Below are 576716 nucleotides of genomic sequence, written 5' to 3'. Positions count from 1 at the left end.
CTGCTAAAAATGGGACAGCAGTAGTTTGTTGCTAAAGCAACAAAAAAATTTTTTTGGCAATTTTTTTTAATATTTTATAGCAAATGCCTTATTGTTGTTAAGAAGTTCAAAAATTTTAAATTGATTTTTTCGATAATTTAAAATTTTAAATATCAGCAGACATTGTTTGCCGAGTGTGTAATCCACATGAGGCCACATTTGGATATAGCTGCTATATAGACCCATCGGCCGACTTAGGGTCTCAAGCGCGTAAAAGGCACATGTATTATACCACTTCGCCGAAATTTGGAACAGTGAGTTGGATTAAGCTACTCGATATGCGAACCTTGCATGGTCCACTTCAGACCACATTTAGATATACCTGCCATAAAGTCCGATCTGCCTATTTAGGGTATTAAACATACTAAAAGCGCAGTTTACGCTCGATTTGGCTAAAATTCGGACCAGCGAGTTGCAGTTGGAAATCCAAAATCCGAACGGTGTATGGTCTAAATCGAACCATTTTTGAATAGCCGTCCGACCAATCTACAGACTCAAGGTTTTAAGCCCATAAAAGCTGCATTTATTATCCGACTTCGCTAAAATTTGGAAGAATGAGTTGGATTGAGCCACCCGATATCCGAACCGAGTATGGTTCACATCAGTATACCGATCAGCCGATTTAGGGTCTCAATCTCGTAAAAGGCGAATTTATTATCCCACTTTGCCGAAATTCGGAACATTGAGTTGTATTGGGTTACCCGATTTTCGAACCAAGTATGGTCCACTTCAGACCACATTTAAATATAACTGCTTTATACACCTATCTGATGATTTAGGGTATTACAGGCGCATTTAATAACCGATTTGGCTGAAATCCGGAATAGCAAGTTACAGTAGGACACCCAATATCCGAACTGAGTATGACCCAAATCAGGCCATATTCAGATTAAGCTAACATTTAACTGCTCTGCCGATTTAGGGTCTAAAATACATTTAAAGCGTATTTATTACCCGATTTGGCAGAAATTTGGACCAGCGAGTTTTGGTTGGACACCCGACATCTGAATGGAGTAAGGTCTAAATCGTAAAATATTTGAATATAGCTGCCATATAGGCCGATATGCGGATCCAGCGTCTTAAGACCATAAAAGCCGCATATATTATCCGTATTCGCTAAAATTTGGAACAATGAGTTGCGCAAGGCCAACCACTATCCGAACCGATTATGGTCCACATCAAACCCTATTTTGATATACAAAAAAACCTCCTTTATTAACCGATTTCTCTAAAATTTGAATCTGTTACTTCTATAAGGCTTCTCGGTACCTGAACCTAATATGATCCAGATCGACCCAATATGGATATAATAAAGCTAATAGGCTAATAAATATATTCATGGTAGTGGGTATCCCAATTTCGGCACGGCCAAACTCAATGGGATTTTACATGTTTTTATTTCAATTGTCTATGACAGAACAATTGTTTCACTAGCCGAACAATAGATTTTCGATATTCTGTGTTGCTTCTCCAATTACTGGCACCTATCTTCGAGATATTTTTCACCACTTTTCATCGAAGTTTTTGGCTTTACCTTTTGCTTATTTACACAGTGTATACCTTCAAAGGAATTTTTACTCTCAAACACTGCCTCGGAACCATATAACAACACGCTAGAGGTGGTCTTGTTTCTAAACTGACTGTTTTATCCAAAGTAGCATCTGTTTGTCAATATTATTCCTAGTTTTTTTCCAAAGCTGGTGTCATTCGTTTCGTTCACGGCGGTGCCAAGGTAGATGAAATTGCTTACCATCTCCAAGATAACCATTCCAACTTTCTTATTGTTTGCCCGGGTGTACAGGATACCATCTACTTTGTCTTGCCTTTATCTAACGCCAGAGGAACTTTCAATATATTTATTTCGATCTTTACAAAAACTTTTGGTGTTCGAACCATAACATCGATGCCGCGAGTGGCATGGCATGACACACTCTATTCCCATCTGCATCTCGTATAATCTTTTCCAGCAGGATAATAAAGAGATCTCACAATAAGCTGTCCCCTTGTCTGTTTACCATTGCGTCGGGGGCAAATTATACTTTCATGCTACATAATATATTCGCATCTCGTATCGATCTAACCCGCCTTTATTATCTTGTGGAGGCTAAATTATCCGATCGTCTGACAAAAGATATTCCCTCTTCCTATAGTGGCATTAAAGTCTCCTAAAACGTTTTCATGTGCGTGACAGAGTTCATATTTTCTCATAAAATATATCCTTAGTCTTAGTTCGTCCTTGTCTTCTGATGAGACATGGGCATAGATAAGACTGATATTAAAGAATTGCGGCTAGTCTCTCATTCACTGAAGTAAATCTGGAGACAAGGTGTTTCAGTCTCCTGCTAACCACAAATCCATAGCCAAATTCATGTTTTGTATTACGGCATCGCACTTCCTGTATGGATGTAATGTCTGCCCTTTACATTTGCAATACACCCGACAGTGCGTTTACTGCACCTTCTCTGTCGGAGTTTGTACATTCCAGGTGCAGATCCGATAGATTTTAGTTAGAGAACTTGGATTTGACTTCAACTAGAAGTTTTGGTCTACCAATGCAAACGCAAATTTGCCCATGAACATTCCATTAAGGAACGGGCAAACTTCTCACATATCCATTTTATAGCCGAGTCTGAACGGCGTGCCGCAGTGCGATACCTCATTGTGGAGAAGTTTTTACATCGCTGCCATACCAAATGATACAGTACCTCCCCAACGGGGCAAACTTCTCACATATCAATGAGTACTGTCCGATTCAAGTTTTAAGCTCAATGATAAGGGACCTCCATTTTATAGCCGAGTCTGAACGGCGTGCCGCAGTGCAACACCTCATTGTGGAGAAGTTTTTACATGGCTGCCATACCAAATGATACAGTACCTCCCAAATGTCTTCAGCATTGGTCTACCAATACTGTGGTATTTTGGAGGCCACGGTAGCTCAGAGGTTAGCATGCCCGCCTATGATACTGAACGCCTGGGTTCGAATCCTGACGAGAACATCAGAAAATAATTTTCAGCTGTGGTTATCCCCATCTAATACTGGTGTCATTTGTGAGGTACTATACCATGTTAAAACTTCTTCCCAAAGATGTGTCGCACTGCGATATGCAGTTCAGACTCGGCTTTAAAAAGGAGACCCCTTTTTGTGTCTCTTAAACCAAGACCGATCATATACGGCCTTGGTTTAGGTAGAGGCTTTTAGGAGGTCCCTTATCATTGAGCTTAAAAGCTGAATGCCCCTGTTCCTAAATTATATGGTCATGGGCAAATTTGCAATTTTTTAAATAAAATGATGAACTACAGGTGGGCTGCGCCTGCTTTTCAAGTCGCCCGATTGCTTGTTTATCTTTCTACGTTAACATGTTCTTCTAAATGTGTGTTTGATGAATGCTCGGTGTTAATGGCAAATAAATATGTGTATAATTAGCATTAATTTGCGCCCATTGAAGTAAACCATAATAAAGGCGACGTTCAAAAGCGACTGCAAGTCTTCACAAAATGCAAATCATGAAGAAAAAGCGAATGGTAGACTATGGCTGCAGCTGTGGCAGCGGCAAAAATTTTCCCAAAAGTTCAGTGACTCTTCGATATCACGGCAAGGAAAAGTGTTACTTTCTATGCCAAGCCATTTGTAAGCCGGAGGTTTATGCCATTGGCTGTCTTTCATCTTTTAGCTGAGACTGAAAAGAAAATTCTATGCCATTCCTATCCAAGATCATAAAAAAGGCCAAACATCATAAACATCACCACAGTAGCTTCAGCACCCAAAAGAGAAATCTTTCTCTTATAATTGCTGCTGCAGCGGTATTGTCAGCAGCACTACTTACCATTTGCCTGTGGCTGCATCCAAGATGAAAGGTTCCTTCAAACGTGTTTTGAGTAGCCTTCCCAGACGTACCATGCGACCTACTTCCAACAAAAGTTTTTCACGTTCCACCAAATACTTGCGCAACAATTCGTTCTGCTCGTTTAAAGATTTTTCGGTGAGTGCCACCACACCGCAATCGTTGAGCAGGGCGGTCGCCAGCATCAGCGGCCCTGTTCTTCTGCTGGATGTGCAAGTCTTTCGTGGCATGGAAGCAGAATTGAGATGGCAGGGCGATGATGATGTGGTATTGCGCGTCATGGTAGAGGTTGTGGAGGATGGTTGCGGCGAGGCGGATTCACTGCTGACCCCACTGCTGCTGCTACGCTGTTGGTGGCGCATCTGCAGTCGTTGCTGTTGCAGCATAGAGCGCAGGCTGCGTCGTAGATCCATCAGCTGCTGACAATAGTCTTCGACACTGCGATGAAAGACAGCGGAAACGCGTAGACGTGTCATGTGCTCTTGACTTATGGCCTGCAGACTGTGCCATGTCTTCTCCAATTGCCGATGCATTTGCAGTGTTTGAGTTACCTCCAGCTTGCAGGTGCTGCGCAATGTTTGTGAGGCCTCCAGCAATTGACAGCCGTACTGGAAGATACTCTGCAATGGAAACACAAAGGGAATGGGGAAAAAGAGATTGTCATTTAGTCCAATTGTTTACAACTTTAATGGGTTATTTATTTCCATTTGTTTTTGGCTTTTTTTGGTTTCCAAGAAGAATTTTCTGTTGTAAGCACGTGCTTCAATTTCTTAATTTTGTGAGGTCTCTTTTTTCCTGTTTTAAAGTTGCATTTCGAGTAATTTTCTTGTAATAGTTTCACTCTTTTTAATATCAAATGTGAGCTGCTTGCTTATGGTTTATGAGGAATTCTGGCATTTTATGATGAATTCTGCCTTTCACCAAGACAGGCTTCGGCCTTTTAAGTTTTTCCACACTGTAGAATGAAACTTTTTCATATTAAGGCCTAGGGCAAACAGACAAAAAAAAAGGCATTAAGTTTGGCCGGGCCGAACTTTTGATACACCCCACCTCGGGTATATATGTAAACCCCCCTTTTGTCACAATTTAATAAATGTAAGTCTCTGTTGAATTTTGTGTTTCAAATTTCAGGAAAATCGGATAAAAAAAATAAAGCATTTATGGGCATTAGACCCTTTATCGGCAGATCGGTCTATATAGCAGCTATATCCAAATATGGCCCGATTTGGCCCGTTCAAGAATTCAACCAAATTCAAATTTCAGCTCAATATCTCAATTTATGAGGGCTGTAGAGTGATTACAACAGACGGACGGGCAGACGGACAGACACACGGACATCGTTAGATCGTCTTAGATCCAAAATATATATACTTTGTAGGGTCGGAAATTGATATATTCGATGTGTTGCAAACGAAATGAGTAAAAAAATTAATATACCCTCTATCCTACGGTGGTGGGTATAAACATTTTTTAAAGGGGAAACCTAATACTCCGAAGGAATAATCAAGTGGGTAAAGACATCTCCACCTAGGTGTTAGAAATTGGCGAAGAAGCGCAGAAGATCAAGGCACTTGGAAATCTATTCGTAGTTCGGCTAGTGGGACAAATGTTTTGTTATAGCCAATTAAGAAGAAGAGAATAGGAATACCCATGTTCGAACCCAGCACTCTTGAGCTAGTCCTGGACTAGTGGCCTTAAGGGCATTCCTTATTATTAGAGTTTATTCTGTAAGCATAAATTCATGAAATTTTTTGTCCTGCTTTGCAATAAACATAATTGGAAGTCTTGGCTATTTCATAGTGATTGTAGTATCTTACTGAATGTGTGACAATGCTTGTTTGAGAATTCCTTAATTACCATAAAGAATTTTATGAGATTTTAATTTTGTTTTATCCCAACATGCCTCATCTCCTCTAAAAATAGTTTTTTTTCTGTTCCCTTCAAAAATGAGATTTTGAGTTGCCTTAAGTTGGAACAAAAATAGATCTTTCTTAAATACTGATCTTTTGGTTTCCACTTCGGAGGGGGAATAGCATAAAATTACACCCAAAGAAAATGAGCCGTAAAGGTTGCACTGCATTAATAAAACTTTGCACAATTTCAAAAAAAATTTTGAAATTTAAATAAATAAAATTAATTATTATTAAAGTCAATAATGGATTTCGCTGAGACCATCAGTATAACTGACTTTTCTCTGCGGGTATTATAACTTTGGGCATTTGTGTGCAACGCTCTGAAAGATGAGAACTAGATTTTTAGATTTACGGTAACAGATATAGATATAATATATATCGTTCATTCTAGAAACCTCTCCATATTTGCCTGTGAACATTCCATTTTAGGAACAGGGGCAAACTTCTTACATGTCAATGAGTGTTGACCGAATCAAGTTTTAAGCATAACATAGTCTCCTTCAAGTCCGATAAACTATTTCCAGCGATTCACAACTGTCTCTTTATTACAGTAAAATATCCCAGCAGCGGAAAGAGGTGTGAAGAAGATTTTTCAACATGCCTGCAAAGAATTCAGGAGGCTTTCCAGAGACATACGACTTCGCTTTCAAATTTACACGGCATGTCATTGGCGAACAGGGCATAACCATTCACTTCTAAAATTAGCATTTATATAAGCCCTGTTAAAATAAGACGTTAACAATGCCACAGAGTAGTAAGATCGGCCGGGCCGAATCTTGGGAACCCACCACCATGGATTCTGGTAAAAATTTACACAAAATAAATTTTGTTGAAGGGCATAATTTTATTCTACAAACCAAACTTCTGTCGAACCAGCAATAATTAAACCTTTAGGAACCGAACAAGAATAATCGAGTGACCAATATATTGTATATGCGAGCTATATCAAGTTATAAACTGATTTGGACCGTACTAAGCACAATTGTTAGAAGTCACAACAGAACACTATATGCAAAATTACAGTCAAATCGGACAAAAATTACGGCTTCCAGCGGCTCAAGAAGTCAAATCGGGAGATCGGTTTATATGGAAGCTATATCAGGTTATAGACTGATTTGGACCGTACTTGACACATGTGTTGGAAGTCATAACAAAACACTACATGTAAAAGAATTCCGGCTCGTAAGAGCTCAAGAAGTCAAATCGGAAGATCGGATACATGGGAGGTATATTTAAATCTGAACCGATATGGCCCATTTGCAATCCCCAATGACCTACATCAATAGTAAGTATCTGTGCAAATTTTCAAGCGGCTAGCTTTTGTCGTTCGATCGCTATTGCGATTTTGATAGGCGGACAGACGGACGGGCATGGCTAGATTGAATCAAAACGTGGAGACGATCAAGAATATATATACTTTATGGGGCCTTAGGCGAATATTTCGGGTTGTTACACCACTACTGTGGTACAGGGTATTATAACTTAGTGAATTAGTTTGTAACACCCAAAAGGAAGAGAGATAGACCCATTGATAAGTATACCGATCGAATCAGAATCACTTTCTGATTCGATTTAGTTGTGTCCGTCTGTCTGTCCGTCTATCTGTCCGTCTGTCTGTCCGTCTGCCCATGTTAATTTGTGTACAAACTACAGGTCGCAATTTTCATCCGATCGTCTTCAAATGAGCATGATATGAGCATGTTTTTCGGCCAAGAGACGAATCCTATTGAAATTGGAAAAAATCGGTTTAGATTTGGATATAGCTTCCATATATATGTCGTCCGATTTGTAGTAATAATTCAATAAATTAGTCATTTGTTAATCGATTCTGATTTCCTTTTGACTCCCAATATAACTGGTGAATCTCATAGAAATCGGTTCAGATTTTGATATAGCTCCCATATATATGTTCATCCGATTTGCAGTAATACTGCAATAAAATTGTCATTTGTTACCCGATTTTCTCGAAATTTGGCAGGAAGGATTGTCTTATGTCTCTCGGTATTAAAAGTGAATATTATAGAAATCGGTTCAGATTTGCATACAGCTCCCATATATATGTTCGTCCGATTCGCAGTAATACAGCAATAAAATGGTCATTTGTTGACCGAATTTCTTGAAATTTGGTAGGAAGGATTTTCGTATGACCCTCAATTTTGCTGGTGAATTTTATAGAAATCGGTTCAAATTTGGATATAGCTTCCATATATATGTTCGTCCGATTTGCGGTAATACAGCAATAAAATGGTCATTAGTTAACCGACTCTCTCGAAATTTTGCAGGAAGGAATTTCTTATGACTCTCGATATAACTGGTGAATTTCATAGAAATCTGTTCAGATTTAGGTATAGCTCACATAAATATATATCGCCCGATTTTCACTCCTAGACTCACTGCAAGAGCATTTATTGACCAATCTTCCCAAAATTTTGTACAACGCTTTCCTCGACGAATTCCACAATATCCATAAAGTTTGATCGAAATCGGTTCAGATTTAGAAACAGCTCCCATCTCCTGTCATTTGTCAACCGTAGTTATTACATTTTGAACATATTTGCTTTGCTCGAGATTTGATACAGTAATTTTAATAACCTATCTGAATACATTCGCCGGGGTCCATCAAAATTGGTTCAGAATTAGATATAGTCCTACTTTTGTATTTAAAGGGTAGGTGTAGGGTATTATAAAGTCGGCACCGCCCGACTTTTGCCTTTCCTCATTCAAAAAACTTGACAAATGCGATCCATGGCGGAGGGTATATAAGATTCGGCCCGGCCGAACTTAGCACGCTTTTACTTGTTTTGTTTATTTAACATTTTAATAGTATTGTTTGTTATTAAACTCTTTTACTCCTCTACCTCTTGCCGCCAGTAGTGTTGGTTCTCTCTTTCGCTCTTGCTAGTTAGATGTGCTACCAACTCAGCCAACCACTTGTTTATAATGAGCGCGGCTAATTATAAACAAACAAACAAACGGCATCATCTTTGCTTTCGTGGACACTCATTACTTCTTGCGTAATCTTGGAAAGTAGTTATGCATTTGAGTTTACTCTTACTGTTTGTGTTTGGGTTATACTCACACCCAACATATCGTTCATGTGCCTGAATCACCAAATCAGATCATATTTGGATATAGATGCTATATGGACCGATCTGCCAATTTAGGGCCTTGAGGCTATAAAAGCCGCATTTACAGTCCGATTAAGATGAAATTTGAAACAATGAGTTGTTCTAATACTCCCGACATCGGATCCGAATATGGTCCAGATCAAATCGTAGTAGGTATAGCAGTTATATAGATCGATCTGCTGATTTGAGGTTTAAAGCCCACAAAAGTCGCATTTATTAGCCGACTTTGCTTCTTCAATGTAAGAACCGAGTATTGTCCAGATCGTTCTATATTTGGATATAGCTGCCATATAGACCGATCTTCCGGAATAGCGTCTTAAGCCCAAAAAAGGAGTATTTGTTATCTGATTTCACTCCCCACATCCGACCCGAATATGGTCCTGATCAGATATAACAGTTATATAGACCGATCTGCCGATTTGTGGTTTTAAGCCCACAAAAGTCACATTTATTAGCGGAATTTGAATCTTGGCGTGAATATCAAAAAAAAATGTTTGCGGTGGTTATCCCCTCCTAAAGCTGTCGATTTTTGTGAGGAACTATTCCATTTGAAAAATGATATGGCACCCATGTAAAAACGTCTCCCCAAAGTGTTGTCGCCCTATAAAAAGGTGGTCCCTTATTATTGAGCTTAAAACCTGAATCGAACAGCACCCATTGATATATGAGAAGTTTCCCCCTGTTCCTTAATGGAATGTTCATGGCCAAATTTGCATTTGCAGGAGCTCAAGAATTCAAGTCCGAGGATCGGTTTATAAACACAAGTATTTAGCGTGAAAGGCCAGTACTAAACAGGCAATGTTACCCAATGTTAAAAAATATAAAAATTGAATGCGGCGACCAGGCCTCGCAGATGCAAAAAGAGAATCAGTCCCCAAAGTCGCCACCTTCCCTGCTAGATTTGTGAACTGGTGCCTTTTCTTAATGAAACAACAACAATTTTTTAACAAATGCGGCAACTATCTTTTTTTTTTTTTGATCTCTTAAGTATATAGATAAAGCAATATCCTTACTGACTAATTAACAAAATACAAATAAAAAAATTTACACCGGTATTCACCATCCGCCCTTACCACAATTTTCAAAACCGTCAGTTCTCGGCGATGGGTGAGCCGATTAAAGCGAAACATTGTACCCCATAATGGAAACCCAAGACACGAATCTGGTATACAACTTTTGGGTTGAATATCTTGCAGAAGCGCCCCACCCACAAAACTCAACAAATTGACATGTAACACAATAACAATAAAATACGAAATTGATATTAGAATTTGGCCCAAGTGGCCGGGAGGCCGCCCACCCCCGATTAACCTCAAAATTGCGCACGTACGCCGATAGGGACAATATGGTTATCAAATGAACGGGGTTTAAAAGTGGAGTAGAAATCTGATATAAAAATTTAAACCAAAATATCTGGGGCAGCATCTCCAAAAAAACCCCGAATAGGACAAATTTAACGGTTGAAACAATATGGGTATCAAATGAAAGGAATTTGGAGTACATAGTTGATATAAATATTTGTTTCAAGGTCAAGGTCTGGGAGGGCTCTCCAACCCCTCCAAAACTGAAATGTATGTGTGTCTAACGACACGAAGTTGGTATCAAGCGAGAAGTCTTTGGGAGTAGACTACGCGTATGGTATAAATATTTGAAACAAAATATCAGGGAACGCCTCACCCGCTAGAAACCGCCAATAGAACTTGTAAGCTGATTGGGACAATATGGGACTTTAATGAAAGGTCTTTCCATGTTACCATGGAAACAAGTATCTGGGTCATGACAACAAGGGACTGAAGTAAAAGGTCCTTAACACTAGAATACAAATTATATATTATTATTTAGGTCCCAGTGGGGGAGACATACCCTCTCTACTCCAGGGATGCCAACTAATGCTTTTCGCACTAAGTGGACGCTTTTTGCATTTCTTTTATTGTTTATTACCCTTTTTGAAGGTTTGTATTTTTTCCTTTCGGTTTATGCCACAGATATCTTTATACTAGCATATTTCATTTAATGTAAATTTTTCCACCATCATTCATTCCATTAAGAAATAGGAAATACGTATTTCTTTCATATCAATGAGAGCAGTCCGTTTAAAGTTTTAGCCTAATAATAAGCGACCTCTTTTTGACGCGTCTGAACGAAGCGCAGCTTAACGACACCACTTCGTAGAAAAAACAGGAATAGAGAATACATCACAAATATCGCCAACATTAACGAGCGGGAAATTTCAACTGACATGTTTTCTGAAGGTCAACCCAGTATTTGAACCTTGGCATTCTGATGGGTCAACCAAATAAACAGCTGGACGCTCAAAATATAAACATTAAATGGACACGCCCCATTATTTTGCGCCTATTTTTTGTGTGATTTTCTGGGTTTTTTTCTAGACTTACTCCAAGCTACAATGCAAAAAACTTCCGTTAATAATTTAAATTTAGTTTTCTCAAAAATTTAAGTCAGCAAAAATTTTTCGTTAAAATTATGCACCTGTGCCCAAAAATTTATGTTTGTGCTTTTTTACACAACCTTTTACTCTTTTTTACGCTTTTTGCTATTTTAGTAGCGGATTTTTGATGGTAAATTATTGGCATTACTGTTCTACTCTAATGAGGGTGGAGTTCGAGTCGAATATCCAAATTTAGGGAAAGTGATGGGGGGCCGCCTCAAAAAGAACCAAAGAGAAATTAAAAAAAAACACCAAATGGACATGTAGGCCGTTCGGGACAAAATAGCACTGCAATGAAATGTCCTTGGTTGTAGAGTTAAGTTCTTGTTATAACCTTCACCATAGAATGGAGGTACTAATTTCGTCATTCCGTTTGTAACACATCCAAACATTGACCCGAGACCCAACAAATACATATATTCTTGGTCGTCTTGACATTCCAAGTTAATTTAGCAATGACTGTCGAACACACACTTACTTACCATATCGGTGGATGTTTTCATACAGCTACCATATAAACCGATATTGGATCTTGACTTTAGAGCCTCTAGAGGGCGCAATTCTCATCCAATTTACTGAAAATTCGTTTGAAGTGTTTTGTTGTGACTTCTAACAACTGTGCCAAGTATGGTCCAAATCAATTCCTAACCTGATAAGCTGCCATATAAGCCAATCTCAGATCTTCACTTCTTGAAGGCGCAATTACCAGTGAAGGCGCAATTATTACTCGATTTGGCATGAAGTGTGGTGTTTTTCAACAACTATACCAGGTATGGTCTACTTCCGTTCATAACCTGATGTAGCTCCCATATAAACTGATCTCCCGATTAAACTTCTTGAGCCACTAGAGCAAGCAAATCTTATCCGATTTGGCGACTTCTCCTATGACCTTCAACATACAAGCCAAATATGGTCTGAATCGGTCCATAACGATAACCCAATTTGGGTTCATAATCTGATATAGTTTCAAGAACATAGCATTATTAGACTACTCCATATTTCAGTCTTCTCTGGGTCTCAATGTTAACCCAGGGAAGACTGAAATATGCCTGTTTACGAGGAAGACAAAGTGGGCCAATTTAATGCACGACGTTTCCTCAATAAGACGATTTCGATATCTAACAAGGCCAAATACTTAGGTGTGATCTTGGACGGAAAACTGAATTGGAAGTGTCACATTCAGGAGCGTACTGAGAAGGCTCACTGATGTTGGGCACTATGTAGACGGGCCGTAGGCTAGAAATGGGGCCTAAATCCTAGGATAGTCTAATGGCTCTACAAAACTTACTTACGCCTGAGTAAATTGGTGGATTGCTACGGAAAAAAAGTGCAACATAAGGACCATACAACAGGTTCAGAGAATATGTTGCCTTGGCATAGGCGGAGCGATGAGGACCACGCCTACTAGGGCACTGGAGACTATTCTAATTATCCGACCCATTATTACAAATTAATGAGACTTAAGGCGATGGGAGAATGGATTGAGGATGGGAGCAGCTCATACCATCGCGGAATATTCGAGGCGATAGAGAACGTGGAAAAAAGCGAAGAGGTTTCCGATCGGATACCTGAGATGAACCTTGAAGTCGAGTGCGAGGCACGGCTGCCATCGGCACAGTCTTGGATTGACGGAACCCTAGTATTGCCATCTGGAAGATCATGTTACACCGATGGATCAAAGCTAGAGGACAGAGTGGGCCTGGGGGTTTGCATTGAGAACCCAGGGACTGACCATAATACTGTCCTGCAGGCGAATCTCCGGGCGATCACGGAATGCGTGAAGGTGTGTGGTGCTAACGCGAGGACGTCGCTTGTGAACATCTTTACCGACAGTAAAATTGTCTTAAGAGTAATAACAACCAGGACGTTAAGGTCACAAACAGTCTTGCAGTGTAAGAAGGAGATTAACGCCTTCTCTGAAGATGGAAAATCCGCATCGTTTAGGTGCCGGGCCATAACGGAGAAAGGGCAGACGATTTGGCGGTGAAAGCCAAAGGACTGCCGTCAATAAACTTGGTTAACCCGAAGCCTTTCGGGTTGACGCAGTCCGAGTTAAGGGAGTGGGCGACGAATGTGCATGCAACATTGTGGAACAGCGAAACGGTCGGTAGGACGGCGAAAATCCTATGGGGTGATCCAGATCGTGAGAAGACGAGGCTATTATTGAAAGGAAGCATTGGTATCAAAATGGGACACATAGGACATGTAAAATCTGTGCGGCAAGTGATAGCATGCGTAGGGCATTCGGGGAAATTGATGAGACTTTGGAGCATTTCCTTTGTCATTGCTCGGCTTTTGCGGCAAAAAGACACCGGTACTTAGGTGGAGACACAATACCAGACATGAACCAACTTAGGCGAGTGGTATGGAAACCAATTCAGGATTTTGTAAGCCGCACGGAATTGCTAACTTAGAATTTCTTTTTCGAGGTTACTTTATAGTTTTTAGAGCGCACAACAAGCCGATTACTGGCTTAGGTGTATGTCCATAGTGGCATGGGGCGGATCCATGGTGGAGAGTATATAAGATTCGGCTCCAAACTTAGAACGCTTTGACTTGTTTTTATCTTCTTTATTACCTGATGCTTTCAATCTGGTTGTTAAATTTGCAACGTTGTTTCATTTTAATAACTAACTGCCCTATTTAATTTAGTTGGCTAATCTTTTCATTCCTTTCAACGGAACTGACTGTCTGTGAGAATTCATATGTGCTGTCTACGTCAAATCGCCGTACTAGTTTTCAGCCTCATCAAAATCATATTCAATCAACCACCTTAACAAATTGTTATTTTCTTTTGCCAATCGATTCGGCACTACATCACCGCTTCCTGCATGGAAATTGTCTTTCAGTTAATTTCAGTAATGTTCACATAACGGTTATCAAATTGCTACATTATATGGCAAATATTCACTCCCAATAGAATATTATGTCCATATGGCTATGCAATTACCTTTAAAAGCTTACAAATTATACCGGAAAATCGGTTATCTATTGTAGAACAACAGAAACATAACTAAGAGAGCGCAGCAAATAGTATTGAATGCAGCGAAAAAGAAAAGAAATCTCAATCGTATAAATGGTATAGGTGTAAAGAAGCTAAATCAAGTAAAAGCGTGGTAAGTTCGACCGGGCCGAATCTTATATACACTCCACCATGGATCGCATTTGTCGAGCTCTTTGCCCGGTATCTCTGTTAAGGCAAACAAAGAATAATGGATAAGAATTGCTATGCTATTGGAGCTATGTGAAGTTGTGGTCTGATTCGGACCATAATAGAATTGAAAGTTGGATACCATAGTAGAAGTCAGTGTGAACCAGTCAGGAAAAGCAAAAGTCGGGCGGTACCGACTGTATAATACCCTACACCTACTCTATAAGTACAAAATGGGAGCTATATCTAATTCTGAACTAATTTTGATGGATCTCGGCGGATGTTTTCTGAAGGGTTATTAAACAATCCGTATCAAGTTTCAAGCAAATATGTTCAAATTGTAAAAACTACGGTTGACAAATGACAACATTAGTGCAAATTTCCCAAAAACTGACAAATATATGGGAGCTATTTCTAAATCTCGAACGATTTCGACCAAACTTTTTAGATATTGTGGTAGTCGTCGAGGAAAGCGTTGTGCGACATTTTGGCAAAATGGGTCAATAAATGCGCTTGCAATGGCTCTAGAAGTGAGAGTCGGGCGATATACATATTTGGCAGCTATATCTAAATCTTTACCGATTTCGAGCAAACTGCCTAGATCTTGTAGTAGTCGTCGAGGAAAGCGTTGTACAACATTTTGGGAAGATTGGTCAACAAATGCGCTTTCAGTGGCTCTTGTAGTGAGAATCGGGCGATATATGTATATGAGAGCTATATATAGAACTAAACCGATTTTTATGATCACATTATTGCAAATTTAGTCCAAATCGTATGAACATATATATGGGAGCTATACCCAAATCTGAACTGATTTTTTTCCAATTTCAATAGGCTTTGTCTGTAGACCGAAAAACATGGCTGTACCAAATTTTAAGACGATCGGACGAAAATTGAAACCCGTACTGACAAACAGGCCGACAGGCTGACATAGAGTCTATCGGTATACCTATCAATGGGGCTATCCCTCTTCCTTCTGAGTGTTACAAAAAAATGCACTTAGTTATAATACCCTATACCACAGTGCAGCAAATACAAATTTCGGCCAATTCGGATAAAAAAATGCATCCTTTAGAGGCTCAAGAAGTAAAATCGGGAGATCGGTATATAGGGAGCTATATCAGGTTATAAAAGATTTAGACCATACCTGGCATAGTTTCTGCAAGACAAAACAAAACACTTCACTCAAAATTTCAGCCAAATCGAATAATAATTACGCTCTCTAGAGACTCAAGAAGTCAAGATCCCAGATCGGTTTATATGGCAGCTATACCAGGTTATAAACCTGGAATAAAAATCATAACAAAACACCTCATGCCAAATTTGATAAAAATTGCACCCTCTAGTGGCTCAAGAAGTAAAGTCCCTAGATTGGTTTATATGACAGCTACATCAAAACATGAACCGATATGGCCCATTTACAATCCCAACCGACCTACACTAAAAAAAAGTATTTGTGCAAAAGTTCAAGCATCTAGCTTTACTCCTTTGAAAGTAAGCGTGTCTTCGACAGAGACGGAAAGACGGACGGAGGGACAGACGGACGGAAATGGCTAGATCAACCTAAAATATCACGACAATCAAGTATCTATAGACTTCATGGGGTCTTAGACGCATATTTCGAGGTGTTAAAAACGGAATGACGAAACTAGTATACCCTCATCCCTCATCCTGAGCTCATTACCCACTCCCAAGAAGTCCATCCAATGGAGGACCAATGATTACGTGCCTCCTAGAAGCTTTTCTGCAACCAAGTCGATAGCGGTTATAACGCCGCCAAAATGAAAAAGTTGCACTCAAAAACCCATTTCCAAACTGAAACGTTAGTAGACGACATGGGAGTGAGAGCAGAGACAACGAAGGACATGTTGAGGCCTTTGGCATTTGAGGGGCCATTTTATCGCCACTCGATGTTATAATACTTCTTAGTGGTAAGGATCCGAACAAGCTATGCAGAGGCGCCGAAAAAGTCTTGCATATGGCATATGACTGGGCTAAACCCAGGGGTCTCAATGTTAATCCAGAGAAGACTAAAATATGCCTGTTCGCGAGAAAGACGAAGCCTCGCGAACAAACGCGACATTTTTTGGGCTAATTTAACGCACCACGTTTCTTTAACAAAACGATTTCGATATCTGACATGGTCAAATACTTAGGAGTGATTTGGGATAGAAAACTCAATAGGAAGTGTCACATTCAGGAGCGTACTGAGAGGGCTAACAGATGTAAGGCAATATGTAGACGGCCCGTAGGCTCGAAATGGGACCTAAATCCTGAATCTACTGGCTCTACAGGAGCGTGATTAGATCAATAATTAGTTTGGTTTACTGCTATGGAGAAAAAGTGCATCGTAAGGAGGTTCAGAGAAAATGTTGTCTTGACATAGGCGGAGCGATGAGGACCACGCCCACTAGGGCACTGGAGACTATTCTAGATATTCAACCCATTGACATACAAAGTTGAAAATAATTTTAACTACATAATACCTGGTTGATAAGCCAACACAAAATGTAGCAACTCCTAACTTTTAGGCTTCCCTCGAATTACATTTACACGGCGATGTCCTAGGAAGTAAGCACTTATTCGCATTTTTACTGGTAGCGTATTTGTAAGCTAGGACAAAACATTCAAAGATTTCATTGAACCTATTGATCTATAGAGTTGGATCATTAGAGATGCAACAAAATACCTCCTCCAATTATTCATGTAGACATGAAAAAATGGTTTAAACATAAATCCGTAAAAAACACAAGTTGTTCTTCTAAGGAATAAATACAAGGTACCTACGGTAGCAGCTGTCTCCTCGAAAGGAGATAATGGTTTTACTTGATGAAATCGAAAAATACCTCCATCATAGTTTAAGTGTATTTCGCAGACGGACGGACATATGTAGTTGTATGAACTTAGGATGTCGAGATAATCACAGGACGATGGTAGCATAAGGAGATTAATATACACCTATCCTATAGTCATGGTAGACATGAAGTGTGTGTCTAATATGTTAAATCGAAAGTCGATCCCCGATCAATTATTATATGCCATGTTCTGATGAAACTTATACTTAGTACGGGTTGTCCAATCCCGAAATGTTAAAGGCAACCATTTTATATTTCAGAATTGGTCAAGCCTTGTGTTGTAATTTGCCAACTGACAGCTCTATCGTAAAGCTTGACATTTATGCGTACTCAGAACGTTTTGGCATACGAGCGCTATTTGTATTAATAACAGTAACTTAAAAGATTCATCTTTCCCAAAAAATGGAATTAAATCGTGAAAATTTTCGTGTGATTGTTTTTATCAACCTTCGACGTGGATCAACTCAACAACAGTACATCGATGAACGTAATTCAATTTTTGGCGATGAACCTCCATCAAGCACCAATGTCTATCAATGGTATGGTGAATTAAACGAGGTCATAGTTCACTCCAAGACGAATTTCGTGAAGGTCGTCCAAAATCAGTCGTTGTTCCAAAAACCATTGATGCTGTGCGCCAACTGATACTGCAAGATCGTCACGTGACCTATCGTGAGATTAAAGCAACCTTAGGTATTATTGGGACCAGCATACAATCAATATTGCATGAGCATTTGACCGTCAAAAAATTTTGTTCGCGTTTGATCCCACAAAATTTGTCAATCACTCACAAATACGATCGCGTTGCTTCGAAACACTGTGTGGGTGTTTCAAGATGAGCCAAATCAAACAAAATTTGCTCGCTCACGAAGCACCTCCAAGCAAATGATCGCCCGTTTTCTCGGAAAAACTGGACATGTCGCAATCGTACAAATAGAACAACACAAAAAAGTCCATTATGAGTGGTACACAACCATTTGTTTGCCAGTTGTCTTCAACGATATCAGGGAAACCAACCGCCGAAGACAGATCACTCTTTACCACGACATTGCAAGCTCTTGCACATCGGTACAAACAACTGCATTTTTGAACACTCAAAACATCGATTTGATGAGTCATCCGCCGTATAGTCCTGATTTGGTACCGAATGACTTCTTTTTATACCCCTACCTAAAAAATAAAATGAGAACTCAACGCCTTCCGACACCTAAAGAAGCGGTTGATGCATTCAGAATGCATGTTTTGAAGATACCTCAATCAGAGTGACAATTGCTTCAAACGCATGCAAAGGTGTATGGATCTTAATGGGGGATATTTTGAAAAACAATAAAGCGATGATTAATATTTGTTTTGTGTTCTCTAATCGCGAAATATAAAAGGCAACCCTCGTAACTAAGCTAAACGAAGTTTTTAGTTTTTTTTTTTTTTTTTGTAATAACACAGCTGACCAAACAGCTAAACGAGTCGTTCAGTAACAAAGACTGAAAGCTGGATCAATGAAGTTTTCCCTTTTTCCCCGCAACAAATTGCTGTAAGCAATTGTGTGCAACAACATTTACTCGTCTCTTCGCTTGTTTGTTGTCTGTTGTTAACCGAACGTCCATGGGTAACCAGAATATCTGCATTGTGTTTGCCGTTTGTTGCCCTCTTTGTGTCCTACCCACTGGATTGTTGTTGACAAAACGAATTGTGTACATTCGCACTTACCTTTCCAGTTTCCTGAAATGTTTGCAACTCATCCTTTTGCACCTGTATCTCGTGTATGTTGCAGCCAACATGGGAGTGGCATTTGATCATGACATTGTACAAATCGTCCAGCCATTTGATGGCCATGCGTGCATCCTGCTCGTATGTGTAAATGTGTGTCACCTGTTCCAAGGTGAGCTTTTGCAGTTCAACGCTATCGCTGAAAATTTTCCGTCTCGCCAGTGTTGTGTCTAAAATTTCACGAATATTACAGATGTCATCGCTGTAGTCAATGTGTAGGTCACGGCCAAGTGCATCTTTAACCGGCATTGACAGTATGTCGCTGAGTTTTTCGCCATCCTTTATCAATTCTCGTTCCATGGTAACTGAAGGGGAATAGAAAATAACACAATAAAAGTGGGGGGAAAAAGTAACCGAAATAATGTAGCAAATATTACTGACATGGTGGAGATTTGAGTTTTCAGCCGATATTTCTTAAAACCTATTCAAATTTTGTTGTCTCTAATCCCAAGCAATGCCATATCCATTATTCTGATCAATATAGGGGATCATAGCGGTCTAAAGAATTGGACGATGAAGGGGTGTTTTGCAATAGACTTTACAACAAGGCGAAAGGACGTCAGAGGACTGATTTATCTGCAAGTCTGAATTAAGGGTGCGTTGAAAAAGGCTCATAACAAATCGTTGATGGAATTCTGCAGCTCAGTGAATATAACATCTAAGGCCTCTAGGCTGTTGAAGTTTTTTTGACACCACACCTATTGGGATTTAGCTGGAAAACGAGCAAAAGAAGCAAAACTTTAAGTTAAGACGCTACCTTTAAATTTAATTTCCTTATCGCCAGATCGGTCTATATGGCAGCTATATCTAAATATAGTCCGATCTGAACGATATTTAGGTCGGGCATCAGGAGGCTAAAAATAACTCACTGTTTCAAATCTTATCGAAATCGGTTAAAGAATAAAGCTTTTATGGGCTTCAGACCCTTAATCGGCAGATCGGTCTATATGACAGCTGTGTCTAAATATAGTCCGATCTGTATCATATTTGGGTCGGATGTTAAAACTGCACACTATTCCAAATTTCAGCGAAATCGGATGAAAAGTTAAGTTTTTATGGCCTTCAGACCCTCTATCGGGAGATCGGTCTATGTGGCAGCTGTATCTAAATATGGTCCGATTTGGCCCGTTCAAGAACTTAACCAGCATGCATCTAAAAGGCGTATCTGTGCCAAATTTCAGCTAAATATCTCAATTTTTGAAGGCTGTAGAGTGATTACAACAGACGGACGGGCAGACGGATAGACACACGGACATCGTTAAATTGTCTTAGAATTTTACGACGATCCGTAATATATATACTTTGTAGGGTCGGAAATTGATATTTCGATGTGTTGCAAACGGAATGACTAAGTGAATATACGCCCTATCCTACGGTAGTGGGTATAAAAAATTAAACATTTAAAGACGCCCTGTTTGTAAGGCTATTTTGCATCTTTATTAACGGTTCACTGTTGTCTTGCCTCAAGTCCAATTTCCTAAGATTTTTGTCTTAATAACAAAACGCAAAGTTTAGGATTTATGAACCTACCATTTAAAATAAAAAATTTTTAATATGAAGAAAAATATTTTCACCAAAGGGAATGTTTTGCAAATTTGACCACCTTTAAATTAAGTTTGCTAATCTTTAAAATAAAGACAAACATATTTTCAGTGTAGTGTTATACCCATCATCATTGGATACTGCCCCTATCCAATGTTAGGGCATCGTGAGAGCGTTACAGACCCTTATACCCCATAAAGGATGTATATTCTTGATCGTCGCAATATTCGATTTCGCCCCGTCCGTCTGTCGGCTGGATTCTGTCTTCAAAAGTTGAGATATTAACAGATTCTGTTTTGTCCATAGGCTGGTTAAGCTCTAAGATGGGATATCTCGTACTGTATCTTTTTAACAAGTAGCAGTTGAGTGGAGCGGACGTGTTTTCATTTCGCTTTTCGAAGAAAATATCCCTATCTCGGAATTGGTACCTATTACGAAAAATTTTAAAGCCTATCAGGAGTAGGCTCAAAATGGACTCCAAAGACACAATAGCTGCGGTGGTGGCATAGGACCGTAGCAAGTTGTCCGCACCTTCTATAGGTGAGGGTGCCTTGGCACCTGTAGTCGAGAGTAATGCTTCAAGCGCACAACCAGTCGTCAGACTAATTGATGAGTAAGAGACGGATAAACCAGTTCGTCTCCAGCCTTTTAATAAATGTGTTGTTTCCTATTCAGATTCAGACAACGACAGTGTGCATGAAACAGTCATCGCATTCGAATCGAGAGATAAGGTCATCGGGACGACGGCAGAAGTGAGCGAGGGCTTAGCTAAGCTCACGAGAAGAGCGATAAAGCAATCCGGGGCACGACGAGGGAGACGGAGGAGTATGTTCCGGCAGCGCAATCGGGCGAAAGTGCAGGATGCTGGAGGAAATAGCCCTGGCACTTCTATGGAAGCTCGGTAGAGAATCAGATCTCCCGAAGTTCTTAACACTGCTAAAATGCAGAAAAGAGCTTTCTGGGAAGATCAAGTAAGAACTCCCGCAATGGAGACTCCAGACAGTGTCCTGCGGAGGTAGACAAAGTCGGAACAGGAAGCACGGACGGCCCCTGAGTCTTCATGGAGGTCCTTGACTTCCAAAAGGACGACACAGTCATCATGGAAAGGGAAGAAGGTCGCTGAGAATGATTAGGAGCCGCCCTCTTACGGCTTATCTCTTAACAGAGATGAATTGACTTATGCAGCCATCAATATCGGCAATCTGTCCGGCAGGATTCCACCATATCATTGTTCCCAAATGGAGGATCCGGTTAACGATCGGATATTCGAACGTGTGTGGAACTCTGAAGACGTTCCACCCATACAAATGATCAGCTGCGAGTATAGAGGGGAAATCTTTATGCTGCGCTTTGCGTCAGCAGAATGTATTGATACCGTCAAAAAGCTGGTCGGAAGTATCCACACCCCCTGGGGCTCAAATCTCGACCTCCTGAGAAAGATGGACTTTCCGCAGCTTACAAAGGTGACAGTCTTCATGAAGGATGTGGGCGGCGAAATCGCGACAGAACGCATGATGGAAGTCTTAAACAAGCAAAACCAAGATTTGGTTGTGGATAAATGGGAGGTTTTCCACAGGGAGGCGAAGGAGGAAAGAACTCTCCTGATCTCCGTGACAAGTTTGGCTAAGACTAAAACCATGGCGCACTACGGGTCCAAGGCTGTCGCAAAGATCCTGATATTGAGACATCCGGCCGGGCATTGACGGGAATCGCATTCGCAATCGGAGGCCATTTACTTAAGATTTGGAAGACTAGGATAGGGCAAGATCATTTTGGAACAGCAGGCAGTGCAGGAAGGAGAGACTCAACACAGCCCAACGAAAAGGGACCCAACGATGGAACCACTACCGACTTTCTCAAGATTCTGAAGACTAGGTTTGGCAAAGATCCCAATATTGAAATATCAGGCAGTGCAGTGACAAGAATCTCTATACAGCCTAACGAACAGGGAACCGACGATGAGCCAATTACCCACTCCCAAGGAGGCCATTTACTTAAGATTTGGATGACTATGATAGGAAAAGATCCCAATTTTGGAACAGCAGGCAGTAGAGGGACGAGAGACTCAACACAGCCTAACGAACAGGGACTCAACGATGGAACCACTACTGACTTTCACAAGATTCTGAAGACTAGAATTGGCAAACATCCTAATATTGAAATATCAGGCAGTGCAGTGACAGGAATCTCAACGCAGCCTAACGAATAGGGAGCCGACGATGAGATCATCACCCACTCCCAAGGAGTGCATTTGCTGGAGGACCAATGATTGAGGTCATCCAAATAAACCTCCACCGGAGCGAGACAGGTAAACACGCTCTGATGGAGAAAATCAGTAATGACAATATTCATATTGCCTTAATTCAGGAGCCATACCAAGTTACTGAACTGAACCATATCAGTTAGCAATTATTCTGCGCCAATACTGGTACTCGGCCGAGGCCCTCTGTTATTTGTCATAAAAATTTAAATTATACATTTTTCCCAGAGTTGTCAACGTCGGATGAGACAGGGAGACGGTGGAGCATACCTGACGTCACTTTATCTGCCTATCGACTCTCCGACATGACAAAGAGTAGGACATCCAGCGAACTGCTCAAGTACAAACAGCATGCCTATGTTAAGGGATGTTAGTAGAAACTGCCCTGCACGAGATTGTGCATAAAATAGAAGATTCCTTCAATGCCAAGATGTACACATTGTCGGTATGCAGTGACATCGAGGAAGCTTTTAACAATGTGCAGACCGACACATTGATCCATTCCTTAGACCACTACCGAATGGACCGCACGTAGCTCACGCCATAGGGGGGTCATATTATCGCCACTCCTATAGATGACTACTATAAATGACCTATTACGGATGCTGACTGAGGAGGGATTTGAACCCATCTGCTACACAGAAGATGTTATAATACTTCTAAGGGGTTAGGAGCCGAACGAGCTATGCAGAAGGGCCGAACGCGTCTTGCAGATGGTATACGACTGGGCTGGACCTAGGAGTCTCAATGTTAACCGAGAGAACGATTGCGATATCTGACAAGGTCAAATACTTAGGTCTGATCTTGGACGGGAAACTGAATAAGAAGTGTCACATTCAGGAGCGTACCAAGAAGGCTCACAGGTGTCGGACACTATGAAGACGGGCCGTAGGCTCGAAATGGGGCCTGAATCCGAGGATATTCCACTGCCTCTACAGGAGCGTGATTAGACCAATACTTGCTTACGCCTCAGTAGTTTGGCGGACTGCTATGGAGAAAAAGTGCAACGTAAAGACAAAACAATTGGTTCGGAGAACATGTTGCCTTGGTATAGGCGGAGCGATGAGGACCACGCCCACTAGGGCACTGAAGACTATTCTAGATATCCAACCCATTGACATACACATTAAGTGTGAGGCAGCCACTGCAGCTATGAGACTTAAGGCGATGGGAGAATAGATAGTGGATAGGAGCAGGTTATAACATGGCGGTATAATCGAGGCAACGATAGGAATCCGGAAAGGAATTGAGGAATTTTCGGATCAGATACCTGAAATGACACTTGTGGTTGAGCGCGAGGCACTGCTGCAAACGGCTCAGTCTTGAATTTACGGAACCCTGGTATTGTCATCAGGAAGATCATTTTACACAGATGGATCAAAGCTAGAGGACATAGTGAACCTGGGACTGAGATATGTTTGACTGTCTGACCTCAATACGGTCTTGTAGGCGGAGATCCGGGCGATCACAGAATGCGTGAGGTGGTGTGCTGTTAACTAGAGGACGCCGAGTGTAAATATCTTTGCCGAGTGTAAATATCTTTGCGGACAGTAATTTTGCTCTCAGGGCAATAACAACCATGACAGTAAGGTCACGAACAGTCTTGGAGTGTAAGAAGGAGATTAACACCTTCTCTGAGGATAGCACAATCCGCATCGTTTGGGTGCCGGGCCATAGCGGAGAAAGGGGAACAGAATTCCTGACTTTGATTTCCTTTTTCGAGGTTACGTTTTGGTATTTAGAGCGCACAATAAGCCGCATACTGGCTTAGGTGTATGCCCATAGTGGCATGGGGCGGATTAATATCTGCACACTCTTTTCAACCTAATCTAACCATATCTTGATATAGCCTCCATAAAGACAGATTTAAGGTCTTAGGCCCATAAAAGCAAAACCATAAAATTGAAGGACACAGACTCCGCAACCTGGTTCTGACTAACCCCCCAAAAATATATGCATTTATACCCAATTGTCCATCTCTATTCATATAAAGATCAGAAATGTTCATACTTTGTGAAATCTCTTTCCACATAAATTCTAGCTTTTTTCTCTTTCACTTACCCAAATTTTGTTGAGAACTTTTAAGCTTTTTCAGCGTTGACGTGGCCGCTGTTAAATCCCCAATTTTACCCCCTGTCGTTCCCATGACTAGTGATTCGAACACATCTGTGGTTCTTTCAAAATATTCGGTTACCAGGCGATAAAACCGCAATGAGGTGATCAGAATGTTGCGCCTTCTCTCCAGCCTGGTGGCAAACGAACGACACACAAACTGCATGAATTCCTTTTGTGGCAATAGGTCACGAAATGCCTGCGTATCCTTGCTGCCGGAATATGAATCGATTTTGTACAACAACTCAGCATAGAAGCCATACGTTTCACGACATTCCAATTCCAGCTGGTCATGTGCTGTTCTCAACTGCTCACACGCCTTGACATCACAGCCAATGGTCGTTTGGCGATTCAGCTTTTGCTCCGCCGTGTTTAAAATCCAATTGGTGACAAAGGCCACTCCCTCCTCCAGGGTGGCCACTTCTCTGGCTTCCCTCACCGACTGCAGCAATTCAAGCCAGGCTGTCCGCACATCGGTTTGGCGTTTTTCAATTTCATTTAGACGCATTTCAATGCGGGCTCGTTCACAATTCAAGTCGGGTGGCAATGGCAGTTTAGTCAGCGACCCACTTGTGGTGCTTGTAACAGGTGGCGAGTGCGCAGACGCAGCACTGAGGTAAACTTTGTTTGAATCATGCTGCTGTGGTTGCGTTGATGTTGGCACTGCTGTTGACGTTGAATTCGATTTGGAGTTTGTGGTTAGTGTTGTTGTAGATTTTGCTTTGGTTTTATTTAAAGTTGTGCTTGCACTGGCATGCGGTGCTGCTGTGTTGCTGGACACAGAGGCTGCAAACGGCGGAGTTGGAGCATAGACTTCATTGAAATGCGTTAATATACGATTGCCTACAACAAAAAGAAATGGAGGAATTTATAAAAAAATTAATTTTCATTTTCATAGGAAAATACTATGGAAACCATTATTTTTTTTTTTTTGTTAAAATTTATAGTGCCTACATTTTGTGATTCCGAAATGACCCCCAATAAATAACTTTGATTAACCTTCTGTGGATAAAACTCAAGCATTGAGTGAGAAATCAACTTTCTTTTTCATTGCCCAATTCCGCATCCATACACACACAAACGTTGCAATTGGCTGCATTTCATTTATTTCACTGCGCCTCTCATGGAACCAAAAGAGTAGCTGCGATTTGCAGAGTCATCGGGTCAATTTGTTTTTTGCTTTCGTAAGAAAAAAATAGTAATGAAGCCATTATCATTGTCAAGCCAGTTACGGCAAATGAAAATGATTTCGTTATGGCCATTTTTGGCATGAGACTCTGATCTTTAAAAAGTTCAAAGTTAAACCATAAATCCTCTTCCTTATCGTGCACTTTTGTCATAGTAACGAGGTTAATCATTTGATAATGTTTTTCCTTAAACAGCCTATTTGGAACTACCTGGAGTACTTAAAGTGAATCTTATTTGTACATGAAAAAGTATGAATTCTAGCAAATACTATTTAGACCAATTTTCTGGTTGTATCCTAAATCAGTCTTCTGTTATGCAAACAACAAACTTAAGACACACACTTGGTAAGACTTTCAATCAGGGCAAACTTTAAAAGACTTTGTGCCCTTTAACTACAGACAAAAATGAGATACACACATCATCAATGGATCCAGTTGTTCTGATTCAATTAATGAGGTTTGTTATCACCAGCCTACCGACGGGGACAACAAAATATAAATCTATAACATTTTCACATAACAAAGTTTAATTCTCCCAAGAGAAATATAAAGGGTGATTTTTTAAGAGCTAAACTCATAAAATTAAGAAAAATGCATGAAATATTTATTTGAATCGATAGCACGGTCCATATGTTAACCGTGACTGCGCCTCAAATGGTCCATTCGCTTAGTCTAATTTTGGCATACTCTTTCCACCATTTCGGCCGGTTTCTCACGAATAAATGCTTCAATGTTGTCTTCCAACGCGTCAATTGAAGCTGGCTTGTCTGTATAGACATGAACTTTAACATAGCCCCACAACAAATATTCTAAAGACGTTAAATCGCACGATCTAGGCGATCAATTATCCGGTCTCGAACGTAAAAAAAAATGTTCACCGAAGTCGCCTCTCAATATGTCTATTGTTACGCGTGCTGTGTGGCATGTGTGATATTTAGATATCAAATCACATGTCATGCAAGTCAAGCTCTTGCATTTTGGGCAAAAAAAAAATTGGATATCGTTTCACGGTGGCGCTCACTACTCACAGTTACTTTATGATTCAAATCATCTTTGAAGAAGTACGGTCCAATGATGCCACCAGCCCATAAACCGGACCAAACTGTGACATTTTCTGTATGCATTGGTAGCACTTGCAATGCTTCTGGTTGATCTTCACTCCAAAATCGACAATTCTGCTTATTTACATACCCATTGGGCCAAAAAATGAGCTTCGTCGTAAAATGGAAGAAGCGCGTCGTGACTTTTCTTAACAGATCACTCATTTTGATAATACAATTCATTAACTATAAGCGGTGTTCGTTAACAAGCCGATTCATAGTTTAATTATAGACCAAACGAAGTTGTTTGACAGTGAAACAAAACACGAAACGTGCGTGAACTTTTTACACCAGTGTTTCCAAAAGAAAATAGCTAAAAAATCACCCTTAAGAAACTTAAAGTCTTATTTTGAATTATTTTCTATTTGACTTTTCGTTCATAGGCTATAATTGATGTGTCAGCTTAAAATTATAAATTATAATGTCATCTCAGTATGTGTTTCTGTCAAAGGCATTTTCTTTCAAATGCTTGTGGTTTAATGTGCACGAAGTTGTTGCTGCGAATGAGATGAAATCCCAAACCAGTTTTGGTTCATTTCGAACCTTGATTTGATGTTTGGTATTCAACATTGTGATCTGAGAGAGTTGGTTATGGTGGACAGTCACTTTCAAAACTTCAAATTTTGTTATCTATCAAATGTATCTTTTAATTATTTGTTCAAATTGATTTTAAAGTTAATTGTCTTTCTTATGAAGCTAAAAAAAGACAAGTTCTTTTCCCGGTATCTCTTTATAGGCAACCAAAGGATAATCGATAAGAATTGCTATTCTATGAGAGCTACATCAGGTTACGGAGCGATTCAGACTATACATGGATTGGATGTTGGAGACCATAGTAAAAGTCTTTGTGCGAAATTTCAGCTAATCTGGATAAGAATTGAACCTTTTTAGGGGCTCAAGAAGTAAATTCAGGAAATCGGTTTATATGAGGTTATGGTGAGAATTGCGCCCTCAAGAGGTTGAAGAAGTATAATCGGGAGATCGGTTTCTATTTCAGGTTATGAACAAATTTACACCATACTTGGCATAATTGTTGGATGTCAAAAAAAAAACATCTCATACGGGATTTCAGCCAAATCGGATAATAATTGAGCTCAAGAGACTCAAGAAGTCAAAAGTGGGCATTCAGGAATTGGCGCACTATGGGCGGAAATGGGACCAATCTTCACGAAATTTGGCTCAAACTATTTTCTTAATGGTTAGATTAGGTTTGGTTGAAAAGAGGTTGCAGATATTAATCCACCCCATGCCACTATGGACATACACCTAAGCCAGTAATGGGCTTGTTGTGCGCTCTAAGTACTAAAAAAATTTAACCTCGAAAAAGAGAATCTAAGTTAGGAATTCCGTGCTGCTTACAAAATCCTGAATTGATTTCCATACAACTCGGCTAAGTTGGTCATGTCTGGTATTGTGTTCCCACCTAAGTACCGGTGTTTTTTTTTTGCCGCGAAAGCCGAGCAATTACAAAGGAAATGCTCCAACGTCTCATCATCTTCCCCGCATGCCCTACGCATGCATGCTATCACTTGCCGCACTGATTTTACATAAGTGAGCTCTTAGTCCTCTGTGTCTCGATATGATACCAATAGCTATACTGACCTCCTTTTTACTTCCTTTCAGTAATAGCTTCGTCTTCTCACGATCTTTAACCCCATATATGATTTTCGCCGTCCTACCGACCGTTTCGCTGTTCCACCATGTTGCATGCGCGTTCGTCACCCATGCCCTTAACTTGGACTGATTCGACCCGAAAGGCTTCGGGTTAACCAAGTTTATTGACGGCAGTCCTCTGGCCTTCACAGCCAAATTGTCTGCCCTTTCGTTCTTACTCCGTTATGGCCTGGCACCAAAATAATGCGCCTCCTTCTCTGGGGATGGCAAAATCCGTCGTTTAATTTTATAGAAATCGGTTGATATTAAGATATCACTCCCGTATATATGCATGCCCGATTTTCACATAAAAAACTAATATTCCAGAAATTTGGCAAACACTATGCGTTCTGAATTTGGTAAAAATTTGTACAAATTATAACGGGTGATTTTTTAGCTATTATCTTTTTGGCAACACTGGTTTAAACAGCTCAAGCACGTTTCGTGTTTTGTTTCTCTGTCAAACATCTTCACTTTGGTACATAATTTAACGATGAATTATCTTACAAACGAACAACGCTTGCAAAGTACTGAATTTTATTATTAAAATGCGTGCTCTGTTAAGAAAGTTAATCGCGTTTGGCTCAATGGGTACGTAAATAAGCAGAATTGTCGATTTTGGAGTGAGTGGAGTTCAGCCAGAAACATTGTAAGAGCTACCAATGCATCCAGAAAAAGTCACAGTTTGGTGCAGTTAGTGGGGGTGCTAGTGGCTTCATTGGACCTTACTTCTTCAAAGATGATGCGAGTCGTAACGTAACTGTGAATGTTTAGCACTACCGTAAGATGATATCTTGATTTGCATGACATGTGGTCTCTACAAGACGGTGCCACATGCCACATGGAGGGGCGAGTTCGGTGAACATGTTATTTCAAATTCGAGACCGGTCGATTGGCCGCCTATATCGTGCGATTTAACGCCTTTAGACTATTTTTTGTCGGGCTATGTTGAAGCTCATGCCTTCACAGTCAAGCCCGCTTCAATTGACGCGTTGGAAGACAACGTTGAAGCATTTATTCGTGAGATACCGGCCGAAATGTTGAAAAGAGTATGCCAAAATTAGACTAAGCGAATGGACCATTTGAGGCACAGTCACGGTCAACATTTGCATGAAATAATCTTCGAACATTATATTATAGGGACCGTAATATCGATTCAAATAAAAATTTCAATAATTTTTCCGAATTTTATGTTTTTGGGTTTTTAGAAAAACTTTCCTCTGGCTCTTAAAAATTACCCTTAAGCTCCAGACATAGCACCCACTTATATGTACCTCCAAATTTCACTTATGAATCCATAACACGCGAGGTTATGAATCGATTGCTACATAAAAGTTTTTGCACCTCTAACAACATGTATGAAATTTCGTTGCAATCGGTACATATTTAGGCATCCCTGAGATTGGTTTCTTCCGAGTAAACACCCAATAGATCCCTTATTTGTATATTTATAAATTTTCATGTATTAAAACCATAAAAGATCCATTTATGAACCGATTTCGATGAAAATTGACACAGTGAGTTGTGGTAGACCTTTTCCCATTCCTGTCAGATGTGGTCCAGAGCATTTTCCAACCGATTTTGATGAAATTAGAAACAGCGAGTTTTCCCTCTACACCTTTTTGTTGAATATCGTCTACGTAGGACCATATTTGGACATAGACGCTACTCAACAAAACGGTACAGAGGTCTGTCAAAACTAACTGTTCTGGTAGACCCCTAACCATTCCTGTCAAATGTGGTCCTGATCGGAACATATTTGGATATAGCTGCCATAGGACCGATTTCCCGATATAATGTACTGAGCCTATAAAAGTAGGATTTTTCATTCAATTTTGATGAAATTTAAAACAATGAGTTCTGGCACCACTCTGCACCTTTTTGTTGAATATCGTCCAGATCGGATTATATTTGAATATAGTTGCGATATGGACCGATCTCACGATATACAGTATCGATCCTATAAAAGGAGCATTTTGCACTTGATTTCGATGAAATTTGATACAATGAGCTTTGGTACTCCTCTAAACCTTTTTGTAGACTATCGTCCAGATCGTACCATATTTGGATATAGACCGATCTCACGATATAGAGTATTGAGCCCACAAGAGTATATTGAGCCCGCATTTGTTATTCAATTTTGCTGAAATTTTAAACTGTGGCTGCCACTAGGAGCCTCGACATCCGATCCGAATATGGTGTATATCGGACCAAATTTACCATATAGACCGATATGCCGATTTAGGGTTTTAGGCCTATAACAGGCGCATTTATTACCCGATTTTGCTGAAACTCAGAACAGTGAGTTTTATTAGGACCGTCGTTATCCGAATCCAAAATGGGCCAGATCGTTACATATTTGGAAATATTGGGTTGCCCAAAAAGTAATTTTTTAAAAGAAAGTAAATGCATTTTTAATAAAACTTAGAATGAACTTTAATCAAATATACTTTTTTACACTTTTTTCCTAAAGCAAGCTAAAAGTAATAGCTGATAACTGACAGAAGAAAGAATGCAATTACAGAGTCACAAGCTGTGAAAAAAATTTTCAACTTTTGGGCAACCCAATAGCTGTCATATAGACCGATTTGCAGATTTTGGGTCTTAGGCTTATAACAGGCGCATTTATTACCCGACTGTGGTTATATTTGAAACAGTGAGTTGTATAAAGACTCCCAACATCTGTCCCGAAAATGGTCCAGACCAGGCTATATTAAGATATAGTTGCGATAGAGAGACCAATCAATCTTCAGTTTTAGGGCCTGAAAACCATAAGAGGCGTATTTATTCTCCGATTTTGCTGAAATTTGTAACAGAGAGCTGCTTTAAGACTCCCAACATCCATAATGGTCCAGATCGGACCATATTTAGATATAGCTGTCATAAAGATCAATCATCTGAATTTGGGCTTGTTTACATGAACGGCGCACCAAAGTTTCGAACTGTTACTTGTATAGAGCTTCGCGGCACCTGAACTAAATATGATTAAGATCGGGCTATATTTGATTATTAATATGGATATAGTAGTGTTATAATAAATATAAATTTCGATAATAAACTGTGGATATCGAAAGCTCGGCACAGCCGAACTTAAAGCGTTTTTACTTGTTTTTTTTTATAATGGTTATCTACTTTCAAAATAATATTTCAAAGCTGTCACTATATCACCTTTTCAAAGATCCGCATGTCCTTCCCGTTTTTATTGCAATTTAAGGGCAAAAAGTTAACTCTGCTTCCAAAGACCTTTTATTGCTGTCCTATTCTATCCTTATCGGCCTTCATAAGCCATAGGGTAGGATGGGGGTGGGGAATTGCCCTCTGACACGTCCTTTCATTTGTGTACAATATGTTCTCATTCTCAGTCGTCCTGCATGACAGTTTGGTGTTATTTTTATTGGGAGGTGAGAGTCGGTCCCCTCAACGTTAACACCCAACAAGTAAAAGCGTGCTAAGTTCGGCCGGGCCGAATCTTATATACCCTCCACCATGGATCGCATTTGTCGAGTTCTTTTCCCGGCATCTCTTCTTAGGCAAAAAAGGATATAAGAAAAGAGTTGCTCTGCTATTAAAACGATATCAAGATATGGTTCGGTTCGGACCACAATTAAATTATATGTTGGAGACCTGTGTAAAATTTCAGTCAATTCGTATAAGAATTGCGCTCATTGGGGCTCACAGTATGGGATCTGTATCGGGCTATAGACCGATTCAGACCATAATAAACACGTTTGTTGATGGTCATGAGAGGATCCATCGTACAAAATTTCAGGCATATCGGATAATAATTGCGACCTCTAGGGGTCAAGAAGTCAAGATCCCAGATCTGTTTATATAACAGCTATATCAGGTTATAAACCGTGTTGAAGCAACTTCAACAACATTTTTGCAGTCATTTTTATATAAGTCATAAACATCTTTAGAATAAGGCAAATGAATTATATTGAATTTAACCATTTGAATTTTCTTTAACGTTAATTAATATAAGATTGGCAACGCTTTCATCCTAATATGTATCGCAACGAATTGATTACTAACTAGTACGTACTAAACCCCCTTTTTGTCTCTTTCTAACATTATCTATACGGCTGAAATACTTTACTAAATCAAAAGGGCGTCTTTCGCGCTTGCTTAGCCTCAACTAACTTCACTTGTGCAGCATCATCGTTAGGAGGCGGTAAGCAAAGAAATCGCTAATAAACTGTTCCACATTAGCAAACTGAAACCTTGCCTTTTTTCTTCTTCTTCTGTACTTTCAATGGTAAATTGTTACGGTTCTGGAAGCATCCAATACAGTCCACTCATCACATTTACTACCAGAATTGTACATGGTCCATCGAACCTGGAAAGAACAAGTGAATCTATAAAGCTGGGATCACGTCCACCGCTCTAGTTTAAAAACAAATTATTCTATAACTTCCATAGAAGACAATGGGAAAAAGGTACGTAGGATTTATTAATGTGTGAACGGATAGGGATTTGGCGATTAAATTTGAATGTTACATGACATGAAAGTCCAAAAATAAAAAACTGTCTTTTGTACTGTTGAAACCCAAAAAAGGCGCACATAGTCCACATGAATAATTCTCAATGCTCTTGTCAAAAGAGTTTCTTGATGATACCTTCGGAAACTAATTTTGCTTCACGAGCAAAAAATATATGGAAATCGAATCTTGCTTCACAAGCAGACTATATAAAGATTTAATATTGCTTCACGAGCAAAAATATATGAACGATCGAATCTTGCTTCACGAGCTTAAGATAATCTTCAGAGCATTTAATTTTATGAGACTATAGGAATAAATAGACATAAAGTGTGTATTTGCATTGCTGTTTTCTAACCCAGAACTTAAGAGTACGACTGTTATCTAAGTTGCTGTCATTCCAATCTGTCTTTGCAACAACAAGAAATTGCAGATTAGAGAGTAATACTCTAATAGCACTGGTGTAATTTGCACACTTTTGTTATACATAAGTGTTCGCAAAGAGACACAATTTTGTTTTTTTTTACTTATACTGATATACTCGTAATTCTCGAATATATAAATTTTGTTGCACTTCACGCCCACGCCGCTGCTGGCATACATAATTCTCTACGTACAGAGGAAGAGGTAGAAACGAAATCTCATCACGGACGCTCTTCCCTTTGCCATTGGATTTGTCATTTCACACTGGCTTAACTAACAGGCTCCCAATCCTATGCGACTACGGTTGAGACCTCTAACTTTCCATTACTGACTCTCTTAGATTGAGACTTCTTCCACTCCACTGCAAATACATAAAGCCAAACTCATCTCTTATACGTACAGAGCCGTGCTGATCTGCAGACGAATACATTCAGGCTGCTAGAAGACCAATGAGAGGCGATTCCTCATTTAGTTTTTGAAGCGAGGCTGCATGGATGGTGTATGAATATGAAGAAATAATCTTTAGAAAAGAGAAAAACAAAAACTTTTTCGTAATAGAAATGTGGAAGATTCTAATTAGAAAACTATTGAGGTGAACGGAAATAAAGTTGAAAGTGTATAGAAAGTTTAAAACATAGTTGTGGCAAAATCTAATTAGACAAGTTTGTTCTTACTGAAATTAAAGCGTGTGTAAAAAGCAAGGAAGTTTCCGGTTTAAAGAAAAGAAAAAAGAAAAATTGTGCCTTAACATCGATTAGCATCCATTGAATAATTGAATTCCGTGTGTAAAGAAAAGAAAAAAGAAAAATTGTGCCTTAACATCGATTAGCATCCATTGAATAATTGAATTCCATGTGCTAGAAACGAAAGGGAAAAAGCCCCAAATACATCATAGAATTTGTTGGAAATTGGAGACACATGGAGTATTAGCGGCTAAGTCAGACAAGAAACCGGTATGATTTGCAAAAGGGGGAGAGAAGGTTAGCGGTGAGTGCATTCATGTTACAAAGTATACATACGAGGGCCGTTTGTGAAGTCACTACTGAAATTTCATTCTTCATAGAAAAGCTGTTTTTATGAATGTTGCTACTTTTCCTTGAACCTTACCTTTTATCATGACAATTTTCTATTTTCATTGAAACAATGGTTTCACGTAAGTTTCATTGACAAAATTTTATAAATTCCTATGAGAAAATCAATTTAAATAGTTGTTGGCTTTCAGTCCCTGAAAAACACGCGATATTGCCAAAAAACGCTACATTTTCTAAATAAAAATCTGGATATAACGAAGAATTCACGAAATTATCTGGAAGTCAAAAGGAGATTGTATATTTAAAATTGAAAGTGTCCAACAGGTGTCATGTATGACAAGTGGCCAATCACAGCCGGGAATTGAATTAAAACGAATTTGTCAATAATACACCGGTTGGAAGATGAAACATGTATTGTTATGTGTAGACAGATGGCTACGATGCTCCTACAAATTTCATACATGAGGAGGAAAGAAATTAAACATGAATTAAATTTTAGAGATATATGCACATCAGGTTATGAAGTTATCTTGATGAAGTTTGACATCAATACTTGAATATAATATTTGATGCTTATATTGACTCACCTATACTTTGGGATGAGAATATATGTAGGTCATATATCGAATAATAAAGGACAATCCACGTCAATGCACATACATATATATTATCCCAGGAAACGATTACTCTGTTACCCACTTACCCAATTTCTCGCCATGAAACCATAAAATGGTTATTTTCTAAATAAACAGCTTATTAGAGAGTACCGCAACATTGGAACCCTTATTTGTATTGAACCCATTATGCTACCTTAATTTTTTTCCTATTTACCTCCAGTCGATTATTTTCAATCTAAGCGCATGAATTTATTTACCATATTGCTTACCTGAATGAATTGTATGGGACTGAACCCATCTCTCACCTGTATTTTTACATTACACCTTATATGTCCTGGCTTGGGATATAGGTGACACTTGACATACTATATTTCATATGAATTACCAATTGACACCTTAGGAGCCATAGAACTTTGGTTTATTTATCTATTTCGGAGATAAGAGACTTAGTACGGTGAACCGGAAATATTAGCACTGAACTTTGGGATTAATCGCTCCGCCGCTGAGGAGGAGAGCACGTTGAATCGGGGTAGAAGAAGTCCATAGCACGCACGCGTTACTATTCAGAGTTCCTTTCTGGAAGAAGAGCTCAGGAGGAAGTCCCAAGACGTTTGGTGGAATTTTTTTTCTCAGAATCATTTTATCACGAATGGCTTAGTGACTGGGAGAAAGAGAGTGACCATATTTCGAAGGAGACCAGTATACACAAGTTCCGTGCTGGGGTTTTAATTGGTTCACTGCGTTTTAGGATCATCCGTTAAGACCTGTAACCGGATATACTTGACCAAGTTGAATTTTGTACTATATTCACGTTGGTACGGAATTCCTATGATCGCGATTGGTAATTGATGTTTTGTTATTGGACCTGAGTTGTCTTCGGCGGTTTTCGAAGAGCAATCTGTGTTGAGTTCGAGTAGAGGTCTATATATTACCCTTTTATTTCACTGATAAAGGTACCATTTGAGGTTATTTGAATAGGCCATTATTTGTTATACTCTCAAATTTTGTAGTTTGTTTGGTATTTCGTCGCTTCTCACATTCAGCTGAAGATGAGTTCCCAGAGGTTTATCTTTTTTTCGGACCAAGTGGTCACTTTTTGCGCCAATTTTTCTGGAATTCCCATTGAGGATCATACTGCATCTAGTTTGCAGGTCGAACTAGATGACTTGGAGCGACGTTGGCGTCAACTGACACAGGTTTATGAGACGGAGATGACGTCTGAAAAACCTGAGTACACTCAAGAGGTGCGCAATGCGATTCACTCGAAGTTCTCTGAATCTTGTAGGGCATACAAGGCCTGTAAGGCGGCTATTCTTGATTTAGTTCAAATTGAGAGGCAGAAGCTGGAGAAGTCTAAGGCGAAGGAGGAAACAGAGACTAGGGCTACGGAAGATGGGGGTTTCGTTGTAAAAGTCCCGCCATGCGACACTGAATTTTTTAGTGGTGGCTACGATAAGTGGCCGAGTTTCAGGGACATGTTTACGGCAATTTATGCCAAACACCCCAAATTGTCTCCTGCGCAGAAGCTATTCCACCTTCGGTCAAAGACGCGTGGGGAGGCAAATCAGATCGTGAAACAGTTTGCGCTCACTGATGAAAATTTCAAGTTGGCTTGGGAGGCTCTGCGATCGCGTTATGAAAATAGACGCATTCTGATAAATTACCAACTTAGGAGAATTTTCGAAACTGAACACGTATCCTCAGAGAAAGGGAAGGCTTTGAGGAACTTACAATTCACAGTTAACAACTGTCTGTCTGTTCTAAGGTCCTACGGTTTATCTGTTTTATCATGGGACCCTTTTCTTGTTTTCTGGGTGTCGTCCAGGCTGCCGGACGAAACACTTACTGCTTGGGAGAATTCAATAGATGACCACAAATCAATGCCAAGTTGGAGTCAACTGGATGATTTTATCGCGAAAAGGTTAGACATGTTAGAGTCAATTTCCGATATGAAGAGACCGACGAATTCTTCTCAATCTGCTCACAAATCTCAGAATTTTCACACGAAGTCGGATTCGAATTATCGCCCATGCAAAATTTGTCGACAGAACCATTCTTTGAGGGGCTGTCCACAATTTAAGGCTTGGCCACTGGGTAAGAAGAAAAAGTTTGTTTCTACCAACAAGATTTGTGAGAACTGTCTCTCCTACGGACATCAGGCTCAGAATTGCCAAAGCGAAAAGTTGTGCCAGACTTGTCAGCAATCACATCATACTATGCTACACCCGGATCCCACTGGCCCCGCCGGAAATAGGAATTCAGGTGCAAGACATACAAGTGGAACAACCGGAAACAGCTCACAAAACAACCAACATGAATCATCCTCATTTCACGTCGATGCACAATATAAGGATGAGCCATCTACTTCCTATGCCGCCTATGATGATGTATCGAATGTCCAATCTAATTTTGCAAACTCCGGACAAGAAACGGTTTTACCTACCGCCTTAGTGAACATCGAGCGCTTGGGAACATTGTTTGCCATTCGGGTATTTGTTGATCAAGGCTCTCAGGAGTCCTTTATTTCAAGTCGAATTGTTAGACAACTTTCAATCCCCACTAAAAAGTCGTTAACTCGAATATCTGGGTTAGGAGGAACCGTTCTGGAAAACTCATCTAAACTGTGTGATGTTACTCTGCAGTCCCGAAAGTCTGACTTCAAATTACGCACCTCGGCCATTGTTATTTCCAATCTGAAGCATTTAATGCCAGGTGCTCCCACCCAAATTTCTGATTGGTCGGCGTTAAATCGCCTGGAATTGGCAGATCCAAACTTCTTTAAGCCTGGCCCCATAGATATGTTGCTTGGAAGCGATATTTTACCGTATATCATTAAATCTGGTGTTCAAAAGAATGTTTCTGGAAGTCTTTTGGCACAGGAAACGGAATTTGGGTGGCTGATAAGTGGACCACCAAGACCACGCTCTGTTACAACATTTGCTTCCTGGGTGGTATCCACTGATACTCTAAATGACGACATTCGAAAGTTCTGGGAAATAGAGGAAGTTCCAATTGCAAAACCTCTTTCTGAAAGTGATGCCCGGTGCGAAGAATTTTTCCGAAAGACAACTGATCGTCTGCCTGATGGGAGATACAGGGTCCGCCTGCCATTCCGACAGGATTTACCGCCTGATAGAGTACTCGGATCTTCGCGACGTATTGCTATGGGACAATTCTTTCGTATGGAGAAAACTCTTGGACATTCTCCTGAACTTGCCAAAGAATACAAAAGGGTATTATCTGAATATTTAAAGCTTGATCACATGGAAATCGCGCCATCAATGGAAATATGTGAGAACAATCGCTACTCTTCTTTTTATCTACCGCACCATGCTGTGGTTAGATCTGAAAGCGTCTCCACCAAATTAAGAGTGGTATTTAACGCATCCAAAAAAACTTCTACAGGAGTTTCATTGAACGACATGCTACATACAGGCCCCACTCTTCAAAACGATCTAATGAACGTTATATTGCGCTGGCGATTTTTTAAGTATGTGTTTAATGGCGACATTGAAAAGATGTACCGCCAAATTCTGATTCACGAAGAGGACAGACCCTATCAAAAGATACTGTTTCGTAACTCGACTAGTGAAGGGGTTGATGATTTCTGGTTAAAAACTGTCACATTCGGTGTGAACTGTGCACCATATCTGGCTATACGCACACTGTTGCAATTGAGTGAAGATGGAAAGAATACCCACCCAACGGCTGCATCCATTCTACGAACCCAAATCTATGTGGACGACATTCTTTCGGGTGGACACACAATAACGGAAGCCCGATCACACGTCTTGGAACTTATTGACTTGTTAAATTCTGCGGGTTTCCCTCTAAAAAAAATGACGGCTAATCACTCTAAAATTCTTCAACACTTGCCCCCGGAAGACCTTCTTACAGAAGATTTTTTGAAAATCGAAGAAACAAGCGATACCAAAACATTAGGCATTCGATGGAATGCTATGTCTGATCAATTTTATTACAAAGTCACCAACATTTCCATTCCGTCTACTCCGATTACTAAACGGAAAATATTGTCTATAGTTGCTAAACTATTCGATCCAGCTGGTTGGTTAACCCCGATAATTGTATTGGCCAAAATTCTCATGCAACAGCTTTGGATTGACGGCACGAACTGGAATGAGGAAGTCAAACCACACTCCTTGGAAAAGTGGAATATGTTTCTTTCAAATTTCAATGAAATTGAGAATATTAAAATTCCTCGGTGGATCCATTACGCCCCAGAGGCAAGGATTCAAATTCATGGCTTCTGTGACGCTTCTGAGAAAGCATACTGCGCCTGTTTGTACATTGTATCAACTATTTCGGATAGCGCTACAACATCGTTTCTGTTAGTTTCCAAAAGCAAAGTGGCACCGTTGAAAACTGTCAGTCTTCCCAGGCTGGAATTATGTGGAGCTACACTGCTATCAAAATTGTTGAAATCAGTTCGTCAACATTTAAGCTTCACTGTTTCAGAAATATATCTGTGGTCAGATTCTACCATTACATTATCCTGGCTACAAAAACCTCCATTTTACTGGAAAACCTTTGTTGCCAATAAAGTTTCCGAGATACTAGAAAACGTTGGAAATGTCAACTGGAGATACGTTCCAACCAAGGATAACCCTTCCGACATTGGTACTCGTGGATGTACTGCGTCAGAACTAGACGCAAATCATTTATGGTGGCATGGACCACAGTGGCTCGTCAAACCATCTGAGTTTTGGCCTAAGCAAATGACCTACAAAGAGGCTTTTATCGAGAAAAAGGTTATTACCTGCCAAACACAAGTGATTGACGATATACTGGAACGGTTCTCATCTCTCGATCGGGCTCTACGGGTAATCTGTTTCATGCTGCGATTTGCAAGGAGATGTCAAAAAAGGAACTTCCCGGAAACAGAAAATGTATTCATTTCTCCGCAGGAGATTATTTCTACAAAATTTCGATTAGTAAGACTTGCACAGATTTCATACTTTTCTGCCGAATACCAGGCCCTTGAGTCCCACCAACCTATTAATTGCAAAAGTAGGTTATTGACTTTAAATCCATTTCTCGACGAACATGGTCTGCTGCGAGTAAATGGCCGCTTGGCAAACTCGGACTTAAGCTTTAACGAAAGATTTCCCATCATAGTGCCACAGAATTCCAGGTTTTGCAAGCTGTTTATTGATTATACACATAAGATTCTTTTACATGCGGAGCATCAAACCATGTTGCGTGCTATTCGACAGGAGTTCTACATCATTCGCCTAAAGAGCGCTGTACGTCATTGTGTCAGGAGTTGCAAAATCTGTACCGTTTATAAACATCGAGTGAGAAACCAAATTATGGCTGCATTACCGGCTGAAAGATGCACATTCTCTTTGCCTTTTACGCACACTGGACTTGATTTTGCAGGTCCGTTTGAATTGAAAACTTCCAAATTGCGAAATGCGAAATTGCAAAAGGGATACGCTGCTATATTTGTCTGCCTATCGACCAGGGCTATTCACTTGGAGGCCTGTTCAGACCTTTCCACTGAGGCCTTTCTTTCCACCTTTAATCGTTTCGTAGGACGACGGGGGTTTCCTAAAAAAGTCTTCTCAGACAATGGTACCAATTTCATTGGAGCAAGTAGATCTCTCTTAAGGGAATACAAGGAGTTCCTCAGAAAGGCCGAGAAATCGGTTGCAGAGAAGTACGGAATGTACGGGTTTTCCTGGCATTTCATTCCACCCCATGCTCCACATATGGGTGGCCTGTGGGAGGCAGCTGTAAAGAGCATGAAGGCTCATTTACGGAAAGTTGCCTCCAATCTCAAATTTACTTATGAGGAATTTTCCACACTGTTGGTCAGGATAGAAAGTGTGCTTAATTCCAGACCATTGTCACCAATAAGCGAGGACCCGACTGATCTTATTCCTTTAACCCCTGGCCATTTCATAAGAGGAGCAGCGCTTATGGCGATCCCTGAAGAGTATTCAGACAATCTCTCTTTGATGAATCGCTGGCAAAGACTGAAATCTTTGCAAATAATGTTTTCTAAACGGTGGAAAAACGAATATGTTTGTGAACTACAAAGAAGATATAAATGGAAATCATCTCAACAAAATTTAGAAAAGGATGACTTCGTTGTGGTCAAGGAAGACAATTTACCCCCTACTGAATGGTGCTTAGGTAGAGTTATCAAAGTATTTACTGGGCAAGATTCAAAGGTTCGTGTGGCGGAAATACGCACACAGAGGGGTACAATTGTTCGACCCTTGGTTAAACTGTGTATCCTTCCAAAAGCTTAGTTGTCAAATTTCTCCAAATCCGTTCACACATTAAATATACCAAATCCTACATTTCAGCTCAACATCTAGCACACCAAAGTGTCGTATCTGCGAGGAAAGACATTTCCTAAAACATTGTCCCAAATTTCAACGTATGCCTGTCTCGGAACGACGGAAGGTCATAAGAGAAAAAGGCTTTTGTTTCAATTGCCTATGCACTGCACATACACGAAGCTGGTGCCCATCCAGGCAAAAGTGCATGGTATGCCAACAAAATCACCACACTATGGTTCATACCGACGACAAATCCTCTGGAACCAAACAACAAAATCGGAATGCCCATTTTAAGACGAAAGGAAACGGAAGAAGCCGTCAGAAACACTTAAATGAGCGTTTGAGCCGACGTCCAACAATGCACGTTTTCCTTCCTACTGCTCTTGCTCGGATCGTGACGTCTACTGGTCCAAAAAAAGCGCGATTGCTGCTTAGCTCTGGAGAAGCTCAGACCGTGGTTTTGAAAGAATTGGTCGAACGCCTTAATGTTCGCACTACTAAGCGAGATGGCAAAGAGTATTGCTGCTTAAATCTGGAATCGTATCATGACCCTTTAATAAAAATTCAGATTCATGGTTTAGTAAAATCTCAATTTCACACCGTGCTACCAAAAGCCACTAATGAGCCAAAACTTAAAGCGTTGTATGACCATCTAACCGACCTGGCAGACCCACATTTTTTTCACCCATCGAATATTGAAATCATTGTGGCGAATGATCAACTATCCAAAGTTTTACGAGCTGGCCTAATCCAATCGTCTTCCAATATGCCACTAGTACAGAGTACCATCTTTGGCTGGGTCATCTCAGGTGCTTGTCACTACTGATTTTGCAGTGTTGCAAGGCGGCCGGCATGTTGAAGCAACTTCAACAACATTTTTGCAGTCATTTTTATATAAGTCATAAACATCTTTAGAATAAGGCAAATGAATTATATTGAATTTAACCATTTGAATTTTCTTTAACGTTAATTAATATAAGATTGGCAACGCTTTCATCCTAATATGTATCGCAACGAATTGATTACTAACTAGTACGTACTAAACCCCCTTTTTGTCTCTTTCTAACATTATCTATACGGCTGAAATACTTTACTAAATCAAAAGGGCGTCTTTCGCGCTTGCTTAGCCTCAACTAACTTCACTTGTGCAGCATCATCGTTAGGAGGCGGTAAGCAAAGAAATCGCTAATAAACTGTTCCACATTAGCAAACTGAAACCTTGCCTTTTTTCTTCTTCTTCTGTACTTTCAATGGTAAATTGTTACGGTTCTGGAAGCATCCAATACAGTCCACTCATCACATTTACTACCAGAATTGTACAAACCGATTTGAACCATACTTGGCACAGTTGTTGGATATCATGACGAAATACTGCGTGCAAAATTTCATTTAAATCGGATAAGAATTGCGCACTCTAGAGGCTCAAGAAGTCAAGACCCAAGATCGGTTTATATGGCAGCTATATCAGGTTATGGACCGATTTGAACCATACTTGGCACAGTTATTGGATATAATAACAAAACACGTCGTGCAAAATTTCATTCTGATCGGATAAGAATTGCGCACGCTAGAGGCTCAAGAAGTCAAGACCCAAGATCGGTTTATATGGCAGCTATATCAGGTTATGGACCGATTTAAACTATACTTGGCACAGTTGTTGGATATCATAGCAAAACACGTTGTGCAAAATGTCATCCCAATAGAATAAGAATTGCGCACTCTAGAGGCTCAAGAAGTCAAGACCCAAGATCGGTTTATATGGCAGCTATATCAAAACATGGACCGATATGGCCCATTTACAATACCAACCGACCTACACTAATAAGAAGTATTTGTGCAAAATTTCAAGCGGCTAGCTTTACTCCTTCGGAAGTTAGCGTGCTTTCGACAGACAGACGGACGGACGGACGGACGGACGGACGGACGGACGGATGGACGGAGGACGGACGGACGGACGGACGGACGGACGGACGGAGGACGGACGGACGGACGGACGGACAGACAGACGGACGGACATGGCTAGATCGACATAAAATGTCACGACGATCAAGAATATATATACTTTATGGGGTCTCAGACGAATATTTCGAGTAGTTACAAACAGAATGACGAAATTAGTATACCCCCCATCTTATGGTGGAGGGTATAAAAACCATTTATATGAGTCCTTTATAGTCGCGATCTACATGTCCTGCTTAACGGCAGGACGTGAACCAGATTATTGGATCCTTATATCAACATTAAATTCGAACTCTACTGTCATAGACTTTTCTTTTAATTCACATATTATTTAGTGGGTGGGCCGGTCCAAGACTCTGTCCCAAATGTGTATACCAGATTCGTAGTCAACTCCCAAAGACTTTTCATTTGATATCCATTTTGTGACGTTGGACATTCATGCCCGTTTTGGGGGTTTTTAAAGTTGGAGAAGCCCCGCAGACACCTTGGGCTAAATTTAGCATATTCCATTATGTACCTCAGACACTAAGGTATACATTTTTATATCAGATTCTTACTCTACTTCTAAATACCTTCCATAGGCTTAAATGGAGCTATACTTAAAAATAAATGGATATAGTTCATATACAATTTCCAAGGAATTGCTCTCACAAAAAGGATCTGTGCAAAATTTCAGATAGAGAATGAAAGAAAGTGCAGTGGATAATCCGTGGTTCCGCTAGTATCTCATAAATAAAATAATGTCACATAACCAATACCAAGAAAACAATCGAAAACTTTCAAAAAGGTATAGAGGTACCTTTAGTTCTTTGGTCATAACTTTGAAGGTTGCAAAAAGTTGCAGCTGTTATTTTACATGTAGCATCTTAAGACCTCCATTGAGATTGATATAACATATCAACGGGAAGTTCTAGGGGGAACAAAACTTAAACCTAACTTGAAGCTCAATTAAACTGGCGAGATAACATTTCATGCAAAGAAAACACCAATTTTAAATAACCTACGCAACAACACAACGTACACAAAATTGCATAAAACTTAAGTTAATATCCTTCTTTTCAATATTCATTATAGATATTTTATTAATATGTTGTTTCCACTTCACTTTTGCACTTGACTCACGTCTGGAACGTCTCTTTTGGTGTTATTCTTCACGAGGGCGATCTGAATGAATTAATCACATATAGACTTTTGAGATGCTTAACCTCTTAGGAGCTAATGTATACATATTTGGTACCAAACATTAGACTTTTATTTTTTGAATTTTGGCCAATGGCAGCAAACACTGTGCGAGGGTGTCAGGTTTGTTTGTTTGTTATAATAAGCATAATTTATAAATCTTCTGGCCCCATTCCGAGCTTTGGCAGTATTAAGGCATGAAATTAATTCATTTACCCACATGATATTAGTTTCACCTTTTTTCGTTTTTATATTATAAATTTCAGCGCTACCGTGTCGAAGAGCACCACTCACATTGGCCTAAGGTAGTGTGAAAATCAAAGTCAAACGCAATGTTAAAACCAAGCCATTATGCTGGGCAGTGACAAAAGACTCACAACACACGGTAACATAAAACCATTATTATCGCTATTATTTTCATTATTTCAGGTTTAACAATTATCTACAACACGCACGCACGCATGCGCGCAAATTGTGGAACGTACGCACATGCATAGATAACCCACATAGCAGGCATTGTTCTCAAAAGTCGACATTTTGTTTTGTGTGGTAAGCTTACAGCGCCACCAAGGTGTGGGGCCACAAATAACGAGTTGTAAATAGTCACTCTTTCAACGAAAAGACATAAAGGCACGGGCGGGCAACCCTAGTCCAAGGGTATTGATTGCGTAGAAAATAAAACTTTTCAAAAAAAAATCGACAACATGTTTGTTTTCATAGCAAAATCACAGAACCACTGCTCTCTAATGACATGATCACTAAAGGCGAATGATAGTATAACGGCAAAGCGTGGCAGAATGGGTATGTACCAACAGTGACGGTTGTAACGCCACACGACCTGTTTTTATACCCTGCACCACCACTGTGGTACAGGGTATTATAGATTTGTGCATTTGTTTGCAACGCTAAGAAGGAGAAGAACTAGACCCATTAATAAGTACCGATCGACTCGGATTCACTTTCTGATTTGATTTAGACATGTCCGTCTGTGAGTCCATGTATTCTTGTAATCAAAGTGCAGGTCGTATTTGTTCTCCGAAACTTTGCTCATGCCACTTTTTTGGCCCAAGGACAAACGCTATTGATTTTTGAAAAAATCGGTTCAGATTTAGATATAGCTCCCATATATATCTTTCATCCGATATGGCTTTCATATCATATGTGTGCAAAATTTCATAAAAATAGGTTCAGATTTAGATATAGCTCCCATATATATATTTCATCCGATTTGGCTTTTTAAGGATTTAGAAGCCACAATTTTGGTACGATCTTTACAAAATTTTGCATGAGGTGCTTTATTTGATCTCTTCATATGTGTGCAAAATTTCATAAAAATCGGTTTAGATTTTTTATATAGCTACCATATATATCATTCATCCGATATGGCCTTTAAAGGCTGTTGAATCCACAATTTTCGCCCGATTTTACATGAGACGTTTAAATTGAAGTTCCAATACGTGCGCAACATTTCATTAAAATCAGTCCTAATTTAGTTATAGTTCCAGTGTGTTTATTTCATCCTATATGGACTTTAATGGCAGTAAAAACCACAATTTTGGTCACATCTTGATGACACAGGTTTCGATATAACTCCCATATAATCTTTTATCCGATATGGCCTTTTATAGATGTGGAAATCCAAATCTTTTGTCCTGTGGTAGGAAAATCTTACAAGGTTCTGAATTGCTATTTCAATTGGTTTCCAAATTAAAGTCTGACTAGATTTCGAGACAAGTTATACATATAAAAAGTACTACATTCACTAGGTAGTGTAGGGTATTATATAGTCGGCACCGCCCGACTTTTGCCTTTCCTTACTGGTTTTCTTCTCTCTATGTCTTCAGTTTTATTTGTTATAGGAAAAGAACGACAACCTGCAATTCCATCGCACCAAACCATGGAAAAAAGTCATTGGCAAATGGTGAATGCCGCAAGGTAAATCAAAAGGCTGAACACACACTCAAAACCAATCAAGGTAACAGAGTTGTTTGAAGTTTTTATGTTCATATTGCAAATTCTTGGCAAAATAGCAGTTAAGCAGACAAACATTCAATTTATGACATAAAAGCAGAAACTAAAATCAATATTCCACTCTGTGTGGCATGTTTGAAAGGCATAAAAACTGTTGACAATGATTAGGCCGATGTTGTGTTAAACAAACGAAAATTTAGCCCTCTACGCAAATAAGGCTCAATGAATTCACCAAGGAGCCTTACAACCACAGTTTCCTACGTTTAGCTATTCATAGCATCCAACAAATAAATGCCTTTCATAGTGCAGAGTGCCCTAGTACTAACAGGTAAAAGCGTACTAAGATCGGCCGGGGCGAATCTTGGAAACCCACCGTCAAAATAAATTTAGTTGTAGGGCATATTTTTGCTCTACATACTAAACTTCTGTCAAACCAGCAAAAATTAAAGCTTCTAGGAACCGAACAGGGATGATCAAGATACCGGTTTATATTGGAGCTATATCAGGTTAAAGACTGACTTGGACCTTAATTGCCACATTTGTTAGAAGTCGTTACAGAACACAGCATGCAAAATTTTAGCCAAATCCGACAAATTTGAGCTTGTAACGACTCAAGAAGTCAAATCGACAGATCGGTTTATATGGGAGCTATATCAGGTTATTGGCCGATTTGGACCGTACTTGGCACAGTTGTTGAAAGTCATAACAACACTCTACATGCTCAATTTAAGCCAAATCGGATAAAAATTGCGACTTGAAAAGGCTCAAACAGTCAAATCGGGAGATCAGTTTATATGGGAACTATATCAGGTTATAGGCCGATTAGGGCCGTACTTGACCTAGGTGTCGTGATTTCGACAGACGGACGGACGTGGCTCAGATCGACTCGATCATTTATATGGGTGCCATACTTAAATCTGAACCGATAAATCTAACCGATGGCTAGATCGAATCAGAACGTCGAGACGATCAAGAATATATGTACTTCATGGGTTCTTAGACGAATATTTCGAGTTGTTAAAAACGGAATAACTAGATTAGTATACCCCCATCCTTTGGTGGTGGACATAAAAACGTCCAAGAACCTGTTATAGTATAAAACCTCTCTAAGAACAGGCTATACTTTTTGTACTGTTATTTAGATTTTTGGGGCAGTATAGAAGAGGCCTACACAGAATGAGCGTGTTGAGGAGCGTCGCTTTGAGAAATGCAACTCTGCAAACAAAGTTAAATAATTTTTAATTTTAACGACCAAAAACACTACTTCAAGTATGGCAACACGTCGTGAATGACGCTCGCTTTCGAGCGTCAAAGTTGAAATTTTTATATCCACCACCTTAGGATGAGGGTATACTAATCTAGTAATTCCATTTGTAACACCTCGAAATATTCGTCTAAGACCCCATAAAGTATATATATTTTCTTAATCGTCTCGACGTTCTGATTCGATCTAGCCATGTCCGTCCGTCCGTCTGTCGAAATCACTATAGCGGTTGAACGAAAATGTTGCCCAGATACTTAATATTGATGTAGGTCGTTGGGGTTTACAAATGATCCATATGGGTTCAGATTTAGGTATAGCACCCATATAAACCGATCTCCTGATTTGACTTCTTGAGCCCCTGGAAGCCGCAATTTTTTTCGGATTAGGCGGGAATTTTGCACATGGTGATCTGTTATCACTTTCAACACCTAGGTCAAGTATATCTATCGATCATCTTTGTTCGGTTCCTAGAAGCTTTAATTGTTGCTGGTTGGACAGAAGTTTGGTATGTAGCATAAAATTATGCCCTTCAACTTAATTTATTTTGTATACATTTTTAACAGAGTCCATGGTGGTGGGTTCCCAAGATTCGGCCTGGCCGTACTAAGTACGCTTTTACTTGTTTCAACTTTTCCGCTTTGCTTCTGTGGAATTTGTGTGCACTGTTCAAATTTTGTTTTAATCCTTACAAAAACAAGTATATATATGCTAAATTCGGCCGGGCCGAATATTGGGAACTAACCACCATCGACTCCGTTAAATATTTCTACAAATAAATAAACTAGGTCAAGCGGATCACGAAGGCTCTTAATGACTTGTTCATGTCAGCATATCCTAAAGGCAACTCAAGATACAAACAGCAACAGACATAGTGGACCCCATAACTGGTTGGACTGGTCCAAGGAAGGGTTATAGAAAACTCTCCGACAGAGCAAATGCTCAAAGGGCACCACACGACTGGGACTATATAAGGGTGACCTAAGAAAACACATGAGCGAGCTGAAAAAGGCTCAAAACAAATCCTGGGTGGAATTGTGCAGCTCGTTGGAGGGTTCATCTGAGGTCTCTAGGCTAAGAAGATCCTATTCTCGAAACCTATTACGTTGAGATATATTCAGAAGTCAGAGAATATATGGACAATGTCTAGTGAGGAAAAAATGGAACTGCTCGTTGACACATATGTCCCGAGAAACTCTCCAACGGACAACGTGGCGCCTGATGAGGTTGTAACTGAAATGCATTCGTTGGATATTATTGGGGAAATTGTGTCTGAGTCAAAAATCCATTAGGAGATAAAAAGTTTCAACTTATTAAAGTCGCCATACCCTGATGATAAATCACCGGTTGGATTACAAGTTGCGTCATATCGATTGGCTCTTTCGCTTAGGATGGAGAGACACAAAGGTTGTTTTCATTCCGAAAACCATACCACATGAAGTCGAAAGATTTTCGTCCTATTAGTCTGTCATCCTTTTTGCTGAAAACTTCAGAGAGGTTTACAGAAACATACCTCAGGGAAAAGTTACCTGGAGATCACCTGTCTCGGTAACAGCATGCATATAGTAAGAGCAAGTCACCTGAAACAGCCCTACACGACCTAGTCGTCCACATAGAGGGTTCTCCCGCTGTCAAGGAATAGTAGAATGGTAGCATTTCTTGCAATTGAAGCTGAAGGTGTTTGCTGGAAAGGAAATTTAATCGAACTATATGGAAGGGCAAGAAAAGAAACACTATGCACTAGCAAGAGAGCCTTTGGCAAAACTTGGGGGTTTAAACCGCGTGTCATGATCTGGGTGTATACTGCAATTGTCAGACCTTTAATGTCATATGGTGGTGTAGTCTGGTAGACGGCGCTTCATAAGTCCACATATTGTTCAATACTCAGCCGGATTCAAGGGATGGATTGATAGACCCTCTTCAGAGATCCACACATGTTCGTAATCCGCTTAACCAGATCCTCCACCGATGATTTGGTGGCGCTGCCGATATTGATGATTGCATAAGTCATTTCATCTTTGTTCTGCTTCCTTGCCATCCCGGTGAAGACAGCGGCTTTCTACCTTTTTCACCGACCATCTTCACTTTCCGTAATGGCCTCCATGAAAGCTCAGAAGCCATGCGCGCTTCCTTCGTTCCTGATACGACTTTGTCTCCCTCCGCAGGACACTACCTGGAGTCTTCATTGCGGGAGGGCTTGCTTAGTCTTCCCAGAGTACTTAAGAGCAGCGTTATGCTCATCAGAAGATCCGATTCTCTCCCCAGCGTGCTGGAAGTGCCTGGAATGTCAGTTCTATCCCTTCTAGCATCCTGCACTTTCGCCCGATTGTTCTGCTGGTACATACTCCTATGTCTCCTTCGTCATGCCCCGGATTGCTTTCTAGGTCTTGTTGTGAGCTCCCCTAAGCTCGCTCACTTCTGCCGTCATCCCGCTGTCCTCATCTCTCGAGTCGGCTGCGATGACTGTTTCATTGACACCGTCGCTGTCTTAATCTGAGTCGGAAACACCATCTTCATTTCAAGGCTGGGGACGATCTGTGCTACCCTCTGGTTTACCCGTCTCTTCCTCAATAATTAGTCTAGGATATGAAATTTTCTTCGAGGAGCGAAATGAAAACACGTCGGCTCCTCTCAGCGGTTACTTTGATAATAGGAGGGGATAACCACCGCTGGAAAAATTTATGGATGTCTCGCCAGGATTCGAACCCACGCATTAAGCGTCTTAGGTGGACATGCTTCCCTATGCGCTACTGTGGCCTCCGGGCCATAGAAATAGTCCAGGGAATTGTAGAGTAAACGAGCTTGCGAGATGAGGAACTACCATTACATTCCAGAGGAACTGGAATCTGTGGGCGTGCCTCTACCGACATGTAAGCTAAGTCTTCAGGATCAGGCCCGTAGGGCAAATGATCACAAAGTTTGGGTTGTGAACACTCCAAAATTATGCGGCCCAAAATAGACTTGAAGAGGTCAACCGCTTTGCTGTCAATGGTTAGAACAGACGTCTCAGTCATTGCGTCCGTCATGACAGGACACTTTCTGATCGGAAAACTTGCTGACAGACTGAAGGTTGCATGTAACGACTTCTGCAGAAGCTGTGCGGGCGTCGAGGAAGACGAGTCTATAGAACATCTGTTGTGTGTGTGTCACTTTAGGTTTTCATTTCTTTGAGAACTTGTCTGATTTAGCGGATGTGAACATTTGCAAGTTATTGAGCTTTTTAAAACGATGTGGAACGGTAGGAACTAGAAGGCATTTTCCTTCTGCTGTTCCTGTGATATCACAATGGACGAAAACGTCTAAACAGACTGCCACATAAACCTTAAATAGACTGAAGACATTTTTTTCAAAGATTCGAGCCAAAGATTAGCGAACTAAATTTAAAGATGATGAATTTTCCAGCTCTTTAAGGAAACATTCCCTTTGGTGAAACATATTTTCCTTCATATTAAGGAGATAAGTTGCGGCTTCAGTGGTTCAAGATGTCGAATCGGGAAGTCAAATCATATGGCAGCTACATTAGATCATACACCGATTTGTGCCACTCTTAACACAATCGTTGGAAGAAGAATAGAACACTACGTGCAAAATTCCAGCCCAAGCCGGTAATAATTGCATATTCAAGAGCCTCTAGAAGTCAAATTGAAAACCCACATTATATGGGAGCTATATCCAAATCTAATCCGATATGGCCATTTTGCAATCCCCAACAAACAACATTGACAAAAAGTATCGGTGCAAAATTTCGAGGGGCTCCGATTTCCACAGACGGATATATATACTTTAGGGGCCGCAAATCAACATCTCGAGGCGTTAGAACTAGATTAGTTTTTAAACATATCGATTGAATAACAGTTTAACAATACAAGTGCCTTTATATGAATCCCAAATGATCTTTATTGGTCTACGAATTTAAATTTGGATGTAAGGTGTACTCCATTCTTAAAATACTTTATTTCAGCCCGATATTCTCATGATATCTGATTTAGGGGTGTTTTCGGGGGTGAGGTGGTCCTCCAGACACTTGGTCCTGAAAAAATTTCAGCATCGTGCTCTTCATTTAAATACCATTTATTTAAACCCCATATTGCCATTGGTTTAGGGGAGTTTACGCGATGAGGCGCGATGACCCCAAAATAGGTTATCAAATTCGTTTTCTAATCTCAAATACATTTCATTTGAGACACATATTGGCATGGTTGAAAAATGTTTAACCTTTGGGGGGGGTGTTTTGGGGAAGGGGTGATGCCCTTAATACATGGTCCTACGGTTGGATATCAAATTCGTATTCTACTCCCAAATACCTTTATTTGAGCCCCATATTGCGATGGTCAGTAAAAAATTGTTGTTTGTGGGGTATTTTGGGAAAGGGGTAGACCCCCAGGAAGTGGGTATCACTTCTTGCTCTACCACCCAATACCTTTCATTTAAGTTCCACATTGAAATGGTCGGTAAATATGCCCGATTTAGGGGTGTTTTGGGGATTAGAGTGGTCCCCCAAACACTAAGCCCCGAAAATATATCAGCAACGTGCTCTATTCTCATATAACTATATATCATTTATTTGAACCCCATATTGCCATTGCCCTCACAATTCGATATCAAATTCGTTTTCTAATCTCATTTAAACTCCTTATTGCAAAAGTCAGCAAATATGTCCAGTTCCAAGTATGTTTAGTTCCACTCTCTTTAAAACCCAAATTTTCTTGGTGAGCAAATATGTCCGATTTGGGGGTTGTTATGGTGGTGGCACGTCCCCCAGAGAGTTGGTCCCTAATGTTGATATTAGATACGTGGTCTACTTCCAACTACCATTAATTTGAGCCCCATATTTCTAAAGTCGGCAAACATGGACGGATTGGGGGGTGTTTTGGGGGATGGGCGGCCACTCAGTGAGTTGACCATGAAAATATATATCGGATTCGGTCTCTTATTATATTGCAATTGTCAGCAAATACGTCCTATTTGGGTGGTGTTGTGGGGGTGGAGTGGCCTCATAGACACTTTTCCCGAACATTGATATCAGATTCGTGCTTTACTCCCAAAGACCTTTCATTTGAGCCCCATATTGCTACGGTCGTAAATTTGTCCCCTTTGGGGGAAAGGCGGCCTCCCAAACACTTTGTCCCATATTTGGATATCAGATTCGAATTCTACACACAAATACCTTTTATTTAAGCCCCATATTCCCATGGCCAGTAAATAATTCCAGTTTGGAGGGTGTTAGGGGAAGGGGTGGACCCTCAGAAACGTGGTCCCACATTTGGATATCAGATTCGTATTCTACTCGCAACTACCTTTCATTTGAGTCCCATATTGCCATGGTCGGTAAATATGTCCGATTTAGGGGTGTTTTGGGGGTTGGAGTGGTCCCCCTAACACTTGGTCCGACAATTGGATATCAGATACGTTTTCTTATCCTAAATACCTTTCATTCGAGTCCCATATTGTCGTTATTGGTCTAAATATATGTTTGGTAGGTTTTAGGGTGGGGCGGCCCCCCTAGGTACCCCATCCGAAATTTGGATACAAAATTTTTATTTTTAGGGCACTATATGAGATCACACAAAATTTAATTAAATCGCACCACCCATCTCTGAGATCTGGCGTTTCTGAAAACTAAGGTAAGAGGGAGGTTCCGATCATTATGCACCATCTAGGAAAATTTCAAGAAAATCGGTTCAGCCGTTTCTGAGTCTATAAGGAACGCACCAACATACAAACAAACAAACACAAATTGATTTTTATATGTAAAGAATTCCTTTTAACAAATCAACTAATTATGGCTCAAATATAATCAAATTGTTAATTACCAGGCCGCTTTAAGCGAATTTCTTATTTTTTAATTTTTATCTTTAATTCTTTATCTTTGTTTATTTAATTTTATTATACTACATTTCCACTGCTTTCATTTTCTCCGTCATTTTCCAGTTCTAATTTGGCTTGCATAGAAGCAACACCCACTGGATTCCCAGCTACAACTTCGATGTTTCCAACTGTCTCTGTGCTCATTTTTTTAATTGTCAGCTTGTAATGATTCCCCTTTGATGAGGTTACAAAGTTGTCATCATCTTCCTTAATGATTTGATCGTTGAAACGCCAATACACATAGCAGCTAGGTTTGGCAATAATGATGACTTTAAATGTCACAGTTTCGCCTAGTTTGGCTTTTTGACACTCAAAATATTCCACATAATCCAAATATTCTTCTTCCCCTTCAAGTCTTTTGATGGCCAGTGCTTCCTTTTCCGTTTCCTCGCCATCCGATTCCATTTGTACACTGACGTTACTGGTTTCTTGAAGTTCAGAGGTCATTTTCACGTGATCAAAAAAAGAACCGGAAAATTTTTTTACTTTTTCTTATCTCCTAAGGGACCACAGAACAGAATATTTTTATGGTTACACGTCTAACAGCTTACTAAAATCTCGTAATGAGATGAACCAAAACCATGAGTAATTTCTGGTTTTGTGGTAGTCATATTTTGTTTTTACAATTTTACGTGGGAGCCAATTTAACTCATATCACTGCTATTGACGGCATTGTTGGCATTTTGCGGTAGAATTTTAAGTACAATTCAAAGCTTTTGAAACAATCAGGCAAATATATATAAACAAACCATTATAAAAAAGTCTCAACAGTATCTCAACACACCAAATTTTGCACTTTCTGCTCTTCTCTGTAGAGATCTTTGAGATCAAAGAAAACTGTGTTGGAAAATCGTATGAGCATTGAGTCAAAAGAAAAACTCATTCAAATCATCCACCATTAGGAATAGAGGTGAATTTATCTCAAACAGTCTATCTAATTTATAACGAATATTATATTTGATTTAAGTTATTACCAGCAATTTTTATACCCTCCACCATAGGATGGGGGGTATACTAATTTCGTCATTCAGTTTGTGACACCTCGAAATATGCGTCTAAGATCGCACGAAGTATATTCTTGATCGTCATGACAATTTAAGTCGATCTAGCCATGTCCGTCCGTCTGTCGCTAACTTTCGAAGGAGTAAAGCCAGGCGCTTGAAATTTTGTACAAATACTTCTTATTAGTGTAGGTCGGTTGGGATTGTAAATGGGCCAAATCGATCCATGTTTTGATATAGCTGCCATATAAACCGACCTTGGGTCTTGACTTCTTGAGTTTCTAGAGGGCGCAATTCTTATCCGATTTGGCTGAAATTTTGCACGTGGTGTTTTGGTATTACTTTCAACAACTCTACTACTGTACTACGAACTGTTCTGGTATGACTTTCAACAACTGTGCCAAGTCTATAACGTGATATAGCCGCCATACAGACCGATCTCCCGATTACAATTTTAGAGCCTCTAGAGGGCACAATTCCTATCTGATTTGGCTGAAATTTTGCACGTCGTGTTTCGTTATAGCTTCCAACAATTGTGCTAAATATGGTTCAAATCGGTCCATAACCTGATATAGCTGCCATATAAACCGTATAATCTTGGGTCTTGACTTCTGGAGATCCTAGAGGGCGCAATTCTTATCCGATTTAGCCGAAATTTTGCGTGAAGTGTTTTATTTTCACTTCCAACAACTGTGTCAAGTATGGCCTAATCAGTCATTATCCTGATATAGCCACCATATAAACCGATCTCCCGATAAGACCTCTTGGGCTTCTGGAGGACGCAATTCTTATCCAATGTGGTTGAAATTTTGCATATGTCGTTTTGGTATGACTTCCAACAACTGTTCAAAGTATGGTCTTAATCAGCATATAACCTAATATAGCTGCCATATAAACCGATCTCCCAGTTTGAATTTTTTGAGCCTCTGGAGGGCGCCATTATTATTCGATTTGCCTGTAGTTTTGGAGGTGGTGTTTTTCTATGACTGGTGTTTTTCTATTTGAAAAAGTGGAGGATATAAAACATTCGGCCCTGCCAAACTTAGCACGCTTTCACTTGTTTATCAACATTTCTATTACATAGACACTACTGGAGGCCACTGTGGCCCAGAAGTAACCATGTGCGCCTATAACGCCGAACGCCTCGGTTAAAATCCTGTCGGCGGTAGTTAAAATTTCTTTACCAAGAGGAACCGCCAATTAACACGCCGCATCGGATTGCCCCGGTGGACAAACATCCAAACATCCAAAAATCCAAAAGGAAAATTGTTATGAAATGTGATTTAATCTTTTAAAAAACCCTTCATATAAGTAGATTATATTTGAGGTCCTCCTTCATTTAATCGCTGCTTTCGTACAAAGATGTTTTTCTAAATAAATGCTACATATTTACATAACTAAAAGCTCATTTTACATAACTAAAAGCTCATTTGTCAACGACAGACATAGGTTTAAATAAGAGTCAAAAATAAAGCATTAACTGTCAAAATTGAAAATTTCAGCAAAGTGGATCTAAAAAGAGCCGACTTGGGCCGCCCTAATTCTTCTTCAGTGTTCTTCAGTGACGCCTTTTTGGAAACAGGGTTAAAAACTCCTTTAGATTGGAACTCTAGCATATCAAAATATTCTGCAAAAATATTTGTCCCCTGGATACACCAAAATCAGAAACTTAACATAAATGCCGAAAATCACTAAAACGAAAAACACAATTCAGGGATAAAGTGGTAAGTGAAAGCGACCACCTTCAATAGGCTTAGGAACTCAAATCAAGAGATTGGTTTATACGGTAGCAATATCAGGTTATATACCGATTTGGACCATAATTTTGAAAGTTATAGCAGAAGTCATTGTGTAAAATTTTAGCCAAATCGGATAATAATTGCATCCTTTGGAGGCTCAAGATGTTAAATCGGGAGATCGGTCTATATGGAAGCTGTATAAGCATACGAACCGATTTGGACCATACTTGTGGTAATTGTTGAGATTCTTAACAGATGTCATCATGCAAAATTTCAGACTAATCGGGTAATAATAGCGACCTCTGGAGGCTCAAGAAGTTAAATCGGGTGATGGGTTTATATGGGAGCTATATCAGATTATAGACCGATTTGGATCATACTCCAGTTTTTCTTTCTATATTGAACTCAATCATACCTCTGTGTTCAATATTTTTGAGTTCTATGTTAACTCTTACTTTTTTTGTCCAACGAATACACTAAGAGGCAACACTGTGCGCCGCTCCGACTCACCATATAAAAGGAGAACTCTTATCATTAAACTAAAAATTTTATCGGCATGCACTCATTAATATGAGGGAAAATTATGTTCCTTAATAGAATGGTAATGGCATGTTAACGTTCAAACGACCACATTATTTTTTGTGGAAATATTTTCATATTCAAATGGGAAGAAATTTTAGAAGTAATTTAAATTTCCGAACCCATTCACTTTTGCTCGATATGACCACCTTTTGCTCTGAATTGGTCTAAACCGAGTTGCATGCTCCACGAATGCAATCTGCCGAAATTTTCGTCCATTTCCGTACAATGGCTTACTTCAGCGCATCCATCCATACCGGCATATTTTGCTCTCCTTACCTTGCTCTTTAAAATGGTCCGATTAGAAAAGTCATTAGCCAAAAAAGAACTTTTCGACAGGTAAACTTCTTTTATGAAAAACGTTGAGAATATCAAGAATTTGTGACGAATAAAAAGGATAAATATATAAAAATGAGTAGCAAAAATTCTTATTGCCTGCCGCCTGGCTAGTTTGTAGTATTGTAAATACGAGCATTTTTTACAAACTAAAGTAACGGGAAACGGTGGAGGGAAATGTTGCACAGTTACTATAAAAATAGTACTTCCTCAATAAAACCGAATAATTTGTAGCTAAGATATTCCAAAAGCTTTCTTTTATTTGCGTGTAGCTTCCCAATGGTTTTCCCGATTATAAGTCGACCTTATTTTGTCACAGCTGTCCATAAATTCTCTTTTTTTAAGAGCCATAGGAAAGTTTTTCAAAAAAAAACACATACAACTCAGAAGAATGCATGAATTTTTTTTTTTTTATCCAAAATACGGTCCACATAATTTAATGTTTGAAGATTATTTCATGCAAATATTGACCGTGACTGCGCCTCAAATGGTCCATACCCTTAGTCCAATTTTGGCATACTCTTTACAACACTTCGGCCGGCATACTCTTTTAAACATTTTTCACGAATAAATGCATCAATGTAGTCTTCCAATGCGTCAATTGAAGCGGACTTGTCTGAATAAACATGAGCTTTAACATATCCCCACAACAAATAGTCTAAAGACGTTAAATCGCACTATATATATATATATATATATATATATATATATATATATATATATATATATATATACATATATATATATATATATATATGTATGATACTAGCTGACCCGGGCCCACTCCGCTGCGCTTCTTTCACTTTATATGGAACAAAAGTTTCCTTGGAATATTTATTTTCGACTATTAAAGATCTTTTAGTGAAATATCATGCTAACTTGACTAACAGTTTAACTATATAAGTGCCTTTATCTGAACCTCATATGATCTTTATTGGTCTACGAATTTAAGTTTGGATGTAAGGTGTACTCCTCCTCCGTTTTCTAATCTCAAATACCTTTCATTTGAGCCACATATTGGCATGGTCCAAAAAAAAAGGGGCGATGCCCTAAAAACATAGTCCTACATTTGGATATCAAATTCGTATTCTTCTCCGAAATACCTTTATTTGAGCCCCATATTGCGATGGTCACTAAAAAATTGCTGTTTGTGGGGTATTTTGGGAAAGGGGTAGAACCCAAGAAAATTGGTCCCGAAAATGGGTATCAATTCTCGCTCCATCCCCAAAATACCTTTCATTGAAGCTCCACATCGACATGGTCATTAAATATGCCCGATTTAGGGGTGTTTTGGAGATTAGAGTGGTCCCCCAAACACTAAGCCCGCAAAATATATCAGCAACGTGCTCTATTCTCATATAACTATATATCATTTATTTGAACCCCATATTGCGATTGCCCTTTATTGCCATTTAAACTCCTTATAGCAAAAGTCAGCAAATATGTCCGGTTTGGTGTATTGGCCCTAAAAACTATGAATATTTAGTACCACTCTCTTTAAGACCCAAATGGTATTGGTACGCAAATACGTCCTATTTGGGGGTTGTTATGGTGGTGGGACGTCCACTAGACCACTAGACAGTTGGCCCCTAATGTTGATATCAGATACGTGGTCTACTCCCACATACCTTTAATTTGAGCCCCTTATTTCCATAGTCGGCAAACATGACCGGCTTGGGGGGTGTTTTGGGGGATGGGCGTCCACTCAGTGAGTTGGCCTTGAAAATATATATCGGATTCGTGTTCCACTTTAAAACCCCTCTTATTTGAGCCTCATATTGCAATAGTCGGAAAATACTTACTATTTGGGTGGTGTTGTGGGGATGGGGTGGTCCCATAGACACTTCTCCCTAATATTGATATCAAATTCGTGCTTTACTCCCAAAGACCTTTCATTTGAGCCCCATATTGTTATGGGGCCCCCCAAACACTCGGTCCCATATTTGGATATCAGATTCGAATTCTACACACCTACACTACCTTTTATTTAAGCCCCATATTCCCATGGCCAGTAAATAAATCCTTTTTGGGGTGTGTTTTTGGGGAAGGGGGTGCATCCCCAGAAACGTGGTCCCACATTTGGATATCAGATTCGTATTCTACTCGCAACTACCTTTCATTCGAGTCCCATATTGCCATGGTCGATAAATATGTCCGATTTAGGGGTGTTTTGGGGTTTGGGGTGGTCCCAAAGCCCAAACACTTGGTCCGACAATTGGATATCAGATACGTTTTCTTATTCTAAATACCTTTCATTTGAGTCCCATATTGTCGTTATTGGTCTAAATATATGTTTGGTAGGTTTTAGGGTGGGGCAGCCCTCCTAGGTACCCCATCCGAAATTTTGATAACAAATTTTTATTTTTAGGGTACTATATGAGAGCACACAAAATTTCGCTTAAATCGCACCACCCATCTCCGAGATCTGGCGTTTCTGAAAATAAGGGTAAGGGGGAAGGTCCGCCCCCACTTCAGATATTAAAATATGTAGTACCCTATTTTTTCCACGGGGTCATTATGCACCATCTGTGAAAATTTCAAGAAAATCGGATCAGCCGTTTCTGAGTCTATAAGGAACACACAAACATACAAACAAGCAAACAAACAAACAAACCTACAAACAAACACAAATTAATTTTTATATATAAGATTAAAAGTTCCCAATTATATATAGAAATTAATTATATTTTCATTGCAAGCTCTAAAACGGAATACAGATGTCCACATTTTAATTTTGCATATAATTTTCGGGACCATTAGCTCGATCAACTTCCCTTGGGGATAATAAATGAAAAAAAAAGTTTATTCAAATGACCGACCCTCTGTGACGGCTAAACAAAACACAAAACAGATAATGCAGCTGCCTTCATTTATTTTTGATTGCACTCAACATTTTTTATTTCATGTAGTAAACGTGAATCCTTGGATTGTGTCTTATCCGTCTATTCAGGCCAAGCAGAGATGTGTCATATCCTTTTCACTTTTGTATCTTCAAAGATACAAAAAGAGTTTATAAAGTTGCGGCATCACCACCACTGTCGTCTCCGTCATTCAACAATTCTAGTTTCGATTTGAAAACAGCAACACCTACACGGTTTCTGGCAATGATATCAACGTCTCCAACAGTGTTTGTAGTCATCTCTTTAACAGTCATTTTATAATGATTACCCTTTGATGATATGACAAAATTCCCGCTATCGTCTTTGATATATTCCCCATTGAAACGCCATTGCACTGATAAACTTGGCTTGCCAATAATGATGGCCTTATAGGTTACACTTTCGCCTATTTTGGCCTTTTTGTCCTGTGGCACTTTGACATACTTTAGATATTCCTTTTTTCCTTCCCTCTCCTTAATGGCCTGTTTTTTCTTTTCTGTTTCTTCGCCATCGCTGTCGAACTGCTTTGTTAATTGGTCATTGATTTCATGTACATTTGATGTCATTTTTTTATTTCTATCTGCTAAGCGTTATGGCATAATTACTAGTTGCGCGTTTGTTGATATACTAAAAAGAATTCTCAAGAAACATTAGTAAACACCTATGAATAATTATTGTATTTTGAGTTTGTTTCTCATTGGAGCGTGGGAGAACAAATTTTTCAAATGTATCTCAGTGATGCGAAAAAATATTTGTACTAATGTTGGTACTTTTGATAGTTCAATACTGGGAAAACGTGATAAAATTATAATTTTATAATCCAACCAAGCCTTCAGACCAAATATGGCCTATGAGTTATTGTAACCCAATGACGAAACGCATCCCATAGTGGTTGGTGTGTGTTGCGATCTCTGGCTTTCCTGTTCCATTTGCAAAGAAAATATCCGATCATTGAGCTCGTCTCGAAAGAGAAACAAACAAAAATTGAGACCATTTTCATAAAAAAAAGTAGCATCGTAAAGAGAATTTTTAAATTTAGGCAAGAGTGTGCTATTGTGCACTCTGCGCAAAGATCCAAAAATCACGTTCAAATATTAGAAAATTAACAAGAGTAAAGAAGAACGATGATGCTTGTAACAGCCACATTGAAAATGGGTGAAGTGAAATGGTTTGAAAAGGCTGTAAGACTCCTAACCCATAACAATAAACGAATTGGTTTGAATCTGAATTTGAGAACATGAATTACTTTTTTCCCAATTTTGTTTAACTTACTCGTATTTTTACTTATTTTTTCCTTAAATACAATACCTTACATATTTTTTTAAATAGACTTATCATTAACGAAATCTCGAAATTTTTTACTTAAAACAGTTTTTGTGACATTTTATTTCATCTCCGATCTACCCACTCAACATTTGTTACTATTGAGTGTTAGAAAAATTCTTTTCGGAAAATATGTCAGATCGTTGAGTGAGATGAGTGGTGCTCAACTTAGTAGAAACTCAAACTAGAAAATGGAAGAAACAGTTACTCATTTCAATATGGTGAATTCATTTGATACAGTGGAACATCTTTAAAAGACATATGCGTGCTTTGGGAAATAAAATTTTTATGGGAGTCCATTGGGGTCAGTGATGTTTTATGACAGCAAGGCACGCAGAACGTCTGCAAGCACATCAAATAATTTTTTTTTTAAGTGTTGATTAATTGTTCGCCCCCCTAAGCTGAGTTGGTAAAGAGCTTAGATGCCAGTGTAGCGGTTTCCAAATCGTTGTTATGGTGGTGGGACGTCCGCTAGACAGTTGGCCCCTAATATTGATATCAGATACGTGGTCTACTCCCACATACCTTTAATTTAAGCCCCATATTTCCATAGCCGGCAAACATGACCGGCTTGAGGGGTGTTTTGGGGGATGGGCGGCCACTCAGTAAGTTGGCCTTGAAAATATATATCGGATTTGTATTCCACTTTAAAACCCCTATTATTTGAGCCTCATATTGAAATAGTCAGAAAATACTTCAATGGGTTGTGTGGTGGGGGTGGGGTGGCCCAATAGACACTTTTCCCGAATATTGATACCAAATTCATGCTTTACTCACAAAGACATTTCATTTGAGCACCATATTGCTATGGTCGTAAATTTGTCCCCTTTCGGTTCTGCCGGTTCGGGTAAGAAATACTCCAATATATATATATATATATATATATATATATATATATATATATATATATATATATATATATATATATATATATATATATATACATATATATATATACAACTATATATATATATATATATATATACAACTATATATATATATATATATACCGGCAGAACCGAAAGGGGACAAATTATATATATAACGCTGTGCAGTCGTGGGTTCGATTTTCCCCCGAGGCTTTGGACAATGAATGAAATCGCCTAAGCGAGTCAGCGAAACCTAACCTAACTCTTCTACAATGTTAGCGATACAAACCACTACTTTTTAGCGATTCTTATTTAAATTTAGTATGTTCAATATATTGCAGACCTCACTACCTCTACGTTCCACAAGTTCCGTTCCATGGATTTACCTTTAGACGAAGCGATGAGGACAACGCCCACTGCGGCTATGAGACTTAAAGCGATGGGATAATGAATAGAGGATAGGAGCAGGTTATACCATCGCGGAATTATCGAGGCAACGATCGGAAACCTGGTTGGAATGGGAGAGGTTTCGGATCGGATCGAGTGCAAGGCACTGCCGCCGGCGGTACTCCCTTTGGTTGACCGAACTGTGGCATTTCCGTCTTGAAGTTCATGCTACACAGACGGATCAACTCTAGATGACAGAATAGGTCTGCGGGTCTACACTGAGCACCCAGAGACTGAGATATGTTTCCGGCTGCTTGCCTAAAATACGATCCTGCGAGCGAATATCCAGGTGATCACGGAATGCGTGAGTTCGTATGGTGTTAACGTGAACATCTTTGCGAAAAGTAAACTGGCCATCAGGTCTATAACAACTACGACCGTAAGGACACAACCAGTTTTGAAGTGTAAAAGGAGATTAACGCCTTCTCTGTGAATGACACTATCCGCATCGTTTGTGTGCCGATCCAAGGCGGTGTAGAAGGGAATAAAAGGACAGACGATTTGGCATCGAAGGCCAAAGAATTGCACTCAATAAACTTGATTAATCCAAATCCTGGGTGATTAACGTGCATGAAGCACTGTGGAACAGTGAAACGGTCGGTAGGACAATCCTATGACGTATTCGGGGTCTGGAGAAAACGAAAGACATAAGCCTACGGTGGAAATCGTTTTCTCGACAGGTTGTCACAACTTGCCACCAACTGAGCTGCCGGCTTCTTTATGAATTTCACATAAATGCTGTACCACCTTACGGATTGTATGATAACTGATACAGAACTCAGTCTCTGGGTGCTTAAGAAGTCGCCCAGTCGCTACATCCATGTAGCATGAACTTCCAGATGGCAACACCCGAGTTTCCTCAACCTTAGACTGTGCCGCTGGTTTCGTACAGTAAATTGTACGATGTTAAGGTCTTAAAGAGGTCTGTTAGATTCGTTAACATGTTAACTGAAGTACGGTTGCAAGTAACAATTTCCGCAGAAGTTGTGAGGACTTCCAGGAAGAAGAAACTAAAGAACATATGCTGAAGAAAATAGTAGTTTTCACAACTTGTGGTATCGCAATGGACTTACATTTCTTAACTTTATTGTACAACAGAAAACTGCATGAGACCCAAAATTTGGCACTCAATAGCCAATTTGGCCAAAGACATTGCCTGTTACGCATGTCACCTTAAAACAAAGTAAGCTTGAAACACACGCACATATACAATAGAGTGAGAGATGCACGAACGTTTTTGTAATGTGTGCATAGGGATGTGTTTTACAATTTGGTCATCGGACAGCGTGTGTTGTTTGCAAATGAGCACCACTCAGATGAGTGTCAGCCATATGAAGCCAAATCAAGCAGAGGAATGAGACATCAATTGTTGTTGGGTGACATTGATATACTCTGTTGTAATTTTTGCACTTGGTTTTTTATTTTTGGATGAGAATTGCTTTTATCAGTGACGTACATACTGTCTGTCTCTGTCTGTTCAAAAGTGACAGACTTCCATTTTTTTCTTTACTCAAGCCATTACAAAGCACGCAAATAAATTTCAGCTCTCAAAACTTCGGACGGTAGCTAGGTCTGTGTGTCTTCTATTCAGTTGGGACTTTAAAGGAGTATTTTATGTCTTGGTCGTTGAGAGTCGTAAGCGTCAACAACTATTGCTGGTATAAGGCATAAGCTTTTCATTCGCTGCATATCTACCATGTGCACCTATTTTTAAGGTGGCTTGCTGCGGTTCTCTTTTGTACAATCGCTAATACCCGAAGCAGATGAATATATAATGAAAATATCAGGAAAAAAAACAAAACACATAAAAAGAAAAAAGTTTTGCCATTCTCAAATTCACAAACAGTAATTTTGGGTCTAGCCTGCAAAAAGTTGGAGTGGTCAACAATGAGCTCCTATAGTAAAGATAAGAGTCAACAAAAATCTAAAAGCAAATATTTAGTAGTATTTAGGTCAATGGTTTCAATTTCGCTTTTTGATGCACTGTGCGGAGCATTATTTGCGTCCATCTAGTGTCTATATTCTTTGTTTTTATACCCTCCACCATAAGATGGGGGGTATACTAATATCGTCATTCTGTTTGTAACTACTCGAAATATTCGTTTGAGACCCCATAAAGTATATATATTCTTGATCGTCGCGACATTTTATGTCGATCTAGCCATGTCCATCCGTCTGTCCGTCCGTCTGTCTGTCGAAAGCACGCTAACTTCCGAAGGAGTAAAGCTAGCCACTTGAAATTTTGCACAAATACTTCTTATTAGTGTAGGTCGGTTGGTATTGTAAATGGGCCATATCGGTCCATGTTTTGATATAGCTGCCATATAAACCGATCTTGGGTCTTGACTTCTTGAGCCTCTAAGGTGCGCAATTCTTATCTGATTGATATAGCTGTCATATAAACCGATCTTGGGTCTTGACTTCTTGAGCCTCTAGAGTGCGCAATTCTTATCCGATTGGAATGAAATTTTGCACGACGTGTTTTGTTATGATATCCAACAACTGTGTTAAGTATAGTTCAACCTGATATAGCTGCCATATCAACCGATCTTGGGTCTTGACTTCTTGAGCCTCTAGAGTGCGCAATTCTTATCCGATTGGAATGAAATTTTGCACGACGTGTTTTGTTATGATATCCAACAACCGCGCCAAGTATGGTTCAAATCGGTTCATAACCTGATATAGCTGTCATATAAACCGATCTGGGATCTTGACTTCTTGAGCCTCTAGAGTGCGCAATTCTTATCCGATTGGAATGAAATTTTGCACGACGTGTTTTGTTATGATATCCAACAACTGTGTTAAGTATAGTTCAACCTGATATAGCTGCCATATCAACCGATCTTGGGTCTTGACTTCTTGAGCCTCTAGAGTGCGCAATTCTTATCCGATTGGAATGAAATTTTGCACGACGTGTTTTGTTATGATATCCAACAACCGCGCCAAGTATGGTTCAAATCGGTTCATAACCTGATATAGCTGTCATATAAACCGATCTGGGATCTTGACTTCTTGAGCCTCTAGAGGTCGCAATTATTATCCGATTTGCTGAAATTATGTACTACGGATCCTCTCATGACCATCAACATACGTGTTTATTATGATCTGATTCGGTCTATAGCCCGATACAGCTCCCATATAAATCGATCTCTCTATTTTACTTCTTGAGCCCCCAAGGAGCGCAACTCTTATTCGAATTGGCTGACATTTTACACAGGTCTCCAACATGTAATAATATAATAATAGCAGAGCAAATCTTTTCTTATATCCTTTTTTGCCTAAGAAGAGATGCCGGGAGAAGAACTCGGCAAATGCGATCCATGGTGGAGGGTATGTAAGATTCGGCCCGGCCGAACTTAGCACGCTTTTACTTGTTTAGCTTATTAGACTTTATTGGTTATGTTTAGAAGCGAAGAAAATTTATGAGGGCGACACAAAGGAAATTATTTCATAGACGTGGCAAATAATATACGCAAATTATGGGCTACGTCACGATTCTCATTTATGTTTATCGGCATGATTGTTTGCAATTCTTGAAATATGCACTGCGTTTTATTTGGCAAGCTTACAAAATACCATTCAACCGTCAATAATGGTATTTGCACTGCACAAGAATAATACTTTTATTAAATTTCTCAATATAGAAATCTGAATCAATTTTTAAATGATATTTCGCTTGCTCCAGGCGCGCAGCCAGGATTTCACTGTGGCTACAAATCTAAAAAACAAAACTATTGAAATTTAGCCTTAGGAAAACTCATTTCGGGGGAAGTAAAATTTATTAGAAGGCACGTAGACTTCTCTATACGGTTTCTTCCAGGCTGAAGAATCATATGGGCTTTGGGGTGTACTCTAAGCTACTCTCGGACTGGACATATCGAGAAGGTTGCCCGACCATTAGCGGAGATCCTTTCTGTTAAAGACGTGGTGGAATGGCTAAGTTATAATGTCATAACGACAATTGACATCAATATCTTCTCTGACATCCAGGCAGCCATTAAATCTCTGGAGAACGTTTTTTTTTAGACCCGCAAAACTCGCTCTCGACTGTCGTGGATCTCTTAATGAGATAGCGGAACAGTTCAAACTTCACATATTCTCGGCGCCGGGTCCCTGTGACCCTGTGAGGGAGAACATAAGTCTCACTCAAAATGTCTGTCATGACAACATCTTTCTACTCCTGTTCTGTCTTCCTTCTGCTTTCCAAACAAGGAAAAATCAAACAATAATGAGATTCGACACCAATTTAAGGGCTGCGATTTTGACAAGAAAAAAGTTTCCTGATAAGTAGATCAAAGTCCCAAATTCAAGGCAAGAATTGCAGAGAAACACATCGCACAGTGGTCCAAACGTCAAAAATATTTGGAAATAATTCCATAATTGTTATCTGTTGATTTGTTTGTGGACTACGTGGATTTCTCCAACTTTCTAGAGGCTATACATTTTGATGTACTACACCGATTTACATGATTCGGACTCTGGAAAAAGAGCTAAGCGAGATCTAAATTGTGTGAAATTTTTAGTATGTAGCTTGAAAATTTACCGGAAACTACAAAAAATTAAAAGTTTTGATATTTTCAAACTATTCATACCTCGTTAGGGATTGATTACTTTACTTTAATTGGCTATGACAGAATATTTCTTCCACTAGCCGAACGTAGAATAGCGTTCCAAGCGCCTCGATCTTCTGCGCTCATTCTAAAATCTCTGACACCAAGTTTCGAGGTGTCTCCCACAACTTGATCTTTCCAACGGGCTTTTGGTCTTCCCGGTTTGCGTGTACCACCGTGTTTGCCTTCAAAAGACTTCTTTGCTGGAGCTTCTTCATCCATTCTGACAACATGACCTAGCCAACGCAGCCTTTGTATTTTGATGCGTGTAACTATGCTATCGTCGTCATACAGCTCATACAGCTCGTGGTTCATACGTCGCCTATATTCTCCGTTAACGCAAACTGGTCCATATATTTTACGAAGAATCTTTCTCTCAAATACTCCAAGCACTGCCTCATCCGCTTTCACAAGTACCCATGCTTCAGAACCATATAACAGCACGGGTAGTATCAGTGTCTTGTAAAGTGTAGTCTTCGTCTGTCGAGAGGTGGCCTTGTTTCTAAACTGCTTACTTAGTCCAAAGTAGCATCTGTTTGCCAGTATTATTCTTCGCTGGTGTTTAATCTCAAAACTGGTGTCATTCGTTTCGGTTACGGCGGTGCCGAGGTAGATAAAGTTAATGACTATCTCAAAGTTGTGGTTCCCAACTTTCTCCATGTTCTTTATCTGCTCGGTTGTACAAGGCTTTTTGGGAGTGGAGACCATCCATTTCGTCTTATCTCCATTTACTGCCAGACCCATTTTCACTGACGACCTTTCGATTCTTTCAAAGGCTGCAGTTACTACTTCCGGTGACCGACCTATGATGTCGATGTTGACGGCATAGGCAAGTAGCATGTGCTCTCTTGTGATTAGTGTGCCATATCTATTCACTTCTGCATCTCGTATAATCTTCTCCAGCAGGATATTAAAGAGATCACACGAGAGGCTGTCTCCTTGTCTGAAACCTCGTTTGGTATTAAATGGTTCGGAGAGATTCTTTCCTATTCTTTCTGAGGAACGCGTATCAGCAAATGTCATCCTGCAGAGTCTTATTAATTTGGCAGGGATACCAAACTCAGACATGGCTTGAAATACCTTTGAACGTAAAGGAGTATCGAAGGCGGCTTTGTAGTCAACAAAGAGGTGGTAGGTGTTGATTTGTCCTTCTCGGGTCTTTTCCAGGATTGGCGCAATGTGAATATCTGGTCTAGGGTGGATTTACCTGGTCTAAAGCCGCATTGATAGGGCCCAATTATCTCATTGACTTTAGGTTTTAATCTTTCACACAGTACGCTCGAGAGTATCTTGTATGCGATGGGGAGGAGACTTTTTCCTCTGTAGTTGGCACATTCCGTCTTGTCTCCTTTCTTGTGTACGGGACATAGTATGCTGAGGTTCCAATCATCGGGTATGCGTTCTTCTAGCCAGATTGCGCAGATAAGCTGATGCATACGCCTTATCAGCGTGTCGCCTCCGGTCTTAAATAGTTCAGCGGGTAACGCGTCGGCTCCTGCTGCCTTGTTGTTCTTTAGTCGGGTTACTGCTACTTGGACCTCATTCTGACTAGGAGGTAAACATTCTATACCATCATCAGGAATTGGTTCTGCTGTATCCTCTTCGCCGCCAACATCGGACACTATCAGTTGGGTAAAATGTTCTTTCCATATCCTCAGCATGTTGTCTGTGTCAGTTACCAGATTTCCTTCTTTGTCTCTGCCGGAGGATGTGCCTGCACCAAAGCCATCGGTTTGGTGTTTAATTCTTTGGTAGAATTTCCGGACTTCATTCTGAATCCTGTACATCTCAATTCGCTCGCACTCACGTCTTTCCATTTCCTTTTTCTTTCTGCGGAATAGACGTTTCTCCTCTCTCCTTTTCTCCCGATACCTCTTCTTCATCTGGCGCGTTGCTACTGATTGCAGGGTTGCTCAATATGCCTCATTCTTGGCTTCAGTAGCATCTCGACACTCGTGGTCGTACCATGGGTTTTTTGGAGGAGGCTTTCGGTACCCAAGTACGGATTTCGCGGCATTTTCAATGGAGTGGGCAAAAGTTTGCCACTGCGCCATTATATCATCGGAACAAGGAGTGCTTTCATCAAGCAGTTGGGTCAGTCGAGTGGAGTATGCCGCTGCCAATTGTTGTGTCTGCAGCTTTTCAATGTCCAGCTTCCGTGCAGTGTCAGATCGTACTTTCCTCACCATGTTCAAACGGGTGCGAACCTTTGCTGCAACAAGGCAATGATCCGAATCTATATTCGCTCCACGGATCGATCGTACAACTAACACGCTGGATGAATGCCTTCCATCTATCACAACGTGATCAATTTGGTTTCTCGTGTTTTGATCGGGTGACAGCCATGTGGCTTTGTGGATATTTTTATGTTGAAATCTGGTGCTACTAACTACCATGTTTTTTGCCGCGGCGAAATCTATCAGCCTCAACCCATTACTGGACGTTATCTCGTGGAGGCTAAACTTTCCGACTGTTGGACCAAAAATTTTTTCCTTCCCTATTTTCGCATTAAAATCTCCCAGAACGATTTTAATATCATGGGCGGGGCAGCGGTCATATTCTCTCTCTAGGCGCTCGTAGAAAATATACTTGGTCTGCTCGTCTTTGTCTTCCGTCGGGGCATGGGCACAAATAAGACTGATGTTGAAGAATTTGGCTTTTATGCGGATTGTGGCTAGCCTCTCATCCACCGGAGTAAAGCTGGAGACTAGGTGTTTCAGTCTTCGACTAACCACAAATCCGCAGCCAAATTCATGCCTCGTGTTATGGCAGCTATAGTATAGTTCGTCACCGTTTGGTGTTGTAGTGACGCCATTCCCAGTCCATCGCACTTCCTGTAAGGCGGTTATGTCTGCCTTGTATTTCTCTAATACATCCGCCTGCGCGTATACTGCACCTTCTCTATAAAGAGTGCCGACATTCCAGGTGCAGATCCGCAAATCATGGTCCTTTTTTCGTTTGCGTGGGTCGTCAACGTTGGGGGGGGGTTCTGGCCCAGCGCCCCAACCGCATGGGTTTGTGGGATTGCATGTATCCCTCGTTGTGGCGACCCGCTTGCTCCAAGATCCGACGCTCGCCGCCAGCCGCCCCTAACCTGGGAACAGACGCTGATGTTGGCCATTGGTTATTTGAAGGCGCCAATAACTCGCCTTGTCATCTCGAGTATCATTGGCACTCAGTATTTTGTTAAGAGCCAGTGCCACCTGACTCCTCACTGAGACTCTCCTCTCGAAAATCGCTGACTGCCCGCGGCCGCATTTGCAGCTACTCCGCATAAAAACGGAGCTTTCCACCATCCGCAACCTGTGGACGCGCCCGGTAGCTTTCAGCTAAGCTTCCCGTGACAACGATGGGCACCACACAAGTCGGAGCTTAAAGTTCCAGCCTGTGTGGTGCTCATAGTCATCCCGTATCGGCCGGGAATTGATGAGGGATTGATTACCCCATGACATAGTCTTATGTATGTGAAGTTTTCAATTTATGACTCTTTCTTTAGAGTACTAAATCATGCAAATCATTTCAGACGATCAAAAGTTATAGGCTATAGAAAGTTGGAGAAATGGAAGGTAGTCAACTTTGACACCCTGTATTAAATATATATAGACTAACAATGCAATTTTCCTGAAAGCCTATGACCTCCTCTACAATTGTCTAGAACATTTAGGCTTGGGGAATATGCCGCTTGTGACAGGTAAGCAAAGTCTTCAGGATCAGGCCTGAAGGGCAACGAACAACAGATGGTCACAAAGTGCAGATTGTGAGCACTCCTAAATTATGTGGCCCAATCTAGAATTGAAGAGGTCTACCGCTCAAAAACAGCAAAAATGTTAAAACAAAACAAACAAAATGGTAAAACAGCAGTTTTTGTCTGCTGAAAATGGGAAAGCAGACATTACTGCTGTATTAGCACACATCTCTACTAACAAAATCTGCTGTTTGGTAAAAAAATTGTATGCCACTCTTCACGGTTGTCTGTTACATTTTTTAAATTTTTTTAGAAATTTTGTTGGAAGAGATGATTTAAGTTTGTGGAATATTACTGTAAAGAAGCTTCCTGATCCATCCATTGATATACATTTCGAAATGTGGCTGAGCTACCTCGCACTTTTTGTTATTGCACATGACTGGCATGGCATATTGTATCTAAATTAAAAGAAAACAGGTTATAGAAAGTATACGTTCAGTGTTGATTATAAGCATCCACTGAGACACACATTTACATATGTGTTCTATTTTTTTTTTCTTCTAACATCTCCTTCGTAATTAAGCAGCAGTTATTTTCAGCAAACAACAGACTTTTCAGCAGTAAGCCTGCTACTCTGAAATTGCAGTGCTACTGCTGTAATAGCAGAACTGCTGCTACAATAACAATAAAATTAACTACTAATATTCAGTAGGTAATGTTTGCTATTTTCAGCAAACTTTTTTCTATGAGTGTAGCACAGACGTCTCAGTGTCCGTCATGATAGGTCACTGTTTGTTCGAAAAACATGCTGGCAGAACCTGTTAGAACGCCGAGGAAGAAGAGAATAAAACACATCTGCGGTGTATGTAGCAGACAAAAGGAGTTCAATTTTTTTTGAGAACTGATTTAGAGGATGTGAACATTTACAAGTTATTGGACTTTTTAAAGCAACCTGGATGGTTCCACGGTAGGAACTAGCAGGCGTCTTCCTTCTCCTGTTCTTGTGATATCACAATGGACGAAAACGTCTAAGTGAGTCCTAAACATAACCTAACATTATCTAAAAAAACGTAACACCACGTCGGCTTGAGACTTAAACAAGTTAAAGCGTGCTAAGTTCGACCGGCACGAATCTTCTTTTCTCGGTATCTCTTTTTAGACAAACAAAGGATACAAGAAAATAATTGCTATGCTATTGTAACTTTATCAAGTTAAGGTCCGATTCGAACCATAATTGAATTGAATGTTGGACCATAGTAGAAATCATTGTGTAAAATTGCAGCCCAATCGAATAAGAATTGCGCCCTTTAGGGGCTCAAGAAGTAAAATAGGGAGATCGGTTTATAAGGGAGGTGTATCAGGCTGTAGACCGATTCAGACCATATTTGGCACGTATATTGAAGGTCATAGGAGAAGCCGTTGTACAAAATTTCAGCCAAATCGGATAATAATTGCGCCCTCGATAGGTTCAAGAAGTCAAGATCCCAGATCGGTTTATATGGCAGCTATATAAGGTTATACACCGATTTGAACCATATTTGTCACAGTTGTTGGAAGGAATAACAAAACACTTCTTGCCAAATATCAGCCAAATCGAGTAATAATTGCGCCCTATAGAGGCTCAAGAAGTCAAGATCCCAGATCGGTTCATATGACCATAACCATACTTAGCACAGTTGTTGAAAGTAATGACAAAACACCTCATGCAAAATTTCATCGGATAAGAATTTCTAGTGGCTCAAGAAGGCAAGATCCTACATCGGTTTTTATGGCAGCTATATCAAAACATCAACCTATATGCCCCATTTACAATGCCCACCGACCTACACTAATAAAAAGTATTCGTGCAAAATTTCAAGCGGCTGCCTTTACTCCTTCGAAAGTTTGCGTGCTTTCAACAGGTGGACAGAAGGACGGACATGCCTAAGTCGACTTAGAATGTCAAGACGATCAAGAATTTATAAATTTTTTAAGGTCTCAGTTGAATATTTCGATGTGTTACAAACTGAATGATGAAAATAGTATAGTATCGTTTGGAGGAGGGTATAAAAAAACCAAATACCTATGTTAAAATCAGTACAAAAATGTGATGTAATTAATGGGAAAAATCAATTATCCGTAATGTTTCCTGTCTTGACCATCCCGGACAGTCGATGCCACACTGTATATGTAAATCTAGACCGATTTTGATAAAATTGTGCACACATGTTGCGACGTCAAATAAAACGCCTCATGCAAAATTTTGAAAAGGTCGGACCAAATTGTGGATAGCACAGTCTTTAAAGCCCATATCGCTCGCAAGATATATATATAAACGATATACGAGTATCTACATCTGACCTCGGGTCTAAATTTTACCCATTTTTATTGACATTTCGCACACGTCAAATAGAACATCTCATCAAAAATTGTGTAGAAATCGAACCAAAATTATTGGCACAATCATGCCAATTAAGCACAATTACACAGCTCTAGGAATATATTAAGACTACCGGAGTCTCAAAACGTGCCTCCTGGAAGTTTTTCTGCGAACAGGTCGATAGCGTTAATGCCGCAGCCAAGATGAAAAAGTTTCTCTCAAAAACCCATGTCCAAACTAAAACGTTTGTAGACGACATGGGAGTGAGAGCAGAGACAACGGAGGGCATTTTCGGCTTTTGATGGAAATCCATTTTCCACAGAATACGACGGGACTCACGGAGACACCGGAATCTTGGAATAATGATGTTGATCGATGGTTTATAATTACGGAATTTATGGTCTAGAAATCCTTAAGGAACTTCAAACCATTTAAGTCACCTGGACCTGATGGAATATTTCCGGTATTACTACAGAAGGAGGCAATGTATCTGGCGCCCCACTTGGCCAATATTTTCACCGAGTGCCTGGGACTTGCATATACTCCGAAAGCCTGGCAGGAGGCAAGGGTGATATTTATACCCTATCCCAGCAAGGCAAGTTATGCGACATCAAAGGCCTTCAGACCCATAAGCCCTACGTCCTTTCTACTCAAAACCATGGAACATATTGGGGATAAAGAGCAGGAATCCAGCGAACCGCTCAATTACAAACAGCATGTCTATGTCAAGGGAAAGTAGGTGGAGACTTCCCTGCACGAGGGTGTGCATAAAATAGAACAATCCTTCTATGCCAAATCGTACACACTAGCGGTATGCATTGATATCGAGGGGGCTTTTTACAATGTGCGGACCGACACACTGAGAGACTGGATAAACCATATACTGCAACAGGTGGATACATTGTGTGTCCCATGGCATAAATATATGTAAGAAAGTGGGACAAGGCACGCCACGGGGGGACATTTATTCGCCACTCCTATGGCGAATAAATGCCATATTACGGATGCTGACTAAGGAGGGATTTGAAACCGTCTGCTACACAGACGATGTTATAATACTTCTAAGGGATAAGGATCCGAACGAGCTATGCAGAAGGGCCGATAGGGTCTTGGTCATATGGCATATGACTGGGCTAGAATCAGAGGACTCAATATTAACACAGGGAAGACTGAAATATGCCTGTTTACGAGGAAGACGAAGGTGGGCCAATTTAATGCACCACGTTTCCTCATTAAGACGATTTCGATCTGACAAGGTCAAATACTTAGCTGTGATCTTGGACAGGAAACAGAATTGGAAGTGTCACATTCAGGAGCGTACTGAGAAGCCTCACAGATGTAAAGCAATATGGAAACGGGCCGTAGGCCCCAAATGGGGCCTGAATTCGAGGATAGTCCACTGGCTCTACAGGAGCGTGATTAGACCAATACTTACCTACGCCTCAGTAGTTTGGTGAACTGTTATGGAGAAAATGTACAACATAAGGACCATACAGGTTCAGAGAACATGTTGTTTTGGCATAGGCGGAGCGATGAGGACCACGCCCACTAGGGCACTGGAGACAACTCTAGATATCCGACCTATACAGATTAAGTGTGAGGCAGCCACTGTGGCTATGAGACTTAAGGCGATGATAGAATGGATTGAGGATGGGAGCAGCTTATACCATCGCGGTATAGTCGAGGGGAAGGAGGGGAAGAGTTTTTTTTATCGGATACCTGAAATGAACCTTGAGATCGAGTGCGAGACACTACTGCCAGCACCACAGCCTTGAATTGACGGATCCCTAGTGTTGCCATTTGGAAGATCATGTTACACGGTTTGATCAAAGCTAGAGGACAGAGCGGGCCTGGGGGTCCACATTGAGAACCCGGAGACTGAGATCTGTTTTAGAGTCATGTAGGCGAAGATCCGGGCGATCACGGAATGCGTGAAGTGGTGTGGTGCTTTCGCGAGGACATCGAGTGTGAACATCTTTACCGACAGTAAAATTGGCATAAGGGCAATAACATCCAGGACGGTAATTTCACGAACAGTCTTGCTGTGTTAGAAGGAAATTAACGCCTTCTTTGAAGATGACACAATCCGCATCGTTTGAGTGTCGGGCTATAATGGAGCAAGGGGGAATGAAAGGGCAGACGATTTGACGGTGAAAGACGCAGTTCGAGTTAAGGACGGGGGCGACGAATGTGCTTGCAACATTGTGGAACAGCGAAACGGTCGATAGGACGGCGAAAATCCTATTACGGGTCCGGATTGTGAGAAGACGAAGACGAAGAAAAAAGGAAGTAAGAAGGAGGTCAGTATAGCTATTGGTATCATAACGGGACTACGAGCTCACTTATGTTAAATCGATGCGGCAAGTGATAGCATTTGTAGAGCAGCGGGGAAGATGATGAGACGTGGAGCATTTCATTTATCATTGCCCGGCTTTCGCGTCTAACAGATACCGGCACTTAGGTGGGGTCACGATACCAGACATGAACCAACTTAGGGGCGTGGCATGGAAAACAATTAAGGATTTTGTAAGAAGCACGGAAGAAACGGAGATTACTTTATAGTATTTAGAGCGTACAACAAGCTGATTACTGGCTTAGGTGTATGTCCATAGTGGCATGGGGTGGATTAACATTCGCACCCTTTTCTCTACATATCCTAACCTAAGCATTTGTTGCATTCCATAAATTATTCTAAGATTTTATTTACTTTGATATGGTTGCGATCTCCGGAGAACTATCCTACGCTGACGATATCGCTCAGCTATATACCAACAGATTTGCTACGACACATGGATATATATTCTCAACCAACTTTGCCAAGGAATCAACATGAAGATGTTACTATATTTGTCAACGTCCCAAGATCCACAAACATTCAAAATTAATGATTAATTAGTAGCAGTGAGTCAAATCAATCAAATAAGCATAGCAACTTTTACGAATAAATTGTGGACGACTTTCTCTCTGATTGCGGATTTTTAGTGTCTCAAAGCGGTTGACTCCTTTCTGCCTCTCTGCCTTGAATTGATATGTACGCAAAAAAAAATATTTTGTCAAGTATTTTGTTCAAACTGTACACTTGCAATTTTCAATTTAACTTTGAGTCAACACAAATGGCGTCGAGAACAAATCTGGCATACAATTTATGACACACTTGCTTTGCAAAGCATCAACGGATCGTTGACAATGATCCAGCCACTCAAAACCCTGTACCCATTCTATGTATATGCCCACTGCCCACAAAGTTTTTCGCTAAATTCTGTATGAATCGTGCCAGTTCACAATGCTGCGAATATGGACCCTGCAACTGTCCTTCAGAAGAGGAATTCTTTTGCATTCTTGAGTGGAATTTTACTTCACTGCCTTAGGAAGTAGTGTTTTGATGTGATTTATTATCAAACGCCGACATCATTCCATCCTATGCCATCCATCCATCCATCCACCCACCAACAGTACTGAAAAGAGAGAACTACGCATATACCAGCGCCGTATCTACTTATTATATGTCCCAATTATACGTACATATAGTAATAGTACCACTATACCATGGATTCTATTTTTAGGATCATTTTATTTCCTTCATTATTTTGCCCAATCTCAAGAAGAAACCATATGACGTCTTCCGGGGCAATCTGGGTGTCTTTTGGCGAAATAAATGCCAAAAACTTTTCATTTGATCAATAAAAATACGTCGAAGTTTATTTGTATTTCTATGTCATAGAAGAAATTTTTATTAGTGGATGGCGAAGGCCATATGCAATACTTGTCAAATGTGAATTATAGATGTAGAACGTGTAGTGCGTTGTGTTTCAAAGACGATTGCAGAAGGTCCACCGAAGACTATGAAAGTTTAGAAGACAAAGGATTAATAATAAATACAAGAGTGCTTACGAGCGTATGTGTAAAATGGTGATTATTCTTAACTAAAACTACTGAGGAGAGTTTGCAGTGCGGACTCTACTTTTTAGCTGCTTGCTTGGCAGCTTTTGGGGCTTCTTTCGCTGACTTAGCGGGTTCTTTGGCCTTAGCAGCTGCTGGTTTTGCCGCACTTTCTGCCTTAGCTTCTTCCTTTTTCTCTGGTTCTGCAGGCTTTGCTTCCTTTATGTCCTTTTTATCCTCAGCTTCTGGGGTTTTGGGGGCTGCTGCTGCTGCCGCTGGAGTTGCAGCGGCAGCTTGTGCAGCTTCTGTGGGATTGTCTTCCTTCTTTTCAACTGGAGCTGGAGCAGCAGCTGGAGCGGGTTTAGTTTCAGTCGATGGTGCTTCTTCTTTCTTTTGTTCAGTTTCTGGTGTTTTTGGTTTTTCTTCCGCTGGGGCTGCAGCTGGCTCTGCTGTTTTTGGTTGTTCGATAGATTGGGCAGCTGGGGCAGCATCGGCTGCTGGTGCAGAGTCAGTAACAGTCTTAGTTTCAGCAGCGGTCTCTTTAGGGGCTTCTGCAGCTGGTGCAGCAGCAGCTTCTTTTGGAGCTTCAGCGGGAGTTGTGGGTGCAGCTTCTGCAACTGGGGCGGCAGCAGCTTCCTTTGGAGCTTCTGCAGGTGTGGCAGGTGCAGCTTCTGCAGCTGGGACGGCAGCAGCTTCTTTTGGAGCTTCTGCGGGAGTTTCAGGTGCAGCTGTTGCGTCAGCAGCTTCTTTTGGAGCTTCTGCAGGAGTAGCGGGTGCAGCTTCAGCAGCTGGGGCGGCAGCAGCTTCCTTTGGAGCTTCTGCGAGAGTAGCGGGTGCAGCTTCAGCAGCAGGAGCGGCAGCAGCTTCTTTTGGAGCCTCAGTAGGAGTTGCCGGTGCAGCTTCAGTAGGTGTGGCGGGTGCAGCTTCCGCAGCTGGAGCGGTAACAGCTTCTTTTGGACCGTCAACAGTAGTTGTGGGTGCAGCTTCAGGAACTGGAGCGGGAGCAGCTTCTTTAGGAGCTTCAGCAGTAGTTTCTTGTGTAGCTTCTGCTGCTGGTGCGGGAACAGCTTCCTTTGGAGCTTCAGCAGGAGTTGCAGGAGCAGCTTCAACAGGTGGTGTGGCCGCAGCTTCCTTTGATTCTTCAGCAAGAGTTGCAGGTGCAGCTTCAGCAGCAGGTGCGGCAGCAGCTTCTTTAGGAGCTTCAGCAGGAGTTGCAGGAGCAGCTTCCTTGGGAGCTTCAACGGGAGTTGCAGCAGCTGGTGTGGGAGCAGCTTCAGCAGGAGTTGCGGGTGCAGCTTCGGCAGGAGTTGCGGGTGCAGCTTCGGCAGGAGTTGCGGGTGCAGCTTCGGCAGGAGTTGCGGGTGCAGCTTCGGCAGGAGTTGCGGGTGCAGCTTCGGCAGGAGTTGCGGGTGCAGCTTCGGCAGGAGTTGCGGGTGCAGCTTCAGCCGTTGGTGCAGGAGCAGCTTCTTTAGGAGCGTCAACAGTTGTTGTGGGTGCAGCTTCTGCAGCTGGTGCGGTAGCAGCCTCCTTTGGAGTTTCAACGGGAGTTGCAGGTGCAGGAGCATCAGCAGGAGTAGCTGGTGCAGCAGCGGCTTCTTTTGGTGCTTCAGCAGGAGTTACTGGTGCAGCTTCTTTTGGAGCTTCAGCAGCTGCGGCGGGAACAGCTTCTTTTGGAGATTCAGCAGCTGGGGCGGGATCAGCTTCTTTTGGAGCTTCAGCAGGCTTAGCATCTGCAGATGGGGCAGGAGCAGCTGCTTCTTTTGGAGCTTCAACGGGTTGGGCTTCAGCTGCAGGTGCAGCTTTTTCTTCAGCTTTAGGAGGAGCGGAAGTATCTGTTTTGGTTTCTGCTGCTGGAGGAGTAGCTGGGGTAGCTTCTGCTTTCGTTTCGGTTTTAGCTTCCATATTTAATTATTTTTATTTTTGTAAATTTTTATAAATAACAACACCAAATTTTTTTTCTTCGTGTCAATGTCCCTTTTCAAAAATTTCAAAATTCTTAAATATTTTTTTTGTCACACTTCCTAATATCCTTTCTTCAATTCGCACTTTCGAAATGATCAGTTTCTTGATCAGTTTTAAACGGAACGCGGTCGTTCTTCTACTGAAATCTTTTGGCAAAATCGTTTTTAGAAAAACTAATTGGTTGGTGGTGAAAATGCGACGAATTTGGTTCTTGTCGATGCTGGTGTTGGTGTTGGTGTTCACTATCTTTTATTGTTTCAGTTGATTGTTGTTAAATCAACATTTTCCTCTCACATATACCCATGTGTGGGTGTTTCTTTCATTTGCATACGAACACTTGAATACCACTAGTGCAGCTGCCTTCATTGTGATGGTGTTTGGTAGTGTGGTGGGATTTTACCCATCTTAATAACAGCGCCAGTGTGGTGAGACAAAAGGTGAATAACTTGTGGGGCCTGCCATGAAATCTACTTTTATATATCGATGAATGAATGAATGCGTAGTGGTGGTACAAGCGAAGAAGATTTTGTTTATTTATGTGTTGAATAATGAAATGGATTTGCAAAACTTGCAAATAATAAAAGGTTGTGCCGATCACAATACAAAATATCAAGGATGCCAAAAAAATCAAAGAGCTTTCTTAAACTAAATCAAGCAAAGACAGTTAAAGCAGCAAAATACAGATCCTATTTTTGTTCAGACTGTCTTGAATTTGGTAAATATGACTATGTGCATGCCAGTGCGAGGTTCGTAGGTTCGATTCCCACGAGAGGCATGGTCTTTCGCTACTGTGGTATCACAATGAACTAAAATAATCGTAGTCTGTTTAGAACATAGACTGCCACTCTAACCTAATCTGTATGCAGCTCCCATTACGTCCACTTCAAAAGATTTCATGCCAATCCTTGCAATCAATGGCGCTTACAAAGTCAATTTTGACAATCGTCTTACTGCTGTTAAACGTTTCGGCACACTCTGACATGCTTTCACTTAACTAATGGTAAAATGAATGTCATGAAAGACCCTGAAAAATGTAAACACATAAATTCTGGACTGTTTGTGGTACTATGACGTTTTGGGCATGTCCGCATAGACAAAAAGCCACATGACAGAAAGCAGGCAGCTGTGGACATTATGTGCATAGTTCACGGTACAGTGGGAAATGTGCAAAATATATTTGAAATTCACATTTCAAGCTATATGCCTCTCGGCAGAAATTAATTTAAATTTTGTTAATGTTCGAAAAGGGAACAAAAAACTTATCTCAATACATATAGTTCTGTTGTTACCAAAAAGATATATCGCAAAATATTAAGAATTGAAGCGTTTGGGATATTAGACAAACAATGATTTAAGAAACACTACATAAAAAACATTTTTAATGGACTCTTTTGGGGACTAGATTTATTTAATCCCATTCTTAAGTTGCTAGTTGATTTACTTCACCTTTCATGGGATAGACTGAGAACAGACATCTTTTGATGTGACACGTGAAGAATACTGGCAAGGTTGTTTTATAATATTGAGCTATATTAGTTTTTGACTAATGTCATTGTATACATTTTAATTAAAAATAATAATAAACAAAAAAATTCGCTTAAAAAGAAAAATCTTAAAAATTAAAACAGGACTAATTTTAAGAATTACATATATTTTATGTTTGTATTCGAGTTTTTGAATTCAGGGTTCACACAATTATTTGCTTAAATCGGTTTATTCATCGCCAAGAGGTCTCTTGTCTTCAGATATCGAAAAGTATACGTTATTTGTCGGAGGCCACGGTAGCGCAGAGGTTAGCATGTCCGCCTATGTCGCTGAAGGCCAATTTTTGAATCCTGGCGAGACCATCAGATGAAAAATTTTAGGCGGGCCCTTATCAGGAGGCCCCTTATCATTGAGCTTAAACTTGAATCGGACTGCACTTATTGATATGTGATAAATACGCCCCTGTTCCTTAGTGGAATGATCATAGACAAAATTTGCATTTTAGCAGCTATATCTAAGTATATTTCCTTCTCCACCATATTCAGTAAGGCTATGTAAGAATCTAACACAACCTATTGTACCGAATTCATAGGTTAAAATATGCCCCTTTTATAGGCTTAAGAACTTAAATCGGGAGATTGGTGTATGTATGTGACAGCTATACGCAAAAAGACCGATCTGAACTATATTAAACACGAATGTCGAAGAGCCTAACACAGCCCACCGTGACAAATTTCAGCGAAATCGAGTTATAAACGTGATTTCATTGTCCCATGAAATGAAATCGGTAGATCGGTATATATGACAGCTATATCCAAATATAGCCCGATCTTGACCGGACTCGGTACAAATGTCGAAGAGTAACAGAACTCTTTGGCTAAATTTCAGCGAAATCGGTTAATAAATTCACCTTTCATGGTCCTTTAAATCGGGAGATCGGTATATATTGCTGCTACATCCAAGTGTAAACCGATCTCGGCCGTATTGAACAAGGCTGTTGAGGAGCCTACAACAACTCGCTATACCAAATTTCAGCGAAATCAGACATTAAATACGCCTGTTATGGGACCAAGACCTTAAGTTGAGAGATCGGTCTATATTGCAGTTATATCGATATATATCTTAACCATGCTCGGTACGAATGTCGACTCACTGTACCTAATTTCAGTGAAATCGGTTAATAAATTCACTTTTCATGAGTCAAAACTTTAAATCGGGAGATCGGTATATATGGCAGCTATGTCCAAATCTGGACCGCATTGAACAGGAATGGCGAGGAGCCTAACACAACCCGCTATACAATTTTTTTGTGAAATAGCAGCGCCTTTAATGAGCCCAAGACTATAAATCGAGAGAAAGGTCTATATACCAGCTATATATAAATATCGACCGATCTGGGCCGTTTCGACCAATGATCTCAAGAGGCCTTAGACAACACACTATTCCAAATTTCAGCATAATCGGAAGATCGGTCTATATGGGGGCTGTATCAAGATATAGTCCGATATAAGTCATATTTGAACTTAACCTGTCTATGAACAAAAAAAAAAATAATCTGTGCAAAGTTTCAGCTCAATATCCCGATTTTAAAAACCCGCAGCGTGATTTCAACAGACAGGCAGACATGTTAGATCGTCTCAGATTTTTACGATGATCAGAAAAATATATGTACTTTATAGGGTCTGAAATGGATATTCCAATGTGTTGCAAACGGAGTGACAAAATGGATATACCCCCATCCTTCGGTCGTGGCTAAAAAAAGTTAAAAAAAGCTCAAAAATATTATATTATAAAAATTTTTATATCCCATTATACTGTCCAATTTTACAAGCATAAAATGTTTTCCAATTTTCTACAATTGGCTGATTTTTTAACGATTAAAGAGCGATTTTTTAAGAACTATAGAAAAGTTTTTCGAAAAAAAAAACACATAAAATTCATAAAAATGCATGAAATCCTTATTTGAATCGATAGTTCGGTTCATATGACTTAATGTTTGAAGATTATTTCATGCACATTTTTACCGTGACTGCGCCTCAAGTGATCCATTCGCCGAGTCCGATTCCGGCATACTGTTTCAAAATTGCGGCCGGTATCCCACAAATAAATGTTTCAATGTTTTTTTCCGATGCGTCAATTGAAGCGGGCTTGCAAACATGAGCTTTAATATAGCCCCATAAAAAATTGTATGAAGGCGTTAAATCGCACCATCTAGACGGCCAATTGACCGGTCCCGAACATGAAATGAAATGTTCACCGAACTCGCCGTTCAAAAAGTCCATTGTTACGCGTGCTATGTGGCACCGTCTTGTTCAAACCATATGTCATGCAAGTCAAGCTCTTGCATTTTGGACAAAAAAAGTTGGAAATCATCTCACGATAGCGCTCACCAGGCATAGTTACTTTACAATTCGCATCATTTTTGAAGAAGTATGGCACCAAACTGTGACCTTTTCTGGATACATTGGTAGCTCCAACACTGAATGTATCCTCTAAGATACATTCCGACTTGGCTAAAATGTTGTACAATGATTTCTCTCATGACTGACTTATAAAATTTGGTTTTATTTGGTCTGTGCATTGATATTGCTTCTGTATAAATCGATGTCCTCATCTTCACCTGATCTCATTTTCGTTTGAAAAATAAGTGATGAGAAATTAGCCATAGTATCGATATTTGCCATTAGAAATATGGAATGTTGTGGATATCGATAGTTTACCAGCTCTACCGTGAGTAGTGAGTGTCTCGTGAGTCGAAAGTATCTCGTGAGTCGAAAGTATCTCGTGAGCCGTGATTATATCGTAAGTGTTTCATAAGTCATCAATGTCTCGTGAGTCGCGATTTTCTCTTGTCTGTTTCGTGAGTCGTGCGTGAGTGTGCGTGAACATAAGTCGACATAAAAAGTCGTGCGTAAGTAATTTTTTTCTCATGAGCGTGTGTGAGCTTGAGTGAAGTATCACTCACGTGCACATCTCCAGTATGTACAGCAGCAACACCCAACCTAAAATCAGTCTGAAAATACCGAGAAAGAGCCATACGATGAGTATATACCACATCTGTCGCCCTCTGTTCCACCATAATAGCTTGTCACTAGGAGATCTTAACTCGCATCACAAGTTAAGACATTTTCTCAGGGTAACGACAAGAGAGACATGACTTAGACAAAGAAGATAGATAGCTTTACGTTTTGCAAGGTGAAATAAGATGCCCCCATCAGAATTATGGGTGACTGCGGCAGTTTGCCTGACATCTCCATTGTAACACCCGGTCTGCTAAATGACGAATCCAATGCCATAATTCTCTCCTATAGCCAATTCTACTGACACTATATTCGGAGAACGGAATCTGAACATCAAGATGTCGGTAAAGGAAGATAAGCTGAATTTACGCCTAGAACACCGATAGCAGTTAGACGCTGCTATTGTAAAACTGTGGTCACTCTCAAATGCCGGTCTAAGTGATGATAGGACCTCAGTCACATTTCGCAACGTAATAGTGACTGAACATTCCAAAAGAAATGGGATGAGAAAGAGAGCTATTCGACACACATATGGTCTTCGAGCCTATGAGGTTACCAATATCATCTACAGCGCTTAGTCGTCTAAGACTCAGAGCCGCGACGAGTTTTTATGCTGATGCTGAAGAACCTGGATAAACCTGGGGTCAAGCACATGCCCATGATTTTCAATCTACCTCTGTACACCAATAAAGTACGCAATGTCTAAAAAAGTGGTAGAAGGGAAGTTAGAATAGTGCAGAACGATTTCACTTCTCTCGTCTCATATCTAAGATGCTTGAGGCACTACTCTTTCCGAGGCTTGCTGAAGAATTTTCTTGTGTTGCGCATCAACATAGATTTATTAAATTGTAGTAGTAGGAGTAGATTACGAATATGACATTCAAATTTGTGTTCAAGTCTAGGTGACGCATTTTCTCCTAATAATACGTAGAATAGGTTAATTGAGAGTAGAAAACGACATTGATATCCAAATTTGGAGCCCAATATTTGGGGATATGCCCTCCAAACGGTTCATATATACCGACCACGGCAATATGGCGCTCAAAATAAAGGGGTTTAGGAGTTGAGCACGAATTTGATATCCATATTTGAGTCGAAATATCTCCCCTAAAGAGCACATCTCATTACCCTAATTTTCAAAAATACCAGATCTCGGAGATTGGTAATGTAATTCGTTTAAAATTCTTTTGCACTCTTACAGTCACCAAAAACAAAACATGGTTTTTATTGCGCCGGGTGCCGCGGAGACCGCCCAAAACCCGCCAAATAAATATATATACGCCAATCACGACAATATGGAGCCATGGAAGCCATGGAAGCCATGGGAGCCGCCCCACCCGAAAGTAGATCCCTAGTATATAGAAGCTATTTGGTGTGGAAGATTATTGATATTCGGGACAAAGACTCTGGGGTCCATCCCACCCCCAAACACAAGTTATTTACTGCTCATGCCATTATGGGGCTCATATGAAATATTTTTGCAAGTAGAGCACTAATCTTATATTTACTTTAATGGCCAAGTAACCACACTCGACCGGAAATATTTCCCAATACCGTAATATAGGACTCAAAAGAAAGGCATTTGGGAGTAGAGTAAAAATTTGCCCAAGATCCGAGCAGGGGCAAATTTCTCACAAATCAATGAGTGCTTTCCGATTCAAGATGAGTTTATCAATGATAAGGGACGGTTTTTTATAGCCGAGTCAGAACGGCGTGCCGCAGTGCGACACCTCTTTGGGGAGAATTTTTTACATGACCATGCTGGCGTGGTACCTGGCAAATGTCGCCTGCACTAAGAGGGGATAACCACCGCTTTAAATTTTGTCCGAAGTTCTCGGCAGGATTCGAACGCAGACGCTCAGCATCATAGGTGGACATAGGTTACAGTGGCACGTATTTGATATCCACATTCATGGTGAAGTGTTCCCACCCTAAAAAGATATTAGATAGTTAAAGAAGGTGCAGCGGAGCGGGCCCGGTTCGGCTAGTATATGGATATTTAACACAGCCTTATAACAATTTTGACACTCATAATTTCTTCGGAAGATAATGTGTTCACGACACATTATATTATAGCCAATTTTTTATATCCACCATCATAGGATGGGGGGTAGACAGATCTAGTCATTAAGTTTTGTAACACCTAAAAATATTGATCTGCGACCACATAAAGTATATATTTACCCAACCGTCTTGCCATTCTAGCCATGTCCATCCCACCGTCTGTCAAAATCACTATGGCGGTCTAACGAAAAAGCTAGCTGCTTGAAATTTTGCACACATGCTTTTTATTTATGTTGGTCGTATGGGATTGCAAATGGGCCGTATCGATTCAGATTTGGATATAGATCCCACATAAAATGGTCCTATGATTGGACTGTTTTAGCCCCTAAAATCCGCACAACAACTCTGCCAAGTACGATTCAAATCGTTGTATGGCTTGATGCAGCTCCCATATTAATCAATCTCCTGATTTCACTTCTTGAACCCCTAGAAGCAGCAATTGTTATCCGATTTGTTTGACAATTTTCATTGAGTGTTCCGTTATCTCTTCTAACCATCGGTATAAAACCTGATATAACTCCCATATAAACCGTTCATCCAATTTTACTTTTTGAGCCCCTGTAAGTCGCAACTTTTATCCAAATGGACGGAAATTTTGCACTAAGTTTTCTGTTATAACTGAATCTGTTATGACTTCTGACATCCGTGGAAAGTATTCGCCAAATCGGTCTTAACCTGATATAGCTCCCGTGTAAACCGATCGCCCGATTAGTCCTCCACGTTCCTAGAAGTTTAAATAAGATATTTGGTACGTAAATTAGACATACATATGTCTTTCAACTGAGTTAATTTCTGGAATTCATGGTGGTGGGTTCCCAACATTGGGTCCGGCTGAACTTGGCACAAGCCTAGCGTCCATACAAACCAGTTTTCTGCTTTCATACTTTCGCAGGATGTACTCGAAATGAAATTTAAATAAGGTTTCATCCAATAGTGGCGATCTGGGTCTTATTCTGCATAAGAGTAAAGCGGTTTACTACAACTTATTATTCCGAATTTCTGCAATATTGAATATATGTATATGTATGCCAAATTCGGTATTGAATAAGCTGATATCACGATTTGACTTCTTGATCACGTCGAGGAAGCATATCCAACACTATGGAGACGTTTTTTTTATACCCTCCACCATAGGATGGGGGTATACTAATTTCGTCATTCTGTTCGTAACTCCTCGAAATATTCCTCTGAGACCCAATAAAGTATATATATTCTTGATCGTCATGTCATTTTAAGTCGATCTAGCCCTGACGTTTTTCAAGAGAAGTTTTGTTATGACTTTCAACAACTGTGCCACGTATGGTTTTAATTGGTCCATAACTTAATTTAGCTGTCACATAAACCGATCTGCGATCTTCACGTCTTGAACATCTTAAGGTCGCAATTATTATCCGATTAGGCTGAAATTTTGTACAATGACTTCTATCATGAACTTCCACATACGTGTCAATTATGGTCTGAATCGGTCTATAGCCTGATACAGCTCCCCTATTAACCGATCTCCCTATTTTACTTCTTGAGTGCCTTAAGGGCGCAATTTTTATTCGAATTGGCTGAAATTTTACACAACGACTTCTACTATGGTCTCCAACATACAGTTCAATTATGGTCCGAATCGGACGATAACTTGATATTATAGCTCCAATGTCATAGCAATTCTTCCCTTTTATCATATGTTTGCCTAAAAAGAGATACCGAGAAAAAAACGTCGAGAAATACAATCCATATTGGAAGGTATATAAGATTCGGCCCGGCCGAACTTAGCACACTTTTACTTGTTTCACCTAAAGTTTTTTTATAGAGTACCCGTCCGTCCTGCTGCTGATTTCATAAAGGAAACACGGCAGATTTTGAAGAATTGGGGAACGAATCGTTTAACAAATAGTAAGTGGATTTGCCAGTTATTATAGACATCGTATCTATCCAATTCTTAAGCATTCAGCCTACATGCATACTCATAGATTATGATTCAAATAATCCCGACTGAACTCCTTTAACATAGCGCATACTTTTCTACTATCCTATAGAATCGTTTAGATTTCCTTTAATTTCTTAGATATAACGTTCTTGCCTCCGATGACCAATGTATGTCAAACAATCCATTTAAACCAAAATAGAAAACTATATTTTGTATAATACATATGTTGATCATATCATCGCATGTCTGGATCTTCAATTTAATGACGCAGTGGGCACAAGTTAATTTCTTTACAGTTTGTTTTGCTTCCCGCATAGCTCAATTGTTGAAGGATTTTCTATTTAGATTCGCAAATAATCATCTTATCTATAATAGAGAAATATTGTTGGAGATTCTTTAAATATCGTTTTGGCGCATCATATTGATATTCTTCACATACACAATTGAAATAATATTTTGTAAAACATACTTAAAATTCCGGATGTCAATTGCAAATTTCGCATTCGATTAAGGCCACTTTTATGTGTTTCAAATGTCTAGTTAATGAATTTGCTGTTGGCCACCCATATGCGAGGAAACAATATTTTCACAATATGTTTGCATTTTATTGTGCTGTGTGTGGGATTAAATGGGACGGATGGTCGTACGTTCGAACATAATTATATGTATGTATGTATGGACGAAGGACTGACCATATATATTAGATTTAGAAACTATTTGCTTTATATATATATACAATATAGCACATACATATGTCGGCAGACGATTTTCAAATTTCGCAACAACAAGAAAAATTAAATTAATTTTGCGCTTTGTTTAGAAATGATTCATTAAAACTTAATGAGAAATTCGCGGTTTCCTCCAAAATCGCAAAACATATGCACATAAATTAGAACAGATCGCTAGCTTTACTTCAAGAATGCTGCATCACAGGGGCGTTAATTCGGTAATTTTACAGATGAGTGGCTACAAAAGTCGAGGAAATAAAATCACAGTTTTCTATAAACCTTAAATGGCAAAAAAAAAAAAAAAAACTTCTTGCTACTTTTCTCTAAAGATTTTTATGAAATTTATGGCTTATCTATCAACTGTTGAAGATTTATTAAATATACATTTGTCTTAGCGCAGCAAAAGTATCACATATTATGAGTTGTGACGCTCTTGATGGCACAATTATTGTCAATATATTCTTAAATTGCGCATCAAAAAATGTCAAAGTGTGGAAAATGCTTAGCCAAATTTTTAAAATATATTCCCATTAGGTGGACTTCCTCAATAGTTGCACAGTGGTACAGAATACAATTTTGGTACAAAACTAATAATGCAAAGTTGTTGTATGAATATGCAAATATATAAAAGGTGATTTTTAAGAGCTATAGGAAAGTTTTTCAAAAAAAAAAACACATAAAATTCAGAAAAATACATGAAATCTTTATTTGAATCGATAGTACGGTTCATATAATTTAATGACCGTGACTGCACCTCAAATGGTCCAATTTTAGCATACTCTTTCCAATATTTTGCCAGGTTTCTCACTAATAAATGCTTCAATGTTGTCTTCCAATGCGTCAATTGAAGCGGGATTGTGTGTATAGACATGAGCTTTAACATAGCCCCACAAAAAATTATCTAAAGACGTTAAATCGCTCGATCTAGTTGGCCAATTGACCGGTCCCGAACAAGAAATTGAATGTTCTTCACCGAACTCGCCTCTCTATAAGTCCGTTGTTACGCGTGAATTGTGGCATGTGGCACCGTCTCGTTGAAACCACATGCAAGTCAAGCTCTCGCATTTTGGGCAAACAAAAAATTGGATATCATCTCAATTGGATAGCGCCCACCATTCACCGTTACGTTACGAGTCGCATCATCTTTGAAGAAGTACGGTCCAATGATGCCACTAGCCCATAATCCGCACCAAACTGTGTTTTTTTCTGGATGCATTAGTAGCTCTTGCAATGCTTTTGGCTGATCTTCACTCCAAAAATCGGCCATTCTGCTTATTTACGTAGCCATTGAGCCAAAAATGAGCTTCATGGACGGACGATGGAAGAAGCGCGCGATGAACTTTCTTATCAGAGCATGCATTTTGATAATGATATTCAATAATTTGCAAGCGTTGTTCGTTTGTAAAACAATTCATAATTAATTATAGACCAAACTGAAGATGTTTGACAGTGAAACAAAACACGAAATGTGTGTGTGTACTAAGTAACGATGTCACCAGGTGTAGCTACTTTCAACATTTGGTAGAGATAGTGGGCTAACGTGTGCCGTGAGATCCACACATCTTTATAGTTGTTGAACTATTTAAGAAGTAGAGAAATTACACCCATAATGATGAAAACCCCAACAAATATTTCGAGGAGCATAATTTGCGAATCTGCTATAGTAATGTCCAAACTCTATATGGACAAGGAGCAGTATACGCACTGGTCGATATACTAGACCGACATTAATGCCTTTCAAGAAGTGTGATGAACTGGGTGAGGCGTCACATTAGCACCAAAAGGTGATGGATTGTATTATAGCGGCCATGATATGGATTTAAGGTTAGTAGCAGGCTAAAACACCTTTTTGAAATATTTAATGCGGTTAATGAGAGGCTAGCCACAATTCGTATAAAAGCCAAATTGTTGCTTAATGAGTTGGTAACGAGCTCGGACGACCAGCTGAGTGCAGTTCCCACCAGAGGTTTTTGTCTGTCGTTTAAATCTGACAAACCATCGATAGTAGCAACATTCGATATTTTTAGAATAAATATCGATCGTTACTTTCCTATCACCTATATTTTTTTTTTTTTATTTATTATATATTTTTTTATTATATATTTGGTTCGGAATGCCTTCCCATAGCTGCTTAAGAAACAAAATCGATTCAGACTATACTTGGCATTCATGTTGGAGGTTATAGAAGAAGTCATTGTGCACAATTTCAACCAAATCGGGTAATATATGTGCCCTCTAGAGGCTTAAGAAGTAAAATCGGGAAATCGATTTATAGGGAGCTATGTCAGGAGAAAATCCGTTTTGAACCATACTTAGCATTGATATTGGAGGTCATAGCTAAAGTCATTGCGCGAAATTTCAGCCAAATCGAATAAGAATTGTGGCCTCTAGGATATCAAGAAGTATAATCCGGATGTCGCTCTATATTGGAGCTTTATCTTATTATGAACCGATTCGAACCAAATTTGGTACATATGTTAGTATTCATAGTTATCGTATTAAATTTCTGCCAAATCGGATGAGAATTGCGATCTCTAAAGACTCAAGGATTATAATCGGGAGATCGGGTAGATTGCCCCATTTACAAGCCCCAATGGCATCGATAAAAAGTACCTGTGCAAAATTTTAAGCGTATTGCTCTATTCGTTTAGACTACTTTATCTGTCGTTTATTTCCGCAAACTGGCATGGCCAGATCCAATTAAAATGTCATGACGATCAAGAATATTCTATAAACTTATAGGTTTGCAGTGCGACTTAAAACTTGAATCGAACTGCACTCATTGATATTTGAGAAGTTTGCCCCTTCCTTAACGGCATTTTTGTGGGCAAATTTGCACAGGATTACAGATCAATATTTTACAACAACATGTTACAAGAGATCCTATATCGCTTTGTGGTCAATCATTTGCTTAAGTAATGTATTCACTACATGCACCAGTTACACCTCACCGACACCGACCAAATCTGACAAACCAAACAGAACCAGGCTCCGGGTTTCTTTTCAATCCCGGCACGGACCAGATTCGTGCGGAGAAGGCACGCCGGGTTGTGCCTCACCCATGACGAAAAAAGGACGAACACGTACACTGAGGCCCTTGCTGATGAGGATTCCATCGGGTCAATCCGGAACGCAAAACCGGCTGCCATGGGATTGCAGCAGTGTGTTGCGTGCGTGTATGTAGTGAACAATTTGATTGAAGATTTGATATTAAATATCTCGCAGCGAAATAAGTCCGTTGAGGAAGACATTTAACCTACCGCAGGTGTCAACATTGGCCCAACAATGAGTGTAGGCCAACATCGTACGATCGTTCGCATATGTTACGATCTCTATGCCGTCTGGAAGGGGTAGCATTGAGGATAGGTAGAGGCTCAAGAGTGCCGGAGATATCACCCAGCCTTGGAGAACTCCCTGATTCACTCTATGGTGTTCCGACTTTTATTCCTAAATTCTGCAAACAAGGGATAAGAAGTCATATTGTTTAAGTGATATTTGTATGTAAGCCTTTTGAGAAGCAGTATTTAACTTTCAAGTGTCTTCATTTGAATTATATAATGATTATGATGGCTTAAAAACTCTCCCTAAGGGTTTTTGGGTTAGTTGCGGCCCTTTATTATACCCACCACCGAAGGATGGGGGTATATTCATTTTGTCATTCCGTTTGCAACACATCGAAATATCCATTTCCGACCCTATAAAGTATATACATTCTTGATCAGCGTAAAAATCTAAGACGATCTAGAAAACTGGTAGAGATTGAAAAAAATCTTAGAAAACAAACGAATAAAGATATCTCAGCAATTCTTATTGAATTTTTTTGATAAAATTATCCTCAAAAAAGTAAAAATAAATTCTGCCCGAATTGTTTTACCAAAATCCCCAATATACATCTTTCAGGAAAGATGCTGTGGAAGCTACAAAAAATAGGTGCAAAAAATTTATTGCATGGATTTAGCGGACATATGCAGGAAAAAAACATAAATTCAAATGGGTGATCTAGACTTTGAAATTTGAGGACCCGAGGGGGTTTTCCAGTTTTTCCAGAATTGCGACCTCTGGGGGCCTAAATGGTCAAGATTCCAGATCGGTCTATATGGCAGCTATATGAGGTTATATACCGATTTAAACCATACTTAGCAAAGTTGTTGGAAGTTATAACAAAACACCTCATGCAAAATTCCAGCCAAATCGGATAAGAATTGCGCCCCCTAGTGGCTCAAGAAGTAAAGATCGGTTTATATGTGCAGCAGTATCAGGCTATTGACCGATTTAAACCATTTTTGGCTCAGCTGTTGGAAGTCGAAACAAAACACTTCAGACAAATCGGACGAGAATTGCGCCCGCTAGCGGCTCAAGACGTCAAGATCCGAAATCGGTTTATATGGCAGCTATATCAGGTTTTGGAACGATTTGAACCATACTTAGCATATTTGTTGGAAGTCATAATAAAAAACATTGTGCCATATTTCAGTCAAATTGGATAGCAATTGCGCCCTCTAGAGGATCAAGAAATCAAGGTTCAATATCGGTTTATATAGCAGCTAGATCAAAACATGCTCCGATATGGCCCATTTAGAATCCCAACTGACCTATGCCGATAAGAAGTATTTGTGTATTTCATGCGCCTATCTTTACTTCTTCGAAAGTTAGCGTGCTTTCGACAGACGGACGGACATGGCAAGATCGACTTAAAATGTCATGGCTTATATACTTTATGGGGTCTTAGACGCATATTTCGAGGTGGTAAACGCGGTATGGCGTAATAAGTATACCCCCATCCTATGGTGGAGGGTATAGTTAATTGTTAAGCTTTTAACTGAATAATCAGTTGTGAACACTTTGCGACAAAGTCGTTGTATATTTTGTCACAAATCCAAATCGTGCATAAAAATGATAATCGAACCACAAAAACACGAAACAGGTCTAAGCCAAAATTCCAAAAAAAAGTCGACTACCGCCGAAATCAGTGAAGGTCTTATAGATCTCAAGCTGACCTTTTTTGTAGGGATTTTTGGGCACTGTCCAGCAAAACAAATTTTTGAAATCCGACCACAAACTAAGATTTGGCAGCCACAACAAATTTTCGAAATACCAAGGTGACCACTTTTAGGGGCCTGCCAAATTTGCCACTCGATCTCGCTTACACCTCAACTCTAACCATTCCAAATTTCAAAGAGATATCTCTACCCGTTTTTTTCCCGATTTTCTCTGACGCACAGTTTCGCGGTTTGAGTTTTTCCATTGCAAAAATCATATCTTTTTAACCGAGTACTATAATTGAATGATTGAAACGTCATATGTAAGTGTTTAACCTTTAAAATTAATGTTTGTAAAGGCTCTTACGCCTTTTAGGTGCTTAGTTATGGCTTTTCAAAGTCAAAATTTGTGCAGAAATGGCAAATAAGTGGAACAAATTTTTTTTTTCAATTCTAGATTTTTTTCTCCATTTAATATTTGAAAAGTATCAACTAAAATCTAAAGACGAAAATTTTTTTCATATATCATATTTTTCATATTTCTGCAATTTTTTTCATGTTAATTCGTAATTTAGTTCTTTCGGAAATTTTAAGTTGTACAGCTTAATGGGAAAGGACAATCTTAACCTATTTTTTATTATTATTAGAAGAATTTTGTAACCTTTTCAGTGGTATAATCAGATTTGCAATCAGTAAAGAAATAATGGCATAATACACAAAAATGCCGACGATACCTTGACGAAAATCTTTACAAAAATTGCTGTAATTCCAATATCTAATAAACCATTATAGATATTCCAGACATGTAGTCATTTTTTGTAGAATTTTAGAGCTCTATCATTTGCAAAAATAATCATGACGATCGGCCTAAAAATGTCTATTTGGCCGTACTTCAAAATTTGAAATGCTCAAGGTGACCAACATAAAGGCCCCATGTCAGCCCCTTGACCTACCAGGGTTTTCAAATTTTGCATACGTATTATAAACTTTCTCCACATTCTCTATGTCAAGCTTCGTGTAGATATATTTATGTGTTTTAATGTTATAGAGTTGTTCAATAGATTTTCGACTGTGGGACATGTCCTCCAAACACTATTTGAACCAAGTCTTTTTAACATTTTTTGCCTCTAAAAAAATTGGAGCAACTACGGGCAGCAAAACTCTTTTGAATTGTGTTAAGGGACAATCAAAGAGCGTATTTTGAAAATATAGTGAGGTAGTGAGGGTATAAGAAGGTTTATTTTTATTATTTCCATCAAAGTTGAGAAATAATGAAAAATCGGTACTTTTTATACCTACAGTTTATAACCACCGAAGGATGGAGCTATTGTATATTCATTTTGTCATTCCGTTTGCAACACATCGAAATAATCATTTCCGACCCTATAAAGTATATATATTCTTGATCGTCGTAAACATTTATGACGATTTAGCCATGTCCGTCCGTCTGTCAGTCCATCTGTCCGTCTGTAGAAATCACGCTACAGTCTTATAAAAATAGAGAGATTGAGCTGAAACTTTGCACAGATTCTTTTTTTATCCATAGGCAAGTTCGAAGATGGGCTATATCGGACTATATCTTGAAATAGCCCCCATATAGACCGATCTGCCGATTTAAAGCCTTAGGCCCATAAAAGCTACATTTATTATCCGATTTTGCAGAAATTTGGGCCCTTCGACATCCTTCTACAATTTGGGACAGTGAGTTGTGTTAGGCCCCTCGACATCATTTTGCAATTTGGCCTAGATCGGTCCAGATTTGGATATATTGGTTTGCCCAAAAAGTAATTGCGGATTTTTCATGTAGTCGGCGTTGACAAATTTCTTCACAACTTGTGACTCTGTAATTGCATTCTTTCTTCTGTCAGTTATCAGCTGTTACTTTTAGCTTGCTTTAGAAAAAAAGTGTAAAAAAAGTATATTTGATTAAAGTTCACTCTAAGTTTTATTAAAAATGCATTTACTTTCTTTTAAAAAATCCGCAATTACTTTTTGGGCAACCAATAACTGCCATATAGAGCGATTTATCGATTTAAGGTCTTGGGCCCATAAAAGGCGCATTTGTTATCCGATTTCGTCGAAATTTGGGACAGTGAGTTGTGTTAAGCCCTCCGAGATCTTTTTTTAATTTGGCCCAGATCGGTTCAGATTCGGATATAGCTGCCTTTATGGCCGATCTCTCGATATACAGTACACTTATGTTGGGCTTTTCGACATCCGCGTCGTTTATGGTTCAGATCGTTCTATATTGGAATAAAGCTACCAAAAAGACCAATATATTGTTCTACAAAATTGAACAATGGCTTGTACTTATTAGACCACTCAATATCCGTGCCGAATTTGGTCCAAATCGGACCGCATTTCGACATAGCTGCTATGGGGGCATAAATTTATGCATTTTTTACCAGATTATGACGAAAGGTGGTTTACATACATACCCAAGGTGGTCGGTATCCAAAGTTCGGCCCGACCAAACTAAACACGCCTTTTTACTTGTTGTATAGTGAATTTCCTAGAAAAGCTCACTGAAATTGTTATTATTTCATTGATAATTCTACACTTATTCAGCATATCCACTTAACATATGACCAAATTACCTAAAATTTTTTTTTTTTTTTTTTGAAAATCGAAAATTGTTCATCTTTTAGCGGTCATATCTTCTTATCTAAAAATCTGCCATTTTTGTGGGTAGCAATTTTTGAAATCGTTGGATTGTTTTACATAAGGTAGGTTCTTTTAAAATTTCGTAGGCGCATGGGAAAATGTTGATTTTTGCCAACTTTTTCCTCTGGACGCGCCATTGTGCGACGGTCGGACTATCAGTACAGAAAGAACACGCGGATTGGCAGACATGGCTATACCAAATTGAGAAGAAGTCCGGAGTCAAACAGTAAATTTTATCACAACCACAAACGTGGCATGTGGTACAATTGATGTTTCAGCCATAAATTTTATATAAAAATTTACTTTTTTTACTTATTTCAAGGTAGGACTTAAAATCCTCAGCAGATTTCCTTAGAAAGTACTACACAAAACTTTGGAGATTGTGACGGCACAGGTTATCGTTATTCGATCGCTGTAATATTTCGTATTTTGCTTATTGGTATCGAAAGAAAAAAAATGGGAAAATGCGTTCTCCTATTACCAAAAAAAAAAATCAGCTTTACAACGTGAGACGGTCTAATCATTAATTTTTACCCTAACACCTGCTTATCCAAAATCAAAAGACTTAAGACACAAACTTTATGGCTTAATCGTGTCAATTGGTTGGCAACTTGTGATGTATATGTTTGTTGTTCTTGTTTCGTAGAGGAAATGAATAGACACCAAACACACATTTATTTGGCAGTACTAAGTCACTAAACCAAAAAGAAAAAAAACACTGTTAACTTAATTTAAGCTAATCGTAAATTTCAATAGTAACGGACAATAAGCTTAAACCGATCCCCAAACAGTAGCTTTAAGGTTTTCTAATTTAATTATATACGATAAAACAAACAAAAAAATAATAAAAAAAAAATTGAGAAAAGCGCAGGAAAGTACAAATATCTCACAACTCACCCATGGCAATGACCGTATCAATGCTGCACTGCACTGCGTTATGTTGTTGGGCACTCTTCTTAAGCTGCACATCCGCTTCCGTTGGTCGTATTGATTTATTGCCCTGCAGTCGTTGGTGTAAACTTTCCATGGATTTTAAACAATCGTCATAATATTTAATGAACTCTTCCACAGACTGTCAAAGGTAATAAAAGATAACAACAAGAATAATATGTCACTTGGTTTCATTACACCTTTAAAATTGTTTTTTTTTTTTCTTGTTGGGACATAATGGATAATTAATCACAACTATGAATATTTTTCACTTACCTTGCGTTGTTGTAGCCACAAATCATGATTGTATTGTAGGCTGCCCCCCAATTGTTCGGGCAGTGAAGACAAATCGAAAAATTTTGTTAAGCGGGCCTTAGACAAGACAATGGGCTGAAAGAGACGATGAACAGAACCAGCTTAAAATATTGAAAATATTAAAAGAAATAATAATGATAATATAATGTCAGCAGATAGCGTTTGCTGGTAACATCAAACTTTTATCTCTAGGTGAAAAACATTTCAAATAAATTCATTTAATTGTCATTATTATAAACGAAACCTGCTAAAACTAATGGAAAAGTACAAAGTAGTTACCTCCGCTTTGCTTTGACCTTTTGCACATGTCTCCACATGTTTCTCCCAGAATCCTTCCGATTTGACTAGATACAGACTGACTTTTAGGCCCTCGAACAAATTGTAAATGTAGCGAGCATGTTGCCTTGTTATGCGAGCCGTTGACTTCTGGGCATCGACAATTACCGCTATGCCCCTTTGCAAAATGATGTCACTGAAAAATGAAAAAAAATATCAAAAGAAATAAATCATCAATCACAGCGAATTATTAGTAATTTATTTAGATTAGGTTTTACGAGTTTCGTGTTGTTCTTTGTTTTATTTTTCTTAAAATGAATGAATCCATAATTAACTTGTATTTGATTAATATCTGTCTAACAGAGGCAACATAGAGGGCAAGTTCTTTGAAAAGCCCAACGGCCTTTTTCGTTAATGTTTCAACATATATCCCCAACCTAAATCAAACAGCCGTTGCCTATTTAATTTTCGTTGTCTTCTTTGAATTTATTTGCTTGGCGTAACCAGAGAGCATTAAAAATATTTTATGTTAATTTAGTCAATTTACAGCATTTCTATATTTTTATTAGTACAACGTGGAGTGTGAAGTTCTTTGAATTTGGTTTAAAGGCATATCCAATTCTTAAAATACATATATAAATTCATATACATATAAAAAATTCAAGTTTGTTAAGAGTTTAGGGAAACAATATCTCGTTTTATTGGCATTTTTGAAATTGTTTGTTTTCACTCTCATTTTTTATTGTTTAACTTGAATGGGAGGTATGAGGAAATCGAATCAGGCAGAAAATGAAATATTAGGAAAAACTCCACCCACAGTGGGATTTGACTAAAAATAGTAAAATTATTTAAAAAAAAAACTTTTGAAAAGGAAAAGAAACGTTAACTGTTTAATGACTAATATGAAAGTAAGAAAAAGACGAAAAATGTGTTAAGATGAATAAAAATAGAAGTAAAAGCGTATAAAGTTCAGCAGTGTCGAACTTTAGATAACCAGTACCATGGATATGTCCTATTTTGTTATGCAAATGCAAATTTTACCCATGAACATTCCACTAAGGAACAGGGGCAAACTTCTCACATATCAATGAATGTTGTCCAATTCAAATTTAAGCTCAATGATAAAGGGCCTCCTTTTTACAGCCGAACGTGCGAACGGTGTGCCGCAGTGCGACACCTCTTTAGAGAGAAGTTTTACATGGCATAGTACGTCACAAATGTTGCCAGCATTAGGAGGGAAAACCAACGCTGAAATTTTTTTCAGATGGTTTCGCCAGGATTTGAACGCAGGCGGACATGCTAACCTCTGCGCTACGGTGGCCTCCTTGTTTTTGACCTAACTTATTGGGCTGCCCAAAAAGTAATTGCGGATCTTTCATATAGTCGGCGTTGACAAATTTTTTCACAGCTTGTGACTCTGTAATTGCATTCTTTCTTCTGTCAGTTATCAGCTGTTACTTTTAGCTTGCTTTAGAAAAAAGTGTAAAAAAAGTATATTTGATTAAAGTTCATTCTAAGCTTTATTAAAATGCATTTACTTTCTTTTAAAAAATCCGCAATTACTTTTTGGGCAACCCAATATTTTGATATAGGATAGGTTAGATGGTGCAGATATTAGTACACCCCATATTACTATTACAATTACTCTGAGTAAAAAAAAGGAAAAACGGACCCCTAACGATGTCGCCCCAACCAAATTCAAAACGGACCATGATTTGCGGGTCTGCACCTGAAATGTCTGCACTCTTTATAGAGAAAGTGCAGTATACGCACTGGCGGATGTCTTGGAGAAGTACAAGACAGATATTACCGCCGTACACGAAGTGCGATGGATCGGGAATGGCGTCACAACACCACCACCAAACGGTGACGAACTATACTACCATAACACTAGGAAAGCATTTTGCTGTGGATTTAGGCGGAGACCGAAACATCTTGTCTCCAACTTTACTCCGGTGGATGAGAGGCTAGCCACAATCCGCATAAAAGTCAAATTCTTCAACATCAGTCTTATTTATGCCCGTACCCCGACGGAAGACAAGGACAAGCAGACCAAGGATATTTTCTACGAGCGTTTAGAGAGAGAATACGACTGCTGCGCCTCCCATGGCATTAAAAGATAGGGAAGAAGGCATGAATTCGGCTGTGGATTTGTGGTTAGTCGAAGACTGAAACATTTTGTCTCCAGCCACAATCCACATAAAAGCCAAATTTTTCAACATCAGCCTTATTTGTGCCCATGCCCCGACGGAAGACAAGAACGAGCAGACCAAGGACATTTTCTACGAGAGCCTAGAGAGAGAATATGACCGCTGCCCCGCCCATGATGATATTAAAATCCCTCTGGTAGATTTTAATGCGATGATAGGGAAGGAAGACATCTTTAGCCTCCACTAGATACCGTCCGACAATGGGTTAAGGCTGATCGACTTCCACATAAAATTATTCACAAAACCACATGGCTGTCACCCGATCAAAACACGAGAAACCAAATTGCTCACATTGTGGTAGATGGAAGGCATTCATCCAGCGTGTTAGATATACGATCGACCCATGGATCGAATATAGATTCGGATCATTACCTTGTTGCAGCAAAGGTTCGCACCCGTTTGAACATGGCGAGGAAGGTACGATCTGACACTGCACGGAAGTTGGACATTGAAAAGGTACAAACACAACAGATGGCAACAGCATATTCCACTCGACTGACCCAACTGTTTGACGAAAGCACTCCTTGTCCCGATGATATAACGGCGCAGTGGCATTCCACTGTCTACTCCATGGAAAATGCCGCGAAATACGTAATTGGGTACCGGAAGCCTCCTCCAAGAAATCCATGGTACGACCAAGTGTCGAGATGCTACTGAAGCCAACAATGCGGCATACAAAGCAATCCTGCAATCAGTAGCAAAGCGCAAGATGAAGGAGAGGTATCGGGAGAAAAGCAGAGGAGAGAAACGTCTATTCCTTAGAAAGAAGGAGGAAATGAAAAGATGTGAGTGTGCGCGAATTGAGATGTACAGGTGTCAGAATGAAGTCCGGAAATTCCACCAAAGAATCAAACATCAAACCGATATCTTTGGTACAGGTACATCCTCCTTAAGTGGCAAAGAAGGAAATCTGGTAACTGATGCAGGTAGGGTGCTAAGGATATGGAAATAACATTTTACCCAGCTGCTAGTGTCCGACGATGGCGTCGAAGAGGATACCGCAGAGACAAGACGGAATGTGCCAACTACAGAGAAATAAGTCTCCTCCACATCGCATACATGATACTCTCGAGCGAACCCCGTGAAAGATTAAAATTGTGTACACATGTTGGAACATTAAATAGAACGTATTGTGCAAAATTTTGTAAAGATCGGACCAAAATTATGGCCACTAGAACCTAAAAATATCATACCGGATGAAAGCTATATATGAGAGCTATATCTAAATCTGAACCAATTTTGATAAAATAATGCGCACATGTTGGAACATTAAATAAAACGTACTATGCAAAATTTTGTAATGATTGGACCAAAATTATGGCTACTACAGCTTAAAAGTTTCATATCGGATGAAAGATATATGTGGGAGCTATATCTATATCTGAACCGAATCAATAGCACTCGTCGTTGAACCGAAAGCGTGACTTGTGCAAAATTTTACGTTAATCGGACAACGAATGGGACCTGTACCTGGATTACAAAAATACCGAAAGAACAGGAAAACATTTTTGAAATCGAGAGGCGCGGATTAGAATTTGTTAGATACATGGTTTCTTCGTAGTAGCTTCTTAGAATTGTATGAAGTTTACGTTTTGGCTATACGATTTTTCATTTTCATACCCAGCACCGAAGGATGGGGGTATATACATTTTGTCATACCGTTTATAACACATCGAAATATCCATTTCCGCTCCTTTAAAGTTATTATATTCTTGATCAGCGTAAAAATCTAAGACGATCTAGACATGTCCGTCCGTCTGTCTGTTGAAATCTCGCTACAGTCTTTACAAATAGAGATATTGAGCTGAAACTTTTTTTGTCCACAAGCAGGTTAAGCTCGAAGATGGGCTATATCGGACTATATCTTGATATAGCCCCCATATACACCGATCGGCCGATTTAGGGTCTTAGGCCCATAAAAGGCGCATTTATTGTCCGATGTCGCCGAAATTTGGGACAGTGAGTTAAGTTAAACCCCTTGATATACTTCTGCAATAAGGCACAGATCGGTAAAAATTTGGATATAGCTGTCATATAGACCGATCTCTCGGTTTTAGGTTTTGGGGACATAAAAGGCGCATTTATTGTCCGATGTTGCTAAAATTTGAGACAGTGAGTTGTGATAGGCTTTTCGATGTCCTTCTTCAATTTGACCGAGATCGGTCCAAATTTGAATATAGCTGCCATATAGACCGATCTCTCTATTTTAAGGTTTTGGGCCCATAAAAGGCTCATTTATTGTCCGATTTCGCTCAAATTTGGGACAGTAAGTTGTGTTAGGCTCTTCGACATTTTTCTGAACTTGGCTCAAATCGGTCCAGATGTAGACCGATATCTCGATTTAAAGTCTTGGCCCCATAAAAGTCGCATTTATAATCCGACTAGCTGACCCGGGCCCGCTCCGCTGCGCCTTCTTTTACTTTATGTGGAACAAAAGTTTCCTTGGAATATTTATTTTCGACAATTAAAGATATTTTAGTGAAATACCATGCTAACTTGACTAACAGTGTAACATAATAAGTGCCTTTATCTGAATCCCATATGATCTTTATTGGTCTACGAATTTGAGTTTGGACGTAAGGTGTACTCCATTCTCAAAATACTTTATTTCTGCCCGATATTCTCATGTTTTCTCTGATTTAGGGGTGTTTTCGGGGGTGAGGTGGATCCCCAGACAATTGGGCCTGAAAAAATATCATCATCGTGCTCTTTTTCCAAATACCATTTATTTAAACCAAATATTGCCATTGGTTCAGGGGAGTTTACACGATGAGGCGTCCCCCATATGGCCCAAAATAGGTTATCAAATTAATCTCAAATATCTTTCATTTGGGCCACATATTGGCATGGTCGAAAAATTTTTAACCTTTGGTGGGTGTTTTGAGAAAGGGGTGATGCCCTAAATACATGGTCCTTAATTTGGATATCAAATTCGTATTCTACTCCCAAATACCTTTATTTGAGCCCCATATTGCGATGGTCACAAAAAAATTACTGGTTCATTTATTTGAACCCCATATTGCCATTGGCCTCAAAATTGGATATCAAATTCGTTTTTTAATCTCAGTTGAACTCCTAATTACAAAAGTCAGCAAATATGTCCGGTTTGGGATATTGGCCCTAAAAACTATAAATATTCAGTAAATAAGTCCTGTTTGGGGGGTGTTTTGGGAAAGGGTCCCCCAGAAACGTGGTCCCACATTTGGATATCAGATTCGTATTCTACTCGCAAATACCTTTCATTTGAGTCCCATATTGCTATGGTCGTAAATATGTCAGATTTAGGAGTGTTTTGGGGGTTGGGTGGTGTTGTGGGGGAGGAGTGGCCCCATAGACACTTTTCCCGAATATTGATATCAGATTCATCCTTTACTTCCAAAGACCTTTCATTGGAGCCCCATATGGCTATGGTCGTAAATTTGTCCCCTTTGGGGAATTTTTTTTTGGGGGCCCCCCAAATACTTGGTCCCATATTTGGATATCAGATTCTAATTCGACACTAAAATACCTTTCATTTAAGCCCCATATTCCCATGGTCAGTAAATAAGTCCTGGGGGGTGTTTTGGGAAAGGGTCCCCCAGAAACGTGGTCCCACATTTGGATATCAGATTCGTATTCTACTCGCAAATACCTTTCATTTGAGTTCCATATTGCCATGGTCGGTAAATATGTCCGATTTAGGGGCGTTTTGGGGGTTGGTGGTCCCCTAGCACTTGGTCCGACAATTGGATATCAGATACGTTTTCTTCTCGTAAATACCTTTTATTTGAGTCCCATATTGTCGTGATTGGTCTAAATATATGTTTGGTAGGTTTTAGGGTGGGGCGGCCCTTTTAGGTACCCCATCCGAATATACCATCCGGATACCAAATTTTTATTTTTAGGGTTTTAGGGTACACACAAAATTTCGCTTAAATCGCAGCACCCATCTCCGAGATCTGGCGTTTCTGAAAATTAGGGTAAGGGGGATGATCCGCCTCCTTCAGATATCAAAAAATTGAGTCCCCTTTTTTCACCACGGGATCATTATGCACCATCTGTGAAAATTTCAAGAAATTCGTTTCAGCCGTTTCTGGGTCTATAAGGAACACACAAACATACAAACAAACAAACACAAATTGATTTTTATATATAAGATTTCACTGAAATTTGACACAGTAACTTATGTCAGGCTTCTCGACATCCGTGGCGTATATGGTTCATATGGGTTTATTTTTAGATATAGCTACCAAAAAGGCCAATATTTTGTTATACACAAGTGAACAATGACTTGTCCTTAAAAGTATTTGGCCCAAATCGGAACATATTTCGATATAACTGCTAATGTCTCATAGCAGATATGCAATTTTCACCGGATTTTGATGAAAGGTGGTTTACATATATACCGCAGGTGGTGGGTATCCAAAGTTCGGCCCGGCCTTTTTACATGTTTATTTTCTTCCATACAAATCAACCCAGCCTAATGGACCTATGCCTCACCTATGCCAGTAATTGGCTTGTTGTGCGCTCTATGCTGTAAAATGTAACCTCATCTTCTCGCGATCCGATTCTCTCTATTGGATTTTCTCCCTATAGTTCTAACGATCGTTTCGATGTTCCATAGTGTTAAATACGCGTTCGTCGCCCTCGCCCTTAACTCGAACTCGGTCTCTCCCGAAAGGCTTTAGATTAACCAAGCTAATTGACGGCACACAATATATGGTCGGTATTTCTAAAACTGTGAGGCTATTTGGAAACCGATTGCAAAATTTTTTGACATCGACAGGCAACAAAATTCTACGAGTACTAAAAGTATTGTGCAATTGTCCCTTCTTACCAAAACTTATTAGCTTCAGAATCCAAAATTTCCGAAAAAAATCTAAATTTTGCATTTTTTTACAAGAAAAAGTAACATCAGTAACCTTTATAACTTTTTTTTCTTCTTCTATTAGGTGGTATTTTTTTGTATGTTTTAACGAGGACTAAATGTAGATGCAAATAATGCTGCGATTTGACCAACTAATATATATATTAACGCTGTCCCAAAATTGGAAATTTTTAGATAAAAATTTTTTTCCCCTCAAATTTCTCAAATAGCACATTCAGGAGCGTACCGAGAAGTCTCACAGCTGTTGAGCACTATGTAGACGGGCCGTAGGCTCGAAATGGGGCCTGAATCTGAGGATAGTCCACTGGCTCTACAGGAGCGTGATTAGACCAATACTTATTTACGCCTCAGTAGTTTGGTGGACTGCTATGGAGAAAAAGTGTAATGTTAGTACCATACAACAAGTTCAGAGAACATGTTGTCTTGGCAAAGGCGAAGCTATGAGGACCACGCCCACTAGGGCACTGGAGACTATTCTAGATATGGGACCCATTGACATACAGATTAAGTGTGAGGCAGCCACTGCGGCTATGAGACTTAAGCCGATGGGAAAATGGATTGAGGATGTGAGCAGCTCATACCATCGCGGTATAATCGAGGCGACGATAGGAAACCTGGAAGGAATAGAATAGGTTTCCCATCGGATACCTGAGACGACACTTGAGGTCAAGTGCGCGACCAGCGGCACAGTTTTGGATTGACGGAACCCTAGTATTGCCATCTGGAAGATCACGTTACATGGATAGATCAAAGCTAGAGGACAGAGTAGGCCAGAGGTCTACATTGAGAACCCAGGGACTGAAATCCGTTGTAGACTGTCTGACCATAATAGGGCCATGCAGGCGGAGATCCGGGCGATCACAGAATGAGTGAGGTGGCGTGGTGTTTACGCGAGTACCTCGAGTATGGACATCTTTACGGACAGTAAACAAGCCATAAGGGCAACAACAACCAGGACGGTAAAGTCACGAACGGTCTTGCAATGTAAGAAGGAGATTAACGCCTTCTCTGAGGATGGCACAATCTGCATCGTTTGGGTGCCGGGTCATAGCGGAGTAACTGGGAATGAGAAAGCAGACGAATTGGCAGGGAAGGCCAGAGAACTGCCGTCAACAAACTTAGTTAACCAGAAGCCCTTCGGGTCGACGCAGTCCAAGTTAAGGGCGTGGGCAACGAATGCGCATGCAACTCTGTGGAACAGCGAAACGGTCGTTAGGACGGCGAACATCCTATAGGGAGATCCGGATCGTGAGAAGACGAGGCTATCACTGAAAGGATGTAAGAAGGAAGTCAGTATAGCTTTTGGTATCATAACGGGACACATAGGACTACGAGCTCACTTATGGAAAATCTGTGCGGCAAGTGATAGCATGTGTAGAGCATGGGGGGAAGATGATGAGACGTTGGAGCATTTTCTATGTCATTCTTTCGGGGTTAACAGATACCGACGCTTAAGTGGGGACACAATACCAGACATGAACCAACTTAGGGGAGTGGTATTGAAAACAATTAAGGATTTTTTAAGAAGCACGGAATTCCTCACTTAGATTTTCTTTTTCGAGGTTACTTTTTTTGTATCTAGAGCGCACAACAAGCCGATTACTGGCTGAGGTGTATGTCCCTAGTGGCATGGGTCGGATTAATATCCGTCCCCTCTTTTCAACCTTTCCTAACCTAACCCGGCTGTTGATACCGATCATTAGTTTGGATTATTTTAGGATTTTTTTTTCTGGTTACGATCAGAATAAAATTCGAATCTTATATTTCATTTTATTATATTTTACTCCTCTTCCAATAGCTCCATCATAAATTAAGCGACCGTAATTTTCTGCAAACACCTGATTTTTCAGCAAGCATACCGCTGTTCTGAAATTGCAAACATTAAGCTTTAACAGCAGAACTACTGCTGTAATTAGCAATAAAATTAACTACTAGCACAGCCAGCAAACAGTGTTGGCTACAATCACCATGGGCCTGCAATCCCATGGCAGCTGGTTGTACGTATCGGATTGATCCCATGCAACCATTCAAGGACAAAGGCTGCCGCCTCAGTGTGCAACACATTGCTACAGCAACAACAACATCATCAGAGTCTTTTCTATGAGTGTATATAAAATTCAGGCCGGGCGAACTTAACGCTCTTTTACTTGTTAATCTCTTAACTTTATCACTATCATCTATCTCAAGGTATTTGAACTGATATCTTTGAAGGATTTCAATGTTTGAGTTACTAGCAGTTCCTCGTAGTTCTATTCCGTATGCTCAGACCGGCTTTAGAATCATTTTATCAACTGAAACTTTGCTTTTTAAGCTCAATTGAGACTGTGGTGCAATTGGCGAGTACATCTTCAGTTCTGCACACTTTTCTCAGATTTCACCAACCTCTGTTTTCTGTCCGTAAGAATATCATAAAAAATGGTCAACGGTTATAATCCCTAATGCTGGCTACATCTGTAAGTTATTCAGCTATGCTATACCTCCAGCCCTATAGCAAATTGCTGAAATTTTATTCTTCATCGTATTAGATCTACGTCCTAGTGCCAATACATATGTTGATCTTCTCCTAGATAATGTTTACATCCCATGACCCTTTATATTTCAAATAGTGATAATTGTATTCGTTAAATCAGATGCCCTCCTTTAACATATCAAACTTTCTACAATTAAAAATCACTGTATTTCATACAAATTTCGTTAATATTTTTTCAAATCAATTTCGGCTTTGTGCTCAAATATGCATTAGCAAAATTAATGATCATCCATTTACAAACATAGATGGCCGTTTACGAAACCTTCATAATAAGTGATAAACGCTTTTTTATTATTATAATCATAAATTAATTTTTGGTGGCCTGCTTTAGACTTACCTCAGAGATCGTCGCAAATAGGCGGCTGAAAGCTCCAAACATTTGCGCTGCCAACTTTGAAGATCGTTGATAACATTGACAATGAAAATAATTTTGCCATCACGATCACAGCTGCCCGGCAAATAGGCCGTACGGCTGTGTAAGGCATTCAAAACATCTTCCTCCATCGTTGCACGGACGACATTAACGTATCAAACGCACTCTTGGCCCCAATGCTACGATTATGGCAAACTGAGTGACGGGAGGGGGGTTGATGGTCTAGGCTAATGAAGAAGAGGTGTGCCTTTTAGGTATTTTAAAGCTTTGCCGGTGCCACTGGTTTCACCACATCTTATGCCAATCCAAGTGAGTAAAGAGGCCGTTTTATTTGTTGTGTATATCTTTTTAATATTTCACTCATCTACGACCATGACGATGAATGGTGTTTATCTGTGGTTAAAATGAAGAAAAAACATAAAACCAAACGTTAAGAATTTAATTGTAATAAATCAGGAAGTTTCCCGTTTCAAGGAAAGATTGGTTTACACTCAGACAAATGCTTAGCCTAAATAGAAGCTTCTTTTTTTTGTGGTAGAACTTAGCTCCGATTTTTCTACCCACGACAGAAGGTAACAACCATTTTCGACTCTATAAAGTATATACAGGGTAGCTGACATTAAGTGTTATCAAGTTTTATTGGTATATTGAAATGACAGCTGCATGATATTTGTTTTACTAACAGCTCAATTTACGAGATTGTCTACAAGCCAAAAGCATTTGCTTCTGAGTTTATTTAAAAAGAAAGATATTCGTGATGGAGTGGAAGCGTTGTGATTTGATTGCGTTACATTTTGCTGGACAACTACAACCGACTATTGTTGGCGAACTCAAATACCTTAAAGTGAACAAAATGTCTGTATATTTCACCATAAATCGTTATAATGATACTAGTAGCGTTGCCAAACGCAGTGGTGGTAATAAAAAAAAACTGCAATAGCACCTGAAACCCTCTCGTCGAACCGGAGAAAGCTCGAATTCAATGAAATTCACGACGTAGTGGCAATCAAATGGCTAAAGATATAAAACCATCCCGTGAAAAGATGCAACATATATTGAAAAATCTGCTCAAGTTGAAGCCTTACTAGTTCCAGAGGCACACGATCTTACTCCAAAACACAGCAACGTAAGACTCGAAAAATTAAAATCAAATTATTTTAATTTTACATTTTTCTTTGCAGTGTAGGGAAAACGGGTTTTGCCAATACTCCATATGAGGCAAAGACTTGAATTACTACCCATGTTTTTTTTTTTTTGTAATGGAAAATGTGCTTGTTTTCCCCAACAGTAGGCATTTCTTGGGTGTGATGCTGCATTTTGGAGTTGCATTTGCATGAACCACGTTTGCCTACCATGTCGCCAATATACGCACTTTTGGGCGACAGAAACAATTTCGTTTTATGGGTTTGTGTACAAGTCAGTCAATTTATTCCACAAACCATGTCAATGATTATAAATTTTTTTAATGTAAATTTTTGAGATTTTGTTAGCATATTTCATTTGTATGCCGTTACATTTGACACATATTCAAAAATTGTTGCAATATTTTTTTTTAACAAATGAAGCTTCAAACGTTGGAAAAGTATTGGAATATTATTTGAATTTATATAATAGCTAGTAACTGTATACTAAAACTGCCAATCCCATAGCAGTACGTACCGGATTGACCCGATGAAGTCGTTCATTGGCAAGGGCTGCCGCCTCAGTGTTGAATACACTGCTACAACAACAAAAACTGGCTATACGCAAAAACCCCTAATGAAATAACTCCCAACGAAATAACTTCCAATTTCGGCCGAGCCGAATCTTGGGAACCCACTCTGGGAGCTATATCTAGTTAAAGACCGGGTTGGACCGTACTTGGCGCAGTTGTTGAGAGTCATAACAGAACACTATATGCAAAATTTCAGCCAAATCGAATAAAAATCGCGGCTTGTAAGGGCTCAAGAAGTCAAATCGGGAGATCGGTTCATATGGAAGCTATATCATGTTCTTGACCTATTTGCAGCGTACTCGGAAGTTGTTGGGAGTCATAACAGAACACCATGTACTAAATTTCAGCCAAATCAGATAAAGATTGCGGCTTCCAGGGGCTCAAATCAGGAGATCGGTTTATGTGGGAGCTATATCAGGTTATAGACCGATTTAAACCGTACTTAACTCCGTTGTTGGGAGTCAAAACAAAATACTATGAGCAAAATTGCAGCAAAATCGGATGAAAATTGAGGGTTCCAGGGGCTAAAGAAGTAAAAATGGGTGATCGGTTTATATGGGAGTTACATCAGGTTCTTGACCGATTTCGACCGAACTTGACACAGTTGTTGGAAGAACAGAATACAGAATACTATGTGCAAAATTTCAGCTAAATCGGACAAAAATTGTGGCTTTCGTGGACTTCAGAAGTCAAATCGGGAGATCGGTTTATATGGGAGCTATATCAGGTTCTTGACCGATTTGGCATAGTTGTTATAAGTCATGTGCAAAATTTAAGCCAAATCGGACAAAAATTGTGGCTTCCATGGGCTCAAGAAGTCAAATCGGAAGATCGGTTTATATGGGAGCTATATCATGTTCTTGACCGATTTGAACCGTATTTCGGGAGTTGTTGGGAGTTTAAACAGAACACCATGTACAAAATTTCAGTCAAATCGGACAGGCTTTCAAGAGCTCAGGAAGTCAAATCAGGAGATCGGTTTATATGGGAGCTATATCAGGTTATAAACCGATTAAGACCGTACTTGGCTCCGTTGTTGGGAATCATAACAAAATACTATGTGCAAAATTTCAGCCAAATCGGATGAAAAGTGAGAGTTCCAGGGGCTTCAGAAGTCAAAACGGATGATCGGTTTATATGGGAGCTATATCAGGTTATAGACCGATATGGACCGTACTTGACATAGTTGTTGGAACTCATAAAAGAACACCACATTCAGCCAAATCAGACAACAATTGTGGCTTCCATGGGCTCAAGAAGTCAAATTGGGAGATCGGTTTATATAAGGGCTATATCCAAATCTGAACTAATATGGCCCATTTTCAATCCCCAATGACCCCCATCTATATAAAGTATTTGTGCAAAATTTCAAGCAGCTAGCTCTACGCGTTCGATCGGTATCGTGATTTCGACAGACGGACGGACGGACGGACATGGCTAGTTCGAATCAGAATTTCGAGACGATCAAGAATATATATACTTATGGGGTTCAGGATCAATATTTCGAGGTGTTACAAACGGAATGACTAGATTAGTATGCCCCCATCCTATGGTGGGGGGTATAAAAAGGAGGGTATCTTATAGATCCACCATGGATCGCCTTTGTCAAGTTCTTTACCCGGTATCTCATTTTAGGCAAATAAAGGATAATGGATAAAAATTGTTATGCTAATGGAGCTATATCATATCGATTCGGACCATAATTGAATTGAATTTTGGAGACCATAGTAGAAGTCCTTGTGTACATTTTAAGCCAATTCTAATGAGAATTGCGCTCTTTAGGGGCTCGGAAAATAAAATCGGGAGCTCGGTTTATATGTGAGGAAGCCGTTGTACAAAATGTCAGCCAAATCGTATAATAATTGTGCCCTCAAGATGCTCAAGACGTTAAGATCCCAGATGGATTCATATGACAGCTATATCACGTTATGGGTTTGCGATTTGAAACATATTTAGCACAGTTGTTGGAAGCCATAACTAAACACCTCATGCAAAATTTCTGCCAAATCGGATACGAATTGCGCCCTCTAGTGGCTCAAGAAATCAAAATCATATATCAGTTTATATGGCAGCTATATCAAAACATAGGCCGGTACGGCCCATTTACAATCCCAACCGATCTACACTTATAAGAAGTATTTGTGCAAATTTTCAGTTGCCTTCGAAAGTTGGCGTGCTTTCGACAGACAGACGGACGGGTGGACATGGATGTATAAAGTGTTTTATTATGACTTCTAACAACTTTGCCAAGTACGGTCAAGATCGGTCTAAAACCTGATATAGCTCCAATATAAACCGATTTCCCGATTTGACTTCTTGAACCCTTACAAGACACAATTTTTGTCTTATTTTTTCTATAATTTTGCGTATACACTATACGTGGTTAATACTTGCAATAAATTTGCCAGGTACGGTCCAAATCGGTCTATAACCTGGTATATCTCCCATAGTCCCCGATCTCCCGATTTTACTTTTTTAGCCCTTACAAGCCGCAATTTTTGTCCGATTTGGCTGAAAGTTGGCATACGGTGTCCAATTATGACTTCCAACAACTGTGCCAAATACGGTCCAAATCAGTCTATAACCTGATATAGTTCTCATGTAAACGGGTCTCTCGATCATCCTTGTCCGGTTCCTAGAAGCTTTAATTTTTTAATCTTCGCTGCCACGATTAAAACAATATTCTGTATGATTGTTACGTAATTGCTCTTCCGTATGAATCTCGTTCTGGGTTAAATTGTGCAATCCATTTGCGTGTGCTGAAGTTTTAGAAACTCTTCGCGACGATTTTCTTACAACTCAGTGCGTTTTAATCGTCCGTCTTGGTCACGAAGCACCCTTCTAGGATATCATTGGGCAATTCGTTATGTGTGCAGAAGTTATAATCGTCTGTATGAGTCGTGAAAGACTCTTCTAGTATATCACTGGACAATTCATCAAGTGTGCGGAAATTTTAGCGATTCTTCGTGACGATTGTTACACAACTCATTGCGTTATAATCGTCCAGAAGATTTGTTTATAAATCACCTGAGTGAACTTTTCGCGAATGCTTTTATTTGATGCTTAGTGCGTTTAGGAATAGTATTAGCTTGTGACTCTGTAATTGCATTCTTTCTTCTGTCAGTTATCAGCTGTTACTTTTAGCTTGTTTTAGAAAAAAAGTGTAAAAAAAAGTATATTTGATTAAAGTTCATTCTAAGTTTTATTAAAAATGCATTTACTTTCTTTTAAAAAATCCGCAATTACTTTTTGGGCAACCCAATATATATCACTCGTCGAGGCGAGTAATGCGCAACTCTTCTAGAAAAGTAGAGCACGCTTTTGTTTTGAACCAAGGCTCAATAATTCCTCTAACTCTCCTGAGCGCCGTAAGAGAGAAGAAAGCCTTACTTTCCACTATTCCGATACAAACTAATCATCAATGCTTAGAACAACAAACACATCAACATTGCCAAACACTTTTGGTAGTGCACTTGAACATCATTTAAATGTCATTGCAAGTACTTTTTGTGCTTAGGGCGTTTGATTTGTCTGTTTGCGTTCTTTTGTTACGCCCATCAACATAGAATGGGGGCATACTAACCTAGTCATTCCGTTTGTAACAGCTAGAAATAATGATCTGCGACCCCATAAAGTATATATATTCTGAATCGTATCAACATTCTGATCGAACTAGCCATGTCCGTCCCTCCGTCTGTCGAAATCACAATAGCGGTCGAACGCGTAAAGCTAGCCGCTTAAAATTTTGCACAAATACTAAATATTGATATAGGTCGTTGGGGATTGCAAATCGGTTCAGATTTGGATATAGCTCCCATATAAAGCGAACTCCCGAATTTACTTCTTGAGCTCCTGGAGGCCTCAATTTTTTTCTGATTTGGCTGAAATTTTGTTTGTGGTGTTCCGTTATGACTTCCAACAACTGTGTCTTGTACGGTTCAAATCGGTCTATAACCTGATATAGGTCCCATATAAACCGATCTTCCGATTTGACTTATTGAGCCCCTATAAGCCATAAATTTTGTCCGATTTGGCTGAAATTTAGCATGTTGTGTTCTGTTATTGCCTTTAATAACCGTGATAAGTACGGTTCAAATGGGTCTATAACCTGATATAGCATCCATATAAACCGATCTCCTGATTTGACTTCTTGTGCCCTTACATGCCGCAACTTTGTCCAATTTGGCTGAAATTGTACATGCGGTGTTCTGTGACGACTTCCACCATCTGTGCCAAGTACGGTTCAAATCGGTCTAGAACCCGATATAGCTGCCATTTAAACCGATATCCCGATTTTACTTCTTGAGCCCTTACTAGCCGCAATTTTTGTCCGATTTGGCTGAAATTTAACATGCGGTGTTCTGTTACGACTTCCAACAACTGTGCCAAGTATGATTAAATCAGTTTATAAAAAAAAACACGAAAAATATTTTATATTTCATCTAATCTTTTAATTTTACTAGCATAAAACGTACATTTTGCCGAGTTGTTGTTGAGTGCCTGAGTTGTCTATTCAATAGTTGTGTGATTTCTTGTACCTCCTCCACGAATGTTTTCCAGTTAAGTTGTTTGTTATAGGATGGTCCTACCTGTTGCATAGTACAATACTATCCTAAAACATTGCGTTATTCCATTTCTTACATGGACGGTACATAGTAGCTGTATAGTACCAGTTTTTCCTTTAATATTTTCCAATTACTGTTAGAAAACCGCTTGGAATGGAGCAATCAAGTGTGTGTATGTGTGTGTGTGTGTGTGTGTGTGTATTGTGCTTGTGCCTTATGCGATGATCGTTGGTTTTTATCATCAGGCATAATACGGTCTGTGGGCAAACGGAAGGACAGACGAACGATTGACAGCTTGTTGCATGTTGGTCATAGACCCACTTTAAATGCGTCCATGCCGCTGGGCTGCATTGAAACCACTTCTAAAACTAGTTAATTTTGTTTTTTTTTTTTTGTTTTTTTACTTTGGTTTAGTACGTTCGGTCAACCAACAACTACATATGTACCTCTGGCATGGTTAAGAACTGGAACCACCAACTAAACATGTCTTGCAGTTGCCACATGAAATTCCTGCGGAACTGCCAATGTTTGTTTACTGCCATTAATTAATGCCGGCAATTTGTAGTTGTCATAAAGAACCCAGAAACCTGTTAATGAAAATGCAATTGTGCTTGATTATAAATTTAAAATCAAAGAGATGCAGAGATGCTCATAATTGTATGCATATATGTATTTTTGTTTAAAAACTTAAAACAACGATAGTACAAAGACTTCGCTGTGAATCACGGGTATCAGACCAATGACCGTAACGCACGCTATGAAATACATTGCCCATTTCTTTTAAGTGAATAGTAATTCGAACTAAAATATTCCCTTTCAAACTGAAACTCCGAAAGGGCATTCTTATTTATGCGAAAATAGATACAAGTTTTGCTTTCAAACAAAAAATGGTCTGCTGACAGCCATGTATTTGTTAATATATATAGTCGTTAGTCGTTAATACTTAATGATCTGTCACTCTGTGTTATCAAAAAGCATCGCTATTTTCTAAGAGAGTGTGGTTTCATATGGCCACTGTAACCTTAATTCTATAATTCAATACGTACTATGACTGATTTCATATATATGCAAATCGCCTGAAAATTGGAAAATTGGAGATATATCTAAATCTGAACCGACTTTTATCAAAATTCATAGCGTTTGACTTTGGGCTAAATAAGTGATATGTGGAAAATTGATAACTGAGAAATGTTATGCCTGGATAAGGAATGCGATCAGACGGACATATCTGAACCGAATCAAAAAGAATTTCTTTCCATACATTGCATCACAGCAACGAAATTTCTTATTCAAAATAGCAAAAAAAAGTTTGCTACAGCAGCAGTTTTCAAACATTTCGGTGTGCTATTTAAACTTCGAATGTCTGTTTCAACCAGGGCTGCGGAGTCTAACCCTCGACTCCAACCTTGAAGACGGAGTATCAAGTCGGAGTACGGTTCAGAAACGATGCAAGCATGCTCATCTCCGAACCGTACTCCGACTCCGGCTTGTTACCCCGACCCCGAGTTAGGCTCCAACCTCAAAAAATCCGCCGCCCTGTTTTCAACTGCAACATCTTCATAAATATTGGACACATTACTATGAAACCAGCAAAATATTATTGCTTCGACGGCAAACAATTGTGCATTGAAACTCATATTGTAGAAAATATAAACCATATTATATGGGTTTCCTTTTTATACCCACCACCATAGGACGGGGGTATACTAATCTAGTCATTCCGTTTCTAACACCTTGAAATATTTATCGTGGACCCCATAAAGTATAAAAATTCTTAATCGTCTCGAAATTCTGATTCGAACTCGGTCGAACGCGCAGAGCTAGCCGTTTGAAATTTTGCACAGATACTATACATTGATATAGGTCGATGGGAATTGCAAATGGGCCATATCGGTTCAGATTCGGATATAGCTCCCTTATGAACCAATCTCCCGATTTGACTTCTTGAACCCCTGGAAGCCGCAATTTTCATCCGATTTGGCTGAAATTTTGTACATGGTGTTCTGTTATGACTCCCAACAACTGTGCCATGTACGGTTCAAATCGGTCAAGAACATGATTAACTCCCTTACAAATCATTCTCCCGATTTGCCTTCTTGAGCCCTTTCAAGATGCGATTTTTATCCGGTTTGGCTGAAATTTTTCATATTGTGTTCTGTTATGACTCTCAACAACTGCGCCAAGTACGTTCCAATTCGATCAATAACTAGATATAGCTCCCAGATTTTAGCAGAATCCACGGTGGTGGGTTCCCAAGATTCGGCCCGGCCGAATTTAGCACGCTTTTACTTGTTATTTTAATAACAAGAAACATTGTTATGATAGTTTGCATTAAAATCCGCATATTGTCTTCTACGATTCAAATTATTATACCCACCACCAAGGGTTAGGGGTATATTCATTTAGTCATAACGTTTGCAACACATCGAAATATCTATTTCTGACCCTACAAAGTATAAAGTTCTTGAATGGACCAAATCGGACTATATTTTGATATAGCTGCCATATAGACCGATTTGCCAAATTAGGGTCTTAAGCCCATAACTGCTCTATTTATTATCCGATTTCGCTGTAATTTGAAACAGCGCGTTGCTTTAAGCCTCGCGTCATCCGACCTTAAAATGGTCCAGATCGAACTTTATTTAGATATAGCTGCGGTATAGACCGATCTGCCCATTTAGGGTGTTGTTAACCATTTTCGCTGAAATTGGGAGCAGTGAGTTCCATTAAGCCTCCCGGATTTCGACCTGTATATGGTACAGCTGTCATATAGACCGATCAGCCGATTTAGGGTCTAAAGACCATAAAGCCGCATTTTTAAGTTTGAAACAGTGAGTTGTTGTATGCCTCCCGACATCCGATGCAAATATGGTCTTGATCGTACAATATCGAAATATTGTTAAAGCTGCCATAGAGAACGATTTGCCAATTTAGGGTGTTAAGAGGAGAGTTGCCCTTTATATTTCGGGATTAGAGAAGACAAAAACAAATATTAATCATTGAAAATCGCTTTATTGTTTTTCAAAATATTCCTCCGTTAAGATCTATACACTTTTGCATGCGCTTGAACCAATTGTCGAGGCACTTTTGCTATTCTGATTGAGGTACCTCCAAAACATGCATTCTGAACGCATCAACCCCTTCTTCATGTGTTGAAAAACGTTGACCTCTCATTTTATTTTTTACGTACGGGGAAAAAATAAGTCATTCGCTGCAAAGTCAGGACTATACGGCAGATGACTCATCAAATCGATGTTTTGAGTTCCTAGAAATGCAGTTGTTTCGTATTTTTGGAGCATTTCTTTCGACCTATCGAAACGAGCCTTTTTTTCACCGATGGACAAATTGTGTGGGATCCAACGCGAACAAATTCTTTTGACGCTCAAATGTTCATACAATATTGAATGTATGCGGGCCCCTCTAATGCCTAAGGTTGTCTCAATCTCACGATAGGTCACATGACGATCTTGCAATATCAGTTGGCGCAAAGCATCCACGGTTTTTGGAACAACAACTGATTTTGGACGACCTCGTTGAATTCACCATACCATCGATAAATACTGGTCCTTGATAAGCTTCATCGTCAAAAATTGAATTAAGTTCATCGATGCACTGTTGCTGAATTAATTCACATCGAAAGTTGTTTGAAATAATCGCACGAAAATATCTACGATTGAATTTCATTTTTGGGCGAGATGAATCTTTTAAGTTGCTGTACACAACACAAATAACGCTCGTATGTCAAAACGTTCTGAGTACGTATAACTTCAAAAATGTCAAGTTTTACTATAGGTCTGTCAGTTGGCAGACTGGAACACAAGAGTTGCCCAATCCCGAAATATAAAATGCAACCCTCGTATAACTCCCATATCCGATTATACTTCTTAAGCCTCTACAGGGCGCAATTCTTATCCGATTTAGTTGAAATTTTGTACAACGACTTCCCCTAGGACCTCCAACACATGTGTATGGTTTGAATTTGTCTATAACCTTGTATAGCTGCCATGTTTGAAGGGTATCTCGATTATACTTCTTGAGTCCCTATATGGCGCAATTCTTATCCGATTTGGTTGAAATTTTCCACAATGGCTTCTCATTTGATCTCCAACATCCAAACCAAGTGTGGCTCGAATTGTTCCACAACCTGATATAGCACCAATAGCATAGCAATTATTATCCATTATCCTTTGTTTGTCTAAAAAGAGATACCGTGCAAAGAACTTGACGTAGACGATCTTTGGTGGATGGTACATAGGATTCGGTCAGGCCGAACTAAGTACGCTTTTACTCGTTTTATTTTCTATTATCCATGTTGCTGGATATCAGTTGGTTCACATTAAAAATTCTTTATTTAAATTTTTTGTCAGTCATCATGAAAAGGCGTACGCTTTACCACAAATAGAAATATTTCAGCTAGTTTTTATTACCCAGAATGCGTGTAGTTTACGAGTATGTAGAGCAAATAGCGGGCCATATGGCGCACCCTGCGTCAACAAACATCATCAAACCTCAATAAACAGGTCAACAAATATGCAGATCAACCAGCTAATCCCCTATGGGTAAATATTGCTTGGTTGTGTGTTCATCTTAAAGTTTCAGCTCATAGACATGGTAAATATTATAATTAAACAAAAAAACAGCAAATAAAAATCTAACCTATATCATCAGTAAATGATATTTTGCTCAATCCAACTTTCGAATTAACATTTTGATCACTTCTCTGGCATCCTCGAATGGGAAAAATAGCAACTAACGCAATACCATCATCTACACATGTTGTGGGGAGTCAAGTTTTGTTTTTAAACGGGATTTTTTAAATAAAAAAGAAATTTCCTACCAGTGCTAAGATTATGGGTTTCCAGTTTCGCCACATGTGGAAAACTAATTGTAATCTAATATGGGTGGCACTGACTAAAACTGGATGTTGCATTTCCCCAATATACATATTTAGCATATGAGTGTGTGTTGTACTTGCATAAATGGCTATGTGTTGAAATGGATTTATGTATGGCATTGCTTAGCTATTGCATTGGGTATCATACGCACGCGCAGTGGTTTTTACGTGTGGATGCATGCAACATATACCGCTAAGAAGCTCGTTCCATGTCATAAATTCATACGCTCAGTTGACAAAATCATATGGACAAGGGTTGTACGAGAGTCGGTTCTTAAATTGCATAGGTTTAAGATAACAATTGTCACCTGCAAAACTTGGAGAGCAGCGATATGTTATCATATTTTACACTAGGGCTGAACATTTTGAGTAAGTTAGCAATGGTGACAAACGCCCAAGTTTTGGGTCCTTCACCACAAAGATATGTCGCCTAGCCTATCACTTCATTCAGACTCGGCTTTTAAAAGTAGGTTCCTTATCTTAGAGCTAGATTATAAATCAGACAGCATTCATTGATTTGAAAGAGGGTTACGCGCAACTTGCAATGTTTCTACCTCATCTGCTCCGGTTTTGATTTTGCATAACTATTGATTTTGTTACGATCAGGCGTGTCAGAAATGCTCATATCGGCTATGAGATATGTATGGGAAATGAACCGATTTTGTATTCGTACTGAGACATCAAATAAAACCCTACATGCAAAATTTTATAGAGATCGATCTAAAATTATGGCTGCAACAGAAACAGGCATCTGCACATAACTTCCCATGCCCGAGAGTATGGAAAAACGAACAGAACGACATGCCCAGCAAAGAGTTATATTACCGGGTAAGTCAATGGGTAACCCGAAACAAAATTCTGTAACTACTTACTAGTAGATATATCCGCAATAATACTTTAACATGGGCATGATCAACTAAACTCAAAATATTTTGGGGCTTTAAAAATTGAAAATTTTCTGGGCTAACCCCTTGCGTGAAAAATGGAAGGAAAGTGCTTCAGAGTAAACATACCACCAGATGACAAATAATTAATTTTTCGTACAAATACTGAAGTGCTAAAAATATTAACATAAAAACCTGTCATAGCTTCTATTTAATTATACTTATTGCTTTAAAATAATGGCATACCAAATATGTTATTCCAAATGTACTGAATCACCCAAACAATGACTCCGATTTAGTAATATTTACCTTTAAAAACTAACGAATAATTGACATCATTTTATTTTAGTTTTTTTTTAATAGAGTTAATTTCTGTGGAAATTAAAAATATTTAAATGAGATATAAAGCCGTTTTCTTAACTAACAGAAAGTATTAAAATTTTCTTTGCTTTTAAAAATAAAACTGATTTACGTGTTAAAAAAATTATAAGGTATTCACAGTGGCGTGCAAAAATTAGTTAAAATTTCTTTTAATTATTTCTAAACTTGCTATTAAAAATCCAAATTCAAAAGTGGGTAAACTGGTGGTGGTGGTGGTGGTGGTGGAAGGCGGGAAGATAACAAACTACCCCTATTTCTTGTTCGAAATAAGATTTTCTTCCAGAACCTGAAGTCCGTTTTGGTTGTCATACACTGGTAAAGTTAGGTCGAAAATTGGACGCGCTAAGTGTCAACAAAAAACTTTAATCGGACTGCACTCATTGATAAGAGAGAAGTATCCCTGTTTCTTAATGGAATGATCATGAGAAATTTAGAAGTAGCAGTAGGAGTCCAAAAGGGTTCTGAAAATGTTAGCCCCTTCAATGTAGGCTATATGGTACTAATGAAAAGTATATCAGAATAGGTCACGAATACGGAAAAATCTACCCAGAAAGCAAGCCCTGGAAGGGTCCAGAGGGTCTTGAGAATTTTGAACCCCTTCAATCTACATTTGCTCCATATTGGCCCATCCACTTTGTTTTATCTCCATTCACTTGCACTGACTCTCTTTCGATCCTTTCGAAGACTGTAGGATATTCAATAAATCACACGATAAACTGTCTTCCTATCTGAAACCTCGTTTTGGAATGAACGGTTCGCAGAGGTTATTTCCTTTTTTTTATTACTGAACGTGTATGCCTCATTCTGCATAGACTAATCAATTTTGCAGGCATACTAAACTCAGACGTGGCTTCAAGTGAAGTGAAGCTAAGCGCTTAAAACTTTGCACAAATATTTCCATGTTTTGATATAGCTGCCATATAAACCGATCTTGGATTTTGACAACTTGAGCCACTAGAGGGCATAATTCTTATCCGGTTTGGAATTTTGCACGTGATGTTTTGGTATCACTTCCAACAAATGTGGTAAGTATGGTTCATAACCTGTTACAGCTGCCACATAAACCGATCTCCTCATAAGACTTCTTGAGCTTCTAAGGACTCAATTCTTATCCGATTTGGCTGATATTTTGCACGTATCGTTTGGGTATGACTTCCAATAATTGTGCCATGGTCTAAATCAGTCCAAAAGCCTAATATAGCCACCTCATAATCCGATCTTCCGATAAGACTTCTTGGGCTTCTAGAAGTTGTAATTCTTGTCCAATGTGGTTGTAATTTTACATATGTCGCTTTAGAATGACTTCCAACAACTGTGTCATGCATGATCTAAATCAGTTGATCCTTTAATGTAAATGATGCTAAAAATGCTAAATTTTGACACCCTGTATTGCACCCTGTGCCAATACAGGGTGTCTTTTTATCGAAAAATTGAAATACAATATGCCTTCTGCAATTGATTCAATTTTCATCAAAATCGGAGCATATTTGTGGGTTTTATCGAATTTTGGCCACATTTTCCCATTTCCGCCCATTTTGCGGCCGAACTTAGCACGCTTCACTTGTAATCTTTCACACAGTACACTCGAGAGTAACTTGTATGCGATGTGAAAAATACGTCTTCTTCTGTACTTGACACATACTGTGTTTCCCCCTTTTTGTGTACGGAACATAGTATGTTAAGGTTCCAATCAACGGGAATGCGTTTTTCTAGCCAGCTGGTGCAGAGGAGCATGATGCATACGCCTTATCAGCGTATCGCCTACGGTCTTAAATAATTCAGTTGTCAACCCCTCGGCTCTTGCTGCCTGGTTGTTTTTCAGCCGGTTTACTCTTACATGGGCATCGTTTTGACAAGTTGGTACACATACTATACCATCATCGGGATTGGTTGGATGGTATTCTCATCGCCGCCTTTATCGGAAACCTAAAGCTGGAAAATGTATTATTTCTATATCCTTAGCACACTATTATCTATATCTGTTGTCAGATTCCCTTCTTTGTCTCTGCAGGAGAAAAGTTCTTTGGTAAAATTTCCGGACTTCATTGTGGCTCCTGAACATTTCGATTTAGCCACACTCCCGTCTTTCCATTTCCATATTCCTTCTGCGAAATAGACGTTTCTCCTCTCTCCTTTTCTTACGATGCCTATCCTTCAACTGGCGCGTAGAAGGCAATGCATTAGTTGTTCATATCCCATATACTTCTTATATCGATCCTCGTTGAAGAGAATGACAACGTTTTTCAATGTGGCAACCACATTTGCCATGTAAGTAGAGAAAGAGGACGTCTTATGGACAACTAGTTAAAGTGCCCCATAGATGCTTGACTGACAACTAGAAATTTTTCGCATAAATGAATCTGTAAATTTGTGTAGATGTTGTCTTTGCAACTTCTGCTATGCACATGGAGGCATGTAACATCTGTATTTTATGGTCATTGGCAACTTATTATAGAATTTGTCCAAGAAAGCAAAAAATAATCATGCACTGAAATGTAAAGATAGGTTAAGTAAGAGCAGGCTGTGTATAACAGATCCAGACAATTTTTTTGTTTATATACCGATCTTGGGAGCGGTATGTACATATAATGAAAAAAAAAAAACAGTTCGGCTGGCACGAATCTTATAAACCCTCCACCATGGATCGTATTTGTCAAGCCTTTGCCCGATATCTTTATAGGCAAACAAAGGATAATGGATAAAACTGCTATGCTATTAGGGCCACATCAGATTATAGGCCGACTCGCACAATACATGGTTTGGATGTTGTCTACAATAGCAGAAGTTGTTGTGCAAAATTTCAGCCAAATCGGATATAATTTGCGGCCTATAGAGGCTCAAGAAGTAATATCGTAAGATGGGTTTATATAGGAGCCACATATTAACCGACCATATTTAGCACGTATGTTTGAGTTCATAGAAGAAGTTGTTCTATAAAACATCAAGCATATAATATTTACGCCCTCTAGAGCCTTAAGCAATCAATCAATCCTTGATCGGTTTATATGGGAACTTTACCAAGCTATGAATCGATTTAGACCATACTTGGCATAGTTTTCGGAAGTCAAAACAAAACACTTTGTGTAAAATTTCAGCCAAATCGTATATTAATTGCGCCCTCTATGGGATCAAAACGAATTATCTGGAGATCAGTTTATATGGGCTATGAACCGTTGTAGACCATGCATGGCAAAGTTGTTAAAATTCAAAGCAAAACACGTCATGTTAAATATCGGACAATCGGATAATAATTACGCCCTCCAGGGGCTCAAGAAGAATTATCGGCAGATCGGTTTATATGGGAGCTATATCATGTTATGAACCCATTTCAACCATACATGGTTTAATTATTGGAAGTTATAACAAAACACCTCATACAAAATTTTAGCCAAATCGGATAAGAATTGCGCCATCAAGAAGTCAAGATCCGAGATCGGTTTATATGGCAGTTATTTTAAATTATGAACCGATTTTGACCATACTTAGCACAGTTGTTGGAAGTCATAACAATACAGCTCGTAAGCCAAATCAGATAAGAATTGCGCAGTCAAGAGGCTCCAGAAGTCAAAATTCGGGATCGGTTCATATGGCAGTGTTAAAGTGATATTGTTCTTCAACAACAGAACTTACTCCACATCGCCACCTACAGGTTTAACTTGGAACTGCAACTGAATGGCAGTAGATAACAACGGCAAAGCTGTGCTTAGCAGACATATGATCGATCGATGACATGATGCCGTCCATTAACTTAAAAATAAAAGGTCAAATATAAAATAGAAAAAAACAAGTTCCTTCCTGTGTTCTTTTTTTTTAATTCCCCCCGATGGACCGATATACCCTATTAACAACTCAAATTGACCTACACTTATAGAAAATTTTCGTGTAAATGCTGTATTCCTTCGAAAGTTAGCTTGCTTACAACAGAGGGACGGTCATTGCTAAATCGATTTAGAATGTCAAGTCCATCAAGAATAGCTATACAGTCAGACCTCGTTTATCCGGGAATCGATTATTCGCGAACCTCCATTATCTGGGATAGAAAAGATATTTTTGTATTTCTTCGATTAACTCGATTATCTCTGATTACCTCTATAAGCTGAAACCAACTGCTTTATTATGCGTACAAGTACAAGGCGTTAGTTATTGGAAAAAGAGCTCGGCCAAGAGTTTTAAAGACTGTTCACGAACTTTCAGTTTTTTATAAAGTCAATATAAAAGTTTAGGAACTAAACAAATATCTTACGAATTATTTAACATTAATTTAATTCTCGAAACAAGTAATCATTGGGTAAAAATTGGTCTAAAAGATGAAAGCAAATTCCGTCTGTCAATAGACAACTAACTGGCTCAACCAAACGTAAATGGTTTCAAATCTGAAAATGTTATTGGAAAATTTTTTCCACCGAATTGCACTTCTTTAAATCATCCAATAAACCATGGTGTAATATGGAACTTTAAATTGCATTTCGTTAAAATATTGTGCAAAGACCACTCATGTCACATAAAGAAAACACTTTGGTCGATTGATAATGGCTTGAAATTTGTTAGTTCTGCAGTTTTACAAAATGTCTTGGGTAAATTTCCCTGCCCAGAAAACGAATTTAATCGGAATTAAAACAAGTAACAAGTAAGAGCGTGCTAATTTCGGCCGGGCCGAATCTTTTACATACCCTCCACCATGCCCCCATGCATCGCATTTGTCGATTTCTAAGAACTGTTATGCCATTGGAACTATATCAAGTTATAGTCCGATTTGGACTATAACTATAACTGAATGCTGAACATTCTAGAAGTCATTGGGTAATATTTCAGTTCATTCGGATAAGAATTGCGCCTTGTAGGGGCACATGAAGCAAAATCGGGAGATCGGTTTATTTGGGAGCTGTATCAAGCTATTGATCGATTCAAACTATATTAGACACGTATGTTGAAGGTCATGAGAAAAGCCGTTGTACAAAATTTCTGCCAAATCGGATGAGAATTGCACCCTCTAGAGGCTCAAGAAGTCAAGACCAAGATCGGTTTATATAGCAGCTATACCACGTTATGAGCCGATTTGAACCATACTTAGCACAGTTGTTGGAAGTGATAACAAAGCGCCTTATGCAAAATTTCAGCCAAATCAGACGAGAATTGTGCATTCTAGAGGCTCAAGAAGTCAAGACCAAGATCGGTTTATATGGCAGCTATATCAAAACATGGACCGATTTAAACCATACTTAGCGTAGATATTGGAAGTGATATCAAAACACCACGTGGACCAATTTCGATTTGGCCCACTTACAATTCCAACCGACCTACACTAATTAAAAGTATTTGTGCAAAATTTCAAGCGGCTAGCTTTACTCCTTCGAAAGTTAGCGTGCTTTCGACAGACATCTGTCGGACATGGCTAGATCGACTTAAAATTACATGACGAATATATATATACTTTATGGGGTCTCAGACACACATTTCGAAGTGTTACAAACAGAATGACGAAATTAGTTTACCCCCATCCTATGGTGGAGGGTATAAAAACGTGTTAAGTTTATGCCGTGCTAAACCTTGGATACCCACCACCATGGATAAATTAACCATCCTCTTTTATAACAACTTCACTACCACATCCATAATAATATGCACATGGGAGCTGGTAAGGATCATCATATTTCATTCAGGTCCCGAGAACTCTTATACAAGTCACAGTTTCAGCGAAATCGGGCAACAAATTCGGGCAAAGATTAAAATACTAAATTGGAAGATGGGTCTATATGGCAGCTATATCTAAATATGTATCTGATCTGGACCATATTTGAGTCGGATGTCGGGAGGTTTAAAACAACTCACTGATTCAATTTTTAGCGAAATCGGATAATAATTGCGGCTTTTATAGGCTTAAGACACTCAATCGGCAGATCGGTTTATATGGAAGCTATATCCCAATATATACCACTCTGAACCATATTTGTGTCGGACATCGGAAGGCTTTAATCAACTCACTGTTTAAAGCGAAATCGGATGTTTGGGCTTAAGACCCTAATTCAGCAGATCGGTCTATATGACAGCTATATCTAAATATGGTCCTATCTGAACCATATTTGAATCGGATGTCGGGAGGCTTAAAACAACTCACTGTTTCCAACTCACTGTTTCGAAATCGGATAATAAATACGCCTGATACAGGCTTAAGACCCTAAAATGGCTTTTCGGTTTATATATCATCATATGTAAATATGGTCCGATATGGATCATATTCGGTTTGAATATCGGGCGCACGAAAAATGCGCCTTTTACGAACTTAAGACCCCACGTCACCAGATCGGTCTATATGGCAGATATATCTATATATAGTCCGATTTGCCCCATTCAAGAACTTATCCTGCGTTCAGAAAAAATACGAGTCTGTGCAAAGTTTCAACTCAATGTTCCAATTTTTAAAGGCTTTAGAGTGATTGCAACTGACGGATAGAAGGACAGCCACACGGACATCGTTAAATCGTCCTAGAATTTTAAGACGATCAGAAATATATAGACTTTGTAGGGTCGGAAATGTATATTTCGATGTGTTGCAAACGTAATGACCAAATGAATATACCCCCTATTTATATTCCTATGGCGGTGGGTATAAAAATACGTATACAAGTTTATCTACTTCTGTTTCAGATGTCGATATGACATGCATCCGATAGTAACACAAATAATAATGCAATGAACGATTTTAACACTTAGGAGTGCCAACAATGCTTCCCATTTCGTTGTTTTGTTTCATTATATATTTGCCAAATGTCACAGATAAGATGAATCTTGTGATGATATTTCAGGTGAATCTGATGATGATATTTCAGATGAATCTGATGATGATATTTATGATGAATCTGATGATTATATTTCAGATGAATCTGATGATTATATTTCAGATGAATCTGATGATGATATTTCGCCCAAAAATATGTTTAAAGATGGTATCTATACATGCTTTCTTTAATTTTTTTTAATTATTTTCTATGAAAATTTGAAAAAATATATTTAAAAAAAGATTATAGTTTACTATTTGTTGCAAAAAAAATCTAAACCAACATGTAGGTTTGGATAGGTTACAGTGTAATTTTTAGGCGTAGATTTTAGGTTACGAAAAATGTATGAAACTGCAAAACAAATGTTACTCCATTGTTCGGGAAAATCGATTATACGTAATGCTTCCGGTCTCGAGCATTCCGGATAATCAAGGATCTGGGTGTCAGATCAATATTTCGATGTGTTACAAACGAAATGAAGAAATTATTATACCCCCATCCTTTGGTGGAGGGTATGAATATGAATAAGTAAGAAATAGCTTTTTATATTAATTTTTAGCAGGTAGGTTTTAATTCGCCTACCAGAGAAAATGTCTTGCTACACTAATGATCGCTACCCTGATATTTTTTAAGTGTACCCAAGATATTGCATTTCTCATTAATGTAGTAGTACCTGATAGTCATCGTTACAGGATATGGACATGTAACATTATGGTTACTCAAGTACATCGAGAGCACAAACAACACTTCAAATTCGCATTGCCTGGATTGGTCACCTTTGGTAATGGCAATGAAAAACATATGGAGTTGACTGTGCAGTTTTCTTTTTTTTCTAGTCGAGAGTTTTTAATCATATTATTTACCAGTAAAGGAAGAGATACCAGAAGCAACTGCCATGAAAACGACAACATCATCCGCAACTAAACAGTAGCAAATTTCAATCCCAATGCCGATATGCGATAGGAAAAACGGAACATTAATATGTTACATACTTGATATATTTACATGTGTACATCCTCTGTCATATTGTTATATTCGAAGCCAGATTATTTTGCTGATTTCATCTACCATATGGGCAATTCCATGAAAATGTATCTCCTCAGTCAAAAAATTAAAATGAGAAAATTTTAAATAAATTAACACCTTGTGGTAGCAATAGAAGTGAAAGCATTGATTTCAGAAAAAAAAATTATTGAACTCGTTCTAAACGTCCCAAAAATGTTCGCTTTTTCATGCAAGTAAAACAGGCTGAACATCCACCTTATAATAATAATAATAAAAATAATAGCCATTAACAATATATACAATATTATTGTATCTGGAAGAAAAGATGTAAAAGTGGTCACGTATGCTGATGATGTGGCAATTGTGGTTATGGAAAAGTTTCCCGGTACTCTAAGAGATATACTTCAGAAAGCTCTACGTGCAAAATCCAAGTGGGCTACCAAAAGTGGTCTAGGTATAAATCCGTGCAAGACAGAAGTAGTTCTTTTTAGCAAGAGATACAAGTTGCCTACAGTGGAACCTGTTCCTTGGGTGAAGAGAATGTTCCATTTACATAAAGCGCAAAATACCTGGGTGTTTTGCTGGACAGGAAATTTAATTTAAAATCCAACATTTTGGAAAGGGCAACAAAGGCAACTCTTGTCCTATACACCTGAAAGAGAGACATTGGCAAAAGTTGTGAGTTGTGAGGAAGAAGAGACTATAGAACACCTTCTTTGTGTGTGTCCCGCACTAGCAGTCAGAAGGAGTTCTACTTTAGGATCTCATTTCTTTGAGAACCTGTCTGATTTAGCGGATGTGAACATTCGCAAGATATTGGGCTTTTTAAAGCGATCTGGATGGTTCAACGGTAGGAACTAGAAGGCATCTTCCTTCTTCTGTTCCAGTGGCATCACAATGGACGAAACCGTCTGAGTTAATCTAATGGCAGACTCCCACTTGAACCTAACCTACTTTAGATTAAAAAAAAAATATTGTAATTACGATACCACAAACAGAATTCTGGCAACAAAAAGCCCTAGAAGACAACAAGAGTTTTTATAGCGAAGAAATATCCATCCTTCGTATTTGTCACAAATTCTGACAATTTTATCGTAAACAAAGTCCCAAAATTCAAAACAGAATTTTACTTGTCGAAAAGATCATTTATGGCTAATGAATTATTTTTTTCGTGTGGCTCATTATAGCATTTAAATGGCCAAAATATCTTAACATAAATAAATTTGAGCGAAATAAGGTAAAAAAACTATATTCAATTACTTCAAGAACTTCGATCAAAAGATAGGTCAACATAACTTCTATATCTAAATATCATCACATCTAAACCATATTCGCCAAAGGAGTAAAGTGGTCTTATATATTTTTATTCTACAATTTAAGCGAAATAAGATAAAAATATACCTTTTATGAATTCAAGACCTATACTTGAAAAATCGGACCTTATGGCAGCTTTATCCAAATATGGTCCGATCTAACCTGTATTCTGTCCGCGTACCCAGGGTCTTTTAAAAATCATTGTACCCAATTTCGCCCTAATCGGATGAAAAAAAAGTTTTATAAGCTCTAGATGGTATATATGGAAGTTGGTCTCCGTAGGTCTATATTAAGGTAAAGTTCGATTATATATTTTCAAAAAAAGTATGCTTTATGTCTAATTAAGTCTAATTATCGTACATACTTTAAGTCTAATTATATGCTTTGAGTCTAATTATCGTACATTGCGTTTACGAAAAAATTAAGTTAAATCAAAACAAGTAAAAGCGTGCTAAGTTCGGCTGGGCCGAATCTTATATACCCTCCACCATGGTTCGCATTTGTCGAGTTGTTTTCCCGGTATCTCTTTTTAGGCAAACAAAGGAATGCTATTATTTAAAATTATGGTCCGATTCGGACCTTAATTGATTTGAATGTTGAAAACTTTAGTAGAATTCATTATGTAAAATTTCATCTAATTCCAGTAAGAATTGCGCCCTTTAGGGTCTCAAGAAGTAAAATGGGGAGATCGGTTAATATGAAAGCTCTATAAGGCTATAGACCGATTCAGACCATATTTGACACGTATGTTGAAGGTCATGGGAGAAGCCATTGTACAAAATTTCAGCCGAAGAATAATAGCGCCCTCTAGAGGCTCAAGAACTCAAGATCCCAGATCGGTTTATACGGCAGCTATATCAGGTTATGGGCCGATTTAGGCCATACTTAGCACAGTTGTTGGAAATCAAAATAAAACACTTCATGCAAAATTGCACTTCTATTAATATCAAATACCTATGATAATTTAAATTGATGGTTTGTTAAAGGGGAAAAAATTTCACAAAGTTCACATAAAATGAAGGTCTTAAATGCATTTGTTCAGAAGATATATTCATAGGTTTCAGTAAAAATGTTACATCCGTTACAATGGAATTACCCATATCTAATAAACGACATTGCTGTGCAGTACGTGAGATAATTTAAAATAAGTAAAAAGCCATGAAGTTTGGCCGGGCCGAACTTTGGATACCCATCAGCTTTCGTCACAATCCGGTGAAAATTTGATAACTTATGCATCCAAATTCGACACGGATATTGAGTGGTCTAATAAATATAAGTCACTGTTGAATTTTTATTTAAAATTTCAACAAAATCGGGTAATAAATAAAGCTTTTAGGAGCTTCAGACCCTTAATCGGCATATCGGTCTATATGACAAATTACAAATTTTTGCCCATGAACATTCCACTAAGGAAAACCATATTTGGGACGGATGGCGGGTGGGCTAAAACTACTTCCTTTTTGAAATTTCAGCGAAACTGGATAAAAAAATTAAGTTTTTTTTTCGGTCTGTATGGCAGCTATATCTAAATATAGTCCGATCCGAACCATATTTAGGACGGATGACGGGAGAATCAAGACTACCGACTGTTTTAAATTTCAGCGAAATCGGGTAATAAATAAAGCTTTTATGGGCTATAGACCCTTTATCGGCAGATCGGTCTATATGACAGCTGTTCCTAAATATAGTCCGATCTGAAACATACTTGGTTCCTATGTTAGGAAGCGTTAAACTACTTACTGTTTCAAATTACATCGAAATCAGCTGAAAAATAAAGCTTTTATGGGCTTTAGACCCTTTATCTGGAGATGGGTCTGTATGGCATCTAGACCTAAATATAGTCCGATTTGATCCATATTTAGGTTAAATATCAGAAGGTTTAAGATAACCCTCTGTTTCAAATTGCAGCGAAATCGGATAAAAAATAAGGCTTTTATGGGCAGCTATATATAAATATAGTCCGATATGGACCATATTTAGGTCAGATGTCAGGAAGCCTAAAACTACTCACTGTATCAAATTTCAGCGAAATCGGTTGAAAAATAAAGCATTTATGGGCATTAGACCCTTTATCGAAAAATCGGTCTATATAGCAGCTATATCCAAATATGGTCCGATTTGGCCCGTTCAAGAACTTAACCAGCGTGAATCAAAAAAGTGTATCTGTGCCAAATTTCAACTCAATATCTCATTTTTTTAAGGCTGTAGAGTGATTACAACAGACGGACGGACAGACACACGGACATCGTTAAATCGTCTTAGAGTTTTACAAGGATCCGAAATATATATACTTTGTAAGGTCGGAAATTGATATTTCGATGTGTTGCAAACGGAATGACTAAATGAATATACCCCTATCCTGAGGTGGTGGGTATAACAATTAAAAACGCCGAACTGTGGATATCCACCGCCATTGATATACATTGTACATTTAATACAATATTCATCTACATTTGTGAACGCATGAAGTTTTTCATTATATCCCTAAATATAATTCGAAATAAATCATATATGGTGTGGAAATCCAAATTTAAGCGAAATTGTCTAATAAATAGGCCTTTAATGAGCTCAAGACCCTTAATCGGTTGATCGATTTATATCCACATGTGGGACGATATGAACCATAAAAAGTTTGGATGGCAGAACCAAATTTCAACAAAATCGGATAATAAACGCAACGTTTATGGGTTCATTTCAGTGAAATCCGCACAATTACCACCTGGGTGTACGAATCTGTGAGAAATTTGAGATCATATCTCAATTTAAGAGGATCTAGCTTGATTACGACTGACAGAGGGCCGGAGGCACGGGCATTGTTGGACACATGGATACAATATAAATTGTATGGTCAGAAATGCATGGGGGAAATACTATGTGTTGCAAATGGAATGACAAAATAGGTGTTTTGGTGGTTGGTATAAAAATTCTACGATTCCGACATTTTTATTTTTAAAAAAAAAAATTCATTAAGATGTAAATCATTTTTGCCGCAAAACACCACAGGCTTCTGTTTTCTTAAACTATTGTACATTTTTATATATTTTTATATCCTACACCACTATTGTGGTACAGGGTATTATAACATAGTAAATTAGTTTGTAAAACCCAAAAGGAAGAGAGACAGACCCACTGATAAGTATACCGATCGACTCAGAACCACTTTCTGATTCGGTTTAGCTATGTCCGTCTGTCCATGTTAATTTGTGTACAAAGTACAGGTCGCAATTTTCATCCGATCGTCTTCAAATTTGGTACAGACATGTTTTTCCACCCAGAGACGAAGGCTATTGAAATTGGAAAAAATCGGTTCAGATTTGGATATAGCTCCCATATATATGTTCGTCCGATTTTCAGTAATAATGAAATGAAATGGTAATTTGTTAAGCGATTCTCTCGAAATTTTGCAGGAAGGATTTTTCTATGACTCTCAACATTACTGGTGGAATTTTCGTGGAAATTGTTTCATTTTTAGATGTAGCTCCCATATATATGTTCGTCCGATTTGCAGTAATGTTGCAATAAAATGGTCTTTTGTTAACCGATTCTATCGAAATTCGGCAGCAAGGATTTGCTTATGATTCTCGACATCGCTGGTGAATTTCAAAGAAATCGGTTCAGATTTAGATATAGTTTTCATATATATATATATATATATATATATATATATATATATATATATATATATATATATATATATATATATATATATATATATATATATATATATATATATATATATATATATATATATATATCGCCCGATTTTCGCTCCTAGAGCCATTGCAACCGTATTTATTAACCAATCTTCCCAAAATTTTGTACAACGCTTTCCTTGACGACTTCCACAACATCTATTAAGTTTGGTCAAAATCGGGTCAGATTTAGGTATAGCTTTCATAAAAATGTTTGTCAGATTTTGAGAAATATTGCAATAAAATGGTAATTTGTTAGCCGATTCTCTCGAAATTTGGCAGGAAGGATTTTCTAATGGATCACTAGTGAATTTCATAGAAATCCCAGCCCAGATTTAGATATAGCTTTCATATATGTATATCGCTCGATTTTCTCTTCTAAAGCCACTGCAAGCGCATTTGACCAATCTTGCCCAAATTGTGCACAACGCTTTTCTCGATGACTACCGCAATATCTAAGAAGTTTGGTCAAAATCGATTTATTGTAGATTTAGATGTAACTCTCATTTATATGTTCCTCAGATTTTGGGTAATTTGTTGTCCTCTGCAACCGTAGTTATTACATCTTGTTTTTGTTTACATTATATTTATTATATGAAAATTAAATTGTTGCGCTTTGTTTGTTTATTTGTTTGATAGTTTGTGTTTCTGTTCCGTCTAGACTCAAGAAGGACTAAACCGATTTTCATGAAATTTTCACAGATGGTAAAGTTTGAGCTCCCGGTGAAAAAAGGGTACATTTTTTGACATCCGAAAGGGGGGGGGGGGGGGGGAAAGACCCTCCCCCTTACCACCATTTTCAAAAAAGCCAGACCTCGAAAATTGATGCACCGATAGTTAAGCGAAATTTTGTATGCCACGTTATAGTACCCCAAAAACAAGGTGTCTACGGGGCCTCCACAACCTTAAAAACCCCCAGAACGGGCATGAATGTTCAACGCCACAAGATAGATATCAAACGAAAGTTCTTTAGGAGCTGACCACAAATCTGGTATATTCATTTGGCAGAGTCTGGAACCTGTCCACCCACTATATGTCCTTCAATAGGACGTTTTGTTCGGTCGGAATGATATGGGAATTAAAATAAAGGTCTATGTCAGCAAAGTTCGAATTTTGAAAGTAGATATCCAATACAGAAAAAATTAATTAATGTGGATCTGAACGAAACCCGTAGCCTTTTGATCGCCAGCTTAAAAATGCTTAAGAAAAAATCCAGTTTCAAAAAACCATTTTATGGTGTAGCGAAGCATACCGAGCCAGCTTGGATGTTATAAACATATATATTGCCTTGGTGTTTAATTCACTTTCCCTTCTTACAAGTTACATACAACCACATTCATGCTTTTGAAGATAATAGAGTTACAGCTCAACTCGTTTGAACCTCATTCACACTAGATTAATTATTAAACCTTTAAAGTTTTTAAGAATGCGACTCTTTAAAAAAATAATAAAATTCGTCTACACAATTAGAAAATATTGTTCCATTCGACTAAAAATATTGTTCAAATTCGACTACACAATGAATTAAAAAATATTGTTTTAAATTTTTCTTTTTTTATTGGCTACATTGTTCTATTAACATTGATTGTTCGCACTTTAGGCCTACAACAGATGTATGCCACCAAGCCGTCATTTGTCTCCATGTGTCTTTTGTTCTCATAAACCTTAACACGTTTTTCATGGCCATTATGAAAAATATAAATAGCAGTAGCCATTAACAATGACATCAGTTTAGAGGTGTTTTCAGATGAATAAATATTTTGATTGACTTCTCGCTCTCTGTAGGCAAAGTCGTTATTATTATTGAAAACCCATAAACGAGCGACTGACCGATATAGTGTCCCTAGTAACCTGAATAAAAAATAAAATATAAACAATTCAATACCTTGATATTGCCTCGGCTATTAACTACCACTATGATGACGACGTCGTATGCGAAGGCAACGACCTTCGCCCTTTCCCTCTCAAAGGACCACAGAATGCCATTGATTGCAAGGAGCTAAAATGGAGGGGATAAAACCCCTTCTTGCGGAGTTCTAATTTGCCAAATATGGGGAGACTTTCATGTCCCTGGTGGACATGAAAGTATGTATGTATGGACCCTAACTTTAACACGTTATAAAAAGCCCCTTCTATGTCCAAGAAGGCCACCAAAGTGAAGTCAACTACAACCAAATTCCCCACGATATAACCAACCACATCATGAGGGGCACTTTCAACCGACCGACTCTTAGTGTACGCAGGCTGGAAGCAGCATACCAGTGAAGGGTCTAGATCTAGGTCTCTAATACATATTTCAATAAGTGTCTCCAAAGTCTTTAACATGAAGGATGAGATATTTATTGGCCTATAGTTCCTAGGTAGAGAATGGTTGGGTTCCCCGCTTTTGGGGCAAAAATCAAAACTACTAAAAATCATGTCAAGGAATGGTATGACAATCGGTCCAGCCCTTTGCAGCATAGCAGCCAGCTCGCCATCCGTTCCAGTTGACTTGTAGGGTTCAAACAAATTCACAGCCCAATATAAATTTCTGCCAAATGAGGAAAAAAATTAAGCTTCTTGGGGCCGTTGAAGATTTATTGGAAAATCTGATTATGTGAAAGCTATATCAGGATATAGACCGATTTGGGATTTGGACCATACTTACCATGGAAGCTGAATGTCATAACAGAATACAATGTGCATAATTTCAAGATGTTGAAAAACAAAAAAAGAGCAAAAACAAGTAAAAGCGTGGTAAGTTCGGCCGGGCCTAATCTTATATACCCTCCACCATGGATCGCATCTGTCGAGTTCTTTGCGCAGTATCTCTTTTTAGGCAAAAAAAGAATAATGAATATGGTCGGAGGGGGAGGAGGAGCTATATGAAGTTATAGTCGGATTCGGGGCTCAAGAAGTAAAATCGGGAGATCGGTTTATATGGGAGCTGTGTCAAGCTATAGATCGATTCAGACTATATTGCACACGTATGTTGAAGGCCATGGGAAAAGCCGTTGTACAAAATCTGTGCCTAATTGGATGAGAATTGCCCTCACTAGAGGTTTAAGAACTCAAGATCCCAGAACGGTTTATATGGCAGCTATATCAGAGTATGGACGGATTTTGGACCAAAACACCACGTGCAAAATTACAGCCAAATCGGATAGGAATTGCGCCTTCTAAAAGCTCTAGAAATCAAGACCCAAGTTCGGTTTATATAACAGCTATATCAGGTTATGGACCGATTTAAACCATACTTCGCACAGTTGTTAGAAGTGATATCAAAACACTATGTGCAAAATTTCAGTCAAATAGGATTAGAATTGCGTCCTCTAGAGGCTCAAGAATTCAAGACCCAAGATCGGTTTATATGGCAGCTATATCAGGTTATGAACCGATTTGGACCATACTTCGCACAGTTGTTGGAAGTGATATCAAAACACTATGTGCAAAATTTCAGTCAAATCGGAAAAGAATTCCGCCTTCTAAAAGCTCAAGAAGTCAAGACCCAAGATCGGTTTATATGGCAGCTATACCAGGTTATGGACCGATTTGAACCATACTTAGCACTTTTGTTAGAAGTGACATCAGAATACTATGTGCTAAATTTCAGTCAAATCGGACGAGAATTACGCCTTCTAGAGGCTCAAGAAGTCAAGACCCAAGATCGGTTTATATGGCAGCTATATCAAAACATGGACCGATTTGGCCTATTTACAATCCCAACCTACACCAATAAGAAGTATTTTTGCAAAATTTCAAGCGGGTAGCTCTACTCCTTCGAAAGTTAGCGTGCTTTCGACAGACAGACGGACGGCCGGGCATGGCTAGTTCGATTTAAAATGTCACGACGATCAAGAATATATATACTTTGTGGGGTCTTAGACGCATATTTCGAGGTGTTACAAACAGAATGACGAAATTAGTATACCACCATCCTATGGTGGAGGGTATAATAAACAAATCGGGTGATAATTGCGGTTTATAGCGGCTCACAAGGTCAAGGCGAAGAGCCTTTTTGTATGGTAGCAATATCCAAATCCATAGGCCATAGCGATAATAAGAAGCAACTATGCAAAATTTCAAGTGGATATCTTTATTCCTTCAAGCGCTATCGTCGACCGCATGGCTAAATTGATCTAGAATGTCAAGACGATCAAGAATAAATATATTTTATGAGGTCGCAGATCAATATTGCGAGGTGTTACAAACGGAATGACTAGAGTTATGTATTGTATAAACAAGTAAAAGTGTGCTAAGTTCGGCCGGGCCGAATCATGCATACCCTTCACCATGTTTCAAATTTGTCGAGTTCTTTTCCGGGTATCTCTGTTGTGCTGTTTCAGGCTATAGACCGATACAGACCATATTTGACACGTATGTTGAAGGTAAATCGTTGTACAAAATTTCAGCCAAATCGGATAATAATTGCGCCCTCTAGAGGCTCAAGAAGTCATGATCCAAGATTGGTTTATTTGACAGCTATATCAGGTCATAGATCGATTCGAACTATACTTAGTACACTTGTTGGAAGTCATAACTTAACATGTCATGCCATATTTCAGCCAAATCGAATTGGAATTGCGCCCTCTAGAGGCTGAAGAAGCAATATAAGAAGGTCGGTTTACATGGGAGCTGTATTAGGCTATAGACTGATTCGGACCGCATTTGACACGTACGTTGGAGGTTATGGGGGAAGCCGTTGTTCAAAATTTCAGCAAAAGTTGATTATAATTACGCCTTCTTGAGGCTCAAGAAGTCAAGATCCCAGATCGGTTTATATGACAGCTATATCAGGTTATGAACCGATTTAAATCATACTTTGCACCGTTGTTGGAAGTTATAACAAAACACGCCATGCTAAATTTTAGCCAAATCGGATAGCAATTGCGCCCTCTAGAGGATCAAGAAGTCAAGATCCCAGATCGGTTTTTATGGCAGCTATATCAAAACATGGACCGATATAGCCCATTTACAATCCCAAACGACCTACACTAATAAGAAGTATTTGTGCAAAATTTCAAGCGGCTAGCTTTACTCCTTCGAAAGTTAGCGTGCTTTCGACAGACAGACGGACGGTCTTGGCTAGATCGACATAAAACGTCATGTCGATCAAGAATATATATACTAAATGGGGTCTTCGACGAATATTTCGAGGAGTTACAAACAGAATGACGAAATTAGTATACCCCCATCCTATGGTGGAGGGTATAAAAAATATGGACGTCTACGGGGTAGCTGACATTAAGTGTTACCAATTCAAACGACTAAATTTTTTGTGCGAAAATATTTTTATTGATTCAAATAACAAAAATGTGTGAACTAACCTAAATTTCAGAATCCATTAATTTTTGCTTGACACTTGCTTTGAGTCGTTTCAAAACTGAGTTATAGGCTGCACGTATGCTAAATGTCGGTGGTTTGGTCTATTCCCGTGCAACGTCTTTCTTCAGTGCATCCATACTGGCATATGTTTTTTACTCCTTACCTTGCTCTCTTAAATGACCCAAATAGTAAAATCCATCAAATTGCTATTCGGCGAATTGGATAACCACTGTGTGGACGAAATGAAGTGCGGAACATGATTTTTTAACCATTCTAGCTTTACAAATGCCTTATGTGAAGGTGCCGAGTCTTGTTGGCACATTCATGCCATATGTCCGATATGTTCGCGTTTCCAAACCGCCAAAAATCTTACAAAATGATCCTCCGATAATAAGTCATATTAATATTGATGTCAGGCTTGATGAAATGGGTAGAACAGTGCTCATCAGCAGTCCCAGCTACCCATTACATCACTTAAATGTGATGTAATGTACATCAAATGCTCGCTTAAGTAAACACAATAATTTTGGGAGTTTACGAATTGTTAAATTTTGACATTTTTAGCGTCGGAGAACACCACGTTCATGCAAGCGCAGCAACTCATTTGCTATTTCGAGTCTAACATTCCTGGTGTGAGATCGTGTGCCTTTGGAAGTTGTAAGGAGTTACCTTCATTTTTGTTGACTTTGAGGTGTTTGAAGGAGCTTGAACTCTATCACGAATAACTTTCTTTTTAAATAAACTTAGAAGCAACTGCGCATAAAGGAGCACATGATTAACTATTATATTAATACTTTCCAATTAAGCCCATATTGTCAAGATCGGCCAATATGCCCGCTAGGGAAATTTTCAATCTGGATCGAAGATGTAATATCAGACTCTTTATCTACTTTAAATACTTTCATTTGAGTTGCATATTGTCATAATCGGTTAATATGTTGTTTGAGGAGTTTTTGTGGGTGGGGAGCATTCCGATGTTTGAACCTCATTTTAAACATCTGATTCTTTCTCTACTCCCGAATTCCTTTCATTTAAGTGCCATATCGTCCTGTTCGACATATATATAAGCAGTTTTTAAAAAGTCTGGTAAAGGGGAGCGGACCCTCCCCCTTCAGGCATGAAAACTTTAAATAGCCTATTGCTCCTACCAGACCAACAGTGACACTCACTAAAGTTTAAAGGAAATCGGTTTAGCCATTTTTGAGTCTATGCGGAACAAACAAACATAGAAACTCACAAACATACATGCAAACACAACATTAATTTCTGTATGCTGGATGAACCAACTACAACCAACCGACCTATACTAATAAGAAGTATTCTTGCGAAATCTACTCCCTTAGATGGTAAAAGTGCTTTCGACAGACATGCTGTTTACTTCTTTTTGTTTGTCTTTCAACTTCTTATACATACTTGTTGTCTACGCAATATTTTTTACTAGTCGACATTCAAAAATTTTTAAACATCCCACCAGTAACCATCAGCCACTTGAACCACAAGGGCAACATGTAGACAGCGTTGTAATTTGTTTATGCAAAATAAGCATTTTGCATACTAAATACATATTAAACGATTTGTATATGTATGAACATATTTTTTTTTAGTTGGGCTTCTGAAATTCAATAACTGTTGTCATAAACAACTTTTAATGTGTCGTCAACTAAATATGGGTTAATAATACGATTCAGTTAAATAGCGAACCATAAAACTCCTACACACACTGAGAAAAAAAATGTAATGAAAACAAAATATTTTCTTTCATATATAAAAGACAAAGTGCTGCGATTTATTTGTAGGTTCCATATGGACTCGAAACCGGCCGAACAGGTTTTCCTGAAAGTTTCACACAGTTCGCAACCAAAGGTTCTGCAAGATAGGACGAGTGAAGATGGGGCTATTATGCTTTATTCACCATATTAATTTGCAAATATGCCCATGAACATTCTCTCATATCCGATTAAAGTTTGAGCCCAACGATATAGGGCCTTCCTTTTAATAGCGAGACCGGACAAAACGGTGCCACTTAGTGGACGAGTTTAACATTCTGAGTACCTTACAAATATTGCTACCATTAGTGAGATGACCACGGCTAAAAGTGGTTTTTGGTGATCTACCAAGGACTCGCCACCATTCGCTACGGCGAGAAAATCGAAAAAAAAAATTTTACAGCGGTAGTTATCTCCTCCTAATGTTTGCGACATTTGTGGGGACTAAGCCAAATGCTGAAGACTCTGGCGAGGTTGATAGAAACATATATTTGGGCAAAGATCCTTGAAGATTTTGTAATTAAACCAAGTAACAGCAAGCTAAATTCGGCCGGGCCGATCTTGGGAACCCACCATCAAGGATTTTGCAAAAACGTTATACAAAATATATTTTGTTGAAGGGCATAATTTTATTCTACATACCAAACTTCTGCCAAACCAGCAATAATTTAAGCTTCTAGGAACCGAACAAGGATGATCGAGAGACCGCTTTACATGGGCGCAAGCAAACTTTCAGCCAAATCGGACAAAAATTGGGCTCAAGAAGTCAAATCGGGAGATAGGTTTGTATGGGAGCTATATCAGGTTATAGACCTATTGAGACTGTATTCGGCACAGCTATTGACAGTCATAACAGAACACTATGTGCAAAATTTCAGCCAAATCGGCATCCAGTGTCTCAAGAAGTCAAATCGGGAGATAGGTTTATATGGGAGCTGCATCAAGTTAAAGACCGATTAAGACCGAACTTGCCACAGTTGTTGGACGACATAACAGAACACTATGAGCAAAATTGCAGACAAATCGGATGAAAATTGAGGCTTACAGGGGCTCAATAAATATCTTCTCAGACAGCCATTAAATCCCTGGAGAACGTATTTTTGTACACAAAAACCGCCCTCGACTGTCGCAGATCTCTCAACGAGATGGCTGAATAGTTCAAAATTAGCCTGTTCTGGGTGCGGGAACACAGAAATATCCCAGGCAATTCTAAAGGAGACGAGCTTGCGAGACTAGGAACTACCCTACACATTCCAGGGAAACTGGAATCTAAGAGGGTATGCCTCTAGCGACATGTAAGCTAAGTTTTTTGGACCAGGTCCGAAGGACAACTTATGATAGAGGGGGCTATGAGCATTCCATAACTATGTGGCTTAATCTAGACTTGAAGAGGTCAACCGCTTTACTGTCATTGGCTAGAACAGACGTCTCAGTCATAGTGTCCGTCATGACAGGTCACTGTCTAATCGGAAAACATGATGACAGACTGAAGGTTTCCAGCAACGACTTTTGCAGAAGCTATGAGGACATCGAAAAAGAACATGAGGACATCATGTCTTTAAGAACATGTGAAGATTCGCAAGTTATTGGGCTTTCTAAAGCGATCTGGATGGTTTAACAGAAGAAACTAGAAGGCATCTTCCTTCTTTAATTCCAGTGGTATCACAATGGACGAATACGTCTAGGTGAGTCTGATAGCAGACTGTCATTTAAACCTAACTTAACCTATATCAGGTTCTTGACCGATTTAAACCGTACTTAACACAGTTGTTGGAAGACACAACAGAACACCGCATGCAAAATTTCGAGCTTAAAAATCAATTCGGTAAATCGGTTTATATGGGAGCTATATCCAAATCTGAACCGATATGGCCCATTTGCAATCCCCAATGACCTACGTCAATACCAAGTATCTGTGCGAAATTTTAATAATACAATTTTTTCTAACGACAAAATTTTAATGAATTTTTTTAAAGACAAAATTTTAATAAAAATTTTTAAAGACTGAATTGCAATGAAATTTGTTCTGTACACAAAATTTTAATGAATATATCTTTATGTGTTTAGAAAACTAAACACATAAAGAAATTAAATTTTCTCTAAAAACAAAATTTCAATGAAATTATTTCGACAAAATTTTTATGAAAAATTTTTGAGACAATATTTGGCCTTTTCCGGGCTACCTACCATTATGTATTTAGAGACAAAATATTAATGAAATTTTCTAGAAAGTCAAAATTACAAAGAAATTTTCTCCATCGAAAATATTTGCTCTAAAGACAAAATATCAATGAAATTTTCTCTCAAAGGCTGGTACTATATTCCTTTTTCTATGTTGAAAACCCCTTTTTCGAGTTTCCATTTTTGAAACACTAAAAAAATTTCAATTATAAAATAACAATTTTATTAAAATTTTACCATAAGTATTGGGTTGCCTAAAAAGTAATTGCGGATTTTTTAAAAGAAAGTAAATGCATTTTTAATAAAACTTAGAATGAACTTTAATCAAATATATAATTGCCATTTTGTTCGATAACCTTTTGCCATCTTCCTGGCAAATTTAGTATTCCACGCTCATAGAACTTCTGGCCTTTATCTGCAAAAAACTGAACCAAGTGCGATTTTATAGCCTCATCATTGCCGAAAGTTTTACCATTTAAGGAGTTCTGCAAAGATCGAAATAAATGGTAGCCTGATGGTGCAAGGTCAGGGCTATATGGTGGATGCATCAAAAGTTCCCAGCCAAGCTCACTCAGTTTTTGGCGAGTGACCAAAGATGTGTGCGGTCTAGCGTTGTGTCCTGGTGGAATATGGCACCTTTACGATTGACCAATTCTGGTCGCTTCTCCTTGATGGCTGTATTCAATTTGTCCAATTGTTGACAGTAAACATCCGAAATAATCGTTTGGTTCCTTGGAGGCAGCTCAAAATATACCACACCCTTCCAATCCCACCAAACAGACAGCATAACCTTCTTTTGGTGGATATCAGCCTTTGAAGTGGTTTGAGCTGGTTCAGCATGCTTGGACCATGATCGCTTTCGACTAACGTTTTTGTAAACAATCCATTTTTCATCTCCAGTTATGATTCGTTTTAAAAACGGATCGAATTCATTGCGTTTAAGGTGCATATCACAAGCGTTGATTCGGTTTGTTAAACGAATTTCTTTCAATACATGTGATACCCATATTAAAATTGACGACAAACAAACAAATGTAAACAAAATTTCGCGCACTTTTTTTCTAAAGCAAGCTAAAAGTAACAGCTGATAACTGACAGAAGAAAGAATGCAATTACAGAGTCACAAGTCGTTGAAAAAATTTGTCAACGCCGACTATATTACTACTATATTACCGACAATTACTTTTTGGGCAACCCAATATTATCTTAAAAAATATCGCGAAATCGAGCGTATACCTTCCTTAAGACTAAATTTCAGTGCAAATTTCTCGATAGAAAAAAAATTTCTACAGATAAAATTAAAAAAAAAAAAAAACAAGTAAAAGTTCTTAGGCAAAAAAGGATATAAGAAAAGATTTGCTCTGCTATTAGAACGATATCAAGATATGGTCCGAATCGGACCACAATTAAATTATATATTGGGGACCTGTGTAAAATTGCAGCCAATTCGATCCTTTGGAGGATCAAGAAGTAAAATAGAGAGATCGATTTATATGGGAGCTGTATCGGGCTATAGACCGATTAAGACCATAATAAACACTTACGTTGATGGTCATGAGAGGATCCGTCGTAAAAAATTTCAGGCAAATCGGATAATCATTGATCGTCGCGACATTTTATATCGATCTAGCCATGTCCGTCCGTCCGTCCGTCTGTCTGTCGAAAGCACGCTAACTTCCGAAGGAGTAAAGCTAGCATCTTGAATTTCGCACAAATACTTCTTATTAGTGTAGGTCGGTTGGTATTGTAAATGGGCCATATCGGTCCATGTTTTGATATAGCTGCCATATAAACCGATCTTGGGTCTTGACTTCTTGAGCCTCTAGAGTGCGCAATTCCTATCCGATTAGAATGAAATTTTGCACGATGTGTTTTGTTATGATATCCAATAGCTGTGCCAAGTACGGTTGAAATCGGTCCATGATCGATATAGCTGTCATATAAACCGATCTTGGGTCTTAACTTCTTGATCCTCTAGAGGGCGATATTTTTATCCGATTTAAATGAATTCTTGCACGAAGTATTTTGTTATGATATCCAACAACTGTGCCAAGTATGGTTCAAATCGGTTCATAACCTGATATAGCTGTCATATAAACAGATCTGGGATCTTGACTTCTTGAGCTTCTATAGGGCGCAATTCCTATCCGATTTGGCTGAAATTTTGCATGACATATTTTATTCTTACTTTTAACAACTGTGTTAAATAAGGTTCAAATCGGTCAATAACCTTATATAGTTGTCATATAAACCGATCTGAGGACTTGACTTCTTGAGCTTCTAGAGGGCTCAATTCCTATCCAAATTGGCTGAAATTTTGTACGACGGATCCTCTCATGACCATCAACATACGTGTTTATTATGGTCTGAATCGGTCTATAACCTGATACATCTCCCATATAAATCGATCTCTCTATTTTATTTCTTGAGCCCCCAAATGGCGAAATTCTTATTCGAATTGGCTGCAATTTTACACAGGTCTCCAACATATAATTTAACCATGGTTTATAGACAGCAAAACAAGCAAAAACTAAACTGGTACCAAAAGGATACGACGTCAGGGAGATTAATTAACTTCCACTCGAAACATTCACGACGAATGAAGATTAGTACAGCAACAAATTTTATAGAGTGACACCATTTTTACAACGAGAACGAGAAGAAGATACGACAAATCCTCAGCTTAAATGGTTTTCCAAACAACAATATAAACAGTCTCATCAAACACGTAAAAGAAAAATCTTCTAACACGAAAAATCTTTCTTTTCAATATTGTTAAACTGTTAGTCAAGCGATATACTATTTTTGTAGCATGGTATTTCACTAAAAGCTCTTTAATTGTCGAAAATAAATATTCCTACGAAAATTTTGTTCCATATAAAGTAAAAGAAGGCTCAGCGGAGCGGGCCCGGGTCAGCTAGTGTAGTTTATAAAATACAATGCAATGGAAATGAGAGTAACTCATGTCCCATGGCATATGTAGGCACCACAAGCACAAAGCTAAAAACTCGAATTTCGGGCCACAAATCGGACCAAAAACTGTCTCACAAACCCATAGAACCAAAGACGGCACTTGCCGCTCATTGTAGCTTGACAGGACGCATTCCAAACCTTAAGGTCGAAGAAATTTTGACACAAGAAAACAATTACAAACGTAGATACATGTTAGAAATGTTACATATAATTAACGCTTCTTCTGACAAACGGATAGGCTTTAAGGCGGACACAGACCACTGTGCACAGATTTTTAGGAGTTTGATACATAAGTATAGGCAATAGAGAGAAAGTGCTTTAGTATAAGTTTTACATTGTTAGAAGAAAGTCGTTTGAAATTGTTAAGAATAATGTAATTATTGAAAAAGAAAAATATTTGTCTTTTGTTTTGTATATTAATGTATACAAATTTCAGTGAAATTACCTGAGAAAGAAAACCGGTGTTTTTCGAAATATTGGATTTTTCAATAATAAAACAATTTTCATAACATCAGTTTTTTAACAATTGTTTTCATGACCTCGAGCCGAACAAACCAAGAAAGTGTTAATTAAAAAGGTCCACCATCACAACACGGCAGAAGTTTTGTAACTTGTTAAAATTTTTTCATCCCAAATGATTTAATACCATATTATTTTTTTTTTTTTTTTGTTTTGTTGTCTTAATTTTTATACCCACCACCAAAGGATGGGGGTATATTCATTTTGCCATTCCGTTTGCAACACATTGAAATATCCATTTCCGACCCTATAAAGTATATATATATTCTTGATCAGCGTAAAAATCTAAGACGATCTAGACATGTCAGTCCGTCTGTCTGTTGAAATCACGCTACAGTCTTCAAAAATAGAGATATTGCACTGAAATTTTGCACAAAGTATTTTTTGTCCATAAGCAGGTTAAGTTCGAAGATGAGCTATATCGGACTATATCTTGATATAGCCCCCATATAGACCGATCCGCCGATTTAGGGTCTTTGGCCCATAAAAGCCACATTTATTATACGATTTTGCTGAAATTTGGGACAGTGACTTGTGTTAGACCCTTTGACACCCTTCGTCAATTTGGCCCAGCTCGGTCCAGATTTGGATATAGCTGCCATATAGACCGATCCTCAGATTTAGGATCTTAGGCCCATAAAAGGCAGATTTATTATCCGATTTTGCTGAAATTTGAGACAGTGACTTGTGTTAGGCCCTTCGACATCCTTCGTCAATTTGGCCCAGCTCGGTCCAGATTTGAATATAGCTGCCATATAGACCACCATATATGGGAGGCCACCGTAGCGCAGAGGTTAGCATGTCCGCCTATGACGCTTAACGCCTGGGTTCGAATCCTGACGAGACCATCAGGAAATATTTTCAGCGGTGGTTTTCCCTCCTAATGCTGGCAACATTTGTGAGGTACAATGCCATGTAAAACTTCTCTCCAAAGAGGTGTCGCACTGCGCACGCCGTTCGGACTCGGCTTAAAAAAGGAGGCCCCTTTTTATTGAGCTTAAAACTTGAATCGGACTGCACTCATTGATATGTGAGTGGACTGCACTCCTGTTCCTTAGTGGAATGTTCATGGGCAAAATTTGCATTTGCATTTTGCCATATAGACCGATCCTCCGATTTAGGGTCGCAGGCCCATAAAAACCACATTTATCATCCGATATTGCTGAAATTTGGGACAGTGAGTTATGTTAGGCTCCTCGACATCCTTCGTCAATTTGGCCCAGATCGGTCCAGATTTGGATATAGCTGCCATATAGACCGATATCTCGATTTAAGGGTTTTTGCCCATAAAAGGCACATTTATTATCCGACGTCGCCGAAATTTGGGACAGTGAGTTATATTTGGCCCTTCGACATCCTTCGTCAATTTGGCTCTGATCGGTCCAGATTTGGATATAGCTGTTATATAGACCGATCCTCCGATTGAGGGTCTTAGGCCCATACAAGGCGCATTTATTGTCCGATGTCGCCGAAATTTGAGACATTGAGTTAGGTTAAATCCATTGACATAGTTCTACATTATGACACACATCGGTCAAGATTTGGATATAGCTGCCATATAGACCGATCTCTCGGTTTTAGGTTTTGGGGCAGAAAAAGCGCCTTTATTGTCCGTTGTTGCCGCAATTTGGGACAGTGAGTTGTGTTGGGCAATTCGACATCCTCTTTCAATTTCACTCAGATCGATCAAGATTTGGATATAGCTGCCATATAGACCGATATCTGGATTTAAATCTTGGTCCCAAAACAAGACGCATTTATAATCCGATTTAACTGAAATTTGACACATTGACTTATGTTAGGCTTTTCGACATCCATGTTGTATTGGGTTGCCCAAAAAGTAATTGCGGATTTTTTAAAAGAAAGTAAATGCATATTTAATAAAACTTAGAATGAACTTTAATCAAATATACTTTTTTACACTTTTTTTCTAAAGCAAGCTAAAAGTAACAGCTGATAACTGACAGAAGAAAGAACGCAATTACAGAGTCACAAGCTGTGAAAAAATTTGTCAACGCCGACTATATGAAAAATCCGCAATTACTTTTTGGGCAACCCAATTTATGGTTCAGATCGGTTTATTTTTAGATATAGCTACTAAAAAGACCAATATTTTTTTATATACAATTGAACAATGACTTTTACCTATTAGTATTTGGTCGTAATCGGATAAAATTTCGATATAACTGCTATGGGACAAAAGGTATGTAAATTTCACTGGATTTTGATGAAAGGTGGTTTACATATACACCCGAGGTGGTGGGTATCCAAAGTTTGGCCCGGCCGAACTTAACGCCTCTTTACTTGTTTAAAAAAAATTATTTTAATGTCTTTACCCTAAATGATTTATTACAATATTTAATTTTTTTAGTTTTTCACAATTCTTTTTATTTAATTTACCATGCATCATTATAGGTTATCGTTATATGAGTTAAATCTTCATTTGTATGTTAATCACACTTTTTGCCCCTATATTCAACAGGATAAGTAATTGTATTTATAATCCTGTACTGTCTTTTATAAGAATACTGTCTTCTTTTGCAGGAGATACAAACAAGTAAATAAATATCCCTTTATTTGAATATCCATTCGTTTATAAACAACCCTTAAGAAAAATGAGCGAGCTTCAAAGCAAAGCAACCAAGATCTCACGAATTTCAATCAAATTAAAGGTCATCATTAAAACTTGTTCAAGTTGAATGAGACATATTCACATTTCTTTCAAAAAAAAAAGGTATGTTAACTTCACTTCAAACTCAAGATTTCTATGCATGAGACCACACACACAAGTAGACATTTGAACTTTTTCAAATTCTCAATAACCACTTTAACAAGAAAGACAAATTTTGAAGAGGCCATCAATTCCAAAGGTGACAGCCAGAACTATTGTAATGTGTATTTTTTCTAGATGTTTTTCCAATCAGTATGGTTATGTTAAGAGACATTTTAAACATGCGTACAAATCACGAACAATTTGATATAACATTCAAATAAAATTCATAACATACACGTTTGATTTGATTCTCAAATAATGGCCACATAACATTATTCTTTTTTTTATCAGTGTTGTTTTGCATTTAATATCACGCACTGACAATTTGGCATTGTAAAAGTCATGACTGACTGATAATATGTCATCAAAGAATTGTTTTTGTTGATTTTTTGTCGATTTTTTTTTTTTTTTGTATGAAACTTAATCACTGCATCAATATCAACAATTGTAGCGTTGCTCGGTTGCCATAGATCAGGTTTACAAACTCTCATTGAAACTTTTCTAAAATGAAACCTGTTTGCATTTTTTATTTTTAATTTTTTTGTTTTATGTTTTATATACATTTTTTTGTTTTTTTTTTTTTTTGTACATTCAATTGTTAGTTTTTGTTTTCTCGGCAGTTAAACAAAAAACAATAGTAAAACATTTAGCAACGTCAACCTACTCTGTATGGTTGGTTTCACATTTTTTCCATATTTGGCTGATAATCACCTTTTACTACTATTTCTTTCACTTTTTGGCACAAATTTAATTTTGTTTCCCTAAAAATGAATTTTACGTAGGCTTAAACCTTTTGAGCTTATCTTTCTAAAATTGTTGGTTTTATTTTTGTATGTCTTTTTGTTTAAATATATAATGGCCACATTTCACATGAACAACAACAAGACGACAACCCGCTCCGTATAAATGCCCCGTATTGACGACCTTATGTTCGCGGCTTAAAAGCAAGACTGAAGTTGGGCTTTGTAAAGGCGGTTAAATGGGAAATTCTTTACATTGGCCATTATGTTGTGCTCAAGTTTGAAATTCAACATCCAGCATGTCGTAGTTGCAGAGACGGTTGCATAGGAATGTTGCTGGCTGAGGTTATTGGTTGTTACATGCCTATCAATGTATGCAGCACTATGTAGATATGTTGAGTTGTATTTATAAAATGGTAATAAATATTTATGCCTGAATTATTTATTTCGCGTTCAGAACAAAAATGTGGCGCCCAGCAAATGCATTTGTATTAATTCGAGCTCTTTAAAATTTGAAATTCAACATCCAGCATGTCGTAGTTGCAGAGACGGTTGCATAGGAATGTTGCTGGCTGAGGTTATTGGTTGTTACATGCCTATCAATGTATGCAGCACTATGTAGATATGTTGAGTTGTATTTATAAAATGGTAATAAATATTTATGCCTGAATTATTTATTTCGCGTTCAGAACAAAAATGTGGCGCCCAGCAAATGCATTTGTATTAATTCGAGCTCTTTATAACAGAATGTTTTAAATTTTTTCAAGTATTTTATTCTTGTTTAAGCATTGCCAAGAACTCGTTAAGGTAGAGGATAGCAAGACATCCCTTCTCGCCCGCAGATCTCCAATCCATTCTGGGGAGACTAAAGGACTGTAATACCAAACTTACACACAGACGGAAAAATTGGATCAGATTGATGGGATCTGGAGACATGCAGTATTCGTCCTATAGAAGCGGTTAAGTTGGGGAACAGCTGTTGCTGAAGACTTACCTAAGGAATTATCATCTGCTTTGGCTCCTGGCGAATTGATAGAAACGGAAAATATCCCTACCTCTGTAAAAATAGAAGGAAAAGAAATGAAGGTGTTTATATACATTTCTAACATTTTGAAAAGGAGAAAAATCAACTCTTGCCATATAGACCTATAAGGGGTTTTAAGAAAAACATTGCACAGTGTTCCCAAATCAAAAAATCTTGGAAATAAATCAAGAACATTTGTAAGAATATCTACATGGACCTTAACAAAGTCAATGTTGATTCTTCAGTTAAAAGTTATGAGGGTTAGAAGGTCAATTTTGAAACGGCTTTAACATAAATAATCGATTGAATTGACAATTCAACAGCATTATTCGCATTTAAAGTTGTACTCTATTAAATGTAGAAAAGAAAATTACATCTGCTGGAAGAAAAGAAAGTTATGAAGAAAATAATAATGTTAAATTTTTGGCAAAAACATGCAAAATTTTGAATTTTTCGGAAAGTTTAGATTATGAAGCGAATAACTTTTGATAGGAAATGCCAATCTGCGCCAATTTTCATTTCCATTGAGTACTCGTAGACACGGGATACCTATAAGCACCACACAAGCTGGAACTTTGAGCTCCGACTTGTGTGGTGTCCATTATTATCATGGGAAGTTTAGCTGAAATCTATCCACAGATTGCGGATAGTGGAATGTTTCATTTTAATGCGGAGTGGCTGCAAATGCGGCCGCGGACAGTCAGCGATTTCGAGAAGAGAGTCTCAGTGAGGGGTCATGTGTTAATTAAATACTGAGTGACAATGATACTCGAGATGACAAGGCGCCTTCAAATAACCAATGGCTAACATCAGCATCTGTTCCCAGGTTATGGGCGGCTAGAGGGGAGCGTCGGCTTGCAACATCGAGGGAAACATGTGCGATCCCACAAAACCCATGCGGTTGGGATGCTGAGCCAGTAACCCACCACCAGAAAACTACACTCAACCAAATTTGTTAATCAAACCAGCAAAAATGTTTGCTGAAACAGCAGATTTTGTCTGCTGAAAATGGAAAAGCAGACATTACTGCTGTTTCAGCAAACATAGCGCTGCTGTATTAGCAAACATTTCTTACTGACATTTCAACTAACAAAATCTGCTGTTTTGAGTACACAAGTCTGCTGAAAAACAATGTATTGTACTTTTTATGGTTGCCTGCTACTTGTTTTGATTACTTTAGGCATTTTTTAGTAATTTTGTTGGAAGAGATGATTTTCATTTGTGGAATATTACTGTAAAGAGGCTACCTGATCCATTCATTGGTATACATTTCGAAATGTGGATGAGTTAACTCAAATTTTTGGTTATTGCTCTACTAATGTGCCATGGCTGGCATGGCCTCTTGTTGCTAAATTTAAAGAAAAAAGGTTATGGGAAGTATACATTCAGTCGAGATTATAAACATCCACTGAGACACACATTTACATATGCATTCTATTTTTTCTTCCAACATCCCTCCATAATTTATCAGAAGTAATTTTTAGCAAACAACAGACTTGTCAGCAGTAAACATGCTACTCTGAAATTGCAGTACTACTGCTGCATTAGCGGAACAACTGCTACAATTGCAGCAAAATTAACCATTAATATTCAGCAGATAATGTTTGCCATTTTCAACATACCTTTTTTTATGAGTGAACTATAATCACTCTTAGAAAGAACAAGTAAAAAGGCGTTAAGTTCGGCCGGGCCAAACTTTGGATACCCACCACCTCGGGTATATATGTAAACCACCTTTCATCAAAATTCGGTGAAAATTTCATACCTTATACTCATATACCTCAGATCGATCTGAACTATATACGACACGGATGTCGAAAAGCCGAATATAAGTCGCTGTGTCAAATTTCAGTGAAATCGGATTATAAATGCGCCTTTGTTGGGGCCAAGACTTTAAATCGAGATATCGGTCTACATGGCAGCTATATCCAAATCTGAACCGATTTGGACCAAGTTGCATAAATATGTCGAAAAGCCTAACACAAAGCACTGTCCCAAATTTCGGCGAAATCGGACAATAAATGCCTCTTTTATGGGCCCTGAACCTTAAATCGAGAGATCGGTCTATATGGCAGCTATATGCAAATTTGGACTGATCTGGGCAAAATTTAAGAAGGACGTCGAAGAGCCTAACCATACTCACTGTGTCAAATTTCAGCGACATCGGACAACAAATGCGTCTTTTATGGCCCCAAAACCTAAAACCTAGATATCGGTCTATATGGCAGCTATATCCAAATCTCGACCGATTTGTGCGATATTACGGAAGTATATCAAGGGGCTTAACTTAACTCACTGTTCCAAATTTCGGCGACATCGGACAATAAATGAGCATTTTATGGGCCCAAAACCATAAATCAAGAAATCGGTCTATATGGCAGCTATATCTAAATCTGAACCGATCTGGACCAAATTGAAGAAATATGTCAAAGGGCCTAACACAACTCACTGTCCCAAATTTCAGCAAAATCGGATAATGAATGCGGCTTTTATGGGCCTTAAACCTTAAATCGGAGGATCGATCTATATGGCAGCTATATCCAAATCTGAACCGATCTGGGCCAATTTAACGAAGAAAGTCGAAGGGCCTAAGACAACTCACTGTCAGCCAAATTTCAGCAAAATCGGATAATAAATGTGGCTTTTATGGGCCTTAGACCCTAAATCGGAGGATCGGTCTATATGGCAGCTATATCCAAATCTGGACCGATCGGAGCCAAATTGACGAAGTATGTCGAAGGGCCTAACACAACTCACTGCCCAAAATTTCAACAAAATCGGATAATAAATGTGGCTTTTATGGGCCTAAGACCCTAAATCGGCGGATCGTACTTGGGTACCGAAAATCTCACCCAAGAAACCCATGGTACGACCAAAGGAATCGAGATGCTGCTGATGCCAATAATGCGGCATACTCCAATCAGTAGCAACGCGCCAGGTGGAAAAGGCATATATTCCACAGAAAGAAAAAGGAAATGGAAACACGTGAGTGTGAGCAAATTGAGATGTACAGGAATCAGAATGAAGTCCGGGAATTCTATCAAAGAATTAAACACCAAACCGATGGCTTTGGTGCAAGCACATCCTCCTGCAGAGACAAAAAAGGAAATCTGGTAACTGACACAAATAGCATGCTGAGGATATGGAAAGAACATTTTACCCAGCTGCTAGACTTCAACGGCGAAGAGGATACCCCAGAACCAATCCCTGATGATGGTATAGAATGTTTACCTTCTAGCCAGAATGAGGTCAAAGTAGCAGTGACCCGACTGAAGAACAACAAGGCAGCAGGAGCCGACGGGTTACCCCCTGAACTTTTTAAGACCGGAGGCGACACACTGATAAGGCGTATGCATCAGCTTATCTGCGCAATCTGGCTAGATGAACGCATACCCGATGATGTGAACCTCAGCATACTATGTATGTCCCGTACACAAGAAAGGAGACAAGACTGAATGTGCCAACTACAGAAGAATAAGTCTCCTCCCCATCGCATACAAAATGCTCTCGAGCCAACTGTGTGAAAGATTAAAACCAAAAGTCAATGAGATAATTGGGCGCTATCAACGCGGCTTTAGACCTGGTAAATCTACCATAGACCAGATATTCACACTGCGCCAAATGCTGAAAAGACCCGAAAAGGGCAAATCAACCCTATACGTTCCGCCAAAGGCCAAGTCTGATTCCGCAGGTTGACACTTGCTGATACACGTTCCTCAGTGGAAATAGGAAAGAATCTCTCCGAACCATTCAATACCAAACGAGGTTTCAGACAAGGAGGCAGCATATAATGTGATCTCTTTAATATTCTGCTGGAAAAAATTATGCGAGATGTAGATGTGAGTAGATATGGGACACTACTCACAAGACAACACATACTACTCGCCTTTGTCAACGTCATCGATGCCCTATCATGGGTCGCTCACCGAAAGTAGTAATTGCACCCTTTGAATCCGAAAGGGAATCATTGAAAGTGAGTCTGGCAGTAAATGGAGCTAAAACCTAAATGGATGGTATCAACTCCCAAAACGCCTTTTACAACCGAGCAGATAAAGAAAATGGAGAAATGTGGGAACCACATCTTTGAGATAGTCAGTAACTTTATCTACCTAGGCATGCCGTAAGCGAAACGAATGTCACCCGTTTTGAAATAAAGCGGAGGATAATACTGGCAAACAGACAAACTTTTTCATTCGCCTTACTCCGCTATGGCCGGCATCCAAACGATGCGGATCATGCCATCCTTAGAGAAGGTGTTAATCTCCTTGTTACACTCCAAGACAGTTCGTGACCTTACCGTCCTAGTTGTTGTTGCCCTGATTGCAAATTTACTGTCCGTAAGGATGTTCACACTCGATGCCCTCGGGTTAACACCAAGAAAGACAATAGGTGTCAACAATTAGAGAAGTAGTGAAAAACACAGAGTCGCTTGTAAACCTGTTTTGAGTTATGTTCTAGTGAAACAAACTTTCTGTGAAAGCCATCTATCCATGTAAGACAAACCCGTTGGAAACTTAAAGCCTGTGGCAAACAATCAATCATGTCTAAATTATTTCATAATAAATATTCCAATTATGTTAGAATTTATATGAAAACAACTGCCGAAAATTTCTCATAATTTGTTTTGACTATACCAACCACCTGCTAATCTTATGCAGATATATTTTAATGACAAAATTATAATAAAATGTTAATTAATAGCCTTAATTTAACACATTATTTTGTTTTCTTTTTCTTCCCGAAAAAAACAGAAACTTTTCCCACAACGTTTGTTCTCACTCCACGCCGCAGTACAAGCCTAACCTGACACCTGATGTGCAGCCTAAATTGTGGAGAACACTTGTTGCGACAGCCTTTTTTCTTCTTCTGTTATAGAAAAACTTTCTCAGCCCACTTCCTCCCCTTTCGTCAGCACCTTAATCTCGCCGGTTGTGTATTTAGGCCTTCTTTACAGCTCCCCTGTTTATGGTATCTGGTTGTTGATGGAGTTGACCCAAAATTCAAAGTTGACTATTCCATGCTGTTGTTGTTGTAATTGTCGATTGGGAACACCGCTGCTGTAACGAAGGTTGTCTTACTTGTTTGCGTAGACATTTTACAAGACCTCTCGACTGGATCTTCTTACAACATAGCGCGCACGCACAACTTCCATCGAATCGAACACTGACTGTCTTAGTCTCAGCTTCAAACCTAAAGATTATGCCAAGCAATAAAACCATACACAAACCAATTTCATTCACACTTCAGTCGGTTAGCCTATTTACGAATTTGTGCACAGTGGTTGTAAGAAATTTTGTTTTTAGATATACCAACCACCATGGAAAATCACCGTGGTGAAGAGGTAAGCATCTATGCCGATGACGTCAAGTGACTGGATTCGAATCCTGGCGAGAACATCCAAAAAATATTGAGCGATGATTATGCTAATGCTGACTATATTTGTGAGGTGTTAATCTTGCAAAGCTTACTACCTTCTCTCTCTAGGTGCCGCTCAGTGGCTCACATCTCGTCTCGGATTTGGAAAGCAGTTCTCTTATTATTGTGAGAAAAATTTTTGTAGGAGAGTTTGCTTTGTTTGAGAAAAGTCTCATATGTTCCTTTATGGAATGTAATGTTCCTTAATGGAATGGAATTATGTACGTTGTAGTCCAAAACTCACCTGGATGTATATATAATTTACATAACTACATTATTTGGAGGTAACTGTCATATATATCCCAAAGTTTTATAATTATGTAAAGAAAACTGAAATTTGTCTGTTTATTTTGATCTTCAAAATCGTCTCGTGATTTTTCGAACATTTTCTAGCTCGAGATCATATGCAATGCCTTATATTTAAAGAAAAGCATGCACTCCACCAAACTTGTTATTCAGAGCAGTTTTTGTCTGCTGAAAATGGAAGAGCAGACATTACTTCTGTTCAGCAGTCAGCCTACTGCTCTGAAATTGCAGAAGTACAGCTGTAATAGCAGAACTACTGCTAAATTGCAGCAAAATTAACTGTTAATATTCAGCAGACAGTGTTTGCTATTTACTGCAAACTTTTTTCTATGAGTGTAGCAAAGAACTTATTATTATAGTTCAGCATGTGGGTGCTGTTATTCAAAACATTTTAACTGGGATGGTGGATCGCGATTTCTCATATACCCCAGTATCTTCATCAACACCTTGTCATCTTTTATAAGTTCTTTGCAATGTCATTCCTTGAACAGAAAGCATTGAATATAATCTCGAGCTAGAAATATTCGAAAAATTACGAGAATACTGTAAAGATCAAAATAAAAGAGCGCAAACGGGTAAACCATACGGACCGGCCCGTCGCTGTGCTGTAGGTCAATGCGGCTTTTACGCAAAAAACACTTGCAGTGGCATTCAAAAAATGTTCAAGTGCACTACTTAATGATGTGCTTGTTGTTCTTAGCATTGGTGATTAGTTTGTATAGGCATAGTGGAAAGTAAGGCTTTGTTCTCTCTTACTGCCCTAAGAAAAGTTAGAAGACTTTTTGAGCCCTGTTCAAAACAAAAGCAAAACCTGCTATTACAGCTATATCAGGTTATGGACCGATTCAGGCCATACTTGGAGACCATAGTGGAAGGAATTTCAGCCAAATCGGATAAGAATCTGGTGATCGGTTCATATGGAAGCTATATCAGGTTATAAACCGATTTTAACCATACCTGGCATAGTTGTTGGAAGGCGAGACAAAACACGTCATGCGAAATTGCAGCTAAATCGGATAACAATTGCGCTTCAAGCGCTTAGCTTTGCTCTTTCGAAAGTTAGGATGCTTTCACAGACTGGCGTACGGAGGGACAGACGAACATGGCTAAATCGACTTGGAACGTCAAGACGGTCTAGAATATATATATACTTTGTTAGGTCTCAGAACAATATTTCGATGAGTTACAAATGGAATGACGAATTTAGTATACCCCCATCCTATGGTGGAGGGTATAAAATAAATAATAGCAGGTAAAAAAGCATTGGATACCCACCTCCTCGGGTATATATGTAAACTACCTTTCGTCATAATCCGGTGAAAATGCATAATAGCATCTCTATCGAAATATGGTCCGATTTGGACCAAATTTCATCATTTTCATTCAGTGTTCTAATAAATATGTTAAATTTTTTCAGAATAACAAATTTATCTATTTGGCAGCTATATCTAAATATATACCAATCTGAACCATATAGGACACGGATGTCGAAAAGCCTAAGTCACCGTCTCACATTTCAGCGAATTCGGGTAATAAATGCGTCTTTTATGGGGCCAAGATTTTAAATCGAGAGATCGGTCTATATGACAGCTATATCCAAATCTAGACCGATCTGGCCCATATTAAACAATGATATCGAGGGACCTTACATAACTTACTATCCCAAATTTCAGCGAAATCGGATAATAAATGTGGCTTTAATGGGCCCAAGACCTTAAATCGGCAGATCGGTATATGCCAATTGCAAAATTTTGCCCATGAACATTCCACTAAGGAACAGGGGCAAACTTCTCACATATCAATGAGTGCAGCCCGATCCAAGTTTTAAGCTCAATGATAAAGGGGCCTCCTTTTTAAAGCCGAGTCCGAGCGGCATTCCGCAGTGCGACACCTCTTTGGAATGAAGTTTTTACATGGCAAAATACCTTACAAATGTTGCCAGCATTAGGAGGGGAAAACCACAGCCGAAAATTTTTCTGATGGTCTCGCCAGGATTCGAACCCAGGCGTTCAGCGTTATACCTCTACGCTACGGTGGCCTCCATGACGTTGACGTCCTTATACGTGTACAAAATTTCATAAAAACGGTCCAGATTTAAAAAACAAAGCTTCCATATACATCTTCATCCGATATGACTTTTTAAGGCTGTAGAAACCACAATATTGGACCAATCTTTACAAAATTAGCATGAGGTGTTTTATTAGACATCCTAACATTTGTGCACAACTTCATAAAAATAGGTTCATATTTAGATATAGCTCTCATATATATATATATATATATATTATCCGAAATGACCTTTTAAGCCACAATTTTAGTCCGATCTTCACAAGATAGAGCATGAGACGTTTAATTTGACGTCTTAATACGTATGGAAAATTTCATAAAATTAGATTAAGATATAGCTCCTAGATATATCTTTCATCCAATATAAACTTTAAGCCTGTGGAAGTCACTATTTTTGTCCGAACTTTACTAAATTTTGTATTTGACTTTTTCTTTTTTTTTGACGTCCCAATAAATGCCCAAATTTAGATATAGCTCACATATATGATTAAGGTGTAGCTCCCATATATATTTCATCCGATATGGACTTTTAAGGCACATCTCACATCTCAAGAATATTGGGCGTAGATTTAGATATAATTCCCATATACATCTTTTATCCGATATGGCCTTTTAAGGCTGTAGAAATCCAAAATGTTTGTCCTATCGTAAGAAAATCTTACAAGGTTCCATTTGATACTTCAATAGGTATGTAAAATTAAAGTCTGACTAGATTTGGAGATAAGTTCTGGTGTAGGGTATTATACAGTCGGCTCCGCCTGACTTTTGCCTTTCCTTGCTGGTTTACTATGACTTTGTGTTCAAGTCGCGGTAAAGGTCTTTTTTAAGTTTTCAAATTTCTGTCTCTTGACTTTTCGGCTCTTATATTATATATGTTCTTCTACTGTTGCTCCGCTTTGTTATCCCCTCCACCATAGGACGGGGGTATACTAAATTCGTCATTCTGTTTGTAACACCTCGAAATATGCGTCTGAGACCACATTAAGTATATACATTCTTGATCGTCATGTCATTTTAAGTCGATCTGGCCATGTCCGTCCGTCCGTCTGTCTCATCCCATTTGGAAGAAATTTTGTACAACGGCTTCCTTCAACATACGTGTCTAATATGGTCTGAATCGATCAATAACTTAATACAGCTCCCATATAAACCGATCTCCCGATTTTGCTTCTTGAGCCCCTACAAGGCGCAATTCTTACCCGAATGAACTGAAATATTACACAGTGACTTCTACAATGTTCAGCATTTATGTATGGTCCAAATCGGACTATAACTTGATATAACTCCAATAGCATAACATTTCTTATTCAATATTCTTTGTTAGCCTAAAAAGAGATACCACGCATAGAACTCGACAAATGCGATCCATGGTGGAGGGTATATAAGATTAGGCCTGGCCGAACCTAGCACGCTCTTACTTGTGTATCTGATCTGGTTTAATTTCGTATTTTTTGAATGCAAAACGTCTACCACTATATGCTAAATTAGCTTAACTTACGTTCTTAACCACTGTGAGTTCGTGCACTGTCAAACTTGTTATCAAAATCGTGGCAACCATCCATGTTGCTAGACCAACTGGCCTATGATGCCAACAAAAAATTTCTAAATTTCCTCGAAAAAACCACAAAGATTTGTTTAAAGCATTATTTATATGTAAATTAATTGAAATGTATATTTGATTAAAAATTTCTCCAAAATGCTTGCGTGTGTTGATCGCTTTAGCTTTGCCTATTTTAGACCTCATTTCTAATTGTCTTCTTTAACTTGCTTTTTGGAGTATTTTTAATAAGTGTTTGTATTTGCCGCCTATATCTATATAAAAGCCAAAACCAACATAGGTCAGTCTATATAAATCCGTTTATGATTTCTTTGTGATGACCAAAAATTAAATTTATAGAGGAAATCTTTTATTTATGATGATATTGTGAGGTCACAGTCATCAGCTATGCATCATTCAGCAGCAAAATGAATTCATAACATATGGAAATACTACCTTTCCATACCCAATATCCTCAGTCTTTGGCTGTAATGTTTAACTAACTATGTATAGTGAATAGGGATTGTAAAGAACTGTTGTTGCGTTGGATGACAACTATCCACCACTTCTGGGTGGCATTGACAGAGTGCGGCCCATTTATGCGGGTAACCTGTTTTCATGTGAAAAGTCGTTTTACTTATCCTAGTCTTGAGTGACACTCTAGACTTTATTATGTTCGACGGCCATCAAAAGGTACCTGATTTGTCTAACACATATTTCATAGGCGATCGATTTGGTATCGATGTCTAATAATTTGTTTAAGATTGGGATTTGAAGTTAGTTTAGCCTTCTTTACCATATTCTGCCTTAAGTGCCGCCATTGTTCAAAGTCTCCACATATTTTCTAACTAAAGCTGAACCGGGCCCGCTCCGCTGCGCCTTCTTTTTTTTATATGGAACAAAATTATCCTTTGAATTTATTTTTCGACAATTCAAGAGCTTCAAGTGAATACAATGCGAAACCAGTAAGCAAGGGCAAATGTCGTGCGGTGCCGACTCTAAAATAGCCTACACCTTCCATTTGAATACAAAAGTAGGACTATATCTAATTCTAAACCAATTTTGATGGAGCGGATGTATTCAGATAGCTTAATTAAATTACTGTATCAAATTTCGAGCAAAGCAAATATTTTCAAAATGTAATAACTACGGTTGACAAATGACGGGAGATGGAAGCTATATCTAAATCAGAACCGATTTCGATCAAACTTTATGGATATTGTGGAATTCGTCGAGGAAAGCGTTGTACAAAATTTTTGGAAAGATTGGTCAATAAATGCGCTTGCAGTGGGTCTAGGCGTGAAAATCAGGCGATATATATTTATGTGAGCTATACCTAAATCTGAACAGAGTCATAAGAAAATCCTTCCTACCAAATTTCAAGAGAATCGGTCAACAAATGACCATTTTATTGCTGTATTACTGCAAATCGGACGTATATACATATGGGAGCTGTATCCAAATTTCTGATTTCTATGAAATTCACCAGTTATATTGGGAGTCATAAGAAAATCCTTCTTGCCAAATTTCGACAGAATCGGTTAACAAATGACTATTTTATTGAATTATTACTACAAATCGGACGGACATATATATGGAAGCTATATCCAAATCTGAACCGATTTTTTCCAATTTCAATAGGCTACATCTCTTGGCCGAAAAACATACCCGTACCAAATTTGAAAACTATCGGATGAAAATTGCGACCTGTAGTTTGTACACAAATTAACATGGACAGACAGACGGACGGACAGACAGACAGACATAGCTAAATAAAATTAAAAAGTGATTCTGAGTCGATCGGTATACTTATCAATGGATCTATCTCTCTTCCTTTTGGGTGTTACAAACTAATTCACTAAGTTATAATACCCTGTACCACAGCAATGGTGTAGGGTATAAAAAGTAAATATACATCGCTTGACTAGTAGCAGAACAATATAAATGGCTTTATCTTATCTCCACTCTTAAAAGATTTTATTTGAGCCCGATATTCTCATGATGTCCGATTTGGGGGGTGTTTTCGGGGGTGAGGTAGTCCCACAGTCACTTAGCTCTGAAAACAAATATATAAGCATCGTGCTCTGCTCTGCTTATTTATTTAAACCTCATATTGCCATAGGATTAAGGGGAGTTTATGAATGAGGCGTCTCCAAACACATGACCGAAAAATTGTTTATGAAATTCGTTTTTTAATCTGCAGTACCTTATATTTGAGACACGTATGGAGACAGACATGGTCGGTAAATTTGTACTCTTTTGGGGGTGTTTTGGGGATGGGGCGGTATCCCAAATATATGGTCCCACATTTGGATATCAGACTCGTATTCTACTCCCAAATACCTTTGTTTGAGCCCCATATTGCAATGGTCAGTGAATAATTGCTGTTTGTGGGTGTTTTGGAAAAGGTGTAAACCCCCAGAAAATTGTTCCCGAAAGTGGGTATCTATTTCGTGCTCTACTCCCCAAAACTTTTCATTTGAGCCCCAAATTTCCCTAGTCGGCAAACACGTGGAAGGTGTTTTGGGGGATGGGTCGGCCACTCATTGACTTGGCCTATTTGGATGGTGTTATGGGGGTGGGGTGGCCCTATATACACTCTTCCCGAATATTTATATCAGATTAGTGCTTTACTCCCTAAGATCTTTCATTTGAGACCCATATTGCATTTGTCCTCTTGGGGGGTGTTTTTGGGGAGGGGCGGTCCCACATACACTTGGTCTCACATTTGATATCAGATTCGTATCCTCTCTCAAGTACCTTTTATTCGAGCCCCATATTGCCTTTGATTTGAGTCCCATATGGTCGTGATTGGTCAATATTTATATTTGGTGGGTTTTTGGAGTGGGACGGCCCCCCTATGTACCCCATCCGAAATTTGGACATCAAATTGTTGTTTTTAGGTTACTATAAGAGAGACACCAAATTTTGCTAAAATTGCACCACCCATCTCCGAGGTATGGCATTTCTGAAAATTAGGGTAAGGGGAGGGTACGCACCCCGCCCCACCCCCCCTCCCCCCTTGGATATCAAAAAATGAAGTACCCTATATTCCCCACGGGTCCACAACGCACCATCTGTGAAAATTTCAAGAAAATCGGTTCAGCCGTTTTTGAGTCTATACGGGAGGATAGGTATGAAGTTGTGCTATATCAGATTATTTCAAATTATAAGTCCCATACAGACCGATCTCTCGATTCAAGATCTCGATCTCACAAAAGGCTTATGTTTTATTAATTCCAACTCTTCATTTTGTACAATAGTACTTTAGTAAAAAAGTAAAATTTTGAAAATATTAACAAGTAAAAGCGCGCAGAGTTGGACCGGAGCGAATTTTATATACCCTCCAGCATGGATCGCATGTGACAAGTTCTTTGAGTGACATTTTCAAACATATAGGAGCTATGTTAAGGTATCACACTTGGAACAAAACACCTCATGCGAAATTGCAGCCTTATCGGATAATAAACAAGAATGTAGATCCGAGATCGGTTTATATGGCAGCTTTATCAGGTTATGAACCGATTTGGTTCAAACTTGAAACAGTTTGTTAGAAGTCAAAACAAAATATTTTAAATGGGACAAAACTTGTGTCCTCTAAACAATCCCACCCGACCTACACTAATAGTAAGTTTTTGTGCAAATTTTCTCAGTATTTAAGCAATAGCCGGGGCTATTTCACGGAGACCCTTCACTCGATACCGCTGATTGTCCGCAACTGTGGAAGCGCCCAGTAGTCCTCACCTGAGCTTCTCAATATAACGATGAACATCACACCAACCGGAGCTCAAAGAACAGGTTGGAACCTGTATAGTGCTCATAGTTAGCCCATGTCATTTGCCAGCTTTAGCGGCTATCAGAATCCGGCACAATACAAGACCTGAACCAACAAATTGAGTATTTTATAGCAATCGATTTGCAGTTATAGCATTTGAAGATTTCCCACAGTTTTAAAAAACAAATATTGTTATGCAATTTAAATCTGGCCTTTTTAAAATCTTTAAAATTATAACTAAATCCGATTAGAAAAAATTTTAAATTAGTTGAAAATTTCAAATTTGGATGAATTTTACTTCAATCGTCGGCAACGCTATCAATTTAGGGAAGATTAGTCTAAATGACTCTATTTAACAGTTGATGGTAGCATAGGCCATTTAATATACACAAACTGTATTTATGGAAGCATTTATTTAATGAAAACTGAATCAACTTGCTTCATTGTTTTGCTCTTCTCCCGAATTTGATATAGTTTTGTGTTTGTGTTTGTTTGTGGCAATCTTCCATCAGACTCACTTAGACGTTCTCGTCCATTATGATACCACAGGAACAGAAGAAGAAGGATGCCTTCCAGTTCTTACCGTTGAACCATCCACATCGCTTTAAAAAGCCCAATAACTTGCTAATGTTCACATCCGCTAAATCAGACAGGTTCTCAAAGAAAAGAGAACCTAAAGTGGAACTCCTTCTGACTGCCAGTGCGGAACACACACACAGAAGATGTTCTATAGTCTCTTCTTCTTCAATGTCTTCACAACTTCTGCAAAAGTCGGTTGGCAACCTTCAGTCTATCAGCATGTTTTCCGATTAGACAGTGACCTGAGGAACACAAGGACTGAGACGTCTGTTCTAGTCAATGACTGCAAAGCAGCAGACCTCTTCAAGTCTAGATAAGGCCACACAATTTTGGAATGCTCACAGCCCCTCTTTGTGACGATCTATCATTCGTTGTCGTTCGGGCCTGATCCGGAAAACTTAGCTTAAATGTCGCTAAAGGCATACCCACAGATTCCAATTTTCCTGAAATGTGTAAAGTAGTTCCTAGTCTCGCAAGCTCGTCCTCTATACAATCCCCTGGGATATCTCTGTGGGACGGCACCCAGAAAAGGTGAATTTTGAACTGTGCAGCCATTTCGTTGAGAGATCTGCGACAGGCGACTATTCACAATGCCTAGAGGCATTTGATTTAGCAATAAAATAAGTGCATCAGCTATTGTCGTCCTCAGTGCAGCTGTGGTGCACAAGCAATCCATCCTTTGGATCCGGTTGACTATTGAAAAGTGGGAGGACTGTTGAAGCGCCGTCCACCAGACCACAACATCATTTAGCATTACGCGGGGTCTAAACCTCCAACTTTTGCCAATGGCTCCCTTGCAGGTGTATAAGGCAAGAGTTGCCTTTCTTATTCCCCGACCTCTCCCATATAGCAATTTACACAACGGCAGCATCCCAGCCCAAATATTGCCAGGCCAGTGCCGGGAAGTGTATTGTTCTTGCAGTTAAACTGCAACGGACTTCGTGGCAAGATCAATGAGATTGTGGACTTTATGAGTCGGAAGAGCATATCGGTCGCAGCGATCCAGGAGACAAAGCTGACCAACACCTGCAGCTTGCACAGTTTTCACGGTTACAATGTGCTACGTAAGGATCGTTCAAGGAATGGAGTGGGGGATTGGCCTTCGTAATACACCATTCCGTGCAATATAGACCTATCTCGCCTGCGCATGGCGCTAGTGACCCCTACATGGAATGCATGGGGATAGCAGTCAGGTTTGGTACTGCCGAAATAGAGCTATACAACGAGTACATACCGCCGGTTGGTAGCTGTGTCCCGATTAATGGCCAGGCTTACAACCCCGACATAAGTGGTTTATTATCCAGCCATAATCGTCTGGTTCTAGGGGACTTTAATGCGCATAACACGTCATGGCATTCTCCCCTAGGTAACGACCAGCGTGGCAGAGCAGATTGAAAGCTCCACGTTTTGCACGGTGAATGAGGATGCCCCCACTAGAATTACGAGGAGGTGCAACAGCTCGCCAGACATCTCCATTGCATCCCCTGATCTCCTGAGTGACGTATCCTGGCAAGCCGTCATCTCTTTGGGGTTAGACCACCTCCCCATAATTCTCACCATCGACCGACCACCCGACTTCATAACCTCTGAGCGCCGGACGTTCATCAATCTTAAGAAGCCCGATTGGACTGGCTTCAGATAGTATACCAATCGCCGCTTCAGAGAACTGCCACCCCCCTCTGATGTGCTTCTGGCCGAGAGGAAATTCCGAGACATCATTTACGCAGGGGCCGCTCGCTTTATACCAGCCGGTCGAATACCCCAAGTGCGGCCCAATTTCTCGGCGCAAGCAGTGGTACTCGCAGATGATCGTGAAGGGATTCGTGCTTTGGACCCCGCTAACCCCAGAATCAGCGAGCTGAATCTGGAAATAAACAGGGTAGTCAACGAACATAAGCGGAATTTGTGGCTGGAACACTTGGAGCAATGTAACTTAGGCACCGGTGTAGGCAAACTGTGGTCTACTGTTAAGTCACTCTCGAACCCCGGTAGACGGGATGACAGGACCTCAGTCACTTTTGGCGAAATAACCGTGACTGATCCGAAGAGATGCGCCAGGTTGTTCAACCGTCAATTTATTGTACATCCCGAGAGAGACAGGGCAAGGAGGAGAGCCATTCGCCGTATTCGTGGTCTCCGAGCCGATGAACAGCCATCACAATTTACCGTGGGCGAAGTTACGAATGTCATCCGTGGCGTCAACTCATCTAAGGCGTTGGGCCCCGACGGAATCTCTACATTGATGTTGAAGAATCTGGATTCACCTGCAGTTGAGTACCTTACCACTGTCCTCAAACCTGTCTTTGAACACTCTTATAGTTCCCGATGTCTGGAAAATAGGCGGAGTGATGACGCTATTGAAGCCTTGAAAAGACCCGAGTTTGGGGGAGTCGTACAGACAGATCTCCCTTCTCTCACCAGTGGCAAAGACGCTTGAGGCATTACTCCTCCCGAGCCTTGTAGGAGAATTTCCTTTCGCCGAGCATCAACATGGATTTCGAAGACTGCAAAGCACAACAACAGCTTTGCATGTCATCACAGCATACATTTGCCGTGGCTTCAATCAACCCAGGCCATGTGATAGGACAGTCCTCGTGGCACTGGACCTATCGAAGGCATTCGACACGGTCAGCCATGCCAAATTATTTGAGGACATCGCCAACACGTCCCTCCAGCCAGGCCTGAAACGATGGGCCGCGAATTATCTGTGTGGTCGCCAGTAATTTGTGGAATTTAGGGATGAGAAGTCGAAACACCGTAGAGTGAAACAGGGAGTTCCCCAAGATGGCGTTATATCTCCGGCATAGTGTAACCTCTACCTATCCTCCATTCCACCCCCTCCAGACGGCATAAAGATCGTATCATATGTGGACGATTGTACGATCATGGCATCAGGCCCCCACCCATTGATGACATCTGCGATAGGTTGAACATCTGCCTCAACGAACTTGCCTCATATTTCGCGGCAAGAAGTCTGAAGATATCCGCCCCCAAATCTTCAGCCACATTGTTCACTACAAATACGCGTGAGGTGAATACTGAGCTGATTCTAATGGTCGATGGAGAAATGATTCCGACCATCAAGTGTCCCAGAATACTTGTCGTCACATTTGACAGCTCTTACACATTCTCTCCACATGCCACAGCAATCTGCGATAAAGTCAAAAGTAGAAACAAGGTACTCAAGTCACTTGCTGGCAGCACTTGGGATGCAGACAAAGAAACCTTGTTGACCACGTACAAAGCAATTGGCCGGTCTGTGGTAAATTATGCAGCGCCAGTGTGGTCTCGTCAACTTTGTGACACGCAGTGGAATAATATTCAGATCTGCCAGAATGCCGCCCTCCGAACTGCGACGGGCTGTCTCCTCAGTTCTCATGTGGACCACCTCCATCAGGAGACAAAGATCCTACCAGTGCGAAGACATAACTACAAGCTAAGAAATACCTTTTGGGCTGTTATCGCAGAGACCATCCAAATCATCATCTTGTGTATAGATATCCAACGCCCAGAAGCCTTAAGGTAGATATACATGATCTAGAGCGTGACGTTTAGCGCTACAAGAGAGAACCTCTAGATCAAGCGGCATATCAAGCAGGTCTAAACAACATTCATGCAGACACGGTAGCAGATGCGGTAATTGGCTACAGGGTGAATGTAGCCCTTGAAGAACGACCGCCACCCATTGCACCTGAAGAAATCGACCTCCCCCGGCAAACCAGAGTAGTTCTGGCTCAATTACGTTCCGGCAGATGCAGCCGCCTCAATTCCTACAGAGCTAGGATTGATGCCGACGTGCAAGATGTATGTATGATTGTAACCAAGCACCGCACGATACACGTCACCTGTTTTACTGCCCGGCCAGACCCACTCGACTCAGACCCAGATCTCTGTGGACACACCACATCTTAGTCGCAGAGTTCCTGGGTCTTGACACTCAACAGAATCAAGCAGACAAAAGATAAAACACAATAAACTGCTACAACAACAAAAACAACGGATCTGTGCCAAACTTTAGCTCAATATCTCAATTTTTGAAGGCTGTAGCGTGATTAAAACAGACGTTCAAACTCATAGACATCGTTAAATCATCTTAGAATATTACGACGATCCAGAATATGTATACCTTGAAGGGTCAGAAATGACTCCTTCGATGTGCTCCTCCATTGATGGTGGAAATAAAATGAGTTTGTTACTTGATCCTTTTTAGTTTCTGCCTATAAAAGGAACTTGATAAATGCGATCAATGGTGGATGGTACAATTGGTGCAACGATTAAACGAAAGTTAGCTCTAAAGTTATCTCATGTCAATGAAATAATTTAAATTTTTTTTAATTCGCCAAAATAACCAAATAACCAAAAAAAAAAATGTGTAGTTTAAAGATTTTTATTTTGTCGGAGCGGACACTGGGGCATGGAAAACGCTTCGCTCCCGGCAATAATAGGCCTGCTCCGCTCGACTCCCCTGCGGATCCCTGATTGTCGCTCTGGGTTTTATATGGTGGCGTGTGTGTCCTAAGTAATGTGGAAAGGAACCTGAATTCCAGCTCTTGTTTGAGAACCTAAGCTCTCCCAGTCATCTCGGACCTTTGCTCCAGAAATAAATATATGAGCACCACAAGCTAAGTATTGGACATGGTCCTTCGAAAAACTGTACCATCTCTTGGAAGTTCATAAAAAGAAATAACCCCTGTTAAATAATTTATCGTCCAATCAGTTCTTGGAAGTTCGTAAAAACCCTTGTTTAAATAACTCATCTTACAACCAGTTCTTCAGAGTTTATAAAAAGCCCTTGTTAAATGCCTTATCGTTCAATTAATCGGTCAGATGTGTGAACTAAGTAACACACCTCAAGTCATCAAAAAAACAAGAGCGCGAAGTGAGATTATATTACGAACAACGTCTGAAATCATAAAAATTTACTACCGAAATTCGGAGTCGGTGACCGCTACTTAAAGAGCAAAATCATCTTTAGTGACGAAGCTAAGTTTTTGATAAATGGGTTAGTCAATAAGCAAAATATGCGTTATTGGTCAGTTGAAAATCCACATATTCTTCACGAATCAACACTTCACCAACAAAAAATAACTATTTGGTGCGGTTTGCATGCCGGCGGCGTCATTGATCCGTTCATCTTCGTCGACAATGACAATCGTCAAGTTACCGGGAATGGACAAGGCTACCGCTCCATGCTCACTGATTATTTTTAGCCTAAATTTGAAGATATGGATCTGGAGGACATGTAATTTCAACAGGAAGATGCCACACAGCACACGTTACAATCGATTTATTGAAGAGTAAGTTTGTATGAGCGTGTTATCTCAATAAATGACCCAATCGATTGTCCGTCTCGTTTGTGCCATTTAATTTCTCTAGACTGTTTTCTGAAACCCAATATTTGACTGGGTTTAAGCTTTTTAGCCTATCTCCGCTCACATTCCAGCGAATAACCCATGTTTTCCTTTAGCGCTCTCCAAGCCAGTGCATAATTTGTCATGGATACACATCCATAGAAACCAGAGAAAGGTTCGCTCTTGTCTTTATAAGTATCGGTTCTCTCATTCCCCTCGATATCATTGCGTTGTATCAGTTACCATATATACGCATCAGTAACTACCGACAGCGGCTAAGACTTAAGATCTTACAAAGATTACTGACTGTCACTGCATACATTACCCAGTGTCTTGCCTTTGTTTTGCTTATAAACTGGCCAATAGGTTAAATCTTCAACATTACCTCTAATACGCCAGTCGCAGTGGTGTGGCCTATGACACAAATCTTTAAGCTGCGCTAATTAGCCTGTTCAGATCCTATACAAGTGTGTGTTAAACCTGTCACCGGCCACCAGATGTGTCAACCAGGGCTGCGCAGTCGGGCAATTTTGACTCGACTCAGACTAAGGGAAGATTGCTCGTTCTGACTCCAGAATCGACTCCAAGCACTTAATTTTTTTAAATATTTTTTAAACAAAACTTTTTTTCAAGAAACTGCTTTTTTTCTAAACCAATATGTATTAATAAGAAAAAAACAAGTAAAGCCGTGCCGAATCTTGGGAACCCAACACCATGGATTGTGCTAAAAAATTTTACAAAATAAATTTAGTTGAAGGGCATAATTTTATTCTACATACCAAACTTCTTTCAAACCAGCAAAAATTAAAATCTCTGGGAATCGGACAAGAATGATCAAGAGATCGGTTTATATGGGAGCTATATCCGTTTATAGACTGTTTTGAACCGTACTTGGGAAATGTATTTAAAGTCGTAATACAACATTGTATGCAAAATTTAAGCAAAATTGGACAAAAATTAGGCTTGTAAGGGCTCAAGAAGTCAAATCGGGAGATCGATTTATATGGGAGCTATATCAGGTATTAGACCGATTTGGACTGTACTTGGCACAGTTATTGGAAGTCATAAAAAACACGCCTGGCAAAATTTCAGCCAAATCGGATAAGAATTGCGGCTCAAGAAGTCAAGATTCAAGATCGGTTTATATGGCAGCTACATCATGTTATAAACCGCTTTGAACCATTCTTAGCACAGTTGTTGAAAGGCATAGCAAAACACGTCATGCAATATTTCAGCGAAATCGGATAATAATAGCGCCCTCAAGAGGTTCAAGAAGTCAAGACCCCAGATCGGTTTATATGACAGATATATCAGGTTATGGACCGATTTTAACCATACTTTGCACAATAGTCGGAAGTGCTAAGAATGGTTGAAATCGGGATTGTAAATGCGCCATATCGGTCCATGTTTTGATATAGCTTTCATATAAACCAATCTGATGTCTTGACTTCTTGAGCTTCTAGAGGGCGCAATTATTACACGATTTGGCTGAAATTTTGCATGACGTGTTTTGTTATGACTTCCAACAACTGGTTGGTCTATAACCTGAAATAGCTGCCATATAAACCGATCTGAGGTCTTGACTTCTTGAGCCTCTAGAGACCGCAATTATTATTCGATTTGGCTGAAAATTTGTATAACGGCTTCTTCCATGACCTTGAACATACGTGTCGAATATGGTCTGAATCAGTCTTTAGCCTGATACAGCTCCCATATAAACCGATTTCCCAATTTCACTTTTTAAGTCCCTAAAGGACGCAATTCTTATTCGAATTGGCTGAAATTTTCCACAATGATTTCTGCTATGGTCTTCAACATTCAGTTCGATTATGGTCCGAATCGGTCCATAGCTTGATAAAGCTCCAATAGCATAGTAATTATTTTCTTTTATCCTTTGTTGGCCTAAAAAGAGATACCGGGAAAAGATCTCGACAAATTCGATCCATGGTGGAGTGTATATAAGATTCTGCCCGGCCTAACGCTTTTACACACTTTTACTTGTTGTAGTCTCATTTAAAAAGACCCATGCTAACAAACATCAGCCATTCACCTCCCACCAATGGCTAATTAATTACTTCACGATACATTCACACTGATAGAAATCACCAATACCAGTCAAGCATGCAGGCAAACCATTCATGAATTCATTCAACACCTATCCATAGTATTTCTCATAGTAAAAGTTCTTTTGCTTTTTAGTTTTACAGAAAACAAATCCCGCAAATCTCTTTACATTTTGAGAAAATCTTCAAAACTTAACGAAGAAATTCGCTCTCTTCATTTCGCTTGCGAAAGTACGTATTTTCATTCACAGTTTTCCCATTGCAGAGATTTTCGTTGATCATTTTTCTCCCCCCCCAATCAATGAAAAGCAAATGGCCCTAGGCTAGCAGACGCATACGACCCGATAAACCGACGAGTAGCAGAAAGGCAGGCAAAATTTGAAATAATTTTGAAAAGTGTGTTGCGTTGCTCGGTGTTCGTTGTACGGGATTATTTAACGCTCGCTCTGTGCCACCGCCACCATCACCACCAACGAAAGAAAAGCTAAGCAAAAAATAAAATTATTTAAAAATTCAAATTATAACCAAAAAAAATAATATTTTCAACCACTGAAAATGAGGGGTTACACCTAACAAATGATAAAAAAAAACCCAAATGAAAAGTAAAACGGTTGAATCGCAGCTTAAAAACGCAACGAAACTAAAATACTAAAACGAAAAGTGCATTTTTAGATGAAGAAAAAATTACGTAGTATAGAATTTAAGGTTCATTTTGTTATAAAAAAATTATTTTATATATATCTTTAACATATATTCGAGTGTTTTTTATGGGCAATCAACAAGGAAAATTACAACATCAAACCCAAAGTGGCCGGCCAAAGAAAAATGTCCATTGGAAATCAGCAGGTGAATTAACGTGTGGAACGTGCATCCATTTCTTTTCAGTGACTTGTTTTTTACTGTGAAAATTCCATATTTCATTTTTGTGTAAAACTCAACATTTACTATGGGCGAAAATATTTTTTATATTCAACATAAAAAGCTAAAAATGTTAGTGGGAGCGCCAGAAATGTGGCTATTTTTAGAACCATTTTCACACTCAAGTGGTTGACTTTGCATCTCAACGTTAGCGTTTCAGACGTTCAATGTTTTGTTGCTTTTTTATCATTCCCCATCGCATTGTGTATTCGTTTGTTCGTTTGCTCGCCTATTCGTTCATTCGTCTTGAAAATACAGAACACTAAAAATCCGGAATAAGAATGTTTTTGAGAAAATATGTAACGAAGAGAACGTGAAAAACGCACAAGTAATCGACCATCTTGAATTAGTTGTGGTTTTGCATTATTTGAAAATATTTTCAATTTAACAGATGGGCGAGAGCGTGTCTTGGGCCTACCCTAAACAACGCACCAAATAGAGGAAATGTGAAAACGATAATGACAACAACATAAGGAAATGACCTACAACAAATTCCATTAGAATTGTATATACATTTTCAATAAACAACACAATAAAATGTTTGAAGAAAAGACAAAGTAAAACAGATTCGATATAAATTACTTTGCGAATTCAATATACAATAAGAACCTCTTTTCAAAATACAATAACCTATTGGTCATCTTATAAATATTAGGTTGCCCAAAAAGTAATTGCGGATTTTTCATATAGTCGGCGTTGACAAATTTTTTCGCAGCTTTTGACTCTGTAATTGCATTCTTTCTTCTATCAGTTATCAGCTGTTACTTTTAGCTTGCTTTAGAAAAAAAGTGTAAAAAAATATATTTGATTAAAGTTCATTCTAAGTTTTATTAAAAATGCATTTACTTTCTTTTAAAAAATCCGCAATTACTGTTTGGGCAACCCAATAAATAAGCGAACATATAAAAACAGGCCAGATCCGATAACAACCGCATTCGCAAGAATTATGCGAATTCAACTTTTATTCATGTTCCGGTAATCGAAAATCGCAACAATTTTCCGGTTTCAAATCGGTCAGACTTGCCTGTGCGCATGGAGAATAAATGCTCTGATTTCATTATATATATGAAATAATTTTCAAACTTGTTGTATATAGTGCATTGCTGCATTATTAAATAAGAATTAAATCACATCTTAATAGTCCGTTATTATGCATTTTTATACCCAACACCACTATTGTGGTACAGGGTATTATAACTGTGCATTTGTTTGTAACAACCAGAAGGAAGAGAGATATACCCATTGATAAGTATACCGACCAACTCAGATCGTCTGTCTGTCCGTCCGATCTGAATCCGATCGTCTTCAAATTTGGCGCAGACATGTTTTTCCGCCTAGAGAAGAAGCCTATTGAAATTGGAAAAAATCTGTTCAGATTTGAATATAGCTCCCAAATATATGTTCGTGATGGTGAAATGGTAATTTGTTAACCGATTCTCTCGATATTTAGCAGTAAGGATTTTCTCTTGACTCTCGACTTGTGAATTTCATAGAAATCGGTTTAGATTTAGATATTTGGATATGTCTTGCATACATATATCATATGCATTTACATATATCATGCATACATATATATATGTATAGAGCTACTGCAAGCGCATTTATTGACCAATCTTCCCAATATTTTTTACAACGCTTTCCTCGACGACTTTCACAATATCTATAAAGTTTGGTCGAAATCGGTTCAGATTTTAATATATCTCCCACATGTATGTTCGTCCAATTTTGAGAAATATTGTAACAAAATGCTCATTTGTCAAACTTTGAGCGAAACGGTTAGCTCAAAGTTTAGCAGGAAGGATTTTCTTATGACACTTATACCCAGCAAAAACTTGGTAAGTACATGTCATTACTTTTGGTATGTAAAATAATGAATAACTCATTATCCTTATCAACAGGAATACCATCTGTATTACCGGTAGTACAAATGTCATTACATACAACATTCGATGAAGTTGAAGAATAAACACTTATTTGTAGTAATAAAAAAAAATCATTATTATAACCTTGGTATTGATACAAATGCCATTAAGTAGCTGCGGTCAAAATTATCTCATATCAATGAGTTGATATCACTTACGACCAGTTACGACGTTAAGCTCAGTAATATGGGACCTACATTTTATTGGCGAGTCCGAATGGCTTGCCGCAAAGCGGCGCCACTTAGTAGCACTATTTCCCGTTATTATTATAAAAAAAAATATTTTTAATTTTTTCTACCTCCCCGCAAATCCGTTGAGTGTTTCGCATGCTGTGGGCGTAACTTTAAAGAACTAAAAAACATAAAATTTTGAAAATCATTTGCCTGGTCCAAGATTCGAACTCGCACTAAATCTTCTGATGTACGCTCATCCCATGTATTAGAATATTTGCCTTCTTCAAAGAAACTAAGCATTGAGAACGTGGTGGTGGGGAAAGGCGCGAACATATTTGAGTCTAAGTAGTTATTTTTTTGCAACTTTCAACTAAGATAACATGTCATTATTCGTTGACAACTTGTATGCTTAGGCGTAAGTACTCATTTTTGAACTATTAGTAGGCTTGTGCAAAGGAACTTTCCTCCTAGGACATCGCCATGTAAAAGTAATTAGAAACGATGCCCAAAAATAAGTAGTTATTAGTTTTTGAATGAGCTAACTTACTTTTCTGGTTAATTGGTAATGAGAGTTTTTGCTGGGTAGTATTACTGGTGAATTTCTTAGACATCGGTTCAGATTTACATATAGCTGCCATATACGTATATCGCCCGACTTTCACTTCCAGAGCAACTGCAAGCGCATTTATTGAACAATTTTGCCCAAAATTGTGCACAATGCTTCGCACAATATCTAAGAAGTTTGGTCAAAATCGGCTCAGATTTCGATGTAGCTCCAATCTATATGTTCACCAGATTTTGGCTATTTTGCAATAATGTTGTCAGTTGTCAACCGTAGTACAGTTTGAACATATTTGCTCAAAATTTGATACGGATTGTTTAATAACCCGAGGTCCATCAAAATTGGTTCAGAATTTAATATAGCTCCCACTTTGTACTTGTAGGGTAGGTGTAGAGTATTATACAGTCGGCACCGCCCGACTTTTGCGATTCCTTAGTGGTTTTACATAGAATTTTGATTTATTTAACAGCACTCCAAATTCACCATTGTCACTGATGATGAATTCACTGCAACACACAGAAAAATAAACAGCTGATAACATTTTCCTACAAAATATTGCAAAATACGTCAACAAAATGTAAAAATATAAACGATTATTTGAATGAGAATATATTTTTGCTTTTTTATACCCCATAGGGGCGTATATTCATTTAGTCATTCCTTTTGCCAAACATCGAAATAACCATTTCAAACCCTACGAAGTATATATATTTCGGATCGTTGTTAAATTCTAAGACGATTTAACAATGTCCGTGTGTCTGTCCGTCCGTCTGTTGTAATCACTCTACGGCCTTCAAATATTGAGCTAAAATTTTACACAGATACATCATTTTGCCTGCGTGTAGGTTAAGTTTTTGAACAGACTACATCGAACCATATTCGGATATAGCTGCCACATAGACCGACTCGCCGATTAGGGGTCTGAATCCAATAGAAGCTACATTAATTACCCGATTTCTTTGAAATTTGAAGAGTTGTTTAAAGCCTCCCGCCATCCAACCCAAATATGGTCCAGATTGGACTATGTTTAGATATAGTTGCCATATAGACCGATCTGCAGATTTAGGGTCTGAAGCCCATAAAAGCTTTATTTATTACCCGATTTCGTTTAAATTTGAAACAGTGAGTTGTTTTGAGCCTCCCGACTTTCGTCTCGAATATGGTTCAGATCAGACTATATTTAGATATAGCTGCCACACAGACCGATCTGCCGGTTTTGGGTCTGAAACCCATAAAAGCTGCATTAATTACCTAAGTTTGCTGAAATTTGAAAGAGTTAGATGTTGTAAACCACCCGACATGCGATTCAATCATGGTATGAATTGGACTATATTTAGATATAACCGTCATAAAGATCGATCTGTCGGTTAAGGGACTGAAGCCCATAAAAGGTGCATTTATTATCCGATTTCGCTGGAATTTAAAACAAAGAGTTGTTTTGAGCCTCCCAAATCCGGAAGGCTATATACGCGAAACTGCTCGGATGAAGGAGTACTTGGTACTCACGCTTCATTTGGAGAAATTGACCATGCACTTTTACGGCAAACACCTTGATAGCGTTGAATACCGCGCCGTAGTCCTCAAGAATGAATCCAAAGAGATTAAGTTGACTGCACTCAAGTTAAACGAATGGAAAGCTCAAACAATCGCAAAAGGACGCCATAATGGGTTGGATGAGTTCAACCAGTGGGGATCAATTGTGATGATTGTTGCCAATGCAATAAGTGTGAATACCGGCAGACGTTTAAGTTCAACTGCACCAAATTTTCGAAGACAAAGGTCACCCCATACCCAAGTTCATCAGTTGCCACCACTATGTGCTGGATCGAGTTCTTCGCGTTGTCATCGACGATGATCCACTTTGATCACCAAATATCGAGTAATTCTTTGTGCAGGAATTGATGAGCAATTACTTTCAGAAATGGTAAACCTCAGTTTAAGGAAACAGGCGGCTGGAGAGACGACATGAAGTTTCTCAGCCACCCTACTCATGTCTTCCGTCACTATACTGAGATTCTTATCCGATTTTGCTGAAATCTCGCACAATGACATCTACTATGGTCTGCAACATTTAAGCTAAGTATGGTCCGAATCGGTCCATAGCACCAATAGCATAGCAATTGTTATCCATTATCTTTTGTTTGTGTATGAAAAGATATCGGGGAAAGAACTTGACAAACGATTTGTGGTGGAGGGTATATAAGACCCTCCGAACTTAGCACCCGTTTACTTGTTTTTATACCCTCCACCATAGGATTAGGGATATACTAATTTCGTCATTCCGTTTGGAATACTTCCAAATATGCGTCTAAGACCCCATAAAGTATATATATTCTTGATCGTCATGACATTTTAAGTCAATCTAGCCATGTCTGACCGTCTATTCAAACCACGCTAACTTTCAAAGGAGTAAATCTAGACGCTTGAAACTTTGCACAAATATATCTTATAAGTGTACGTCGGTTGGAATTGTAAATGGGCTAAATCAGTCCATGTTTTGATATAGCTGCCATATTAACCGATCTTGGGTCTTGACTTCTTGACCATCTAGGGGGCACAATTCTTATCCGATTTGGCTGAAATTGGTCCACGTGGTGTTTTAATATCACTTCCAACAACTGTGGTAAGTATGGTTCAAAGCGTCACACAACTTGATACAGCTGCCATATAAACTGATCTTGGATCTTGACTTCTTAAGCCACTAGAGGACGCAATTCTCATCCAATTAATTATGCTTCTTGAGCCCCTACAAGGCGCAATTCTTATCCGAGTGGACTGAAATATTACCCATTGACTTCTACTATGGTCTTCAATATTCAATTTACTTATGGTTCGAATCGGACTATAACTTAATATATCTCCAATTGTATACCAATTCTTATCCATTATTCTTTGTTTGCCTAAAAAGAGATATCACGCAAAGAACTCGACAAATGCGATCCATGGTGGAGGGCAAATAAGATACGACCTGGCCGAACTCAGCACGCTCTTACTTGTATTATTTCTTTTGGCCAGATCGACGGACATCGTTATATCAACTTAGAATGTCATTGCGATTAAGTACACTTCAAAATCATCAAAATAGAACTGGATAGCTGTTTCTCATGTAAACTGCAATCTATGCCTATGGTGTCAAAACAACGCGGAAGTATTTTTTTATATTTTTGTATTATTATGAGCATAGCCACGCGTGTTGTGAGAGAATAAAGTTAAGAGAATGCAGGCAATCTCTTAGAATTACAATTTTTTTCGTCCACGATAAGTATTGCAAAATCAAATCTCTACGCCAGGAGAGCAAACAAATTCGTTAAGTTTGGAAATTTCAAAAAAAAAAACAAAATTCGCTCGTTTTTCTAAATTTTCTTTATGTGCCTAGTTTGTTTGGTTCCTTTTTCAGCTTCTTATATGCTTATTTTGTTTGGATTTTTGTTTTGCTTAACGAATAATTGCATTAGTGATTCCCTTTTGTATAGAGTTCTGTCTGTTGATCTTTCTTTTGGTGAATTTCGTAGAGAAAAACATTATTTAGATTAAAATTACTTTGAGGGGATTTTGTTGATGTGCGAGTTGGCTTATTATGCTGGCTATGGCCCAGAAAGCTTTTTGCCCTCCTGTATTGAGCAAAACCTTATGGGAAAAAATGAGACAATTTTCATGGATGTGTTGTTATGGAAATTATGCAAAAAAATATCTTTCTAGCAGCAGATATAAGCAGTCCAAAGGTCGGTGAAGTTGAAAATTGCTAATAATGCAAGGATTGGGGCCAGCCGCCACCAACTTGGCTATAACTCCAGACAGAAAAAAATAAAAATTGGTTTCAATCGCGAAGTTAATTGATCCAATTGATTTTTTAATTGAAACTGCTTCAATCACGAAAATGATACCAATCACCGTTTTTGAAAAAGTAATTGAGAATTTTTTTAATTAAAAAAAATGCATATCCAATTAAAAAAATTATCGATATTTTCAAACAATTTTTAATTGAACCGATTAAAAAAAAGATTGAAATTTTCAATAAATTTTTTAATTGATCCAATTAAAAAACGATTGAAATTTTTTGTAAATTCCAATTCATTTCTATATAAGGTACACAGATGTTTACCTACTTAAACTTGAACATGAGGTGCGTTTTCTGGGTAAACGTCCCTGGGCAACCGTATGAAAAAAAAACTTCCACGCAGGGGTTCTCCAAAAAAATTCGGGCTTTCGGTAAGATTGCACTATAGATTTGTTATTTTTGTCATAGCAGTGTATTGTGCACTGAAGCGGCAGCCCCTGGCCGATGAAGGACTCCATCGCGACTTTAATGGAATTTACTAAAGCACCATATTTGAAAATTTTTTAGGATTCGATTAAAAAAATGATTGAATCAATTAATTTTTTAATTGAAATTACAAAATTTTCAATCACGACTGTAATTGAGAAAAAAACAAATTCAATTAAAAAGAGAATGAATCAAATATATTTTTAATTGAAATCAATTTTATTTTTAAACTACATTTTTAAGTGAAAATTTCTTGGCGATTTTTTTTCTGTGCAAGGGATACATAAAATCTTATTAAGTAGTGATTATCCCCTGACTAATGCTGAAACCACATTTATAAGGGGTCATTAATTTTGAAGCTTTTAAAAATTTCAACATCACTACCACTACCAAAAAACGGAGAGAGTGGATCGATCTAATTGCTACAGAGGTTAAATCCCTATGGAGCAAAACATTGAACGAACTTCCCGCATATATCTGATCAAGGCATTTGTGCAAAACTAACAAACCTTCTGAAAGACGAAATTGAAAATAATTCAAAATTATAAAGCGGGGTAAGTTCGGCCGGGCCGAATCTTATATACCCTCCACCATGGATCGCATTTGTCAAATTCTTTGCCCGGCAACTCATTATAGGTTAAACAAGTTCTTTGCTCGGTTTCTTTTTATAGACAAACAGAGGATAATGATAAAAATTGCGTCCATGTGGGACCAAGAAGTAAAATCAGAGGATGGGTCTATATGGGAGCTATATCAGGTAATTGGCCGATTCGAACAATTTTGGCACGCATGTTAAAGGTCATAGGAGAAGTTGTTTTACAAAATTTCGGCTAAATCGGATAAAAAATGCCCCCCACAGAGACTCAAGAAGAATATTCCGGAGATAAGTTTATATGGGAGCTATATCAGGTTATGAACCGGTTTGGACCATCCTTAGCACAGTTGTTGGAAGTCTTAACAAAACACTTCATACTAAATTTAACCAAATCTGATAAGAATTGCGCAGTCTGGAGGCTCAAGAAGTCAAGATCCGGTGATCGGTTTATATGACAACTATATCAAAACATGGTTCGATAAGGCCCATTTACAATCCCAACCAACGTACACTAATAGGAAGTATTTGTGCAAAATTTCAATCGTCTAGTTCCACGCCTTCGAAAGTTTACGTGCTTTCCTCAGATAGACAGACGGACGGATACGTCTAGATCGACTTAAAATGTCATAGCGATCAAGAATATATGAACTTTATAGAGTCTTAGACCATTATTTCGATATGTTACAAACATAATGGCGATGTTACAATAGTTCACCCCCATCCTATGGAGGAAGGTATAAAAGAATGCATATGCAATTAATTAATTTTTTAGTTGAAAACTATTTTGTTTTCAACAACATTTTTATTGAAAATTTCCTGGCGATTTTTTATCTGTGCATGAAAACATAAAATCTTATTAAGTAGTAGCTATCCCTGACTAATGCTGTAGCGATGTTGACTTTATATTGTAGAAGTAATGGAATACTGGGTTTTTTAATACAATAGGCAAATACCTTAGCTTTCATTACGTTAATATTGGGATAGCTATAAGATCCTATTTCATTTTTGATTTGGTAGCACGCCACTTAAGTGTGTACCAGCATTTACAATACTCTATGTCTATATCTGTTCAACTTTGTCGATATGATGTGCAAGTTGAACAGTAACACTTCAATTTGAGCAAAGTCCGAAAATTTTTTGTTAATACTCGTATGGAATATTTGCAGTAAAAATATTTCCTTCATTGTTATTGCCTTGCTTATAATTTTTTTTTTCTTTTTTGCAGAACGTCCCTCACCGCCTGGACGTCCACTGTTAATAGCACTCTCTGAACAACAACCGGATGTTGTTAGCCTACGATGGGAACGTCCAAGACTCGATGGAGGTTCTCCCATTACGGGCTATATTGTTGAACATCGTCGCATGGGCTCTCCACATTGGGTGAAGGCTACCCCCATACCTGTAAGCAACTGTGATGTGTCCATTAGTGGCCTAGAACCGGGATGGCGTTATCAGTTCCGTGTATTTGCCGAAAATGTTGTTGGACGATCCGATCCCAGTGAATTGTCCGATGTACTAACCGTAACACTGCAACGCAATGCCATTAGTGTACCACGCTTTATTGACGAACTGCAGGATATGCATGCTGTCGAAGACGAACGTTTGGAGTTTCGGGTGAAATTTCTCGGTCAACCACCGCCCGAAATTAATTGGTTCAAAGATGGCTATGAAATCTTCAGTAGTAGACGAACGAAAATTGTAAACGATACCGATGCCAGTGTCTTGATCATACATCAGGTGGCCTTGACCGATGAGGGTGAAATCAAGTGCACGGCAACCAATCGAGCTGGTCATGTTGTAACAAAGGCGCGACTGTTTGTGCAGGCACCGCCTAAAATACGTTTGCCACGAACCTATGAAGATGGCCTAATTGTGGAGGCAGAAGAGGCTCTACGCCTAAAGGTTGGCATAGCTGGTCAACCCTTACCTCTCATAACCTGGATGCATGAGGGCGAGGCTGTACCCAATGCGGGAAGGTTCGAGATAACCAATTCCGAAAAGAATTCCATGTTGAAGATAGACAACGTACAGCGCGAAGATCGCGGCGAGTACAGCATTAAGGCCTCTAATAAATTGGGTGAAGACATTGCCTCTTTTTTGGTTACAGTCACCGCCCGTCCAAATCCTCCTGGTAAGGTGAGGCTCAATATGTCTTTCGGCAAATCAGCCACACTGTCCTGGACTGCCCCAATCGATGATGGCGGTTGCAAGATTGGCAACTACATTGTCGAATATTTTCGCATTGGCTGGAATGTGTGGCTTAAAGCGGCGACCACACGTTCCCTTAGTACCACATTGAATGATTTGATAGAAGGCTCAGAGTACAAGTTTCGCGTTAAGGCGGAAAATCCCTATGGAGTAAGTGATCCCAGCGAAGAGTCGGATGTTCTATTCATACCAGACCCCAAACGAGGTATTACAAAGCCAAGTTCAGAAGTGAAATTGAATGAGGACCCGAATAAGCCAGTACCCCCCAGGAGAAAGACATTGTCGCCTTCACGACCAACGGCAGATGCTGCCACGGAGACCTTGGGTCGTATCTCACCCAAGGTGGATCGAAAAATTCGGCCCCAAGTATTCGACAGTGAAGATCTACATCGAGAAATGTCCTATGGCACGGCGGTGGGAAAAACTCCTTCACCAATGGCCTCCAATGATGCCATTAGCAATAAGCCCTCCGTTGGGCCCAACAAATTAACCCTGAACATTGAAGCTGCCATAGGAAGGGAAGGCAGATCGCCGCAACGTTCGCCCACGACAGCAAAGAAGCCAGTTTTCTTGCAAAACGTTTTGAAGCCAAAAGAATTACCAATGTCTGCCAATAAGGCACCGTCATCGCCCAAAACCGCGCCTGTGGCTGAAAACTCTACGATTATGGATTTTATGAAGACACGCAATCGTAGTGACAGCCCTGACATTAAGCACGACGAAGATGTGCCTAAACTTAAGAAGACAACCCCCTCCACAACATCGTCAACTTTACAGCGTGGTCCTGCATTAGGAAAATCAGCGATGGAAAAAACTGCACCACCATATACCGGCTTACCGACTTTGGGGGCAGCTGTTCAGAAGGCTCCCGCACTGGCTATTGCCATAGCCACCAGCACTATGAGCAAAGAGAGCGATAGCAAACCGACACCAATGAATGGCATGGCTAAGGGAAGCAATGGCAGAAATACGACAGCCACCACTCCCACCATTGAAATCAGTGCTCCTCCCCGAGTGATTGTCAGCACTGCTGCTCCCACCAATCCTACCACACCAGAAACGGTGACCACCAACACCTCCTTAATGGCATCCAAAAATCCAACTCGCAAACTGTCCCATACCGAAAAGCATGATGACGTGCACACCAGCAATGAATTCATGCTTGTGGTATTCGACAAGAATAGCAAGGTCAAGGACAAAGACAGTAAGTGTCGCCTCCCCTTCCAATCCACGCTTTCACGGGGGTACAGTGAAAGCGTGGATTGGAAGGGGAGGCTTTTAGTCTTTTTTTTAGTCTAGAATTCCTACTAATTCCTTCTAACTTCTCTTTTCAGAGCAAGATTCCTTCGAATTGGATCTAGAGGATGCCATACAACCTCCCCCCATCTCCATATCGGCTCCCGATTTAGCTTTACTGGAATATTCCACCCTGCACACCTTCCCTTTGCGTCGTTCGGTAAGCTCCACGGAATTGCTGTATGAGCGAGCCATGGCTCGTTTCTATGAGGCTGTAGAGCTGGAGGAAGCCGAAAAGGCTCGAAAACTAAAGGTATCGCAAGACAAGTTAGCTGCCCCCACCAATGTTCGCAAACGTTTGGGTTCCATGACCGAAGCCGAGAGACTGTCCTTCGAGAGACGCAGTGAAATGCGAAGACAATCGGCCGACATTACCCAAGATGTCAAGGCCTTGCACAAATGGAACTCCAAAGAGAATGTAGCAGATGTAGCGTTAATGCCCCGCACAACACCACAAATGCTCAACAAACGCCAGGAAAGCCAAGAGAGTGGAGAAGTCAGTGATGACTATCAAGTCGGAAGTGGGCCTATTCGAGAAGATAGCTATGATTTGGGTTCGGATTATACCGAAAGCACGGCCTCTTCCGATGAAGACTCAATCGAGAAATTCAAAATGGAGCTAATGGCCCGCACAAACTCGCCCAGTCCTCGCGAGCTGGAGACATATCATCCACGTGACATGTCTGCGGGAGTTTTCACTCCCTACCGTGCCCCTACCCCCAATGAGGCTGCCTTAGTGTTGACAAGACCTGTGCCTTTGCCTAGTCCCGATTTTGTGCCGAAACCCATTTTGAAAAGACCCTCTTACGAAAATGTCCTACAAGCCGAAACACCAAACAATGAACCACCCTCTCATTCAAAGACGGACAGCAGTTCCATAGATAAGCTCGATATAGCCAAGGGTATCAAATCCTTCTTCAAGAGAGACAAACGTTCGGCCACTGAAAAAAATACCGAGGAGAATGAAATGATTTCCAATCCCCAAGAAAAAACCAATGCCACATTGCTGAAAGCGGAAGCCGAGTCAAAACGCAGGTCCAAGGAAGAAGAAGAGGAGCGCAAACGCAAAGAAGCAGAGCGTATAATGTTGGAGGAGTCGCATGCAGCCGTAGATCATTACAGCGAGTTGGTGCAACAGGTAAGCAAAACTAGGAAGTACCACACACCCATTTACTTGGATCAGGAGGAGTTGAAAAAGATAGCTGAAAAGGCAAAACAGGAAGGAGTTGCGGTGGATGATGACGATGTGGAATATAATTCTCTCTCTGCCAGGCGGTCACAAAGTCCTGAGGGCCTAGTGCCTCCGGTAAGCGATAAGCCCCGGTTATCCATTTCGGAACGAGGTCAAATGGTTCATGTTCGCGAAACTGCCAGTGATATGTCTATGAAACAAGAGCAATATCAAGCCTCAGAATCAGAAACGCCCAGTGAAAAGAATGTTCCTTTGTCATTTGCTGTGCCCAATACCAACAAAACTGAAACGCCACCAGCACCGCCAACACCACCACTCAATTCGCCCACGACACCACCTGTGGACGACTGCGAGACTATTAGCACTGTTATAAGCGAAACTGTAGAGGAACGTCCCGATTCAAGAGGTCGCACACGTCTGGTTAAAGTGAAACGTGTTCTCAGAAAGAGAATTCCCTCGGCAACTCGTTCACGTGATACATCCATCAGCAGGCCACCTTCAAGTATGGGCTCAGCATATGATCCACTATCGTCGCCAGCCCCACCTCGATCTCTATCGATAACAAGAAGATCAGCTACAACAGAGTCAAGATCACCCGGTCCCCTGGGTCGAAGGCCCCTAATCGCCGATAACAAAGCCAAATCTTTGGAAGATCACTCTCACTCCAAGCCACTTCTACTGCCCTCCTCCTCGCAAGAATCAACAAGCGAAGTTGCCGCACCCATCAGTGATGAAGAGGCCCAGGAGAAGGTCCGTTCAGCCATATCATATTCCACCGATATGGTACTCTTCGTAGTGGCCTGTTATCTGTATCTGTTCAAAGACGCCCGACTGGTGTTGCCCATACTGGCACTGATGATTTATCGCCAATTGGGCGAGGCCATCAACCGATGCATACCCAGTTGGTTGAAGCATAAAAAAGAATAACTCCCCCTCGACTAGCGCAAAAAACAAGCGGCGAGAATGCGGATTTTGTAGTTTTAAGCTATTTTATGATGTTTGTATAGAAATGATTCTACTTCCATTGATTTTGATTCGAAACGAAATGAATTGGATTCAGGACTCGTACTTACTTACGCGACACATACATACATACGTCCTTTTTTTCTTGATTCATGTATTCATTAAGTATTTGTTTGTGCATGTATTGTTGAAAAGGGAAAACTTGTCATACTTTTAATTATTATTTATTAATCTGTGCGTATATAAATTTACCTTATCATGGTACATACATACATATTTCTTTTACGATTACCATCATGTTTTGTATACGTAAAAAAATACCCAAAAAATATAATTATTACTATTTTTAAATAAACATTATTTTAGAAGAAAATATTGATATTATTTTACTGTAGCGACCATGGCAATCACACAAAATGTGTAAGAACTAGGCTTGCCTGGTCCTGGTCCAAGCATAAAGTCGACAAAATCTATACTACCAGTTGGGATTAGCCGGGATACTCGAAAAATGCAAGATCCAACTTTTATTTACAAACAAGTAAAAGCGTGCTAAGACAACGATTGCCGAAGCCATCAATACAACTTCCAACAGATGCGCAAAATCATGTGTAGTACGGAAGAAGTGTAATTTGTCACAGAAAGAATGTCTGTCATTACACAAAAATACATGCATTGGGAAAAATACAGCTAATAAGCAGGGTTGTCGAGCTTGGTTAATGTGGTAATTGTATAATAGATGCGTTGTGGTAATTGTATAATAGATGCGGTGAAGGGCATAATTTTATTCTACATACCAAACTTCTGACAAACCAGCAAAAGTTAAAGCTTTTTGGAACCGAACAAGGATGATCGAGACACCGCTTTATATGGGAATTATATCGGATTATAGACTGATTTGGACCGTATTTGGCAAAGTTGTTGGAAGTCGTAACAGAACACGCAAAACTTCAGCCAAATCGGACGACAATTGCGGCTCGTAAGGACTCAAGAAATCAAATCGGGAGATCGGTTTAAATGGGAACTGTATCAGGACATAGACCGATTCGGACCGTACTTGGCACAATTGTTAGAAGTCGTAAGAGTGCAAAATTTCAGCCAACTCGAGCAATAATTGCGGCTTGTAAGGGCTCAAAAAGTCAAATCGTGAGATCGGTTTATATAGGAGCTATGTCTTAATCTGAACCGATATGCCCCATTTGCAATATCCAGCGACCTACACCTGTGCAAAGTTTCAAGTGGCTACCTCTACGCGTTTGACCGCTATCGTGATTTCGACAGTAGGACGGACATGGCTAGATCGACTCAGAGCGTCGAGACGATCAAGAATATGTATACTTTATTGAGTCTTAGATGAATATTTCGAGGTGTTGCAAACGGAATGACTAGATTAGTATACCCCATCCTATGGTGGGGAGTATAAAAACGCAAGTAAAAACGGTTTAATTTTGGCCGAGCCGAATATCGGACACCATTGATTTGTCTAAAAATGTACCATACATTTTTAACTCAGTTTATATTTAATATATTTTAAAGAAATAAAGTAGGATATTTGTTAAGACCACTGGCAGCTCAAAAAGTCATATCGAGGGAGCGGTTTATAAGGTTATAAATGGTATGTTTATTGGAAGGTTTATGTCTACGGTACTTGACATATCAAATTTCAGCCGAAACGGATGAAAATTGGGGCTTCTAGGGGATGAAAAAACCAAATCGGACGATCGGTTGTTAAGAGGGCTATACCATTCTATGGTGAAGGTTGGAGGGTACAAGTGTATTTTATGTAGCAAATTTCAGCCAAATCGGATGAGTATTGATGAATATTGAGACGTCTATGGGCTCAGTCAGTCAAATCAGGCCATAGGTGTGAGCATTGAAAAGCATGCACATATGTTACTTGGCAAATTTCAACCAAATTGGATAAGAATTAAGGCTCCTAAAGACTCATAAAATCCATTCTATGTAGGGGCTATACCCATAACTGAACCCATATGGTGCTTTTGCAATCCCAGCAACGCTCATCAGTAGGAAGTAAGTTTGCAAAATTTCAAGCGAATATCTTCATTTGTATAAACGCTATCATGGATTTGATAGATGGGCGGAGAGGCGTACAGGAAATCGAAAAAATAACATAGCAAAGGCCTGCACAAGACCATTCATTTCTGCTTTCAAAACACATTAACAACCATAAAGTATTTCAAGAACTGAAAAGAAAAGAGAGATTGATTCAGATTTCAGTAAGTGCACGTTGTACAACACATGTATTCGGATAAATTTTGCTTCAGACAAAGTATTTTTCTTGTCGTCTGCGTTCAATTTTTAAAGAAAGATCAGTAAAACAACTGAATACTTTTTGTTTTTTTAATTGCTAATGCTTACCCAAATTTCCGGACGTTTCACGCTGTATGTTCGGCCTATTCGATTCAGAAGCGATTAGAACTTATTTCTGCTATTGGATCTATTTATTTTAACATGGAGCTATTTATCCTACACAAAGTGAAGTCACAAATCAAACGTTCTTGTATTATGATATTCTTAGTTTTTAATCATGTGATTATTGTATGACTGACAAACATCGTGTTTAAAAAACACCTTTATATTTGCATTAAAGCTATGTTTGGTATTACTAGCTGCAATCTTTAACTCGCTGCAATCTTTCCGTCCTCCACAACAACATTCCTACGCACTTCGACTTAGTTCGAAACTCTCTATCTCTTATTGATTACACTCTTATGAGTTGCACCGCCTCCGTGATTCAGAGCAGCCAATTCAACTTTCCCGCACTTAATTCTAAACATGCATTCATGCTTTTGCAATATCGACTGCCTACCAGCAGTAATACTTTTTTCAAATCTTTTCGTGATTACAGCTCTGTCAATATAGAAAGTTTGGTAAACGATATATTGCTTACTGACTTTTCGTTAATTTACTGTACTACTGATACGAACTTACAGCTATCAGTTTTAAATGAAAAACTTTATATTTGGTTTAACAGGCATGTTCCTGAGAAAACGAAAATAATTAGATATGGCAAACCAGAATGGTACAATAATAATGATGTGCGGCTAGCTATCCTTAACAGGGATTTGTCATATCGCGCTTCTATTGAAGAACCCTCTGCAATGACTTGCGGCATAAGAGATACAAGGCTATGGCTCGTAATACTATAAGAAAGGTGCTCGTTTTTTGCTGGTTCCACAGATTCGAGAGAATTGTGGTCTAAAATGCGCTCTACCGGCAGTCTTGATTCAGTTATATGTGATAGCAACTGTGATATAGATCCTAGTTTGTTGAATAATTATTTTACTTCTTCTACTTCTAACTACGTACCTGATTTAACCAAATTCTTACTCTGATAGTCGTAACAACACCCTTAACTTCAGAAATATATATCCGGACGAATTACAATGTGCAATATTAAGAATTAAGTCGAATGCTTTGGGAACCGATGGTATACCTATTCGATTTAATACTATCCTAATAACGAATGTCTTTCCTGTTGCATGGAAACTAGCTTGAGTTACTCCCCTACGGAACAATGATACTACCGGTCAAAGTTGGTCTGATTATCGTCTAATCTCCATTCTTCCAGAATTATCGAAGGGATTTGAAATAATAATAAGTGATCAACTTGTGGATCATCTTAATCGTTTTTCATTGCTTGACCCTTGTCAATCGGGTTTTAGAAAACACCACAGTACCACATCTCTTATGGTCAAACTTACTGATGAGATCAGGCGTGCTGTTGATAAAGGAATCCCTGTATTCTTGCGCACTTAACCTCAACAAAGCTTTCGATTCTGTTGACCATAACATTCTTTTTTTAAAACTCTTTAACAATTTCAATTTGTCGCATACCTCTTGTAGACTTCTTATGTCATTTTTGTCAAATCGCTCGCAGTATGTAGTCTGCCATGATCGTGTTTCTAATGTTAATTCTATTTCTACTGGTGTACCCCAAGGTTCTGTCTTGGGACCTGTTTTGTTTATGCTCTATGTTAATGACGTTCGTTCTTGTGTACAACATGTAGACTTAGTAATATATGCCGATGATCTTCAGTTGCTAAGTACAGCTGACTCCGGTACGTTAGAAAGTTGCATCTCGAACCTTGATGAAGATATTGGGCGAGTTTGTCAATGGGCTCGGTCAAATAACTTAACAATTAACATTGGTAAAAAAAATGCGTAGTATTCAATAGCTCACGTCATCACTACTCTCTTCAAAATATTATTATTCAAAACAATGTTGTCACATCGACTGATACTATGACCTCATTGGGCTTTGTAATTGATTCGGATATTGTATTCTCCTTGCACTTTACACAAGTCTGCTCCAAATTAAACTTTATACTTAAAAAGCTCTACAATTTAAATGTTATTTTACCCACACAAATAAAATATACGCTGGCTCATTCGTTGCTGATGCCTCATATATTGTATGGTGCTGAGGTATATTCCGGATCCAATAGGACTAATCTGCTTAAGCTTCTGAAGTGTTTCCACAGCATACTACGGTTTGTTTACGGTTGCAAAACAATTACTTGGATGTTCTTTTGAGCACTTTCTCAATATTAGATGCCCCTGCTTTTTTTTCAATATCCTTAAGTACCGTGAACCCAGTTACCTTCTTCCTTACTTTCAATTCTTGCATTCGACCCGGAACTCTCAAATTCGTATTGAAAGTTTCAATCATGTTGTATTTGAAAGATCATTTGTAATTCTCTTGTCTAGGCTATGGAATACTCTTCCTTCTAGTCTTAAAAACATCTCAGTATGTCAACAAACTTTTAAGTCTAAGCTAATCCAACATTTCTTATAGGCAGCTCAATTGAATTAATTTTCATCACTGATAATATCTCACATTTGCTGCTTTTTCTTGGTGTTTGAACGGATAATTGTGCGTTAGACTATGTTACTAATTTTTTTTTACCACCACCGAAGGATGGGGGTATATTCATTTTGTCATTCCGTATGCAACACATCGAAATATCCATTTCCGACCCTATAAAGTATATATATTCTTGATCATCGTAAAAATCTAAGACGATCTAGACATGTCCGTCCGTCTGTCTGTTGAAATCACGCTACAGTCTTCAAAAATAGAGATATTGAACTGAAATTTTGCACAAAGTATTTTTTGTCCATAAGCAGGTTAAGTTCGAAGATGAGCTATATCGGACTATATCTTGATATAGCCCCCATATAGACCGATCCGCCGATTTAGGGTCTTTGGCCCATTAAAGCCACATTTCTTATACGATTTTGCTGAAATTTGGGACAGTGACTTGTGTTAGACCCTTCGAAACCCTTCGTTAATTTGGCCCAGATCGGTCCTGATTTGGATATAGCTGCCATATAGACCGATCCTACGATTTAGGGTCGTAGGCCCATAAAAACCACATTTATCATCCGATGTTGCTGAAATTTGGGACAGTGAGTTATGTTAGGCTCCTCGACATCCTTCGTCAATTTGGCCCAGATCGGTCCAGATTTGGATATAGCTGCCATATAGACCGATCTCTCGATTTAAGGGTTTATTGCCCATAAAAGGCGCATTTATTGTCCGATGTAGCCGAAATTTGGGACATTGAGTTAGGTTAAATCCCTTGACATAGTTCTACATTATGGCACAGATCGGTCAAGATTTGGATATAGCTGCCATATAGATCGATCTCTCGGTTTTAGGTTTTGGGGCCAGAAAAAGCGCATTTATTGTCCGATGTCGCCGCAATTTGGGACAGTGAGTTGTGTTGGGACCTTCGACATCCTTTTTCAATTTCACTCAGATCGATCAAGATTTGGATATAGCTGCCATATAGACCGATATCTCGATTTAAAGTCTTGGTCCCAAAAAAGACGCATTTATAATCCGATTTAACTGAAATTTGACACATTGACTTATGTTAGGCTTATCGGCATCAATGTTGTATATGGTTCAGATCGGTTTATTTGTAGATATAGCTACTAAAAAGACCAATATTTTGTTATACATAATTGAACATTGACTTGTACTTATTAGTATTTGGTCCGAACCAGATCATATTTCGATATAACTGCTATGGGACGAAAGGTATGCAAATTTCACTGGATTTTGATGAAAAGTGCTTTACATATATACCCGAGGTGGTGGGTATCCAAAGTTCGGCCCGACCGAACTTTACACCTTTTTACTTGTTTTTAAACAATTTTTTTTTACATTCAATAAATTTGTTAGTCATTTATTTTAGTGATAGTATTATATTAGATTTTAGTATTGATTTTTGTATTGTAAAAACCTGAAAGTGTTCCAATCTATCAATGTAAAGCCCGGGTGGGCGATGTTTGATTAATAAAAATGAATGAATAGATTTAATAATCTCTGTTACAAAATCTGTCAACCTTAGTTTATTTTCAATAACATTTTAAATTGAAACTTGTAATTGAATTAAATTTATTCAATTATACTCAAATTCGAGAAATTCGTAAACTATTTTGAACGAATATTTATTCAAATCGAAGAATAGATGTTTATAGGAAGCGTTAAACTCAACATAACAACATGTTTATATTGGGTAAATAAAATTGTTTGGTATTGGATTATTTAACTTGTTGTGAAGAAACTTGGTTAAGAAAAATGACTTCCCAAGCTCAACTAGGTTTACCTTACTAAAAGTTTGAATTTTTTCCTTGTTTTAACCAAAATTTAACCAAATTAGATTAAAATTTGCGAACTTATTTGAAATAAGTGTTTTACTTTATTTTATCTAATTTTTTTTTTTTGGCAACGCTGGTATAAACAGCTCACGTACGTTTCGTGTTTTGTTTCACTGTCAAATATCTTCAGTTTGGTCTATAATTCTTACTAACGAACAATGCTTGCAAATTATTGAATTTTATTATCAAAATGCGTGCTCTTTTAAGAAATTTCATCGCGCGCTTCTTTCATTTTACAGCGAAGCTAATTTTTGGCTCAATGGGTAAATAAATAAGCAGAATTGTCGATTTTGGAGTGAAGATCCACCAAAAGCATTGCAAGAGCTACCAATGCAATCAGAAATGTCACAGCTTGGTGCGGTTTATGGGCTGGTGGCATCATTGGACCGTACTTCTTCAAAGATGACGCGAATCGTAATATAACTGTGAATGGTGAGCGCTACTGTGAGATAATATCCAACTTTTTTTTGCCCAAAAGCAAGACCTTGACTTGCATGTGCTTTCATGTGCTTTCAACAAGACGGTGCCACATGCCACACAGCACGCGTAACAATGGACTTATTGAGACGCGAGTTCAGTGAACCTTTCATTGTACGTTACGCCTTTAGACTAGTTTTTGTGGGGAAGACAACATTGAAGCATTTATTTGTGAGATACCGGTCGAAATGTTGGAAAGAGCATGCCAAAATTGGATTAAGCGGGTGGACAATTTGAGACGCAGTCGCGATCAACATTTGCTTGAAATAATCTTCAAACATTAAAATATATGGACCGTACTATCGCTTCACATAAAGATTTCATGCATTTTTCTAAATGTTTTATACCCACCACATGAGATGGGGGTATACTTATCTAGTCTCCGTTCGTAACACCTCCAAATATTCGTCTAAGACCTCATAAAATATATATATATTCTTGATAGTCTCGACGTTCTGAGTGGGTCTAGCCATGTCCGTCCGTCTGTCGAAATCACGATAGCGGTCGAACGCATAAAGCTAGCCGCTTGAAATTTTACACAGATACTTCTTATTGGGGATTGCATATGGACCATATCGGTTTAAATTTAGATATAGCTTCCATATAAACCGAACTCCCGATTTGACATCTTTAGCCCCTGAAAGCCGCAATTTGTATCCGATTTGGCCAAAGTTTTACGCAGAGTATTTTGTAATGATTTCCAATAACTGTGTCAAGTATGGTCGAAAACGGTATATAACCTGATATAGCTCCCATATAAACCCAATTCCCGAATCGACTTCTTGAACCCATGCAAGCCGCAATTTTTGTCCGATTTCACTGAAATTTTGCATGTAGTGTTCTGTTAAGACTTCCAACAATTGTGCAAAGTACAGTCCAAATCATATTTAATAACCAGATATAGCTCCCATATAAACCGATCTCCCGATTTGATCTTTAGCCTCTGGAAACCGCAATTTTATCTGATTTGGCTAAAATTTTGCACATATTGTTCTGTTATGACTTCCAACAACTGTGATAAGTACGGTCGAAAGCGGTGTATAACCTGATTTAGCTCCCATATAAACCGATCTCCCGAATCGACTTCTTGAGCCCCTACAAGCCGCAATTTTTGTCCTATTTGGCTGACATTTTGCATGCGGAGTTATGTTATGATTTCCAACAACTATGCCAAGAACGGTCCAGATCAGTCTATAACTTGATATAGCTCCTATATAAACCGTCTCTCCATTATCCTTGTTCGTTTCCTCGAAGCTTTAATTTATGCTGGTTTGCCCTTTAACTAAAGATTCGGCCCGTCAGAACTTAGCACCCTTGTATGTGTTTTTTTTTTTAACTTTCCTATAGCATTTAAAAAATCAGCCTTAAGTTAGTAACTCTCTTTCACAACGAATCTTCCATAGACCTCTTCATTGCATACAAAACCAATCCATGATATTTTTAGTAGCGGTCTGTTGGCCAGATTTCAACTGATTTTATGGTTCGTGTCTCCGCTGCCAACAGTAAAGCAGACCATACTTAGTCCAATAATGGACTATTTGGACAGATACGCATACGGATGGCAAAACTTCGTTTATTAGCAAATCGAATGAGATTTGTGCAAAATTTATGCGATAGCTTTATTTGGCATTTAATGATATAAGAAATTACGTTATGCCTTATTGGGTCTTAGATCAAGATTTCGGGGTGTGGCATAAGGAATGGCAATGTAGGTATATCCCAAATTACGATTTTATCCATTTTAGTTTGATTGCAGTTTACAAAGCTAAAATAGATCACCTTATTCTTAGCCCCTTTCATTCAAACCGACCTGCTGTAAAGTGTGCACGCGAAAGCTAAGATAAACAATTTCAACCGAATCTAATCAGTTAATTTCCTCCCGCTTTGTATATTTTATGACGTAATTTCCAAACAGACCACAAGATACTATCTCGTACACCGTAAAATCATCGAAATATATATAAAAGAAAAACAAAATTTGCAAATTTGGCCAGATAACGGAAATGTACTTGCCTGCGACAAGTGTCTAATTAAACAGTAGCACTATTTCAGATCAACAATCACATGAATCATTTGCTGAGAAGCAATACCTGGCCGACTGATAAACTCTGACCCACAGTCACATTTAGTCTAATTATTATCTTGAAATTTTGGAAAAATAAGATAAGATTTTTCGGAGATTTGTTTTTGGCAATTTCCTTAGGCTCCATATAAATATACCTTGTATGGCAGTAAATCACACTATTCTCCATACGAGAGTAAAACGATTCGAATCATGAAATTGATTGCTATTCTGGGACTTGTTGGCATGTGTGCCATGGGATCTTTGGCCTTGGTGGTACCTCCAACAGCAGTGGAAGCCGGAGCAAAGAATTCGGTTGTTGTCATCCCCACACCACCTCCAGCTCCCACCATGGGCCAGGACTTGGATGAAATAATACGCATGGTGAACTTTATGCAGATACAACAACTTATGCACCGCTATCTACTCAACGATGCCGAATTCCAGTCATTTGTGCGCATTATCAACTCCCAAGATGCCTACCTCACATACATGCGTTTCCGTTCTCAACCCGAAGTTATGGCTTTCATTACCTGGGTAAATGCTCAAATCATGGCTTCAGGCGGTGAATTCCAAATGGAAGAATTCGAGGAGCCATTGTCCATCCGTAACACCTCTCCATTCTGGGCTAATACCGTCTTCGGTTGGCAAGGATTTATCAGCGAATTCATGCTCTACTATCCAGCAAATATGATCAGTGTACATGTCAACATGAAGGTGGCCCAAAACGGTATTTTCACCCAATTCTGGCAACGTTTGAATGCCTTGAGGCCAGTGTATGAACGTGTGATTATGGCCCCTGAAGCTCAACGTGTAGCTGCTGCACTCCAACTCCACGGCATTGATATTGTCCAATTGGATACTTTCATTCGCGATCAGTTTGGTTGGCAAGTACCACCAACTCTTGCACCCGCTGCTCCCACCACCACCGCAGCAGCCCCTGGTGCTCCTGTCGTTCCTGAAAGCTCATCCACCGCTGCAGTCGTTGAACCCTCGGCGGCTGTTCCTGTTGATCCTGTAGCTCCCGTTGATCCAGTGGCTCCCGTTGATCCTGCAGCTCCCGTTGATCCTGTGGCTCCCGTTGATCCTGTAGCTCCTGTTGCATAATATTTTTAGCAATTATTCTAAATTATAATTATGCTTAAATTACAACATTTAGTATATACATGCACATGTACATACACACGTTATTATAAAGAAGATTAAAGCATTGGTTTTTTTTATTTGCAAGGAAATCAAAATTTAATGTGGACACATCATATTGAGCCAAAACAAGTTAAAACGTGCTAAGATCGGCCAGGCCGAATCTTATATACCATTCACCATGGATCGCATTTGTCAAGTTCATATATATTTATGAACAACATCAAGTTATTGACCGATATGTACCGTACTTGTCATGGCTGTATGAAGTCATGGAAAAATACTACTTCCAAAATTTCAGGCAAATCGAGTAAAAATTTCGCCATCCAATGGCTCGGAGTGTCAAATTGGGAGATCGGTTTATACGGCAGCTATATCAGCTTAACAACCGACTATATACCATACTTGGCACAGTTGTTGGATAAGAATTGCGCCCTCTAGAAGCTCAAGAGGTCTAATCGGGAGATCGGTTTATATGGCAGCTATATCAGGTTATGAGCCGATTTTACTTAGCACAGTTGTTGAAAGTGGAACCAAAATACAACGGGCAAAATTTCAGCTTAATCGGATAAGAATTGCGCCCTCAAGAAGATCAAGAAGTCAAGACAGCTATATGCTATGGCAGCTATATCAAAACATGGCCCATTTGCAATCCCAACTTATCTACACTAATAAAAAGTATTTGTGCAAAACTTCAAGCACCTACCTTAACTCTTTCGCAAGTTAGCGTGCTTTCGACAGACGGACGGACGTGGCTAAATCGACTTAAAATGTCATGACGATCAAGAATATATATATTTTAAGGGGTCCTAGACATATATTTCGAGGCGTTGCAAACGGAATGACAAAATTAGTATACCCCCATCCCATGGAGGAGGGTATAAAAATATGCCATGCAAACTGAAAATATATGCCATGAAAAATTAAGGGGTTACCCATCTTGCCGTTACCCAACTTTTCGTGGGCCTCATAACTTAAATGTGAGTTCTCCGGATATAAACATGCGATTTAAAGTGGGAGAAAATCGAAAAACGGGTAGAGATATCTGCTTGAAATTTGAAATAGTTAGAGCCGAGGTGTTAGCGAGATCGTGCAAAATTCCAAGGCCCTAGATTGTAAGGGCGTTTTGGCAGGCTCCTTAAGTTGGTCGCCCCGGTATTTCGAAATTTTGTAAGAGCTGCCAAATCTTCGTTTGTGCTACGATTTCCAAATTCTTTTTTTTTTGCTTTATAGTACTCATTGGACCACAAATAAAGATTTGGCAGCCCGAACAAATTTTTGAAATACCGAAGTGACCTACTTAAGAGGCCTGCCAATAGGCGTCTTAACTATCTAGGGCCTTTAAATTTTGAAATCTCTTCCCGTTTTCACACAATTTTTTTTTGTTCTATCCCACTGTGAATCCTATTACTTAATGGATGTTTTGCCAACGTTTAGGTCAGGTTAGTTTTAAGTGACATTTTGCAATCTTATGCACTTTTGTCCATTGTGATACCACAGGAACACGAGGAGGAAATGCCTTTTGGTTCCTACCGTTGGACCATCCAGATCACTTCAAAAAGACCAACAAGTTCCGAATGTTCACAATCGCTAAATCAGACAAGCTATCAAAGAAATGAGAACCTAAAGTGGAGCTCCTTCTGACCGCCAGTGCGGGACACACACACACAACAAATGTCCAAAGTCTCTTCTTCCTTGACATCCTCATATCTTCTGCAGAAGTCGTTAATTGGAACCTTCAGCCTATCAGCATGTTTTCCGATCAGACATCAAGCTGTCATGGTGGACACACACCACTTAGTAGCACTATAAAGTATTTCCCGTTATTATTATAAAATATGTTTTTAATTTTTTCTACCTCCCCACAAATCCGTTGAGTGATCCGCATGCTATGGGCGTAATTTTAAAGAACTCGGGACGTTTTAGAATATTTGTCTTCTCCAAAGAAACTGAGCATTGAGAACGTGGTGGTGGGGAAAGGCGCGAACATATTTGAGTCTATGTAGTTATTTTTTGCAACTTTCATAACATGTCATTATTCGTTGACAAATTGTATGCTTAGGCGTAAGTACTTATTTTTGAACTATTAGTATGCGTGTGCGAAGGGACTTTCCTCCTACGACATCGCCATATAAAAGTAATTAGAAACGATGCCCAAAAATAAGTAGTTATTAGTTTTTGAATGAGCTAACTTACTTTTCTGGTTAATTGGTAATGAGAGTTTTTGCTGGGTAGTATTACTGGTGAATTTCTTAGACATCGATTCAAATTTACATATAGCTGCCATATACGTATATCGCCCGATTTTCACTTCCAGAGCAACTGCAAGCGCATTTATTGAACAATTTTGTCCAAAATTGTGCACAATGCTTCCCAAAAAATCTAAGAAGTTTGGTCAAAATCGGCTCAGATTTCGATGTAGCTCCAATCTATATGTTCACCAGATTTTGGCTATTTTGCAATAATGTTGTCAGTTGTCAACCGTAGTACAGTTTGAACATATTTGCTCAAAATTTGATACGGATTGTTTAATAACCCGAGGTCCATCAAAATTGGTTCAGAATTTAATATAGCTCCCACTTTGTACTTGTAGGGTAGGTGTAGAGTATTATACAGTCGGCACCGCCCGACTTTTGCGATTCCTTAGTGGTTTTACATAGAATTTTGATTTATTTAACAGCACTCCAAATTCACCATTGTCACTGATGATGAATTCACTGCAACACACAGAAAAATAAACAGCTGATAACATTTTCCTACAAAATATTGCAAAATACGTCAACAAAATGTAAAAATATAAACGATTTTACGAAGTATATATATTTCGTGTCGTTGTTAAATTCTAAGACGATTTAACAATGTCCGTGTGTCTGTCCGTCCGTCTGTTGTCTGCCTTTAAAAGTTGAGCTGAAATTTTACACAGATACATCTTTTTTCCTGCGTGTAGGTTAAGTTTTTGAGCAGGCAACATCGAACCATATTCGGATACAGCTGCCATATAGACCGACCCGCCGATTAGGGGTCTGAATTCGATATAAGCTACATTAATTACCCGATTTCTCTGAAATTTGAAGAGTTGTTTAAAGCCTCCCGACATCCAACCCAAATATGGTCCAGATTGGACTATGTTAAAATATAGCTGCCATATAGACCCATCGGCCGATTTAGGGTCTATAGCCCTTTGCATTTTATCCGATTTCACTGATATTTGAATCAAGGAGGTGTTTTAAGCCTCCCGAAATTCAACCCAAATATGGTTGGTTAACGGTCTGAAGCCCATAAATGCTGCAGTTATTACCTGCTTTCCTTGAAATTTGAAACAGTAAATTGCTTTATATATGGTCCAGATCAGACTATATTTAGATAGATCTTTTATCCGATTTCGATGAAATTTGAATCAGTGTGTTGTTTTAAGCCTCCCGATATCCGATTCAAGTATGGTTCACAACAGACTATATATAGATGTACAATAGATGCCATATAGACCGATCTGCCGGTTGAGGGTCTGAAGCCCATAAAAGGTGCATTTATCAAACGATTTCGCTGAAATTTTAAACAGTGAGTTGTTTTGAGCATCCCTTAATCCGACTCAAATATGGTCCACATCGGACTATATTTAGATATAGCTGCGATATAGACCAATCTGCCGGTTTTGGGTCTGAAACCCATAAAAGCTGCATTAATTACCCGAGTTTGCTGAAATTTAAAAGAATACGTTGTTGTAAACCTCCCGACATGCGATATAATCACGGTATAAATTGGACTATATTTAGATATAACCGCCATTAAGACCGATCTGTCGGTTAAGGGACTGAAGCCCATAAAAGATGCATTTATTATCCGATTTCGCTGGAATTTAAAACAAAGAGTTGTTTTGAGCCTCCCTAATCCAAAAGGCTATATACAAGAAACTGCTCGGATGAAGGAGTACTTGGTACTCACGCTTCATCTGGGGAAATGAACCATGCATTTTCACGGCAAACACCTTAATAGCGTTGAATACCGCGCCGTCGTCCTCAAGAATGAATCCAAAGAGATTAAGTTGACTGCACTCAAGTTAAAAGAATGGAAAGCTCAAACAATCGCAAAAGGACGCCACAATGGGTTGGATGAGTTCAACCAGTGGGGATCAATTGCCAGTGCAATAAGTGTGAATACCGGCAAAAAGACAGACGTTTTAGTTCAACTGCACCAAATGTTCGAAGACAAAGGTCACCCCACATCCAAGTTCATCAGTTGCCACCACTATGTGCTGGATCGAGTTCTTCGCGTTGTCATCGACGATGATCCACTTTGATCACCAAATATCGAGTAATTCTTTGTGCAGGAATTGATGAGCAATTACGATGAATTGAAAGCATCCTTCAGAAATGGTAAACCTCAGTTTAAGGAAACAGGCGGCTGGAGAGACGACATGAAGTTTCTCTGCCACCCTACTCGTGTCTTCCGTCACTATACTGAGATTCTTATCCGATTTTGCTGAAATTTCGCACAATGACATCTACTATGGTCTGCAACATTTAAGCTAAGTATGGTCCGAATCGGTCCATAGCACCAATAGCATAGCAATTGTTATCCATTATCCTTTGTTTGTGTATAAAGAGATATCGGGGAAAGAACTTGACAAACGATTCGTGGTGGAGGGTATATAAGACCCTCCGAACTTAGCACGCGTTTACTTGTTTTTATACCCTCCACCATAGGATTAGGGATATACTAATTTCGTCATTCCGTTTGGAACACCTCCAAATATGCGTCTAAGACCCCATAAAGTATATATATTCTTGATCGTCATGACATTTTAAGTCGATCTAGCCATGTCTGTCCGTCTATTCAAACCACGCTAACTTTCAAAGGAGTAAATCTAGACGCTTGAAATTTTGCACAAATATATCTTATAAGTGTACGTCCGTTGGAATTGTAAATGGGCTAAAGCAGTCCATGTTTTGATATAGCTGCCATATTAACCGACCTTGGGTCTTGACTTCTTGACCATCTAGGGGGCGCAATTCTTATCCGATTTGGCTGAAATTGGTTTTAATATCACTTCCAACAACTGTGGTAAGTATGGTTCAAATCGGCACACAACTTGATATAGCTGCCATATAAGCCGATCTTGGATCTTGATTTCTTAAGCCACTAGAGGGCGCAATTCTCATCCGATTTGGGTGAAACTTTGCATGAAATATTATGAATGCCAATAACTGGGTAAAGTATGGTAATAATCGGTCCATAATCATACCTGCCATATATACCGATCTTGGATCTTGACTTCTTGACCTGATATAGCTGCCATATAAACCGATCTTGGATCTTGTCTTCTTGAGCGACTAGAGAACGCAATTCTAATCCAATTTTGATAAAATTTTGTACAACTGCTTTTCCCATGACCTTCAACACACAAGTCCAAAATGGTCATAATCGGTCTATAGTCTAAACTGTTCAGCCACCACGTTGTGACATCTACAAGGACGTCTTATGAATTCAGTAACACGTTTTCCATCGAGAAGACAATAATGGCAACTGTTCACCCATTATATCTTAGCCTATTTCCCAAACCTTGCATTGCAAGGACCTCTGCTTGATATATACGCACAACAGTGATCGGGTAACCTGTTCGATATACTCACTCCGAGTTCTTCAGTTCACCCCAAACCACACATGGTCCTTCTGTTGGAAAAATTTTATCTACAAGTCTACGTACCTCGTATTATCGGGGACATTGTAGCTCGAATTGTCTCTATCAGGTGTACAGTACTTTTTGTCAAATAACGGCTCCGACAATGTGTTGTCTACGATGTCTGGGATATCGGGCAATGTATCAAGTAAAAGGTGATTTTTTAAGAGCTATACGAAGGTTTTTCAAAAAAAGAAACACATCAAATTCAGAAAAATACATGAAATTTTTTTTGAATCGATAGCACGGTCCATATAATTTGTTTTTTGAAGATTATTTCATGTAAATGTTGACCGTGACTGCGCCTCAAATCGTCCATCCGCTTATTCCAATTATGGAATACTCTTTCCAACATTTTGGCCGGTATCTCACGAATAAATGCTTCAATATTGACTTCTAAAGCGTCAATTGAAGCCGGCTTGTCTGCATAGACATGAGCTTTGACATAGCCCCACAAAAAATAGTCTAAGGGCGTTAAATTGCACGATCTAGGCGGCCAATTGACCGGTCCCGAACTCGCCTCTCAATAAGTCCATTAAATCGCAAGATCTATGCTGCCAATTGACCGGTCCCGAACATGAAATATTATGTTTGCCGAACTCGCGTCTCAATAAGGTCATTGTTAAGCGTGCTGTATGGCATGTATTGTAGAACCGTCCTGTTGAATCTACATGTCATGTAAGTCAAGCTCTTGCATTTTGGTCAAAAAAGTTGGATATCATCCCACGATAGCACTCACTATTCACAATTATGTTACGATTCGCATCATCTTTGAAGAAGTACGGACCAATGATGCCACCAGCCCATAAACCGCACCTAACTGTAACTTTTTCTGGATGCATTGGTAGCTCTTGCAATGCTTCTGGATGATCTTCACTTCAAAATCGACAATTCTGCTCATGTACGTACCCATTGAGCCAAAAAAGAGCTTCGTCGATGGGATAGAAGGAGCTCGCGATGAATTTTATTAACATAGCACGCATTTTGGTAATAAAATTCAATAACTTCCAAGCGGTGTTCGTTTGTAAGACGATTCACGGTTAAATGATGACAGTGGAACCAAACACGAAACGTGCGTGAGCTGTTTAAACCAGTGTTGCCAAAAATATAATAGCCAAATATTCACCCTTTACATTGATTGATTTGGTCCAATAGAACAGCTCTAAGCTGTCAGACACAACATATGTTTTAGCCGGTGCGCACCTTAGAGCTGGCAAAATATCTAGGGCACTATCGTTATTTTATTTTTTGCCTGAATATCGATTGATATTTTTCCTAACGATACTATCGGTAAAGTTAATTTTTTGCAAAATTTAACAAAAATAAGCGATCCGATACCCTATAAGATACATTGTGCCTATAGAGGGCACAATTTTCGTCCGATTGATCTAAAATTTTAAACAAAGATTCTTCTCATAACATCCATCTGACTTTATTAAAATTGGTTATATTCTCGATCTATCGATTTTTATACCCTCTACCATAGGATAGGGGTATACTAATTTCGTCATTTTGTTTGTAACACATCGAAATATGCGTCTAAGACCCCATAAAGTATTTATATTCTTGATGGTCATGACATTTTAAGTCGATCTAGCCATCTACGTCCGTCTGTCTGTCGAAAGCACATTAACTTTCGAAGGAGTAAGGCTAGGCCCTTGAAATATGGCACAAATACTTTTTATTAGTGTAGGTCGGTTGGGGTTGTAAATGGGCCAAATCGGTTCATATTTTGATATAGCCGCCATATAAACCGATCTTGGGTCTTGACTACTTCTTGAGTTTTTATAGGGCGCAATTCTTATCCGAATTGGCTGTGGTGTTTTGGTGTCACTTCCAACCATTGCGCTAAATACGGTTTAAATCGGTTCACAACCTGGTACAGCTGCCATATAAACCGATATTGGATCTTGACTTATTGAGCCCCTATAGGGCGCAATTCTCATCTGATTTGGCTGAAATTTTACACGAGATGTTTTGTTATGACTTCCAACAACTGTGCTTAGTATGGCGCTAATCGGTATTTAACCTGATGTAGCTGCCATATAAACCGATCTGGGATCTTGACTTCTTGAGCCTCTAGAGGGCGCAGTTATTACCCAATTTGGCTGAAATTTTGTACAACTGCTTCTCCCATGACCTTCAACATACATGTGAAATATGGTCTGAATCGATCTATAGCTTGATACAGCTCCCGTATAAACCGATCTTCCGATTTTGCTTTTTGAGCCACAACAAGGTGCAATTCTTATCCGAATGGACTGAAGTATTACACAATGACTTCTATTTACAATGTTCAGCATTCAATTCATTTGTTGCCAGAATCGGACTACAACTTGATGTAGCTCCAATAGCATAACAGTTTTTATTCATTATTCTTTGTTTGCCTAAAAAGAGAAAAGAACTCGACTAATTTTATGTATGGTGGAGGGAATATAAGATTCGGCCGGCTGAACTTAGCACGCTCTTACTTGTTACTTCTCATTTTCGTTTGAAATATAGGTGATGGGAATTAAAGATAGTATCGATACTATCGATATTTATTATTAGAAATATCGAAAATATCGAATGTTGCGATTATCGATAGTTTGCCAACTCTAGCGCACCGATAGTCTTTAAATATGTAATTGTGTCAATTTCGTGAAAAAAATAATTGTGTTATTTATAGATAGTGGTATATATAAACCAAAAACAAGTTAATTTGTGCTAAATTTGGTCGGGCCGAATCTTATATACCCTCCACCATGGATCGCATTTGTCGAGTTCTTTGCGCGGTATCTCTTTTTAGGCAAACAAAAAATAATGAATAAGAACTGTTATGGTATTGGAAGTCAATGAGCATTATTGCCCAAAAAGTAATTGCGGATTTTTCATATAGTCGGCGTTGACAAATTTTTTCACAGCTTGTGACTCTGTAATTGCATTCTTTCTTCTGTCAATTATCAGCTGTTACTTTTAGCTTGCTTTAGAAAAAAAGTGTAAAAAAAGTATATTTGATTAAAGTTCATTCTAAGTTTTATTAAAAATGCATTTACTTTCTTTTAAAAAATCCGCAATTACTTTTTGGGCAACCAATATTTCAGTCCATTCGGATAAGAATTGCGCCTTGTAGGGGCTCAAGAAGCAAAATCGGGAGAACGGTTTATATGGCAGCTATATCAGGTTATGCAGCGATTTGCACCATACTTAGCACAGTTGTTGAAAGTCATAACAAAACACCTCAATCAAAATTTCAGCCAAATTTGATGAGACTTGCACCCTCTAGCGGCTCAGGAAGTTAAGATCAAAAAACGGTTTATATGGCAGCCATACCATGTTATGAACCGATTTGAACCATACACAGCACAGTTGTTGGAAGTGAAAGCAAAACACCTCATGTAAAATTACAGCTAAATCGGATAAAAATTTCGCCCTCTAGTAGCTCAAGAAGTCAAGACCAAGATCGGTTTATATGGCAGCTATATCAAACATGGATCGATTTGGCCCATTTACAATCACAACCGACCTACACAAATAAGAAGTATTTGCGAAAAATTTCAAGCGGCTAGCTTTACTCCTTCGAAGGTTAGCGTGCTTTTGCCAGACAGACGGACGGACGTACACTAGATCGACTAGATCTTAGACGCGTATTTCGAGGTGTTACAAACAGAATGACGAAATAAGTACACACCATCCTATGGTGTACATGCGCGCCAAGTTCAGCCTGGCAGATTCTTGGGAACCCATTACCATAGATTCTACTAAAAATTTATACAAAATAAATTTAGTTGAAGTGCATAATTTTATTCTACTTACTAAACTTCTCTCAAACCAGCAAATATTAAAGCTTCTAGAAATCGAACATCGATAATCGAGAGACTGGTTTATATGGGACCGTTAAAGACCGATACGGACAATAACATTTCGGTTAGCTAAATCAGCAAACAAAATCTGCTGTTCTGAGTAAAAAGTGTGCTGATAAAAAAGGGAAGCTATTTTGTAATGTTTGCTTGTTTTCATTACTTTTTTTAGATTTTTTTTTTAATTTTGTTGGAAGAGATGATTTAAATTTGTAAAATATTACTGTAAATGAGCTAACTGATCCATCGATTGGTATACATCTCGAAATGTGGCTGTGCCCGCTCGCATTTAATTTTGTCATTCCGTTTGCAACACATCGAAATATCCGCCTCCGACCCTATAAAGTATATATATTCTTGATCAGCTTAAAAATCTAAGACGATCCAGCCATATCTGTCCGTCTGTTTGTCTGTTGAAATCACGCTACACACTTTAAAAATAGAGATATTGAGCTAAAACTTTGCACAGATTCTTTTTTTGTCCTTAAGCAAGTTATGTTCGAAGATGGGCTATGTCGGACTATATCTTGATGTAGCCCCCATATAGACCGATACGCCGATTTAGGGTCTTCGGCCCATAAAAGCCACATTTATTATCCTATTTTGCTGAAATTTGGGACCGTAAGTTGTGTAAGGCCCTTCAACAACATACGTTTTGGGCTCATAAAAGGCGCATTTTATGTCCGCTTTCGCCGAAATTCGGTACAGTGAGTTGCGTTATGCTCTTTGACAACTTCCTGCAATTTGGTCCAGATTGATCCAGATTTCGATATAGCTGCCATATTGACCGATCTCTCGATTTAAGGTTTTGGGCCCATAAAATGCCTATTTATTGTCCGATGTCGCCAAAATTTGGAACAGGGAATTTTGTTAGGCCCTTCCATATCCCTCTTCAGATCAGTTCAGATTTGGATATAGCTGCCATATATACCGATCTCTCGATTTAAAGTCTTGACTTATGTTAGGCTTTTCGATATCCGGGTCTTATATGGTTCAGATCGGTCTACATTTGGATATGGCTACCAAAAAGACCAATATTTTGTTCTACAAATTCAACAATGACTTGTACTTATTAGACCTCTCAATATCCGTATCGAATTTGGTCCAAATCGGACCATATTTCGATTCGAAGCTGCTTTGGGGACATAAATTAGGCATTTTTCACCGGATTATGACAAAAAGTGGTTTACATATATACCCGAGGTGGTTGGTATCCAAAGTTCGGCCCGGCCGAACTTAACGCCTTTTTACTTAGCTTATACCGAAAATGCAAACAAAAAAAAAACAAATTATTACTTCCATGGACTGGAGCTTGCGAAATTCGAGGAGATTGTAGCCAGTTTTTTTCATTAAATACTATGTAGACTTGCGATTGTTTTAATTTGTAATTTAATTTGTAATTTATTTATTTACACCCGCACAACAAGAATATAAAATTCTTATAATTAAAGTTCGGGTAATATCTCCAACAATTGTACATAGTAAACACTTAAAACTAAGAATCTATAGCTATACAATACATCACAGATTTTGAATGAATAACTTACGGAAAAACTAACAATTGTGGCTTTGTAGATTTTAATTTAAAAGAAAAAAAAAACAAAAGTGAACTTATCAATTAAAGAGGAATTAGTAGACTTAGTTGATCCGAAAAAAAAAGAAATTAAGGTAAGTATAGAAGAATAAAAATAAATATGTGAATGAGTCTTAACATTCATCAATGTATAAATCTTGTGCGTCCATCTGCAACTTTACGAGATATTGTATTTTTTGGGAACAATGTCGCTGCTAAGACGAAAAGTTTATATAATATGGTGCAAGCCAAATTGAAAGATAGGTTTATGTGAGAGCTTTATCAGATTAAGGGTCATTTGGGGATGTTGGAAACCAAGCAACTGTTCTGATTGCTTTTAACTTGGCAAAATCCAGGCTTCCTTCATCTCAAAAGTGGACAATAGAATCGATGGGTTGATTTTAATGGGCCACATTTTGTTTTAATATGCCCTCCACCATAGGATGGGGGAATACTAATTTCCTCAATCCGTTTGAAATTTAGTGTAGATCGGTTGGGATTGTAAATGGGTCATATCAATTATGATCGTATTCGATTCGGACCATAACTTGATATAGTTCGAATAAAATAGCATATATTTTCCATTATTCTTTGTTTGCCTAGAAAGAGATACCGGGCAAAGAATTTGACAAATGCGATCCATTTTGAAGAGTCCGGCCGAACTTAGCACGCTTTTATTTGTTTTAAATACATTTAAATGAACAGAGGCTATCATTGAGCATGTTTAAAAATACAATTGCAAATTCCGCCCATGATTTTGTCACATATCAATGAGTGCAGTCCGATTCAAGTTTAAGCTCAATGATAAGGGGCCTCCATTTTACAGCCGATCCGAAGGGCATGCCGCAGTGCGACACCTCTTTGGAGGGAAGTTTTATATGGCATAGTACCTCACAAATGTTGCCAGCATTAGAAGGGGAAAACCACCGTTTGCCTTTTGTTTTCTGATGGTCTCGCAAAGATTCGAACCCAGGCGTTCAGCGTCATAGGCGGACATGCCAACCTCTGCGATACGGTGGCCTCCAATTACAAAACATGTAAGTGCATGGCTAGTTGCAATATATGAAAAACCCGCACACAATCTAATACATCAACACGGAACATAATGTATTGTAGTACCATAAAAAGCGGAAAAATATGTAATTGATTTTTTAACGTCTATTTGCAGTACCATAAAAATCCTTGATTACAAAAGAGGAATAGAGGTTTTATGATGCCTTCACCCATTTTGTCAAATGTTCGTTTGACGCCATCGTATAACAGGCAAATAAATTTATTTGGGATTTTTCTTTTCTCAAATATTGTTAAATTGACATTGTTGTCTGCTGCATTGCAGGTATGCCGTGTTGCTGTGATAACAGTCAACGGCAAGGTGGTTGTTTCTGCATTGCAGCATAATGCAAAGGGTTGGCGCGCAGGACTATGTTGGGTTGATGATCGTATGACGTAGCAATCCATTTGTTTTCGATAGATGGCATTCATAGAAAACTAGTAAAAGCGTCCTAAGTTCGGCCGGGCTAAAACTTGGGAACCCACCACCATGGATTCTGCTTTAATACGGAAGCTATATCTAGTTATAGACCGAATTGGACCGTACTTGGCGCAGTTGTTGAGATTCATAACAGAACACTATAAGCTAAATTTCAGCCAAATCGAAAAAAATTGCGGCTTCTAAGGGAAGTCAAATCGGGAGATCGGTTTATATGGGAGCTATATCATATTCTTGGCCGATTTTAAACGTACTATAGTTGTTGGGAGTCATAACAGAACACCATGTACAAAATTCAGCCAAATCGGATGAAAATTGCGGCTTCCGGGGCTCATGAAGTCAAATCGGAAGATCGGTTTATATGGGATCTATATCAGGTTATACACAGATTAAAACCGTGCTTAGCACTGTTGTTGGAAGTAAAAATACAACACTATGTGTAAAGTTTCAGCCAAACCGGACAAAAATTGTGGCTTCCATGGGCTCAAGAAGGCAAATCAGGAGATCGGTTTATATGGGAGCTATAGCCGAATCTGAACCGATATGGTCCATTTGCAATCCCCAACGACCTACATTAATATAAAATATCTGTGCAAAACTTCAAGCGGCTAGCTTTACGCGTTCGACCGCCATCGTGATTTCGACAGACGGACGGATGGACATGGCTGGTTCGAATCAGAATTTCGAGACGATCAAGAATATATATACTGTATGGGATCCTTAATCAATACTGTGAGGTGTTACAAACGGAATGACTAGATTAGTATACCCCCGTTCTATAGTGGTGGGTATAAAAATTTCACATTTGCAGGCCTTCATCAGATATTAGCAAGTATTGCACGAAACTAATCGCATATACGGACGAGGTTGTGGTTCTGAACAGTGTTACCACTCAACAAAATCATTTCCTACCAACATTTAAGAAAAATCCCACCATACCCGACCAAAACCTACCTAATGTTCTACAAGCCAAAAAAGCGGTATGTATTTTTATATCCACCACCAAATATTGCAACACATCGAATTATACATTTTAAACTCTACAAGACATACAGAATTGATCGTCGATCTGGCCAAACCCCTCCATCTGCCTGTTCAAAACACTCTACATCCTATAAAAATAAAATGCATAGTTTAAAAATGTCCTTAATATTGATATAGCATCCATATATACTGACCTCCCGATAAGAATTCTTTAGTTCACAACCACAGTGCCGAGTTTGGATAAAACGATCTCTCAATTTAAGGTATTGAGTCCGTTAATGCGCATTTACTTCACGTTTTCGCCATAGCAGTGAGTTGCATAGTATTCCTCAATATCCGAGTATGGACCTGATCATATTTGTATAGAACGATTTTCCGATTGAAAGCATTGACCGCAAAAGAGTTGCATTTTTTACCCAGAATTTATGTACCAGTTAGAGTCAATATCAAAACTTATGGACTATCTCTCTGAAATTTGAATCAGCGCGACGATTTGTAACAGTATAAGACCCCTCGACGTACATGCTGAGTATAGTTCATGGGAGTATCATCACCCGACGTAACATTATGCACAGATTATGGAAGAAGAGACAACAAGTAAAAAGTGCTAAGTTCGGCCGGGTCGAATATTGGGAACCCATCACCATGAATTTTGCTAAAAATTTCTACCAAATCAGTCGCTGTATCGAAAGTTTACATCGAAAAGTAACCAAACAAGAGGAAGAATATCCCCCTTCTGGACATTCGTCTACATGTTCGGCTTCTTTCATTTCAAGTGTATAGTGTATCCGGCACTATTATTGACAAGACTGTGAGCAATATTCTTGTTGAACATTTTAACCCTCAAGCAACTCACTAAAGCGGTCTTTTAGGTACTTAAAAAAAAGGATTAAAAACTCGTTTAAAATGGATTTGAACCTGATCAAAATATTCCATCCATAGACTACATATTCTACGCATGAATACAAGCTTTAGAATTTCTTAGTCCACGAACCACGCCTTTATTCACACATGGCTCCTGAATAAGAATGTCAAATGCCTGCTGTCATTCGGGGGGCCGAAGCGAAGCCGGACCCTGGCCAGGGTTTAAATTCTTCACCCCGGTTGCGTTAGCTTCATCGTATGTGTACGTGTGGATGTTTCGCTAAGGTTAACTGAGCATGATTATCTTGCGCATATGGGTTGTAGCCATCTAGCGACGGAGTAACTTTTTCGTGAGCCTCCATATATTAGCAAGGTAAACGAAACTGTCAAAGGGGGATTATGTTAAGAATTAAAGAAGACATATTCTCAAAATGTGTTGTTTTGGAGGTAAACAATTTTGGGATTGCTGACAGTTGAGAAGTTTTAGTGCTTTGTCTTTAAATATCCAGTTGCCTAAACTGCTTCCGAGAAATGCCAGCTGGAAAATTTTTGCATTTAATCCTAAATCAAACATAATATTATCGCAGCAAACAAATTTTAAATGATTTTAAAAATATAACCCTTCCCAAGTTTAAGAGATAAGAGAACTTGTGTCAAATGTGACTATTCTAGATCAAGAAGCATTACATGAGTCACAGGACTATTATAATTTATTAGTCTAGTGATGAGCTATGTGACCCATTCACCAACGGTGGCATATTATCTCCTTATCTCACAGTATAAGCATGCAAGATAAGAACTTGCAAATAATTTCACAATTCCTGCGCAGGGCACACTCCATATAAATATAGGCTGAAGACATTTATCTTCACCATTTTCCATTAGAAGATACAACTACTCGAATCATGAAGTTCGCGGTTGTTTTGGGAGTAATCGTCTTTTGTGCGATGAGCTCCTTGGCTGTGGTTCCCGCATCAAATCTGGGAGTACAAAATTCCATCGCTGTGGCATTGCCACCAGCTCCAGCTCCTACCCTGGCCCAAGACTTGAATGAAATAATGCTAATGGTGAATTTCAAGCAAATCGAAAAACTTATGAACCGCTATCTACTCAACGATGCCGAATTCCAGACATTTGTACGCATAATCAACTCCCGGGATGCCTACTTGACCTTCATGCGTTTCCGTACTCAACCTGAAGTAATAGCATTTGTCCCCTGGGTGCAGACACAAATCAGGGCTACAAGGGGAAAATTCAAATGGGCTAAATTCAAAAACGAAATGTCCCTCTTCAATGAGTCACCATTTTGGGCTAATACCGTCTTCGGTTGGCAAGGATTTATCAGCGAATTTATGCTCTACCATCCAACGGATATGATCAGTGCCCATGTCAACATGAAAGTGGCTGAAAATGGTATTTTCGCACAATTCTGGCAACGTTTGACTGCCTTGAAGCCAGTCTACGATCGTGTGGTCGCTTCGCCGGAAGCCCAACGTCTTGCCGCTACTCTTCAACTTAATGGAATAGATGTGAATCAACTGGACACCTTGGTTCGCAACCAATTTGGTTGGCAAGTGCCCCTCGTCAATAGCACTGGGATAGAGGGTGGCGCATTATACTAATCTCCAACTATGTTTAATTTTCAAAAAGATTTCCCCTATTCATACGCAGTTATTGTAATATTTACTAGACATACAATAAATCAAAACCGAAAAGGCGCATAAACCAAAGTGCTGGCATTATTTTATTAACATGTGTAACAACAATTGCCACCACCCCACCTAATCGATTTAACCAAGACCGTTCGGTGTTGCCATATGGCAATGCAAAATTTTTGACGAATTTGTACAGTTTTATAAACTACTAGCTGAACCCGGCCCGCTCCGCTGCGCCTTCTTTTACTTTATATGGAACAAAATTATCCTTTGAATATTATTTTCGGCAATTAAAGAACTTTTAGTGAATTGCCATGCTACGAAAATGGTATATGGCTTGACTAACAGTATAACAATATAACTGCCTTTATCTGATTATCTGAATCCATATGATCTAAATTGCGCTATGAATTCGCTCGAAGGGTTTAGGGCCATTCTTCAAAGACTTTATTTAAGCCCGATATTCTCATGGGGATTTTGGGAATGGGAAGGCACCCAGGGTGGTGGTTGGTGGGTTAAGGGTGTAGTGTGCAACCCAAAAACATGGTCCCGAAAGTGAGTATCAATTTCGTTCTCTACTCCCAAATACCATTCATTTGAGCCCTATATTGCAATGGTCTGTAAATGTATATGTCAGATTTAGGGGTGTTTTGTGGGATGGGGTGGTTCCCCAAACACTTAACCCTGAAAAATATATCAACATCGAGTTCTAATCTCAAATACAATTTATTTAACCTCATATTGCCATTGGTTTAAGGGGAGTTTGTGGGATGAAGCGTCCCGGACACTTAGCCCCAACAATTGGTTATGAAATTAGTTATGCAATCTCAAATACCTTTCATTTAAGCCACTTATTACCATGGTCGGTAAATTTGTACTCTTTGAGGAGGGGGCGGTGCCCCAAATGCATGGTCACACATTTGGATATCAGATTCGTATTCTACTCCCAAATACCTTTATTTGAGCCCCATATGGGAAAGGGGTAGACCTCCAGAAAATTGGTCCCGAAAGTGGGTATAAATTGTGCGCCCTACTCCCCAATACCTGTCATTTGACACCCAGAAGCTCTAAGCGCTAAAAATTATCAGCATCGTGAAATACTCTCAAATATCATTTATTTGAACCCCACATTGCCATTGGTCTAAAAATTGGATATCAAATTCGTTTTCTAATCCCAAATACCTTTCATTTAAGAGGTATGGGCCCTAAAAACTATCAATAGCGAGCACCACTCTCTTTAAGATCCAAATTGTCATGGTGAGAAAATACATCCTATTTGTGGGTCCCGAATGTTGATATCAGATTCATGGTCTACACCCAAATTCCTTTCATTTAAGCCCCATAAAAAACCTCTTATTTGAGCCTCAAATTGCAATGGCCAGCAAATACTTCCTATTATTTGAATGGTGTTATGGGGGTGGGGTGGCCCCATAGACACTTTTCCCGAATATTGATATCAGATTTTTGCTTTACTTCCAAAGACCTTTCAATTGAGCCCCATATTGCCATTATCGTAAATTTGTCCTCTTTGGGGGATGGGTGGCCCCCAAACACTTGTTCCCACATTTGGATATCAGATTCGTATTCTACACTCAAATACCTTTTATTTAAGCCCCAGTAAATAAGTCCTGTTCGGGGGGTGTTTTGGGAATGGTGTGGACGCCCAGAAACGTGGTCCCATATTTGGATATCAGATTCGTATTTTACTCGCAAATACCTTTCATTTGAGTCCCATATTGCCATGGTCGGTAAATATGTCCGGTTTATGGGTGTTTTAGGAGTTGGGGTGGTCCCCCAAACACTTGGTCCGACAATTGGATACCAGATACGTTTTCTAATCTAAATTACCTTAAATTTGAGTCCCATATTGTCGTGGTTTATATATATATGTATGGGGGTAGGTTTTTGGGGGTGGGGCGGCCCTCTAGGTACCCCATCCGGAATTTGGATAGTAATTTTTTGTTTGTATATATATAAGAGAGCACACAAAATTTCGCTTAAATCGCACCACCCATCTCCGAGATCTTGCGTTTCTGAAAATTTGGGTAAGGGGGAGGGTCCTCTCTCCCCCTTAACTTTAGTTCTTGAAATTTATAACAATCCGATTTTGTCTCGTATACAATATTTCTTTTTGTCCACTGTGCTTTAGTTGCCAACCCGAATATTGTACGCATTAAAACATCTTTCGTCAACTTGGACTACTTATTAACACAATCATCTCTTTATCCACTGTGCCTTAGTGCTCCTACGCATTTATGTACATTAGAGTGAAAAACGGGCGACATGGGAGCTTTATCTAAATCGGAACCGATATTCACCAAAATTCATTGCGTTTGTCCCTAGGCAAAAAAAAATGATATGTGCAAAATTTCATGATGATTGGATAACAAATGCGACATGTACCAGAGTTGATCACTACACTATTAACTGCCAAAGTAGTGATTCTAGGCAATGTCGACCCACTTACGGTAGCGTTGATGGCAAGTCGCCCGCATTCTTATGCTCTTTGTTTCAGTCGTTGTTGAGACAGCAACGAATGCGCAAGGGTATAGGCATCATTTTTCTGTTTTTTTTTACAATGATTTTTGATTAAACGCTTGGAAGATATAAAAAAAGTATTTAAAATTCTTATTTTAAGTTTATTTTTGAAAACACTAATGATTCTGTCAAAAATCGAGTTAAAAACAAGTAAAAACGTGCTAAGTTCGGCCGGGCCGAATCTTATATACCCTCCACCATGGATCGCGTTTGTCGAGTTCTTTCCTGGCATCTCTTCTTAGGCAAAAAAGGATATAAGAAAAGAGTTGCTCTGCTATTAAAACGATATCAAGATATGGTCCGGTTCGGACCACAATTAAATTATATGTATGTTGGAGACCTGTGTAAAATTTCAGCCAATTCGTATAAGAATTGCGTCCATTGGGGCTCACGAAGTAAAATAGAGAGAACGATTTATATGGGATCTGTATCGGGCTATAGAACGATTCAGACCATTATAAACACGTTTGTTGATGGTCATGAGAGGATCCGTCGTACAAAATTTCTGGCATATCGGATAATAATTGCGACCTCTAGGGGTCAAGAAGTCAAGATCCCAGATCGGTTTATATGGCAGCTATATCAGGTTATGAACCGATTTTAACCTTATTTGACACAGTTGTTGAAAGTAAAAATAAAATACGTCATGCAAAATTTCAGCCAAATCGGATAGGAATTGCGCCATCTAAAAGCTCAAGAAGTCAAATCCCCAGATCAGTTTATATGACAGCTATATCAGGTTATGGACCGATTTCAACCATACTTGGCACAGTTGTTGGATATTATAACGAAATACTTCGTGCAAAAATTCATTCAAATCGGAAAAGAATTGTGCCCTCTAGAGGCTCAAGAAGTCAAGACCCAAGATCGGTTTATATGGCAGCTATATCAGGTTATGGACCGATTTAAACCATACTTGGCACAGTTGTTGGGTATCATAACAAAACACGTCGTGCGAAATTCCATTCCATTCGGATAAGAATTGGGCCCTCTAGAGGCTCAAGAAGTCAAGACCCAAGATCGGTTTATATGGCAGCTATATCAGGTTATGGGCCGATTTGAACCATACTTGGCACAGTTGTTGGATATCATAACAAAACACGTCGTGCACAATTTCATTCTGATCGGATAAGAATTGTGCACGCTAGAGGCTCAAGAAGTCAAGACCCAAGATCGGTTTATATGGCAGCTATATCAGGTTATGAACCGATTTGAACCATACTTGGCACAGTTGTTGGATATCATAACAAAACACGTCGTGCAAAATTTCATTCCTATCGGATAAGAATTGCGCACTCTAGAGGCTCAAGAAGTCAAGACCCAAGATCGGTTTATATGGCAGCTATATCAGGTTATGGACCGATTTGAACCATACTTGGCACAGTTGTTGGATATAATAACAAAACACGACGTGCAAAATTTCATTCTGATCGGGTAAGAATTGCGCACGCTAGAGGCTCAAGAAGTCAAGACCCAAGATCGGTTTATATGGCAGCTATAACAGGTTATGGACCGATTTGAACTATACTTGGCGCAGTTGTTGGATATCATAACAAAACACGTCGTGCAAAAATTCATTCCAATCGGATAAGAATTGCGCACTGTAGAGGCTCAAGAAGTCAAGACCCAAGATCGGTTTATATGGCAGCTATATCAAAACATGGACCGATATGGCCCATTTACAATACCAACCGACCTACACTAATAAGAAGTATTTGTGCAAAATTTCAAGCGGCTAGCTTTACTCCTTCGGAAGTTAGCGTGCTTTCGACAGACAGACGAACGGACGGACGGACGGACGGACGGACAGACGGACGGACATGGCTAGATCGACATAAAATTTCACGACGATCAAGAATATATATACTTTATGGGGTCTCAGACGAATATTTCGAGTAGTTACAAACAGAATGACGAAATTAGTATACCCCCCATCTTATGGTGGAGGGTATAAAAACACTTTTTGTTTATAATTATATATGTGTCCTTTATTTACAATTGGAGTATATTAAATATATTTAAAACAATACCCACCACCTCGGATATATATACTTACCACCTTTCGTCATAATACGGTGAAAAATGGATTATCTATGAACCCATAGCTGCTATATCTCAACCGTTCTCAGGCTATATAAGCATCTAAAACAACTCATTGTACCAAATTTATCGGTTAAAAATGTAGCTTTTATGGGCTTTAGAACTTAAATCGGGAGATCGGTATATGTATATGACAGCTATATCCAAATATAGACCGATCTGAACTATATTGACACAGCCCACTGTGTCAAATTTCAGCGAAATTCGATTAATAGATGTGATTTTATTGAACCAAGAACTTAAATCGGGAGATCGGTATACATGGGAACTATATTCAAATATAGCCCGATCTTGACCATACTCGAGACGAATGTCAAAGGGCCTAACAGAACTCATTGTGACAAATTTTAGCGAAAGTGGTTAATAAATTCACCTTTTATGAGCCTAAAACCTTAAATCTTGAGATCAGTATTTATGGCGGCTACATCTATCCGGAGGCCACCGTAGTGCAGAAGTTAGCAAGTCCGCCTATGACGCTAAAAGCCTGGGTTCGAATCTTGGCGAGACCATCAAAAAAAATTTCAGCGGTGGTTTTCCCCTCCTAATGCTGGCAACATTTGTGAGGTACTATGCCATGTAAAACTTCTCTTCAAAGAGGTGTTGCACTGCGGCACGCCGTTCGGACTCGGCTATAAAAGGAAGGTCCCTTATCATTGCGCTTAAACTTGAATCGGACTACACTCATTGATATGTGAGAAGATTGCCCCTGTTCCTTAGTGGAATGTTCATGGGCAAAATTTGCATTTGTACGTCCAAATCTGGACCGATCTAGGCCGTATTGAACAGGAATGTCTAGGAGACTTACACAACTCGTCATGCCAAATTTCAGCGAAATCGGGAAATTAATACGCCTGTTATGGGCCCAAGACCTTAAATTGAGAGATAGGTCCATATGGCAGTTATATCGAAATATAGACTGATCTTAACTTTTTTTTTATTTAAGTCTATAGATAATAAATACCCTTACAGACTAATAACAATATATTTACAAATGTATTAACCTAAGAATTTAAAAATAATATAATTTTCCTTTTTTAACTTTCTCGATTCTCAGATAGATCTATTATTATATCTTTCAGTTGATTAAATTAATAACATAGGTGCCGAAAAGAATCATTATTGGCATAGTTGGTTTTATAATAAGAAATTTTCAAAAGATCAAAATATCTGGTACGTCTGATAGGAACGTTTAAGAAAATTCGACTCAAAAGAAAGCAGGAGCATATTTGATCATGAATTAATTTAGTCAAAAACGTAATGTTTAGCATGGTTCTACGACTTTTTAATGTAGGAAGCTTTATAAGATTTAATCGGTACTCATACGAAGGTAATGAGCTTCTGTCCCACCTATTTCGACGGAGACAAAATAGTAGAAATTGTTTTTGAACCGATTCTATCAAATCACAATGAATATTGTAGTACAGATCCCATAGCCCTGAACCGTACCCGAGATTACTTTTAACTAGTGACGTATATAAGTTGTTCGTCACAGAGAAATCATTAAGGTCTTTACTCCAGCGTTTCATGAAACCAAGAGCACTACGTGCTTTGTTTACAACCATTGAGATGTGTTGACGTAAGTTTAATCGTTGATCTAGAAGAAATCCAAGGTCTTTAAAGCTATAGACTACTTGAAGTTGATTGGAACCCAAAAAGTAGCTAGTTTTAAGAGAGGTTATTCTTGAAAATGGTATGTGCTTGCATTTGGAAATATTAAGTTCCATAAAGTTCTGGTTGCACCATTCGTAAAGAGTATCAAGGTCATACTGAAGATAACACTGTTGTTCAGAGTCTCTCGTTGATCTTAAGATCTTTACATCATCTGCATACATTAAAATATTCGAGTGCTTTAAAGAAAAAGGGAGATCGTTTATGAACAAACAAAACAGCACAGGGCCAAGGTGACTACCCTATGGAACACCTGAAGAGACAACAATTGATTTGGAAACTGCAGTACCAAATTTAACTCTTTGAGTACGTCCAGTCAGATATGATCTGATCCACTTTAATAAAGATGGACTGAAAGCAATAAGTTCTATTTTTCTTAACAGAAGGTTGTGGTTGACTTTATCAAATGCTTTACTAAAATCAGTATATAAAGTATCCGTTTGGTAGCGTACCCCAAAGCCATCGTTGACCAAACAAGTAAATTCTAAAATATTTGTTATCGTCCATTTCGATTTCCGGAACCCATGTTGGTAGGGAGACAATATAGAAGATACTTGATGTGAAATAGTGTCAGTCAGAATTTTCTCTAATAGCTTCGGAATAGCATTCAAAATTGAAATGCCCCTGTATTTAGATATCTCATTGCGATTACCGGCTTTAAATAACGGTCTTATATAAGATTGCATCCACAATTCCGGCAAATATCCATGCTTTAATCAACTGTTGAGAGCGCAATGCTTTAAAATGTTCGATAGAATTCCATCTGGACCGGGATTAAAAGTTATCTTCAGTGACCTTAAATTTTCAAGTACTACGTTTTCGCCGATCCCAGACACGTCTATAAAAGCTAAATTGTTGATTGTGTATGGATATGTTCCATATAAATCATAATAATAAAAAAAGTCAGCAAAGATGTCGGCAATGCCTGAATCGTTATCAGCTACTTTAGCTTTATATCTAAGAAAGTTCGGTAAACTATTACAACGGCGCTTTGAATTCACAAATTTGTAGGAGGATTTAGGATTTGATTTCAACTGATTTTTAATTTTATTCAAATAACTACCATACGCCAATTTGTTTTCTTTATTATATTCGCATCTTGTTAAGTTCGGCCGGGCCGAATCTTATATACCCTCCACCATGGATCGCATTTGTCGAGTTCTTTTCCCGGCATCTCTTCTTAGGCAAAAAAAAAGATATAAGAAAAAATTTGCTCTGCTATTAGAGCCATATCAAGATATGGTCCGGTTTGGATCACAATTAAATTATATGTTGGAGACCTGTGTAAAATGTCAGCCAATTCGAATAAGAATTGCACCCTTTGGGGACTCAAGACCATAATAAACAGACCAGAATAATCACGTATGTTGATGGTCATGAGAGAATGCGTCGTACAAAATTTCAAGCAAATCGGATAATAATTGCGACCTCTAGAGGCTCAAGAAGTCAAGATCCCAGATCGGTTTATATGGCAGCTATATCAGGTTATGAACCGATTTGAACCTTATTTGACACAGTTGTTTAAAGTAAGAATAAAATACGTCTTGCAAAATTTCAGCCAAATCGGATAGGAATTGCGCCCACTAGAAGCTCAACTTTGAACCATACCTGGCACAGTTGTTGGATATCATAACAAAACACGTCGTGCAAAATTTCATTCCAATCGGATAAAAATTGCGCACTCTAGAGGCTCAAGAAATCAAGACCCAAGATCGGTTTATATGACAGCTATATCAAAACATGGACCGATTTGGCCCATTTACAACACCAACCGACCTACACTAATAAGAAGTATTTGTGCAAAATTTCAAGCGGCTAACTTTACTCCTTCGGAAGTTTGCGTGCTTTCGACAGACAGAAGGACGGACGGACAGACGGCGGACATGGCTAGATCGACATAAAATATCGCGACGATCAAGAATATATATACTTTATGGGGTCCCAGACGAATATTTCGAGTAGTTATAAACAGAATGACGAAATTAGTATACCCCCCACCCTATGGTGGAGGGTATAATGAATTAATTTGAAAAAGACCAAAATTTAACAATATGCCGATCCATTCATTAGAAATGCCATTTGGTATCACGGGTGTTAACTAATTTAACTCGGACGAATGAATCCAGTTAATTTGAGGAAGATTAAAATCACCAAGGGCAATCAATGTGTCTCTTGGTTGAGACGACTGAAAGGCTGATTGGATTGCAGATACGTGTTTTAAATAAATATCCTCACATAAAGAGGCTGGGACGTAAGAACATGAAATAAATATTGAAACATTTTTCAAAAATATTTTTACAGCTACAAATTCAATATCCAAGGAAGATTCCACTATTATTTCTTCAGAAGGAAATTCAGTGGAGACCGCTATTATCACACCACCGCCAGACTTTTTCATTTTATCGTTCCGATCACGCCTATATATTTGATATTTGGAATGTAATATTTCAGAATCGTATACCTTATTCTGAAGCCAAGTTTCAGTAAAACCGATGATATATTGTAATAATCGAAAATAAAGCTATCTGAGTAAAGAGACGATAGTTTTGTATTTAACCCGCTAACATTTGGATATACTAGAGATATGTGATCAGCAGCAAATCATAAATTCAGTTTTTTGGCATAATTTCAGAGTTAGAATTAGTTGGGAGCTAAACAACATCAGATCGAGGCGTATCCTTAAAGATATATTCTCGGGTAAATGCCTTAGAGGGCCAAAAATCAGGTTTTATAACGACTTCAAAAATGTCTTCTGGAACAATAATTCGGAAAGAAGCTTTGCTACGCCTTTCATGGTACTTAAATTTGTAAACACTCAATTCGACATCAATGTCAATCTTTGATTTTATATAAAACAACATGTCATCAGTGGAAGTTTCAGCAGCGAATTTGGCTGCAAAAATCGCTTTCTTATTCAGGGCAACTTTTAGTGGTTTAGAAGTCGTAGTTGGTAGTTTGGTTGTAGCTTGTGGAGTGTAAAATGTTGTTGTTCCAGACGGTAAGGCAGAGGCACTAGGAGCACGACTAAACGGTTGATGGTTGCTGATCCATTGGAATTTCAATATTAGATTGAACTGCGTTTATATTAGGATTCAATGGTTTTTTTCTTTTACGCATCGAATCGATGGGTGATTGCAGAAAATTCTCCAGACATGATGCATTTCCAAAAACTGTTTTGTATCTTGCAAATTTTTCCATTAATGGGACGAGTTCATTATTAATTGTTTCGAATTCACTGCGAGTATTCTTAAAAAATGCATAAAACTTAACATCGAATACTTTCACTTTGCACAACACCAACGAAGTCCTTTGTATTCTCTTATGTTATCGGCAGTTCTTGCAGAAAGTTCAACGCACTTTGCGTGATAAGTCGTATAACATAACCAGCAAGATACCATAGGTTCTGCAATTTTTTTAATTGGACATTTTGATTTCGCACAGGTCGTGTTGAGATAAATAGTGGACAAATGATCCTATTGGGATACACTTTTTTTCAATAAATGTTAAAAAGTGAAGTATAGTTTTAGGGATATATGGTAAATTTAGTCGCAATTGTTTTGGGTCGCAATAAATGTTTACTGAAAAGCTCTACTCATTAAAATTACAACAAGGAAACTCTCTATTTGTTTGTGAGAGGATTACAGCAGTTTCACTATACACTCTTTTATTGGTGTTATTGTTTTGTTTGTAGTCTTCTTTTTCAACTTTGCAAAAACTTTATATGCACTTTTGTTTTTGATATGTTATGTCTTCTAATGCACTTTTCAATATATTCAACGCAAGAAATGTGTCACCAGATCGATTCAAAATCGTGTTTTTATTTTTATTCGTAGTGATCACAACTGAAACTATGAAAAATTGCGTTTTTAATGCGAGCTTTAAAAGAACACGTCCACTCTCAATGACAGCTTTCACTTAGTATAAGGTTAGGTTTAAGTAGCAGTCTGCCATCAGACTCACATACTAGATGTTTTCGTCCATTGTGATACCACAGGAACAGAAGAAGGAAGATGCCTTCTGGTTCCCAATAACTTGCGAATGTTCACATCCGCAAAATCAGACAAGTTCTCAAAGAAATGAGAAGCTAAATTGAAACTCCTTCTGACTGCTAGTGCGGGACACACACACAGAAGGTGTTCTATAGTCTCTTGTCCTTCGATGTCCTCACAGCTTCTGCAAAATTCGTTGCTGGCGACCTTCAATCTGTCAGCATGTTTTCCGATTAGACATTGATCTGTCATGACGGACACAATGGCTGAGACGTCTGTTCTAGCCAATGACAGCAAGGGTATACTTCGTCAAGCCTAGATTAGGCCACATAGCTTTGGAATGCTCACAGCCCCCCTCTTTGTGATCATCTATCGTTCGTTGTCCTTCGGGCCTGGTCCTGAAAACTCAGTTTACATGTCGTTAGAGGCATACCCACAGATTCCAGTATCCCTGGAATGTGTAGGGTAGATCCTCGTCTCGCAAGCTCGTCCGCCAATCGTCGTAATGACATTATGTCTTAGCCATTCCACCAATTCCTTAATTGCATTGATCTCCGCTACTCGGGTAACCTTTTCGATATGATCAGGTTTAGATCTTTAGAGTACACCCCAAAGCCCACCTGGTCGTCTTAGTCTATGTAACTTCTATTACCAGGGATTTCGAAGTGGTACAGTACTTTTTATCAAAAAGCGGCTCAGGTAGGGTGTAATCCACACTGCCTGGAACATATATTGTTTCAAGGATAACACAGTGTCCGTAGCCGCCACATGACCAGAGACATAAAATGTAACATTAAATTCAGTGCATTAGATGGTGTCGTCCTCACTGCGGCTGTGATGCATATGCCATCGTTTGGATCCGGTTAAATATTGAGCAGGAAGTGGACTTTTGAAGCGCCGTTCACCAGGCCACAGCACCGTATAGCATTATAGGTCTGACAACTGCAGTATATACCCAATGCATGACACGCGGTCTAAACCCCCAACTTTTACCAATGACTCTCTTGCAGGTGTATAGGGCAAGAGTTGCCTTTCTTGCCCTTTCCAAAATGTTGGAATTGAAGTTCAATTTCCTGTCCAGCAAAACACACAGGTATTTTGCGTTTTCTGTAAATGAAACATTCTCTCCACCTAAGGAGACAGGTTCCACTGTAGGCAACTTGTATCTCCTGCTGAAAATAACTACTTCTAACTTGCACGAATTTATACCGTACCATACTCGGTACGAATATCGATGGCCCTAACGCAACTCATGATGCCTAATTTCGGCGAAATCGGTTAATAAATTCACCTTATATGGGCCTTAAATCAGATCGGTATATATGACAGCTATATCAAAATCTGGACCAATATGAGCCATATTAAACAAGGATATCGAAGGATCTTACAGAATTTACTGTCCCTTTTATGGGCCCAGGACCCTATCTCGAGAGATCGGTCTATATGGCAGATATATCTAAACCTAAACCGATCTTAACCGTATTGAACAAAGATGTCGAGATGCCTAACACAACTCACTGTCCCAAATTTCACCGAACACTCTAATGTACATATACACATGTCTTTTGTAATGGTAAAGAACTCTGCCTAAAAGACCGTGCACTGGGATTGAAGTCTGTGCGACCCTCTGATATTAAGTGCCACCATCGTCAAACATAGCATCTTGCGCACAGTGGGGTAGAACCGAAAAAAAAATTGTACAAAATATTTCATGTGAGAACGGATAGAGATATCTATTTAAATCTTAATCAAAATTTAAAGGCCCTAAGTTGTCCGGGCGCCTTTTGCTAGGCCCCTAATGTTGCTCACCTCGGTATTTCGAAAATTTGTTGGGGCTGTTAAATCTTCGTTTGTGGTCCGATTTCTAAAATTGTTTGCTGAATAGTGCTCAAAATACCTTACAAAAAGTCCGCTTGAGGTCTACAATATTTCATCTTGTTTTGGGGATATTCGACTTTTAATTTTTTTGTTGCAAGTTTGACCGAGGCCTGCGTCGTATTTTGCAATTTACGAATGCATTTGTGGTTCGATTTTAATTTTTAGGCGTAATGTGCCACCAATTTCCCGGAAAAAATGTCCACACCTGATTATTCAGTCAAAAGTTATACAGTTTAGAAGTCAAAAAATATTAAAAGAGTTTTTTTTTAATTTTTTGGTCAAAAAAAGTATTTTCAGTGATTCGTCTTTATTGAAAAATTGTTTAAGTACCTTAATTTTTCCTTCTTTTGTGAAGAGGACATATTGTAGATGCGTTTTAAGCGAACATTGAACAGGATATACCAACTTAACGGGTGCTATATGTACTTCAAAATAGAAGATTTTTATATCCTCCACCATAGGATGGGGGTATACTAATTTTATCATTCTGTTTGTTATACCTCGAAATATGTGTTTAAGACCCCATAAAGTATATACATACTTGATCGTCATGATGTTTTAAGTCGATCTAGCCATGTCCGTCCGTTTGTCTGTCGAAAGCAAAGTAACTTTCGAAGCAGTAAAGCTGGGCGCTTTAAATTTTGCACAAATTTAGTTGAGATTGTAAATGGGCCTAATCGATCCACACTTTGATATAACTGCCATAAAAAACGATCTTGGATCTTGACTTCTTGAGCCACTAGAGGGCACAATTTTTATCCAATTTGGCTGAAATTTTGCATGAAGTGTTTTGTATAACTGTGTCAAGTATGGTCTAATTCGGTACAATACCTGATATAGCTCCTATATAAACCGATTTCGGATCTTGAATTCTTGAGCCGCTAGAGGGCGCAATTTTTATCCGATTTGGCTGAAGTTTTTCATCAAGTGTTTTCGTTTTACTTCCAATAACTATGCTAAGTATGGTTCGAATCGGTTTATATCCTTATATAGCTACCTGATATACTTGAAATATCTCTTATATAAACCGATCTGGGATCTTGATTTCTTAAGCCGCTAGAGGGCGCAACTATTACCCGGTTTGGCTGAAAGTTTGCAAGATGTGTTTTTTTAACAGCTAACAGCTGTGCCAAGTATGGTCTTAATCGGCTTATAACCTGATATATTGTAGCTCCCATATAAACCAATCTCCCGATTATTCTTCTTGAGACTATAGAGGGCGCAATTCTTATCCAATTTTGCTCAAATTTTGTACAATGACTTTCACTTTGGTCTCCAACAGCCAAACCAATTATCGCCCCAATCGGTGTATAACTTTGTATAGCTCCAATAGCAGAACAATTCTTATCCATTATCATTTGTTTCCCAATAAAGAGATATCGAGCAAAGAACTTGACAAATGCGATCCATGGTGGAGGGTATATAAGATTCGGCCCGGCCGAACTTAGCACGCTTTTACTCGTTTTTACTCTATATGTCCCCTAGACCCATGCAAAAAATATCTTTGCACTTAATTATAGTTTTAGCTTCCACAGTAAGTCTTATATATAACAAGTAAAAAGACGTTAAGTTCGGCCGGACCGAACTTTGGATACCCACCACCTCGGGTATATATGTAAACCACCTTTCATCAAAATTCGGTGAAAATTTCATACCTTATACTCATATACCTCATACCGATCTGAACTATATACGACACGGATGTCGAAAAGCCGAACATAAGTCGCTGTGTCAAATTTCAGTGACTAATCCGATGTCACTGAAATTTGCGCCTTTTATGGGGCCAAGACTTTAAATCGAGATATCGGTCTACATGACAGCTATATCCAAATTTGAACCGATTTGGGCCAAGTTACATAAACATGTCGAAAAGCCTAACACAAAGCACTGCCCCAAATTTCGGCGAAATCGGACAATAAATGCTTCTTTTATGGGCCCTATACCTTAAATCAAGAGATCGGTCTATATGGCAGCTATATGCAAATCTGGACTGATCTGGGCAAAATTTAAGAAGGACAGCGAAGAGCTTAACCAATCTCACTGTGTCAAATTTCAGCGACATCGGACAATAAATGCGTCTTTTATGGCCCCAAAACCTAAAACTTAGATATCGGTCTATATGGCAGCTATATCTAAATCTGGACCGATCTGTGCGATATTTCAGAAGTATGTCTAGGGGCTTAACTTAACTCACTGTTCCAAATTTCGGCGACATCGCAATAAATGAGCATTTTATGGGCCCAAAATCATAAATCAAGAAATCGGTCTAAATGGCAGCTATATCTAAATCTGAACCGATCTGGACCAAATTGAAGAAATATGTCAAAGGGCCTAACACAACTCACTGTTCCAAATTTCAGCAAAATCGGATAATGAATGTGGCTTTTATGGGCCTTACACCATAAATCGGAGGATCGATCTATATGGCAGCTATATCCAAATCTGGACCGATCTGAGCCAAATTAACGAAGGATGTCGATGGGCCTTACACAATTCACTGTCCCGAATTTCATCAAAATCGGATAATAAATGTGGCTTTTGTGGGCCTAAGACCCCTAACCGGAGGATCGGTCTATATGGCAGCTATATCCAAATCTGAACCGATCTGGGCCAATTTAACGAAGGAAGTCGAAGGGCCTAAGACAACTCACTGTCCCAAATTTCAGCAAAATCGGATAATAAATGTGGCTTTTATGGGCCTTAGAACCTAAATCGGAGGATCGGTCTATATGGCAGCTATATCCAAATCTGGACCGATCTGAGCCAAATTGACGAAGGATGTCGAAGGGCCTAACACAACTCACTGCCCCAAATTTCAACAAAATCGGATAATTAATGTGGCTTTTGTGGGCCTAAGACCCTAAATCGGCGGATCGGTCTATATGGGGGCTATATCAAGATATAGTCCGATATAGCCCATCTTCGAACTTAACCTGCTTATGGACAAAAAAAGAATCTGTGCAAAATTTCAGCTCAATATCTCTTTTTTTAAAGACTGTAGCGTGATTTCAACAGACAGACGGACAGACGGACGGACATGTCTAGATCGTCTTAGATTTTTACGCTGATCAAGAATATATATACTTTATAGGGTCGGAAATGGATATTTCGATGTGTTGCAAACGGAATGACAAAATGAATATACTCCCATCCTTCGGTGGTGGGTATAAAAATCAATTTGTGTTTGTTTGTATGTTTGTGTGTTCCTTATAGACTCAGAAACGGCTGAACCGATTTTCTTGAAATATTCACAGATGGTGCATAATGATCCCGTGGTGAAAATAGGGTACTACGTTTTTTGATATCTGAAGGAGGGGCGGACCCTCCCCTTACCCTTATTTTCAGAAAGGCCAGATCTCGGACCAAGTGCTAGGGGGACCACCCCAACCCCAAAAACACCCATAAAACCGACATATTTACCGACCATGGCAATATGGGACTCAAATGAAAGGTATTTGCGAGTAGAATACGAATCTGATATCCAAATGTGGGACCACGTTTCTGAGGGTCCACCCCTTCCCCAAAACACCCCCCAAACTGGAGTTATTAACTGACCATGGGAATATGGGGCTTAAATAAAAGGTTTTTGAGTGTAGAATTAGAATCTGATATCCAAATATGGGACCAATAGTTTAGGGTGCCGCCCCTCCCCATAAACATCCCCCAAAGGGGACAAATTTACGACCATAGCCATATGGGGCTCAAATGAAAGGTCTTTAGGAGTAAACCACAAATCTGATATCAATATTTGGGAAAAGTGTCTATGGGGCCACCCACCCCCACAACACCACACAAATAGTAAGTATTTGCTGACTTTTGAGGCTCAAATAAGAGGGTTTTAAGAGTGGAAAACGAATCCGATATATATTTTTAGTACCAACTCACTGAGTGGCCGCCCATCCCCAAAAACACACCCAAGCCGGTCATGTTTGCCGACTATGGAAATATGGGGCTTGAATTAAAGGTATTTGCGAGTAGACCACGTATCTAACATCAACATTAGGGACCAAATGTCTAGAGGACGTCCCACCACCATAACAACCCCCAAATAGGACGTATTTGCTCACTAAGACAATTCGGGTCTTAAAGAGAGTGGAACGAAATACTTATAGTTTTTAGGGCCACTACCCCAAACCGGACATATTTGCTGACTTTTGCAATAAGGAGTTTAAATGAGATTTGAAAACGAATTTGATATCCAATTTTGAGGCCAATGGCAATATGGTGTTCAAATTAATGATAATGAGAATAGAGCACGTTGAACGTTGGGGACCATTCCAATCCCTAAAACACCCCTAAATCGGGCATATTTACCGACCATGTCAATGTGGAGTTTAAATGAAAGGTATTGGGGGATAGAGCAAGAATTGATACCCATTTTCGGGACCAATTTTCTGGGGGTCTACCCCTTTTCCAAAATACCCCACAAACAGCAATTTTTTACTGACCATCGCAATATGGAGCTCAAATAAAGTTATTTGGGAGTAGAATACGAATTTGATATCCAAATGTAGGACCATGTATTTAGGGCATCACCTCTTCCCCAAAACACAGCCCAAAGGGTAAAAATTTTTCGACCATGCCATTATGTGGCTCTAATGAAAAGTATTTGAGATTAAAAAAAAGAATTTGATTTTGGGGACATGTGTTTGGGGGACGCCTCATCGTGTAAACTCCCCTAAACCAATGGCAATATGGGGTTTAAATAAATGATATTTGAAAAAAGAGCACGATGCTGATATTTTTGCTGGGCCAAGTGTCTGGGGGACCACCTCACCCCCAAAAAAACACCCCTAAATCAGAATATCGGGCTGAAATAAAGTATTTTAAGAATGGAGTACACCTTACATCCAAACTTAAATTCGTAGACCAATAAAGATGGGATTCAGAAAAAGGCACTTATATTGTTAAACTGTTAGTCAAGCGATATACTATTTTCGTAGCATGGTATTTCACTAAAAGCTTTAATTGTCGAAAATAAATATTCCAAGGAAAATTTTGTTCCATATAAATTAAAAGAAGGCGCAGCGGAGCGGACCCGGTTCAGCTAGTTTGTCATAAAAATTTAAATTATGTATTATCCCCAGAGCTGTCAACGTCGGATGCAACAGTGATAAGACAGGGAGACGTTAGAGCACACCTGGCATCACTTTATCTGCCTTTCGACTCTCCGACACCGCCACTTGCGTCGGAGCTACAACGGCTGGTGAGGAAAGCAAAACGGACAGGAAATAAGGTACTAATAGGGTTCATGCGAACTCTCACCATATTTCGTGTGGTAGTAGCAACATTAAAAAGCGGAGCCAAGCCCTGGCAGAGTTATTAAATACTAACGACCTAATAACACTCTATATTGGTAACACCGCTACCCTTGTTAATAGGACTGGGGAGGAGGTTTTAGGTGTGACAATATGTTCGAAAAATCTAATCGATTAGGTTCAGGATGGTCTGAGAAGGAATGCTCCATGGAGACCCTCATGAAGCATTCCCTTTCAGACCATCGCTACATTTGGTTTAGAATAGCACGGCCAGCGCCGAATCCTATGAGCTTCCGTAACAAGTTGAAAACCAATTGGCCAACATTCGGAAGACTACTCAGAAGAAAACTTGGGCAAGAGAATTTAGATTTAGCATAGAAGACATTGACGACAATGTCAACAGAATTACGACCGCACTAGTGAAGACTTTCGAAGATAGTTGTCCTCTTCGAGAGAAGAAATCAGCCCAAGAAAAGTCCTGGATGATCGGGGAGATTCGCAACATTAGGAAAGAGGTCCGAGGTAGGTAGGACTTTCATAAACTCCGAAAGCCTGGTAGGAAGCAATGGTGGTGTTTATACCCAAGCCCGGCAAGGGAAGTTATGCGACACCAAAGGCCTACAAGTCCTGTAGGCCTTACGTCCTTTCTACTCAAAACCATGGAACGCATTGTAGATACCATGATAAAGAGTAGGACATCCAGTCGGTGGAGACTGCCCTGCACGATACCCTGCACAAATAGAATAACCCTTCGACTCCAAGACGAATGCGCACGTTTCCTCAATTAAACGATTTCGATGTTTGACAAGGAGTGATCTTGGATAGGAAACTTAATTGGAAGTGTCACATTCAGGAGCGTACTGAGAAGGCTCCCAGATGTTGGGCACTATGTAGACGGGGCGTAGGCTCGAAATGGGGCCGGATTCCGAGGATAGTCCACTGACTCTACAGGAACATGTTGTCTTGGCATTGGCGGAGCGATGAGGATAAACGCCCAGTAAGGCATTGGAGACTACTCTAGATATCCGGCCCATTGATATACTGATTAAATGTGAGGCAGCCACAGCGGGTATGAAACTTAAGGCTATGGGAAAATGGATCGAGGATGGGAGCAGTTAATACCATTGCGGATAATCGAGGCGACGATAGGAAACCTGGAAGAAAAGGAAGAAGTATCAGATCGGATACCTGAGACGATACTTGAGGTCGAGAGCGAGGCACTGCTACCAGCGGCACAATATTGGACTGACAGAACCCTAGTATTGCCGTCTGGAAGATCATGTTACACGGATGAATCAAAGCTAGGTGAAAGAGTGGATCTGGGAGTCTACATTGGGAACCCAGGGACTAAGATCTGTTTTAGACTGCCTGACCATAATACCGTCCTGCAAGAAGGGATCCGGGCGATCAGGGTATGCGGGAGGACGTCGAGTGTGAACATCTTTACGGACGGTAAAATGGAAGTAAGAAGGAGGTCAGTATAGCTTTTGGTGTCATTACGGGACATATAGGACTACGAGCTCACTTATGCAAAATCGGAGCGGCGAGTGACAGCATGTGTAGGGCATGTGGGGAAGATGATGAAACGTTGGAGCATTTCCTTTGTCATTGCCCGGCTTTCGCGGCTAACAGACACCGGTACTTAGATGAGGACACGATACCAGACGTGAACCAACATAGGGGAGTGATATGGAAAACCATTAAAAATTTTTTAAGTACCACGGAATTCCTAACTTAAAATTTTCTTTTTCGAGGTTAATTTATAGTTTTTAGAGCGCACAACAAGCAGATTACTGGCTTATGTGTATGGACATATACGGATTAATATCTGGGGCGGATTAATATCTGCACACTCTTTTCAGCCTAACCTAACCTAAATCTGCCATTTTGGAACGGATAGAGGTATCTTCATGAAATGTTTCATGGTTATAGCTGAGGTGTTATCCAGTTTATATGCAAAATGTAAGTCCTATTTACTTTACATTAATTGGCTATGACAGAATATTTGTTCCACTAGCCGAACGTAGAATAGCTTTCCAAGCGCCTCGATCTTCTGCGCTCATTCTAAAATCTCTGATACCAAGTTTCGAGGTGTCTCCCACAACTTGATCTTTTCATCGGGCTTTTGATATTCCCGGATTGCTTGTACCACCGTGTTTGCCTTCAAAAGACTTCTTTGCTGGAGCTTCTTCATCCATTCTGACAATATGACCTAGCCAACGCAGCCGTTGTATTTTGATGCGTGTAACTATGCTATCGTCGTCATACAGCTCATACAGCTCGTGGTTCATACGTCGCCTATATTCTCCGTTAACGCAAACTGGTCCACATATTTTACGAAGAATCTTTCTCGCAAATACTCCAAGCACTGCCTCACCCGCTTTCACAAGTACCCATGCTTCAGAACCATATAACAGCACGGGTAGTATCAGTGTCTTGTATAGTGTAATCTTCGTCTGTCGAGAGGTGGCCTTGTTTCTAAACTGCTTATCGTCCAAAGTAGCATCTGTTTGCCAGTATTATTCTTCGCTGGTGTTTAATCTCAAAACTGGTGTCATTCGTTTCGGTTACGTCGGTGCCGAGGTAGATAAAGTTACTGACTGTCTCAAAGTTGTGGTTCCCAACTTTCTCCATTTTCTTTATCTGCTCGGTTGTGCAAGGCTTTTTGGGAGTTGAAACCATCCATTTCGTCTTATCTCCATTTACTGCCAGACCCATTTTCACTGACTCTCTTTCGATTCTTTCGAAGGCTGCAGTTACTACTTCCGGTGACCGACCTATGATATCGATGTCGTCGGCATAGGCGAGTAGCATGTGTTCTCTTGTGATTAGTGTGCCATATCTATTCACATCTGCAACTCGTATAATCTTCTCCAGCAGGATGTTAGAGAGATCACACGATAGGCTGTCTCCTTGTCTGAAGCCTCGTTTGGTATTAAATGGTTCGGAGAGATTCTTTCCTATTCTTACCGAGGAACGCGTATCAGCAAGCGTCATCCTGCAGAGTCTTATTAATTTTGCAGGGATACCGAACTCAGACATGGCTTGAAATACCTTTGAACGTAAAGGATTATCGAAGGCGGCTTTGTAGTCAGCAAAGAGATGGTAGGTGTTGATTGGGTAAAACCCAAAAAATAAAAAAAAGTCAACACAATTTACCCTTAAAACCCATCTACATTAAGTACAGTAAGCAAAATTGATAGTGCTGGGACAAATTTTCTGTTTAGAGACGAAACAATGAAATTACCTTTTTTTACAAAAAAAATGCCAAAAATTTATTTTTTTCACATTTGTTGATTTGTAACTCGCATAACTTTTGACTGAAGAACAACAAAAAAGTAGCAAATTTTAGTAGCTTTCCAAATCAGTTAAAAAAATTTAAATCGGTTCAGAAATATTTTCACAAGCAACAAAATAAGAGACCAGCCTCTGCGAAAATTTAAAAAAAAAATCTTAGTCAAATTTCTTGGACACTATGAAGCGACATCACTTGATAGAGAAGTTTAAACATGGCTGTATACCTTACAAATGTAGCCAGTCACCATTAGTAAGGGGATAACCACCGCTGAAAATGTTGTTGATGTTTACGCGGGGACAAAATATAAAAAACACATTTTCTAATCAGATTCTTAACATTTAATATTTTATGATAAAACAAACAAACATTACGTTTTTTATACCCACCACCATAGGATGGGGGTATACTAACCTAGTCATTCCGTTTATAACACATCGAGGTATTGATCGGCGGCCCAAAAAAGTGTATACATTTTTGAGCGCCTGAACATTCTGAGATGATCTTGCCCTGTCCGTCCGTCTGTGGAAATCAAGAAAGTAGTCGAACGCCTAATTCTAGTCGCTGGAAATTTCGAATTGCCTGCCAATGGGTCTCATCGGACCCAAGACTTTGATATAGCTGTCATAAAAAGAGACAATTTGACTTTACTTCTTGAGCCCGTAGAAGTTTTTATCCAATTGAGCAGAAAATTTCCACGTAATGCTCTGTTACAACTTCCATCAATCGTGCCAAATATGCTTAAAATCGGTGCATAACCTGATACATCTGCCATATTTACCGATCTTCCGACTTCCAAAGACATTACTATGTACGGTTCAAATCGGTCTATAACCTTATATAGCTCCCATATAAAGCGATCTTCTTCTTCTTAGCCTTCTACTGTCCCTAAAAGTTTGATTTTGGGAAATTTTATATTTTTTTTAGAACTCATATGCCCTTAACTGAGTTCATTTGAGGAAGTTTTTAGCAAAATCCATGGTGATGGGTTGCCCAGATTCGGTCCGGCCGAACTTATCATTTGTTGTTGATGTTGATTTTTTTGCTTTGCTAATAGGTTGAGTCTTTCGTTAAATGATGCTAACGGCCCAATGTCTTCCAGTTTGTTTTCAAACTGTGAAACATGATTTGAGTTAGAAAATTCCTAAGAGTTTAGCAGATAGCAGAACTTGTGTCAAAAGTGACACTATTTCAGATTCGGAATCACATGTGTCCTAGACTATCTTAATTTACTGAACTAGTGATGATCTCTGGCCCAATCAACATAGTTGACATTTTGACTTTTTATTTAAATGTGTTTTTGGAGAATACATAAGATAAGAATGTCCAAATTATTTCACATTTTTGGCGCATTCTCCGTATAAATATTCCTTGTTGGTAGTTATCCATACCATTCACTGTTCGAGGTTTAAACTTTGCGAATCATGAAATTCGCAGTTTTACTGGGAGTGCTCGGCATTTGTGCCATGAGCTCGTTGGCAGCGGCACCTCAGCCAACCAATGCAGAGAAAAATACAATTGCTGTAGTACCGACACCAGCTCCAGCTCCTACCATGGCCCAGGACTTGGATGAGATAGTGCGAATGGTAAATTTCGAGCAAATCAACCAACTCGTGAACCGTTATCTGCTGAACGATGCTGAATTCCAATCATTCGTGCGCATAATCAATTCCCGCGATGCCTATCTCATCTACATGCGTTTCCGTACTCAACCCGAAGTCATAGGGTTTGTTTCCTGGGTTCAGGCCCAAATCAAGTTATCCAAGAAGAAAAAATTCAAAATCGAAATATTCAAAGATGGAATGACAATTGTCAACGTGTCCCCATTCTGGGTCAACACCGTCTTCGGCTGGCAAGGATTCATAAGCGAGTTTACACTGCTTTATCCTGCTGATATGATAAGTGGCCATGTCAACATGAAAGTGGCTGAAAATGGTATTTTCACACAATTTTGGCAACGTTTGAACGCTTTGAAGCCAGTCTATGAACGAGTGATCGGTTCTCTGGAGGCACAACGTGTTACTGCTGCCCTTCAACTCAATGGGATTGATGTAGCCCAGCTGGACACGCTTATTCGCAGTCAATTTGGATGGCAAGTGCCTCCTGCCAACGTCACTGTTGCACCTAGTGCGGCAGCTTGGCCTATGTACTAAACTATAATTTTGCAAAATATAATTTACAATAAGATTTCTTCTATATGTAGTATATAAAAGCACAAGTAATAAAACATAGTATATTTCATAAAGGCGATAAAGGCAAAGATTTTGTTTTATTGATTAGTGAAATATTGGGTCTTTTTCAGGATTTGGTGTAGTGTGTATATCTGATCTGTGGTGAATCTTTTAGATCTGACGAAGAGATGCGCACACTAAGTAAAACCTACACAATAAAAATAAACTCTAAAAACACAAGTAAAAAGACGTTAAGTTCGGCCGGGCCGAACTTTGGATAGCCACCACCACTTTGGGTATATATGTAAACCACCTTTCGTCATAATCCGGTGAAAAACGCACAATAGCAGCTATATCGAAATATGGTCCGATCTGGACCAAATTCTGCACGGACATTGAGTGGTCTAATAAGCACAAGTCATTAATCAATTTTTTAGAACAAAATATTGGTCTTTTTGGTAGCTTTATCCAAATATATTTAGATCGATCTGAGCCGTATAGCCGTATTGAAGGGCCCACGCAACTCACTGTCGCAATTTTCGGAGACATTGGACAACAAATGCACCTTTTATAGGCCCAAAACCTTATATCGAGAGATCGGTCTATATGGCAGCTATATTCAAATCTGGACCGATCTGCTCCAAATTGAAGAACAATGTCGAATGGCCAAACACAACTCACTGTTCTATATTTTGTCTAAATCAGACAATTAATGCGCCCCATATGGGCCCAAGACCTTAAATAGAGAGAGCGATCTATATGGCAGCTATATCCAAATCTGAACCGATCTGGGCCAAATTGAAGAAGGATGTCGAAGGGCCGACGCAACTCTCTGTCGGACAAAAAAATGCACCTTTGATACGCCCAAAACCTTAAATCGCGAGATCGGTCTATATGGCAACTACAATATATCCAAATCTTGACCGATCTGGTCCAAATTGAAGAAGAATGTCGAAAGGCCAAACACAACTCACTGTTCTAAATTTTGTCTAAATCAGACAATTAATGCACCCCTTATGGGCCCAAGACCTTAAATAGAGAGATCGATCTATATGGCAGCTATATCCAAATCTGAACCGATCTGGGCCAAATTGAAGAAGGATGTCGAAGGGCCGACGCAACTCACTGTCCCAAAATTCGGCGACATCGGACAAAAAAATGCACCTTTGATACGCCCAAAGGTGGCCTAACACAACTGACGGTTCAAAATTTCAGCAAAATCGGATAATAAATGTAGCTTTTATTGGCCTTAGATCTTAAATCGATGGATCGGTCTATATGGGGGCTATATCAAGATATAGAATCTGTGCAAAATTTCAGCTCAATATCTCTACTTTTAAAAGACTTCAGCCGGATTTCAACAGACCGACGGACAGACGGACGGACATGGCTAGATTGTCTTAGATTTTTACGACGATCAAAAATATATACGTACTTTATAGGATGGGAAATGGATATTTCGGAATGACAAAATGAATAAACCTCCATCCTTCGGTGGTGGGTATAAAAAGTATAGAAACCACTTAATTTGTTTTTAATACGACATACATATTTTTTAAAGTCGCACTTTCTAAAATAGTTTTAAATAAAACTAGTAAGGAAGGCCAAAAGTAGGGCGGTGCCAACTGTATAATACCCTACACCTACGCTATAAGTACAATGTGGGAGCTATATCCAATTCTAAACCAATTTCGATGGATCTCGGCGGATGTTTTCAGATGGGTTATTAAACAATCCGTATCAAATTTCGAGCAAATACGTTCAAACTGTAACAACTACGGTTGATAAATGACAACATCAATGCAAACTACCCAAAATCTGACGAACATATATATGAGAGCTATATCAAATTCTGAAACAATTTCGAGCAAACTTCTTAGATATTGTGGTAGTCTTCGAGGGAAGCATTGTGCAAAATTTTGGCAAGATTGGTTGATAAATGCGCTTGCTGTAACTCCTGAAGTTAAAATCGGGCTATATATATATATGAGGACTATATCTAAATCTGAACCGCTTTTCATGAAATTCATCAGTAATATTAAGAGTCATAGGAAAATCCTTCCTGCCAAATTTCGAGAGAATCAATTTACAAATGGCCATATTATTGCATTATTACTGCAAATCGGACGAACTTATATATGGGAGCTATATCCAAATCTGAACCGATTTTTTCCAATTTCAAAAGGCTTCGTCTCTAGGTCGAAAAACATGCCTGTACCAAATTTCAAGACGATCGGACTTTGTGCACAAATTAACATGGACAGACAGACAGAGAGACATAGCTTAATCGAATCAGAAAGGGATTCGGATTCGATCAATGGGTCTATCTCTCTTCCTTGTGGGTGTTACAAACAAATGCACTAAGTTATAGTACCCTGTACCACAGTAGTGGTGTAGGGTATAAAAATGACAAACAAGAATGTTTTGACCGGACGGGGGAATCGACCTGGGTTTGCAAATCGCGAATGCCAAGGCAGTCTGGTGTGCAACATGGTGATATGCGTATTTTACAACTATTGCAGCAAAAGAATTTGTTGAAAATCCATAGAATTTCAATTATTTTGTCTGTCAAGTCTCTACAAACCTACTTCAATAATTAATGTCTTCAATTCAATGGCTAAAATTCGTTGATATTTAACTAATCCACATTCAAATTTGGTATGTGTTTTACCCACCACCGAAGGATGGGGGTATATTCATTTTGTCATTCCGTTTGCAACACATCGAAATATCCATTTCCCTATAAAGCATATATATATTGGATCGTCGTAAAACGATCTAACCATGTCCGTCCGTCTGTCCGTCGGTCTGTTGAAATCAGGCTACAGGCATTTATTGTCCGCTATGTCCGCCGAAATTCGGAACAGTGAGTTGTGTTAGGCCCTTTGACATCTTTCTTCAATTTTACCCTGATCGGTGCAAATTTTAATATAGCTGCCATATAGACCGATCTCTCGATTTTAGGTCTTAGGCACATAAAAGGCGCATTTATTGTCCGACGTCGGCGAAATTTGGGACAGTGAGTTGTGTTAGGCCCTTCGACATCTTTCTTCAATTTGGCCCAGATCGGTCCAGATTTGGATATAGCTGCCATATAGACAGATCTCTCGATAAAAGTCTTGGCCCCGTAAAACCCGCATTTTTGATCCGATTTCGCTGCTATCTAACACAGTGGCTTATGTTAGGCTTTTCGACACCCGTGTCTTAGATGGCTCAGATCGGTCAATATTTGGATATAGCTACCAAAAAGACCATTATTTTGTTCTAAAAAATTGAACAATGACTTGTATTTAGAAGCCACACCATGTTGCTTACACTGTACGAGCACAGAAAGAAAAAGTTATCGTTCGATTCGGACCATAATTGAACTGAATGTTGGAGACTATAGTAGAAGTCGTTGTGTAAAATTTCAGCCAAAAAATTGCGCCCTTAGGGGCTCAAGAAGTAAATTTATAAGGGAGCTGTATCAGGCTACAGACCGATTCAGACCAGAATGGACATGTATGTTGAAGGTTATGAGAGAAGTCGTTGCACAAATTCAGCCAAATCGGATATTTATTGCGACCTCTAGAGGGTCAAGAAGTCAAGATCCCAGATCGATTTATATGACAGTTATATCAGGTTATGGACCAATTAAAACCATATTTGACACAGTTGTTGGAAGTCATAACAAATCACTTCTTGCAAAATTTCAGCCAAGTCGAATTAGAATTACGCTCTTCAGTGGCTCAAGAAGTCAAGATGTATCAGGTTATAGACCGATTTAAACCTAACTTAGCGCAGTTGTTGAAGGTCAAAACAAAACACCTCATGCAATTAGCGCAGTTGTTGGAGGTCATAACAAAACACTTCATGCAAAATTTCAGCCAAATCGGATAGGAATTTCGCCCTCTGGAGGCTGAAGAAGTCAAGACCCCAGATCGGTTTATATGACAGCTATCTCAGGTTATGGACAGATGGAACCACACTTAATACAGTTGTTGGAAATCATAATACTTCATGCTTAATTTTAGCCAAATCGGATAAGAATTGCGTCCTCTAGTAACTCAAGAAGTCAAGATCCAAGACCGGTTTATATGGCAGCTATATAAAAAAAAACTATGAATATCGAGCTCCACTGTCTTGAAAACCCAAATTGTCTACGTCCTATTCGGGGGATGTTAAGGCGGTGGGACGTCCCCCTAGACAGTTGGATCGGATGTTCATATCAGATTCATGGTCTACTCCCAAATACCTTTCATTTGAGCTTCATTTTTCCATAGTCGGCAAACATGACCGGTTTGGGGGATGGGGAACCCACTCAATGACTTGGCTTTGAAAATTTGTATCAGATTCGTGTTCTACTCTAAAAAACCTCTTATTTGAGCCTCATATTGCAATGGTCAGCAAATACTTTCTATTTGGTTGGTGTTGTGGGGATGGCGTGGCCCCATAGACACTTTTCCCGAATATTGATCTTGACGTCCAAAGAGCTTTCATTTGAGCCCCATATTGCTATGGTCGTAAATTCGTCCGATTTTGGGAGTTCAGGTGGTCCCCCAAACACTTGGTCCGACAATTGGATATCAGATTCGTTTTTTAATCCTAAATACCTTTCATTTGAGTCCCATTTGTCGTGATTGGTGTATATATATATACTTGGTTGGTGTGGGGTACCTCCCTAAGGTACCCCATACGAAATTTGCAAACAAACTTTTTGTTTGTATGTTACTAGAGAGCACACAAAATTTCGCTTAAATCGCACCACCCATCTCCGAGATCTGGCGTTTCTGAAGATTAGGGTAAAGGGGAGGGTCCGCCCCCCCTTTCAAATAACAAAAACTTTAGTACCCTATTTTCACCACGGGATCATTATGCATCAACTGTGAAAATTTTAAGAAAATCGGTTCAGCCGTTTCTTAGTCTATAAGGAACACACAAACAAAACTACAAACAACCACAAATTGATTTTTTATATAAGACTAGCTGAACCCGACCCGCTTCGCAGCGCTTCCTTTTACACCATATGAATTATAACTTTCTTTTCAATTACTCTTCTTTGCATTCACTAAGTTACGTATATATTTTCCGGCCATGTTTTTATAGAACTTTTGGACTATTGTGGAAGCTTGTCCCAGGGTAGGAGTGTTAAACAAAAAATACCGAAAACAGTCAAAGGTTAGTTCCTTTATTTTATTTATTCCAAGGACAGACAACTTGTCAAAATAGTAGTGAAAAGCATATGGTCAACTTTGAACACACTCTCCTGTAACACCAAAGTATCTTCTTATATACAAAAATCAATTTGTGTTTGTTTGTAGGTTTGTTTGTTTGTTTGTAGGTTTGTGTGCTCCTTATAGATATAAGAATACGAATCTGATATCCAAATATGGGACCAAGTGTTTGGGGGCCGTCTCTCACCAAAAACATCCCCCAACGGGGACAAATTTACGACCATAGCAATATGGGGCTCAAATGAAAGATCTTTAGGAGTAAAGCACGAATTTGATATCAATATTCGGGAAAAGTGTCTGTGGGGCCACGCCACCCTCACAACACCATCCAAATAGTAAGTATTTTCTGACTATTACAATATGAGGCTCAAATAAGAGGGTTTTTAGAGTGGAAAACGAATCCGATATATATTTTCAAGGCCAACTCACTGAGTGGCCGCCCATCCCCAAAAACACCCCCAAGCCGGTCATGTTTGCCAACTATGGAAATATGGGGCTTGAATTAAAGGTATTTGCGAGTAGACCACGTATCTAATATCAACATTAGGGACCAAATGTCTAGGGGACGTCCCACCACCATAACAACCCCCAAATAGGACGTATTTGCTCACCAAGACAATTTGGGTCGTATAGAGAGTGGAACTAAATACTTATAGTTTTTAGGGCCAATACCCCAAACCGGGCATATTTGCTGACTTTTGCAATAAGGAGTTTAAATGAGATTTGAAAACGAACTTGATATCCAATTTTGAGGCCAATGGCAATATGGTGTTCAAATAAATGATATATGAGAATAGAGCACGTTGTACGTTGGGGACCACTCCAATCCCCAAAATACCCCTAAATCGGGCATATTTACCGACCATGTCAATGTGGAGTGGGGGATAGAGCAATAATTGATACCCATTTTCGGGACCAATTTTCTGGGGGTCTACCCCTTTTCCAAAATACCCCACAAACAGCAATTTTTTAGTGACCATCGCAATATGGGGCTCAAATAAAGGTATTTGGGAGAAGAATACGAATTTGATATTCCAATGTAGGACCATGTATTTAGGGCATCAACCCTTTCCCAAAACACCCCCAAAGGGAAAAATTTTTCGACCATGCTTTTATATGGCTCAATTGAGCCATGTGTTTGGGGGACGCCTCATCCTGTAAACTCCTCTTAAGCCAATGGCAATATGGGGTTTAAATAAATGGTATTTGAGAGAAGAGCACGATGCTGATATATTTTCAGGGCCAGGTATCTGGGGGACCACCTCTCCCCCAAAAACAACACTAAATCAGACATCGAGAGAATATCGGGCTGAAATAAAGTATTTCAAGAATGGAGTACACCTGACACCCAAATTAAATTAAATTCGTAGACCAATAAAGATCATATGGGATTCAGATAAAGGCACTTTATTTTGTTAAACTGTTAGTCAAGTTAGCATGGTATTTCACTAAAATATCTTTAATTGTCGAAAATAAATATTACAAGGAAACTTTTGTTCCATATAAAGTAAAAAACGGCGCAGCGGAGCGGGCCCGGGTCAGCTAGTATATGTATATTTTTGATCGTTAAAGGGATAAAGCTATGTGCATTAAAATTTTGCACAAATACTTCCTATAAGTATAGGTTAGTTGGGATTTTAAATGGGTCATATTAGTCTATGTTTTGATATAGCTACCATATAAACCGATTTTGGATCTTGACCTCTTGAGCCCCTAAACGTCGCAATTCTTATCCGTTTTGTATCTAATTTTGTATAAGATATTTTGTTATGACTTCCAATATCTGTTCTAAGTATGCTTCAAACCGGTTTAAAACTTGATGTAGCTCCCACATAAACCGATCTCCTAATATGACTCTCTGAGACTCTAGAGGGCGCTATTCTTATGCGATTTGGCTAAACATTATTTTAACGACTTCTCCTATGACCTTCCACATACGTGCCAAATATGGTCTGAATGGGTCCATCACCTGATATAGCTCCCATATGAACCGATCTCACGATTTTAATTCTTAAGCCACTATAGGGCTCAATTCTGATCCATTTTTTGCTGACATTTTGCGCGATGACATCTACTACCGTCTCCAACAGCCAAACCAAACATGTTCCTGAAATAGCTCCAATAGCTTTGGAATTTATATCCATTATCCTTTGTTTGCCTATAAAGAGATATCTGGCAAAAAATGACAAATGAGATCCATGGTAGAGGGTATGTATAATTTGGCCCGGCCGAACTGTTCCCGCTTTTAATGTTGTCACTCTATTCGTTCGCCAAGTCATTGAAAACAGCTATTTTCGCTTTATAAAATCAGCTGTTTTCAATGACTTGGCGAACGAATCGAGTGCCAAAACAAAAAAAAAATGTGTGCTCATCATCATGCCACTTGGGCTCGACTATAAAAAGGAGGCTTCTTATCTTTCAGCTAAATTTTCAATCAAACCCGCTCCACTGAGCTTTCGCTTTCAAGATGTAGAAAAATGTCACCTCTGCAACGTAACCTACTCTCCAACAGCTCGGATTCTGTGTGCGTTCGTCGAGCCTTCCCCTCTAACAGTTTAACACAAAATTGGATATTCACACTCTACTAAATAAATTTTTATCTATGGCAAAGATAGCCACAGGTATCAGGTAGTTTATACCTCAATTATCTATCTTAGGGTGGGAAATTTGCAAAAAGTAATACAGCAAACAACCGCAACGAAATTCCTAGACTTTATTTTTCTTTATTTTAGGGACCGATAGGTTGCCATAACAAAGATAAATGCTGCATGATCAATTTTTACCACTCTGCCCTCTCTCTGTTTGTGGTGGCGTCTCCATTCAGTTGATCCATTTGCAAACAGAATAGATGGCGCTTATTTAAATGTTAATGCTGCCATCGATAAGGGATAGGTTAAGACTTTAATACCCAAAATGTTAACAAAATAACTTAAAAGTTCTCCGTTCCATGTCGCCCTGGATGCTTGCGCAATCACATATAAACGACTGAGAATTTTACATTTCTCCCATCTGTTAGAGGTTTTTTGAACAAATTTTTTGAAACTATAAATTTTCTTTGTCTATGCTGCTACTCGCTTGGAGCAGCTTAGCGCCTATAAAATTGATCATCATGTGTTAGTTGTCTATAACTGACTATACGGCTACCTGTTGAATAGTCATAATTTAGTCTTTTTTATACCCTTCACCATAGGATGGGGGGTATACTAATTTCGTCATTCTGTTTGTAACTACTCGAAATAATTGTCTGAGACCCCATAAAGTATATATATTCTTGATCGTCGCGACATTTTATGTCGATCTAGTCCCTCTGTCCGTCCGTCCGTCTGGCTGTCGAAAGCACGCTTACTTCCGAAGGAGTAAAGCTAGCCGCTTGAAATTTTGCACAAATACTTCCTATTATCGTAAGTCGGTTGGTGTTTTAAATGGGCCAAATCGGTCCATAACCTGATATAGCTGCCATATGAACCGATCTTGGGTATTGACTTCTTGAGCCTCTATAGTGCGCAATTCTTATCCGATTGCAATGAAATTTTGCACGACGTGTTATGTTATGATATCCAACAACTGTGCCAAGTATGGTTCAAATCGGTTCATTACCTGATATAGCTGTCATATAACCGATCTTGGGTCTTGACTTCTTAAGCCTCTAGAGGGCGCAATTCTTATCCGATTGGAATGCATTTTTGCACGAAGTATTTTGTTATGATATCTAACAACTGTGTCAAATAAGGTTCAACTCTGTCTATAACCTGATATAGCTGCCATATAAACCGATCTTGGGTCTTGAATTCATTCAGCCTCTAGAGGTCGCAATTCCTATCCGATTTGCCTGAAATTTTGCAGACAGATCCTCTCATGACCATCAACATACGTGTTTATTATTGTCAGAATCGGTCTATAGCCCGATACAGCTCCCATATAAATTGATCTCTCTATTTTACTTCTTGAGCCCCCAAAGGGCGCAATTCTTATTCGAATTGGCTGACATTTTACACAGGTCTCCAACATATAATTTAATTGTGGTCCAAACCGGACCATATCTTGATATGGCTCTAATAGCAGAGCAAATCTTTTCTTATATCCTTTTTTGCCTAAGAAGAGATGCCGGGAAAAGAACTCGACAAATGCGATCCATGGTGGAGGGTATATAAGATTCGGCCCGGCCGAACTTAACACGCTTTTACTTGTTAAATAAATCAAATTGCCATATTAAACGATTCTCAGTGGTAGAGAACTAATTTGCCGGTGTTTATATTAGGTGCGGTGGCGACAGTTCTTAGTAATTAAACCATGTAAAACTTTTGAACATGAAATGTTGTTTGGACTTGTCTAGGAACAGAAGGCTCCTTGTCGATGAGCTAAAAATGGCGGCCACCTTGACTTAAGGTACGGTGGCAGTGACCTGTTAGGTCATTGTAATTGATCAAGTGTTTCGAGGTGAGGTGGTCCGCTAGATATATGAGCAGAATAAAAATATCATATTCGCAGCCCACAACCTCATACTTTGAATTTAACCCCATATTGTCATAATTGGTACACACAACCGTTTCGTGGGGGACGCCTCACTCTATCTACCACTTGAGCACAAATTTGAATGACGCACTACACTTAAAAATATCTATCACTTGATCTCCCATTGTTTTAATGGAGAGGTAAAGCACCACCTAGATTCTTGGACACAAAGTTTAATGTCATATATGTAATCTGATACCAAATGCTTATAATTTGAGGCTCATCTAGTTAGGATCGAATTATATTCCCATTTGAGGGTGGGGAGACCCCCAATTTCTTGGACCTCATTTTTTATGTATATTCGCAGTCTAGTCCCGAATTCCTTTCATTTGAGTTCCATATTGATATTTACGTCCAATATGTTTGTTTGGGGGAGTTTTTGGAGTTGGACGACCTCTCGCATACTTCATCCCAATTTTTAATACCATATTCGTATTCTACTCCCCAATACCTTTCATTTGATACCCATATTATTCCTATTGGTGTTTTGGGGGTAACGGGGGAGGGTCCGCCCCCTTCCAAAAAAAACTAAAAAGCCCTTTCCTTCTTCCTGGCTATTTTCGTAATCTACTTCCAAATGCCTTTCATTTGAGTCCCATATTGTCATTATCGTCCATTACACCTATTTTAGGGGGTTTTGGTGTCGGAGCGGCCCATCCAGTTACTTGGATCCAATTTTTAATATAAAATTCGTAGTCTACTCTTGATTTGAATCGTCGTTTCATTTGAATACCATATTGTTCCGATCGGTTCACTTTTATTTTGGGGTCGTACTTTTATATACCCTACACCATAAGATCGCGTTTATCGAGTTCTTTTCGCGGTATCTCTTTTTAGGCAAACAAAGAATAATGAATAAGAACTGTTATGCTATTCGAGCTATGTCAAATTATAGTCCGATTCGGATCATAAATGAATGGAATGCTGAACATTGTAGAAGTCATTGTGTAATATTTCGGTGCATTCATATAAAAATGAGCCATGTAGGGGCTCAAGAAGCAAAATCGGGAGATCGGTTTATATGGGAGCTGTATCAAGCTATAGATCGGTTCAGACCATATTGAACACGCATGGGAGAAGCCATTGTACATTTCTGTCGAAAGAAGTCAATATCCCAGATCGGTTTATATGGCAGCTATATTTGGTTATGTTCCGATTTGCACCATACTTAACACAGTTGTTGGAACTGTGTTAAGTAACAAAACACCTCATGCAAAATTTCAGCCAAATCGGATGAGAACTACGCCATCTCGCGGGTCAAGAACTCAAGATCCAAGATCTGTTTATATGGCAGCTATACCAGGTTATGAACCGATTTGAACTATACTTATCACAGTTGTTGGAAATGACACCAAAACACCACATGCAAAATTACAGCCAAATCGGATAAAAATTGCGATCTCTAACAGCTGAAGAAGCCAAGACCCGAGATCGGTTTATATGGCAGCTATATCAGGTTATGAACCATACTTAGCACAGTTGTTGGAAGTGATACCAAAACATCACGTGCAAAATTTCAGTCAAATCAGACGAGATTTGCGCCCTCTAGAGGCTCAAGAAGTCAAGACCCAAGATCGGTTTATATAGCAGCTATTTTAAACATGGACCGATTTGGCCCATTCGCAATATCTACCGGCCTACACTAATAAAAAGTATTTCTGCAAAATTTCCAGCGGCTAGCTTTACTCCTTCGAAAGTTAGCGTGCTTTCGACAGACAGACGGGCGGACGGACAGACGGACGGGCATGGCTAGATCGACCTAAAATATCATGACGATCAAGAATATGTATACTTTATTAGGGTCTTAGACGCCTATTTCGAGGTGTTACAAACAGAACGACGAAATTAGTATACCCCCATCCTAAGGTGGAGGGTATAATAAGTTTACCATTAATCTAGGTGCTGTGTTGTTGTAGTCAACACTTGCGAGTGGAAAGGAGTTATCGATTCTTGACCAGTTTTTGGAAAGGCTGGATCCTTCCGATACATAAAGCCGACGCTTTCTTGTATTCGTGTTCCACAGTTTAAAAAAAATTGATTCAAGGTTCTCAGTTCGGGATGCACCTAAAAATTTAAAGTTGTAACTATTATAAGATTATGGAATTCTAATGAAATAGAGCGTATCCTCAGGTTTATTTTACGTTGGAAAACACATTTTTTGGCACAAAATACTCTTTATTAACCACAGTACTTAATTTTACACTTTTCACTTTACTGCAAAGTTAAAAACAACCAATAGCTTCAAGATTTTACGTAGAATGGAGGACGCCGAGATCTAACTGTGCATGTTGTCATGTTGTACATTGTTGTAACGTAAACAAGTAAAAGCGTAAAAGCGTGCTAAGTTCGGCCGGGCCCAATCTTGGGAACCCACCAGCATGGAATCTGCTAAAATATGAGAGCTATATCTGGTTATAGACCGGTTTAGACCGTACTTGGCACAGTTGTTGAAAATCACGGCTTTTAAGGGTTCAAGAAGTCAAATCGGGAGATCGGTTTATATGGGATCATGTTCTTAACCGATTTTGACCGAACTTGGCTCAGTTGTTGGACGTCATAACAGAGCATTATGTGCACAATTTCAGGCAAATCGGACAAAAATTGCGGCTTCCAGGGACTCAAGAAGTCAAATTGGGAGATCGGTTTATATGGGAACTATGTCAGGCTATAGACCGATTTGAACCATACTTACAACTGTTGGAACTCCACTTGGAAGTCATAGCAGAACACCATATCCAAAATTTCAGCAAAATCGGACAAAAATCGCGGCTTGTAAGGGCTAAATAATTCAAATGGGGAGATCGGTTTAAATGGGAGCTATGTCAGGCTATAGACCGATTTGAACCATACTTGCCACTGTTGTTGGAACTCATAACAGAACACCACATTTGGAACTATAATATGGAAATATAAACCGATGTCCCGCTTTGTCTTCTTGAGCCCTTACAAGCCGAAATTTTTGTCCGATTTAGCTAAATTTTGCATATGGTTTTCAGTTATGACATCCAACAACCGTCCCAAGTACGGTCCGAATCGGTCAAGAACATGATATAACTGCAATATAAACCGATCTCCCAATTTAACTTCTTGAGCCCTTACAAGCCGCTAAAATTTTGCGTATAGTGTTCTGTTACGATTTCCAACAACTGTGCCAAGTACGGTCCAAATCGGTCAATAACTTGATATAGCTCCCATATAAACCGGTCTCTCAATTATCTTTGACAGAAGTTCGGTATGTTTAGCAGAATCCATAGTGGTGGGTTCCCAAGATTCGGCCCGGCTAAACATAGCGCGCTTTAACTTGTTTTTCATTAAGAATTTTCATAATATTTATGATTTTTTCATTAAAATAATTAAACTTTTCATAATACTTATGAACAAAAAGGTTATGAAACCCGATCATTACATATATGAAGAAAAATTCTCTTTGTGTGTGTTTCGATCATAGCAATTTATGTGCGTTATTGCCCATCCATGGGCGAAACTTAAAATTTTAAAGCCATATTGATAAGCCCCATTTACCTCGTTAAATTAAATGTTTATCACTCACACACAGATAATTTTAGACCCAATAATTACCGCCCGGCTGGAGGGTGGTTGGCTGACATGACTGACCCTATCGAAGGCCTTCTATAGGTCCAGACCCACGAGGACCGCCCTATCACATGACCTGGCCTGATTGAGACCCCGATTAATATATGTAGCGATGCAAAGCAATCGTCGTACAGTGGGATAGAGTCGGAAAAAAACTAGAAAAAATCATCCATTTGAGAGCGGGTAGAGATAACATTTTGAAAGTAGTTTATGGATATAGACGAGGTTCCAAAATTTCGACGCTTCGAAAATTTTTGCGGGCTACCAAATCTTTATTTTTGATCCGATTTCCAATCACCCTTATTGTGGTTGTCGAAAGCGAAATCGAGAGCAGTCGTAGCCGAATTCGCAACAGCAACACCTCAGTGCCAATATTCCTGGGCAGGTGCCGGAAACTCTATCACTCTTGCAATTGAACTGCAACGGTCTCCGAGGCAAGATCGACGAGATGACAGATTTTATGAGTCGGAAAACATATTGGTTGCAGCGATTCAGGAGACAAAGCTGACCAACACCTGCAGCCCGCACAGTTGTCACGGATGCAATGTGCTACATAAAGATCACTTAAGGAGTGGATGTGGGGGATTGGATGTGTGGGATTGGATTGATACACCATTTCGTGCATTATAGACCCACCTCGCCTGCTCCTGGCGCTGGTGATCTCAACATGGAATGTATGAGGATAGCAGTCAAGTCCGATACTGCCGAGATAGAGATATACAACGTGCACATACCGCCGGTTGGTTGTTGTGATTGAATTAATGGCCTACTGTCTGGCCATAATCTCCTGGTCCCAGGAGATTTTAATTCTCCCCTAGGTAATGACCATCTGACCATGTTCTGCACGGTGAATGAGGATGCCCCCACTAAGATAACAAGGAGGTGCAGCAACTCGCCAGACATTTTCATGGCATCCCCGATCTCCTGAGTGACGTATCCTGGCAAGCCGTCGTCAACTCTTTGGGGTCAGACCACCTCCCCATAATTCTCACCACCGACTGACCACCAGACTTCAGAATTTGTGGCTAAAACACTTGAAGCAATGTAACTTAGGTACCGGTTTAGGCAAGCTGTGCTCTTAAGTTACTCTCGAACCCCGGTAGACGGGATGACAGGACCTCAGTCGTTTTTGGGGACGTAACCGTAACTGATCCGAAGAGATGCGCCAGGTAGTTCAACCGCCAATTTATTGTGCATACCGAGAGTGACAAGGCTAGGAGGGGAGCCATTCGTAATATCTGTGGTCTCCGAGCACAGCCATCACAATTTACCGTGGAAGAAGTTGCGAATGTCATCCGTGGCGCCAAGTCGTCCAAGGCGTTGGGCCCTGACGGAGTCTCTACATTGATGCTGAAGAATCTTAACCTACCTGGAGTGGAGTACCTTGAAACTGTCCCGATGTCTGCAAAATGGGCAGAGTGATTCGGTAGCTGAAGACTGGAAAGGATCCGAGTAAGGGGGAATAGTACAGACCGATCTCCCTTCTCTCACCAGTAGCCAAGGCATTTGAGGGGCTACTCCTCCCGAGCCTCTTTGGAGAATTTCCATCCACCGAGCATCAGCATAGATTTCGAATACTGCATAGCACAACTGCTTTGCATGCCATCACCGCACACATTTGTCGTGGCTTCAGTCAGCCTAGGCCATGGGATGGGACGGTCACTGGACATATTGAAGGCATTCGACACGGTCAGCCATGCTAAACTATTTGGAGACATCGCCAATACGTCCCTCCAGCCAGGGCTGAAACACTGGATCGCGAATTATGTGTGGCCAGTTATTTGTGGAACTTAGGGATGAGAAATCGAAACACCGTAAGGTGAAAGAGGGAGTTCCCAAGGCGGGGTGTTATCTTCGGCAATGTTTAACCTCTACCCCCTCCAGACGGCATAGAGATCGCATCATATGCAAACGATTGTACGATCATAGCATCAGGCCACCGCAGTGGAATAATATTCAGATCTGTCAGAGTGCTACTCTTCGAACTGCGACGGTCTGTCTCCTCAGTTCTCAAGAGGACCACCTCCATCAGGAGACAAAGAAGACATAACTACATACTGTCTACGCAAAACCTTCAGGGCTGTTATCGCAGAGACCATCTAAATCATCATTTTGTGGACAGGTATACACCGCCCAGAAGCCTTAAGGCAGATCTACGTGATCTAGAGCGTGAGGTTCAGCGTTACAAGTGAGAACCTTTAGCGGCATATCAAGTGGGTCTTGACAACATTCATGCAGACACGGTAGCAGATGCGGCAAATAGCTACCGGGTAAATGTGGTCCTTGGAGAATGACCGCCTCCCATTGCACCTGAAGAAATTGACCTCCCCCGGTAAACCAGAGTAGTTCTGGCTCAATAACGATCCGGCATATGCAGCTGCCTCAACTCCTACAGAGCAAGGATTGATGCCGACGTGCAAGATGTATGTCCCGATTGTGACCAGGGACCACACGATACACGTCACTTGTTTAACTGCCCAGCCAGACCCACTCGACTCAGACCCAGATCCCTATGGACGCACCGCAGAGTTCCTGGATCTTGACACTCAACAGAATCAAGCATACGAAAGATAGAACACAACTGCTACAACAACAACAACGAAGCACAAAAATTAATGCACGAGTATTCATATGATCGCCACTCATATCAGTGTGATGAGCATAACACCGCATCAACTGTGATAGCAATAGTTACTTATAGCGCATTTTATGAGTATACCGCAAATCAGAAAAAAGCCACCGATTGCAGTTCTCTGACCACATCTGACCAATACCAGCAATCCTGGCACGGGATAGCTTTAAACACCACGCAGGCTGGAACATTGAGATCCTATCTGTGTGGTATTCATTACTATCACGAGAAGCTTAGCTGCGAGCTACCGGGCGTCCTCAGGTTGCGGATAGTAGAATGTTTCATACGGAGTAGCTGCAACAGCTGTCGCTGACAATCAGCAGTATCGAGCGGAGAGTCTAAGTGAGAGGCCGGGCGGCACCGGCTCTTGCGCGAATACTGAGTGCCTATGATGCTCCATATGACAAGGCGAGTTATTGGCGCAATTAAATAACCCTGTTCCCGCCGCGATCGGTCCTTCGGACCGGAACGAATATGCTCACCTACAGGAGCTTGAATAGCATCGAATCAAATTGGGAATTTGTCGAGCAAGAAGCGCAAATTTAGAGCACTTGCAGAAATTTTCTTGTCCGGCATTTAATATATAAGCACAAGATTCTTCAGTAAATGCAAAACATTTAAAAAGTTTGGGAATACATTGAAAATCTTCTCCTTTTGACATTGTGTGCCTTACAATTTTAGGCTCAGTTTGAAAAGAGGTTGCGGATATTAATCCGCCCCTTGCGACTATAGGCATACAACAAATTTTAACAGACTAAAACATATTCTTCTTAACATCTCATTTATGTTGGAGTATGGAAAAATACAATAGTTTTTGTCAGTCCTTAATGGTGGTGGGGTTATATTTCTTTGATATGAAATTTTCATTTCTAATAATAACATCTATTTTCTTCATCTAGGATTATACAATATGTTATACGAACATATTTAATCTCTGTTTTTACTAAAACTAAAAGAAAATACTCAATAAACTACACAAAACAACAAGTAAACATCATTGGAGTTGAGAGGAGTAAAGAACTTGATTGTACCAGAGAAACGAATCGTTGCATTGGTTGCATTCTTGAAGACATCTTAAAATTTCAAACTTCCAAATTTGTCGGAAACATTTTTGGTATTTGCAGCTGCCTTCTTGCCGGCCTTCAAAGGCTTCGATGTGGATGCCTGAGGCTTTTTGATCACCAAGTCCTTGTGAAGTTCACGAAGATTGGCATCCACTTTCTCCTGTTTCTTGGTAACTGCTTCCTTTATCTGCAATGATTTAAAATGGCAAATTTAAATGGTAAAATTCAACAATTTGGTTTCTTTTAACCTTTTTGAGTTTTCCCTGTACTTCTTTGGGTTTTTTCTTTTGTTTAACATCATTCACTTTGAATACGTTCTTGGTTTTCTTTGAAGCCGCTCCGGCCGTGCTGGCTTTCTGTTTTGATCGACGACCCATTCTTAACTAGAATTAAAATAAAAACAATTCATTAGCTAAGACGATTCATTGTGAATCGAGTTTTATTGAAATCTTTCTTAGCATTCTAAAAATGTTATGAGCATTTAATTTTACTTTTGGTGGCATCTGTAATTTCATTCTGTTCCTCCTCATCCGCAATAACTTTGCGCTTTAGGTGATTTTCCACTTTCAAGGGGGCTAGGGTTTGTGTTAGAATTGCCTTCGTTAGATAAAAGGACACTCGGTACATATCCTTGTTGGGGGCAACATTGCGCACAAAATGCACTCCTTCCAGATTGTCCTTTAAAGGCATTTGCAGATTTTCTTCCACCAAATGCAAAACCAACTCCTTGGTATTGGAACCCTTGGCAAAAGAGTAGACATGGACAAGGGGATAATTCAAATTAGTTTTTGAAAAACATAAAATCTCCTCTTTGGATTCTTTTTCGAATAAGCCTCGAAACGCGGACAAAAATTCCACCGCCATGGCTGGCAAATTCATTGTAATGTGTATCTTATAGTTAGACTCCTTTTCACCGCAGTTAAGCCAGCGTCTCAGTAAGTCCTGCTTTAGCTCGGCCAAAATGAATTCTCGACCGTCTTTGTTGTAGGTGTGTGCCATACTATGACATTTATTCCGTTTCATGTTGTGTTGCAGCCATTTAAAACTTTCCGGATTTAAGTCATTGGCCAAAACCCTACATTTCTTTCTGGCAGCTGGCACCGCAAAGGGACCCACCCCAGCAAAAACATCATAAAGTACATCCCCAGGCTTCAGCATTTTCACTATGCGCTCATGTTCAGTAGAAAGACGAGGATTCCAATAAACTTTGGAGAAGTCAAACTCAAAAAAGACTCCATTCTCTTTAGTCTCGACCTGGTATTGAGCTTCTCCGCACAACAAATCGAGTTGGAAATTGCGATAGGTATTATCAATTGTGGCTGCTTTGTTTACAACAGTTTTACAATTAGCCACCTTATCCAGCAACACCTGACCAATAAGATCTTTATACTCCAACAGATGATCCCTCAAATTCAAATGGACAATATGACCAATGCGTGAATAGGACGTCAAGCTTTCTTCGTCTTTGGGCAGCACTGCCTTAAGTATCTCATCAGCCCGCCAATTTTCATAGCAAAGCTTCAACTCGCTAAATGCAAAATTGTCCTTATTTACTTCAAGCTTTTCCAAATCCTCACAAGGCAAATCCTCCCATTGTTTTACGGGCATTGGATGCAAAAGTATTTCCCTACCCTCAACATTATTTTGAGCACTCGGTTTTACAGGCTTTAGCTTTTCCATTTTAAGCAGATATTTCTTCACCACCGGCATAACACGTTGTGCCTTCTCCTCACGCACCCACAAGCGTGGTACTTGTATGGCTTTAGTGAATTTCTCTCTATTCAATTCAATCATTCCCCGTACTTCGCATGGGGGTTTCAACAAATCACATTCCATGTTCTTCCAGTAGTGTCTGTGGCGTATTGATAAATAGTTGCGATACAAAGGATTTGCTGCTATTCTGTAGAAATGTGTTATAGCTACAATCATGAATGTATGTGCCCAGATAATGCCAACATTCAACTTCCAAATTGAAAAGGGGGTCAAATGTACGCTTTAAGATATCTTCAGTTTTCTTAACCGTTAATTGCTTCTGCGAATTTCTCTTCTCATTTCTTTGAAAATTGGAAAAACTTTCATAGATTATTTTCCATTTCCACTTCGTGATCTAATTATTTTAATATTTTTCTGTGGGTTTTTTCTACAAAAATAAAATTACCTCTTTTTTCCCTTCCCGTTCCGTGTTTAAGTTGACAGATGACAGTTGAGCAGTGTTGCAAAGCGTCAAAATGTTTAGTTTCAAAACACCACTACAAGGACATATTAACGCAGGTAGTGTACAGCAAACAGCTTATTTTTCAATTTTTTTCTCGGCAAGTGCTGTGTTAACCAGGATTCACTGAATAAGGTTAAGCCAAGCGATCAGCCGATATACTTTTTTTTTAATATTTGGCAGTACTTGGCATTGAGGATGTCAACTTGTTCTCTTTTTACATTCATTCTTTGTTTACGTTTTCTCCTATATGATGACATTTTCAATCGTCAGATTTGACATCCTTAATGATGTTTATGGGGCCTATCCACTTTGTGTTTTGCATGTGACCTAACCTTCTATTAGTGAATCCTGTGTGTTAACTGTCAAGCAGTTTTAATAACGTCCGTTTGTGTATGTGCATTATAGTTAAGAAGAATAACACACACAAACAACGAACTAGTAGCAAACTCCAAATCAGTGTTGCACTAAATACTGATTTTGACAGATATGTACTAAATTTGTTGTTTGGGCAACTGCTCCGCCCTGTTAAAATTGTCTTGCAGAATTCTCTGCTTAGGGGTTGGTACTCTATTCGGCTTTTCACGTGAACAAGTTCAGTGCTAAGTTCAGTTTTCACAGTGAAACTAAATCAGTAAAAACATTTGCGGTACTAAGCTCTTCACTGAGCGCAAATTCACTAGAAGCGTGGACGAAACTTTTTCAACTTGGGCAAACATGATAACACATGACACAATCCCGTCATCATGTTGCACTACAATGAATTGTTTTTAATTGCTTTTTTAAATAATAAGCCTAAAAATGCATTTAAATTGTTCACACATTTTTCATTTGCAATTTTTTTTTATATGGAGGTTGGTAGTTGTTCACGTGGAAAGTCGAATAGAGTACCAACACTAAAGGCCAAAACAGAATGAGCGTTGTGCTTTGTTTTTGAGTGTCGCGTTGGAAACGCAACTCTGCAAACAAATACCACAAAAGCAACTGTACTGTGTATGAATGCTTTTATTGGGACTTCTTCTTACTTTGTCAAAATACATTAGACATACATATCGAATGGTTAACATCAAGGCGGATTTAGAAAGGTGGTCTCACGCGAATAGCTGCTAACAGCCGGCCAGGTTTGACGGTATTAAGTTGACAGATTTGCTTTGCTCATGTACGCACACGTATTGCTCTGCTCATGTACGCACACGTATACACACACTCACACAAATTTCTTTGTGTGTGTTGGCAAAACGTCGATCAGCTTGATGACAACATGGCGGGCTGCACCATATGATATGTGGTTGTTGTACAAATGAGACCACCTTTAATTGTTTCGCCAAGGGTTAACATATAAAACCTTGGAACTATTTACGTCTTGTTCTAACCTTCTTTGTCACTGAATATAAGCTACTTGCCAAGGCGTATGGATGGCCAAGATGGCCACATCGACGAATTGCTACAACAAAGCTTTTTTTTGGGAACTTGATATGTCAAAATTTCTAAGCGTTAAACATATCAAGTTCTATCATCTAGGTTGATGCCACCAGGCTTGCTCGCGGCTCTTACGGTTGTGTACAGAGTAACTGGTGTGTTAAAAAAAAAAACCACTAATACTACCAAAGCACTTAAAAATAGATAACAAAGCGTACTGTTAACAGCAACATTGTGTACTTAACATATTAAACGTAATTACTTAACATATTAAACGTAATTAAATTTTAACAGGTACATAAGTTTCATTCTTTACAAAGCTAACGAAGTGAATATTACTCTTATATATATATTACATATGTTCATATATACTATACTTTATATACTACATATTTACCGTACTATGTACACATATACTATACTATGTACATATATACTATGCGACATATATTCTATTTCGTGTATAGAATAATTGAGACTCCAATTTTTTGTTGTTTTGTTTTCATTTGTCAGCCTCTGTGTGAACCAGGACAGGCTCTAAGATAGAACTGAGGCATACTGTTGTGGTCTGAGTCGGTGTTAAAAGATTCGCCTGATCGGACCAGCGCTTGTTTTTCTCCAAATTATAGATGTCGCATAATAGAAAGTTTTCATGATCTTTTATACTTTCGATAAATATTTTTAGGTGATGGAATGCATATTTACAAAAAGGATGGATGTTTGCTGCTTCATAAATATGTGCGTTAGAAAATTTCTTGATGGGGTTCTTAAGTGTTTGTTCACGCATTTTCGAAGAACTTTGCGCTCGAAGTCTTCCAGTACATTGGCAACAGTTGGGGAAATGGAGAACCAAATAGGGAATGGGTACATTAAAATGGATCTGACGGTTACTTTTTAAAGCAACAGTTTTGTATTTTGTGGTAAGTATCTGTTGTTAAGAAGATATGCGAATGAGCCAGCTACTTTTTTGCCTTTTGTAGTGTGTGTCTTGCGTGTGTGTTAAATCTGGGCAATTGGTTGAAATTTATCCCCAGATATTTGATGGTGTAGCGTGTCACCCTATGTCTGATTAGAGAAGAGCGACATCTGGGTTTGAACCGTCTGTGTTTTTTTATGGCAGCTGGTGAATGCAACCCTGCGTTACCAGCATATGTTACCTCCACATACAAATGTAACTACTACAATGAAAATCGAGGAAACCATATGTTATTTGTTTTTGCGATTTTGGAAAACAAAATTTTATGATGGTTCCTCGGTGGACATGATGGCTTGGGGGAACCATGATGGACAGTAAAGGGAAGATGACTAGTTCTTTTTGGAGGGAGCCGTGCAAGGAGTAAGAGGTGGTGTACAGAAGAGTGTTGAAAGTGGTGTTTTCAAAAAGAAAGAAAGTCTTTTTGGTTTTGGATTCGGCAGAGAAAAGGAGGCGGAACTGGCTTTTACCCAACAACAAAGAAAAAGACCAAATTCAAAGTTTTAAAGTGATTTATTGAACTTTCAGCACATTTGCTGAAAGAGGAAAAAAATTAACTATAAATTATTGAGAAGTTTTAAAAGCTGTAACAAAATAAATGAAAATAAATACAAATTAAAAACTAAAGAGCTGAAAAAGAAGATTATGAAAAAAAGGTGATTAAAATAAATCGAACTGAAAGTTATTAAAAGCTGAAAAAGAAAATCTATGAAAACTCTGAAAAAAAAAAAGAAATGTTATCAAATTAAATAAAAAGGAACCTGAAAAGGGAAAAGTTTCGAAACAAAGCCAAAGAACCTGAAAAAAAGGAAAATACCAATGTAATAATAAAAGACCTAAAAAGAAAAAAAAAAAAACTAAAAACTAAATCAAAGTCAATAGTTAAAAATCCTAAACTTGAAAATCAAAGACAATAGACACCACTAAAGTTGATCACAAAATAACAAAAAGCCAAACGCGAAAACATAAAGCTACACCTCCACCTCCTCTGTCCATCGTGGGAAGCTCTATATCAAAAGCACTGGTCAGCCGACAGTGCTGCAGGTACCCTTTTCCTCACGAACACTATTGCGGGACGTATACGTGAACTCAGACGGACGGACAGGACCTTGACACACATATTTCCTACGAATAAAAAAGAAGGTTAATTGTTAATAAAGCGGCTAGGCAGGCAAACACCAGACACTTACCTTTCTATTAGTAACACAGCGCTAGAATAAATAGGCGCTGTCCTCAGCTGTTAGGTCGAGCTCAACCTAGGGCCAGGGGGTAAAGATTCTAGACCTTTTGGGCGGAAAGGAGCCCTTACTGCTGTTGGTGTTCGCTTGGCGAACTTAGGCCTTTAAAAAAAATAAACATATAAGACATAAAAAAAAAGCCAAAGCTTTTATTTACGGGAAATACAATACAGCCGGAATACACATACTTACCACAACCAGACGGACGGACAGACAAGAGGAAAGCGTGGGCACTGCTCAGCCGCTCCAGCACTGACTCCAGTTAGGAGAGACGACCCTGAAGGAAGGCCAGACACCATGAGAAGACCCAATACACCTGTGGAGGAAGGAGAATTTTATTACTATTTTTCTCTTTGAAGGAGAGGAGTTTATATAAACGAAGTTTTTTTAATTGCCACTATACAATTCCTTGTTTTGTTTTCTTTGCTTTTTTTTTCGTTTGATTGAACTTTGTCTGGCAATGAATTTTTGATTCGGCTTAATAAATACATACCGTTTATAACGTTTGAAATGAAATTCGCCTTTGCCTAGTTTTCATTTCACAATGGAGGAGTAGTTATCTAAGGTAAGAAGGGGGTAGTGCACCAAGCTGTAAGGGGGGATAAGGGAGACCGATTCTGGGGTATCCAAAACTGTTGGACAACGGATACCATGGTTGGGGTGGGCCGTCCAGGGCACTGTAGGATGTCTCAGTGCCCCCTGAAGAGCGAATCCATAGCGGAAGGTGCGAGTAAGAAGGCGAAAGACATGCCTGCCTTAACATAAGTGGGACCCTGTGTTTTTCATTTACATCCAGAGCTGGTTTGAAATTTGAATTTTTTTTGTCACCTGTCTCTGGACATGGTGTGTTGGCAAGAACCGCGCCCCAGACTGAGCCACAGCCGGAGCTCTAACGCCAACAGCCAGCGCTCGCCAGCACACTATGTCCCCTTTCTCCGCTGAGATAGTTCGGACCCTCCGGGGTCCACGACAAGAATGGCGCCCGCAACATGGGGCCCGAGTTATCGGGTTGACCGCATCATTTTATCGCCACAGCCAGCAACTGATCGGATTTCGGTTACCGGATTGAGTCCCGATCGTAAGTTTTCAAAAGCTTGGATCGCGTGCCAAACTGGTGGTGACTGGAAGCTGGTTAGATGCAGGATGTGGCACGGTGTTTTACTAATCTTTAACTCCCGTAAGTCACGAAGCTTAAGGATTTTGGTATCCGCATTTCGTTTGCGACGGGCCTGAGGAGAGAAGGAGATGCCATTATATACAATAGTTAACTGCAATAGACCAAATTACTTTTGCTTACCTGTCCGTCCGCTTAATACAATCATACCCATGAGCCAAAGCACATGAGACGTTGTTGGGTTTATCTTTATGTGTTCAACAACAGCCGTGTGGTTATGTCCGTAGGTAGCAAACGTAATACCAATATACTACAGCATCTCAGGGTCATACAATACATTACGGCAGAGAAGGCAGTTTCCGGATACGTTTGGAGAAGTCCTATTTGGAAACTTAGAATGCTTCGCTTATCCGCTTGGATTTGCTCTTCTCTCACTTGTTCCCCACCTTATGTTAGGATATATGCACTACCCTTTCTACCTGGTTTGTGAATTTTGGATTTCATACCTGCAAGAAAGAAGAAAAAACGTAGAGTTAATATATTTTGAAGATTTGTTTGGCTGAAGTATTTTGTTCTTCTTATTTTTGAATTTTCAATAGATTAGTAAGGATTATAGGTTATAGTTAGATTTAATGGTTAATACAAGGGCAAATAGTTACTCTAGTGAAGTTTCTGGTCCAACCACATCGGCTATGGCAACGACAACAACAACCACAGTAACTAGCCTGGCGACAGCCATCGTCACCACAACAGCAACCACAGCAATATCTATGGCCACAACAACGGCAACAGTCACACCTATGATGGTCACGTCGGCGGTTTCCAGTCCGGCTTTGTCCGTATCGGACATGTCGGACGTACGTATAACCCCAGACACGCCGGAATTCAGCAGTTTGACAGCTCAGACGGTACAGAGAGAGCGAAGGGAGAACCGGGAGGCGAATAATATACGCCAAGCGCTTTACCAAGCTCCACGAGAAGGAGGTTCCCTAAATGCGGTAATAGATTCGGCGATTGGTGTGGGACAGTTGGAGCTAATCAGGTTGCTCGATGAGAAGTTGAGGCAACTGGTACCCCAGCTTGTGCAACAGAGCTTGAACAACTTAAATATTGCAAAGAACCCAACAGTCCCAGAGACAGCAAACACACAACCAGCTCCACCGCCCACGGCAGGAAGCCAGCTGATGCCGCCATCTGGTCCATATCCGAGAGGCCACGAATACCGAGAGCCAGCAATGAATCAGGACTCAAACTTTTCAGCCGAAGAAGCACCGCAGAGACCACAGAATGGGTTGCCATCCCCTCACCAACCGACGGAACAGTACCACCATCTAGGCAACCAGTACACCAATCTCCCGAACGCTACAAACGCATCAGCACCGCCTTATCAGCCAATGTACCCGCAGGCGAGGCTAACTCCAAATCGCCAGTATATGAGGAAGATAGACGTGGAGAAGTGGCGGGTTAAGTTCGATGGCACATCCAGGTCGATAAGCGCCGAAGACTTCATTTTTCGCTTAGAACAGCTTCGGGAGGATTACCAGTGTGAGTGGGATGAAGTTCTGGTGAAGTTCCCACAGCTCTTAGAGGGACCGGCGGAGGAGTGGTATTGGATGCAGAGAAGATTGGGGTACACGCGCAGCTATCCAGAGTTGAAGCAGGCATTCCTGGCCCAGTTTCGCAAGTTCGAGAGTGACTTCGACATCCAAAGGAAGATGATGGACCGAAGACAAGGGTCACATGAGTCATTCGAGGACTTTTGCAATGCCATGCTGCGCCTTCGGCATCAGCAACGCGAGCCCATGAACGAGCAGATGATGGTTGAGATGATGAAGGGCAATTTAAAACAGGCAATGGCAGCCTTAGTCTTCCCAATAAAGATGTATGGGCTGCAGCACTTCAGGGAAGAGTGCAAGAAAGCCGAGTTATTGCTGGTTAACCAACGGCAGTTCGCTCAAGCACACCGTCAGCAATTTGCTCCTAGGGTAAATGAGCTTGAGTATGAACAAGAAGAGCCGGAACTAGATGTAGAAGCCATCAGTAGACAGTCCAGTTGCGTCTGCTGGAACTGTCGCGAAAAAGGCCATGGTTTTATGGACTGCCCATCTACCACGAGGAAGCTGTTTTGCTATGGCTGCGGAAGGGAGAACGTGGTGAAACCAAAATGTCCGCGATGTCAGGGAAACCGACAAGCGGGCCCGACAGAGGGGGAAACGCGCCCGAAACCAATGCACCCCCAGTAGAGGCCGATCAGGTGGAGCAGGATTCCACTAGAATAACTATTTTAGAGAATAAGGTTAGGTTTAGTAATGAATTAAGGAATGGATTAGAAAATGAATTAAAGAATGAAATAAAATTAAAAAAGATAAGGCCTTGGCACATGCGAATGGAGGAGTATAATCAAGCTAGAGCTAGAATATTTAATGAAGTTAATGAAGTAGATGAATTGAACAAATATAATGGGAAAAATGAATTGTACGATAGAAGTGTATTACATAATGTTTTAGGTATAGGTAAGGTAAGTCCACTGATCTCTACGGAATCGGAACATGCCCTAAACAACCCAAAGAGACACTTACGAATCAAGAGAGCTAGAGAGCGGTATAAGTCGAGAAGGAAACTCAGGCAGGAGATAGCCTCATCTACCTTATATGAGGGAGAAGACACTCGTCTTTTCTTGCGAGTGAAAATTGGAAATGAAGAGGTCGAGGGGTTATTAGACAGTGGCGCAACAGTCACCGTCTTAGGCAGAGGCTGTCTAGAGTTAGTTGAGAGGGCGCAGATACCGATTTTCAAGTTTTCAGCACAAGTCGGCACAGCGGACGAGACACCTCACAGGGTTGTAGGACGTATTCGAGCCCCGGTAAAACTTGGCAAGATAGAAAGTGAGGTAACCTTTTTCTTAGTCCCCACTTTAAGTAAAGCACTATACCTTGGGGTCGATTTCATGAAACGTTATAAATTGCTAGCCAGTGTTGAAAGTTTGTCGTTGGAGGACGAGGCAGAAGATGACCCTATTGACCCATCCCAGCACCGATTGGACAGTGATCAGAAGGGTAGATTAGACGAGGTCATATCTCAATTTCCGTCTTTCGAGATAAGGGGATTGGGCAAGACATCCTTACAGACACACACTATTGACACGGCAGATGCAATACCAGTAAAGCAACGACATTACCCTGTATCCCCAGCAGTGCAAAGCCTAATGTATGCAGAGCTGGATAGGATGCTTGACATGAAGGTCATTGAGCCCAGTGAGAGCCCTTGGAATAACCCAGTGACATTAGTCCGGAAAGGCACAAAAAATAGGTTATGCCTGGATGCTCGAAAGCTCAATGCCCTTACTGTCAAGGATGCTTATCCGCTCCCAAACATTGAGGGCCTTCTTAGCCGGCTAGGGGATACGCATTTCATCTCGAGTGTGGATCTGAAAGATGCTTTCTGGCAGATACCACTAGAGATGAAAAGCAGGGAGAAAACGGCCTTTACTGTACCAGGAAGACCCTTATACCAGTTCACCGTAATGCCCTTTGGGTTGTGCAACGCAGCCCAAAGAATGTGCCGGTTAATGGATAAGGTGATTCCTGCGCATCTCCGTGAAAGAGTGTTTGTTTATTTGGATGACTTGCTCATAGTGGCCCCAGATTTTGAGACACATCTCGACCTTTTGGGACAAGTGGCAAAGGCCTTGAAAGCGGCGGGTCTAAAGATTAATGTGGCAAAGTCAAAGTTTTGTTTTAAAGAGCTACGATACCTCGGGTATATAGTTGGCGAGGGAAAAGTAAAGCCTGATCCTAGCAAAGTTTCTGCGATAGTGGAATACGAATACCCAAAGAATGTCAAACAAGTTAGGCGTTTCACAGGTATGACAGGCTGGTATCGCCGTTTTATTGCCGATTATGCGACCATCGCGGCACCTATTTTTGCGACATTGAAGAAAGGCCGCGGCTTTGAGTTTGGTGAGGAAGCCAAAATTGGGTTCAAACGGCTAAAGGAGGCATTAACCCGTAGTCCAGTCTTAAGACACCCTGATTTCCGGAAACATTTTTACATCCAGTGTGATGCATCCGACGTTGGCATTGGGGGTGTTCTATTTCAAAAAGACGACGAAGGAGGCGAGCATCCCATAGCGTTCATGTCGCAGAAGTTGTCCCCAGCGCAGAAAAATTACTCCGTCACCGAAAGGGAATGCCTAGCCGTGGTGATGGCAATAAAAAAGTTTCGCCCTTATATAGAGTTGATGCCGTTTACGGTCATCACAGATCATTCATCACTCAAGTGGTTGATGGGCAACAAAGAGCTGAGCGGTCGTCTGGCAAGATGGAGTCTTTTACTGCAGGGACACAACTTCGAAATAGAACACCGCCGGGGTAGTCAAAACGTGGTACCAGACGCGCTTTCGCGATATAACCTTGATGAATTGGAATTGCCATCCTTTAGCTTAGTAGACCTCAATGCGGCTGAGTTCAAGGAAGAGGAGTACCTTGAGAAGATCAAAGCCGTGGAGGCTAACCAGAATGATTTGCCAGATTTGAGAGTCATAGATGGCTTTCTGTACAAACGAACGATACCAGTGACTGTCGATCTGCCTTGCGAGGATTCAGTGTGGAAGTTATGGGTACCGGCATCGCTCACCGCGTCTGCCATAGAAAGAGCGCATTGCCCTAGTACAGCGGCTCATGGTGGCTTCCACAAGACGCTTCGTAGATTAAAGGAATATTATTATTGGCCTCATATGAGTGCACAGGTTAGACTTTTCGTCCAGAAGTGCCAAGTTTGTAAAGAAGCTAAGCCGAACAATCAGCCAATGCGTCAGCCGATGGAGTCAATGGTAGAAATCAGTCGTCCTTTTCAAAAGCTATACATAGATTTTTTAGGTCCTTATGTACGCTCTAAGGCAGGAAACTGCTACATTTTTATTGTCTTAGACCACCTGACCAAATATGTGTTATTGAAACCAATGGGAAAGGCAACCGCTCGAAATGTTATTAGATTTCTTGAGCAAGAAGTTTTCCACAAATTTGGTGTGCCCGAAACTATTTTATCCGACAATGGAAAACAATTTACTGGGAAAGATTTCGCGGCGTTTATGGAGGCTTACGGCGTAAGCCATATGAAAACGGGACTCTATTCACCTCAAGCTAACGCATCAGAACGCGTTAATCAATCTATATTGGCGGCGATTCGCTCTTATTTACAGGAGGATCAAAGGGATTGGGACCAAAACTTGTCCGCAATTGAGTGCGCATTACGGTCATCGGTGCACTCTTCAGTAGGCATGACACCTTATTTCGCTCTTTTTGGCACCAATATGATTACTCACGGCAGCGTTTATAGGCTGGCTAGACAATTAGACTCTTTGAAAGACCCAGAGTTTAATGCTTTACCAAAGTCGAACCATTTGGAATTAGTGAGGGAAGAGGTCAGAAAAAGGTTACAGAAGAGTTACCGCGATAGGGCTAGCAAATACAACATTCGTGCCCGAAGAGTCAGGTTTTTCCCAGGTCAAGAGGTCTATCGACGTAACCATCAATTGAGCGATTTCGGAAAGAATATAAACGCGAAGCTCAACAAGAAGTACATTAAGTGTCGGATTGTTAAGGCAGTCGGAAAATGCTTATATGAAATTGAAGACCTAAAAGGGAAATCATTGGGCGTCTACCATGCTAAAGACCTAAAGCAGTAAATATCTTCTAGCTACAAATGTGTCCGAGAAAGCAAATTGCAAATTTTACCCATGGACATTCCACTAAGGAACGGGGGCAGACTTCTCACATATCAGTGAGTGTAGTCCGTTTCAAGTTTAAAACTCGATGATAAGAGGCTTTTTTTTGTATAGTCGAGTCTGAACGGCGTGCCGCAGTGCGACACCCCTTTAAAGAGAAGTTTAACATAGCATAGTACCTTACAAATGTAGGCCGCGGCGCTCCGATAAAAAGTTAATAAAAATTGAAATCAGTGACTTACCGTTTTAGTTATAAGTTGGATTCCATCACATGGGTCCAAGGTCAATAGGTTTAAGCCATTAGTGTAGGAAGCTATAGGATAAACGAAAAATGAATTAGAATTTGAATTATCTTTTAATTTTAGATTTAAGGATACTTAGCTTTAGTTTTGGCAGGCACGCAGTTTCTGGATTAAACCTAGATTTTTTTTTTGTTCGCCTTGGGCGGCAGTTTAGGCGGAACCGTCTATAGATGGTCATTTGAATTGCTTCCATAAAATTCCTTGCAAGTTACATCCCATGGTCAACAGGCGGTGAAGGACGTGTGTGTGGGTACGATGAGTAAATGGACCTAGAGAATTGGAACTTTATACTTACCTTATACTTACCTGAATTATCCGTCGGGGACTGAGAGCGACGAAACTCGTGGTCTTACGCAGTCGCGAGTGCGGGGCCGCCAGGAGTGTTCCAGTAGTGTAATGTGCACAGGGGTTAGAACGAGGTAGTGCCATTTCTCTCTGCCTATCTGGGGTGCCTCGACCGCCGGAGAGCTCGCTGTCAACCTCGCAGTGGGTGACCCGTCTTTCTATCACTATGGCATCTTGGACATGGAGCGCGAGTTGCGGCGGAAGGCGTTTTGGTCCGGACGAGAGATTGTCATCTTTCGATGCCGGCCCCAGGAGATCACTCAACCACGGTAGAGCCTCTTGACGACCTCGGTGTATGTCGGGCCGACCCGTCTTTCTATCGCTATGGCATCTTGGACATGGAGCGAGGGATGCCGTGGTGAGTGCAAGTAGGGGGCTGAGAGGAGTAATAAAGAATACGCCGTGGCGTATTATTTATTTGACACTTACCAGTTCATCTGCCCTGGGCACATTATGTCGCTGGTCCACGTCTGGTATGGTCCGTGCTCTCAAGCTAGGCGGCCGATGTGAGTTTGGTGTCGCTGTGGCACCTGGAAAGAGAACCAAAAGGAGGTTGATTAGTCAAATTGCATTGTTTTTTTTTTTTTTGCTTAAGTTGTTATTATTTTAAGATTTTCTTTTGGTTTGAAATTTTTAATTTTATTCAAAAATTTTTTGTTTTATTTTTGAAATTTTTAATTTTGGGAAATTTTTTTTGCATAGAAATTTTTTTTTTTTTCTTTTAACTTTGGAAATTTCATAATTTGTTTTAGATTTTTTTTTTGTTATTTAAAATTTTTCTAAGTCATTTCACATTGACTTCATTTAAACATTGTAGCGTTGGTTTCGACGATTTCCTTTGGTATATTTATTTTTATTGTTTTTATTTCATGAACTTTTAATTTTCCTTTTTCATTTCTTTTAATTTTTTTTTGGTATTAGCGCAATTTTTTTTTATAAATTTTAGTTTTTCTCTTCAATGTTGAGTCCTTATTTTGATTTGACATTAACTTTCTCACAACACTTTCACTTTGCGTTCATTGAACTTATAAATCATTCACAATATTTCAGTTTTTTCGTTTTCACATTTTCATTTTGGGTTCTTTCGATCTTTTTTTGAACCACAAGGAGAAGAGAGCTTCAACACTTGTTCTGTTTGCATTACATTCGTCACATGACACGCACACATTTTCCGCAATTACCTATGTTAGCTTCTCCTACTTCACTTTTTTGTGCAGAGTAACTTGTATTGGCACTCAGTTTGTTTTTAGCACCCCCCACCTCCATTCATGATTTGAGTGGTTTACACATTATGGTAGGGGTACCGTAAAGTCATACGATATCATACGCATTTAAAATCACAAACACTTGCACATCAAAATGAACCGTTTTTTTTTTTGAAACCACGTTGGTTTGAGTTTTTGGTAGGTTACGGTTTGCAGAACCGCACGTAATTGCACTTTACATGACTATTTAATTTCATTTATTTTTATTTTCTGCCAATTTTCACTTTTTTGTGTCGGAATTTCAGTTTTTCCCACCTTTTTTATTAATTCTTTGACCGGCATTATTTGCTAACCGGTGTCTGTAGTTTCATTCACACACATATAGCACCATGAAACAATTTTAATATTAAGGTTCACTTTTCGTTGGAATTTTTAATTTTCTGCAGGGGCAACACTTAATTTTATGTTAATTTTTTATTATTTGCATTGCAATTTTTTTTTTTTTTTTTTAAGTTTTGTTGGCAAATGGTTTTTACATTAATTATCATTGTAATTTGTCCATTCATTTTTTTTTATACACACACACACACGCACACACACCGAAATAGACCGCAACTTATAGAGATTTTGTTACACGCACTGTAAATTTTAATTACACACAGCACTTTCATTTTTTTTCATTTCCAATAATTTTTTACACTTTACTTACCTTTTATTTAAATATTTTTTTTTTTTTGCGTATTTTATTCCGTCCGTCCGCTTCATAAATATCCAGTTAGTTTAATCAAGGTATATTTAATGAAGGTATAACTGGTTAATCGAGTACCGGGTTGGTACTACTCGACTCAAGGTATACTTATAGGTCAAGGTACATTTATTGGAGAAGAATTACTTTTTCTTAAGGGGGCTACACCCACTGAGATAGGTTTGACTAATGCTACGTTCACACGTTATGTTATTATATACATGACAAAAGGTTGTTTTTCCCTCCCATCCTATGACGGTGACGTCTAAAGGATGATTGGGTTTGTAGCGTGTCACCCTATGTCTGATTAGAGAAGAGCGACATCTGGGTTTGAACCGTCTGTGTTTTTTTATGGCAGCTGGTGAATGCAACCCTGCGTTACCAGCATATGTTACCTCCACATACAAATGTAACTACTACAATGAAAATCGAGGAAACCATATGTTATTTGTTTTTGCGATTTTGGAAAACAAAATTTTATGATGGTTCCTCGGTGGACATGATGGCTTGGGGGAACCATGATGGACAGTAAAGGGAAGATGACTAGTTCTTTTTGGAGGGAGCCGTGCAAGGAGTAAGAGGTGGTGTACAGAAGAGTGTTGAAAGTGGTGTTTTCAAAAAGAAAGAAAGTCTTTTTGGTTTTGGATTCGGCAGAGAAAAGGAGGCGGAACTGGCTTTTACCCAACAACAAAGAAAAAGACCAAATTCAAAGTTTTAAAGTGATTTATTGAACTTTCAGCACATTTGCTGAAAGAGGAAAAAAATTAACTATAAATTATTGAGAAGTTTTAAAAGCTGTAACAAAATAAATGAAAATAAATACAAATTAAAAACTAAAGAGCTGAAAAAGAAGATTATGAAAAAAAGGTGATTAAAATAAATCGAACTGAAAGTTATTAAAAGCTGAAAAAGAAAATCTATGAAAACTCTGAAAAAAAAAAAGAAATGTTATCAAATTAAATAAAAAGGAACCTGAAAAGGGAAAAGTTTCGAAACAAAGCCAAAGAACCTGAAAAAAAGGAAAATACCAATGTAATAATAAAAGACCTAAAAAGAAAAAAAAAAAAACTAAAAACTAAATCAAAGTCAATAGTTAAAAATCCTAAACTTGAAAATCAAAGACAATAGACACCACTAAAGTTGATCACAAAATAACAAAAAGCCAAACGCGAAAACATAAAGCTACACCTCCACCTCCTCTGTCCATCGTGGGAAGCTCTATATCAAAAGCACTGGTCAGCCGACAGTGCTGCAGGTACCCTTTTCCTCACGAACACTATTGCGGGACGTATACGTGAACTCAGACGGACGGACAGGACCTTGACACACATATTTCCTACGAATAAAAAAGAAGGTTAATTGTTAATAAAGCGGCTAGGCAGGCAAACACCAGACACTTACCTTTCTATTAGTAACACAGCGCTAGAATAAATAGGCGCTGTCCTCAGCTGTTAGGTCGAGCTCAACCTAGGGCCAGGGGGTAAAGATTCTAGACCTTTTGGGCGGAAAGGAGCCCTTACTGCTGTTGGTGTTCGCTTGGCGAACTTAGGCCTTTAAAAAAAATAAACATATAAGACATAAAAAAAAAGCCAAAGCTTTTATTTACGGGAAATACAATACAGCCGGAATACACATACTTACCACAACCAGACGGACGGACAGACAAGAGGAAAGCGTGGGCACTGCTCAGCCGCTCCAGCACTGACTCCAGTTAGGAGAGACGACCCTGAAGGAAGGCCAGACACCATGAGAAGACCCAATACACCTGTGGAGGAAGGAGAATTTTATTACTATTTTTCTCTTTGAAGGAGAGGAGTTTATATAAACGAAGTTTTTTTAATTGCCACTATACAATTCCTTGTTTTGTTTTCTTTGCTTTTTTTTTCGTTTGATTGAACTTTGTCTGGCAATGAATTTTTGATTCGGCTTAATAAATACATACCGTTTATAACGTTTGAAATGAAATTCGCCTTTGCCTAGTTTTCATTTCACAATGGAGGAGTAGTTATCTAAGGTAAGAAGGGGGTAGTGCACCAAGCTGTAAGGGGGGATAAGGGAGACCGATTCTGGGGTATCCAAAACTGTTGGACAACGGATACCATGGTTGGGGTGGGCCGTCCAGGGCACTGTAGGATGTCTCAGTGCCCCCTGAAGAGCGAATCCATAGCGGAAGGTGCGAGTAAGAAGGCGAAAGACATGCCTGCCTTAACATAAGTGGGACCCTGTGTTTTTCATTTACATCCAGAGCTGGTTTGAAATTTGAATTTTTTTTGTCACCTGTCTCTGGACATGGTGTGTTGGCAAGAACCGCGCCCCAGACTGAGCCACAGCCGGAGCTCTAACGCCAACAGCCAGCGCTCGCCAGCACACTATGTCCCCTTTCTCCGCTGAGATAGTTCGGACCCTCCGGGGTCCACGACAATGGACGATTGTATAGGGATGTTGATCCCATCAAGAGAAAGCCGCAGGTATTTGCTTTCAGATACTACGCCTCTCGGGCGTAGTAGCATTTCTGAAATAAATCGCTTCTGACTTTGAGGCGTTGATTTTAATGCCCCATTTTTTGTAGAAAGTGTTGATGACTCTGAGATGTGCGCTTGGCGTATTTAATGTCTGAGTAGGAGATGAATGGTGAGAATAGATCATGCAGTCGTCAGCGTAGAGAATAGCCTGGGAATACCCATGAGTGTGCGGAAAGTCATAGAGAAGCAAATTGAATTGAAAATGGTGCTAGCACACTGCCCTGGGGTACACCACTATAAACCACGCCTGATGCTGAGTAGATGTCTTGGATTTGAACTAAAACTGATGGCTTGTAAAAAAACTGTATAAGATTTTAACCAAGTTAGGATCGACTCCAGTTTAGACCATTTTGTACAGTATGCTATTGTGAGATGCAAAGTCGAACGCCTTCTCTATATCAAGGACAATAGCCACTGTTTTCTAAGGAGGTGCAGATTATAATGCGTATTTTTTCGGAGCTTGTAAAAAGAAATGTATCTGGTTTTCTACAGCAGTGAAGTCATCGAAAAATGTATAAATGTGCCTCGGTAATGGAGTAATATAATTTGACACCTTTGTTTCAAAACCATCAACTGGGTTTTGCGGAGTGGACTGTTGAAAAGAAGTCATGTAGAAAGCTTGAAACTGTTCGGCTATGTCACATTTGTTGGATATTATTGTATTATTACTTAAGATATTGCTAACAGAATACGAATTATTTCTTCCAACTATTTTATACACCTTTCTGAAAGCAGTTGGTTGGTTTGATATTTTGAACTTTTTTGTTGAAATCCTAAGCATGTTCTAAATTTACAAGTTCATTAATTATTACTTTAAGGAGTTGTATTTGTTCGGACAGTATTTTGTATTCCGTACTTTGCCTATTACCCTCTCGATAGAAATTTTCATTATTTCTTTTTGTCATTGGTATTTGACGCAAACATTTTTTTTATGTTTTTCTGAAACTGGGAATCCCCCATGCTTCAAAACTATTTTCTGCGAATGTGCTTCATGAATCGATGACAGGGTGTTGTTGAACTCGGAAATGATTTCATCAATTACATTGATTTCAAGATTTCTATCAATTGCCGGCATCAACCTTAAAGGCGCAGATTCCAATTCATCGGGGAAGTTTGTCCAGTTGGTATTCTTGTATGAGGTGTATACTACATTTGGCGCCTTCGTTATTAAATCTGTATGATTCAATTTCAATTCTAGTTTTATTGGGAAGTGATCTGAGAAGGATGGTAAGCTTTCAACAGAATAATTCCTGTTTACTTGGTCTAGGAGGTTCGGACTTATTAGGTAATGGTCCAGAAAGGATGATTCATTTGGGTAAGAGAGAGTAGAGTCGTAAAGTCTTGTGACATCAATGGGATGGTTCAGAAGCCATTGTTTAAGAATTTTTTTCCGTTTGAATTTTCCGATAAATCGCCCCTGGAAGAGTTTTTGGCATTTAAATCCCAGCCAATAATAAAGCCATCAAAAGGACCAATTAAGTCCAAAAGCTTATTTGGATCCGCCTGAAACCTCTGTGTCACTAGCTACACGGAATATATAATGGACCAACTAAGATTTTTTTCCTGGTACCATTAGATACCATATCTAATTGTACAAAAAAGAATTGAGCTTTAAATCGGTTAATACAATTCTATTATAGCTTATATTGTTTTTAGTATAATCGCTACTCCAAGGGATGAACCATCGTAAATAAAGTTGTAATCAGAGAATTTTAAATTCCTGTATCTGCGCAAATGGCATTCTTGGATTAACCCAATATCACTTCACTTCACATTGAATGTTAAACAATTTAAATGTCTATGGATCATTTGACTTAACCTTTTTAAGCCGTCGCAAAAATTCGACTTTTGCTTCAGCCCTAGGCATTTTTTGATATTCCATAAGAAATATATTTATCTCCTCTTCTATTGAGAACTCCTCAGGCTCTAAAAAACATTGGCAAGTTTTAAGAATTGTTCAATTATTGATGACTTATTTTGTTGATGATTCGGATAAAAAAGATTTCACGGGGGTAATTGTAGACATGTTTTGAGCGATGGTGTTTGTTTTGACGACATTATTACAATAATTCTCTCACGATGAGCTGCTATGTACTTTTTGTAATTTGGGCATCCTTTGTAGTTCGCTGAATGACCTGTCTCTTTGCAATTGGTCAGATGGATCGTTCTTCACACGAGGGCATTCCCCAAGACTAAGCTGCCTGTCGCATTTCACGCAATTGTATGCCGAGTTACAATTGCGTGAAATGTGATCCCCTCTTTGGCAATGGTGGCATTGAATTTAGCCTTTTCTTTTTGGTTTTTCCCAAGTAACGATTTGGTAGAGTATACCGTGAATATGAGTAACATCGCCCAATTTCTTTCCAGGAAGTAAAGAAACTAGAAACAGGCAGGTTTCTATATTCTTTTTGATCAATGCGGGAGTTTTAAATTTTGTTACAGTTGCAACGGTGTCTGGGACCAGATTGTCCAGTTCCTCCTTAATTTGTTCGAGCTCGGAATTTAAATGGAGTCCACTTAAGATAACTGTCTCTTGTCTCATTTCTTTTGGGGTGAAGGAATGTGACGGTATATTCTTGGCTCGAAATAAAGCCATCATTGTTGCATGAGTTGAAACATCAGCAAAGAAAAGCTTGCTTTTGTTCTTGCTGATATTTTTTGCCTTAAAAGACGAGTCAGGAATTTTTTAACGCAAGTCATCCACCAGATCTTTAATGTTCACGTTGTACAAAAATATTGGTGGACACCAAGATCTTTTGTTTGGCGCGGAGCTTTTGCCTGAATCTTAAGCACTTGCCGGTTGGTTTGTCCTTACTTGGGGTGTAGGTTTGATTTCTAGGTCACGCAGTTGCAACTACTTCCACGACATCACAATCCATGTCGGGGACGACGCATCCTGGCATTTTAGCTGCAAAAATATGCATTTGGATGCCTGGAGATTCAAATTCATTTTAATATGCAGTGAAAATTGGAGAAAATATTAGCGCAGTTGTAGTGGCGCTCGTAGATGTGTTTTTTTTTGTTTACCAAAATGTGGTTGCATCCCGGTTTAGATTATTTGAGCGCTGTAAGGTTGGCATCGATTTAAGGTCTTAATGGTTGAATTCATGATTGCAACTTCATGCGTTTGGTTAAGAGTGATTTTGTGATAAGCATTTAGTTCAAAAGGGATGTTGTATCTCTTTGAAAAAAAGAAATAAATGAAGGAGACAGTAGATGCAAATGATTCTTTGAGTAGGGTTTTGAGAATTATATGCTATATAGATCTTGTATATAAAAAATTCCGCTAGGTCTGCCGTCATGTTGTACAAACCGAGGTTATATCTACAGTTGGAAGGGCATTTTAGCTGCAAAATGCCCTTCCACCAAGTGTGACAGACTGAGCTGAACAAGTGTGACAGACTGAGCTGAACTTTTAACAAGTTCGCATCAGTCTGTCACACATGGTTCATCCAATTTGCGGTATTTTTTTTTTTTTGTTTTTGTTCGGATTGTGTTCTCTTACGAAATTATTGTTTGGCGTGTGTTTCGCAATTTCATTCCCTAGTGAGTTTACGGTTGTTGGCTATAAAACCACATATATCTAAATGCTTCCTATTCCCAAATCCAGGCATTTTGGTTCAATGTGCACAATTGTTTTCTCGGTGCAACTTTAAGGGAAAAAGGAAAGGCTTTGGATAAAGGATTTCTAAAATCCTCCAACATTACTGATGGTGTCCCTTTATTGCGTGGGTTTACCGGTGTCTGTGTGACTATCCCTTTTGCATTTTGGTTCAATGTGCACAATTGTTTTCTCGGTGCAACTTTAAGGGAAAAAGGAAAGGCTTTGGATAAAGGATTTCTAAAATCCTCCAAAATTACTGATGGTGTCCCTTTATTGCGTGGGTTTACCGGTGTCTGTGTGACTATCCCTTTTGCATGACGACGTGTTGGAATTTTTGGATTTTTCAAGTGATCTCTTTTTCATCTTATTTGTTTAATCTCGTTATTGTGATGGGCTTCCCAACATAGGTAAGATAACCTCGGACTTTTTTTCTACTCTTCCACTAACAGTGTCTTTGTTTTACTGCATAGGTGCGGTTGGAGCCCTTGATTCTCTCTCTCAGAAAGATCACTACTGAATCGCATCTTTGGCTCACTGCACTGCCACCGTTCAGGGGCTCGTGCATATTTCTGTACCCACGCAGAACTAGTCTCTCTTGTGTCGTTGCCGTGTAATATCTCCTCGTACAAGACATGCTGAACACCGCTTGAACGTCGGCGTGTCTGAAATTGTGTTGGTGTGGATCCCGTGAAGAATTCCCAAAAATTATATGAAATAAAATTCAGTTATCTCGTCATCGAACCCCCGAAATTTACCTGAAGTGAACCAAAAGAATACATTTTTTCTTTAGTTCTATTTAATTATTTGGATTAAGAACTTTGGGAGTAGTAAATGTTGAGAACAAAAGGTTTAGATTCGGAAGAGTGATCAAGGCTTGCATTTTGCGACCAGCCCATACAAAATATGGGTTGCCCAAAAAGTAATTGCGGATTTTTCATATAGTCGGCGTTGACAATTTTTTTCACAGCTTGTGACTCTGTAATTGCATTCTTTAGTCTGTCAGTTATCAGCTGTTACTTTTAGCTTGCTTTAGAAAAAAAGTGTAAAAAAGTATATTTGATTAATGTTCATTCTAAGTTTTATTAAAAATGCATTTACTTTCATTTAAAAAATCCGCAATTACTTTTTGGGCAACCCAATAGATTTTTTTAACGTTGGTAACGAGGTGATTTTTTTATATTAATAACCGAAAAAGAAAACCAGAACTACGTAATTAATCCCCAGCTATTGTCTCCTGTTTCATCATCGTCCCAATGGAAGGCCGTTCAACGTTGGATTATGGAAACAGGTAAGTGCAAATTGTTCTTGGATGGTCAAATTTGAATTTGATTTCTCCACATTGACAGTAAATGAGCAAGTGCAAAATCGCATTACTGTGTTATATACTGCAAGACGGTATACTACTGCCGTATTGTCAAATTAGTTGTTGCAATTTTTTTCTTCTCGAAGGAAATCCAATGCAAATTTATTTGGTACTTGAAATAATAGAAAAAGAATCATAACTCGCACTTTTTGGCAAAGTGTTTAAAATACGGGTTTTCCTATCATTCAGCGCTGTTGAATTGCCTCGCTCACTTTTTATGTCGACAAACATTTCAAACCTGTATTGGGAGATGCATGCGCAATTATTTATTGGAGCTTCGGAATATATGAATATATGCAAAACATCAACTCGATCAACTTTGTAACAACAACTTTTCGTTGTACATACCCACTATTTCATTACATGCGCTTCTATTTACCACCCACCGACCGTTGAACTTAACATTTGCTATCACACATTTTATATAATTCTTATGGGCCTTTATATAAAAACAGGGGTTCCCAATCTGTCAGTCCATCTTATATTTTCTTCGCGTTTACAATTTATAATTATACTTATAGTTAGAAGGTCTAGAATATGTTGTCCGCTTTAGTTAAGCTTTTGAGTTTCTGTAATTTTAAGTAATATTTTGCGTAGGGATAGAGTCCGAATTTAGATTGTAAGAAGGAAAATTATTTTAATAAAATGTTTAATTTTGCAATGAATTGCTGAGCTTTTGAACCAATTGTATGATTTTTTCTAGGCAACCGGATGTAATGGCGAGAGAACCAAAGTGGGTTCATCTAAGGATTTAACGAGGTGTACCTGATGAACAGGATGAGCGGGCAGTGTGCAGTACCACCCCAATACACACAATCGTTAGGATAGAACTCGTTTTGAAGCGCTTGTTGTGTCCTATCTTCATCTATCATTTAAATTTGAAGTACGCTCACTATCTACATTTTAAGAGTAACAGCTGTAGGTTGGAAAGTAGCAAGACCCCACCCACTGACGAGCGTTAAGGCTGGTAACCTGCGTACTACCGCTAGCCTTTCTTTCCCAAACCATTTCGAATTTGAATCTGAGGGACTCAGATTTCAGTTTTAGATACAACCAAAAGTTGCATGCAACACAGTAAAAAATAAACGTCGGATTTGTACGACGGTCAGCTTTTTTTCATGCATGCGTGAATTTGTTGTGTAACTCACACAATACAAACCAACCTATTTTAATTTTTTTTTTTGACATGCACGCATAAATGCTGCGCTTGGTATGTAACTCCACCTTTAGTTACAATTAGAAGTTTGGCGAACGCGTTTATTTTACATAATAAAACGACTTGCATGTTTGACATGCACGCATAAATGCTGCGCTTGGTATGTAACTCCACCTTTAGTTACAATTAGAAGTTTGGCGAACGCGTTTATTTTACATAATAAAACGACTTGTTACGCAGCGGCTGTGGTCGCGCTCTTTTTGGTCGTCGTGAAAAGCAAATTTTCCCCAGACGGAAACATGTCAAAACAATTAAAGATGGTCTCATTTGTACAACAACCACAAATCAATCCGCCATCTTGCCGCAAGGAAAGTTGTGTGAATGTGTGTATACTTGTGCGTACATGAGCAGAGAATATGCGAGAAAGAAGATAACAACAAAGAGAATTTAAACAAAAATCTTACATCTTAATGCCGTCAAACCTGGCCGGCTGTTAACAGCTGTTCGTGTGAGACCACTTTTTTAAGTTCGCCTTGAGACGGAAAAACAAGTTATAGCGAAACGAACACTTTTCATCAATATTATCCGCTTATATTTTTATATAAATTTTCACCGCGAAACCCGATTATAGTACCAATCTTAATGGCCTAAAAGGAACACTTAAAAGCAATTAATCCTAGTTTAATATGAATGTAAGTTTGAGTTAGAAGAAAAACAAAACCGAATTATTATATTTAAATAAAAATGTATGAAATTTTGTAAAAGATTTTCGCATTTCCGAAAGCTGAACAGAATACTCTGCTTATGGCATTGCCCTTACTTGGTTCAATTCAGTATTCAATTGGTATATGGCAACCATGGTTGGATTTGTGTATTTGTTTTGGTGGATGGTGAATATGACAGCTGATAGAAAAATCGATTCTTAGCTAAGCAACCAAAATTAGTGTGAAAATTTTAAGAAAACCAGAGAAGACGGAAAAAACTCCTAAAAATGACTAACGACCAACAAAATCAAGAACAGGAGGCAGAAGTGGAAAATGTCAGGGTTGTGGTGCGAGCTCGACCTATGGATAAAAATGAAATATCCGCTGGATCATTGGGAGTCATCAAAGTGGACAAACTCAAGAGAGCCATTACTGTTGTTAAACCCAATGCCACAGCAAATGAGCCACCCAAAAACTACTATTTTGACAATGTTTTTGATGGTGATAGCAGCCAACTGGATTTGTATGTGGATACTGCTCGCCCCATCGTGGAAAAAGTCTTGGAAGGATACAATGGAACTATTCTGGCATATGGACAAACGGGAACGGGCAAAACCTATACAATGTCAGGGAATCCTGAAAGTCCGCAGACAAAGGGAATAATACCAAACGCTTTTGCTCATATCTTTGGTCATATTGCCAAAGCTAAGGAGAATCAAAAATTTCTGGTTAGAGTCAGTTATATGGAGATATACAACGAAGAAGTCCGAGACTTGTTGGGCAAGGATGTCACTAAAAGTTTGGAAGTTAAAGAGAGACCTGATATTGGTGTGTTTGTCAAAGATTTGAGCGGTTATGTTGTTCACAATGCTGACGACCTGGAAAATATTATGAAATTGGGTAATAAAAACCGTGTAGTGGGAGCCACAAAAATGAACCAGGAATCGTCTAGATCTCATGCTATATTCTCTATAACTATTGAACGCAGTGAGTTGGCCGAAGGAGGACAGCAACACGTGCGTATGGGCAAGCTGCAACTAGTCGATTTGGCTGGTTCCGAAAGACAAAGTAAGACTCAAGCCAGTGGCCAGCGTTTAAAGGAGGCCACAAAGATTAACCTCTCACTCTCAGTATTGGGTAATGTCATTAGCGCCTTGGTGGATGGCAAAAGTTCTCACATTCCATACAGAAATTCCAAATTGACTCGTTTGTTGCAAGATTCATTGGGTGGAAACTCCAAGACCGTCATGTGCGCCACTATTTCCCCAGCTGACACCAACTACATGGAGACGATCTCTACATTGCGCTATGCCAGTCGCACCAAAAACATACAGAATCGCATGCACATTAATGAAGAACCCAAGGATGCATTGCTTAGGCACTTCCAGGAGGAAATCGAACGCTTGCGCAAACAGCTGGAAGAGGGCTATGAAGAGGAGCCCCAAGAGGAGGAGGAAGAAGTAGAGGATGAAGATGATGACGAGGAAATCGAAGCCGAAGTCTTGGCCGAAACTCAAAATCAAATGACTGAGAGGGCCTTAGAGAAACAACGCTTAAGAGAGCTCAAGCTGGCCAAGAAAGAAGCTTTGGAAAAGCGCAAAAGGGAACACCAAATGGAAATATCGAAAACCAAAACGGAACAGGAGCAGTTACGTAACAAACTCATGTCATTGGAGGGTAAGATTTTGGTAGGCGGCGAAAATCTCTTAGAAAAGGCGCAAACACAGGAGGAACTATTGGATCAGTCCCTACGCGAGCTAGAAGAAAGAGAGAAAGCCGAACAAGTACTCCGCGAAACGTTGCAACAAAAAGAAACCGAACGCATTGATATCGAGGAACGATATTCCTCACTGCAAGAGGCCAACACCGGTATCACCAAGAAAATCCACCGTGTTATGCAAATGCTTATGGGTGTCAAATCTGAATTGGCCGACCAACAGCAGGAGCATCAACGCGAGAAAGAGGCCATCTATGAGAATATACGCTCGCTTTCCCGCGAATTGGCGCTATGTGAGTTGGTACTCAACTCCTATATACCCAAGGAATATCAGTCGATGATTAACCAATACACCCACTGGAACGAAGACATTGGCGAATGGCAATTGAAGTGCGTTGCCTACACAGGCAATAACATGCGTAAACACATTACCGACTCCAAGGCTTCTAATAAGGATTCCAATGACTTTGTCGATTTGTCGCATGTTTATCTCAGCTACAATTCCGATTCCGTGACTCAACCTGTACGGGTTAAATCCTCAATTGCTTCAGCACGGCCACGCACCTCAGGCGTTCCCAGACCTACGACAGCACGGCGATATTGAGCTGATCTCTACCTTCCCTGCTGTGTGGGATATCGAGAAATGTACGAATCTTCTCAACTAACTACGGAATTTTTTGCTTCTCTCTTCCGTTCGCAGTGCTGGTTTATCTTGGCTTTATTTTTCACCTACTATTGTTTTCACTTGATGGTCTCATCGTCGAGGTCATAAGCACACATGGGCACGCAACATACGAATACTCATACATACGTTTCTAAGTATCATTTAAAGGCATTTCTTAACGAAACACCCTAATTATCCCCCGAACGAAATCAAAAAAACACTCAACTTACAAACTAATTTGTAATGGTCAAACAAGAACACTCTACAGATATGTGGATGGATGGTTGGATTCCAACACCATTTTACCATAAGTGCAATACATACTTACAAATATTATATACATATATCTATACTCTATATAATTATTTATTTAATTTTTGGCATTTACACTTTTAAGCACTATGGACAGATACAACATACTAAAATCCTGCTGCATATTACAATATTTTAACAATGGCGAAGTTAAAGTGAAATTTGATTTATACAAACCTACACCAAAATACTTACAATAAAAAAAAACATTTATAATGATGTAGACAACACAAATGAAGTACATTTTATTTAGCAAATGATTCCATATTTATAGTTGGACTAACTAAAACGGGCCCGCCCCGCTGCGCCTTCTTTTACTCCATATGGAACAAAATTATCCTTTGAATATTTTTTTCGACAATTAAGAGCTTTTAGTGAAATACCATGCAACAAAAATAATATATGTATATCGCAAAAGCATAACAATATAAATGCCTTTATCTGAACCCCATATAATCTTAACTGATCCATGAATTCGCTCGAAGGGTTTAGGGTCATTAACGTTTGGGTGTTAGATATACTCCATCATTAAAAGTCTTTATTTCATCTCGAAATTGTCATGATGTACGATTTAGGGGTGTTTTCGGGGGTAAGGTGGTCCCTTAGACTCTGGGCCCTGAAAAAAAATATCCGCATCGTGCTCTTCTCTCAAATACCATTTATTTAAACCCCATATTGCCATTGGTTTAAGGGGAGTTTATGGCATGAGGCGTCCTCAAACATTTGCCCCAAAATTTTTACTCTTTGAGGGTGTTTTGGGAAAGTGGCGGTGCCCCAAATACATGGTCCCACATTTGGATATCAGATTGGTATTCTTCTCCCAAATACATTTATTTGGGCCCCATATTGCGATGGTCAGTAAATAATTGTTGTTTGTGAGGTGTTTTAGGGAAGGGGAAGACCCCAATACCTTTCATTTGAGCCCCACATTGACGTGGTTGGTAAATATGCCCGATTTAGGGGTGTTTTCGGGAGTGGGTAGTCCCCCAAACACCTAACCCTGAAAATATATCAGCATCGTGCTCTACTCCCAAATATCATAAATTTGAACCCCATAATGCCATTGGCCTCAAAATTAGATATTAAATACGTTTTCTAATCTCAAACACCTATCATTTAAACCCCTTATTGCAATAGTCACCAAATATGTCCGGTTTAGGGTATGGGTCCTAGAAACTATCAATATCGAGATCCACTCCCTTTAAGACCCAAAATTGTCATGGTGAGCAAATACGTCCTATTTGAGCGTTGTTAGGGGGGGTGGGCCGTCCCCTAGGCAGTTGGTTCCGAATTGTTGATATCAGATTCATGGTCTTCTCCCAAATACCTTTCATTAGAGCCCCATATTTCCATAGTCGGCAAACATGACCGGTTTCGGGGGTGTTTTGGGAGATGGGGCGGCCGTTCAATGACTTGGCCCTGAAAATATATATCAGATTTGTGTTCTACTCTAAAATACTTCTTATTACAGCCCCATATTAGAATGGTCAGCAAATACATCCTATATGGGTGGTGTAATGGGGGTGGGGTGGCCCCATACACACTCTTTCCCGAATATTGATATCAGATTCGTGTTTTACTTTCATTTGAGCCCCATATTGCTATTGTAGTAAATTTGTCCTCTTTAGGGGTTGTTTTTAGAAGGGGCGCCCCCACCCGCCCCCCCCCCCCCCCCCCCTACACTTGGTCCCACATTTGGATATCAGATTCGTATTCTACACTTAAATGTCTTTCATTTCAGCCCCATATTGCCATGATCAGTAAATAAATCCTTCTTGGGGGTGTTTTGCGGAAGGGGTGCACCGCCAGAAACTTGGTCCCACATTTGGATACCAAATTCTTATTCTACTTGCAAAAACTTCTCATTTGAGTCCCATATTGCCAAGGTCGGTAAATATGTCCGATTTAGGGGTGGTCCCCCAAACATTTAGTCCAATAATTGGACATCAGATACGTTTTCTACTCTTAAATACCTTTCATTTAAGTCCCATATTGTCATGATTGGTCTGTATATATAAATATTTGGTAGGTCTTGGGGTGGGGCTACCAAATTATTATTTTTAGGTTACTATAAGAGAGCACACAAAATTTCGCTTTAATCGCACTACCCATCACCGAGATCTGAAGTTTCTGAAAATTAGGGTAAGAGAGAAGGTCGATACCGCATATTGTCCGCGACTGCCGTTGTAGCTGCTCCGTGTGGAGCATTCCACTGTCTCAAACGTGTGGATGTGCCCGGTAACTCGCAGCTAATCTTCTCGTGACAGCAATAAACACCACACAGCTTGGACCTCAATGTTCCAGCCTGTGCGGTTCTCACAGCTATCCCGTGCCGGGCTCATGTTCGTATTTCGGTTTTGCTAATAAGTGCATGGAGTTCAAAGGGTAATTCCGCCAGGTGACTTCAAACCAAATATTGTCGTGCCAAGCCGGGGATTGTCGTGCCAAGCCGGGGATTGTCGTGCCAAGCCGGGGAGTAAAGGTCGATGAGATAGAAGACTTTATGGTTGCATCTATCCAAGAAAAAGCTGACCGACATCTACAACTGTACAGCTCAGTTGTACACTGGCGCGGCAGATCTTGCCGACGAAGGCCTCCATCGGGTCAATCCGGTTCGTACAACCTGCTGCCATCGGATTGAGCTATCACGGACTGAATTTTTGATACACGATTCGTATCTCACTTGCGGTTGACGCAAGTGATTCCTAGTTGGAATGTTGGGGATAGAAGTCAAATCGGATAATGCCGATATAAAACTATAAAAGGTGTAACGTTGGAAAGTCACTGTTGTTGTTGCAGCCACATGTCTATTTGTGGAGGTGGCGATGCTCATCCAGCTCCTAAAGGTGAGCAAACTTATTCCGATTCAAAGGACCCATTGCTGCCATCAACATTTTGTGTAGAAAGTAAATGTTATCGTATGGTTTTTTGGTTTGTACGGCTGGTAACAAGATATATGAATTTATAGATATATTGGGTTGCCCAAAAAGTAACTGCGGATTTTTCATATAGTCGGCGTTGACAAATTTTTTCACAGCTTGTGACTCTGTAATTGCATTCTTTCTTCTATCAGTTATCTGCAGTTACTTATATTGGGTTGCCCAAAAAGTAATTGCGGATTTTTTAAAAGAAAGTAAATGCTTTTTAATAAAACTTAGAATGAACTTAATCAAATATACTTTTTTTACACTTTTTTTCTAAAGCAAGATTAAAGTAACAGCTGATAACTGACAGAAGAAAGAATGCAATTACAGATTCACAAGCTGTGAAAAAATTTGTCAACGCCGACTATATGAAAATACGCAATTTTGGGGCAACCCAATAGCTTGCTTTTGAAAAAAGTGTAAAAAAAGTATATTTGATTAAAATTCATTCTAAGTTTTATTAAAAATGCATTTACTTTCTTTTAAAAAAATTAATATATTTGGGCAACCCAATATATTAATTTACAGGTAGTGGCAGTTGCGCGAGAAACAATTGTAATCAGCTGTTTACGGCACACCACCTGGTAATTATGTCATGGCTGATACTATGTTCGTTTTTTACAGGTGATTTTCACGGTTAACATTACAAAAAACTCAATGATAACATAATACTTCTGTGAAAAAGTGTTCATAGGTAGTGAGGAAATGACCCACTGAATGAAATCAGCAAGTCTTATTTGCTTCAAAATCTAATCTAAAAAAAAGTAATAATGAAAAAAATTACTCGGGAAAAATGTACTTTACAGGGCGCACCCCCGAGTTTTTTTTTTAATTTTTTTATCCCACTATTGGGTTGCCCAAAAAGTAATTGCGGATTTTTTAAAAGAAAGTAAATGCATTTTTAATAAAACTTAGAATGAACTTTAATCAAATATACTTTTTTTAACTTTTTTTCTAAAACAAGCTAAAAGTCACAGCTGATAACTGACAGAAGCAAAATACAATTACAGAGTCACAAGCTGTGAAAAAATTTGTCAATGCCGACTATATGAAAAATCCGCAACTACTTTTTGGGCAACCCAATAATTTAGACTCAAGGAACATGAAACTGAAGTCCGTGTCGATCTAAATCAAAATAAGAAGTGAGAATTAAATGAACGGTACTACTCATGACATAATTACCAGGTAGTGTATCCTAAGCAGCTGACAACAATACAATTACAAGTACAATTTTTTCTCGCGAAGTACACTATCTATCAACGAGTTTTGGTTGTGTGTTTGTATTATATTGTGACTCTGTAATTTGATTCTTTCTTCTGTCAGTTATCAGCTGTGACTTTTAGCTCGCGAAGTGCACTATCTGACAAACTAGTTTTGGTTGTGTGTGTATTATAGTTATGAACGATGGCACACACAAACAACGAAAAGGGCGCGAATTAGTAACATACTCAAAATCAGAGTCGCACTAATCACTGATTTTGATATTTTGTTGTTCGGCAACTGCCACTACCAGTAAATAAATATATCTTGGATAGTGCACTCAATACTTTGTTGTTGTCCAACTGCCACTACCTATAAATGAATATATCTTGGTACTACTACACGCACCGTTCATTCAATTAATGTAATAGGTATGTTAATGTTATAATGTACCAAACGTACACTGGTGATCCCCAAAAAAAGCGTTTTTTAATATGGTTTTTTTTTGCAAAATGAAGGAAAATCGCGAGATTTTTTTTAAAATTGTTTCTTTTTTTCTTTAGAGATCTTTAAGAGCTTAATTATTTTTTTTTGCATATCTATCGTAATCTACTCGTTAATATCTTTCATTTGATACCCATTTTGCCTATGTTAACAGCGTTCGAAATTCTCAAGACCCCGCAGGTCCTTCCTGGCTCCAATTTTTAGAGATACTTGTGCATATTCGTAATCTCTGTAATCGTTAATACCTTTCATTTAACACCCATATTGCCTAGGGTGAGCGGGGTTCAAAATTCTCAAGACCCCGCAGCTTCTTCCCGGTTCAATTTTTGGACGTGTTTAATTTGGACATGCATATTCTTAATCTCCATAATCGTTAGTACCTTTCATCTAATACCCATATTGCCTAGGGTTAGCGGTCGGACCACTTTCCGCAAAGTTTTTTTTTTCACGTAACCAACACGCGGGGGATGTCCCCTATATATGCAGTGCATTGCGGCAATTAGGAGAGTTAAGGTTTGGAGGGGGAAAGAGGAAGTAGTGTTTATTGATAGTCTTCTTAAATTTCTGAACGTCAATGTTGGTGGGAAAGAAATTAGCCGGAAGTCGATTCCACATACGAATGGTTCGGGCGCAAAATGAATTTTCTCGGTAATGCATGGTTCGATCGACAGGCCAATCAATTACAAACGGGTGTGAGTTTCTGGCAAGTCTTGTATTCCTATAGAACATCCTAACGTCAGGGATAAGGAGACGAATATCCCTGGGACACACGCCATGAAAACAACGACAGAGCAATATAACGCTACCCACATTTCGACGATATTCAAGAGAAGCAATAGAGTTGAATGCCCTACTGTCCCCAAACAACACCATTTCTCCGTTGCACCCGGTCAAGTAGCTCCAAAGATGATTTTGGAGCCCCTGCCCATATATGGGAGGAAACCGTAGCGCAGAGGTTAGCATGTTCGCCTATGACGCTAAACGCCTGGGTTCGAATCCAGGCGAGACCATCAGAAAAAATATTTTCAGCGATGGTTTTCCTCTCCTAATGCTGGCAACATTTTTGAGGTAAAACTTCTCTCCAAAGAGGTGTCGCACTGCGGCACTCCGTGGACTCGGCTATAAAAAGGAGGCCCCTTATCATTGAGCTTAAACTTGAAGCGGACTACACTCATTGATATGTAAGAAGTTTGCGCCTGTTCCTTAGCGGAATGTTCATGGGCAAACTTTGCAATTTCCCCATATATGAGAGTTATATTCCATATAATGCGCCTCCTGTCTACAATTTCTTGGGGACTGGGCCTATGGTCGAATGAATATGAATGACACAAACTACTGTCATCGGCAAATGAGTAGACTGGATTCCAAGTCTGACCCAATAGATCATCAATGAAAATAAGGACAATAAGGGAAAGGGAAGGAGAAAGGACAGAGCCTTGTGGCACACCTGCGGTCAATGAATACTCATCTGATGAGAACCCATCTACAAGAACTCGTATAGTGCGAACTCTGAGAAAGCTCGATATAAATCGAACGAAGTTATAACCGACTCCAAAGCGACAAGCTTTGATAAAAGTGCACCGTGCCAGAAAAAAACCTATCAAATACTCTCACCAAACAGGTGGATAGAGCGACTCTATCGTTCCGACAAAAATGCCATTAGGTATCCCGTAGAGATATTTCTGCGGAACCCATACTGTCTGTCGCTTAGAAGGTCACTGGACTCGTATCTGTATCTGACAAGATGATGAGCGCAGAGCATATTGTAATTGGCCGGTAATTCGCAGGGTTGTTCGCCCCACCTTTTTTTTGGGGATAGGCTGAACGTTCGCAACCTTCCAACGTGCCGGGAAAACTCCCGCACGGTAAGCAAGGTTGAAAAGGTTGCCTAGTGGACGAGCAAGCGTCAAAGAACACTTACAAAGAACAAGTCTTGATTTACCGTCTAGGCCCGGAGATTTATTAACGTCGTGGGGGTTTTGGCCCCTGGGGGGGTCCGCGGGTTTTCGTCCCAAAAAAGTATTTCAGATTCGTGTTCCTGAGGTCAACCCACGTCTACATACCAAGTTTCAGCGAAATCGGCCCTATAAAGTACATTTTTACCAATTTCGCTAAAAGCGAATATACTACCACCCTTAAGAAAACATTTAGTAAAGTAAAGGACGGTTCGTATAGACTATGATTTGATTTTAGACGCATGAATCATAGTTAAAGCTCGATAACCCCTCCCACTCATCGAAGATCAGTTAGCCCGACTGCAAGATGCCACGGTGTTGAGCACAATTGACCTGAAAAACGTACATATATTTCCATTTGTTACTCACAACGGGCAATACCATTTTTGTAAAGTGCCAACTCACCTGCTGCGTTTCAGAGGTTTACTAACACAATTTTTCCTAACGTCGACGACGTTATTATTCCATCGAAAGACGGACGAAGTCGAGGCCTTGCGAAATTTGAGGGAGGTAGTACTCGTACAAGTTTGCAAGGATTATGGACATGACCTAAACTTCAAGAAAAGCCACTTTTTGTTCAAGTGCGTGTAATTTCTTGGTCACGTAATTGAGAATGAACAGATATTTTCCTTGATTTGCAAGGTTGCCACATTTTAATATTCCCAATTCCGAAAGATGTTAAAGTATTCCAAAGCTTCCTAGGACTCGCTAGTTATTTTAGGAAATTCATTCCAGATTTTTCAATATTTGACGCTTTAAAGAAGATTTTGTCAGAAGGACCCATGACATAACTACCAGGTAGTGTACCGTAAACAGCTGAGTACATTTTTTCTTGCGAAGTGCATTATCTGTTTACGAGTTTTGGTTGTGTGTGTGTATTATAGTTATGAACTATAACACACAGAAACATCAAAAAATGGTGCGGACTAGTAACATACTCAAAATCAGAGTTGCACTAATCACTGATTTTGACAGATAGTGAACACAATATTTTGTTGTTGGGCAACTGCTACTATCTGTAAATCAATATATCTTGGAAAAACCAACAGTCGGTGGAAGGCAAAAAGCGGCCGACTGGTTTCAATCATTCTTATGTGTACACACAAATGGGCGTTTGTGTGTACCCGCTCTCAAATTCATATATTGTATAATGTTGTAATTTCAACCAAAACCCAAGATATATTCATTTACAGGTAGTGGCAGTTGCTCAGCAACAAAATATTGAGAACAATAGCTGTCAAACTCAGTGATTAGTGCAACTTTGATATTAAGTATGCTAGTTCTCGCTATTTTTCGTTGTTTGTGTGTGTAATGAACCATATTACTACAAGTCTGTTCGCGTACTTTTCAATTAAAAATTTGCAGGAGAGTAAGGGCCACTTCACTCTCTTTAAAAATTTGCAAGCAAAAGTACGCGAAAGACTTCCAGTGAAAATTTGCAGAAAACAGCTGATTTTTGTTTTGGTTGGTTATTTATTGGCTTGCTTGGAAAACAATTTGTTTTAAATAAAAAATGCTGGCGATACTTGTGAGATATTTTCCTTAGATAAACTTCAATTGGCCCGAGAGTGAGAAGGCTAGATGGGAAGCCATTTGTATATCCATGATCTCCGTGCTGCTGGACAGCCATCACAAACTACCGTGCAATTCCAAGGGAGCCGGTTCTACGTACCGCATTGGCCCGATGGATTCCTTCAGTATACAACACACTGCTACAAAAACCGTGCATGAAGCTACGAATGTCATCCGTGGCGCCAAGTCGCGCAAGGCGCTGGTTCCAGACAGAATCTCTATGCTGATGCTGGGGAATCTGGATCTGCCTGGAGTCGATTACCTTACAACTGTCTTCAGCCTATTTGAACACTATTATAGTACCCGATGTTTGGAAGATGGGCAGTGTGATCCCGCTACTGAAATCTGAAAAGGACACGAACAAGGGGGAGTCGTACAGACCGATCTCCCATCTCTTAACAGTAACCAAGACGCATGAGGGGCTGCTCCTCCCGCTCCTCTCGTTGGACAATTTCCATTCGCCGAGCATCAGCATGCATTTCGAAGGCTGCATAGGACTACTTTACATGCCATTACCGTATACAAAAGTACACTTGTTGTGCTGACAAAGATACATTGGACTAACCATCTAATGCTTTTGGGTATTGTGGCTAGATAAATTGCTACGACCACTTATGTGAGGCTAAGGGAGCTTTCTATTTGCTTATGTGGCGGCTACGGACACTTTGTTATCATTGAAGATATCTGTATCCGTTCATAATTGGCAGACTAATTTGCACTGTGCGTCACTTGTTAAACTGCCCAGCTATACCCACTCAATCCCATGGCAGCATCTTCCCTCCTTAACAAATTCAAAGGAACGGTGTTGGTTTCATCGTAGCTCTTCGAAGAGGATGATTCCATCAAAACACTTAAGAAACCGATAATTGATAATTGAAGGATACAATGTTTTAATTTTTTAAGATTTTCCAAATAATTCCGCAAATTTTGTACTTACCTTCTAATGTGGAACACCCGACTTGAAATTACAACTTCATTTGTCGACTATTCTGTACCTGAAACCTAGCTGCTGCCATGCCATATTCATATAGTCTTTCTGTTGGCAAAAAAGTCCTTGTAGAAATTTGCAGGTTCTCTATTTTCTAACTGTCAAAATTTGCCCTCTCTCGCGCTCTCTTCTGCTGGCAAATAAAGTACGCGAACGACTTCCAATAAAAATTTTTAAAAATTTTCGAGTTCCCGAACACAGCTTATAACGCACACACACAGCGACAACTCCTTGACAGATAGTGCCCTTCGCAAGAAAAAATTGCACTCAGCTGTTTACGGTACACTACCTGGTAATATGTCATGCCAAAACCCACCCCTTCCAAATTTATAAATAATGAAACACAAAAATATTAAAAAGGAACGAAAGCAGCTTTTATTTGTAATTTGAAGTATATTCATTGGTTAAATAAGTACAACTTTCCAAGAGCCTTTGCCAGCATCTTGCTTCAAAATAATGTTGTAATTGCAAGACCAAATGCAAAACACAAGCTTTCACAACTGTTATTTCTTCGTACAGATTTTTTGCAATAGCTTGCCATGAAAAAAACATTTTTTATTTATTTTAGAAGTATATTTATTTATATTTATATACAAATTCTTTCTTATTATGCATCCACAAATAACAAAAAGTTTTCCATCCTGAGTAACGCTGAATATTCTGTTCAGCTTTTCAAGCGGAATGCTGTCAAACTCCATACAAAAAAAACGTCGGCGAAACGTTGGCTGAAAATAGGCGGAAAAGTAGTACTCTGTTTATAATGGGGAAAATGGCAAAAAAAAAAAACTATTATTGGCAACACTTGAAACTATCGCCGGCATCATTTTTATTATTGGTTTTTGAACACTAATGGTTCGTTATTATACCCTCCACCACAGGATGGAGGTATACTAATTTCGTCATTCTGTTTTTTTTTTTTTTTTTTTTTTTTTTTTTTTGTCCCCATAAAGTATACATATTCTTGATCGTCGAGACATTTTATGTCGATCTAGCCATGTCCGTCTGTCTATCAGTCGAGAGCACGCTAACTTTCGAATGAGTAAAGCCAGCCGCTTGAAATTTTGCACAAATACTTATTAGTGTAAGTCGGTTGTGATTGTAAATTACCCATATCGGTCCATGTTTTGATATAGCTGCCCTATAAACCGATTTTGGGTCTTGACTTCTTGAGCCTCTAGTGGGCGCAAATCTTATCAGATTGGAACGAAATTTTGCATGACGTGTTTTGTTATGATATCCAATAACTGTGCCAAGTATGTTTCAAATCGGTTCATAATCTGATATAGCTGTTATATAAACCAATCTTGGGTCTTGACTTTTTGAGCGTCTAGAGGGCGCAATTCTTATGCGATTTAAATGAACTTTTGCACGACATGTTTCGCTATGACTTTCAACAACTGTGCCAAGTATGGTACAATTCGGTCCATAACCTTATATAGCTGTCATATAAACCGATCTGGGGACTTGATTTCTTGAGCCTCTAGAGTGCGCAATTTTTATCCGATTGGAATGACATTTTGCATGACGTATTTTATTATGATTTTCAACAACTGTGCCAAATAAGGTTCAAATCGGTCCATTACCGGATACAGCTGCCATATAAACCGATCTGTGATCTTGACTTCTTGAGCCTCTAGAGGTCGCAATTATTATCCGACTAACCTGAAATTTTGTAAGACGGATCCTCTCATGACGATCAACATATGTACGTGTTTATTATGAATCGGTCTATAGCCAGATACAGCTCCCATACAAAATCGAACTCTCTATTTTATTTCTTGAGCCTCGAAAGGGCGCAATTCTTATTCGAATTGACTAACAGTTTACACAGGTCTCCAAAATATAATTTAATTGTGGTCCGAACCGGACCATATTTTGATATCGCTCTAATAGCAGATCAAATCTTTTTTTTTATCCTTTTATTGCCTAAGAAGAGACGCCGGGAAAAGAACTCGACAAATACGATTCATGGTGGAGGGTATATAAGATTCGGCTCGGTCAAACTTAGCACGCTTTTACTTATTCCTTGCTTATTTAAGAAAAAAACATAAAATTGCGCTCGCGGAACAATTACAAATTTCAGCGGCTATTAAGCAGAATAGGATACCAACCCTAAGTATATGTGAGCCAGATCACTAACAAACACTTAGTTACAATTAGAAATTTGGCGATTGCGTTTATTTTACGTAAGGAAAGGACTTGTCGCGCAGCGACTGTGATTGTGCTTTTTTTGGACGTCGTGAAATGGTAATTTTCCCTAGATGAAAAAACAAGTCATAGCGAAACTTTTCATAAATATTTCCGCTATTGTTTTTTATGGAGTTTCACCGCGAAACCCGAATATAGTACCAACCTGAATTCGCAAAATATACCAACAGCGACAGCGGTGAATTTGTTGTTATCCTAAATGTATCAAAATTCTATGTAAAACTACATACAAATGGATTATTTAGATTTGATTTAATTCTTTAGATATGAAGCAAGGCAATCATAATTATAAAGAAATCAATGCATTATTATCAAATCGCAGAGTTAAGTCTGTCCAATTTAAAGACAGAAAATGTTTGCGATTTACGATTACCCCAACATAAAATAAAGTTGAATTCGCAAAATTCTTGCCATTGCTGCTACCGGAACAGTCCATAAAATTGAGTTTTATATGGTAAAGCTCATTTGTCTTGCTGCCTGGTAAATAACAAATCCCGGACACAAATTGGCTTCAAACAAATGTCTGGCAACGACATGAATGGTAAATTCTGTGTTGATAAATACAGAACAACAAATGTATGCATTTTTAAAACATTAATGGCACTCATAAAAAATTCAATTAAAACTGAATATATATGAAAATTTTTTTAAAATAAAATATTTTTAAAATAGACCTTTAAATCATCGGAAATTATTGGACGCTGTGAAATTTCAACATATGTATAAATTATTAAAATATTTCTCAACCAACAATAGTATGAGTACCCCTTATAATAAAAACATCTCAACTCATTGGCTGTCCGGCACCATGCTGCTATTGGAGGTTAAATATAGATACACAACACAACGACTGAATGAAAAATTCACCATCTCTATATGTGTTTGGCTTCATTTGCTGGCACAAAGCTGAAAATCAAAATTTACAACACAAGTTGTATGTATGAAAATTATTTGACGCATCATTACACTCGGTTTTGTGTCGTACTTTATGGTATAATTCTCATTGGGTTCGCATTCATAGTGCTTGAAGTATTTGGCTTTGAGCGGAGCAAAGCATACTTACCTGGCGTAGGGGTTACCGTGATCACGAAGGCGGTTCCCCCGGAGTGAGGCTTGGCCATTGCACATTCGGCTGAGTTGACCTCCGCGATTATTCCTAATGCGAATAACTCGTGCGTGTAATTTTTGGTAGCCGGGAATGGCGTACGCGCCGTCCCGACATTTATCTATAAATCTGAGAATTTAATAATAGGGAAAAAGTAAGAAACCATCGCTTTTGTTTTAAGTTGGCGCACTTAGCTCCTTTTGATGTTAGTTCTTTATACTATACACCATCACTGTGGGACAAGGGGTATTATGGATTTTTAGTGCATTAGTTTGCAACGCTAAGAAGGAGAAAAGCCGACCCACTGATAAGTACGATCGACTCAGAATCACTTTCTGATTCGATTTAGCCCAAGTCTGTGAGTCCATGTATTCTTGTTGATGATCAAAGTGCAGGTCTTATTTGTTGCTCGATTGTCACGAAATTTTGCGCATGTTACTTTTTTGTTCCAGGGACAAACGCTATTGATTTTGAAAAAATCGGTTTAGGTTTAGCTCCCATAATATATCTTTCATCCGATATGGCTTTTTAAAGCTGTAGAAGCCCCAATTTTCGTCCGATCTTCACAAAATTTGGCACTGGGTACTTTATTTGACGCCTTCATAAGTGTCCAAAATTTCATAAAAATCGATTTAGATATAGCTACCATATATATCTTTTATCCGATATGGCCTTTTAAGGCTGTAGAATCCACAATTTTCGACCGATTTTATATGAGACGTTTAAAGTGACGTCCCAGTACGAGCGCAAAATTTCATTAAAATCGGTCCTAATTTAGATAAAGCTCCAGTGTGTATATTTCATCCGATATGGACTTTTAAGGCAGTAATCCACAATTTTGGTCACATCACTACAATCTAGGGCGTGAGATGTTCTATTTGACGTCCCACTATGTGTCATTATAATTGGAACAGGTGGAACGATATAACTCCCATATAATCTTTTATCCGATATGGCCTTTTAAAGATGTGGAAATACAAATCTTTTGTCCTATGGTAGGAAAATCTCACAAGGTTCTAAATTGCTATTTTAATTGGTATCTAAATTAAGGTCTGACTAGATTTCCAGATAAGTTCAACATATAAAAAGTACTACATGCACTAGTTTTCATTTGTTTTTGTACCTTTAAAACTGAGTGTTTGGCTGTTTTTGGAATTTCAAATTCGTTGTTTGTACTCGTTTTTTATAAAGTTAAAACAAGCTCGATACTGGAAGAGAACGCAAATCGAAGCGTATCAAAACAATTGATTTCTTGACATAAGGCTGTGTTAAGGAACTCAAAAATTTGCACAAATTTTACTGGAAGTCGTTCGCGTTTTTAATTTGCCAGCAGAAGAGAGCAAATTTTGATAGTTCGAAAAAAGAGACTTGCAAATTTCTACTGGGAATTTTTTGCGAGCAGAAATTTGTAACTTTGAACAGATGTTTCTAAAGATCAGCTGTTTTATGAAAAGGAACTGTTACATGAAAATACAAAAGCTAACACCAAAATGGATCAAAAAGGCAGAGGTTAGTAAAAAATAAAATTATTGTTTGTTGGTAATTATTAAATTTGTTGTTCAGGTACAGAAAACTCGCGAAATGATGTTGCAATTTTACCTCAAGTCGGTTTTTCTACATTAGAAGGCAAGGGCAAAATTTGCGAAATTATTTGAAAAATTAAAACACCGTTCCTTTGAATTTGTTAAAGAGAGTAGATGCTGTCATGGGATTAGAGGTGGGTCTGGCTGGGCAAATAAACATGTGACGCACAGTGGGACTGGAAAAAATTAGTGTATCAATTAAGAACGGATACAGATATCTTCATGGATGACACAGTGTCCGTAGCCGCCACATGACCAATTGGAAAGCTCACATATGACATATCTGTTGATGTGTGAAATGGCAGCTAAGGTGTAATTTATAAAAAACATTTTACTACGTTTGTCAGATCTTTTTTTCCCTGAAGAAAAATAAATATTAAATTTTTTTATAAAAAAATAAGTTTTATGTCCACAACTAAAAAATTGGTGCATTTTAATTTTGTCATTGTAAGAAATAAAGAAAACTACGTGCAAAATTTCAGTTGACTCAAGATTTAAAATCGGAAAATAGTTTTATTCGGTTTATATAGGAGCTATTATATCACGTTAAAACCCGATTTGGAACATATTTGGCACGATTGTTAGAAGTCGTAACAGAACACTACGCGCATTTCAGCCCATTCGGATCAAAAATACAATATCTAGGGGTTCTAAGAAATCCATTGACTTCTAACCACTAATCGTTTTATATGAGAGCTATGTCGAAATTTTAACCAAATGGCCAAAATTTCAAGAAGATAGCTAATTCGTTCGACCACTATCGTGATTTCGGACGGACACGAGTTTTGTGAATAGGGGTTGCAGTTTAAGTATGATGGACTAAAACCTATCAACGGCATTCACAAAATTTAATGTAGCTTTGAAATAGGTTTATTTAACAAATTTCCTATGTAGAACTGCCTATTCTTCATTTAGTTTTGTTAATACGGCCGTATGTCTGTATTCCTTTGCAATTACTCATCTTGGGAGATACGTTTATACAGTAAACACCAGTGTAGGTGAATATGATCTCTATTAAATCCCATCCAATCCAACAATATTCGCCGGCACTAAGCAAGGAAAATTCCTATACTCAAGGAAATAAATGTCGATGTTTTGTTGATGGAATTTCCCCTAGAAAATCCCCAATTTGGTACTTTTTCTCCCATCAAAATCCCGCTCCCAAAGTTCCTCCCCAAGCACAGAAAAACCTCTTTGGGAAATTTCCCCTGAGAGGGGTTTTTGTTGTGTTATGTTTTTGGATTACTATCAATGTAATACAAATTTGCTCATGAACATTCCAATAAGGAGCAGAGACAACTTTTCACATATAAATTAATGTTATCCTAGGTAGATTTAAGAACGTAAAGTTATAAGTCCAACAACAACGATACAACCTTGAGGAAAAAGTGTTGGAAATTCCCGCTTTTCTGTCAAACTTATGTACACGTTAAATTGACATTTTAGTTTAAATTTGCATTGTCACGTGCAGCAGCCAAAAAATTAAGAGATTTGTGATTTCATACGAATAAATTTCAAATTTAAACATTAAACATGTGAAAAAGTAAAGAAAATGTTGATAAAACTTTTAATCTTAAAAAACCATTTGACATAGGAATGTATTTTGATACAACTCTGAAACTGGAAAATGTTATCAGCTGGGCTTATGATGTTACCTTTTTAAATCAACCTAGATGCTATCCGATTCAAGTTTAAATTCAGTGATAAGGGACCTGCTTTTTATAGCCGAGTCCGAACGAGGTGCCGCAGTGCGACAACTCTTGGGGAATGTACAATCAAAAATTCCATCGCTGATGTAATCTCAGATACATCTCAAAAAAATGGGGATTCCTTGCATTCGATACGCGTTATATAAGGGCCAAAAATGTTTGTCCTGAGAACTCTTTTGGAGGTTTCTAATAGTTCACCATTGCTTGCTTCAAAACCCCTAGAATGTGCAATTTGTATCCTATTGGGCTGAAATGTACGTAGTGTACTGTTACGACCTCTAACAATCGTGCCAAGTTCAAGTCGGATTATAATCTGATATAATATCTCCCGATTAGACATCTTAGGCCCTTCTATGACATAATTAAAATTCAGCAATCCCTTGATTGTGGGCAAAAATTAAATTTTATATATAAGAAAACTTATCAGTATATTTTTTTCTTTGGGGGTTTTCTTAGGGGAAAAACATTTTGAGAGGGGATTTTTGGTGCAGATGTATCTTTGGAAGGCGGTTCTTTCTTTCTTACCAGGATCTTTCTATCGTTTATGGCCCCAAAGTTATCCAATACTTCAAGTTGACATATCTCCGATTGCATATGATAAAAAAGAACAAATTAAGTAGTTGCCCCTTTTTCAAAGATTCAAATAAAAAAATTGTATTTTGAAGATATGTTGTTTTGCCAAATGTCCATATGTACATACGAGTACGTATGCGTTCAAGTTTAATTCGAACTACTGCTATGCCAACTGTCTCTTATTCAATAATAAATAAAATAAATCCGTTGAAATTATTCTCTCCTTTTTCTTTTGTTGCAAAGTTTCACTGCTTTCGAATTGGCAAACGAAGAATATTTTTTCAAATGCATGTCCATACTGAAACATAGAATTAAATTAAATTAAAAAAACTCATCCTGGTTCCATCCAGGATCGAACTGGAGACCTTCTGCGTGTAAAGCAGACGTGATAACCGCTACACTATGGAACCACATGGTGAGTCAAAGTCAAATCATATTAATATAATCATCTTACACAAATAAAAATAGTATCTCACCACATTTCATTCACATTGCAAGTATACACACATGACATATGGCACATGAATAGCAACGGAAAAAACAGTATTACCAGACTTTTGCTTTTGCAGGGATAGTTTCAATTTCTACTAAGATGTGGTGGTTTTAATGATGAGGTTTTTATGATTTAATTTATTGGGTTGCCCAAAAAGTAATTGCGGATTTTTTAAAAGAAAGTAAATGCATTTTTAATAAAACTTAGAATGAACTTTAATCAAATATACTTTTTTTTACACTTTTTTTCTAAAGCAAGCTAAAAGTAACAGCTGATAACTGACAGAAGAAAGAATACAATTACAGAGTCACAAGCTGTGAAAAAATTTGTCAACACCGACTATATGAAAAATCCGCAATTACTTTTTGGGCAACCCAATACGATTTAAAGTTTAAATCGTACTACAGAATACCTCGATTTACGTCGTCTCGGTAAACGGGGCACAGTCGGATGCAAAAAAAAAAAAAAATAGTGGAAATAAATCTGTCATATGTGAACGGATAAAGATATTTTCATGAAATTTTGTATGGGTTAAGATGACGTGTTATCTAGATTGTGTACAAAATTTTCCTTCAAAGTTGTTCAACTTGGCCCTAAAAGATTTTGTTTGGGCTGCCGAAAGCACATTTATGATTAAACATTTATTATTTGGAAAGTGTTAGAAAACCCCTAAAAACATGCTTTTGTGTGCGGGACATCTTTTATAGCACGTTTACATTGAAATTTTAAAGATTTAGATTTAACTAAATCCAAAAACAAATCCTGTCCGCTTACACTGCGTTTTTGGGTATTGCAGTAATATACACAAGCGTACATGCGTATACATGAATGTGCATTACACACACGTCCATACATACATACATTTCTTGAAAACAGTTGCATATTTTGGTACTTTTGAGCATGTGTCGAATGACAGCAATCTCCTATGGTAAGATGTAAAAATTACATAGGGGGTAGTTTTTTCAACTGGTGACAAAAAAAAAAAAATAATTTTGCTGTGCCAATCGACCATTTTTTCTAACACGGACAAATTTTGACGTTTGTCACAAATCTAAAGTAAACAAGATGTGCACCCCACATTATAATACAGGAAAAAGCCAGAAAATAATAATTTTTTGCGTAATAAATATTTTCCATTACTGCTAGAAGTTCTATTGCAAATGCGAACTCAAGGCGGATTAAAAAAGAGGTTCTCACGCGAACAGGTGTTAACCGCAGGTTAGATTTGACGTTATTAAGATGTCAGATTTTTGTTTGCACTCTCCTTGATGTTGTCTTTTTTCTTGCATATTCTCTGCTCATGTACGCAAACGTATACACACACGCACACACATTTTTTTGTGTGGCTTTGCACCAAATGATTCGCGGTTGTTGTACAAATGAGGGCACCTTTAAATGTTTTGCAATGATGCGAATATTGCAATATGGATATATGTATTTTAAGCCTTGTGGCTGTTACTATTATCGTTTTTCACCATTGAAAGGCATTTTACCGCGATTGCTTTTCTGAAACATTACAAAAATAACAATGATAACATAACATAATAACAATTTTATTAAAATTTTACAATAACTTTTGAGGGAATGTATTATTGAATGAAACCAGCAAGTTTTTTAGCTTTAAAATCTATTATCAAGAAAAGTTAATCGGCGAAAAATATCGCGAAAAGCGAATATAGTACAAGCCTTTGCTTTGGAAAAAGAGTTAAACACGGCGAGTAAGACAAGTAATGTAATTTTACAGCCATCTGTATTAATTTTTCCCCAATTTAAGGAAGTTTTGTACATGGAACCTTTTTAACGAACCATTTCTTCACAAAAAATGAATGCAAATGCAAATTTGCTTCTATTTTTTCCTATTGTTTACATGCAAATGATGAACAAAACTCATGCCAGGTAAAGATACTATTGACGCCGTTATAGAAGAATCACCAAACGGCGGCGCCATAATTTCAATAAACAATAAACACAAACCTACTTTTGTCCATTATTGTTAAACAACAACCTTTTAGAATCCCGTTGCCAATGAAAATAAACAATGATTTTACTTATTTTATACCAAATAAGTCGTTTAAATTCAGTGACTTTTGCCCACAATGTAGGCGGCTCAGTTATGCCTTTGATAAAAGCTTTTTGATAAAAGTGTTGAACCATCATCCTGTGGTATCACAATGGACGAAAACGTCTAAGTGAGTCTGATGGCAGACTGCCACTTAAACTTAACCTAACCTAACGACCCTTCTGGCTACTATATTTAGACAGGGTACAACGGTAGGAACTAGAAGGCTTGCTTTACTTTGCTTTAATTGGCTATGACAGATCATTTGTTCCACTAGCCAAATGTAGAATAGCGTTCCAAGCGCCTCGATCTTCTGCGCTCATTCTAAAATCTCTGACATCAAGTTTCGAGGTGTCTCCCACCACTTGATCTTTCCATCGGGCTTTCGGCGTGTACCACCGTGTTTGGCTTCAAAAGACTTCTTTGCTGGAGCTTCTTCATCCATGTTGACTACATGACTGTTCTCTTTGCTTATGGCTGACGGCAGTGAATAAACCAAACAAGTTACCAATCAAAAGGCAATAATACAATCCTAGTCGGCACCCAAGACAAATAACAAGACAATTGATTGTTTAAATGATTGATGACAAATGTTTGTGTAATGTTTATTCGCTTATAAAATAAAGGAAAAAAATTATAAAAATTTAACAAGTTATAAAGGTTAACCTTACGTGTTTAGTTAAGTTGTCCAAGCAAAAATGGAAAGAATCAAGGCCTGAAGGGCTTTTATACTATTACAAATGACGCTAAATTTACAAATACATTCTCAATTTTACTGTCTATGATCAGACTGCAATAATAATTAGTGTTCAATGGATGCGGTTCATACCACATCCAACCCCTTTTGCGTTGCCCACGTTAGGGGTGACCATCTTTGCCACCCACTTTAAAAAGACCATCATAGACAATGACCTAGCCAACGCAGCCGTTGTATTTTGATGCGTGTAACTATGCTATCGTCGTCATACAGCTCATACAGCTCGTGGTTCATACGTCGCCTATATTCTCCATTAACGCAAACTGGTCCATATATTTTACGAAGAACCTTTCTCTCAAATACTTCAAGCACTGCCTCATCTGCTTTCACAAGTACCCATGCTTTAGAACCATATAACAGCACGGATAGTATCAGTGTCTTGTATAGTGTAATCTTCGTCTGTCGAGAGGTGGCCTTGTTTCTAAACTGTTTACTTAGTCCAAAGTAGCATCTGTTTGCCAGTATTATTCTTCGCTTTATCTCAAAACTAGCGTCATTCGTTTCGTTTACGGCGATGCCGAGGTAGATAAAGTCACTGACTATCTCAAAGTTGTGGTTCCTAACTTTCTCAATTTTCTTTATCTGCTCGGTTGTACAAGGTGTTTTGGGAGTTGAAACCATCCATTTCGTCTTATCTCCATTTACTGCACGACCCATTTTCACTGACTCTCTTTCGATTCTTTCGAAGGCTGCAGTTACTACTTCCGATGACCGACCTATGATATCGATGTCGTCGGCATAGGCGAGTAGCATGTGTTCTCTTGTGATTAGTGTGCCATATCTATTCACATCTGCAACTCGTATAATCTTCTCCAGCAGGATGTTAAAGAGATAACACGATAGGCTGTCTCCTTGTCTGAAGCCTCGTTTGGTATTGAATGGTTCGGAGAGATTCTTTCCTATTCTTACTGATGAACGCGTGTCAGCAAATGTCATCCTGCAGAGTCTTATTAATTTTGCAGGGATACCAAACTCAGACATGGCTTGAAATACCTTTGAGCGTAGAGGAGTATCGAAAGCGCCTTTTTAGTCAACAAAGAGATGGTAGGTGTTGATTTGTCCTTCTCGGGTCTTTTCCAGGATTTGGCGCAGTGTGAATATCTGGTCCAGGGTAGATTTACCAGGTCTAAAGCCGCGTTGATAGGGTCCAATTATGTCATTGACTTTAGGTTTTAATCTTTCACACAATACGCTCGAGGTAGTAGAGGAGACTTATTCCTCTGTAGTTGGCACATTCCGTCTTGTCTCCTTTCTTGTGTACGGGACATAGTATGCTGAGGTTCCAATCACCGGGTATGCGTTCTTCTAGCCAGATTTCGCAGATAAGCTGATGCATACCCCTTATCAGCGTGTCGCCTCCGGCCTTAAATAGATCAGCGAGTAACCTGTCGGCTCCTGCTGCCTGGACCTCATTCTGACTTGGAGGTAAACATTCTATACAATCATCATTGTTTGGTTTTGCGGCATCCTCTTCGCCGCCAACGTCGGACATTAGCAGTTGGGTAAAATGTTCTTTCCATATTCTGAGCATGTTATTTGTGTTCGTTACCAGATTTCCTTCTTTGTCTCTGGAGGAGGATGTGCCTACACCAAAGCCCTCGATTTGATGTTTAAGTCTTTGGTAAAATTTGCGGACTTCATTCTGACTCCTGACATCTCAATTCGCTCACATTCGCGCCTTTCCATTTTCATTTTCTTTCTACGGAATAGACGTTTCTCATGATACCTCTCCTTCATCTGGCGCGTTCCTACTGATTGCAGGGTTGCTCTATATGTCGCATTCTTGGCTTCAGTAGCATCTCGACACTCTTGGTCGTACCATGGGTTTTTTGGAGGAGGCTTCCGGTACCCAAGTACGGATTTCGCGGCATTTTCCATGGAGTGGGCAATAATTTGCCACTGTGCCATTATATCATCGGAACAAGGAGTGCTTTCATCAAGCAGTTGGGTCAGTCGAGTGGAGTATGCCGCTGCCATGTGTTGTGTTTGCAGCTTTTCTATGTCCAGCTTCCATGCAGTGTCAGACCGTACATTCCTTGCCTTGTTCAAGCGGGTGCGAACCTTTTTTTGCTGCGTCCAAATCTATTAGCCTCAACCCATTACTGGACGTTATCTCGTGGAGGCTAAACTTTCCGACTGTTGGACCAAAAATGTCTTCCTTCCCTATCTTCGCATTAAAATCTCCCAGAACAATTGCAATACCATTGGCGGGGTAACGGTCATATTCTCTCTCTAGGCGCTCGTAGAAAATATACTTGGTCTGCTCGTCCTGGTCTTCCATCGGGGCATGGGCACAAATAAGGCTGATGTTGAAGAATTTGGCTTTTATGCGGATTGTGGCTAACCTCTCATCCACCGGAGTAAAGCTGGAGACAGGTGTTTCAGTCTGTGACTAACCACAAATCCACAACCAAATTCATGCCTCGTGTTATGGCAGCTATAGTATAGTTCGTCACCGTTTGGTGTTGTAGTGACGCCATTCCCAGTCCATCGCACTTCCCGTAAAGCGGTAATATCTGTCTTGTACTTCTCTAATATATCCACCAGCGCGTATACTGCACCTTCTCTATAAAGAGTGCGGACATTCCAGGTGCAGATCCGAAAATCATGGTAGTTTTTTCGTTTGCGTGGGTCGTCATCGGTGGGAGGTCCGTTTTTTACTATTCCTTTGTTTCTCATTGTGGTTCTCATAAAAGGCATATTTCTTATTTTGCTACTGTGGTGTCACAATGGACGAAAACGTCTAAGTGAGTCTGATGACAGATTGCCGCTTAAACCTTACCTAGCCTAACCTACCTATTTATTGGTTTTGGTTCTATGATAATCTCGAATTGAAGATTGGGTTTTAATTATGTGTACATTTTGAGCTCATTTTGTATTTTAACGTACCAGATTGGGTATTCTCGAAACATCGATGTGGCCAGCAAGAGGTATATAACGCAGTGGCGTAACGCAACACGTATTGAAAACAGCAGTCAGCAAGTTGTTAAGCAAATAAGTGGATAAATAAATCATTGTGAAGTAAAGTAATTGTAAACGAAACTGTGTTTTAATTGGAAGCCAGACGTCTACAGTAAAAACGTAACAATATTCATGAATATATAGCCAAAAAGGACAGAGGATTGCAATCAACGAACTTGATTGTGAATCCCTTTAACGTGACTTATACGCATGAAGCACTGTGGCGCAGTGAAAAGTATCGGAAAGATGAAGAAAATCCTATAGCGACAGGTTATCCCATTCAGGCAACATGACAAAATGAGATAAATCGCTTATACGAATATGTCTCAAAGGCCCATGGAAAATGAAGAAAAAGCAGCTGCAGAAGAGGCATCAACATTTTCAGGCCATTTAATACGTTGATGCAATCCGAAACCCACATAAGAGTATCCCTCCATTGATCTATCGTTCCCTATCCAGAAGGAGAAGCACAAGCTGCAGATTTAAAATCATCATAAAATTTAGATTTGTATCATCATTTTTATTCGCTCATAGATTACAATTCACACTACTGCAGAATAGGTGCTGCAAGTGACAGCGTAAGTGGTCACCGACGGTTTTCGTATTTCTTACAAAAAAAAAATATTAATGAATATATATTTTACCGTAAAGACAGGACTGTCATCAACGACCTTGTGTGATCCTTTAACGTGACTCATACAATTGTAGCACTTTGGCGCCGTGAAAAGTATCGGAACGACGAGGAAAATCCTATAGACATCGGTTATCCCTACAAAACGTTACAACACAAAGGATGGTAAGAATTGATGGATAAAGTTTTCAGGACAACTATGGGCAAGTAGGACTAGGGAATCACTTATTCATTCTTTTACTATGAAACAACAATGTAAAAAAAATGTACCTTCGGTTACCCCCATGGCGAAACAATTAAAGGTGGTCTCATTTGTTCAACAACCACAAATCATATGGTGCAATTCGCCATTTTATCATCAATCTGATCGACGGTTCGCCAACACACACAAAGAAATTTGTATACGTGTGTCCATACATGTGCGTACATGAGCAGAGAATATGAGAGAAAGAAGATTACAATAAAGAGAATGCAAACAAAAATCTGACATCTAAATGCCGTCAAAAATGGCCAGGGTTTAACAGCTGCTCGCGTGAGAACACCTTTACTTACCCCGAAAACTCTTCCACAATTTCTGATTTGTCGGCTCCAAATCTGACACCATTCCCAATACAGGGTAACCAGCACTAGATTATTGGTGTAAAATTGCAAACAAAGTCCTCGAGCCATTACCACCTGATCATACTTTGCGGGCTTTTTAACCACGTCTCCAACAGGATCATGTTCAAAAGTTTCCATTTCCATTTCATCGTCGATTATTATGTATGAATAGATATTTTCATTTCTCCATATTGGAACCGAATCTGATATTGATGTACGATGCGCCTAAACTAACATTAAATGAAAAGGTCTTAAGGCCTGGTTACGCTCTCGTAAATGTAGAACAAATGTATCGTAAATGTAAAGAGGCAATTATGGTTATTACAAAATGTACCATTGGACATTTCGAACAAAAAAAATTTTTTAACAAAAAAATACTTGAAGATGAGAGAGGGTTTGACGTCGAAGAACTGCAGGGATAACTTAAGGGCAGGTCGTAGAAGACGGCCCTCCACGCAGTGATGCGAGAAGTTGAGACGTCTCTCCAACTGAAGGAGTACGCGATGGCGGCCTTTTCTAATATTGAGAGGGCATTTAACAAAGAGGAGATGGGTCGACAGTCAACGCGCTGAGCCGCACGGGGAGACCGAAAACATCCAGGTTTCCCTTCTGGACACTATGGATGCGGTAGGCAGACTGAGGAGGGTTTCAGGAGACAGGGACTGGTTTGGGACTATACTACGACACACATAACATTTCAGGGAGAGCTATGTGCCCTAACGTTAGACGCAAACGAATTATGTCATGGTCAGACTGGTCACCTTTTCATTGTGGGCTACCTGTTCAATAATAATAAATAACAATAAATTGTAATAAATTCCACATAGAACGAGAATACGAGTATAGCAGTTTTCTGAACATACATTTTTGGTTTTGAAATTTCTTCAAACTTCAAACTTGTAGCCACATTTGTATGTGGAGGTAGCGATTCTCGTCAAGCTCGTCCCAGTCATCGATCGCCGCGGGAAGGTTATGGCCATTAGTTATTAAAGGACGCCAATAGATCGCCTTGTTACATCGAGTATCCCAGGTACTCAGTATTTCAGCAAAAGCCGCCCTGCCTCTCATGGAGACTCACCCTTCGATACCACTGATTGCCCGCGACTGCAATTGCAGCTACTCCATATACAAAGCCTTTCAATAATCGCAACCTGTGGCCTTGTCCGGTAGCTCTCAGCTGAGCTTCTCGTAATGACGATGAATACCAAACAAATTGGAGCTCAGAGATTCAACTCATGTGGTGATTATAATCACCGCGTGCCGGGCCGAAATCAGTATGTTTATATGGCGGCCCTCAAGACCGTGGGCTCTAGTACAGTGAGGTCGAAGTGCGTGGAGGAGTGTGAGGAATCCCTGAATAGACTTTAGTTTCACGACATAGTGCTAGCATGGATTAGCGGAAACGACAGCTCCGTATTGGCGCTACCCCCACTTTTTTCACAACAGGTCAGACTCAAGATATATTCATTTACAGGTAGTGGCAGTTGGCCAACAACAAAATATTGAGTGCACTATCTGCCAAAATCAGTGATTAGTGCAACTCTTCAAAACTCGTTGACAGATAGTGCACTTCGCGAGAAAAAAATTGTACTCAGCTGCTTACGATGCACTACCTGGTAATTATGTCATGGTTAGACTGGCCACCTTTTCATTGTGGGCTACCCATTCAATAATAATAAATAACAATAAATTGTAATAAATTCCACATAGAACTAGAATACGAGTATAGCAGTTTTCTAAACATACATTTTTCAAACTTCAAACTTTATCACCTGACACGAAAACGGAACGTAACATTTTCTTTCTACTGAATTCTACTTTCCGTTAACGGTCGACAGACGTTCGGTAATCGTTTGCATGCGTTTTTATAAAGCAAAACAAAACAACAACAAAAAACAGCTGACACGTTTTCCTGCATTTACGGTATGTTTACGTGAGCATAACCAGGCCTTTACACCTAATATAACTTTTGACTGGAGAATAGGACCTTAGCATATATTGCGACAAAAAAAATAGCTAATTTCATTAGTTATAAAATTGGAAGTCAGTTGAAAAATGTCTTCACAAACAACAAAATAAGGGACTAGCCTCTGCGAAAATTTAAAACAAAAATGTTGCTCAGTCGAATTTCTTAGACTCCCTAAAATATAATTCGCACACAAAAGCACATAAGATTTCACTTTCCAGCAAATATAAAATATTGAAAATCGGACCATAAATGCGATTTTTGAACCCCGAACAACATTTTGTGGCCGAACTGATAAACATTACCTGACCAGGGCCATCAGGCCTTCTAGGGTCTTCAAATTGCACATAATCTGGTTAACACCTTGCCTATGACCATATAAAATTTCGTTTCTTTATCCGTTCACAAATGGCAGACCTATTCCACTAATTTTTTTCTATGCCACTGTGCGACTCCAAAGTTGGATGCAGTACTAAAGGGTGATTTTTTTGAGGTTAGGATTTTCATGCATTAGTATTTGACAGATCACGTGGGATTTCAGACATGGTGTCAAAGAGAAAGATGCTCAGTATGCTTTGACATTTCATCATGAATAGACTTACTAACGAGCAACGCTTGCAAATCATTGAATTTTATTACCAAAATCAGTGTTCGGTTCGAAATGTGTTCAAATTTTGACAAATTTTGTTCAGCGATGAGGCTCATTTCTGGTTGAATGGCTACGTAAATAAGCAAAATTGCCGCATTTGGAGTGAAGAGCAGCCAGAAGCCGTTCAAGAACTGCCCATGCATCCCGAAAAATGCACTGTTTGGTGTGGTTTGTACACTGGTGGAATCATTGGACCGTATTTTTTCAAAGATGCTGTTGGACGCAACGTTACGGTGAATGAACACATTTCGAACCGAACACTGATTTTGGTAATAAAATTCAATGATTTGCAAGCGTTGCTCGTTAGTAAGTCTATTCATGATGAAATGTCAAAGCATACTGAGCATTTTTCTCTTTGACACCATGTCTGAAATCCCACGTGATCTGTCAAATACTAATGCATGAAAATCCTAACCTCAAAAAAATCACCCTTTATTTGAGGTAGCCACGTATTTTGGGTAAAATTCAGGCATTATTTATTTTTTGTTTTTTAATGACTTTTATTTGCATAACACAGAAAAAAAATTAAGATGTCCCTATTCGTTTTTATATCCTCCGCCATAGGATGGGGTATACTAATTTCGTCATTCCGTTTGTTATTAACGCAAATATGCGTCTAAAGCTCTATAAAGTATATATATTCTTGATCGGCATGACATTTTAAGTCGATCTACCAGGTTCGTCCGTCTGTCGAAAGCACGCTAATTTTCGAAGGAGTAAAGCTAGGCGCTTGAAATTTTGCACAAAATACTTCTTATTAGTGTAGGTCGGTTGGGATTGTAAATGGGCCATGTCGGTCCATGTCTAGATATAGCTGCCATATAAACCGGTCTTGGGTCTTGACTTCTTGAGCTTCTATAGAGCGCAATTCTTGTCCGAATTGGCCGAAATTTTGCATGAAGTCTTTTATTTTGACTTCCAACAACTGTGTCAAGTATGGTCTTAAGGCCTGAAATTTTGCAGGTGGTGCTTTTCTATGACTCCTAACAGATGACCGGGGAGATTCGCTATATTGGGAAAGAGATCCGCAGACTTTTTAACAGAGCACGTCGTAAAAAAGCGGAAGTTTATTAGGATGTGTATTACACACGGCTCAAGGAATACTATTGTATTACCCAAGGGGCAAAACGTGCCTCCTGAAAGCTTTTCTGCGAACAGATCGATAGCGTTAATGACGCCGCCAAGATAAAAAAGTTTCTTTCAAAAACCCATTTCCAAACCGAAACTTTAGTAGACGACATGGGAATGAGAGCAGAGACAACGGAGGACATGTTGAGGCTTTTGATGAAAACCCATTTTCCACACGATACGACGGGACTCACGGAGACACCGGAATCTTGGAATAATGACGTTGATCAAAGGTTTATAATTACGGAATTTATGGTGAAGGAATCCTTGAGGAGATTCAAACCATTTAAGTCATCTGGACCTAATGGAATATTTCCGGCGTTACTACAGAAAGAGGTAGACTATCTGGCGCCTCGTCTGGCCAAAATTTTCACAGCGTGCCTAGGACTTGCATATACTCCTAAAGCCTGGCAGGATGCAAGGGTCTTGTTTATACCCAAGCCCGGCAAAGTAGGTTATGCGACATCAAAGGCCTACAGACCCATAAGCCCTATGTCCTTTCTAATCAAATCCATAGAACGTATTGTGGACACCATGAAAAAGAGTAGGACATCCAGCGAACTGCTCAAATACAAACAGCATGCCTATGTCAAGGAAAGGTCGGTGGAGACTGCCCTGCACGAGGTTGTGCATAAAATAGAAGAATCCTTCGATGCCAAAACGTACACACTGACGGTATGCATTGACATCGAGAGGGCTTTTGAAATTGTGCGGACCGACAGACTGATCCAATCCTTAGATCAGTACCGGATGGACCCGGTCCGTAGAGACAGGATAAACCATATGCTAAGGAACAGGTGGATAAATTGTGTGTCCCATGGCACAAATATAAGGGAGAAAGTGGTACAGGGCACGCCACAGGGGGGCATTTTATTGCCACTCCTATGGGTGATCACCATAAATGACCTATTACGGATGCTGACTGAGGAGGGATTTGAACCCGTCTGCTACACAGAAGATGTTATAATACTTCTGAGAGGTAAGGATCCAACGAGCAATGCAGAAGGGCCGAAAGGGTCTTGAATATGGCATATGACTGGGCTAGACCCAGAGGTCTCAATGTTAACCCAGAGAAGACTGAAATATGCCTGTTCACGAGGAAGACGAAGGTGAGCCAATTTAAGGGTTAAGAAAATGACTTGCAGCACAGCGACTGTGGTTGTGCTCTCAATAGGCGTCCCGAAATGTAAATTTTCTCTAGATGAAAAAAACAAGTTATGACAAAACGAACACATTTCGGCAAATTTTTCCATTTATTTTTTTTTATATAGAGTTTCAACGCGAAAACCGAATATAGTACCTGTCTGGAAGCGGAAAATATTGATGAAAAGTGTTCGTTTTTCCATCTAGGGGAAATTTACATTTCACGACGATCAAAAAGAGCACAATCACAGTTGCTGTGCAACAAGTCGTTTTCTCACATAAAATAAACGCCATCGCCAAACATGTACTTACTCGGGATGGAAAACAATTTAGTATTTGTGGTTGCATGAATAAGAAATAATTTGTGCATAAATATAAAGAAATATGTTTCTAAAATAAAAAATAAAAATGATGGCAAAGGCTTTTGGAAAGTTGTGCTTATTTAATTAAACCAATTACAAGTAAAAAGGCATTAAGTTCTTTGGATACCCACCACCTCGGGTATATATGTAAACCCCATTTCGTCACAATCCGGTGAAAATTAAATAACTTAAGCACCCAAATTCGGCACGGACATTGAGTGGTCTAATATATATGTTACTATTCCATTTTGTAGAACAAAATATTGGTCCTTTTGGCAAATATAACCAATTATGTACCGATCTGAACCATATTAAGATCGGATATCGTGAGGCTCAGAAAAACCCACCATATCAAATTTCAGCAAAATCGGGTAATATATAAAAGCTTTTATTGGCTTCAGACCCCTTATCGGCAGATCGGATTTGGGTCGGATGTTGGGAGGCTTAAAAATGCGCACTATTCTAAATTTCAGCGAAATCGGACTTAAAATAAAGCTTTTATGGGCTTCAGTCCTCTTATCGGCAGATCGGTCTATATGGCAGCTATATCTAATTATAGTTTGATCTGAACCATGTTCACGTCAGATGTCGGGAAGCTTAAAATAACCCACTGTTTTAAATTTCAGCGAAATCGGGTAATAAATAAAGCTTTTATTGGCTTCAAACCCTTTATCGAGAGATCGGTCTATATGGCAGCTATATACAAATATGGACTGTCTAATCCATATTTAGGTCAGATGTCGGGAGGCTTACAATAACCCACTGCCCAAGCGAAATCGGGTAAAAAATAAAGCATTTATGGTCTTCAGACCCTTTATCGGGAGATCGGTCTATATGGTAGCTATATCTAAATATAGTCCGATCTGAACCATATTTGGGTCAGTTGTCGGAAAGCCTTAAACTACTCACCGTTTAAAATTTCAGCAAAATCGTATGAAAAATAAAATTGTTATGGGCATTAGACCCTTTATCGGAAAATCGGTCTATATTGCAGCTATATCCAAATATGGTCCGATTTGGCCCGTTCAAGAACTTAACCAGCATGCATCAAAAAGACGTATCTGTGCCAAATTTCAGCTCAATATCTCAATTTTTTAAGGCTCTGAGTGATTACAACCGACGAACGGACAGACACACGGACATCGTTTAATCGTCTTAGAATTTCACGACGATATCCGTAATATACATACTTTGCAGGGTCGAAAATTGATATTTCGATGTGTTGCAAACGGAATGACAAAATAAATATACCCCCTATCCTACGGCGGTGGGTATAAAAATAGTACATAATCTCTTTATATTACAAATAAAGCTGTTTTCGTTTCTTTTTAAATAGTTTTGTGTTTCATTAGCTGTGTTGGGGAACTCAAAAATTTTTGCAATTTGCACACATTTTTACTGGAAGTCGTTCGCGTACTGTATTTGCCAGCAGAAGAGGGCTCGAGAGAGAGCAAATTTTGACAGCTAGAAAATAGAGAACCTGCAAATTTCTACTGGTACTTTTTTGTCAGCAGAAATTTGCAATTTTGAACAGATGTTTTGGAAAGGTCAGCTGTTTTATGAAAAGCAGCCGTTACATGAAAATACAAAAGCTAACGGCAAAATGGATCAAAAAAGCAGATGTAAGTAAAATTTATATAAATATTGTTTATTGGTAATTATTAAATTTGTTTCATTTTTATTCACTTTTGATGACGATTCATGGTCGCAGCTGGTTTGTGTTCAGGTACAGAAAACTCGACAAATGAAGTTGTAATTTTACCCCAAGTGGGTTGTTGTCCATTAGAAGGTAAGTGCAAAATTTGCGCAATTATTTGGAAAAATCTTGAAAAATTAAAAGATTGTATTCTAACTCTAAAGCTAACTCTGTATTTGGATTTTTAAAAAGAAATTCAAAAAACTTTTCAAATGCTAAAACTATTACGGTGTTATTCGAATCGTTAGTAAGATCTCATCTTGAATATGTTAGCATTATTTGGAGCCCATATTATGATGTCTCAATAAACCGCATAGAAAAGATTCAAAAGAGATTTACTAGATTTGCATTGCGAAATAACTTTTCTTTTGATAACATGCCAGTTTACGAAAGTCGTTGCGATATGCTTGGTATTAAGACTCTTAAAAGCAGAAGTAAACTTCAAAGTATTCTTTTCATAAAAGATATATTGGATTCGAATATAGATTCTCCCGATTTGTTAAATTTGCTCCCATTCCTTGTGCCACCGCGTCAATTAAGAGACCATCATTTGTTTGCATTACCATATCATAGAACAAACTATGGAACGAATGAACCACTAACCCGATGTTTACGCTTGTTTAACAATGTTGCAAATTCAGTAGATATAAATCTTGGCAAACAAAAATTTAAAAAAATTGTTCTTCAAATTATAGATAACGTTTAAAATTGCCTACTTTATGTACGTATGTAAGTTAATTGTATGTAGTCTGTAGGAGTTTACTCTGTAGATGAAATAGATAAATAAATAAATTCTTTTAGAGACCAAGAAAAGAGCAATTACCGGTTTCTTAAGTGTTTTGATGGAACCATCCTCATTAGTTCAAATTAGTCTGCCAATTGTGAACGGATACAGATATCTTCAATGATAACAAAGCGTCCGTAGCCGCCACATGAGCAAAAGCTCCCTTAGTCTCACATCAGTGGTTGTAGCAATTTATCTAGCCACAATATCCAAAATAAATAGATGGTTAATCCAATATATCAAATGGAAATTGTCCAACGGGAGGAGCGGGATTAGTAGTCCCTCATGCGTCTTGGCTACTGTTGAGAGAAGGGAGATCGGTCTGTACGACTCCTCCTTGGTCGTGTCCTTTTCAGGTTTCAGTATTGGGATCAGACTGCCCATCTTCCAATCATCGGTTACCATAATAGTGTTCAGATAGACTGAGGACAGTTGTAAGGTAATCGACTCCAGGCAGATCCAGATTCTTCAGCATCAGTGTAGAGATTCTGTCTGAAACCAGTGCTTTCATGCACGGTTTTAGTTGTTTTTGTAGCAGTGTGTTGTATACTGAAAGAATTCATCGGGCCAATGAAAGACTCCATCGGGCCAGTGAAAGACATCATCGGGCCAATGTGGTACGTACAATCGGCTGCCATGGGATTGCACGGTATTTTTGTGATGGCTGTCCAGCGGCACGGATATACAAATGGCTCCCCTTCTAACCTTTTCACTCTCGGTTCAATAAAATGACGTTCATCTAAGGAAAATACCTCACAAATATTGTCATCATTTTTTATTTGAAAAAAAATTTAATTTATTTATTTTATTTATTTCATAACATAAGTTAAAAAACTACTCAATTAAAAATAAAAAACTCAAAAACTTAGAAAATGGAAAAAAATTTTAACCTATTTAACACTTTCTGAATCTAGATAAAACTAAATAACAAATTACTAAAAATTATAAGCAGCAACTGATTAAAAAAAATCCTACTCAAAAAAGATCAACGTAATAAATTAAAAAAATGATTAAAGAATAAATAAAAAAGTAATACTTAAACCAAAATATACAAAAAAAAAATCACAATAATCCTTTTGGCTTTGAAAACAAATTATCAAGAATTATAAATAAAAGAGCTTGAAAAAAAATAATTAAAAAAGATCACTTAACAAAAAAAAAAGAATTAAACAAAATGGAAAAAAATAAGTAATACTAAAATCAAAAAATAAATAAATTACCAATAATACGCACGATAAAAACATTCCGTTAAAGTTGTTGACAATTTGACACAAAAATTAAAAGCGCTGAAAGTGTAGACGAAGAAGATTTGATAAAGATCTTGTTGACAAACTGAAATTCTTTAAATCCGTAGGCAAGGAGTTGTACAAACGTGCAACCCTTACAAAAAAAGTACTACTCAAAAAGTTATCTACCCTCGGAAGAACCAACTGATTAGTTCTGGTAGAATGACAAAAATTAAATTCATTAACAAGAAAAATTGGAGACCGACATTTCAATAACTTAAAAAGAAACAAAAGCAAACGATAATTAACATACGACGGGAAATCACAACCGAGAAAACGACACACATAGGGAGTTATATGAACACGACGACCTACACCGTAAACAAAACGAATCATATTGTTAAAAGCGACCTGAATACGATGCATGCTCCCTTGCGACGCACTGGAGTACACCTCCAGACAATATAAAATGGCCGGCAAAACTAATGCATGCGCCAAACGCTCCCTCACAAAGAGCGGTAAATATAAACTCGTGGTATACAGGCTTCTTAAAGAAAAGTTAACCTTAGACACCACGGAACTAACGTGCCGATCAAACCGAAGCCTGTCATCCAGCTGAACACCAAGACAATCAATGCTTTGCACAAATTCAATATCTACATTATTATATCTAACACTAACATGATTGTGACAGCCCGAAGATAAAAAAGGGCTTTAGTTTTAGAAGCGTTAACACTGAACCTATTCTGCGCCATCCACTCACGTAACGACTCCATCGCAAAATTAATTTTCGTCTGAAAAACATTCAAAAATCGGTTATCACCCTTAAAAAGCAATTGGATGTCATCAGCATATGCAAATGGAGTGCACCAACAATCCAGACGAGAAAAAACATCATTGACAAATAACACAAAAAGAAGTGGACCTAATTTTGAACCCTGAGGAACACCGCTTCTTACAGAAAGAACACTACTACATTTACCATCAACACAAACAAACTGGCTCCTACCTGTAAGATACGAGCATAACAATGTACATGCACTGGTCGAAAACTTATAAACGGACTTTAATTTACTAAGAAGAAGGCCATAATCCACTCTGTCAAATGCCTTTTCCAAATCTAAAGACAATAGCACGCAAAATCGTGATCCACCCATGTTTGACCGGATAGAATCTGTCAAACCCAATAACAATGAGGCTGTACTTCTACCTCGCCTAAATCCACACTGGGCATCACAAATAAAACGATTACTTTCCAAATAGCCAGACATTTGACATTTAATAACATGCTCGACAATCTTAGAACAAATAGGTAAAATAGAAATCGGACGGAACTCCTTCAGAGCGTGACAAGACTGTTTTTTCCCAACGGGCACTATTTTGGCTAATTTCCAATCGGACGGAAAAGAAGAAGTTAACAAAATAGAATTTACAAGATGTAACAGATGACAAGACACAAGAGGATAGACCTTCTTAAGAAATTTTAATGAGAAACCATCTACACCTGCTGCATTGGACTTAATGGCAGAAAAAGCCTTATCCAACTCCCACAACTCCACCCGTTGGAAAGCAAAACCACTATAGTCATACTCTCCGAGAGAACTACTTTGGGAGTCCAATTGGTTTTTATTAAAGGTCGTATTCAAATCCTCCACATTCAAATCACAATCATACGACTTGCAACTGCCAAGTCCATTGGATTTGAACAACGACCATAACTGCTTTGTGCTTTTATTGCCCTCAAACTGCAGTACATTCGCTTCCCTTCTAACCTTTCTTATAACAGATTTGGCTTTATTCCTGGCTCTACAACAAATTCGCCACTTAACATTGGATCTATTCTCCAAGAAAGATTTAAAAGCCAAATCTCGAAGCGATAGATGATATGAAATGAGGGGATTGCTAAACCAATCCTCACTCCTAGCCCTTATCACCCTTTTTTTATAGGAAACGCATTATGCATAGACCCAAGACAGCTACTAAAACTACTACATTGAAAATCAACGTCACTAGTGGAATACAAAGCGGAAAAATCAGTAGACGAAACAATTTCCTGCAAATCATCACAACTCAAAGCATTATAATCGACATATTCAAAGAACTGCAAAACATTAAGGACTGAAACGTTAAGGGACACGAAAATAAACGCATGATCCGATATACTGGGACAAACAACCTGGTTAGAAACACAGGCACAACTACGATCACTTACAAGAACAAAGTCGAGTAAAGAAGTAGAATTGAGTAGGTATAGAGTTGTGGACAATTGAAACATTAAGCCGCCTACAACTTTCGCGCACACTATAAGAAGACGACAGATCAAAAAGATTATTATTGAAATCTCCCAAAATTATGACGTCCGAGTATCTCACCAAAACAACAGCAACTTCACTTTCAAATGCCCGAAAATTACCCCGCGGAAGATATACAACACCAACAAGAACATTTCTAGAACCAAGTAAAAGTTCTACAAACAAACATTCAACAATCCCATATTGACTACCACTATAAACAACTTTGTACTTAATAGACTTAGAGACAAACAAAGCAACACCCCCACCTCTCACACATGGACGATCATTTCTGCAACAAGAATATCCCTAAATTTCAAATCGACTCGACGGTATACTTGGTTTTAGCCAAGTTTCGGAAACACCTACTACACTTAACAAACTGTCAACAACAACATTTCTTATTTCGTTAATTTTAGATGACCTCTCAGAGAGGTTAAAACTGCGGCAATTAAAATGCCCTACACTTAAATTATCACTATAAGCACACAATGAGGAGCGAAAAAACGAATTATCGCACGTAATATTACCTAAGTTGCAAGTATTCATAACTAATGACGCTATAAGGGCTCAATGAAAAATTAATTGCTAATACAAAAAAAAAAAATACAAAATAATAAAAATAAAAGGCTAGTACGCACGGGATCCATTGGTAACGGTGGTAGCCACATTTCCATTAACGTTGCTTGACTCAGCACTTCCAAATAATTGATCACATTCAGTCGCACTCACTGTTTTAACGTCACCATTCAGAAACGTAAGGCACACCTTGGGAATATCTCCATTTATTAAGACGTATCTCAATATTCGCTTTTGTGACCGCAGCTTACGGCATTTAAAAACAAGGTTAGAGGCAGGTGCGGTAAGAGGATCATTTAAATACACACGGGAATCAACCTCGCCACCAATTACATCGTTTAGTCTGATCGAGTTAAGCCTAGAATAGTTCGCCATAATCAAATCCCTGGTATGAACGGAATTGAACTTGACCAGCATCATCCTACCACCGGAAATATAACAGCAATGATTAATATCACTGGGGGCAATCTGCACTCCGCACAAGCGGGCAATCTGTATCACTGGCTCACGCAGATTTGTAATTGATCTCGGCATGCCACTTATAAGAATATCCGCGCGATTGAGACGTCTTTGCTGAACCAAATTAAACTGCTCCAATTGCCGTATCCTCTCACACAGCCTAGCATCAACATTGGCAATATTTTGCTGACAAACAAGAACATCCGATTTGACTTTCTGAATTGAAGCAATAAACTCACTTCGAAAGGAAGCAACAACACCATCCACCATTGTTTGAAAATCCTGCAAACATTTCCGCATCTGCTCATAAAATTTTTGTTTCATGGACTCAACAAAGTCATCAAAAAGCCCACGAATACAACTAAGACGATCATCTGCTGCTTGCTCAGATGGGTCAACACGTATACTCTGCAAACCAGTAAGGAGACCAAGCGTACCACTCTGAGAATGCACGGCGTCAACAGAATTAGATTGACTGCTATTGAATGATGTTGTCCCCAAAACGCTGGAATTACCGACACCACTGGAACGCGCATCACCGGCACTATCTTTAGCAAATTGACTGCTATTGGGTAATGCACCCCTCAAAACGGTGGAGTTAGCAACACAACTGGAACGCACAGAATTGTCTTTATCACCAATGCACTTCTTACAGGTGAACTGCAACGACTTGTTTGTTTTTATTTCATTACTAGAAATATTGACGCACTTAGTGTGGAAATAATTGGGGCAGCCAATACTGTAAACACCACGAGTGATGATTTTACCACAAACAGGACACTTCCAGCTTTTAGGAATAGCATGTTTAACAGGTGCAGGAACCATGATTCAAAGGCGAACTATGGCAAAACAAATCAAATGAAATGCCGGGAAAACTAGGCAACACACAGCAACAACAACAAGAGCGCAGAGCGACGGGAACAAAAAACCACGAAATAAATGTGGTATACAAGTACGAGATGCAATTAGCTTATTAGGCAGATGACAGCAGCGCAAAAAATTCGTAGATCGGACTACGATACACTACTTTATTTTAATATTTAATTAATTTTTCACGGAGCTCAATAAAAACACTTAGCTTCTCATGATTATCGATTATTGTTTTCCAAGCGAGCAAATAAAAAACCAACCAAAACAAAAATCAACGGTTTCTTTGCAAATTTAAACTGGAAGTCGTTCGCATACTTTTGGTAGCAAATTTTTTTAAGAGAGTAAATTGGCTCTTACTTTTCTGCAAACTTTTACTTGAAAAGTACGCGAACATACCTATTATTTATTAATTTCAAAAGGGGTGGGTTTTGGTTGAAATTACAATACATAATTGAATTCGGGATTGTCTAGATAGTCTAAAGGAGTTAAATCGCACGATCTAGGCGGCCAATTGACCGGTCCCGAACATGAAATAAAATGTTTACCAAACTCGCCTCTCTATAAGTCCATTGTTACCCGTGCTGTGTGGCATGTGGCACCGTCTTGTTGAAACAACATGTCATGCAAGTCAAGCTCTTGTATTTTGGATAAAAACAAAAGTTGGATATCATCTCCCGGCTCACCATTCACGTTACGATTGGCATCATCTTTGAAGAAGTACGGTCCAATTATGCTACCAGCCCATAAACCTCACCAAACTGTGACTTTTCTGGATGCATTGGTAGCTCTAACAAAACTTCTGATTGATCTTCACTCCAAAATCGACAATTCTGCTTATTTACGTACCCATTGAGCCAAAAAGTAGCTTCATCGCTGAATGGAAGGAGCGTGCGATTAACTATCTTAACAGAGTACGCATTTTGATAATAAAATTCAATAATTTGCAAGCGTTGTTTAGTAAGACGATTCCTAGTAAAATTATAGACCGAACTGAAGCAGTTTGACAGTGTTGCCAAACAAGTAATAGTTAAAAAATCCCCCTTTATTTCGCTATTTTGGAAAAATTGCAAAAATAGTTTACAAATTTCTATTTTGATGTAAAAGCAAAAATTAACTTGTTTATAAATATTTGAATTTCAAGAAATTGTATTTTTTTATGAAATCATGATACGAAAATGGTATGTGTATATAACTTGACTAACAGTATAACAATATAAATACCTTTATTTTGCATCCCATATGATCTTTATTGGTCTATGAATTTGCTTGGAGGGTAAGCGGTCATCTAAGCTTGGAAGTCAGATCTACACCACTCTTTAAAAAAAAAAAACTTTATTTAAGCCCGATACTCTCATGGGGATTTTGGGAGAGGGAAGGCCCCCGAGATGGCGGTTTGTGGAATAGGAGGTGGTATTGTTCCTCAGGATCTTGGATTATTTGGAAGAGCAAATGCGGCCACAATGAAATCACCGCCGTGCTAGTAAAGGCATGAGAAGCTCATTTTACATACTTACAACATACCATACGCAACTACAAAATTAACACTTTTTTTAATTTTACTATCTTCTATGCATTGTAGTGTTTCGCTATTTTGGAAAAATTTAATATATATTTTAAAAACTTCTATTTTGATGTTAAAAGCAAAAATTAACTTGTTCAAAAATATTTAAATTTTAAGTATTTGTATTTTTTTATATAAAATATAAGAAAAGTTAAAAGTGTCACGTACCCCCATAGGAGGTCGCTCCACCTTTTCTCTGGAGTGGCAATTGATGCTGGCGGGCGCTGGCTGCTGGCGGTTGAGCTCCGGCTGTGGCTCAGTGGATGGGGCGCGGTTCTTTGCCAACACCTATTGCCAAAAAGGAGGGACAAAAAAAACTAAAATCAACCAGCTTGTGGATGGACAAATACAGCGGGTACGTAAACACTTGAAATTAAACACACAGGAAAATGTGTTTATCGGTTCGCTGGCATGCCGGTCTTCCATGGCATGCCTCGGCCTAACTCTCCCCGTGGCCCACTAAATCGGAGTACCCCAAAAGCTTACTCACCTGTTCATTACACCATTCCTTCCCCTTTCTTTAGTCTCCTATCCCTTCATGGGAAAGAAAAAAAACCAAAAATATTTCATTCTAACATTCGTACAAAATTCGGCATTGCTTTATTTGGAGGTCACAACCTCCCTGATACTCTCAATTTTGACATTTATAACTAAACTTGTAATGACCAAAGAAAAGGTAGTTAAGAAATTAAAATGCAAGTTATCAAAACTAACAAATTCTTCGTAAAACATTTACTTTAAGCAAAAACAGAATTTTGGATCAAAATTAGCAAAATTATTTTTCAAGCAAAATTTAAGGCTTCCTGGTTCTAATGGCAACTGTTCCGGATTAATGCCAATGGAGTCCCCGGTTATTGTGATCCTGGTGGCAGCCTTTGCGGCCAATAGGGTCCCTTTTAGGTTCTCGTTTGTCCGTCCGTCCGTCTAGTCTTTGGTAAGTATTGTCGTGTTTAAGTGTATATGTCGCCATCAGTTCTTGTCTAAAAAAGTTTTTTTCCTTTATAATTTTCTAGGGGTTTTCTGTTGTGCTACTTTCTCAGCACCGTAAGGTCAACATTGGCTGATGGGCAAGGAAATATCCTCTACTATCCACTACCTAACCTAACTATGAGCTCATGCTTAGGTTACTCTATAGAACCCAACCAAAGGGTAAGTAACAAAAAAAGCTCGATGTTGTCCCTACCTAATTTCCTTTTTTTTCTCTTTTTTTTATAGAAAAAACTTTTTTAACAAAATAAATCCGTCGAGAGTCAACCGTCTGTATGCCTGTCTGTTTATAGTCGGAGAAACTTTTTGGACTACCTTATGGACACTGGGGTATGCGACAGCGTCTAGGTCCCTCGGTGGAGTAGCGACAGGGGTTGTGGGTATGCCAATTGCAGCAGCTGAAGTCTTTTTATGTGTGGCAGTGGAGGTGGAGGAGTCTTGGCTTTAGCTTTTATTTTTTTAGACTTAAGTTTTTAGCTTTAAACTTTACATTATATGATTTGATTTTTTTTCTATTTCTTTTCAGTGTTTTCTTCTTTTTTTTAAATAAATGTTTCTTTTTCTTTTAGGTTTTTACAACTTTACTTTCTTTAAGCTTTTCGATTTCTTTTATTCTTTTATTTTTCAAGTTCTTTTAAATCAGTGTAAAATTTTCATAAATATATATATATATATATATATATATATATATATATATATATATACACATATATATTGTTTTTAGAATTTTGCCTTATATTTAGAACTTTTTCTATAGCTTTGAGATGTTCACCAAAACTTTACATTTGTTTTAAATTATTTCTTTAGTTTTCACCACTTTGTTTATTTTGTGACACCGCTCAATAAACACATTTAAATTTTTCTTTTGTTAATTCACTTGCGTTTCATTTTTTTTATATTTACTGATGGCTCCACCTCCGTTTGCTGCCAAGATCCAATCGAAAAAGAACTTGTCATCCTCCACATACTGACTATCATGGTTCCCCCAAGCCATCATGTCCACCGAGGAACCATCATGAAATTTGCTTTTCCAAAATAGCAAAAACAAAAAACATATGTTCCTTTGAAGTGTCGTTGTAGTGGTATGTGGAGGTAACATATGGTGGTAGCGCAAGTTTGTATTCCCTAGTTGCCATAAAAAACGTGACTGTTCCAAACCAGATGTCGCTCTACTCCAATCAGACATAGGGTGACACGCTACAAAAGTGAAAAAAATTGGACAATGCCAACAACACGCGGTGTTCCCAAGTGGTCCCCCATCTAAGTACTAACCGCGCCCGACGCTGCTTAATTTCGGTGATCGGACGAGAACCGATGTACTCAGCGTGGTATGGTCGTTGGCAAAGACATTTGGTCTATTTGAGTACATACAGCGGTCAAAAAAAGTATTCATCATTAGCAAAATTGATAATAAATTCACTTATTTTGGGTAATTGAAGAAAATTTAAAGTAAACAAATAATGCAGTTTTATGCAATAGTTTATTTTTCGTAATATGTTTTAAAATAAATTCAAAAAATAAATTTAATTAGCGCAAAAAATGCAATTTTATATAATAACACCAAAAACAGAACAAAAAAAGTATTCATCATTGATGTGCTATCATCAAAGTCAAATTCAAATATTATTTGGGAATCCCCCTTTTCTGTTTTATTTAGTAAAGGAGGCTTTGCCCTTGACAGCAAATATTTAATTTCATTGAAAATATAGTTTTTGTCAAAATGGGTCGTAAGCAAAACGAGGTTTCTGATGAGGTAAAAGTTTTGATAATAAAACACCACAGGAATGGTTTAACTCAAAAAACTATCAGTGAAATATTAAATAGACCACGATCTACTATACAATCCATCATCAGAAAGTGGACAGAAACGAAAACTGTTGACAATAAACCAAGATCTGGTCGACCAAAAGCACTTTCAGTTGGAGATGTGCGTTGGCTAGTGCGGCAAGTTCAGAAAACTCCGAAGACAAATGCGACCATTCTTCGTAAAAACACTATGGAATATTTAGGGAAGGAAGTTACTACACAAACAATTCGAAATACACTCAAAAGGCATAGTTACAGAGGAAGAACTGCACGTAAGAAGCCCTTTATAAATAAAATAAACCGAGTGAAAAGGCTAAACTTCGCAAAAATGTATGTAAAACAGCCCGAATCATTTTGGAAAACAGTCATTTTTGCAGACGAGAGCAAGTTTAATCTTTTTGGGTGCGATGGAAAGGTCATAGTGTACAGAAAACCAAATACAGAGCTTGAAGAACGAAACACAGTTGCTACTGTAAAACATGGTGGAGGTGGTTTAATGGTTTGGGGGTGTATGGCGGCTTCAGGAGCGGGAAATCTTGAAATTATTAATGGAGTAATGGATCATAAGTATTACATTGACATTTTAAAGAGGAATTTAAAAGATAGTGCTGTAAAACTTGGGCTTGGTAATAACTTTCAATATTATCAAGATAATGACCCCAAACATTCTGCTTTAAATACCAAGATGTGGATGCTGTATAACTGCCCCAAAGTCATTAAAACTCCTCCTCAAAGTCCCGACTTGAACCCAATTGAACATCTTTGGGAACATCTCGAACGCAAATTGAGAACGCGCAATTTTTCGAGCAAGAGTCAAATGCAACAGGTGATAATGGAGGAATGGACTAATATAGACCAAAATATAACCGCTAAATTAGTCCAATCGATGTCAAACCGTTTAAAAGAAGTTATAAGACGCGGTGGTCGAATAAAAAAGTATTAATTTTTTTAAATTATGTTATTTATTTTTTTGTTTTTTTGCAATGATGAATACTTTTTTTGTTTAATTTTTTGTGTTCAGCTGTAAAATGGCCCTTTTTGTTCCAATAAATACTATTTTTTTCTTTAAAAACAATGAAATTGTGTACATATATATCACACAAGCACTACTGCATCATTAGTTTAATATGTTTTTATTCCAATTGTCTTTTGTAGACTTATTAAAAAAAAAGCATTGAATGATGAATACTTTTTTGACCGCTGTACTTACAACATACCATACGCAACTACAAAATTAACACTTTAATTTTACTATCTTCTATGCATTGTAGCGTTTCGCTATTTTGGAAAAATTTAATATATATTTTAAAATTTTCTATTTTGATGTTAAAAGCAAAAATTAACTTTTTCAAAAATATTTCAATTTTAAAAAATTGTATTTTTTTATATAAAATATAAGAAAAGTTAAATAGATCTCAAAAAAAAGTGAAAAAATTGGACAATGCCAACAACACGCGGTGTTCCCAAGCGGTCCTCCATCTAAGTACTAACCGCGCCCGACGCTGCTTAATTTCGGTGATCGGACGAGAACCGATGTACTCAGCGTGGTATGGTCGTTGGCAACGACAACATAATATATATTTTAAAATTTTCTATTTTGATGTTAAAAGCAAAAATTAACTTGTTCAAAAATATTTCAATTTTAAAAAATTGTATTTTTTTATATAAAATATAAGAAAAGTTAAATAGATCTCAAAAAAAAAGTGAAAAAATTGGGCAATGCCAACAACACGCGGTGTTCCCAAGCGGTCCCCCATCTAAGTACTAACCGCGCCCGACGCTGCTTAATTTCGGTGATCGGACGAGAACCGATGTACTCAGCGTGGTATGGTCGTTGGCAAAGACATTTGGTCTATTTGAGTAGATATTCAATAATTGTGAACAATTATTTGGAAGAGCAAATGCGGCCCCAATGAAATGACCGCCGTGCTAGTAAAGGCATGAGAAGCTCATTTTACATACTTACAACATACCATACGCAACTACAAAATTAACACTTTATTTAATTTTACTATCTTCTATGCATTGTAGAGTTTCGCTATTTTGGAAAAATTTAATATATATTTTAAAATTTTCTATTTTGATGTTAAAAGCAAAAATTAACTTGTTCAAAAATATTTCAATTTTAAAAAATTGTATTTTTTTATATAAAATATAAGAAAAGTTAAATAGATCTCAAAAAAAAAAGTGAAAAAATTGGACAATGCCAACAACACGCGGTGTTCCCAAGCGGTCCCCCATCTAAGTACTAACCGCGCCCGACGCTGCTTAATTTCGGTGATCGGACGAGAACCGATGTACTCAGCGTGGTATGGTCGTTGGCAAAGACATTTGGTCTATTTGAGTAGATATTCAATAATTGTGAACAATTATTTGGAAGAGCAAATGCGGCCCCAATGAAATGACCGCCGTGCTAGTAAAGGCATGAGAAGCTCATTTTACATACTTACAACATACCATACGCAACTACAAAATTAACACTTTATTTAATTTTACTATCTTCTATGCATTGTAGCGTTTCGCTATTTTGGAAAAATTTAATATATATTTTAAAATTTTCTATTTTGATGTTAAAAGCAAAAATTAACTTGTTCAAAAATATTTCAATTTTAAAAAATTGTATTTTTTTATATAAAATATAAGAAAAGTTAAATAGATCTCAAAAAAAAAAAGTGAAAAAATTGGACAATGCCAACAACACGCGGTGTTCCCAAGCGGTCCCCCATCTAAGTACTAACCGCGCCCGACGCTGCTTAATTTCGGTGATCGGACGAGAACCGATGTACTCAGCGTGGTATGGTCGTTGGCAAAGACATTTGGTCTATTTGAGTAGATATTCAATAATTGTGAACAATTATTTGGAAGAGCAAATGCGGCCCCAATGAAATGACCGCCGTGCTAGTAAAGGCATGAGAAGCTCATTTTACATACTTACAACATACCATACGCAACTACAAAATTAACACTTTATTTAATTTTACTATCTTCTATGCATTGTAGCGTTTCGCTATTTTGGAAAATTTAATATATATTTTAAAATTTTCTATTTTGATGTTAAAAGCAAAAATTAACTTGTTCAAAAATATTTCAATTTTAAAAAATTGTATTTTTTTATATAAAATATAAGAAAAGTTAAATAGATCTCAAAAAAAAAGTGAAAAAATTGGACAATGCCAACAACACGCGGTGTTCCCAAGCGGTCCCCCATCTAAGTACTAACCGCGCCCGACGCTGCTTAATTTCGGTGATCGGACGAGAACCGATGTACTCAGCGTGGTATGGTCGTTGGCAAAGACATTTGGTCTATTTGAGTACATATTCAATAATTGTGAACAATTATTTGGAAGAGCAAATGCGGCCACAATGAAATGACCGCCGTGCTAGTAAAGGCATGAGAAGCTCATTTTACATACTTACAACATACCATACGCAACTACAAAATTAACACTTTATTTAATTTTACTATCTTCTATGCATTGTAGCGTTTCACTATTTTGGAAAAATTTAATATATATTTTAAAATTTTCTATTTTGATGTTAAAAGCAAAAATTAACTTGTTCAAAAATATTTCAATTTTAAAAAATTGTATTTTTTTATATAAAATATAAGAAAAGTTAAATAGATCTCAAAAAAAAAGTGAAAAAATTGGACAATGCCAACAACACGCGGTGTTCCCAAGCGGTCCTCCATCTAAGTACTAACCGCGCCCGACGCTGCTTAATTTCGGTGATCGGACGAGAACCGATGTACTCAGCGTGGTATGGTCGTTGGCAAAGACATTTGGTCTATTTGAGTAGATATTCAATAATTGTGAACAATTATTTGGAAGAGCAAATGCGGCCCCAATGAAATGACCGCCGTGCTAGTAAAGGCATGAGAAGCTCATTTTACATACTTACAACATACCATACGCAACTACAAAATTAACACTTTATTTAATTTTACTATCTTCTATGCATTGTAGCGTTTCGCTATTTTGGAAAAATTTAATATATATTTTAAAATTTTCTATTTTGATGTTAAAAGCAAAAATTAACTTGTTCAAAAATATTTCAATTTTAAAAAATTGTATTTTTTTATATAAAATATAAGAAAAGTTAACAAGATCTCAAAAAAAAAAGTGAAAAAATTGGACAATGCCAACAACACGCGGTGTTCCCAAGCGGTCCACCATCTAAGTACTAACCGCGCCCGACGCTGCTTAATTTCGGTGATCGGACGAGAACCGATGTACTCAGCGTGGTATGGTCGTTGGCAAAAACATTTGGTCTATTTGAGTAGATATTCAATAATTGTGAACAATTATTTGGAAGAGCAAATGCGGCCCCAATGAAATGACCGCCGTGCTCTTAAAGGCATGAGAAGCTCATTTTACATACTTACAACATACCATACGCAACTACAAAATTAACACTTTATTTAATTTTACTATCTTCTATGCATTGTAGCGTTTCGCTATTTTGGAAAATTTAATATATATTTTAAAATTTTCTATTTTGATGTTAAAAGCAAAAATTAACTTGTTCAAAAATATTTCAATTTTAAAAAATTGTATTTTTTTATATAAAATATAAGAAAAGTTAAATAGATCTAAAAAAAAAAGTGAAAAAATTGGACAATGCCAACAACACGCGGTGTTCCCAAGCGGTCCCCCATCTAAGTACTAACCGCGCCCGACGCTGCTTTATTTCGGTGATCGGACGAGAACCGATGTACTCAGCGTGGTATGGTCGTTGGCAAAGACATTTGGTCTATTTGAGTAGATATTCAATAATTGTGAACAATTATTTGGAAGAGCAAATGCGGCCCTAATGAAATGACCGCCGTGCTAGTAAAGGCATGAGAAGCTCATTTTACATACTTACAACATACCATACGCAACTACAAAATTAACACTTTATTTAATTTTACTATCTTCTATGCATTGTAGCGTTTCGCTATTTTGGAAAAATTTAATATATATTTTAAAATTTTCTATTTTGATGTTAAAAGCAAAAATTAAATTGTTCAAAAATATTTCAATTTTAAAAAATTGTATTTTTTTATATAAAATATAAGAAAAGTTAAATAGATCTAAAAAAAAAAGTGAAAAAATTGGACAATGCCAACAACACGCGGTGTTCCCAAGCGGTCCCCCATCTAAGTACTAACCGCGCCCGACGCTGCTTAATTTCAGTGATCGGACGAGAACCGATGTACTCAGCGTGGTATGGTCGTTGGCAAAGACATTTGGTCTATTTGAGTAGATATTCAATAATTGTGAACAATTATTTGGAAGAGCAAATGCGGCCCCAATGAAATGACCGCCGTGCTAGTAAAGGCATGAGAAGCTCATTTTACATACTTACAACATACCATACGCAACTACAAAATTAACACTTTATTTAATTTTACTATCTTCTATTCATTGTAGCGTTTCGCTATTTTGGAAAAATTTAATATATATTTTAAAATTTTCTATTTTGATGTTAAAAGCAAAAATTAACTTGTTCAAAAATATTTCAATTTTAAAAAATTGTATTTTTTTATATAAAATATAAGAAAAGTTAAATAGATCTCAAAAAAAAAAGTGAAAAAATTGGACAATGCCAACAACACGCGGTGTTCCCAAGCGGTCCTCCATCTAAGTACTAACCGCGCCCGACGCTGCTTAATTTCGGTGATCGGACGAGAACCGATGTACTCAGCGTGGTATGGTCGTTGGCAAAGACATTTGGTCTATTTGAGTAGATATTCAATAATTGTGAACAATTATTTGGAAGAGCAAATGCGGCCACAACGAAATGACCGCCGTGCTAGTAAAGGCATGAGAAGCTCATTTTACATACTTACAACATACCATACGCAACTACAAAATTAACACTTTATTTAATTTTACTATCTTCTATGCATTGTAGCGTTTCGCTATTTTGGAAAAATTTAATATATATTTTAAAATTTTCTATTTTGATGTTAAAAGCAAAAATTAACTTGTTCAAAAATATTTCAATTTTAAAAAATTGTATTTTTTATATAAAATATAAGAAAAGTTAAATAGATCTCAAAAAAAAAGTGAAAAAATTGGACAATGCCAACAACACGCGGTGTTCCCAAGCGGTCCCCCATCTAAGTACTAACCGCGCCCGACGCTGCTTAATTTCGGTGATCGGACGAGAACCGATGTACTCAGCGTGGTATGGTCGTTGGCAAAGACATTTGGTCTATTTGAGTAGATATTCAATAATTGTGAACAATTATTTGGAAGAGCAAATGCGGCCACAACGAAATGACCGCCGTGCTAGTAAAGGCATGAGAAGCTCATTTTACATACTTACAACATACCATACGCAACTACAAAATTAACACTTTATTTAATTTTACTATCTTCTATGCATTGTAGCGTTTCGCTATTTTGGAAAAATTTAATATATATTTTAAAATTTTCTATTTTGATGTTAAAAGCAAAAATTAACTTGTTCAAAAATATTTCAATTTTAAAAAATTGTATTTTTTATATAAAATATAAGAAAAGTTAAATAGATCTCAAAAAAAAAGTGAAAAAATTGGACAATGCCAACAACACGCGGTGTTCCCAAGCGGTCCCCCATCTAAGTACTAACCGCGCCCGACGCTGCTTTATTTCGGTGATCGGACGAGAACCGATGTACTCAGCGTGGTATGGTCGTTGGCAAAGACATTTGGTCTATTTGAGTACATATTCAATAATTGTGAACAATTATTTGGAAGAGCAAATGCGGCCACAATGAAATGACCGCCGTGCTAGTAAAGGCATGAGAAGCTCATTTTACATACTTACAACATACCATACGCAACTACAAAATTAACACTTTATTTAATTTTACTATCTTCTATGCATTGTAGCGTTTCACTATTTTGGAAAAATTTAATATATATTTTAAAATTTTCTATTTTGATGTTAAAAGCAAAAATTAACTTGTTCAAAAATATTTTAATTTTAAAAAATTGTATTTTTTTATATAAAATATAAGAAAAGTTAAATAGATCTCAAAAAAAAGTGAAAAAATTGGACAATGCCAACAACACGCGGTGTTCCCAAGCGGTCCCCCATCTAAGTACTAACCGCGCCCGACGCTGCTTAATTTCGGTGATCGGACGAGAACCGATGTACTCAGCGTGGTATGGTCGTTGGCAAAGACATTTGGTCTATTTGAGTACATATTCAATAATTGTGAACAATTATTTGGAAGAGCAAATGCGGCCCCAATGAAATGACCGCCGTGCTAGTAAAGGCATGAGAAGCTCATTTTATATACTTACAACATACCATACGCAACTACAAAATTAACACTTTATTTAATTTGACTATCTTCTATGCATTGTAGCGTTTCGCTATTTTGGAAAAATTTAATATATATTTTAAAATTTTCTATTTTGATGTTAAAAGCAAAAATTAACTTGTTCAAAAATATTTCAATTTTAAAAAATTGTATTTTTTTATATAAAATATAAGAAAAGTTAAATAGATCTCAAAAAAAAAGTGAAAAAATTGGACAATGCCAACAACACGCGGTGTTCCCAAGCGGTCCCCCATCTAAGTACTAACCGCGCCCGACGCTGCTTAATTTCGGTGATCGGACGAGAACCGATGTACTCAGCGTGGTATGGTCGTTGGCAAAGACATTTGGTCTATTTGAGTAGATATTCAATAATTGTGAACAATTATTTGGAAGAGCAAATGCGGCCACAACGAAATGACCGCCGTGCTAGTAAAGGCATGAGAAGCTCATTTTACATACTTACAACATACCATACGCAACTACAAAATTAACACTTTATTTAATTTTACTATCTTCTATGCATTGTAGCGTTTCGCTATTTTGGAAAAAATTTAATATATATTTTAAAATTTTCTATTTTGATGTTAAAAGCAAAAATTAACTTGTTCAAAAATATTTCAATTTTAAAAAATTGTATTTTTTATATAAAATATAAGAAAAGTTAAATAGATCTCAAAAAAAAAGTGAAAAAATTGGACAATGCCAACAACACGCGGTGTTCCCAAGCGGTCCCCCATCTAAGTACTAACCGCGCCCGACGCTGCTTTATTTCGGTGATCGGACGAGAACCGATGTACTCAGCGTGGTATGGTCGTTGGCAAAGACATTTGGTCTATTTGAGTAGATATTCAATAATTGTGAACAATTATTTGGAAGAGCAAATGCGGCCACAATGAAATGACCGCCGTGCTAGTAAAGGCATGAGAAGCTCATTTTACATACTTACAACATACCATACGCAACTACAAAATTAACACTTTATTTAATTTGACTATCTTCTATGCATTGTAGCGTTTCGCTATTTTGGAAAAATTTAATATATATTTTAAAATTTTCTATTTTGATGTTAAAAGCAAAAATTAACTTGTTCAAAAATATTTCAATTTTAAAAAATTGTATTTTTTTATATAAAATATAAGAAAAGTTAAATAGATCTCAAAAAAAAAAGTGAAAAAATTGGACAATGCCAACAACACGCGGTGTTCCCAAGCGGTCCCCCATCTAAGTACTAACCGCGCCCGACGCTGCTTAATTTCGGTGATCGGACGAGAACCGATGTACTCAGCGTGGTATGGTCGTTGGCAAAGACATTTGGTCTATTTGAGTAGATATTCAATAATTGTGAACAATTATTTGGAAGAGCAAATGCGGCCACAACGAAATGACCGCCGTGCTAGTAAAGGCATGAGAAGCTCATTTTACATACTTACAAAATACCATACGCAACTACAAAATTAACACTTTATTTAATTTGACTATCTTCTATGCATTGTAGCGTTTCGCTATTTTGGAAAAATTTAATATATATTTTAAAATTTTCTATTTTGATGTTAAAAGCAAAAATTAACTTGTTCAAAAATATTTCAATTTTAAAAAATTGTATTTTTTTATATAAAATATAAGAAAAGTTAAATAGATCTCAAAAAAAAAGTGAAAAAATTGGACAATGCCAACAACACGCGGTGTTCCCAAGCGGTCCCCCATCTAAGTACTAACCACGCCCGACGCTGCTTAATTTCGGTGATCGGACGAGAACCGATGTACTCAGCGTGGTATGGTCGTTGGCAAAGACATTTGGTCTATTTGAGTAGATATTCAATAATTGTGAACAATTATTTGGAAGAGCAAATGCGGCCACAACGAAATGACCGCCGTGCTAGTAAAGGCATGAGAAGCTCATTTTACATACTTACAACATACCATACGCAACTACAAAATTAACACTTTATTTAATTTTACTATCTTCTATGCATTGTAGCGTTTCGCTATTTTGGAAAAATTTAATATATATTTTAAAATTTTCTATTTTGATGTTAAAAGCAAAAATTAACTTGTTCAAAAATATTTCAATTTTAAAAAATTGTATTTTTTTATATAAAATATAAGAAAAGTTAAATAGATCTAAAAAAAAAAGTGAAAAAATTGGACAATGCCAACAACACGCGGTGTTCCCAAGCGGTCCTCCATCTAAGTACTAACCGCGCCCGACGCTGCTTAATTTCGGTGATCGGACGAGAACCGATGTACTCAGCGTGGTATGGTCGTTGGCAAAGACATTTGGTCTATTTGAGTACATATTCAATAATTGTGAACAATTATTTGGAAGAGCAAATGCGGCCACAACGAAATGACCGCCGTGCTAGTAAAGGCATGAGAAGCTCATTTTACATACTTACAACATACCATACGCAACTACAAAATTAACACTTTATTTAATTTTACTATCTTCTATGCATTGTAGCGTTTCGCTATTTTGGAAAAATTTAATATATATTTTAAAATTTTCTATTTTGATGTTAAAAGCAAAAATTAACTTGTTCAAAAATATTTCAATTTTAAAAAATTGTATTTTTTTCCCAAGCGGTCCCCCATCTAAGTACTAACCGCGCCCGACGCTGCTTAATTTCGGTGATCGGACGAGAACCGATGTACTCAGCGTGGTATGGTCGTTGGCAAAGACATTTGGTCTATTTGAGTACATATTCAATAATTGTGAACAATTATTTGGAAGAGCAAATGCGGCCCCAATGAAATGACCGCCGTGCTAGTAAAGGCATGAGAAGCTCATTTTACATACTTACAACATACCATACGCAACTACAAAATTAACACTTTATTTAATTTTACTATCTTCTATGCATTGTAGCGTTTCGCTATTTTGGAAAAATTTAATATATATTTTAAAATTTTCTATTTTGATGTTAAAAGCAAAAATTAACTTGTTCAAAAATATTTCAATTTTAAAAAATTGTATTTTTTTATATAAAATATAAGAAAAGTTAACAAGATCTCAAAAAAAAAAGTGAAAAAATTGGACAATGCCAACAACACGCGGTGTTCCCAAGCGGTCCACCATCTAAGTACTAACCGCGCCCGACGCTGCTTAATTTCGGTGATCGGACGAGAACCGATGTACTCAGCGTGGTATGGTCGTTGGCAAAAACATTTGGTCTATTTGAGTAGATATTCAATAATTGTGAACAATTATTTGGAAGAGCAAATGCGGCCCCAATGAAATGACCGCCGTGCTAGTAAAGGCATGAGAAGCTCATTTTACATACTTACAACATACCATACGCAACTACAAAATTAACACTTTATTTAATTTTACTATCTTCTATGCATTGTAGCGTTTCGCTATTTTGGAAAAATTTAATATATATTTTAAAATTTTCTATTTTGATGTTAAAAGCAAAAATTAACTTGTTCAAAAATATTTCAATTTTAAAAAATTGTATTTTTTTATATAAAATATAAGAAAAGTTAAATAGATCTCAAAAAAAAAGTGAAAAAATTGGACAATGCCAACAACACGCGGTGTTCCCAAGCGGTCCCCCATCTAAGTACTAACCGCGCCCGACGCTGCTTAATTTCGGTGATCGGACGAGAACCGATGTACTCAGCGTGGTATGGTCGTTGGCAAAGACATTTGGTCTATTTGAGTAGATATTCAATAATTGTGAACAATTATTTGGAAGAGCAAATGCGGCCACAATGAAATGACCGCCGTGCTAGTAAAGGCATGAGAAGCTCATTTTACATACTTACAACATACCATACGCAACTACAAAATTAACACTTTATTTAATTTGACTATCTTCTATGCATTGTAGCGTTTCGCTATTTTGGAAAAATTTAATATATATTTTAAAATTTTCTATTTTGATGTTAAAAGCAAAAATTAACTTGTTCAAAAATATTTCAATTTTAAAAAATTGTATTTTTTTATATCAAATATAAGAAAAGTTAAATAGATCTCAAAAAAAAAAGTGAAAAAATTGGACAATGCCAACAACACGCGGTGTTCCCAAGCGGTCCCCCATCTAAGTACTAACCGCGCCCGACGCTGCTTAATTTCGGTGATCGGACGAGAACCGATGTACTCAGCGTGGTATGGTCGTTGGCAAAGACATTTGGTCTATTTGAGTACATATTCAATAATTGTGAACAATTATTTGGAAGAGCAAATGCGGCCACAATGAAATGACCGCCGTGCTAGTAAAGGCATGAGAAGCTCATTTTACATACTTACAACATACCATACGCAACTACAAAATTAACACTTTATTTAATTTTACTATCTTCTATGCATTGTAGCGTTTCGCTATTTTGGAAAAATTTAATATATATTTTAAAATTTTCTATTTTGATGTTAAAAGCAAAAATTAACTTGTTCAAAAATATTTCAATTTTAAAAAATTGTATTTTTTTATATAAAATATAAGAAAAGTTAAATAGATCTCAAAAAAAAAGTGAAAAAATTGGACAATGCCAACAACACGCGGTGTTCCCAAGCGGTCCCCCATCTAAGTACTAACCGCGCCCGACGCTGCTTAATTTCGGTGATCGGACGAGAACCGATGTACTCAGCGTGGTATGGTCGTTGGCAAAGACATTTGGTCTATTTGAGTACATATTCAATAATTGTGAACAATTATTTGGAAGAGCAAATGCGGCCACAATGAAATGACCGCCGTGCTAGTAAAGGCATGAGAAGCTCATTTTACATACTTACAACATACCATACGCAACTACAAAATTAACACTTTATTTAATTTTACTATCTTCTATGCATTGTAGCGTTTCGCTATTTTGGAAAAATTTAATATATATTTTAAAATTTTCTATTTTGATGTTAAAAGCAAAAATTAACTTGTTCAAAAATATTTCAATTTTAAAAAATTGTATTTTTTTATATAAAATATAAGAAAAGTTAAATAGATCTCAAAAAAAAAAAGTGAAAAAATTGGACAATGCCAACAACACGCGGTGTTCCCAAGCGGTCCCCCATCTAAGTACTAACCGCGCCCGACGCTGCTTAATTTCGGTGATCGGACGAGAACCGATGTACTCAGCGTGGTATGGTCGTTGGCAAAGACATTTGGTCTATTTGAGTAGATATTCAATAATTGTGAACAATTATTTGGAAGAGCAAATGCGGCCCCAATGAAATGACCGCCGTGCTAGTAAAGGCATGAGAAGCTCATTTTACATACTTACAACATACCATACGCAACTACAAAATTAACACTTTATTTAATTTGACTATCTTCTATGCATTGTAGCGTTTCGCTATTTTGGAAAAATTTAATATATATTTTAAAATTTTCTATTTTGATGTTAAAAGCAAAAATTAACTTGTTCAAAAATATTTCAATTTTAAAAAATTGTATTTTTTTATATAAAATATAAGAAAAGTTAAATAGATCTCAAAAAAAAAGTAAAAAAATTGGACAATGCCAACAACACGCGGTGTTCCCAAGCGGTCCCCCATCTAAGTACTAACCACGCCCGACGCTGCTTAATTTCGGTGATCGGACGAGAACCGATGTACTCAGCGTGGTATGGTCGTTGGCAAAGACATTTGGTCTATTTGAGTAGATATTCAATAATTGTGAACAATTATTTGGAAGAGCAAATGCGGCCCCAATGAAATGACCGCCGTGCTAGTAAAGGCATGAGAAGCTCATTTTACATACTTACAACATACCATACGCAACTACAAAATTAACACTTTATTTAATTTTACTATCTTCTATGCATTGTAGCGTTTCGCTATTTTGGAAAAATTTAATATATATTTTAAAATTTTCTATTTTGATGTTAAAAGCAAAAATTAACTTGTTCAAAAATATTTCAATTTTAAAAAATTGTATTTTTTTATATAAAATATAAGAAAAGTTAAATAGATCTCAAAAAAAAAAGTGAAAAAATTGGACAATGCCAACAACACGCGGTGTTCCCAAGCGGTCCTCCATCTAAGTACTAACCGCGCCCGACGCTGCTTAATTTCGGTGATCGGACGAGAACCGATGTACTCAGCGTGGTATGGTCGTTGGCAAAGACATTTGGTCTATTTGAGTAGATATTCAATAATTGTGAACAATTATTTGGAAGAGCAAATGCGGCCCCAATGAAATGACCGCCGTGCTAGTAAAGGCATGAGAAGCTCATTTTACATACTTACAACATACCATACGCAACTACAAAATTAACACTTTATTTAATTTTACTATCTTCTATGCATTGTAGCGTTTCGCTATTTTGGAAAAATTTAATATATATTTTAAAATTTTCTATTTTGATGTTAAAAGCAAAAATTAACTTGTTCAAAAATATTTCAATTTTAAAAAATTGTATTTTTTTATATAAAATATAAGAAAAGTTAAATAGATCTCAAAAAAAAAGTGAAAAAATTGGACAATGCCAACAACACGCGGTGTTCCCAAGCGGTCCCCCATCTAAGTACTAACCGCGCCCGACGCTGCTTAATTTCGGTGATCGGACGAGAACCGATGTACTCAGCGTGGTATGGTCGTTGGCAAAGACATTTGGTCTATTTGAGTACATATTCAATAATTGTGAACAATTATTTGGAAGAGCAAATGCGGCCCCAATGAAATGACCGCCGTGCTAGTAAAGGCATGAGAAGCTCATTTTACATACTTACAACATACCATACGCAACTACAAAATTAACACTTTATTTAATTTTACTATCTTCTATGCATTGTAGCGTTTCGCTATTTTGGAAAAATTTAATATATATTTTAAAATTTTCTATTTTGATGTTAAAAGCAAAAATTAACTTGTTCAAAAATATTTCAATTTTAAAAAATTTTATTTTTTTATATAAAATATAAGAAAAGTTAAATAGATCTCAAAAAAAAAGTGAAAAAATTGGACAATGCCAACAACACGCGGTGTTCCCAAGCGGTCCACCATCTAAGTACTAACCGCGCCCGACGCTGCTTAATTTCGGTGATCGGACGAGAACCGATGTACTCAGCGTGGTATGGTCGTTGGCAAAGACATTTGGTCTATTTGAGTAGATATTCAATAATTGTGAACAATTATTTGGAAGAGCAAATGCGGCCCCAATGAAATGACCGCCGTGCTAGTAAAGGCATGAGAAGCTCATTTTACATACTTACAACATACCATACGCAACTACAAAATTAACACTTTATTTAATTTTACTATCTTCTATGCATTGTAGCGTTTCGCTATTTTGGAAAAATTTAATATATATTTTAAAATTTTCTATTTTGATGTTATACTAACCGCGCCCGACGCTGCTTAATTTCGGTGATCGGACGAGAACCGATGTACTCAGCGTGGTATGGTCGTTGGCAAAGACATTTGGTCTATTTGAGTAGATATTCAATAATTGTGAACAATTATTTGGAAGAGCAAATGCGGCCCCAATGAAATGACCGCCGTGCTAGTAAAGGCATGAGAAGCTCATTTTACATACTTACAACATACCATACGCAACTACAAAATTAACACTTTATTTAATTTTACTATCTTCTATGCATTGTAGCGTTTCGCTATTTTGGAAAAATTTAATATATATTTTAAAATTTTCTATTTTGATGTTAAAAGCAAAAATTAACTTGTTCAAAAATATTTCAATTTTAAAAAATTGTATTTTTTTATATAAAATATAAGAAAAGTTAAATAGATCTCAAAAAAAAAGTGAAAAAATTGGACAATGCCAACAACACGCGGTGTTCCCAAGCGGTCCCCCATCTAAGTACTACTAACCGCGCCCGACGCTGCTTAATTTCGGTGATCGGACGAGAACCGATGTACTCAGCGTGGTATGGTCGTTGGCAAAGACATTTGGTCTATTTGAGTAGATATTCAATAATTGTGAACAATTATTTGGAAGAGCAAATGCGGCCCCAATGAAATGACCGCCGTGCTAGTAAAGGCATGAGAAGCTCATTTTACATACTTACAACATACCATACGCAACTACAAAATTAACACTTTATTTAATTTTACTATCTTCTATGCATTGTAGCGTTTCGCTATTTTGGAAAAATTTAATATATATTTTAAAATTTTCTATTTTGATGTTAAAAGCAAAAATTAACTTGTTCAAAAATATTTCAATTTAAAAAATTGTATTTTTTTATATAAAATATAAGAAAAGTTAAATAGATCTAAAAAAAAAAAGTGAAAAAATTGGACAATGCCAACAACACGCGGTGTTCCCAAGCGGTCCCCCATCTAAGTACTAACCGCGCCCGACGCTGCTTAATTTCGGTGATCGGACGAGAACCGATGTACTCAGCGTGGTATGGTCGTTGGCAAAGACATTTGGTCTATTTGAGTAGATATTCAATAATTGTGAACAATTATTTGGAAGAGCAAATGCGGCCCCAATGAAATGACCGCCGTGCTAGTAAAGGCATGAGAAGCTCATTTTACATACTTACAACATACCATACGCAACTACAAAATTAACACTTTATTTAATTTTACTATCTTCTATTCATTGTAGCGTTTCGCTATTTTGGAAAAATTTAATATATATTTTAAAATTTTCTATTTTGATGTTAAAAGCAAAAATTAACTTGTTCAAAAATATTTCAATTTTAAAAAATTGTATTTTTTTATATAAAATATAAGAAAAGTTAAATAGATCTCAAAAAAAAAAGTGAAAAAATTGGACAATGCCAACAACACGCGGTGTTCCCAAGCGGTCCTCCATCTAAGTACTAACCGCGCCCGACGCTGCTTAATTTCGGTGATCGGACGAGAACCGATGTACTCAGCGTGGTATGGTCGTTGGCAAAGACATTTGGTCTATTTGAGTAGATATTCAATAATTGTGAACAATTATTTGGAAGAGCAAATGCGGCCACAACGAAATGACCGCCGTGCTAGTAAAGGCATGAGAAGCTCATTTTACATACTTACAACATACCATACGCAACTACAAAATTAACACTTTATTTAATTTTACTATCTTCTATGCATTGTAGCGTTTCGCTATTTTGGAAAAATTTAATATATATTTTAAAATTTTCTATTTTGATGTTAAAAGCAAAAATTAACTTGTTCAAAAATATTTCAATTTTAAAAAATTGTATTTTTTATATAAAATATAAGAAAAGTTAAATAGATCTCAAAAAAAAAGTGAAAAAATTGGACAATGCCAACAACACGCGGTGTTCCCAAGCGGTCCCCCATCTAAGTACTAACCGCGCCCGACGCTGCTTAATTTCGGTGATCGGACGAGAACCGATGTACTCAGCGTGGTATGGTCGTTGGCAAAGACATTTGGTCTATTTGAGTAGATATTCAATAATTGTGAACAATTATTTGGAAGAGCAAATGCGGCCACAACGAAATGACCGCCGTGCTAGTAAAGGCATGAGAAGCTCATTTTACATACTTACAACATACCATACGCAACTACAAAATTAACACTTTATTTAATTTTACTATCTTCTATGCATTGTAGCGTTTCGCTATTTTGGAAAAATTTAATATATATTTTAAAATTTTCTATTTTGATGTTAAAAGCAAAAATTAACTTGTTCAAAAATATTTCAATTTTAAAAAATTGTATTTTTTATATAAAATATAAGAAAAGTTAAATAGATCTCAAAAAAAAAGTGAAAAAATTGGACAATGCCAACAACACGCGGTGTTCCCAAGCGGTCCCCCATCTAAGTACTAACCGCGCCCGACGCTGCTTTATTTCGGTGATCGGACGAGAACCGATGTACTCAGCGTGGTATGGTCGTTGGCAAAGACATTTGGTCTATTTGAGTACATATTCAATAATTGTGAACAATTATTTGGAAGAGCAAATGCGGCCACAATGAAATGACCGCCGTGCTAGTAAAGGCATGAGAAGCTCATTTTACATACTTACAACATACCATACGCAACTACAAAATTAACACTTTATTTAATTTTACTATCTTCTATGCATTGTAGCGTTTCACTATTTTGGAAAAATTTAATATATATTTTAAAATTTTCTATTTTGATGTTAAAAGCAAAAATTAACTTGTTCAAAAATATTTTAATTTTAAAAAATTGTATTTTTTTATATAAAATATAAGAAAAGTTAAATAGATCTCAAAAAAAAGTGAAAAAATTGGACAATGCCAACAACACGCGGTGTTCCCAAGCGGTCCCCCATCTAAGTACTAACCGCGCCCGACGCTGCTTAATTTCGGTGATCGGACGAGAACCGATGTACTCAGCGTGGTATGGTCGTTGGCAAAGACATTTGGTCTATTTGAGTACATATTCAATAATTGTGAACAATTATTTGGAAGAGCAAATGCGGCCCCAATGAAATGACCGCCGTGCTAGTAAAGGCATGAGAAGCTCATTTTATATACTTACAACATACCATACGCAACTACAAAATTAACACTTTATTTAATTTGACTATCTTCTATGCATTGTAGCGTTTCGCTATTTTGGAAAAATTTAATATATATTTTAAAATTTTCTATTTTGATGTTAAAAGCAAAAATTAACTTGTTCAAAAATATTTCAATTTTAAAAAATTGTATTTTTTTATATAAAATATAAGAAAAGTTAAATAGATCTCAAAAAAAAAGTGAAAAAATTGGACAATGCCAACAACACGCGGTGTTCCCAAGCGGTCCCCCATCTAAGTACTAACCGCGCCCGACGCTGCTTAATTTCGGTGATCGGACGAGAACCGATGTACTCAGCGTGGTATGGTCGTTGGCAAAGACATTTGGTCTATTTGAGTAGATATTCAATAATTGTGAACAATTATTTGGAAGAGCAAATGCGGCCCCAATGAAATGACCGCCGTGCTAGTAAAGGCATGAGAAGCTCATTTTACATACTTACAACATACCATACGCAACTACAAAATTAACACTTTATTTAATTTTACTATCTTCTATGCATTGTAGCGTTTCGCTATTTTGGAAAAATTTAATATATATTTTAAAATTTTCTATTTTGATGTTAAAAGCAAAAATTAACTTGTTCAAAAATATTTCAATTTTAAAAAATTGTATTTTTTTATATAAAATATAAGAAAAGTTAACAAGATCTCAAAAAAAAAAGTGAAAAAATTGGACAATGCCAACAACACGCGGTGTTCCCAAGCGGTCCACCATCTAAGTACTAACCGCGCCCGACGCTGCTTAATTTCGGTGATCGGACGAGAACCGATGTACTCAGCGTGGTATGGTCGTTGGCAAAAACATTTGGTCTATTTGAGTAGATATTCAATAATTGTGAACAATTATTTGGAAGAGCAAATGCGGCCCCAATGAAATGACCGCCGTGCTAGTAAAGGCATGAGAAGCTCATTTTACATACTTACAACATACCATACGCAACTACAAAATTAACACTTTATTTAATTTTACTATCTTCTATGCATTGTAGCGTTTCGCTATTTTGGAAAAATTTAATATATATTTTAAAATTTTCTATTTTGATGTTAAAAGCAAAAATTAACTTGTTCAAAAATATTTCAATTTTAAAAAATTGTATTTTTTTATATAAAATATAAGAAAAGTTAAATAGATCTCAAAAAAAAAAGTGAAAAAATTGGACAATGCCAACAACACGCGGTGTTCCCAAGCGGTCCCCCATCTAAGTACTAACCGCGCCCGACGCTGCTTAATTTCGGTGATCGGACGAGAACCGATGTACTCAGCGTGGTATGGTCGTTGGCAAAGACATTTGGTCTATTTGAGTAGATATTCAATAATTGTGAACAATTATTTGGAAGAGCAAATGCGGCCCCAATGAAATGACCGCCGTGCTAGTAAAGGCATGAGAAGCTCATTTTACATACTTACAACATACCATACGCAACTACAAAATTAACACTTTATTTAATTTTACTATCTTCTATGCATTGTAGCGTTTCGCTATTTTGGAAAAATTTAATATATATTTTAAAATTTTCTATTTTGATGTTAAAAGCAAAAATTAACTTGTTCAAAAATATTTCAATTTTAAAAAATTGTATTTTTTTATATAAAATATAAGAAAAGTTAAATAGATCTCAAAAAAAAAAGTGAAAAAATTGGACAATGCCAACAACACGCGGTGTTCCCAAGCGGTCCCCCATCTAAGTACTAACCGCGCCCGACGCTGCTTAATTTCGGTGATCGGACGAGAACCGATGTACTCAGCGTGGTATGGTCGTTGGCAAAGACATTTGGTCTATTTGAGTACATATTCAATAATTGTGAACAATTATTTGGAAGAGCAAATGCGGCCCCAATGAAATGACCGCCGTGCTAGTAAAGGCATGAGAAGCTCATTTTACATACTTACAACATACCATACGCAACTACAAAATTAACACTTTATTTAATTTTACTATCTTCTATGCATTGTAGCGTTTCGCTATTTTGGAAAAATTTAATATATATTTTAAAATTTTCTATTTTGATGTTAAAAGCAAAAATTAACTTGTTCAAAAATATTTCAATTTTAAAAAATTGTATTTTTTTATATAAAATATAAGAAAAGTTAAATAGATCTAAAAAGAAAAAGTGAAAAAATTGGACAATGCCAACAACACGCGGTGTTCCCAAGCGGTCCCCCATCTAAGTACTAACCGCGCCCGACGCTGCTTAATTTCGGTGATCGGACGAGAACCGATGTACTCAGCGTGGTATGGTCGTTGGCAAAGACATTTGGTCTATTTGAGTAGATATTCAATAATTGTGAACAATTATTTGGAAGAGCAAATGCGGCCCCAATGAAATGACCGCCGTGCTAGTAAAGGCATGAGAAGCTCATTTTACATACTTACAACATACCATACGCAACTACAAAATTAACACTTTATTTAATTTTACTATCTTCTATGCATTGTAGCGTTTCGCTATTTTGGAAAAATTTAATATATATTTTAAAATTTTCTATTTTGATGTTAAAAGCAAAAATTAACTTGTTCAAAAATATTTCAATTTTAAAAAATTGTATTTTTTTATATAAAATATAAGAAAAGTTAAATAGATCTCAAAAAAAAAGTGAAAAAATTGGACAATGCCAACAACACGCGGTGTTCCCAAGCGGTCCCCCATCTAAGTACTAACCGCGCCCGACGCTGCTTAATTTCGGTGATCGGACGAGAACCGATGTACTCAGCGTGGTATGGTCGTTGGCAAAGACATTTGGTCTATTTGAGTACATATTCAATAATTGTGAACAATTATTTGGAAGAGCAAATGCGGCCACAATGAAATGACCGCCGTGCTAGTAAAGGCATGAGAAGCTCATTTTACATACTTACAACATACCATACGCAACTACAAAATTAACACTTTATTTAATTTTACTATCTTCTATGCATTGTAGCGTTTCGCTATTTTGGAAAAATTTAATATATATTTTAAAATTTTCTATTTTGATGTTAAAAGCAAAAATTAACTTGTTCAAAAATATTTCAATTTTAAAAAATTGTATTTTTTTATATAAAATATAAGAAAAGTTAAATAGATCTCAAAAAAAAAAAGTGAAAAAATTGGACAATGCCAACAACACGCGGTGTTCCCAAGCGGTCCCCCATCTAAGTACTAACCGCGCCCGACGCTGCTTAATTTCGGTGATCGGACGAGAACCGATGTACTCAGCGTGGTATGGTCGTTGGCAAAGACATTTGGTCTATTTGAGTAGATATTCAATAATTGTGAACAATTATTTGGAAGAGCAAATGCGGCCCCAATGAAATGACCGCCGTGCTAGTAAAGGCATGAGAAGCTCATTTTACATACTTACAACATACCATACGCAACTACAAAATTAACACTTTATTTAATTTTACTATCTTCTATGCATTGTAGCGTTTCGCTATTTTGGAAAAATTTAATATATATTTTAAAATTTTCTATTTTGATGTTAAAAGCAAAAATTAACTTGTTCAAAAATATTTCAATTTTAAAAAATTGTATTTTTTTATATAAAATATAAGAAAAGTTAAATAGATCTCAAAAAAAAAGTGAAAAAATTGGACAATGCCAACAACACGCGGTGTTCCCAAGCGGTCCCCCATCTAAGTACTAACCGCGCCCGACGCTGCTTAATTTCGGTGACCGGACGAGAACCGATGTACTCAGCGTGGTATGGTCGTTGGCAAAGACATTTGGTCTATTTGAGTAGATATTCAATAATTGTGAACAATTATTTGGAAGAGCAAATGCGGCCCCAATGAAATGACCGCCGTGCTAGTAAAGGCATGAGAAGCTCATTTTACATACTTACAACATACCATACGCAACTACAAAATTAACACTTTATTTAATTTGACTATCTTCTATGCATTGTAGCGTTTCGCTATTTTGGAAAAATTTAATATATATTTTAAAATTTTCTATTTTGATGTTAAAAGCAAAAATTAACTTGTTCAAAAATATTTCAATTTTAAAAAATTGTATTTTTTTATATAAAATATAAGAAAAGTTAAATAGATCTCAAAAAAAAAGTAAAAAAATTGGACAATGCCAACAACACGCGGTGTTCCCAAGCGGTCCCCCATCTAAGTACTAACCACGCCCGACGCTGCTTAATTTCGGTGATCGGACGAGAACCGATGTACTCAGCGTGGTATGGTCGTTGGCAAAGACATTTGGTCTATTTGAGTAGATATTCAATAATTGTGAACAATTATTTGGAAGAGCAAATGCGGCCCCAATGAAATGACCGCCGTGCTAGTAAAGGCATGAGAAGCTCATTTTACATACTTACAACATACCATACGCAACTACAAAATTAACACTTTATTTAATTTTACTATCTTCTATGCATTGTAGCGTTTCGCTATTTTGGAAAAATTTAATATATATTTTAAAATTTTCTATTTTGATGTTAAAAGCAAAAATTAACTTGTTCAAAAATATTTCAATTTTAAAAAATTGTATTTTTTTATATAAAATATAAGAAAAGTTAAATAGATCTCAAAAAAAAAAGTGAAAAAATTGGACAATGCCAACAACACGCGGTGTTCCCAAGCGGTCCTCCATCTAAGTACTAACCGCGCCCGACGCTGCTTAATTTCGGTGATCGGACGAGAACCGATGTACTCAGCGTGGTATGGTCGTTGGCAAAGACATTTGGTCTATTTGAGTAGATATTCAATAATTGTGAACAATTATTTGGAAGAGCAAATGCGGCCCCAATGAAATGACCGCCGTGCTAGTAAAGGCATGAGAAGCTCATTTTACATACTTACAACATACCATACGCAACTACAAAATTAACACTTTATTTAATTTTACTATCTTCTATGCATTGTAGCGTTTCGCTATTTTGGAAAAATTTAATATATATTTTAAAATTTTCTATTTTGATGTTAAAAGCAAAAATTAACTTGTTCAAAAATATTTCAATTTTAAAAAATTGTATTTTTTTATATAAAATATAAGAAAAGTTAAATAGATCTAAAAAGAAAAAGTGAAAAAATTGGACAATGCCAACAACACGCGGTGTTCCCAAGCGGTCCACCATCTAAGTACTAACCGCGCCCGACGCTGCTTAATTTCGGTGATCGGACGAGAACCGATGTACTCAGCGTGGTATGGTCGTTGGCAAAGACATTTGGTCTATTTGAGTAGATATTCAATAATTGTGAACAATTATTTGGAAGAGCAAATGCGGCCCCAATGAAATGACCGCCGTGCTAGTAAAGGCATGAGAAGCTCATTTTACATACTTACAACATACCATACGCAACTACAAAATTAACACTTTATTTAATTTTACTATCTTCTATGCATTGTAGCGTTTCGCTATTTTGGAAAAATTTAATATATATTTTAAAATTTTCTATTTTGATGTTAAAAGCAAAAATTAACTTGTTCAAAAATATTTCAATTTTAAAAAATTGTATTTTTTTATATAAAATATAAGAAAAGTTAAATAGATCTCAAAAAAAAAGTGAAAAAATTGGACAATGCCAACAACACGCGGTGTTCCCAAGCGGTCCCCCATCTAAGTACTAACCGCGCCCGACGCTGCTTAATTTCGGTGATCGGACGAGAACCGATGTACTCAGCGTGGTATGGTCGTTGGCAAAGACATTTGGTCTATTTGAGTAGATATTCAATAATTGTGAACAATTATTTGGAAGAGCAAATGCGGCCCCAATGAAATGACCGCCGTGCTAGTAAAGGCATGAGAAGCTCATTTTACATACTTACAACATACCATACGCAACTACAAAATTAACACTTTATTTAATTTTACTATCTTCTATGCATTGTAGCGTTTCGCTATTTTGGAAAAATTTAATATATATTTTAAAATTTTCTATTTTGATGTTAAAAGCAAAAATTAACTTGTTCAAAAATATTTCAATTTTAAAAAATTGTATTTTTTTATATAAAATATAAGAAAAGTTAAATAGATCTAAAAAAAAAAGTGAAAAAATTGGACAATGCCAACAACACGCGGTGTTCCCAAGCGGTCCCCCATCTAAGTACTAACCGCGCCCGACGCTGCTTAATTTCGGTGATCGGACGAGAACCGATGTACTCAGCGTGGTATGGTCGTTGGCAAAGACATTTGGTCTATTTGAGTAGATATTCAATAATTGTGAACAATTATTTGGAAGAGCAAATGCGGCCCCAATGAAATGACCGCCGTGCTAGTAAAGGCATGAGAAGCTCATTTTACATACTTACAACATACCATACGCAACTACAAAATTAACACTTTATTTAATTTTACTATCTTCTATGCATTGTAGCGTTTCGCTATTTTGGAAAAATTTAATATATATTTTAAAATTTTCTATTTTGATGTTAAAAGCAAAAATTAACTTGTTCAAAAATATTTCAATTTTAAAAAATTGTATTTTTTTATATAAAATATAAGAAAAGTTAAATAGATCTCAAAAAAAAAGTGAAAAAATTGGACAATGCCAACAACACGCGGTGTTCCCAAGCGGTCCCCCATCTAAGTACTAACCGCGCCCGACGCTGCTTAATTTCGGTGATCGGACGAGAACCGATGTACTCAGCGTGGTATGGTCGTTGGCAAAGACATTTGGTCTATTTGAGTACATATTCAATAATTGTGAACAATTATTTGGAAGAGCAAATGCGGCCCCAATGAAATGACCGCCGTGCTAGTAAAGGCATGAGAAGCTCATTTTACATACTTACAACATACCATACGCAACTACAAAATTAACACTTTATTTAATTTTACTATCTTCTATGCATTGTAGCGTTTCGCTATTTTGGAAAAATTTAATATATATTTTAAAATTTTCTATTTTGATGTTAAAAGCAAAAATTAACTTGTTCAAAAATATTTCAATTTTAAAAAATTGTATTTTTTTATATAAAATATAAGAAAAGTTAAATAGATCTCAAAAAAAAAGTGAAAAAATTGGACAATGCCAACAACACGCGGTGTTCCCAAGCGGTCCCCCATCTAAGTACTAACCGCGCCCGACGCTGCTTAATTTCGGTGATCGGACGAGAACCGATGTACTCAGCGTGGTATGGTCGTTGGCAAAGACATTTGGTCTATTTGAGTACATATTCAATAATTGTGAACAATTATTTGGAAGAGCAAATGCGGCCCCAATGAAATGACCGCCGTGCTAGTAAAGGCATGAGAAGCTCATTTTACATACTTACAACATACCATACGCAACTACAAAATTAACACTTTATTTAATTTTACTATCTTCTATGCATTGTAGCGTTTCGCTATTTTGGAAAAATTTAATATATATTTTAAAATTTTCTATTTTGATGTTAAAAGCAAAAATTAACTTGTTCAAAAATATTTCAATTTTAAAAAATTGTATTTTTTTATATAAAATATATGAAAAGTTAAATAGATCTCAAAAAAAAAGTGAAAAAATTGGACAATGCCAACAACACGCGGTGTTCCCAAGCGGTCCTCCATCTAAGTACTAACCGCGCCCGACGCTGCTTTATTTCGGTGATCGGACGAGAACCGATGTACTCAGCGTGGTATGGTCGTTGGCAAAGACATTTGGTCTATTTGAGTAGATATTCAATAATTGTGAACAATTATTTGGAAGAGCAAATGCGGCCCCAATGAAATGACCGCCGTGCTAGTAAAGGCATGAGAAGCTCATTTTACATACTTACAACATACCATACGCAACTACAAAATTAACACTTTATTTAATTTTACTATCTTCTATGCATTGTAGCGTTTCGCTATTTTGGAAAAATTTAATATATATTTTAAAATTTTCTATTTTGATGTTAAAAGCAAAAATTAACTTGTTCAAAAATATTTCAATTTTAAAAAATTTTATTTTTTTATATAAAATATAAGAAAAGTTAAATAGATCTAAAAAAAAAAAGTGAAAAAATTGGACAATGCCAACAACACGCGGTGTTCCCAAGCGGTCCCCCATCTAAGTACTAACCGCGCCCGACGCTGCTTAATTTCGGTGATCGGACGAGAACCGATGTACTCAGCGTGGTATGGTCGTTGGCAAAGACATTTGGTCTATTTGAGTAGATATTCAATAATTGTGAACAATTATTTGGAAGAGCAAATGCGGCCCCAATGAAATGACCGCCGTGCTAGTAAAGGCATGAGAAGCTCATTTTACATACTTACAACATACCATACGCAACTACAAAATTAACACTTTATTTAATTTTACTATCTTCTATGCATTGTAGCGTTTCGCTATTTTGGAAAAATTTAATATATATTTTAAAATTTTCTATTTTGATGTTAAAAGCAAAAATTAACTTGTTCAAAAATATTTCAATTTTAAAAAATTGTATTTTTTTATATAAAATATAAGAAAAGTTAAATAGATCTAAAAAAAAAAGTGAAAAAATTGGACAATGCCAACAACACGCGGTGTTCCCAAGCGGTCCCCCATCTAAGTACTAACCGCGCCCGACGCTGCTTAATTTCGGTGATCGGACGAGAACCGATGTACTCAGCGTGGTATGGTCGTTGGCAAAGACATTTGGTCTATTTGAGTACATATTCAATAATTGTGAACAATTATTTGGAAGAGCAAATGCGGCCCCAATGAAATGACCGCCGTGCTAGTAAAGGCATGAGAAGCTCATTTTACATACTTACAACATACCATACGCAACTACAAAATTAACACTTTATTTAATTTTACTATCTTCTATGCATTGTAGCGTTTCGCTATTTTGGAAAAATTTAATATATATTTTAAAATTTTCTATTTTGATGTTAAAAGCAAAAATTAACTTGTTCAAAAATATTTCAATTTTAAAAAATTGTATTTTTTTATATAAAATATAAGAAAAGTTAAATAGATCTAAAAAAAAAAAGTGAAAAAATTGGACAATGCCAACAACACGCGGTGTTCCCAAGCGGTCCCCCATCTAAGTACTAACCGCGCCCGACGCTGCTTAATTTCGGTGATCGGACGAGAACCGATGTACTCAGCGTGGTATGGTCGTTGGCAAAGACATTTGGTCTATTTGAGTAGATATTCAATAATTGTGAACAATTATTTGGAAGAGCAAATGCGGCCCCAATGAAATGACCGCCGTGCTAGTAAAGGCATGAGAAGCTCATTTTACATACTTACAACATACCATACGCAACTACAAAATTAACACTTTATTTAATTTTACTATCTTCTATGCATTGTAGCGTTTCGCTATTTTGGAAAAATTTAATATATATTTTAAAATTTTCTATTTTGATGTTAAAAGCAAAAATTAACTTGTTCAAAAATATTTCAATTTTAAAAAATTGTATTTTTTTATATAAAATATAAGAAAAGTTAAATAGATCTCAAAAAAAAAGTGAAAAAATTGGACAATGCCAACAACACGCGGTGTTCCCAAGCGGTCCCCCATCTAAGTACTAACCGCGCCCGACGCTGCTTAATTTCGGTGATCGGACGAGAACCGATGTACTCAGCGTGGTATGGTCGTTGGCAAAGACATTTGGTCTATTTGAGTAGATATTCAATAATTGTGAACAATTATTTGGAAGAGCAAATGCGGCCCCAATGAAATGACCGCCGTGCTAGTAAAGGCATGAGAAGCTCATTTTACATACTTACAACATACCATACGCAACTACAAAATTAACACTTTATTTAATTTTACTATCTTCTATGCATTGTAGCGTTTCACTATTTTGGAAAAATTTAATATATATTTTAAAATTTTCTATTTTGATGTTAAAAGCAAAAATTAACTTGTTCAAAAATATTTCAATTTTAAAAAATTGTATTTTTTTATATAAAATATAAGAAAAGTTAAATAGATCTCAAAAAAAAAGTGAAAAAATTGGACAATGCCAACAACACGCGGTGTTCCCAAGCGGTCCCCCATCTAAGTACTAACCGCGCCCGACGCTGCTTAATTTCGGTGATCGGACGAGAACCGATGTACTCAGCGTGGTATGGTCGTTGGCAAAGACATTTGGTCTATTTGAGTACATATTCAATAATTGTGAACAATTATTTGGAAGAGCAAATGCGGCCACAATGAAATGACCGCCGTGCTAGTAAAGGCATGAGAAGCTCATTTTACATACTTACAACATACCATACGCAACTACAAAATTAACACTTTATTTAATTTTACTATCTTCTATGCATTGTAGCGTTTCGCTATTTTGGAAAAATTTAATATATATTTTAAAATTTTTTATTTTGATGTTAAAAGCAAAAATTAACTTGTTCAAAAATATTTCAATTTTAAAAAATTGTATTTTTTTATATAAAATATATGAAAAGTTAAATAGATCTCAAAAAAAAAGTGAAAAAATTGGACAATGCCAACAACACGCGGTGTTCCCAAGCGGTCTTCCATCTAAGTACTAACCGCGCCCGACGCTGCTTAATTTCGGTGATCGGACGAGAACCGATGTACTCAGCGTGGTATGGTCGTTGGCAAAGACATTTGGTCTATTTGAGTACATATTCAATAATTGTGAACAATTATTTGGAAGAGCAAATGCGGCCCCAATGAAATGACCGCCGTGCTAGTAAAGGCATGAGAAGCTCATTTTACATACTTACAACATACCATACGCAACTACAAAATTAACACTTTATTTAATTTTACTATCTTCTATGCATTGTAGCGTTTCGCTATTTTGGAAAAATTTAATATATATTTTAAAATTTTCTATTTTGATGTTAAAAGCAAAAATTAACTTGTTCAAAAATATTTCAATTTTAAAAAATTGTATTTTTTTATATAAAATATAAGAAAAGTTAAATAGATCTCAAAAAAAAAGTGAAAAAATTGGACAATGCCAACAACACGCGGTGTTCCCAAGCGGTCCCCCATCTAAGTACTAACCGCGCCCGACGCTGCTTAATTTCGGTGATCGGACGAGAACCGATGTACTCAGCGTGGTATGGTCGTTGGCAAAGACATTTGGTCTATTTGAGTAGATATTCAATAATTGTGAACAATTATTTGGAAGAGCAAATGCGGCCCCAATGAAATGACCGCCGTGCTAGTAAAGGCATGAGAAGCTCATTTTACATACTTACAACATACCATACGCAACTACAAAATTAACACTTTATTTAATTTTACTATCTTCTATGCATTGTAGCGTTTCGCTATTTTGGAAAAATTTAATATATATTTTAAAATTTTCTATTTTGATGTTAAAAGCAAAAATTAACTTGTTCAAAAATATTTCAATTTTAAAAAATTGTATTTTTTTATATAAAATATAAGAAAAGTTAAATAGATCTCAAAAAAAAAGTGAAAAAATTGGACAATGCCAACAACACGCGGTGTTCCCAAGCGGTCCCCCATCTAAGTACTAACCGCGCCCGACGCTGCTTAATTTCGGTGATCGGACGAGAACCGATGTACTCAGCGTGGTATGGTCGTTGGCAAAGACATTTGGTCTATTTGAGTACATATTCAATAATTGTGAACAATTATTTGGAAGAGCAAATGCGGCCACAATGAAATGACCGCCGTGCTAGTAAAGGCATGAGAAGCTCATTTTACATACTTACAACATACCATACGCAACTACAAAATTAACACTTTATTTAATTTTACTATCTTCTATGCATTGTAGCGTTTCGCTATTTTGGAAAAATTTAATATATATTTTAAAATTTTCTATTTTGATGTTAAAAGCAAAAATTAACTTGTTCAAAAATATTTCAATTTTAAAAAATTGTATTTTTTTATATAAAATATATGAAAAGTTAAATAGATCTCAAAAAAAAAGTGAAAAAATTGGACAATGCCAACAACACGCGGTGTTCCCAAGCGGTCCCCCATCTAAGTACTAACCGCGCCCGACGCTGCTTAATTTCGGTGATCGGACGAGAACCGATGTACTCAGCGTGGTATGGTCGTTGGCAAAGACATTTGGTCTATTTGAGTACATATTCAATAATTGTGAACAATTATTTGGAAGAGCAAATGCGGCCCCAATGAAATGACCGCCGTGCTAGTAAAGGCATGAGAAGCTCATTTTACATACTTACAACATACCATACGCAACTACAAAATTAACACTTTATTTAATTTTACTATCTTCTATGCATTGTAGCGTTTCGCTATTTTGGAAAAATTTAATATATATTTTAAAATTTTCTATTTTGATGTTAAAAGCAAAAATTAACTTGTTCAAAAATATTTCAATTTTAAAAAATTGTATTTTTTTATATAAAATATAAGAAAAGTTAAATAGATCTCAAAAAAAAAAGTGAAAAAATTGGACAATGCCAACAACACGCGGTGTTCCCAAGCGGTCCCCCATCTAAGTACTAACCGCGCCCGACGCTGCTTAATTTCGGTGATCGGACGAGAACCGATGTACTCAGCGTGGTATGGTCGTTGGCAAAGACATTTGGTCTATTTGAGTAGATATTCAATAATTGTGAACAATTATTTGGAAGAGCAAATGCGGCCCCAATGAAATGACCGCCGTGCTAGTAAAGGCATGAGAAGCTCATTTTACATACTTACAACATACCATACGCAACTACAAAATTAACACTTTATTTAATTTTACTATCTTCTATGCATTGTAGCGTTTCGCTATTTTGGAAAAATTTAATATATATTTTAAAATTTTCTATTTTGATGTTAAAAGCAAAAATTAACTTGTTCAAAAATATTTCAATTTTAAAAAATTGTATTTTTTTATATAAAATATAAGAAAAGTTAAATAGATCTCAAAAAAAAGTGAAAAAATTGGACAATGCCAACAACACGCGGTGTTCCCAAGCGGTCCCCCATCTAAGTACTAACCGCGCCCGACGCTGCTTAATTTCGGTGATCGGACGAGAACCGATGTACTCAGCGTGGTATGGTCGTTGGCAAAGACATTTGGTCTATTTGAGTACATATTCAATAATTGTGAACAATTATTTGGAAGAGCAAATGCGGCCACAATGAAATGACCGCCGTGCTAGTAAAGGCATGAGAAGCTCATTTTACATACTTACAACATACCATACGCAACTACAAAATTAACACTTTATTTAATTTGACTATCTTCTATGCATTGTAGCGTTTCGCTATTTTGGAAAAATTTAATATATATTTTAAAATTTTCTATTTTGATGTTAAAAGCAAAAATTAACTTGTTCAAAAATATTTCAATTTTAAAAAATTGTATTTTTTTATATCAAATATAAGAAAAGTTAAATAGATCTCAAAAAAAAAAGTGAAAAAATTGGACAATGCCAACAACACGCGGTGTTCCCAAGCGGTCTTCCATCTAAGTACTAACCGCGCCCGACGCTGCTTAATTTCGGTGATCGGACGAGAACCGATGTACTCAGCGTGGTATGGTCGTTGGCAAAGACATTTGGTCTATTTGAGTAGATATTCAATAATTGTGAACAATTATTTGGAAGAGCAAATGCGGCCCCAATGAAATGACCGCCGTGCTAGTAAAGGCATGAGAAGCTCATTTTACATACTTACAACATACCATACGCAACTACAAAATTAACACTTTATTTAATTTTACTATCTTCTATGCATTGTAGCGTTTCGCTATTTTGGAAAAATTTAATATATATTTTAAAATTTTCTATTTTGATGTTAAACCAAAGACATTTGGTCTATTTGAGTACATATTCAATAATTGTGAACAATTATTTGGAAGAGCAAATGCGGCCACAATGAAATGACCGCCGTGCTAGTAAAGGCATGAGAAGCTCATTTTACATACTTACAACATACCATACGCAACTACAAAATTAACACTTTATTTAATTTTACTATCTTCTATGCATTGTAGCGTTTCGCTATTTTGGAAAAATTTAATATATATTTTAAAATTTTCTATTTTGATGTTAAAAGCAAAAATTAACTTGTTCAAAAATATTTCAATTTTAAAAAATTGTATTTTTTTATATAAAATATAAGAAAAGTTAAATAGATCTCAAAAAAAAAAGTGAAAAAATTGGACAATGCCAACAACACGCGGTGTTCCCAAGCGGTCCCCCATCTAAGTACTAACCGCGCCCGACGCTGCTTAATTTCGGTGATCGGACGAGAACCGATGTACTCAGCGTGGTATGGTCGTTGGCAAAGACATTTGGTCTATTTGAGTACATATTCAATAATTGTGAACAATTATTTGGAAGAGCAAATGCGGCCACAATGAAATGACCGCCGTGCTAGTAAAGGCATGAGAAGCTCATTTTACATACTTACAACATACCATACGCAACTACAAAATTAACACTTTATTTAATTTTACTATCTTCTATGCATTGTAGCGTTTCGCTATTTTGGAAAAATTTAATATATATTTTAAAATTTTCTATTTTGATGTTAAAAGCAAAAATTAACTTGTTCAAAAATATTTCAATTTTAAAAAATTGTATTTTTTTATATAAAATATAAGAAAAGTTAAATAGATCTAAAAAAAAAAGTGAAAAAATTGGACAATGCCAACAACACGCGGTGTTCCCAAGCGGTCCCCCATCTAAGTACTAACCGCGCCCGACGCTGCTTAATTTCGGTGATCGGACGAGAACCGATGTACTCAGCGTGGTATGGTCGTTGGCAAAGACATTTGGTCTATTTGAGTAGATATTCAATAATTGTGAACAATTATTTGGAAGAGCAAATGCGGCCCCAATGAAATGACCGCTGTGCTAGTAAAGGCATGAGAAGCTCATTTTACATACTTACAACATACCATACGCAACTACAAAATTAACACTTTATTTAATTTGACTATCTTCTATGCATTGTAGCGTTTCGCTATTTTGGAAAAATTTAATATATATTTTAAAATTTTCTATTTTGATGTTAAAAGCAAAAATTAACTTGTTCAAAAATATTTCAATTTTAAAAAATTGTATTTTTTTATATAAAATATAAGAAAAGTTAAATAGATCTAAAAAAAAAAGTGAAAAAATTGGACAATGCCAACAACACGCGGTGTTCCCAAGCGGTCCTCCATCTAAGTACTAACCGCGCCCGACGCTGCTTAATTTCGGTGATCGGACGAGAACCGATGTACTCAGCGTGGTATGGTCGTTGGCAAAGACATTTGGTCTATTTGAGTAGATATTCAATAATTGTGAACAATTATTTGGAAGAGCAAATGCGGCAACAATGAAATGACCGCCGTGCTAGTAAAGGCATGAGAAGCTCATTTTACATACTTACAACATACCATACGCAACTACAAAATTAACACTTTATTTAATTTTACTATCTTCTATGCATTGTAGCGTTTCGCTATTTTGGAAAAATTTAATATATATTTTAAAATTTTCTAGTTTGATGTTAAAAGCAAAAATTAACTTGTTCAAAAATATTTCAATTTTAAAAAATTGTATTTTTTTATATAAAATATAAGAAAAGTTAAATAGATCTCAAAAAAAAAGTGAAAAAGTTGGACAATGCCAACAACACGCGGTGTTCCCAAGCGGTCCCCCATCTAAGTACTAACCGCGCCCGACGCTGCTTAATTTCGGTGATCGGACGAGAACCGATGTACTCAGCGTGGTATGGTCGTTGGCAAAGACATTTGGTCTATTTGAGTAGATATTCAATAATTGTGAACAATTATTTGGAAGAGCAAATGCGGCCCCAATGAAATGACCGCCGTGCTAGTAAAGGCATGAGAAGCTCATTTTACATACTTACAACATACCATACGCAACTACAAAATTAACACTTTATTTAATTTGACTATCTTCTATGCATTGTAGCGTTTCGCTATTTTGGAAAAATTTAATATATATTTTAAAATTTTCTATTTTGATGTTAAAAGCAAAAATTAACTTGTTCAAAAATATTTCAATTTTAAAAAATTGTATTTTTTTATATAAAATATAAGAAAAGTTAAATAGATCTAAAAAAAAAAAGTGAAAAAATTGGACAATGCCAACAACACGCGGTGTTCCCAAGCGGTCCCCCATCTAAGTACTAACCGCGCCCGACGCTGCTTAATTTCGGTGATCGGACGAGAACCGATGTACTCAGCGTGGTATGGTCGTTGGCAAAGACATTTGGTCTATTTGAGTAGATATTCAATAATTGTGAACAATTATTTGGAAGAGCAAATGCGGCCCCAATGAAATGACCGCCGTGCTAGTAAAGGCATGAGAAGCTCATTTTACATACTTACAACATACCATACGCAACTACAAAATTAACACTTTATTTAATTTTACTATCTTCTATGCATTGTAGCGTTTCGCTATTTTGGAAAAATTTAATATATATTTTAAAATTTTCTATTTTGATGTTAAAAGCAAAAATTAACTTGTTCAAAAATATTTCAATTTTAAAAAATTGTATTTTTTTATATAAAATATAAGAAAAGTTAAATAGATCTCAAAAAAAAGTGAAAAAATTGGACAATGCCAACAACACGCGGTGTTCCCAAGCGGTCCCCCATCTAAGTACTAACCGCGCCCGACGCTGCTTAATTTCGGTGATCGGACGAGAACCGATGTACTCAGCGTGGTATGGTCGTTGGCAAAGACATTTGGTCTATTTGAGTACATATTCAATAATTGTGAACAATTATTTGGAAGAGCAAATGCGGCCACAATGAAATGACCGCCGTGCTAGTAAAGGCATGAGAAGCTCATTTTACATACTTACAACATACCATACGCAACTACAAAATTAACACTATTTAATTTTACTATCTTCTATGCATTGTAGCGTTTCGCTATTTTGGAAAAATTTAATATATATTTTAAAATTTTCTATTTTGATGTTAAAAGCAAAAATTAACTTGTTCAAAAATATTTCAATTTTAAAAAATTGTATTTTTTTATATAAAATATATGAAAAGTTAAATAGATCTCAAAAAAAAAGTGAAAAAATTGGACAATGCCAACAACACGCGGTGTTCCCAAGCGGTCCCCCATCTAAGTACTAACCGCGCCCGACGCTGCTTAATTTCGGTGATCGGACGAGAACCGATGTACTCAGCGTGGTATGGTCGTTGGCAAAGACATTTGGTCTATTTGAGTACATATTCAATAATTGTGAACAATTATTTGGAAGAGCAAATGCGGCCCCAATGAAATGACCGCCGTGCTAGTAAAGGCATGAGAAGCTCATTTTACATACTTACAACATACCATACGCAACTACAAAATTAACACTTTATTTAATTTTACTATCTTCTATGCATTGTAGCGTTTCGCTATTTTGGAAAAATTTAATATATATTTTAAAATTTTCTATTTTGATGTTAAAAGCAAAAATTAACTTGTTCAAAAATATTTCAATTTTAAAAAATTGTATTTTTTTATATAAAATATAAGAAAAGTTAAATAGATCTCAAAAAAAAAGTGAAAAAATTGGACAATGCCAACAACACGCGGTGTTCCCAAGCGGTCCTCCATCTAAGTACTAACCGCGCCCGACGCTGCTTAATTTCGGTGATCGGACGAGAACCGATGTACTCAGCGTGGTATGGTCGTTGGCAAAGACATTTGGTCTATTTGAGTAGATATTCAATAATTGTGAACAATTATTTGGAAGAGCAAATGCGGCCCCAATGAAATGACCGCCGTGCTAGTAAAGGCATGAGAAGCTCATTTTACATACTTACAACATACCATACGCAACTACAAAATTAACACTTTATTTAATTTTACTATCTTCTATGCATTGTAGCGTTTCGCTATTTTGGAAAAATTTAATATATATTTTAAAATTTTCTATTTTGATGTTAAAAGCAAAAATTAACTTGTTCAAAAATATTTCAATTTTAAAAAATTGTATTTTTTTATATAAAATATAAGAAAAGTTAAATAGATCTCAAAAAAAAAGTGAAAAAATTGGACAATGCCAACAACACGCGGTGTTCCCAAGCGGTCTTCCATCTAAGTACTAACCGCGCCCGACGCTGCTTAATTTCGGTGATCGGACGAGAACCGATGTACTCAGCGTGGTATGGTCGTTGGCAAAGACATTTGGTCTATTTGAGTACATATTCAATAATTGTGAACAATTATTTGGAAGAGCAAATGCGGCCACAATGAAATGACCGCCGTGCTAGTAAAGGCATGAGAAGCTCATTTTACATACTTACAACATACCATACGCAACTACAAAATTAACACTTTATTTAATTTTACTATCTTCTATGCATTGTAGCGTTTCGCTATTTTGGAAAAATTTAATATATATTTTAAAATTTTCTATTTTGATGTTAAAAGCAAAAATTAACTTGTTCAAAAATATTTCAATTTTAAAAAATTGTATTTTTTTATATAAAATATAAGAAAAGTTAAATAGATCTAAAAAAAAAAAGTGAAAAAATTGGACAATGCCAACAACACGCGGTGTTCCCAAGCGGTCCCCCATCTAAGTACTAACCGCGCCCGACGCTGCTTAATTTCGGTGATCGGACGAGAACCGATGTACTCAGCGTGGTATGGTCGTTGGCAAAGACATTTGGTCTATTTGAGTAGATATTCAATAATTGTGAACAATTATTTGGAAGAGCAAATGCGGCCCCAATGAAATGACCGCCGTGCTAGTAAAGGCATGAGAAGCTCATTTTACATACTTACAACATACCATACGCAACTACAAAATTAACACTTTATTTAATTTTACTATCTTCTATGCATTGTAGCGTTTCGCTATTTTGGAAAAATTTAATATATATTTTAAAATTTTCTATTTTGATGTTAAAAGCAAAAATTAACTTGTTCAAAAATATTTCAATTTTAAAAAATTTTATTTTTTTATATAAAATATAAGAAAAGTTAAATAGATCTCAAAAAAAAAGTGAAAAAATTGGACAATGCCAACAACACGCGGTGTTCCCAAGCGGTCCACCATCTAAGTACTAACCGCGCCCGACGCTGCTTAATTTCGGTGATCGGACGAGAACCGATGTACTCAGCGTGGTATGGTCGTTGGCAAAGACATTTGGTCTATTTGAGTAGATATTCAATAATTGTGAACAATTATTTGGAAGAGCAAATGCGGCCCCAATGAAATGACCGCCGTGCTAGTAAAGGCATGAGAAGCTCATTTTACATACTTACAACATACCATACGCAACTACAAAATTAACACTTTATTTAATTTTACTATCTTCTATGCATTGTAGCGTTTCGCTATTTTGGAAAAATTTAATATATATTTTAAAATTTTCTATTTTGATGTTAAAAGCAAAAATTAACTTGTTCAAAAATATTTCAATTTTAAAAAATTGTATTTTTTTATATAAAATATAAGAAAAGTTAAATAGATCTAAAAAAAAAAGTGAAAAAATTGGACAATGCCAACAACACGCGGTGTTCCCAAGCGGTCCCCCATCTAAGTACTAACCGCGCCCGACGCTGCTTAATTTCGGTGATCGGACGAGAACCGATGTACTCAGCGTGGTATGGTCGTTGGCAAAGACATTTGGTCTATTTGAGTACATATTCAATAATTGTGAACAATTATTTGGAAGAGCAAATGCGGCCACAATGAAATGACCGCCGTGCTAGTAAAGGCATGAGAAGCTCATTTTACATACTTACAACATACCATACGCAACTACAAAATTAACACTTTATTTAATTTTACTATCTTCTATGCATTGTAGCGTTTCGCTATTTTGGAAAAATTTAATATATATTTTAAAATTTTCTATTTTGATGTTAAAAGCAAAAATTAACTTGTTCAAAAATATTTCAATTTTAAAAAATTGTATTTTTTTATATAAAATATAAGAAAAGTTAAATAGATCTCAAAAAAAAAGTGGAAAAAATTGGACAATGCCAACAACACGCGGTGTTCCCAAGCGGTCCCCCATCTAAGTACTAACCGCGCCCGACGCTGCTTAATTTCGGTGATCGGACGAGAACCGATGTACTCAGCGTGGTATGGTCGTTGGCAAAGACATTTGGTCTATTTGAGTACATATTCAATAATTGTGAACAATTATTTGGAAGAGCAAATGCGGCCACAATGAAATGACCGCCGTGCTAGTAAAGGCATGAGAAGCTCATTTTACATACTTACAACATACCATACGCAACTACAAAATTAACACTTTATTTAATTTTACTATCTTCTATGCATTGTAGCGTTTCGCTATTTTGGAAAAATTTAATATATATTTTAAAATTTTCTATTTTGATGTTAAAAGCAAAAATTAACTTGTTCAAAAATATTTCAATTTTAAAAAATTGTATTTTTTTATATAAAATATAAGAAAAGTTAAATAGATCTCAAAAAAAAAGTGAAAAAATTGGACAATGCCAACAACACGCGGTGTTCCCAAGCGGTCCCCCATCTAAGTACTAACCGCGCCCGACGCTGCTTAATTTCGGTGATCGGACGAGAACCGATGTACTCAGCGTGGTATGGTCGTTGGCAAAGACATTTGGTCTATTTGAGTAGATATTCAATAATTGTGAACAATTATTTGGAAGAGCAAATGCGGCCCCAATGAAATGACCGCCGTGCTAGTAAAGGCATGAGAAGCTCATTTTACATACTTACAACATACCATACGCAACTACAAAATTAACACTTTATTTAATTTGACTATCTTCTATGCATTGTAGCGTTTCGCTATTTTGGAAAAATTTAATATATATTTTAAAATTTTCTATTTTGATGTTAAAAGCAAAAATTAACTTGTTCAAAAATATTTCAATTTTAAAAAATTGTATTTTTTTATATAAAATATAAGAAAAGTTAAATAGATCTAAAAAAAAAAGTGAAAAAATTGGACAATGCCAACAACACGCGGTGTTCCCAAGCGGTCCCCCATCTAAGTACTAACCGCGCCCGACGCTGCTTAATTTCGGTGATCGGACGAGAACCGATGTACTCAGCGTGGTATGGTCGTTGGCAAAGACATTTGGTCTATTTGAGTACATATTCAATAATTGTGAACAATTATTTGGAAGAGCAAATGCGGCCACAATGAAATGACCGCCGTGCTAGTAAAGGCATGAGAAGCTCATTTTACATACTTACAACATACCATACGCAACTACAAAATTAACACTTTATTTAATTTTACTATCTTCTATGCATTGTAGCGTTTCGCTATTTTGGAAAAATTTAATATATATTTTAAAATTTTCTATTTTGATGTTCAAAGCAAAAATTAACTTGTTCAAAAATATTTCAATTTTAAAAAATTGTATTTTTTTATATAAAATATAAGAAAAGTTAAATAGATCTAAAAAAAAAAGTGAAAAAATTGGACAATGCCAACAACACGCGGTGTTCCCAAGCGGTCCCCCATCTAAGTACTAACCGCGCCCGACGCTGCTTAATTTCGGTGATCGGACGAGAACCGATGTACTCAGCGTGGTATGGTCGTTGGCAAAGACATTTGGTCTATTTGAGTAGATATTCAATAATTGTGAACAATTATTTGGAAGAGCAAATGCGGCCACAATGAAATGACCGCCGTGCTAGTAAAGGCATGAGAAGCTCATTTTACATACTTACAACATACCATACGCAACTACAAAATTAACACTTTATTTAATTTTACTATCTTCTATGCATTGTAGCGTTTCGCTATTTTGGAAAAATTTAATATATATTTTAAAATTTTCTATTTTGATGTTAAAAGCAAAAATTAACTTGTTCAAAAATATTTCAATTTTAAAAAATTTTATTTTTTTATATAAAATATATGAAAAGTTAAATAGATCTCAAAAAAAAAGTGAAAAAATTGGACAATGCCAACAACACGCGGTGTTCCCAAGCGGTCCCCCATCTAAGTACTAACCGCGCCCGACGCTGCTTAATTTCGGTGATCGGACGAGAACCGATGTACTCAGCGTGGTATGGTCGTTGGCAAAGACATTTGGTCTATTTGAGTAGATATTCAATAATTGTGAACAATTATTTGGAAGAGCAAATGCGGCCCCAATGAAATGACCGCCGTGCTAGTAAAGGCATGAGAAGCTCATTTTACATACTTACAACATACCATACGCAACTACAAAATTAACACTTTATTTAATTTTACTATCTTCTATGCATTGTAGCGTTTCGCTATTTTGGAAAAATTTAATATATATTTTAAAATTTTCTATTTTGATGTTAAAAGCAAAAATTAACTTGTTCAAAAATATTTCAATTTTAAAAAATTGTATTTTTTTATATAAAATATAAGAAAAGTTAAATAGATCTCAAAAAAAAAGTGAAAAAATTGGACAATGCCAACAACACGCGGTGTTCCCAAGCGGTCCCCCATCTAAGTACTAACCGCGCCCGACGCTGCTTAATTTCGGTGATCGGACGAGAACCGATGTACTCAGCGTGGTATGGTCGTTGGCAAAGACATTTGGTCTATTTGAGTAGATATTCAATAATTGTGAACAATTATTTGGAAGAGCAAATGCGGCCCCAATGAAATGACCGCCGTGCTAGTAAAGGCATGAGAAGCTCATTTTACATACTTACAACATACCATACGCAACTACAAAATTAACACTTTATTTAATTTTACTATCTTCTATGCATTGTAGCGTTTCGCTATTTTGGAAAAATTTAATATATATTTTAAAATTTTCTATTTTGATGTTAAAAGCAAAAATTAACTTGTTCAAAAATATTTCAATTTTAAAAAATTGTATTTTTTTATATAAAATATATGAAAAGTTAAATAGATCTCAAAAAAAAAGTGAAAAAATTGGACAATGCCAACAACACGCGGTGTTCCCAAGCGGTCCCCCATCTAAGTACTAACCGCGCCCGACGCTGCTTAATTTCGGTGATCGGACGAGAACCGATGTACTCAGCGTGGTATGGTCGTTGGCAAAGACATTTGGTCTATTTGAGTAGATATTCAATAATTGTGAACAATTATTTGGAAGAGCAAATGCGGCCCCAATGAAATGACCGCCGTGCTAGTAAAGGCATGAGAAGCTCATTTTACATACTTACAACATACCATACGCAACTACAAAATTAACACTTTATTTAATTTTACTATCTTCTATGCATTGTAGCGTTTCGCTATTTTGGAAAAATTTAATATATATTTTAAAATTTTCTATTTTGATGTTAAAAGCAAAAATTAACTTGTTCAAAAATATTTCAATTTTAAAAAATTGTATTTTTTTATATAAAATATAAGAAAAGTTAAATAGATCTCAAAAAAAAGTGAAAAAATTGGACAATGCCAACAACACGCGGTGTTCCCAAGCGGTCCCCCATCTAAGTACTAACCGCGCCCGACGCTGCTTAATTTCGGTGATCGGACGAGAACCGATGTACTCAGCGTGGTATGGTCGTTGGCAAAGACATTTGGTCTATTTGAGTAGATATTCAATAATTGTGAACAATTATTTGGAAGAGCAAATGCGGCCCCAATGAAATGACCGCCGTGCTAGTAAAGGCATGAGAAGCTCATTTTACATACTTACAACATACCATACGCAACTACAAAATTAACACTTTATTTAATTTTACTATCTTCTATGCATTGTAGCGTTTCGCTATTTTGGAAAAATTTAATATATATTTTAAAATTTTCTATTTTGATGTTAAAAGCAAAAATTAACTTGTTCAAAAATATTTCAATTTTAAAAAATTGTATTTTTTTATATAAAATATAAGAAAAGTTAAATAGATCTAAAAAAAAAAGTGAAAAAATTGGACAATGCCAACAACACGCGGTGTTCCCAAGCGGTCCCCCATCTAAGTACTAACCGCGCCCGACGCTGCTTAATTTCGGTGATCGGACGAGAACCGATGTACTCAGCGTGGTATGGTCGTTGGCAAAGACATTTGGTCTATTTGAGTACATATTCAATAATTGTGAACAATTATTTGGAAGAGCAAATGCGGCCACAATGAAATGACCGCCGTGCTAGTAAAGGCATGAGAAGCTCATTTTACATACTTACAACATACCATACGCAACTACAAAATTAACACTTTATTTAATTTGACTATCTTCTATGCATTGTAGCGTTTCGCTATTTTGGAAAAATTTAATATATATTTTAAAATTTTCTATTTTGATGTTAAAAGCAAAAATTAACTTGTTCAAAAATATTTCAATTTTAAAAAATTGTATTTTTTTATATAAAATATAAGAAAAGTTAAATAGATCTAAAAAAAAAAGTGAAAAAATTGGACAATGCCAACAACACGCGGTGTTCCCAAGCGGTCCCCCATCTAAGTACTAACCGCGCCCGACGCTGCTTAATTTCGGTGATCGGACGAGAACCGATGTACTCAGCGTGGTATGGTCGTTGGCAAAGACATTTGGTCTATTTGAGTACATATTCAATAATTGTGAACAATTATTTGGAAGAGCAAATGCGGCCACAATGAAATGACCGCCGTGCTAGTAAAGGCATGAGAAGCTCATTTTACATACTTACAACATACCATACGCAACTACAAAATTAACACTTTATTTAATTTTACTATCTTCTATGCATTGTAGCGTTTCGCTATTTTGGAAAAATTTAATATATATTTTAAAATTTTCTATTTTGATGTTAAAAGCAAAAATTAACTTGTTCAAAAATATTTCAATTTTAAAAAATTGTATTTTTTTATATAAAATATATGAAAAGTTAAATAGATCTCAAAAAAAAAGTGAAAAAATTGGACAATGCCAACAACACGCGGTGTTCCCAAGCGGTCCCCCATCTAAGTACTAACCGCGCCCGACGCTGCTTAATTTCGGTGATCGGACGAGAACCGATGTACTCAGCGTGGTATGGTCGTTGGCAAAGACATTTGGTCTATTTGAGTACATATTCAATAATTGTGAACAATTATTTGGAAGAGCAAATGCGGCCCCAATGAAATGACCGCCGTGCTAGTAAAGGCATGAGAAGCTCATTTTACATACTTACAACATACCATACGCAACTACAAAATTAACACTTTATTTAATTTTACTATCTTCTATGCATTGTAGCGTTTCGCTATTTTGGAAAAATTTAATATATATTTTAAAATTTTCTATTTTGATGTTAAAAGCAAAAATTAACTTGTTCAAAAATATTTCAATTTTAAAAAATTGTATTTTTTTTATATAAAATATAAGAAAAGTTAAATAGATCTCAAAAAAAAAGTGAAAAAATTGGACAATGCCAACAACACGCGGTGTTCCCAAGCGGTCCCCCATCTAAGTACTAACCGCGCCCGACGCTGCTTAATTTCGGTGATCGGACGAGAACCGATGTACTCAGCGTGGTATGGTCGTTGGCAAAGACATTTGGTCTATTTGAGTAGATATTCAATAATTGTGAACAATTATTTGGAAGAGCAAATGCGGCCCCAATGAAATGACCGCCGTGCTAGTAAAGGCATGAGAAGCTCATTTTACATACTTACAACATACCATACGCAACTACAAAATTAACACTTTATTTAATTTGACTATCTTCTATGCATTGTAGCGTTTCGCTATTTTGGAAAAATTTAATATATATTTTAAAATTTTCTATTTTGATGTTAAAAGCAAAAATTAACTTGTTCAAAAATATTTCAATTTTAAAAAATTGTATTTTTTTATATAAAATATAAGAAAAGTTAAATAGATCTAAAAAAAAAAAGTGAAAAAATTGGACAATGCCAACAACACGCGGTGTTCCCAAGCGGTCCCCCATCTAAGTACTAACCGCGCCCGACGCTGCTTAATTTCGGTGATCGGACGAGAACCGATGTACTCAGCGTGGTATGGTCGTTGGCAAAGACATTTGGTCTATTTGAGTAGATATTCAATAATTGTGAACAATTATTTGGAAGAGCAAATGCGGCCCCAATGAAATGACCGCCGTGCTAGTAAAGGCATGAGAAGCTCATTTTACATACTTACAACATACCATACGCAACTACAAAATTAACACTTTATTTAATTTTACTATCTTCTATGCATTGTAGCGTTTCGCTATTTTGGAAAAATTTAATATATATTTTAAAATTTTCTATTTTGATGTTAAAAGCAAAAATTAACTTGTTCAAAAATATTTCAATTTTAAAAAATTGTATTTTTTTATATAAAATATAAGAAAAGTTAAATAGATCTCAAAAAAAAAGTGAAAAAATTGGACAATGCCAACAACACGCGGTGTTCCCAAGCGGTCCCCCATCTAAGTACTAACCGCGCCCGACGCTGCTTAATTTCGGTGATCGGACGAGAACCGATGTACTCAGCGTGGTATGGTCGTTGGCAAAGACATTTGGTCTATTTGAGTAGATATTCAATAATTGTGAACAATTATTTGGAAGAGCAAATGCGGCCCCAATGAAATGACCGCCGTGCTAGTAAAGGCATGAGAAGCTCATTTTACATACTTACAACATACCATACGCAACTACAAAATTAACACTTTATTTAATTTTACTATCTTCTATGCATTGTAGCGTTTCGCTATTTTGGAAAAATTTAATATATATTTTAAAATTTTCTATTTTGATGTTAAAAGCAAAAATTAACTTGTTCAAAAATATTTCAATTTTAAAAAATTGTATTTTTTTATATAAAATATAAGAAAAGTTAAATAGATCTCAAAAAAAAGTGAAAAAATTGGACAATGCCAACAACACGCGGTGTTCCCAAGCGGTCCCCCATCTAAGTACTAACCGCGCCCGACGCTGCTTAATTTCGGTGATCGGACGAGAACCGATGTACTCAGCGTGGTATGGTCGTTGGCAAAGACATTTGGTCTATTTGAGTAGATATTCAATAATTGTGAACAATTATTTGGAAGAGCAAATGCGGCCACAACGAAATGACCGCCGTGCTAGTAAAGGCATGAGAAGCTCATTTTACATACTTACAACATACCATACGCAACTACAAAATTAACACTTTATTTAATTTTACTATCTTCTATGCATTGTAGCGTTTCGCTATTTTGGAAAAATTTAATATATATTTTAAAATTTTCTATTTTGATGTTAAAAGCAAAAATTAACTTGTTCAAAAATATTTCAATTTTAAAAAATTGTATTTTTTTATATAAAATATAAGAAAAGTTAAATAGATCTCAAAAAAAAGTGAAAAAATTGGACAATGCCAACAACACGCGGTGTTCCCAAGCGGTCCCCCATCTAAGTACTAACCGCGCCCGACGCTGCTTAATTTCGGTGATCGGACGAGAACCGATGTACTCAGCGTGGTATGGTCGTTGGCAAAGACATTTGGTCTATTTGAGTACATATTCAATAATTGTGAACAATTATTTGGAAGAGCAAATGCGGCCACAATGAAATGACCGCCGTGCTAGTAAAGGCATGAGAAGCTCATTTTACATACTTACAACATACCATACGCAACTACAAAATTAACACTTTATTTAATTTTACTATCTTCTATGCATTGTAGCGTTTCGCTATTTTGGAAAAATTTAATATATATTTTAAAATTTTCTATTTTGATGTTAAAAGCAAAAATTAACTTGTTCAAAAATATTTCAATTTTAAAAAATTGTATTTTTTTATATAAAATATAAGAAAAGTTAAATAGATCTCAAAAAAAAGTGAAAAAATTGGACAATGCCAACAACACGCGGTGTTCCCAAGCGGTCCCCCATCTAAGTACTAACCGCGCCCGACGCTGCTTAATTTCGGTGATCGGACGAGAACCGATGTACTCAGCGTGGTATGGTCGTTGGCAAAGACATTTGGTCTATTTGAGTAGATATTCAATAATTGTGAACAATTATTTGGAAGAGCAAATGCGTCCACAACGAAATGACCGCCGTGCTAGTAAAGGCATGAGAAGCTCATTTTACATACTTACAACATACCATACGCAACTACAAAATTAACACTTTATTTAATTTTACTATCTTCTATGCATTGTAGCGTTTCGCTATTTTGGAAAAATTTAATATATATTTTAAAATTTTCTATTTTGATGTTAAAAGCAAAAATTAACTTGTTCAAATATATTTCAATTTTAAAAAATTGTATTTTTTTATATAAAATATAAGAAAAGTTAAATAGATCTCAAAAAAAAAGTGAAAAAATTGGACAATGCCAACAACACGCGGTGTTCCCAAGCGGTCCCCCATCTAAGTACTAACCGCGCCCGACGCTGCTTAATTTCGGTGATCGGACGAGAACCGATGTACTCAGCGTGGTATGGTCGTTGGCAAAGACATTTGGTCTATTTGAGTACATATTCAATAATTGTGAACAATTATTTGGAAGAGCAAATGCGGCCACAATGAAATGACCGCCGTGCTAGTAAAGGCATGAGAAGCTCATTTTACATACTTACAACATACCATACGCAACTACAAAATTAACACTTTATTTAATTTTACTATCTTCTATGCATTGTAGCGTTTCGCTATTTTGGAAAAATTTAATATATATTTTAAAATTTTCTATTTTGATGTTAAAAGCAAAAATTAACTTGTTCAAAAATATTTCAATTTTAAAAAATTGTATTTTTTTATATAAAATATAAGAAAAGTTAAATAGATCTCAAAAAAAAAAGTGAAAAAATTGGACAATGCCAACAACACGCGGTGTTCCCAAGCGGTCCGCCATCTAAGTACTAACCGCGCCCGACGCTGCTTAATTTCGGTGATCGGCGAGAACCGATGTACTCAGCGTGGTATGGTCGTTGGCAACGACATTTGGTCTATTTGAGAACATATTCAATAATTGTGAACAATTATTTGGAAGAGCAAATGCGGCCACAATGAAATGACCGCCGTGCTAGTAAAGGCATGAGAAGCTCATTTTACATACTTACAACATACCATACGCAACTACAAAATTAACACTTTATTTAATTTTACTATCTTCTATGCATTGTAGCGTTTCGCTATTTTGGAAAAATTTAATATATATTTTAAAATTTTCTATTTTGATGTTAAAAGCAAAAATTAACTTGTTCAAAAATATTTCAATTTTAAAAAATTGTATTTTTTTATATCAAATATAAGAAAAGTTAAATAGATCTCAAAAAAAAAAGTGAAAAAATTGGACAATGCCAACAACACGCGGTGTTCCCAAGCGGTCCCCCATCTAAGTACTAACCGCGCCCGACGCTGCTTAATTTCGGTGATCGGACGAGAACCGATGTACTCAGCGTGGTATGGTCGTTGGCAAAGACATTTGGTCTATTTGAGTAGATATTCAATAATTGTGAACAATTATTTGGAAGAGCAAATGCGGCCCCAATGAAATGACCGCCGTGCTAGTAAAGGCATGAGAAGCTCATTTTACATACTTACAACATACCATACGCAACTACAAAATTAACACTTTATTTAATTTGACTATCTTCTATGCATTGTAGCGTTTCGCTATTTTGGAAAAATTTAATATATATTTTAAAATTTTCTATTTTGATGTTAAAAGCAAAAATTAACTTGTTCAAAAATATTTCAATTTTAAAAAATTTTATTTTTTTATATAAAATATAAGAAAAGTTAAATAGATCTCAAAAAAAAAAGTGAAAAAATTGGACAATGCCAACAACACGCGGTGTTCCCAAGCGGTCCCCCATCTAAGTACTAACCGCGCCCGACGCTGCTTAATTTCGGTGATCGGACGAGAACCGATGTACTCAGCGTGGTATGGTCGTTGGCAAAGACATTTGGTCTATTTGAGTAGATATTCAATAATTGTGAACAATTATTTGGAAGAGCAAATGCGGCCACAACGAAATGACCGCCGTGCTAGTAAAGGCATGAGAAGCTCATTTTACATACTTACAACATACCATACGCAACTACAAAATTAACACTTTATTTAATTTTACTATCTTCTATGCATTGTAGCGTTTCGCTATTTTGGAAAAATTTAATATATATTTTAAAATTTTCTATTTTGATGTTAAAAGCAAAAATTAACTTGTTCAAAAATATTTCAATTTTAAAAAATTGTATTTTTTATATAAAATATAAGAAAAGTTAAATAGATCTCAAAAAAAAAGTGAAAAAATTGGACAATGCCAACAACACGCGGTGTTCCCAAGCGGTCCCCCATCTAAGTACTAACCGCGCCCGACGCTGCTTAATTTCGGTGATCGGACGAGAACCGATGTACTCAGCGTGGTATGGTCGTTGGCAAAGACATTTGGTCTATTTGAGTAAATATTCAATAATTGTGAACAATTATTTGGAAGAGCAAATGCGGCCACAACGAAATGACCGCCGTGCTAGTAAAGGCATGAGAAGCTCATTTTACATACTTACAACATACCATACGCAACTACAAAATTAACACTTTATTTAATTTTACTATCTTCTATGCATTGTAGCGTTTCGCTATTTTGGAAAAATTTAATATATATTTTAAAATTTTCTATTTTGATGTTAAAAGCAAAAATTAACTTGTTCAAAAATATTTCAATTTTAAAAAATTGTATTTTTTATATAAAATATAAGAAAAGTTAAATAGATCTCAAAAAAAAAAGTGAAAAAATTGGACAATGCCAACAACACGCGGTGTTCCCAAGCGGTCCCCCATCTAAGTACTAACCGCGCCCGACGCTGCTTTATTTCGGTGATCGGACGAGAACCGATGTACTCAGCGTGGTATGGTCGTTGGCAAAGACATTTGGTCTATTTGAGTACATATTCAATAATTGTGAACAATTATTTGGAAGAGCAAATGCGGCCACAATGAAATGACCGCCGTGCTAGTAAAGGCATGAGAAGCTCATTTTACATACTTACAACATACCATACGCAACTACAAAATTAACACTTTATTTAATTTTACTATCTTCTATGCATTGTAGCGTTTCACTATTTTGGAAAAATTTAATATATATTTTAAAATTTTCTATTTTGATGTTAAAAGCAAAAATTAACTTGTTCAAAAATATTTCAATTTTAAAAAATTGTATTTTTTTATATAAAATATAAGAAAAGTTAAATAGATCTCAAAAAAAAGTGAAAAAATTGGACAATGCCAACAACACGCGGTGTTCCCAAGCGGTCCCCCATCTAAGTACTAACCGCGCCCGACGCTGCTTAATTTCGGTGATCGGACGAGAACCGATGTACTCAGCGTGGTATGGTCGTTGGCAAAGACATTTGGTCTATTTGAGTACATATTCAATAATTGTGAACAATTATTTGGAAGAGCAAATGCGGCCACAATGAAATGACCGCCGTGCTAGTAAAGGCATGAGAAGCTCATTTTACATACTTACAACATACCATACGCAACTACAAAATTAACACTTTATTTAATTTTACTATCTTCTATGCATTGTAGCGTTTCGCTATTTTGGAAAAATTTAATATATATTTTAAAATTTTCTATTTTGATGTTAAAAGCAAAAATTAACTTGTTCAAAAATATTTCAATTTTAAAAAATTGTATTTTTTTATATAAAATATAAGAAAAGTTAAATAGATCTCAAAAAAAAAGTGAAAAAATTGGACAATGCCAACAACACGCGGTGTTCCCAAGCGGTCCCCCATCTAAGTACTAACCGCGCCCGACGCTGCTTAATTTCGGTGATCGGACGAGAACCGATGTACTCAGCGTGGTATGGTCGTTGGCAAAGACATTTGGTCTATTTGAGTAGATATTCAATAATTGTGAACAATTATTTGGAAGAGCAAATGCGGCCCCAATGAAATGACCGCCGTGCTAGTAAAGGCATGAGAAGCTCATTTTACATACTTACAACATACCATACGCAACTACAAAATTAACACTTTATTTAATTTTACTATCTTCTATGCATTGTAGCGTTTCGCTATTTTGGAAAAATTTAATATATATTTTAAAATTTTCTATTTTGATGTTAAAAGCAAAAATTAACTTGTTCAAAAATATTTCAATTTTAAAAAATTGTATTTTTTTATATAAAATATAAGAAAAGTTAACAAGATCTCAAAAAAAAAAGTGAAAAAATTGGACAATGCCAACAACACGCGGTGTTCCCAAGCGGTCCACCATCTAAGTACTAACCGCGCCCGACGCTGCTTAATTTCGGTGATCGGACGAGAACCGATGTACTCAGCGTGGTATGGTCGTTGGCAAAAACATTTGGTCTATTTGAGTAGATATTCAATAATTGTGAACAATTATTTGGAAGAGCAAATGCGGCCCCAATGAAATGACCGCCGTGCTAGTAACGGCATGAGAAGCTCATTTTACATACTTACAACATACCATACGCAACTACAAAATTAACACTTTATTTAATTTTACTATCTTCTATGCATTGTAGCGTTTCGCTATTTTGGAAAAATTTAATATATATTTTAAAATTTTCTATTTTGATGTTAAAAGCAAAAATTAACTTGTTCAAAAATATTTCAATTTTAAAAAATTGTATTTTTTTATATAAAATATAAGAAAAGTTAAATAGATCTCAAAAAAAAAGTGAAAAAATTGGACAATGCCAACAACACGCGGTGTTCCCAAGCGGTCCCCCATCTAAGTACTACTAACCGCGCCCGACGCTGCTTAATTTCGGTGATCGGACGAGAACCGATGTACTCAGCGTGGTATGGTCGTTGGCAAAGACATTTGGTCTATTTGAGTAGATATTCAATAATTGTGAACAATTATTTGGAAGAGCAAATGCGGCCACAACGAAATGACCGCCGTGCTAGTAAAGGCATGAGAAGCTCATTTTACATACTTACAACATACCATACGCAACTACAAAATTAACACTTTATTTAATTTGACTATCTTCTATGCATTGTAGCGTTTCGCTATTTTGGAAAAATTTAATATATATTTTAAAATTTTCTATTTTGATGTTAAAAGCAAAAATTAACTTGTTCAAAAATATTTCAATTTTAAAAAATTGTATTTTTTTATATAAAATATAAGAAAAGTTAAATAGATCTCAAAAAAAAGTGAACAAATTGGACAATGCCAACAACACGCGGTGTTCCCAAGCGGTCCCCCATCTAAGTACTAACCGCGCCCGACGCTGCTTAATTTCGGTGATCGGACGAGAACCGATGTACTCAGCGTGGTATGGTCGTTGGCAAAGACATTTGGTCTATTTGAGTACATATTCAATAATTGTGAACAATTATTTGGAAGAGCAAATGCGGCCACAATGAAATGACCGCCGTGCTAGTAAAGGCATGAGAAGCTCATTTTACATACTTACAACATACCATACGCAACTACAAAATTAACACTTTATTTAATTTTACTATCTTCTATGCATTGTAGCGTTTCGCTATTTTGGAAAAATTTAATATATATTTTAAAATTTTCTATTTTGATGTTAAAAGCAAAAATTAACTTGTTCAAAAATATTTCAATTTTAAAAAATTGTATTTTTTTATATAAAATATAAGAAAAGTTAAATAGATCTCAAAAAAAAAAGTGAAAAAATTGGACAATGCCAACAACACGCGGTGTTCCCAAGCGGTCCCCCATCTAAGTACTAACCGCGCCCGACGCTGCTTAATTTCGGTGATCGGACGAGAACCGATGTACTCAGCGTGGTATGGTCGTTGGCAAAGACATTTGGTCTATTTGAGTAGATATTCAATAATTGTGAACAATTATTTGGAAGAGCAAATGCGGCCCCAATGAAATGACCGCCGTGCTAGTAAAGGCATGAGAAGCTCATTTTACATACTTACAACATACCATACGCAACTACAAAATTAACACTTTATTTAATTTTACTATCTTCTATGCATTGTAGCGTTTCGCTATTTTGGAAAAATTTAATATATATTTTAAAATTTTCTATTTTGATGTTAAAAGCAAAAATTAACTTGTTCAAAAATATTTCAATTTTAAAAAATTGTATTTTTTTATATAAAATATAAGAAAAGTTAAATAGATCTCAAAAAAAAAGTGAAAAAATTGGACAATGCCAACAACACGCGGTGTTCCCAAGCGGTCCCCCATCTAAGTACTAACCGCGCCCGACGCTGCTTAATTTCGGTGATCGGACGAGAACCGATGTACTCAGCGTGGTATGGTCGTTGGCAAAGACATTTGGTCTATTTGAGTACATATTCAATAATTGTGAACAATTATTTGGAAGAGCAAATGCGGCCCTAATGAAATGACCGCCGTGCTAGTAAAGGCATGAGAAGCTCATTTTACATACTTACAACATACCATACGCAACTACAAAATTAACACTTTATTTAATTTTACTATCTTCTATGCATTGTAGCGTTTCGCTATTTTGGAAAAATTTAATATATATTTTAAAATTTTCTATTTTGATGTTAAAAGCAAAAATTAACTTGTTCAAAAATATTTCAATTTTAAAAAATTTTATTTTTTTATATAAAATATAAGAAAAGTTAAATAGATCTCAAAAAAAAGTGAAAAAATTGGACAATGCCAACAACACGCGGTGTTCCCAAGCGGTCCCCCATCTAAGTACTAACCGCGCCCGACGCTGCTTAATTTCGGTGATCGGCGAGAACCGATGTACTCAGCGTGGTATGGTCGTTGGCAACGACATTTGGTCTATTTGAGTACATATTCAATAATTGTGAACAATTATTTGGAAGAGCAAATGCGGCCACAATGAAATGACCGCCGTGCTAGTAAAGGCATGAGAAGCTCATTTTACATACTTACAACATACCATACGCAACTACAAAATTAACACTTTATTTAATTTGACTATCTTCTATGCATTGTAGCGTTTCGCTATTTTGGAAAAATTTAATATATATTTTAAAATTTTCTATTTTGATGTTAAAAGCAAAAATTAACTTGTTCAAAAATATTTCAATTTTAAAAAATTGTATTTTTTTATATAAAATATAAGAAAAGTTAAATAGATCTCAAAAAAAAAGTGAAAAAATTGGACAATGCCAACAACACGCGGTGTTCCCAAGCGGTCCCCCATCTAAGTACTACTAACCGCGCCCGACGCTGCTTAATTTCGGTGATCGGACGAGAACCGATGTACTCAGCGTGGTATGGTCGTTGGCAAAGACATTTGGTCTATTTGAGTAGATATTCAATAATTGTGAACAATTATTTGGAAGAGCAAATGCGGCCCCAATGAAATGACCGCCGTGCTAGTAAAGGCATGAGAAGCTCATTTTACATACTTACAACATACCATACGCAACTACAAAATTAACACTTTATTTAATTTGACTATCTTCTATGCATTGTAGCGTTTCGCTATTTTGGAAAAATTTAATATATATTTTAAAATTTTCTATTTTGATGTTAAAAGCAAAAATTAACTTGTTCAAAAATATTTCAATTTTAAAAAATTTTATTTTTTTATATAAAATATAAGAAAAGTTAAATAGATCTCAAAAAAAAAGTGAAAAAATTGGACAATGCCAACAACACGCGGTGTTCCCAAGCGGTCCACCATCTAAGTACTAACCGCGCCCGACGCTGCTTAATTTCGGTGATCGGACGAGAACCGATGTACTCAGCGTGGTATGGTCGTTGGCAAAGACATTTGGTCTATTTGAGTAGATATTCAATAATTGTGAACAATTATTTGGAAGAGCAAATGCGGCCACAACGAAATGACCGCCGTGCTAGTAAAGGCATGAGAAGCTCATTTTACATACTTACGCATACAAAATTAACACTTTATTTAATTTTACTATCTTCTATGCATTGTAGCGTTTCGCTATTTTGGAAAAATTTAATATATATTTTAAAATTTTCTATTTTGATGTTAAAAGCAAAAATTAACTTGTTCAAAAATATTTCAATTTTAAAAAATTGTATTTTTTTATATAAAATATAAGAAAAGTTAAATAGATCTAAAAAAAAAAGTGAAAAAATTGGACAATGCCAACAACACGCGGTGTTCCCAAGCGGTTCCCCATCTAAGTACTAACCGCGCCCGACGCTGCTTAATTTCGGTGATCGGCGAGAACCGATGTACTCAGCGTGGTATGGTCGTTGGCAACGACATTTGGTCTATTTGAGTACATATTCAATAATTGTGAACAATTATTTGGAAGAGCAAATGCGGCCACAATGAAATGACCGCCGTGCTAGTAAAGGCATGAGAAGCTCATTTTACATACTTACAACATACCATACGCAACTACAAAATTAACACTTTATTTAATTTTACTATCTTCTATGCATTGTAGCGTTTCGCTATTTTGGAAAAATTTAATATATATTTTAAAATTTTCTATTTTGATGTTAAAAGCAAAAATTAACTTGTTCAAAAATATTTCAATTTTAAAAAATTTTATTTTTTTATATAAAATATAAGAAAAGTTAAATAGATCTCAAAAAAAAGTGAAAAAATTGGACAATGCCAACAACACGCGGTGTTCCCAAGCGGTCCCCCATCTAAGTACTAACCGCGCCCGACGCTGCTTAATTTCGGTGATCGGACGAGAACCGATGTACTCAGCGTGGTATGGTCGTTGGCAAAGACATTTGGTCTATTTGAGTAGATATTCAATAATTGTGAACAATTATTTGGAAGAGCAAATGCGGCCACAACGAAATGACCGCCGTGCTAGTAAAGGCATGAGAAGCTCATTTTACATACTTACAACATACCATACGCAACTACAAAATTAACACTTTATTTAATTTGACTATCTTCTATGCATTGTAGCGTTTCGCTATTTTGGAAAAATTTAATATATATTTTAAAATTTTCTATTTTGATGTTAAAAGCAAAAATTAACTTGTTCAAAAATATTTCAATTTTAAAAAATTGTATTTTTTTATATAAAATATAAGAAAAGTTAAATAGATCTCAAAAAAAAAAGTGAAAAAATTGGACAATGCCAACAACACGCGGTGTTCCCAAGCGGTCCCCCATCTAAGTACTAACCGCGCCCGACGCTGCTTAATTTCGGTGATCGGACGAGAACCGATGTACTCAGCGTGGTATGGTCGTTGGCAAAGACATTTGGTCTATTTGAGTAGATATTCAATAATTGTGAACAATTATTTGGAAGAGCAAATGCGGCCACAACGAAATGACCGCCGTGCTAGTAAAGGCATGAGAAGCTCATTTTACATACTTACAACATACCATACGCAACTACAAAATTAACACTTTATTTAATTTTACTATCTTCTATGCATTGTAGCGTTTCGCTATTTTGGAAAAATTTAATATATATTTTAAAATTTTCTATTTTGATGTTAAAAGCAAAAATTAACTTGTTCAAAAATATTTCAATTTTAAAAAATTGTATTTTTTATATAAAATATAAGAAAAGTTAAATAGATCTCAAAAAAAAAGTGAAAAAATTGGACAATGCCAACAACACGCGGTGTTCCCAAGCGGTCCCCCATCTAAGTACTAACCGCGCCCGACGCTGCTTTATTTCGGTGATCGGACGAGAACCGATGTACTCAGCGTGGTATGGTCGTTGGCAAAGACATTTGGTCTATTTGAGTACATATTCAATAATTGTGAACAATTATTTGGAAGAGCAAATGCGGCCACAATGAAATGACCGCCGTGCTAGTAAAGGCATGAGAAGCTCATTTTACATACTTACAACATACCATACGCAACTACAAAATTAACACTTTATTTAATTTTACTATCTTCTATGCATTGTAGCGTTTCACTATTTTGGAAAAATTTAATATATATTTTAAAATTTTCTATTTTGATGTTAAAAGCAAAAATTAACTTGTTCAAAAATATTTCAATTTTAAAAAATTGTATTTTTTTATATAAAATATAAGAAAAGTTAAATAGATCTCAAAAAAAAGTGAAAAAATTGGACAATGCCAACAACACGCGGTGTTCCCAAGCGGTCCCCCATCTAAGTACTAACCGCGCCCGACGCTGCTTAATTTCGGTGATCGGACGAGAACCGATGTACTCAGCGTGGTATGGTCGTTGGCAAAGACATTTGGTCTATTTGAGTAGATATTCAATAATTGTGAACAATTATTTGGAAGAGCAAATGCGGCCCCAATGAAATGACCGCCGTGCTAGTAAAGGCATGAGAAGCTCATTTTACATACTTACAACATACCATACGCAACTACAAAATTAACACTTTATTTAATTTGACTATCTTCTATGCATTGTAGCGTTTCGCTATTTTGGAAAAATTTAATATATATTTTAAAATTTTCTATTTTGATGTTAAAAGCAAAAATTAACTTGTTCAAAAATATTTCAATTTTAAAAAATTGTATTTTTTTATATAAAATATAAGAAAAGTTAAATAGATCTCAAAAAAAAAGTGAAAAAATTGGACAATGCCAACAACACGCGGTGTTCCCAAGCGGTCCCCCATCTAAGTACTAACCGCGCCCGACGCTGCTTAATTTCGGTGATCGGACGAGAACCGATGTACTCAGCGTGGTATGGTCGTTGGCAAAGACATTTGGTCTATTTGAGTAGATATTCAATAATTGTGAACAATTATTTGGAAGAGCAAATGCGGCCCCAATGAAATGACCGCCGTGCTAGTAAAGGCATGAGAAGCTCATTTTACATACTTACAACATACCATACGCAACTACAAAATTAACACTTTATTTAATTTTACTATCTTCTATGCATTGTAGCGTTTCGCTATTTTGGAAAAATTTAATATATATTTTAAAATTTTCTATTTTGATGTTAAAAGCAAAAATTAACTTGTTCAAAAATATTTCAATTTTAAAAAATTGTATTTTTTTATATAAAATATAAGAAAAGTTAAATAGATCTCAAAAAAAAAAAGTGAAAAAATTGGACAATGCCAACAACACGCGGTGTTCCCAAGCGGTCCACCATCTAAGTACTAACCGCGCCCGACGCTGCTTAATTTCGGTGATCGGACGAGAACCGATGTACTCAGCGTGGTATGGTCGTTGGCAAAGACATTTGGTCTATTTGAGTAGATATTCAATAATTGTGAACAATTATTTGGAAGAGCAAATGCGGCCCCAATGAAATGACCGCCGTGCTAGTAAAGGCATGAGAAGCTCATTTTACATACTTACAACATACCATACGCAACTACAAAATTAACACTTTATTTAATTTTACTATCTTCTATGCATTGTAGCGTTTCGCTATTTTGGAAAAATTTAATATATATTTTAAAATTTTCTATTTTGATGTTAAAAGCAAAAATTAACTTGTTCAAAAATATTTCAATTTTAAAAAATTGTATTTTTTTATATAAAATATAAGAAAAGTTAAATAGATCTCAAAAAAAAAAAGTGAAAAAATTGGACAATGCCAACAACACGCGGTGTTCCCAAGCGGTCCCCCATCTAAGTACTAACCGCGCCCGACGCTGCTTAATTTCGGTGATCGGACGAGAACCGATGTACTCAGCGTGGTATGGTCGTTGGCAAAGACATTTGGTCTATTTGAGTAGATATTCAATAATTGTGAACAATTATTTGGAAGAGCAAATGCGGCCCCAATGAAATGACCGCCGTGCTAGTAAAGGCATGAGAAGCTCATTTTACATACTTACAACATACCATACGCAACTACAAAATTAACACTTTATTTAATTTTACTATCTTCTATGCATTGTAGCGTTTCGCTATTTTGGAAAAATTTAATATATATTTTAAAATTTTCTATTTTGATGTTAAAAGCAAAAATTAACTTGTTCAAAAATATTTCAATTTTAAAAAATTGTATTTTTTTATATAAAATATAAGAAAAGTTAAATAGATCTCAAAAAAAAAGTGAAAAAATTGGACAATGCCAACAACACGCGGTGTTCCCAAGCGGTCCCCCATCTAAGTACTAACCGCGCCCGACGCTGCTTAATTTCGGTGACCGGACGAGAACCGATGTACTCAGCGTGGTATGGTCGTTGGCAAAGACATTTGGTCTATTTGAGTAGATATTCAATAATTGTGAACAATTATTTGGAAGAGCAAATGCGGCCCCAATGAAATGACCGCCGTGCTAGTAAAGGCATGAGAAGCTCATTTTACATACTTACAACATACCATACGCAACTACAAAATTAACACTTTATTTAATTTGACTATCTTCTATGCATTGTAGCGTTTCGCTATTTTGGAAAAATTTAATATATATTTTAAAATTTTCTATTTTGATGTTAAAAGCAAAAATTAACTTGTTCAAAAATATTTCAATTTTAAAAAATTGTATTTTTTTATATAAAATATAAGAAAAGTTAAATAGATCTCAAAAAAAAAGTAAAAAAATTGGACAATGCCAACAACACGCGGTGTTCCCAAGCGGTCCCCCATCTAAGTACTAACCGCGCCCGACGCTGCTTAATTTCGGTGATCGGACGAGAACCGATGTACTCAGCGTGGTATGGTCGTTGGCAAAGACATTTGGTCTATTTGAGTAGATATTCAATAATTGTGAACAATTATTTGGAAGAGCAAATGCGGCCCCAATGAAATGACCGCCGTGCTAGTAAAGGCATGAGAAGCTCATTTTACATACTTACAACATACCATACGCAACTACAAAATTAACACTTTATTTAATTTTACTATCTTCTATGCATTGTAGCGTTTCGCTATTTTGGAAAAATTTAATATATATTTTAAAATTTTCTATTTTGATGTTAAAAGCAAAAATTAACTTGTTCAAAAATATTTCAATTTTAAAAAATTGTATTTTTTTATATAAAATATAAGAAAAGTTAAATAGATCTCAAAAAAAAGTGAAAAAATTGGACAATGCCAACAACACGCGGTGTTCCCAAGCGGTCCCCCATCTAAGTACTAACCGCGCCCGACGCTGCTTAATTTCGGTGATCGGACGAGAACCGATGTACTCAGCGTGGTATGGTCGTTGGCAAAGACATTTGGTCTATTTGAGTACATATTCAATAATTGTGAACAATTATTTGGAAGAGCAAATGCGGCCCCAATGAAATGACCGCCGTGCTAGTAAAGGCATGAGAAGCTCATTTTACATACTTACAACATACCATACGCAACTACAAAATTAACACTTTATTTAATTTTACTATCTTCTATGCATTGTAGCGTTTCGCTATTTTGGAAAAACTTAATATATATTTTAAAATTTTCTATTTTGATGTTAAAAGCAAAAATTAACTTGTTCAAAAATATTTCAATTTTAAAAAATTTTATTTTTTTATATAAAATATAAGAAAAGTTAAATAGATCTCAAAAAAAAAGTGAAAAAATTGGACAATGCCAACAACACGCGGTGTTCCCAAGCGGTCCACCATCTAAGTACTAACCGCGCCCGACGCTGCTTAATTTCGGTGATCGGACGAGAACCGATGTACTCAGCGTGGTATGGTCGTTGGCAAAGACATTTGGTCTATTTGAGTAGATATTCAATAATTGTGAACAATTATTTGGAAGAGCAAATGCGGCCCCAATGAAATGACCGCCGTGCTAGTAAAGGCATGAGAAGCTCATTTTACATACTTACAACATACCATACGCAACTACAAAATTAACACTTTATTTAATTTTACTATCTTCTATGCATTGTAGCGTTTCGCTATTTTGGAAAAATTTAATATATATTTTAAAATTTTCTATTTTGATGTTATACTAACCGCGCCCGACGCTGCTTAATTTCGGTGATCGGACGAGAACCGATGTACTCAGCGTGGTATGGTCGTTGGCAAAGACATTTGGTCTATTTGAGTAGATATTCAATAATTGTGAACAATTATTTGGAAGAGCAAATGCGGCCCCAATGAAATGACCGCCGTGCTAGTAAAGGCATGAGAAGCTCATTTTACATACTTACAACATACCATACGCAACTACAAAATTAACACTTTATTTAATTTGACTATCTTCTATGCATTGTAGCGTTTCGCTATTTTGGAAAAATTTAATATATATTTTAAAATTTTCTATTTTGATGTTAAAAGCAAAAATTAACTTGTTCAAAAATATTTCAATTTTAAAAAATTGTATTTTTTTATATAAAATATATGAAAAGTTAAATAGATCTCAAAAAAAAAGTGAAAAAATTGGACAATGCCAACAACACGCGGTGTTCCCAAGCGGTCCCCCATCTAAGTACTAACCGCGCCCGACGCTGCTTAATTTCGGTGATCGGACGAGAACCGATGTACTCAGCGTGGTATGGTCGTTGGCAAAGACATTTGGTCTATTTGAGTAGATATTCAATAATTGTGAACAATTATTTGGAAGAGCAAATGCGGCCCCAATGAAATGACCGCCGTGCTAGTAAAGGCATGAGAAGCTCATTTTACATACTTACAACATACCATACGCAACTACAAAATTAACACTTTATTTAATTTTACTATCTTCTATGCATTGTAGCGTTTCGCTATTTTGGAAAAATTTAATATATATTTTAAAATTTTCTATTTTGATGTTAAAAGCAAAAATTAACTTGTTCAAAAATATTTCAATTTTAAAAAATTGTATTTTTTTATATAAAATATAAGAAAAGTTAAATAGATCTAAAAAAAAAAGTGAACAAATTGGACAATGCCAACAACACGCGGTGTTCCCAAGCGGTCCCCCATCTAAGTACTAACCGCGCCCGACGCTGCTTAATTTCGGTGATCGGACGAGAACCGATGTACTCAGCGTGGTATGGTCGTTGGCAAAGACATTTGGTCTATTTGAGTAGATATTCAATAATTGTGAACAATTATTTGGAAGAGCAAATGCGGCCCCAATGAAATGACCGCCGTGCTAGTAAAGGCATGAGAAGCTCATTTTACATACTTACAACATACCATACGCAACTACAAAATTAACACTTTATTTAATTTTACTATCTTCTATGCATTGTAGCGTTTCGCTATTTTGGAAAAATTTAATATATATTTTAAAATTTTCTATTTTGATGTTAAAAGCAAAAATTAACTTGTTCAAAAATATTTCAATTTTAAAAAATTGTATTTTTTTATATAAAATATAAGAAAAGTTAAATAGATCTAAAAAAAAAAGTGAAAAAATTGGACAATGCCAACAACACGCGGTGTTCCCAAGCGGTCCCCCATCTAAGTACTAACCGCGCCCGACGCTGCTTAATTTCGGTGATCGGACGAGAACCGATGTACTCAGCGTGGTATGGTCGTTGGCAAAGACATTTGGTCTATTTGAGTACATATTCAATAATTGTGAACAATTATTTGGAAGAGCAAATGCGGCCCCAATGAAATGACCGCCGTGCTAGTAAAGGCATGAGAAGCTCATTTTACATACTTACAACATACCATACGCAACTACAAAATTAACACTTTATTTAATTTTACTATCTTCTATGCATTGTAGCGTTTCGCTATTTTGGAAAAATTTAATATATATTTTAAAATTTTCTATTTTGATGTTAAAAGCAAAAATTAACTTGTTCAAAAATATTTCAATTTTAAAAAATTGTATTTTTTTATATAAAATATAAGAAAAGTTAAATAGATCTCAAAAAAATGGTGAAAAAATTGGACAATGCCAACAACACGCGGTGTTCCCAAGCGGTCCGCCATCTAAGTACTAACCGCGCCCGACGCTGCTTAATTTCGGTGATCGGACGAGAACCGATGTACTTGTAACTTGTTCAAAAATATTTCAATTTTAAAAAATTGTATTTTTTTATATAAAATATAAGAAAAGTTAAATAGATCTCAAAAAAAAAGTGAAAAAATTGGACAATGCCAACAACACGCGGTGTTCCCAAGCGGTCCTCCTTCTAAGTACTAACCGCGCCCGACGCTGCTTAATTTCGGTGATCGGACGAGAACCGATGTACTCAGCGTGGTATGGTCGTTGGCAAAGACATTTGGTCTATTTGAGTAGATATTCAATCATTGTGAACAATTATTTGGAAGAGCAAATGCGGCCCCAATGAAATGACCGCCGTGCTAGTAAAGGCATGAGAAGCTCATTTTACATACTTACAACATACCATACGCAACTACAAAATTAACACTTTATTTAATTTTACTATCTTCTATGCATTGTAGCGTTTCGCTATTTTGGAAAAATTTAATATATATTTTAAAATTTTCTATTTTGATGTTAAAAGCAAAAATTAACTTGTTCAAAAATATTTCAATTTTAAAAAATTGTATTTTTTTATATAAAATATAAGAAAAGTTAAATAGATCTCAAAAAAAAAGTGAAAAAATTGGACAATGCCAACAACACGCGGTGTTCCCAAGCGGTCCCCCATCTAAGTACTAACCGCGCCCGACGCTGCTTAATTTCGGTGATCGGACGAGAACCGATGTACTCAGCGTGGTATGGTCGTTGGCAAAGACATTTGGTCTATTTGAGTAGATATCCAATAATTGTGAACAATTATTTGGAAGAGCAAATGCGGCCCCAATGAAATGACCGCCGTGCTAGTAAAGGCATGAGAAGCTCATTTTACATACTTACAACATACCATACGCAACTACAAAATTAACACTTTATTTAATTTTACTATCTTCTATGCATTGTAGCGTTTCGCTATTTTGGAAAAATTTAATATATATTTTAAAATTTTCTATTTTGATGTTAAAAGCAAAAATTAACTTGTTCAAAAATATTTCAATTTTAAAAAATTGTATTTTTTTATATAAAATATAAGAAAAGTTAAATAGATCTCAAAAAAAAAGTGAAAAAATTGGACAATGCCAACAACACGCGGTGTTCCCAAGCGGTCCTCCATCTAAGTACTAACCGCGACCGACGCTGCTTAATTTCGGTGATCGGACGAGAACCGATGTACTCAGCGTGGTATGGTCGTTGGCAAAGACATTTGGTCTATTTGAGTAGATATTCAATAATTGTGAACAATTATTTGGAAGAGCAAATGCGGCCACAATGAAATGACCGCCGTGCTAGTAAAGGCATGAGAAGCTCATTTTACATACTTACAACATACCATACGCAAATACAAAATTAACACTTTATTTAATTTTACTATCTTCTATGCATTGTAGCGTTTCGCTATTTTGGAAAAATTTAATATATATTTTAAAATTTTCTATTTTGATGTTAAAAGCAAAAATTAACTTGTTCAAAAATATTTCAATTTTAAAAAATTGTATTTTTTTATATAAAATATAAGAAAAGTTAAATAGATCTCAAAAAAAAAGTGAAAAAATTGGACAATGCCAACAACACGCGGTGTTCCCAAGCGGTCCCCCATCTAAGTACTAACCGCGCCCGACGTTGCTTAATTTCGGTGATCGGACGAGAACCGATGTACTCAGCGTGGTATGGTCGTTGGCAAAGATATTTGGTCTATTTGAGTAGATATTCAATAATTGTGAACAATTATTTGGAAGAGCAAATGCGGCCACAATGAAATGACCGCCGTGCTAGTAAAGGCATGAGAAGCTCATTTTACATACTTACAACATACCATACGCAACTACAAAATTAACACTTTATTTAATTTTACTATCTTCTATGCATTGTAGCGTTTCGCTATTTTGGAAAAATTTAATATATATTTTAAAATTTTCTATTTTGATGTTAAAAGCAAAAATTAACTTGTTCAAAAATATTTCAATTTTAAAAAATTGTATTTTTTTATATAAAATATAAGAAAAGTTAAATAGATCTCAAAAAAAAAAGTGAAAAAATTGGACAATGCCAACAACACGCGGTGTTCCCAAGCGGTCCGCCATCTAAGTACTAACCGCGCCCGACGCTGCTTAATTTCGGTGATCGGACGAGAACCGATGTACTCAGCGTGGTATGGTCGTTGGCAAAGACATTTGGTCTATTTGAGTAGATATTCAATAATTGTGAACAATTATTTGGAAGAGCAAATGCGGCCCCAATGAAATGACCGCCGTGCTAGTAAAGGCATGAGAAGCTCATTTTACATACTTACAACATACCATACGCAACTACAAAATTAACACTTTATTTAATTTTACTATCTTCTATGCATTGTAGCGTTTCGCTATTTTGGAAAAATTTAATATATATTTTAAAATTTTCTATTTTGATGTTAAAAGCAAAAATTAACTTGTTCAAAAATATTTCAATTTTAAAAAATTGTATTTTTTTATATAAAATATAAGAAAAGTTAAATAGATCTCAAAAAAAAAAAGTGAAAAAATTGGACAATGCCAACAACACGCGGTGTTCCCAAGCGGTCCCCCATCTAAGTACTAACCGCGCCCGACGCTGCTTAATTTCGGTGATCGGACGAGAACCGATGTACTCAGCGTGGTATGGTCGTTGGCAAAGACATTTGGTCTATTTGAGTAGATATTCAATAATTGTGAACAATTATTTGGAAGAGCAAATGCGGCCCCAATGAAATGACCGCCGTGCTAGTAAAGGCATGAGAAGCTCATTTTACATACTTACAACATACCATACGCAACTACAAAATTAACACTTTATTTAATTTTACTATCTTCTATGCATTGTAGCGTTTCGCTATTTTGGAAAAATTTAATATATATTTTAAAATTTTCTATTTTGATGTTAAAAGCAAAAATTAACTTGTTCAAAAATATTTCAATTTTAAAAAATTGTATTTTTTTATATAAAATATAAGAAAAGTTAAATAGATCTCAAAAAAAAAGTGAAAAAATTGGACAATGCCAACAACACGCGGTGTTCCCAAGCGGTCCCCCATCTAAGTACTAACCGCGCCCGACGCTGCTTAATTTCGGTGATCGGACGAGAACCGATGTACTCAGCGTGGTATGGTCGTTGGCAAAGACATTTGGTCTATTTGAGTAGATATTCAATAATTGTGAACAATTATTTGGAAGAGCAAATGCGGCCCCAATGAAATGACCGCCGTGCTACTAAAGGCATGAGAAGCTCATTTTACATACTTACAACATACCATACGCAACTACAAAATTAACACTTTATTTAATTTTACTATCTTCTATGCATTGTAGCGTTTCGCTATTTTGGAAAAATTTAATATATATTTTAAAATTTTCTATTTTGATGTTAAAAGCAAAAATTAACTTGTTCAAAAATATTTCAATTTTAAAAAATTGTATTTTTTTATATAAAATATAAGAAAAGTTAAATAGATCTCAAAAAAAAAAGTGAAAAAATTGGACAATGCCAACAACACGCGGTGTTCCCAAGCGGTCCCCCATCTAAGTACTAACCGCGCCCGACGCTGCTTAATTTCGGTGATCGGACGAGAACCGATGTACTCAGCGTGGTATGGTCGTTGGCAAAGACATTTGGTCTATTTGAGTAGATATTCAATAATTGTGAACAATTATTTGGAAGAGCAAATGCGGCCCCAATGAAATGACCGCCGTGCTAGTAAAGGCATGAGAAGCTCATTTTACATACTTACAACATACCATACGCAACTACAAAATTAACACTTTATTTAATTTTACTATCTTCTATGCATTGTAGCGTTTCGCTATTTTGGAAAAAATTTAATATATATTTTAAAATTTTCTATTTTGATGTTAAAAGCAAAAATTAACTTGTTCAAAAATATTTCAATTTTAAAAAATTGTATTTTTTTATATAAAATATAAGAAAAGTTAAATAGATCTCAAAAAAAAAGTGAAAAAATTGGACAATGCCAACAACACGCGGTGTTCCCAAGCGGTCCCCCATCTAAGTACTAACCGCGCCCGACGCTGCTTAATTTCGGTGATCGGACGAGAACCGATGTACTCAGCGTGGTATGGTCGTTGGCAAAGACATTTGGTCTATTTGAGTACATATTCAATAATTGTGAACAATTATTTGGAAGAGCAAATGCGGCCCCAATGAAATGACCGCCGTGCTAGTAAAGGCATGAGAAGCTCATTTTACATACTTACAACATACCATACGCAACTACAAAATTAACACTTTATTTAATTTTACTATCTTCTATGCATTGTAGCGTTTCGCTATTTTGGAAAAATTTAATATATATTTTAAAATTTTCTATTTTGATGTTAAAAGCAAAAATTAACTTGTTCAAAAATATTTCAATTTTAAAAAATATTGTATTTTTTTATATAAAATATAAGAAAAGTTAAATAGATCTCAAAAAAAAAGTGAAAAAATTGGACAATGCCAACAACACGCGGTGTTCCCAAGCGGTCCCCCATCTAAGTACTAACCGCGCCCGACGCTGCTTAATTTCGGTGATCGGACGAGAACCGATGTACTCAGCGTGGTATGGTCGTTGGCAAAGACATTTGGTCTATTTGAGTAGATATTCAATAATTGTGAACAATTATTTGGAAGAGCAAATGCGGCCCCAATGAAATGACCGCCGTGCTAGTAAAGGCATGAGAAGCTCATTTTACATACTTACAACATACCATACGCAACTACAAAATTAACACTTTATTTAATTTTACTATCTTCTATGCATTGTAGCGTTTCGCTATTTTGGAAAAATTTAATATATATTTTAAAATTTTCTATTTTGATGTTAAAAGCAAAAATTAACTTGTTCAAAAATATTTCGATTTTAAAAAATTGTATTTTTCTATATAAAATATAAGAAAAGTTAAATAGATCTAAAAAAAAAGTGAAAAAATTGGACAATGCCAACAACACGCGGTGTTCCCAAGCGGTCCCCCATCTAAGTACTAACCGCGCCCGACGCTGCTTAATTTCGGTGATCGGACGAGAACCGATGTACTCAGCGTGGTATGGTCGTTGGCAAAGACATTTGGTCTATTTGAGTAGATATTCAATAATTGTGAACAATTATTTGGAAGAGCAAATGCGGCCCCAATGAAATGACCGCCGTGCTAGTAAAGGCATGAGAAGCTCATTTTACATACTTACAACATACCATACGCAACTACAAAATTAACACTTTATTTAATTTTACTATCTTCTATGCATTGTAGCGTTTCGCTATTTTGGAAAAATTTAATATATATTTTAAAATTTTCTATTTTGATGTTAAAAGCAAAAATTAACTTGTTCAAAAATATTTCAATTTTAAAAAATTGTATTTTTTTATATAAAATATAAGAAAAGTTAAATAGATCTAAAAAAAAAAGTGAAAAAATTGGACAATGCCAACAACACGCGGTGTTCCCAAGCGGTCCTCCATCTAAGTACTAACCGCGCCCGACGCTGCTTAATTTCGGTGATCGGACGAGAACCGATGTACTCAGCGTGGTATGGTCGTTGGCAAAGACATTTGGTCTATTTGAGTAGATATTCAATAATTGTGAACAATTATTTGGAAGAGCAAATGCGGCCCCAATGAAATGACCGCCGTGCTAGTAAAGGCATGAGAAGCTCATTTTACATACTTACAACATACCATACGCAACTACAAAATTAACACTTTATTTAATTTTACTATCTTCTATGCATTGTAGCGTTTCGCAATTTTGGAAAAATTTAATATATATTTTAAAATTTTCTATTTTGATGTTAAAAGCAAAAATTAACTTGTTCAAAAATATTTCAATTTTAAAAAATTGTATTTTTTTATATAAAATATAAGAAAAGTTAAATAGATCTCAAAAAAAAAGTGAAAAAATTGGACAATGCCAACAACACGCGGTGTTCCCAAGCGGTCCACCATCTAAGTACTAACCGCGCCCGACGCTGCTTAATTTCGGTGATCGGACGAGAACCGATGTACTCAGCGTGGTATGGTCGTTGGCAAAGACATTTGGTCTATTTGAGTAGATATTCAATAATTGTGAACAATTATTTGGAAGAGCAAATGCGGCCCCAATGAAATGACCGCCGTGCTAGTAAAGGCATGAGAAGCTCATTTTACATACTTACAACATACCATACGCAACTACAAAATTAACACTTTATTTAATTTTACTATCTTCTATGCATTGTAGCGTTTCGCTATTTTGGAAAAATTTAATATATATTTTAAAATTTTCTATTTTGATGTTAAAAGCAAAAATTAACTTGTTCAAAAATATTTCAATTTTAAAAAATTGTATTTTTTTATATAAAATATAAGAAAAGTTAAATAGATCTCAAAAAAAAAGTGAAAAAATTGGACAATGCCAACAACACGCGGTGTTCCCAAGCGGTCCCCCATCTAAGTACTAACCGCGCCCGACGCTGCTTAATTTCGGTGATCGGACGAGAACCGATGTACTCAGCGTGGTATGGTCGTTGGCAAAGACATTTGGTCTATTTGAGTACATATTCAATAATTGTGAACAATTATTTGGAAGAGCAAATGCGGCCCCAATGAAATGACCGCCGTGCTAGTAAAGGCATGAGAAGCTCATTTTACATACTTACAACATACCATACGCAACTACAAAATTAACACTTTATTTAATTTTACTATCTTCTATGCATTGTAGCGTTTCGCTATTTTGGAAAAATTTAATATATATTTTAAAATTTTCTATTTTGATGTTAAAAGCAAAAATTAACTTGTTCAAAAATATTTCAATTTTAAAAAATATTGTATTTTTTTATATAAAATATAAGAAAAGTTAAATAGATCTAAAAAAAAAAAGTGAAAAAATTGGACAATGCCAACAACACGCGGTGTTCCCAAGCGGTCCCCCATCTAAGTACTAACCGCGCCCGACGCTGCTTAATTTCGGTGATCGGACGAGAACCGATGTACTCAGCGTGGTATGGTCGTTGGCAAAGACATTTGGTCTATTTGAGTAGATATTCAATAATTGTGAACAATTATTTGGAAGAGCAAATGCGGCCCCAATGAAATGACCGCCGTGCTAGTAAAGGCATGAGAAGCTCATTTTACATACTTACAACATACCATACGCAACTACAAAATTAACACTTTATTTAATTTTACTATCTTCTATGCATTGTAGCGTTTCGCTATTTTGGAAAAATTTAATATATATTTTAAAATTTTCTATTTTGATGTTAAAAGCAAAAATTAACTTGTTCAAAAATATTTCAATTTTAAAAAATATTGTATTTTTTTATATAAAATATAAGAAAAGTTAAATAGATCTCAAAAAAAAAGTGAAAAAATTGGACAATGCCAACAACACGCGGTGTTCCCAAGCGGTCCCCCATCTAAGTACTAACCGCGCCCGACGCTGCTTAATTTCGGTGATCGGACGAGAACCGATGTACTCAGCGTGGTATGGTCGTTGGCAAAGACATTTGGTCTATTTGAGTAGATATTCAATAATTGTGAACAATTATTTGGAAGAGCAAATGCGGCCCCAATGAAATGACCGCCGTGCTAGTAAAGGCATGAGAAGCTCATTTTACATACTTACAACATACCATACGCAACTACAAAATTAACACTTTATTTAATTTTACTATCTTCTATGCATTGTAGCGTTTCGCTATTTTGGAAAAATTTAATATATATTTTAAAATTTTCTATTTTGATGTTAAAAGCAAAAATTAACTTGTTCAAAAATATTTCAATTTTAAAAAATTGTATTTTTTTATATAAAATATAAGAAAAGTTAAATAGATCTAAAAAAAAAAGTGAAAAAATTGGACAATGCCAACAACACGCGGTGTTCCCAAGCGGTCCCCCATCTAAGTACTAACCGCGCCCGACGCTGCTTAATTTCGGTGATCGGACGAGAACCGATGTACTCAGCGTGGTATGGTCGTTGGCAAAGACATTTAGTCTATTTGAGTAGATATTCAATAATTGTGAACAATTATTTGGAAGAGCAAATGCGGCCCCAATGAAATGACCGCCGTGCTAGTAAAGGCATGAGAAGCTCATTTTACATACTTACAACATACCATACGCAACTACAAAATTAACACTTTATTTAATTTTACTATCTTCTATGCATTGTAGCGTTTCGCTATTTTGGAAAAATTTAATATATATTTTAAAATTTTCTATTTTGATGTTAAAAGCAAAAATTAACTTGTTCAAAAATATTTCAATTTTAAAAAATTGTATTTTTTTATATAAAATATAAGAAAAGTTAAATAGATCTCAAAAAAAAAGTGAAAAAATTGGACAATGCCAACAACACGCGGTGTTCCCAAGCGGTCCGCCATCTAAGTACTAACCGCGCCCGACGCTGCTTAATTTCGGTGATCGGACGAGAACCGATGTACTCAGCGTGGTATGGTCGTTGGCAAAGACATTTGGTCTATTTGAGTAGATATTCAATAATTGTGAACAATTATTTGGAAGAGCAAATGCGGCCCCAATGAAATGACCGCCGTGCTAGTAAAGGCATGAGAAGCTCATTTTACATACTTACAACATACCATACGCAACTACAAAATTAACACTTTATTTAATTTTACTATCTTCTATGCATTGTAGCGTTTCGCTATTTTGGAAAAAATTTAATATATATTTTAAAATTTTCTATTTTGATGTTAAAAGCAAAAATTAACTTGTTCAAAAATATTTCAATTTTAAAAAATTGTATTTTTTTATATAAAATATAAGAAAAGTTAAATAGATCTCAAAAAAAAAGTGAAAAAATTGGACAATGCCAACAACACGCGGTGTTCCCAAGCGGTCCCCCATCTAAGTACTAACCGCGCCCGACGCTGCTTAATTTCGGTGATCGGACGAGAACCGATGTACTCAGCGTGGTATGGTCGTTGGCAAAGACATTTGGTCTATTTGAGTACATATTCAATAATTGTGAACAATTATTTGGAAGAGCAAATGCGGCCCCAATGAAATGACCGCCGTGCTAGTAAAGGCATGAGAAGCTCATTTTACATACTTACAACATACCATACGCAACTACAAAATTAACACTTTATTTAATTTTACTATCTTCTATGCATTGTAGCGTTTCGCTATTTTGGAAAAATTTAATATATATTTTAAAATTTTCTATTTTGATGTTAAAAGCAAAAATTAACTTGTTCAAAAATATTTCAATTTTAAAAAATATTGTATTTTTTTATATAAAATATAAGAAAAGTTAAATAGATCTCAAAAAAAAAGTGAAAAAATTGGACAATGCCAACAACACGCGGTGTTCCCAAGCGGTCCCCCATCTAAGTACTAACCGCGCCCGACGCTGCTTAATTTCGGTGATCGGACGAGAACCGATGTACTCAGCGTGGTATGGTCGTTGGCAAAGACATTTGGTCTATTTGAGTAGATATTCAATAATTGTGAACAATTATTTGGAAGAGCAAATGCGGCCCCAATGAAATGACCGCCGTGCTAGTAAAGGCATGAGAAGCTCATTTTACATACTTACAACATACCATACGCAACTACAAAATTAACACTTTATTTAATTTTACTATCTTCTATGCATTGTAGCGTTTCGCTATTTTGGAAAAATTTAATATATATTTTAAAATTTTCTATTTTGATGTTAAAAGCAAAAATTAACTTGTTCAAAAATATTTCGATTTTAAAAAATTGTATTTTTCTATATAAAATATAAGAAAAGTTAAATAGATCTAAAAAAAAAGTGAAAAAATTGGACAATGCCAACAACACGCGGTGTTCCCAAGCGGTCCGCCATCTAAGTACTAACCGCGCCCGACGCTGCTTAATTTCGGTGATCGGACGAGAACCGATGTACTCAGCGTGGTATGGTCGTTGGCAAAGACATTTGGTCTATTTGAGTAGATATTCAATAATTGTGAACAATTATTTGGAAGAGCAAATGCGGCCCCAATGAAATGACCGCCGTGCTAGTAAAGGCATGAGAAGCTCATTTTACATACTTACAACATACCATACGCAACTACAAAATTAACACTTTATTTAATTTTACTATCTTCTATGCATTGTAGCGTTTCGCTATTTTGGAAAAATTTAATATATATTTTAAAATTTTCTATTTTGATGTTAAAAGCAAAAATTAACTTGTTCAAAAATATTTCAATTTTAAAAAATTGTATTTTTTTATATAAAATATAAGAAAAGTTAAATAGATCTAAAAAAAAAAGTGAAAAAATTGGACAATGCCAACAACACGCGGTGTTCCCAAGCGGTCCTCCATCTAAGTACTAACCGCGCCCGACGCTGCTTAATTTCGGTGATCGGACGAGAACCGATGTACTCAGCGTGGTATGGTCGTTGGCAAAGACATTTGGTCTATTTGAGTAGATATTCAATAATTGTGAACAATTATTTGGAAGAGCAAATGCGGCCCCAATGAAATGACCGCCGTGCTAGTAAAGGCATGAGAAGCTCATTTTACATACTTACAACATACCATACGCAACTACAAAATTAACACTTTATTCAATTTTACTATCTTCTATGCATTGTAGCGTTTCGCAATTTTGGAAAAATTTAATATATATTTTAAAATTTTCTATTTTGATGTTAAAAGCAAAAATTAACTTGTTCAAAAATATTTCAATTTTAAAAAATTGTATTTTTTTATATAAAATATAAGAAAAGTTAAATAGATCTCAAAAAAAAAGTGAAAAAATTGGACAATGCCAACAACACGCGGTGTTCCCAAGCGGTCCACCATCTAAGTACTAACCGCGCCCGACGCTGCTTAATTTCGGTGATCGGACGAGAACCGATGTACTCAGCGTGGTATGGTCGTTGGCAAAGACATTTGGTCTATTTGAGTAGATATTCAATAATTGTGAACAATTATTTGGAAGAGCAAATGCGGCCCCAATGAAATGACCGCCGTGCTAGTAAAGGCATGAGAAGCTCATTTTACATACTTACAACATACCATACGCAACTACAAAATTAACACTTTATTTAATTTTACTATCTTCTATGCATTGTAGCGTTTCGCTATTTTGGAAAAATTTAATATATATTTTAAAATTTTCTATTTTGATGTTAAAAGCAAAAATTAACTTGTTCAAAAATATTTCAATTTTAAAAAATTGTATTTTTTTATATAAAATATAAGAAAAGTTAAATAGATCTCAAAAAAAAAGTGAAAAAATTGGACAATGCCAACAACACGCGGTGTTCCCAAGCGGTCCCCCATCTAAGTACTAACCGCGCCCGACGCTGCTTAATTTCGGTGATCGGACGAGAACCGATGTACTCAGCGTGGTATGGTCGTTGGCAAAGACATTTGGTCTATTTGAGTACATATTCAATAATTGTGAACAATTATTTGGAAGAGCAAATGCGGCCCCAATGAAATGACCGCCGTGCTAGTAAAGGCATGAGAAGCTCATTTTACATACTTACAACATACCATACGCAACTACAAAATTAACACTTTATTTAATTTTACTATCTTCTATGCATTGTAGCGTTTCGCTATTTTGGAAAAATTTAATATATATTTTAAAATTTTCTATTTTGATGTTAAAAGCAAAAATTAACTTGTTCAAAAATATTTCAATTTTAAAAAATATTGTATTTTTTTATATAAAATATAAGAAAAGTTAAATAGATCTAAAAAAAAAAAGTGAAAAAATTGGACAATGCCAACAACACGCGGTGTTCCCAAGCGGTCCTCCATCTAAGTACTAACCGCGCCCGACGCTGCTTAATTTCGGTGATCGGACGAGAACCGATGTACTCAGCGTGGTATGGTCGTTGGCAAAGACATTTGGTCTATTTGAGTAGATATTCAATAATTGTGAACAATTATTTGGAAGAGCAAATGCGGCCCCAATGAAATGACCGCCGTGCTAGTAAAGGCATGAGAAGCTCATTTTACATACTTACAACATACCATACGCAACTACAAAATTAACACTTTATTTAATTTTACTATCTTCTATGCATTGTAGCGTTTCGCTATTTTGGAAAAATTTAATATATATTTTAAAATTTTCTATTTTGATGTTAAAAGCAAAAATTAACTTGTTCAAAAATATTTCAATTTTAAAAAATATTGTATTTTTTTATATAAAATATAAGAAAAGTTAAATAGATCTCAAAAAAAAAGTGAAAAAATTGGACAATGCCAACAACACGCGGTGTTCCCAAGCGGTCCCCCATCTAAGTACTAACCGCGCCCGACGCTGCTTAATTTCGGTGATCGGACGAGAACCGATGTACTCAGCGTGGTATGGTCGTTGGCAAAGACATTTGGTCTATTTGAGTAGATATTCAATAATTGTGAACAATTATTTGGAAGAGCAAATGCGGCCCCAATGAAATGACCGCCGTGCTAGTAAAGGCATGAGAAGCTCATTTTACATACTTACAACATACCATACGCAACTACAAAATTAACACTTTATTTAATTTTACTATCTTCTATGCATTGTAGCGTTTCGCTATTTTGGAAAAATTTAATATATATTTTAAAATTTTCTATTTTGATGTTAAAAGCAAAAATTAACTTGTTCAAAAATATTTCAATTTTAAAAAATTGTATTTTTTTATATAAAATATAAGAAAAGTTAAATAGATCTCAAAAAAAAAGTGAAAAAATTGGACAATGCCAACAACACGCGGTGTTCCCAAGCGGTCCACCATCTAAGTACTAACCGCGCCCGACGCTGCTTAATTTCGGTGATCGGACGAGAACCGATGTACTCAGCGTGGTATGGTCGTTGGCAAAGACATTTGGTCTATTTGAGTAGATATTCAATAATTGTGAACAATTATTTGGAAGAGCAAATGCGGCCCCAATGAAATGACCGCCGTGCTAGTAAAGGCATGAGAAGCTCATTTTACATACTTACAACATACCATACGCAACTACAAAATTAACACTTTATTTAATTTTACTATCTTCTATGCATTGTAGCGTTTCGCAATTTTGGAAAAATTTAATATATATTTTAAAATTTTCTATTTTGATGTTAAAAGCAAAAATTAACTTGTTCAAAAATATTTCAATTTTAAAAAATTGTATTTTTTTATATAAAATATAAGAAAAGTTAAATAGATCTCAAAAAAAAAGTGAAAAAATTGGACAATGCCAACAACACGCGGTGTTCCCAAGCGGTCCCCCATCTAAGTACTAACCGCGCCCGACGCTGCTTAATTTCGGTGATCGGACGAGAACCGATGTACTCAGCGTGGTATGGTCGTTGGCAAAGACATTTGGTCTATTTGAGTAGATATTCAATAATTGTGAACAATTATTTGGAAGAGCAAATGCGGCCCCAATGAAATGACCGCCGTGCTAGTAAAGGCATGAGAAGCTCATTTTACATACTTACAACATACCATACGCAACTACAAAATTAACACTTTATTTAATTTTACTATCTTCTATGCATTGTAGCGTTTCGCTATTTTGGAAAAATTTAATATATATTTTAAAATTTTCTATTTTGATGTTAAAAGCAAAAATTAACTTGTTCAAAAATATTTCAATTTTAAAAAATTGTATTTTTCTATATAAAATATAAGAAAAGTTAAATAGATCTAAAAAAAAAGTGAAAAAATTGGACAATGCCAACAACACGCGGTGTTCCCAAGCGGTCCCCCATCTAAGTACTAACCGCGCCCGACGCTGCTTAATTTCGGTGATCGGACGAGAACCGATGTACTCAGCGTGGTATGGTCGTTGGCAAAGACATTTGGTCTATTTGAGTAGATATTCAATAATTGTGAACAATTATTTGGAAGAGCAAATGCGGCCCCAATGAAATGACCGCCGTGCTAGTAAAGGCATGAGAAGCTCATTTTACATACTTACAACATACCATACGCAACTACAAAATTAACACTTTATTTAATTTTACTATCTTCTATGCATTGTAGCGTTTCGCTATTTTGGAAAAATTTAATATATATTTTAAAATTTTCTATTTTGATGTTAAAAGCAAAAATTAACTTGTTCAAAAATATTTCAATTTTAAAAAATTGTATTTTTTTATATAAAATATAAGAAAAGTTAAATAGATCTCAAAAAAAAAGTGAAAAAATTGGACAATGCCAACAACACGCGGTGTTCCCAAGCGGTCCTCCATCTAAGTACTAACCGCGCCCGACGCTGCTTAATTTCGGTGATCGGACGAGAACCGATGTACTCAGCGTGGTATGGTCGTTGGCAAAGACATTTGGTCTATTTGAGTAGATATTCAATAATTGTGAACAATTATTTGGAAGAGCAAATGCGGCCCCAATGAAATGACCGCCGTGCTAGTAAAGGCATGAGAAGCTCATTTTACATACTTACAACATACCATACGCAACTACAAAATTAACACTTTATTTAATTTTACTATCTTCTATGCATTGTAGCGTTTCGCAATTTTGGAAAAATTTAATATATATTTTAAAATTTTCTATTTTGATGTTAAAAGCAAAAATTAACTTGTTCAAAAATATTTCAATTTTAAAAAATTGTATTTTTTTATATAAAATATAAGAAAAGTTAAATAGATCTCAAAAAAAAAGTGAAAAAATTGGACAATGCCAACAACACGCGGTGTTCCCAAGCGGTCCACCATCTAAGTACTAACCGCGCCCGACGCTGCTTAATTTCGGTGATCGGACGAGAACCGATGTACTCAGCGTGGTATGGTCGTTGGCAAAGACATTTGGTCTATTTGAGTAGATATTCAATAATTGTGAACAATTATTTGGAAGAGCAAATGCGGCCCCAATGAAATGACCGCCGTGCTAGTAAAGGCATGAGAAGCTCATTTTACATACTTACAACATACCATACGCAACTACAAAATTAACACTTTATTTAATTTTACTATCTTCTATGCATTGTAGCGTTTCGCAATTTTGGAAAAATTTAATATATATTTTAAAATTTTCTATTTTGATGTTAAAAGCAAAAATTAACTTGTTCAAAAATATTTCAATTTTAAAAAATTGTATTTTTTTATATAAAATATAAGAAAAGTTAAATAGATCTCAAAAAAAAAGTGAAAAAATTGGACAATGCCAACAACACGCGGTGTTCCCAAGCGGTCCCCCATCTAAGTACTAACCGCGCCCGACGCTGCTTAATTTCGGTGATCGGACGAGAACCGATGTACTCAGCGTGGTATGCTCGATGGCAAAGACATTTGGTCTATTTGAGTAGATATTCAATAATTGTGAACAATTATTTGGAAGAGCAAATGCGGCCCCAATGAAATGACCGCCGTGCTAGTAAAGGCATGAGAAGCTCATTTTACATACTTACAACATACCATACGCAACTACAAAATTAACACTTTATTTAATTTTACTATCTTCTATGCATTGTAGTGTTTCGCTATTTTGGAAAAATTTAATATATATTTTAAAATTTTCTATTTTGATGTTAAAAGCAAAAATTAACTTGTTCAAAAATATTTCAATTTTGAAAAATTGTATTTTTTTTATATAAAATATAAGAAAAGTTAAATAGATCTCAAAAAAAAAAGTGAAAAAATTGGACAATGCCAACAACACGCGGTGTTCCCAAGCGGTCCTCCATCTAAGTACTAACCGCGCCCGACGCTGCTTAATTTCGGTGATCGGACGAGAACCGATGTACTCAGCGTGGTATGGTCGTTGGCAAAGACATTTGGTCTATTTGAGTACATATTCAATAATTGTGAACAATTATTTGGAAGAGCAAATGCGGCCCCAATGAAATGACCGCCGTGCTAGTAAAGGCATGAGAAGCTCACTTTACATACTTTAGTTTAATTGGTTATGACAAAACATTTGTTCCACCAGTCGATCTTAGAATAGAGTTCCAAGAACCTCGATCTTCTGCGCTCATTTTATGATCTCTGGCACAAAGTTCTGAGGGGTCTCGCACAAATTGTTCGTTCCATCGGGCTTGTTGTCGTCCCGGTTTGCTGCGTTTGCCTTCAAGAAACTTTTTTGCTGGAGCCTCTTCATCCAGTCTGACAACATGACCAAGCCAACGCAACCGTTGTATTGTAAGCGGTGTAACTATGCTATCGTCGTCATTAATTTATTATTATTTTTATATTTTTTTTATGTGTTGTTCGTGGTTCATGCGACGCCGATACTCTCCATCAATGCGAACTGGTCCATAAATTTTACGAAGAATCTTTCTCTCAAATACTCCAAGCTTTCTGCGTCGTCTGCTTTCATAAGTACCCAGTCGCGGAACCATATAAACACACCGGTTGTATCTGTCTCTTGTATAGTGTTATCTTCGTCTGTCGAGAGGTGGCCTTGTTTCTTAACTGCTTACTTATTCCAAAGTAGCATCTGTTTGCCAGTATTCTCTTTTTCGCTTTATCTTAAAACTGGTGTCGTTCGTTTCATCCATTTTGTTTTGTCTCCATTTACTGCCAGACCCATTTTCGCTGATTTCTTTTTGGTTCTTTCAAAGGCCTCAGTTACTACTTCCGGTGACAGACCTATGATATCGACGTCGTCAGCATAGGCGAGTAGCATTTATTGTCTTGCGAGTAGTGTGCCATAAATATTCACATTACATCTCGTATAATCTTCTTCAGCAGGATATTAAAGAGATCACACGAAAGGCTGTCTCATTGTCTGAAACCTCAACAAAGAGATGGTAGGTTTTGATTTGACGCAGTGTGAATATCTGGTCTAGGGTGGATTTACCAGGTCTTAAGCCGCATTGATTTGGCCCAATTATCTCATTGATTTTTGGTTTTAATCTTTCACACAGTACGCTCGCAAACCAGATACTCTGTAGTTGAAACATTCCATCTTGTCTTCTTTCTTGTGTACGGGGTATAGTATGCTGGGGTTCCAATCATCGGGTATGTGTTCTTCTAGCCAGATTGCGCGAAAAAAGCTCATACAAACGCCTTATCAGCGGGTCGCCTCTGGTCTTAAATAGTTCAGCGGGCAACCCGTCGGATCCTGCTGCCTTGCTGTTCTTCAGTCGGGTCACTGCTACTTGGACCTCATTCTGACTAGGAGGTAAACATTTTATACCATCATCTGGGATTGATTCTGCGGTATCCTCTACGATGCCATCGTCAGACACTTTCAGTTAGGTACAATGTTCTTTTCATATCCTCAGTATGCCATCTGTGTCAGTAACAAGATTTCCTTCTTTGTCTCAGCAGATGGATGTGGTAAAATTTCTGGAATTCACTCTCACACTCACGTCTTTCCATTTCTTTTTTTTCTGCAGAATAGACGTTTCTCTTCTCTCCTTTTCTCCCGATATTTCTCCTTCTTCTGGGGCGTTGCTACTGGTTGCAGTGTTGCTCGTAATAAATATCGGTCCACGCGCATTTTTAGTTCTTGTTAAAATGGCAAAACAGCAGCTATAGAACAACATTTGCCAAATTCAAAAGAAAACGTCTTACAAAGGCCCAAAATCATGTGTATGAAAAGAAGACAAGTAAAAACGTGCTAGTTTGGCCGGGCCGAATCTTGGGTACCCACCACCATGGATTCCGCTAAAAATGTACTCTTATTAAATGAGGTTGTATTTGAATTATTTTTCAGCAATCAAATCGGGAACTGATTGAGGCTTCAATGGTCTCAATTTCAAACCGGGGGTCAATTTATATGGGGGCTATATCAGTTTATAGACCGACTAGGATCGTACTTGGCGTGGATATTGGAACATGTCGTTGTCCCAAATTTCAGCTAAATCGGATAAAAATGAAGGCATCTGGGGGCTCAAGTCAGATCCATGGATCGGTGTGGGCTTTATCCAAATCTGAACCGATATGACCCATTTGGAATCCCCAAAGGCCTACACCAATAAGAAGTATCTGTGCAAAAATTCAAGCGGGTAGCTTTACGCGTTCGACCTCTATCGTGATTTCGACGGACATGGCTAGATCGACTAAGAATGTCGAGACGATCCAGAATATATATACTTCATGGAGTCGCAGATCAATATTTCAATGTGTTACAAACGGAATGACTGGATTAGTATACCCCCATCCTACGTAGGTGGGTATATAAAGCTAAAATATGTGCTATATCAATAATCGTTTATAGTGGGTTGCCCAAAATGTAATATAGTCGGCGTTGACAAATTTTTTCACAGCTTGTGACTCTGTAATTGCATTCTTTCTTCTGTCAGTTATCAGCTGTTACTTTTAGCTTGCTTTAGAAAAAAGTGTAAAAAAAGTATATTTGATTAAAGTTCATTCTAAGTTTTATTAAAAATGCATTTACTTTCTTTTAAAAAATCCGCAATTACTTTTTGGGCAACCCAATATTTTCACATTTTACTGATGTATTTTGCAATATTTTGTAGAAACATTTTATCAGCTGTTTATTTTCTTTTGCTTTTCAATGAATTCGCAAAATATACCAATAGCGACATCGGTGAATTTGGAGTGTTGTTATTTTTTGTAAAGAAATGTATAAAAATGCACGAAGTGCACTATCTGTTAACGAGTTTTGCTTGGGTGTGTGTATTACAGTTAAGAACCATAACACAAACAACGAAAAATGGCGCGAACTAGAAACATACACAAAATCAGAGTTGGACTAATCACTGATAGTGTTAGTGATGTTTGTTTTGTTTGTGGATGCATAAATAAGAAAGTATTTTTTTTTAATATAAGTAAATATACTCGAAAGAAAAATAAATATTTCTTTCGCAAGTCAATCAATCTGTACGAAATAATAAGGTTTGTAAAAGAATGTGTTGCGCTTTTGGTCTTGCAATTACAACAACAATATTCGGATAAAAGTGGAAGATGCTGACAAAGGCTTTGGAAAGTTTTGCTTATTTAACTTATAACAGTGAAAATACTATAAAATCGAATTATTTTTACAAATAAATTCTACATTTGGATCTTTTTAAATTGTTTTGCGTTTCAATAAAAATATTAATTACGAAGGGGTGGGTTTTGGTTGGAATTACAAAAACATCCATGAATTTCAGTACGACCCACACACTCACATTTGTGTGTACACATGCACGTAAGCAGCTGATAAATTCTTTGATGACATATTATCTTTTTATATGTAAATGGCAACATTTTGGGTAACCTTGTCAAACCACCGATTTCGGACGATTTTCGGACATTTTTCCGTAAAAATGAACGTAGTACCAGCCTTAAAATAACATTCCTTCTCTTATTCGCCGTGTTTTCCTCTTTTCCAAAACAAGACCTAAAATATCTCCATATTGCAAAGTTCGCATTTTCAATATAACTGCTAGTAGTAATGGAAAATATTTTTGAAAAATATTCATTACGCAAATAATTATTATTTTCTGGCTTTTTTCTGTATTATTATGTGGCGCGCACTTTACTTTTGATTTTTGACAAACATCAAAATTTGTCAGTGTTACAAAAAAATGGTCGATTGGCACAGCAAAATGAAATTTTTTTCTCACTGATATAAAAAAATTGCTAGAATTATAGCTGCTGATTTAAAGTGCAACCTTCTACACTCATGGTACTACTAACAGCATGTTTACATTGCAATTGTAAATTTTGTCCATGAACATTCCACAGAACAGAAGCAAACTTCTCACACATCAATGAGTGCAGTCCGATTCAAAATTAAGCTCAATGATAAGGGGTCTCGTTTTTATAGCCGAGTCCGAACGGCGTGCCGCAGTGCGACAGTTTTTTGGAGAGAAGTTTTACATGGCATAGTACCTCACAAATGTTGCCAGCATTAGGAGGGGAAAACCAACGCTGAAAATTTTTCTGATGGTCTCACCAGGATTTGAACCCAGGCGATCAGCGTCATAGGGAGACATGCTAACTTCTGCACTACGTTTACATTGAAATTTTAAAGCTAAGTTTAACTAAATCCAAAAACAAATCCAGGCCGTTTAAGCTGAGTTTTTGGGGATTTAAGTGACATACACAAGCGTACATGCGAATACGTGAATGAGCATATCACACACAACCATACACAATTCTTGAAAACAATTGCATATTTGGTGCTTTTATCGATTATTCAATTTGCTTGTTTTGGGATTTGTTTTTGTATTGTAAAACCTGCAAAAACACTGGATTTAGCACATAAATCTCGATAAGGCCATAAATCCGGATTTAGTGGCCAATGTAAACGTACTTGCCCCAACAAAACTACCTTGAGTGGCTAATGCCGTAAATTGAAATATCAAAGTGGTTTAAGAAATAAACTTTGTTTTACAACTTATCCTTTTCAAATGTGTTGTTGTTGTAGCCACAGCTTCATGAGGAGGTGGCAATCTTCGTCAAGCTCCTGTGTGAGCAAGCTCGTTCCGGTCCAAAGGACCCATCGCCGCGGGAACAAGGTGGTCATTGGTTATTTAAAGGCGCCAAGAACTCGTCTTGTCATATCAAGCATCATAGGCACTCAGCGTTTGCGCAAGACCCGGTGCCACCTATAACATAATTACCATTTTTCTCGCGAGGTGCACTATCTGTCAACGTAAAAAGTAAAATAGAGAGATCGATTTATATGGGAGCTGATCCTCATGAGAGGATCCGTCGTACAAAATTTCAGGCAAATCGGATAAAAATTGCGACCTATAGAGACTAAAGAAATCAAGATCCCAGATCGGTTTATATGGCAGCTATATCGGGTTATAAACCGATTCGAACCTTATTAGATACAGTTGTTGAAAGTAAGAAGAAAATACGTCATGCAAAATTTCAGCCAAATCGAATAGGAACTGCGCCCTCTAGAAGCTCAAGAAATCAAGACCCTAGATCTGTTTATATGACAGCTATATCAGGTTTTGAACCGATTTAAACCATACTTTAAACCATACCACAGTTGTTGGATATCATAACAAAATACTTCGTGCAAAAATTCATTCAAATCGGATAAGAATTGCGCACTCTAGAGGCTCAAGAAGTCAAGACCCAAGATCGGTTTATATGGCAGCTATATCAAAACATGGAAAATTTTCAAAATTTCAAGCGGCTAGATTTACTCCTTCGGAAGTTAGCGTGCTTTCGATAGACAGACGGACAGACATGACTAGATCGGCATAAAATGTCGCGACGATCAAGAATCTACATACTTTATGGGGTCTCAGACGAATATTTCGAGTAGTTACAAACAGAATGACGAAATTAGTATAGCTCCCATCCTATGGTGGAGGGTATAAAAACCACACACATTTCAATATTTAAATATCCGGAGGCAAAATTAAATTTACTTTAAGTAAAAAATATTAATGAAAACATCTCTAGAGTCAACACTCTAAAAAATTTTCTCCAAAGATAAAATGTAATTGTAATTACCCTCAACACAAAATTTCAATGAAATCTTTAATAACATTTTATAAAAATGTCTCAGAGGACAAAATTTTCTGACAATGTAACATCTTCAAAAAGGCGGACCTTTTTTGGCACAAAAACCGAGTTAGTAAAAATTTGATTATACTACAATATTCAGCAAAAAACGTACTCCGTTTCCAATATCGACCCGATGACCAAAATAATTATGTCCCCTTCAAAGTAAAAAAATCTTCAAGGCGTCAAAAGGCCAAATTATGACCCAAAAAAACGTATGGCAGCTCTGTTTACGACACTCTTTTTTTAACGCCAGGCGTGCTTACTGGCTACGTTACACCATGGCTTAGTGGTATAACATCGCAGCACATCATTACATAAGTGCAAGGGAGTGTACCGTAAACAGCTGAGTACAATTTTTTCGCGAAGTGCACTATCTGTCAACGAGTTTTGATTGTGTGTGTATTATAGTTAAGAACCAGAACACACCCAAACAACGAAAAATGGCGCGAACTAGTAACATACACAAAATCAGAGTTGCACTAATCACTGATTTTGATAGATTGTGCACTCAAAATTTTGTTGTTGGGCAACTGCCACTACCTGTAAATGAATATATCTTGGCAACACATCGTGTGCAAGATATATTCATTTACAGGTAGTTACATACACAAAATCAGAGTTGCACGATGTGTTGCCAAGATTGGGTATTTACCCAATAAATACCTTTTTGGGTATTTACATTTTGGGATTAATTTTTGATGATTTCGTATTCTTTGTACCACTTCTGTGAAGTGTAGGCCAGATTGGACCATATTTAGATATAGCTGCCCTGTAGACCGACCGCCCGATCTCCCGATATAGGGTATTAGAACCATAAAAGATCCATTTGTTACCCGATTTCGATGAGAATTGGGACGTGAGTTCTGATAAACCCTTACCCATTCCTGTGAGATGTGGTCCAGATCAGAACAATCTCCTGATATAGTGTATTGAGCCAATAAAATGCGAAATTTTCATCCGATTGCGATGAAATTTGGCACATTAACTTCTAGTAGAACCCTACACCTATTTATTGAATGTGGTCCAGATCGGGTTATTCTTGGATATAGATGCCATATAAACCGATCTACCCATATAGAGTATTGAGCTCATAAGAGGAGCATTTTTTTATCCGATTTCGATGAAATTTGGCAAAGTGAGTTTTGGTACACCCCTCCTATCAGTGTAGGTTGGTTGGGATTGAAAATGGACCATCTTTGATATAGCTGCCATATAAACCGATCTTGGATCTTGACTTCTTGAGCCACTAGAGGGCGCAATTCTTTTCCGATTTGGTTGACATTTTCCATTATGACTTCCAACAACTATGCTAATTATTGTTTAAATCGGTCCATAACCTGATATAGCTGCCATATAGACCGATATTGATTCTTGACTTCTCGAGCCTCTAGAGGGCGCAATTCTTATTGGACTTAGCTGAAATTTTGCGTGAAGTGTTTTGTTTTAACTTCCAACAACTGGTTGGTTCATAACCTGATATAGTTGCCATATAAACCGATCTGGGTTCTTGACTTCTTGAGCCTCTAGAGGACGCAATTATTATCCGATTTGGGTGGAATTTTGGTACAACGGCTTCTTCCATATACGTGCCAAATATGGTCTGAATCGGTCTATAGCCTGATACAGCTCCCATATACACCGATCTCGCTTCTTCTTTTTTGAATTGGCTGAAATTTCACACAATGACAACATTCAATAAAGTTATTGTCCGAATCGGACCATAACTTGATAAAGCTCTTCTATAATAGGAATTGTTTCTTTTATCCTTTGTTTGCCTAAAAAGAGATACTGGGAAAGAACTTGACAAATTCGATCCCTGGTGAAGGGATATATAAGATTCGGCCCGGCCGAACTTAGCACGCCTTTAAAAGGTAATTTTATATGTTTTTTGTTTTTCATTCATTCTTTTCACTAGTTGTAATTTTCGAAACATATTCTTAAGCTGTTTGTTCTTCTTTTCAATTTGTGCTTTTTAGTTGGACTATGCGAATTTGTGCAAATTTGCATAAATTTTTGCTGGAAGTCGTTCGGGTACGCGCGAGAGAGAGCAAATTTTGAGAGTTAGAATAGTTGAGAATAGAGAACCTGCAAATTTCTACTGGAACTTTTTTACCAGTAGAAATTTGCAACATTGCACAGATGTTTTGTAAAGGTCAGCTGTTTTATGAAAAGCAGCCGTTACATGAAAATACAAAAGCTAACGCCAAAATGGATCAAAAAGGCAGAGGTAAGTAAGAAATATAAATATTGTTTATTGGTAATTATTTAATTTGTTTCATTTTGATTTACTTTTAATGAAGGTTCATGGCAGCAGCTAGTGTTCAGGTATAGGAAACTCGAGAAATGAAGGTTGTTCTACATTAGAAGGTAAGTGCAAAATTTGCAAAATCTTCACAAATGAAATCATTGTATCCTTACAGACACCAAGAAAAGAGCAATTATCTGTTTCTTAAGTGTTTTGATGGAATCATACTCATCGGAGAGCTACGATGAAACCAACGCCGTTCCTTTGAATTTTTTAAGGGGGGAAGATGCTGCCATAGGATTGAGTGGGTCTAGCAGTTAGACAAGTGACGCAAAGTGGAATTAGAAAAAATTTTTTGCAAATTAGTCTGCCAATTGTGTACGGATACAGATATCTTCAATGATAACAAAGTGTCCGTAGCCACCACATGACCAAATAGAAAACTCCCTTAGCTTCACATCAGTGATCATAGCAATTTATCTAGCCACAATATCCAAAAGCATTAGATGGTTAGTCTAAGGTATCTTTGTCAGCACAACAAGAGTACTTTTGTATACGTCCTATGCTGCCCTTAAAATGCATGCTGGTGCTCGGCGAATGGAAATTGTCCAACGAGAGGAGCGGAAGGAGTAGTCCCTCATACGTCTTGGCTACAAGGGGGAGTCGGTCTGTACGACTCCCCCTTGCTCATGTCATTTTCAGTTTTCAGTAGCGGGATAAGACTGCTCATCTTCCAAACATCGGGTACTATAATTTTTTTTCAGATAGGCTGTCCAGCGGCACGGAGATCACGCATATACAAATGGCTCCCAATCTAGCCTTTTCACTCTCGGGTCAATAAATTGACTTCATTTAAGGAAAATACCTCACAAGTATCGCCAGTATTTTTTATTTAAAAAAAATTGTTTTCCAAGCTTGCAAATAAGAAACAAACCAAAATAAAAATCAGATGTTTTTCAACAAATTTTCACTAGAAGTCGTTCGCTCACTTTTGCTTGCAAATTTTTTAAGAGAGTAAAATGGATCTTACTCTCCTGCAAATTTTTATTGGAAAAGACTTAATATGTAAATCCAAGTTTTTTGTTCTTTTTTTTTGGAGTAGGCACATGCATATAAAAAAAATATATTCACTTTTTTGCGTAATTGAAATAACCATAAAATTAACTAAAATCTTACATATAAGGCGATTCGTAAAAAAACCCGCGCACAAAATAATTTAAAAAATTATACATTTTAATTTTAGAGTGGTTTATGCGTGACCTTTCTTAATATTTTAATGGAATAAGCGTTATTGAAGTGTTTAATAGACAAAAATTCTTCCATTCATGCAACAGGAAATAATTTTTGAGAAAAAACATGTAAAAGCGTGCTACGTTCGGCCGGCCCGAATCTTATATACCCTCCACCTTGGAGCACATTTGTCGAGTTCTTTTCCCGGCATCTCTTCTTAGGCAAAAAATGATATAAGAAAAGATTTGCTCTGCTATTAGAGCGATATCAAGAAATGATCCGGTTTAGACCACAATAAAATTTTATGTTGGAGACTTGTGTAAATGTCAGCCAATTCGAATAAGAATTGCGCCCTTGGGGGCTCAAGAAGTAAAATAGAGAGATCGATTTATATGGAAGCTGTATCGGGCTATAGACCGATACAGTTTCCAAGAAGACCGATACAGCTTCCCAAGAAGTCAAGAGGATCCGTTGTACAAAATTTCAGGCAAATCGGATAAGAATTGCGCTCTCTAGAGGCCGAAGAAGTCAAGACCCAAGATCGGTTTATATGACAGCTATACCAGGTAATGGACAGAATTGAACCATACATAGCACAGTTGTTAGAAGTGATACTAAAACACTATGCGCAAAATTTCAGCGGAAGGAGTAGTCCCTCATACGTCTTGGCTACAAGGGGGAGTCGGTCTGTACGACTCCCCCTTGCTCATGTCATTTTCAGTTTTCAGTAGCGGGATAAGACTGCTCATCTTCCAAACATCGGGTACTATAATTTTTTTTCAGATAGGCTGTCCAGCGGCACGGAGATCACGCATATACAAATGGCTCCCAATCTAGCCTTTTCACTCTCGGGTCAATAAATTGACTTCATTTAAGGAAAATACCTCACAAGTATCGCCAGTATTTTTTATTTAAAAAAAATTGTTTTCCAAGCTTGCAAATAAGAAACAAACCAAAATAAAAATCAGATGTTTTTCAACAAATTTTCACTAGAAGTCGTTCGCTCACTTTTGCTTGCAAATTTTTTAAGAGAGTAAAATGGATCTTACTCTCCTGCAAATTTTTATTGGAAAAGACTTAATATGTAAATCCAAGTTTTTTGTTCTTTTTTTTTGGAGTAGGCACATGCATATAAAAAAAATATATTCACTTTTTTGCGTAATTGAAATAACCATAAAATTAACTAAAATCTTACATATAAGGCGATTCGTAAAAAAACCCGCGCACAAAATAATTTAAAAAATTATACATTTTAATTTTAGAGTGGTTTATGCGTGACCTTTCTTAATATTTTAATGGAATAAGCGTTATTGAAGTGTTTAATAGACAAAAATTCTTCCATTCATGCAACAGGAAATAATTTTTGAGAAAAAACATGTAAAAGCGTGCTACGTTCGGCCGGCCCGAATCTTATATACCCTCCACCTTGGAGCACATTTGTCGAGTTCTTTTCCCGGCATCTCTTCTTAGGCAAAAAATGATATAAGAAAAGATTTGCTCTGCTATTAGAGCGATATCAAGAAATGATCCGGTTTAGACCACAATAAAATTTTATGTTGGAGACTTGTGTAAAATGTCAGCCAATTCGAATAAGAATTGCGCCCTTGGGGGCTCAAGAAGTAAAATAGAGAGATCGATTTATATGGAAGCTGTATCGGGCTATAGACCGATACAGTTTCCAAGAAGACCGATACAGCTTCCCAAGAAGTCAAGAGGATCCGTTGTACAAAATTTCAGGCAAATCGGATAAGAATTGCGCTCTCTAGAGGCCGAAGAAGTCAAGACCCAAGATCGGTTTATATGACAGCTATACCAGGTAATGGACAGAATTGAACCATACATAGCACAGTTGTTAGAAGTGATACTAAAACACTATGTGCAAAATTTCAGTCAAATCGGATGAGAATTGCGCGCTCTAGAGGCTCAAGAAGTAAAGACCCAAGATCGGTTTATATGGCAGCTATATTAGGTTATGGACCGATGTGAACCATACTTGGGACAGTTGTTGGATGTCATAACAAAACACGTCGTGCAAAGTTTCATCCTAATCGGATAAGAATTGCACACTCTAGAGGCTCAAGATTTCAAGACCCAAGATCGGTTTACATGACAGTTATATCAGGTTATGAACCGATTTGAACCATACTTGGCACAGTTATTGGATATCATAGCAAAACACGTCGTGCAAAATTTCATTCCAATCGGATAAGAATTGCGCACTCTAGAGGGTCAAGAAGTCAAGACCCAAGATCAGTTTATATGGCAGCTATATCAGGTTATGGACCGATGTAAACGATACTTGGCACAGTTGTTGGATACCATAACAAAACACGTCACGCAAAATTTCATCCCAATCGGATAAGAATTGCGCACTCTAGAGGCTCAAGAAGTCAAGACCCAAGATCGGTTTATATGGCAGCTATATCAAAACACGGACCGATATGGCCCATTTACAATACCAACCGACCTACACTAATAAGAAGTAATCGTGCAAAATTTCAAGCGGCTAGGTTTACTCCTTCGGAAGTTAGTGTGCTTTCGACAGACAGACGGACGGACGGACGCACGGACAGACGGACGATCAAGAATATATATACTTTATGGGCTCTCAGACGAATATTTCGAGTAGTTACAAACAGAATGACGAAATTAGTATACCCCCCATCCTATGGTGGAGGGTATAAAAAACAAAAAGTCATCACCCTTACGAACAAGGTGGGTGCTAAATGGACTTGCCGGGTAGAAATGTAGTGTAGGTAAATAATCCTTGTTCAACACCTATTAGGGTGATGACTTTTAAACGACGTAATTTCCCTGTATCATATTTTGATGAGTTTTAATTTAAGACTAGCTGGACAGGGCCCGCTCCGCTGCGCTCTATGTGGAACAAAACTACTTTGAAAATTTATTTTCGACAATTAAAGAACTTTTAGCAAAATACCGTGCTACGAAAAAAAATATATGCATATCGCTTGACTAATAGCATAACAATATAAATGTCTTCATCTGAATCCCATGTTATCTTTATGGTACTACGAAATTGCTCGAAGGGTTTGGGGTCATTTAAGTTTGGATGTTAGATGTACTCCACTCTTAAAATGCACTATTTGAGTCCGATATTCCCATGGGGATTTTGGGAGTGGAAAGGCCCGTAGGGTGGTGATTGGTGGGTTTGGGGGGTGGTGTGGACCCTCAGTGTGAACTCCCGAATGTGGGTATGAATTTCGTGCTTTGTTCCCAAATACCTCTCATTTGAGCCCCATATTGGCATAATCGGTAAATCATGGCCCTTAAAAAAATATAAACATAGTGCTCAATCAATCAATTTCGTGCTCTATCCCCAAAACCATTCATTTCACATGGTTGGTAAATATGTACGATTAAGAGGTGTTTTGGGGAGCAGGTAGTACCCCAAACACTTAGCCATGAAAATATATCAAATATACCCAAAACAGGGGGAAGGGGTGGACTCCAGAAACTTGGTCCCAGATTTGGATGTCAAATTCGTATTCTACTCGCAAATACCTTTCATTTGAGTCCTATATTGCCATGGTCGGTAAATATGTCCGATTTAGAGATGTTTTGGGGGTTGGGGTGGTTTTCCAAACACTTGGTCCGAAAATTAGATATCAAATATGTTTTCTAATCTTAAATACATCTCATTTGAGTCCCATATTGTTGTGATTGGTCTATATATATATATATATATGGTATCGAGGGTCTATATATGGGTATGTTGCATTCATACGTGCAACAGGAAATAATTTTTGAAAACTTCAAACGTATGATAGCAGTTTTATCAAACGAGTGTATTTGTCACATGACATGTCACTTTTTTATCCATATGACTTTCCCTATATTTGTCATAATCATGCGAATATTTATTGTTACCACAGTACACTGGTTGTATGATTTATTCCCTGTAGAAGCTACCAACGTAAATCTTTGCTCGTCTATTTATGTGCTGGCTTATTGCAATTCTTATGAAATTCTAAAACATGAGTCCTTATAGCTAAAAACACAAATTTATGACAAGTAATGAGGCTATGTCCTATTGAATGAAATCAGCAAGTTTTTTGCTTCAATATCTATTATCTGAAAAAAGTAGTCACGACAAAATGACGCGAAAAACGAACATAGTAGCAGCCATAAGAAGCTATTAAGTGCTTAAATCAACTAGGCTAAAAACAAGTAAGGAGATGTTAAAAAATACAAATCTGGTTCCATCCAGGATCGAACTGGAGACCTTCTGCGTGTAAAGCAGACGTGATAACCGCTACACTATGGAACCACTTGGCAGCACTCGGGCTAATTTCTTTATTTCTGGCACATGGGTCACTCTTGTGATTTTCAAATTTTATTGTATTAGCATATGTTAAAATATAGGCGACATTACATTCCCATCTTTAGAATCATATGAAGGTCAGCAAACCATTAAATGGGTTTCCTAAATTCAATTAATCAACAATTTTCTCTGGATATTTAAGCCAACAACAGAGAGCGAGAGAGATTCATATTACCTGAGCAGTTTTAAAGTGATGCCAACTCAGTCAATCCAATTCACTTAGAGGATTTTTGTCAATGTAATATTTTTTCACGGACAAAAATGAAAAGCAACATCAAAATTACAGATGTTAGTTCAAAGCAATCACTTCGCCGTCTTGATAAAATAAATAAAACCAAATATCGCTAAACGCTTGATGAGGGGGGTCAAGTATTGGGTTGCCTAAAAAGTAATTGCGGATTTTTTAAAAGAAATTAAATGCATTTTTAATAAAACTTAGAATGAACTTTAATCAAATATATAATTTCCATTTTGTTCGATAACCTTTTGCCATCTTCCTGGCAAATTTAGTATTCCACGCTCATAGAGCTTCTGGCCTTTATCTGCAAAAAACTGAACCAAGTGCGATTTTATAGCCTCATCATTGCCGAAAGTTTTACCATTTAAGGAGTTCTGCAAAGATCGAAATAAATGGTAGTCTGATGGTGCAAGGTCAGGGCTATATGGTGGATGCATCAAAAGTTGCCAGCCAAGCTCACTCAGTTTTTGGCGAGTGACCAAAGATGTGTGCGGTCTAGCGTTGTCCTGGTGGAATATGACACCTTTACGATTGACCAATTCTGGTCGCTTCTCCTTGATGGCTGTATTCAATTTGTCCAATTGTTGACAGTAAACATCCGAATTAATCGTTTGGTTCCTTGGAAGCAGCTCAAAATATACCACACCCTTCCAATCCCACCAAACAGACAGCATAACCTTCTTTTGGTAGATATCAGCCTTTGAACTGGTTTGAGCTGGTTCACCATGCTTGGACCATGATCGTTTTCGACTAACGTTGTTGTAAACAATCCATTTTTCATCTCCAGTTATGATTCGTTTTAAAAACGGATCGAATTCATTGCGTTTCAGGTGCATATCACAAGCGTTGATTCGGTTTGTTAAATGAATTTCTTTCAATACCTGTGGTACCCATATTAAAATTGACGCCAAACAAACGAATGTAAACAAAATTTCGCGCACTTTTTTTCCAAAGCAAGCTAAAAGTAACAGCTGATAACTGACAGAAGAAAGAATGAACAGAGTCACAAGCCGTTGAAAAAATTTGTCAACGCCGACTATATTACTACTATATTACCGACAATTGCTTTTTGGGCAACCCAATAAATTTTTAATAAGCATGGCGTAGGAGAAAAAACATTTGTAATGAAAGGCTGCCTTCTTAATGTAAAGTTGGGATACCGTTCCACTGCGGTATTTAAATTTCAACCAAGTCGCTGTGCAACAAGTCATTTTCTAATGCAAAATAAACGCGATCGTCAAACTTCTAATTGTAACTGGGTGTTTGTTAGTGTTAGTGATGTTGCTCTGGTTGGAAAAAAATAAATTGTTAGTGGATGCATAAATAAGAATGTTATTTGTTTAATATAAGTAAATATACCCGAGAGAAAAATAAATATTTCTTTCACAACATGCAACTCAATCAATCTGTACGAAATAATAAGGTTTGTGAAAGAATATGTTGCGATTTTGGTCTTGCAATTATAACAACAATATTTGGATAAAAGAGGAAGATGCTGACAAAGGCTTTTGGAAAGTTGTGCTTATTTAACTTATAACAGTCAAAATACTACAAAATCTAATTATTTTTACAAATAAATTTTGAATTCGTCTTTTTTTAAATTGTTTTGTGTTTTATAATATATTAATTACGAATTTGGTTGACATTACAAAAACATACATGCATTTCAGTACGACCCACACACTCACATTTGTGTGTACACAAGCTCGTAAGCAGCTGATAAATTGTTTGATGCCATATTCTTTTTTTTAATTAAATGGCAACATTTTGGCCATGAAAATCAAATGTGGTAACCTTGAAAAACCACCGAAAGAACGATTTTCGGAAAATTTTCCGTAAAAACAACGTAGTACCAGCATTAATGGGGGATTGTCCCACTGAATGATATCAGCAAGTTTTTTCCTTCAAAATTTATTATCTAAAAAAAGTAATCACGAAAAAATTTCGCTAAAATCTAATATAGTACCCCTAAAGGTTTCAAAAATATTCAATTGGAGAAATCAAGTCCGATTTGTTACAAATCAAATTATTTCACGTGAAATAAAAAACTGGTAATGGTTGGAAAAATGAGCGGAAAATATTGATGAAAAGTGTTCGTTTCGCTTTCGGAATAGCCGCTGAAATTTTTAATTGTTTCGCGAGCGAAATATGGAAGCAATCAAATTTTTTTTGTTTCCATATCAAAACAATTTTCTGTTTCTCTACTTACTGTTTTCTCTATTTTATATACTTTTTGTTCAAACAAATAAAGAAAAACGAACCACTGAAACCAATAAAACAAACTAATATGATGCCGGCATTAGTTTCAAGTGTTGCCACTATAATAGTTTTGTGCCATTTTCCTCACTATAAAAAGAGTACTTTTCCGCCGATTTTCAGCCAACGTTTCGCCGACTTTTTTTAATGGAGTTTAACAGCATTCCGCTCAAAAAATTGAACAGAATACTCAGCTTGTTTTTTCATCTAGCGGAAATTTACATTTCACGACGCCCAAAAAAGCACAACCCCTGTCGCTGCGCAACAAGTCGTTTTCTTACATAAAATAAACGCGATCGCCAAACTTCTAATAGTAACTAATTGTTTGTTAGTGATCTTGCTCACAAGTACTTACTCGGGGTGGAAATATTATTTGTGGATGCACAAATAAGAAACAATTTGTATATAAATATAGAAATATATATATATATATAAATATGCTTCTAAAATAAATAAAAAAATAAACGTTTCTTTCATAACAAGCTATTGCAATAAATCTGTACGAAGTAATAACGATTGTGAAAGAAAGTGTTGTCCTTTTGGTCTTGCTATTATAACAACGCACAGTGGGCCAAATGGCAAAAAAATTGGAAATAAGTCTACAACTTTTTATCTGTTGATTTTAGCCATACAAAATGTTCTAGACATTTGTAGAGGAGGACATAGGCTTTCAGAAAAGTGCTGTTGTTGGTCCATATCTTTAATACAGGGTGAGCTACAGGGTGTCAAAGTTGACCACTTTTGACTTCTCCAAGCTTCTGGGGGCCATAACTTTTGATCTACTCAACCGATTTACATGATTTAGGACTCTAGAGAAAGAGCTTGACAAGATCTAAAAAACTTATGCATAAAGTACCATGCCATCGTGTACTGTTAAGGAGTTATGAATTGTTTAATTTTAAAATATGAAAATTTGGCCTTGGTTTTTTTCAGTGTTTTTTTAATAACTCCGTCAATTTTAAAGCTATAAACTTCATACTTCACACAAATTATGCCAGCATATGTGTGCATAAAATACAAAAGGAATCACGTGAATATCTTTGGCGGTTTAAAAATGGCATCGTTTTCAATATGAAAAATATTTTTTTTGTCAAAAAATTGCAAAATTTTTCAAAAAAGATACTCCCATTTCCTTTAAGTTTTCGCAAACTTTGGCCGTCAAAGCATTATCATTTCTTTCCATTTTCACAAAGTCGAGGTATTAAGAAAAGTTTTAAGTGCTAATTTGGCTAATTTCGATATCAAACAACACCGTTATCTTAAGACCAAAATGGCCAATTTTTTTACTAAACTTCAAAAGTTTCTCACTGGAAAAAAAGTTCCACGGGGATTTTTTCGCTTTTTTTGAACTTAAATGAAAGCTTAAAATGTTCCCAACATTTTAAGGTATGTCTCGCCATATCCTAGCCATAAATGAGATCGTAGCGATCAAAATACTGAAAAAAGTCAATTTTCAAGTAGTGCTATATTCATTGCTAAAAAACAAGTATTACGTCACATTTTATTGCAAAGATGTTAAATAAACTTTTATTTGGTAACACTTCTTCTACAAAACACAAAAAGAATCATGGAAATATCTCTATTCTATTCCATTTTATGGAACCGGCAATAAAAAAGTCAATTTTTCAAAAAAGTCGAATTTCCCAAATTTTGTTTTTGTTGTCCTAATTGCACATGACACACTATAGCCATATTTACGCAACATACCTTATCGTAAAGGAAATTTTCATACCTTTCCAACGATGTATAAAACATTTCTCAACTCGGATTCTATCTACTCTAAAATTCATTTACACTTCATTAAACTCTATATAAAAATGTCTATTTGTGAAATGGAACCTTATATGGGGCCTACACTAAAACATTGATAGATTTGCCCAGGGTTTACAATACAAATGTGTTAGAATAAAAAAAGGTCTCCTGCCAAAGTTTAAAAAAATTGGAATAAAAATATGTGTTTTAGAGCGAAAACACTTCGCATCGGCGTGCGTTTGTATAGTACCTACATCTATTTTTAATGTAAGCTGATGATTTTTGAATAAAAAGTAACCTAGAAATATACCTGCATATATATATATATTTGTGTTAAGATTTGATGCAGACAAATGTTACCTGTTTCGCTATGTCGAATTCCCAGGAAATCCACCGTATCAATGAATGTGAAAAAACCTACCCATAAAAAATTCATTGTCATTTTTTTTAACCAAATTCGAGTCCAGGTAAATAATTATAGAAGAGTAAGTAAAAAGAGGCACTTTGGACCCCTTTTTACGATTGCGTCTGATACCTGAAATGGGTCATTAATTGTGAATATATTGCATAAATATTTGAACAAAATCCAAATTTTCTTCATTATATTTTGTAGAGGCGTAAAGGACATTTATAAGTTATGGAAGTCATACTGAAGTATTCCACTCTTTCGAAAATTGTATGGGACATCAAAAATGATTCCAAATCATACACGGAGTCATTTAAGGAACTTGTTTACACTTTGGACCACATATATGGAATAAGGCTAAATAAAGACGCTTTAGACAAACTTGAAAAATTCTACAAATCATTTGAGAGAAGGTTGCCAGAATGTTCATTCGCAAAAATCAAGTTTTTCAAAATGTATGAGAAGTGGCTGAAATCGGATCTACTTATTGAAATTAAACCGCTGATTCCCGGCCGGCCTAGCAAAGCATACGACGAAGTTACGGAGAAAACCAAAAAGAAAAAACAAGAGGAACTATTGGCGGCACATCCGCCAAATTTAATAAAAGATACGTTCAAAACAGCATTGTTAAAAACACAACCAAAAAATGTTGGACGAATTGTCGATGTTTTACCATTAGCATCTCCGAAAAGGGTAAAGAGAATGGTAGAAAGTATTCCAACTCCAAAATCGACTACAGAATTCACGGAGGAAGATGCACTGGCCCTGATTTTGAACCTAGGCCTCTCAAGAAACAAATACTCAACAATGAGGAAGGCTCTTCGTGAAAAAGGATGGGGTTGTTTACCCTCAAAACATAAATTGTACAACACCAGGACGAAAATGGTGCCATCAAATATATACGTGGACGAATTAAAAGCAAGAGTGAAACTTGCTGATCTTGTTGAAAATACAGCTGTTAGAATTATTTCTAATTTTACTGAAGAACAGTTGAACACATGTAATAATTCCGAAGTGGTTTTGATCAGCAAATGGGGTTGTGATGGATCATCTGGATTTTCCGAATATAAGCAACAAACAGAAATAGATACCAACTTCGCATCAATTTTCATGGCATCATTAGTACCATTGAGAATGAGATTGTACAAGGACCAATCTTCATCATCGAAAGAAAATGCATTTCAAGATATATGGATAAATAGAACACCTGGGTCAAAATATTTATGTCGCCCAATTCGGTTTGAGTATACAAAGGAAGACCGGAACACAACACGATCTTTGGTGAACGAAATAAAGGAAGAAATTGCTGCATTACCCATGATTGTTATAAACCAATTGGGAAGAAATATAAAAGTTTCGTTTCAACTACAACTCACTATGATCGATGGAAAGGTGGCAAACGCATTAACTGGCGTTATGTCCAATTGGAGATGCAATATTTGTGGCAAGAAGAATGGGCAATTCGAGGACAAGTCTGATGAAAATTTAGTAAACGAAAATGCGCTCAATTTCGGTATTTCGCCCCTGCACTGTAGAATTCGATTCATGGAGTATTGTTTGCATTTATCGTATGACCTTAAATATCGGACTAGCCCTGGAAACCGCGATGTCTCTGCTAGAAACAACCAAGATCTTCACAAAATGAGGCAGGAAGAGAAGAATCGAATCCAGTTGGAGTTTAAACAAAAGGGACTTATAATAGATAAACCTCTTTACGGATACGGAAGCACAAATGATGGCAACTCGGCAAGGCGGTTTTTTGAGGACCCCGTATCGACATCTAAAATAACCGGTCTTGATGAACACTTGCTAAGACGATTCAAAGTGATTTTGGCTGTAATCAATAGCAAAAAGATGATAAATTCAACCAAATTTGAAGCTTATAGTAATGACACAAAAAACATTTTATCTGATTTATATTCGTGGAAAGCTTTAACACCGACAGTACATAAAGTCTTACATCATGGCAAGGAAATTGTGGAATACAACATACTTCCGTTAGGAGAACTTACAGAAGAAGCTCAGGAATCCCGTAATAGAGATGTTAAACAGTTCCGGCTTTTCAATACCCGAAAGAGCACCAAATTTAACCAAAATTATGATTTACTTCAATATTTATTGCTATCGTCTGATCCGGTACTATACAGCATCAGAACTAAATGGCTACCAAAAATATGTGACGATATAGATAAGGACGATCCCGATGCCATTCAAATTAAAGAGCTTTTAAATTTTGATACCTTAGATTATTTGGTAGAGAATAAAATCAAATAATACAAAACTAAAATGCTTTTTTATTTTGGGAGTAGCTAATATACATATAAACGCACGCCGATGCGAAGTGTTTTCGCTCTAAAACACATATTTTTATTCCAATTTTTTTAAACTTTGGCAGGAGACCTTTTTTTATTCTAACACATTTGTATTGTAAACCCTGGGCAAATCTATCAATGTTTTAGTGTAGGCCCCATATAAGGTTCCATTTCACAAATAGACATTTTTATATAGAGTTTAATGAAGTGTAAATGAATTTTAGAGTAGATAGAATCCGAGTTGAGAAATGTTTTATACATCGTTGGAAAGGTATGAAAATTTCCTTTACGATAAGGTATGTTGCGTAAATATGGCTATAGTGTGTCATGTGCAATTAGGACAACAAAAACAAAATTTGGGAAATTCGACTTTTTTGAAAAATTGACTTTTTTATTGCCGGTTCCATAAAATGGAATAGAATAGAGATATTTCCATGATTCTTTTTGTGTTTTGTAGAAGAAGTGTTACCAAATAAAAGTTTATTTAACATCTTTGCAATAAAATGTGACGTAATACTTGTTTTTTAGCAATGAATATAGCACTACTTGAAAATTGACTTTTTTCAGTATTTTGATCGCTACGATCTCATTTATGGCTAGGATATGGCGAGACATACCTTAAAATGTTGGGAACATTTTAAGCTTTCATTTAAGTTCAAAAAAAGCGAAAAAATCCCCGTGGAACTTTTTTTCCAGTGAGAAACTTTTGAAGTTTAGTAAAAAAATTGGCCATTTTGGTCTTAAGATAACGGTGTTGTTTGATATCGAAATTAGCCAAATTAGCACTTAAAACTTTTCTTAATACCTCGACTTTGTGAAAATGGAAAGAAATGATAATGCTTTGACGGCCAAAGTTTGCGAAAACTTAAAGGAAATGGGAGTATCTTTTTTGAAAAATTTTGCAATTTTTTGACAAAAAAAATATTTTTCATATTGAAAACGATGCCATTTTTAAACCGCCAAAGATATTCACGTGATTCCTTTTGTATTTTATGCACACATATGCTGGCATAATTTGTGTGAAGTATGAAGTTTATAGCTTTAAAATTGACGGAGTTATTAAAAAAACACTGAAAAAAACCAAGGCCAAATTTTCATATTTTAAAATTAAACAATTCATAACTCCTTAACAGTACACGATGGCATGGTACTTTATGCATAAGTTTTTTAGATCTTGTCAAGCTCTTTCTCTAGAGTCCTAAATCATGTAAATCGGTTGAGTAGATCAAAAGTTATGGCCCCCAGAAGCTTGGAGAAGTCAAAAGTGGTCAACTTTGACACCCTGTAGCTCACCCTGTATTAAAGATATGGACCAACAACAGCACTTTTCTGAAAGCCTATGTCCTCCTCTACAAATGTCTAGAACATTTTGTATGGCTAAAATCAACAGATAAAAAGTTGTAGACTTATTTCCAATTTTTTTGCCATTTGGCCCACTGTGCAACGTTATTTTTATACAAGTGGAAGGTGCTGGCAAAGGCTTTTGGAAAGTTTTGCTTATTTTACTTATACCAACAAAAATATTACAAAATCAATTTTTTTTAATTCGTTTCTTTTTAAATAGTTTTGTGTGTTCATTATTTATTAATTTCGATGGGGTTGGTTTTGGTGGAAATTGCAACAACCTATATTAATTTGAGTGCGGTACATGCACTCACATTTGTGTGTAAACATGTACGTAAGCAGCTGATAAATTGGTTGGTGCCCTATTAATTTTTGTATATAAATGACAATATTTTGGCCAAAGAAAGCTAAAAAAATCAAATGTGGTAACCTTGTTAAACCGCCGAAAGAACGATTTAGGGAATTTTTCCCCAAAAAAAAACGTAGTACCAGCCTTAAGACACCACAATACCGTTAATTTCTGACTTGGAAATTTTGAATTGAAGTTATGTATACCAATTACTTTGTATAAAAGTACTTAACTATTTTCAGCTATTATCTTCTGATTCCATCGGTATTATATTGAGGGTGAATGTGGAAAGGCACCGAAAGACTGCGTAGCCAATTTCGATTGAAATTGCGATAAATCTAAACGTAAGTCGATATTTGCCCCCTTTCAAACCCCAAACGACATACATAACGTAAAGTAAGAACTACTCGCCTGTAAAGATGAAAAAGGTTTGAAAAACATCCAAATTGTTCAAACAATTCATCAGGCCTGAAAAAGTACTAAATTGGTCGCGGGTGTACTGCGGTACTCCATGGGTCGAAAAAGTACGGAATAAGGTACTATAGTGCTAACTTTTCCATCCCTGATGTGCAAAAGTGAAACCAGTCAATTCAACTCGCTCAAAACACAACGAAATTGTGATTCAAAAATGATTGATTGATTGAAGCACAAGGCAAAGAGCGTCAAAAAGAAGAGGAGTTGACATTAGAGTCCAATTCGGGATGACGAGTGACAAAGTTTAAAGACACAACATGTTTAAATTGCTTACGATATTTCGTTTTTCCTTTTATTCCAACTTTTGGTTGCAAAGAAACAAAGCAATATACGAAAAATTTTTCGAACGAATGCCCCAATCAAAACAGAAAACCCCGAAAATGTTGCAACCCTCAATGTGAATCCAATTGGAATACATGGAAAAGGTTGTGTCTTTAATGCGAGAACCACAAAAAGAGGAAGGAAATGGAAATACATAGATGTGAGCGAGTCGAAATGTAAAAAACATCAAAGAAGAAAGTCTATAGGTACAGATAAACTATAGTCAGTAACAGATGTAGATAGTATGCTAAGGAAATGGTATCCGATAATGGCGGCGATGAGGATACCACAGAACCAATTGCTAATTATAGTATAGAATGTGTACCGCCTAGTCAGAACGAGGTCTTCGTAGCAGCAACCCGGATTGAATATAACAAGGCAGCAGGAGCCGACGTGCTGATAAGACTATGTATCAGCCGTATGCGCGATGTGGCTAAAAGATCGCATACCCGATGGTTGGAACCACAGCATACTATGTCTCGAACGCAAAAAACGCGACAAGAGATTATATGGCAACTACAGAGGAATAAGCCTCCTCCCTATCGCATAAAGGATACTATCGAGCATACTTTGTGAAAGACTATAATCTAAAGTCAACGAAATAAATGGGGTAAATCCACCATAGACCAGATATTTACACTGCGCCAAACTCTGGAAAAGACTCAAGAGGGACAAATTATCGCCTACCATCTTTTCGTAGACTATAAAGCTGCTCTCGAAAGTCCTATACGTACAAAGGTATTGCAAGCCATGTCTGAACTTGGTATCCCTTAAAAATCATACTGTTGTCAAATACATACAATTAGTAAAGATTCGGCATTTGAAAGAGGCGATTAGGGTTAATTTTGAACGCATAATCCTCCAGTATAAAATTGCAAGCATTCAATTAAGAAAGTATCAAAATTTTGCTTGCTCTCACGCTCTCTTCTGCTGGCAAATAAAATCGATATTATGGGTCGGTCAGCGGATGTAGTAACTGCAGCCTTTAAAAAGATCGAAAGGGAATCAGTGAAAATGAGCCTGGAAGCATATGGAGATAAAACCAAATGGGTGGTATCAACCATGACATAATTAGCAGGTAGTGTACCGTAAACAGCTGAGCAAATTTTTTCTCGGGAAGTACACTATCTGTCAACGAGTTTTGGTTGTGTGTGTGTGTATTATAGTTAAGAATGATACATATACAAACAACGGAAAATGGCGCGAACTAGTAATATACTCAAAATCAGAGTTGAACTAATCACTGATTTTGTCAGATAATGCACTAAACATTTTGTTGTTGGGCAACTGCCACTACCTGTAAATGAATATATCTTGGTATCAACTGCTAAAACGCCATGTACAACCGATCAGATGAAGAAAATGGAGAAAGTTGGGAAGCACAACTTTGAGATAATCAGCAAATTTATTTACCTCGTCACCGCCGTGAACGAAACAAATGACACCAGTTCGTAAATGTTCACCAGTTCGGAGGATAGTATTGGTTAACAGATGATACTTTGGATTAAGTAAGCAATTGCAAGAAAGACACTGATACTACCCGTGCTGTTGTATGGCTCCGAAGAATGAATGGCTATTCGCGAATATAGAAGGCGCAGTACTTGGAGTCATGACCTGTGTTGCCTTTTTTGGTAGGTTTTTATTCTCTTGGCAGGTTGGTAGGATGACCTCAATTTTTGGTAGGTTTTTCCAAAATATAGATATCAAGTTATTTACTGAAAGAGTCGTCGGCGTTAACTCAAAATTTATTAATTTCTTGTCTTTTCTTGGTATTTGTTAAGAGTTCGATGTCGAGGGTCCAAATATTATTAAAAGGAGTTTCATTGCTTTTAATTTTAGTAAAAAGAGGGTTAGTTTCTGATATTGACTATAACTGGTACAGACATTAAGAGAGCTCATACAAATTTCGTAGCTAGGAACTGCGGCTTTTGTCAGTTCTCTGTCTTCAATCGGAAAACAGGGCTATGAGGCAGCTGCATACTTAGATCTTGAAGTATCCATGCAACTCACTTAACGTGCAAAATCCCTAAATCAACTGATCGCTTTATCCAAACTGGCACGGTTGTTCATTGAAATCGGGGCAAACATACGACTTGCAAATGGAATCACAAAAACATATACTGCATTTTTGATTTGTAGAACATTTGGTAGGTTTTGGTCTGGCTTGGTAGGATTTTTCTAAAATTTTGCTAGGAAATAGCACTGGTCATGTCATAATTACCAGGTAGTGTACCATAAACAGCTGAGTACAATTTTTTCTCGCGGAGGGCTCTATCTGTCAACAAGTTTTGTTTGTGTGTGTATAATAGTTAAGAAATATAACACCCACACAAACAAAGGAAAATGGCGCCAACTAGTAACTAACTCAAAATCAGAGTTGCACTAATCACTGCTTTTGACAGATAGTGCACTCAATATTTTGTTGTTGGACAACTGCCACTAATGTAAATGAATATATCATGCTCAGAGTGTTGGACAATATAGGCGTCGTATGACCCACCAGCTGTATGACGGCGTAAGCATAGTTAAATCTATCAAAATAGAAGGGTTGCGTAAGTTAGAAAGTACATCAAGTAAAAACTCGTTAGGCCTTGCTATGCCGTATGTTATGTAACCTTTATCATGAATTACCTTGGTCTAGTCTTTTTAAACCCACTACCGAAGGAAGGGAGTACTCCCACAGAAAATTTGATACTAAACGTGCTCATTTCAGTACCATACGGTATTGATAGTAAAGCAACAACGTATGGTAACAAGTAAAAAGGCGTTAAGTTCGGCCGAACTTTGGATACCCACCACCTCGGGAATATACGTAAACCACCTTTCATCAAAATCCGGTGGAAATTCTATACCTTTTGTCCCATAGCAGTTATATCAAAATATGTTCCGATTTGGACCAAATACTTATAAGTACAAGTCATTGTTCAATTGTGTATAACAAAATATTGGTCTTTAAAATAGCTTTATCTAAAAATAAACCGATCTGAGCTACATACGACACGGATTTCGAAAAGCCTAACATAAGTCACTGTGTCAAATTTCAGTGAAATCGCATTATAAATGAGCGTTTTATGGGGCCAAAACTTTAAATCGAGATATCGGTCTATATGGCAGCTATATCCAAATCTGAACCGATTTGGCCCAAGTTTCAGAAAAATGTCGAAGGGCCTAACTCAACTCACTGTCCCAAATTTCGGCGAAATCGGACCCAAAACCTTATATTGAGAGATCGGTCTATATGGCAGCTATATTCAAATCTGGACTGATCTGGGCCATATTGCAGAAGGAAGTCGAAGGGCTTAACCTAACTCACTGTCCTGAATTTCGGCGACATCGGACAATAAATGCACCTTTTATGGGAACAAAACCTTAAATAGAGAGATCGGTCTATATGACAGCTATATCCAAGTCTGGACCGATCGGAGCCAAATTGACGAAGGATGTCGAAGGGCCTAACACAACCCACTGTCCCAAATTTCAGCAAAATCAGATAATAAATGTGGCTTTTATGAGCCTAAGACCCTAAATCGGAGGATCGGTCTATATGGCAGCTATATCCAAATCTGGACCGATCTGAACCAAATTGACGAAGGATATTGAGCGGCCTAACACAACTCACTGTCCCGAATTTCATCCAAATCGGATAATAAATGTGGCTTTTATGGGTCTAAGATCCTAAATCGGAGGATCGGTCTATATGGCAGCTATATCAAAATCTCAACCGATCTGAGCCATATTGACGGAAGATGTCGAAGGGCCTAAGACAACTCACTGTCCCGAATTTCAGCAAAATCGGATAATAAATGTGGCTTTTATGCGCCTAAGACCTTAAATTGGAGGAACGGTCTATATGGCACCTATATCCAAATCTGAACCGATCTGGGCCAAATTGACGGAGGATGTTGAAGGGCCTAACACAACTCACTGTCCCAAATTCCAGCAAAATCGGATAATAAATGTGGCCTTTATTGCCCTAAGACCCTAAATCGGCGGATCGGTCTATATGGGGGCTATATCAAGATATAGTCCGATATAGCCCATCTTCGAACTTAACCTTAAAAAGAACCTGTGCAAAGTTTCAGCTCAATATCTCTATTTTTGAAGACTGTAGTGTGATTTCAACAGACAGACGGACGGACATGTCTAGATCGTCTTAGATTTTTACGCTGATCAAGAATATATATACTTTATAGGGTCGGAAATGGATATTTCGATGTGTTGCAAACGGAATGACAAAATGAATATACACCATATAAAAAAAATACCGAATGGTAAGTATGAAATTTAAAATAATTAGTACCGTTTGGTACAAGCCTTTTTATCGAATTGGTATTGGTTTTAATACAAATCTGTTATTGGTTTTAGCACCAGACCGTTATTTGCTTATCATACATACCGATCACCCGATTTATGTTCTTGGGACTTGAGCGCGTTTATTACTCAATTTCGCTGAAATTTGACACAGTGGGCTGATTTAGGATCTTCGACATTCGTGTTCAATATTGTTCAGATCGGTCTGTATTTGGATATAACTGGCATATACACATAAAGATCTCCCGATTTCTTTGGCCCATAAAAGGAGCATTTTTAAACCGATGAATTTTGTTGTGTTAGACTCTTCCTGAGTATGGTCGAGATCGGACTATATTTAGATATAGCTGCTATGACGAGCGTGGATTAATATATGTATATATCCGAAGTGGCGGGTATTCAAAGTTCGGCTGGCCCAAAGGCCGGGATAGCTGATAGTTGGAATAGATGGTTGAAAATTGATGTATGTATACTCGTTTTAGTCCACCTACATCCATCGTTAGGAGGATTGGTGTTTCTGCGTTTTAATTTTATTGACAACATTGGCACTACTGCTCATACAACAGCATGTTGTGCTGATCAAATGGCCCACAAAACAAAACAAACAGTATACGTTTGTCAACGCTCGTGTTATGCATCTTGGTTTTGCTGTTTCCGTTTCTTTTTGTGTTCGCCTTTGCGCTTAAACATTTTTTACGTTAAAATCATTATCTTGCCGGTGCTGTTTTTAAATGTATTACAATAGCTTAGGTGAAAGTGAAACTCAAAAGTAGTCTTTTAATAAATTCTAAAATTTTAACAAAGAGAGTGAGAGAGAGAAAGAGCTCCACCGCGTTCAGTTAGTAACTAGCATTGGTTCAAAGCTTCCAAAAATGTTTTTACAACAACAAAATTAAATAAAAAAAGTGTTTAATTAGCCACGCACCTACAATCCAAGAAAATCAAAAGAATAAAATTAAATCAAACAATTCTCAAAGTATTTTGTGTTTCAAACTCGCTTAGTAACAACGTCTATAAAAATAATCGTGTAAAAATTCATTGCGTGTTACTGTGACCGATTGAAAAAAACCCAACAACAAATCGATAGAGTCTAGCGACTCAATTGCCTGTCTATTGGCATAGGATTTCCTACGGCTGTGCAGTGTTGTTTGTGCCTGTTACTGGTTTATCTGTGATCGTCGTCACAATTGTCCCTTCTTTCAAGAGAGGGAGTTTTTTAACACCAATAACCCACCCCCTCCCTTTGGTGGTTTCCAATGTAGCCCATAGGGGTTTTCAATTAACACGAACATGTGGTGATTGTTTCTTTTGTGTCCGTATAGAGTTCGTGTTAAAAAGAATTTGTAACATAAGCAGTATCATCAAATTGCGAAAAGAAAATCTTTCGCATTGTTTCATTGAATTATCATTCATCGTAAGATTGTCACGGGATATTTAAATTGGAGGTAAGTTTTATTTTTAAATAAGACAGTTTTACAGGCGATATATGTATGCATGCCTGTTATCTTATCTTCTTATAAATATATACAAAAGAGTTGCGTGACTGACTGACTGATTGATCATCGCCCACCCCAAACGGCTAAAGTTAGAATCATGAAATTTTGCATGAATGTAGGTCTTGTGCCATAGGCAAGGGATAAAACGGGATTTGGTGATATTCGTACGTTTGGTACTCAAATATTCCAAAAAGTAGGAAATGGATATTAGCCCATCGCGAACGTAAAGGGCTAGAATTATGTTCTCAAATTAAAGAGCATCTCGAAAAACTAAAATTTGGTGACAAAAATTTCCCGAAATCGTACCAGAAGTTGAACAAATAGTACGTTTAGTTCCGCAATTGGTACTTTTTGGTACCTTTTTTTGTTAATTGAGCTAGAGCTTAGAATTTTGGTATTTAGGTACGTTATGGTAACCTTTATTGGGGAACCAAATGTGTTTTTGGACATTAAGGTACTAAAAAGTAGCAAAAAAGGTACGAAATAGGTGAACTTTGCATAGGGCGAACTTCGAAATTTGGCTTAAATGATTGTTGTTGGGTAGATAGAAAAATATAAACAAGTAAAAACATGCTAAGTTCGGCCGGGCCGAATCTTATATACCCTCCACAATGGATCGCATTTGTCGAGTTCTTTTCCCGGCATCTCTTCTTAGGCAAAAAAGGATATAAGAGAAGATTTGCTCTGCTATTAGAGCGATATCAAGATATGGTCCGGTTTGGACCACAATTAAATTATATGTTGGAGACCTGTGTAAAATGTCAGCCAATTCGAATAAGATTTGCGCCCTTTGGGGGCTCAAGAAGTAAAATAGAGAGATCGATTTATATGGGAGCTGTATCAGGCTATAGACCGATTCAGATCGTAATAAACACGTATGTTGATGGTCATGAGAGGTTCCGCAGTACATAATTTCAGGCAAATGGGATAATAATTGCGACCTCTAGAGGCTCAAGAAGTCAAGATCCCAGATCGGTTTATATGGCAGCTATATCAAGTTATGAACCGATTTGAACCATACTTGGCACAGTAATTGGATATTATAACAAAACACATCGTGCAAAATTTCATTCCAATCGGATAAGAATTGCGCCCTCTAGAGGCTCAAGAAGTCAAGACCCAAGATCGGTTTATATGACAGCTATATCAGGTAATAGACCGATTTGAACCATTCTTGGCACAGTTGTTGGATATCATGACAAAACACGTCGTGCAAAATTTCATCCCAATCAGATAATAATTGCGCACTCTAGGGCTCTTGGCACAGTTGTTGGATATTATAACAAAACACGTCGTGCCAAAATTCATTCAAATCGGATAAGAATTGCGCCCTCTAGAGGCTCAAGAAGTCAAGACTCAAGATCGGTTTGTATGACAGCTATATCAAAACATGGACCGATATGGCCCATTTACAATACGAACCGACCTACACTAATAAGAAGCATTTTTGCAAAATTTCAAGCGGCTAGCTTTACTCCTTCGGAAGTTAGCGTGCTTTCGACAGACAGACGGACGGACGAACGGACGGACATGGCTAGATCGACATAAAATGTCACGACGATCAAGAATATATATACTTTATGGGGTCTCAGACGAATATTTCGAGTAGTTACAAACAGAATGACGAAATTAGTATACCCCAATCTTATGGTGGAGGGTATAAAAATAGTATTGGAAACGGGAGAAACGTAAGTCTAGTACCGTATTTGGTACTATTTCGTACTTTCTTTACAAAGTGAACTAGAGCTCTGAAATTAAGCATGTTGGTACAACTACGAAATATATGATGGGTGACTAAATGTTTTTTTTCGCAAATCATACATTTTGGCACCAAAAAGGATAAATAGTACGAAATAGCTTATTTACTTTTGCATTAAACTGTGACTTATACAATTAAATAATTTGGTAACAATTATCGTAACTTGACAAAAATCCGATAAGTTGTACCAAATATGAAATGCTGAAATCGCATGACATAATTACTAGGTAGTGTACAGTAAACAGCTGAGTTAAATTTTTCTCGCGAAGTGCACTATCTGTCAACGAGTTTTGGTTGTGTGTGTTTGTATTTTAGTTAAGAAACATAACACACATAAACAACGAAAGATGGCGCCAACTTGTAACATAAACAAAATCAGAGTTGCACTAATCACTGATTTTGACAGACAGTGCACTCAATATTTTGTTGTTGGGCAACTGCCACTACCTGTAAATGAATATATCTTGTGAAATCATACCTGGAGTGGAAGAAAACGTACTTAAGTGCTGTAATTTGTACTATTTGGTACTTTCTTTATAGATTGAGCTACAGGCAGTATGTGCCGGGTGACTAGATGATTTTTTTGATATTCGTACATTTTGGTACTAAACCGTACAAAATGGTACTTTCTTTACGGATTGAGCTAAGGGTTTTAAAATTGTGATACAGTAACACCTTGACAGTATATATCGGCCAACTAAAGTTTTTTTAATTCGTACATTTAGGTACTAAAACTTTAAAAATTTTAGTTTCTTTACGGATTAGGAAAAGCTATTAAAATTGCAATACAGTTACAACATGATATTGGGTGTAAAATGAGGGCAGCGAGGTGACCGGGCATATGCTATTTGTTTAATATAAAAAAGTTAGCTTTCTATGAAGTTAGTAAAAGGTATAAGTTGAACCATACAATGATGGAAAAAGGACGGTACTTTGCCGATTCCGTCTGGAATTATTTTATTCACTTTATTGGCAAATATATTTGGTACTTAAAATATTGACGCAATTATAAAATATTTGTTCTAATATACCAAAAAATTTTAATACGATTAAGCGGCGAAAATGGATATAGTAAAAACAAACATGATAAAGTCTCTTGTGTGGTAAAGGATGCTATGTCGGTGTATTCATATGAAAACCAATTGGGTATGGAACCAATTGCTGAATACAAGGAATTCAGGTTGGTCACGGTGTAGCATTATTTTTAGTAATTAATAATTGTAATTGTTAACTTAAATAAACGAAATAAAAAATAACACTTTTTCAATGGCATTTTGTGGAATGGATTATTCAAAAACGATTTGGTATAAAACCGATACCGTTTTGATACTAAAACCAATAACAGTTTGGTATGGAAATCATACCAATTTGGTAATAAGGCTAGTACCAAATGGTACTAATCTTTTTATTTTTCATCCATACCATGTAGTATACGGTGTTGCTTTACTATCAATACCGTATGGTACTGAAATGAGCACGTTTGGTTTAAAATTTTCTCTGGGTGTACATTCGTATCATAAAAGAGTTAACAATATAATAAGAGGAAGTGTCACGTGTCACTTTCGAAACATACCTAAGTCACAAGTGTAGGAAATTACAAAAAAAAAAAATATTTACTAAATCTGGGGTGTAATTCTCACATGAAGATTAATTCCGTTCCGTGAATATAACGAAGGCACTTTCAAAACATACCTAAGTCACAAGTGTAGGAAATTACAAAAAAAAATTATTAACTTAGCCTGGGGTGTAATTTTCACATCCGCTATTACGCGAGGTTTTGCTTGAAGGTGAATTAATTCCGAGCTTTAAATACCCACTACAGCAATATTAAAGACATTTGTTGACCCGTCTTGGATCAGAGTTTTATTAAAAGCACCTTACAAATATTTGGTCTGAGAACTTTAAACCCTTTTTTGGGTTTGTAAATTTGTCATAATTTGGAAGACTTTCTATTAAAAAACCAACGTTTTGCCTATGAACTGTCGAATTGTTGGTTAATCCAATAATTTTTTTTCAGAAAAGCAAATTTTAGCACCAAATTTTATTTTGCCATTAGTCTTAAAAACAATCGATATTGACGCATAAATTTAACTATCGATAATGCCATCGATAGTTTTGCAGCTCTACTTAAGCACCACAGACAATACATAGATAGATAAATTATCGACTCTTTTAAGGGGCACCAAGTACAAAGATTCGAAATAAACGAAGAAAATTTAGAAAAGAGAGCATTTCAAGAGAACTATGTACGAACAACGAATATGATTTAAACCTGTTTACACTGCTCATTAAATACAGCTGATTTTATAAAGGTAAAACAGATGATCGAGCCATTAAATCCGGATTTAAAGAGAAGTGTTAACAGGGTTTTAGCTTGTTTTTAATCGGTTGCTGACTTTTTTTTTTACTTTTTATCTTGAAATTAGTGCAATATACAATAATACAATACAATTCCCTTTTCTACTCTCTTAAGAATTAAACAAAAGAAAACATCAGATTTCAAATCGTTGTTCGTGGTGTAAACTTTTCATTAAGCAATGCGGTAGACCTCTTCAAGTCTAGATTAGGCATATAATTTTGAAATTCTCAAAACCCCCTTTTTGTGACCATCTATTATTCGTTACCCTTCGGGCCTGATATTGAAGACTTAACTTACATGTCGCTAGAGGCATACCCGCAAATTGCAGTTTCCTTAGAATGTGTAAGGAAGTTCCTTGTCTCGCAAGATTGTCCGCTTTACAATATCTCTGTGGTCCGGCACTCAGAGCAGGTGAATATTAAACTGTTCAGCTATATCGTTGAGAGATCTGCGACATTCGAGGGGGGTTTTTGAATTCAGAAATGCGTTCTCCAGGGATTTAACGGCTGTCTGAGAAGATATTTATGTCAGTCGGTATGACATTATCATTCCCCCACTTCTTTAATGGCAAGGATCTCCGCTTGATACACGATACAGAGGTATGGTAACCTTCTTGATATATCTATTCCTAGTTGTTCAGAGTACCGTAACGCCTACCTGGCCGTCTATACTGGATCTATCCGTTTAAAAAGTCTATGTATTTTCTGCCACTGGGTATATTGTAGTTCCAATCGATTTTATTAGAAATAGAGACTCAAAAAGCGGCTCAGGCAATGTGTAATCTGTATCTGTAGCCGCCGCATGACCAAAGAGAAAGCTCCCTTGGCCTCCCAGCAATGGTCGCAGGTGGACTTTTCAAGTGCCGTCAACAAGACCACAACAGCATATAGCATTATAGGTCTGACAACGGCAGTATGTACTCAGCGCATGACATAAGGTTTGAATTCCCAACTTTTGTCAATAGCTCTCTTGCAGATGTATAGGGCAAGAGTAGCTTTTCTTGCACTTTTCAAAATGTTTTATTTGAAGTTTTATTTCCTATCCATTAAAACACCCAGGTATTTTGTTCTTTCAATAAATGGAACATTCTTTCCGCCGAAGGAGACAGGTGCCACTGCAGGTAACTTGTATCTCCTGCTGAAAAGAATTTCTTCTATCTTGCACAGATTTACACCTATACCACTTTCGGTAGCCCACTTCGCTGGCGCACATATAGCTTCCAGAAGTATACCTCTTTTAGTGATGGGAAACGTCATCAGCCTTCGTGACCACTTTTAAACCTTTTTCTTCCATAGACAATAACATATTGTTAATGGCTATATTCCAAAGTAGAGGAGACAGTACACCTCGTTGATGTGTTCCTTTGCTGAACCATCTTTTTAGATATACAGATTCCAAAACTGCCGTAATGCATCGTTTAGTAAGTAAGTAAGCTTTCTTATGCTAGTGTTGATGCCTAGAAACTCAAACTCACTTATGATTGAAGTCGGAGTCGAAGATCGTGAAGGGCTGTTTTAGTGGACTTGCCCTCACTACATATATGTATGCTGTTGTTGCGACAGGCGTTCTTTCGGGATCTTTGTCATAAGATATGATTCTATCAACCTCCCCAGAGTGTGCAGCATAAAGGATGACAGAATAATAGGACGAAAATCGTTCGCCTTCGTGTGGTAAGGTTTTCCTGCTTTTGGAATGAAAATGACCTTTGTATATACGACATGCTGATACAAGCAGTGTATAGCTCTCTAAGCCAAAGAATAAAGCTTGTAATTCAACCGGCGGTACACCATCAGGGCTTGGAGTCGGAACTTTTTATCGCCCAAAAGATTTTCGACTCAGACACAATTTCTCCAATAACCTCAGACGAATGTACATATATCAATGAAAAACTCTTATGGCGCCAAGTTGTCCGTTCAGAGTTTCCTCATTAGACATTGTCCATACATTCTCCGACTTCTGCATATAACCCACTGTAAAAGATTTTGTGGATAGGATCTTCGTTAGCCTACAGGCCTCGGATGTATCCTCCACGGAGCAGCAGAATTCCACCCATGATTTGTTCTGAGCCTTTCTCAGCTTGCGCTTGTATCTTCTTAGCTCAGCCTTATAGACGTCCTGTGCCCTTGTGTATTAAGTCCAGTTCTGGGACCCACCATGGCTATCGCTGTTTGCCCCTTGTCTTGGATCTAGGACACGCTGACACAAGCGGGTCTTTCAGGGCTTTTGTGATCCGTATGACCGTTATGTCTATGTTCTCCGCTGTTTTTACTACCTTTTCTGGTCTAGTCGTGCAGGATGTGTGCCGAAATGTATCCCAATCTGGCTTTCTTCTGTTTAGCCGATGGACCACTTCCGCAGAATTTTCTCTTAGGCTGAAACTAATATAAACCGACCTTTATTACCAGGAACAGGCAGGAGGTACTAGATATTACCTTTGTATCGGAAGATATAAGCGCAAGAATATGCGAATGGTAGGTCTGATTGAAAAGAACCCCGGACCTTGGTTCTGTTCGGTTTGCCACAACCGCCTCCATCATCGGTCGTTTCGGTGAGGTGTAATCGGTGCATCCCGGCATATACGGGGTGACTATGAGCACCACACAGGCTGGAACTTTGAGCTCCGATTTGTGTGGTGCCCATCGTTATCACGGGAAGCTTAGCTGAAAGCTACCGGTCGCGTCCACAGGTTGCGGATGGTGGAAAGCTCCGTTTTTTATGCGGAGTAGCTGCAAATGCGGCCGCGGGCAGTCAGCGATTTTCGAGAGGAGAGTCTCAGTGAGGAGTCAGGTGGCACTGGCTCTTAATTAAATACTGAGTGCCAATGATTCTCGAGATGACAAGGCGAGTTATTGGCGCCTTCAAATAACCAATGGCCAACATCAGCGTCTGTTCCCAGGTTAGGGGCGGCTGAAGGCGATCGTCGGATCATTGAGCAAGCGGCTCGCCACAACGAGGGATACATGTACAATTCTACGAAACCCATGCGGTTGGGGCGCTGGGCCTGTAATCCGCCCCCGGAAAACTATGAGAACTACTATGAGAAACAAAGGGATAGTAAAAACGGACCCCCCCCAACGTTGACGACCCAAGCAAACGAAAAAAGGACCATGATTTTCGGATCTGCACCTGGAATGTCCGCACTTTTTATAGGGAAGGTGCAGTATACGCGCTGGCGGATGTATTAGAGAAGTACAAGGCAGATATTACCGCCTTGCAGGAAGTGCGATGGACTGGGAATGGCGTCACTATAATACCAAACGGCGACGAACTATACTATAGCTGCCATAACACGAGGCATGAATTTAGCTGTGGATTTGTGGTTAGTCGGAGACTAAAACACCTTGTCTCCAGCTTTACTCCGGTGGATGAGAGGCTAGCCACAATCCGCATTAAAGCCAAATTCTTCAACATTAGCCTTATTTGTGCCCATGCCTCGACGGAAGACAAGGACGAGGAGATCAAGGATATTTTCTAGGATCGCCTAGAGCGAGAATATGACCGCTGCCCCGCCCATGATATTAAAATCGTTCTGGGAGATTTTAATGCGAAGATAGGGAAGGAAGACATTTTTAGTCCAACAGTCGGAAAGTTTAGTCTTCGCGAGATAACGTCCAGTAATGGGTTGAGGCTGATAGATTTCGCCGCGGCAAAAAACATGGTAGTTAGTAGCACCAGATTTCAACATAAAAATATCCACAAAGCCAGATGGCTGTCACCCGATCAAAACACGAGAAACCAAGTTGATTACGTTGTGATAGATGGAAGCGTGTTAGATGTACGATCGATCCGTGGAGCGAATATAGTTTCGGATCATTACCTTGTTGCAGCAAAGGTTCGCACCCGTTTGAACATGACGAGGAAAGTATGATCTGACACTGCACGGAAGCTGGACATTAAAAAGCTGCAAACACAAGAAATGGCAGCGGCATGCTCCACTCGGCTGACCCAACTGCTTGATGAAAGCACTCCTTGTTCCGATGATATAATGGCGCAGTGGCAAACAATTGCCCACACCATGGAAAATGCCGCGAAATCCGTACTTGGGTACCGGAAGCCTCCTCCAAAAAACCCATGGTACGACCAAGAGTGTCGAGATGCTACTGAAGCCAAGAATGCGGCATATAGAGCAACCCTGCAATCAGTAGCAACGCGCCAGATGAAGGAGAGGTATCGGGAGAAAAGGAGAGAGGAGAATCGTCCATTCCGCAGAAAGAAAAAAGAAATGGAAAGACGTGAGTGCGAGCGAATTGAGATGTACAGGAGTCAGAATGAAGTCCGGAAATTCTACCAAAGAATTAAACACCAAACCGATGGCTTTGGTGCAGGCACATCCTCCTGCAGAGACAAAGAAGGAAATCTGGTAACTGACACAGACAACATGCTGAGGATATGGAAAGAACATTTTACCCAACTGCTAGTGTCCGATGTTGGCGGCGATGAGGATACCGCAGAACCAATCCCTGATGATGGTATAGAATGTTTACCTCCTAGTCAGAATGAGGTCCAAGTAGCAGTAACTCGGCTAAAGAACAACAAGGGAGCAGGAGCCGACGGGTTACCCGCTGAACTATTTAAGACCGGAGGCGACACGCTGAGAAGGCGTATGCATCAGCTTATCTGCGAAATCTGGCTAGAAGAACGCATACCCGATGATTGGAACCTCAGCATACTATATCCCGTACACAAGAAAGGAGACAAGACGGAATGTGCCAACTACAGAGGAATAAGTCTCCTCCCCATCGCATACAAGATACTCTCGAGCGTACTGTGTGAAAGATTAAAACCTAAAGTCAAGGAGATAATTGGGCCCTATGCGGCTTTAGACCAGGTAAATCCACCCTAGGTCAGATATTCACACTGCGCCAAATCCTGGAAAAGACCCGAGAAGGACAAATCAACACCTACCACCTCTTTGTTGACTACAAAGCCGCCATCGATACTCCTTTACGTTCAAAGGTATTTCAAGCCATGTTTGAGTTTGGTATCCCTGCAAAATTAATAAGACTCTGCAGGATGACACTTGCTGATACGCGTTCCTCAGTAAGAATAGGAAAGAATCTCTCCGAACCATTTAATACCAAACGAGGTTTCAGACAAGGAGACAGCCTCTCGTGTGATCTCTTTAATATCCTGCTAGAGAAGATTATACGAGATACAGATGTGAATAGATATGGCACACTAATCACAAGAGAGCACATGCTACTCGCCTATGCCGCCTATATCGATATCATAGGTCGGTCACCGGAAGTAGTAACTGCAGCTTTTGAAAGAATCGAAAGAAAATGGGTCTGGCAGTAAATGGAGATAAGACGAAATGGATGGTTTCCACTCCCAAAAAGCCTTGTACAACCGAGCAGATAAAGAACATGGAGAATGTTGGGAACCACATCTTTGAGATAGTCAGTAACTTTACCTACCCCGTCACCGCCATAACCGAAACGAATGACACCAGTTTTGAGATAAAGCGAAGAATAATACTGGTAAACAGATGCTACTTTGGACTAAGTAAGCAGTTTAGAAACAAGGCCACCTCTCGACAGACGAAGACTACACTTTACAAGACACTGATACTACCCGTGCTGTTATATGGTTCTGAAGCATGGGTTCTTGTGAAAGCAGATGAGGCAGTGCTTGGAGTATTTGAGAGAAAGATTCTTCGTAAAGTATATGGACCAGTTTGCGTTAACGGAAAATATAGGCGACGTATGAACCACGAGCTGTATGAGCTGAATGACGACGATAGCATAGTTACACGCATCAAAATACAATGGCTGCGTTGGCTAGGTCATGTTGTCAGAATGGATGAAGAAGCTCGGCAAAGAAGTCTTTTGAAGGCAAACACGGTGGTACACGCAAACCGGGAAGACCAAAAGCCCGATGGAAAGATCAAGTTGTGGGAGACACCTCGAAACTTGATGTCAGAGATTTTAGAATGATGTCAGAGATTTCGAGTCGCTTGGAACGCTAAGATATATTCTGTCATAGTAAATTAAAGTAAAGTAAAGTAAAGTAATCGGTGCATGGAGTGGGTACATTTCCGATCTTCCTCTGGCCTTACATCACTACGGGAGTATAGTCACATTGAATATGTTGCAAGTAGCTGTGTGAACATAGACAGCAGTGGCTCAAATCGTCGTCATTGTCGCCTTCTGCGTCCTCGTCGACGAACTATGTGACCCCCCGACCTCTGCCTTGCGGCAATATATGCATCAACAGCATCGCAGCTCTAATATTACCAGGCCAGTGCTGGGAAGTGTATGTATTTTGCATTTGAATTGCAATGCTTTGAGATGTAAGATCGACGAGATAGTGGATTTTATGAGTCGGAAGAGCATGAGTTGGTTGCAGCGATCCAGGAACGCATCCCATCACGCTCGTCTACAAGTACCACTGCCTGCGTCGGGAAATTGGGCCGCACTTGAGGTATTCGACCGGCTGCTGCGTACATGATGTCTTGGATTTTTCTCTCAGCTACTAACACACTCGAGGGGGTGTCAGTTCACTGGCGGTCATTGGTGTACTCTCTGAAGCCGATTCAATCGACCCTCTTTTGATTGATAAACATTCGGCGCTCAGAGGTTATGAAGTCGAGTGGTGGGTCGATGGTGAGAATTCTGGGGAGGTGGTCTGATCCCAAATAAATGACGGATAAGTCACTCAGGAGATCAATGGATGCAATGGAAATATCTGGCGAGCTGTTGCACTTTCTCGTAATCCTAGTGGGGCATCACTGCGCAAAATGTGGAGCCTTCAATCTGCTCTGAAAAAACTATGCCCCGATAGTCGTTACTTAGGGGAGAATGTCATAAAACGTGACGCGCATTAAAGTCTCCTAGAACCAGGCGATTGTGGCCAGACAGTAACCCACTTATGTCGGGCCTGTACGCTTGGCCATTAACTGGGTCACTGCCAGCAACCGGCGGTATGTACACGTTGTATAGCTCTATTTCGGCAGTACCGGATCTGACTGCTATTCCTATACACTCCATGTTGGGGTCACTAGCGCCAGGCACAGGCGAGATGGGTCTATACTGCACGGAATGGTGTATCGCGAAGGCCAATCCTTTACCTCCATTCCTTAAGCGATCAACGATGTATTTGTGGGGAAATTACGAATGCCATCCGTGGCGCCGAATCATCCAAGGCGTTGGGCCCCGGCGGAATCTCTACACTGATGCTGAAGAATCTGGATTTACCTGGAGTTGACTACCTTAGTTAAGTTCTCAACCTATCTTTGAACACTCATATATTGTAGTTCCCGATGTATATAACGGGAGTCTGTACGACCCCCCCTTACACGGGTAAGGGGGAGTCGTACAGACCGATCTCCCTACTATCAGCAGTAGGCAAGATGTTCGAGGGACTAATCTTCCCGAGCCTTGTGGGAAAATTTCCATTTGCCATCAGCATGAATTTCGAACACTGCATAGCATAACAACTGCTCTGCATGCCATCACCGCACACATTTGCCTAGGCTTCAATCAGACCCTATCGAAGGCATTCGAAACGGTCAGTCATTCCAAACTATTTGAGGACAACGCCAATACGTCCCTCCAGTCAGGCCTGAAACTCTGGGTCGCAAATTACCCAAATCACCCCAAGTGCTGCCAGAAACCTAGTTAACCACGTGCTAAGCAATTGGCCGGTCTGTGGTAAGTTATGCAGCGCCAGTGTGGTCTCGTCAACTCTGTGACACGCAGTGGACTAATATACAAAACTGTTGGGCTGTCTCCTCAGTTCCTAGGAGACAAAGATCCTACCAGTACGACGACATAACTACATGCTGTCTAAGCAATACCTTCTGGGCTGTTATCGCAGAGACCATCCAAATCATCATCATCTTGTGGATAGGCATTCACCGGACAGAAGCCTTAAGGTAGATCTACAAGATCTAGAGCGTAAGGTCCAGCGCTTCAAGAGAGAACCTCTAGATCAAGCTGGCCCAGACAATATTCATTCAGACACGGTATCAGATGCGGTGGATACCTATCCGGTGAATGTGATCCTTGGAGAACGACCGCCTCCCATTGCACCTGAAGAAATTGACCTCCCCCGGCAAACCAGAGTACTTCTGTTTCAATATGTGTGTGAAGATAAATTCCGAATTTAACTAGTGGAGACACAAACCACTGACTTAACAGTTCTCTGTTACTGCCATTAGCAGAACACTGTTAAGGAACTTTGTAGGCAATTAATTAATTTAAATAAAGTATTTGTTCATAAAAATTAAATTTCAAACACACAAAAAACCAAAAAAAGATCTAGAAAATAATAAGGTGATCCAACATTATAATTTAGTTCCCTCGATAACGGCAAGGTGTACTAACAAGATAAAGAAAATTGTAAAATTCATTGATCCACTGTGCACAAATGGAAAATAGTAAGGCGATGAGACCGGCATCAAACGACAGCTAGGGAAGCCTAGTTTCCTATACATATGCAAACATTTTCCAAATAATCGTCTAACTATCGAATTTTAGCCAAAAACTTGAAAAAATTACCCAAAAAACTGAAAAAGTAAATTTTGCGTGAACCACTGTGCGAAAACGGAAAATAGTAAGGCGATGAGACCGGCATCAAACGACAGCTAGGGAAGCCTAGTTTCTCATACATATGCTCACATTTTCCAAATAATCGTCTAACTATCGAATTTTAGCCAAAAACTTGAAAAAATTACCCAAAAAACTGAAAAAGTAAATTTTGGGTGAACCACTGTGTGAAAACGGAAAATAGTAAGGCGATGAGACCGGCATCAAACGACAGCTAGGGAAGCCTAGTTTCCTATACATATGCAAATATTTTCGAAATAATCGTCTAACTATCGAATTTTAGCCAAAAACTTGAAAAAATTACCCAAAAAACTGAAAAAGTAAATTTTGGGTGAACCACTGTGTAAAAACGGAAAATAGTAAGGCGATGAGACCGGCATCAAACGACAGCTAGGGAAGCCTAGTTTCTCATACATATGCTCACATTTTCCAAATAATCGTCTAAATATCGAATTTTAGGCAAAAACTTGAAAAAATTACCCAAAAAACTGAAAAAGTAAATTTTGGGTGAACCACTGTGTAAAAACGGAAAATAGTAAGGCGATGAGACCGGCATCAAACGACAGCTAGGGAAGCCTAGTTTCCTATACATATGCAAACATTTTCCAAATAATCGTCTAACTATCGAATTTTAGCCAAAAACTTGAAAAAATTACCCAAAAAACGGAAAAAGTAAATTTTGGGTGAACCACTGTGTAAAAACGGAAAATAGTAAGGCGATGAGACCGGCATCAAACGACAGCTAGGGAAGCCTAGTTTCTCATACATATGCCCACATTTTCCAAATAATCGTCCACCTATCGAATTTTAGCCAAAAACTTGAAAAAATTACCCAAAAATTAAAAAAAGAAATTTTGGGTGAACCACTGTGTGAAAACGGAAAATAGTAAGGCGATGAGACCGGCATCAAACGACAGCTAGCGAAGCCTAGTTTCTCATACATATGCAAACATTTTCCAAATAATCGTCCAACTATCGAATTTTAAGCAAAAACTTGAAAAAATTACCCAAAAAACTGAAAAAGTAAATTTTGGGTGAACCACTGTGCACAAATGGAAAATAGTAAGGCGATGAGACCGGCATCAAACGACAGCTAGGGAAGCCTAGTTTCTCATACATATGCAAATATTTTCGAAATAATCGTCTAACTATCGAATTTTAGCCAAAAACTTGAAAAAATTACCCAAAAAACTGAAAAAGTAAATTTTGGGTGAACCACTGTGTGAAAACGGAAAATAGTAAGGCGATGAGACCGGCATCAAACGACAGCTAGGGAAGCCTAGTTTCCTATACATATGCAAATATTTTCGAAATAATCGTCTAACTATCGAATTTTAGCCAAAAACTTGAAAAAATTACCCAAAAAACTGAAAAAGTAAATTTTGGGTGAACCACTGTGTAAAAACGGAAAATAGTAAGGCGATGAGACCGGCATCAAACGACAGCTAGGGAAGCCTAGTTTCTCATACATATGCAAATATTTTCGAAATAATCGTCTAACTATCGAATTTTAGCCAAAAACTTGAAAAAATTACCCAAAAAACTGAAAAAGTAAATTTTGGGTGAACCACTGTGTGAAAACGGAAAATAGTAAGGCGATGAGACCGGCATCAAACGACAGCTAGCGAAGCCTAGTTTCTCATACATATGCAAACATTTTCCAAATAATCGTCCAACTATCGAATTTTAAGCAAAAACTTGAAAAAATTACCCAAAAAACTGAAAAAGTAAATTTTGGGTGAACCACTGTGCACAAATGGAAAATAGTAAGGCGATGAGACCAGCATCAAACGACAGCTAGGGAAGCCTAGTTTCTCATACATATGCAAATATTTTCGAAATAATCGTCTAACTATCGAATTTTAGCCAAAAACTTGAAAAAATTACCCAAAAAACTGAAAAAGTAAATTTTGGGTGAACCACTGTGTGAAAACGGAAAATAGTAAGGCGATGAGACCGGCATCAAACGACAGCTAGCGAAGCCTAGTTTCCTATACATATGCAAACATTTTCCAAATAATCGTCCAACTATCGAATTTTAAGCAAAAACTTGAAAAAATTACCCAAAAAACTGAAAAAGTAAATTTTGGGTGAACCACTGTGCACAAATGGAAAATAGTAAGGCGATGAGACCGGCATCAAACGACAGCTAGGGAAGCCTAGTTTCTCATACATATGCTCACATTTTCCAAATAATCGTCTAACTATCGAATTTTAGCCAAAAACTTGAAAAAATTACCCAAAAAACTGAAAAAGTAAATTTTGGGTGAACCACTGTGTGAAAACGGAAAATAGTAAGGCGATGAGACCGGCATCAAACGACAGCTAGGGAAGCCTAGTTTCCTATACATATGCAAATATTTTCGAAATAATCGTCTAACTATCGAATTTTAGCCAAAAACTTGAAAAAATTACCCAAAAAACTGAAAAAGTAAATTTTGGGTGAACCACTGTGTAAAAACGGAAAATAGTAAGGCGATGAGACCGGCATCAAACGACAGCTAGGGAAGCCTAGTTTCTCATACATATGCAAACATTTTCCAAATAATCGTCTAACTATCGAATTTTAGGCAAAAACTTGAAAAAATTACCCAAAAAACTGAAAAAGTAAATTTTGGGTGAACCACTGTGTGAAAACGGAAAATAGTAAGGCGATGAGACCGGCATCAAACGACAGCTAGGGAAGCCTAGTTTCTCATACATATGCAAACATTTTCCAAATAATCGTCTAAATATCGAATTTTAGGCAAAAACTTGAAAAAATTACCCAAAAAACTGAAAAAGTAAATTTTGGGTGAACCACTGTGTGAAAACGGAAAATAGTAAGGCGATGAGACCGGCATCAAACGACAGCTAGGGAAGCCTAGTTTCCTATACATATGCAAATATTTTCGAAATAATCGTCTAACTATCGAATTTTAGCCAAAAACTTGAAAAAATTACCCAAAAAACTGAAAAAGTAAATTTTGGGTGAACCACTGTGTAAAAACGGAAAATAGTAAGGCGATGAGACCGGCATCAAACGACAGCTAGGGAAGCCTAGTTTCTCATACATATGCAAACATTTTCCAAATAATCGTCTAACTATCGAATTTTAGGCAAAAACTTGAAAAAATTACCCAAAAAACTGAAAAAGTAAATTTTGCGTGAACCACTGTGCGAAAACGGAAAATAGTAAGGCGATGAGACCGGCATCAAACGACAGCTAGGGAAGCCTAGTTTCCTATACATATGCAAACATTTTCCAAATAATCGTCTAACTATCGAATTTTAGCCAAAAACTTGAAAAAATTACCCAAAAAACTGAAAAAGTAAATTTTGGGTGAACCACTGTGCACAAATGGAAAATAGTAAGGCGATGAGACCGGCATCAAACGACAGCTAGGGAAGCCTAGTTTCTCATACATATGCTCACATTTTCCAAATAATCGTCTAACTATCGAATTTTAGCCAAAAACTTGAAAAAATTACCCAAAAAACTGAAAAAGTAAATTTTGGGTGAACCACTGTGTAAAAACGGAAAATAGTAAGGCGATGAGATGTTTGCATATGTATGAGAAACTAGGCTTCCCTAGCTGTCGTTTGATGCCGGTCTCATCGCCTTACTATTTTCCGTTTTTACACAGTGGTTCACCCAAAATTTACTTTTTCAGTTTTTTGGGTAATTTTTTCAAGTTTTTGGCTAAAATTCGATAGTTAGACGATTATTTGGAAAATGTGAGCATATGTATGAGAAACTAGGCTTCCCTAGCTGTCGTTTGATGCCGGTCTCATCGCCTTACTATTTTCCATTTGTGCACAGTGGTTCACCCAAAATTTACTTTTTCAGTTTTTTGGGTAATTTTTTCAAGTTTTTGCTTAAAATTCGATAGTTGGACGATTATTTGGAAAATGTTTGCATATGTATAGGAAACTAGGCTTCGCTAGCTGTCGTTTGATGCCGGTCTCATCGCCTTACTATTTTCCGTTTTCACACAGTGGTTCACCCAAAATTTACTTTTTCAGTTTTTTGGGTAATTTTTTCAAGTTTTTGGCTAAAATTCGATAGTTAGACGATTATTTGGAAAATGTGAGCATATGTATGAGAAACTAGACTTTGCTAGCTGTCGTTTGATGCCGGTCTCATCGCCTTACTATTTTCCGTTTTCGCACAGTGGTTCACGCAAAATTTACTTTTTCAGTTTTTTGGGTAATTTTTTCAAGTTTTTGGCTAAAATTCGATAGTTAGACGATTATTTGGAAAATGTTTGCATATGTATGAGAAACTAGGCTTCCCTAGCTGTCGTTTGATGCCGGTCTCATCGCCTTACTATTTTCCGTTTTTACACAGTGGTTCACCCAAAATTTACTTTTTCAGTTTTTTGGGTAATTTTTTCAAGTTTTTGGCTAAAATTCGATAGGTGGACGATTATTTGGAAAATGTGGGCATATGTATGAGAAACTAGGCTTCGCTAGCTGTCGTTTGATGCCGGTCTCATCGCCTTACTATTTTCCGTTTTCACACAGTGGTTCACCCAAAATTTCTTTTTTTAATTTTTGGGTAATTTTTTCAAGTCTTTGCCTAAAATTCGATAGTTGGACGATTATTTGGAAAATGTGAGCATATGTATGAGAAACTAGGCTTCCCTAGCTGTCGTTTGATGCCGGTCTCATCGCCTTACTATTTTCCATTTGTGCACAGTGGTTCACCCAAAATTTACTTTTTCAGTTTTTTGGGTAATTTTTTCAAGTTTTTGGCTAAAATTCGATAGTTAGACGATTATTTCGAAAATATTTGCATATGTATAGGAAACTAGGCTTCCCTAGCTGTCGTTTGATGCCGGTCTCATCGCCTTACTATTTTCCGTTTTCACACAGTGGTTCACCCAAAATTTCTTTTTTTAATTTTTGGGTAATTTTTTCAAGTCTTTGCCTAAAATTCGATAGTTGGACGATTATTTGGAAAATGTGAGCATATGTATGAGAAACTAGGCTTCCCTAGCTGTCGTTTGATGCCGGTCTCATCGCCTTACTATTTTCCGTTTTTACACAGTGGTTCACCCAAAATTTACTTTTTCAGTTTTTTGGGTAATTTTTTCAAGTTTTTGGCTAAAATTCGATAGTTAGACGATTATTTCGAAAATATTTGCATATGTATAGGAAACTAGGCTTCCCTAGCTGTCGTTTGATGCCGGTCTCATCGCCTTACTATTTTCCGTTTTCACACAGTGGTTCACCCAAAATTTACTTTTTCAGTTTTTTGGGTAATTTTTTCAAGTTTTTGGCTAAAATTCGATAGTTAGACGATTATTTGGAAAATGTTTGCATATGTATAGGAAACTAGGCTTCCCTAGCTGTCGTTTGATGCCGGTCTCATCGCCTTACTATTTTCCGTTTTCGCACAGTGGTTCACGCAAAATTTACTTTTTCAGTTTTTTGGGTAATTTTTTCAAGTTTTTGCCTAAAATTCGATAGTTAGACGATTATTTGGAAAATGTTTGCATATGTATGAGAAACTAGGCTTCCCTAGCTGTCGTTTGATGCCGGTCTCATCGCCTTACTATTTTCCGTTTTTACACAGTGGTTCACCCAAAATTTACTTTTTCAGTTTTTTGGGTAATTTTTTCAAGTTTTTGGCTAAAATTCGATAGTTAGACGATTATTTCGAAAATATTTGCATATGTATAGGAAACTAGGCTTCCCTAGCTGTCGTTTGATGCCGGTCTCATCGCCTTACTATTTTCCGTTTTCACACAGTGGTTCACCCAAAATTTACTTTTTCAGTTTTTTGGGTAATTTTTTCAAGTTTTTGGCTAAAATTCGATAGTTAGACGATTATTTGGAAAATGTGAGCATATGTATGAGAAACTAGGCTTCCCTAGCTGTCGTTTGATGCCGGTCTCATCGCCTTACTATTTTCCATTTGTGCACAGTGGTTCACCCAAAATTTACTTTTTCAGTTTTTTGGGTAATTTTTTCAAGTTTTTGCTTAAAATTCGATAGTTGGACGATTATTTGGAAAATGTTTGCATATGTATAGGAAACTAGGCTTCGCTAGCTGTCGTTTGATGCCGGTCTCATCGCCTTACTATTTTCCGTTTTTACACAGTGGTTCACCCAAAATTTACTTTTTCAGTTTTTTGGGTAATTTTTTCAAGTTTTTGGCTAAAATTCGATAGTTAGACGATTATTTCGAAAATATTTGCATATGTATGAGAAACTAGGCTTCCCTAGCTGTCGTTTGATGCCGGTCTCATCGCCTTACTATTTTCCATTTGTGCACAGTGGTTCACCCAAAATTTACTTTTTCAGTTTTTTGGGTAATTTTTTCAAGTTTTTGCTTAAAATTCGATAGTTGGACGATTATTTGGAAAATGTTTGCATATGTATGAGAAACTAGGCTTCGCTAGCTGTCGTTTGATGCCGGTCTCATCGCCTTACTATTTTCCGTTTTCACACAGTGGTTCACCCAAAATTTACTTTTTCAGTTTTTTGGGTAATTTTTTCAAGTTTTTGGCTAAAATTCGATAGTTAGACGATTATTTCGAAAATATTTGCATATGTATGAGAAACTAGGCTTCCCTAGCTGTCGTTTGATGCCGGTCTCATCGCCTTACTATTTTCCGTTTTTACACAGTGGTTCACCCAAAATTTACTTTTTCAGTTTTTTGGGTAATTTTTTCAAGTTTTTGGCTAAAATTCGATAGTTAGACGATTATTTCGAAAATATTTGCATATGTATAGGAAACTAGGCTTCCCTAGCTGTCGTTTGATGCCGGTCTCATCGCCTTACTATTTTCCGTTTTCACACAGTGGTTCACCCAAAATTTACTTTTTCAGTTTTTTGGGTAATTTTTTCAAGTTTTTGGCTAAAATTCGATAGTTAGACGATTATTTCGAAAATATTTGCATATGTATAGGAAACTAGGCTTCCCTAGCTGTCGTTTGATGCCGGTCTCATCGCCTTACTATTTTCCGTTTTCACACAGTGGTTCACCCAAAATTTACTTTTTCAGTTTTTTGGGTAATTTTTTCAAGTTTTTGGCTAAAATTCGATAGTTAGACGATTATTTGGAAAATGTGAGCATATGTATGAGAAACTAGGCTTCGCTAGCTGTCGTTTGATGCCGGTCTCATCGCCTTACTATTTTCCGTTTTCACACAGTGGTTCACCCAAAATTTCTTTTTTTAATTTTTGGGTAATTTTTTCAAGTTTTTGGCTAAAATTCGATAGGTGGACGATTATTTGGAAAATGTGGGCATATGTATGAGAAACTAGGCTTCCCTAGCTGTCGTTTGATGCCGGTCTCATCGCCTTACTATTTTCCGTTTTTACACAGTGGTTCACCCAAAATTTACTTTTTCCGTTTTTTGGGTAATTTTTTCAAGTTTTTGGCTAAAATTCGATAGTTAGACGATTATTTGGAAAATGTTTGCATATGTATAGGAAACTAGGCTTCCCTAGCTGTCGTTTGATGCCGGTCTCATCGCCTTACTATTTTCCGTTTTTACACAGTGGTTCACCCAAAATTTACTTTTTCAGTTTTTTGGGTAATTTTTTCAAGTTTTTGCCTAAAATTCGATATTTAGACGATTATTTGGAAAATGTGAGCATATGTATGAGAAACTAGGCTTCCCTAGCTGTCGTTTGATGCCGGTCTCATCGCCTTACTATTTTCCGTTTTTACACAGTGGTTCACGCAAAATTTACTTTTTCAGTTTTTTGGGTAATTTTTTCAAGTTTTTGGCTAAAATTCGATAGTTAGACGATTATTTGGAAAATGTTTGCATATGTATAGGAAACTAGGCTTCCCTAGCTGTCGTTTGATGCCGGTCTCATCGCCTTACTATTTTCCATTTGTGCACAGTGGATCAATGAATTTTACAATCTTCTTTATCTTGTTAGTACACCTTGCGGTTATTCAGGAAACTAAATTTTAGTGTTGGATCACCTTATTATTTTCTAAATCTCTTTTTGGTCTTTGTGTGTTTGAAATTTAATTTTTATGAACAAATACTTTTTTTAAAATTAATTAATTGCCTACAAAGTTCCTTAACAGTGGTCTGCTAATGGCAGTAACAGAGGACTGTTAAGTCAGTGGTTTGTGTCTCCACTAGTTAAATTCGGAATTTATCTTCACTCACATTGTTTCAATTACGATCCGGCAGATGCGGCTGCCTCAATTCCTGCAGAGCACGGACTAATGTCAACGTGCAGGATTTTTGTCCCGATTTTGACCATGGACCACACGACACACGTCACCTGTTTAACTGCACCTCATCTAAGTCGCAGAGTTCCTGAATCTGTATACTCAACAGAATCAAGCAGACGAAAGATATAACACAACACACTGCTACAACAACAACATCATAAATGAGACGTCACCATGTTTCACGTCCTTCCAGGGGTGCTTAGGATTCTATTTTTTGGTCATGAGAAGCTCAGCTGATGGCTACAACTTTGGTTAAATTTTCTACTACATAATACGAAACGTTTTTTTTAGTGTATAATATAAGTTCAGGTACTTGCCGATAACAGTATCGGTATGAACGTCCTTTCCGCCGAACATATTTGCGAAAAATTGCCACCTAATGAAATTTTTTTCTCAGCACAGGTAAAAATTTATCGATTATTCAAAATATAAACAATTTGTATTTGTAAGTAAATGCTTTGTAAATAAAAAACTCGTTTTAGAAGGAGTTTATAAGTATTAATTCTCCTCTATAATGCCAAGTCACGAGTTTTTTTTTTTCAAATGGTAAGATTTCAATCGAGAGATAATTGTATGTATGCCATAAAAACTTATATATGTGAAAAATACTAAATGAAATATTGAAAACAAATTAAGCATCGTTTTCAACATCTTATGTAAATAAATGTGCTTAACAGATTAGGAAAAAAAATTTTCAAGTGCATATGGCGAATTAATTATGAAATTTGTAATTACTTAAAGCAAATTTTGGTATTCCTAGAAAGTTAGTGGTTTCGCATAGTTCAGTTAAAAAAATCTTCGAAAACCAACTACATTTTAAAACCAGAAAGAAAAGGCAAAAGTCGGGCGGAGCCGACTTTGTAATACCCTACGCCTACCTTACAATTAAACATTCGGGCAATAGATATATGTATATGGAGCGTAGCTGAAAGCTACCGGGCGCTTCCACAGGTTGTGGATGGTGGAAAGCTCCGTTTTTATGCGGAGTAGCTGCAAATGCGGCCGCGGGCAGTCAGCGATTTTCGAGAGGAGAGTCTCAGTGAGGAGTCAGGTGGCACTGGCTCTTAATTAAATACTGAGTGCCAATGATTCTCGAGATGACAAGGCGAGTTATTGGCGCCTTCAAATAACCAATGGCCAACATCAGCGTCTGTTCCCAGGTTAGGGGAGGCTGAAGGCGATCGTCGGATCATGGAGCAAGCGGCTCGCCACAACGAGGGATACGTGTACAATTCCACGAAACCCATACGGTTGGGGCGCTGGGCCTGTAATCCGCCCCCGGAAAACTATGAGAACTACTATGAGAAAAAAAGGGATAGTAAAAACGGACCCCCCCAATGTTGACGACCCAAGCAAACGAAAAAAGGACCATGATTTTCGGATCTGCACCTGGAATGTCCGCACTTTTTATAGGGAAGGTGCAGTATACGCGCTGGCGGATGTATTAGAGAAGTACAAGGCAGATATTACCGCCTTACAGGAAGTGCGATGGACTGGGAATGGCGTCACTATAATACCAAACGGTGACGAACTAGCTGCCATAACACGAGGCATGAATTTAGCTGTGGATTTGTGGTTAGTCGGAGACTAAAACACCTTGTCTCCAGCTTTACTCCGGTGGATGAGAGGCTAGCCACAATCCGCATTAAAGCCAAATTCTTCAACATCAGCCTTATTTGTGCCCATGCCTCGACGGAAGACAAGGACGAGGAGATCAAGGATATTTTCTAGGATCGCCTAGAGCGAGAATATGACCGCTGCCCCGCCCATGATATTAAAATCGTTCTGGGAGATTTTAATGCGAAGATGGGCAAGGAAGACATTTTTGGTCCAACAGTCGGAAAATGTAGCCTCCACGAGATAACGTCCAGTAATGGGTTGAGGCTGATAGATTTCGCCGCGGCAAAAACACTTGTAGTAAGTAGCACCAGATTTTAGCAAAAAAATATGCAAAATAATATAATAAGCCACATGGCTGTCACCAGATCAAAACAGGAGGAATCAAATTGATCATGTTGTGATAGATGGAAGGCATTTATCCAGCGTGTTAGATGTACGATCGATCCGTGCACCGAATATAGTTTCGGATCATTACCTTGTTGCAGCAATGGTTCGCATCCGTTTGAACATGGCGAGGAAAGTACGATCTGACACTGCACGGAAGCTAGACATTGAAAAGCTGCAAAGACAACAGATGGCAACGGCATACTCCACTCGACTGACCCAACTGCTTGATGAAAGCACTCCTTGTTCCGATGATATAATGGCGCAGTGGCAAACTATTGCCCATTCCATGGAAATTGTCGCGAAATCCGTACTTGGGTACCGGAAACCTCCTCCAAGAAACCCATGGTACGACCAAGAGCGGCATATAGAGCAAGCCTGCAATCAGTAGCAACGCGCCAGATGAAAGAGAGGTATCGGGAGAAAAGGAGAGCGGAGCAACCCTGCAATCGGTAGCAGATGAAAGAGAGTTATCGGGAGAAAAGGAGAGAGGAGAAACGTCTATTCCGCTGAAAGAAAAAGGAAATGGAAAGACGTGAGTGTGATCGAATTGAAATGTACAGGAGTCAGAATGAAGTCCGGAAATTCTACCAAAGAATTAAACACCAAACCGATGGCTGTGGTGCAGGCACATCCTCCTGCAGAGACAAAGAACGAAATATGGTACAGATCGTTTGAAAATTGTTCTTACTCAAATTGCCATTTAAGAGCAAATCGGGCGATACATATATATGGGAGCTATATCTAAATCTGAACTGATTTTCTCTAACAGCGTGCGTCCTTGAGCCAAAAAGTGACATGTGCAAAATTTGGTGACGATTGGACAACAAATACGAACTGTACCTTGATTATAAGAATACATGGACTCACAGATGGACAGACGGACATGGCTAAATCGAATCAGGAAGTGATTCTGAGTAGATCGGTAAACTTATCAATTGGCTAGCTCTTCTCCTTCTTTGCGTTGCAAACAAATGCACTTATTACACCCTACACCACAGTGGTGGTGTAGGGTGTAAAAATTTTAATTTACAAGTTTTGCTTTTTTTTATTTGCACAAAACTATTCAAATTAATGAAATTGTATGAACTATTTTTTTTTACAAATATGTACTCAACTTGAAGAAAATCGATTTTACGGATCGTTGAATTGAAATCAACGAATTTTTAATCATGAGTTAATAAAACCGTTGTCTACCAAAGGAATATTTTACTTGTTGAATAGAATTTTGATTTAGAAAAAATTACTTACGAACTTCAAGTTTATGAACTAATTGAAACTAACTAAAGATATGTAACATTTATTTAACACTTGCAATTTGGTCAGTTTTATGCAAAATAAACCAAATTATATTAACACTGACTTACTTATTTGGAATAAGTTTTTTTTTTCTTAATTCTATGAAACAATTATTTCTGAGTGTACCATCTGAAACTTGTTGTTCGTAAGATGTCTTGAAGCTAGGGAAAAGCACTGACTGGATGTCTGCAGATGTAGGTCTAGAGACAAAATTCTTTTATCGCTTTCCGGACCACACATGGTTTCAAAGGCCGAAGTACCAGCAGTCAACAAATCGTCTGTCTAATGTTATCTTGTTTCATACGCCATTTTCGACTTTTTTTTTAATTTGTATTTATTTATTTATTTAGAAATATAACTAAAAGCAATAATAAAACGACATTATATTAGAATGGATAATGCCAGAAGGCGCTTAAGATTAGAAAATTTTAATTTGGGACCTATCATACGGGTTTGACACCAAGGTAAAGGGAATATAAGCCCCACAGGATCAATGTTATTGGATTTATTGGATGTGAAATGTGAGCAGAACATCATGCATTCAAGTGTACCATAAAATTGCAATCAAAAACCAGTACCGCATTCAAATATTTCTGTCTTCTCTCTTGGAAATATAAGAAGCACTCAGCAATTTTTTGGAGCCCGACCACCCTAACACAGACGAAAATGGATTCAATGTATACAGTTCTCGGCAAGCATTTAAAACGTTTAGTATTATTGGAACAACATCATCTTATTGAGTTGTTATCAAATATGGATTTACCAAGAGAAGGCTTTCTATTATTGAAATTAAATCAAATGTTTTTAAAAACTTCTCTAAATGGCTTCTATAAAACTTGCAGCACCACTGAATTGCTTTGATTTTTTTTCCCACCACGAAATATCCAACACTTCGAAAAGTCCATCCAATTTTGGGATATTGAGCTGAAATTTGCCACAAATTCATAGTTTTCCCCTACGAACGGACCATATTTGGATATAGACCATATTGGATATAGCTGCCATATAGACGTAGGCTTATTTGTTACTCGATTTCAATAAGGGTTACACAAGGTACATGTACATCATTGGGGCATATGATCTGTATCATATTTGGATATATTGGGTTGCCCAAAAATTAATTGCGGATTTTTCATATAGTCGGCGTTGACAAATTTTTTCACAGCTTGTGACTCTGTAATTGCATTCTTTCTTCTGTCAGTTATCAGCTGTTACTTTTAGCTTGCTTTAGAAAAAAAGTGTAAAAAAGTATATTTGATTAAAGTTCATTTTAAATTTTTTTAAAAAATGCATTTACTTTCTTTTAAAAAATCCGCAATTACTTTTTGGGCAACCCAATAGCTGCCATATAGCCATATCTCCAACTTTTATGTATTGGGGGTTATACATAAATCCGAGTTCTAAAGTTCGGTCCGACGGAATTTACTTAGTTTTTCTTGCTATATATTTTGTAAGAAACATCCAATATGTTTCACGCTAAAAACTCATTAGAATGAAAACATTAAATATTTTTGTAATTAAATGAATTGGTACACATTTTGTTCCACATAATACAAAATTCCAAAAATGGAAAAAATTTGGAACAATACAGCAATGTACTATTTTTAGAATAAAGTGGGAATTAAAGGTCTGAACAAGACATATTGTGCAGATCTTCAGTATATTTAATCTAACTGATTCGTTTGTTTCAAATTCTTTAGTACAAGTCAACCATCCACATGGGTTCACTATGGTATGTACGAAATCCCAAAAAAAGTTCTAGTAGAAATTATTATGAGTAATGAGTTTACTGTTAAAATTTGTCGCAATAGACTCTTGTTGGAGTTCTAAATATCTTTTAATTCGAAGTTCTGCCAGATCCCATAACAAATTGCCACACGAAAATTTAAAAATAAAAGTTTGTTGAGGTATTTTTTATGCCCAACACCATAGGATGGGGGTATACTAATCTAGTCATTCCGTTTGTAACACCTGGAAAAATTGATCTAAAAGACCACAAAGTATATATATTCTTGATGGTCTCCACTTTCTGATTCGATCTAGCCATTTCCAGCCGTTCGTCTGCCGAAATCGCGTTAGCGGTCGAACGCGTATAGCTAGCCGCTAGAAATTTTGCAAAGATACTTACCATTGATATAGGGGATTGCAAATGGGCCACATCGGTTCAGATTTGGATATAGCTCCCATATAAACCGATCTCCCGATTTGATTACTTGTGCCCCTGGAAGCCACAATTTTTGTCCGATTTGGCTAAAAGTTTGCACATAGTGTTCTGTTATGACTTCAAACAACTGTGCCAAGTACGGTATAAATCGGTCTATAACCCGATATAACTCTCATATCAACCCATCTCCCGATTTGACTTCTTGAGCCCCTGGAAGCCACAATTGTTGGCTAAAACTTTGCACGTAGTGTTCTGTTATGATTTACAACAACTGCACTAAGTAAAATCTAAATCGGTCTGTAACCTGGTATAGCTTCCATATAAACCGACCTGCTGATTTGACTTCTTGAGTTCTTACAAGCCGCAATTTTTGTCCGATATGGTTGAAATTTGGCATGCGGTTTTCTGTTACGACTTTCAACAACTGCGGCAAATGCGGTCCAAATAGGTTTATTACCTGATATAGCTCCCACATTAACCGGTCTATCGATTATCCTTGTTCGGTTCCCAGAAGCTTTAATTTTTTCTGGTATGACCAAGGTTTGGTATGTAGAATACATTTTTAGCAGAATCCATGGTGGTGGGTTCCCAAGATTCGGTCCGGCCGAACTTAGCACGCTTTTACTTGTTTCATACAGACTGTGTTTACTTTGTTCACACGAATGAGTATGGTTTATGTTCGTGGAACAATATTTGCTTGCGCTGGAGTCTTATAAATTATTTGGACAAGTGAGTTAGATATTCAAGTAGCGCGTTTTCCCCTACTAATGGAGATAACGTTATCTATGCGTGGAAGCCCGCTACAATGTGTAGGCGGAGTATATACCATATTACGATGAACGACAAATGACCAGACAGCATATGAACTGCATATTAAATTATTTCGGGCAGTTGATTGATAGCAATAGCGATTTCGTAGGATTTTCTATCACTATACGAGTGTCATATTATGGTATATGGGATTTTGTTGGCATTATTGACGCCCTGCGTTGTAAGCAAAATTGTCCGCTTTGCGATGGGCTTTTTATAATTGCGAAGCTTATTGCACCATGTATGTCAATGCCAATTACCTCTGGAGATCACTCACCTTTGCTATCAGGCGAAATGATGATGATTACAGAATTGTTAACACTTTATCTATTACATGACAATAGATGATATAAGTTTAGTAGGTTGAAAACTTTTTTAATGGATGTTTTGTGTAATAAATACATCTTTCTGCATTCCATGATAAGTTGTTTAGTTAGCCTTTCGAACTAACCGAATATTGGGTACCAAAAGCCTCTCCCAAGGAATAGAGGGGAAATGGAAAGTCGCAAGTGTGAGCGAACCGGGATGTTCAGGAGCCAGAATGTTGTCAGGAAATTCTACCTAATCAGTGAGTTTGCATTGTACTGCAGTGTCAAAGAAGGAAGTGTGGTATGAGAAAAAGATAGTGTGCTAAAAATATTGAAAGAAGAGTTTTTTTCCACTTCTTGATATCTGGTAGCGAGGAACGATCCCTGTTGAAGATATAAAATGTAAAACGCCTAGATAGAATGCCATTAACTCGATTGAAAAAACCATCAGTCCGCAGGAGCTGGTGGGTTAACCACAGAGGTTTTTAAGATAGCCGTTTATAGGTACCTCAGCCAATAATGTCCCGCAGTCAGGAAAGGATACAAGATAGTATGTTTCAACTAAGGAGGGATAAGTCTCCTTCACATCGCATACAAAAAATGTGTATATTATACAATAGTATATGTGAGAGATTATTTACTCTTGAGGATCCGCTAAAGGTCCATGTTGGTGTATCCTGGCAAGCTCAGGGTTGTGTATTCTGGCTAAGCATAATTCGGCTAAGTTAGGTTAGGATGGAGGGTACGCGAAGAGCAACCCCGGTTACTAACCACTTCAAATAGAGATACGCCGTAGCAAGTTGCATAAAAGCAGAAACGACAGGAAAATTAAACCAACGAATAGGATAATTAATATCCACCACCTCGGGTATATATGTAAACCACTTTTCGTCATAATCCGGTGGAAAATGCATAATTTATGCACGATGAGATCATAACCTACTCCCAAGATGCCCATTTCCTGGAGGACTAATGATTGCGATAATCCTGATAAACCTCCACCGGAGTGAGACTGCTACACACGCTCTGATGGAGAAAATCAGCAAGGGCAAGATCCATATTGCCTTAATTCAGGAGCCTTGGACAACCCGAAACAAAGTTTCTGGACTTAACCATATCAACTACCAATTATTCTATGCTAACACTGGGTCTCGGGGGAGGTCTTGCGTTATGTGTCATAAAAATTTGAATTATTGGGTTGCCCAAAAAGGAATTGCGGATTTTTAATATATTCGGCGTTGACAAATTTTTTTCACAGCTTGTGACTCTGTAATTGCATTCCTTCTTCTGTCAGTTATCAGCTGTGACTTTTAGCTTGCTTTAGAAAAAAAGTGTAAAAAATTATATTTGATTAAAGTTCGTTCTAAGTTTTATTAAAAATACATTTACTTTCTTTTAAAAAATCCGCAATTACTTTTTGGGCAACCCAATATATTGCTCAGAGTTGTCAACGTCGTATGCAACAGTGGTGACACAGGGAGACCGTGGAGCATACCTGGAATCACTTTATCTGCCTTTCGACTCTCCGACACCGTCACCCACGTCGGAGCTGCAACGGCTGGTGATGAAAGCAATACAGACAGGAAACGAGGTACTAATAGGGTGCGATGCAAACTCTCACCACATTTCGTGTGGTACTACCAATACTAATAAGCGGAGCCAAGCCCTGGCAGAGTTCTTGAATACTAACGACCTAATAACACTTAATATTGGTAACACCGCTACCTTTGTTAATAGGATTAGGGAGGGGGTATTAGATGTGACGATATGTTCGATTAGATATGTTCTAATCGATGAGGTTCAGGAATGGAGGGTCTCCATGGAACACTCTTTCTCCGACCATCGCTACATTAGGTTTAGAATAGCACGGCCAGGACCGAATCCGATAAGTTTCCGAAATAAGTTGAAAACCAACTGGACAAAATTCGGAAGGCTACTCAGAAGAAGTCTTGGGCAAGATAATTTAGATTGTCCAAGCATAGAACAGATTGACGAAAATGTCAACAGGATTACGACTGCACTGGTGGGCTCCTTCGAAGATAGTTGTCCTTTTCGGGAAAGGAAATCAGCCGAAAAAAAACCTGGATGACAGGGGAGATTCGCAATATTGGGAAAGAGGTCCACAGAACTTTTAACAGAGCACGTCGTAAAAAAGCGGAAGTTTTTTGGGATGTGTATTACACACGGCTCAACAAGGAATACTATTGTATTACCAGAGCGGCAATACGTGCCTCCTGGAAGCTTTTCTGTGACCAGGTCGATAGCATTAATGGTGCCGCCAAGATAAAAAAGTTTCTCTCAAAAACCCATGTCCAAACTGAAACTTTAGTAGACGACATGGGAGTGAGAGCAGAGATAATGGAGGACATGTTGAGGCTTTTGATGAAAACCCATTTTCCACAGTATACGAAGGGACTCACGGAGACACCGGAATCTTGGAATAATGACGTTGATCGAAGGTTTATAATAACGGAATTCATGGTGAAGGAATCCTTGAGGAGATTCAAACCACTTTAGTCACCCGGACCTAATGGAATATTTCCGGCGTTACTACAGAAAGAGGTAGACTATCTGGCGCCTCGTCTGGCCAAAATTTTCACAGCGTGCCTAGGACTCCGAAAGTCTGGCAGGAGGCAAGACTAGTTATGCGACACCAAAGGCCTACAGACCCGTAAGCCTTACGTCCTTTCTACTCAAAACCATGGAACGTATTGTAGACACCATGATAAAGAGTAGGACATCCAGCGAACTGCTTAAATACAAACAGCATGCCTATGTCAAGGGAAGGTCGGTGGAGACTGCCCTGTACGAGGTTGTGCATAAAATAGAAAAATCTTTCGATGCCAATACGTACACACTGGCGGTATGCATTCATATCGAGGGGGCTTTTAAAAATGTGCGGACCGACACACTGATCCACTCCTTAGACCAGTACCGAATGGACCCGGTCCTTAGAGACAGGATAAGCCCTATGCTAAGGAACAGGTGGAATTGTGTGCCCTATGGCATAAATATAAGGGACAAGGTGGCACAGGGCACGCCACAGGGGGGCTTTTTATCGCCACTTCTATGGGTGACCACCATAAATGACCTATTACGGATGCTGACCGGGAGGGATTTGAACCCGTCTGCTACTCAGACGATGTTATAATACTTCTAAGGGCTATGGATCCGAACGAGCTATGCAGAAGGGCCGAAAGGGTCTTGCATATGACATATGACTGGGCTAGATCCAGAGGTCTCGATGTTAATCCAGAGAAGACTGAAATATGCCTGTTCACAAGGAAGACGAAGGTGGGTCAATTTAAAGCACCATGTTTCCTCAATAAGACGATTTCGATATCTGGCAAGGTCAAATACTTAGGTGTGATCTTGGACAAGAAACTGAATTGGAAGTGCCACATTCAAGAGCGTACTGTGAAGGCTCACAGATGTTTGGCACTATGTAGACGTGCCGTAGGCTCGAAATGGGGCCTGAATCCGAGGATAGTCCAATGGCTCTATAGGAGCGTGATTATACCAATACTTACTTACGCCTCAGTAGTTTGGTGGACTGCTATGGAGAAAAAGTGCAGAACAAGGACCATACAACAGGTTCAGAGAACATGTTGTCTTGGCATAGGCGGAGCGATGAGGACCACGCCCACTAGGGCACTGGAGACTATTCTATATATCCGATCCATTGACATACAGATTAAGTGTGAGGCAGCCACTGCGGCTATGAGACTTAAGGCGATGGGAGAATGGATTAAGGATGGGAGCAGCTCATACCATCTAGGTATAATAGAGGCGACGATAGGAAACCTGGAAGTAAGGGAACAGATTTCCGATCGGATACTTGAGATGAACCTTAAAGTCGAGTTCGAGGCCCTGCTGCCATCGGCACAATCTTGGATTGCCATCTGGAGGATCAAAGCTAGAGGACTGAGTGGGCCTGGGGATAAACATTGAGAACCCAGGGACTGAGATCTGTTTTATACTGCCGGGCTATAACGGAGTAAGGGGAAATTAAAGGGCAGACGATTTGGCGGTAAAGGCCAGAGGACTGCCGTCAATAAACTTGGTTAACCCGAAGCCTTCCGGGTCGACGCAGTCCGAGTTAAGGGAGTGGGCGACGAATGCCCATGCAACATTGTAGAACAGCAAAACGGTCGGTAGGACAGCAAAAATCCTATGGGGTGATCCAGATCGTGAGAAGACGAGGCTATTGCTGAAAGGAAGCAAGAAGAAGGTCAGTGTGGCTATTGCTATCATAACGGCACACATAGGACTACGAGCTAACATATGTAAAATCATTGCGGCGAGTGGTAGCATGTGTAGGGCATGCGGGGAAGATGATGAGACGTTGGAGCATTTCCTTTGTCATTGCCCGGCTTTCGCGTCTAACAGATACCGGCACTTAGGTGGAGCCACAATACCAGACATGAACCAACTTAGGGGAGTGATATTGAAAATAATTAGAGATCTTGTAAGAAGCACTGAATTCCTAACTAAAAAGTTTTTAGAGTGCACAACTAGCCGATTACTGGCTTACGTGCATGTCCATAGTGGCATGGGGCGGATTAATATCTGCACCCTCTTTTCAACCTAACCTAACCTATGCACCCATAGCAGCTAAATCGAAATATGGTCCGATTTGCATCAAATTGGGCACAGACAATTACTAGTCTAATAAATACAAGTCACTGTTAAATTTTCTACCACAAAATATTGGTTTTTTTTGGCAGTTATAGCCAAATAAAGACCGATCTGAACCTTATAGAACACGGATGTCGAAAAGCCTAACATATGACACTGTGTCAAATTTCTGCGAAATCGGATAACAAATGCGCCTTTTATGGGGCCAAGGCTTTAAATCGAGAGATCGGCAGCTATATCCAAATCTAGACCGATTTGGGCCAATCGAAGGGCCTTACACAACTCACTGCCCCAAATTTCAGTGAAATCGGACAATAAATGCGTGTGCCCAAGACCTTAAACCGGCAGATCGGTACATATCGCAGCTAAATCCAAATCTGGACCCAGAAGTCGAAGAGCCTAAGACAACTGTTCGTAATTTTGGCGAAATCAGATAATAAATGCGTCCTTTATGGGCCAAGGCCTTCAAGCGAGAGATCGGTCTACATGAGGAGAATACCAAGATATAGTCCGATATAGCCCATCTTCGAACTTAACCTGTCTATGGACATAAAAAAGGAATCTGTGCAAAGCTTAATAACTCTATTTTTAAAGACTGTAGCGTGATTTCAACAGATAGACGGACGGCATGGCTGATCGTCTTAGATTTTTGCAAGGATCAAGAATATATATACTTTATAGGTCGGACTGACGTTAGGCTTTTCGACATCCGTATCTTATATGGTTAATATATATATTATTTGGATATAGCTGCCAAAAAGACCAACATTTTATTCGACAAAATTGAATTATTAGACCATTCAATGAACGTGCCACATTTGGTCCAAATCGGACCATATTTCGATATGGCTGCTATACGGCCAAATTTAATGCCATTTTACTTTTTTTATACACCCCACCATATTATGGTAGTAACGCCTTGAAGTATTTGACCCCAATAGGTATATCCGTCCGTCTGTTTGTCGAAAGCACGCTAAATTACGAACCAATATAGCTAGGTGCTTGAAAACTTGCATGAATACTTCCTATTAGTGTGAGTCGGTTTGTAAATGGGCTAGGTCCATGTTTTGATATAGCTGCCCTATAAACCGATTTTGATTTCTGGAGTCTCTAGAGGTCGCAAGTCTTATCCGATTTGGCTGAAATTATGCACCACGTGTTTTATTTTTATTTCCAACTAATTTGCCGAGGATGGTCCAAATCGGTTCATAACTTAATATAGCTCCCATATAAAATGATCTCGGATCTTGACTTCTTGATTTTGGTTAAAATCTTGATTTGGGTTAAAATTTTGCATGAATTGGTTTGGTTTGACCATCAACAACTGTGCTAGAGATTTGGTCCGATTTGGTTTATAAACTTATATAGTTCCGATATAAACCGATCTGACATCTTGACTTCTTGAGCCGTTAGAGGGCACAATTATTATCCGATTTGGCTGAAATTTGGCATGAAATGTTTTGGTTTGACCATCAACAACTGTGCCAAGTATGGTACACATCGATTCATTAGCTGATGTTGCTCCCATATAAACCGCTAGAGGGTGCAATTATTATCCGATTTCGCTGAAATTTTGCATGAAGTGGTTTTTTTGACATTTAAAAACTGTGCTAAGTATAGTCTAACTCTGTTCACAGCCTGATATAGCTCCCATATAAACGGATCTCCCGATTATACTTCTTGAGCCTCTAGAGGGAGCAATTCTTATCCGATTTGGCTGAAATTTGGTCAAATGAATTCCACTTTGGTCTCTAACAGGCAGTTTTTTATTAAATGTCCGCGGGCTAATACTCAAGTGATGCCTACCCTGAACTCGAACAAAATTCACCGTCAATACTGCTGAGATGCTATAGGAGGCAAAGACAAGTCATTCAAACAACCAGCATTAAATAAATAAAAGATATTTGACCACTTCACAGTGATCTTGAAATCCATCTCATTCACATCTTGTCTTATCTGACCGTACTATTTTCACAAAATTTCTTATCTTCTACAAGTTTGAGTTTGAGCATCCAATACGCGTCGTTTAAATGTGTTTGCTTGAATGCAAAAAAAATGTTTTATGCCACTTTTGTGTTGCCAAAAATATTTATAATAAAAATTTTATAGGTACCCACATTCCGTTGACGTACTTTCCTGCCATGTTGTGTTGCGACTGACGTCGGTGAGGTTTGATGTGATACCCAACTCACGGGTTTTATCACTTCATCGCGATAAGAAAAGCTTTGTAAATAGAGAAGAATTTAAAAATATTCGAGTGATTTAGATTTGCTTTCTTGGGCTGCATTCACATTCCTCTTCAGTAGTTGCAGACAGGCGGATGTGTAATTAAGATTTTAAGAACTAAAAGACATTTTCGCAAAATATGGCGGAAGGAAGAATTGAAAATTAGCATCTTCCTAAGCGGCAACGTGGAGTTTCTATACATTTTTTTAAGACAAGTGAGGTAAGAAAATAAAATACAACAAATAAATTCATCATGACTACAGAGTAGAGCTGGCAAATAGAAACAGGCGCAACATTCGATATTTCCGATATTTCAAATAAAAAATATCGATAGTATCGAAACTATCGTTAATTTCCCATCACCAATATTCCAAACGAAAATGAGAAGAAAAAAATGAGGAGACCGATTTATATAGAAGCAATATAATTGCACAGATCGATAAAAACTAAATTTAATAAAGTCGTTTGGAAGTCATGAGAAGAACTTTAGCCTAATCGGATGAAAATTGCGCCATCTATAGGCGCAATGTATCTTATAGGATACATTCAGTTCAATTTTGCGAACAAATGAACTTTGCCGATAGTAGCGATGGGAGAAATATAAATCGATATTCAGACAAAAAATAAAATATCGATAGTAACATCGATATCTTACCAGCTCTACTGCAGAACATGCGTATCATATAAAGTTCTTCGAGATCATCATAACTATGTTCTTTTTCGTTTTTGTGAAATACCTTAAGAGCAGCAACCTTTTCTTTACAAAAAAAATCAAAAACTAGGGAACAAAACGCACAAGAAGAAGAATCCTTAGTTGTACTCATGTATATATGGTACATACACCATTGTGTCTATACACATGATCGTCGTAGACATTGTGAGGTTAACATCCTTAAGGTTTTTGTCCTTCATTGTGGCCGATGCTTCAATAGTTCTACACAATTACGACGGACATTCAACTCAATGAACCCATTAAACAGAAGACCAACAGACAAACAACAGGCAGAAAATGTCAGCCAAGGAATTCAATGCCTTGTGTGTTCAACGAAAAACACAACTATGTATCTATGAGTGCGTTTTCTGTTTTCTTGATTATTGGCGTTAGGGATGATAAAAATGCACATTAGGGTGGTAGTTCAAAAATGACATCAAGAGATGAATTTAAAGAAACCAAACAAAAACGCATTAAAGACGGCCGAACCATATTTTATATGCCTTTCGTCTTGTATTGCATTTGTCAAGTTCTTTGGGCGATTTCTATTTGCAAAACAGTAACTAAAAATTTTGTAATTGAAAGTCACGAAAGAACTCTACATGGAAATTTTTATGTAGACAAGAATGCCTTCTTGTGTGAGTTCAAGGAAATGTAAAATGGAAAGATTGACTTCTATCGGAAGACCGATTCGGACCATACTCAACACCGATATTGGTAATCGCTAAAGTAGTTATCGTGAACAACCTTTGCCAAAACGTATAAGAATTGCACCTCCAACAACTAAAGAAGGCAAAGCGGTAGATCGGTTTATATGGGAGATACACCAGGTTATAGACGGATTCGTTCCATACTTGGCATGCCTGCTAAAAGTCATAACGAAAACTGTCGTGCAGAAATTTCTGTTTGAACCATTCCGTCCGCTCTACTCGGACGTTTTGGTTTTTCGCTTCGCAAGAATGTTCTGTGACTCATAATAGGTAGGTATTTGCGGAAAAAATTTTAACTCACTTAAGGATAGCTGCGATAGTGTCAGATATAGAGCCCGGGAGTAGGCTTAGAATAGACTCCAGAGACGCAAGAGCTGCGATGGAGGGCGTAGCATGTTGTTATCTGCTACTGAGACCTCGACTGGTGGAGCGGCTGCGCCAGGGTTCACTAGCCGACAGACGACTTTGTCGGCAGGGGCTTTTGACGAAGACAACTGGTTCGAGTCTTAAGGACAAGGCGGAACCTATTTTATCTTCGTATGCCTATAATTTCTGTAGGTCATAGACCTTCGCTGGCAACAAATACGCTCTTTAAGAGGTTGGAATAATAAAAGGCGTATCGCTCTCAGGTTTCTGACACTTGTCAACTGTCACCGATAAGGAGAAATGCTCCCTTAATCGGTCTCCGAGATTCGCCACACCGCTACGCGTCTAGAATCGGAAACGGCACAGCAGTTAACCAAAAGGCTGCGGTTACCTGGAGTGCATCCCATCCCCAAAAGAACTTAGGTGAACAGGCTGGGCCGTATCGGGCCGTTGCAAACTAATTGCTTTCGGGGATCAACGTTCAATTGAAATGTGCTGTTGCGCCCTAAAAAAGATTGTTGAGATCTGGCCAGGCGCAGCACTAGATTTAATTAAGAAGGACTACCTTGCTTCTCAATCAAAGGCACACGCATGGATCCAAGGATTCCCTCAGATCCTGAAACCATACTTGGGAGACACCGATTGGAAGGCTGGTAGATTGGATGAGTTTGCCGGTGTTCGAAGACATGCAATACTTTTACTAAACTCTGGCTGTTTCGCAGAACTCATCCAGTCTGAAGGAGTTGTATCCTACCGATTCAACAAGTTGAAACTGTAGGTGTATAGAAGCGGTGGGGTTGGGGAATCAGGAGACGACTCAACAGTTTTTGCTGAACACTTGTTTCAGGAACCAGCGATCGCATCTCTAAAGTTGGATAGGCTTCAAGTTGTGTGGCAGCGGGCAAGGACGAAAGGTACTTCGATCGTCACAGGTAGTTAAGCATTTAAGGAGCAATCGTTCACTACCCAAGTGTCCAGTGTCCTAAACAAGAGTGAATCCACCGTTTTTTAGCTCATCAAGAAAAGATCGAATGAATCTTGTGAGGATGTACTGCTGGATGACCCGGAAGACGAGGCTAACACAGTAGTGGTGGTAACTCTGAATTTTGACTATGGTCTGGTTTTTGCAGATAATCTCCACCACTGTAAGGCCGGCATGTGTTGGACAAGTGGAGAAGATGATGAGACGTTGGAGCATTTCCCATGTCATTGCCCGGCTTTCGCGGCTAAAAGACACCGGTACTAAAGCGGGAACACAATAGGAGACATGAACCAACTTAGGGACGTTGAAAACAATTAAAGATTTTGCATGTAGCACGGATTTCCTAACTTAGATTTTTTTTGACGTTGCTTTTTAGTATTAAGAGTGCACAACAAGCCGATTACTGGCCTAGGTGTATGTCTATAGTGGTATGGGGCGGATTTATATCCGCATCCTCTTTCAACCTAACCTAAGGTCGATTCAGCGGCAGGACGATTTGACGTTGTTCGTATCCAGAAACCATGAGTGTGTGGAGGAATGTTTCGTAAACTAAGAATTCCTGGCTTTTAAATACTAAGGATTCCTGGGAGACACAGAGCCTGTATTCTTGCAAAGAGTAGTCTAAATGTTTCTCGGCTTCCGTAGCTAAGCACTGAAGGTTCAGTAGTAGCCTGACTTGAAATTAATAAGTGTCAGAACAAGGATACATCTGAGGCCTCTAGGCTAAGGAAGATCCTATCCTCGAAACATATTACGATGGGATATATTTAGAAGTCAGAATTTGTATGGACAATGTGTAGTGAGGAAACACTAGAAATACTCGTTAATACGTATTTCCCAGGATACTCTCTAATAGACAACGTGGTGCCAGATGATATTGTCACTCGGATGTATTCGTCAGAGGTTGTTGGGGAAATTGTATCGAAAATCCTTTTTTTTTTCTCCGACTCCTTTATTTGTATACCCTCCACCATAGGATGGGGGCATACTAATCTATTCTTTTCATTTGTAACACCTCGAAATATTCGTCTAAGACCCTATAAAGTATTTTTATTCTTGATCGTCATGTCCGTCCGACCGTCTGTCGTAAGTACGCTAACATTCCAAGGAGTAAAGCTAGCCGCTTGAAATTTTGAACAAATACTTCTTATTAGTGTAGAGCGGTTGGATTGTAAATGGGCCACATCGGACCATGTTTTGATATAGCTGCCATATAAACTGATCTTCGATCTTGAATTTTTGAGCCACAAGAGGGCGCAATTCTTATCCGATGTGGTTGAAGTTTAGCATGAGGTGTTTTGTTACGATTTCCATCAACTGTTCTATGTAGGGTTCAAATCGGTCCATAACCTAATATAGCTGTCATACAAACCGATTTAGGATCTTGACTTCTTGAAATTTTGCATGAAGTGTTTTGGTTTCACCATCAACAACCGTATCAAGTAGGGTCCAAATTGGTTCACTACTAATAATTCTTATCCGGCTGAAATTTTACATCAAGTGCTTTGTTGTGATTTGTAACATCTACGTCATATGGTTCAAATCGGTTCATAACCTAATATAGCTCCCATATTATGCGATCTCGGATCACCCGTTACCCTTATTTTCAAAAAGCGCTAGATCTCGGATATGGGTCGACCGATTGAAGGGAAATTTTGTATGCCACCTTATGATACTTTAAAATTACTCCAAGGACGCCCCATCCCAAAATCCACCCGAACGGACATGTGGATTTAAAAATAGACTACGAACTTGGCATACAAATGTCGGAGGGTCCCCCACCCCCTAAAACACCACCTAATAGTACACTTTTACCACTTTGGGCAATATAGGTATCAAATGAAAGGTATTTAAAAGCAGAGAACAATTCTGACATAGACATTTATTCCTTGGTGTCTGAATGGCCTACCCCCCACCCCCCCCCCACACTCTTCAAAACCCGTCAACAGGACATTTTAACCGATTGGAACAATATGGGTATCAAATGAAAGTTGAGTACGCTTCTGTTATAAGAATTTGGTGCAAGGTGTCTACGGGGCCTTCCCAATCCCAAAAGCACCCCAAAACGGGCATATATGTCCAACGTCACAAAATGGGTCTTTGGGAGTTGACTACGAATCTGGTATACACATTTGGGACAGAGTCTGGGATCAGGACTATGACAATAGAGTTTGAATCTAATGTTAATATAAGGAACCGTCCCCTAAACTTCCTTCAAACCGTCCATATTTGTCTACACTATGGCAATAAAAGGCTCAAATAATCCACTAATCCAAATTTGTTGTACAAAACAGCAAAAATGTTTGCTAAAACAGCTTTGTCTGCTGAAAATGGGAAATCAGACATTACTGCTTTTTCAGCAAACATAGGACTGCAGTATTAGCAAACATTTCGTTCTGCTGTGTTAAGTACAAAAATCTGCTGAAGAAATTATACTATTTTTTATGTTCGCCTCTTACTTTTTTGATCACTTTAGGTAATTTTTTTAGACATTTCGTTGGAAGAGATGATTTTAATTTGTGAATATTTCTGTAAAGAAGCTACTTGATCTACAAATCTCCTGTACACATGACATCGCATCCATTGGTTTGCATTTCGAAATGTGGCTGAGCTCGCTTACATTTTTTGTTTTTGCTTTACTAATTTGTACATGACTGCCATGACCTTTTGTTTCTAAATTTAAAGAAAAACATTATGGAAAGTACACATTCAGTGGTGATTATAAACATCCACTGCGACACACATTTACATTTGCATTTTATTTTTTCTTCTAACATCCCCTTCATAATTAGGCAGCAGTCATTTTCAGTAAACGACAGACTTTTCAGCAGTAAGCCTGCTGTTCTGAAATTATAATAACAGCAGATCTTTTGCTGTAGAAGCAGCAATATTAACTACTAACAGTCAGCAGACAGTGTTTGCTATTTTCAGCAGACATTTTTCTATGAGTGTAGGTATTTGATATCCAATTTTGAGGCCAAGTGTTTGGTGGTCGTCTCAGCCCAAAACTCCTCCTAAACCATTGGCAATTGGGGCGCAACTAAAAGGAATTTGAGAATAGATCACGAAGCTGATATTTTTCAGGGCTAAGTGCGTGGTTGGCCGATCCACCCTACATACCCCTCAAACCGAACATATTTGTGGACTATGGCAAAAAGGGGCTCAAATTAATATCTGTTTTATGGCCAAGTGTTTCAGGGACGCCTCATCTCATAAACTCCCCCTAAACCAGAGATATATACCGACTATTGTAATATGTAGCTCAAATGTGCTTTTTGGGAGAAGAGTATGCATCTGAAATCCACTTTCGGGGCAAAGGGTTTGGCTACTCCAATCCACCACCAAAACCAAGAGAATGAAGTAGATCTAACTTCCAAACTTTAATAGGCGGACCCTCCCCTTGCCCTATTTTCAAAGATGCCAGATCTAGGGGATGGGTGGGGAGATTAAGCGAAATTTGGTTTGTTTATAATAACTCAAAAACAGAAATTTGGTGTCCTAATTGAAATTTGATTATCTAGGTGGCCGTCCCACCCCCAAAGCCCGCCAAATGAAAATATAGACCAATAATAATAATTTGGGGCTCAAGTTAATGGTAATTGAGGCTAGAGCACGAATATGCAATCCGGCTCACCCCCGAAGATACCCCCATACCGGACATATTTATCGACCATAGCAATATAATGCTCAAATGAAAGGTATCTGGGAGTAGAGTACCAATATGATACCCACATTGGAGGGCGAAATATCTGAAAGGCCGTACCAGCAGCCCCAAACAGGACTTATTTCCTGACCGTGTCAGTATAGAGCTTACATAACATAAGAGAGTTAAAGAAGGAACAGCGGTCCAGCTAGTCTTATATATAAAATTCAATTTGTGTTTGTTTGTTTTCTCCGTATAGACTCAAAAACGGCTGAACCGATTTTAACAGATTGTGTGGGTTGGTCTGGAAGGAAACATAGGCAATATAATATTTTGATATCGGGAGGGGGACGGACCCTCCCCCTTAACCCTAAAGTACAACCCAAAAATAAAAGTGGAACGATCGGGACAATATAGGATTCAAATGAAAGGTATTCAAGAGTAGAGTAAGAATTTCATAATAAAAGTTGGGTCCAAGTACATGGGGGGCCGCCCTAGCCCCAAAACCCCTTAATATAGGTTTATTTGACGATCATGATAATATGGGACTCAAATGAAAGGTATTCGGGAGTAGATTACGAATATGGTCAGTAAGAAGGAAGAGGCTTTATAATTTACTGATAACGGAAGGGGGCGGATCCTCCACCGTTACCCCAAAAACATCACCCAAAATCAAAAGTGGACCGATAAGGACAATATGGGTATAAAATGAAATGTATGCGGGAGTAGATTACGAATCTGGCATACAAATTCACCCCTACAAAAACACTCAAAATGCACATTAGCGAATCACGGATATATGGAACTCGGTTCGTTTATTCCGTATATACTGAACCGGTTTTCTCGAAATTTTAGCATTTTGTGTAGGTTGATCTCGAAGGAAACATAGGCTATATAATTTTTCGGTATCGGAACCTCCTCTTTATGCCAAAAAAACACAAACCAAAATCAAAAGTCGACCGATCGGGACATTATAGGTATCAAATGAAAGGTATTGACGCCCCCCCCCCCCAACCCTAAAACCCCTCTTAACAGATATATTCTAAGTTCATGACAATATGGAACTCAAATGAAAAGTATTAGGCAGTAGATTACAAATATGGCATAAAATATTAGGTCCAAGTAATGGGAGGTCGTCCACCCTTAAATATTCCCAAATGGGCATATTGGCCAACTATGGCTATATGGGACTCAAATGACAGGTATTAGGGTGTAGATTACGAATATGAAATTTGCGTTCAAGTCTAGGTGGCGCTTTTCCTCCTAAAGATACGTCAAATGGGTTATTTGACCAATTATGACAATATGGGACTCAAATTAATGGTATTTGAGAGTAGAAAACGAATTCGATATTCAATTTTGGAGCCAAGTGTTTTGGGTTACGCCGAAAGCACCCCCTAAACTGAACTTCATTTCTATTGGGAATAAAGAACGAATTTGATATATATTTTCAGTGCAAAGTGCCGGTGGCTGCCACAGCCCCTAAACACCCTCCAAACAGTTCAAATTTACCTGTCATGCCAATATAGGGCTCAAATTAAAGGGATTTGGAAGTGCAGCACGAATTTGATATCCATATTTGAATCGAAATGTCTGAGGTACCATACCTCCCCTAATGAGAGCATTACCCTTGGGAAGAACATTACCACCAGGAACCGAGAAGGGGCAAATTTTCACACATCAATGAGTGCTAAGGGAACTTTTTTATAGCCGAGTCTGAACGGCATCCCGCAGCGCGACACCTCTTTGGGGAAAATTTTTTAAATGACCATGCATGGCATTGTAACTCGTAATTGTTGCCAACATTAAGAGGGGATAAACACCGCTTTGTCCAATGTTTTCACTAGGATTAGAACGCGTTTAGCGTCAAAGGCTACAATGGCTCGAATTCAATATCCGCATTCAGGGTGAAGTGTCCCCACCCTAAAAAGATACTAGAGAGTTAAAGAAGTCACAGCGGAGCGGGCCCGGTTCGGCTAGTGATATATAATTGCCATGATTTATCCAGTAAATAAATAAAACCTCATCTAACCTTATTAACTTAGTTGGTTATCACAAACTGTGTATTTCAACTCAGTATAGATTACCATGAGCCTTGATCTTCTGCAATCATTCTCCGATTCCGGAAACCTAGTTTCAAGATTTCTTTATGCACATAGTCTTGCCATCGGAGATTTGGTATTTCTGCGTCTATAATCAGTTCTATTTCCAAAAAAACTTCTTGTCTTGATTATCTAATAATTCCCATTGATTTTGTTTTAATTCACAGATTCTTAATAACGAACTACAAAATAATTGCTATTCAAGTGATTCTTGTGATTGTAAAGTGACCTTATCGTGCCTATGTCCTTGATATTCAATATTGTGAAGAACAGAAAACAGATTGCAATGAACATATGCTAAAATGATGTAAAAATTAAAATTCACTTGAAATCTTGCTTGCTTCCCTAAAAAATTCGTTATAGTCCATCATGAAAAAACAACACTGACCTACTTATGTACGTCCATTTTAAATTCAAGTTAATTGTTTAGCTCTGCAAAAAATCAAATCAGGAAAAGTGAATATTACGAAAACACTTGAAATGTGTTAATTGACCAATTTAAGCACAAAAAGAAAATTTTCAATAAAGAACATTCGTAACAGAATATAATTTAAACAGTTTCACATAAAAAAGAGAAAAGATACATCTTGGCTTAAATTTTACAGACTAAAACACTTGAAGAACTGAAAAGACCCTGTAACTCTTGGAAACATTCCAGAAAACCCAGTAGTGTGATTTGCATGGAATGTTAATTGTACTAAAATTTAACAAAACCTCCAATTCAAATATCTTGATATTTTATGAAACAAAGGTGTAAGGCAACCATCACTTTGATCCATAATAGGTTGTTTCTGTTGTCAACAGCTACGTTATGGGGAAATCGAAAATATAGCAGACACACTCCATTAAAAGAACCACTTGAGATTCATAAGAATTTTAAATAGGAAAAGACAGGGGCATATAAATATTAAAGCGAAGTCTCTTTAAATTAGTCCTATCTAATAGATATAAATGAACACTGAATTATTCACCAATCGCCCGCAATGTAGACAGACAGCCAAATAGTCATTTTTGCTATACATCCGTTGGCTCATACAATGAATTCATTTGTGCGGCAATGGCCTATTGTCGAGACGTTGAGATATTCTCTAACCACTTGACAACAATGCTAATCAATATCCAGTGATAATGCAAAACTATTGTTGTTTTTAAACAACAACATCTGCATGTGAAAAAACGAGATCAGTAGTGATCGAACTCAAATGAATAATGCGAGTATACACTGTGAATGTCTGAAATGTTATCTTCCAGACTTGATTTTCTGAGCACCTGGAGGACAGTCTGTATTCTGTACTTTGCCATGCGATATTGTTTTCAGACGTTAAGGTGCTGTTTTTTATACTTCATAGAATAAATTCCCTGTCACACTTTTATATCGATGACAATTAAATACAAATTTGAACTGGAATTCTATGAATATCAGTTTTTCTCTAGCTGTAGGTATTAGGTTTCATTTTAGAGTTCTATCGCAAGATATGCTTTTTCATATGGCATTGTCTTTAAACCAGAACATATTAAAAACTTATACAATTAGGAAAATAGGACTATATAGGAAAATAGGAATAGGAAATAGGAAAATTAGGACTATTCGATTACATTTTCCGAATATATACTGAAAATAACTTGTTATACATTTCACTATGTTTCCATATACGGTTTATTTACATTTCCACACGCTTATAAACAATCAATAAAAACAAACTGATACTTACTTTCCTCACTTACAGAAGATTGCCGCTTTTGAACATTGTCCATGTTAACTTAAAAACAAAAAGTCCACAGAAGATGATGTTGATCGACCGCTGCTCATTGAATACAATGACGATGGCTTTGCTGATCGACATCATCAAATTGGCGAATAAAAACAAATCACGTGAAACGTAGGGAGAGGCATACCACAAATGGACTGTGATCACCACCATCATCATCGAGTTCTTAATTGTTTATACATTTAAGTTTATAAAAACAATACAAATGAAAACATTTTAATCGCTTCTGTATGTTTGGATATCAAAGACAATCGTTTGAACAATAAGCCAGCAAGAACGAATCTTCATATCTCGATTATTGGAAAAGAAGCTGATGAAGTCTCCGTACTAACCCACTTTACTAAGATTGCTGCTGCAGATCGTTGAATCCATTGGTCGAATTCAGAATAGATTTCCTAGTACATCGGTCTTTTGTTGTTCTTCCCCAATTTCTGACGCCTAGTTTAGAGATGGCAGATTTATTGAATACGACGAAGATTATCTCCCCCTAAGTCAAATTGGTCCATAAATTTAACGAAGAATCTTTTTTCAAACAAGCCAAGTATTCACGTCTGCAAATATCCATGCCTCGAAACCATATAACATCACGGGTATCAGTACGGCTATCAGTTTCTTGTACATTGGACTTTTTGTCTGGCGAGAGTTGTTATTATTCCTAAACTACCTAAATATTTAACCCAAGTAGCATTTCGTTTTATGTTAAAACTTTTGTCATTCGTTTCGTTTACGGCGGTGCAGAGATTAAATTGTCGACTTTCTCAAAGTTCTCAACGGAATGCCCTGTGCACCCAGGCAACTAGAAAGTCCAGTTGCGCAGGGTGTTCCCATAGTTGATACCATTCACTTTGTCTTATCTTATCTGAACAGTGTATTATACTTATTTACATTAACCTAATTTTCCATGAACATTCCCTTAAGGAAAAAGGGATATTCACATCTGTCCTCGTATAAACTTATCCAGCAAGATATTACAGAGATCAGTTGTCTCTCTGTCTAAAATTCCGTCTTTTATTGAACGGTTCGGAGAGATTCGTTCCTATTTTTATTGAGAAACGTGTATCAGCAAGCGTCATCCTGCAAAGTCCTGTCAATTTTGCTCAGATATGGCCTGAAATACTTTTAAACCTTTAAGGCTATGGTAAGCGGGTTTATTGTCAACAAAAATATGGTAGGTGTCGATCTTTCTCTTTTGGGATTACTAACTAAATTTCCATGAACATTCTATTAAGGAACAGGGTATACTTTTCTCATATCAATTAGTGCAGTCCGATTAAAGTTTAAGCTTAATGATAAGAGGTATCCTTTGTATTGCCCATTCCGAACGGCGTACCACATAGCGACACTATTTGGTAGAGAAGTTTTAACATGGCCGAATACCTCACAAATGCATGCCAGCATTAAGCAGATAACCACCGCTGAAATTTTTTCTGATGTTCACACCGGGATTGTCAATATTTGTGGATCCGTTTTTCTACTCCTTTCTACCGTCAAATTATAGTGTTACATTTTATAAAAGTTTGTTACCCGCTTCCTTCACCAATCTTAAGTCCGTTTTCGGGGTATAGGCTCCTGGGCCCCTAGGAGCCAAAAACCCCCATTGGGGGAGTGGTCCAATTTAAGTAATATGGGTCTCAAATGAAAGGTTACCTGGGTTCAGAATTCTTAAGATCCCGTAGATACTTTCCGGGTCAAATTTTTAGGCATGTTTTTGCATATTCGAAATCTATCAACAATACCATTCAATTAATAACCATATTGCCTAAATTGGACCATTTCCAAAGGGGGGTTTTGGTCCCTAGGTTTGTGCAAGAGCCTTTTCCCCCAAAATGGTCTTTAAATTCGTGTTCCTGGGGTCAAATTACAGGGGAAGTGCAAAAAATTAGAAAAATAGGGGTACCGCCCTATAAAGTACAGTTTTTCCAACTTTTGTAATCTCCAAAACCCACAAGGCGCCCATATTAACAGATCGCTCGATTCGATTTGACTTCTTGAGCACATAAGAAATTTTAATTTTTGTGTTAATTTAGCTGATATTTTGTGTCTAAAGTACGTTAATACAGTTCAATACCCACACCAATTTCCGCCCAGGTAGGTCAATAAAAATATATAGTTCCCATATAAACCGAGATTTGATTAATTGAAATTTGGTACGTGAAGTACACTAACACAACGTAAATTTCGACCGCTTAAAAATCAATCCCCCTGTTCTTGAGGCGTTAGAAGAGTCAATAATTACGCGATTTGATTTCTTCAAACCAATCCAGTTATGACCTTAGTTAGGCTAAGTTAGGTTGAAAGGAGAGTGCGATATTAATCCGCCCCATTCCACTATGGACATACACCTAAGCCAATAATCGGCTTGTTGTGCGCTCTAAATTCTAAAAAGTAACTTTGAAAAAAGAAAAGCTAAGTCAGGAATTTTATGCTAATTACAAAATCCATAATTACTTTCCTTGCTCTAAGTTGGTTCATGTTCACTTGCCGCACCGATTTTGCATAACTGAACTCCTAGTCTTATGTGTCTCGTTATGATACCGATGATAGCTCACGGTCCGGATTTCCCCATTGGACTTTTCGTCCATTTCGCTGGTCTACAGTGTACTTTCGACCCGAAAGGCTTCGGGTTAACCATGTTTATTGACAGCAGTCCTCACTGCCAAATCGTCTGCTCTTTGATTCCCTCTTGCTCCGTTGTTGTCCTGCACCTATACAATGTGGATCGTGCAATCCTCAGAGAAGGCGTTAATCTCCTTCATACACACCAAGACAGTTCGTGACCCTACCGTCCTGGTTGTTATTGCCCTCATGGCCAGTTTACTGTTCGTAAAAAACAGTAACACATTCCGTGATCACCCGCATCTCCGTACTATATGTCGGATATCCTCATCGCTCCGTCTATGCCAAGACAACATGTTCTCTGAACCTGTTGTGTACGTTGCACTTTTCCCCATTGCATTGTAAGTATTGGTCTAATCACGCTCCTTTAGAGCCAGTGGACTATCCTCAGATTCAGGTCCCATTTTGAGCACTATGTAGTAGAGGTGGAGAACTTTCGATAGACGGCGCCATAGAGAGTCGGCGATAGTAATTTTATAACCATCGATAGTTGACGTCTAGAATAATATACATATTGGGATGGTATTTAAAGCTTCAAAAAAATTGATATACGATATTAAGTTAACCTTAATAGGACTTAGCCGCTATCGATAGCACCGATAGTGACCAACCATCGATAGTGCTATCGATAGTTCTCCACCTCTACTATGCAAGTGGGACGCAGAGTTTTACAATTTTTGTTGGTTTCTCTTTCGAGACGAGCACAATGATCGGAGATGTTTCCTGGCAAATGGAAAAGGAAAGTCAGAGATCGCAACACTCACCAACCACTATGGGACGCGTTACGTAATTTGGTTTAGAATTACTCATCAGCCATATTAGGTATGACGGCTTCAAGGGCCGTACGTTGGTATGTTGTACTTATACCGAATTTATTGCGAAAGCGCCTCTATGATATAAATACCAAATTAACCACGCTCGACAACCCTGTCTATTAGCTGTACTTTTCCCAATGCATGTGTTTTTGTGTAATGGCAGATTTTTTATCTGCACAGCTTCACTACTCCCAAGGTATACACATGATTCTGTGCATCTGTTGGAAGTTGTATTGATGTCTTCAAACTTCAATTAACCGGATGTTTAATTAAACGGAGTGAAATGTGTTAAGAATTCGTTAAAATCAAATAGTTCAAGTGATTTTTTTTCAATTAAACGATTTTTTCAATTAAAAGGTGTTCAATTAGGCGGATTCGACTGTACCTTTAACGGATGTTTTAGGTAGCTGTCCCAGATGATACGAAGAACCAAATTAGGCCTGTATTTTGCCAAGGATAAGCAAAGATCCTAATACTAAAGCATCACGCAGTGCAGGGGCGAGAGACCCAACACAGCCTAACGAACAGGGACCCGACGATGGAACCATCAACGACTTTCTCGAGATTTGTAAGACTAGGATGGATAAAGATCCTAATGCTGAAACATCAGTGCAGTGATAGAGAACTCAATGCTGCCTTACGCAGGCGATAACCAGAGAGACCATAACCAACTCCTAAGAAGCCCATTTACTCAAGATTTGGATGACTAGTATAGGTAAAGATCCTAATACTGAAACATCAGGCAGTGCAGGGACGAGAATCTCAATACGGCCTAACAAACAGGGACCCAACGATGGAACCATCACCGACTTTCTCAAGATTCGGAGGACTAGGATAGGCAAAGATCCTGATATTAAAACATCAGGCAATGTAGTGGCGGGAAACTTAATGCAGCCTAAAGGAGCAGGCGATGAGACCATCACCCACACCTAAGAAGCCCATTTAATGGAGGACCAATGATTGAGACAGCTACTCACGCTCTGATGGAGAAAATCAGCAAGGTCAAGATTCATATTGCCTTATTTCAGGAGCCATGGATGACCCGGAACAAAGTTTCTGGACTTAACCATATGAACTACCAATTATTCTATGCTAACAATGATACTCGGCCGAGAATCTGCGATATTTATCATAGAAATTTAACGTCAACGTCGGATGCAACAGTGATGAGACAGGTAGACGGTGGAACATATCTGGCATCACTTTATCTGCCTTTCGCTTCCGACACCGGAGCTGCAACGGTTGGTCAAGAAAGCAGAACTGACAGGAAATGAGGTACTTATAGGGTGCGATGCGAACTCTCACGACATCTTGTGGGGTAGTACTAACATTAATAAGCGGGGCCAAGTCCTTGCTGCCAGCGGCACAGTTTTGGATTCACGAAACACTAGTATTGCCATCTGGAAGATAATGTTACATGGATGGATCAAAGCTGGAGGCCAGAGTGGGACTGGGAGTCTACATTGAGAGCCCAAGGACTGATAACTGTTTTAGACTGCCTGACCATAATACGGTCCTGCAGGCGAAGATCCGGGCGATCACGGAATGCGTGAGGTGGTGTGGTGCTAACGCGAGGACGTCCAGTGTGAACATATTACGGACAGTAAAATAGCCATAAGGGTAATAACAAACAGAACGATAAGGTCACGAACAGTCTTGCAGTGTAAGAAGAAGATTAACGCCTTTTCTGAGGATGACACAATCCGCATCGTAAGGGGAAGTAAGGGGGAATGAAAGAGCAGACGATTTGGCGTTGAAGGCCAGAAAACTGTCGTCAATAAACTTGGTTAACCCAAAGCCATTCGGGTCGACCCAGTCCCAACTAAGGGTGTGGGCGACGAACGCGAATGTAACACTGTGAAACAGCGAAACAGTCGGTAGAATAGCGAGAATCCTATGGGGTGATCCGGATCGTTAGAAGACGAGGCTATTACTGAACGGAAGTAAGAAGGGTTTGAATATAGCCTTTGGTATCATAACGGCACATATAGGACTACGAGCTCACTTATGCAAAATTGGTGCGCCAAGTGATAGCATGTGGAGAAGATGATGAGACGTTGGAGTATTTCCTGTGTCATTGCCCAGCTTTCGCGGCTGTATATCACCGGTACTTAGGTGGGGACACAACTTAGGGGAGTGGTATGGAAAACAATTAAGGATTTTGTAAGTAGCACGGAATTCCTAACTTAAAATTTTTTTATACCCACCACCATAGGATAGGTCATTCTAGTCTTTCCGTTTGTAACACCTCGAAATATTCGTCCGTCCCTCCGTCTGCCGAGATCACGATAGCGCTCGAACGCGTAAAGCTAGCCGCTTGAAATTTTGCAAAGATACTAAATATTCATGTAGGTCGTTGGGGATAGTACAGTCCATATCGGTCTATAACGTGATATAGCTCCCATATAAACCGGTCTCTCGATTATCTTTGTTCGATTCCTAGAAGCTTTAATTTATGCTGGTTTGACAAAGTTGGTATGTAGAATAATATTATGCCTTTCAACTAAATTTATTTTGTAGAAATTTTTAGCAGAATCCATGGTGGTGGGTTCCCAAGATTCGGCCCGGACGAACTTAGCACGCTTTTACTTGTGCTCGACGTTACTTTTTAGTTTTTAGAGCGCACAACAAGCCGATTTCTGGCTTATATGTGTGTCCATGATGGCATGGGGCGGATTAATATCTGCACCCTCTTTTCAAACTAACCTAACTTGGTATTCATCATACTTTACCTCACCTTTACATGTTGCGAAATATGTCACCAACAAGGTGTCTGGAAGGTGCATGCAAACGTAAGAGAAAAGTTCCTTTAAAAAATAAAATAAATAAAAATAAACAATATACAAAAGTTTATTTAACGATTCAGCTGTATGTACAATAGTTTGTATTTTAAGCAGCTAAATCAAATGAAATGTTTACTTTTCCTCTTCGAAAAATGAGAAGGAAAACCAAAAGATTTTCATGCTGGCCAAGTGATCATCAAGCCGATTGTTCTTGTGGACGAGAGAAACGGTCAAGTTCAATAAAATAACAATAATATTAACAACAACAACTACTTGTAATAAGAAAAATAACACACAAGCCAAAAAGGAAATCCCAATGAGAACCATGAGAAAATTTTGTTTGTATTGCCTCAAGACAAGTGCTTTTTAAACTGTAGTAGACCATCGCCGACAGCATCGTAGATGTTCGGTTTCTTGGCGAAATCGGCGTTTATGAGATCAATCAGATCGTTGAGCTGTTTTACTTTGTGTGAGAGCCAATCGGGCGAATAAATGCCAACCGAAACTAAATCAAAGGAAGTTCCCTTGAATATTTTCAAATTCAGTCTAACGGGGATAATCACAACGACTGGATCGTTGCAAATCTTTGGATAAGCCAAAAAAGTAGAAAGAAAACGTGTATATAAAACAAAACATTAAAATAAAAAAGTAAAATTAAGATTAAAAAAACTAAAGAAAAAAAAAACAAAATTAAGATTGAAACAATAAAAAAAAAACAAAAAGAAAAATTAATTAAAAATTTTCACCTAATTTAAGGGAAAGACTTCGAAAGTATAAAAGTGATCAATACGTAAATTTCGAGTTGTATAACACAAAGTGTGTAGCAGGAAAACCAAACGGAAAGAGTTACAAAGTAATCAAAGATTTTCATTGTTTGCTGCAAAATGTGAAAAGTGCTGCGTTTAAGTGATCGCAACTTATCAGTATTAGTTCTCTATTCTTGTTAAACAAAACAAAAAAAAATATTTGATTAGCAATACCTTTACTACCGCTATAAATTGAATATTAAACAACAGTGGCTATCTGTCTGCTCTCTTCGAACACCTCCTAAATATTTAAAATTTTAAATTGTATTCAGCCTGTTTTTAAATTTATTTTGCACCCGTTATGAAAGGTATGTGTTAATTAATGTTATTGATTAGATTAATTAACATTTTTGTGAGTTCATAGACACAAAATTCATTCCTAACGGTCGTTGGTATGACTTGAGTGATGATTTCAGACAAGTCATTCATTTGCTGTTTGGGTTTTGTTGTTGATTAAATAAATCGGTTTACTTCCCTGGTAACAAATTTTTTATATTCCTAGAAATATTTCTAGCTTTTTTTTATTGAAGAGAAAAGATTTTAAATTAAAATGAACTAAGGGCATGATTAGAAAGGGTTTTTACGAAGATGTAATATTAAAAAAAAAAATTAGATGGCCTTTGTTGTGTAAATATTGGGTTGCCCAAAAAGTAATTGCGGATTTTTCATATAGTCGGCGTTGACAAATTTTTTTACAACTTGTGACTCTGTAATTGCATTCTTTCTTCTGTCAGTTATCAGCTGTTACTTTTAGCTTGCTTCAGAAAAAAAGTGTAAAAAAGTATATTTGATTAAAGTTCATTCTAAGTTTTATTAAAAATGCATTTACTTTCTTTTAAAAAATCCGCAATTACTTTTTGGGCAACCCAATAGTTATTCCTAGAAATAAAGCAAACACTTACATTGAAATTCTCGAAAACTGGGCTCGCAACTCAGAACACAACCTAATATTAAAGCAGTTAGTCAGTTATTAGTGCGATGCAGTTATTAGCCAAGAGTAATAAATTAATTGCTTTGAGATTAGTTCCAATGGGAAATTCTCATTCGCAAAAAAATACGAGTATGCCTGAAATATATGACTTCATTGGATCTTACGTCAATTTCTCACATAAATATTCATATTCAACGTAGAACATACAACGCCTGTTTTGCTTTAGCATATCATAATTACAACAAATTATATTTTATAGCCCTATCAGTTGGAATTGTGTGTTGCGATGTTGTGTAAAACGATGATATTGTGGTTTTCTCAGGGAAATAGATTGCTTGTTTTTCGTTGATTTTTTTGTTATTTAAGCTGGCAAAAGCTTTGCAATATGAGTGAAAAAGTTAAATACAATTTAGCATCAATTGTATGGGATGGTCGGGATCGAATATGTTTCGGATAATGGATATGCTGTATTTAGATCCGACCGTGAACCTCGTAGAGGGAAGGGGGTCGCAATCTACATGAAGATACAGCTAAAGGCCAAATTGCGATATAAATCCAATCCCAATGATCAGATTGACCATATTTTCGTTAAATTCTAAATCTCGAAGAAAATGATAATTGGTTGCATCTACCGACCTAACAATACGTAAGATTCATTTGGATTGGGTTTATGACGTTCTTGATACTGTGACCGCGGACTGCAATGATGTTATTATAGCGGAGGATTTCAATTCGAGCACTCTAAAAGGCAATTCACTAACTGAAACTATGCCGATACTAGGTATTTCAGCCACTACTAGCATTTCTCGGCCACTACTAGCACACTACAGTATTTAACGGATGTAAGCACATCATGTATAAGAAAAAAGTTCTTAAAATTTTTTTTTTCAAAAAACCACGTCTTTTCTTATATAGGTTAGGTTTAAGTGGCAGTCTGCCATCAGATTCACTTAGACGTTTTCGTCCATTGTGATACCACAGGAACTGATGAAGGAAGATGGCTTCCAGTTCCTATCGTTGAATCGCCAGATCGCTTTAAAAAGTGCAACAACTTGCGAATGTTCACATCCGCTAAATCAGACAAGTTCTCAAAGTGGAACTCCTTCGGGACACACACACACAGAAGATCTCTTCTATAGTCTCTTCTTCTTCGATTCTTCATTTTCTGACTGCCAGTGCGCGACACATACACAGAAGGTGTTCTATAGTCTCTTCTTCTTCGATGTTCTCGCAGCTTCTGCAAAAGTCGTTGCTGGCAACCTTCAGTCTGTGGGCATGTTTTCCGATTAGACAGTGCCCTGTCATGACGGACACAATGACTGAGACATCTGTTCTAGCCAATGACAGCAAAGCAGTAGACCGGATAGGCCCCCTGGAGTCTTCCATCGAAAAGGGCTGCCGCCTCAGTGTACAACACACTGCTACAACAACAAAAACCATATAGGATTATAGGTCTGACAACTGCAGTGATGCGCGGTCTATGTGATCAATGCATGACTCGCGGTCTAAACCGCTAACTTTTGCCAATGGCTCTCTGGCAGGTGTATAGGGCAAGAGTTGCCTTTTTTGCCCTTTCCAAAATGTTGGATCTGAAGTTCAGTTTCCTTCAATTTCTGACTGTCAGTGCGGGACACACACACAAAAGGTGTCTATAGTCTCTTTTTCTTCGATGTCCTCACAGTTTCTGCAAAAGTCGTTGCTGGCAACTTTCAGTCTTAGCATGTTTTCCGATTAGACAGTGACCTGTCAATGACTGAGACGTCGGTTATAGCCAGTGACAGCAAAGAAGTTGACCTCTTCAAGTCTAGATTAGGCCACAAAGTTTTGGAATGCTCACAGCCCCCTCTTTGTGACCATCTATCATTCGTTGTCCTTCGGGCCTATTCCTGAAAACTTAGCTTACATCTCACAAGAGGCGTACCCACAGATTCCAGTTTCCCTGGAATGTGTAAATTAATTCCTAGTCTCGTAAGTTCGTTCACTTTATAATACCCTGGAATATCTGTGTGTGCCGAGTCCAAATGGCTTGCCGCTATGCGCCACTTGGTAGAACAGTTTTAACATGGAGATATTACACACATAGAGGCTTGAGATTGAAGCGCTGTCTAATAAAGAATGAAACAAAAGAAATGTTAAAAATGGAAATGATTTAAAATGGACCGTAGATTAAACCACGTATAGATCGATCTACGGAAAAGTTTTTATCTGATTTCGACAAAATGTGGATTAGACATATATTCGTAGGGGGCGCCGTGCTGGAAAAAACCTTTGAGTTCTCGAAACGTTTACTTGAAATCTCTAAATGACTATGTACCAAATTGGTATAAAATCATTTTGTGACGCTAAATGCATGAGTTTAAATCCTAGGAAAAATGAAAGGAAAAATTTTCAGAATTTTGTATTAATGCTGGCGTTGTAACTGAGGTATGAAGCCGTGGAAAGCTTCACCAATAAGCCATGCGGCACTCTGTTCAAACTCAGTGATAAAGAGGAATCCCCATCTGATATAGAACCCATCGAGCGATTTCATTAATTGTGTTGCATCAAAACTTTTTTAATTTGACATAACAAGAAATGTTGTGATTTCCAATAATCGAGGCAAGGCTGGTCCAAATCGATCCATTAGTATGTACAAATTTGGCTCATCGTTGTTTCGGTTTGCTTTGTTCTATTGTCTTGGTCTACTTTCACCAATTTATGTTTTACTTCACTCAAGCATTTAAATTGCTGCTTATTCTTTTTTAAATTGCATTTGCCTTTGCGGAATTTGAATTTACCCTAGAAATAGAAAATTTCACTACCTTTGATAGTTGCTTTTCATTAAGTTCATGGTTTTTTGTTCTGATTGAATGGTTTCTAGTTTTTGGACTCTAGTCAAAAATTAGAAATAAATTCGCTTGAAACACTTGAACAACATGTTCTTGGGTACTGCATTTTGGTTCTTCACAAGAACGCGATAATAAATCCATCAATTGTGACGTATTGCTCGCATATCCATTTCTACCTAGAGCCAGAGAAACGTGTCTTCGGTTATTGAGGCAGACAAACGTCAACAATTGTATGATTTCGTTGAACTTGGCACACATTTTTGATTATCATGAAACATCTTGGTAGTGAAATTTATTAGGAAACTATTCGATATACTTTGGAAAGAATTGAACTTTTTTTTGGATAATTAAAACATATGTATTCGCATGAGATAACACATGCCTACCTACATATAAGGGGAATTATTTGTTAATTACACAGTGGGCGGATCAATTTATTTGTTTGTGGTACGGAATCATAATAATATCTTATAACAACCTTGGTACCAAACCCTTAGGGGACTTGTTTATATACATGACTACTATTAAGGTACAGGGTATTATTTAAATGTACGATTATAGTATCTAGCTTGGGCATGTTTTTTGATGTTTTCATATAAAAATAATTGGATAATTTGCTGACTTGTTTGCCTGAGGCAATTCCGATTAGTGTTTTATCAAATCAATAGTCAAGATCAGCTAATGCTATAATTTTGTCTCCTAGTAAAGGGCAGGTATCTCTAACAATTATGTGGACAATTCATTTGTATACTATAGGGTTTATTTTTTAAATGCTATAGTAAAGTTTTCAAAAAAAAAACATAAAAATCAGAAAAATGCATAAAATCTTTATTTGAATCGATAGTACTCAAAGTTTGAAGACTATTTGATGCAAATGTTGACCGAGACTGCGCCTCAAATGGTACATCCGCTAAGTCAAATTTTGGCATACTCTTTCCAACATTTCGGCCGGTATCTCACGAATAAATACTTCAATGTTGACTTCCAATGCGTCAATTGAAGCGGTCTTGTCTGTATAGACATGAGCTTTAACTTAGCTCCACAAAAAATAGCCTAAAGGCGTTAAATCGCATGATCTAGGCGGCCAATTGACCGGTCCCAAACGTGAAATAAAATGTTCAACGAACTCGCCTCTCAATAAGTCCATTGTTACGCGTGCTGTGTGGCATGTGGCACCGTCTTGTTAAAACCACATATCATACAAATCAAGCTCTTGCATTTTGGGAAAAAAAAGTTGGATATCACCTCACGGTGGCGCTCACCATTCACAGTTACGTTACGATTGGCATCATGTTTGAAGAAGTACGGTCCAATGATGTCTCCAGCCCATTAAACGCACCAACTGTGACTTTTTCTGGATGCATTGGTAGCTCTTGCAATGCTTTTGACTGATCTTCACTTCAAAATCGACAATTCTGCGTATGTACATACCCATTGAGCCAAAAATGAGCTTCGTCGCTGAACACAATTTTTCGTTAAAAAAGTGAATCTTCGGCCAACCTTCCAAAAGCCCATTCACTAAAAGACGTTTGTAAGACGATTCATGGTTAAATTATAGAACAAACTGAAGATGTTTGACAGTGAAACAAGACACGTTACGTGCGTGAGCTGTTTAAACCAGTGTTGCCAAAAAGATAATAGTTAAAAATTCACCCTTTATACTTCTTTATACTTCTTCTCCCGATTATACTTCTTAAGCCCCTAGAGGCCACAATTCTTATCCGATTTGGATGAAACTTTGTACATCGACTTCTCCCATTACCTTCAACATACGTATCAAATATGGACGGAATCGTTTTAAAGCCTGCTACAGCTCCCATATAAACCGATCTCCCGATTTTACTTCTTGAGCCCTTAAATGGCCTAATTCCTATTCGAATTGTCACAAATGTTGATTGCAGTTTTGAGTTAAGATGTGTATCGCACGACGAAGTTTTACATTGTTTTAGATCAGTCGAGTCAAATGCTATTGGTCTTGATAACATTGACCCAAGATTCATTAGAATATTAGTTCCTTACCTTCTAACTTATTTTACTCATCCGACTATTTGGAAAAGATCAATGATAATCCCAATCCCTAAATCGAATAATGATTTCCGTCCGATTTCTATATTATGTTATCTTTTCGAAAGTTTTCGAGAAGATTTTGCATAAACAAATGTCCGATTATCTCCATCATGAATCTTTGATGTTTGATGGACAGTCGGGGTTTCGTGCCCATCATAGTTGCGTTAGTGCATTAGTTGAAGTTTCGAAATCAATTAGAAGCGAAATTGATGATGGCAATGTTCGTTTTCTCGTCCTACTACAATAAATCATTCAAAGGATTTCGACTCGGTTGATCATCGTAAGTTCTATATATGACGCTGAGAAGGTTTTTCAATTTTTGGCAATTGTCAGTCAGAGTACGTAGGTGATTCAATATCAGAGCCAATTCTAGTGCCTAAGGGAGTTCCACAAGGCTCTATAATTGGTCCGCTCCAAATCCTTATGTATGCTGATGACGTTCAGTTATTCCTTAGCGGCTATGTTAATAATATAAGTGAATGCGTTGCAAAACTCAACGAGGACCTGTCCCATGTCTATAAGTGGGCTACAGCAAATGGTTTATTTCTGAACCCCCAGAAATCGAAAGTGATTGTTATTCACAAAAATAAAAGATTTAGATTGCGAGACCTGGATATCACTATAAATGAATAGAAAATTCATATTGTGTCTAGTGCCAAGAACTTATGTGTGATTTTTAACAGTTCTTTAACTTGGTCAAATCATATAAATGCTATTGCCAGGCAGACATATGCAAAGCTGCGTGCAATGTGGATAACACACTCTTATACACCAATCGAAATACGAATTCTGTTAGCAAAGACATTTCTAATTCCTAGTCTGATCTATGGGTGTGAACTTTTTTCAAACTGTGATTCACTAAGCCAACGAAAATTAAATGTAGTATTCAACAGCATTGTTAGGTATAAGAAGGTCTTAACATGTTTCTCATTTGGCTACTTCCCTTTACGGCTGCAGCTTCGACAATCTACTTAGAACTAGATCTCTACTATTCTTACATAAAATCAATTGGAAACAAACACCTAAATATCTCTGATCTAGAAGGGGTAGGAAACTTAACCCCTTTAGGAGAAGGAGCTTAGTATCTGAATGACAGTTTATACGAGTATCATACGTGTTTCGAATACTGTTCCTCGCAATATCCAAAACAACAGCAACGCGTCAATTAAAAAAAAAAATACTTTTGATTTTTCTTCGAAATTAGCTGTTTTAAAATTTATTTATTTTTTAAACAATATTATTTTTGTAACCTATTCTAATGTTTATTTTGACTATTTCACAAAATTCTAAAGTTTATTACAATTATTTTCTATAACGATGTTTGAAAATGTTTATTCCTCAAAAAATTGTTTCATTATTTCTTAAGAAGCAAACATGACTGTTCTTACAAGCCTGCACTATAACTACAAGATCTCATCTTGTTGTGTAGGAATTCATAAATAAATAATTATTAACTAATATTTTACACAATGACTTCTACTATGGTCTCCAACGTTCAAGTCAATTAAGTCCGAATCGGACCATAACTTGATATGGAGCTATATCATAGCATAGCAATTATTTTCCATTATCTTTTGTTTGCCTAAACAGGGATATCGGGATACACATAACAAAATCATGTTCCCAAGAATTGAAGTCTCCTCCAAGGTTAATGGTATGTGTCTCTCGAATTCTTTAATTGGTATGCATAAAGGGTGTCATATAGCTACTATGTATGAATATATTTCAGTCAAGAACTGTCTCATTTGTAAGCCTATAGATTGAATATCCTCTCACTTAAGCGTTCGTTGGAAAGTTGGTTTGGGGCATTTGTCATAGTTTCTTACCCACTGTGCAATCTCCCACAACTGTCAAAATTCTTTCAATAGAATGATTTTCAATGAACTAAATCAAACTAATGAACATTTGAATTAATTTTGTGTATATACATAATTCTGATTCTGTTGCTGTTTCCAACCAACGAGACACTTGAACTTCATGCGAGAGTTTAATGAACTTTTTCAAGTGGTTCGTTTTCGTCGTCTTTTCCTCATTACACATTGAAAAAACGAAGAAGAAACCACAAACAATGCTATACAATGATATTTTCAGATATTGTATTGATATTAATTTTCCCAATTTTTTTTTTAAAGGGTGAAGGTTGTTGTTGTTTTTCGGCTGCCATAGATAAATAGACATGCAGTGTAATGTAATGAAATAAATTCCGCATTGTTGTGCGTGCGTAATTACGTTACATACCGATTCATTTATTGATCATTGATTTCAATTGAGCGTCAAACGAAGTAGAATTGAATTGTTGTTGTAAAACCATAACCGCACTAGCGTTATTTAGGTTTTCCGCTTTATATGACGCCTTGCCTAAGTAGATCACCTTGACTGTTGTGGCGACAATGTGGGGTAATTTTGCAAAATGTGCTGACAATATCATTTCATGTACGGCCATGTACAGACAGTTGAATACGTCGACTCGTGTTTGGTGTAGTTGCCAAAGGCGTCGCCGCATGCTATGAATCTATTCGACCAAACAGCTGTTTGCTGCTATTGAATATTGTTGGCATTCATCATTCAGGTTTTTTTTTTCTCGCGCTGTTGGGTTTTATTGCGTCTGGCTTTGCTAATTCTGACTGCGTACCTTTGAATCGCTAATAGAGCACGTGGAAGTGAATTTCACAGTATTGCAATAATTATTGTAACTCCTACGAACAATCGAGTTTTTCACAGTTGCTACAAAATCAAACCGTTCAATGACCAAAGCCGTGAGCGTATGGCGCTCTCCGAAAGAGCATTAATGCTTCGTGTAACCAACTGACAATGTTGCCAATTTGTGATATGAAATATTCTAGTAGAAGCTACATTTATTTATTTTTGCTGAAAATGCTACGGTGAAAATCATAATCTTCTCACATTAACTTGCATAAATGGGTATACAAACGGAAGCCCATGTATAGAGGTGCACGATCTTTGTCTGTACATACGAACATTACTAATGTTATTCATCTGCCAAAATGTTTAGTCTACTTACATGCTAAACACATTTTATTTGCAGTACTTTCCGTGATTTGTTAGTGCTGAAGTTCTTGTTTCAATCAATCAAAAGACACTATTTAACAAAATTTAAAAATAGAAGATTCTTCATCTGTTTCGAACTACAAGATGTTGCCTGCATCTGAGGAAGAATACGAAATTTGCCAACAAAGCTGTTTTATTATAGGTTTCAATGTAGAATAAACACAACATAAAGTTCCTGGAATTTTTTTAAAAAAGTGTATACGTTTGAACCAGCATTGAATGCAACGATTCTTATGCACCTGCCTTAAAGTGAACATCATGTCGAGCTACTTTTGGCGGTTGGGATTTACAATGGCTCTTTTTTCCATGAGGTAGAAGTGAGAAGAGCATTCCCAACAACCCAAATCTTTAAAAACTAGGCAATGTCCACTATTAACAGGTGATGAAAGAAATATTATTCCCTTTGCTAGGGAATGAGGAGGGGCATATGTCGTTCGTTCTCTAGGGTGAAAAAGATCGCTACAAGCTATTATTTTAAAAATTGAATGGCAGAATAAGTGGATTCTGTTCATGTCTAAGGAATACTGTTAAATCATTGATTAGACCTTAGAAAACAGCAATTAGGGTAATGAGGAGTCGTTTTTGGTGGCGGGATGGCACATTTTGTCCCAAATATGGGTATCAAACTCGTGCTCTACTCCCAAATACCTTTCTTTGAGCCCCATATTGCCATTGTCGATAATTATATACGGTTTGGGTGGTGTTTTGGGACCACCAAATACGAATATTACTTGGCCCCAAAATTTGATATCAGATTAATTTTCTACTCTCAAATACTTTTTATTTGAGTCCCATATTGACATTAACCTCCAATATTTCTGTTTGGACAAGTTTTGGGTTTGGAGCGGCACTCCGGGTACATAAACCCAAACTCCAATACCTTACATTTAATACCCATATTGTCCTGATTGGTCTACTTTGATTTTGGGTGGTGGTTTTTTATGGATTTTTTTGACTTTTATTTTTCAAAACGAGTTATTTTGGGTATTTTTCCATGTAAAGATCTCTTTTGTAACCATAGCTAAAAAAAGTCGAAGCATGGGGCGGCAAAATTGGCTTAAAACTCAAACTCGACTTTTGGACTTTTTTCGATTTTCGACTTCAAAGTCGATTATTTGACTTTTTTAAGCTATCTATGAAAGCACAAAAAGTCGATTAATCGATTAAAGACGAATTTTAGATCCCTAAAAATATCCTTCCTGTGCAAAAACTATCGCCCAAAGGCGTCAGGTTGGATCTTCATGATCTAAAGCGAAAACTTCAGCGCTTCAAAAGGGAGGCTCTATATCAAGCAGCCTATAAGGCGGTTCCAAATAGCATTCCCGAGGATTTGGTAGCGGAAGCGGTGAACATAGTGTAGTTTTTGCCAATACTACAACTGCAGAGTTCCTAGATCTGGATATTTAACAAAACTCATCAAGCAAATTAAGGATAAAGACATAACAAACTGATGCAGCACAACTACCCCACAAGTCCACAAGTGCTCAAAAATTAAATCGGTAAATCGATTTATATGGCAGCTATATCAGGTTATAGATCGATTCGAACTGCACTTGACATGGACATTCAAAGTTACATCAAAATTGGAAGAATAATAGGGGCCACCATATACTTACGAAGATAAGTCAGAACATCATGGGAATGTCCGAACGAATCGTTAATGTCATCGAAAATACAGTTGTTTTGATTTAAGCAAAGTATTCTGTTCGGCTTTTCAAGCGGAATGCTGTCGAACTCCATATAAAAAAAGCGTCGGCGAAAAGTTGGAGAAATTTGACGAAAAAAAAAATTAGTGGCAACGCCTGAAACCATTGTCGTCATCATTTTTATTTGTTTTATTGGTTCCAATGGCTCAGTTTTTCTTTTTGTTATTTTTTTATTTACGAAAAAAAATAAAAAAAACCATATGTCAGATAAAAAACGTATTTTGGTATGAAAATAAACACAAATGATTACTGTCAAATTTCGCTCATGAAACAAATAATAAATTCAGCAACTACTCCGAAAGCAGAATAGAATACCAACCCTTAAGCCTAGTACTTCTGGCTTCATTTGCAGCGAGAATGCCTATTAAATTATTACGAAATTTGACGGATTCCATTTTTTGACAGAACAAAAACACAAGTCAAACAACAACACTCAACAAAGACAACATCATGGAAACAGAGTGGATTGGTGCCCATTTCGTGAGCATTTACAATAATTACATTGGCAATTAATTGAACAGAAATTAGTATTGGAGTTGGGACATGTCCCTACTATTTTGCTTATAGAACTCAGTGCCACTTCTACACAATGTGTTCGCATTTTCTTCGTCTTAATTTTTTTTATAAGCGTTTTGACAGTTGTTCGGGCGAAAAGTCGGGATAATCCCGCCCATTTGGCAAACCTAGCCAAAATATGTTTTTCGCTCATTTTGTAGCAGCAAAGCAATATTCGCTCTTTTTCTTAATATGATGAACTGCCCAGAAGTGACAATTGTACGCTTCTACTACCCACCGCAGAATTAGCTCGGTGTATATACTTTATAGAATGTTTAAGCAATATGCCGAGGTTTTACAAACGGCGGTGGTTAGGGGTATAAAAAGTTTTTTGTGACCATTTTTTTTTTTAAATCTAGAAAAGCTTTTATCAAATTATTCTCCCACCTGAATGGCTGTATTAAAATTAATCAAATATTTCATAGTTAAGAACATTTAATTTAGGATATCATGATATCATGGCAAGCGATGTGTACCACTCTATCTTTAAATGATTTTAATTTTAATATTTCCCACGACTTAACATAGTCGATTGCACGGAATGTTTATACGTATTTTTTTTTACATTTCTTTTGCGTTTGTTTTTGAAATGGTTTCAAACAATAGTATATAAAAAATCCATAAAAACCCTCTTCAGTTGTCAACACTCTCTCGAAAAAATATTTACAACTGAATTGAGCGGATCGTGCTGTATTGGGGGCCTTGTCTTGCCATAGAGCGTCTCGCACTCTGCATAATATCAAATGTATCTGTTCGAACACACTTTAGTTCAGTACGTGCTCTCTTAACGTCTAAACGTGTGCGTGTGTCCGTAAGGAACGTTGTGTTCAACTTCTAAAGTTCTGAGGTAAAACGGTGCTACAAAATAAAATGAAAACCCCATAAAATGCCTTTTGCATTCGAAGCAATTTTTCATACAACTATGAAACAGAAAAGAAGAATAAGTTAGGCAAATTTGAAAAAGTGCAATAAGAGAAGCAAAACAACAACAAAAATTACGAAATATATTGCAACTGACAGTTTTGCTACACGTGTTAATATTTTTTAGCGTCACATGGTTAATGTACACCACTAATTGTGGACATCAAAGGAAATAGAGGTTTAAATGTGGAATTTCCGTATTTAAAATTTTACATAAGATTTTGTGTTTGTTTTTCATTTTGAGTGAAAATAGAAGCCTGCAGTGGTAGTCATACATATTTACTTATCTACAAAAAAAATCTATTTATGTACTATACTCTGCTCTGTGCACATATTTTCTTTAAATGAGGGGTTGGTCGTCTTATCTTACAAAAAGGCCACTATTATTTTAGATTAAACACGTTCTGCGGCGCTTACCCGTTAAACAGGAAAGTGTCACTGCACTCGTCTTTAGTGTGAGTCCATTTGCGCGTTTTTTTTACCGAAATGATTGAGTTTTAACGCATATTTCCTTTTCTTTTGGTTTGTCTGGCATTTGTGCTATTTTTTGATTTTTGCAAAATGTATGTCAAACAGAATTCTCCGAATGTGTGTTTTATTTTATTTTACTTGAGTTTTTTAAGCTTAAAATATATTTATATGTGTATGTATGATGCACTCAAAGAAATTTTTGTTAAAAAATACAAAAACATCAAAAAGAAAAAACACAAAAATGCTGGGAGAAGAAGATTTTAGCGAGTCATTAATATGATATTTGCCAGAAGGCAAACGGGGATGGAAATCTCTGTGCCTGTTTGCATTCCCTATACCAATTTTCATAGAAGCCTAGTTTACGGGTATATACCTACAATAAAATGAGCAGGTGGCAGCAACTGATCAGATTGACATCAGCAAGGCAGTGGTGGTGAAAATGGCTTAGCCGCTCTGTAGCCTTTTGAAACTTTTCAGTAATGTTAACGTTTCTTTTCAATATACTAGCACCAGAGTTGACGAAGAACAGTTACTTGATGCAGAATTGATACGCGATTTTCCAAATGTCAGCGCTGACAGATGTTCTAAGAATAAATATACTAATGGTCAAGGCAGATAATTGTTAAATGTGGTAGAAGGTGTTGGAGGTATTTTAATCAATGGCAAAACTTTAAATGATATGTATAAACATATTCATCAAGGTCAGAAGAGCTAATAACTCATCAAAAACAAATACTAAAAACCGTCTATATAGACGAATATAGATCGGAAAAAGAAGCCCTGACGAACGAAAAGCAACCGTTCGTAATCGACAAACAGGCTATTAAACTCAGAATTTCTGCTGGCCAGAGTGATGGACGGGTTGAACGTAAGAGAGATATACTTCTTTGGAATATGATATATATTTGTGAGAATCGCTTTAGACTAGGGACACTTGTCGACGATAACTGCCTTCTTGATAATATGTCTGCAAAGGATCAAATTTGTACTCTAGACATTAAGATTAGACAGACTCACGAGTGGAAAACGGGTAAATCCTTTATTACTCCCAAACAGAAATGGTTTGACTGGAAGTGTTTTCGTTTTCGCTCAGCGATGCTAAGGTGTTTGAAGTCGTATAGATGATGTCATACCAACCACAATAGACTGCGAAGAAGCTGCAGTCGTACAAACTTGGATTACAGAATTTATACAAGGTAAAATGTAGTAAGGAACCTCCTCTTTCAAAATCAATTGCAACCTAAGAAATGATGATTTCTTTCCGCGCTTTGGGACAATGTTATTTCGACACAGTGAGTACGAGTTGGTGCATGCCCAGTTTTGTAGATGAATTTCTTGATTCTCCATTTGAGTATTAGAATTGAGCGCGGTTATTAATAGCCTAAAATCGAACAAATCTCCTGGACAGGATTGGATATCCTACGAATTTAACAAATACGCTCCCCCAAACTTCATATAACTGCTTCTAAAGGCTTTCAACAATATGTTTCTTTCGGAATCTGTTCCGAACTTATTCAAGCAGTCGATTCTAATGCCCCTTTTTAAGATAGATGATCCAAATGTGGTTGCGAACTATAGAGGACTTTCTCTTATAGATTCCGTTTGTAAGATATTTAACAGTTTATTGCTGACCCGTAGATTTTTCTTGTACTTTCGACTTAATACTAAGGAACAGTCTCTTTTACAAACTATTCTGTATTGGTCTGCCAAGCAAAGATAATACGAATTTTTATGCATCTCTATGATGATAGTGAAAGCAAAATATGGCATTCCCTGCCACGTTCCCAGTGCAAACTGGAGTGAAACAGTGATGTATATTGAGTCCTATGTTGTACAGAGAGAGTATGGTAATGATCTTTTAGATGCCCTTCCATGTTGAATGAATGTAGCTGTTACTAATATTAAAGTCCTGTTTTATGCATATGATATTGTTTTGCTGTCTGATAGTCCTGAGAATCTTCAGAAAACGATTGATGCGTTGTACAGGTATTGCCTACTGTGACACTTAAAGGTGGACTTAACAAAGTCTAAGATTTTGATCTTCCGCAAGGGCCCGAGGCTGTGCTGATTTAGAATGGTGGTGAGGTCATAGAAAATGTTAACAGTTACATATGTGTATCTTGAGAAAGTGAATGATAACTTTCTGCTTTATGAAACATATTCACAAGAAGATTTCTGCCTCAAAGATGGCTGTAAATTCTTCTTGAGGGAAGTACCTTACTCATCCTGGAATTTCGAAGGAAAATAAGTTGAGGATATTAAAAGCTTATTCTCGCTTCATTATGTGCTACGCTGAGCAGATCTGGGGATATAAGAGATATGAAGATGCTGAAAGGTTATTATGGTTATTTGTCAAGAGAATGCTATACCTTCCTCCAATTACTCCGAACTATGTTTTACATCTAGAAATGGGGTATGATACCATGTACCATGTATAATACCAAAGTCTAAAGACTTTGAAAACTTGTGTGTCGATGCCTCCCACTCTCAATTTGATGATCTTTATTCACTATTGATTAACAGTATCTCACCAACACTTTCCACAATTTTTGTCGAGCTTCTGGGTTAATGATTTGGGCAAGATGTGGCCTGCTGGACCTTAATGAAGGGTGTTTCAAAAACCGATGGAATTTGTATCTTATGTAAAATGCATGCGTCTGAAAACATGTTCCATTTTGTCGGTGTATGTCAATTATATAGTCATTTTAGAATACAATATTTCGGTCAAACTATACTAAGTGAGAATGAGGTTTTTACTGTGTTAAATGGCACGAATTTTAATTGCCTTTATAGCTATTTAGAATCATGCGCTAAGGTCAGAAAACTAATTTTAAATGAATTTAATGTATAAATCTTTCTGCTATTGAATAACAACAATGTACTATGACAAATATTAAAATTGCCAATATGACATACAGCAATCTTGCTACGCCAATATAGATTTAGATTCATTCTTAGTATAAAATTTTAAAAAAAATTTTGTCCAAAGAATTAAATCTATTAATAAATAATAATACTAGCACCTTCTTAGACATCTTCAAATCTTGATCATTAAAAACTTTTTATAATATTCCGCAGTATATATCATAGTTATTACCTATGTTTATTTTCTGCATGTATGTATATTTATTAACATACCTGTCTATATACCATAAACATGTACAAAATGAATTTACTTCATTGTTAATTTTGCTTCATCGAAAAATTCCAAAGCTTTTTTCAGCTTTTGCAGGTTTCTGAAAATGTTCAAGAATTTAAAGTATTTTAATAGATATTTGATTTGTGTTTTCATTCGTCTCTGTTCAAATGTTAAACATACATTCATCGATCATGTTATCATTTATTTTATCGGTATGAATCAGTTTGTGACTCATCGACTTGGGGGATACCACCGCCGGCATGTGCGGTCTTCGTTCGCTAGTTTTTGTTTTTTTGTTTCTTGTCAGCCATATATGTATTAGATTTTGTACCATGACAAGACAAAAAAAATATTTTTAAACAAATTTATTTATAGTGATAAATGCGAATATTATAGGTAAATAATAGATTTTTGCAAACATATTTAGAGAAATTTAGGTTATCAAATTGTGGCAAATAAAACAATATAAAAACTTATAAAAAGGAATAAAAATAACAAGACAAACCAAAAGATAAAATGTTGAACTTCAATAGAAAGGAACAGAGTTATGATAGATATACATACGTATGTATGTTTGATTTAAAACAGCTAAGTATCAAAGAAATCTGCAGTACGCTCATATTTTTATCTATAAAACACCAAGTTATATCAACAAAAAATTTTGCATAACACAAATATTCACAATGCTTCATTTGAATCTCTGGCATAACAAGGATTTTAGTTAAGTTATATTATTGAAATTATTTACCACGAAATTGGTAAAAACAAGTGAAAGCGTGCTAAGTTCGACCGGGTCGAATCTTTTATCCCTCCACCGCACGGAAAATAATAGCAAGAAATCTGAATCTGAAATCTGAATCGGAACATTTTCCAATTACGTTCGTGATTGAAATTTTTGTAATATGGAAGAATTAAAACCCAAATAAGATGAGGTATTCCCCAAATTACTTTTGGGATTGTTAATTTTTTTTTTGCTTTGGAGATTATTTCATTGGGAGTTATTTCATAGCGCCATTTCTAAAACCTTTTTCTTTTTTTCGAATACCACTTATTTCTCTCATTTGTAAATAAGTAATTATATATCATTATTTACGTGTATTGGCTACCTGGCTACCTCATTGCTGTTATCATCATGATAAGCAAATTGATTAGAAGTTTCTCTTCAGTTCACATCTCTTCAATAACAATCCCGTGATTTTATTTATTTAAACTCTCATAGACATCATTATTTGGAAAGTACATAAAAATATTATCTCTAAAAAATTAGTTAATGCTATCTATTATGTTGGATGTAACAGGTTCGGCGTCGGTTTCGGTTAAAGATCGGTTCTTACTTAAGTTTTTGATAAATGAGATCACAAAATTATTCAATTGCACATCTGTCTCATTATTTAATCGTACATTTGTATTGTCTTCACCTAAATATGGTATCATATGTTTTAATGAAATTAAAGTCTATTTATAATAATACTTTCACTTTTTTCAACTTGAATTTTTGTTTATTTCTCACACATAATTGTTCGAATTCCAACATGAAAGTGCTGTTGATATACATACACCAGAAACAATGATAAAATATCAAATTTTAATATAAGTTTAATTGAAAGCATTTCCATTTTGGGAAAAGTGTTTGGATTAGCATAAACAAATATTTATGTGCACATTGATAAGTTAACGATTTTTAACTATTGAAATTTATATGTCATGTTGTTATTTAAAAATCAATACATACATTTACTAACGGTTGTGTAAAATCATGTATCAAATGATACCTAGTATAAAACTCTGTGAATTAACTAATAATAATACCCTTTAACTATAAAGGTGGTGTCTTACCTTTCTTACTACCTTAAAGAATTCAGCAATCAATCTGGGAAGCCTTTGAGTTTAAATTGAAGTGTAAGCATTTCATTTCAATAAGATCGTCTGTATCACCAAACAAGCTTCAATTTGCCTTATTCATTAAAATATCAGTATGTCAACCAAGTCAACTATAGCTGGATGGAAGTCCCAAGGGGCTGTCGATTTTTTAAAGAAATTTAGAATGTATTTACAGCTTCTGGCTAGCACTAGCTACGATTTAAAATTGTAGTTTTCACAATCAACTAATCATTCGCCCTCAGATAAGTTTTCTTTTGGGAAGATCTGTCTCTTAAGGTAGAGAAGCATGTACACATACACACGTTTTTACTAATACATATATGTTTAAATAGATTTTTTATGCATAAATTTTACCACTACAAATACATTAAACATTAGTACAAGAACACTTAAAGCTTTTGTGTGATTCTTTCTCTTAACCACCCACTGACCGCACCGACTTTTGCCGCACTAAGCTCTGAAATAAAAACAATGAAATGTTTTGTATAAACATTTTATATATATTCGACTTCTGTTAAGGAAATAAACAATTGTTGTTGGAACAAATTTAATTGAATTAAATTATATTTTTATTTTAGTTTAGCTAGAAATTCTACGATACAGGGCAATGAAGAAAGCTCGGTATTATTTCATTAAAAAGTCAATATATCAAGAATTATACAGACAGTCTTTACTTTCAACTTGGCACTATGTCCAGCCATTGACATGACTTTTCTATAGAAATGTTTGAATTGTAAACTTGGCAGATGTTGGTGGTTGATTACTCAGGGATCGTCTGAATTTATTTGGGAAATAAAATTACAAGAAACGTCATGAATCAGTGTTTATTTTAAAATTTGATATTATACATGAAAAAACTAAACGTTGTCAATTGTGAGTAGTTTGTTTTTTTAGGTTTGCTCAAACAACTTCAAATTGAATGTTAACTAAAGGAAATATTTTGAAGTTTTAATTTGAGAAGTTAGGTTTGATGCAAAACAAACTTCTTCGCTGTTCAGTGTTCGAGAATCTAAAGCCATCAGTTAAAAGTTCATAACTTTGGTTTCAGTTAGATTTTTTCAGTTCCATAAAAGAAATCTGGAAAAACATCATTTTGAGTTTAAAGCTATGATTCAGCCATAGAAAACATTTAATAAAAATTTTTAAAGTTAAATCAAGGCGTATTTATAAGGTGGCCGCATCGGCGAATTGCAACAACAAAGCATCTTTTTTGGCAACTTGATTTGTCAAAATTTGTAAACATAGCGAAGAAAATTCAATTCGCCGTGACATTTTAAATGGCCGGCAAATTTGCTTCGACCAATCAGAGCAAGAAGAAAGTAGTTTATTAATTTTTGATTGACTTGCAAAAAAAAAACAAAACTAAAAATGTTCAAAATTCCTATCAGCTCCAGACAAAACCATCAATATGGCAGGTTTAATTATAGTTCTCACTAGGTTGTTATAGCGGTAAACTAGCCACCAACAACTACCTAGAGTGCAGAGTCCAGATCTCTCTGTACGCACCCCATCTTAGTCGCAGAGTTCTTGGGTTTTGACACTCAACAGAATCAAGCAGACGAAAGATAGAACACAACAAACTGCTACAACAACAGGAACGCATTTAACCTTCCACGGTAGACCAGAGAAGTTCTAGCTCAATTCCAATGGGGTTGGGATTGATTCCAACATCATAGGCGTTTGTCACAATTATAACACATCACATGTGTCAAATGCATGACTCTCTGGAGGACGTGAGGATTCCTCCTGAATTGAGTTCATACTATGGTCATGGGCAGGATAGTTAGCGTACCACTAGCAGAGGGCTTCAATAGCAATATTGTGGCTAGAACTCAATGACTGGTTTTGTAACCCTTTTTGGGGCTCTGGATAATTGTGGGATTTTTAGGTCATTTGAAAAGGAGGGGACTAAAGCTTGTTTGCTACGAAGATAACGTTTTCATCTCAGAGTGTGGTCGTTCAGAGAGCTTATTGTATGCTGGCAAGATTGGCCAATGGGCTTGACGTAAACCCCCGAAAGATATAGTTGGTGCTATTCACCAATATGAAGTAATTTGGTGTGTTTAGGCGACCTCTACCAGATGGGGTGGAGCTATCGCTCTTACTCCTAATAGGCCTTCTAACTAATATCTGACATTGTACCGCCGTAAGTTTTGTTTTTGTTTTTCAGCTTTTTTAAATCTATTTCGGTGGCGACGCAATAAACCTAAATTTCCTGAGTGTAGCTGATAGCGATTGAAGTTGTTATACGCGTTCCATTTATAACCTAAGTTTAGGAACCAAAACTGCAGCAAACTCAAAAATCAATTTATCAAATATTTATTATGAAGTTTAAATTTTTATAAGGCGAATTCAAAATGACTTGACATATCAAATTCCATCGGCTGTGCTGATGCGGCCACCTTATTAGATACGCCTTGAGTTAAATGCTAAGAATTTTTAAGCAAGTTTTTTTAAAAAACCATTGGAAATGTTATTCTCTTTTTTTTTGTTCAATAATCCTTTTTCCATGTTGACACTCTTAAGAGTTATTGAACCCGAACAAAATCCACATGATTTAGTTAACTTCAATGTTTTGAATATTGAATGACACATTTTTTGTACAAATATTAAATCAGCTGTATAATCCAAACGATAATACGCATGATGAATATACGTATCTGTGACATTGACTGAGCATTTCTTCATCTTTTAAGCACTGTGTCTTAAGTCTTATTTATTCAAGTTCTGATGCAAGCTTCAGGCATTGTGTTTTTATGTTTATTTGTAGAACAGAAACTGAAGAAAAACTACAAAGCAATCCAGGAAATTTTTATAGTCCAAACCCTACAGGTTATATAGAGGTTTGAATATTAAGAATATTTAATGATTTGCTTTCATAAGGAAAAATTGCCAAAAATGTGGATTTTCTATGCTGTTTTTAAATAACATTTAAATGTTAAAATTTTATGTTTTTGCGACAGATTCTTCCAAGAAATAGACAATAAAGTACGATTCAAAGAGAAAAGCGAAAATATAAGGAATTGATTTACCATTATTTACTATTTCGGAAATTCGGTGCGAAAAATATAGGTTCAGTGATAAAATGCTACAACCCAGTGAACCATATTTCATATGTCAGACATTTCTGTACAAAATCTGAACTCTTCCGACAAGATCTTACCGAAATCGTTCCGGATTCTGTTTGGTTTTCTGAGCGATTTTTTCGACAGTTATGAAAGAGTTCTGAACAGTGAACGTCTTGTCGTAGGAGTATTTTTTGAATTTTTGTTCTGATAATTCGAAAGGAATTCTGAACGATTTTTAAAGTGCTTGCCTGTAGGAACTTTTTTTCCGATAGTTCTAAAAGAATTCTGAACGATATCTGATCGTCTTGTCGTAATTGTTTTTTATATTTTTTTTTCCGATGCATCGGAAAGAGTTCTGAATGATTTTTGGACTCTTTGTCTGAAGGAATTTTTGTTCCGACAGTTCTGAAAGAATTCAGAACGATGTCCCAACGATCTTTCGCATGGTTTTTTTTAATTATTCCCGACAGTTCGGTAGGAATTCTAAACGATGTCTGAACTCTGTTGCGGATATTTTTGCCTTTTTGTGCTTGCTTTTTCACATATTTATTTGTTTGAACCGCTAGGAATTCATGTTCCGACGAATTCTAAACTTTGTGTCGAATTATTTTGTCTTTTTTTGGGTTTGCTTTTTTGTGGGACATTTTTTTTTACCGGTATAAATTTTTTCCGACAGTTCGGAAGGAATTCTGAAAGATGTCTGAACTCGTTTTCCATTTTCCATCAATGATAATTCAAGCATTTCTACATAATTCCCAGAGATAATCCAAGTCAGGGAAAGTTTGCTATGGAAGGAAAAAATTACTCAAATCATGGCGTACCCGCAACAAAATGTTTGCTTACTCTTATTGGTTTTTATTAGCGTAAATCATGCCAGCAATACTTAAAACCGTCGGGCCCATCAAAACAAAACTTTTTTCATCTCTAAACAAAACATTTGTCCATTTGTCTCCAATGTTCATACGGACGAGCAAATCTTTTAGTAAAAAATGATCAAAAGATTTTAAAACTAGTTGTATGCGTCTAGTAATGACTGGGAGATGAGATGGGTTCGTTCTCTTGTGACGCAAAATCTTTTCCTCGACAAGCTGTCAGTACAACTAGTGATTTTTGACGTTGTGAAAGCTTCGGGGTTCACCGGGGTTCAGACTAAACCAATTCGCCATAATCTTGACCCAATTTTCCAAAATTGTCAACAATATTTAGAATTTCTCTATCTTTTTTGGAATCGCTCGATTGATGCGGATTTAAAAGGCTTCCACGAGCCATTTTCATATTCCCTACATTTGTTTCGGGCACGGTACTTTTCATTTTTCTTATTATATAAAACATCTTATTCCGCGTTTCGACTAGTATTTCTTTATTAAAAATTCCTACTTTGGTATGGATATTCCTTTATTGCGAATCGCAAACAATGTATATTCCTTAGATGTTCGTGTTGTGTTTTCTTGCACCTGGCAGCCACTTGTCTGTTGTTCTAATGATTTTTATCATTGGATATAGCAGCATTTTTGTATCTAAGCGTTAACTTTCCGAGTTTACCATTCGCACTCGACCGAGCTGCTCATCATACCGACTGCTCTTTGTTCAGTCAAAAACAAATAAAAACGTGTTAAGTTCGGCCGGACCGAATTGACACAAAATAAAACAAGTCGAAAGGCACAATTTTACCCCACGTACCAAATTTCTACGAAATCAGGCAAACATGAAAGCTTCTAGGGACCGAACAAATATAATCGAGAGATCGGTTTATATGGGAGCGACATCAGGTTAAATACCGATTTGGACCGTAATTGGCACAGTTGTTTGAAATCGTAACAGAACGCCTCGTGCAAAATTTTAGCTAAATTGAACAAGGGATCCAGACGTAAAATCGAGAGATCGGTTTATATGGGAAATATATCAGTTTATATATATATCGGAGATCGCCTTGGCACAGAAGTAAGCATGTTCGCCTATGACGCCGAACGCCTGGGTTCAAATCCCGGTGTGAATATCAGAAAACATTTTTCAGCGGTGGTCATCCCCTCAATAGTGCTGGCTACATTTGTAAGGTGTCCTGTCATGTTAAAACATCTCTATCAAGTAGTGCCCCGCTATGCGGCATTTCGGGAGATCGGTTTATATGGGAGCTATATCCAAATCCGAACCAATATGGCCCATTTGCAATTCCCAACGGGTTTAAGTTTAAGGCGCCCCGGTAGCCGAGTTGGTAGTGTGATCTGAATGTCAGTGCGGGGATTGTGGGTTCGATTCCCAGCAAAGGCCTTGGTCTGTCGCTACTGTGGTATCACTAGGGACTTTAAATTGTCTAAGTGAGCCTGTAAAGGACTCTACCCAAACTTAAGTAGTGTTCAAAACCAACTTCGCATATGAGTGATGGCTTTTACTCTTTCATGCATTCATAGCATGACGTATTTTCAATAAAAAATGACAAATTGATTGAATTAATCAACACTCTCTGATTTTTGTTTTTCACCTTATCATAAGTTAACTAATTATTATGATGATTGGTTTGAATTTTCACTCATTTCCGTTCTCACCGACAAACTGCAAATCATCCATCATTCATATGTTATAATAAATTGCTGTTTATTTTATTTATAAACATTTTAAAATACAATTTCGCCAATGTTCATATTTCATTCAGAACAATATATGTATGTATATTTTTGTGAAAAAAATTGTTATTTTTGTTTTTTATTTTTTACAATAAAAAAAAAAGAATTCGTTCAAGGCCATCGAGGCTTTGTCAGTCCCTTGCCTCTTGGACATGTATAGCAGGCAAGGAAATCATTTGCATTTTGACTTGAGGAAATGACCCAATTTTCATGGCACAAACATAAAACTGGTTGTTTTTGATTTGATTTTTTTTTTTTTTGTAAATAAATTTGCTAAATATTTTGTAATTCTTAAATAGAACAAATACAAATGGCATTAGGTTTGGTCATGCATTTATTATAATTATTACTTTTATGCCCACTACCATGGAATGAGAGAGGTACATTGGTCAAGTCATCTGCGTTTGTAAATTGAGTGATAAAAATTTTTTTGAAGCAGGTCGTAGGAAATACGAAAGTATTATTTAAACTGATTCCCTGAATTGGCTTCTTAGACCTCAGAAAAACTAAATTTGTCTTCAATTAGGCTGAAATATGGCCTTTAGCGTACATTTTAGGTCTGCAATACACAAATCAAGTACGGTCCCTACGGGTTCAAAAAAGATTCAATACCTGCCTCAACCTACAACTTTCGTTTATCGTGCAAATAATAAGGCATTTGTAAATTGTGAGAAAGAAAAACAAAGCTAACAGATTGCTTAGAACACTGACCTGGTATTTTGAAAATTGGGCGAATATTAATCATGCAAAACTAAATATTTTCTGTTCTTTTGTTTGCCTGCATTCCAAAGGTGAGAGAGTCAAGCTAATCTGGCCAAAAGAAAGAAAATCTGCAGTATGCAATATTATTGTCTCTGGCGTTCGAAGCCATCAATACAGCTTCTAACAGATGCCCAGAATCATGTGTATACCATGGGAATGGAGTATGTGTGTAGACAAAAATCTGTCATTACACAAAAACACATGCATTGAGAAAAGTAGAGCTAATAGACAGGGTGGTCGAGGGTGGTTAACGGGGTTTTCATATCACAGAGGCGTAGGTACGGCCCTTGAAACCTTCTCACTTAATATCACTGATGAGTTATTCTAAACCAAATTACGAAAAGCGTCCCATAATGGTTCGTGTGTGTTGCGATTTTTTGGCTTTCCTTTTCCATTTGCAAACAAAAGTCTCATCATTGAGCTCGCCTCGAAAGAAAAACTAACAACAAGTAAAAATGCATTAAGTTCGACCGAGCCGTACTTTGGATACCCACCACCTCGGGTATCTAAAGGGGGTTTACACACCTTTCGTCACAATCCGATGAAAATTGGATAACTTATGCACCCAAATTCGGCACGGACATTAAGTGATCTTATAAATATATGTCACTGTTGAATTTTGTATTTCAAATTTATACAAAATCGGGTAATAAATAGACCCTTAACCGGCATATCGGTCTATATGACAGCTATATCTAAACACAGTCCTATTTTTACCATATTTGGGTCGGATGGCGGGTGGTCTAATAGTACTCGCTGTTTCAAATTTCAGTGAAATTTGATAAAAAAAATAATGCTTTTATCGGGAGATCGGTATATATGGCAGCTATATCTTAATATAGTCCGATCTGAACCATATTTGGGTCAGGTGTTGGTAGGCCTAAAAGTACTCACTATTCTTAATTTCAGCGAAATTGGATAAAAAAAGTTTTTATGGGCTTCAGACCCTTTATCGGCAGATCGGTCTATATAACAGCTATATCTAAATATAGTCCGATCCAAACCATATTTGGGACGGATATCGGGAGACCGAAAACTATCCACTGTTTTAAATTTCAGCGAAATCGGGTAATAAATAGGGCTTTTATGGGCTTCAGACCCTTTATCGGGAGATCAGTCTATATGGCAGCTATATCTTAAAATAGTCCGATCTGAACCATATTTGGGTCAGGTGTTGGTAGGCCTAAAACTACTCACTGTTCTAAATTTCAGCGAAATCGGATAAAAAAGCTTTTATGGGCTTCAGACCCTTTATCGGCAGATCGGTCTATATAGCAGCTGATCTATATATAAATATATTCTGATCTGGCAGCTATATCTAAATATAGTCCGATCTGAACCAAATTTAGGTTCGAAGTTGAGAGGCCTGAAACTACTCACTGTTTAAAATTTCAGCGAAATCGGTTAAAAAATAAAGTGGGGAGGCATAAAACTACTCACTGTTTAAAATTTCAGCAAAATCGGATGAAAAATTAAATTTTTATTGGCATTAGACCCTTTATCGGAAAATCGGTCAATATAGCAGCTATATCCAAATATGGTCCGATTTGGCCCGCTCAAGAACTTAACCAGCGTGCATCAAAAAGACGTATTTGTGCCAATTTCAGCTCAATTTCTCAGCTTTTGAAGCCGGACAGACACACGGACATCGTTAAATCGTCTTGGAATTTTACGACGATCCAAAATATATATAGTTTATAGGATCGGAAATTGATATTTTGATGTGTTGCAAACGGTATGACTAAATGAATATACCCCCTATCCTACGGTGGTGGGTATAAAAATTGTTAAATTTAATGATCTTCGCCCTAATAGGTAAAAAATTTGAAAAAGATTTTTTTATTGTTTACTGGAAAGCTGGCAATTTTTTTAGTAATCAATAAAATAATTCTTCATACTGGTGATAGTCATTCCTATAGCTCGCAAACCAAATATTTGCTTTCGAGGATAAAGGCCATTTATTTTACAGAATTACTTTGTTTTTATTATATTTTTTGGTAAATTCAATCATTCATTTCACTCACAATGATCTCTTTGCTCAACATTTAATTCTTAACGCTGCAAGACCACCCACAAATTACAGGGCTCCTTTGGTTCATTCATTGCGTTATAATGAGGGCATCCACTTTGGACCATTTATTAGTTTTCATTGTTGTTTGTTTACAATTGACGCTGAATAATGTAATCAAAAACGAGATCTCTTTAGAGCGCGTGCGCCTGCGCTCGTTTCATGTTCAGACATCTCAAAATTCATCCCAGACATTCAACATTAACAACAATTTTGTCTTTGTCTTTTATGTGTCATAACTTCTGGATTTGTTCAAAAAATTGACATAAATTGCTAAATAAACATTTTGACAGACGGAGTGTGTCTGAAATCCAAAACCCGCAAACGGAGATCCCTTTTGTTGCCTTTAGATAAACTTTGCGTTATATAAATGAACCGTATGCCTCTCACACACACCACCCCGCTTTTTATCCAAATATGCGCTAAGAATTGGATACAATGTGATCTTTTTGAGGGAGAGTTTTAAAAGCTTTACCATAGCCGTAGACATCTAAGACCCTATGAAGTATGTACATTAAGGTGGGTCAATTATTTTGTCGACTAAGCAGTTACCAACTTCGTATTCCGCGATGATTTTGAAAACGTTTTAAACCGGTTTTTAACAATAAAGTTGGTCGATGTCGAGTTGGCATCGTTCTCGGATTACCAATGCGGGAGTTGTTGGTTCGATTCCCAGCAAAGCCGGGTCTGTCGCTACTGTGGTATCACAATGGACTCTAAATTCACAGAAAAAAATCTGTGATATAAAATTCAATCACAAAACCAATTGATCCATTTAATTTTCTGACGAAAATGATAATATCAATCAATGTTTTTGAAAAAGTAATTGAATTTTTTTCAATAAAAAAAATTGCATATTATATTAAAAAAAAAGATTTTAAGATTTTAATTGATCCAATTAATTCATCGGCTGGCCTTGTCCGATGAAGAACTCCATCGGGTTATTCCGGCATATAGAAACGATTAAATTAGAATTCGATTAAAAAATTATTTATATATTAATTTAATTGCCATATGGACCCATCTCCCAATGTAGGGTCTTCGGCCCATAAGATGTGCATTTATAACCCGATTTCTCTGAAAAATTTCACAGTAGGCTGTTTTAGACCCTTTTTCATCCGTGTTCAATATGGCCACCATTGATCCATATTTCGACATAGCTGCCATACAAACCAATCTACCGACCTAAGGTCTCGATTATCCGTGCCCTATGTGGCTCAGATCGGTCTATATTTGGATATAGCTGTTATATAAACTGATCTCCCGATTTAGAGTCTTGGGCCCATAAAAAGGGCATTTATTACCTGATTTCGTTGAAATTTTACACAAGGACCTGTGTTAGGCTTTCTGACATCCGTCCTTATATGGTTCAGATCGGTATATACAATAGTTGGATATAGCTGCCATAAATACCGATTTTAGTCCTTGGACCCATGAAAGCAGCGTTTGTAACCCGATTTCGCTGTGTTAGGCCCTACGACATCCGCCTTCAATATGACCCCCATCGATCTATATTTGAATATATCTGGCATATTAAGTGATCTCCCGTTTCGGCCCGACCGAACTTAATACTTTTTTTACTGTTTTTTCTGTGCTCTTTAAGTGAGTTTGTAAAGGACTGCCACTTTTACGTAACCTAAACTAACCTAACAACAAAGTTTTCGTAACGCCTTAAAGCAGTTCACTTATGACCATCAACTCCCAGACAAAACGGTTTAAGTTAAAACCCATGGTTTTTGCATAAGGGTCACATGAAGTAGTAAGGTACTAGAAAGACCTTAAGAAATTAGAACTATAAGTGTACGAAAACTCGTCAAATGTACTTAACGTCATCCCTTTGAATATAAATGAATAAGGGGCGTAAAAGACAATGTTTTAACTCTCGTTAAAAACCGGGATTTCTATTTTCTTAGTTGGTTTTTTGTGGTCCATACAAATCCACCCACTCTAATAAATATTCTTGATGGGCATCCTACTTTTAACCGATCTAAGGCAATTTGGCATGTATACTTATTTTGCCATTTTTTGTAGTTTTTTTTTTTAAATTGTAGAACTAAACATTGAAAACATCTCCTGAATTATTATTCATCTTTGTCTTCTTTCATTGCAGTATTTCAATGGGGTGACTTGTGAAACTTAGTTTAACTCCTGAACCCGGGACAAAAAAGGTAAATGCGATGTTTATAAAATAAAAACAATAAATAGTGAAGCTGCACCAAAACAAATAGGAAAGGATTAACATTTTCACAAACTGTCATAATTAGTCTTTCCTGGTTGCCCAAAGCAAGAAAACGGGGAACCCATTACCTTAAATCGAGAATAGCCAGAATTGTTCTTCTAAAAAAATTTTCTTTTGTCAAAAACCTTTTTTATACCCTCCACCATAAGATGGGGGGTATACTAATTTCGTCATTCTGTTTGTAACTACTCGAAATATTCGTCTGAGACCCCATAAAGTATATATATTCTTGATCGTCGTGACATTTTATGTCGATCTAGCCATGTCCGTCCGTCTGTCCGTCCGTCCGTCCGTCTGTCTGTCGAAAGCACGCTAACTTCCGAAGGAGTAAAGTTAGCCGCTTGAAATTTTGCACAAATACTTCTTATTAGTGTAGGTCGGTTGGTATTGTAAATGGGCCATATCGGTCCATGTTTTGATATAGCTGCCATATAAACCGATCTTGGGTCTTGACTTCTTGAGCCTCTAGAGTGCGCAAATCTTATCCGATTGGAATGAAATTTTGCACGACGTATGTTGTTATGATATCCAACAACTGTGCCAAGTATGGTTCAAATCGGTCCATAACCTGATATAGCTGCCATATAAACCGATCTTGGGTCTTGACTTCTTGAGCCTTTAGAGGGCGCAATTCTTATTCGATTTGAATGAATTTTGGCACGTAGTATTTTGTTATGATATCCAACAATTGTGTCAAGTATGGTTCAAATCGGTCAGTAACCTGATATAGCTGCCATATAAACCGATCTTGGGTCTTGACTTCTTGAGCCTCTAGAGGGCGCAATTCTTATGCGAATGGAATGGAATTTCGCACGACGTGTTTTGTTATGATACCCAACAACTGTGCCAAGTATGGTTTAAATCGGTCCATAACCTGATATAGCTGCCATATCAACCGATCTTGGGTCTTGACTTCTTGAGCCTCTAGAGGGCACAATTCTTATCCGATTTGAATGAATTTTTGCACGAAGTATTTCGTTATGATATCCAACAACTGTGCCAAGTATGGTTCAAATCGGTCCATAACCTGATATAGCTGTCATATAAACAGATCTGGGGATTTGACTTCTTGAGCTTTTAGAGGGCGCAATTCCTATCCGATTTGGCTGAAATTTTGCATGAAGTATTTTATTTTTACTTTCAACAACTGTGTCAAATAAGGTTCAAATCGGTTCATAACCTGATATAGCTGCCATATAAACCGATCTGGGATCTTGACTTCTTGACCCCTAGAGGTCGCAATTATTATCCGATATGCCTGAGATTTTGTACGACGGATCCTCTCATGACCATCAACAAACGTGTTTATTATGGTCTGAATCGGTCTATAGCCTGATACAGATCCCATATAAATCGTTCTCTCTATTTTACTTCGTGAGCCCCAATGGGACCAATTCTTATACGAATTGGCTGAAATTTTACACAGGTCTCCAACATATAATTTAATTGTGGTCCGAACCGGACCATATCTTGATATCGTTTTAATAGCAGAGCAACTCTTTTCTTATATCCCTTTTTGCCTAAGAAGAGATGCCGGGAAAAGAACTCGACAAATGCGATCCATGGTGGAGGGTACATAAGATTCGGCCCGGCCGAACTTAGCACGCTTTTACTTGTTTATTTTAAATAAAAACAAGTTTTAACAAGCTTAGTTTAGCCATTCCGACAGACACATTGACTGAGACGTCTGTTCTAACCATTGACAGCAAAGCGGTAGACCTCTTTAAGTCAAGATTAGGCCACATAGTTTGACTCTTTGACCATCTATTATTCGTTATACTTCGGGCCTGGTCCTGAAAACTTAGTTTATATGTCGTTAGAGGCATACCCACAGATTCCCGCATCCCTGTAATGTGTAGGGTAGTTCCTAGTCTCGCAAGCTCGTCCGCTTTACAATTCCTTGGGATATCTCTGTGGCCCGGCATCCAGAACAGGTGAATTTTGAACTGTTCAGTCGAGGGCGGTTTTTGTGTTCAGAAATATGTTATCCAGGGATTTAATGGCTGCCTGGCTGTCTGAGAAGATATTTATGATTCCACCACATTCTTAGTTGCAAGGATCTCCGCTTGATACACACTGCATTGGTTGGGTAACCTTTTCGATATGACCATGTGTAGATCTTTAGTGAACATTCCAAAGCCCACCTGGTCGTTTAGTTTGGAGCCATCCGTATAGAAGTCTATGTAACTTCTGTTACCAGGGATATTGCAGTTCCAGTAGTAGACTAACTCGGCTCAGATATTGAGTGGCCTTGTGAAACTCACAGTTCCAAACAGTGTCGTCAGATTAGAGGAAATTTTCCTAAACATGGGTCTCTTTTTCGTAATCGGGAAAAACTTTTTTCCATTTGGGACATGTTGAAGTCGATCTAGCAATGTCCGTCCGCCTGTCTGTGGAAAGCACGTAAACTTTTGCCTTTTATATTTTGGGACGCTCTATCGTAAATCTTGACAGCTCTATCGTAAAGCTTACCATTTTTGAGGTTATACGTACTCAGAATGTTTTGACATACGAGCGCTATTTGTGTTGTTTACAGTAAATTTAAAGATTTATCTCGCCCAAAAAATAGAATTAAATTGCAAACATTTTCGCGCGATTATTTTTCCCAATTTCGATGTGGATTAACTCAACAACAGTGCATCGATGAATTTAATGCAATTTTTGGCGATGAAGCTCCACCAAGGGCCAGTGCTTTTCGATGGTATGGTGAATTCAACCGAGGTTGTAGTTCACTCCAAGGCGAATTTCGTGAAGGTCGTCCAAAATCAGTTGTTGTTCCAAAAACCATTGAAGTTGTGCGCCAACTGATATTGCAAGATCGTCATGTGACCTATCGTAAGATTGAAACAACCTTAGGCATTAGCGGGACCACCATACATTCAATATTGCATGAACATTTGACCGTCAAAAAAATTTATTCCCGTTGAATCCCACACAATTTGTCAATCGCTCAAGAAGAGGCTCGTGTCGATTGGTCGAAAGAAGTGCTCCAAAAAAACGAAACAACTGCATTTTTGACCACTCAAAACATCGATTTGATGAGACATCTGCGGTATAGTCTTGACTTGGCACCGAATGGCCACTCTTTATTCCTGTATGTAAAAAATAAAATGAGAGGTCAACGTTTTTCGATACATGAAGAAACGGTTGATGCGTTCAGAATGCATGTTATGGAAATACATTAATCAGAGTGCCAAAAGTGCTTCGACAATTGGTTCAAACGCATGCAAAAGTGTGTAGATCTTAATGGGGAATATTTTGAAAAACAATAAAGCTATTTTCGATGATTAATATTTGTTTTTGTGTTCTCTAATCCGGAAATATAAAAGGCAACCCTCGTATAGCTAGTATATAATAAATTGATCTCTGGATTTTACTTCTTGAGCCTCTATAGGGCGTAATTCTTATCATCACTTCGTGTCAAAAATGATCCGAAGGTCCATAACCTGTTATACATTACTGTTAAATAAATCGATCTTCCGAATTTACTTCACGAGCCTGTTTTTTAAACTTAATTCTAAAAAATTTCTACTCTTAAAGAATTAATTCCACAAATAGGTAAAATCATGCCGATAATAGTTGGCAAACACTTGGTGCGAAACGATACCAACACGTAGTCTGTTGCAATTATACAAGAGGAAGTAATGTCGAAAGAAAACCTTGAACTTGAACAGAAATCACCTTGTTTGTTTTTAAAATACCTGAAATGCCTTAAAAATATCAAACACCAACAGCCAGCAAGCAATCAAAGAAATAATCTTCATTTCTTTCCGACAAACGATTGGCATATTCACTCACGATATCATTACCATTTCCATAATCCATCGAAAAATGTTGTATAAGAAAAATCGCAATAAGATTTCAATGGGATCATTATGACATGCCATGATGTATATACAATAGAATAGAAGCTCAATGAGATGTTCAAAAATCATCCTTCACAAGTTGAATTTTCAAATTTCGATGCTAATGATCGTTGATCATACAATAATATTTGTTTATGAATATCATAAGTAATGATTGTAATCTTTTAAATCGTATTGGGAAGATTTCTTTCTTTTCGAAATTCCTTTCGACATATACTATACTACGAAAGAAAAACAACGTTAATCTTAAAATTGATGTCGATGTTGTTTACATCGATCGATTGGAATATCTCGGACAAGTGTTGAGATTTACAGGGTTATTTTTGTTTTTGAGAATTTCTCATCGAACATCGAGCGTAGGGAGGGAAAAAGCGTAAGGAGGGAACAAATTTTGTTTCCCATCATCATGTGCGGACGGTTTCCTCTAGATTAGGCTAAGAGATTTTACTGTTGTTTTTGCTTGTTTTGCATTCAAATCTGATGGGCAAATTTTGTTTATTCTCCATTGCATTTTGATGCATGTTCGATAATGTGGATTGGTATTTATGCGAATTTGATAGAGGCAATAAATTTGACTGGACTATTCAATCATAATTTGGCAGGCACGTGCTGGTTTTGAAATTCACATTTAATTGCTTTATTATGGGGGCTAATGCCAACGAAAAATAGCCCATAAAAACAATGAACGGTAATGTGTCGATTTAAACAAAATCAAAACAAAAATAACTTGATATAAAAATGTTTAATGCAATTTTCAAAGGCAGATCGCATTAGCGAACATTCTTCTCCTCTGCTTTTCTTTACCTCACTATTAGTTTATATTCTACTCTACTACTATGGTGTATGATGCAACCATCATAGTACTTAGCGTATTGTATTGCAGAACTACATTGAAAATTGCAAATTTTGCCCATGAACATTCCACTAAGGAACAGGGGCAAACTTCTCACATATCAATGGGTGCAGTCCAACTCAAGTTTTTTTAACTCAATGAATTACATTAGGTTGAAAAGAGGGTGCAGATATTAATCCGCCCCATGCCATTATGGACATACACCTAAGCCAGTAATCGGCTTGTTGTGCGCTCTAAAAAATGTCAGGTATTATGTCTCCACCTAAGTGCCGGTATCTGTTAGACGCGAAAGCCGGGCAATGACAAAGGAAATGCTCAAACGTCTCATCATCTTCCCCGCATGCCCTACACATGCTATCACTTGCCGCACCGATTTTACATATGTGAGCTCGTAGTCCTATGTGTCCCGTTATGATGCCAATAGCTATACGGACCTCCTTTTTGCTTCATTTCAGTAATAGCCTCGTCTTTTCACGATCTGGATCCCCCATAGGATTTTTGCTGTCCTACCGACCGTTTCGCTGTTCCACAATGTTGCATGGGCATTCTTCGCTCACTCCCTTAACTCGGACTGCGTGGACCCGAAAGGCTTCGGGTTAACCAAGTTTATTGACGGCAGTCCTCTGGCCTTCACCGCCAAATCGTCTGCCCTTTATTTTCCCCTTACTCCGTTATGGCCCGGCAGTCTAAAACAGATCTCAGTCCCTGGGTTCTCAAAGTTTATCCCCAGGCCCACTCTGTCCTCTAGCTTTGATCTTCCGGATGGCAATACTAGGGTTCCGTCAATCCAAGACTGTGCCGATGGCAGCAGGGCCTCGCACTCGACTTTAAGTTTCATCTCAGGTATCCGATCGGAAATCTGTTCCCTTCCTTCCAGGTTTCCCATCGTCGCCTCGATTATACAGCGATGGTATGAGCAGCTCCCATCCTCGATCCATTCTCCCATCGCCTTAAGTCTCATAGCCGCAGTGGCTGCCTCACACTTAATCTGTATGTCAATGGATCGGATATCTAGAATAGTCTTCAGCGCCCTAGTGGGCGTGGTCCTCATCGCTTCGCCTATGCCAAGACAACATGTTCTCCGAACCTGTTGTATGGTCCTTATGTTGCACTTTTACTCCATAGCAGTCCACCAAACTACTGAGGCGTAAATAAGTGTTGGTCTAGTCAAGCTCCTGTAGAGTCAGTGGACTATCCTCGGATTTAGGCCCCATTTCGAGCCTACGGTCCGTCTACATAGTGCCCAACATCTGTGAGCCTTCTCAGTACGCTCCTGAATTTGACACTTCCAATTCAGTTTCCTGTCCTAGATCACACCTAAGTATTTGACCTTGTCAGAGGAAACGTGGTGCGTTAAATTGGCCCACCTTCGTCTACCTCGTGAACAGGCGTATCTATGCCATGGGACAGGCAATTTATCCACCTGTTCCTTAGCATATGGTTTATCCAGTCTCTAAGGACCGAGTCCACCCGGTATTGGTTTAAGGTTTGGATCTGTGTGACGGTCCGCACATTTTTAAAAGCCCTCTCGATGTCAATGCATACCGCCAGTGTGTACGTTTTGGCATCGAACGATTCTTCTATTTTATGCACAACCTCGTGCAGTGCAGTCTCCACCGTGTCCTGAATTACATTTACATTGAATTGCATTAGTGTCCTGAAAAGTGTCGTCCATCGATTGAGGATCCCTATTGAAAAGCCAAACACTATATTCGCTTTTTGAGAAATTATTCCTATTTCGGGAAATTATTCCCCTGTAGAAAGTCATAGCCGTTAGAAGATCATAGCCGTTATTTTGCGACAGTTCATATTACTTCACAATAGTCTCATCAAGATGAAAAAAGACTTTCTTTGCATTTTTCAGAAAATATTTTACCATTCGCTAAGATGCACGATGATGATGGAAAATCATCGGATACAGTAGCTTTAGCATTACTTTTTGCTTCTTCAAAAAAAGAAAAAAATATAGAAGAATAACAACATTAAATGAAAGCAATAAAATTAATCGATTTTAATTATAAACACATTGAACAATGGCCAGGGAAAATAAGTATGTTCGCATGTACATATATAAAATCTCTCGATATCTTCGGCACATGATGTTTGTTGGTTAAACAAATTAAAGGAGAAACAAAAACAGGTTCAACTCAATTGGAGATAAGGAAACATTGTTAAATGAATTCCAATGTACTTATATTGTACATCTGTATATCCGGACAATTTTTACACATTTATACTACTTTTACGGTAAACGGCTATTTTTCAATCACTTACTATTGGACTAAAGGTGTCAGATGAAAGTGATTAAGCGATATCACAGCAAATAAACACATGCATGAAAAACAAGTAGAAGCACATTAATTTCGGCCGGACCGAATCCATGTATGGTCCTCCACCACGTATGGCATTTGGCACGTTCTTTGAGGCTCAAGAAACATAGCAAAACTTTACGTGCAAAATTACAGCCAAATCGGATAAGAATTATACCGTCAAGAGGCTTAAGAAATTAAGATCAGAGATCGGTTTGTATGACAGCTAAATTAGGTTATGAACCAAATTGAGGCATTCGTGGCGCAGTTGTTGAAAATCCATACAAAACCCCTTTTGCAAAATTCCAGTCAAATCGGATAAGAATTGCGCTCTCTAGAGGCTCAAGAAAACAAGAACAGAGATAGGTTTGTATGTCAGCTATATCAGTTTATGAACCGATTTGGACCATACTTGGTGCAGTTTTTGAAACTCTACGTGCCAATTTCCAGCTAAAGGCTGTTACTATATTCGTTTTCCACAGTTAAAAACATAAATTTTTCGCGGTTACTTTTTTGAAACACTACAAAAATCTCAATGAAAACATAACACTTTTATGAAGACTTTTTCATAAGTAATGATGGAATGTCCTACTGAATGAAATCAGCAAGTTTTTTTTGCTTCAAAATCTATTATCTAAAAAAAAGTAATCACTAAAAAATGTCGTAAAAACGAACAAAGTACCAGCCATAAATCGGATAAGAAGCTCATGAAGTCAAACCGGGAGATCGGTTTATACGGCAGCCATATCTAAAAATGGACCAATTTGGTCCATATACCGACCTACAGTACTAAGAAGTATTTGTGCATAAAGCGCCTAGCTTTATTCCTTCGAATGTTAGTGTGCTTTCGACAGACAGACGGACGGACATGGCTAGATCGACGTAAAATGTCATGGCGATCACTTTATGGGGTCTACAAACCGAGTGATGAAATTCTATACTTAATTTCCCATGAACGTTCCATTAAGGAACAGGGAATACTTCTCTTATATCAATGAGTGCAGTCCGATTAATGTTTAAGCTCAATTATAAGGGGCCTCCTTTGTTATGCCGAGTTCGAACGGCGTGTTGCATAGCGAGACCACATGGTAGAGAAGTTTTAACATGGCTGGATACCTTACAAATGTAGCCAGCTTTATTAGGGGGATAACCGCCGCTGAAAATATAGTTGATGTTCAGGGATTTGAACCCAGATGTTCGGTGTCATAGGCGGACATGCTAACCTATGCGCCACGGTGACCTCCATTCTATGGCGGAGGGAATAAAAACATGGGTATTTCTTGTTATGACCTCCCAATTTCTTTTAATAAACACAAAGAACTTAACAAATGTGATCCATGGTGGAGTGTATAAAGAATTCGGCTTAGCCGACCTTAACTCGCTTTTACTTGTTCTATTCTAACTAAAGTGACGTTATTGGTGGCTTAGGTCGGGGTCGGGACACTGAGTGCCTAAGGCGAGGATTACTGCTCCAAGTACTGCGCTGAATACCATACTTGATCTGGAGACTTTGCATCGCGCCCATGTCTACCCGCGATAGACAAGGGTAGACATGGGCACCGGGGAGGGATACTTTACCGGGATATGAATTTGAAAGTCAACGGAAAACAGCGTTGCTTAAAAGAAGTTTTCCAGTCTTTGAATACAGTTTCAAGATAGAAGCTGCGTTTCTGTCAGAAGTCACAAACTATGTGGACAGTCAGGCTGCATTGGAGACTCTGATCCTGATTCGTATGAGAGGTGATATGGGCACCGGGATGGGTGTCTTTACCGGAATAGGAACTAGGATGTCATATGGATACATCGTTACTTAGGAGGAGTGTTTCCGTCGTTGAATACTATTTCAAGGTAGGAGCTGCATTCCTATCGGAAGTCAAAATCTATTCGGACAGTCAGTATGCATTGAAGACTCTGGCCTGGGGTGATACGAAAGGCGATATGTGCATCGGGGAGGAGGTATTTATCGGAATAGGTATTAAGACGTCACACGGACACAGCATTGCTAAGGAGGAGTTTTCCAGTCGTTGAATACTATTTCGAGGTAGGAGCGGCATACCTGTCGGAGATCCACAACCTATGTGGACAGTTAGGCTGCCTTGGAGACTCTAGCCTTGGGTCATATGGGCATCAGGGAGGGGTTCTTTACTGGAATAGGGATAAAGAAGTCATACAGATACAGTGCGGCTTAGGAGGAATTTTCCAGTCTTTATCTCCTATTTCGTGGTAGGATCGGCAGTCCTTACTGAGGCCACGATCAATGTGGACAGTCAGGCTGCATTGGAGAATCTGACCTTGAGCACATGGGATTGAGACTTGTTGGGAGATGCAAGGAGTATCTCCGGGTCATGGGAACAACTGTCCAGATTTGATAGGTACCGGATCAACAAGGTGTGGCGGTGAAATGAGGTTGCCGATGGGTCACTCATGAAAGTGAATCATGTTACGATATGAGGAAGTCCAACCTGGTGTGGAAGTATTTTGGTAGAATTTATGCTTTCTACGATAGCTGCGCAAGTGAGACGTGCGCTGAGGCTGTGGGTTTCCAAGGCCCTGTGGGCCCATCTCTCTGGATAGACATTACTTATTCTGGAGCTGAGTTTGATTTCAAGCTGCTAGGGCTTTTGGTTGACCACTGAAATATCAGATCGATCGACTAAGCGTTGGATGCAAGGAAATGAATACTTCTGTAGGATAATTGGCGACGAGTAGAGATGGGATTCTACCGGATTAATTCCCAGTCCGTGGGTAGTTTTTGGGTACTTACCCAACAAATACTCTTTTTGGGTATTGATAAATTTTCAGATATTTTAGTAACTGAAAACATTTTGTACCTTTTTTTTATAAATTTGTATACCTTGCATATAAACCTTACCTTCAGATCTCATAAAATCGGACTATAGTTACACATATAGACCGATCTCCCGACTAAAAGTCCTGAGGCAAAAAACTGCTAATTTTTTTATCCGATTTCGAAGAAATTTGGAGTTCTGGTAGAACCCTACTCAAACCTGTTGTAAAATGTGGTCCACATCGAACCAAAGCTGCAATATGGACATAGCTGCAATATGGACCGACCCCCCGATATAGGGTATTAGGGCCATAAAAGATCCATTTATTACCCGATTTCAATGAAATTTAGCACAATGAGTTCTGGAGGACCCCTAAAATGTGGTCCAGATCGGAGCATATTTGGATATAGCTGCCATGTAGACCGATCTCTCGATATCGAGTATTTAGAGCCTATAAAAGGAGCATTTTTCATCCGATTTCGATGAAATTTGGTACAGTGAGGTTTAGTAGACTCTTCTAGGTTATCATTGAACAATCCATAGCGTGTGCGGAAGTTTTAGCAACTCTTCGCGACGATTATTGCCCAACCCATTGCATTTTAATCGTCCAGAAGATTTATTTATACTTCGCCCGAGTTAACTTTTCGCGATTGTTTTTAATTTCATGCCTGGTGCGTATAGGACTTGTATTGAATTTTGTTATTCGATGGTTTGCTTTGAGTGGACATCTTCCACAACACCAAACAGAATTCTCACTTGGTTTATATTTCAATTGGTACTTAGTATGACGAATATGACGACTAATTCAGAAAAAAATTAAGTGTTTTCGTAGTTGTTACGTTTTTGATGAACAACTAATCTTGATATGCATGCACCGAATAACGCGCAACTTTTTTAGAATCACATTTAAAACATATTTCAAAACACTTATTTGTTACTCGTTCAGGAGAGTAATATACAACACTTCCAGAAGAGTATTTTATAAATCTTCAAAAACACTCATGGGTTTTTCATCCAAACGATTCTAAGATCATCTAAAACTCGTCTGACTTACTCTTTAGTAACTCATGTGTAAAATACACGGAATACTCTTCCAGACGATTCGTCTTGAGGACACAACTCTTCACGACTGGGGAATCGCTACGACTCTTAGACGAGCTCGTCCACGAATGTAGCCTTCATCTAGAAGATTCGCGGAATATTGTTTGGCTTTTAAAAATGTTTGCAGGGTAGTCATTCCGTTTCCAATATCTCAAAATCTGCGACTCTATAATGTATGTATTTGATCGACTTGTTCGTGTGTCGAAATTACGATATCGTTGGAATGAATTGAGTTATCTGCTTGAAGTTGTACACATTTCTTTCTTATTGATGTAGGTCGTTTGGGATTCCCATATAAAATCATCCCTCACCTTGTCTTCTTTAGACTTTAAATCGATATTGCTACTATTGTAAACTACCATTGGTTGTTAACAACTTTTAAGTGCCAACCGCTGCATATCCTTGGGTATACTTATGAAGTTCTCTATCATACAATTTTTAGATATAGCTGTCATATGAAGAAGACGCAAACCCATGTTGTTGTTGTCGGTGTTGGTGCTTCTTAGGCATCAGTTGGCCATTTTGTTTATATAGTTCCTTCAATAAATTCTTCCTTGTCTATTAATTGGTTTTCCACTGTGGAGTACATGATTTGAAGTATTACCACTTAGTTAAGCTTCTAAAAGTAATAAAGAGAAAATCTTCTTTCAAATGGATGTCAATGAATGGCCTCCAAATTTATTCCGGGTATATTAAATCTTATCCAGTTGAGTTGTAGACATGTTTACTATATTCGCTTTTTGGATCATAAAAATGAATGATGAATGATTTCAACAGTTCGATTTTTTTATTGCAAAAATACGCCGCTGAAACAATTCTTTGATGAGGTTCACACAAAAGTACGTCTGTCGTATACGTATGTATGTATATACATGATGATATACATACGATATGGATTTCCAAAGATAAACTTTATTAAAAAAAATCACGTCTGGGATAAATGGGAATACATCTTGTAGTCTTTATTTTTAATTGAATCCACTTTAAATTCCTAAAAACCAAATTTTATTTTCTAAATAAACATTTTTTGTTTTTTCTCCTCTCCCACTGGATAATGCATTCGGTAATAATGCGATAAGAGAAATACTTTTAAAAAGCAAAATATATGGTATGTATATATATTTTTTTTTTTTTTTTTGGTATACAACTTTGTAAACGTATAGCCAAAGTGAGCTACATAGTTATTGAGGAACGAAGAATACTGACAGGTTTTCAGACTTGAAGCATGATCATCAGCCTATTTGACCATATTTTAAACTAATTGGACATGATGGAAAATTCGTTATTATTGTTTATCTTTCACTTGTTTTTCTCTTCAATTGCAAATAGTTATTTGAAAAAAAAAAAACAAATTTTTTCATAAACATTTTGAAACATTTTGGGGCATACCAACAGCATTTTTGTTTTATTTGTTGTGGTATTATTCTTTATTGGATTTGGGGAGATTCCACTGGCCTTTCCACACTTTCTTTGTGTATTCTTGCCAAAGTATAAATTTCTTTTTATTTGCCATATTCAAAATTTTGGTATTTCTTATTAATTTTTGCTGTGAAACACATACATCCTACATTTGTATGTATCTTCTTGTATTAAAAATTAAACATTTCGGTGTTTTGCTTTTGAATAAAATATTTTCGATGATGATTTTCCAAACAATGTTTTGCTGAGGATAACAGCTTTCAATGATTGCTGCAATTAGATACGAATTAAGCATAAAAATGAATATTATTGAATGAAATTCTAGGAATCACTGAAATTATTTATTATTTTTCTGCAAGACTACACTAGTTTACAAAAGTAGTTTGACCATGTGTTACCATCTCTTTGACCTGAAGACAGATATTACTATGCAATATGGATAGTCTGTCTTTCGATGTGCGTATTTTTTTCTACACATTTACAAGATTTTCTGGCGGGCTAACCAAACTGTTTTTCGTCTCACAAGCAGAGCTGCCAGACATGTATATTTTTCTTTTGTAACCCCGGATCATTGATAAGTATACCGATCGACTCAAAATCATTTTCTGAGTCGATTTAGCTATATCCGGCTATCTATCTATGTTAATATGTGAACAAAGTACAGGTCGCAATTTGCATCCAATTGTTTTCAAATACGGCGCAGGCATCTTTTTTGGCCTAGAGACGAAACCTATATAATTTTAACTTCTAAAGCATTTGGAAGCGCATGTATAAACCAATCTTCTCGCTTCTACGACTACCACAAAACATGCGGATTTTGGTACTTCATTTCAGACCGATATTCTCATAATGTCTGATTTAGTGGTGTTTTCGGGAGAGAGGTGGTCCCCCAGATACTTGGCCCTGAAAAAATATCAGCATCGTGTTCTTCTCTCAAATACCATGTATTTAAACCCCAAATTGCCATTGGCTTAAGAGGAGTTTACAGGATGAGGCGTCCCCCAAACACATGGCCCCAAAATAGGTTATCAAATTCGTTTTATAATCTCAAATACCTTTCATTTGAGGCACATATTGGCATGGTCGAAAATTTTTTTTCCTTTTGGGGGTGTTTTGAGAAAGGGGGTGATGCCCTAAATACATGGTCCTACATTTGGATATCAATTCGTATTCTACTCCCAAATACCTTTATTTGAGCCCCATATTGCGATGGTCACTAAAAAATTGCTGTTTGTGGGGTATTTTGGGAAAGGGGTAGACCCCCAGAAAATTGGGCCCGAAAATGGGTATCAATTCTTGCTCTACCCCCCAATACCTTTCATTAAGCCTCCACATTGACATGATCGGTAAATGTGCCCGATTTAGGCGTGTTTAGGGGATTGGGGTGGTCCTTCAAACACTAAGCCCGGAAAATATATCAGCAACGTGCTCTATTCTCATATATCTATTGGGTTGCCCAAAAAGTAATTGTCGGTAATATAGTAGTAATATAGTCGGCGTTGACAAATTTTTTCAACGGCTTGTGACTCTGTAATTGCATTCTTTCTTCTGTCAGTTATCAGCTGTTACTTTTAGCTTGCTTTAGAAAAAAAGTGCACGAAATTTTGTTTACATTTGTTTGTTTGGCGTCAATTTTAATATGGGTACCACATGTATTGAAAGAAATTCATTTAACAAACCGAATCAACGCTTGTGATATGCACCTTAAACGCAATGAATTCGATCCGTTTTTAAATCGAATCATAACTGGAGATGAATCGAAAGAGTCGAAAACGATCATGGTCCAAGCATGGTGAACCAGCTCAAACCACTTCAAAGGCTGAAATCCACCAGAAGAAGGCTATGCTGTCTGTTTGGTGGGATTGGAAGGGTGTGGTATTTTTTGAGCTGCTTCCAAGGACCAAACGATTAATTCGGATGTTTACTGTCAACAATTGGACAAATTGAATACAGCCATCAAGGAGAAGCGACCAGAATTGGTCAATCATAAAGGTGTCACCAGGACAACGCTAGACCGCACACATCTTTGGTCACTCGCCAAAAACTGAGTGAGCTTGGCTGGGAACTTTTGATGCATCCACCATGTAGCCCTGACCTTGCACCATCAGACTACCATTTATTTCGATCTTTGCAGAACTCCTTAAATGGTAAAACTTTCGGCAATGATGAGGCTATAAAATCGCACTTGGTTCAGTTTTTTGCAGATAAAGGCCAGAAGTTCTATGAGCGTGGAATACTAAATTTGCCAGGAAGATGGCAAAAGGTTATCGAACAAAATGGCAATTATATATTTGATTAAATTTCATTCTCAGTTTTATTAAAAATGCATTTACTTTCTTTTAAAAAATCCGCAATTATTTTTTAGGCAACCCAATACATACCAAATTTCTGTCAAACCAGCAAAAATTAAAGCTTCTAGGAACCGAACAAGGATCGGCGGGAGACCGGTTTATAAGGGAGCTATACCAGGTTATGGACCGATTTGGACCGTTCTTAGCACAGTTATTGGAAGTCATAACACAACACTATCTGCCAAATTTAGGCCAAATCGGACAATTGCGGCTTGTAAGGGCTCAAGAAGTCAAATCGGGAGATCGGTTTATATGGGAGCTATATAAGATTATCGACCGATTTAGACCGTACTAGGTACAGTTGTTAGAAGACTTAAAAAAAAAACACTGCATGCAAAATGTCAGACAAATCGGGCAAAAATTGCGGCTTGTAAGTGCTCAAGAAGTCAAATCGGGGGATCGGTTTATATGGGAGCTATATCAATTTATCGACCGATTTAAGCTGTACTTAGCACAGTTGTTGGAAGTCATAACATAACCCTATGTGCAAAATTTTAACAAAATCGGTCGATAATCGGACAAAAATTGCGGCTTCCAGGTAAAGATATCAACTCGGAAGATCGGTTTATATGGGAGCTATATCAGGTTATAAACAGTTTTGAACCGTACTTGGCACAGTTATTGGAAGTCATAACACAACACTATCTGCCAAATTTTGACCAAATCGGACGAAAATTGCGGCTTCCAGGGGCTAAAGATGTCAATTTATAAGATCGGTTTATATGGGAGCTATATCAGGTTATAGACCGATGTGGACCGTTGTTAGCACAGTAATTGAAAGTCATAACACAACACTATCTGCCAAATTTTAGCCAAATCGGACAAAAATTCCATCATCCAGGGGATCAAGAAGCCAAGTCGGTAGATCGGTTTATATGGGAGCTATAACCAAATCTGAACCGATATGGCCCATTTGCAATTCCCAACGACCTATGTCAATAGTAAGTGACAAAATTAGTATACCCCCATCCTATCGTGGTGGATACAAAAATAAAGCAAGACGCTTAAAATTTTGCCCGAATACTTTCCATTTACAATCCCAACCGACCTACAGGTTGGGACTGTAAATGGGCTTTACCAATATTGAACAGAGAAGGTGCATTGAAGATCACAGCAAGTCATGGTCAGAATCAGACACTACTGTAACACTTTTAGGCTAAAGTTAGCTATACAAAAAGCAGAAGTTGGCCGGGGATGGTGAATTGGTGAATTTTTTCTGATTTTCTAATGGGGGCACATTCGGAGCGCAATGGGAGCGTAAAAGGACGAAATTGTGTCATCGAATTTTTCCAAAAATCCCCCAATTTATCCAATATTTGTCTAAAAATTGTAATGTCAATATAATCATGCATATCTACTGAGGAAAAGAGAGCCCGCCATACAGGTTCCCAGCTTATCACATCGGCATTTGATGATCGTCTTGTATTGGAAAATTACTTTCCCGCGACATAGAATAATATGCACGTCCATTATGCCTCGTGCCACTGATAACCATTTAAATTGTTGTAGAGTTTGAAGCTCTTTTCAAATAATGGCATATCGCTTGCCTGCTCTCGCGCTCTTCAAAGAAATGGAAACTAAGGGATTTTTTTCGAAATTGCAAGAATTCTGTTTTAATTATCAAATGATAAGAACATACAAACACAGACAGCGACAGCGAGGTTCGCTTCTAGGTCTAGACGTTTGTATGTTTTCTTCCGCACATATGAGGAGCCTTGCATATAACACTTGCTATAAATTTGACACGGCATTTGTCAGTTAATACCATCTAAGCTTGAACATTTTCTGACAGTTTGTGACAGAACGCCGTGAAGTGAAGATAAAAAGTACGGACTTTTATTCGCAGTAAAGGCAAGCATTCATTATTTTTAAGTAAAAAAGATAACTTTTACCTCAAGTGCCCAGTTAGTTAATTGTTTCATAACAGTGCGAATTGTATAGTTTCCAAGGTATGTTGGTGTTTTTTTTTTCTATCGTTGCATAAAAGGATTTTCTAAAAAAATGGATTAGAATTTTGTTGACTTTAATTTCTTTATTTGAATTTCTTAAAATATCAAAGCGATTTTGGATTTCACAGCATATCAAAGTTTTTCTGCATCAATAAATGATAAACAAAAATAAAAAAATTCCTTTAGTTTTTTAAATAAAATTCTAAGAAAACGGATTTGTAATACATTTTGAAATAAACCGTTTACTAGCAGAGCTCTTTCCGCCTTACTCTAAGAGAATTTTTAGCTACCTATACTGTAATTAGCTCGAAATTGTGGTGAGTCACTAGGGGATTTTTTAAATATATTTCTATACAGGTGGCTTATTGACTCGGTACGACATAAAACTTCAGTATGATTTTGTTACAACTTAAATGGAAAAATTTTGGGTTGCCCAAAAAGTAATTGCGGATTTTTTAAAAGAAAATAAATGCATTTTTAATAAAACTTAGAATGAACTTTAATCAAATATACTTTTTTTACACTTTTTTCTAAAGCAAGCTAAAAGTTACAGCTGATAACTGACAGAAGAAAGAATGAAATTACAGAGTCACAAGCTGTGAAAAAATTTGTCAACGCCGACTATATGAAAAATCCGCAATTACTTTTTGGGCGACGCAATATAAAAAGCCTTTTTAAATGTACGTGGAAACCGAGTAAATGAAACGCTAAAAATACATCGATGTGGCTTCACTTATCCATAATTTTCACTTCAGCGTAGTTCGGATAAGTGTAATTAGCTTCCAGTTAAGCAAAATAAGCATAAATGCAGGCGAATTTTCACATCAAAATACTAATAATGAATGAAATAACTAGAGTTGAAAAAGAGCATTGCCCAGTAGAAATCTTTAAAAGTAAAGGCAATCATAACCGGTATATAAATCATTATGTTAATGGGAATTTCATTGGCGACGCGAGCTTTAAAAATTCCAGATAGTCTTCATAGAACTTACTTTTCCACTTATGCGTTTTCAGTTTCATATATAAACGGAATTTGGGGTATAAAAACTTTTACAGTTAAACTATTTCCGCTTAAGCGAACTCAACTGCGCTGAATAACACCTACAATGAATGGTTCTTTCCATCAAGTTTCACTTAAGCGAGATTTTCATTGAAGCGTATTAAAGTTATGCGGTTTATTTATTTAATCAATCTGAACCCAAGTGGGTTACATGTTGATAGAAATTTAAACATAATATTAAAAAATGTAATTTTTGGCCTACAATTTAAAAAAAAAAAACCAAACGAAACGAAAAATTAAGAATTAAAACCCTAAACAAATGAAATAAAAGTACTTAAAAAAAACAAGTAAAAAGGCGATAAGTTCGGCCGGGTCGAACTTTGGATACCCACCACCTCGGGTATATATGAAAACCGCCTTTCATCAAAATTCGGTGAAAAATTCATAACTTATGTCCCATATCAGGTATATTAAAATATGTTCCGATTTGGACCAAATACTAATAAGTACAGTAGATATATCTAAAAATAAACCGATCTGAACCATATACGACACGGATGTCGAAAAGCCTAACATAAGACTTTGTCAAATTTCAGTGATATCGGATTATAAATGCGAATTTTATGGGACCAAGACTTTAAATCGAGATACCGGTCTACATGGCAGCTATATCCAAATCTGGACCGATTTGGGCCAAGTTGCATAAAAATGTCGAAGAGCCTAACTTAAAGCACTGTCCCAAATTTCGGCGAAATCGGACAATAAATGCCTCTTTTATGGGCCCAAAACCTTAAATCGAGAGATCGGTCTATATGGCAGCTATATTCAAATCTAGACCGATCTGGGCAAAATTGAAGAAGGACGTCGAAGAGCCTAACTAAACTCACTGTCTCAAATTTCAGCGACATCAGACAATAAATGCGTCTTTTATGGCCCCAAAACCTAAAACCTAGATATCGGTCTATATGGCAGCTATATCCAAATCTGGACCGATCTGTGCGATATTGCAAAAGTATGTCTAGGGGCTTAATTTAACTCACTGTCCCGAATTTCGGCGACATCGGACAATAAATGAGCATTTTATGGGCCCAAAACCTTAAATCAGGAAATCGGTCTATATGGCAGCTATATCCAAATCTGAGCCTATCTGGGCCACATTGAAGACAGATGTCGAAGGGCCTAACACAATTCACTGTCTCGAATTTCATCAAATTCGGATAATAAATATGGCTTTTGTGGGCCTAAGACCCGAAATCGGGTGATCGGTCTATATGGCAGCTATATCCAAATCTGGACCGATCTGGGCCAAATTGACGAAGGATGTCGATGGGCCTAACACAATTCACTGTCTCGAATTTCATCAAAATCGGATAATAAATATGGCTTATGTGGGCCTAAGACCCGAAATCGGAAGATCGGTCTATATGGCAGCTATATCCAAATCTGAACCGATCTAGGCAAAATTAACGAAGGAAGTCGAAGGGCCTAACACAACTTACTGTCCCAAATTTCAGCAAAATCGGATAATATATGTGGCTTTTATGGGCTTAAGACCCTAAATCGGAGGATCGGTCTATATGGCCGCTATATCCAAATCTGGACCGATCTGGGCCAAATTGACGAAGGATGTCGATGGGCCTAACACAATTCACTGTCCCGAATTTCATCAAAATCGGATAATAAATTTGATTTTTGTGGGCCTAAGACCCTAAATCGGAGGATCGGTCTATATGGCAGCTATATCCAAATCTGAACCGATCTGGTCCAAATTAACGAAGGAAGTCGAAGGGCCTAACACAAATCCCTGTTCCAAATTTCAGCGAAATCGGATTATAAATGTGGCTTTTATGGGCCTTAGACCCTAAATCGGAGGATCGGTCTATATGGCCGCTATATCCAAATCTGGACCGATCTGAGCCAAATTGACGAAGGATGTCAAAGGGCCTAACACAACTCACTGTCCCAAATATCAGCAAAATCGGATAATAAATGTGGCTTTTATGGGCCTAAGACCCTAAATCGGCGGATCGGTTTATATGGGGCCTACATCAAGATATAGTCCGATATAGCCCATCTTCGAACTTAACCTGCTTATGGACAAAAGAAGAACCTGTGCAAAATTTCAGCTCAATATCTCTATTTTTAAAGACTGTAGCGTGATTTCAACAGACAGACGGACGGACATGTCTAAATCGTCTTAGATTTTTACGCTGATCAAGAATATATATACTTTATAGGGTCGGAAATGGATATTTCGACCCCATCCTTCGGTGGTGGGTATAAAAGTAATTAAACCCCTAAGACCCTATCGCACATCCTTTTAGCAATAGCAAAATATATATTTATGAAACATCAATGTGGCATTGTGATTGCCAATGAATGTTTCGACCTGCATATAAAAGTTCCGTTAGGGGTTGTCTTTCATTAAGACTTTTATATATTTTCCAAAAATTTTCTATAAAAAACTAACTACTTTTCTTAAATAAAGTTGCAGAACGCCTAGGCAGAGAAGTTGGTAACGAACTCAGATTATCAGTGCGAGGTCGTGGATCTAATTCCCAACAAAGACTTTGGCCTATCGCTACTTTGGTATCAAAAGTCATTGTGATTCAAATTGTCTAACTTAGAAAAATGAGATGTTCTTTCTTTGAGTTAATGGAAGATGAGGGTTGAGGGCAGACTTAAAAAAAGTCTGCACTCAGAGAAAAAAGTTTGATGAAATTTGCAAACACTTTCTGCTGAATATTAGTAGTTAACTTTGCTGCTATTGTAGGAGTACTTCTGCTATTACAGCAGTAGTTCTTCAATTTCAGAGCAGCAGGCTAACTGCTGAAAAGTCTGTTGTTGGCTGAAAATGACTCCTGCTTAATTATAAAGGGGATATAAGAGGAAACAAGTAAAAACGTGACGGGCCGAATCTTGGGAACCCACCACCATGGCATAATTTTATTCTATTTCTATTCTATTATAATACATAATAAACTTCTATCAAACCATCAAAAATTAAAGCTTCTAGGAACCGAACAAGGATGATCGAGAGACCTGTTTACCTGGGAGCTATATAGACTGGTTTGGACTGTATTTGGTATAGTTGTTGGAAGTCGTAACCAAACACCCCAAATTTCAGCCAAATCGGATAAATATTGGATCTTGTAAGGGCTTAAGAAGTCAAATCGGGAGATCGGTTTGTATGGAAGCTATATCAGATTATAGACCGATTCGGAGCGTACATGACACAGTTGTTGGAAATCATAGCGGAACACCACATGCAAATTTTCAGCCAAATCGGACAAAAATTGTGGCTTCCAGGGGCTCAGGAAGTCAAATCAGGAGAACGATTTATACGGGAGCTATCATATATCAGGTTACAGACCGTACAAACCAAATACAATAGAACAAAAAATGCATCTTATAAAGGCTCAAGAAGTCAAATCGGGTGATCGGTTTATATTGGAGCTATATCAGGTTATAGATCGATTTTAACCGTATACCCCCATGCTATGGTGGTGGGTATAAAAACGCTAATCGGTTATTTAAGCTTACCGGGACAAGTGGTACTTTGGTAAAAAAATTAAGGAACAGGTGCAAACTTCTCACATTTCAATGAGTGCTGTCCAATTCAAGCTTTAACTCAATGTGATAAGGGACCTCCTTTTTATAGTCGACTCCAAATGGCGTGCCGCAGAGCGGCCCCCTCGTAAAAGTGAAAATCAGGCAATATATATTTATGGTACCTACATCTAAATCTGAACCGATTTCTATCAATTTCACAAGTAATGTCGACACTGATAAGGGAATTCCTTGTGCAAATTTTTAGTCCAAATCTGACTAACATATATATAGAAGCTATATTCAAATCTGAACCTATTTCTTCCAATTTCAATAGGCTTCGCCCCTAGGCCAAATAAATGTCTGTGCCAAATTATAAGAAAACCGTGAGACCCGTACTTTGTATTGTAACATGGACAGACGGACATAGCTAAATCCAATCAGAAAGTGATTTTGAGTTGATCGTTATATTTATCAATGGGTCTATTTCTCTTTCTTCTGGGCGTTACAAACAAATTCAATAAGTTATAATACCCTGTACCACAGTAGTGGTGTAGCGTATAAATATGGTTTTCATTAACTATTATTGAAAAATGTTGCATATTTTTAGGCGTACAATAAACTGGCTAACAATTTGAACTCACAGAAGAGACATTCGCATCTAGCCTTCGCAAAAATTTATTTGATTTAATATTAAAACTAATGTTTGTATATCTTTTTCCTTTTCGTTTCTTTGCAGGGAACAAATTAATTAAGATATTTCATAATTCCGTTCCTACTATCAAAAGACAATATTGCTCATCACTTTTTCTATTCAAAACTTAAAATCTGGCCAAAACATTAACAGTTTTTGCAGTCATCAATTATAACCCATCATTTGGAGCAACAGAAATAAAGCAAACAAATCCAATTGAAGAATTTTTTTTACCAAAACTATCATAAATCCAGTCCAGCTTCAGCATCCATCCATTATCAAGTACTTAATTTATTGCTCGAATTGCCAAAGTCATCTTCCTTTATTACTTTCTAAATTCTGAACAACGTCATCAACATCCATCTGTTAACAAGTCGACCAAAGAAAAAATACTTTCTCCGATGACCAACGAGGTCGTTAACAAAGAGAAAGTGGACACCACCTGCTACTGCTGCTGCTGCTACGGTACAGGTCAAGAGGTTATCGAAATTGATAACAACATCAACGCCATTCACAGCATTCTACTGAACACGGGACACTCCTACGCTGCCCGAGCAGATCTCAATTATCGAGTTTAAACTTTGTGGCGTCAAGTGAACGCCTACAGCTGAGTGATCCCATCGGCCAAGGGTCAATTGGTCTGAGCTCTTAAAGCGATTGCTACACTCCAAGAGTGAGTGTCGGCTTAGTGTGATCTTAAAGATTTTGTGGGTGTTTGAACGGCTTCAAGACGGCGGGCACAGTGCTAAAAGTTGTCGGTGCATCATGGCAAAAGACCCGGATTGGGACATATATTCTAATTGGTGCTGGTTTGCTGGTCATTGGTGCTTTCTTTATTGGCTACATTGAGAGGCCCGAATACGATGGCACCTACTGTGCCACAGCATTTTGGACCAAACAGGTTGGCTTCCAAATTGAGTATTGGAAGCAACAAAATGATCTTCTTAACATTCCAAAGGGTGCAGCAAGAATATGCTACAAGGATTCCATCTATGAAAATGGGTATGTATGGGGTACCTCGTATGATAAGACCTGGTTTTAATTTTCTTCTTTTCCCTCTTTGCAGCTGGGCTCAGATCGAAATAGAAACGCAACGTTCGTTTCCCGATTGGGTTCAGGCCTATGGTGCTGGTATTATTGAGGGATCATTAACCTGGCATCAAATCTACAATCAATGGCTAAAGTAAGTTTTTCCGCTCCCATTCAATACCACTTGGTCCTCTCTCATATTGTTTGTTTGCTTCCTTGCAGCACCATACATTCATCATGCGAACGCGATGAAGATGCTCAAAACTTTTGCACCTGGCTGCGGGATTTGCTAACCGAAAATTTTCACAAAATCAAAGAGACCGCCAGCTTGCGGCAAGACCATGAACATTATTGGCATCAAATAAATTTGTTCATTTTCCAACTGGAGGGCCTAGAGACCGGCTATCGCCAGGGAGCGAAGAGAGCCCGCTCCGATCTGGAAGAGGAAATACCCTTCTCCGATATTCTCCTAATGAATGCAGCAGCCGACATCCAGGACTTGAAAATCTATTATGAAAATTATGTGCTTGGCAGTAGCAGCAGTAACGAAAAGTCAACAACGCAGAACGGTGAGAGTCAGCCGGCAACTGGGGCGGCGGCAGAATCTACAGTGGCAAGCAAAAACTTCTTCCTGCCTAGTGCCACAATGCTTACGAAAATATTCCCATCCGATGATGCACCAAGCTGGCAGCTATTATTCGGTCATAGTACTGCTGGAAGCTATGCCTCCATGCTTAGAATACAGAAACGCTACAAATTCCATTATCATTTTGGCCCCAACCAAAGGACCAATACCGTTCCCGGTGTGGATATCACTTTTACCGGTTATCCGGGCATTTTGGCATCCACAGATGATTTCTACATTGTCAAAGGGCGACAAGTGCAATCGATAGTTGCCGGTGTGGCTATGAAAAACGAGAACTTGGATTTGTGGAAATCAGTTAACATAAATCAGGCAGTGCCCTTGTCGGCTCGAGTTATGGCCGCCAATCGTATAGCCCAAAACCGTCGCACCTGGGCCAAGGCCATGACCAAGCACCCTTATACCGGCTCCAAACAATGGATCACCATAGACCTGAATAAACTAGCTCCCTTGGATAAGCTTTACCAGAGTCTGGCCGAAGATGAAATTTTGGACGATAGACCTGCTGCCTTGGATCCCAACGATGAGGCAGTCATCTCTGAGCGCCATAATCGGAACAAGGGTCTGGTGTGGATTGCAGAACAATTACCGGGGCGAATGCATATGAAGGATGTTAGCGAGAGATTTTTAAATGACAATACCACAGCGTGGCTAGCAAATGGGGTGCCTTACTTCGATGAATTGCTGGAGGTGAGCAATGTCAATGAGGATCCCTACCCCAATGACTTGTTGCCTGCGGACAATGAGGAGCTCACCAACCTGGAGGCTGTGGATAAATTCTTAAGAAATCACGCCTTTCGAGGAGACCTTTTGGGCGACGAAGAATCTTTGGCTTATGGCAACACAGACATCAAATTGTTTGCCTACAACTCTCGCTTGGGCATTAGTGATTACCATGCATTTGCTGGGCCAGTGTTCATGCGCCTGCAACACATGCAAGTTAGATCCATACCAGAGAAGTCTATGTCCGATGTGGAGGGCACCATTAGCTCTTCGATTCTCGACGATCGATTGAGTGTCATCATCGATGATGCCGCCGAGTTGGCGGAGATGGAAATGATTACCGAACGCAGGCCAGTGCGAAATGATATGCGGGCTATAGCAATGCGGCAAACTGGAGCAGGACCCTTTAAGTGGTCTTCTGTCTCGGACAAAATCGCCGATATCGAACATGCAGGCCACCCTGATGAGTGGAACTTTGGCAAAGTTTCACCCAAGTGGGCCTGGTAGCTGGTAGCTGGGCTCTTCCATCTCCTTACCATTTCTAAGCATCACGCGCAATTACGTAGCATAAGCAAAGCAATATTTTTTATAATATTTTTTTAGTCAATGCAATTTTTTAGAGGAATATTTTGAGAAGGCAAATTAAGAACCACCAAATAATGTTGTACGTTTTATACAAAAACATAATCTACAAAGTCCCAAGCAGACCAGTTGGGAAAAAATATAAACTGGAGAATTTTTAGGAAATTTCTAACAAATTTTATAGCATCATCAAAATTGTATTACGTTTATAGATATATTACAAAAAACCCAAAAACCATATCAAGGATTTACGCCATTGTATTTATCATCCTGTAACAAAAACTCTATTTATTGTCAATAGTTTTAATTGTGTGATAGAACAAAATCATCGTTGTGCTTGTAAATGAAAAGTTTTAAGTCTTCCAGTTTGTAGAGAATATTTAGCGTTTTTATATTCAAATTATTGTACAATTATATTGATACGTATGTATCTGTGAAATAACGTACAACTAAATGAACAAACAATTTTTAGAAAAAAATATTTATGACTTTTAATTTTTGGGGCGTTTTTGGTAGACGCGTAAAACACCGCCCTAAGTTCAGCCGGCTCAAACTGTGGATAATCACTACGAGAGGTTTATTACACATTAAGTACGTTTTATGAGTTTAAGACAAGAAGTACAGTAGGAAGATCGACCTGTATAGTAGCTACACAGAAAAAAATATCACAAACATTTTTTTCAATTAAAAATTTAATTGAAATTAAAAATCTTTCCTATTAAAAACTAATTTAATCAATAATTTTTTTAATTGAATCCGGAGTTTTTTTTTCAATTACGACCGTAATTGAAATTTTTGTCATTTTCAATTAAAACTTAATTGATTTAATAATTTTTTAATTAAACCTGAACTGTTTTTAATGACGATTGTGTTAGTAATTTTTTAATTTTCAATTAAAAAATTAATCGATTCAATCATTTTTTAATGAATCTGAACTTTTTTCCAATTATGATTGTGATTTAAATATTTGTCATTTTCAATTGAAAGATTAATTGAATCAATCATTTTTTAATTGAATCTGAACTCTTTTTCAATTGCGATTGTGATTGAAAATTTTGTCACTTTCAATCAAAATATTAATTGATTCAACCATTTATTTAATTGAATCTTAAAAATTTTTTATATATAAATGTGATGGAATATTTTATCTTTTTCAATTAAACAACAACGGCCTAGATCACCATCTTTTTTCTCTTTGCCACTCGAGCCAATTCATTGAAAACAGCTGATTTTATAAAGAAACACAGCTGTTTCCATTGAATTGGCGAACGAATAGAGTGGCAAAAATGTTAGTGGTCTAGGCTGTATGTTCTTTCAATCATTGGGTCTGTTCGCGTACGCGTTCAGTAAAAATTTGAGGGATGACCACAAGCCATACGTTTGACTATTGCATGACACGCGGTCTAAACCCCCAACTTTTGCCAATGGCTCTCTTGCAGGTGTATTGGGCAAGAGTTGCATTTCTTGCCCTTTTCGAAATGTTGGGTTTGAAGTTCAATTTCCTGTTCAGCAAAACACCCAGGTATTTTGCGCTTTCTGTAAATGGGTCATTCTCTCCAACCAAGGAGACGGGTTCCGCTCCTGCTGAAAAGAACTACTTCTGTCTTGAACGGATTTATACCTAGACCACTTTCGGTTGCCCACTTTGCTGTTGCACGTAGTTTCTTGAAGTATATGTATCTCTTAGAGTGCTGGGAAACTCTCCCCTAACCGCAATTGCCACGTCATCAGCATACGTGACCACTCTTACGCCTTTTCCTTCCAGAGACAATAATATATTGTTAATGGCTATATTCCAAAGTAGAGGAGACAGCGCACCTCCTAGAGGTGTTCCTTATCTGACCCAGATCCCAAGCCTGCCGTAAAGCATCTTTTAGTAAGTAAGTCATTAATAAACTTTCTTACGGCAGAGTTGATGCCTAGAAACTTCAATTCTCTCATGATTGATGTCGGTTTTACATTATTGAAAGCAGCTTAAATGTCAAGAAATGCTACCATTGTATATTCCTTGACAGCGAGAGAACCCTCTATGTAACCGACTAGGTCGTGAAGGGCCGTTTCTGCGGATTTGCCCTTACTATACGCATGCTGCTGCCGCGACATGTGATCTACAGGGATTTTTGCACTAAGATTTGTTTCTATCAACCTCTCGAGAGTCTTCAGCATAAAGGATGACAGTCTAATAGTACGAAAATCTTTCGCCTTCTTGTGGTAAAGTTTTCCTGCTTCCGGAATGAAAATTATCTTCGTGTCCCTCCATCCCACAGGTATTTATGACATGCTGATACAAGCAGAGTATATCTCCCTAAGCCAAGGGAGATATACAGCTTGTAAATCAACCGGTGATACATCATCAAGGCCTGACGACTTAAAGGAGTAGAAACTTCTTATCGCCCAAAGGATTTTCGGCTCAGACACAATTTCCGTAATACCCTCCGACGAATGCATACCAGTGATAACCTCTTCTGGCGCCACGTTGTCCGTTGGAGAATTCCCCGGGAAATTTGTATCAACGAGTAGTTCTAGTGTTTCCTCACTAGACATTGACCATACATTCCCTGACTTCTGAATATACCCCACCGTAATAGGTCTAGAGGTGGGGTATCTTTCTTCTGTGTTCTTCCACTTATATCTTCCGCTATAAAGTTAAAATTTTGTCGCTCCTGCCTGTTCCTGGTAATAAATGTCGGTTTAACCTCTTTATTACAGATCGCCATATTGCAATTTATTATATATTCAATAAGTAGCTCACCCCTTGCGTTGAAATCCGAACTTCCCCATATCTGGTGATGTGCATTAGCATCACTTCCTACAATGAGGCTCTTCTTCCCTACAGAAGCGGCTTCAACCATCGACTTAAGTTTTGAAGGCGGCATCTCTGAATCGTGTGCCATATATAGGGAACCCAGCCAGTAATGAGACTTTTTTATTTCAAGACTGGCTCCTACTAAATCTTCAGTGCTGAGCGACGGAAGAAGAAATACATTTAGACTACCCTTTGCAAGAATACAGGCTCTGTGTCTCCCATTCCCCGTACCCTTGAGAAGTTTAAATCCCGGAATTCTTAGTCCACGAACCATTCCTCCACACACCCATGATTCCTGGATAATAACCACGTCAAATCCCCCTGCCATCAGGAGGTCCTTTAGTGCCGCCGAAGCGGCCTTAAAATGGTGGAGACTTATCTGTAGAAACCGGGCCATAGTCAGGATTCAGAACTTCCACCAATGTTGTGTTGGCGTCATCTTCTGATTCCACCACGAGTTCATCCTCACAAGATTCGTTAGAACTTGTCATGATGAGCTTCCGTACGCATCCAGGGGCTGGTGAGAAAGCTGTGGAACCACTCTTTGGCGCGCACTTTGAGCTCAGTCCAACTTTGTGACCCACCCACACAGGGCTTGACGGGTCCCGTTTCGATGCCATTTTCATTTCCTGCAATCCGCCAGACTTTAGCGATGTGGTCGATAGTTCCTCAGGCAAGTGTTCAGCAACAACTGCTGAGTCGTCTCCTGATTCCCCATACCCACCGCTTCTATAGACCTTCAGTTTCAGCTTGTTGAATCCGTAGGATACAACCCCTTCAGACTTGTTGAGGTCTGCGACAGCCGGAGTTTAGTACGAATACTGCATGTCTCCGGTCACCATCAGCCTCATCCAATCTACCAATCTTCTAGTCGGTGGTTGAAAGATTGGGATTACATTCCCTTAGTCTTCCAAGTATCGCTTTAGGATCTGAGGGAATCCTTGGTATTCAAACATGCGCCATTGGTCGAGTAGGAATATTTTCCTTCTTGACTAATTCTAGTGCTGCACCTGGTCAGATCTCGCCAATCTTTTTTAGCGCACAACGATACATTCAGTTGAGCGTTGATGCCTGAAGGCAATTAGTCTGTATCGGCCTCGATACCAGACTGCATCGTCACAAGCTGATGAGAGTCCATTGATTATCCCACTTCAATTATTTCTAGGTATTCAGCCCTGTTCTTCTCCTTTGTCGACAACTGCCATCACCAAACTGTCCCTAGCGACATTAGCAAACGTCCTTGGACCCATCTTACTGTTATTCGCCCTAGTTCTTTGAGGCATGGAATGCCCTCCAGGTGACTACAACCTTTGGAACACTGCGGTGCAGTTTCCGAATCTAGTCGTGTAGTCTTTGGGGTAGCCTGTGCAGCAAATTCCCGAGCCCAATTTAGGAAGTCTCTCTTTCTATTAGTTAGAGTCTTAGGATCATTCGCACCAAGCCTCTCAATAAACCTGAGAGCGATGCGTCTACTATTATTCCAACCTTTTAAAGAGCGTGTTGGTTTGCCGGGGACTGCCTTGTCCTTAAGACCCGAACCAGGTGTCTTCGTCAAAAGCCCCTGCTGACCAGTCGTCTGTCGGCTAGTGGAGCCTGGAGCAGACGCTCCACCAGTCGAGGTTTCAGTAGCAGACAACATGTTACGGCCTGATACCACCACCGCAGCTGTTGGGTCTTTTAAGTCCATTCTAAGCCTACACTCGGGCTCTAGATCTGCCACTCCACTGGAAACAGACGCAGATCATCAATCGCCTAATGGATACCTCTATCGCAGCTATTCTTGAGTGACTTAAATTCTTTCCAAAATAATGACCTATTACAAGTTATGGCTGATATCATGTTCGTTTCTCGAGACATGTTTTTTAGATAATAGATTTTCAAGGAAAAACACTCGCTGATTTCATTCAGTTCAGAGGGCATTCCCTTATTATTTATGAAAAATCTTCATAAAAGTACTATGTTTTCATTCAGATTTTGGTAGTGTTTCAAAAAAGTAACCGCGAAAAATTTATGTTTTCAACTGTGGAAAACGAATATAGTACCAGCCATTACATGAAAATTCTCCCGGAGTGAAATAACAAAACGTCCGCTCCCCTCAACGGTTCAAACCAGAACTTTTGTACTTTTTGTAGATAATAGATTTTAAAGCAAAAAAATTGCTGATTTCATTTATTGTAGAAGGACATTCTCTCAATACATATGTTAAAATTTTAATAAATTTGTCATTTTATCATTGTTTTTTTTTCGTAATGGCTGGTACTATGTTCCTTTTTTATCGGTGAAAACACATGTTTTTCACTGTTACTTTTTTGAAACACTACAAAAATTTCTTTGATAACATAATACTTTAATGTAATTTTTTTCATAAGTAATGATGGAATGTCCTACTGTCCTAAGAAAAAGTAATGATGAAAAAATTTGGCTAAAAGCGAATATAGTACCACCCTTAATGTTTCAAAAAAGTAATCGGAAAAAAAGTGTTTTCAACAATGAAAAACGAACATAGTACCACCTATAAAACATTAAAAATGTGAAAAAAAACAACTTTGTGACCCATATTCTGCTTTACTAATAATCGCGATAATTTTGTATTGTTCTATCAAATGTTTTTGTTTTTATACCAAACCACGTTTTATTATCTCCACTTATTGTTTTCTCTATTTAATTTAGTTTTTTTTAATAACATCAGATCTGGCTTTTTAAATCCGCCTTGACAGCCGCCCAGGTTTGACGGTATTAAGATGTCAGATTTTTGTTTACTTTCTCTTTGTTGTTATTTTCTTTCTTGCATATTCTCTGCTCATGATGACATCTTAATTCCGTCAAACCTGGCCGGCTGGTAACAGCTGTTCGCTTGAGACCACCTTGTTAAATCCGCCTTGTGTCAAATGGTTGGTTTAGATGTTAAAGTTTGTTCAACATTTTGTTTATTTTTCCGCGTTTTTAATGTTTGATTGTAATGTTAAGTTACAATTTATACGTTTGTTATCACAAGTCTTTTAATTTTTGGGATGCTACACGTACAAATGCAAATAAAAAATAGAATATCAATTTGACAATGTACAGAATTTGACAGATGAGTGGAAAATGCTGCCCCCATCACAACAGGGTTGTATTGTTGACTTCGTTGTTGTTGGGCAAGTGACGCTACCTTCAATAGTTGTACAATGGCTTAACCTTGATGAGTAGATGCCGCTTGAACTATTGCTGTGTTTTATTTATGTCTTATCCAGTGCAAGTCAGATTTTCTGGATATACTATCAGGATTCACTGAATACGGTTAAGCCATGCGATCAGCTGACATACAATTTTTTTAATATTAGGCAGTACTTGGCATTAATGATGTCAACTTGTTCTCTTTTCACATTCATTCTTTGTTCACGCTTTCTCCTACGTGATGAAATTTTCAATCGGCAGATTTGACATCCTTAATGATGTTTATGGGGCCTATACTATATGTTTCGCATGTGACGTAACCTTCTATTAGTGAATCCTGGTTTTTGTATTGTACTGGTGTTTTATATATTTTAGATCTGGTAGGTCTTTAAATGTAAAGAACCCATTCAATAATTACTTTTGCTTGTACTATTGTTTTTTTTTCGACATTTGTCAAAACCCACGTTCAATAGCAAGTGCTGACAGTTAATCAACGAATAACTGGTTGTTGTTGTTGTAGTAGCAGTGTGTGGTACACTGAGGCGGCAGCCCTTGCCGATGAAAGAATTCATCGGGTCAATCCGGTACGTACAACCGGCTGCCATGGGATTGACGAATAACTGGTATTCGCTGTTTGCCATGCTGATTACCTGGTAGAACGTACGAGAAAGGAAGTGTTGAAGTAATTTAACAGAGAAAGCCAAACAAACAATACAATATTGTTCAAAGTGGAAATTGAATTTTGAATTAACTAAAAGAATAACAATTATCAGCATTGAAATTGATTGCAGACAGTGGTGCTAATTATCCAATTTTAATAGTTTACGGTCACATTTTGCAAACCCGGACCTTTAATTTGTCAAAGTGAGCGAATGAAAAGGTGAAAATTTAATAAAAACGAGACAGCGATAATTTTGCGAATTTTCATTGACATCAGCTGTCACTGGTTAAACGTCATTCATTTCAGTTTTTATGTGTTTGCCGTCAGAAAATAGAAAAGCTGTGAATAGTTTTTAGTTAAATTTTCAGCATAAACGGACACCATTTTGAAGAAAATTGCAAATAGTTCTATTAGAGGTTAAAAAGAAAAAATATTTAAGTAGAGTCAACATAGTTCTTATTTTGCTTTGTGTCTTCCATATTCTTGATTACAGGTTTAGTTGTATGTGTGTGCATTGAATTTGACAAACATTTTGGAAAAATCGCTTGAAATATTTGGAAGAAAAAGGCAAAAAGCTGTCAAAAAATGCTTATAAATCTTAAAGTGAAAACTTTGGATGCCCAGACTCACGAATTCAGCATTGACAATGAGGTAAGTCGGTTTTTAAAACCAACCAACAATGGTACATCGTCGACGTCGACCTATTGGGCGAGTCCTTTTTTTCTCTGAACCCATTGCAAACGTTTCTTTCTTTTCTATGTATCTTGTGGTGGTTTCAAAATTGGCATAATTATTTTTTCGTAGATCACAGTGCGTGAATTTAAGGATAAGGTGGCGGAGAAGACGAATATTGCTGCCGATCAGCAGCGCATAATCTATTGTGGACGTGTTATGGTAGATGACAAGCAGTTGAAGGAATACGGTGAGTCATTGGCGTGGGAAGGAGAGATGATTTGTCTCAGCCAAAGTTGTTTTTCTTTTCTGTTTTCTCCCAACATTTGTTTTCACATATTCAGATGTTGACGGCAAGGTGGTACATGTAGCTGAGAGGCCTCCTCCGTCTCAACGCATAGCAAGCTCCGAGACATCCAGTTCTAATGCTAATCCCCCTAATGAACGAAGAGCTCGTGGTAGACCAGGAGCTGGAGGTATGCGTAGCTCGCCGCTGTTTCGTGCCCTGGATGGAATGGTCGTGGGAACTATGGCTTTTCCGGTAAATGCCAATGTAAGTATCTTGGCTCTAAAATGTGAGCCACAAACAGGTTTTTTCTGAAAGCTATCTCAAAGCTGGGAAATTTTCGATAGTAATATAACTTGAGTTTGCAGATTTGTCCTGTGGTTAGGACTTTTTATATAATTGCAATGAAGCTAGAACAAAATGTGTTTCAGGAACCACAATATAGGGGAACAAACTGTAAAGACATACAGTGTAATTGTTGTTGTTGTAGCAGTGTGTTGTACACTGAGGCGGCAGCCCTTCCAAATGAAGGACTCCATCAGTTCAGTCCGGTACGTTCAACTGGCTGCCATGGGATTGAAGTGTAATTATGTAAATGCAAATATTTAGTTTATATATTACAGCGGAGGCCACCGTCACGCATAGGTTTGCATGTCCGCCTATGGCGCTGAACGCCTGGCGAGACCATCAGAAAAAATTTTCAGCGATGGTTTTTCCCTCCTAATGCTGGCAACATTTGTGAGGTACTATGCCATGTAAAACTTCTCTCCAAAGAGGTGTCGCACTGCGGTACGCCGTTCGGACTCGGCTATAAAAAGGAGGCCCCTTTTCATTGAGCTTAAACTTAAACTTAAACTTGAATCATGAGAAGTTTGCCCTTATTCCTTAGTGGAATTTTCATTGGCAAAATTTGCATTTTTTACATTGGTTTTGGTTCGTCTTCGATTTTTTGCTTTGCATATTCCAAAAACTTGATAAAAAGAAAATCTAAAATTTTGTGTGAAAAACGAAATTAGGTGCGCGGACGCATTCTGAATGTTGATGACTGTAGCCTGTGGTGAGGCTACCCTGGACAAAAGCAACGTTTATCGGTGGTAAAAAATGTTTTCCGAGGGTCGTAAAGATCGAACGACGAAGAGCGTGCTCGACGCACGAGCACTTCAACAACAGACGAAAATATTCATGAAGTGAGGAAAATGGTATCAGCTAATTGTCGAAAAATCATAAGAAAAATTGTTAAGGAACTAAACATATCGACTGGCAGGGATAAGAACACGCACACTGAGGCGGCAGCCCTTGCTGATGAAGAATTTCATCGGGTCCATCCGATGAGTACAACCGGCTGCCATGGGATTTTTCATACCAAGCTGTGGTCTACTGTTTAGTCACTCTTGAACCCCGATAGACGGGGTGACAGAACCTCAGTCACTTTTGGCGACATAACCGTGACAGATCCGAAGAGATGCGCCAGGTTGTTCAACCGCCAATTTATTGTGCAGAATCTGGATTTAAGTACCTGGAGTTAAGTACCTTACTACTGTCCTCAATCTGTCTTTGAACACTCTTATAGTTCCCGATGTCTGGAAAATAGGCAGAGTGATCCCGCTACTGAAGCCTGGAAAAGACCCGAGTTTGGAGGAGTCGTACAGACATATCTCCCCTCTTTCACCAGTGGCAAAGACGCTTGAGGCATTACTCCTCCCGAGCCTCGTAGGAGAAATTCCTTTCGCCGAGCATCAACATCGATTTCGAGGACTGCATAGCACAACAACAGCTTTGCATGCCATCACCGCCCACATTTGCCGTGGCTTCAATCAGCCCAGGCCATGTGATAGGACGGTCCTCGTGGCACTGGACCTATCGAAGGCATTTGACATGGTCAGCCATGCCAAACTATTTGAGGACATCGCCAACACGTCCCTCTAGCCAGGCCTGAAACGCTGAGTCGGGAGTTATCTGTGTAGTCGCCAGTTATTTGTGGAATTAAGAGATAAGTACTCAAAGTACCGTAGAGTGAAACCTGTTTCACTCTGCACTGTTTAACCTCAACCTATCCTCCATTCCAACCCCTCCAGACGGCATAGAGATCGTATCATATGCGGACGATTGTACAATCATGGCATCAGGCCCCCTCCCATTATTGACATCTGCGGTAGGTTGAACGTCTACCTCAACGAACTTACCTCATATTCCGCTGCAAGAAATCTGGAGATATCTGCCACCAAATGTTCAGCCACATTGCTGAGTAGAAAGTGATGCTCGATGGAAAAATGATTCCGACCATCAAGTGTCCAAAAACACATGCCACAGAAATTAGCAATAAAGTCAAAATAGAAATAAGATCATCAAGTCACTTGCCAGAAGCACTTGGGGGACAGACAAAGAAATCTTGTTGAGCACGTACAAAGCAATTGACCGTTCTGTGGTAAGTTATGCAGCGCCAGTGTGTTCTCGTCAGCTCTGTGACACGCAGTGGAATAATATTCAGATCTGTCAGAATGCCGCCCTCCGAACTGCGAAGGGTTATCTCCTCAGTTCTCATGTGGACCACCTCCATTAGGAGATCATGAAAGATCCCACCTGTGCGAAGACGACAACTACATGCTGTCGAAGCAATACCTTTTGGCAGTTATCGCAGAGACCATGTAAATCATCTCTTGTCGATAGATATCCACCGCCCAGAAGCCTCAAGGTAGATCTACATGATATAGAGCTTGAGGTTCATCGCTACAAGAGAACCTCTAGATCAAAAGGCATGTCAAGCGGGTCTAGTAAAACATTCATGCAGATACGTTTGCAGATGCGGTAAATAGCTACTGGGTGAACCCGAGTAGATCTGGCTCAATTACGATCCGGCAGATGCAGTCTCCTAAACTCCTACAAAGCAAGGATTGATGCCGACGTGCAAGATGTATGCCCCGATTGTGACCAGAGAACACACGATATACGTCACCTGTTTAACTGCCCAGCCAGACCCACTTGACTCAGACCCAGATCCGTCCGGACGCACCCCATCTTAGTCGCAGTTCCTGGATCTTGACACTCAACAGAATCAAGCAAACGAAAGAAAGAACACAACAAACTGCTACAACAACAACAACAATCCCATGGCAGCCGGTTGTACGTACCGGATTGACCCGATGGATTCCTTCATCGGAAAGGGCTGCCGCCTCAATGTACAACACACTGCTACAACAACAACAACAATAAATGGCAAAGATAACTTTCGGTACCACAGAGGCCGGAACTTTGAACTCCGATCTGTGTGGTGTTTATTGTTATAAGTTAAGAGCTACCAGGCGCGTCAATAGGTTGCGAATAGTGGAGAGTCTCAATGAGAAACCGGCTGGCACCGGTTCTTGCTTACGTACTGAGTACCTACGATGCTTGATATGACAAGTCGAGTTATTGGCGCCTTTAAATTACCATTTCTCTTCACGTTCCCGCGGTGATTGGCCATATAAACCGAAACGACCTTTACCCAATGATTTGGGTATAAGTCGGGTCGCCGTGAAGTCCAGTGGAAGCTGCCACATGATCCACGACCTAGAGAAGTGAGGCGAGTACGGTCGAATATTTTTGATCACAGTATTCTTCGATTAGAAAGGCTTCGCGGTATAATCGAGGCGACGATAGGAAAGGGAAGGAAGGGAAGAGGTTTCCGATCGGATACATGAGACGACACTGCTGCCAGCGGCATAGTCTTGGACTGACGGAACTCTAGTATTGCCATCAGGAAGATCATGTTACACGGATGGATCAAAGCCAGAGGAAAGAGTGGGCTTGGTGGTCTACATTGAGAACCCATGAACTGAGAACTGTTTTAGACTGCCTGACCGTAATATGGTCCTACAGGCGGAGAACAGGGCGATCCCGGAAAGCGTGAGCAGGTATGGTGTTAACGCGAGGACATCGAGTATGAAAATTTTTGGAATGTTAGAAGGACATTTAGATGCCGGGCCATAACGGAGTAAGGGGGTATGAAAGGGCAGATGATTTGGCAGTGAAGGCCAGAGAACTGCCGTCAATAAACTTGGTTAACCCGAAGCCTTTCGGGTATACGCAATCCGAGTTAAGGGCGTGGGCGACGAATGCGTATGTAACCCTGTGGAACAACGAAAGGGTCGGTAGGACGGCGAAAATCCTATGGGGAGATCCAGACCCTGAGAAGACAAGGCTATTACTGAAAGGAAGTAAGAAAGAGATCAGTATAGCTTTTGGTATCATAACAGGATATAGGACTACGAGCTCACATATGCAAGATCGGTGCGGCAGTGATAGCATATGTAAGGCACATGGGGAAGATGATGAGATGTTGGAGCATTTCCTATGTCTATGGAAATCTCATAAGGATTTAGTAAATAGCACGGAATTACTAACTTAAAACTTTCTTTTCCGAGGTTACTTTTTAGTTTTTAGATCGCACACCAAGCCGATTACTGGCTTAGGTCCATATCCATAGTGACATGGGGTTGATTAATATCCAAACCCTCATTTTAACCTAACCTTACATTACCTTAGACATCCGCCAGAAACGCCTGAATATTTGGAAGAACCAAAATTGATTTTTGCAGCATGATAATGCGTCTGGTCATTCATAGTTGCTTGTTCGCAAATCTTTGGTCAAAAACAAGAAATTATTACTGCCTCCCCTAGCCACGTTTTTCACCAATCCCATGGCAGCCGGTTGTACGTTCCGGATTGACCCGATGGACACTACTCTACGATTGAGGATAAAAACTGAATCGAAGAAAGAGCCGAACAACGTCAAAAAATGACTTAAGTGTTTTTTGGATTAAAAAAAAAGGCTTGCATAAGTGCAATTTATCTGGCGGTGATTACTTTGAAGGGGACAAAACAGATATACACGAATAAAAAATTACTAAAGAAATAATTAATTCGCGATACTTTTTGAACAAGTTAATGTTGTGCACATATTTGATAGGTTGTGGGCATATTTGATAGGTTGTGACCAAGATTCGATAGTGTTTTCGAGTTTCAACGTAAATTACATTCGAAGTGGGCATATTTGACTGCAGCCTATGGTTCATGGCTCATGGCTCCTGCTCAATCTTCTCAGAAATAGAAAGGATTTAATAGCCTTTGAAGTACCAATCAATATTGTTTTTTTTTTATTTCTATACTATTTCGATTAGTTTTAAATGCATAAACATGTGTTTGGTAGTTGTTGCTAGGATACAAAAGATTGCACACCTTTATGCCCAATTACCATAAACAATGTGTTTTATTCATAACAAACCAATCAACTGTGACAAATTTCATATTATTTTGGTAGAACTTGCAATTTCTTTTATTCAAAGAGTTATACAACCAAATGCCGTTTTTTAAGAAAACTTGAATTAGTTTGAGATGGGTTGCAATATTTAAGCAATTCAGAATAAAACCAATGCTGGGAAATGATTATCCCCAACTTTCCCAAAAATTGTATGTATGTAGAGAGATGGCTTGTAGAAAACACTGACGTTTTCTACAAACCAAATGCTACAATCCAAATGCTAATGGCACTGACACTGACACTAAAAAAATTCAAAGCAAAAACTTTTAGCATAATTAAAATTTTGATATATTAAAATAGCAACAACAACAAATCTAACAGAATGATATGATGTTGAGGTTTATGACGTTTAACTACTTTTTATACGTTTTATACAAATTTATGAAGTTTTCGGCGTTTACAACTTTTTGACAGTCGAAAACCTAAAAAATCGTTCCACGAACCATATCTGTGTATGTATAAAGAAAGAATAAATGACCAATTAAAAGCGTGCTATGTACGGCCGGACCGAATCTTAGATACCCTTCACCATGGATTGCATTTGTAAAGTTCTTTGCCCGGTATCTTTTTATAGGCAATCAAAGAATAATGGATAGAAATTGCTACGCTATTGGAGATACATCAGGTTATGGACCGATTCTGCTTTGGGTGTTGGAGACCATAATGGACGTCATTGTGTAAAATTTAAGCCCATGACAGCCGGTTGTACGCACCGGATTGACCCAATGGAATCCACGTCGGCCTCAGTGTACATGTTCGACCTTTTTCGGTCGAGGGAGAGGCACATCTCGGAGTGCCTTCTCCACACGCTTCTGGTCCGTGCCGGAATTGAAAATAACCCAGGACCCTGATTCTGTTCGGTTTGCCAGAACCGCCGCCATCATCGATCGGTGTAACCGGTGCATGGAGTGGGTAGATTTCCGATCTTGCTCTGGCCTTCCGTAACAACGGGAGTATAGTCACACTGAATATGTTGCAAGGTGCTATGCTAACATAGACATCAGTGGGTCACGAGAGTCCTCTTCTTCGGGCTATGTGACCCCCCCGACCTCTCCCGTGCGGCAATATACCCAGCCCCAATGTTGCCAGGCCAGTGCGGGAAGTGTATCTTTTTTTGCAATTGAATTGAACTGGTCTGAGAGGCAAGATCAACGAGATAGTAGATTTTATGAGCCGGAGAACATGAGTTGGTTGCAGCGATCCAGGAGTCTAAAGCTGGCCAATACCTGCTGCTTGCACAGTTGTCACTGATACAATGCGCTAAGTAGGGATCGCTTAAGGAATGGAGGTAGGGGATTGGCCTTCGTGAAACCCCATTCCGTGCAGTATAGACCCATCTTGCGTGGGGATAGCAGTCAAGTCCGGTAATGCCGAGTCCGTGTACTTACCGCCGGTTGGTAGTTGTGACACAGTTAATGGCCAAGCTTACAAGCCTGACATAAGTGGGCTACTCTCTGGCCACAATCGCCTGGTTCTAGGAGACTTTACTGTACATCACGTTTCATAGCATACTCTCCTAGGTAACGACCACCAGGACATAGCTCTGGCAAAGCAAATTGAAAGATCCACGTTTTGAACGTTAAATAAGGATGCCCCATAGGTTTACGAGGAGATGCAGCAGCTCGCCAGATATTTTCATTGCATCCCCTGATCTCCTGAGTGACATATTTCCTAATTTCTTTTGGATCAGATCAACTCCCCACAATTATCACCATTAAACGAACACCCAACTTCATAACCTCCGAGAGCCGCACGTTTATCAATCAGATGAATGCTGATGGGGTCGGCTTTAGAGAGTACACCAATCGCCGCTTCAGTGAACTGACACCCCCTTCAAATGTGCTAGTTGCCGAGAGGAAACTTTGAGACATCATTAACGCAGCAGTCGCTCGTTTTATACCAGCCGGTCGAATATCCCAAGTGCGGCCCAATTTCCCGGCGCAGGCAGTGGTATTCGCAGACGAGCGTGATGGGATTTGTTGCACGCACCACACTTACGCCAGAATCAGCGAGTTGAATCTGGAAATTAACAGGGAAGTCAACGAACGAACATAAGCGGAATTTGTGGCTGGAACACTTGGAGCAATGTAACCTAGTTACCGGTTTAGGCAAGCTTTGGTCTGCTGTTAAGTTACTCTCGAAACCCGTTAGACGGTGCGACAGGACCTCAGTCATTTTTGTCGACGTAAGAGAGTCATTCGTCGTATCCGTGGTCTCTGAGGCGAAGGACATCCATGACAATTTACCGTGCACGAAGTTACGAATGTCATCCAAGGCGTTTGACCCCGTTAGAATCTCTACACTGATGCTGAAGCCAACCGCTTTGAACACTGTTATAGTACCCGATACCTAGAATATGGGTAGAGTGATCTTGCTACTGAATCCTGGAAAGGACCCGAGTAAGGGGGACTCGTACCGATCTCCCTTGTCTCACCAGTATCACAGACGCTTAAGGAACTACTCCTCCCGAGCCTTGTTAGCGAATTTCCATTTGCTGAGCATCAGCATGAATTTTAAAGACTGCATAACACAACTACTTTGCATGCCATCACTGCATACATTTGCCGTGGTTTCAATCAGCCCAGGCCACTTGATAGGACGGTCCTCATGTCACTGGACTTATCGAAGGACATCGCCAACACGTCCCTCCAGCCAGGTCTGAAACGCTAAGTCGCGAATTATCTGTATGGTCGCCAGTCATTTGTGGAAATTAGGAATAAGAAGTCGAAGCATCGTAGAGTGAAACAGGGAGTTCCCATTCCACTTGCCGGGTAGCACTTGGCATGCTGGCAAAGACAACGAACAAAGCAATTGGCCGGTCTGTGGTAATTTATGCAGCGCCAGTGTGGTCCCGTCAGCTTTGCGACACGCAGTGGAATAATATACAGATCTGTCAGAATGCCGCCCTTCGAATTGCAACGGGCTGTTTCCTCAGTTTTCATGTGGAACACTTCCATCAGAAAACAAAGATCCTACCCGTGCAAAGACAGCTACATGCTGTTTAAGCAATTCCTTCTGGGCTGTTATCGCAGAGACTATCAAAATCATCTTGTGGATAGGTATTCAACGCCCAGAAGCTTTAAGGTAGATTTACATGATCTAGAACGTGATGTCCAGCGATACAAGAGAGAACCTCTAGTTCAAAAGGCATATCAAGCGGGCCTAAACAACATTCATGCAGACACGGTAGCAGATGCGGTGAATAGCTACCGGGTGAATGTGGTCCTTAGAGAACAACCGCCTCCCATTGCACCTAAAGAAATTGACCACCCCCGACAAACCAGATTAGTTCTGGGTCAATTACCATCCCGCAGATGCAGCCGCCTCAATTCCTACAGAGCAAGGATTGATGCCGTCACATGTTTAACCGCCCAGCCAGACCCACTCGTCTTAGACCCAGATCCCTCTGGATGCACCCCATCTTAGTTGCAGAGTTCCTGGATCTGGACACTCAACAGAATAAAGCAGACGAAAGATAGAAAACAACACACTGCTACAACAACAACAATAATGAAAACTCCGACACCCACTCCCTACTCTGAATTTAATCCATACGTGAAACATTAACTACGAGATGACAATACCAGAGTTCCATAAAAAAGTGCCGGAGATATCACCCCTCCTTGGGGAACTCTCTGTTTCACTTTGCGGTGTTTCGATTTCTTATCCCTACATTCCACAAACGACTGGCGACAACACAGATAGTTCGCGACCCAGCGTTACAGGCATTGCTGGAGTGACGTATTGGCGATGTCCTCAAATAGTTTGGCATGGCTAACCGTATCGAATGCCTTTGATAGGTCGATTGCCACGAGGACCGTCCTAATACATGGGCTGGGTTGATTGAAGCCACAGTTTTTATTAGATTTTTTTCGATCTTCTCACAATTAATGAATCCTTTAAGAAGGTGCATTACGCCTATAGAGGGCGCAGTTTTCATCCGATTGAGCTAAACTTTCGAATCGGCCTATAACCTTATATTTTTTCCTTATTAAATCTAGCGTATTTTACTGCATGAGCCTATAGAGGGCGCAATTTCATCCAATTCTGTAGAATGAAATTTTCTCTGATTTCCAACTGACTTTAATAAATTTGGTCTCAATCGGTCTATGCTTTGATATTGCTTCTATATAAACCGATCTTCGATTTAAAGTTCTCATTTTCATTTTCAATGTAGGTGATCGGAAGTTAACGATAGTATCGATATTTATTATTAGAAATATCGAATGTTGCGAATATCGATACTTTGCCAGCTATACCATCTGGGCTTTAACAAAATCGGGACGGTTAGGTCACGGACGATCTTGGGTTATAAGATAGAGTTCCGGGCCATAGCGAATAAGGTGGAATGAAAGAGAAGACGATTTTGCCGTGAAGTAGCTGCCATCGGTAAACTTGTTCAATCCGAAGTCTTTCGAGACGGAGCCGTCCAATTAAGGCGACGTACGCGCAACACTAGTTAAAACAGCTCACGCACGTTTCTTGTTTTGTTTCACTGTCAAAGATCTTCAGTTTGGTCTATAATTTAATCATGAATCGAACAACGCTTGCTAATTATTGAATTTTATTATCAAAATCCGTGCTCTGTTAAGAAAGTTTATCGCGTTCAAATTGTGTTCAGCGACGAAGCTTATTTTTGGCTCAATAGGTACGTATAAGTAGAATTGTCGATTTTGGAGTGAAGATCAGCCAGAAGCATTGCAAGAGCTAGCAATACATGGAGAAATAGTCGCACTTTGGTGCGGTTTATGAGCTGGTGGCATCACTGGAGCATACTTCTTCACTCTTGACACTCAACAGAATCAAGCAGACGAAAGATAGTACACAATAAACTGCTACAACAACAACAACAACAACAAGATGATGGGAATCGTAACGTAAATGTGAATGGTGAGCGTTATCGTGAGATGATATCCAACTTTTGTGCCCAAAATGCAAGAGCTTGACTTACATGACATTTTGTTTCAACAAGACGGTGACACATGCCACCCAGCATGCGTAACAATGGACTTATTGAGAGGCGAGTTCGGTGAATATTTTGTTCACGTTCGGGACCGGTTAATTGCCCGCCTAGATCTTGCGATTTAACGCCTTTAGACTATTTTTGCGGGACATACGTCACCTATTTCACTGCACAGCTAGACCCACTCGACTCGTACCCAGATACCTCTGAACGCACCCATCTTAGTCTCAGAGTTTCTGGATCTGGATATTCAACAAAACCAAGCAAACGAAAGATAGAACAAAACACACTGTTACAACAAAATCAACAACAAGGTTTGGAGATTGTTAACAAGTTCAGGACAATGTTAGATATCGATTCGATCGTATCTGGCTAGTTTTATATTGTGGTCGGTACAGCGGTCTCGTTGAGTAAATCCTTGTCCTTGTTCAGGCCACATATGCACAGATGTTAAAAACGTAGTCCCTTGTGAAGTATTGAATACAGCGGAGGCAAGGTGTTCAAGCCCTCGGTTTCGTATGTTACCGCAAGCTCTTTTCCACCACACTTAACCTAGTGCAAATGAGTGATTTTCATTTTAATTTTAGAACAATGATGAGGGCGCTTTCTATTTACGTCCGAGTATTGACCGTCATTTATTATTTTTTTAATTTTTTGCCGGGATTTGACCTCTGTCGTTCACATTTTAGGCTGACACTCTAACCTTATTTTACGGAGGCCCTAAGATATATCGGAGGATATATTTCAGTATTATAATGCTCGACTACGTGTTGGTAGCACCCGTTGAAACTTACTATGAAATAAGCAAATATGAAGTCCTTCTTTCCCAGGTACATACTGCGGTATTCGACATTAAAAATGAAAATTATTTCTGGGGAATGGCATAGATACAAAGCCTATTGACACGAACAACAGCCAGTTCAAATGCAGATATAGCTGCGCACATAGTGTGGTTAAGAAAAAATCCCGCATCTGCTGAGCTTTAACCTTCTTACGGCTTAACAGTATGGCCCAAGAAAATCGGTAGATGTGTCACTCAAAATTGTTCGTTATGCTCTTCGGATTTAGTGGCAATTTGCAATCAAATTTAGACAACTTAGTCTGTGGCATGTGACTCATAAACTGAATAAAACAACAAATAAAAAAAAATTGCCAATGAAAATTCCATTAAGGAACAAGGGCAACCTTCTCACATTTCAATGAGTACTGTGCGATTCCTTTTTATAACCGAGTCCGAACGGCGTGCCGCAGTGCGAGAAGTTTTTACATGGCTGCCATACCATTTTTTCAAATGCCATAGTTTCTCAAAAATGTCGCCAGCATTAGGAGGGGATAACCACCGCTAAAAATTTCTCGCCAGGGTTCGAACCAATGCGTTCAGCGCTTTAGGCGGACCCGCTAATCTCTGTTCAACGGTGGCCTCTGCCAATAGTGCAGATTTATTCATACAACAAAATGTTACTCAAATTGTTAGTTCGAGTAGCCGAAATGTGACCGAAAAAGTAAAGGATCTATTGCTAATTCTTATTATCCTTTTCTTTTTTTAGGCTAATGGCCAAACTCCAGTTAATCCTTTGGCAGCTTCTTCGTCTTTTTGCATGAATCGTATTACCGTGGCTCGCCACATGCTTGAATGTGCCAACAATATTGCAGCCTATTTGGAAGATCCTACAAGGGTAAGTAAACATACTGGAACTGATGATGGCATTTGACAACAACATTCTTCTCATGTTTAAACAGGGTTTAAATAATCAACCTTTGGACATTTTGGCACGTGGTCGTTGGACAATGGAATCAACTGTTGTTGAAGTTGGTATAACATCCGATATACCACAAAGTCAGCAGATTGTCGAAATGGTACAGGGTGCTGTGCAAGCTGCATTGCGTCGTAGTGGCAATACCAACGTAACTCTAGTACAGTTGCCAACAGTTTATAGCTCTAGTGAAGGTGAAGCTAACAGTGCTGCATCCGCATTGGCAGCCTCAGCACAAGCTGCTGCAGCTAATGGTACTGAGACAACAGATGAAGTAACTGCCAACGCAGTGACAACTGGTAATAATGTACCACCTACATCCGCTGCATCAGTGGTTATTGAGGACGTACTTGATGATGACGACGATGATGATACACCAACAAATGAGCACAGCACTGATAATAATTCAGCTACGGGCACATCGCCTACAGCAGCTGGCCCCAGTGCTGCTAATGACGAGAATAGCGCAGCTTCGGGAACCGAGGATGGTAGTGGTGATGCGTCGAGACGCCGCACAGGAACCCGAGTGCTTGCCACCGTTATTGAGCAAATGCGTAATGTGCAGACACGTCTCAATCCATTTATAGACCAGTACTACGAGTTGTTGCAAGGAGAACAAAATTTCGAAGAAAGTGTATGTTGATTTAGAATGCCAGGGATGGTAATTTTGTCTTTATAAAATATTTTTTTGTTGCATAACAGGACATAACAGGTCGTGAAAATGCTCAGCGTTTATATGATCGCGTTTCTGAAGCTTTCCATTACTTGTCTCATGCTCAGCATGCAATTTCTGATTTGATGTTAGATGTTTCCCAAGCGGCCCCAAGATATTTAACTTGTCGCCCAATATTGGTTGAACAAAGCGGTTATGTGAGTTCCAACAATTTTATTACACCAGCTATGTTACCAGGTGCTTTGCGTCAACAACAGCAGCCATCGCGTAATGCAACGCCAGCAACGGCTACGCAGACTAATGCAACAGCTACATCGGCCTCGACGTCTAGTGCTAATAATGCAACAAATAGATCTGCTTCAACTTCAAACATTTCGGCCACTTCTAACAACGATGCCAATAACTCAGCTGTCGACGACCCCATTGATGATCCTGTCCCTTGGCCACCCACTTTTAGCTTTGGGAGTGGTCCATCAAATGACAACAATGCAGCAAACAACAATGCCGCTGGAAGAGGTAAGAAATATGTGCATATGCCCCTTTTGATAAAAGTACTGTTCCTTGGCACTGATTCAATCTTATTGCACTACATATAATTTTAATGTTTTTCATGGAAATTTCCATCAACATCAAAATATAAGCCCCTTCTCAAAGCGGTGGCGCTGGTGGTGGTGGTGGTACCCTTGAAATTGTCCTACAACCCACACGAGCCTACTATCTGGAACGTATGTCAGAGTTAATTTATTGCCTGTTCTTTGGTTGTCTCTTCAAGAGTCTTCTTTTTACTAACTGCTTTAAGAACTAATGCTTGTGCTGCGTGAATAATGAAATAATTTGGTTCCTTTTCTCTAATAATTTCTGTAAAACTTTCTTATATAACGAAAATTACGTTTTACTGTAATTTGTCGGTTTTGTTCCCAAAACTCACTTTAGCTAGCAAAACGAAAACTTTTCATTTTGAGTTGTTCCGTGGCCTTTTTCTCCCCTAAATGACAGGGAATGCCAACAAAATTGCTTTAATTTACGATGAAAAACACATGTAAACACAAATAAATGCTTAATTATCAATTCTTGGTATGTTTACTATTTGTCTCAGCCATATTTTTACTATAACATCAATTTTATGTCCAATTACATACATTTTAACAAAACATCACAAATTTCGTCAACATTTGTATGTTGATGTTAGTTTAGTGTTTAGGTGTGGGTTTCAAACATCGGTTATGCACTGAGTTCGAAACCATGGTGTTGCTGGAATCTGAGAAAGATTCCATCTTTTTCTGTATATACTGATTGACTGATTAACGGCTAAAGCTAGAAAATGAAATTTGGCACGATTGTGGCGTGATAAGACGGGATTTTGTGATATTCGTACATTTATGTACTAAAAAGTACCAAATAGTACGAAATGATGAATGTTTGCCCAGCGCGAACGGAAAGGGCTAAATTGTACCTGCAGTGGGAGAAATAGCACAATAAGTGCCGCAATTGGTACTAAATTTAGTACTTTCTTTGTTAATTGTGCTAGAGCTATAAATTTTGGTACATAAGTACACTTGGAATTTGTACATTTAGGTACTAAAAAGTACTAAAAATGTACGAAATAGGTGGACTTTGCACTAGGCGAACGGTTAGAGCTAGAACTTCGAAATTGGGCTTAAATAGTTGTTGTTGCGAAATAAAGGGGAAAAATAGAAAAAAATATGAAAAATAGTACTAAAAGCGGAAGAAAACGAACATATAGTACCACATTTGGTACCATTTAGTGCTATATTTACGGATTGAGCTAGAGCTCTGAAATTTAACATGTAGGTGTAACTAGGAATTATATGGTGGGTGACTAAATGATTTTTTCACAAATCATACATTTTGGTACCAAAAAGTACGAAATAGCTTATTGATGTTTCCAGTGAATGCAGACGGGTAAAATTAAATAAATTGGTAACAATTGTTGTAGTCTTGGCAAAAATACGATAAGTTGTACCAAATACGAACCAAATAAGTTGTACCGATACATCTTGGCAGTATGTATCGGGCGACTAGAAGTTTTATTTTGATATTCGTACATTTTGGTACTAAAACATACAGAATGGTACTTTCTTTACAGACTGTACATGGGATACATGTACATCTTGCAGTATGTACCGTGCGAATAGAAGATTTTTTTTGAAATTCGTACATTTTCGTATTAAATCGTACAAAATAGTACTTTCTTTACAGACTGAGCTACAGCTCTGAAATTTGGGATACATGTACACCCTGGCAGTATGTACCGGGTGACTAGAAGATTTTTTTTGAAGTTTATACATTTAGGTACTAAAACGTGCAAAATGGTACCTTCTTTGCGAATCGAAGTACAGCTCTGAAATTTGGAATACAGGTACTTTCTTTACAGACTGAGCTACAGCTCTGAAATTTGGGATACATGTACATCTTGGCAGTATATATTGGGTGACTAGAAGATTTTTTTTATTCGTACATTTTGGGTAGTAAAACATTCAAAACTGTAATTTCTTTACGGATTGAGTTTTAGCTCTCAAAATTAGGGTACAGTTACACTTTGACAAAATAATCGAGCGACCAGAAGATTTTTCTGAAATTCGTGCATTTAGGTACTAAAACGTACAAAATGGTACTTTCTTCACAGACTGACCAAGAGGTCTGAAATTTGGTTTACAAGTACTCTTTGAGAGTATATATTGAGCAACTAGAAGATATTTTTATTGCTTACATTTTGGTACCACAGCTACACCATGACAGTATGAATGGGGAGACCAGAAGATATTTTTATGGAATTTGTACATCTAGGTACTAAATCATACAAAACCGTACTATCTATATGTACTGAGCTACAGCTCTCAAAATTGGGATACAGTTACATCCCGGCAGTATTTAGCGGTTGAGTTCAAGATTTTTTGAAATTCGTACATTTTGGTACTACAACGTACATAATGTTACTTTCTTTGTGTATTGAGCTAAAGCGATCAAAATTTGGATACAGGTACAACTTGACAGAATGAATCGATTTTTTTTTAAATTCGTATATTTAAGTATTAAAACGTACAAAACGGCACCTTTTTAGCCGATTGAGTTAAATCTGTCAAAGCTGCAATTCAGTTACATCATAGCAGTATATATTAGCCGACAAGAAGTTTTTGAAATTTGTAAATGTTGGTACTGAAACGTACAAAATGCTACTATTTTACGGATTGACGTCTCAAAATTGGAAAACAGATACATCTTGTGGGTATATATTGTGCGACAAGAACATTTTTTGAAATTTATCCATATAGGTACTGTAACGTACAAAAAGCCGAACGTAGAATAGCGTTTCAAGCGCCTCGATCTTCTGCGCTCATTCTTAAATCTGTGACACCAAGTTTCGAGGTGTCTCCCACAACTTGATCTTTCCATCGGGCTTTTGGTCTTCCCGGTTTGCGTGTACCACCGTGTTTGCCTTCAAAAGACTTCTTTGCCGGAGCTTCTTCATCCATTCTGACAACATGACCTAGCCAACGCAGCCGTTGTATTTTGATGCGTGTAACTATGCTATCGTCGTCATACAGCTCATACAGCTCGTGGTTCATACGTCGCCTATATTCTCCGTTAACGCAAACTGGTCCATATATTTTACGAAGAATCTTTCTCTCAAATACTCCAAGCACTGCCTCATCTGCTTTCACAAGAACCCATGCTTCAGAACCATATAACAGCACGGGTAGTATCAGTGTCTTGTAAAGTGTAGTCTTCGTCTGTCGAGAGGTGGCCTTGTTTCTAAACTGCTTACTTAGTCCAAAGTAGCATCTGTTTGCCAGTATTATTCTTCGCTTTATCTCAAAACTGGTGTCATTCGTTTCGGTTACTGCGGTGCCGAGGTAGATAAAGTTACTGACTATCTCAAAGTTGTGGTTCCCAACTTTCTCCATGTTCTTTATCTGCTCGATTGTACAAGGCTTTTTGGGAGTGGAAACCATCCATTTCGTCTTATCTCCATTTACTGCCAGACCCATTTTCACTGACTCTCTTTCGATTCTTTCAAAGGCTGCAGTTACTACTTCCGGTGACCGACCTATGATATCGATATCGTCGGCATAGGCAAGTAGCATGTGCTCTCTTGTGATTAGTGTGCCATATCTATTCACTTCTGCATTTCGTATAATCTTCTCCAACAGGATATTAAAGAGATCACACGAGAGGGTGTCTCCTTGTCTGAAACCTCGTTTGGTATTAAATGGTTCGGAGAGATTCTTTCCTATTCTTACTGAGGAACGCGTATCAGCAAGTGTCATCCTGCAGAGTCTTATTAATTTTGCAGGGATACCAAACTCAGACATGGCTTGAAATACCTTTGAACGTAAAGGAGTATCGAAGGCGGCTTTGTAGTCAACAAAGAGGTGGTAGGTGTTGATTTGTCCTTCTTTGGCGCAGTGTGAATTGATAGGGCCCAATTATCTCATTGCCTTTAGGTTTAAATCTTTCACACAGTACGCTCGAGAGCATCTTGTATGCGATGGGGAGGAGACTTATTCCTCTGTAGTTGGCACATTCCGTCTTGTCTCCATTCTTGTGTATGGGACATAGTATGCCGCATAGTATGCTCTATATGCCGCATTCTTGGCTTCAGTAGCATCTCGACACTCTTGGTCGTACCATGGGTTTTTTGGAGGAGGCTTTCGGTTGGGTAGGTAATAGATAGTATAAAATAGTACAGATTTATCTTAGTCTACAGTGACACAATGGGTTAGAAAAAGTCGTTCGGAAAATGGGAAAAGTACATAAGAACTACTTTTGCGTACTTACGGATTGAGCTAGAGCCTGAAAATGTAGGATACAGAATAGGCGACTAGAAAGTTATTTCGTAAATTCTTTCTGGCACTTTCTTTGCGGATTGAGTTAGTGCTCAGAAAATTTTGATACAGTTATACCTCGACATTATATATCGACTAGAAGTTTATTTTAAATTTGTACATTTACTCACAAAATTTTTCAAAATGTTACTTGCTTTACGGATTAGACTAAAGCTCTTAAAATTGCGATACAGTTACACCTTTATATTGGTTGTACCATCGGGGGCAGCGAAGCGACCGGGCGTATGCTAGTATTTTATAGAAATTTTAAAATTTTATTTAATTAAATTACATTAAAATTAAAATAAACGCTTACAATGACTCTGGAGAATACCCATTGGGTTAGATGCATCCCGCAGTTGACGTCGTCTTGATTCTGTGAAAATATTCTTTTACTTAGTATTTGCACAGTTAATAAAAAAATGCAAGGGGCATTTTCAACTTATTATTTCATTTTAATTTTTTGAAAAAATAAACCCACTCATACTGCTGCAATCCATATGGCTTTTCAAAAAATCATGTTTTCATTTTTCGAATGGGAATTCGAAATATTGCTTTTCCCCGCTGTCACAGACTGCAAATTTCGGCAGCGGGAAAGTGAAAAATTTTCGAAAAGTGAAAGTGTGGTGAAGCACAGAGCACATCCGTACTTTTATTGAAGACAATGTTCTCCTGGAGAAAACAATCAGACCCACTTTCATATTTGACTTGGATTATTTTATCAACTAGGAGCTATGCCAGTGTTTCTTTAGCCATTTGTTTGTTCTGGACGAATTTACTTTTGCCAAAGCAAAGTTGTTGTTATTGTTGTAGCCACATACTTGTCATCGTAAGGTGTACCAAGCCGGTGAGCCCTGGCGGAAACTACTTTGATGCTGAAAAAATTAGATATATAGAAAAGGGTCGAGCTAATTTGACCAAGGGAATGAATATCACAAGAAATGAAGGATTTTTATTGATTACTGAAAAGACATTGCCAGACAACAGGTGGGATTTGATCACATGCACGCCAATTGTAAACGTTTCTTAGGTGGCTAGTCTAATCATCAGTATTGATGGGCCTACAGCTCATAGCATGTTAATTTGTAGCCTTGACATCCCAATTTGGAATATTGAGACTTCCCCTTGTCTGAAAATGCGCATAGTGATCTCTATGCTCCCGTCTGTCGGGCCTACAGCTCATAGCATGTTAATTTGTAGCCTTGACATCCCAATTTGGAATATTGAGACTTCCCGTTGTCTGAAAAATGCGCATACTGACACCAGGCAAGGGTTTATGCCGGCAGCCATGGCCCTTGAGCTTACTTTACTTTAATTGGCTATAACAGAACATTTGTACCACTAGCCGAACGTAGAATAGCGTTCCAAGCGCCTCGATCTTATGCGTTCATTAAGCCCTTGTGCTACCACTCCCGAAACCGGAAATTCCATAGCATGCAATAGTTTTGTACTTACTTACTTAATTGGTAATCAAAGAACATTTGTTGCTAGCCAAACTCTGAATAGATTTTCAAGCGCCTTTATCTTTCTTCAATTTCGGATACCTAGTTATCATTCTCCACTTAGTCTTTCTGCCGGAGTTTTAGTTTACCACTTATGCGTCTACCATCAGTGTCATTTTCAAATGATTTTTTGGCTGGGGCTACGTCATTCGTAGCCATTGCACTTGAGCTACAACTCCCAAACGCGAATTGCATAGCGCGACATAAGCTTTGTACACGATTAGCCCGCATTCTTGCCAAAGTCCAACTTACTTAATTGGCAATCACAGAACGTTTGTTCCTGGCCAAACTCAGAATAAATTTTCAAGTGCCTCTATCTTTCTCCAATTTCTGTTGTTGTCGTAGCAGTAAGTCGTACACTGAGGCGGCAGCCCTTGCCGATGAAGGACTTCATCGGTTCAATCCGGTAGGTACAACCGGCTGCCATGGGATTGTCTTACAATTTCTGATACCCAGTTGTCTTTCTCCACTTAGTCTTTCTTCCGGACTTTTAGTTTACCACTCCTGCGATTACCATCAGTGTCATTTTCAAATGATTTCTTAGCTGGGGCTACGTCATTCGTTCTGCACGTACTCGTATTTCGATACATTTGATTATACCAACATCGTCTTACGAATCATACGATGGCGTTATTCTACAATAACGCCAAAGCGAAAAGCTTTGTCGCATCCAGTCTAAAATAACAGATAACCCATCGGCTCTTCTTGTCTTGTCATTCTTCAGCCGGTTCACTGCTGCGTAAAGCTATTTCTGACAAGGCGGTTTACATTGAATACCTTCATCTTAGGTATTGGTTCTGAAATATTTTCGTCGCCGCCACTTCCGGATACCAGCAGCTGGAAAAAATGTTCTTTCCATATCCTAAGTATCTTGTCTCTGCAGGAGAATGTGAGTTTACCAGAGCCATTGGAAAAAATGTTCTTTCCATATCCTAAGTATCTTGTCTCTGCAGGAGAATGTGAGTTTACCAGAGCCATTGGCTTGGTGTTTATTTCTTTGGTAGAATATCCGAACTTCATACTGACTTCTGAACATCTCGATTCGCTTACATTCGTGTCTCTCAATTTCTCTCTTCTTTCCATCGAACAAACTTTGTTCTTTCCCTTTCTCTCGGTTCCTCTCCTTCGCCTGGCGTGTTGCATCTCCTGGCACTCCAGGGGGTGCTATGTCAGCGGGACAAGAAGTGCATTCATCAAGCAATTGGGTCAGTCGAGTGAAGTATACCGTTGCCATCTGTTGGGTCTATTGAATGTCTTCCATCTATCACTGCGCCCTTGAGGTGTTCTGTGTGGTGTTCATTGCTGTCACGAGAAGCTTAACTGCGAGCCTACCAAGCGCGTCCACAGGTTGCAGATAGTGGAATGCTCCATATGAAGTAGCTGCAACGACAATCGCGGACAATCAGCGATATCGAGTGGATCGAACAATCAGCGATATCGCAGTCGCAGACAATCAGCGATATCGAGTGAAGAGTCTCAATGAGAAGCCGGTTCCTCACCGGCTATTGCTTAAATACTTGCTACATCCACATGAAAATGTGGCTACAACAACAACTTAGGCATCAATTTGGTTGCTGATTTGTTGGTCGAGGGACAACCATGTGTCCTTGTGACTATCCAGTATAGCTTCGAAGGTTAAGTGTTCTGTCAATTGGACCGAAGATGCCACCTTTTCTTATCTTGGCATTAAAGTCTCCTAGCACGATTGGACCGAAGATGCAACCTTTTCTTATCTTGGCATTAAAGTCTTCTAGCACGATTTTGATGTCTTGTGCAGGGCAGCGTTCATGTGTTCTCTCTAAATCCCGTGGCAGCCAGTTGTACGTACCGGATTGACCCGATGGAGTCCTTCATCGTCATGGATGGAGTCAAAACACTGCTACAAAAACAAGTGCCTCTATCTTTCTCCAATTTCTGTTGTTGTCGTAGCAGTAAGTCGTACACTGAGGCGGCAGCCCTTGCCGATGAAGGACTTCATCGGTTCAATCCGGTAGGTACAACCGGCTGCCATGGGATTGCCTAACAATTTCTGATACCCAGTTGTCTTTCTCCACTTAGTCTTTCTTCCGGACTTTTAGTTTACCACTCCTGCGTTTACCATCAGTGTCATGTTCTCTCTAGGCTCTCATAAAATATATCGTTGGGACATGGGCACTAATAAGAGTGATAAATATGAATTTGGCTTTGATGTGGATTTTGGCTGTTGTCTTGTCCACCGGAGTAAATCTAGAGACAAGGTGTTTCAGTCTCCGACTATTCACAAATCTCGCATAATGGGAACTGTAGTACAACACCTTGTTGTTGTTGTTTTTGTGGAGGTGGCGATCCTCGTCAAGCCCCTGTAGGTGAGCAGCTCTTCCGGCCCAAAGGACCGATCGCCGCGGGAACAGGTTGGCCATTGGTTATTTAAAGGCGCCAATAACTCGCCTTGTCATATCGAGCATCGTAGGCACTCAGTATTTGTGCAAGAGCCGGTGGCGCCCGGCCTCTCACTGGGACTCTTCGCTCGATACTGCTGATTGTCCGCGACTGCAGTTGCAGCTACTCCATATGGAACATTCCATTATGCGCAACCGGTGGACGCACCCGGCAGCTCGCAACTAAGCTTCTTGTGACAGCTATGAACACCACACAGATTGGACCTCAATGTTCCAGCTTGTGTGGTGCTCACAGCTATCCCGTGTCGGGGCTGAGCAGTTAAACAGGTGACGTGTGTCGTGTGGTCCCTGGTCACAATCGGGACATACATCCTGCACGTCGACGTCAATCCTTGCTCTCTACGAGTTGAGGTGGCTGCATCAGCCAGGTCGTACTTGAGTCAGAACTTCTCTGGTTTGCGGGGAGAGTTCAATTTCTTCAGTTGCAATGGGAGGCGCCAATTCTCCAAGGACTGCATGCACCTGGTAGCTATTTACATAAAGCATAAAATAAACCTCTTGCTCTTTACATAAAAAACTTGTTTAAATTGGTCCAACATTTGGCACAATATTTTTCCTAAAAAACATAAATAAGACGTGTATAACAAAAACACAATTCAGTTCTTTTATAAATGACATAAAAATGTTTATAAAAGATAAGTTCGGTCAATCCGAATCCTAGATTCCCACCACCGTAAATCAATCCTATGTTTTAAGTCGAGACTTTTTGTAACCAAAAAGCCAAATTCAAATTTGGACGGTTCCGTCCTTCGCAAAATCGATCTACGATCTATAGAACATGTATTTGTAGGTTTTAGAATAAATGTTTAGACAAGTTGCGGTGGTGGATATTTAAATACTTAAGTGATATATTTCACAAACATAAACAAACTTTTTTTCTGTTTTGTCCAGTTACTCTCGTTTAGCTCAAAAAAAAAAAAAATAAAAATTTTTGAAAAATTTAACATTTATATGCGATTTGTTGGTCGACAAACAATAGATAATCGCTACATAGTTGTATTTTTGAACAAGTGGCACAAATAGATGGAAAAGTAGCTCAAAAATGTTATTAGTATGGATTTAGTATCAAAATAAACAAGTAAAAAGGCGTTAAGTTCGGCCGGGCCGAACTTTGGATACCCACCACCTCGGGTATATATGTAAACCACCTTTCAACAAAATCCAGTGAAAATTGCATACCTTAAGTCCCATAGCAGTTATATCGAAATATGATCCGATTTGGACCAAATACTAATAAGTACAAGTCATTTTTCAATTATGTATAACAAAATATTGGTCTTTTTAGTAGCTATATTTAAAAATAAACCGATCTGAACCACATACAACATGGATGTCGCAAAGCCTAACATAAGTCAATGTGTCAAATTTCAGTTAAATCGGATTATAAATGCGTTTTGATCGATCTGAGTGAAATTGAAAAAGGATGTCGAAGGGCCCAACACAACTCACTGTCGCAAATTGCGGCAACATCGGACAATAAATGCGCTTTTTCTGGCCCCAAAACCTAAAACCGAGAGATTGGTCTATATATATCCAAATTTTGGCCGATCTGTGTCATAATGCAGAACTATGTCAAGGGGTTTAGCCTAACTCAATGTTTCGACGACATCGGACAATAAATGCGCCTTTTATGGGCCTAAGATCCTAAATCGGAGGATCGGTCTATATGACAGCTATATCCAAATCTGGACCGATCTGAGCCAAATTAACGATGGATGTCGAAGGGCCAAATATAACTCACTGTCCCAAATTTCGACTACATCGGATAATAAATGAGCCTTTTATGGGCAAAAAACTGTAAATCGGAAGATCGGTCTATATGCAGCTATATCCAAATCCGGACCGATCTGGGCCAAATTGACGAAGTATGTCGAGGAGCCTAACATAACTCACTGTCCCAAATTACAGCAACATCGGATAATAAATGTGGCTTTTATGGGCCTACGACCCTAAATCGGAGGATCGGTCTAGCAGCTATATCCAAATCTGGACCGATCTGGACCAAATTGAGGAAGGATGTCGAGGGGCCTAACACAAATCACTGTCCAAAATTTCAGCAAAATCGGATAATAAATGTGGCTTTTATGGGCCTAAGACCCTAAATCTGAGGATCGGTCTATATGGCAGCTATATCCAAATCTGGACCGATCTGGACCAAATTGACGAAGGATGTCGAGGGGCCTAACACAAATCACTGTCCAAAATTTCAGCAAAATCGGATAATAAATGTGGCTTTTATGGGCCAAAGACCCTAAATCGGCGGATCGGTCTATATGGGGGCTATATCAAGATATAGTCCGATATAGCTCATCTTCGAACTTAACCTGCTTATGGACAAAAAAAGACTGTGCAAACCTGCTTATGGACAAAAAAAGACTCTGTGCAAAATTTCAGCTCAATATCACTATTTTTGAAGACTGTAGCGTGATTTCAACAGACAGACGGACAGACGGACGGACATGTCTAGATCGTCTTAGATTTTTACGCTGATCAAGAATATATTGTATATACTTTATAGGGTCGGAAATGGATATTTCGATGTGTTGCAAACGGAATGACAAAATGAAGATACCCCCATCCTTCGGTGGTGGGTATAAAAAGTTGCACACAAGTGGCATCGTCCAAAAAAAGTGTCAAATTTGATACTAAAGTGGCACAACGGTAACGCTGCTTGTAGTGACGATGAAATTCACACAAATCGGAGCTCAGAGTTCTAAACCGTATGCTGGGTGCCCGCTTGTAACCACACGATACACGCCCTAGTTGCAGAATTCCGTATGAAACGGAGTCACCAAAGCTCGTCGTAACAATTTAAAATATGCCTTTTGCTGTGAAAGCCTAAGTTGTAATAACAAATTTAAAGTTTTGGTATTATTCACACTTACAGAATCTTGTTAACACTTTCAATGTTCATTAACATAAAATTTACAAAAACCATTGGCTATTGAAAACCATTAAAACTTTCTTTTACTTACAGGCAATTTCCAACGACAGGTAGCACGTTTACTTCAGGATGTTGTTAGTGCAGCACCATTCGAAACAGAGTTTCATGTCCACATTAATAGTCCCAATGTTGTGTCCATTGATGTACCTATTGGGGGTCCGCCATCTGCTGCAGCACCATCTTCAGACAATGCTACTAGTGCTAGTACTGCAGCAACTGAATCAGCTACCCCAGCACCAGCAGATGCCACGACAACTACGGCTAATACCACTTCTGCTGGTTCTTCCGCAGCCGCAAATGCAAACCATGCACGTGTAACAACAGCAACCTTGCCCACAACATCGACTCAAACACGTTCTACATCACGTCCCCAAGTTCACATTGGCAATATACCCGTTTTGGGTATGTCGTCCGGATGGAATGGCCGAGTATTGCCCAATAGTAATGTATCAACATTTGATCGATTCCTACCATGTAATAGTCACCATGTTCGCGATCATCAGTCGAATGCCGCCAACAGTGAAAACGCCAGCAGAAATGCCAATCAAAATATTGCAAATACACCAGCCAGTAGTCGCGCTACACGAGGTAAGATGAAACAGATTTTTTCATTGAATGTATGGTTTGTGGTTTTTGCAAATATTCACTTTTTAACTTATTTAGTCGAAACTATTTTCTTTTACCCTGTTTATGAGAAACTGCATCAAACAGCAAAAAACAAACATGATCTTAATGGTGGCGGTGTCCAACACTTACAATAATATATTAGATTATGGTTTAAAAAGAATCAGAATTTGCTGGGCAATGCTGTTATTATACAAATTAAATTTGAAGCAGAAAAGTTTCAACTAGTGCATAAAACCATTTCGAGGTCTGCAGATTCTTCTTGCTTAGTTCCGACGATTACAGCCAATCCGCAGGCTTCAAAAAAATCAGGTAGAAATTCGGTATATTTTTTCTGTTCGATTTTTTTTTTCAACAGGATATTGCCGCTTTAGATCTTTCTTTTTTTGCTTTTTTGGAGGTGCAGAATTGCGCCTAGTGCGCAACAATGAGTATTGTTATCCGCCCGGGGGAGTTTGAACCTGGCGCTTCTCGCATATTTCCCAGGGAGTTCGTTCCTGTATGACATTTAGATGTCGTCTTCCATGATAGGTTAGGGTGATTAGGTTAAATAACACTTCTGGTAACCGCAGTTGCCATCCGCTTCACTCTAAAAAGAAATGAAATAGGAGAGAAGAGAGGCGACAGCCATTATGAATAGAAACTAAAAAGCTAGCGTAGATACAGCCATCCCGTCAGCCATCCCCCAGACATAAAGCTAATGCAATATAAATTTGCCCATGAACATTCCATTAACGAACTGGGCTGAACTTTACACATATCACTGAGTGCTGTCCGATTCAATTTTTAAGCTCAATGATAAGGGTCCGCCTTTTTTAAGCCGAGTCTGGACGGTCTGTCGCAGAGCCCCATCTCTTTGGAGAGAAATTACATGGCATAGTAGCTCACAAATGTTGCCAGCATTAGGAGGGGATAACCACTGCTAATGTTCTGATGCTTCGCCAGGGTTAAGCGTGCGCTTCGGTGGCCTCCAGAATCTTGCAGAATTCCAAAACGACTTGGGCACTGGCACAGCAGATGCTGCAGAAATCCAGCGTTATCGGCCTAAGTGCCCAACTACTGCCCACCAATTGGAGCGCATTCAGACCCGTTGACTTTCTCCTCAACGTTTCTTCTCCAGTGCAGTTTCCGCTCAAGAATAACGCCGAGGTATTTAGCCTCCGAAGAGAGCTCCAGCCCCAATCCATCAAGGATTGGTCCCCTGAACTCGACATTTTTCTTCTTCTCGTGAAAACATCGCTCATCTTTACAGCACACTATCACTGACCGACCCTTGGTGTAGGCATGCTGGTGGTCGCTTACCAACGATGGTTCAAGAAAATCCCTGATGTACGCATCCAACAGTCTCTCAAGTGTCTTCAAGATGATAGACTGGTCGGCCTAAAGTCCTTGGGCCGGGAGTGACCCGCTTTACCCTGCCTTGGGAATGAAAATGACCCTAACTTTCCGTCACACAGTCAGAACAAAGTCAAGCAAATCGCAAGCCTTAAAACCCCTCCAGAATCTATGGCATACGGCCCGGCTTTTTTCTCTGTGATTGTACTCCATCCTACGCTGTACCCTTCATATGTAAAGGGAGGTCCTGGGGTAGGAGGTTTTTTGAGATAAGGAGTGGGTCCAATAGGCTACTCGACAGTTGTAGCGTATTTCTGGTGGAAACGGCTAATAGAGGTGTGCACGTGAGTTGTCGTATCACGGGTGAATCACGCGTGAGTCACGTGATTCATGAGTGAGATTCAAATCCAATCACGTGATCGTGCGTGATCGAATTAACGTTCTTCGTGTGTGAGCGTGAGTGAGTGAAATCATGCTCTCGACACTAATCACGACTCACGAGACTCACGACTAAAGTGTAAAAAATAACCAAAAACCAAATTTTTCGCATGCTTTCAGTCTACAGATGCATAAAAATGAAAAGAGCAAATAAGTAATTATGCAGGGCTGATACTTTTGATACACTAATATTCGTATGTTCAAATGCTGTATGAAATGAGACGCATGGAAAAAATATTATTCGCTTCATGGAAAAATATTTGTTTAACCGCGACTCGTAAGTGTTTCGTGAGTCGTGAATGTCTCGCGAGTGCCTCGTAAGTCGTGATTGTCTTGTGAGTCGTATTTTTGTCTCGTGAGTGTGCGTGAACGTGAGTCGTGCGTGAGTAACATTTCTAGCGGCTACCTTGGCAGACCGTCACACTCTATGTGGACAGTCTAGTAGCGTCAAAGCCTCTGGATTCCTAACATGTGAGATAGAAGCTACTGTCGGAGTGTAAGGAGTACTAACGGATATGGGAAAGGCATACCAATTTATGCTGGCTCTCGTTTCTTAGGAAGGTGATGGGACATGCGGTTAGAACTGGATGCAGGGAGTTGTCGACTTATGCAGGGTTTTGAGAGGATGGCAGAAAATGGTAAGGTTAGATTGAAGGGTACTATTCTAGCAACCTCCATCGCTAGTCGTTTCACCCGCAGACCTTAGGTTCATTGAGTATGATCTAGAAGAGAAGAAGAAAACTAATAGAACTCCATGTCGACAGTGTTCCAGCGTGCAAAATAATATACGCAATTAAAGGCGAAGGGACGGGAAACCAATGCACCAACGGAAGCTATGGTACCGGAGAACAGCCCCGATCAGGGGCTCAGTCCGACGTTCAGTCAACCATTTCACATTCTTTAATGAAGAAAGCAATGTTTGCCTGGATCGAATCCAGAAACGGAAAGAGGAGTTCACACGTCATGCTGTAAATTTTCCCGCAGTTTTAGTTTAAAGGCACAAAAATTGCCATGTACCCTACAGAAGTCTGCCTCTCACTGTCTCAGGGTTCTGGGTCTAAATAAAGGGGGTCTGGCTGGGCAGTCAACAGGTGTGTGCTACTAGGTCACAATCGGGACACACATCCTGCACGTTGGATGGTCTCTATGGATACGCTATGGATGGTACCTGCGATAACAGCACAGAAAGTATTGCTTAGATAGGATGTTGTTTTTTTTCGCACGGGTAGGATCTTTGTCTCCCAAAGAAGGTGGTCCACGTGAGAACTGAGGAGACAGTCCGTCACAGTTTGAAGAGCGGCATTCTGATAGATCTGAAAATTTTTCCACTGCGTGCCACATAGCTGACGAGTCTATACTGGCGCTGTCAGTTGCTTTGTACGTGAGGTACTATGCTATTTAAAAACTTCTGCCAAAAGAGAGAGAAGTTGTTCAGAATCGGCTATAAAAAGGACGTCCATTATCATTGAGCTTAAAACTTGAATCGGACAGCACTCATTGATATGTGAGAAGTTTGCATAATGGAATGTTTATTGGCAAATTTGCAAAAAGATATGTCCCATTGCACCAAAAAATCTCAGACACAGGGTCTTGACCACTCTGTAACACACACCATCAATCTATGCCCCATTTGCGCCGTCATTGAGAAAGCGCGTATCCTAACAAATAACAAAGAGCTTGCACAGCGGTGGGTCCACTGATTCAGTAGCATAATCAGTACTCATTTCTGCCTAGCCAGTCACCTCATTTTTTATCACCCCTCAATGGTTCGGGACCCAGCAAAACTTGATAGCCTTCCCCATAGTTTTAAAATCCTTTTTGCATCTTCTAAACATGGCCCGTCGCCAGAGCCTCCAGCCCCCAACTGAATAAAATTATCAATCTGCGGAAACCATAGCTATCTAGAGCCTAAAGAGATAGTGCACGGGCTAACAGTTTTTCCGCTGCCAGGAATCGTTTCAGTCACTCTTACTCTTCTGTATAACTAGTGGCCAGAAAAGGCTAGTTCGAAGAAACTTCACAAATGCTATCCTGGTCTACACCTACATTCTTTGTCGCTCTCTATGCCTTACTCTCTTTCACATTTTTTGTTACCCTTTTCTGTGGACCTCTAGTCTCTGAATGGTGCGTCTAGCATTCACGATTGCTGAGCACGGTTTTCCCACCTAAACTAATAGAAAGCAAAAAATTTGCTGATCCTTAATACTTTGCTGACAATTTTTATTGTGACTGTGGCACGATCAGAGATAGGTTCCATTAAAGAAATTAGTAAATGGTTTCATCTTCGTTAATTTCTAAGGCGATCTGTCGATTCGCCAATCTGTCTGCCTGCCTGTCCGCCTGATGTAATCATTTCTGGGGAAAAGTGAAGTGCATTGTGGGGTATATTGAATTTTATCTTGATTCAGCTGTAGCGCAGAGGTTAGCATGTCCATCTATGACGCTGAACTACTCGGTTCGAAGTCCGGCGGGAACATCATAAAAAATGTACAGCGGTGGTTATCTCCTCCCAATTCTTTATCATTGAGCTTATTTGAGAAGTTTACCCCTGTTCCTTAATGGAATGTTCAAGGGCAAATTTGCATTACAATTCCCACACAGACCAATCTTCCAATTTTTTTTTTCAATCTCGCAGGTACATTGGGATAGTGGTGCATAGGTTAGCATGGCCGAATATCGCATAGTTTGGCATGTCCCAATATCGCTAGAATATCGAGATTTCGAATTTTTTGGAGACTTTGGCAAAGATTTAAGATTTTAGGCGTATTATATTAAGGTTAGATTAAGATTTTAGCTATTATAGTAAGGTTATTTGTTTTTAAGTTTGAGTTTGGTTGATAGCCAAATTTACTTTGCCAATATGACTAACAAAATTCATCACCATAATCATATATCACACCATACATCCATCTATCCATTCTTCCATCATAAAAGTTGTTATTGTTTTTTTGTTTGAAAAAAAAAACTGTTATAATATATTAGCCAATATTATTACACGGCGACCATTACGCACTATGTCTGACATTTTATTACGGATGCGTCGACCAGCTGCACGTGTTGTCGGATCCACAATGACAGATCGTTCATCGCGAACTTCCAACAATGCAGCCCCTTCGAACTCAACAAGCAGGCCTGGAGCACCAGTGTTTGATTTTGGGGAGGCGCGTAGAGAAATGGCAAGCAGAGCATTCAATGCCGCTTCCTCTATAGAGGCGCGAAGACTCAACATTCACAGCCAATTGATGAACTTTATCGAAAACGAAATGTTCAAAGGTAAGCCGATAAATGATGAAAACATGCTTCCAGTCATCGATCGTGCTGTCCAATGGTTTGCTGAGTCGTTATTGCATTTGCAACAGTATGAAAAGCCTGAATATGATTCGCGAGACTCACTCTTCAATATTTTACGTACTACTCTGCCCATTGTTATAAAGCTGATGAATAAAAATCCAGTGAATTTACTTGATTTTGAGCAAAAGCTCAGGGAGATATGTGAACAGTTTCGAAAACGTTTGTACAGCGTTCTAATTGTCTGTATTGGGCGTGCTAATGCCGACATATACTGGAGCCAATTGATGCGTCTGTTGTGTGTTTCCATACAGTCAAGTAAGTTGACTAGCCGCGAACATATGGAGATAAAACAATGAAATACTTTAAATTTCTCCAATTAACTTACAGCTTTCAATGGTGAAGTTGTGGAGTTTTTGACACTCTACGTAAACCCTAACATACCCAATAGTTCCGATGAAATAGATGCTCAACAGTTTATTGTACATCGCGGATCAGCATCGAGCACTCCTGATAATAGTGTACAAATGGTAAGTAGTTTGCAGTTTGTTATTTTCTTTTCGAATCAGTTTTGTTTTAATACCAGAAAAGACTTTTATTTCACCTCCCAATTTTTTCCATCCTCAGCCTATGGATACAGATGTTGAAATGACCGATGTGGCGGCCGGTGGTTCACAGACTGAAGTGGATGATGAACCTTTGCCATCAGTTGTACCAGGTTCAGAACCCTGGCACCGTAACTTCCCCAATGATTGGTTACCTATTATAACGCGTGACATACAAAACCAAACAGAGGTAAATTTAATAGCTTTGCAAATTAAAAAAAAGGTCTAAAAATTTGTCAGGATACATTAGAGAGTTGCTGAGTGTCTAAAAATTCAATTGAAAAAAAAAAAAAAATAAGAAGTGTTCTCTTCTACAATTTGTTGAGTCAGTCGAGTGGAGTATGCCGTTAAACTTTGTTCAACTAATGTACTTTTCTTACAATATCTGCATTGAAACTAGGTGTCGTAGCCCATCCAAAATCATTGTCATTTTTATTCTATATCAGCAATTTTCTTTGCCCTTTTTCTTATCTTCATTCACTCCCAAGCTGCTACCATGCTACCTTCGCTGCTTGATCTATCTAAATGTCCTATTACATCATGTTAACACTTTTCGCAAATCTAGATTTACACCGAAATTTCGGAGACCTCGTGTTTTGCAACGAACTTATTTCTAATTGAAATTATTAAATTTTAATGTTGAATTTAATAAAATAGTCTCAATAATAAAACAGCTTACCACAATAAAAATGCCGAACACAATAAAAATGGTGACCACAATAAAAATGCTGTTTAGTTCGAAAACTCCAAATCACTTCACATGTGGTGTAAACTGGTTTGGGAGATTTGGTCGAATCAAGGGGATTTGGGCAGTAGTGGTTTTAGACTATAGATGAATCGGTAACAACATACAACCGCACATAAATTCCTATGCTGGCGGGCATTGGAAAAACGATCAGCAGCACACGGAAAGTGTAAGCAACTCGCCTTCGTACGGTCTACACATTGTTGTTATTTTGCACACAATTTATTATTTCCAACTGTGCCAGTGTGCCCATCCCATATCCCGTGTTACGCAGAAAATAAATAAAAATCGTTTTCAAACACGAAATAAATTGATCCAATTAATATTTTAAATGAAAGTGCTTTAATCACGAAAATGATAATATTAATCAACGTTTTTGAAAAGTTAATTGAAAAAAAAAAATGCATATTCAATTAAAAAATAATTTAAATTTTCAATTAATTTTTTAATTGATCCAATTGATTTTTTAATTGATCCTATCCCGTGACAGGTTTGGGACCCGTCCCATTTCCCGTAGGGGTATTCTGGCAAGCCGTCATCTCTTTAGGATCAGACCACCTTCCCATAATTCTCCCCATCGAGCGACCACCCGACTTCATTACCTCTTCGTTTATCAATCAGATGAAGGCCAATTGGGCCGGCTTCAGAGAGTATACCATTCGCCGCTTCAGTGAACTGATCTGGATCTACCTGGAGTTGAGTACCTTACAACTGTCCTTAACCTGTCTCTGAACACTCTTATAGTTCCCGATGGTCTAGAAGATGGGCAGAGTGATCATGCCACTGAAGCCTGGAAAGGACCCGAGTAAGGGGGAGTCGTACAGACCGAACTCCCCACAGCAAATATTTTCAGTGGCTTTAATCAGCCCAGGCTGATTGATGATCGAAGACATTCGACAAGGTCAGCCATGCTAAACTATAGGACATCGCCAACACGTCCCTCTAGCCAGGCCTGAAACGCTGGGTCGCGAATTATCTGTGCGCCAGTCATTTGTGGAATTTAGGGATAAGAAGTCGAAGCACCGCAGATTGAAACAGGGAGTTCTCCAAGGCGGGGTCATATCTTCGGCACTGTTTAACCTCTACCTATCCTCCATTCCATCCCCTCCAGACGGCATAGAGATCGTATCATATGCGGACGATTGTACGATCATGGCATCAGGCTCCTTATCCATTGTTGACATCTGCGAAATGGTTGAAAGTCTTCCTCAACGAACTTGCCTCATATTTCGCTGCAAGAAATCTGAAGATATCTGCCACCATCTTCAGCCACATTGTTCACTACAAATACGCGTGAGCTGAATACCGAGCTGATTGTGATTGTCGGAGAAATGATTTCGACCACCAAGTGTCCCAAAATACTTGGCGTCACATTTGACAGCTCTTACACATTCTCCCCATATGCCACAGAAATTTGCGATAAATTCAAAAGTAGAAACACGGTCCTTAAGTCACTTGCAGGCAGCACTTGGGTGCTGACAAAGAAAACTTGTTGACAACGTACAAAGCAATTGGCAAGTCTGTGCTAAGTTGTGCAGCGTCAGTGTGGTCTCGTCAGCTCTGTGACAAGCAGTGGAATAATATTCAGATTTGTCAGAATGCCGCCCTCCGAACTGCGACCGGCAGTCTCCTCAGTTCTCATGTGGACCACCTCAATCAGTAGACAAAGATCCTACCCGTGCGAAGACATAACTACTTGCTGTCTAAGCATGGGCAGTTATCGCAGAGACCATCCAAATCACCATCTTGTGGATAGATATCCACCGCCCAGAAGCCATAAGGTAGATCTACATGATCTAGAGCGTGAAGTTCAGCGTTATAAGAGAGAACCTGTCGATCAAGCGGCATATCATGCGGGTCTATACTACATTCATGCAGACACGATAGCAAGTGCGGTGAATAGCTACCGGATGAATGTAGTCCTTGGAGAACGACCGTCTCCCAATCACCAGAAGAAATTGACCTCTCCCGGCAAACCAGAGAGGTTCTGGCTCAATTACGTTCCGACAGATGCAACCGTCTCAACTCCTACAGTGCAAGGATTGATGCCGACGTGAAAGATGTATATTCCGATTGTGACCAGGGATCAAACGACACACGTCACCTGTTTAACTGCTCAGCCAGACCCACTCGTGTCAGACCCAGATCCATCAGGACGCATCCGATGTTAGTCGCAGAGTTCCTGGATCTGTACACTCAACAGAATCTCGCAGACGAAAGATAGAACACAATAAACTGCAACAACAGCAAAAATAACTATCTGTAGCTCCAAATGACTACCCAAAAGATCTCAAATTCTTGAAGACCCACTGGAATAAAGATGGAATCTCCAAACAAGAAAGTTATGCAAGACTTATACAACTTCTGTCGCAACAAGGACAACCTCCCACTAAGATTCATTCTCTCCAATGGCAACGTGAATATTTAACCTCCTGGTGTGTGATGATCCTATGTAATGTTGTTGTTGCTGTAGCAGTGTGTTGTACACTGAGGCGGCAGCCCTTGCCGATGAAGAACTCCATCAATCCCATGGCAGCCGGTTGTACGTACCGGATTGACCCGTTGGAGTCCTTCAGCGGCAAGGGCTGCCGCCTTAGTGTATAACACACTGCTACAACAACAACAACAACAACAAAACTGCACCGTAGCGCAGAGGTTAGCATGTCTGTCCGCCTATGACGCTGAACGCCTGGGTTCGAGTCCTGGTGAGACCATTAGAAAAAAACTTTAGAGGTGGTTTTCCCCTCCTAATGCTGGCAACATTTGTGAGGTACTATGCCATGCAAAACTTCTCTCCCAAGAGCTGTCGCACTGTGGCACGCCGTTCGGACTCGGCTATGAAATGGAGGCCCCTTATCATTAAGCTTAAACTTGAATTGAACTGTACTCATTGATATGTGAGAAGTTTGCCCCTGTTCCTTAGTGGAATATTCATGGGCAAAATTGGCAATTTGCATTTGAAATGCAAATTCTAAAATCATTTTGTGCGTGAGGTTTGTTTTAGTGAACCAGCCTATATGTAAGATTTTATCTAATCTCAAATAAAAGCTCGTCCAAATATGATACAGGGATATGAGGTTGTAAAAAAGTCATCACCCTAATATACTTATGTATCATCACCCTAATATACATCGACTATTGAAATCACGCTACAGTCTTTACAAATGAAGATGTTGAGTTGAAACTTCGCACAGATTTTTTTTTTTCGTTCGTAGGCAGACACAATAAATTATGATAAAATCCCCGATATCCGTGTCGAATTTAATTCCAATCGGTCTATATCCTAATGTAGGCCCCATATCGACCGTCTTTGGGTATAGCTCTTATATAAACCGATCTAGCGAAAAGCATATTTATTACACGATTTGCTGAACTTTTTGTGCAATGAGCTGTGTAAGACCGCTTCCCATTCTCCTCGAATATGGTGCAGATCGCATCATATTTGAATATAGCTGTCATATACATACGCATTTATTTTAATTCCAGGAAGACTGCAAAATGCCAAATACTCTCTATGCCTACCAAAAGAGCCATTAAGTCCCAAACAATAGAAATTATTTTTATGCATATTTTGTATTTTTATCTTTTATAGCACCCTCCCAGTCAACCACCCTATTCGGATGCTTACATATCGGGCATGTCATCAAAAAGACGAAAGTTGGTTCAGCATTCTAAACCGCCTACAGAAATTAGCGCCTTAATAGCCGACAGTGTAAGCAAAGCCATACAAAATGCTGGCGTAGGATCATCTACATCGGCCAATCAACCACAGACACCCGATGAAATTGCACGGGCAATTGCAAACGATAGCTCTGTACAATCCGCCTGCACCGAATCAGTTCGCATAAATGTGCGTGAACGGCTCAAGAAGGAACCGGACTATGAGCCAGAAAAGTTTCCCAAATCTGCAAAGTTTATACAGAAATAGATAACACCCTTCTTCCCTCACAACCTTCCCCCATAATCTGAAGTAACCACATAATACTATATCCCCAGAACTTTCGCATGGACATAGACTTGTAAGTAATGTGTAAGCGTTAACACCACATCTAACTGTTTATTACATAAAAAGATTGATCGTTAGGTTACGAAAACGATCAAGACTTTTCCGAGAGGGTGTTATTTATAAACAAAAAAAAAAATGTATTTTACTATTGTTTCTTTTTCATACTTAGGGGCTAATTTTATGTAAACTGATTGATCATGTATACTTAAAATTTGAAGGGAAAAACAAATTTGTGTTTGCTAAAAACTTATGGATTCAATTCAAAACAGGCCACGTTATATTTTATTATGTTAATGAACTATTTTAGTTGTTAGTATCATTTGCGATTAGCGATATATTATTGTATTTTATTTTTATGCAAAAAAGAAGAAAAGAAAACGAAAGAAATGCATTCACTTTCTGAAATATTATTTTTTTTTTTTTAATTTTGAAACAAACACAAAAAAAATAAATAAAAAATAAAACGCTAACAGCAAGTAATTCATATTATACGAATAAAAAATGTATATTCACATTAACTATACATAATAATATGTTTTTAAGAAATTTTAGAAACACGTATGCTTAGAAAGGCATGAAATGCATCCAACCATTATCTACTATTTTTTAATAATAAAACAAACAAAAAAAGAAAAGAAAAACAAAACGAACGACTTTCGCCACATACAAAATCACAATTTCACAATTCTTTGTTGTGAACAAAACTAAAACTGAAAATGAATATCAATCTTTTGAAAGATGTGGGCATCTATCTATTATGGTGGAATAACTGTTCGCCTGAACAGGCATACGAAAAAAAGGCATGTTAACTAACAGTGAACTACTGAAGGAAATTAATTCGTATTGTAAGAAGCGCAATGCAAGCAGCAACACTAAACTACGAAATGATAAATAAAAAAAAAAACATGAACACAATATATCACATTAATGTATAGCGGACTTTAAAGTAATTTAAGGCAAATAAACAAAATTATACATAATCAACAAACGGTTTCAGTTTTTTTTTTTTTTACGTTTAAATGTCTTGTTTTCTTCTAGGTGGGCTAAAGCTTGAGATATATGTATGAGAGTAGGTAAGGTTAAGTCTTTAGCAATGGTCGTAATAGAAAGGCAGCTGTGCTCCGCTCCTTTTTATACAAATGCAAAATTTGCCCATGAACATTCCATATAAGTGAGTGCTGTCCGATTCAAGTTTTAAGCTCAATGAAAAGGGGCCTCCTTTTTATAGCTGAGTCTGAACGGCGTGCCTCAGTGCAACACCTCTTTTGGGGAGTAGTTTTTACGTTGCTTCTATGCGTGGCATAGTCTCCCACAAATTTCGGAAAATTGCAAACCAAGCAACGGTTCTGATTGGTTTTGATTCGGCAAAATCCAGGAGCCTAATTCTCGTATCCGCAATCGACTTATTACGATCGCGTGTCGCATTTTTTGGATTATGGCATCCGTTATCGATTAATTCTGTTCAAAATTTCGACCAGAAATGTGCGAGTTTCTTCTCGCAGCAATTTAACTACCGTAAATAACAAATGTTCGTCTATTTTCAAGAAACTAGGCTAAAAAATAGGACATCGAAGTATTAAGTTCATAAAAAAAAAACTATAATTATAATATATTCACATTTTTGGTCCCTTAAATTGGACAAAAATTAACTTTTTGGTTAAGTCGAGTTTGGCAAAGCAAATTATCAAGTCATCTACAAACATGATCAAACCAAAAGTTTTATCATTTTACCACTAAATTTAAGGGCGCAGAATATTTTTTCGAGGAAGTGGTTCTGACTTTATCCAATTGTACTTTGGCTGTTGTTCTCCTTGTGCCTGCCCGAAAAACAAACATCAAACATTTTTGTCCTCTTTCACATAAAGCAGCAATTTATAGTGTAAAAACAGTAATATATCGTTAAAAAAACAATTGCATATTGTTTAGAAAGTGTTTTATTTATTTTTTAGTAGTAATAACTTGTTTTAACAAGCACCATTTGCTTTGGTTATCTTTGAGATGGCAAAATATGCTCGGCGTATCGATTCTTTCTACTCAGAAATCGATAGCTTTTTGACAAATTACGGTCGTAAGCCATGATCCAATTTGTACTTACGAAACGGAATTAATCATCGAACAGAAACTTGCTCGATAGCGAATGCGAGAATTAGGCTCCAGGCTTATCTTGTTCTTCCCTCATCTCAAATGTGGACACAAAGAACGATAAAAAGATGGCTCGGGGTATCGGGTTAGTAACCCATCAACCGGAAAACTTTAAAAAATTACAAAAACCAAAAACAAGTAAGAACATGCTTAGTTCGCACACACTGGCGGTATGCATTGACATCGAGGGGGTTTTTAACAATGTGCGGAACGACACACTGATCCAATCCTTAGACCAGTATCGGGAGGACCCGGTCGTTAGAGACTGGGTAAACCATATGGTTAGGAACAGGTGGATAAATTGTGTGTTCTATGACATAAATATAAGGAAGAAATTGGTACAAGGCACGCCACAGGAGGGCATTTTACCG

The 576716-nt window shown here is 38.1% G+C and overlaps 10 protein-coding genes, 1 long non-coding RNA gene, 148 other non-coding genes and 10 pseudogenes across 172 annotated transcripts in view; 8 read left to right on the top strand and 161 right to left on the bottom strand.

Moving 5' to 3' along the window:
- The window catches only part of LOC106081529 (uncharacterized), a 500989-nt gene extending 351229 nt beyond the window's left edge, over positions 1-149760 (bottom strand). For 4 of the 5 annotated variants that reach the window (XM_059370920.1, XM_059370925.1, XM_059370921.1 and 1 more), the window contains exons 1-7: positions 108091-108272; positions 98150-98342; positions 97832-97945; positions 97523-97697; positions 25008-25901; positions 19085-19449; positions 3864-4501 (exon numbers count right to left, since the gene is read on the bottom strand). In XM_059370920.1, the coding sequence (XP_059226903.1) occupies positions 3864-4501; positions 19085-19449; positions 25008-25901; positions 97523-97697; positions 97832-97945; positions 98150-98342; positions 108091-108257 (2546 nt within the window). In that variant the 5' untranslated portion in view covers positions 108258-108272. Of the gene's footprint in view, positions 1-3863; positions 4502-19084; positions 19450-25007; positions 25902-97522; positions 97698-97831; positions 97946-98149; positions 98343-108090; positions 108520-149578 lie in introns of those variants that run through there. The other variant, XM_059370922.1, reaches the window with a different exon arrangement.
- On the bottom strand, positions 77624-79933 carry LOC106094266 (proteoglycan 4-like). Its single transcript, XM_013261468.2, has one exon. It carries the CDS (start codon positions 79705-79707, stop codon positions 77884-77886), a length of 1824 nt encoding a protein of 607 aa, XP_013116922.2. The 5' UTR covers positions 79708-79933; the 3' UTR covers positions 77624-77883.
- A 22329-nt stretch (positions 149761-172089) lies between the features above and the next one.
- LOC106082522 (muscle M-line assembly protein unc-89) lies at positions 172090-186131 on the top strand. The gene is made up of 3 exons (XM_013245081.2): positions 172090-172570; positions 181384-183570; positions 183701-186131. Exons 1-3 carry the CDS (start codon positions 172492-172494, stop codon positions 185779-185781), a joined length of 4347 nt encoding a protein of 1448 aa, XP_013100535.2. The 5' UTR covers positions 172090-172491; the 3' UTR covers positions 185782-186131.
- An 8967-nt stretch (positions 186132-195098) lies between these two features.
- On the top strand, positions 195099-196192 carry LOC106082511 (uncharacterized). The gene has a single exon (XM_013245064.2). It carries the CDS (start codon positions 195260-195262, stop codon positions 196151-196153), a length of 894 nt encoding a protein of 297 aa, XP_013100518.2. The 5' UTR covers positions 195099-195259; the 3' UTR covers positions 196154-196192.
- Positions 196193-211562: 15370 nt separating this feature from the next.
- Positions 211563-212237, top strand: LOC106082509 (uncharacterized). The gene has a single exon (XM_013245062.2). It carries the CDS (start codon positions 211563-211565, stop codon positions 212235-212237), a length of 675 nt encoding a protein of 224 aa, XP_013100516.2.
- A 22183-nt stretch (positions 212238-234420) lies between these two features.
- LOC106082513 (uncharacterized) lies at positions 234421-235149 on the top strand. Its single transcript, XM_013245065.2, has one exon. The coding sequence runs from the start codon at positions 234421-234423 to the stop codon at positions 235147-235149; it is 729 nt and encodes a 242-aa protein (XP_013100519.1).
- A 17302-nt stretch (positions 235150-252451) lies between these two features.
- On the bottom strand, positions 252452-254196 carry LOC106082507 (tRNA (guanine(37)-N1)-methyltransferase). The gene is made up of 2 exons (XM_013245061.2): positions 252674-254196; positions 252452-252565 (listed from the first exon to the last, which is right to left on the bottom strand). Exons 1-2 carry the CDS (start codon positions 254109-254111, stop codon positions 252480-252482), a joined length of 1524 nt encoding a protein of 507 aa, XP_013100515.2. The 5' UTR covers positions 254112-254196; the 3' UTR covers positions 252452-252479.
- A 3958-nt stretch (positions 254197-258154) lies between these two features.
- On the bottom strand, positions 258155-267505 carry LOC131997837 (uncharacterized). Of its 2 annotated transcripts, XR_009398460.1 has the most exons (5): positions 267425-267503; positions 265106-266040; positions 259322-259644; positions 258518-259253; positions 258156-258340 (listed from the first exon to the last, which is right to left on the bottom strand). It is a non-coding gene; the product is annotated as an uncharacterized LOC131997837 (long non-coding RNA). The 2 variants fall into 2 exon arrangements; XR_009398459.1 differs by having other exon boundaries at positions 258155-259253; positions 267425-267505.
- A 9467-nt stretch (positions 267506-276972) lies between these two features.
- Positions 276973-279736, top strand: LOC106082526 (kinesin-like protein KIF3A). The gene has a single exon (XM_013245085.2). The coding sequence runs from the start codon at positions 277097-277099 to the stop codon at positions 279128-279130; it is 2034 nt and encodes a 677-aa protein (XP_013100539.1). The 5' UTR covers positions 276973-277096; the 3' UTR covers positions 279131-279736.
- A 12172-nt stretch (positions 279737-291908) lies between these two features.
- On the top strand, positions 291909-292073 carry LOC131994500 (U1 spliceosomal RNA). The gene has a single exon (XR_009396790.1). It is a non-coding gene; the product is annotated as a U1 spliceosomal RNA (small nuclear RNA).
- A 4087-nt stretch (positions 292074-296160) lies between these two features.
- Positions 296161-296233, bottom strand: Trnav-uac (transfer RNA valine (anticodon UAC)). The gene has a single exon. It is a non-coding gene; the product is annotated as a tRNA-Val (tRNA).
- Positions 296234-320248: 24015 nt separating this feature from the next.
- On the bottom strand, positions 320249-320367 carry LOC131994549 (5S ribosomal RNA). Its single transcript, XR_009396839.1, has one exon. It is a non-coding gene; the product is annotated as a 5S ribosomal RNA (ribosomal RNA).
- Positions 320368-322273: 1906 nt separating this feature from the next.
- On the bottom strand, positions 322274-322392 carry LOC131994457 (5S ribosomal RNA). The gene has a single exon (XR_009396758.1). It is a non-coding gene; the product is annotated as a 5S ribosomal RNA (ribosomal RNA).
- A 159-nt stretch (positions 322393-322551) lies between these two features.
- LOC131994428 (5S ribosomal RNA) lies at positions 322552-322670 on the bottom strand. The gene has a single exon (XR_009396729.1). It is a non-coding gene; the product is annotated as a 5S ribosomal RNA (ribosomal RNA).
- Positions 322671-323035: 365 nt separating this feature from the next.
- LOC131994427 (5S ribosomal RNA) lies at positions 323036-323154 on the bottom strand. The gene has a single exon (XR_009396728.1). It is a non-coding gene; the product is annotated as a 5S ribosomal RNA (ribosomal RNA).
- A 366-nt stretch (positions 323155-323520) lies between these two features.
- Positions 323521-323639, bottom strand: LOC131994426 (5S ribosomal RNA). The gene has a single exon (XR_009396727.1). It is a non-coding gene; the product is annotated as a 5S ribosomal RNA (ribosomal RNA).
- Positions 323640-324002: 363 nt separating this feature from the next.
- On the bottom strand, positions 324003-324121 carry LOC131994425 (5S ribosomal RNA). The gene has a single exon (XR_009396726.1). It is a non-coding gene; the product is annotated as a 5S ribosomal RNA (ribosomal RNA).
- A 364-nt stretch (positions 324122-324485) lies between these two features.
- Positions 324486-324604, bottom strand: LOC131994456 (5S ribosomal RNA). The gene has a single exon (XR_009396757.1). It is a non-coding gene; the product is annotated as a 5S ribosomal RNA (ribosomal RNA).
- A 365-nt stretch (positions 324605-324969) lies between these two features.
- On the bottom strand, positions 324970-325088 carry LOC131994472 (5S ribosomal RNA). Its single transcript, XR_009396773.1, has one exon. It is a non-coding gene; the product is annotated as a 5S ribosomal RNA (ribosomal RNA).
- A 363-nt stretch (positions 325089-325451) lies between these two features.
- LOC131994435 (5S ribosomal RNA) lies at positions 325452-325570 on the bottom strand. Its single transcript, XR_009396736.1, has one exon. It is a non-coding gene; the product is annotated as a 5S ribosomal RNA (ribosomal RNA).
- Positions 325571-325934: 364 nt separating this feature from the next.
- LOC131994439 (5S ribosomal RNA) lies at positions 325935-326053 on the bottom strand. The gene has a single exon (XR_009396740.1). It is a non-coding gene; the product is annotated as a 5S ribosomal RNA (ribosomal RNA).
- A 365-nt stretch (positions 326054-326418) lies between these two features.
- Positions 326419-326537, bottom strand: LOC131994454 (5S ribosomal RNA). The gene has a single exon (XR_009396755.1). It is a non-coding gene; the product is annotated as a 5S ribosomal RNA (ribosomal RNA).
- A 363-nt stretch (positions 326538-326900) lies between these two features.
- On the bottom strand, positions 326901-327019 carry LOC131994424 (5S ribosomal RNA). Its single transcript, XR_009396725.1, has one exon. It is a non-coding gene; the product is annotated as a 5S ribosomal RNA (ribosomal RNA).
- A 363-nt stretch (positions 327020-327382) lies between these two features.
- Positions 327383-327501, bottom strand: LOC131994434 (5S ribosomal RNA). Its single transcript, XR_009396735.1, has one exon. It is a non-coding gene; the product is annotated as a 5S ribosomal RNA (ribosomal RNA).
- Positions 327502-327864: 363 nt separating this feature from the next.
- Positions 327865-327983, bottom strand: LOC131994423 (5S ribosomal RNA). The gene has a single exon (XR_009396724.1). It is a non-coding gene; the product is annotated as a 5S ribosomal RNA (ribosomal RNA).
- Positions 327984-328347: 364 nt separating this feature from the next.
- LOC131994421 (5S ribosomal RNA) lies at positions 328348-328466 on the bottom strand. The gene has a single exon (XR_009396722.1). It is a non-coding gene; the product is annotated as a 5S ribosomal RNA (ribosomal RNA).
- A 364-nt stretch (positions 328467-328830) lies between these two features.
- LOC131994432 (5S ribosomal RNA) lies at positions 328831-328949 on the bottom strand. Its single transcript, XR_009396733.1, has one exon. It is a non-coding gene; the product is annotated as a 5S ribosomal RNA (ribosomal RNA).
- A 365-nt stretch (positions 328950-329314) lies between these two features.
- On the bottom strand, positions 329315-329433 carry LOC131994420 (5S ribosomal RNA). Its single transcript, XR_009396721.1, has one exon. It is a non-coding gene; the product is annotated as a 5S ribosomal RNA (ribosomal RNA).
- Positions 329434-329797: 364 nt separating this feature from the next.
- LOC131994538 (5S ribosomal RNA) lies at positions 329798-329916 on the bottom strand. The gene has a single exon (XR_009396828.1). It is a non-coding gene; the product is annotated as a 5S ribosomal RNA (ribosomal RNA).
- Positions 329917-330280: 364 nt separating this feature from the next.
- LOC131994453 (5S ribosomal RNA) lies at positions 330281-330399 on the bottom strand. Its single transcript, XR_009396754.1, has one exon. It is a non-coding gene; the product is annotated as a 5S ribosomal RNA (ribosomal RNA).
- A 770-nt stretch (positions 330400-331169) lies between these two features.
- LOC131994471 (5S ribosomal RNA) lies at positions 331170-331288 on the bottom strand. Its single transcript, XR_009396772.1, has one exon. It is a non-coding gene; the product is annotated as a 5S ribosomal RNA (ribosomal RNA).
- Positions 331289-331652: 364 nt separating this feature from the next.
- On the bottom strand, positions 331653-331771 carry LOC131994419 (5S ribosomal RNA). The gene has a single exon (XR_009396720.1). It is a non-coding gene; the product is annotated as a 5S ribosomal RNA (ribosomal RNA).
- A 365-nt stretch (positions 331772-332136) lies between these two features.
- On the bottom strand, positions 332137-332255 carry LOC131994418 (5S ribosomal RNA). The gene has a single exon (XR_009396719.1). It is a non-coding gene; the product is annotated as a 5S ribosomal RNA (ribosomal RNA).
- Positions 332256-332619: 364 nt separating this feature from the next.
- On the bottom strand, positions 332620-332738 carry LOC131994417 (5S ribosomal RNA). The gene has a single exon (XR_009396718.1). It is a non-coding gene; the product is annotated as a 5S ribosomal RNA (ribosomal RNA).
- Positions 332739-333104: 366 nt separating this feature from the next.
- LOC131994416 (5S ribosomal RNA) lies at positions 333105-333223 on the bottom strand. The gene has a single exon (XR_009396717.1). It is a non-coding gene; the product is annotated as a 5S ribosomal RNA (ribosomal RNA).
- A 364-nt stretch (positions 333224-333587) lies between these two features.
- LOC131994483 (5S ribosomal RNA) lies at positions 333588-333706 on the bottom strand. Its single transcript, XR_009396779.1, has one exon. It is a non-coding gene; the product is annotated as a 5S ribosomal RNA (ribosomal RNA).
- Positions 333707-334071: 365 nt separating this feature from the next.
- Positions 334072-334190, bottom strand: LOC131994452 (5S ribosomal RNA). Its single transcript, XR_009396753.1, has one exon. It is a non-coding gene; the product is annotated as a 5S ribosomal RNA (ribosomal RNA).
- A 364-nt stretch (positions 334191-334554) lies between these two features.
- On the bottom strand, positions 334555-334673 carry LOC131994415 (5S ribosomal RNA). The gene has a single exon (XR_009396716.1). It is a non-coding gene; the product is annotated as a 5S ribosomal RNA (ribosomal RNA).
- A 364-nt stretch (positions 334674-335037) lies between these two features.
- Positions 335038-335156, bottom strand: LOC131994470 (5S ribosomal RNA). The gene has a single exon (XR_009396771.1). It is a non-coding gene; the product is annotated as a 5S ribosomal RNA (ribosomal RNA).
- Positions 335157-335847: 691 nt separating this feature from the next.
- On the bottom strand, positions 335848-335969 carry LOC131994484 (5S ribosomal RNA; annotated as a pseudogene).
- Positions 335970-336333: 364 nt separating this feature from the next.
- Positions 336334-336452, bottom strand: LOC131994414 (5S ribosomal RNA). The gene has a single exon (XR_009396715.1). It is a non-coding gene; the product is annotated as a 5S ribosomal RNA (ribosomal RNA).
- A 365-nt stretch (positions 336453-336817) lies between these two features.
- LOC131994451 (5S ribosomal RNA) lies at positions 336818-336936 on the bottom strand. The gene has a single exon (XR_009396752.1). It is a non-coding gene; the product is annotated as a 5S ribosomal RNA (ribosomal RNA).
- Positions 336937-337299: 363 nt separating this feature from the next.
- LOC131994413 (5S ribosomal RNA) lies at positions 337300-337418 on the bottom strand. The gene has a single exon (XR_009396714.1). It is a non-coding gene; the product is annotated as a 5S ribosomal RNA (ribosomal RNA).
- Positions 337419-337781: 363 nt separating this feature from the next.
- On the bottom strand, positions 337782-337900 carry LOC131994431 (5S ribosomal RNA). The gene has a single exon (XR_009396732.1). It is a non-coding gene; the product is annotated as a 5S ribosomal RNA (ribosomal RNA).
- A 363-nt stretch (positions 337901-338263) lies between these two features.
- LOC131994412 (5S ribosomal RNA) lies at positions 338264-338382 on the bottom strand. Its single transcript, XR_009396713.1, has one exon. It is a non-coding gene; the product is annotated as a 5S ribosomal RNA (ribosomal RNA).
- Positions 338383-338746: 364 nt separating this feature from the next.
- Positions 338747-338865, bottom strand: LOC131994410 (5S ribosomal RNA). Its single transcript, XR_009396711.1, has one exon. It is a non-coding gene; the product is annotated as a 5S ribosomal RNA (ribosomal RNA).
- A 365-nt stretch (positions 338866-339230) lies between these two features.
- Positions 339231-339349, bottom strand: LOC131994469 (5S ribosomal RNA). Its single transcript, XR_009396770.1, has one exon. It is a non-coding gene; the product is annotated as a 5S ribosomal RNA (ribosomal RNA).
- A 365-nt stretch (positions 339350-339714) lies between these two features.
- On the bottom strand, positions 339715-339833 carry LOC131994409 (5S ribosomal RNA). The gene has a single exon (XR_009396710.1). It is a non-coding gene; the product is annotated as a 5S ribosomal RNA (ribosomal RNA).
- Positions 339834-340198: 365 nt separating this feature from the next.
- Positions 340199-340317, bottom strand: LOC131994408 (5S ribosomal RNA). Its single transcript, XR_009396709.1, has one exon. It is a non-coding gene; the product is annotated as a 5S ribosomal RNA (ribosomal RNA).
- A 365-nt stretch (positions 340318-340682) lies between these two features.
- On the bottom strand, positions 340683-340801 carry LOC131994407 (5S ribosomal RNA). Its single transcript, XR_009396708.1, has one exon. It is a non-coding gene; the product is annotated as a 5S ribosomal RNA (ribosomal RNA).
- A 364-nt stretch (positions 340802-341165) lies between these two features.
- Positions 341166-341284, bottom strand: LOC131994406 (5S ribosomal RNA). Its single transcript, XR_009396707.1, has one exon. It is a non-coding gene; the product is annotated as a 5S ribosomal RNA (ribosomal RNA).
- A 366-nt stretch (positions 341285-341650) lies between these two features.
- LOC131994405 (5S ribosomal RNA) lies at positions 341651-341769 on the bottom strand. The gene has a single exon (XR_009396706.1). It is a non-coding gene; the product is annotated as a 5S ribosomal RNA (ribosomal RNA).
- Positions 341770-342133: 364 nt separating this feature from the next.
- Positions 342134-342252, bottom strand: LOC131994441 (5S ribosomal RNA). The gene has a single exon (XR_009396742.1). It is a non-coding gene; the product is annotated as a 5S ribosomal RNA (ribosomal RNA).
- A 364-nt stretch (positions 342253-342616) lies between these two features.
- Positions 342617-342735, bottom strand: LOC131994372 (5S ribosomal RNA). The gene has a single exon (XR_009396673.1). It is a non-coding gene; the product is annotated as a 5S ribosomal RNA (ribosomal RNA).
- Positions 342736-343100: 365 nt separating this feature from the next.
- Positions 343101-343219, bottom strand: LOC131994450 (5S ribosomal RNA). The gene has a single exon (XR_009396751.1). It is a non-coding gene; the product is annotated as a 5S ribosomal RNA (ribosomal RNA).
- A 365-nt stretch (positions 343220-343584) lies between these two features.
- LOC131994468 (5S ribosomal RNA) lies at positions 343585-343703 on the bottom strand. The gene has a single exon (XR_009396769.1). It is a non-coding gene; the product is annotated as a 5S ribosomal RNA (ribosomal RNA).
- Positions 343704-344067: 364 nt separating this feature from the next.
- On the bottom strand, positions 344068-344186 carry LOC131994404 (5S ribosomal RNA). Its single transcript, XR_009396705.1, has one exon. It is a non-coding gene; the product is annotated as a 5S ribosomal RNA (ribosomal RNA).
- A 364-nt stretch (positions 344187-344550) lies between these two features.
- On the bottom strand, positions 344551-344669 carry LOC131994403 (5S ribosomal RNA). Its single transcript, XR_009396704.1, has one exon. It is a non-coding gene; the product is annotated as a 5S ribosomal RNA (ribosomal RNA).
- A 364-nt stretch (positions 344670-345033) lies between these two features.
- Positions 345034-345152, bottom strand: LOC131994402 (5S ribosomal RNA). Its single transcript, XR_009396703.1, has one exon. It is a non-coding gene; the product is annotated as a 5S ribosomal RNA (ribosomal RNA).
- Positions 345153-345516: 364 nt separating this feature from the next.
- LOC131994401 (5S ribosomal RNA) lies at positions 345517-345635 on the bottom strand. The gene has a single exon (XR_009396702.1). It is a non-coding gene; the product is annotated as a 5S ribosomal RNA (ribosomal RNA).
- A 364-nt stretch (positions 345636-345999) lies between these two features.
- On the bottom strand, positions 346000-346118 carry LOC131994478 (5S ribosomal RNA; annotated as a pseudogene).
- Positions 346119-346483: 365 nt separating this feature from the next.
- On the bottom strand, positions 346484-346602 carry LOC131994399 (5S ribosomal RNA). Its single transcript, XR_009396700.1, has one exon. It is a non-coding gene; the product is annotated as a 5S ribosomal RNA (ribosomal RNA).
- Positions 346603-346966: 364 nt separating this feature from the next.
- On the bottom strand, positions 346967-347085 carry LOC131994398 (5S ribosomal RNA). Its single transcript, XR_009396699.1, has one exon. It is a non-coding gene; the product is annotated as a 5S ribosomal RNA (ribosomal RNA).
- Positions 347086-347450: 365 nt separating this feature from the next.
- Positions 347451-347569, bottom strand: LOC131994397 (5S ribosomal RNA). Its single transcript, XR_009396698.1, has one exon. It is a non-coding gene; the product is annotated as a 5S ribosomal RNA (ribosomal RNA).
- A 364-nt stretch (positions 347570-347933) lies between these two features.
- Positions 347934-348052, bottom strand: LOC131994396 (5S ribosomal RNA). The gene has a single exon (XR_009396697.1). It is a non-coding gene; the product is annotated as a 5S ribosomal RNA (ribosomal RNA).
- Positions 348053-348416: 364 nt separating this feature from the next.
- Positions 348417-348535, bottom strand: LOC131994395 (5S ribosomal RNA). The gene has a single exon (XR_009396696.1). It is a non-coding gene; the product is annotated as a 5S ribosomal RNA (ribosomal RNA).
- A 364-nt stretch (positions 348536-348899) lies between these two features.
- Positions 348900-349018, bottom strand: LOC131994438 (5S ribosomal RNA). Its single transcript, XR_009396739.1, has one exon. It is a non-coding gene; the product is annotated as a 5S ribosomal RNA (ribosomal RNA).
- A 364-nt stretch (positions 349019-349382) lies between these two features.
- On the bottom strand, positions 349383-349501 carry LOC131994394 (5S ribosomal RNA). Its single transcript, XR_009396695.1, has one exon. It is a non-coding gene; the product is annotated as a 5S ribosomal RNA (ribosomal RNA).
- Positions 349502-349865: 364 nt separating this feature from the next.
- On the bottom strand, positions 349866-349984 carry LOC131994393 (5S ribosomal RNA). Its single transcript, XR_009396694.1, has one exon. It is a non-coding gene; the product is annotated as a 5S ribosomal RNA (ribosomal RNA).
- A 364-nt stretch (positions 349985-350348) lies between these two features.
- On the bottom strand, positions 350349-350467 carry LOC131994392 (5S ribosomal RNA). Its single transcript, XR_009396693.1, has one exon. It is a non-coding gene; the product is annotated as a 5S ribosomal RNA (ribosomal RNA).
- A 365-nt stretch (positions 350468-350832) lies between these two features.
- LOC131994391 (5S ribosomal RNA) lies at positions 350833-350951 on the bottom strand. The gene has a single exon (XR_009396692.1). It is a non-coding gene; the product is annotated as a 5S ribosomal RNA (ribosomal RNA).
- Positions 350952-351314: 363 nt separating this feature from the next.
- Positions 351315-351433, bottom strand: LOC131994390 (5S ribosomal RNA). The gene has a single exon (XR_009396691.1). It is a non-coding gene; the product is annotated as a 5S ribosomal RNA (ribosomal RNA).
- A 365-nt stretch (positions 351434-351798) lies between these two features.
- On the bottom strand, positions 351799-351917 carry LOC131994437 (5S ribosomal RNA). The gene has a single exon (XR_009396738.1). It is a non-coding gene; the product is annotated as a 5S ribosomal RNA (ribosomal RNA).
- Positions 351918-352536: 619 nt separating this feature from the next.
- On the bottom strand, positions 352537-352655 carry LOC131994388 (5S ribosomal RNA). Its single transcript, XR_009396689.1, has one exon. It is a non-coding gene; the product is annotated as a 5S ribosomal RNA (ribosomal RNA).
- A 364-nt stretch (positions 352656-353019) lies between these two features.
- On the bottom strand, positions 353020-353138 carry LOC131994387 (5S ribosomal RNA). Its single transcript, XR_009396688.1, has one exon. It is a non-coding gene; the product is annotated as a 5S ribosomal RNA (ribosomal RNA).
- A 364-nt stretch (positions 353139-353502) lies between these two features.
- LOC131994449 (5S ribosomal RNA) lies at positions 353503-353621 on the bottom strand. Its single transcript, XR_009396750.1, has one exon. It is a non-coding gene; the product is annotated as a 5S ribosomal RNA (ribosomal RNA).
- Positions 353622-353985: 364 nt separating this feature from the next.
- Positions 353986-354104, bottom strand: LOC131994386 (5S ribosomal RNA). The gene has a single exon (XR_009396687.1). It is a non-coding gene; the product is annotated as a 5S ribosomal RNA (ribosomal RNA).
- A 365-nt stretch (positions 354105-354469) lies between these two features.
- Positions 354470-354588, bottom strand: LOC131994385 (5S ribosomal RNA). The gene has a single exon (XR_009396686.1). It is a non-coding gene; the product is annotated as a 5S ribosomal RNA (ribosomal RNA).
- A 363-nt stretch (positions 354589-354951) lies between these two features.
- Positions 354952-355070, bottom strand: LOC131994384 (5S ribosomal RNA). The gene has a single exon (XR_009396685.1). It is a non-coding gene; the product is annotated as a 5S ribosomal RNA (ribosomal RNA).
- Positions 355071-355432: 362 nt separating this feature from the next.
- On the bottom strand, positions 355433-355551 carry LOC131994383 (5S ribosomal RNA). Its single transcript, XR_009396684.1, has one exon. It is a non-coding gene; the product is annotated as a 5S ribosomal RNA (ribosomal RNA).
- Positions 355552-355915: 364 nt separating this feature from the next.
- Positions 355916-356034, bottom strand: LOC131994448 (5S ribosomal RNA). Its single transcript, XR_009396749.1, has one exon. It is a non-coding gene; the product is annotated as a 5S ribosomal RNA (ribosomal RNA).
- A 364-nt stretch (positions 356035-356398) lies between these two features.
- On the bottom strand, positions 356399-356517 carry LOC131994436 (5S ribosomal RNA). Its single transcript, XR_009396737.1, has one exon. It is a non-coding gene; the product is annotated as a 5S ribosomal RNA (ribosomal RNA).
- Positions 356518-356882: 365 nt separating this feature from the next.
- Positions 356883-357001, bottom strand: LOC131994382 (5S ribosomal RNA). The gene has a single exon (XR_009396683.1). It is a non-coding gene; the product is annotated as a 5S ribosomal RNA (ribosomal RNA).
- A 364-nt stretch (positions 357002-357365) lies between these two features.
- Positions 357366-357484, bottom strand: LOC131994467 (5S ribosomal RNA). Its single transcript, XR_009396768.1, has one exon. It is a non-coding gene; the product is annotated as a 5S ribosomal RNA (ribosomal RNA).
- A 364-nt stretch (positions 357485-357848) lies between these two features.
- Positions 357849-357967, bottom strand: LOC131994381 (5S ribosomal RNA). Its single transcript, XR_009396682.1, has one exon. It is a non-coding gene; the product is annotated as a 5S ribosomal RNA (ribosomal RNA).
- A 365-nt stretch (positions 357968-358332) lies between these two features.
- Positions 358333-358451, bottom strand: LOC131994380 (5S ribosomal RNA). Its single transcript, XR_009396681.1, has one exon. It is a non-coding gene; the product is annotated as a 5S ribosomal RNA (ribosomal RNA).
- Positions 358452-358815: 364 nt separating this feature from the next.
- On the bottom strand, positions 358816-358934 carry LOC131994379 (5S ribosomal RNA). Its single transcript, XR_009396680.1, has one exon. It is a non-coding gene; the product is annotated as a 5S ribosomal RNA (ribosomal RNA).
- A 364-nt stretch (positions 358935-359298) lies between these two features.
- Positions 359299-359417, bottom strand: LOC131994377 (5S ribosomal RNA). Its single transcript, XR_009396678.1, has one exon. It is a non-coding gene; the product is annotated as a 5S ribosomal RNA (ribosomal RNA).
- Positions 359418-359781: 364 nt separating this feature from the next.
- Positions 359782-359900, bottom strand: LOC131994376 (5S ribosomal RNA). The gene has a single exon (XR_009396677.1). It is a non-coding gene; the product is annotated as a 5S ribosomal RNA (ribosomal RNA).
- A 364-nt stretch (positions 359901-360264) lies between these two features.
- LOC131994375 (5S ribosomal RNA) lies at positions 360265-360383 on the bottom strand. Its single transcript, XR_009396676.1, has one exon. It is a non-coding gene; the product is annotated as a 5S ribosomal RNA (ribosomal RNA).
- A 364-nt stretch (positions 360384-360747) lies between these two features.
- On the bottom strand, positions 360748-360866 carry LOC131994374 (5S ribosomal RNA). Its single transcript, XR_009396675.1, has one exon. It is a non-coding gene; the product is annotated as a 5S ribosomal RNA (ribosomal RNA).
- A 364-nt stretch (positions 360867-361230) lies between these two features.
- LOC131994373 (5S ribosomal RNA) lies at positions 361231-361349 on the bottom strand. The gene has a single exon (XR_009396674.1). It is a non-coding gene; the product is annotated as a 5S ribosomal RNA (ribosomal RNA).
- Positions 361350-361712: 363 nt separating this feature from the next.
- LOC131994566 (5S ribosomal RNA) lies at positions 361713-361831 on the bottom strand. Its single transcript, XR_009396856.1, has one exon. It is a non-coding gene; the product is annotated as a 5S ribosomal RNA (ribosomal RNA).
- A 364-nt stretch (positions 361832-362195) lies between these two features.
- Positions 362196-362314, bottom strand: LOC131994565 (5S ribosomal RNA). The gene has a single exon (XR_009396855.1). It is a non-coding gene; the product is annotated as a 5S ribosomal RNA (ribosomal RNA).
- A 364-nt stretch (positions 362315-362678) lies between these two features.
- On the bottom strand, positions 362679-362797 carry LOC131994564 (5S ribosomal RNA). Its single transcript, XR_009396853.1, has one exon. It is a non-coding gene; the product is annotated as a 5S ribosomal RNA (ribosomal RNA).
- A 364-nt stretch (positions 362798-363161) lies between these two features.
- LOC131994563 (5S ribosomal RNA) lies at positions 363162-363280 on the bottom strand. Its single transcript, XR_009396852.1, has one exon. It is a non-coding gene; the product is annotated as a 5S ribosomal RNA (ribosomal RNA).
- Positions 363281-363645: 365 nt separating this feature from the next.
- On the bottom strand, positions 363646-363764 carry LOC131994562 (5S ribosomal RNA). The gene has a single exon (XR_009396851.1). It is a non-coding gene; the product is annotated as a 5S ribosomal RNA (ribosomal RNA).
- A 365-nt stretch (positions 363765-364129) lies between these two features.
- Positions 364130-364248, bottom strand: LOC131994560 (5S ribosomal RNA). Its single transcript, XR_009396849.1, has one exon. It is a non-coding gene; the product is annotated as a 5S ribosomal RNA (ribosomal RNA).
- Positions 364249-364612: 364 nt separating this feature from the next.
- Positions 364613-364731, bottom strand: LOC131994558 (5S ribosomal RNA). Its single transcript, XR_009396848.1, has one exon. It is a non-coding gene; the product is annotated as a 5S ribosomal RNA (ribosomal RNA).
- Positions 364732-365094: 363 nt separating this feature from the next.
- Positions 365095-365213, bottom strand: LOC131994557 (5S ribosomal RNA). The gene has a single exon (XR_009396847.1). It is a non-coding gene; the product is annotated as a 5S ribosomal RNA (ribosomal RNA).
- A 363-nt stretch (positions 365214-365576) lies between these two features.
- LOC131994556 (5S ribosomal RNA) lies at positions 365577-365695 on the bottom strand. The gene has a single exon (XR_009396846.1). It is a non-coding gene; the product is annotated as a 5S ribosomal RNA (ribosomal RNA).
- Positions 365696-366058: 363 nt separating this feature from the next.
- LOC131994555 (5S ribosomal RNA) lies at positions 366059-366177 on the bottom strand. Its single transcript, XR_009396845.1, has one exon. It is a non-coding gene; the product is annotated as a 5S ribosomal RNA (ribosomal RNA).
- Positions 366178-366541: 364 nt separating this feature from the next.
- Positions 366542-366660, bottom strand: LOC131994554 (5S ribosomal RNA). Its single transcript, XR_009396844.1, has one exon. It is a non-coding gene; the product is annotated as a 5S ribosomal RNA (ribosomal RNA).
- Positions 366661-367025: 365 nt separating this feature from the next.
- On the bottom strand, positions 367026-367143 carry LOC131994489 (5S ribosomal RNA; annotated as a pseudogene).
- A 365-nt stretch (positions 367144-367508) lies between these two features.
- Positions 367509-367627, bottom strand: LOC131994553 (5S ribosomal RNA). The gene has a single exon (XR_009396843.1). It is a non-coding gene; the product is annotated as a 5S ribosomal RNA (ribosomal RNA).
- Positions 367628-367992: 365 nt separating this feature from the next.
- Positions 367993-368111, bottom strand: LOC131994552 (5S ribosomal RNA). Its single transcript, XR_009396842.1, has one exon. It is a non-coding gene; the product is annotated as a 5S ribosomal RNA (ribosomal RNA).
- Positions 368112-368474: 363 nt separating this feature from the next.
- On the bottom strand, positions 368475-368593 carry LOC131994551 (5S ribosomal RNA). The gene has a single exon (XR_009396841.1). It is a non-coding gene; the product is annotated as a 5S ribosomal RNA (ribosomal RNA).
- A 364-nt stretch (positions 368594-368957) lies between these two features.
- Positions 368958-369076, bottom strand: LOC131994430 (5S ribosomal RNA). The gene has a single exon (XR_009396731.1). It is a non-coding gene; the product is annotated as a 5S ribosomal RNA (ribosomal RNA).
- Positions 369077-369439: 363 nt separating this feature from the next.
- LOC131994550 (5S ribosomal RNA) lies at positions 369440-369558 on the bottom strand. Its single transcript, XR_009396840.1, has one exon. It is a non-coding gene; the product is annotated as a 5S ribosomal RNA (ribosomal RNA).
- Positions 369559-369922: 364 nt separating this feature from the next.
- Positions 369923-370041, bottom strand: LOC131994548 (5S ribosomal RNA). Its single transcript, XR_009396838.1, has one exon. It is a non-coding gene; the product is annotated as a 5S ribosomal RNA (ribosomal RNA).
- A 365-nt stretch (positions 370042-370406) lies between these two features.
- On the bottom strand, positions 370407-370525 carry LOC131994465 (5S ribosomal RNA). The gene has a single exon (XR_009396766.1). It is a non-coding gene; the product is annotated as a 5S ribosomal RNA (ribosomal RNA).
- Positions 370526-370889: 364 nt separating this feature from the next.
- On the bottom strand, positions 370890-371011 carry LOC131994482 (5S ribosomal RNA; annotated as a pseudogene).
- Positions 371012-371374: 363 nt separating this feature from the next.
- LOC131994547 (5S ribosomal RNA) lies at positions 371375-371493 on the bottom strand. Its single transcript, XR_009396837.1, has one exon. It is a non-coding gene; the product is annotated as a 5S ribosomal RNA (ribosomal RNA).
- Positions 371494-371858: 365 nt separating this feature from the next.
- Positions 371859-371977, bottom strand: LOC131994546 (5S ribosomal RNA). Its single transcript, XR_009396836.1, has one exon. It is a non-coding gene; the product is annotated as a 5S ribosomal RNA (ribosomal RNA).
- Positions 371978-372341: 364 nt separating this feature from the next.
- LOC131994545 (5S ribosomal RNA) lies at positions 372342-372460 on the bottom strand. The gene has a single exon (XR_009396835.1). It is a non-coding gene; the product is annotated as a 5S ribosomal RNA (ribosomal RNA).
- A 363-nt stretch (positions 372461-372823) lies between these two features.
- LOC131994486 (5S ribosomal RNA) lies at positions 372824-372941 on the bottom strand (annotated as a pseudogene).
- Positions 372942-373305: 364 nt separating this feature from the next.
- On the bottom strand, positions 373306-373427 carry LOC131994481 (5S ribosomal RNA; annotated as a pseudogene).
- A 364-nt stretch (positions 373428-373791) lies between these two features.
- LOC131994464 (5S ribosomal RNA) lies at positions 373792-373910 on the bottom strand. Its single transcript, XR_009396765.1, has one exon. It is a non-coding gene; the product is annotated as a 5S ribosomal RNA (ribosomal RNA).
- Positions 373911-374260: 350 nt separating this feature from the next.
- LOC131994487 (5S ribosomal RNA) lies at positions 374261-374378 on the bottom strand (annotated as a pseudogene).
- Positions 374379-374741: 363 nt separating this feature from the next.
- On the bottom strand, positions 374742-374860 carry LOC131994544 (5S ribosomal RNA). Its single transcript, XR_009396834.1, has one exon. It is a non-coding gene; the product is annotated as a 5S ribosomal RNA (ribosomal RNA).
- Positions 374861-375225: 365 nt separating this feature from the next.
- Positions 375226-375344, bottom strand: LOC131994543 (5S ribosomal RNA). The gene has a single exon (XR_009396833.1). It is a non-coding gene; the product is annotated as a 5S ribosomal RNA (ribosomal RNA).
- A 363-nt stretch (positions 375345-375707) lies between these two features.
- On the bottom strand, positions 375708-375826 carry LOC131994429 (5S ribosomal RNA). Its single transcript, XR_009396730.1, has one exon. It is a non-coding gene; the product is annotated as a 5S ribosomal RNA (ribosomal RNA).
- Positions 375827-376189: 363 nt separating this feature from the next.
- LOC131994542 (5S ribosomal RNA) lies at positions 376190-376308 on the bottom strand. Its single transcript, XR_009396832.1, has one exon. It is a non-coding gene; the product is annotated as a 5S ribosomal RNA (ribosomal RNA).
- Positions 376309-376672: 364 nt separating this feature from the next.
- On the bottom strand, positions 376673-376791 carry LOC131994541 (5S ribosomal RNA). Its single transcript, XR_009396831.1, has one exon. It is a non-coding gene; the product is annotated as a 5S ribosomal RNA (ribosomal RNA).
- A 366-nt stretch (positions 376792-377157) lies between these two features.
- LOC131994463 (5S ribosomal RNA) lies at positions 377158-377276 on the bottom strand. The gene has a single exon (XR_009396764.1). It is a non-coding gene; the product is annotated as a 5S ribosomal RNA (ribosomal RNA).
- Positions 377277-377642: 366 nt separating this feature from the next.
- On the bottom strand, positions 377643-377761 carry LOC131994540 (5S ribosomal RNA). Its single transcript, XR_009396830.1, has one exon. It is a non-coding gene; the product is annotated as a 5S ribosomal RNA (ribosomal RNA).
- A 364-nt stretch (positions 377762-378125) lies between these two features.
- Positions 378126-378244, bottom strand: LOC131994440 (5S ribosomal RNA). The gene has a single exon (XR_009396741.1). It is a non-coding gene; the product is annotated as a 5S ribosomal RNA (ribosomal RNA).
- A 364-nt stretch (positions 378245-378608) lies between these two features.
- On the bottom strand, positions 378609-378727 carry LOC131994539 (5S ribosomal RNA). The gene has a single exon (XR_009396829.1). It is a non-coding gene; the product is annotated as a 5S ribosomal RNA (ribosomal RNA).
- Positions 378728-379090: 363 nt separating this feature from the next.
- Positions 379091-379209, bottom strand: LOC131994537 (5S ribosomal RNA). The gene has a single exon (XR_009396827.1). It is a non-coding gene; the product is annotated as a 5S ribosomal RNA (ribosomal RNA).
- Positions 379210-379573: 364 nt separating this feature from the next.
- LOC131994462 (5S ribosomal RNA) lies at positions 379574-379692 on the bottom strand. Its single transcript, XR_009396763.1, has one exon. It is a non-coding gene; the product is annotated as a 5S ribosomal RNA (ribosomal RNA).
- A 691-nt stretch (positions 379693-380383) lies between these two features.
- On the bottom strand, positions 380384-380502 carry LOC131994536 (5S ribosomal RNA). Its single transcript, XR_009396826.1, has one exon. It is a non-coding gene; the product is annotated as a 5S ribosomal RNA (ribosomal RNA).
- Positions 380503-380866: 364 nt separating this feature from the next.
- Positions 380867-380985, bottom strand: LOC131994535 (5S ribosomal RNA). The gene has a single exon (XR_009396825.1). It is a non-coding gene; the product is annotated as a 5S ribosomal RNA (ribosomal RNA).
- A 364-nt stretch (positions 380986-381349) lies between these two features.
- LOC131994534 (5S ribosomal RNA) lies at positions 381350-381468 on the bottom strand. The gene has a single exon (XR_009396824.1). It is a non-coding gene; the product is annotated as a 5S ribosomal RNA (ribosomal RNA).
- Positions 381469-382035: 567 nt separating this feature from the next.
- Positions 382036-382154, bottom strand: LOC131994479 (5S ribosomal RNA; annotated as a pseudogene).
- A 364-nt stretch (positions 382155-382518) lies between these two features.
- Positions 382519-382637, bottom strand: LOC131994533 (5S ribosomal RNA). Its single transcript, XR_009396823.1, has one exon. It is a non-coding gene; the product is annotated as a 5S ribosomal RNA (ribosomal RNA).
- Positions 382638-383001: 364 nt separating this feature from the next.
- On the bottom strand, positions 383002-383120 carry LOC131994480 (5S ribosomal RNA; annotated as a pseudogene).
- A 364-nt stretch (positions 383121-383484) lies between these two features.
- LOC131994473 (5S ribosomal RNA) lies at positions 383485-383603 on the bottom strand. The gene has a single exon (XR_009396774.1). It is a non-coding gene; the product is annotated as a 5S ribosomal RNA (ribosomal RNA).
- Positions 383604-383968: 365 nt separating this feature from the next.
- LOC131994476 (5S ribosomal RNA) lies at positions 383969-384087 on the bottom strand. The gene has a single exon (XR_009396777.1). It is a non-coding gene; the product is annotated as a 5S ribosomal RNA (ribosomal RNA).
- A 366-nt stretch (positions 384088-384453) lies between these two features.
- Positions 384454-384572, bottom strand: LOC131994530 (5S ribosomal RNA). Its single transcript, XR_009396820.1, has one exon. It is a non-coding gene; the product is annotated as a 5S ribosomal RNA (ribosomal RNA).
- Positions 384573-384936: 364 nt separating this feature from the next.
- On the bottom strand, positions 384937-385055 carry LOC131994519 (5S ribosomal RNA). Its single transcript, XR_009396809.1, has one exon. It is a non-coding gene; the product is annotated as a 5S ribosomal RNA (ribosomal RNA).
- Positions 385056-385420: 365 nt separating this feature from the next.
- LOC131994508 (5S ribosomal RNA) lies at positions 385421-385539 on the bottom strand. Its single transcript, XR_009396798.1, has one exon. It is a non-coding gene; the product is annotated as a 5S ribosomal RNA (ribosomal RNA).
- Positions 385540-385904: 365 nt separating this feature from the next.
- Positions 385905-386023, bottom strand: LOC131994497 (5S ribosomal RNA). The gene has a single exon (XR_009396787.1). It is a non-coding gene; the product is annotated as a 5S ribosomal RNA (ribosomal RNA).
- A 366-nt stretch (positions 386024-386389) lies between these two features.
- Positions 386390-386508, bottom strand: LOC131994490 (5S ribosomal RNA). The gene has a single exon (XR_009396780.1). It is a non-coding gene; the product is annotated as a 5S ribosomal RNA (ribosomal RNA).
- Positions 386509-386871: 363 nt separating this feature from the next.
- Positions 386872-386990, bottom strand: LOC131994477 (5S ribosomal RNA). Its single transcript, XR_009396778.1, has one exon. It is a non-coding gene; the product is annotated as a 5S ribosomal RNA (ribosomal RNA).
- A 364-nt stretch (positions 386991-387354) lies between these two features.
- Positions 387355-387473, bottom strand: LOC131994447 (5S ribosomal RNA). The gene has a single exon (XR_009396748.1). It is a non-coding gene; the product is annotated as a 5S ribosomal RNA (ribosomal RNA).
- Positions 387474-387837: 364 nt separating this feature from the next.
- LOC131994461 (5S ribosomal RNA) lies at positions 387838-387956 on the bottom strand. The gene has a single exon (XR_009396762.1). It is a non-coding gene; the product is annotated as a 5S ribosomal RNA (ribosomal RNA).
- A 364-nt stretch (positions 387957-388320) lies between these two features.
- Positions 388321-388439, bottom strand: LOC131994466 (5S ribosomal RNA). Its single transcript, XR_009396767.1, has one exon. It is a non-coding gene; the product is annotated as a 5S ribosomal RNA (ribosomal RNA).
- Positions 388440-388806: 367 nt separating this feature from the next.
- Positions 388807-388925, bottom strand: LOC131994455 (5S ribosomal RNA). The gene has a single exon (XR_009396756.1). It is a non-coding gene; the product is annotated as a 5S ribosomal RNA (ribosomal RNA).
- A 366-nt stretch (positions 388926-389291) lies between these two features.
- On the bottom strand, positions 389292-389410 carry LOC131994444 (5S ribosomal RNA). The gene has a single exon (XR_009396745.1). It is a non-coding gene; the product is annotated as a 5S ribosomal RNA (ribosomal RNA).
- A 364-nt stretch (positions 389411-389774) lies between these two features.
- On the bottom strand, positions 389775-389893 carry LOC131994433 (5S ribosomal RNA). The gene has a single exon (XR_009396734.1). It is a non-coding gene; the product is annotated as a 5S ribosomal RNA (ribosomal RNA).
- Positions 389894-390257: 364 nt separating this feature from the next.
- LOC131994475 (5S ribosomal RNA) lies at positions 390258-390376 on the bottom strand. Its single transcript, XR_009396776.1, has one exon. It is a non-coding gene; the product is annotated as a 5S ribosomal RNA (ribosomal RNA).
- Positions 390377-390741: 365 nt separating this feature from the next.
- LOC131994422 (5S ribosomal RNA) lies at positions 390742-390860 on the bottom strand. The gene has a single exon (XR_009396723.1). It is a non-coding gene; the product is annotated as a 5S ribosomal RNA (ribosomal RNA).
- Positions 390861-391226: 366 nt separating this feature from the next.
- Positions 391227-391345, bottom strand: LOC131994411 (5S ribosomal RNA). The gene has a single exon (XR_009396712.1). It is a non-coding gene; the product is annotated as a 5S ribosomal RNA (ribosomal RNA).
- Positions 391346-391708: 363 nt separating this feature from the next.
- On the bottom strand, positions 391709-391827 carry LOC131994474 (5S ribosomal RNA). The gene has a single exon (XR_009396775.1). It is a non-coding gene; the product is annotated as a 5S ribosomal RNA (ribosomal RNA).
- A 364-nt stretch (positions 391828-392191) lies between these two features.
- LOC131994446 (5S ribosomal RNA) lies at positions 392192-392310 on the bottom strand. The gene has a single exon (XR_009396747.1). It is a non-coding gene; the product is annotated as a 5S ribosomal RNA (ribosomal RNA).
- Positions 392311-392674: 364 nt separating this feature from the next.
- On the bottom strand, positions 392675-392793 carry LOC131994460 (5S ribosomal RNA). The gene has a single exon (XR_009396761.1). It is a non-coding gene; the product is annotated as a 5S ribosomal RNA (ribosomal RNA).
- A 364-nt stretch (positions 392794-393157) lies between these two features.
- Positions 393158-393276, bottom strand: LOC131994400 (5S ribosomal RNA). The gene has a single exon (XR_009396701.1). It is a non-coding gene; the product is annotated as a 5S ribosomal RNA (ribosomal RNA).
- A 367-nt stretch (positions 393277-393643) lies between these two features.
- Positions 393644-393762, bottom strand: LOC131994445 (5S ribosomal RNA). Its single transcript, XR_009396746.1, has one exon. It is a non-coding gene; the product is annotated as a 5S ribosomal RNA (ribosomal RNA).
- A 366-nt stretch (positions 393763-394128) lies between these two features.
- Positions 394129-394247, bottom strand: LOC131994389 (5S ribosomal RNA). The gene has a single exon (XR_009396690.1). It is a non-coding gene; the product is annotated as a 5S ribosomal RNA (ribosomal RNA).
- Positions 394248-394611: 364 nt separating this feature from the next.
- LOC131994459 (5S ribosomal RNA) lies at positions 394612-394730 on the bottom strand. The gene has a single exon (XR_009396760.1). It is a non-coding gene; the product is annotated as a 5S ribosomal RNA (ribosomal RNA).
- Positions 394731-395094: 364 nt separating this feature from the next.
- LOC131994378 (5S ribosomal RNA) lies at positions 395095-395213 on the bottom strand. Its single transcript, XR_009396679.1, has one exon. It is a non-coding gene; the product is annotated as a 5S ribosomal RNA (ribosomal RNA).
- A 363-nt stretch (positions 395214-395576) lies between these two features.
- Positions 395577-395695, bottom strand: LOC131994561 (5S ribosomal RNA). The gene has a single exon (XR_009396850.1). It is a non-coding gene; the product is annotated as a 5S ribosomal RNA (ribosomal RNA).
- A 364-nt stretch (positions 395696-396059) lies between these two features.
- LOC131994443 (5S ribosomal RNA) lies at positions 396060-396178 on the bottom strand. The gene has a single exon (XR_009396744.1). It is a non-coding gene; the product is annotated as a 5S ribosomal RNA (ribosomal RNA).
- Positions 396179-396542: 364 nt separating this feature from the next.
- LOC131994458 (5S ribosomal RNA) lies at positions 396543-396661 on the bottom strand. The gene has a single exon (XR_009396759.1). It is a non-coding gene; the product is annotated as a 5S ribosomal RNA (ribosomal RNA).
- A 364-nt stretch (positions 396662-397025) lies between these two features.
- Positions 397026-397144, bottom strand: LOC131994485 (5S ribosomal RNA; annotated as a pseudogene).
- Positions 397145-397510: 366 nt separating this feature from the next.
- LOC131994442 (5S ribosomal RNA) lies at positions 397511-397629 on the bottom strand. Its single transcript, XR_009396743.1, has one exon. It is a non-coding gene; the product is annotated as a 5S ribosomal RNA (ribosomal RNA).
- Positions 397630-410983: 13354 nt separating this feature from the next.
- Trnav-uac (transfer RNA valine (anticodon UAC)) lies at positions 410984-411056 on the bottom strand. The gene has a single exon. It is a non-coding gene; the product is annotated as a tRNA-Val (tRNA).
- An 18187-nt stretch (positions 411057-429243) lies between these two features.
- LOC106082520 (putative phospholipase B-like lamina ancestor) lies at positions 429244-531914 on the top strand. Its single transcript, XM_013245080.2, has 7 exons — positions 429244-429308; positions 431282-431399; positions 463478-463653; positions 470920-471072; positions 528890-529189; positions 529254-529370; positions 529439-531914. The coding sequence occupies exons 1-7, from the start codon at positions 429244-429246 to the stop codon at positions 531087-531089; spliced, it is 2580 nt and encodes an 859-aa protein (XP_013100534.2). The 3' UTR covers positions 531090-531914.
- A 5851-nt stretch (positions 531915-537765) lies between these two features.
- LOC106082518 (large proline-rich protein bag6-A) lies at positions 537766-575191 on the top strand. Of its 9 annotated transcripts, XR_001220517.2 has the most exons (15): positions 537766-538006; positions 538094-538203; positions 538281-538438; positions 538592-538709; positions 538804-539012; positions 550552-550680; positions 550745-551392; positions 551461-551947; positions 552073-552156; positions 563196-563750; positions 568542-569165; positions 569238-569377; positions 569439-569642; positions 573790-574216; positions 574373-575191. XR_001220517.2 is itself a non-coding variant. In XM_013245070.2 (14 exons), the coding sequence occupies exons 3-14, from the start codon at positions 538373-538375 to the stop codon at positions 574123-574125; spliced, it is 3600 nt and encodes a 1199-aa protein (XP_013100524.1). In that variant the 5' UTR covers positions 537766-538006; positions 538094-538203; positions 538281-538372; the 3' UTR covers positions 574126-575191. The 9 variants fall into 9 exon arrangements, 8 of the variants coding, with proteins under 8 accessions (XP_013100524.1, XP_013100526.1, XP_013100525.1 ...); XM_013245070.2 differs by having other exon boundaries at positions 573790-575191; XM_013245076.2 differs by having other exon boundaries at positions 537767-538006; positions 568608-569165; positions 573790-575191.
- The last annotated feature ends 1525 nt before the right edge of the window (positions 575192-576716 follow it).

Source organism: Stomoxys calcitrans, chromosome 1 (assembly GCF_963082655.1).
Source record: "Stomoxys calcitrans chromosome 1, idStoCalc2.1, whole genome shotgun sequence".
Lineage (NCBI taxonomy): Eukaryota > Metazoa > Arthropoda > Insecta > Diptera > Muscidae > Stomoxys > Stomoxys calcitrans.
The sequence above is the reverse complement of the archived record's forward strand: the minus strand, read 5'-3'. Positions and strand labels throughout refer to the sequence as shown.

Bases quoted from the DNA above. Each gene is read 5' to 3' on its own strand.
- LOC106094266 (XM_013261468.2), bottom strand. From the start codon at position 79,707: ATGGAAGCTAAAACCGAAACGAAAGCAGAAGCTACCCCAGCTACTCCT.
- LOC106082522 (XM_013245081.2), top strand. From the start codon at position 172,492: ATGGGCAATCAACAAGGAAAATTACAACATCAAACCCAAAGTGGCCGG. The intron at 172,571-181,383 runs GTGAATTAACGT...TCTTTTTTGCAG, and splicing joins TGTCCATTGGAAATCAGCAG to AACGTCCCTCACCGCCTGGA. The intron at 183,571-183,700 runs GTAAGTGTCGCC...TTCTCTTTTCAG, and splicing joins CAAGGTCAAGGACAAAGACA to AGCAAGATTCCTTCGAATTG.
- LOC106082511 (XM_013245064.2), top strand. From the start codon at position 195,260: ATGAAATTGATTGCTATTCTGGGACTTGTTGGCATGTGTGCCATGGGA.
- LOC106082509 (XM_013245062.2), top strand. From the start codon at position 211,563: ATGAGCTCCTTGGCTGTGGTTCCCGCATCAAATCTGGGAGTACAAAAT.
- LOC106082513 (XM_013245065.2), top strand. From the start codon at position 234,421: ATGAAATTCGCAGTTTTACTGGGAGTGCTCGGCATTTGTGCCATGAGC.
- LOC106082507 (XM_013245061.2), bottom strand. From the start codon at position 254,111: ATGATTGTAGCTATAACACATTTCTACAGAATAGCAGCAAATCCTTTG. The intron at 252,566-252,673 runs GTAAAATTAAAT...TTTTAATTCTAG, and splicing joins AATTACAGATGCCACCAAAA to TTAAGAATGGGTCGTCGATC.
- LOC106082526 (XM_013245085.2), top strand. From the start codon at position 277,097: ATGACTAACGACCAACAAAATCAAGAACAGGAGGCAGAAGTGGAAAAT.
- LOC106082520 (XM_013245080.2), top strand. From the start codon at position 429,244: ATGTCGGTGTATTCATATGAAAACCAATTGGGTATGGAACCAATTGCT. The intron at 429,309-431,281 runs GTTGGTCACGGT...CTGTATCTGTAG, and splicing joins GCTGAATACAAGGAATTCAG to CCGCCGCATGACCAAAGAGA. The intron at 463,654-470,919 runs GTTGGAGCATTT...CCTCACTTACAG, and splicing joins AGTGGAGAAGATGATGAGAC to AAGATTGCCGCTTTTGAACA.
- LOC106082518 (XM_013245072.2), top strand. From the start codon at position 538,373: ATGCTTATAAATCTTAAAGTGAAAACTTTGGATGCCCAGACTCACGAA. The intron at 538,439-538,591 runs GTAAGTCGGTTT...ATTTTTTCGTAG, and splicing joins AATTCAGCATTGACAATGAG to ATCACAGTGCGTGAATTTAA. The intron at 569,166-569,237 runs GTAAGTTGACTA...ATTAACTTACAG, and splicing joins GTGTGTTTCCATACAGTCAA to CTTTCAATGGTGAAGTTGTG.